Source organism: Lissotriton vulgaris, chromosome 7 (genome assembly GCF_964263255.1).
Source record: "Lissotriton vulgaris chromosome 7, aLisVul1.2, whole genome shotgun sequence".
Classification (NCBI taxonomy): domain Eukaryota; kingdom Metazoa; phylum Chordata; class Amphibia; order Caudata; family Salamandridae; genus Lissotriton; species Lissotriton vulgaris.
This window is the reverse complement of record NC_141695.1, coordinates 250,335,387-250,912,102: the sequence shown is the minus strand read 5'-3', so window position 1 is coordinate 250,912,102 and position 576,716 is coordinate 250,335,387. Positions and strand designations below refer to the sequence as shown.

At 43.7% G+C, this 576,716-nt stretch overlaps 1 protein-coding gene across 1 annotated transcript; it reads left to right on the top strand.

Moving 5' to 3' along the window:
• The first annotated feature begins 148,449 nt into the window (after nt 1-148,449).
• LOC147701313 (putative methyltransferase DDB_G0268948) lies at nt 148,450-432,640 on the top strand. Its single transcript, XM_086928624.1, has 6 exons — nt 148,450-148,560; nt 246,000-246,160; nt 257,825-258,038; nt 293,207-293,310; nt 382,950-383,087; nt 432,533-432,640. The coding sequence occupies exons 1-6, from the start codon at nt 148,450-148,452 to the stop codon at nt 432,621-432,623; spliced, it is 819 nt and encodes a 272-aa protein (XP_086784750.1). The 3' UTR covers nt 432,624-432,640.
• Nucleotides 432,641-576,716: the final 144,076 nt, after the last annotated feature.

The following is a 576,716-nucleotide window of genomic DNA, read 5'->3' as shown; positions in this document are numbered from 1 at the left end:
GCAAGTGTGTATAAATGCATCAAAAGTTACGCTGCAACAATTACAGCAGTTGGTGGGACAGTTGAATTTTGCCCTGAGAGTAATACCAATGGCCCGCCCCTTTTCCCGTTCAATTGCCCAAGCGATGGTCGGCCTTAAAGAGTGCCATCATCGCACGAGACTATCGGCCGAGATCCGCCAGGACATGCGTATTTGGTTAGCATTTCTGGCGGACTTCAATGGTAGAATCGTCTGGAATGAACCAGCCGTGTCTTCTGAAGAGCTGGGGCTGTGGACAGATTCAGCAGGAAGCATAGGTTTTGGCGCCATTTTCGGCACAAAATGGTCGGCACAAAGATGGCCGACATGGTGGCATGAGAATGGTCTGACGAGTAATATTGCTTTCCTGGAACTGTTTCCCATCTTGGTGGCCTTGAGAACATGGCCCGATGGGTTCAAAGATCACTCTGTCATATTTTGGTCTGACAATATGACCGTGGTCGATTGCATCAATAGTCAGGCAGCACGTTGTAAACTGATTTTGAGACTGCTTAAGGAAATTGTTTTACTATGTATGCAATTGAACGTGCTATTCAGAGCAAAACATGTTCCGGGGGTGATGAATCAGGCGGCTGACGCACTGTCTCGTTTTCAAATGCAGGCTTTTTCGGGTTTCCTCCCCTCAGCGGACCCAGAGCCGGCACCCTTTCCCGAAGCTCTCTGGTCTCTCGGTGCCCTGAACTTCGTCACCTCGTGGGAGAGAGTCTAGCACCAAGGACGAGGAAGGCATACGAAGGGGCGTTTCGGGCCTATTTAGCCTTTTTGGGGAGTGATAGAGAGCGATTTTGGGGTCACGAGGAATGGGTAGTGAATTTCCTGATGTCCTTACGTAGGGCTGGGAAATCGGTGGCTACGGCCCAGAGGCATCGTGCTGCCATTTCCTTTGTTGCTAAAGCACATGCTATCCAGGACCCAACAGCGTCTTTCGTTGTACAGAAAGCGCTGCGTGGGTGGCAACGCCTTGAGGGTCGCAGAGTAGATGAAAGGCGCCCGATAGGTTTGGATAGATTGTCCCAGTTGTTGGCCACACTCCCGGCCACATGTTCATCTCAGTTTGAGGCGGTGCTGTTCCGAGCCGCTTTCACGCTAGCATTTCACGGAGCAATGCGGGTAAGCGAACTAGTGGCAAGGAACAAACTGGATGTGGCAGGGGGTTTGTGCCAGGAACACGTTCAGATCAGGGGAGAAACAATGACTGTCTCCTTTGTAAAATCCAAGACTGATCAAGATGGGATGGGTGACTGCGTCATCATACGCAGGATTCCTGGGTCCTCCATATGTCCGGTAAAGTGTTTAGAGGATTACCTAGCACGAAGGGTGGCATCATGGGGGGGGACTTTGTTAAGACACGCTGACGCCACCCCACTGACGAAATTTCAGTTTCAGCGGGTGCTTGCGATGTCAATTGCCGCTGCGGGCTTGAACCCGGGCGAATTTGGGACCCATTCCTTTCGGATAGGGGCTGCTACGGAAGCTACAGCCAGGGGTCTTAATGTTGAGCAAGTGAAACGAGTGGGGCGTTGGTCCTCCAATTGTTACAAAAGATACGTGCGGTTGCACATGTTGTGAAGCTGTAATAATGTACTCACGCTTCTTGTTTTTGTTTGGTTTTCAGTTACGCAAGCCTACGAGGCGGGGCGGACTATGCAGTCGACCCTACACCGGGCCAGCGGTCTGACATCACCGGCTGTGAAAAAGGAGGTGTGGGTCGTGGGCCACTCATACGTGAGGCGTGCCGCAGACGTATTCAAAGCAGGTGACATGATTCACGTAGCTGGGGAATACGGGTACAGGATGTCCTTCTACGGAAGGGGCGGTCTCTGTATTGACCAGTTTCAAACATTTTTCGAGGGTTTGTTAGGGCGGACAAGGTCACCGCCGTCTATAGTTATAGTGCATGTTGGGGGTAATGATTTAGTCACCATCGGTAGATGACTACTCCTGGAGGCAATGCTTTCCACCGTAAGTTGGTTGGCGAGGAGAGTTCCGGGGTGCACGATTGCATGGTCCCATTTGATTCCACGAAAGGTGTGGCGGGGGGCTATCTCTATTCCTGCTTTGAACCATTCTGTTAGAAAGCTTAACAATAAAGTGAGTAGGTTGTTCCGTTCCCGGACATTGCATTCTATTTCTCATAGCTGTATTAATGATGACAGTATGTATTTGGGGGATGGTGTGCATTTGTCTTGGGTGGGGAATGAGTTACTCTTAGGAGACTTCTTAGCATGGTTGAAATCGTTGAAACATGACCTTTAGGTAGGAGTTGTGTGTGGGGTCCGGATAGCCGGTCAACTATCCGGCCTGTGGCGGTAAGGTCATGATCGGTGAGCACTAATTGGAAGATCCCTATGAGTGGGCGTCACCCAACACGGATGGGAGCGCTCGGGGGAGGTGGCCTTTGGCCCCTCAACGGGGAGGCGGTCCCTTCTAAGGATGGGTCGCCGAAAGAAGAGGAAAGGCGGTCAAGGCCCCTTCCTGTGTAGGAGGGGTTACAGCCCCCTCCTGGGGAATTTCCCGGGGCCAGTGACATCTGCGACGGCAGATGCGGTAAGTTGTGTGGGGTTGGGGGGAGGTCTACGATACCTTCTAGATACCTCACACGAGTCTTCGAACGACCTTTAACTGGCGTCGAGTTGATAAGTGCCCCCGTCAAGTCAAGGGAAATTGGTAGTAGTTGCACTTGAGTACGCCTCACTGCTGTCGCCCCTCCAAGTGGGGGGGGTATGTCTGGTTAGGGATCTTGACACCGGTTACGACCTTGCCGTTGGCCCTTAAACGTTAGGATGTACAATTTCAATATTTCAAGTAAATGTTTTGTAGGATGTTAGTTCGGCTAGGAGAACCTCTGTATTAGAGAATCTGTTAAGGTTAGCCAAACATCGCAATGTGGTATGAAATTGTACATTAATGTTTAAATGTTTTTAATTTTTTGTTTTAATAAATACGGCCGGGAGGGTCACTCCCTCCCACTTCCAAAAACTTCAAGAACTGTTTCCGGTTTCCCTTCTTTGGGGATTGTGTTGAGAGGGGGTGGCGGGTATCTCAGCCATATGGAAAGGGGCGACCACTCGGTCCCCCCGAACGTATGGCAGAGTGCCTCGATCCCCCCGGGAAGCCATTTTGGGCGGGAGGCGCGTCTCGGCTGGTATGCCCGAAGCGGCGTAGCCGGGGCGCGCTTTTTTCCCGCCCTAGAGTGGGCTGGCCTAGACACTGACGCGGCTGGCCACGCCCTCGGGGCAGGCAGGGGCGGGTTTACGCCCGCCCTGAAGATGGATAAAAAGGGACGCAAGACCAGAAGACATCCTCTTGTTCCTGTGCTCTGAAGCTGCACCCCCTCGCTGCACGTGAGCTCGAGTCGGAACGAAGAGCCAATTTTGACCCACCCACCAGCCCCTGAGGACAGCTAGTTGTTTTAATAAATTTGATCGATGATTCTATTTCGTTTTCAGGTTATTGTAGTGTTGTGTTGATATTGAATGTGTAATAAAGATTGGTCTAATTTTACAAGTTTGTGATTAAAGAACTTCGGTTGTAAGGTCCATTTGTAAACAGGTTTTTCGGTCATAGTGGCCAATGTAGTTTCGTTTAGTTATCATTTGTCGTATTTATTGTTGGTCGGGCGGTAAGGTCATGATCGGTGAGCACTAATTGGAAGATCCCTATGAGTGGGCGTCACCCAACACGGATGGGAGCGCTCGGGGGAGGTGGCCTTTGGCCCCTCAACGGGGAGGCGGTCCCTTCTAAGGATGGGTCGCCGAAAGAAGAGGAAAGGCGGTCAAGGCCCCTTCCTGTGTAGGAGGGGTTACAGCCCCCTCCTGGGGAATTTCCCGGGGCCAGTGACATCTGCGACGGCAGATGCGGTAAGTTGTGTGGGGTTGGGGGGAGGTCTACGATACCTTCTAGATACCTCACACGAGTCTTCGAACGACCTTTAACTGGCGTCGAGTTGATAAGTGCCCCCGTCAAGTCAAGGGAAATTGGTATTAGTTGCACTTGAGTACGCCTCAGTGCTGTCGCCCCTCCAAGTGGGGGGGGTATGTCTGGTTAGGGATCTTGACACCGGTTACGACCTTGCCGTTGGCCCTTAAACGTTAGGATGTACAATTTCAATATTTCAAGTAAATGTTTTGTAGGATGTTAGTTCGGCTAGGAGAACCTCTGTATTAGAGAATCTGTTAAGGTTAGCCAAACATCGCAATGTGGTATGAAATTGTACATTAATGTTTAAATGTTTTTAATTTTTTGTTTTAATAAATACGGCCGGGAGGGTCACTCCCTCCCACTTCCAAAAACTTCAAGAACTGTTTCCGGTTTCCCTTCTTTGGGGATTGTGTTGAGAGGGGGTGGCGGGTATCTCAGCCATATGTTCGGTGTACTTTTTCTGCTACTATGACTCATTCTTGTTTTGAGTTTGGGACAAATGATAGATGGAAAATACAGTACAATGGACACAGCAAGTAAGAACATCAACTTGCTACTGCAACCTTACAAGTCATCTCATCGTTAGCGAAGAGACCTGTCATCAGTGAACATCACAGCCGTTCCTATACCTGACGGTATAGCATGGGACACAACTGATTATGACATTTATGGCCCGGTGGAACTGCTGAAAATTCCACACCAATTCAAGGTCTCTGTAAGTGATTTTGTTTCATCAAACAACTTTTCAGATGATTGGGACTTTGAAACTGTTAATAGCATGATGTCAGACTTAGAAATGTCAGCAAAATTTCAAAAACATGAACACCTAGAAGGTTCAACAAGTTATGAAGAGCTGTATTGTTATAATCATTTTGGTCATCATCATTTGCACACATCTGTAAATCCTAGACATTTTTTCTTATAATCAATGGGAACATTGTCCAACTCCACCAAAAGGCAGCTCAAAGACATTTTATAACAAATTCCAATACTTTACAGGTTTTAATGTCACAAACCCAGAAACGTTTTATTTGAAAAGTGTGTGAATAAGACAGGGATGAAAACCATGTTGACCAACACTAAACAAATTTATTCTGCAAACTTTTATGCTCAACTGTCTACATTAGGGTACAACTTTTGGAAAGACAACATTGAGACAAAAACTGTCTGGGGCACAACAAAATGGCAGGTGCAGGGTTTACAAGCCTTGTTCAGAGCCTGCATTATACCTTAACAATTTATATTTTTGAATGAAACAGGTCAGCAAATATCCTGTCTTAGCTTAGCTAAGATAAAAGATTTAAACAAACCGTCCTTACCTATACCTGACAGTAATAACACTTCGGATGATGAGGTAGACGTAAAACAGATTTTAAAACACAACAGAAAAAATCCTGATTGGACACAATGGTTAATCTGGCACATAGACACGAATAACTGTCAAGATAGATTCATGAACAAAACAGAAGGGTTCAAATTGGATAGGCCAGATCCAAGATTCTCCCAGAGATAGTCACCACATACATTGTAGGAAAACTATGCCTTGATTGGCTACAGAAATCCACACTTCCAGAAATTAAACAACACTTGACTTTACTTAAAGAAGGCTTTGACTTACGAAACTTTTTACTTGGGCCTCTTAAACAAAGTCAAAAACGTTTCATATACGTCGGCATATACGCTGCGTACAACGAAGCTTGGAAAATAACTCAAATGGAAACTGCAGAAAAAATATGAGAAACTGATCGTATTAATTTAGAGAGAGCACTCTCTGTAGTGGACAATGGGTAAACAACTCTGTCCTCCAGAATTTATTCTTTGGACAGCATTGTATCATCTGCCATTGACATAATAGAACAGGATTTGCTAATGTTACAACATGGTCAGTCACAATTACGTTATATAATGCTGTTAGGCTCGATGTTACAAAACCTCCGTTCAGGCTATGTGCCATGGCGTCTAATAAATACCACGTCATTGTTTACTGTCTTCCATCTTACAGATAAAGAAATCTGTTTGGCACAAAGAGGAGCAGACTATATGGTGCTGAGCATTGAAAAAACTGGAAAGATTACCATTAACTGTTTCAGAGAAACCTGTTGTTGAATGGATAATACATGGCACCATAACAATACCAGTGACGATTTTACAATTTCAGTATTGTCTACAGCATATACCAGCAGGCCTGTATGAAAGGTTGGGTAAAGGATACATTAAGTCAACCTGGACTTTACCATACACACACAAATGCTGGAGTGGGGGAAAGGAGGTATTTCTTAGTACAATGAATTGTAAAAACTCACTAAGCGGTAGACTTTTATGTGAAGGTATTAATTTACATGGAGCCTGCAAAGGTTCTTTAAATAACCTTTCTTGCCACATGCACGGTACTCCAGCAGCCATGATAAACCCGATCTTTAGGCAACTATCCAATGGGAGCTACGTTATGCTCAATGATCACAGCTGTTGTGGCATGTTGCCAGGAAAATCCTATCTGGTTAGTGTGTCGGCCAGGGTCACTTGTTGTATGCAAGTATTGTATCAAAAAAGTAATACACACAGGGAGTCGGATTTATGGCCTTCACTGAATATCTCTTCTATACAAATTGATACTTTAAGCAGAATGAAAGCTATTCTTTTGCAAAAAACTGTGCCACTGACCTCGTCTAGAGAAACGTATGATATGCAAGTTGCAAGGACTTCTGCAGAGATACATGCATTATTATCAACAAACTGCCCAGTACATTTCGCGGAAATGTTAGGTCAAATTTTAAACATGTCTGATACCAGTGGCATTGCACATGTATTTAAGACGATTCTTTAAGGACTGTTAACACTATTTGAAGCAGTCCTTGGCATTTTTCCAAATTTCGTGCGCTCTGTGTTCGGTGGTCTGCCTCTAGTTTTGGGACTCGTAGCAGGAATTCTATTTTTATTTCTCCTTCTCCGATATGGCAAGTCCAGTTACCAACGATACCGAGACTACCATGGAACAAGCCCTCATAGCCATGCGGTATCGTGAAAGCATTACACAGATTCTTGGCTTGGCTCGTTTGAGAGATCTGAATACCACTTGGTTCCTTTCATTCAGACCAATCTGGCAAGATTGAATCTTACCTGTTGTATGATGCCTGCTTTGCGGAGAAGAATGCATGTTGAACATCTGTCTTACACTTCCATCAGTACTGCAATCGGATGTTGACACCTTGCTAGGTCCGGTAACGACTCATGCATCGTGTTGCCCCCAACGGCTGCCAATCCTGATGACGGCATTCATTGAGATCTCACCAGCTATTGGTGAGGTATGTGGAACATCAGGCACACAGGTATCATCTACATCGAACATTGCTAATGCGAATGACGCACATTTGATCTACTTGAAGAAGTAGTTCAACTTTCACCAACTGTGGTAGACGGCTTCTTTGCCAGCTTAGAAGATTTGATGTTGCACACAGCGTTTTAGGACCCGAGTGTAATTTTCCCGATTTATGCCCTTATATAGATATAAAATATCATATCCTAATATAGGCATAGAAATGACAACCATATTAAGATATAGCTCAAGTAATCCTAATACGGCTTGGCTACTTCCACTAGTTTCGAAAATCTACAATGATTTCTTGGAAAAACCCGCCTTCAGCAGTCAGGTACTTTCCCCTGCATGTATACTCATTTATCCAAGAAATCATGGAGTTTTCAGAGAATCAAGTCTCTAATGACGTTATTATGTCCAATCTTACGTCAAACTCGGCACCTTCAAGGTACTTTTATGCACATACATTGTGCAAACAAACACACAGTGGTTTGGAGCAGTTCGACTATCTACTTGCTCGATGCCCTGCTGCAGCAAGTGCCGAAGGAAGCCGACCCTCCAGCTGATGCACTGAGAGCGACGCTGTCTTTTCTCTTGCAGAGAAATCCAGCTCCAGTGTTTCCAGGCTACCCTTGCGGGTTGCTGGGAAATCGAGTCCTGAGAGAGAGATACAAGACCTCCTGCATTCTAAACCAAGGTACGGAGCTGACTAGACCCTTAAAAAACTTTTGGAATAGATTCTTGGCAAAGAATACTTAAACTAAGCTACACCTCACCTACTTCTTCCCTTGTACTAGACCTAGGTTAGGTACACTGGGGTAGGCGTATTTTAGAAACACCAGTTGAGTACTTGTAGTCATTATTTGTCACTGTATGTATTTTATGCATCTTAGGTATTTTATGGCTTAGAAACCATATCATGCTTTTACAATAATATTTTATAATACTCTTTGTAATGTACGCTTGGTACTCTACCACAAGTATTACGATTGCAGCAGTTCATTTCTTATGTTTGAGAAAGAAGACTGTTCAATAAATACCCTTTTATTGAAAACGCCCGTCTCTCTATTTCTCTGCACCTCTGGTGAAATGAAGCATGCACAATTGACTGAGTGAAATAACTATCTATTGTTTCCGCGACTCTAGATATACATTTCTTACTCTTGGGAAACAAAGTTGTCATGTTTTAAGTGGTTGTCAGAAACTAAACCCTTCTTGTTCATTTGAGAAAGTTTCTAGTCACCTCTGAGTTGGCTGGCACACACACAATTAAGTCTAGTATATTCGGTAGAGACCTAGTCTAAACTACAGGATACAGTATTCCAATGCGCAGACCCTATTGGGAATATGAGAACTACACTACAATAAGTGTAGCTTTACATCCTTAAGTGTAGACCTTTGTAGCCAATCAAGGCAGAGCTTTCCTACACTGTATATTGTTACTATTACAGGATAATGTCTTTAAACACATCTTGGGTCTGGGCTATTGATTTTAAACCCTTGTATTTTGTTCACGAATCTATCTTGACAGTTGTTTGTGTCTGTGGGTCAGATCAACCATTTATTCAAATCTGGATCTGTTCAGTTGTGATGCAAAATAGTATGGACGTCAACCTCCCCCTCTGATGTGTTATCACTCTCAGGTGTAGGTGTAGTATGGACGGATGTTCATGTCTTTGATCTTGGCTAACCCAATGCAAGACGTCTGTTAACACCTTCAATGTTACAACAATTCCCCCTCTATGCTGAGGAATCTTAAACACCATGGATCATGACGAGCTCAGCTCGTCATGAGCACACAAGCAGTGTACTGCATGACGAGCTGAGCTCGTCATGAGCATGGAAGGGATTAAACAGTGTCATTCAAAAACATAATTTGCTCAAGGATTATACGGGCTGTCAACATAGCTTCTATCCCTTGCACTTGCCAATCGTTCGTACCCCAGACAGTTTTTGGCTCAATGTTGCCTTTCCAAAAGTCGAAAACCTGTCTAGACAGTTGGGCAAAAAAGGCTGCAGAATAAATCTGTTTGGTATTCATTAACATACTTTTCAGTCTGGTTTTGTTTGCATTCCTAGTGTAAAATGATTCTGGATTGGATACATTGAACCCTGAAAAGTATGAAAATGTCATAGCACAAGTTTTTGAGCTACCCTTTGGTGGTGTAGGACAATGTTCCCATTGGTTATACAATAATACATTTCTAGGATTTGCTGATTTGTTCAAGAAATAATGACCATAATGGTTATAACAATAAATGTGTTCATACCCTGAAGAAACATCTAAATATTCATGATTTGTGAATACTGCAGACATTTCTAGATCTGACATCATATTAATAACAATCTCAAAGTTCCAATCCTCAGAAAAGGTCCTAGATTAAACAAAGTCACTCAATGAAATCTTGAATAAGTGTGAAAACTTCAACAGCTCCGATTGACCAAAAATATCATATTCTGTTCTGTCCGAAGCTATTCCACCAGGTATAGGAACAGCTGTGATGTTTACTGCTGACAAGTCTTTTTGTTCATGATGAGATGATTTATGTGGTTTGAGGAGTAAATTGACATTCTTACTTGCTGTGTCCATTTTGACATATCTTCCATTTATCAGCATATCCAGAGTTATTACCAGAGCTAACCAAAGTAGAAGAAAAAATATTCCCAACACAATTCAAAGTTCAATCCATGGTGAAATTAGATAAGTCTTTTCCAGGTGATGGAAAAAGTCAGTTGCTTGTTCTTTGAAAGTTGTTTTTGCTGGCGTCATTTCAGGTTAACTGGGATCCTCAGAAAACATATCAAAGTTAATGAAATAGCCAGAGGCAGTTCTGTCAATGGTTGGGATTGCATCCGGATTTGTTGAAATCACTGGAATCACTTGTTACTTCATTGTAGACAGGTGTTTCAAGAAGTACAAGTTCCATAGCTTTGTTGCATAGTCCTTCTTTTCTCACTGCAGATTCCTCAATTTTGATGAGTCTCTCAGTTTGAACCTCTTGGATTGTAGCTAGAGGAGTGCATCTGCAACTTGGTCGGAGTCCACTTGGACTACTGCTTAGTATCAGCCACATAATGTAGTTTGGTCAGGTCGATAGGCACAAACCTGTTCTCCTTTTTACCAGCAAGGGGCGGCAGCAAAACTGTTCTTTATCTGTTGATTGCTAGGACAGGTGGTACTGGTTGTCTGTAAGAAGGCCCAAATTCCTTCTTGTCCACGATCTTTTCTCTGACTAGATCATAAAGCTTTGGGATCCAGACAGGCCTTGCTGGGAAGGTTTGTTTTTCCCCAGTGGACGTTGGCTTCAGGAACACGTTGCTTTGTTTCGTTCTTTAAGTCCTGTAAAACAGCCAAACGATCTTTGATATCAAATTTCTTTTTTTCTACCACTGATGTGTGACAATTAAGGTCCAAGACCAACATTCTGTCCCTAAGACGACCTCATATGGAGTGATACTCCCTAGAGAACTTCTTGGCAAGTTGTTAAGACTACGTTGGACACTTATTAGATGTTTTACCCACCCATCACCCAAACTTAATACCCTAGCTGTTATGGATTGCTTTATGTCCTGTTTTTTTCTCTCCACAACCAAATTTTCCTCAGGATGGAATGAAGAATAATACCACAATGCAACGCCCAAACTGGCCATGGTCTCTTTGTAAGCTCGAAGCTAAATGCAGGACCCTGGTCAGAATGTAGCGTGCCAATTGCGTTGGAGCCGATAAAGACTCGCAAATCTTTTATAACAATTCAAGCCTCAGCCGAGCTCTGAGGCCACATCCAAAGAAACCTTGAACACGAGTTCACTGCGACCATTATATATTTATCGTAACCATCACTTTGTAAGAGACCGCAGTGGTCCAGGTAAACACAAGCTAATGGTTTATCTGAAATTAACAGGGGCGTCTGCGCAGGACTTTTCACAGTAGATACTTTCATCTTCTGACATATTTCACAGTCCAAAACATAGTTTCTTGTTTGTTTGCTAATGCCTGGCCACCAGTAGCTCTGTTTTAATAACGATACTTTGGGGGAAACACCTGCATGAGCGGAGGCGAGCCCGTCATGTGCTGCTAGGATTAGTCCTAATCTATGTTCCATGTTTGGAATTACCCTATCCCCCACTCCAGAGACTCAAGCAAATGGAACAATGTTTGTATCAGTTATATATGAGTATTTGAGTGGAAACCCTTTAGGTAACATTGCACCGCTGCCTTTGCTTGTAGCATTGACAGCCAGCATTATTTCACTGTCTATTTTGATTTTTGAACGAGTGATTGCAGCTACGGAAGCGGTTTTCACAGCTGTCTTTGTGGCTTCATCAGCCAATGAATTCCCTTCAACGTGAACGCCATCACGTTGATGACTCAGCATGTGTATCATGTAAGTGTTTTGTAGTCCTTCTCGTAACTGAACTACTTGTTCCCAAAGCGTTTTATGCTTGATTGTGCCACCTTTTACGTCTTTGAATCCGTTCTGAAGCCAATTCTGTAAATATTCATTGTAAGATTGGACACAATAGAAGGAATCGCACACTATGAATGTGGGGAATTCTCGATCCGTATTTTCAAGTGCCATTTTGAATGCTTGTAGTTCTGCTCGCTGAGCGGTACAATCTCCTAGAGATTGCGTTTTTGTAACCATAGGTCTGAATTTGCCCTCGCGCATATGAACTTTAACGATTGGGCATGCAGCACCATAAGCTTATTTACCCCCGAAGCGGGTTGTGCTGATCCTTCAGTATAAATTATACATTCATACTGGTCTAGAGCCAGAATCTCAGTAGGCAGAGGACATTCTTGTTCATATTGTAGAAATGCTTGTGTTTTCAAATAAGGATCAACAACGTATTCAACATCAGTTGCAGTAAGATAATTAACCAGTTGTATCCAACTCAGGTGTAAAGCTTTTGTATTTGGAAAGCTTGCTTTTGTCACTGGCAGGTATTGGAGTTATGACCATAATCCGTTTCCCCTGTGCTAGGGCTCTTTCTCTTTCTACAGCGGTTTGAACAGCTGTCAGAATTTTTTTCTGTAGAAGTGAATTTCATTTCTGCTTGTGTGTACAAATGTGATTTGTATGCAATTGGTACTTTTTCACCTTTGTTAAAAGTTAAGTAGGTGAATCTGCATTGACCTGGAATGATTCGGATCACTAAGTTGAGTACATTTACACGTGTTTATAAATGTTTGGTTGCTAACATGTCTTGTTGGGGTGAACACAAAATTTCTGTGTGTTCTCTTTTCCAATGAATGATTTTAAAATCATGTTTGATTAATTTGTGGAGAGGTTTACCCCTTTCTGCATAGTTTTGAATGTACGTTTTTCCAAAATGCAGGAAACCTAGAATCAACTGTAACTTTTTCAGCATTTCTGGAGGTTGGAGCAGTGCACACTTTTCTAGAAAGTTGGTTGCCAGGCTTTTGCCTTCACTTGATAGCTCATATCCTAGAAAAAGGACATTGAGATGGGCAATTCTTGAATTTTATTTAATTGAATGCGTACGCTTCAGAGGCAAAGCCCAGTATAATGGTGTTCACCCTGTTCCATTGCCAATCCAAGTCATCGTCTGTCAGATAGATATCACCAACATATGACAATGCCTGGTCATCATAAGTTTGTAGTAACTCTGTTACCCTTGCTAAGAATAACCCAAGACTATTCTTGAATCCATGATGGAGACGACAGAAGTGACGCTGTGTCCCCATTATTCAGAAAGCGGCCAAATACCTATTTTCCGGTGCAATTTTTTGACAGAAGAAACCATTAGAAATATCTAATGTGGCTTTATTTTTTTTACGCACAATGGTATTCATTAATGCTGTACTGTGTGCATTTTGCACTGCAAATGTTATGCAATAAGAATTTAAGTGTGTTTAATCCAAAACTAGACGATATGTATGTGTTTGGAGACAGGAAACAAAGGATTGTGCATTGATGAGGTGCATGTTTCAGTCACCCTTTGGTATTCAAGTTGATCTATGATCTCCTTGACCTGTTTTTTAGCTTCTTGCTTAACTGGATTCTGCATTTGTGCAACTAGATTTTATGATGAGAATAGTCCTCATCCCATCCTACATGATTTTTGGATAATGCTGGGGCTTGGACGACTGCCCATTTCCTAGCATAAGTATATTTTAAATGTATTGGAATATGATTCGAGAAGGCTGGTGTAATGATGTCTTCGCCATGTGGGTACTCCCTGATAAATTCTGATGGCCAGTCTTGTTCAGCCAGAAGTATATTATAACCCTTAAAAAGTCGCTCCCAAAAGAGTGCTTTCACTTTTCCTGGTATGTCTCGCTCCATGCTGAGTGTAATTTCGTGTAACCTATGTGGAAAACTAACCCTGATATAACATGTGACAGCAGCGTAGCAGTGCCTTTTTCCAGCAGAGGAGGCAACAACTGTGTACCACGCCACAAGGGTGGGAGCGGTAACGCCCACAGGTCAAAGGGTGCTGTGGTGACCCAGAAGACTCTACCCTGTTGACCATAAGCAGCCACACAGACTCACGAGAAGGTGGCATAGCGCCTAATAGAGAAGGAGATGCCGCGCAGCTGTGAGGACCACAATACTGGCCAGAAGGGAGCAGGGACTGACATAACCATCAGGGGAGCAGCGATGACCCAGCAACACACCACCCCAGTTGCAGCCAGACCAGTCCCCTTTCTACCAAAACCGGAAGAATTGGCTATGAAATGGGAAGATTGGAAGGCGTACTTCCTGAACTACCTGTCAGCATTAGAGGATGAAGGGGGCGAAGCCTACTCGAGCAAGAGGAAAAAGAAGATCCTACTACTCATTTTGGGTCCTGAAGGCATGAACTTGGTAAAAAAGACCAGACCTCAAGACGATGAAGACGTGGACCTGGATGGCCATTATCAGACAGTGGTGTTTATCGTGATAGACCGCTTCAACTTCTTCCAACGGAAACAGATCGAAGGGGAATCAGTGGATGACTGCATAGCGGCGTTAAAGAGTTTGGCGGTCACCTGCAAATTCGGAGGACTCCATGATGGCTTCATAAGGGACCAGATCATCATGCATACAGTGCACACATCCATTCTAGAGAAGTTATAGGTCAGCGGAGAAGCGCACCTCAAAGAGATAGTGGCCATGGTCAAAAAGGCGGAACTCTCAAAACAGTGCTCGGAAGCCGCCAAAAAAGACAATGCACATAAAGCCACATTGAGCAAGGTCACAGAAGCCACCCCCCCAGGAGCGGAAGCAGCCGTACACAGAAAACTCTCAGCAGCCCAAGAAATTCACACCCAACCCAGCCTCACACTACAGATGCGGCAATAGGACACACACAGCCACCGACAAACGATGCCCAGCCTTCAGAACCAAAGGCTCCTACTGTGGGATCATGGGACACTTTAAGAAAGTCTGTAGGCGCAAACCAAAGAAAAGTGCAGTCAGATATGTGGGGCAAGAGTCAGAGACAGAAGAGGGAGGAAGCAAAGACGACGATGAAAGTGTGTTGTGCATAGATGACCAAGTCTTGGTCACCCCGAGAGGGAAGGGTATGCTCAGAAGTGAGTCCCATGCTCTCCACACCACTTGAGTCAATTTATCCTGGCAGAAGACGGCTGATAGCCAGAAACCGGTCCTAGGATGCTTGGTTCGGGTCCAGAGAAGACATGGCTTGGCAGTTCGGGCTGGACTGTTCGCATGAGGCACAGGATCAAGGCTGATTTGCATAAGGCCCTGTCTGAACTTGGGTGGTGTAAAGTGCAAAAAAATGATGGATTTAGGCCCAGATCTCTGTACTGGGGTGAATTTATGACATTGTTCTGCATTCTGTCCATAAACTGTTGGTTTTGCATTTGTCACCCCCAATTGGGAAGGGCATGCTCAGACGTGAGTACCGTGCTCTCCACACCACTGGAGTCAAGCTATCCTGGCTGAAGACGGCTAATAGCCAGAAACCGGTCCTAGGATGCTTGATTCCGGTCCAGGGAAGACATGGCTTGGCAGTTCGGGCTGGACAGTTCCCATGAGGCACAGGGTCAAGGCTGATTTGCATATGGCCATGTCTGAACTGGGGTGGTGCGGAGTGCAAAAAACCGATGGATTTAGGCCCAAATCTCTGTACTGGGGTAAATGAATGACATTCTTCTGCATTCTGTCCATCAACTGTTCGTTTTGCACAAGTCTTAGGCATAGACTTCTCCAGGACACGGAAACAGCTGTGCAAACTCACAATAGGGGGGGTCCAAGTTGCAATGGTCACCGACTCAGGTTCACCATACACTATCATACAACATAGCATTTGGGACAGAGACTTTGCGTGGACCATGGGCCGACATCTTCATGCCTCGGACATCCATCCAGTTACCTTCACAGGAGAACCCATTCCCATGGTGGGGTACCACCCCCTACAATTTGAATTCAAAGGCCGCAGGGCGGAAGGGAAGCTCTATGTGGCGGAGAAAGGACCCTCAGTCCTAGGATGGGTAGATCAAGGAGAACTAGGAATTCAACTAAACCCAGGAGGAACAATGCAAGTCCTAATGATGAGCCCTGCACAAACATATGAAGCTGATCGGTGGAAGACTGAATTCCCGATGGTATTCGGGGGCACCATCGGCAAGTTGATGAAATTCACCCACAAAATATGCCTCAAGTAGGGGGCCAAACCAGTGAGCCACAAAGTACAGAACATCCCCTTTCAGAGCAGAGAAGAGAAGCAGAGCAGCAAGAGCTGCAACGCTTACAAGACAACGGAGTGATAGAGCCGAACGAGAACGCAGAGTGGCTGATGCCCCTGGTGGTAGCAGGAAACCCAACAGAAAGGTATGCCTCTGCATTGACTTTCAAGAACTCAACAAAAACAGATAGATAAGGTAGATACGTTTTCGCTGCCCAGGATCAATGAAATGTTGGCCATGACTAAAGGCATCAAGTGGTTCTCCACCATAGACATAACCTCTGCTTATCACCAGATCGCACTACACCCAACATGCAAGAAACTGACCTTGTTCATTACACCGTTTGTGTGCTATCAATTCAGGCGGATGCCATTCAGTCTCGCATCCGCCGCAGCTGTCTTCCAAAAATTAATGCATAAGCTCTTCAGAGACACAGAAGGGGTGCAGTGTTTCCAAGAGGACATCCTAGTCATGGGAAGAACCAAAGCAGATCATGACGCCAAACTCTTCACAGTGCTGTGCATACTAAGACCAAATTGCTTCACCGCAGAGTGGGACAAGTGCAAGTTCGGAGTATCATCTGTCACATACATGGGCCATGAAATAAGTGACAAAGGAATCGCACCCAAACAGGCGAATGCAATGGCCATAAAGGAAGCACCCACTCCCAGGAACAAGGACGACGTCCGTTCCTTCCTAGGTATGGCGGAATTCTATAGTAAGTTTGTACCTCATTTCGCCACCAAAACTTTTTGGGGTGTTTGGGTATTTTTAGGTTTCAGGGCTGGGTTTGGGTTTTGGGGTACAGGGGTATTTTTAGGTTTTAGGGTTGGGTTTGGGTTTTGGGGTACAGGGGTATTTTTAGGTTTTAGGGATGGGTTTGTGTTTTGGGGTACAGGGGTATTTTTAGGTTTCAGGGCTGGGTTTGGGTTTTGGGGTACAGGGGTATTTTTAGGTTTTAGGGCTGGGTTTGGGTTTTGGGTACAGGGGTATTTTTAGGGTTCAGTTTTAAAAAAAAATGATTTTAAATAAGTTAAATTAATTAAATTAATTAAATTACATTAAATTAATTAAAATTTATTATTTACAATTTATAAATTAATTAAATTACATTAATTAAATTAACTTAATTACATTTTTAAATAAAGATATACTTACCTATACTTACGTTGTAATGGCATGCGTTGTAATAGTATCTGCTATGTAATGACATGCGTTGTAAAGGCATGCATTGTAATGGATCCTGCGTTGTAAAAATTGCGATGTAACGGTCTGCGTTGTAAAATAACGCGTTGTAACATCATACATCCGCTAGGGACTAATGACATACATGCTTTGAATAGCTTCGAGGTTAGGTGTTCTGCCCCAAAACTTGTGATTAAGAGAGTAAGTGGAGGGGTGTACTTGTGCTCCAATGGGTACTCTGGAATATTTGCTCTGAGCGCCCTCCATATCCCGCTAAATACAAATGGATCCATTAATCCTGCCTCACTGAACCTCCCACCCTCTGTGCTAGAAAAAACATAGCCCCCTGGGAACAGATCCCCAATCTTATTTATTGAATATGTAATGAGTGTACGCTGTGCCAGTTTTTGTTCCATAATGGGGATCCAGGGGTTAGTATTGACAGGGATCTCTGATGAGTATATAGAGCCAAAACCAGTCACTTTTGTCAACTTATGCCAGGCCCAGCTAGTGGTGCAAACTGTTTGGATATTCCGGGGATCCCTGGTAAAGCCCCGCGGCAGCACCATACAGAGGGGCGCCGGGAGCACCAGGTCAGGCTGTGGTCTAGTGTAGTGGATCTGCGTGTCTGGGTGATATTTAGGGGTGGGCAGAATTTGCATAATCGCATTACACAAATCTCAGCGAAATGGTAAAAAATCTCCGCAAACATGCAGAAATACCGCGAACACGCGGAATCGCTTGTTCACTGTGCTTTTTTTACTGTTCGCAATCCTGTTTGCGTGCTCGGGGAGAAATATCCTGCAATCACACATGTTGAAAACGCGAACAAGCAAAAAATTTCGCAGTCGCGGAACGCAGAATTTTGGGCACTTTCGGGTTCTCCGCAGAACGCATAATTACCCAAATTCCGCAAATTCCGCAAGCGGAACGGAATTTACCGCCCAGCCCTAGTGATATTAGGAGTGTGCAAAACTGCACTTCACAACCAAATAGTAGATCTGAAGATTGGGGATCCCAAAACCACCTCTCCCATATGGTAAGGACATGGAGTCCCAGCTAACTCTAGGTCTTCCTCCCCCGACCAATCTGATGAGATAAGAATGCAAAGTGCTAAAGATGTCTCTCTTCCCACACATTCGGACACAGACCGAACGTTTATGGACGGTGCCCTAACCACTGACGAAATTGCAACGGCTACAAGAACACTACACTCGGGAAAGGCCCTAGGTCCAAACGGCTTTCCAATCAAACTTTACAAACTTCGACCAGATAAATTGGCCCCCTATCTGAATTCCATGTTCGAGGACAGCCTTAAGCAGGGTTCACTGCCATATGACCAGAGGATTGCCACTATTGTTACAATCCATATATAGGATATAGGCTTCCTATCGGGCTATATCGCTACTAAATGCGGAACCAAATATTTTAGCTAAAGTGCTCGCCATGAGGCTGAACAAGGTGCTAGGGGACCTCGTACATCCAGATCAATCAGGGTTCATGCCTAAAAGAAACACTGCTCTTATCTTATGCAGATTGCACAAGGTCCTGGGCAGAGTATCGACAATATGTGAGGATGCAATTATAGTCTCATTTGATGCCACTATGGCATTTTATACACTAGAATGGCCTTATCTTTTTGCAGTACTTGCCAAACTGGGTTTTGGGCGAATTTCTGGCATTGGGTACGACTGTTATATAGCGCGCCGATGTCGCAGATAGTCGTGAACAACAGGAAGTCAGAGCCCTTCACACTCAGCCGAGGGACCCGTCAGGGGTGCCCCCTTTCTCCCTTACTGTTTGCTTTGGCTCTCCAACCCCTTGCAGCATGGATCCTTAAGGATGTAATTATCCGCAGCATGCACTGGTCGGCATACTGGGAGGATCGGATCTCCTTATATGTGGACGATATTCTTCTTTATCTCATGTCCCCAAAGAGATCCCTGATAGCAGTCTTTGACATATTGGACATTTTTGGCAGGTATTCTGGGTTTTGTATCAATTGGCAAAAATCGCTTCTGTTTGTCCTCTGGGGGAACCCCTCCTTTACCCTGAAACTGCCTGATTCCAATAGTCACAGAAGGCTACAAATACTCTCAACTCCTCCGTCCGATATGCCCTTAATTTAGTCCCCCACTGCAGAGACTCAGAAGTGACATAGCAAACTGGAGGTCACTCCCGCTCTGCCATTGGGCAAAGCAGCTTTATTTAAAATGATGTCTCTACCCCGTTTCCTGTACGCCCTGCAGAATTCAGCTGACCCTGTCCCAAACTCGTACTTTAAAGAGCTTGTAGGACTCCTGCGAGACCTTCTCGGGGGCAGGGGGCGTATTGCTCTGAAAAAGCTGACACTCAGCTGGTATGACGGCGGAATTGGTCTACCCGACTTCAAAAAATATTATTGGGCTGCGCACCTTACAGCTATTAATCATTGCACATACGGTCGCCCTGACAACCCGGGGTTCCCAATGGATCGCTGGCTTCTTCCCAAAGGGACCTTCTCCTGTGTGCTATACTCAACACCAGGCAAATACCCGTTCACAGGCCCCACCAATCACACAGTCAAAATCTGGCACTCTGCAGCTAAATCGCTCGGCTGGCATAATAATCTGACTCTCACCACACATCTGCGGGAATTACAGAAACTTGGATAATTGGGAAATTCTAAGGGTTTTTATAAATGGGATCTAATAGGCATCTCCCATGTTAAGGACCTCTAGTGCACAGAGGGCGTGAAGCCCTTTAATGCTCTCCAAACCCAGTATGCCCTGGCGAATTCCGAGTTTTATCGGTACCTGCAAATCAGACACTCACTACAAACAGTATTTCCTAGCAACTCTACTCCATTGGATACCTCCCCACTAGAGGATGGCCACTTGCCTGACAAAGACATTTCCCTAACATAACGGAAACTCATTAACAATGTTGAAAATCCCCTACTGGCACTACGAGACAAATGGACTTACCACGGAATCGAATTGGACAATGAAACTTGGCAGGAAGCGGTCTCCTCTCCCAAACAGTTGCGATCCCGGAGTGACTAAGACTGGTGCAACTTAAGATCCTGCACAGAATCTATATAACTGGTCCTCAGTTGGTACACGTGGGTGGGCTGATGGATGGCTCTTGTGGAAGGGGATTCACACAAACGGGCATATTCATACACATATTATAGCACTACGAGCCGATCCAGGAATATTGATGCAACACACATAAAATCATGAGTGAAGCATTGGGGGTAGAAGTCAAACCAGAAGAGCCCAGATGCCTCCTTAACATCTAAGAACCTACCAACCTCAACACTTATACCATGCAATGGATCACACTTGGCTGCATTATCGCCAAGAAATATTGCACAGCTTTGGGGGAGCCCCACATCCACCCACGGTCACAGATTTGGAGAGAGACCTCGATTAGTGCATGGTCTAGTATTGGGCCCCCTGGAATGCATATCATGGCAACATATGTACCCCTCACCATGATGCTGGTGTTGATGATCTCCCCTCATTGTGATTCCCACTGAATTATGCTGCTGTATTTGTATGTAGATTTGATTTTGCTCTAAATCCCTTTACTGATTTTGTGAATCTGTACCCTTACGTCAAGAATGTTTAACACAAAAGATTTATTTAAAAAAAAGAACGCAGAGTATGTAAAAAAAGTGTTCAGGAGTGGGAGAGCAAAGTTGTGAAACAGATATAAAAACCTTGGCAGGACAATCATCTTCATAAGTGCAACTCGGCCAGCAAGTGGAAGTGGAAGTCTCAACCAATGATCGACCAGCTGCTCCAAGTTATGTGCCACAGGGCTGTAGTTTTGTCTAATAATTTGCTTGGTTTCTCTGTGGCCCTCAATACCCAAATATTTGGCCGGCTCCTCACACCAGGTCAGCGGGAACTCACATTCCCAATAAATAGTGCTCAGCGTCAGGGGGATATTGATACCCAGCCCTGAAAAAACATCAAACCGGATAATCCCTCTGCTGAGCAGTTCCAAATTCTCCTGGGGGTTTGGACATATAGGATGGTATAATCCGCATATAGAGAAATTAAAAGAGGACCCATTTTGAACTGTTGACCTCTGTGCAGGTGTCTTTTCTGGAAATGGTGAACCAGAGGGTCCAGCGTCAATATGAAGATCAGCAGGGAGAGCAGACAACCCTGTCCGGTGCCGCGAGTAATATCGAATGAAGGGGACAGTGTTCCATTCAATCGAAACCTAGCAGTGGGCGCGGTGTAAAGCAGCAAAGTAAGGTCAATGAGTCCCTTACTGCTGGGAGATACAACCTGCTGCCTGACTTTTCTAAAATGAACAAATCCTGTGCACTTGTTATTTTTAATTCTGGCATCTTTTTAAATTGTACATTTTGCTTGAGGAGTGTGTTAGGGGCAGTTTTACCTTCTTTGTGGCCAACAGAGACCGTGGCTCAATCCTGACTCCTACCCGCCCCGGTCCGACGTAGTAACCAGTACTGTTGCGCGGAGGGTGGGGTAGGGAGAGCCAGGCACTTCCGGCCGACCGGTTAGCGGTCTAGTTGCGGGGAGCAGGTAGCTATTTAACCAGATGCCCCAGCGACCGCGCAGCGGATGTGCCACTGGTGCGCCAAAGGCGTGCCAAAAGCAAGCTTTTCTGCGTCTGTCTGTGGCCGGATGGGGCCCTGGGCCAGAACCCCTGGTTGTGCCAGAGTAAAGCAACAGTATGGATCCCTGGAATTGTTTGCTTTGCGCCCTGATATAGCTGAACTGTGTAGACACAGCTTGACTGAAGGCAGTAAGAGCTGGGATTGTGACACTGCTCTTTCAAACCTAGTGTGGGGAGGGAGGTGAAGGAGGAAAACACTCATTTGAACTGCTGTTTGCTGAACTGTGGTCACTTAGGAAGCATAGACTGGAGGTCTAAGACCGGCTTTTAGATAGCCATGTAGAGGTAATGTTTCTCTCTGAAACTTGGCTGGACGAGGAGTCGGCGCCAGAGATCTTAGAGGCACTACCTAGGAGCTATGCGATCACTAGGATAGATAGAGTTTCCAGCAGAGGGGGCGGAGTGGCAATCATTTTCAAACATTACATCCACCGTCACCGACGAACTCAAGTGCTCCAAGAAGAACTGCCGAGCCCTCGAGAAAGTCTGGAGAAGGGAACCCACACCGGACAACAGGACCTCCCTCAAGCTTGCCACCCGGAAGCACCACCAGCTGATCCGCGCCGCCAAGAAAACAGCATTCAAGGACCGACTGGACAACAACGCACACAACTGCAAAGAGCTCTTCAACATTGTGAAAGAGCTCTCCAACCCCAGCGCAGGAAACAACGACATCACCCCATCACAAGACCTCTGCAACTCCCTCGCTTCATACTTCCACAACAAGATCGCGGACATACACAACAGCTTCAACAACCAACCAACGCACACCAAGACCGAACAACCACCCCCCACCACCACCCTCCACGCCTGGACCCCGATCAGCACCGAAGACACCATCCGCACCATGAACTCCATCCACTCCGGATCACCGACCGACCCCTGCCCTCACCACGTCTTCAACAAGGCCGACACTGTCATCGCACCCCACCTGCGGGACATCATCAACACCTCCTTCGACACCGCCACCTTCCCTGAGAGCTGGAAACACGCCGAACTCAGCGCTCTCCTCAAGAAACCAACAGCGGACCCCACCGAACTCAAGAACTACCGCCCCATCTCGCTCCTCCCGTTTCCAGCCAAAGTCATCGAGAAGACCGTCAACAAGCAGATGGCCGCCTTCCTCGAGACGAACGGATCTCTCGACCCCTCACAGTCCGGCTTCCGAGCCAAGCACAGCACCGAGACCGCCCTCATCGCCGCCACCGATGACATCCGAGCCCTGATGGACAATGGAGAAACAGCGGCCCTCATCCTCCTAGACCTCTCCGCGGCATTCGACACTGTCTGCCACCGCACCCTAGTGCAGCGCCTCAGCAACGTTGGAGTCCAGGACAAGGCGCTGGAATGGATCATCTCCTTCCTCGACGGAAGAACACAGAGAGTCCGCCTACCACCGTACAAGTCAGAGGCCTCCGAAGTCATCTGCGGCGTCCCTCAAGGGTCATCTCTGAGCCCCACCCTCTTCAACGTCTACATGAGCCCCCTCGCGGCCATCGTACGCAAACACAACCTCAGCATAATCTCCTACGCCGACGACACCCAGCTGATCCTCTCCCTGACCAACGACCCCGCCTCCGCCAGAGCCAACCTGCACGAAGGGATGAAAGAGGTAGCCGAGTGGATGACGACCAGCCGCCTGAAACTGAACTCTGACAAGACGGAGGTCCTCATCCTGGGCTCTTCACCCTCCGCCTGGGACGACTCCTGGTGGCCCCCCGCCCTGGGCACCGCACCCAAACCGACAGACCATGCACGCAACCTGGGCTTCATCCTGGACTCCTCCCTCTCCATGACCAGGCAAGTCAACAACGTCTCCTCGGCGTGCTTCAACATCCTACGCATGCTACGGAAGATCTTCTGGTGGATCCCCACCGAGACCAGGAAGACCGTCACCCAGGCCCTCGTCACCAGCCGTCTGGACTACGGCAACGCCCTCTACGCCGGTACCACCGCCAAGCTCCAGAAGAGACTCCAGCGGATCCAGAACGCCTCAGCCAGACTCATCCTCGACATCCCACGAACAAGCCACATCACCGGACATCTGAGAGACCTTCACTGGCTCCCCGTCAACAAAAGAATCACCTTCCGCCTCCTCACCCACGCACACAAAGCCCTACACGACCAGGGCCCGAGCTACCTCAACAGCCGAATCAACTTCTACGCTCCCAAACGCCACCTCCGATCAGCCAACCACGCCCTCGCCGCCGTCCCCCGCATCCGAAGAGCGACTACGGGAGGAAGGTCCTTCTCCTACCTGGCCGCCAAGACCTGGAACTCCCTCCCAACCGACCTGCGCCTGACCCAAGACCACCTCTCCTTCAGGAAGAAGCTGAAGACCTGGCTGTTCGAGCAGTAACGGCACCCCCCCCCCCCCCCCCCCCCCCAGCGCCTTGAGACCCTACGGGTAGGTAGCGCGCTATACAAGTGTCACTGATTGAATGCGCCCTCAACTCTATCACTATTGCTGATAGCGAGGCAGGGATCTTTACGATTAAGGTGGACCTGAACTATATTGTGAAAGGGCTTCTGATCTATAGACCTCATGGACCCCTACACGCTTTTCCCCTATTTTCATAGATTACCTTACTTAACCGCTCTGCCCACCACTCGACCAGCTTCTGCCTCCTCACCTCGCTCTGTTGCCTGCCATAGCCTGCCTCGAAACCGCAAGTTGCCAGTAGCGCTAGATTGCCTGAGAGGCTGCCGAGCATTGTATAATCGTAGCCCTAGTGTTTGCCAGTAGCGCTAGATTGCTTGTATTTGCCAGTAGCGCTAGATTGCCTGAGAGGCTGCCGAGCATTGTATAATCATAGCGCTTGTATTTGCCAGTAGCGCTAGATTGCTTGTATTTGCCTGTAGCGCTAGATTGCTTGTATTTGCCAGTAGCGCTAGATTTCCCGAGAGGCTGCCGAGCATTGTATAATCGTAGCGCTTGTATTTGCCTATCTACGCTGTAACTTACATTGTTAAAATTGCTGTGCTGCCTGTCTATCTAATTGCTGCCTGATTTTACCGGTGCCACTTTAATCAGAGTTGCGTTATTGACCTCTGTGCCCCAATCTGGTTTCGATTCTGGCCGAGGCCATTTTGTGCTTGTTGTTGTTGCTTTCTGTGCCTTCCCTACCCAGATCTCCGCCCAGCTCCCGCCTCCCAGCTGACCATCCCTCACCCCTCCCCCTCCACTATCCACTTATGACAGATGCCTTTGCGCGCAGCGGTCGTGCCCCATGCGCGCCGAAGGTGCGCCAAAGGTAAGCCCGTCTACGCCCGTCCGCGTCTGGGCCGCGCCCAGCGCCAGACCCCCTGGTCCCCGCCATACCCACCCCACTCGCTTTACGTATGACGCCGCAACTCTCCTCGGCCTTAACCCCGTACACACACCACATTGCTACGAAGCTGCCCCGGGACGTACCCACGGTCCCTTTGCTTGCCGCTCCTGCAAATTTTCCAGTGTTAAGACCCATACCACATCCACCAACCCCAAAAACAGCTCCAACTCTAACCACCTGAAGTGCATCCTGCTGAACACCCGCTCTGTCCACAGACACGCCACTGAACTCTGGGATCTACTCGACACTGCATCACCGGACGTCGCCTTCCTCACTGAAACATGGATGAACGCATCATCAACACCCGACATTGCCATTGCCATCCCAAACAATTACAAGATCATCCGAAAAGACCGCACCGTCCAAACAGGAGGAGGCATCGCCATCGTCCATAAGAACACCATCAAAATCACGACCAGCTCCGACGATAACCTCACAACCGCCAAACACCTCCACTTCCAGATCCACACCGACCCTAGGACCACACTCAGAGGCACCCTCATCTACAGACCTCCAAGAACCCGTAAACAATTCAGTGAAGACATCACTGACTTCATCAGTCCACATGCCCTCGCCTCCGAGAACTACATTCTACTAGATGACCTCAACTTCCACCTGGAAAAGAAAAACGACAACAACTCCACCACCCTTCTTGACAACCTGGCCAATCTCAGCCACAAACAACTTGTTGACACCCCCACCCATGTAGCCGGACACACACTTGACCCAATCTTCAACTCCAGCAAACACATCTCCTTCAACCACACCACAGCTCTCCATTGGACAGACCACTGTTGTGTTAACTTCAGCTACAAAACCACCTCGACCCACAACCCCCCACAACCTATCCCCCAGAGAAAATGGAACAAAATCACCACTGACCAACTCCTCACATCGCTCAACCAGAACCCACCCGCCCTCTCATCGGACCAAAACAAGCTGCCATCAAATTCAAACAATGGATCACTCACAGCGCTGACGAATTAGCACCCTTGAAAAACCATCACACCAAACAAGACAACAAAAAGGCCCCCTGGTTCAACGATGACCTTAAGAAATCCAAGAAGCTATGCCGTACTCTCGAGAAAACATGGAGAAAAAACCCAACCACCGACAACATGACCACCTTCAAGTCAGCCACCTGCAAACACCACCAGCTGATTCGATCCACCAAGAAATCAGCATTCAAGAATCGACTCGACAACAACGCCCATAACAGCAAGGAACTATTCAACATTGTCAAAGAATTCACCAACCCCACCGCAGCCGCAAACGACATCACTCCCTCCCAAGACCTCTGCGACTCGTTATCCTCTCCACCCCCTTCAGAACCTAAACCGCCCTCTAACAACCTCATCGCCTGGAACCCAATCACCTCTGAAGACACCCTCCGCCTAATGAATTCCATCCACTCTGGCTCGCCAACCGACCCATGTCCCCACCACATCTACAACAAAGCAGACTCCATCATCGCACCCCATCTCCGTGATGTCATCAACTGCTCCTTCAACTCTGCTACCTTCCCAGAAAGTTGGAAACATGCCGAAGTCAGCGCCCTACTGAAGATACCCACAGCAGACCCCTCTGAACTTAAAAACTACCGCCCCATATCCCTCCTCCCATTCCCGGCCAAAGTCATCGAGAAAGCCGTCAATAGCCAACTCGCCGCCTTCCTCGAATCCAACAACTCCCTCGATCCCTCACAGTCCGGCTTTCGAGCCAAACACAGCACCGAAACCGCCCTCATCACAGCAAGAGACGACATCTGAACACTACTGGACAATGGAGAAACAGTTGCCCTCATTCTACTCGACCTCTCCACCGCTTTCGACACTGTCTGTCACAGCACCCTCATACAACGCCTCAGCAACATCGGCATAAAGGAAAAGCCTTGGACTGGATCATCTCGTTCCTAACTGGGAGAACCCAGAAAGTCCAACTTCCCTCATTCAAATCAGAGGCCACCGAAGTCATCTGTGGTGTACCACAAGGATCATCACTCAGTCCCACCCTCTTCAATGTTTACATGAGTCCACTCGCTTCCATCGCACACCAACACAACCTCAACATTATCTCCTACGCTGAAGACACCCAGCTGATCCTTTCCCTCACCAAAGACCCCAACACCGCCAAAACCAATCTTCACAAAGGCATGAAAGAAGTAGCCATATGGATGAAAAACAGCCGCCTAAAACTTAACTCAGACAAAACGGAAGTGCTCATCCTGGGATCATCCCTCTCTGCCTGGGACTACTCATGGTGGCCTTCCGATCTGGGCTCTACACCCATACCCACAGACCACGCACGTAACCTAGGCTTCATCCTAGACTCCTCCCTCTCGATGACCAGACAAGTCAACGCCGTCTCATCCTCCTGCTTCAACGTACTTCGTATGCTCAAAAAAATTTCCATTGGATCCCCACCGAGACAAGAAAGACTGTCACCCACGCACTGGTTACGAGTCGACTAGACTACGGAAACACCCTCTACGCCGGAATTACAGCCAAATTACAGAAAAAACTCCAACGCATCCAAAAAGTATTGACGAGACTCATTATGGACTTCCCTTGCCAAGATCACATTACTGGCCACCTGAAAGACCTCCACTGGCTTCCCGTCAACAAGAGAATAAGATTCCGTCTCCTCACCCACGCACACAAAGCCCTCTACAAACTAGGACCCGAATGCCTCAACACTAGACTATCCTTCTACACACCCACCCGCCAACTAAGATCCTCCAATCAAGGCCTCGCCGCAGTTCCGCGTATCCAAAGATCCACCATGGGAGGTAGATCCTTCTCCTATTTGGCGGCCAAGACCTGGAACTCCCTCCCCACTCACCTCCGCCTTACACAGAACCACATCTCCTTCAGAAAAGAACTTAAAACCTGGCTATTCGATAAATAATGAACCCCCTCCCCAAACGCCTTGAGACCCTCTGGGTGAGTAGTGCGCTATACAAATTCTTGAACTTAAACTTGATAAACTCTTAGTGCTGGGTGATCTCAATTTGCATTTTGATGATGCTTGTTGTACGGCAGCGGGTGAACTATGCCAGGAAAGTTGCCACTCTAAAACTTAGGTTAATATCTGACTCCCCTACCCATCTCAGTGGCCATCTGCTGGATCCTCTTTTTGCGAATTGGGAGGATATAGCTGTCTATCCACCTTTCCCTGTTGTATGGACAGACCATTTCCTGGGCCCGTTTTCTATGAGTTTGCCTGGGCCAAAGACACAGAAGAAAGTGAAGAGGGGCATAGTGTGCCGGAAGTGGGTGGGCTTCTCGCAGGGAAAGTTTAGTAACGGCCTTTCGCAGGGGGTCTACCTAGAGGCACAGATGCTGAAAGTGTGGGCATAAACATGGACAGGCAGATTACGGAGGCCCTAGACAGCAGCGCCCCCTGGTCACAAAAAATAGCAGGTAGAGCACAAAAATCTGCTCCTTGGTATAAAGCAGTCCTGAGAACGGCAAAATCAGACTGCAAACGCCTGTAAAGGCGGTCGAGGAAAGACTTCTCTGATCAGGGGAGGAGGGAGTATAAAGAGGCACTGAAGAGCTCCCATGGGCTCATTAGAAGAGCAAAGGCAGTATACTACCTGGAGAGAATTGGGTCGGCGGACAACTCTACACAGGAACTGTTTTGGGTTTACAAGGAGATATCTTCCTTAGCTACGTCAGCTGCTCCGGCTGTGGGCTAAGAAGAACTATGCAACCGCGTGGCAGAATTTTTCTCAGACAAGGTGGCGAAAATATATTCCACCTTTCCTTCCTCCGCCCGAGTAGGAGAAGAGGTGGTGGAGGAGATAGAGTATGCCCGGGAGGGTGAAGGGTTGAAGAATGTTACTGTGCCCCCCCCAGAACAGTTAATTAAAATCTGTTTTAGTAGAGACCTGGTTCCCCCTAAAGTGCTGAGAGGATACTTAGATATCCTGAAGCCATATATCAGACACCTGGTGGAATCCTCATTCAGGACTTGCACAGTGCCAGGATGCTGGAAGGAAGGTGTTCCTCCGCTGCCCAAGAAACCTTATTTTGGCCCAGATTAACTGGATAATCTTCGCCCCATCTCTCTTTTACTGTACTTCACCAAGGTTGCGGATCAAAAGTGGTAAATATGCAGCTGACAGCGCATATTGGAAAATTCAATCTCCTGCATCAATCTCAGTCCGGATTCCGGGCCTGTACTCGACGGAATCTGCCTTGCTCTTTGCCACTTAAACCATCAGGTAATATGTGGATGAGGGTCAGAAGGCGGCCTTAATCCTGTTGGATTTAAGTGCCGCCTTTGACACTGATGCCATCACACTCTGGTGCAGTGTCTGAGAAAAGAGGTGTGTCTGGCAGTGCCATGAGTTGGATGACATTTTTTTGTCTGAGCGTAGTTTTCAGGTGAGGCAGGGCTCCCATTATTCGAAAGTCATCCGCAGGGATGGACCCTGAGCCCGACCCTGTGTTGTAAGCAAACCTCAGCTAGGCCTACTTAGTGCAAGGGGTTCGCCCTTCTCTACACAGAGTCCTCAGACCTTAGGAAGAAGTTGGCAATGAAACTGGAAAATACAAAGGCAAAGTTTATTGTATCGAATAGCACACCGAACTAAAGCACATGGCCCCTTTTATACACAATGAGGGGGCTCAAAAGAAGACGGTACAGAAGACAAGAGCAGTTTCATGACCATACAAGGACATATTGGAAGGCACAATCGATAGGTGGGCGGAGTTAACAGTCTTCGACAACTGGTAAACACATTCCTGTTTGGAACCAATTAGTAACGGTCATTGACCCTACTGCACATGTCTGGACATGCTGGAAGCGGGGAATGCTAAATATAACCTGTTGTCGGGCACACTTCAGGTGCAGTTAACAAGAAAGTAGGACAAAGCACATGACGAGCACATGCCAATGTATGGCATACGAAATGGCCGTTGCAAATACAAAATGGAGTCGGCACATTTGATACGATAATGGTTAAACAAAGCATATCTTCTGCTAATGCTTAACCTTATTGCCGTTGATTTACAACAGATGAACCTTTCAGCATTAGCTGAAGACATTCGACTTCCTGGAAAAAGCTAGATATTCATCGCTTATATCAATGACCATCATGCTAGCTATCTCCTTTTTCAAATCATTCTGCATTTTGACTTCTGCAATATTGGTTTTGGTTGGTAAGCAAGCAGTAACACACACAGAACATATCATCGGACTGCACTGAATACATACACAACAAGTGAAGATTATTGCAATTATTATACATAGGGCTCGTAATACCTTCCAGCCCCAGGCAGAAATCAGAGTCCAAAGCCATCCTGTGAAAGTCCATGTACCATTTTCCGTGTGAAGGTCTGCGGCGATTTTATGAAGTTTATTAATCGCTTTGTACATGGATGGGGTGTGGTCAGGTATGAACATGCAGCAGCTACTACCTATAACACGACCTGCACCACCTCTATCTGCTAGCATAACATCTAACACCATTCTATTCTGCAAAGCCACAATTCTAGCAATTTGCAATTCTTCAGTGATGTTTCCTAAAGCTACAGCTGTTTGATCTGTTACAGCTTCCACTACTCTAGTCAATCGTCGCACTTTTCTGCTGTTCAATGCAGCACCCACAAAAAAGAACAATCCTAAATTAAAATCTATATATTCTTGTAGGCTAGTGTCGGTTTGGTCAATGCTATCAGTAGTCAAAGTTCTTTTGTATCTGTTGACAGTAATATTGTTAAACAGTTTAAGATTTTGATGATACAATGGAGGTGCCAGACACACAGAGGGCAATAAAAATGATACATAACACATGCCTGTCGATAATATCCACGATTTCCGCACACGAAATAAGTATTATGTGAGGCTGAAAAAAGGTACTATTATTTAAGCCATCTATATTCAACACAGTAATACAGTCGCTGACCCCAACAGGGATATGTCCAATGCTCTGTACACATAGTTTTGCTTGAGTTTGAGTAACAGAAATGACAAAATATTCAGCATTGGATGAGTCTCTTGTGTTGGTGAAGATATATGGCGTTGAAATATTGTCCGGTCCATATTCCTCCCACTCCCATTTAGTTCCATTCGCCTGGGGATACCCATCTTTGTCTTGATGGCACTCTTTATTTAACCGGAAAAGCAGTCTGCCCACTGTAGGCTTCGTGGTCGCAAAGAGCAAAGTATACCAGGCTCGACAAGAGCCATTATGCAAAAAAGGAAGAGGTATGATCGGTGTACCTCCTCTCTTTTGATGTGAAGGCATCATCTCACAAATCCAACTGTTTGTTGCATTCGTAGTGATGTGGGTGTGATGCAACATTATTGAGATAAGATTGTCGATGTTTCAATTCTTGATATGGGAGCGTAAAGAAATAATGCTCCTCTGGTGTAGGTGTAGTAACAACAAACAACTCACGAGAAGGAGTTGTCTCCTCAACAGAACATGTTATTGTTGCCGCAATCACCAAAGCAACAACAAACCATACAGCACAAAAAATCTTATTCTTCTTTTCCATTTTAGTCATGACACAAAACAAATCTTCCTGAAACTAAAGTAGTGGTCAGAGCTCTTACCCCTGGGTAGCCGTTGATTTCTTCACCACGGGCCAAGACGGGTGTCAGTACTCTAATGCAGGGCTGATCCCCCCTTGCCACATCGGCTCTCCGTTTCACTAACCCAGGGAATGCTCAGACAACTTTCACAAATGCTGCAGATTTCTCTCTCGGTCTCAAATTATATCTTGTTGCTTCAGGGACTATCTGGTCCGGAAAGAACTCCTCAGATCCGTCAGGTGTCTCAGCACTGCCTCTCTCCGCAGTCAGAACCTCTCGATAGTCGGTCAACACAGCAGGCTCCACCAAAGTCAGGAGTACTCGGCGACAAAGGGTACCATGGAACCAATTTTTCTGGTTCGTGACATGAACTGCTGTTCTCGTAGTGAGTAGCACTTGCTCTGGGCCACGCCACCTTGGCTCCAAACTGCTCGATCTCTCAAATGACTTCAGAGGGACAAAGTCACCAGGCCGGAGATTGTGGCTCTCACCTGTGAATCTGTCAGGAAGTGCTTTTTGAACCTGTTGATGAATAGAAACCAAGTTATCAGTTAATTGTGCCAAATAGTCATTCATTAAGACACAAGGTACATCATACACAGAACTCGGTTTAGGAATTCCCCAGATATTCATGGGCCTACCAAACAGGACCACATAGGGTGTGAGACCTGTTCGAGAATGAGGCACTGATCTAATTGACAACAATGCCAGTGGCAACGCATCTGGCCAATTCAGAGAAGTAGAAGCCTGTATCTTAGCTAATTTCAGTTTCAGAGTAGCATTGTATCTTTCCACCAATCCTGCTGATTGTGGGTGGAACACTGCATGAAACTTCTGTTTGATCCCTAATCCTTTCCAGACATACTTTATAATGTCCCCTACAAAATGAGGTCCGTTATCGCTTCACAAAAATCTACAAACTCCATAGCGAGGAAAGAATTCCTTCAAAAGCACCTTTATTATTACAGCGTTGGTAAACAGACAAAATATTGACTACAAAATATCGAATGGACATAATATCGAGTACAAAATATAGGCTGGACAGAATATCGAATGGACAGAATATAGACATCAAAAATATCGTTTTGAAGGTAAATAATGTAATATCGAATTTTAAAATATAGATAGTCAAAATATCGAAGTACATAATATAGGTTAATACAAATATCAAAAATTTAATAATATCAATTTTTTTATAGTGTATTTTATGTGTTAAAAGTGTTTATTTATGTTATAATGTAATTTAATTAATTCATTTAATGTTATTTAAATTTTGCGTAATTTAATTCTGTAGCGGGTTGTGGGTTTATAGGGGAATAGGGTGGGAAGTAATTTAATTATAATGAATTAAATATGTAAATGTATTTATTGGTATTTATTTATAATTAATTGTTAATTAATTTTTATTTTGTAATTAATTACATTTTAATTGCCAATTAATTTCATTTAAATGATTAATTGATAATTATGTTAATTTAACTAATTTAATTTCTGTAGCTGGTTGTGGGTTTATAGGGGAGTAGGGTGGGAAGTAATTTAATTATAATTAATTAAATATGTACATTTATTTACTGGTATTTGTTTATAATTAAGTGTTAAATAATTTTTATTTTGTAATTAATTACATTTTAATTGCCATTAATTTTATTTAATTGATTAATTGAAAATTATGTTAATTTAACTAGTTTAATTTCTGTAGCGGGTTGTGGGTTTATAGGGGAATAGGGTGGGAAGTAATTTAATTAAAACTAATTACATATGCTAATTTATTTTGGGTATTTATTAGATTTTAATTGTGAAGCAAGTTTTTAATTACTAATTATTTAATTGTTAATATGTAATTAATTAGTATTACTAGATAACTAATTGTAATGATTAAATTGAATCAGTATTTGTAATTAATTAATTGTTATATTATATTAAATTGGCAATTACTTCTAATTATTTTTTTATAGATATTAATATATATATATATTTTTTTAAATAATATATGAAGTATCTACTTTCCCTACTGTTGCACTCTTTTGACTGGGAATAGTAATTTTTACCCCTACGCTATCCAACTCTTTCCTTACTGTTGCACTCTTTGGAGTGGGAATAGTAATTTTTACCCCAACGCTATCCAACATTTTCCCTACTGTTGCACTTTCTGGAGTGGGAATAGTAATTTTAATCCCTACGCTATCCAACGCTTTCCCTACTATTGCACTCTTTGGAGTGGGAATAGTAATTTTTACCCCTACGCTATCCAACGCTTTCCCTACTGTTGCACTCTCTGGAGTGGGAATAGTAATTTTTACCCCTACGCTATCCAACACTTTCCCTACTGTTGCACTCTCTGGAGTGGGAATAGTAATTTTTACCCCTACGCTATCCAACGCTTTCCTTACTGTTGCACTCTATGGAGTGGGAATAGTAATTTTTACCTCTACGCTATCCAACGCTTTCACTACTGTTGCACTCTCTGGAGTGGGAATAGTAAGTTTTACCCCTAAGCTATCCAACGCCGTATCTCCTGTTGCACTCTCTGGAGTGGCAATAGTAATTTTACACTTCAGCTATCCTACGGTAATAATATTGGATATTTTTTAATAATTTTTTTTACTATATATATGTTTTAACAAATATGATTGTAAATTCTTTTTTTTATAACTTTAATTAATTATTTAATTATTCTAAGGTAATTTAAGTATTTTTAAGTATATTTTACTAAATAATTTTTAATATTAATTTAATTTAACATTGTTTTTAATAAAGTCGATATTTTTACAAACTCTATTTTTGTAAACGATATTTTTTACTCAATATTTTTGTACTTACCTGTTTGTAGATACAAAGTCGATATTCTGTCTTTCGATATTTTGTCGCCAATATTTTTGGTAGTCGATATTATGTCCCTCGATATTATGTCAGTGATCCTACAGCGTTCAAGCTGAATATAATCCATCTGCAAAACTTCAAAAGGTGCAGTCGGTGTAGCAAATCCTTCTGCTGGAGTTCGTGTCCCCTTCCCAGGATTAAATCGCAGGCAAATCATACAGGTCTGTAGTACTCTCTTAGCTGTGCTAGCAATTTCTGGATGCTCCCAGACTTGTGTAAGCAATTTCACTATTGCTGAAGGTCCGACATGTGCTAGCCCATGTGCCATCTGAACCATAGGTTGTACAAAAGCTATAGGCAACTTCCATCTATCCATCTGCTTTTTTCGCCAACAACCTTCATCATCCAACTCTCCATCCCTGGACCATTGCTCTCGTTCTTTGTCAGAAGCGGTCCTCTGTATCTCTAGTACTTTCTTCCTAGCATTGTGCCACCGCTCAGCTTGTGACTTCACTACATACATAGAAGTAGTGTCAGGCTGCATCGCACTCTCACTTGCCACTCGATCTACAAAAGCATTTCCTTGTCCCACCTTATCTGTCACCTTTTTATGCACACTGCATTTCCCTATAGCTACTTTCTTTGGATATGTTAATGCAGTCAAAAGATTATGCACTAGTTCTCCGTGCATTATCTGCACCCCGTGTGATGTCAGAAAGCCTCTTTCCTTCCAGAGAAGGCCAAAATCATGCGCCACTTCAAAAGCATAGCGGCTGTATAAATATTCACACACAATCTTGTACTAAGCTCACACGCTCTTGTCAAGGCTATTAATTCCGCTGCTTGAGCTGAATTCTGTGGTATGCGAGCTGTCTCTACTATCGTGTGAAGCGTAGTAATTGCATATGCGGCTGAAGTTGTACCATCCGGTAACTTCAGACAAGACCCATTAACCCACAGTTCTCCATCTACATCTGGAAGGGGTGTATCTTGCAAATCAATACGACCCTTTGTCTGTTCCTCAGTCAAGAAAATACTATCATTTGTTTCCTGTGTCGCTGGAAATGGCAACAACGTGGCTGGGTTTAATGTTGCACATCTCTTCAATGTAATGTGAGGAGCTAACAACGTCAGCTCATATCCTGTCAGACGAGCGCTAGTTAAGTGCTGCGTCTTTGTTTGATTCAAAAGGGCATCAACAGCATGAGGTACCAACACCAACAGTTTATGTGATAAGACTACCCCTTCACTCTGGCATATCGACACAACTGTTGCTGCAACTGAACGAAAACAACCAGGCAACGCTCGAGCAACAGGATCAAGTACTGCTGAAAAATATGCACAAGGGCGTTGCTTATCACCATGTGTCTGTACTAAAACTGACAATGCACATCCATCCCTCTCGTGTATGTACAATGTAAAGAGATTTGTATAATCTGGAGTACCTAACACTGGTGCTGAACAAAGAGCTTGTCGTAACTGTCGAAAAGCACTATCACATTCATCTGTGCAAGGGAGGGGTATTGGAGTATCTTTTGTCAAAAGTGCTAACAAGGGTTTCACGATATATGAAAATCCTGAAATCTATTGCCTACAAAAGAAGTAAGACCTAAAAATGTTCGAACCTCTTTCTGTGTGGAAGTCTAAAATTGCTTGAATGCAATCTGATGTAAGTGCACGCCCCTCCTTAGACAAAAGGTGACCTAAGTAGGTTACCTTTGGTCTACAATACTGCAGTTTCTTTCTCGATACCTTATGGTGATGTAAGGCAAGGAAAGAAAGCAAAGACAGAGTACATTTCTCACATTGTTCAGGGGTATCGGCTGCCAACAAAATATCATCAACAAACTGTATGAGCGCCACACCCTCGGGTGGAACAAAGGAATCAAGTTGTCTTTTCAATGCTTAGCTGTAAATACTAGGACTCTCAGTATAGCCTTGAGGAACTCTACAAAATCTATATGATCGATTATTCAAAGTGAAACTGTTGTATTCTCTTTACTTGTATTTTGCTGTATCGCTTTAAGACTCACATTCTATGTTCCTGATGTCATATTCTGCTTTGCTTTGTCTGGATTCTTCCTTGTGAGTTAGCTCCCTGGCTTTCTGATGGGAACACCAGTTATTCTCTGTAGTGCTCAATAAATATCCTTTATCCATTATTACTTTGATATCTGCCTCTCTACTTCCATTACAACACATGGCGACAACAGAAACCAAACAGATATCGGCAATCAGGATGAATAGGGATCGAAAAGAAAGCGTTCTACAAGTCTATAACAGAGAACGTAGTTACAGTAGGTGGAACTAAAGTAAGAAGTGTTGTGATGTCAGAAACCACTGGGTATAGTGGTACCACTATCTTATTCACCTCCCGTAAATCAATAATAAATCTGTAGATCCTTGTATCAGTGTCTTTCTTCAAAATTGAGAGGATCGGACTATTACAAATGTTAAATGGAACTTCCTCAACAACTCCAACTTCAATGAGATCTTGTACAATTCGTATGAGTGCTTCCTCTCCCTCCTGTGAAATTCGATATTGGGGCAAACGTGGTAACACAGCTCCCTCCTTTACACTAATGTGCACTGGTGGAATAACCATCTGACCCACATCGGTATCTGAAGTAGCCCACAGAGTTTCAGGTAGGGAGGCTAATGCAGTATCCTGTTGAACAATACAAACTCTGTCTGTTACTGGATAATTGTCATTCAAAATCACACGCACTCCTTCAGGGGAACATCTTATTGTGGCCCTGAAATACTTGAGCATATCAAGACCCAAAATATTGTCTGGTGTATTTGGGGAAAGCAAAAATGGGCATGGTGCAGCAAACTTATCAACATGAAATGCAAGTGTTTGTGACAATGGGCTAAGGGAAGGTGTTCCATCGAACCCTATTAATGTAATCGTTAAGCCAGACAGGGGAGCCCTTGGAACCAATTGTTTAGACAAAGCGCTACGAGTAGCTCCTGTATCAACTAGAAACTGATCAGTAGAACCCAAAACATGTGCTGTAACATAAGGACCCCTCTGATCTACTGGAACTTCAACTGATTCCTTACCCCATCCTACGCAATCCTATGCAAAAGCAGAATCATGCGACTCATGCTGCACATAATCAGACATCTGGTATTGGTTGCGCCTATCAAAAGTATTGGACCCATTTTGTACCCGCACATTAGAATCAAACCTAGCACGATCGTTCATAGCACCTCTGGGTCCTGAGTTCCCCGAACGGTTCCTCATGGATCCTCGGCCACGGACATAGCGCTGTGAGCGCAACAATGGACACTCATCTGCCCAATGGCCACATTTTCTACAATACGCGCATTGATCAAGGGCTAAAGAGGGACGAGTATAAGAGGAATTCGAAAATCCTCATCCGCCTCTATCGTTACCTCGAAGAGGTGGACCATAAACCTGAGATAACATAACCTTTGTTTTTAATTCTTTAGACTTTTTGTCCTCGTTGCCCTTTGCTTCTAGTTCCTGACGCTTGTAATATTGAGCCATCGTCAGGACGGATGCCGGAGAAGAGGTGCTCCAAGAGCTTTCGCTAGCTTTCAAGAGGCTAGCCACTCCTGGTAATAAATTTGTAACATACTTATCTACAAACAAGTGTAGGCCTGTATCGTCCGTTAGCGACTGGCCACTGAAATCATGAAAACCTTCCTCAAACCGTGTGAAGAAATTGGAAACTGATTCATCTGTCTTTTGCTTACAAGATGCTAGAATAGTCCAATCAATCTTTTTAGGGGGAATAATCGTTTTTAACTTAGCTAATATTGCACCGGAGAGATCTAAAATCAACTGACCTGGCTTTTTCGCTGGTTCTCTGTCCTCATCTTCCCTCTCTATATATTTCCATAATGCCCCATATGCTGGGCAATCATCGACTTTACGCACAGATCTCCACATATCTGGTGGCAATATTAGCCCGAAAAATAAATCAATATCAGCCAGTGTCATGGTACAAGAATTTAAGGCTCCCTCAACTTCCTCATAGAAAGAGGCAGGATTTTTACGCGGATCAGGCAATGCAGCTTTAAGTGCCATAACATCTGCTCTGTTCCAGGGAGTATATACCCAATTATGAATAAAATACCCTTTAGCATCTACAGAATATTTATCGTCACTTGTACCCGTTCATTTAGGAGGAACATATAAAGGCGCGGCCTCTCGCATAGGCTTTGCATGCACTATCGCGGTCTTATCTGTTTCAAAAATAGATGATTGTTTCCCGTCGACCAATCCCGTTCGTTCATCTCTTCTAGCTTTCCGTTTCTCCTCCCGTAGCCAAAGCGCCTCATTTTGAAGTTTAACTAGCCGCCTGATCGTATCAGTCACCTGGGAAAGAGTAAAAAGACCTTTATGTAATTGCTTACAATCGATTGCCACATCATCAGGTTCAAGAATATCAGAAACTTTTCGAAACATGTCAACAACTTCTTCTGCAAAATGTTCAGTAAAATATATCTGCTCTCTATCTTGCCATCCCTTTAAGTCTCTAAAATATCAGAAACAACCACAGTATCCTTAAGTGACTGTCGATCAAACTTTCTAAATTCAGCCGCACGATCGACCGGTATTATGAAGCGGGTATCACGTTTCGTTGTATCTGCCCCGGAATCGTCATCTTCGCCAGATGGAGCGGACGGAACGACATACGGAGGCGAAGGACGATCTAACAAAGAAAAATCATCTTGCGGTTTATTAAGGACAGGATAAAGAGGTTGTCGAACAGCATATTGGCCACATATCTGTAATCTGCGCTCCTTCTCCTGTCCCTCTTCCAACTCTTTCACCGCCTTCTTTCTTAGTTTTTGCGCTTTTTCATACACATTCTTCCGTTGTTCTTTCTCAATCAGTGCTTGCTCATGCTTCTCATGCTCACGTACTTCTTACACCCACTTTCACACACTCTCAAACATATCTTGTCTAGATTTTCGCTTGAACATACACTGTTCCACATACTCAATCTTTCGCATATCAAATGACCCATACTTCGGCCAACATAACTCAGAATCCTTTCACGTGTATTTCCTCCACAATGTGCTGTACATTATAGAAGAAAGACCATATTTAACGTACATCTCTCTATGAGGCGTCCCCTCTGGGGGAGCCGGCTGCGATTCCTCAAGACTTAACTGGTTATTTCTACAAAAGCAGCACAACCTACGAAGTGCGCTAAAAGCAGGCATGCCAAAAATAGTGCAAAATATGCAGTATTATAATCAAAGTAGCACTTAAGGTATCTGTAATACGTTGTGCCGTTCAAATCAAAGTCACATTGTAGAGAAAAATCTCCTCATTACCTGCCTATATGTGTTGCAACAGATATATTTCACATACACATACACATACACATCATTGACTAGTCATTCCAAACCAAAATTGCCACAGCAAACATATCCTAAAACTGCCTTGCCACTTCCAGGCTTCCAAAACCCGCAGCAAGTACCGTACAATGGTTCTTACCAATCACAGGGCGTCCAGATTCCAACTGCCAAGTTCTAAATTCGACCAAACGGCCACTGCACGGCAAGCCAACAGAGGAGATCTCAGTCGAGGACCGGCACCACCTGGATGGTTAGATTGGAAAGTAAGGAAAAAACGCCTTGGATGCCAAGACTCAAGTCTCTTCTGGCATGCGATCGCGTCCGCAGTGAGATTCCAATCCTTCGTCACGACCACTCCTTCGGGCATCCGAGTCGCCCATGAGCCCCACGTGTCGGGCGCCAATTTGTTGTAGGCAAACCTCAGCTAGGCCTACTTAGTGCAAGGGGTTCGCCCTTCTCTGCACAGAGTCCTCAGACCTTAGGAAGAAGTTGGCAATGAAACTGGAAAATACAAAGGCAAAGTTTATTAAACCTTTCAAGGTGGTACTACAGTCCACACAACACCCTTCAGTATTGTATTGAGTAGCACACCGAACTAAAGCACATGGCCCCTTTTATACACAATGAGGGGGCTCAAAAGAAGGCGGTACAGAAGACAAGAGCAGTTTCATGACCATACAAGGACATATTTGAAGGCACAATCGATAGATGGGCGGAGTTAACAGTCTTCGACAACTGGTAAACACATTCCTGTCTGGAACCAATTAGTAACGGTCATTGACCCTACTGCGCATGTCTTTACATGCTGGAAGCGGGGAATGCTAAATATAGCCTGTTGTCGGGCAGACTTCAGGTGCAGTTACATTTTGCTGGATCCCCACTGAAACCAGAAAAACAGTCACCCATGCACTGGTTACAAGCCGCCTGGACTACGGAAACACCCTATACGCTGGTATCACCGCAAAACTCCAGAAAAAACGCATCCAGAACGCATCAGCCAGACTCATACTAGACATCCCGCGTAAAGACCACATCTCTAGTCACCTGAAAAACCTCCACTGGCTCCCCGTCAATAAGAGGATTACTTTCCGCCTCCTAACCCACGCACACAAAGCACTTTACGAACTTGGACCCGAATGCCTCAACACACGACTTTCCTTCTACACCCCCTCTCGCCAGCTACGATCTTCCAACCAAGCCCTTGCTACCGTACCTCGCATCAATAAAACCACCATGGGAGGTAGATCCTTCTCCTACCTCGCTGCTAAAACCTGGAACTCACTCCCCACTCACCTTCGTCTCACTCAGAACCACCTAGCATTCAGAAAGCAACTTAAAACTTGGATATTTGACAAGTAATTCCCCACCCTTCTTCAAGCGCCTTGAGACCCTCCGGGTATGTAGCGCGCTATACAAATCTTTTGACTTGACTTGACTTGACAAATACAAAATGGAGTCGGCACATTTGATACGATAATGGTTAAACAAAGCATGTCTTCTGCTAATGCTTAACCTAATCACCGTTGATTTACAACATCTGTTCAATCTCTAAGTGGCTCCACTACCGGAGATTGCTGATGGGTTTGAGAACAGGTTTGTGTCCTATGCCAATGACACACAGCTGGTAGTCTCCCTCACATGGACACAGGACATGGCAGCCTCCAATTTCATGGCATGCCTTCAAGATTTGGCCTCATGGATGGCTAACAACTGCCTGAATTTGAATGGCAATAAGACCAAGGTGCTTGTGGTGCGGAGAGCCCCGTCGGTGTGGGCTTCAGCTTGGTGGCCCCAGAGTTTGGCGACCACCCTGTCCCCTGTGCTCAGGCAAAGAACTTGGGGGTGTGGTTGGACAGAAGGCTCTCCTTTGAGTACCAAACCAGGCAGGTGGAAGGCACCTGTTTTGGAGTCCTGAGGGTCCTTCGCAAAACCCTGGATATGCTGCCTACTGCAGCCAGGAAGACCATGGTCCATGGCCTGGTGACATCGGGCCTGGATTATAGCAATATTCTATACCTGGGTGCTACGACGAAGTGTATGCTCAGACTCCAGGGGGTGCAGAACGGGGCACCACGTTTGGTTCTTATGCGCCCGAGGATGGCCTCCTCGAAGGCAACGCGGGCTGCACTCCACTGGTTGCCGGTAAGGGAGAGAGTCCCGTTTAAGGCACTGTGTGCATGCCATCGTATTATTCAGGGGACGGCTACTTCCTATTTGTCTGAGTTACGCACCCCCTATGCCCCAACATGCCTACTGAGATCAGGTGGGGCGGGTTTGGTGTGTGTTCCCTCTATTAAGAGAGCAAAGATGGGTGGATGCTCCTTCCGCCTGCTGGCTGCCCAGCACTGGAACAGACTCCCCTTGTGTCTCCAGATGGAGGCCCGGAAGGGCATATTCAGGAAAAAATTAAAAACGCATCTCTTCCCCCAGGATAGCTAGGAGGGGTGAGGTTCAAGGTGAGGAAATCTGTGCAGCTGCTCCACAGCGCAGGGACACACTGGCCAAGTGTAACCAAGTGTTTTATAAATGTGCCTTTTTTTATTATTATACTCTTTAAATGCCTTCCAGCGTATGGCTCACAAGATTACTGATCCTTTATTCAGTTCGAAGTATTCAACTATGGCCTCCTGAAGTTTTAACTAAACAATTCATCCCTCAGTGCCTGCCCTGGGAATTTCCATACCCTCTCACAGCCTCTCTGGGCTAGGGATGCGTACTTACAATACCACTGGGGAGTGGTCAGAATATTTGCTAGGGAGATGCTGGGACGCCCCATACCACGTTGCCAAGTTGGGGGTGTCAAGCCAATAATATAATCTAGTTCAAGTACCATATTGGGCAGTGTAATGGGTGTACTCTGCATCTCCCGGTTTGCGCTGATGCCACACATCTACCAGGCCAACAGAATTGCACATATCCAGCAAAACGTGGCATGCATGTGATTTGGTGTCCGATGCGCAGGGTCCAACAGTAGATTAAATTCTCCGTCAATGCATATACATTCTGCATCTAATTGTAGGAGCTGTGTGTGAAGGCTTTGGAAGATCCCTGGGCTATCCACATTACCCGCGTACATGCAGTTGAACACTCTATGGTGTACCATCAAGTGACCCGCCACCATCGTGTAGGGACCCTCATTCTCAATGTGTGCTTTTAAAAGTTGGAAGGGCAGACGTTTATGAATCAAGACAGCCATGCTCCGTGCATTTGTGCTATACCCTGCAAAGTAGCAATGCGTTACCCAGCTCGACGCAAAGTGATGGTGGCAGGTTTTTGGCAGGTGTTTTTTCTGTAAGAATGGAATGTCCACCCTGTCAAGCTGTAAAAAATGCAAAACCTGCTTCCCCTTCCTAGCATTGTTAAGCCCCTGGACATTCCAGGCGATCAGTGTCATATCTGAAACTGTTGACAACATAACCTGCTCCGACATCGCAACATAGTAACAGTGATTTGAAGTGTGCGTTGCACTTTTAGCATACCATGCTGCAGTGAATACAGAAGGTTAGAAATAATGGTAATCCAAAAATGCTGACAATGTGTCCTAACACCCCCCACCCATCCCAGTGCACCCTTTTGCAGGGAATATCCCCAGTTAACACGTGAAGACATTGGTCATGTAAACACCCTGGCAAATAAAGAAGGAGCAAAACGAGATACATTTCCACAATTGAAACAAACGCAAAGTGATCAACACTTGGGTTGTGGCAACACCATGCTAGTTACCCAGCTTTGTAACGATCATTAGAGTCACATCATTTGGACAAAAATAAAAGGTCACTCAAAAATTTAGATGCAGCTCTTCAGTGCAGGGTGCACTGATTACTCATTGGAGAATGAGCCCACGCTGGCCACCGAACCACTGTGAGGGGGTGAGGACGTGGAGGTGTCCTTGTTCTTGTGGCTGTTGCTTCCTTTATTGTCTCTGCAAAATTCTTGCACCACAGTGGGGGTATCAAATATGTGAGAACGACCCTCAAAATCCACTAGGAGGCAAGCTGGATATACCATGCCATATTGAAGATCCAGATTGTGCAGTGTTGCTTTCAGCTGGTGTACTTTCGCCTGGCCTCCTGCACCATGATAGTAAAGTGAGGAAACAGCCCCAACATTGAACCTTGCCAGGATATGGTACCAGGCTCCCTCACCAGCCTTAGCACTGTATCTCTGCTTTGGAATTTAAAAGGCGGGCGATGATCGGCCTGGGTGGACAATCCAGTTTGGAGCGGGGGCCAAGGGAGCAATGAGCTCTTTCAACAAGAAAAGTGGAGGTGAAGGCCTCTTTACAAAAGATGTCTGTTAGCAGGGTTTCCACAAATAGGTCCGCTCACCCTGTGATGAATGACTTCGGGATGCCCATAATAAGGACATTAGTACGCCTACTGCGCGCCTTCAAATCCTCGTTCTTTATGGCGCGTCTTTGAGAATCTTTTCCATGGATGCGCTTGGTGGATTGTGCCATGCCATCTTTTAGTTCCGACACCCTGCTCTCTACAGTATCTAGGCGCCTCTCATGTCTGTCCAATTTTGCACCCATAGTGTCCAAGAGTTTTTCGAGGGTGTCGAAGCAGCAATCGAGGGCATTGCTCTAATTTCAAGGATCAGTGCTACCGACCCTGCAGGGGCATCGCTAAGGGTGGCTTCCTCGGAACCCCCCTCATCCATCTTAGAACCAGACTCCACAGACTGCTCAGCAGGCCTACCAAATTGGAGTTGCCGTTGTTTGGGGTCTTTATGCCCCATTACGTCCCCGCAAGGCTTTGCTGGTTGCCAGCCGGGCCTCAAAGTCCGGAGCCTTCAGTCGCCAAAATGGTGTATTCCTGGCCCACTGTTACCCAATTTCCCTCTCGGGCCCCACAACAGGCAGCCCGGCGTGGCAGGTTGTCAGGCGACCACTTATGGGTCACGAGGTCCCAAAGCTCTGAAACAACCCACACAGCACCTTATAAGTACAGTCTCACCATAATTTGAGACCAGAAATATGTGCAGCAGCTTAACGGTGGATCAAGGAGCATCGGTGGGCAGGAACTTTCACCCCAAGATGCTAGGCCGGAGTTATGCACTTCATTGTTTATCGCCATAATAGAAAACGTCACTTGGCATGCACATGCACAGCCCAGCAGGCACGACCCCCATAGTCCACCTGGGTGGCCTGAACAGCTAGATGGCTGGCCCCTAGCATGCTCACCCAGTGGCCAGCGGGCCCCATCTGATTGATTCTCTGTTGGGTAAGGCTGCCGGAGTGCCGCGTTCCATCGGTGTATTTTCCGCGGCCTAAATTGCGGCCGCGCCCTGCTCCAGCGCCATCCTCACGTTTCAAGAGGTCTCCACATTCGATATTTTAGACCCTCAGTCGCCCTGCACTTCTCCAACTCATGTGTGCACTTTTGTGCATTTAGGCCAGTTGTCCGGCACAGAAAGCGGCCCGGATGGATGGAAGGTTGGGCTCAGATGTTGGGATCGCTGCCGGAGCCTCAGTGCTGCGTGGCCATCTTGGTTGGCACCCTGGCCACACCTCACAAAGTGACAGTTTTCATTTTTGCAAAATAGAACACAAATAGAAAAGGATATTAAAATCAATTGGCATCAGCCGGGGTTTGAACCCATTGACAAAGAACACTCATGACCCTTGTGAGTTACCACTGTACCATCGGTTTTGCTAGACTTTTTTTACCCAAAGTCTTTTTATCATAAAAACAGTGTGCTTGTCTGTTGTCTATTTTCATGCTGTTTTGGTTTTACATGCCATAAATCCACACTTGCTTTTCATAAACAAATAGCCCTTCCTTTCTTTCACTCTGGCACTTGCCCCATGCATTTCCTTTTCTTACACAACCAGCCCCAAAGTCTCATTTCACAAATTAAGGGATTTCTTTCATAACTAACCTTGCCCCCCTTCCAAATGCCACAGCATGTCAAAAATGTCTGGCGTGCACTGGCTAGACTTAAAAGGCCACAATTCTCCCTAGACACTGCTGGGGGACATCTTTGATTTAGGAAAAATAGAAAAATTAAGGGAAATATTATAAAAACGAATTTCTCCTGGTGAGGTTTGATCCCTTGTCAAAACATATTTTTTTCTGTCAGTTATGACCACTACACCATCTATACCCATAGTGAAGTATACTGCATGTGATTCTTTTTACACCATACTTTTTCTTCTTCATGGGTGCCACAACATGTCACCCCTTTTTTGCATGGATTGGCATGACTTGGGGGGAGCTTGAGAGCCAATGAACTAGATGGCCGCACTGCCGTGAGGATCTGTTAGCCCAGGACCATATTCAGCCAGAATCTTCCTGCCTAAAGTTGCAAAAACTGCCTTCAAACACGTTATGCACAACGCGACTCACCGGAGAGCTGATGGGTCGAGTGCGGACTCGCTGACATTGTCTAAGTGAACCCACGCAGCGCATCCCTGTTTTGCAGCCTACCAGTTCAATATGACAGCAATGGGATTGAGCTTGCCCGGTCTGCATCGGCTGGCCCTGCTGTTTGGAATAGCAGTGGGGAAACCCCGGCCACCGTCACTGCCAGGAACCAGGACCTGCCCATCCCAGAGCTACACTACGAGGAGAGGGTCACCCACTGAGTGAGATTTGGACTGGCTGAGGTAGGCTTGCGCCAATGCTAAGGCTGAGCTGGGCTGAGGCTGTACTACTTCCCCGATTAACCTTGGGCCTCGGCTCAGGTGATGGGCCGCCCTGATGCAAGTTGTGAAATTGCTGATGCAGCTGGCTCCCCAATCCCCATTGCACACTCACCTGGGGCTTGAAGGGGTAGAGAGGAGAATCCTTTTGAGATGTGCTGATAGAAGGGTGCTGATAGACCTGTGGGAACTGTGTAGCACCGGGAGGTGGTGCGTGGAATGGTGAGGCCTTGATCCTGGGGCACAGAGTGGCCTTGCTGCCTTGTAATACTTGATAAGACAGGTCGAAGTGGACATTACCTGCAAAATCCCAAGCAAGACACACTGTTTTTGTGGGCCCGTGCTCTCTTCAGTGACATAACAATAAGGGTAGAGGGTGAAGAGTTGGGCCGTGCCATAGTCATGACTCACCTAAATTTCCGCACGAAGGCACAAACTGACCTATATAACCGCCAAAAGGCACAAACTGTCGCCTGTTGACCTGAGTGGGATCTGCACACCCTGAGTGACAAGCGTAGGTAGCCGCTGCATCCTCATCTTCCTGAGAGGCATACCGTGCCCGCCCATGCCACTCAGAGGGGAAAATCATGGGTCCAATGGATGGCAAACATGCCAAACTCTAATTGCCCAGCCTGGAGAAACACTACCAATACCGCTGAAGACACAAACTCATGCCAGAAACAGGAAAACATAGCTTCAACTACCCCACAAGACACAGATATAAAATAACTTCTCCTCATGATGTGCCAAAACCTCAATTCCATCAAGTCCAAAATGAACTCCATGAATATGCAAATGGACTACATCACACTAAGGTTGGAGAAGCATGATGGCCACATTAACGTAACAGAACAGCGCATATCCACCCTCGAAGACTCTTCCTCTGAGTGCCTTGAATGACTCAAAGAGATGGATAAACTGTTAAACATTTTTGCTGCAAAGAATTAAGATTCGGAGGTGTGTTCACGCAAAAACAACATGCGTACAGTTGGGATCCCAGAGTATACCACAACTGGTCGCATGGAGGACTATTTAGAAGGACTGCTGCTTGAGATCTGTGGAGCGGAGGCACTCTCCAGAGTTCTAGGGGTAGAGCGAGCCCATCGCTCACGTTCAGTCAGACTGCCACGGGGCACTTCTTCCCGACCCATACTGGTGTGGTTACTCAGTTACAATGACCACAACACGGTGGCGAGACTAGCAAGGGAAAAGCAAGAACTTGTTTACGAAGGGAATAAACTCTCGATCTACCCGGACCTCAGCATGGCAGTACAAGAAGCGTGCAGGACGTTCCTACTGGTCAAGAGGAAACTCCAGCAAACCAACATACAGTACTCAATGCTCTACCCGCCAAACTGCGAATCCCCTACCGTGGGATGATGCACATCTTTAAAACCCCACAACGAGCTTAAGATTCCCTAAAAACTGTTGAGAGACGGTCACCCATAACTAGGGTTGGTGATCCTGGCTCCTGACGGACGCCACCTGCGCTGAAGACTAAGGCCAGGTGATTGTATGGAATTGGTCACCTGCATCACTGGTAAGACTATGCATTCCCTATTTCATTGCTAATCGGTTTGAAAATATGCGCCGGCCCTGAAGGGAATAACCACACACGGACCGTGATAGAGCCTGCATGGGAGGTACTGCCGGGACTAATGAAATCACCAAACAATAATGACTTCCCGCCACCCTTCGCTTCTGACAGCCTCTCTGGTGTATCCCCCCAGTGGGAATTCCCTGAAGGATTTACTATGTTGAAAATATGTTACTAATTGACTCATACGTTAGCATATTGCTTTTACCAGTCTTAGTTTTGTATAAGACACACCTCCTGCATGTTGCTAAATTTTTGTTAATGATTCTATACTCCTGGAGGTGCCAACATGCAACCTTGCACAACACGACAGGCAGAAGAAAATAATGGGGGGTTGGGAGGGATACTATTTACTTTCGGATTTAGGCCGCAGGTGGGGTGGGGGGCGGCCTTACTATTGATACACACAGCGGCGCTGCACGGATTTATACTGAGCACATACAATTAGGAAAGCATAGAGAACGTACAAATTCACAATGGCAGAACATACTGACCCCCTTGGGTCTCAGAGAGGACAAGACAGATACAGCGGAGCCAAGAGCAGACAAGACCCACGTCTACACCTTCCTTAGATGGAACATGTGAGGACTCAGAGACTCTCGCAAATGCAGGCAGATCCTAGGATACTTAGACAGACACTAAGTGCAGGTGGCTACGTTGCAAAAAACACACTTGGACCCTTAAGCAGCACCCACCTTTAGAAAGAAATGGGCAGCACACAGCTGCTTCTCCTCCTACTCGACATATGTTAGAGGCTCAGCAATCCTTATCAAAGCTAGCGTAAGATACTGCCCGCTAGGGACACTACAAGATACACAGGGCAGATTCATTGTGATATGGGGCAGATTAGAGGGACACACAGTAACCCTTGTTAGTTGCTATGCCCCCAACATTGATGATGCCAGCTACTTTAACACATATTAGCAATAGACTCCACTTTCATTATATGGGGAACTGATTTCAACTTAGCACTAGACTCTCTTTCCGATCGCTCACATGGGACTTTATCCTCACATCAATCCTCAACCAAACACCTCATGGGCATTATGACACATCACCAGCTCTTTGACCCCTGGAGGTCCCTCCATCCATGATGAGGGGAGGGCATCTTCTATTCTAGTGTGCACTCCAGCTGGTCCTGAATAGACCTATGGTTGCTGTCGAAGGGACTAAACACTTGGATCCAGGCTGTGATGCACTTGGCGCAGACCTCCTAGACCATTCCCCCATGCTCATGAGACTATACCTGCCGGACAATGAACCCGCCAATACCGGTCCTGGTGACTCCAGCTCACAACCTTCAGGAACATCAAGTTGATGCAGGGGGTGCCTCAGGGCTCAACCCTGAGTCCGACTTTGTTCAATCTATATGTCGCCCCCTGGCAAAAATAGCGGATACGTTTGGGATTAAAGCCCTGTCCTATGCTGCTGACACTCAGCTGGTGGTCTTCCTGACTCAGGCTCAGTCGGATGCTGCCGTTAACTTCATGTTGTGCCTGCAAGAACTGGCCCAGTGGATGGCAAGTAATTGTCCTAAGGTTAATGGTACCAAGACCGAGGTACTGGTAATAGGGAAGGCTCCGTCAGTCTGGTCATCGGCATGGTGGCCTCAGACGTTGGGCTCTACCACGACACTGTGTGAACAAGCAGAGAGCCTCGACGTATGGGTGGACAACAAGCTGTCTTTTGATTACCACACAAGGCGGGTGACAGGCACCTGTTTTGGCATCCTACGAGGTCTATGGAAAACCCAGGACACCCTTCCTATTGCATCTAGAAAGATCATGATGCTTGTACAGGTGACTTCACGCCTGGACTACTGCAGTCTCCTGTATTTGGGTGCAACTGACAAGTGCATAAGGAGATTGCAGGGTATCCAGAATGCAGCTGCAAGACTTGTTACTATGGAGAGTGTCTGCAAAGAAAGCACTTGCCTCCCAGCACTGGCTTTCCATTAGGGAGAGAATGAAGTTCAAGGCTATGTGTGTAAGAAAAAGGGCCCTGTGTATTTGCACAACCTTCTTACTCCCTATGCACCTACTAGACTGCTTAGATCAAGTGGGAGAGGAATGGTACACATCCCTAAGATTAGGAGAGCTAGGATGGGTGGCCGCTCGTTTCGATATGTGGAAGCCCAGCTGTGGAATATCGTCCCGCAGAATCTCCGGCTGGAGGAATATGAATCCATCTTTCGCACAGGTTTGAAGACCTATCTGTTTCCTGTAGGTTAATCTAATGTGTCATTTGGCTATTTTAGTTGTGGCTTTTTGGTTCTATGACTGTTGCTTTAGTGCGGGACACACTGACCGGAAGATCAGTGCAGCAAGTATCTGCTTAGATGCCATCAAAACCTTTGATTCCCTGGAATAGGATTACATGTTCATAATATTTGGTAGAATGGGCCTTCACCAGCCATTCCTGACATGGATAAAGCTGCTGTATGGCGGGTGTTGGAAGCCGGAGTGCCAGTCCTGCACCACTGTCACCAAATACAAGACCCAGGGCTCCTCACTCAATGTTAGGCCAAGTAAGGACACCAATTGAGATAGCCCTGCTAACCCCTTTAGTAGCGTGGCACGAGCAGCCAGGCCTATCTCTAAGGCACGAGTGTGCAGTATGTGCAATCACACTCACAGTAACCCACTGGTGACACCACAAAAGGATTCCACACAAGTTTGATAAAACGAGTATAAACTTTACATGAAAAGATATACGATCAGACTACACAATATGAAGGTCAACATATAATAAAGGGTAATATTCGTTCCTGCTGGCTGGTAGATTCTAACACTGCTTTCAAAATGCTGTGCTGGTCGCAATGCTAGAAGCACATACGTTGCAATGGACAAACAATAGTGCGCTGTGTAACAATACAATCCTTTGCTGGGAAAAGGAGAAATAATACAATGCGTAACAATACACCCCAGTACCTTGCAATGGGAGAAATAATGCAATGCGTACAACTATAATCATGTACTGCGCAATGAAGGAATAATGCAATGCGTCACAACCCAATCACCTACTTTGCAATGAAGAAATAATGCAATGCATAGCTACAATCATGTATTTTGCAATGAAGAAATAATGCAATGCGGGGCGCTACAATCCTGTACTTTGCAATGGAGAAATAATGCAATGTGTAGGGCTACAATTGTGTACTTTGTTATGCAGAAATAATGTCAGGCATCATAATACAGTCCGACAGTTCGTTAGCAGCAACATTGGCAATGTGTATTACGAAAGTCAGCCTCTTCGATAACAGTTGTCCCCCACATGTATCAACGATGACATAAAGTACAGCTTCTCACTCCGGCCCCAGTACTGCCACTCCTTTGGTCAGTATGGACCCCAATCTGAGCCAAAGCAAAGGCTCATGTCGCCAGAAGAACTGAATGGCCAAGAGAGTGTCCCTCTCAGCCCGCACCCCGACCAGGCAGTGATCCACGTTACCTGTGGGCGTGACCCCACTCTCCTCTCCTCCTTCATTGAACTGTGCTAACCTTGCAGAACTTTCTCAATAGGCCTCAGTGGCTCGGATTGGCAGCTCAGCTCCTCCGGGGCTGCCGGTCAGGGGTGCAAATGTTAGGACGGTCTCAGGCGGCCACAAGGCACATTTACCCCACTCCTCTGGGATTACGTTACTCCGGGTGCACTTCACCACAGCACCCTCCGGGCCTCCTCTGACACAAAGCCACACCACAAGCGCTTCTGCTTGGACTGATAAGGTTGTAAAGCCACCCTTTGAGTTTGCTTGTGGAGGAATGACCTCACCCGCTCAAGGGCGATTCCCATAATGCCGAAGTCATGGAGGCGTCAAACCAAAATATCATGGTCTACTTTGTCAAATGCCACGGATAGATCCAGGAGCACCAGCATGGCTGATGCCCCAGAGTCTACCGCCAACCTCACTGATTCGGCCACCTCTATGAGGGCCGTCTCTGTACTAAAACCGGCATGAAAGCTAGATTGAGTATCTTGTAAAATGTTATTGCTCTCATAAAATTTCGCCAATTGACACTGGACAACATTTTCCAGCATCTTGGCTGGCGCCGGCAATAAAGAAATAGGTCTGTTTTTCGACAATACCCCAGACAAGCCTCTGTCATTGAAAAGAGGCCTAACCCTCCGTAGGCCAGCATTTGGAATTCCCTTATATTCCTTTAAGTGATAACTCCTGCATAGGAAGGAGTAGATATATCATGTTTGGTATGGGTGGAATGGTAATGAGAAATCCCCCCAGTTGATGTATTGGGTTTTACCCTTACTGTTGCAGAAATGCCACCTTTGGAAAGTGGACATGTCTCTGTCTTTCCCTATGTCATGTCACTTAGGTTTGTTCCATCATGTATATGACGATTCCATACATTGTGTCCCATCCACTCGACATAACAGTCTTACATTGGTGACCTTTTAGCCAGTAGCTTCCATCAGTCTCTCCGACAACAGGCTCTTGGTACCATATCTTAATCCCTGTACCTGAGGTACACAAAACATGTCCCAAGGCATGGTAGATATATACTGTACAAGGATCACCACTTTTTGTTCATTCATGGCCAAAATCCAGCTGCATATGCCTATGTTTGTTTAGAAAAAAATTAGCAGGGGATTAGAAAACGTTTTCAAAACATATCTATTCTAGAACATCCCCGGAGTGACCACTTTAGTATACCCCCACTCCCCCTTACAAAGACAGAGGAGAAATTCCTTTCAGGCTGGACCTAGACTCTGCAGATTGAGCCTTCGAAAAGCAGAAATTCGACATCCCGAGCGCAGAGACGGGGTCCCTCATTCAGAACCATCAGCTCAGGGGTTAGAACTTCTCCGGGGAATTCTTGGCTCCATTATGCTACATCAGGTTCCATTAGAACATATCCTTGCACTTACACATACATGGTTCACCTACACCTCTAGACTAGGCGCGGTTAGGTAGGCTACGCATCGTAGGATTACGCCAAAGCTATTGTTTTATGGTAATATGCTTTTATTCCTCTTATTAGCACTATGTTAGAAATGTATCTACTTTTTACAATATTAATACTAGCCATTAAATGTGTCTGCTCCTGTCTATTGATTGTCGCAGCTAACATGTTCCACACTAGACTTTTTTGCGCTTGGCCAATAAATAATGATTGAAACCATACCAAACGGCATTCTATTTATTCTGAGAAAAGCAAGCACGAGTGACTGAGCGAAAGATACTGTATTGTTTCCAAGATATCTGAGGAATCAGGGTTGTCGTGTTTAGTGGTTGCCAGAAACTACCTACTACACTGTATACCACAGGGGGTGGTAGCGGCACTGCAGAGCTAGCAGGTCTATCGGCTGACTAATTCTGTTGGGGTGTCCAGAATCTGTCTTCACACCAAGCCCTCAGTTTAGGTCATCCAAAACGTGCAGGTCCTGGGGGTCCTACGAAACTACATAACACCTAAACTCTGTGAACCTGCTGCCCGCCCCAATCCACATATGGTTCAGGGTAGCAGCCTCACACTTGCATACTCTTTAGACTCCCCCAAACACAGGAAGGGCTGCCACATCTACATACTGATGGCCTTCTTGGGCTGAGAGGACGGAGTAGCAATTCACACTTACATCTGAACAGGCTGATCCGGCCACCCCACAACGGCTCTGCTTTGTCAGTGCAGACAGCAATGAACCAGGTCAGGTGAGACAGTAAACCCCCTAAATTTCAAAATCTCCTAGAAGTTTCTGCCCCCTTCTAGTAACCGAGCATCAGGGTATAAAATAGAGCCCTGACGCCACATCTGTGTGACACTAATGGACTTGCACTAAGCTGGAGTAAAGGATGCTGCATGGGAAGGACTGCCTCTATGCTGTGTCTGGCTGGTCCCAGGAACTGCTGTCCTGCTGTGTTAAGCCACCCTCCTGCCTGCTGACCTCTACCCTGCAACCAATGCACCAAGAACTGCAGCTTGGGGGCTTGTCAACTGCCCCGTTGACACTACTGGGCTTCTAAGCCCCACCAGCCTTGCAGGTCCTGACTGTGATGTCAGCTTCCATGCTGTCCTGGTGCCAGGGGCCTAGTGCGCTGTGAATCGCCTCCACAAGGTGCCCTTGCCCTCTGACTACATCAATTGCCAACCGGGAACGGAGTGTCTCCCTTCACGCGGTTGTCAGAATTACACTGCAATGGAGTACTTGGGCCATGGACGTTCCGTGCAACAGCGGCGGGCCCAGAGGACTTGGGCTTCAACCAGCACCAATTTGGCACTGCCTATGTGCGAGGACGGCCACGGTAACACTAGTCCCATGTCTGTCTATCTCAGAAGTTCTCCAGATTCCCTAATCCGCCAGACTGACTTCCATGGACCCTCAGCAACAGTTGTGTGATTTGTTGCCATCTTGGACACAACTAGTCTCCAGCGTTGTGGTGCTTTGACTCTCACTGCCTAAAGGCGCCCCCACATAATTACAGATTAAATATTGCCCCAGCAGACCCAGTCTCACTTGTGGAAAATGCAGAGGATTCTAAAATCACAGTAATGCTTGTGAAGCGAGCCCAATCCATTCAGCACTATCAGCCTATATCCTTGTAAATGAACTCATATCCTGATTCTTGTAAAGAAGAGATGTATTGTACTAACTTATTTTACGTGCATATAAATCACCCATATTTTTCTACCAATCTGTGGAGTCTATTTGTTGTGGTGTCCTCTGTGACTTGCTCTGTGAGTGTATACACATACTTTACCAATAACCTCTTGAAGTTAAGCTTGTCTGTTCTGTGCCAAGCTACCAGAGGGTGGGTACATGATTCCCTAGTGAGATTGGGAACTTAACCTGAATAGAGTGGTGGTTCCTGATTGGACAAGGGTGCATACCTCTGCCAATCAGAGACCTCATTTCCAGCAGAATTATATAATTAAAAATTCCTCTTTAATGGTAAATTAATTTACAGTTTTGAAAATGCCACTTTTAGAAACCTGGCATGTTTTTCGCAGTATTTAATACCTGCAGCCTGCTCCAAGGCCGCATGACTGTAGTTGGAAGCTGGACTTTGTTTATTCCTTCCAGCTAGCAACCCAATAGCTTAGGTGTGCCTGGATGGGCCATAAATTGGCGGGATTGGGACAGACCTGGGCACAGACTCACTTGCAACTGAACCTGGTCTTCACACAAATTACTTGTTATCACTGCATTGTTTATGCAGTCAGTACAGAGCCAGGACAGGAGAGGCAGAGAATTCAGTGACTTCAAAAGGGAGTTCTCTATAACCTTTTCCTACTTTGAAGTGGGTACCAGATATCAATATTAAATGCTCAGACTCAACTCTTCAGTACACCTCAGGACCTGTGGAAAGCTCGAAAAGACTGTGTTGCTGCTCTGCAAGAGGGACTGCTACTCTGTTGCCTGGCTGCCTTAGTGCCTGTTGCCTGGCTTCCTGAGAGAGTGTCTGGCTCAGCATCTTGAATGCCGGACCACTATTGTGACTCTAAGAGGTAGTTGGCTGACCTCCTAATCATAGCCCCAGTGATAGAAATCACCTTGAAACCGGACCTAGACTACACTTGCTGTGAGTTCTGCCCACCAAGTGGTGGCACCCCTGTTCTGGTCCCATGGGAGTGGACCTGAAGGTAATCTTACCACCCAGCTGTTGTCCAATTCAGAACAAAGCGTGATGAAGCACCACAAATCCTCATCATACACCTGTCAACTGCATTGGAATCAGTCACAAAGCCCTGCAAAGCATCGCTGCCTGGTGTCATCGGAAGCAACTTCTGATAATGTAAAAGCTCACAAAACAAAGCCATGCAGAATGCACACCAGGATTTAAAGTATGATGTTCAGTGGGGCTAATAGGGTCCCTTTAACCGGCCCACGCTCCGTCGTGGTCAACCAGTTACCACATTTTTAACACTGTCTATTCTTGAATCCACATATATCAAGAAATGATTCATACCTTTTGAGGATTTGTTCATGTTTTGTTATCATGAATAAATGCATGTTTGTAAATTAATTCAATATCCGTAGTCACTGTGTGTGGGACGTGCCTCATTTGCAGGGTTATCCCCCAACTTTTTGCCTTCCTCCAGTATTTTTATGACTTTGTTTTTGCTGGGTTTAAGACTGCTGACCGGTGCTAAAGTGTAAGTGCTCACTATGTAAAACTGTATCTGTAATTGGTTATTCGTGATTGGCATGTTTGATTACTGGTAAGTCACTATTACAATGCACTGTCTTCAATGCTACAGCACTGATTGTACCACCAACGAGTAGGCTTGCAACCTTGTCTCAGACCTGCCACTGCAGTGTCTGTGTGTAAAATTTTAAACTACAATGTCAACCTGGCAAGTGTATCCACTTACCAGAACTCAAACCTTCCCTTTTACTGCATGCAAGACACCCCTAAGGTAGGCCCGAGGTAGCCCAATGAGCAGGGTGCAGTGTAGATGGAAGGTAGGACATGGACTGGAGTATTTTCCATGTCCTGATACTGAAATACCATTAATTTATTTTTTCCCTATTGCTAGGACTATGTCCCACATAGGTTACCATTGGAGCTGCCTTCTAAACTCTTACAAGTGTAACTTCCCATTGGGAACAGATCAAGATTTGGAGTTTGGGGTCACTAAACTAACAAGTTAAAATACATCTTTTAGTGAAATGGTTTTTAAATGGTGTGTTTGAAAATGCCACTTTTAAAAAGGGGGCATTTTTTTGCATACCATTCTGTGACTCTTTCTGTGGAATCCACGTCTGAGGAAGGGTGAACGTTGGGCTGTTTGTGCATTCACAAGAGACAGTCACACAAACGGAGTTGAGATGTTCCCTGCATATGCTGATGGCCCATCACCAGGCTGATAGGTCTTCCTGAGCTGGAGTGGTGGAAGGAGTTGTCACTGGCAAGTGAATAGGGCTGTGCCTGTCCTCACACAAAGAAATCGCTTCCCCCCGTAGTGTGTCTGGAGCCAGGTCAGAGTAAGGCAGGTCCTGTGAACTACAAAGACTTTCCTTTAAAGTTTGCTACGTCAAAGGTAGAAACTGGTGTAAGTACTGGAGCTGTTACACCATAACTTCAGAACATTTATGGACTAAGAGGACATTCTTCCAGGTAGAGGAGCTGGATGCCATAGGAAGAACTAACATTCTGTTCGCTGCTTCTGTCCTGGAAGTGAAAGGACTGGACTTATATTTGGAGTTGGCTTGGCTGCTAAGAACCCAGAAAATCCATGCATTGACTTTCAACAGCTGCTTTTCCAGCACAGCACCGCCGCGTGGTTTGAAATCCAGTGCATCATCGATGTGCGGCCAATGAATTGATGCAGTGTCTACTTGCAGCTGAAGGAGCACGCTTTGACTCCGACTAGGGCCCTGCTGTGTGGCTGAAGAAATCAGTGCATCACCTGCTTCTGGCTTTTATATCAATGCACTGCCTGCTCCTCCACATCAACACAACATGACTGGATTTCAAAGCATCGTACCTATGAGACAAGTTCTTCATCGATGTGGCCCAGCAGTAAGGAACCAAGGCTGAGTTGCCAGAGTTTGACACATCACCTCCCCTGACAGTAACGAACCAACGGATCACCTCCTCTGACAGTTGAGAACCAATGCATCACCTCCCCTGTGCTGCATTTAGAAACTGCTTCACCTACCCTGGCAGTAAGGAACTGACATATCACCTCCCCTGGTAGTAATGAAGCAATGCAATACTTTATTTTTATGGCACTTCATCTCCCCTGCAACTGATTTCGACTTCGACTTTGATTTTAGCCCATCCCAGGTACTATGTGCTAAAAGTGACTCAGCCATAGTTTCCTACGGACTGAACTATTTTGTATCTCTTAAAAGTGATATCTTTACTTGCATATGCCGGATTTTGGGTGTTGTATTCTGATAAATATTGGCTATTTTTCTAAAACGGTGTGGTGTCCTTTTGTAGTCTTTTCACTGTTACTGTGTTTGTATATACAAATGCTTTACAAATGCTTTGACTGATTGAGCCAAACTACCAAGGGTGTGAGCAGGGTTTATCTGAGGTGTATAATCACCCTACCCTGACTAGACCAGGGGTCTCTACTTGGACAGGGTGCAAACCACTCTCTAACACTCTGTTTCTTAACACCCCAGTCCCCTGTGGATTTTGGCTCAAGCTCAAGGCCTCTTTTGCACTGTTAGTATTTTAACTTTAACCAAAGAAAACAACAAGCTGTGAAAGTGATTTATGTTCAATGTGTTGCAAAAGAGTTGATGTTTAGAAATTGTAGTTCTAAACAAGGAAAGATTTGTGTGAATCTTCATGTGCTGCTTTACTATTGCAAGCTCCAACATGAATGTACCATGTAAACAATCATATAACTATGTTGACAAGAATTGTAACTCATGGTATAAATAATTGGCCAAGTTAGATGTAATAAGTCAAATAGGAGGTAGAATCCAAGTGCTACAAAATACCAATTTGTGCAATCACCCCTATATTGTGTGTTATTCGCGTAATTCATCATGAATGTGAATGATTAACAAATCCATGCCCATGAACTACAAAGTTCATAAGCCTAACTGCTGTTGTGTGTCATAACACTATAAGATACCATAAAGTTATTTGTATGAGCAGTATACTACAGAACACTTGTTTTTTGAGAGCTGCTTTTGCTCAATCGTTCATTGCCCCCATGAAATTTGTTTAATACCCTTCCACCAGTCAGTGTTTACATTGAGCCAGTGGTTTCCAGTGTGGGGCAGTAGCACTTAGTTTTGGGAACCAGCACTTATTTTTCCGCATCTGTTGTTTCAAGATTGCAAAAGAGGGGTAAAAGGGCTAAAGATAGAGAAAGAGAAAAATGAGAACAACATCACATAAGGAGAAAGCAGGATAGGCAAGAGTGAATTAAAAGGGCAGGTATATGTGTGTCAGTGGAGTTAAGGTGCATCATGATTTTGGAGACAACCAGCTTTGGTATTTCGCTCACCAACTTTTAATTGGACAGCACACAAGCTTCTCATAAAAGTTGCGGATAGCAGCACTCAGTATTTTACGGATTATGCGCTGCTACTGGTGCTCTCCTTAGGCCTTTTATGTGGATCACCGTGTATCATCATCATCATTGCAGAGTGGGCTAAAGAACGGTGATGGATTAAACCCAGATCTTTTGACTGGGTGTGAGTGTTTGATTGGTTCAGATGCTCCGTCCATTACCACCCCCTTTTGTACCGCTTTTGGCCACCATGAGTGTGGCAGGGTATGCTCAGACGTGAGTCCCTTGCTCACTTTGCCACTGGATTCAAGCAAGCCGGGCTGAAGACGGCTGGAATGCCAGAAACCGGTCCTCGGAAGCTTGTTTCCGGTCCAGGGAAGGCATGGCTTGGCAGTTCGGGCTGGACTGTTCCCATGAGGCACAGGGTCAGACAGATTTGCATATAGCCATGTCTGAACTGGGGTGGCAGAGTGGGCTAAAGAACGGTGATGGATTAAACCCATATCTTTTGACTGGGTGTGAGTATTTGATTGGTTCAGATGCTCCGTCCATTACCACCCCCTTTTGTACCGAATTGTGTTCTGTAGTCATACTTAATTACGCTGACTGAGTACCCATTCCTTATCATCTGTGTATGTTTTTGTAAGTATACTTGCTAAGCAATTAGAAAACCAAAGCTTTTCTTCATCCTTTTGTGATTTTGCAGACTGTAAGTCATATCTGTCATCTACCAACATAAACTTCATTGTACTTTATCTCGCTCGTGCAGGTTACATTTCCTTTCTGCATTATCCCTTTCTCACTATTTCCTGTTTTTTTCTTCCTTCCTTGGGTTTTCACCTTTCTCTCTGGGTTAAAGCCCTATTAAAAATATTTTCTTTTTCACCAAAAAGAGATTTGCTTTATGCAACACCTTATGCCACAGACTTAATGTAGGCACCGATGAGCACATTTCAGTGTTCGTTTGACAAAGTGTCTTTGATAGGCTCACATTTAGGACATTGACATATTACACAGAAACTACATGGTGATTTGGAAGGTTTTGGACAATGATCTTTACGACACCACAGAGCTTGATCCAGGACCATGCTTCTGCTTACCTTGTCTTAAAAGCAAAATGTGGAGTCGCTATGTCAGAATCCTGTTTCTCTCAGCAATTCTCCAGGATGAGTGACACAACCTGCATATGAAAGGTGCAATTTTCACTGCTTAAGCAGGTATAAGTGGTATTTGATGAGATAGATTATTCCACTGTTTGGTAATATATTTGAAAGCAACCTCAAAAAATAACTAGAGCTAAACAGGGGTGTCATATGGCATATAGGAAAGCCTATCAATGAATTACCCTAATACTTGAAATAGAAAAGGGACTGCAGTTTTTTTTAAATTAAAGATTTATAAAGAGCGCTGCTATCTAACAGGGTTTCACGGCACTGACAGCAGAACAAGCAGCATAGAACCTTAGTTGGCATGAGGCCTGGCTAAAAAGAAAAGTCTTAAGCTTTTTACGGAAGGCAAAGAGGGATTGACGATTCCCGAGTTCCAGCGGAAAAAAGTTCCACAATTTTGGTCACAGGAAGGAAAACGAATGCCCACCCATACAGGCCAGCCGTACTCTAGGGACCGAGAAAAAGCAAAAGATCAGCAGATCTTAGATTGCAAGAAGGTCGATAGGGCTTGACATGATATGGTATGTAAGGGGGGCCCAGGCCGTGCTGAGCTCTAAACATGTAGCAGAGAGATTTAAATTCGATACGCTCGCCAACCCTGAGCGAGTAGAGTTAATAGAGCAAAGGGGAGACAGAGGCGTGGCGAGACAACCTGTAAAGTAGACGGGCAGCTGCATTCTGAATGACCTGGAGATGGCGTACAGAGGTCTTGTCCGCACCCAGATACAATACATTACCGTAATCAAGCCTTGAGATCACCAAATACTGCAGGACAGTCCTATGAGCAGCAGGTGTAATTAGCCAGAGAATTTTCTGTCACCTCTTGAGGACCACAATGTAGACCGAGTTGACTCATGAGACCAGAGAAATGAGAGAAAGCTTGTTATTGATGGAAAATCCCAGGTTCTTAACCTTAGGAACCGGGGTAGGTAAAGGTCCCAGAGATACAGGCCAGTGGTTGGCCCTCCAAAGCTCAGGATTGATCCCCAGAATGATCACCTCTGTTGCAGAATCATTCGGCCTTAAAGCATTGCTGGTCATCCTCAAGATGTTATGCAGACCATGTGTAAGTGAAGAAGGATCTTGATGTTGAGCAATTGATAATCAAAAAATCTGCATATCATCAACTTATGAAAAGAAGTTCAATCCAGATTTTTCTGCAATGTCTGCCAAAGGACGAAAAGCTTAAAAAGAAGAGGACTCAGGATCGAACCATGCAGAACTCCAGATGTCAAGGCAAAAATGGGGTTAGATTTCACGGTGTGAGAAAAGACTTGAATGGCGCGATCCTCCAAAAAAGAAGTCAGCCACTGCAAAGCTACACCTACAATACCAGAGCTTACGAGGCTCTCCACCAGAATGGAATGGGATATCGTATCAAAAGGAGCGCTCAAAATCAAAAGGCTGAGCAGTGCTTAGCCCCCAAATTCAAGCTGCTGCCTAAGGTCCTCCATGACCCCCAACAGAGCTGATTCGGTACTGTGACCAGGACGAAAGCCAGACTGAGATGGATGAAATAGCTTATGTTTCATCACATGTGCAGAAAGTTGAGAATTAATGTGTTTTTCCAATATTTTTAGAGAAGAGATATAGGCTTTTAGTTAGACAAGCAGAGGGGATCTAAACAAGTCTTTTTCAACAGTGGATGCACAGGACAGTGCTTCCTACTGCAAGGCAACTGGCAAAGATTTAGGGAGGAATTAAGAAGCTGAGAAATCACCTCAAGGGAAGGGTCATCCAGGCATCTGAGCTTGGAAGGAAGGAGATGATCAAGTGAGGATCCAGACTTGATGTTTCCAAGTATATTTCTCAAAGGAATTAAATCAATTGGGAGCCAAGCTTAACTTGACAAGATTCATCAGAAGCAAAATCAGGGTGAACAGTCACAACCTGGTCAGAAAGTTGAGTAGTGGAAAAGATGAAGTTGTCATGAGAATTGGAATCCAACTTATGCACACGATGAATAGACACAACTTTATTGTGAAAAAACTGTGCTAGTTCATTGCAATAATGTAATGGAAGGTAGGGGGATGCAAGAACATATTGGATGTAGAAAGTTCGGACACCACTTTAAATAGGGTTTTCTGACAATTTTGGGCGGACATTATTTTATCCGTACAGAAGGAGGCACGAGCAGATCTGCAAAGAGCTCTGCAAAGAGCATGATATTTTGATTGTGCCTCCAGTTAAGTGGATTTGGCCTCTGGCGCATAATGCTGTCTCCACAGTCTTTCCATTGTTTTATTACATCTCTTAGGGAGTCAGTAAACCACAGAGAGTGGGAAGCACTCTAGATTGGGATTTAGTCAAAAGGGGAAAAATGGAATCGACAGCCTCAGACAACCAGTGATCAACAAGTAGCTGATCTGAGTCTAGTTGTGATTAAATGGAAGGAACAGTCTGCTGAAGCAGCTCATTAAGTGCCTTCATATCAAGTATAGGCCAGTTCTGAGTTTTCATTTGCATGGTGGGAGGGAGCATTGAATGAACCAAGGAGGAATCAATAAAGAAAGGAATGGCAAGGTGTTCAGACCAGCCTAGCTGAATGGGAGGAGCAGTGGACACAGTAGGAAGATTCGAAAAAAATAGGTTCCAAAAGATGACCTGCTAAATGGGAAGGTGAGGACTTGATGAGTGAAAGAATCAGGGTCAACTGATTCTCCAAAAGAGTTCAAGCAGATTTATTACTAGGACCATCAAAATTCAAATTCAAATCCCCATGACAGAAAATTTGCAGTACGAAGAATAAGAGGGGCAAGTGATTCAGTCAACAGAGAACCCCAGTTTTTAGATTGGACAGGGGGAGGGTAAATGCAGGCATTAGAAAAGGTAGGCTTAGGTGAGAATGGGATAGAGAAAAGTAGAGCTTCACAGTTGGGAATCGTGAATGCCTCAATTTTGCAGTTATAGATTTTTTTTAAAAATGGCAATTCCTAAACCAGTTTTAAGAGTTATATTTATACCTAATAGAGCAATATACTGTGATAATGTTGCAATCACATCTGGTATTGAACCGTCGTGGATCCAGGTCCCTGTTAAAAAAAAGACATCCGGATCCAGGTCAGCTAGGAAGTGAAATGGGTGCAACTGCTGTTTGCGACGATTGAGACTAAAACATTGGGAAACCTTAGTTGAATGTGAGCCAGAATTTTCAACTCTGGAAAGGTGTGTCTACCTCGAAAGAAGGGTGGGGGCCAGGCCAGGAATAGGTGGGGAAGATATTATAAAATAAACAATGAGAGCAGCAGCTGACACTGGCATCAGGGGCAAGAACCTGACAAACATCATTAGGGGAGGGTTTAAAACTCCCAAAATCTTGAGAGGAGTAAGTGAGTTGAGGCTGCAAGCAAAAACGAGCAGGGGTTTAGCCGCTGGCCCTGGCCGGACCAGACGGGTTTGCCTTAGGTGCGCCATTGGGTTTAGATAAGAAGAACCCGGAAATGCTGTGAGACGCAAGTCTGGCTGGTTCGGGAATACCCTCCGCCGAATCAGCACACCGGTGTGGCGGAACGGGGCAGATCAAGGAAGGAAGAGGAATTTCCTAGCATGTGGAGGTGAGAGCCCGTCAAGTAAAAATACAAAAGTAAGCAGTAATTAGCCACCAGTTAAAAAGTTAAAAAGCGATCATAAAATCAAACAATGGGATAGCGTACAGCAACTGTGCAACTGACCTCACTCATGTTATGGAATGCAAAATCCTTTAGGCAAAATACAGGAACTAAGAATCTGCTCGGTTGTTATCCAGGGTTTTAGACCGACCAGTAGAATGTTTAAATGCACTTTTTTTTGCATAATTGAAAACATTTAGCAATCCTATTATATAGAACACAAAGTGAAAAATGAATAGCTTTTTTGTGCCTAACAGTCTTGAATAATTAAAGTGTTTTTGAAGCATGCAAAATACATATGAAATTGTGGCAGAAGCGATACAGAAGGAGTTTGTGAGAAACATATATTTATGGGACTGGTCTCAGAATGAAAGAGAGGGAGGGCTATTTATTTATAAAGCATGAAAAGCAAGTGTGGATGAAAATTTTTATAGCAGATGCATAAATAATTCTATTAAGGACACGGATGAGAGGAAAATGCTTCTCATTTTTTTACTACTAATTTGAGCAGCCAATCTCAAAAAACACAAACTACATTATCCATCAAAAGAAGAGGCAACTCCATTGCTGAATCCCTTGGAGGAGCAGGTGTCCGCAGTCATCTCTGAGGAGTCAGTGGTTGGAGTTGTGGGACAGGACAGTGCTGGCTATGATGAACTACATCAGCAACAATCTAATTTCCAACAAGCGCCAATGTGGGTAACTACATAATGTTGTGCAGTCCAGCCAGCTTTGTCCCTGCGCTCTGCGGCACTATCTGTAGGCCAAAGGGTAGGTGCCTGGCTCATCTATGGTTAGACAAGACATCCATAGGCTCATGGGCATGTTGGCATATAGTAGCATCATAAGCCTTCAAGCTATGCTATCCTACATCAGGACAGCAGATAGGGAGCATTCTTGTCCTTTATGCCAATGCCGGTGCAAAAACAGCACACATATGACAAAGCAGGCACCCTTGCACCATAGGGAAAGGGTTTCTCCTCTGGTGAAAGCAAGCTGAATGGGCGCCAGCATAACGGAAAGCATTGGGATGCATTGTATTGTCGTAAACACAAGCGCAACCCTGCACTTTCCTATTCACACAGCTTAAAGCAGCAAGATGATTTCTTGTGCTGCCCTGCATGCACCACATGTCTATGAAATATGCCCCTTTGTCTCATCTGTGTCAATGCACAGTAACTTAGGGGCATATTATCAAGGGGGTTTATCTCCGCTTTTTGGCTTTAAAAGACAAGAAAGCGGAGATAATTTTATCTCCCTATTACCTAGCTGTCGCTAACACCAGTTAGCGACAGCTAGTAGGAGATAGCGATTATCTTGGGTCCCACTCCTATTATCTCCTATTACCAACTTTTGGAGATATTTGCGCTAAGGGCGAATATCTCCAAAAGCTAACACCTGCCCTGAGCAGTTCTTAGCCATGTTATCCAATGGGAGGTGGATAACATGGCTAAGAGCATTAGCTCGGTAATGCATGAATATCGCAGATTTTTCAGCGATATTCATGCATTGCGGCCGATTTTTATCGCATTTGCGATAAACCTTGGTAATACCAAGGTTTATCTGCGATAAAAATCGCCGCAGCTCAGCGGTAAATTTTTGTCTCTAACCAAGCAATAGCGATAATTATCGCTATTGCTTGGTAATATGCCCCACATTCTCCAAACAGCTAACATGCAATTTTTATCTCTGAAGAGAAACAACACACATGAAGGGTGGGGGATATGTGAGCCATGGGTAGTACCTACACATAGGGACATTTCAAAAGTTACGTCCATACTCGGTAAGCAGCTGCCCTGTCATGCAGGCTTAGACCACACAGGTGTCGGCTGCCATGGTAGGGACCACCTGAACTCTTCTTCTACTAAATATGACCTTGTGTGGGGGTGAATGCAAGTGATCTATACCAGAGGACAAGGGGGCCTATTTACATTTAAATGGCACAGCGTATTAATGCAAATAAATCCACAGTGCCGAGCTTCATTATTGTAGAAAGGCATGGATGGGCTGTATTTGCAGGAATATGTGACACTCTTGTGCTCACCCCTGCGCTGCTGCAAAAAGAACAGCCATGCACCAATGCAGGCACCTTTGCACCATGTGTGTATTGGCACTTGGATTCTTTAATCCATGCCGGCACAAGGGAAAACACATGGGGTGCGCTGTATCCTTGTGAATACGGTGCTTTCCTTTGTTTGTGGAATGACACAGGGTGGTGCAGCTAGTTTTCATGAGGCTTAGGCATCAACAACTGCCCTGCTTAGTGGCACCAGCGAGGTGGCAAACCAGCTGAGGGCAATGAGAACCATCTCATCAAATGGAAGCAGGACTGCCACTGTGCTGCCAATCCTGCCTACCACCACAACGTTGCTGTTGTGTTGCATAACCAGAAGATACTCTTCTCTGCTGTGCTGCCCCATCTATTGGCACAGATGAATGCTGCTGCAGGCACAGGATCCACATCTTTGCCCCGATGTGTTTGTGTGTGCTGCCACGCCTACGGCACCACCCTCACAAGAGACACCACAAAATCAGACGAGGAAGATGTGGATCGCACCTCTTTCCAAAGTAGAAGTATCCAGTAGCTTTCATCTATGCCACATACCCAGTTTCACCTTTGCCCTGTGCTTACAAACATGCCAGTGAACATATGCTGCTGTCCTCATTTTGACTTCACACTGTTAACCTTGAGCATTTGTAGACTCTTAATGTGGCCTATCCTCTCGCCATTCTCCTGATTCAAGCACTCCTCTCCCCATATATCCCAAGACATGCTCCTCACATGGACTATGGACATCCACTGACTCTAAACATCTATTGGGCTTTGTGTCCAATGAACTTTACTGTGAGCACATGTAACTAAATGCACTTATAACTACCTGTGTGTTATCTGTCTGTAAGAGTTAGGACTAGGTTGAATATTGGTCATTCTGGGAGGCAAATACACCAATACTTGCCAAAGGGACATGTGTTTTGTGGAGTCAGTGACAATGCTAAGTAGTGAAAGTGTAACATATCTGGTGAACACTATTTGTGTGTTAACTAGCAAGTTCTTACTCAAGGTTACATGCATACAGTCAATGTTAAAGATGAATTAGGTCACCCCACAAGTCTCGGTCTACCCATGGTTACTAGCAAGCGTACATTATTGGGCTTACAACTAAACTCTGCAAGTGTTAGTGGGATTGGAGCCAGCAATCAGTGTCTCAGTCCAGAAACCTACTAATTGGGCAAATGCTTTTGAGCACAAGGTGGCTTCAAGGCATGTTGCTTGACGTACCCACACAGAGATATTGTATGTGAACAAATGATTTGAAATGTGTACAGTTTCCATCATGATTGCCATGTCCACTGCCAAACAATGGCTGATAGTTAGGGATGTAAAGTCATGCTGAACCAGATAGATCCCTGTCCATAGGTAAGACACACATGTTGCGTTACCAACTCTGCCAGCAAAAACATATGCATGTACATAACATTACCCAAGCACACATACTAACACCCACACTGTAAACTATGACATAGACATGTATGTATCAAACAACAACATTTAATCCCAATAGAAAACTAAAAATTAATGACTAAACTACCTACCCTGTACAAACTAACTATTCTAACCTAACCTACACTATCTTACCCTACATACTATTGAAAACTACCTTAACTTAACCTGCCTTACTGTACACATTTAGCACTACATGATAAACATCAGAACCTGACCCCTTTAAGACACATCTTCACACAAGGACAACAGAAACTACACCTAAACATCAACTGCCTACATATAGGATCCTAAACAATTGTATTTTGTTTGTATTTATTGAAATATTTGAATTGTTTTAGTTGGTTTTATACATGAGAAAAATATCAATCCCCCACCCCAAAAAACACAAAAGTACCCCTAACCACTAAAAATATAACCCCCCTACAAAACCCCTAAAAGCACTAGCCATACACTATCACTATGACTACTCTAACCTAAACTATAAAAACATTCTGTACAACTTTAAACAATCTATACAGGGATACGGGCAGAAAGAGTCCCTGTGGCAATGGTCTCTTTTGTCCGGCCACTGCCTGCTCGATCTCTTGGAGCATGGTTAATGCCTCGTCCATCTTGTTCTCCAATACTTTCACTCGTAATTTCAGTTTGGAGATGTCCTTTTTAATGTACATTTCAAAAGAGCTAGGCTCTCCTGTGGCTTGCGATGTGGGTCCAGGTGGGTGCAATGGCCCACTGGCTGAGTTACTGGATATGGGTGACTGGGAGGTACCTGTACCAGAATGTTGTTTCCTGCCATATCTCCCCTTGTTGAGGGTTGATGGTCAGAGTTCGATGCTTCACCACTTACCCTGTTCCTTCTACTCCTCTTCATGGCCTTGTTTGCCTTGGCAACATGTCAGAGGTGGTGATAGATCTCCTTGTGTCTGCTGTGTTGCCTATGCTCCTCTGAGGCCATGTTGTTTGTTGAAACAATGAGGCTAACTGACAGACAAACGGTGACTAGGAACCGGTATTAACATCATAAAACATATTTATATGCACAACATCTAAGGTAGCAGACTCTACAGACTACATTCTTCTTACAGCTTAGAGTGAGAATACACATGTCAATTATCTATCATATCAGATGTCATAATCCCTAGTTAGAGAGGCAGGCCAATTGTTGCACATTGCAATTGCAACACCATGGCATATCTAGATATGACCATGTCAGTACTGAGTACTCTTGGGAACAATGCTCCTTGTTACTATTGAAATGGTATACGTCACCTTCATGGTACATTAGTGTGCCTTCTGCATCCTACAATGGCCTTTATGCCATAACCATTTGCCACCTTAACACATGTATGCGAATTGGTTGCTGACTAAAAACAAATCTGGTGCATTCATGCCTGATCGAATTCGAGTTTTAGACTGTTAAGAGTATATACAATAGGCAAACTGAATATTTACTAAATGTATTTATTCATTTATTTAAACAGCTACCCCCAACGGGGGTGTCCCGGCGCTGTGGCAGACAGCAACAAAAGAAGCAAGGGAAGGGCTAGGGTCTGTTGAAGAGCCAGGTCTTCAGAGCACGTCAGAAGACGGCTTCAGACTAATTCATACCGAGGGAAAGAGGAAGGCCATTCCAAACTTTAGCGGTAAGAACTGCAAAGGCTCTGCCGCCCATCCTCGAGCATTAATAGCGGGGGATTGTCAAAGGACGGAGAGAATTAGATCTAAGATTCTGGCAGTGTTGGAAGTGTTTAAGGTGAGCTTGAAGGTAGGTGGGACCACATCCTTGGAAAGCTTGGAAAGTCAGAATGAGCGCCTTGAACTGAATGTGCTTGGTCATAGGAAGCCAGTGAAGTTTTCTAAGATGGGGAGTGATTGAATGTTGATGGGGGCTCTTACATATCAACCTGGCTGCAAGATTCTGGTTGATCTGCAGGCACGTAGTCAAAAAAGCAGGTACTCCAAGATAAAGACTATTGGCATAGTCATGATGGGAAGTGATCAGAGCATGTATGATAGTTTTGAGAGATTTCAGGGGAGGAAGTGCAAACATTTGCAGAGCATGTGAAGTTTACCAAAGCAGGAGGAGGATACCTGCTTGATTTGGGATTTGCAGGATAGAGTGTTGTCAAGTCGAAAACCCAGGTTCCTAGCTGTGTCCACAGGCAGAGGAGGGGGTCCAGTTCTGTAGGCCACCACAATATTGAGGGAGGGGGACAGGTTTGATTGAAGAACAGAACCTCTGTTTAATCCGAATTGAGCTTCAAAGTGTTGGATGGCATCCAAGAAGAAATACTACACAGACTTGCCTAAAATTGGTGAATGCGGCTTCTGAGTGATCTTCAGAGGAAAATACCAATTGGGTGTCATCAGAGTACAAGATCACTCTCACCCCATGTGATTCAACAAGCGCCGCAAGGGGGGAAAGGCATACATTAAAAAAGAGAGGGCTCAGTGCCGAACCCTGAGGGACTTCACAGCTCAGAGGTTTCTCATCAGAGATGAAAGGGTGGAGGGATACTTGCTGAGTCTGGCCGCTAAGAAAGGACCGAATCCAGGAAAGGGGAATGCTCTGGATTCCAAGATGGGCAAGTCTCTCGAGGAGGATGGAATGAGAGACTGTGTTAAATGCTGCGGACAAATCAAGCAAGACCAGCATGACTGCCTTGCCTGCATCCACAGATTCTCGGATGGTGTCTGAGACCTCAAGGAGGGCGGTCTCGGTACTATAGCCGGATCTCAAACTGGACTGAGAATTATGGAAGCGTTGATGGGGTTCTAAGTAATCAGAAAGTTGTTACTGCACAAATGTTTCCAGGATTTTTGCTGGTGCTGGGAGAAGGGAGGTGGCCGATAGTTTTTATAGACTGTAGGGTCGTCGTCATATTTTTTCAAGATAGGCACTAAGAGAGCCTGTTTCCAGGAAGTGGGAACGATACCAGTACTAAGGGAGGAATTCCAGATCTGGTTTAAAAAAGGGTTAATGAGTGGGGCCAAGGTGATAAGGAGCTGATCAGGACAGGGATCCTTAGAAGAGCCGGATTTACAGGTGAGTAGTTTCTGAAAGGATGAGTCAGACGAAATGGGAGAAAAAGAGGTCATAGCCTCGGAATTGGTTACTGAGCTATTTGGGAGGGGGTGCAGGGGAGCAGAGAAAATGTAAACTAGATATCCAGAATTTGTTCATGGAAGAAATTAGATAACCCATTACATAGGTCATGACTGGGAGGGACTGTACTCAAAATGGCCATTGGCTTGGTGAAGTCTTTAACAATTTTAAAAATAATTTTAGGGGATTTGCCGGCGGTCTGGATTTTGTTCATGAAGTACTCTCTCATCGTGGAGCGTTTGAGTTTGTGGAATGTTTTTAGAGCGACTTTGTACCCTGATTTTGCTGTGAGATCATAGGATGATCTCCAGCATCGTTCCAGTGTCTTGCAGCAGCTTTTCTCAGCCCGCAGTTTAGGGGTAAACCAGGGGGCTGAAGGTTTTAGTCTAGCTGATTTGATGGGTTTAAGGGGTACAACATTGTCCAATGCACACAAGGGCCAAGAATTAAAGTTCAGTCAGTTGAAGATAGGGTCTCCTACCAGCTGAGGGGGGTTATTGGAGAGCGCAGGATCCATGGAGTTATAGGTGATTTTATGCCATTGCCTTCTAATGTCTAACTTAGTTAGGGGACAGAGGGAAAGGGAGGGACGAGTAATACTAAAAGGGATTAGAAAGTGGTCAGACCACGTAAGGGGTAGAGGAGTGGTAGTGGTGAGGTTATGGTGTGACCAGCTCGCTGTGTGGGGCGTCTGACCAACTGCGTCAAATTAAGGCCCTCCATGGACTCTAAAAATTGATGTGCATTGGAGCAGTGTTGGTCATCTAAGTGCAGGTTGAAATTTCGGTGAAATGTCAAGTGGGTATGTTTAAATGACAGCTCTACATCTGTATTGTGGAATTCTAATACGTGATGAGGAGAGGAGTCCGGCGGCCAATAGATCAGGACACCGGCCACTACAACTTTAGGGACAGTTCTAATGCTGAAGTACAAAGCTTCTAATGGTCCGGTATTTGAAAATGTTCTGGATGAAATTTCTCAGCTGTCACGAAGGATCACTGCGATTCCACCTCCCACTCTATTTTCAGGAACATTACATCCCAGGAATGCGTGGTCAGGGAGAACCAGATGTCATATGAGTGGCGGGGGAGAGAACAACTGTTGAGAAGTCATGCTTTAATGGCGGGGGATGAGTAATGTTTCTGTTAGCATTGTTTGCAGAGGCAGAAGGGGCCAAGGGATACGGCAAGGAGTCAGTATAAAAAGTGAAATTACATGACTTACACTTGAAAGGGACGAGAGGCCCAGAGAGGTCAGGGGCGAGCGAGGGCTTACATATCAGAACATTGAGGTTAAGCAGTTGTTCCCTGGACCAATGTACTCGGCCCCCGGGGGCTCGGCAGGCAGCATGGCTAGTGCTGGTCGTGGAATAGGCACGGACAGGCGCAGACAGGCTTGCCTTTAACTAAAAACGAATTCAATACATTTGCCATTGTACAATATTAGATCTGTAACCTTTCAAGATCAAATGAAAATCTTTTCGTATTGATGAACATATGAATCATTCTAAGCAAGTCTGAACTTTAATAGATCTACAGAAATGTGGAGAATTTTTGCTTATGTAATGTTGTTTTTAATCAAGAGTTTTGAATGAGAAAAAATGCTATATGCATGAGGTATGAGTAGGGAGTGACGTTGGGTAGGCGAGGATTAAATAATCAATTGTTCCAGTGAAAATTCGGTTATTTACTTAGTAAGGATTTTATATTGCATTTAAAAAAAGGAGAAAAAAGAAAAAGAAGGTTTTTTGTTTTACTATTAATTAAAACAATGTTGCATGTGTTGATATATGGCTCGATGACACATATCTAAGAATAGGTGGAGTTATGCCCAGCATTAACACCTTTGCTGCGGCGCGAATTCCGCTGTAGTGCTGGGACTTTCCAATCTCGGGCATGGCTCGGACGGCACCCGGCCGTTGTGCGCACACTCCCACCGCGACTCATGATGGCTGGGGGCCGTCATGAGCACGGAAGAGGTTAATAAGTAAGGAAGTATTTAGAGGTGTTCTGTTTGTTTTTGTGTAAGTCCATGGTGGGTCATGCCACCCCTCATTACATACTCCCAATATCATAGGACGCGCAACTGCCATTAATTTCGTAATCTTCACAGCCACATCCAGGTTCAGATGTGTATCCACTACTACATATGTTGGCATAGCATGACCCTGTGATCATGGCTCACCTGTCAAGCCTCTATCATGTGGTCCATCCTCGATTGGCAAAGTGTTCTCCTTGACAGTAGTAACAGGCCGATAGTCATGCAACACTTAAAGTCTACTTTTACTGACCTATTTATCTCCTTCCAAAAGTTAATTTTGAATAGGGATGCACATTGAATCGGGAAAGCCACACAGCATTTGACATGACAGACAATCCTTTGACTACATGGATGTTGAAGACATTCACCAGAAAGGTTGGTGTCCCTAAAGTATTCCACCTCACCATCCATATATGATGGGGATCCAGCTGCAATACATATCATGTATAACACATCAGTAAACTTAAACCACATATCTGATAAACAACAGAAGCACATGAAATATGTGTAGCTTTTGGCTATGTAACCCTTCCGGTCATAAGTAATATATTGACATAGTTTTCATGCCAAACAGTTACACATTTGTAAGGGTGGCTGAAGTGCACATACATGTGAAGAGCTATAACATGCACCTGTTGGGCAATTTTCCCTTTGGTGGCTGGCCGTGATTAGTCTCCGCGCATATATAAAAAACATACCATACTCAGCAAGGTATTGCAATACCTAGGATCTCCTGAATGCCGACACCAGGAAATGAGTACACTACATGAATCTCACACCATGCGTACTTGTTTCCGAAGTTAATTGAGTTCTGTACCTGTCAGTGCTGCTGAGTGCATGATATTATTCACACATGTTCCATTTATCCCTAAGATTGAACTAGCATAAATTAACAATAACCTGTATGAGATTCGTCATACTCAGGCCAGCATACACTTGAGTACAGTAGCATGTGAGTTGACTCTCATCTGACATACATTGGGCCTCACATACTAGAGGCATGTAGTATGTGAGTCTCTTTTATAAGGACAGATCCAGTGGCTCTGGCCTCAAACACATCCTCCATGAGGTCATGCAAAGGCAACATGTGGGATTTTCGATGCATTCAGAGGTATGTAGGCAGGCAGATCAGTGCAAATCACCGTGTAGCTATAGAGACATAAAGGAGCTATGACACTTCTATTATAGGGAGGAGTGGAGGAGTGTGGCTCACTGATTAGAGTGGCAGACCCTGATGCAGAGGTCTGGCCCGGGACCAGGGTTCAATTCCCGACGCGGCAGGGTCCTGAGCCCAAAAATGTCCACGGACTCGATAATTCTCGCCTCGGTGCCTACTCTAATCATGGGGTCCCACGCTGCAACTCTGGGCAATAGCTTGCTTAATCTCCACTACGGCGGCCCACCCGCTGCGGGATGCCTGGCTTTCACCTTGGGGATGCCCAGTAGGGGTTATCTCACAGGGAAAAGCCAGGATGGGTTCCCAAGGCAAGCGCCTTGATGCCTATGGGTGATATGTGCGCTATATAAGTCGCAATACATTTACATTTATAAATGCAGTTCAAAACCAGTAATATGTGTTTAGCCACATTGAAAGGTCACCTAGGCAGTGTAAGCCATGGCTGTTCTCAATAATGCTTGAGTACCCAGGGGAGGTATGGCAAGGAGGGTGATCAGGATATCACTATGTTTCCTATTTACAAGGCTCTTGTGTGACGGTTGCATCACTTTTGACAATGCAGGAAGTAACATGCCAGCAGTGCAAGGGGCTTGTAAATAAGCCCCTTTATGTGTAACATATGTTCGTTAAGGGCCAATCACAACTGTACCTGACAAATGCCTGTTGTGCAGTAAGCAGCTCTGGAGCACATATGCACTACCTGGTCTGTCATCATATGAGATGTTGGGAAGGGCCAAGAGCATCTAATCATCTCAATGCTTCCCTGGGACTCATTTGTATCAGCAACAGGGATATGAATACTTGTGTGGTCCGCACAGTGTCACAGATAGTACTGGTGCACAGATCTTGCCTGCAGTAAAGCCAAGGCATTTTCAGGTTTTGCATGGGGCCATGGTAAATTTGAGCTAAAAGTCATGTAAGCCATACTTGATGTTACCACAAATCATCAATGGGAACTTGAGTCAATAGGATAGAAGACATATCACGGGTACTCCCAAACTCCTGCCTATTCATGGGGCAACAGAAACTCTTCGCCGGCATGATCCGGAAGCGACCCTTGACCCTGTTGCAGGCAGGTCGCTCCCCACGCCACACAGCTCCACCTGCTGTGCCCGTGTACTTTGGTCCGGACTCTCGCTGCTGCTGCGAGTTCGAGGCCCTCTTCCACCTGCAGGCTTCCACTTGCACCTCATCCCTGGTGGCCCAGTGGGGAGCCTTGATTATCTGTCTGATTGCTCTGTTGCATTTTTCTCTGTCTTCTGTAATATTCTGTTATGCTGTTACTCAAAATGGTGTAGTCTATATTTCTGCTTTGATTAAACTGTTGTAGTCAGTTTTCTGCTTGTACTCCCTATTGTACTCTTCTCTGCCTGTTTTCCCCTTTCCCATCTAGCCCACTCAGCGTTTCAGACCTCTTCTTCCCTCTGCTGCCCCTCTCTCACCCATTTGTGCTCGCTCCTGCCTCCCAGCTGCTCCTCCCTCCCATCTCCCCTTCTTATGGCGGCTGCTGCGCTGCCACGCCACTGGCACGCCAAAGGCAAGCCCGTCTGCACCCATCTGAGCCTGGACCACACCCAGCGCCAGTCCCCTTTGCCCCCGCGAGCTCCACGACCCCAGACGCCGCTACGACGCCATCACCCTCCAGGCACTCAATGCCGGCAGATCCACTGCCAGCTTCCAGGCAACCCTGAAGCGCACCCAGGCACCCTTTACCTGCTGAAACTGCAGCTTCACCAGCCAGCATTCACCAGCACGTCCTGCCCCCTCCACCAAGGCAGGCCTCAACCATTTTAGATGCATACTGCTCAACATCCACTCCTTCCACAGGCACGCCGTCAAACTCTGGGACCTGCTCGACTCATCCTCCCCGGACATTGCTTTTCTGACAGAGACCTGGATGAACACCTCATCGGCACCCGACATTGCCATAGCCATCCCAGGTGGCTACAAGATCACCCGCAGGAATCGCAACAACAGGCCGAGAGGAGGAATTGCCATTGTCCACAGAAATACCCCCAGAATCTCAGCCAGCACCGAAGACACACTCAGCACCTCCAAACACCTGCACTTCCAGATCCAAATCGATCTCCACACCACCCTCAGAGGAACCCTCATATACGGACCCCGGCCACAGTTCAGTGACTCCATCACAGAGGCCGTCCGCTCGCACGCCCTGGCCTCCACAGACTACATCCCCCTCGGAGTCCTGCACTTCCACCTCGAGAACACTGACGACAGCAACTCCACCACACTGCTGGACAGCCTCACCAACCTTGGCCTCCAAACAGCTAATCACGACACCCACCCACTCTGCCGGGCACACACTGTACCCCATTTTCACCACCAGCAGCCACGTCACCTTCAGCCACACCACCTAACTCCATTGGACTGCCCACCGCTGCATCCACTTCTCCTTCGAGACACAACCACCAGCAAAGAATTCCCCACAGCAGCTGGAACATGGTCACTAAAGACCAGCTAATTACCTCCCTCGCCAGCGACCGACCACGCCGACACCAACACAGCCGCCCACAACCTCAGGCAATGGATGGAAGACTGCACCAACATTCTGACCCCGATCAAGAAACCCTCAAACAGACGCACCGACAGAAGGGCCATCTGGTTCACTGCCGACCTCCAGGCATCCAAGACAACAACACACACAACAGTAATGAGCTCTTCAACATCGTGAAGGAACTCACCCACCCCAGCTCCAATGACATTCCACCGTCACAAGAACTCTTTGATTAGATAGCCACCTTCTTCAACCTCAAGAATGCAGAAATCCACAACAGCTTCAACGCCTGGCCACCCCACCAGCTGTAGACACCATGGACTCACCACCCCCCAGTCACACCGGTCACCTGATCTCCTGGAGCCACGTCAATGACGAAGACACCATGAAGACCATGAACACCATCCACTCCGGCTCACCATCAGACCCCTGCCCCCACCACATCTTCAACAAAGCGAGCTCCATCATCGCACCCCAACTACGGAAGATTTGAGAACGCCATCTCCCAGGAAATTTGGAAACACACAGAGATCAATGCCCTACTTGAGAAACCCAAGGCAGACCCAAAGGACCTCAAGAACTTACGACCCATCTCCCTGCTCCCGTTCCTGGTGAAAGTCATCAAGAAGATTGTCAACAGACAACTGACCCAATTCCTAGAAGAGAACAACACATTGGACTCGTCCAAATCCGGATTCCACAGCACCGAAACCACCCTCATCGCCACCACCGGCATCAGGGCCCTGCTAGACAGCGGCAAAACCGTGGCCCTTATCCTTGTGGGCCTCTCGGCCGCCTTCGACACCATCTGCCACCACACCCTACGCACACCCCTCCACATCGCAGGGAGCCGCGACAAAGCCCTGGTCTGGATCACCTTCTTCCTCACCAACAGAACCCGTAGAGTCCACCTCCCCCATTTCAATCCAAAGCCACCAAGGTCACCTGCGGCGTACCCCAATGCTCATCCCCCAGCCTTACCATCTTCAACGTCTACATGACACCGCTCACCAGCATCGTCCGATCACACAACCTCAACATCGTCTCAAATGCCGACAACAACAAACTGATCCTCTCCCTCACCAAAGACCCCTCCACCGCCAAAACCAACTTCCTCCAAGGAATGAAGGTCATCGCCGAATGGATGAAGAGCAGTCGCCTGAAACTGAACTTGGACAAGACAGAGGTCCTTATTCTCAGCTCCACCCCCTGCGCCTGGGACGACTCCTGGTGCCCAGCCGCGCTGGGAACTTTGCCGAAACCCACCGACCAGGCATGCAACCTGGGGTTTATCCTGGACTCATCTCTATCAATGGCCCAGCAAGTCAACGCCGTCTCCTCCTCCTACTTCAACACACTCCATATGCTTCACAAGATCTACAGATGGATCAACACCGGAACCAGGAGGACGGCCACCCAGGCCCTTGTCACCAGCAGGCTGGACTTTGGCAACGCCCTGTACGCGGGAAACATGGCCAAACTCCAGAAGAGACTCTAACGAATACAGAACACCTCCACACGCCTCATCCTCGACATCCTCATGACAGCCACATCACTGCCCACCTGAGGGACCTGCACTGGCTCCCCATCAACTAGAGGATCACCTTCAAGCTCCTCACTCACGCTCACAAGGCACTCCACAATGCCAGACCAGCATACCTCAACAAGCGACTCACCTTCTACACCCCCAATCACCAGCTCCGCTCCCACCTCGCCACCAGGACATGGAACACCCTCCCCAACCACCTGCGACAGACCCAGGACCTGCTGACCTTCAGGAGACTTCTCATGCCCAGGTTGTTCAACAGTAGCAGCCCCCCCGCGCCTTGAGACACTCCCGGGTCAATAGTGCACTCTACGAATATTTGATTGATTGATCCCACCCATCATAATTATGCTAAAACACAACAAAAACTCCCAACCATCCACTACTACCCCTATCACAAATATGCTCCAAAAGTGGAACACCCAACACCACACAGACCATTTTTTGGAATGGCCCTTTTTGCAGGATTAACCCCAAACCTTTTGCTTCTTCCTCCTATTTTTTCCTGACCTGGGTTGTTGGCTATAGGACTCTGGGCACTTTACCACTGCTGATCAGTGCTAAAGTGCATATGTTCTCTGTGTAATTTGTTACTGTGATTGGTTATCCATGATTGGCATATTTGTTTTACCAGTTGGTCCCTAGTAAAATGCACTGAGTGTGCCAGGGCTGGTAAATCAAATGCTACTAGTGGGCCTGCAGCATGGATTGTGCCATCCACCTGAGTAGCCCTGAAAAGATATCTCAGGCCTGCCACCTCAGTGCCTGTGCACCGTTTGTTAACTGCCATGTCGACTTGGCAAGTGCCCCCACTTGCCAGGCCCTAACCTTCCCTTTTATTATATATAGGGCACCTCTATGGTAGGCCCAAGGTACCCCCATGGGTAGGGTGCAGTGTATGTGAAAGGTAGGACATGTACTGGTGTGTGTAACCTGTCCTGATAGTGAAATACTGCCAAATTCTTTTTTGACTCTTGAAAGACTATCTTGCCCCATAGGACAGCATGTGAAATGCTTTGTAACATTTCACAAGCATATCTTCCCATAGGGATAAGATGGAAAAATTGAGTTTAGCATCCCTGAACTCGAGATTTAATAACACATCTTTTAGTAAAGATGGTTTTTAAATTGCGTGTTTGAAAATACCACTTTTTAGAAAGTGGCTACTTTCTTGTTTAACCATCATGTGTCCCTCTGCCTGGTTGTGGATTGACTGTCTAGCTTTGGAGTGACAGGGGCTGGGGAAGTGCACTGGCTCCAGGAGTCTGGATGAGTCAGCACTAGGCTGAATAGGCCTGATCGGCATTTGGAGTGGTGGGAGGAGTAGCACCTGTACCTGAACAGGGCTGTGCCTGCCTTCCAAGATGCTTGCTCCATCCCCGAAGGTGTGTCTGGAGCCAAGGCTCACACTGACAATGGATGTTGTTGTGCACTTGCAGAGTCCCCCCTGGTCCCCCGGAACTGCTTTGAACTGGGCTCAGAGCCCCTTGCACAAAGAGAACAAAGACATTGTGGGGTATTAGTATCAGACCCGAAATCCCAGATGCCCTTGCTGTGTATCTAGGGTTGGCCTGCAGTTGCTGTTTCTGCCAAGGAAAGGATAAGGACTGTGCTGTGTGCTGTATCTCCTGCTTGATCTCCAAGGGCCTGAAGTGTGCTGGCCTCCTGTTCTGAAGTCTCAGGAAAACAAAGACTCCACCCCACAGCTCCCCCGAACTCTGTTGCTGTGAGTTCTTCCCTGCCAAGAGGAGCCTGTGGCAGTGTTGGGCCTCTGGAGGTTGTTGCTGCTGTTTGGCAGCTGTAAGCAAGAAGAAACTCAATGAACTAGAGAAATTGACGCATCAAGGTATTGCTACTGAAGAGGACTGATGCAGCACCGCTCAACGCATCGATCGCCGACTCATCCCGGATTTCCACGTATCGTAGCTGCGCAGCAAGTTCTTCCGATGCATCACTCATGGACCGGAACCGACACGAAGACTAGACGCATCACTCCCTGTACAGACCGGATTCGATGCAACCCTTCCTCTGCATGCAGCAGGACTGTCGCATCGCCTCCCCAAGGTCTCAGGAGTGTTGCAGCTCTTTGTTTTCCCCTGCTGCAGATGTTTGGCTTGTGAGGAAATATAAATTTTATGGTCAAGTTGTGTTCCCTAGCGCGTACCCCACCGACTCCATGTACCAGCTTAAAGTGCATGTAACTTCCCTCCTGTGTCAGTTATGAAGACGCAAATACATTTGCGTCCAACGTTAACTTGTCCTCTTTCAGATCCACCCTGAATGAATTAAATAGCCCGTTCCTAAGTATGCTATGCCAACGTCTTTTTGTAGTGTACTTTACATGTTTTCCTGCCCTGGCAAAGTAGGCCCTGAATTTCTGCCATCGAGCCTCTTTTTTGGCTGCTGACTCTGACAGCCTCAGCCCAGGCTGCTTCTGTACCCATGAACTCTGACTTACTTCCAGCGCGGCCCATCGCGCTCAGCTCAGCCTGCTTTCTGCCAAGACTGACTATAACCTTCGAGTTATCTGTTCCGCTCCTCGAAAATACATTCCTGCCTACTAGCTTCAGTAAACATCCTCCCCAGCTGCAGAGCCAAAGGGCCGACCTGTCTCAGTGCAAGTAATTCATAGCCTCTGTTGCCATGCTTCCATGGAAGGCCCCTTGCCCCCACGCTTCTCATGCAGACACTTAGGCGCTTATACACGCATCCACAGTTAGCATAGAATAGCTTCTGCCCTAGAGACCTTTCTGTCCAGATAATATGGTTCCTAAACATTAGATATCAGATATGATAGAAGTACAAGTTGATCTGACATGCCAGACTTCTGTCTCTTTCCGTCAGTGTAAATGTCAAGTCCCCTGCACCCTCCAGCTTCACGTCAATCACACGTCATGCAGCTGCGCGCGCATCCAAGCCTCCGATTTCTGCTGACATTGCAACATTTCTGTTAGTGCCACCCCTCTGTGACACCCATTCGTGACGTTTCTAGCACACACCTCTAGTTCACGCCTTCTGATTACGTACTAGCATCACGTGTATACTGTTATCTTGTCTTCTCTCAGCTGTTACGCCTACTATAATGTCTCTTATGATATGAATTAAGTATATAAGCCATGTACTGTCAATAAAATGTAGCGCGCTCTATCCCTTCTTCTACCCCTGCGGTAGGAAGAACATGATATTATGGTCTTGACCATTCCTTTATGAGGAATAAAACCCCTAAGAACTCTAACACCACGGACTCTGGCTCTTTCTTCCGATTTGAGTTATTATTGATTAAGTACTTACCTGCATAGAAATTAAGAGAGTAAATTATATATTTACGACATTTTGGCGCCCGAATAGGGACCCCTCCCCCACCTCACGCGCCGGTTGGTGCGTTGCAAGCTATGTCCCCTGCCATCAGTTAGATGGAACCTACGCGTACCGGCAGGATTTCCTGCATCTCCCTCTGACCCACGGAGGTGACGAAGACTGCGATCAGTACCCAGACGAGGCGGTGAGGAGTGCGGAGGATCCCGACCAGAGCCTAGCCGAAAGAAGCAAGGTCCGAGGTGTCAAGAGGCCCACCAGTTTTCCGAAGTTTTCCGAAGTTTTCCGAAGTTTTCCGAAATCTCCCGAAGTGTCGAGTCCAGTCCAGTCGAGTTTTCCGAGGCCTTCCGATTTCCGTGCTTCCCGGTGAGTACCATTGCTGGGACGTATCTAGACGGGTTTGGGTACACAAGTCCGGTCTGCACTGTTTTTAGGCAGTGTATCTGTACTGTTTAGCAGTATATCTAGTATTCTGAATTTCTGCACTGCTACACCAGTGTATCTGTACTGTCTAGCAGTACATCCAGTATAGGGGGTAGTCATCTATGTCTCAAATGTCTTTTTCATGTGATTAATGTCGTGGTATGAGTGTGACTGTTTTCAATGTGCATTATTGTGTTCCTGTATAACTAGCTGTATTCAGTATTAAGTAGTTAGGGTTGAGCATTCAGTATTAAGTAAACAAGATGCCGTTTTTCAACAAGCTAAAGCAGATAGGAACTAGGAAAGGGATACTAGAGGAAGAAATTCCTATTCCCCCTAGGGACACTCCAGGCAACTTTATGTACCACAAACATGGCATAGATGCCATATTGTATCTAGATTTATGGGCCGACTATACCAAGCATCTAGACGAAAGACACAGATGGCCTGTTACCGGAACATGGGATGCCGAGTGCATCATGAAGGTAGAAGAAGTATTATGGAAAAAGAAAGCTAGACAATCCCAGAAAGACGCCATAGAATTTTGGCGTAAGGAATCACATAAGCGTGCTGAGAAAGCACTCCGTAGAGAAGACAGGCTTAAAGAATCAGACAAGGCCCAAGAAAACGAATTAGTTACTGAAGGGATCCGAGTAAAAACAGAACAAATAGACCGTGCCCGAAACAATATCGTAAACGGTATGTATCTCGCGGCCGAGGGTACACCTGAGGCCCTATCAGAAATACCGAAAAACCTACCCCCACCATTAGTTCCAACTAAAGTAATGCATAAGACTACTAAAGACATATTCCTAAATTCTTACCTAGAGGATGTAGCACCAGCTTACGCTTACGCCAATCTGCCTGTTCGTGCCCTGCCTACTGACAGGGACGGGGGTGGCACTCCGCCCCCAGATCATGCCCCGCCGGTACCTCGACAAACCTCCCCCGCTCCGCCAGCCCCGCCACTTCCCGCACCCAAAACTGACCTACCGAAACAAAGTCTACCTGATCCTACTAAACGACAAATTCAAGTTCAGATACAGACTCCGCAGGGAGATAATGCCCAAGCATCCGCTTCAGGAGGTGCGACCGCGGGTCTCCGGACCCCGCCATTAACACGCAGATTCAATGTCAGGGATACGCAGAGTCCTCTCACGTTCAAGTCTCCCCGCCTTGACGCACTCAGAGAGAACATTTCCGTTTGCAGATATGATCCAGTACCCGGTAAAGACGATCTAATGATGTTGGCATCGCTACGGTTGAGATCTGCTACTGATATCTTGCTATGCTATGTAGGAATGAAGGACCGTCTAGATAGAATATACGAGTTTGTCCAGACAGAGAAAGACCCTGACAGTATCAAGGATGCAATGGAGAAACAGAAAGTTGACATTCAAGCACAGATACTACGATTTTTCATAAATTGTTTAATAAGAGAACGAGACAGGCCCGGAACAGATCAAAGTGAATTAGATGCACTGAACAAGTGGGGTCAAAATATTGCTGAAGGAAAACATGACAAGGGGGCTTGCATAGCCAGTATGTACAAGAAAATTAGAAAAGCAGTGATAACAGCACACCAGAAAGAAAAAGCTTCCTCCGAGGAGGAAGAAGAACTTGAAGAACCAGAAAGGACTCCAGATACTATAGCGTATGTAGGTAAGGGAACTTACCTTAGGAAAGGCATCCGTCCAGAAAGCAAGAGAGTTTTCCTCTCTGCTTTAACCAACCCGAATTCCTCTGAACACCAGTTCCAGGAGACTGATAAAAGATTACGAGAAAGAATGGGGTACCATGTACTCAATTCGATGGATGAACAAGAACTAGCCCGGTCAGCCATATTATGGGCCGAAAATCCAGACATATATAATGATGACACTCTAGCACAGACATTTCTGAACCTTTCCCCAGACGAACAGAAATTAGCAGGTGTATACATGATACAGCACCTCCTCACGAAATACAGGAACGAACATTCCGATCCAGGTCCGTTACACGAAACATTAGAAGCACTACTCATGGATAGATGGAGAGGTTTCAGTACCAAGTTAATACAAATAATTATAGAACAACGACATAGATATAACACTTTCATAAGCCCTGAATATGTTCCGCCAGCCCCGCCTCCAGAAAGAAAAACGTACCACATGCAATGCGGAAGTGGCATTGAAAGTCAGAACCCTTTACGAGAAGTACACCCAGTTATGGGTGCGGATCATGCCTTGAAACGTGTATATGTACACACGCCACTGACTAAGTTAGAACTGTTAGAAATGAAGAAACTAGCCCCGAGCCATGATAAGGACCCTGCAGGTTTTCACAGAGAGCTTAAAGACATGTTACTGATGGGGGATTACACGTATGATGATATTATGAAAATGTTAAAGGTACTGCTGCCCACGGGCATCCACGAGAAACTAAAAGAAAAGGAATGGGAGGTGGGAGAGAAAAAGATTGTATGGGCAGAAATAGAAGACGAAGAAAGCAAACGTGTCCCAGGGGTAGGCCTTGGGGACAGAACTAAAGCATTACCAGGTTTAATAGTACAGGTTCTGCCAAGATTATTGACAACTAGAAAGGAAGATTGGGACGCCATCTCGTCCTGTAAACAGAAACATGATGAAGATACTAGTGACTTCTATTCAAGATTCGAGAAATGTTTCATTATTAATAGTGGCCTAAAACCAAGTAGCGAATCATATCCGCACCTTTTTGTATCAAAATTAGTCGAGAACTCACTACCATTAGTTAAAAACAGAGTGTACAAAGTTGAAAGTACTTGGCAGGCAAATACGCCATCCCAGATGTTACAAATGTTACAATACCATCAGAATAGAATTAGAGAAGAACAGGATCAAGAACAGAAACGTATGAAAGACACAAAAATGAAAATGTTAGTAGCTCAGACGGTCCCAGCAGATGGTCAAAGAAAGGGTGGGGCCCAGACAAGTCACACTACAGCTCCCGTTAAGGGAACGTGCAATTATTGCAAGCAGCCAGGTCACTACGTTCATGAATGTCCCGTTCTGAAACTTAACATAGCAACAGGGAAAACTAAAGAAAGACCACATCCACCTAGACAAGATCAGGTCCAGCAACAGACCTCACAGAATGCGCAACACATGCAGAATACACAGCCTATGCACGCCCCATCTCATACAGCACAGACAGTAGCAGTACCACAGCCCATTGCCGCGACTCAGCAAGTTTCACAACAGATGTACCAGTATGCCCAATCTGCATATCCAGATTACCCCCGATATACATGAAACAGCCTAGAGAGGGAATTTGGCTTGCCTCTTATTGAAATTCCTGTAGATCAAGAAGGTCCTTATGTACACAGTCAAGTATTGGGAAAAGACAGAAAGTTTTTAATTGACACAGGGGCAAGCCGCACCACAATCAGCCATAATGAAGTCCCAGGGGCACCCCTCTCAGGCTCACAGAATGTTTCCCTTGGTTTTTCAGGACAGCCTATTGTAAATGAAGTATCGGAACCAGTACCCTTGGCTGTGGGTCCATTATCACGAGTTACAGATCTGTTACTTACGAACTCATGCCCAGAAAATCTGTTAGGAATTAAAACGCTGAAGGCTCTAGGAGCTATAATCTGCTGTTCCCCGGAGGGAGTTAGACTCTTTCTACGGGATTTCAAGGGTCACTATGTGTTGCGAGAATTCGATGTCAGATTGAAAAGTGTACCAGATTACTTATGGGCAAAAGGCCCAACTGATGTAGGTTGTATGCATATCACTCCATACCGTGTTACACTCAAGACAGGAGTTGTTCTACCCCGAATCAGACAATACAAGTTACCGCCTGATGCTGTAGTGGCTTTACTGAAAATCATTGAAGAGCTCATTGCCCAAGGAGTGGTCATAGAGACCGACTCCAATATTTGTAATTCACCCATCATTCCAATTCTTAAACGTACTGACCCCAATGCACCGCCAGTATATCGGCTGGTGATTGATCTTCGAGAGCTGAACAAATGTATTGTACCACAGTACCCTGTGGTCCCTGATATCGCTTCCCTATTGACTGCTATTGATTCAGAAGCAACGTTCTTTACTGTAATTGATCTCAAGAACGCTTTCTTCAGTGTACCTATTGATCCGGAGAGCCAATATCTCTTCGGATTCAGTTTAAATGGACGAAGTTTCAAATTTTCCCGCGCACCTCAAGGATTCACAGAAAGCCCCAGCATCTATAGTCAAGCACTGAAAAGACAACTAGATTGCATTCAAATGCCAGTTAACACCGCTTTACTGCAATACGTCGATGATCTACTGATCACCGCACGAAGTGAGCCCGAATGTGAACGAGCATCGCTGACAGTTTTACATTTCCTGGCAGACAAGGGACACAAGGTGTCTCCTTCAAAGCTGCAATTCTGTGTTCAGCAAGTTGTGTACTTGGGTCACTTGCTGTCCAAAGTGGGGAGACAGCTCACTCCCGATCGCATTCAGTTAATTGTACATATGCCACGACCCCAGACACAAAAGGAAGTGCGGGCCTTCATAGGCCTCACCTCGTACTGCAGACAATGGATTCCTCAATATGCATTTCTAGCTAAACCACTCATCCAGTTAACGACGCAGGAGGCAGCGACTTCGACTGTCCTCCCTTGGACTCAGGAACATACACAAGCCTTTGAGGAATTAAAGAAAGCATTATGCCAAGCACCAGTTTTAGCGACACCATGTTACAGCAAACCGTTTACACTTTTTGTTACAGAACGTGATGGTACAGCATTGTCTGTCCTCACTCAAGATCAAGCAGGTTCACATAAGCCTTGCGCTTATTTTTCAAGTACATTGGATTCAGTAGCCCAGGCACTCCCTGTGTGCTTAAAGTCAGTAGCAGCAAAAGCACTAGCAATTAGACAGAGCGATTCAATTGTTCTAGGCCATCAGTTAACAGTACAAGTTCCACACTCTGTAGAGGTTTTGTTAAACAGAACCCAGACTCAACACTTGACCATAGCACGACTGACAGGTTATGAATTAACGCTATTCCAGCCACACATAGAAATCAGACGCTGCAGCATTCTGAACCCCGCAACACTGTTACCTACAAGTATGACAGATCCAGCCCCGCATGATTGCATAGAGATCATTAATGCAGTAACAAAGCCCCGACGAGACTTAACAGATGTTCCATTGACAAATCCAGACCTGACACTTTATGTGGATGGTTCATGTATGCGAACAAGTACAGGGGAATTAGTGGCCGCGTATGCCGTGACCACGGAAACCGAAGTTAAAGAAACACATCGTATTGACACACTGTCTGCTCAAGCGGCAGAGCTTATTGCTCTGACCCGAGCCTGTATACTAGCAAAGAACAGAAATGTTAACATATACACTGATTCCCGTTATGCTTTCGGAGTCGTACACGACTTCGGCATGTTATGGCAAGAACGAGGTTTTCTGACCTCTCACGGTGCCAAGATCCAACACGGTCCCCTCATTCAAGCACTGTTAGAAGCAATACATCTGCCTTCAGGCATATCCGTCATGAAGTGTAAAGCACATACTAAAGTCACAGATTCTGTGTCCCAGGGTAACGACCTGGCAGACCAAACAGCAAAACATACAGCATTGACTCACACTCAGACAACTGACATGACAAAGACAACAGGACCGACACATTGTATGACAGTCAGAGATCCCACACTAGATGTTATCAATATTCAGACACATGCTACCCCAGAAGAAATAAAGAAATGGATTGAACTAGGAGGGATCCAAACAGATCAAGGTTGGGTGACAAAGGGAAAATCTACATGGTTTCTCCCTGATTCTATGGTTCAAGTCATGATAAATACAGCACATAGCCCAGCACATCTAGGAGAGAAAGCGATGTTAGACAGTCTACAAAATCTTTGGAACAATAAACACTTACGAGCAGCAGCGAAACAGAAAGTGCGTACTTGCATGATCTGTTGCCAGTTCAATCCAGGTAAAAGCGTCCCTGTAGAGCAAGGTGGATTTCATCCTCCCGATCACCCTTTTGAAGTCCTCCAGATGGATTATATCCAGATGGACCGTTGTCGAGGATTTAAATATGTCCTCGTAGTTGTCTGTGCTCTGTCCCGCTGGACCGAAGCATACCCAGTCCCAGATTACACTGCTCCGACCACTGCCAAGCAGCTGGTTCGTGAATTCTTCCCACGATACGGCTTGCCTCGTGTCGTGTACTCAGATAACGGTCAGCCATTCTCATCTGCATTAATGAAAGAAGTTTCTTTATTACTAGGATACCAGTGGAAATTCCATTGTGTCCGACACCCCGAAGCCGCAGGCCTTGTAGAAAGGCATAACCAGACACTAAAGATACGCCTTGCAAAAATATGTCAGGAGAAAGGGGTCGACTGGATAGTCGCCCTGCCAGTGGCACTATTCTATATGAGAATGGTTGCCCATTCGAGATCAGGGCTATCCCCGTACGAGGTGGTTTTTGGCAGACCACCGAATATGTGGGGGACGCCCATTCCGAAAAAAATAACTGATGTTGATTGTAATATGTTGACAGATTACCTTGCCTCCTTGATGTCTGCACTCCAATCATGTCGTTCACAGGTTGCCGCAGCCTTCCCTGACAACACTGATGTAAAGCCACATGATGTCCGTCCTGGGGACCTTGTATTAGTAAGAAACTTTGATAGGAAGAGTCCGCTGGAGCCCCGCTGGAAATCGCCGAAGACCGTCCTTCTCACCACGAGGACCGCCGTGAAGATCGAAGGGAGAAAGGGGTGGGTCCACACGAGTCATGTGAAAAAATGTTATGAACTGAAACCAGACCGAGACTCGTCCACCCCCACCAAAGACTGTGTTGAGCAAAAAGACTTTACAGTATCTAAACGAGAGAAAACTCCCCAAGAGGAGTACAGGACGAAACTCCGATCTAGCAAGTCAGACAGTTTAATTGTTTAAGTCCTCCCCTAGGTGAATCGGTTAAATAGTCTCTGACATGTATCCCCTAGATCGAGATAGAGAGAGAGAGAGACAAATTAAGAAAGGTGCATATTGCAAATCACTTCGTAGTCACTGTATAGTGACACTGTTAATCATGTTTATTCTGAGTATTTTAATTATTATTGCTAGCATCCTACTACCTATCTATTGTCCTATTTTCAAGCATGAACAATCTGCCTACAATGTATCTGCTGAACACACCTTTAGTGAGTTACCTCCACACGAACTCTCCTACAGACTTGCGCTGCGCAACAACACATTCATTAGTATGCTACACCATTCTCATCAAACTAACAATGCTACAGATTGCTGGATATGTGGCCGACTCCCTCCCTACCAGAATTACAAGGGAGCTCTGCCCCTCTTTCCGTACCCGTTCACTCACAATGGCTCTTGCGGTGCATGGTTTAAAATAATTAACTCCTTAGATCCTGATATTGCTGTTTTCAATGGGGGCTGGGTTTGGGGAAACCTGAACTTAGTCCTGCTCGACGTCTGTTACCCTGATAAGGAGGGACTCCCCACTAGAATAGGAACTGATCTAGAAAATGAAGTGTATGGATTAGGTAACTATACAATTAGCCTTATGATTCTTACTGTTGAATCCGAAACCGCACCTGTTATACCCACTATGTCAGTATTGCCAGTCACTGGTGAATTATGTATCAGGAAGAAAGGTTCAGTACACTTAGGTCATAGTAAATGTACTACTGTGATCGAATTCAGGGATCATGGAAAATCGTCCTTTAAAGCTATCAGTCATTCCTATTTTGTTTGTGGTCATGCCGCATACATACGCCTGCCTCCAGATTGGGATGGTACCTGTTATATAGCATTCCTTCTGCCACCTGTTTTTCTAGCTCCTCCTGATTATCACAGAAATACAAATCTAGTAAAGAATAGACCCAGAAGAGATATCCCACTTGTCGACTACACAGAAACGGCATGGGAACAGTACACCGATTTCAATAAAGGATTCTTTTTCTTTTTAGGACCTTTCCAAAATAGTAAACTAATACGCAGATTAACTAGAACACTTGAAGCAGTAGTAAATGAAACTGCCTCCGCCTTAGGTAACTTGACAGAAGAGCAGTCCGCCATGCGGGTTGTTGTCCTTCAGAATCGTCTTGTTATTGACGTCATCTTGGCAGATAGAGGTGGAGCTTGTAAGGTCATCGGGTCAAGTTGCTGTGTTTTCATACCACAAAACGCACCATCTGTATATCAAGCTATTACACGTCTCCATAAAATTGCAAATCAGATACATCAGAATCCAGGCACCTGGACTTGGTCCGGTTGGTTCTGGACAACGTTAACCGCTTGGGGATGGAAGATCCTATCCTTCCTAGGCATTGGCCTAGTCCTAGTATTCAGTTGCTGCCTGTGCCTGCAGTGCGGGCCAGCGATTTGTGGACTGTGTGCCACCTCTTGTATTGAACATTCCAGTTTTCTCTCAAAACGTAAACGAAAGAAAGAAGAACAAATGATGTTACAAGAACAAACTGATCGAATCATGCGGATCGATATATCATGAAGGGTCCGTAGGGAACAAGGAGGGAATGAGGAAATATAAATTTTATGGTCAAGTTGTGTTCCCTAGCGCGTACCCCACCGACTCCATGTACCAGCTTAAAGTGCATGTAACTTCCCTCCTGTGTCAGTTATGAAGACGCAAATACATTTGCGTCCAACGTTAACTTGTCCTCTTTAAGATCCACCCTGAATGAATTAAATAGCCCGTTCCTAAGTATGCTATGCCAACGTCTTTTTGTAGTGTACTTTACATGTTTTCCTGCCCTGGCAAAGTAGGCCCTGAATTTCTGCCATCGAGCCTCTTTTTTGGCTTCTGACTCTGACAGCCTCAGCCCAGGCTGCTTCTGTACCCATGAACTCTGACTTACTTCCAGTGCGGCCCATCGCACTCAGCTCAGCCTGCTTTCTGCCAAGACTGACTATAACCTTCGAGTTATCTGTTCCGCTCCTCGAAAATACATTCCTGCCTACTAGCTTCAGTAAACATCCTCCCCAGCTGCAGAGCCAAAGGGCCGACCTGTCTCAGTGCAAGTAATTCATAGCCTCTGTTGCCATGCTTCCATGGAAGGCCCCTTGCCCCCACGCTTCTCATGCAGACACTTAGGCGCTTATACACGCATCCACAGTTAGCATAGAATAGCTTCTGCCCTAGAGACCTTTCTGTCCAGATAATATGGTTCCTAAACATTAGATATCAGATATGATAGAAGTACAAGTTGATCTGACATGCCAGACTTCTGTCTCTTTCCGTCAGTGTAAATGTCAAGTCCCCTGCACCCTCCAGCTTCACGTCAATCACACGTCATGCAGCTGCGCGCGCATCCAAGCCTCCGATTTCTGCTGACATTGCAACATTTCTGTTAGTGCCACCCCTCTGTGACACCCATTCGTGATGTTTCTAGCACACACCTCTAGTTCACGCCTTCTGATTACGTACTAGCATCACGTGTATACTGTTATCTTGTCTTCTCTCAGCTGTTACGCCTACTATAATGTCTCTTATGATATGAATTAAGTATATAAGCCATGTACTGTCAATAAAATGTAGCGCGCTCTATCCCTTCTTCTACCCCTGCGGTAGGAAGAACATGATATTATGGTCTTGACCATTCCTTTATGAGGAATAAAACCCCTAAGAACTCTAACACCACGGACTCTGGCTCTTTCTTCCGATTTGAGTTATTATTGATTAAGTACTTACCTGCATAGAAATTAAGAGAGTAAATTATATATTTACGACACTTGTGTACATTGACGCATCGACAGGAACTTTAGTGAAAGGTCACGCATCCATAGTTTTCTATGGTACAAGTTCTTGAAACCTTTTTAAAGTAATATTTTTAACTGTGTATGTTGGATTTTTGTCATTTTGGTCTTGTTTAGTTTAGAAAATATATTTTATTTTTCTAAGCTGGTGTGATGTCCATTTGTCGTGAATTGGCATACTTCATTCACATATATATTGGATTGAGAGTTGTAGGTAATGTTTTTCAATGTGTTCCTCCATGGGAAGGATATTGAGTGGATATCAATGTGGGACATGATAGTGTACACATGGCAGTGCACAGTGTCCACCATGGAGAAAGTACGCAAGGGGTTATGAATATGTGTATATCTTGCGCAATACAGTGCAACTGGTAGACTAACTACACTACAGTGCCACACTGCTTGTGGACAGTATAGGCTATATCTTCCACATGATTCAGTGGGCAGGGTTCTGTGGCTGAACTGGCAAAACCTGTGCAGCATTGCGCCAAGACAAGCAGATTATTTCCATAAGAACTTTATTGTTGGCTGTCATGGGAGATGTAGTTTGTGCATGAAGCTGCACCTTGCTGCACAGTCTGGGGCCTTAGATGAACGGTGTAGTGGTTTGTGCCCAACAAAATGGTGTGCACATAGGATGTGTTGTGTGTATATGATGAGCAATATAATGTAGCATGGTAGAGATGATCTTACCAGGTTCATATATGACAATATTTCTCAGTTTCATAGGTCTGGGATACATCTCAGGTCTCATGACAAATGAATTTGCGTGTGGAAACACAGACTAGAGACAGGGACTGTCTTGCTTAAACAGGTCGTTTGGACCTACCTTTTTACAAGGTGCTGCATTTGTGAGGGTCTTTGACACTGTTGAATGCACACAGAGGGCCTCATTTAGCAGTTGTTGCTACTGGGCAGCGGTGGATGTAAAATGGATGAACTCACCTGCATCCAAAGTGAAGTGGTGGAATGTGCCTATCGGCTAACATACTGATCATTTGTCCACATACGCACCATCAAATGCTAGTGAATAGTGCCAAACCCCACCCTTGCACCACGTTTCACATGTGTCAGCTTAGTGTCCTCACATGATCTCATGCTTTGAGGAACACAGTCCAGCATCAACAATACACAATATATGCAATTCTCTACTATATGCTATGCAGAATGCAGGACACATAGTAATTGGACAGGACAAAGAGACATGTACTTATGTATCCTCATTTCACCTCCCCTTGGGAGGCATAGTATTTACACACTGCCCCAGGGTTCAGGATGTGGAAATATGTGAGACCTTCATTTACATTGGATGTGAAAGGCCACTACAAGGCCCCTGGTAGACATCCTTAATGTAGGCTGAATGAATACTGCAATCTGGTGTGGGTTCCTTTACTGCATACTAATGAGGCCATGCAATGTCATGCAGGGAGACTTTGCACTGCCACATTGATATGATTTGGGGAGCTGCTCCACCAGGGCATCGTGAATAGTGAAACTCCATTTGTAAAGTTTACTTGTACATGTGGCCCATAGTGGTGTAGGCGGTCTAGACATGTGTGACTTGCAGCATTGTATTGCGCATAGACCATGTAGTATGGCGCAAGCATGTAGGCCCGCACCAATTACGGATGCCCTGTCTCATTCAACACAAGACTGATATGTCAACCTATTCCTAAATAACTGACTGCCATGTGTTCGGTCATGTGCTTGAGGTGTACTTTACCAACCAGTAGGCCATTTCCTTAGGTTCCATTCTGGAAGCGCTCATTGTTGGTGGACTGTCTGAAGATGAATGACAGGGTACTTCAAAGGGGCATTTATGAAGAGGCCCATATGCTATATGATTGCCTGCATATTCATTGAATACATGTGCTTCCTGTTGCAGTAGAGGTATGATGTTGCTGCTAGAAGCACAAGTTGTACATGGGTACATTCCATTGCTCCTAACATATTTGGAAATCCTGCCTTGGCACAAAAGCCTTGCTTATTGTCCTTCTGTTGCTGCGCTGTGTTGGGGAAGTAGATGCACTGGAGTGTGAAGCTTATGATGGCATCCAGGATAGTGGGGCAGAGCCTTGAGAAGGATGACTGGGAAACCCTGGCTGTGGTGGGTTAGAAAGACATGTACACCAGCATGTACAGGACAGCCAGCAGCTTCTCATGCAGAGTTATGTTTGTGCAGTGCTGGGATGTTGGCTGAAGCTTTTTTGCAATATTGAACATCAAGCAGAGGGGGGCGTGGCTTGGGGCCTAATGGCGATGGCGGCGCCCATGTGAGGCTCAGCTGACGCCTCGAGAGACATATCCTCCGCAGCCCGACTTCTCCTGCCACACGGCTCATTGTCGACGGCAGAACATCTCCAGATAACGCCGCGACTGTTTTCATTGCTCGGAATGCCCTGATACCGGAGAACTCATCACAGCAGTTAGCGGCTTCATGCAAGGTAGTGCCGCGGCCACCATTTTATGACGCCGCCGCTCATTATCTCTTGGCGCCGCTTCTGTGAAGAGCCTTATCTACATTGAAATCACTTGTTTCCTGAGCTTTGAACTTTCGCCAGCATGTACTTACCTGCCTTCCTCACCACTTATTAGCACCTCATAATTTTTGCACTAACCCTACAATGAGAGGCTGCAGCATCGTTTTCCTCACATGGTGTTTCATGTTCACTGCCTCATCTCCTGTTAAATGAAAACCGCATACAGTCTACATGGCAATCCCTTATATTTGAGTGTCTAATGTATGCTGCCTTTCGCCGGGTGATTACTACTCAGGTTGAAACTGCATCATTCTTTGCTGTTTTTGTTTCATCACATTTACTGACCAAGGGAGCCTCCAAGCTACGCATTTTGGCTTATTATAATGCAAATGAAGTGACTGTTGCGGCTCTGTTGATATTTACTTGCTTTGTTCTGTTGGCGGTTGTTAGACCACATTTCAACAGTTTTTTCAGTCAGAACCCTCTTGTATCCAGCAGTCTCTCCTTGAATTGTTCATTCTTTCTCCAGCTTCAACACCCACGCATCTGCTTGTACTGTGCGCTTTGTACTCTGACATCGGTCTCTATTTTTCATATGGGACGACTCAAACTTATGTCGCATATGCACTCCAAATCTACGACGAGAGTAGCTTTTGTAAAAAATTCAAAGGTATTTTCTGCTCTCTCTAAATCAGAGGACTCTCTCACTTCATCTGGCTCTGATACTGCCATGGAACCTTCCCAGACATCATCGGGGAAAACCAACACCAAGAGGCTAAAGAAAGATCCCCCCTCGCCTCTCAAATCATCTCCACCTGTTTCAATGGAACTCCTTTTGGAAGAGATACGGTCCTTTCGACCTTTTTGGGAAGAAATCGGGACCCTACGTCCTTTTATGGAAGAAACCAATGCCAAACTTCAAACTCTTAGAGATAATTGGTCGCAAGTCGAAACCAGAGTCTCTTCAGTTGAATAATCTGTGGCTTCCTTTCAGGAAACTCATACTGCGGTTTCCCATATAACCTCACAGGTTGGTGCCCTTCAGAAACAGGTGGAGTAGTTGGAAAATAGGAATAGGCGGAATAACCTATTGTTAGGGCTAGGGTGGCTTGTGGTCTAGGGCCCGCCCCACTCAGCATTCGGGGGTACCCGTGTGGCAAAATGCATCAGTCATCCTTGGGAGGGCGTTGGTGGTTGATGTGCTTTAAACCTGCTTGTACATTTAACTTGCATCCATGTTAATAGGTCTGCGCAGGTCGCCTGTCCTTTAACTGCTGTCTGCTACTGTTCCGCCTAATGCGTGAGGTTTGGCATGTAGAAAGCGCCCGCCTAATGCGTGAGCTTTGGTTGCCTGGTCGCATGCGTAAGCGCCGAAGGCACGCTAACTTACGCGACCGCGCCCTGTCTCCTGCGCTCACTATTCTGGTTGTTTCCTAGGGAGTGGCTGTGGTTTCTTCCTGCTCCCTTTCCTGTTTCCTACAGATCCAGCGTTTCGGATTGGGAATTCACCGGAGGCTTTCGGTGTTCGTCTCAGGGGGCGTGGCAGTTTCCAGCTTGCTCCGTTTTCAGCATTCCAGTACTGAAGAATCGTGTTGGAGCATTCTAAGGGGATGTCTTGTCCATCAGAGTAGTAGAGTAGGTCGTACTCTACAGGTAGGGAATAGGAAATCCGAGTTCATGGCGCAAATGTTAAAAATTGCTTTCTTGTTTTAAAGGTGATAATTAAAGCTGCCAATTTACTATAGATGATTTTAAACACAGAAAGTTCGAATCTTTTCACGTTTTATCCTTCAAATAGAGAATTGCAATCCATTGCTGGCAAGGGTTGTTGGATGTTTTTCTGAGGAGCGCAAACTTATCTGAAAGCGCGTAAATTCTATTTCTATCGCAAATTATCTAGGCGCAATCCTTTCTTGAGAATTCTGGCGAAAAGGCCAAAGGGTTATTTTTTGCTGATGATGTTTATGAGGTATTTATTTAGGTTGCCCTTCAAACTTTGGTAAAGGAGTTTATTTACTAAAGTGTGGTGTTATTTCTTTGAAGAAGAATCTGTCGCAATTCACAAGAGATTGAAAATTAACAGCATAGTGAATAAAGAATGTGATTCTTGAATACAACTGTGCAGGAAGCTTATCGGATTCTTAGAGAGCTTGTTTAAAGGCTTGTGTTTTAGAATATTCTCAGTCTTGGTTCAAAGGTCATAGTCAACTTAGAATTTGCGGAATATTTTGTTACTAACTTTTCCTTTTCAGATCTCCTTCCCCGCAGTCCCCTTCCCAATTCCCTTTTCCCCTCGCTTGATCACTCCAAGATTCTGTGTAGTAATTACATTCGGAATTGGAGGTATCGAGAGGTGGGCCCTTATTACTTCACGACAGACCCTGAGGAAGACGTCGCCTGACAGAATAGTGAGCCCACGAATTATTTTCCTCCTGGTCTGTACGTGAAGTCATAATGACCACCATCAATGACATAATGTCAGCAATCATGCGTATGCAAGCTGACTTAAAGGAAACCATGAATGCAACTGCTTTGTTAGCAGCTAAGGTAGACAATATTCAATTGCAGAGTACTCCTCTTCCTGAAGAGGTTCAAGAAACTGGGGCTAGTAGGGGAACTACGAACATAGCCGTTACAGTGCCCCCCCAGATTCCTTTGGCAGCTCCTGAACGTTTTTCTGGGGACTCCTCCAAGGTGCAAATCTTTTTGACCCAGATTGAATTGCATTTTGCTTGTAGACCAGCGGCCTTTCCAACCCCACAGTCTAAAGTTGCATTTTTAATTTCTTATTTGACCGGAGATGCCGCAAACTGGGCCGTTCCTTTGGTCAGACAAGATGACACTCTGTTATATAACTGGAAAAGGTTTGTGGAAGAATTTGAAAAGGTTTTCGATCGACGTACTGTGACTTTATCTGCAGATCGAGAATTACTTCAGCTAAAACAAGGTAGTAGGGACCTGGTTTCGTATTTGTCTCACTTTAACAGATTGATCGCCGAAACTTCTTGGCCAGAGGAAAAAAGAGCAGCTCTCTTTTATCAAGGATTAAAAGATGATCTAAAGGATGTTTTGGCGCAAATTGATCCTCAACCAACTATTTGTTCTGAACTGATTAACCTAACTCTGCGTTTAGATCACAGGCTCTCTGAACGAAGATCAGATAAAAAGAGGACAGACAAACCTAATTGGAGATCTGAAGTCAAATCTAGACCTCAATTCGGAAACTCTGAAACTAGTTCTGAGCCAATGGAAATTGGAACTTTAAGACAACCTTTGTCAAAATAAGAAAAAGACAATCGTAGAAAGAATGGACAATGCCTTTATTGTGGTCGAAAAGGTCATTTTGTGAAGGACTGTTTGACTAAGCCTAAAGGAAGGTTTCCTAATCCTAGTAAGTCAGCGGCTCTGGAAAAAACAGATCAAAAATCGGAAAACTAACTGGCCCAAGATGTTTGAAGGGAGATCTCTTGGGAACCATTGCCTTCCCTTCTGTGAACTCATGTGTCTCTAACTACAAAGCACATTTTAGATTAGCCGTGCAAATCAGGTTAATTCGTGAAACATGCCAGATGGAGGTTTTAGTTGATTCTGGAGCTACAGGTAATTTTGTAGATTTAGAAACTGCCCAACGCCTAGGAATCATCTGTGAACAAAAAGAGACTCCAGAAATTGTCCAAGCAGTGGATGGAAAAGTACTAGCTGGGGGACCAGTAACCATGCAAACTTCTAAGGTTGTTATGTTCTGTGAAGATGCTAAGCAACAAATACATAAGGAAGAGCTTCAATTTGACGTTATCCAAGCACCTCAATATGGTTTTATTCTTGAAATGCCTTGGCTTTGTTTACATAACCCAACCATAGATTGGCGGAAGAGAGAACTGGTTTTCCTGTCTGACTTTTGCCATACTTCCTGTTTAAACACTTCAAAACCAACTCTAAGTCAATTGGCCACAGCAGAAGAAAAGGAAACACTTTTGCCTGAAATGTACAAGGATTACACAGAGGTCTTTAGTGAGGTTAAGGCAGCCCTCCTTCCCCCTCATCGTAGCTATGACTGTCAAATTGATCTCGTACCAGGTTCTAGTGTCCCAAATTGCCGCATCTACGCTCTGTCTGAAAAAGAAAACCAACATTTAAGACAGTATCTTGATCAATATTTAGAGAATGGATTCATCCGCCCCTCCAAGTCACCAGCAGCATCTCCGTTGTTCTTCATTCCAAAAGCAAATGGGGAATTAAGGACTTGCATCGACTATAGGGCGTTGAATAAAATCACTGTCAAAAATAAATATCCTTTACCACTCATCCCTGTTCTGTTGGACCAAGTTAAAAAGGCTGAAATTTACACTAAATTGGACCTTAGAGGGGCCTACCATTTGGTTCGTATTAGGCAAGGTGATGAATGGAAGACTGCTTTCAAAACTCGATATGGACTATTTGAGTATTTGGTCATGCCATTGGGGCTGTGCAATGCACCAGCAGCTTTCCAGTTTTTTCTGAATGATGCCTTGAAGGAATTTTTGGATCTTTTTGTCATTGTCTACATAGACGATATTTTGATCTATTCCAATTCTGAAGTTGAACATGAAGGTCACGTCAAAAAGGTTTTGAGTACTCTTCAGTCTCATAACTTGTATTGTAAACTATCTAAATGCGATTTTCATGTCCGAGAAGTTGAATTTTTGGGAGTTCTCCTCACTCCAACTGGAATGAAAATGACTGACAGGAAGATTAAAGCCGTTGCTGATTGGCCCACTCCAACATCAGTTCGAGACATTCAATGCTTCTTGGGCTTTGCAAATTTTTACCGTCGCTTCATTGATCACTTTTCTGCTGTGGTAGCTCCCATCACACGTTTGTTGAGGAAGAAGGTAAAATTTGAATGGTCCTCAGAAGCTGAAAATGCATTCCAGAAACTAAAAAAGGCCTTTACTGAAGCACCCGTTCTCATGCATCCCAACGTAGAAAAACCTTTTATCATAGAAGCTGACGCCTCAGATGTAGCCATTGCAGCCATTCTTTCTCAAAGGCATCACACTTCTGGTCAAATGCATCCGGTTGCTTACATGTCTCGAAAATTAAATCCCGCAGAGCAAAACTATGTTATAGCTGAAAAAGAACTACTTGCTATACTAGAAGCCTTCAAAGAATGGAGACATTACATTATGGGAGCAAAATTTACAGTGACCGTCTACACTGATCATAGAAATCTACAGTTCATGAGTTCAGCCAGAATGTTAACCCCGCGACAACTCAGGTGGATGATGTTCTTTGCTGAGTATGATTTCATAATAACTTTTCGTCCAGGTCAAGACAATAAGAAAGCTGATGCCTTGTCCAGAAAAGACTCTTCATTGATTCGCTTTGAAGGAACCCCTCAACCTATTATCGATCCTGGCAAAGTAATCAGTGTACTCTCGGCAGATCAATTCCTGGAGAATATTCATGAAAGTTTTCCTCTTTCTCAGTGGAAATCATGGCTGAAACCCAACGTTGATCAATCAATCAGTGACACTTATAAAGCGCGCTACATACCCGTGGGGTCTCAAGGCGCTGGGGGGGGGGGGAGCCGCTACTGCTCGAACAGCCAGGTCTTCAGCTTCTTCCTGAAGGAGAGGTGGTCTTGGGTCAGGCGCAGGTCGGTCGGGAGGGAGTTCCAGGTCTTGGCGGCCAGGTGGGAGAAGGACCTTCCTCCTGTAGTCGCTCTTCGGATGCGGGGGACGGCGGCGAGGGCGTGGTTGGCTGATCGGAGGTGGCGTTTGGGAGCGTAGAAGTTGACTCGGCTGTTGAGGTAGCTCGGGCCTTGGTCGTGTAGGGCTTTGTGTGCGTGGGTGAGGAGGCGGAAGGTGATTCTTTTGTTGACGGGGAGCCAGTGAAGGTCTCGCAGATGTCCGGAGATGTGGCTGGTTCGTGGGATGTCGAGGATGAGTCTGGCTGAGGCGTTCTGGATCCGCTGGAGTCTCTTCTGGAGCTTGGCGGTGGTCCCGGCGTAGAGGGCGTTGCCGTAGTCCAGTCGGCTGGTGACGAGGGCCTGGGTGACGGTCTTCCTGGTCTCGGTGGGGATCCACCAGAAGATCTTCCGTAGCATGCGTAGGATGTTGAAGCATGCCGAGGAGACGTTGTTGACTTGCCTGGTCATGGAGAGGGAGGAGTCCAGGATGAAGCCCAGGTTGCGTGCATGGTCTGTCGGTTTGGGTGCGGTGCCCAGGGCGGGAGGCCACCAGGAGTCGTCCCAGGCGGAGGGAGAGGAGCCCAGGATGAGGACCTCCGTCTTGTCCGAGTTCAGTTTCAGGCGGCTGGTCGTCATCCACTCGGCTACCTCTTTCATCCCTTCGTGCAGGTTGGCTCTGGCGGCGGCGGGGTCGTTGGTCAGGGAGAGGATCAGCTGGGTGTCGTCGGCGTAGGAGATTATGCTGAGGTTGTGTTTGCGTACGATGGCCGCGAGGGGGCTCATGTAGACGTTGAAGAGGGTGGGGCTCAGAGATGATCCTTGGGGGACGCCGCAGATGACTTCGGTGGCCTCTGACTATCAAAGAAGGGATACCTTTCCATGGAAAGCAAGTATATCTGCCCTCTTTGCAATTACAGGAAACTGTGTTCAACTGGTTACATTCACATCCTATGGCTGGACATCCAGGCCCTAGAAAAACTGTGGAGAAAATACAAAGGATGTTTTGGTGGCCAACGCTACAAAAAGATGTAATGAAGATGGCTAATGATTGTGAAGTCTGCGCGAGATGTAAATCCGATCACACTAAACCAAAAGGTTTTCTACAGGTTCTACCAACTCCAACTGAACCATGGAAGCATATCTCATTGGATTTCATTACTGACTTGCCATCAATCAATCAGCATACTGTGATTCTAGTAGTTGTGGACAGTTTAACCAAATATGCACATTTCATTGCTTGTAAGCAAATACCTTCTGCTGGTCAATTAGCACAATTATTCTTGCAACAGGTGGTTCGCTTACATGGTCTGCCTTCAGTTTTACTTTCAGATCGTGGTTCTCAGTTCTCCTCCAAGTTCTGGCAACAATGGTGTAAAAATCTACAGATCACTTCCAATATGTCCACCAGTTATCACCCTCAAACTGATGGGCAAACTGAAAGACTGAATCAAACTTTGAAACAATACTTGAGATGTTATGTTACAGACTCTAAGAAATCTTGGTTAGATTTACTTTGGATTGCTGAATTTGCATACAATACTTCGCCTCATTCATCAACCGGATCTTCTCCGTTTGAGGCGCTTTATGGCTATGTACCTAACACCATTTGTTGACTCTGCCCAATGATGAGAATGGTGTGCCGGCAGTTAGAGACTCTGTACAACTTATGCAAACTATCCATCGTCAGATTCAAGATCGCTTGTTACAAAGCAAAAAGAAATATAAAGAGCAGTATGATAAAAGGCATCGTTCAGGTCCAGGGTATGCCCCTGGAGACAAAGTTTGGCTGTCGACAAAAAACTTGAACTTTAAACACAAGAGTATGTTTCATCCTAAGTTCATTGGTCCTTACCCAGTTCTGCGTCAGGTGAACCCTGTGACATTCAAACTTTTGTTGCCCAGGTCTCTACGCATCCATCCGGTGTTTCATACTTCCCTTCTTAAACCTGCTAATCAGAACCTGGCCCCCCGTCCAGCACCGATTTTGGTTCATGGTAGTTGGGAATATGAGGTGCAGAACATTTTGGATTCTAAGCGTCGGGGCTCCAAGTTGTGGTATCTTGTCTCCTGGAAGGGTTACGGTGCTGAAAATGACTCCTGGGAGCCGGCTGACAATGTCCATGCCCCTCGCTTGTTGCGCCGCTTCCACCTCCTTCACCCTCTAAAGCCGGGCCCTAGACCACTCTTGGGAGGGGGGAGTACTGTCAGGGCTAGGGTGGCTTGTGGTCTAGGGCCCGCCCCACTCAGCATTCGGGGGTACCCGTGTGGCAAAATGCATCAGTCATCCTTGGGAGGGCGTTGGTGGTTGATGTGCTTTAAACCTGCTTGTACATTTAACTTGCATCCTTGTTAATAGGTCTGCGCAGGTCGCCTGTCCTTTAACTGCTGTCTGCTACTGTTCCGCCTAATGCGTGAGGTTTGGCATGTAGAAAGCGCCCGCCTAATGCGTGAGCTTTGGTTGCCTGGTCGCATGCGTAAGCGCCGAAGGCACGCTAACTTACGTGACCGCGCCCTGTCTCCTGCGCTCACTATTCTGGTCGTTTCCTAGGGAGTGGCTGTGGTTTCTTCCTGCTCCCTTTCCTGTTTCCTACAGATCCAGCGTTTCGGATTGGGAATTCACCGGAGGCTTTCGGTGTTCGTCTCAGGGGGCGTGGCAGTTTCCAGCTTGCTCCGTTTTCAGCATTCCAGTACTGAAGAATCGTGTTGGAGCATTCTAAGGGGATGTCTTGTCCATCAGAGTAGTAGAGTAGGTCGTACTCTACAGGTAGGGAATAGGAAATCCGAGTTCATGGCGCAAATGTTAAAAATTGCTTTCTTGTTTTAAAGGTGATAATTAAAGCTGCCAATTTACTATAGATGATTTTAAACACAGAAAGTTCGAATCTTTTCACGTTTTATCCTTCAAATAGAGAATTGCAATCCATTGCTGGCAAGGGTTGTTGAATGTTTTTCTGAGGAGCGCAAACTTATCTGAAAGCGCGTAAATTCTATTTCTATTGCAAATTATCTAGGCGCAATCCTTTCTTGAGAATTCTGGCAAAAAGGCCAAAGGGTTATTTTTTGCTGATGATGTTTATGAGGTATTTATTTAGGTTGCCCTTCAAACTTTGGTAAAGGAGTTTATTTACTAAAGTGTGGTGTTATTTCTTTGAAGAAGAATCTGTCGCAATTCACAAGAGATTGAAAATTAACAGCATAGTGAATAAAGAATGTGATTCTTGAATACAACTGTGCAGGAAGCTTATCGGATTCTTAGAGAGCTTGTTTAAAGGCTTGTGTTTTAGAATATTCTCAGTCTTGGTTCAAAGGTCATAGTCAACTTAGAATTTGCGGAATATTTTGTTACTAACTTTTCCTTTTCAGATCTCCTTCCCCGCAGTCCCCTTCCCAATTCCCTTTTCCCCTCGCTTGATCACTCCAAGATTCTGTGTAGTAATTACATTCGGAATTGGAGGTATCGAGAGGTGGGCCCTTATTACTTCACGACAGACCCTGAGGAAGACGTCGCCTGACACCTATGTAATTACGGCTTTGTCGAAGGTCTTGAAGGTTCTGACCCAATCACTTTCTTTTGATCCTTCCTTCCTAAGCTGCTTCATCTACCAGACGGTACAACTTTTAACATACAGCGTGCACATCGGCTGGGGCGTCTACCTTCATCTGCTTCAATGTCGCAGCGACCAAGAGGTGTCATTCTCTATTTCCTGGAATACACAGATCTTCTGAAGGTCCTTATGGCCGCCAAAGCCTCGCCGAAATTATCATGGCCTGGCTCTCCTCTGTTCTTCGCCCAGGATTATGCAAAGGCAACTGCTAATCGTCGAAAGGCCTTCTTAGGCATGAGAGATGTCCTTCGTTCCATGGGTGCTAGGTATGGACTGTATCATCCTTGCTTGTTTAAAGTAACCTACAACAACAGAACCACCACCTTTGAAGATCCGGTGCGCCTACAGAGTTTCATTAATGCACACAAAACTACTGCCATGGACTCTTCTGGGCCTTCCTCGTCACATCCAGGCCGAACAGTTGCTGCACTGGCTCTTGCTTTTCTGATTCTTTCGTTTTAGATGTATCTATGCCCTTCTATTTGTATCCGATCCCTTGCTCGTTACTCCCCTCTGCTTACATAATTGTCGATTATCACTTGTTCTTCGTGTTCTCCTATGATTCATGTTTGTAATTGGTTTTGTATTTCCCTTTTTGACTTTGCAGGACTCTTCCCCGTTTGATGATGTCTCCCTGGCTTAATGCCTCGTCGCCCACGTTTGTGCTGCCTCGCCTATGGGCCCCTCCTCCCCCAGCTCCAGTTTGTCCTCTCCTTTTGTAGGTATGTTCTTCCCCCACTTCCCCTTGTTATTTTGTTCCCCTTTTTCCCTACCTTTCCTTTTATATTTCATTTTCCTTGTAATTGTAGCGGTTTTAACTTCTTTTCATTCAGGTTGTAGTTTTTTCCTTCCTTTTTCTTTTATATCAACGTCTTTCTTCAATTCCTCTATTATTTTCCTTCATTCCTTTTGTCTTCGCCTTCTGTAGGTATGTTCTCTCCCTATTTCCTTTTGTTACTATATTCCCTTCTTTTCATGCTTCCTTTCATGTATCTCAGTTTTCTTGTTAATTTTGCGGTTATAACCTCTCTCTTTCCACATTGTAGTTCTCTCTTTTTTTCCTCTTTCCTTTCATCAATTCTTTTGGATTCCATGCTCTTTTTCCCTCTGTTTTTTCTCCTCACAACTGCTTTCATCTTCGCTAATTTCTTTTTCCTCTCTCCTTTCTTCTTCTATATTGCTTCTCCTTCTCCTACTTCTTCCTTCCTAATCTTGGGTTCTTCTTCTATAACTACATATATCTTCAATGCAAACTGTTTTCTTCGTGTTCAAATCCCTCTCTTCTTCCTTCTCGCACTTCTATTCACTTCTTTTTTCTCTCTTGACTTCCTCACTTTTATTGTTTCTTTATGGGTTTCTTATGTATCAAACCTGATGCTTCATTGTACAAATTATGTCATTTAACATAACTTCCTGGAAGGTTAAGGGTATTAACTCCCCAATTAAGCGACAGCGCATTTTATCTCACCTACCTAAATTAAATGTTGACATTGCATTCCTTCAGGAAACCCACCTTTCAGATATTGAATCTGCTAAGCTTAAAAGAGGTTGGGTGGGTGAAGTCTTCTATTCGCAAGGTGATGGTAAGCACAATGGTGTTGCAATTCTAGTTCGCAGGTCGCTCCCCTTTACAGTTATTCACCAAGAATCAGATACTAACGACAGATGGACACATGTCAAACTATCACTTAGAGGTGTTCCAATCTCTCTTCTTAATGTTTATGGTCCCACCAACGGTGAACCCCTTTTTTGGGCTGAGTTTTCTCCACTTATTACCCAATTCATGGATGATAATTTCATCCTTGCGGGAGACTGTAACCACCCTCTTGATCCTCTTTTGGATAGGAAGTCTGATGCCACTTATATTCCAACAACATCACATCAACTTTTTATCCAAGCTGTTTCCCAGCATAAGCTTGTAGATTCCTGGCGTTTATGTAACCCGACTCTACAAGAGTTTACTTTTTACTCACCCTATCACCGTTCCCAATGAAGAATTGACTATATTTTAGTTTCACACGATCTTGCTCAAACGCTCAATGCGGCGGAAATTGGTCCTATATTGCTCTCTGATCATGCCCCTGTAGTAATTAGCCTTGAGGTTATCCCTAAAGTTGATGGGCCCAAAAGATGGCATTTTAACAATGCCCTCCTTTTAGATCCCAAGTTTTCCACTGCCTTCACTACTTTTTTTGATGAATTTTTTCTTTTCAATGATATCCCACCCGTTTCGAAACACAATCTCTGGGATGCATTTAAGGCAGCTGCACCCGACTTCATTATTAACTATGTTGCCAAAAAACGCAAGACTGCCCGCCAATTCACTAACTCCCTCCTTCATGACATTAAGCGATTGGAACATGCCTATTTCACTTCACACTCCTCAGATAGTCTGACAGCTCTGGTCGCAGCTAAGCTCAAATTTAACGAAAAGTCTACTGAAGATGCTTCTTTGTATTTGCTTAAGTCAAGTGGTAAGTTTTATGGTGGTAGGACCAAAACTGAGAAAATTCTTGCTAATTACTTAAAGGTCAAGCACAATAAGGTGAACATTGAAGCGGTTTATGATACCACTGCACACTTACAACATAAGGATGCCGATATTCTCGCCACATTTTCCCAATTCTATGAGACCTTATATACTTCTGACACACAATCTTCTCCTAAATCTCTCACTCACTTATTTTCCACCATTCAAACACCCACACCTTTCCCTCCTGATCTTTCCTCCTTAGAATCTGACATCTCACAGAAAGAATTGCTTACTGCCCTCCAATGCCTTAAACTTAACAAAGCTCCTGGCCCTGACGGTTTTACTGTTGAATTTTTTCTACACTTCTCCAAATGATTGATTCCAAAGCGCCATTCCCTTCTCCACTCTTTTGCTGAATTAGGTACTGCCTCAGGTACCTTTTCAGACTCGCACATTTGTTTAATACCCAAACCCGGAAAAGACGTCCAATATTGCAAAAACTATAGACCTATCTCCCTGGCCAATATCGACTATAACATTTTTGCCAAATCACTAGCGATAAGATTGGATCATTTGCTCCCTGACCTCTTAGGTGACGAACAATCGGGCTTTGTTAAAGGTCGTTACATTACTGACAATACCTGACTCTTATTTAACATTTTAACAAAATCCTCCCACCTTCAACATCCTCTCGCGGTGATAGTCCTGGACGCTGAGAAAGCGTTTGACAGGGTCGAATGGCATTATCTCTTTCATACTCTTAGATGGTTCGGGTTTGGCCCTAAATTTACCTCCCTAATCTCACTATTGTATTCTCGTCCACGAGCTGCAGTTTATGCTAATGGCCAAATTCTCCTTATTTTGACCTTGGTAGAGGTGTTCGCCAAGGATGCCCTCTCTCACCTTTTCTTTTCAACCTTGCTTTAGAACCCTTTTTGTCTAGACTACGTCAAAACCCCAATATCCACGGCTTTCAGACCAAAGATCTTTCCATCAAGCTTGCTGCCTATGCAGATGACATTTTACTTTTCATCTCGAACCCTACGGTTTCCATCCCCGCTTTCTTGGAGGAGGTACGGACATATTCTTCAATTTCTGGTTATAAACTCAATCATGACAAATGCAAGATCCTTCCCTTGACGAAATTCACCTTTAAGCCTGATTTCAGCGCCTCCAATTTCACCTGGAGTTCCTCTCATATCAAGTATTTAGGACTACATATTACCCCTTCCATCCCTGAAACTGTTTCCCTTTGCCTTACTAAATGTATCCAAAAATTATCCGACCTTACAGCTAAGTGGCATCCCCTCTACCTGTCTTGGTGGGGTCGCTTAGATACTATTAAAATGTTGCTTTACCCTATTGTGCTTTATACCCTCTCCAATATTCCCATTTTTATTCCAGCTAAGTTTTTTAAGAAAATTAACTCAGTCTTGTCTTCCTTTTTATGGCATAATAATAAACCCAGAATGTCCCTTGCTAAACTCATTCGCCCCGCTTCTGAAGGTGGAGTTAATTTTCCAGACTTCCCGGCTTATCACAAGGCTTTTTTGTTATGTCAATCTTCCTTTTGGCTACAAGATTCAGATTCCCCTTGCCCTCTGTGGACTAAGGTTGAGCGCCTGTTCCTTTCCCCCTTCTCTTTTGCTGAGTACATTTCCTTTTCACGCAAGCCTTCCTCAATTCCTACTCCTATCCATAAATTCACTCTCAAACTCCTCCTATCCTCTAATCCTCCCCCTCCTGTAAGTGTTGCTGATTTCCTTTCATCCACTATTTGGCACAATAAATACCTTTTACTCTGAGGTAAGCCTTTTTACTGGAAATCTTGGAGAACCAAAGGTTTGCTTTGAGTATCACAGTTATTCTCACAAACTACCTTTTTGCCTTTCCACACTCTTTGTTACACTTTTGATCTGCCCCTCTCGTTTGCTCCCAAATACCTCCTCCTTAAAAGAACGGTCATGGAAGTTTACAATAGACTTTCCAAGTCGGTTCCTTCTCCCATCTCCCCTGATCCCACCTCTCGCCTTCATTCTATCTTACAAACCCTTCCTAAAGCTTCTGTCATTTATAAACACCTCCATGCACATACATTTCCAAGACCCAAATCCAAAGTGGAGGAGCTTTGGAAGAACGATTTTTCCTTATCATGGCCAATATCTCTTTGGGACAAGATTTGGACAAAGATTCGGAAAACTTCCAGGGCTGCATCTTTAACGCAATCTATATTTTTTATATATAACCGCTTGCTTCACACTCCTTCTACCCTTCACAAGCGTTTCCCTACCACTCCAGATACATGCAGTTCTTGCTCTTTGACTAATGCTACTTTATTTCATATGCTATTCCTTTGCAAAAATGTACGTGCCTTCTGGTTACAAGTTTGGGCACAAATTAATGTTATTTTCTGTACTAGTATTCCATTCTCCCCTACTCATATCTTTTTAGGTAGTCTCTCTCCTTGTTGGGATAAGATTGATCTTCATGTTCGTATTGTTGACTTATTATTGGCTGTTGCATTTCAACAAATTACTATTAATTGAAAGTCTTCTTCTACTATTACTTACAAAGCATGGTGGTATAATGTTTGTCACAATCTTAGACTTGATACTGCTTTTGTTTTTCCTGCCCAGTTGGCAACCAAGCGTGCTGATTTATGGCTTCCTGTTACGATGTATTTAGATAAATGCACAACTCGTTCCTTCCGTCCACGGCCTGCTCAGCAGGAGGTTTCCAAACCCCCTTGATACCCCTTCTCATTCCTTATTTTCTGCTAAGATGTTTAACTGCACAATTATAATTGCATTTGCTTTGATTTTACTGTATGATTACTGTAATTTTTCTTTTTACTTTACAATACCCATGATTAACTTACTTTGTTTCTTATTGCTCACTTCACACTGCAATGTATTTTGATTTTCATTCTTATGATTTCCCTTCCTTTCCTTTTCCCTTATTGTTTGTCCTCATAATTCTTTAATTATATTATGTATTCCTACCTTGCAATACAATTAATGAACTTATTTTGAACTCAGAACATCACCAGAAAATGAACTCCCTCCTGAGCCAATATATTGCAATGAACTCCTCCTCCCTGAGATCCATGAGGGTTATCCTCTGGCAGTATGTCTGCTCCATTCCATTGTGCTGCCTCTGTGGTGGCCTTCTCGGTGCTCCAAGTTGCAACGGTAGTAGATCCATAGCGAGGTTGAGCTTGCCAAAGGGATTTGGGTATGTTCTACTTCTATACCAGTGTGCATGCATCATTTAAAGACCTGATTTTCCTTAGGTGTAAAAAACTGCAGCTAATGAGACTGATTTTCAAAAGCAGGACTATTTTCAAAAATCCTTGTGCATATGGCAGCGTCAGTTTGTCAATTTCTTATTGAGGGAACGCTGTGTATACTTTCCATATCATTACCAAAAACTGCTAGCAGATCTGGCGGTAAAAAAATGGGTGCTAGCAGTGGAAAAGTGACAGGAGGCTCTAGGGTCACTTTAAATATGGTGCTAAAAAACTAGCACCACAGCATCAAGAAAGTGATACTGCGGCAGTATTATCTCCTTGCAAATATACCCCCAAGTGTCATCCTTTTAAAATGTTAACTTTCTTCACACTTCAGAACTACAGAAGAAAGTGCTTCATTTTGTTTTCTTAACTGCTGATATAGTTTGAAATATTTCAACAGTTCATTTACAGGTATTTTGTTTTGTATTAGGAAAATGTGACATTACTGTAACATTCCTTTAACACTCTGTCATGTAGATTTTCAAACATTTTGCTTGGGGTTAGCATCACAAAAGCAAAGCTAACCAGAACAAAATGTTTTTTTTACCAATTTACTTTCCAACACAAAACTTGTTTTGTATTGGAAAGTAAACTATAATCAATGCAAAGCCGCGCAAAGTATTGACTTGCGTTATTTAGCGCATAGGGGGCATTACTTGGGTGGTAACCGGCTGTTCCCATGCAACCACCCATGCCTTTTGACCCAAAACCTCTTTCTACAACCAATTGTAATAGTTGTTAAGAGGAGAAACGTTTCCATTTCTCCTTTATTTTCCACCTTTGCATGCGTGCTGCACTGTGCAGCACACACACAAAGTTGGAAAACTGTTTGAACTTGTCTAGACATAGTATTTTGTACAAGAGGGTACCCTCCCTGCACAAAATCTATGCTATACTCAGTTATGCACTTTAGCGCAATGGTGTTAAGGTGTATACCTGGCGCACAGCAGCTGAAATCTGCGCTAGGGAGTGGGGAGGAGAGAGCCACATCGCTGTAGATAGGGCAGTCTTCTGCTTCCTCCCTGTCACTTAACACAGCGCAAAAAAACGATGGATTTGGGCCCAGATCTTTTGACTGGGTTGAGTGTGTGACATTGATCCACATTCGGTCCATCACCTGTTTTGTTTGCAACTTAACACAGCGCAGCATTTTCAACTGCTGTGCTGCAGTCTAGGAAAGAAATGTAAACACCAAACTCCATGTCAAAAGCATAAGCAGCAATTTGTAAGAAGACATATCCTGACATTTGACCTTCACAAGATAAGCACAAAATTTAAATGAATCTTTAGTACTATTTCATTACCTTAATTCCAGCATAGTTATTTTGAGGGAGCTGAAGCACCCTGTACCGCTACTTCCAATGCCTGGGACTGTATCTATTTTTCTTTCATGTTATTGGCGTTGTTTCCTCGATCGCTAGATTTAGGTTAATATGTAGTGTGTAATTGGTAAAAGCCAGGACCCTTCTCAGGAGGCCACTTCAACTTTCACCACCCATGACCCCTCCCTCGCCCGTTGCCTCAGTAAAATCATTTGTTGGAAAAACGATCGCAAACTAAAGCAACGCAAGACAAAACATTTGTAAAGACCGTTACCAATTTGCCATTGCAAGTCCTAAGATGTTACTGCCGATGAGGTAGAAAGCAAAAAGAGCTGCGCTACAGGCTTGTGTGTGTTTTCTCGTATCAGTGATAAGCTCTAGTATGCGAGAGGTTAATAAGGAAATGACTCACCCAGCCCACGCAGGAAGAAGGCTTCGAGGCTGTGGTGCTCAGCCCTCTTTCGTAATAAAATCGTTCTGGTAACTTCTTTCTAAAAAAAATGTTTATGAATCAAGAAATTTGTTACAGTCGATATCTTTTTGCTTGTGTAAGGAATGTGTACGCGCCCATCCAGGTTTGTACACTGTTCCTCATAACATGCACATTAACAATCTGCATGTGTGTGCGTACTTACCAGTGACAGCAATTAATATTTCATAGGCCCTGGGTGTCAGCAATCGACAGTCAACAACCAGCATCTTCAGACATGCTATGGTGTTATTGCATCAGCTTGTGGACAAAGAAAAAAACTGCCTCCATTTGCATCCCAATGATAAATAACGGGAATGAGTCAAATGAGAGATAGCAGTTTATGTGCCTGATGTAGTGAAGTCCCCACCCACCCCCGTTTTTATGCATTTATTAATTTATATGTTCAATATTGTGCAAAACAATGTTGTAGCCACTCTCAGCCTTCTTTAGGGAATGACCACTGAGAGAAATACTGAACCAGTTTTGGAGTTTGAGAAACACGCCTTGGCGCTTTAAGCACACTCCCATCACGGCGCTCAGATATGCTCCCAGGTGTGAATAACTTACGAAAGCACCACAAGGCTCTAACTCTATTTTTTAGAAAGTACCTGTACCTCCAACAAGTCATACACCAATAACGCACAGGCATCTCAACACAACGAATCCCCCCATACCTCCTTCCTAGTATCTGACCTAGTACCCTCAACAGAAATTCAGTATCTTTCAGTCACACAAGGTCCAGCTGCACAACTCATGTTACACCTCTCCCTCCAGCCCAGTCCCCTCAGACTTCAGTCTGCACTTCAATAACTTCTCAGTGCCTGTTTCCTAATCACTTGTGCACTCTTCTCCCTTCTTCTTCACTCGCATCCTGCACTTTTCCAGTCTCTCTGCCACCTCTCTTCCTTCAGTTTTTGCCGTCTTCTGTCCCTTCCAAGATACTCACCTTTCCTGATTCGGCCCTTTGCCCCTCTAACCTCGCAGATTGACCTTAGTCCAGTTCAACAGTCACCCGAACACTTTCTCCTCTCACCAGACTGTCTGGCTCCCACTCCCACCTCTTCTAATATAGCCGCCCTTTCTTCTTTCTTCCTCCCACGTTTCGTTTCTTCTTTCCACACATACAACTCACCTTCTCCCGATCATATATCTATCTGATGCTGGTATTTTTCTGAGATGTTGCACATTATCCTACCACAACAGGTCCTAGATCGAAGGAAGGGGTGCTGGAGCGCAACTAGACCCGGGAGAACGGGGGGGGGGGGGGGGGGAAGGAGGGCTAACACTCAAAGCTAGGACCAACTCGATCCCACTGGCCGGTTGTTAAAAGAGTCAGTCTCTTTTGGCACTCTCTCCCTCATATCTTTCATCTCCATGAATTCCCTCGTGTTTTTTTTTTAGGGTTTCAAAAATCTTTATTACATTCCAAAGCATAGTACATCAATGCAATAAAGTCAGGTAGTTATACATAGCACGGTCAAGTGGGAATAGTAATCAAGTAATGACATAGTGAGGAGTCCACCAGGTGTTCATGACAGTGCAGGCAGGTTCATTCCAGGGCCACAGACATGTTCAGTGGTTAGACGATAAGCAATTGACAAAAACAGATACAATCAAGCATTTCATATCAGATGATTATAATACACATTCATTAGCTACATTCGCCCCTTCCCGTTCATCTTCTTCCTCAGCCCGCTGCCCGCTGCCTCAGTAGGTACGCCATAAATGGTGCCCACACATCTCTCGGCTGTGACCTCGGGGGTAGGAGTTCCGCGTAATCATGTAATCTCTCCTGCCATGTAGTCATGGATCGGATTTAACATTTAAACTTAGGGGCTCGTTCCCTCCCCCATCTACAAGCGACTAAACGTTTGGCCAGCAGGAGCCTGAGGGCTAGGAATTTTCTGTGAATAGTGGTAACAGACTGAGTCATGCCCAATAGTGCCAGAACGGCCATGGAGTCATAACTACACCAAGCATGTCAGCAAGACCAATGAAAACTTGTTCCCAATAATTGGCGACTTGGAGGCAGGACCAGGCAAGGTGGATAAAGTCAGCACCAGCAGCACCACAGCGGAGGCAGCAATCTGATTCGCACAAATGAAATTTATGGAACCTGGCGGGGGTGTGATATAGCCGATGTAGGAATTTATAATGCAGTAGCCTCAGCCTATTATTACCAGTAATCGCGCGTGTTTGAATGCAGCTTATTTCCCATTGTTCTTCCGTTAGCGGTTCGGCCAGGTCCCCATCCCATTATGCCCTGGCCCTCGAGGAAGTTGAGTAAGGTGCGGCTTGCGCATGTCTGTAGAGCATGAACACAACATGTTGTGTGGTTTCGGTCAGCGCTATGGCGTGGAGTGGCGCAAACGTGTCAGGCTCGGTGGGGAATGACAGGGTGAGGGCTCAGATACTTTGCCTTTAGTCTAGTAAATAAAAAGGTATCCATAACAGAGGGGTACTGCTCCCCCAAAAGTTGCTCCTTTGTCCGAAAAGTATTCTGCACATATAAATCACCCCAGCTGCAAATTCCCAGCTGTCTAAGCATTTTTTGACCTATGACTTGTGACACGTACTCATGGATTATTTATCAGGAGCAGATTGGGTGAGTAGACGAATGAGCAGTCCTTTGAACGTACTAACCGATTCCAGGCCTGCACCGTTCAGTCCACTGTGGAGGGATCTCAGCTACTTTGACCCACCGGGGTGTAAATGTAACCGTAAGGGACCGTTGGAGCCATATAGCCATCTTCCACGGCCAGATGCGCCATATATGGTGGTGGATGGAACCACTATACGGCAAAGTGCGCCTGAGCATAATCATAGCATTTCTCAAAATTGGGGACTTCAAACCCACCTTGGTGAAAAGGAAGCATAAGGGTATCTAGGATGAGCCACGCTTGTTTCCAACCCCAAATTAATCTTGTGATCTGCGATCTGAGGGAGCGAAAAAAAAAAACTACTGTGAATGTACGGGATGTTTACAAAGAGGTATAACAGTTTCGGCAGCAGGATCATCTTGACGAGGGCAATGCGGCCAGCCATGGAAAGAGGGAGGTGCAGCCATTTAGTAACATTATCTGTGATTTTATCCAGTACCGTGCCATAGTTGGCTCGCATCAGGGCCTCCCTGTCCCTGGTGACACGAATTCCCAAGTATGTCAAGTCGTCCTGTTCCCACACAAGAGGGTAATCGAGTTGGAATGGACGTGTATTGTCGGTGAGTGGGAAAATTGCGGATTTGGCCCAATTGATTTGCACCCCTGCAAAGAGTGCGGCTCTTATCGGCCAATCTCTTTGCTCAACTCGGATGTTAACATTTTTTCTAAGATCTTAGCTAATCGTCTCGCTCCCATCATGCCAGATATGATAAACCTACAACAACACGGCTTTGTGATGGGTAGAGACACTACAGCCCATGTAAATACGGCTATTACAGCTTTCGATGTGGCTGAGACGACTCACACCCCACTAGGAATGATCATGTTAGATGCGGAAAAGGCATTTGATTGAGTGGGGTGGGAATATCTGTGGGAAGTGTTAAGGAAAATGGGTATTTCCGGATCGTACCTGGATTGGGTCTGTTCACTATACGACAACCCGCTGGCTAAGATTAGCTATGGGGGAAAAGACTCAACTAATTTCAAGATAGGAAGAGGAACAAGGCAAGGCTGCCCTCTTTCCCCCTTACTCTTTGCTCTATCTTTAGAACCTTTTTTAAATGCGCTAATGGAACAGGTTAATATTACCCCAATCTACCATGGCGAAAAGAGTCTTAAACTAACAGCTTCTGCTGACGATATCGCAATATATACAACAGACATAAACAAAGCAATACCTGAGATAATTGAAGAAGCTACACAATTTGGCAATGTATCAGGCTACAAATTAAATGTGAGCAAAACACAAGTTATTGCTAACTACATTCCAGAAGAACCTATTCATGATATATGCCAAAACGCTACATACCTAGGAATCAAATTAGCAGCAAACGTCAAGAACATACTAAATATGAATCTTTATTAAAAGAAACTGCTCTCACTCTCAAAAAGTGGCACAAGATACCACTTAGCTTAATAGGGCGACTTAACTTGATAAAAATGAAGATATTACCTAAAATACTATATTTATTTAGGGCTATACCTCTACAACCTAAGAAACTTTTTTTCAAAAAGCTAGATGGCATATGTAGTAGCTTCTTATGGGGGTTTAAGAAAGCTCGTAGGGCTATAAAGCTTTTGGAATTACCAATTGCAAAAGGTGGTCTTACATTTCCTGATTTTAATTTATACTTTTTAGCAACTTTTTTCGGTCGAATAAGAAGCTTAATGAAAAATGAAAGTCCTCTATTTTTCCATCAATACATGCTAGGGCCAGACAGTAACCAATTCTTGTTTCGCGTACATGACCCCAACTATTTCAAACGTGTTAAATTCAAGACGGCCAAACATATTAAAAAAATTTGGGATCAAATCATGTTTATTGACAAAAGCTCATTTTTCAATGCTGAACTCAGACTTTGGAACAATCCAGGTCTTCCTGGTATCTTTTCAGATGGGACAGGAAACCGCTGGATTCAACATGGTATTAATACTTTAAGAGACCTTTACGGATCGAATGGAATTTTAGATTTTGAAAGACTGAAAATAACAAATGGTCTAAGAAATGATATGTACTTTAAATACATTCAAATAAGAGACTTTTTCTTTCGTAAAATGAAAATAACTGAAATAATCCAATCGGATTTACTAGCCTGCTTATATTCAGAAAAAACAAAATCATTAATAAGTTTGGGCTATCAACATCTAGCTAGTGGTAAATGTGATGACACTACTAAAATTGCAACCAAATGGTCTGGTAGACTTAACATGGATATCAATCCTGTACAGATTGCAGCTGCACTATCCCATATAAATACTATAGTACATTCTTCCAATCTTAGACTACAACTCTATAGAACAATTACACAACTTTACTACACCCCACAAAGAATATCTCGCTGGACACAGGGGAATTCAGTAACTGACAAAACAAAATGTCCGAAATGCGATCTGTATGCAGCTGGATTAGAACACATGTTGTTTTCTTGTCCTAAATTATCTATATATTGGAAAGGAATAATGGAGGTCTTAAAATGCAGACAAATTACAACTCCGGTGCTTTCTGCACACTTTGTTCTTTTAGACATCCAAGAAACTAAGGGCCCAATGTAGGTAAATCCCATTTACCGAATTTGAAATACCGAATTTTACCGATTCGGTATTTCAAATTCGGTAAATGGGATGTAGGTCCCAACATCTGGATTCGTTACCGAATCCTTAACAATTCTTTAATTACCGATTCGGTAAATACCGAATCGGTAATGCCCATTCATTCCTATGGGCTTTGAAGCCCATAGGAATGATTAGGCATTACCGATTCGATATTTACCGAATCGGTAATTAAAGAATTCACAAGGGTGCAGGGGGTGTCACTTTGACACCCTCTAGCACCCCCAAAACGGGTATGTGTGCAATGTGGCACACAGACATGCCCTAAGGGCACGTCTGTCTGTCACATGGCACATGTGTACATGCACACATGTGCATGTACACAGGAATCGGTATTTTACCATGGATTTGTATTCCATGGTAAAATACCGATTCTGTCAGCCATGTGCCAAAGGTAAATAGCCTACCTACATTGCATTTTCGGTATTTTTACCGAATCGGTAAATATTACCGAATCGGTAATTATTTTACCGATTCGGTACATATTACCGAATCGGTAAATTTACCGATTCGGTAATGATACCGATTCGGTAAAATTACCGAAAATGTGCCCCTACATCTCGATAGCCCTTTACCGATCGGAAACGGCCGAAAATCGGTATTTTCGGCCGATTCCGATCGGTAAAGGGCTACCTACATCTGGCCCTTATTGCCCGAGTAAGGACCTCTTAACTATACTTTTTGCATGTGCTAGGCTAGTGATAGCCAGAACATGGATATCTAAAGATCCTCCTAATGTTTCAGAATGGTGCGCTTTGGTCAGCGAAATAGGAATCATGGAACTTACATTAGCAAAACATAGAGGCCCAAAAGCTTGTAAAAAAAAGAAAAGATTTGGAAACACTTTTTCGAACCTTGAAAAAAAATTGAATTCTTAAAAAGGACAAACTTACTTGTGACTATCTACTATCTGTTTGGTATAATACATAATTATATATAATGTACTGTATAGTTTTCCCTCTTTTTTCTTTCCTTTTTCTGTCGTTCTTTTGATAGCTAAAGATTTACTATATGATTATATTCTGTTATTTCATTTTTATGTGAATCGATGTGTTTTTTCTTGCAATAATAAACATACTTAAAATTAATAAGATTTGCACCCCTGCAATACCCCCAAATTTTGTAATTTCACGCAACACAGGATTTAGGTTATCGCTGGGTTTTTCTATATAGAGCGTCATATCATCTGCATAAAGCGAGATGAGGAGTGGCCGGGCACGATAGATGAGAGAACGATGGTTATGTTTTTGACGGAGTGTTGCAGCTAGGGGCTCAATCGAAATCGCAAAAAGGATGGGGGACAAAGGGCAGCCTTGGCGGGTGCCTCTCTGTACAGTAAACGGGGTGGACCTGGAGCCGTTTAATAACACAGTAGCTGTGGGCTGGGTGTATAGCAGTTTCACCCAGTCTAAGAAGCTAAAGGGCATCCCCATGTGTTGCAGTGTACCAAGCAGGTAGTCCCATTCCAGGGAATCAAATACCTTGGTGGCATCTAAAAATACCACCACGGCCTCACATTTAGGGTTGATGTCTTGCAGCACTGCATGGAGGGTGTGAAGGTTATGTGATGTGGCTCGGTTGGGGACAAATCCGGCCTGGTCCGAAAGTACCAGGCGCTCCATGAGGAGGTTAAGGCATGTGGCCAACACCTTGGTGAGAATTTTGGTATCGCAATTTAAGAGGGATAGTGGGCAGTAGGAGTCGCAGTGGGTAGGGGGCTTACCAGGTATGAGTAGGGAGGTGATTAGGGCTTCTTGCATAGAATAGGGTAGACCACCTTCCTCAAGTGCGGTATAATATACCTGTTTTAAAATAGCGGCCAAGATAGGGGTAAAAAGTTTATAAAAATCAATAGGGAGGCCGTCTGACCCTGGGGCCTTGCCTGATCGCATACCCATTATAGATTCGGTTATTTCATCTAATTCCAACTCTGCATGGAGGAACTTCTGTTGAGCATCCCCCAGCCATGCTAGCGCAACATCCGCAAAGTAAGTAGGGAGATCAAGAGGGTCCGCATGGTGTGAGGAGTATTGTGCCTGGTAGTGGTCCCGGAATATGCGAATCTGGTCAGGGAGGTTTCTATGTAGATTGCCATCACCGTCCTGTATTTATATGAAAAAAATAGCAAATCTAGGGGCCTTAACCGAGTTGCCAACGCTCTCCCAGGTCTCCCTCTCCATATATTTGTGCCATATGAGGGCATCCCAGGAAGGTACTCTCCCTGTCAGCCACTTGTGTGTATTCAGAGAGTTTGTCACGCATACGGGCATGGATCGTGAGGTCTGCGGGGCAGTTGTCCATAGTGCCTTCTAAATCCTGCAACTCAGTCTCCAAATTGCGCAGATCAGTGCGCAGAGTTTTCAATATACCTCCCCCTTTAGCAATGCACCAACCTCTAACGGTCACCTTAAAGGCTTCCCAGACGGTGGTGATGCTATCCACAGAAGAGATGTTGTGTTCAAAAAAATCCTTTATGTCTTGTTCCAATTCGGCCTTAAAGATTGCATCTCGGAGATGTGCAGGATTGAGTCACCAAGACAGGTATGGGGAGCAGTCAAGGGGAATCTGTAATTCCAGGAGTACCGGGGAGTGATCAGAGAATGTATGGGCTAAGTGGGAAGCGTGCAGTAGCCATGGGGTAATTCACATGGACATAAAAACATAATCCAGGCGCGCCCAGGTAGAGTGTAAAGAAGAATAATGGGTGCCTTCTTGGAGTGCTTGGTGTACGTATCTCCAAGAATCAATCAAGTTATTACTATCTATTATGTCACAAAGCGTTCGCTGCGTATTAGTGTAGTGTGAAGGGAGTGGTCGTGATCTGTCCACATTCGGCCTCAACGCGGCGTTAAAACCCCCCCATATTACATGTGTGATGCCCAACGTTTGGATCGTACCCCACAGCGTTAGAAGGGCAGTGGGATTGTCTACAATTTGACCATAAAAATTAGCAAACAAAACATCATGTGTATGCAAGCGTCCCCAGACCAGACAAAATCTGCCCTCGCTATCATTTTCCAGCCCGTTGGGCGTAAATGCCACCGCCCACTTAATCAGAATTGTAACCCCTCTATAGTAATTAGAATAGGACGAAAAGGTACGATTCGTGGCCTATCTGGTGGCAAAATGCGTGGCATTTCCAGGAGTGAGGTGCGTCTCCGGGAGAAGTGCAATATTTACACCATGTCTGTCTAGATACCCCAAAACCTGTCTATGCATTCTGGGGTCGTTAAGGCCTCTGACATTCCAGGAGGTGAGTTTGACAATACAGCTAGCCTTAGCGTCTCCCATGGAGCCTGTCAATGCAAATGGCATGAATCGGTGGGCAAACAAGTGTCAGAGACTCAACTAAGGAAAACACCAGGAAATCAGCCTTTGAGTACAATGCAGACATCAGCAATACTTTGGCACAGAACAAACCAACATCATAACCCCCCCCCCACCACTCACTCTTGCGTCCCCAACTTGCCATGTATGACTGTCCCTCCCAAAAACAGATCCTCCCCCCCTCCAAAAAGGACCTGAGTCTTACTGCCCAAGTGAGCAAATCCCAACCCTTAAAACTCATGAGAGAACCAGGGGGAATGCCCACAATGGGGGCCGCAGGGGGCTCTCGCTTGTCCGCCTCACCTCCCTATTTCACCCGTGTACAGCCACCTGGGAGTCAGGGGCCTAGCTGATGGGGCGGAGGTGAGCGGCCCGGAGCCTCTACTCGCCTACATGTCAATATCAGAGTCATACATCACCAATCCGTTGATCTCTTTCTCTGTATTATAAGGCAGTCCGACCTGTGTCCAAATTAGTGTAAGGACTGCACCTCAGGACGGGTCAGATAATGGAGAGTGAGAGAGTGTGCGGCGCCGTGCAGCTGCTTGTCTGGATGCCGATCGTCTGTCCTGCTTTAGATAGTCCTTGGCCTGCTGGGGTGTCATGAAGATATGTTGGCAGCCGCAATGATGGATCCACAGACTGGCTGGATATAGCATAGCATAGCATATTGGATATTCCGGGATTGCAGTTGTTTTTTCACCACCTGGAATTTCCGCCGGGCCTCCTGCACCACCTTGGTGAAATCAGGGTAGAAGGACAAGGTGGTGTTTTCGTATTTTACATCTCCTCTCTCCCTTGCGAGCCGCAATAGCGTATACCGGTCACGGTAATTAAGGAACTTCATGATGAACGGGGGTGGTGGTGCGCCGGGAGGGGTCTTCTGTGTCAAGGTGCGGTGAGCACGCTCGATCACCAACTGCGCAGAAAAGGAGTCCTTCCCAAAAAGTTCAATCAGCAGACACTCCATGTAGTCTTCAAGCTGGTCCATGTTGGTTGATTCGGCAAGGCCCAGCATGCGGACATTGTTTCTGCGGGAGCGTGATTCTAACTCCTAATTTTTGTCTGCAATGAGCTTAAGGAGTTTGTCCATTTGTGCCAGTTGTTGCTTATTGGTGGTTGCTCCGTCCTCCAGGTCCGACATTCTCTGCTCAGCCTCTTTGCACAATATTGTAAAAGAGGCTGGGTGTGAGTTTTTTGTTCGTCCAGACTTTTGCCCAACAACGGGTGAATGAGAGATGGCAAATGCGGAAATTAATTGCACCGTCCGTTCCAGGCAAAAGGTACTCATTGTTTCCTACTTAACCCGGCCAAATAGAAGACTATTTTCAAAAATCAAACGCGATATTTCATCTCTGGGTCTGAGGCTCAGGTATATCTGAATCAAATCAACAAACAGGCGAAGACTTAATCTCAATTACTGTACTCTCAGAAATAGACTATAATGGACACACTGTACTTGTGAGAGGGCATTGGATTTGAGCTATAATCTAAGAGGGTGATTATGGGAGATTAGGGGTGTAGGAGCTGCAACGTTGTTTTGTTCCTAAACTATAGGCGATAGTACATTAGGAGTTTGTTCTCCCTCATTTAATTTTTCTTTAGGTAAGTTCAATTCTGGAGTCAGCATTGGAAACAGGCTATTGGTGTCCTGGGGTTAAGGGCCTGAATTCCTACAAAGATAATTGAATGATCGACTTAGTTGCAGATAGAGGCCTCTGACTACCTGTGTATGAGAGATATATTATATGCATGATGTGTATGAGAGAAATACTATATGCATGATGTAATGCAGATTTTGCTGGCACTTGAAGTAGTATTTATGGAGGACATCCTAAGGAGGATAGAATTAGCCTGAAGTAAGGCTGTTGATTATGAGTGTGGAACGATAAAAAATCTGTGGGGGGAGAAGGGGAGTCATGACACGCAGTGAAGGCACTTCTGCATCGCAGAGGACATGGTCCTTAAGCCTCGTGAAGGGTGGTGGCGAGGGTGGGAAGGCGGGTTTCAGAGGGGAGGGGCTAAGTGGGGGAGTGGGGAATTGGGGGGGAAAGAAAATAACACATGAGTTAGGGTTGGGAAGAAACTTGTATTTTGGTGATGTTGGCGAGCAATTGGTGAAATTTATTTGGAGCAAAGATGCAAAATTTGAAGTGGCGAAATGGCAGGTAGGGGTTTAAGAGAGGGCACACTGAACATCAGGGGGCTGAATTCAGTGGAGAAAAGACGAAGAGTTACACAAGAGATACAGGCTTTGCAATGTGACATCATATGCCTACAAGAGACCCACGTGGTCTGGTCTAAGAGATATCGGTTAACCGAACTGGGGTTCAATTTAATAGTTTGCACTAAATATTCAGGGGTGGTCAGAGGTGTGGAAATTCTTGGCAAGACTCATATAGCTACTACAGGGAGGACACAATCTGATAGGTTGGGACGTTGGGTGATAGCAGAATGTGTGGTGGGCAACATTAAAGTTACTGTGAGTGTTGTATATGGAGCAAACCTAGACGAAGCAGAAACTCTCAACTTTTTAAATGTAGAATTGGCAGCTTGGCCTGCACCATTGATCATGTGCGGTGATTTCAATATAAACCTAGCACCCAACGTGCTAAATAACGAGAAGGTGAGATATACAGGCAGGAAGCCGAAAGTATTCAAAGCATTACAGGATTACAGGGAGCCCATGGATTGGTGGATGCTTGGTCGGTTTTAAGGGGTGGGTCACCTGGGTACACTTTTTTTTCTTTTCCAAATCGCACACTGGTTCGATTAGACTATTTTTTTGTTTCTATATTGATGTTAAATCAGGCTGCAATCCAAGTATATCCTAGAGTGACATCAGACCACGGGCCAGTTGTATTGACTCTATCTAGCATCATTTCTAGTGAACGTCCACGACAGTTCTCTTTTGATCGCAAATTATTGACTGAACAACTCTTTATTGAACATATGAAGGAGTGGATTGTATCTTTTTTTAACATTAATCGGAGGAGTAGTAATGTAGGTTGTGTGTGGGATTTTTTTAAGGCTGCCTTTCGTGGGGAGGTACTGAGTTGGGGTCTGTATAATCAAAAAAAACAAGCCGCAGAAATAAAGGCATTTAATCAAGAGTTGATCACGGCTGAAGAGGCGCTCATGGTAGGGATTCAGGCAGGGATTAATATAGATGCAGAGATTAATGAAGGCAAGGATAAATCTGAGGTGGTCACAGGAAGCAGCTAAAAAATGTTTTGCTAAAAGACAAAGCCATTATGAATATGGCGAGGCAAGTGGAAGATGTCTCTCCCAAAGATTAAGAGCAAAAGCGGCAGCCCAGCGGATCGACGAGGTATTAGATCAGAAAGGAGATTTCGTTAAGGACGAGCAGGGTATTATGGAGATATTCAGGCAGTTTTATGAGATGCTATATCAGGGGGATGTGCATAATGGTGATAATGCTGCATTATTGATTAGTCAACACTGTCTGAAGGACCTTTCGGAAGATGATAGGGTAATATTAGACGCGCCTATTACTCTGGAGGAATTAGAATTAGCAGTAAACGGACTGGCACTGGGAAAGGCTGCTGGCCCAGTTAAAGTACCTTTAGATATATATAAAACGTTTTTTATGCTCCTAAAAAAGGATCTCTTGGCAACAATGCTAGGAGCACAGAAAGGCTCTGCCCCCAAAACTTGGCAAGAAGCGACTATAGTGGTATTTCACAAAAAGGGCAAGCCACTTAATCTACCGGGATCATATCGCCCTATATCACTCCTAAATGTAGACGGTAAAATATACTTGAAGATTTTAGCGAATAGACTCTCTATGGTTATTTCGGGTCTTGTTTAAGCATGAGCGGAAAATCTGTTCCGCTCGCGGATTTCTGTAAATTCGCAATCCACGAGATTCGCAAATTTCCCGTAAAATCCGCAAATGAAATTCCACGAACGGAACGGATTGGGTCAAAAGTTCAAGCAGACTTTTGTAACTCTTTTAGAATGGCACCGGCAAGCTGCCAGAGCCATTCTAAAAGAGTTACAAAAGTCAGCTTCAACAGGAAGCTCTAATAGATAAAGTAAAGCAGGTGCTGCTCAAATTCAGTTACACAATCATTAATCACCCCAAACTTGGTTGTGATTAATGATTGTGTAACTTAATTTGACCTTCAACTGGAGCACCTGCTTTACTTTATCTATTAGTGCTTCCTGTTGAAGCTATTTCTAGCTATTTTAGAATGGCGCTGGCAGCTTGCCGGCGCCATTCTAAGTGGGGCTGAGGGCAGAAGGGCACAAAAGTGGGAAAAAGGGGCAGAAGGGGACAAAAAATGAGTGGGGCAGAGGGCAGAAGGGCACAGAAACAAGTGGTACAGAGGGCAGATGGGCATAAAAAAACGAGAGGGTGGCAGTGATTAAGCAGGCAAAAAAAAAACCCCGCGAAATTGCAAAGCGCCTCGCGAACACCCGCGAACACACAAAGCGCCTCGCGAACACCCGTGAACATGCAAAAATAAAAAAATTCGCGCAAATTCGTGAATTTTGCGGATTGCCAATTCGCAAATCCGCAAATTCGCGAATTGCCAATTCGCAAAATTCACCCATCAAAAACACAGCATGGGTTTATTCCTCAACGTAGTACTACTAATCATGTTAGACGAGTGATAACTTTACTCGACTATGCTAAGGCAACCAGGGAACCTTTCTGTTTAATTTTATTGGACGCCGAGAAGGCTTTCGACCACGTGGCATGGTCCTTTTTATGGGACAACTTGAAGAGTCGAGGTTTTGGCCCTGAATTTATTAAATCAGTATAGGTTCTGTATCAGCATCCGGTAGCCCGGATCAGTACCATGGGCTTGGAATCGGCGGTAGTACAAATTTGTAGGGGGACTAGACAGGGGTGTCCCTGCTCCCCCTTATTATTTTCTTTATACATTGAGCCTTTTTTAAGAATGCTGGACTCTAATGTCAATATAATCCCGCTAAAGGTTCATATATATCAGGTTAAGGTGTTGGCATATGCTGACGACGTGGCAGTGGTCACGTCTAAACCTACCATGGCAATGCAAGCTATAGAGCATTTGGCAGCAGAATTTGGTAAATCTTCAGGATACAAATTAAATTCGGCAAAAACCCAGCTACTTAGTATAAATATACCAAGCTACACTGATTCTAGATTATGTCAGGAGGTGGTATATCTGGGAGTCACGATACGAGCTTGTACAACTTCTTTAGTCAAAGTTAATTGGGACCAGCTCCTAGTCGGTGTTCAGAAAAAATTAGATCAGGCAGAATGCTTATACCTTTCATTAGTGGGACGATGTAACCTATTAAAAATGCTGATTCTTCCTCAAATTTCATATTTTTTCCGATGTATACCCCTAGAAGTTCCTAAGACTAGTTTAGAACAACTGCAGGCAATATGTATGCGCTTTATGTGGCTGGAGGGAAAGCTAGAAGGGCTAGGCGCTTCATGATTCTGCCAAGAAATGTGGGGGGATGGTGGGTACCAGATTTTACATTTTATTACTATGCTTGTATGTTGCAAGGAATGGGAATTTTATTAACCAGCGAAGATCCAGCAAGACCTGCAGATTGTCCATTGATCTATCAAATGCTGCTGGGGGTAAAAGTTAAAAACTGTTTATTTAAGTATCTAGAACAAAGTTATTACAAATGCACCCGTTTTAAGATAATGGTAGCTGCATATAAGGTCTGGCATACAGTTAGGAGATTATTGGGCCTTGGGAAAATAACGTAGTACACTCCATTCTCATCCTCGTTTTTCATACTTTTAGATTATGTGGGATAGAATAGTATTCAACTGGAGGGAGAAAGGCATTAGAGTGGTTGGTGACTTGTATGATGTTAGTTATTGTAAATCTTTTGAACAACTGCGAGAACAATATTCTCTCCCTAGAGAGCATTTCACAAAATATCTACAGATTCGCAACTGTTTAACATGTATGGGAGGTAACTTTAAACCGAATTCTTTGATCGAGGACATTATGAAAGGGGTAAGGATTGGAGCTTTATATAAGCATTTGTTAGACACTAAAGAAAATGATCTAGAGCAACAGAACAGTAAATGGTGTGTTAAACTAGGCAGACAGGACATTCAAATAGAAATCTCATTACATATGGCTAAAGATTTATTCTTGTCTGCAATGTTGGTGGCGCAACATTTCAAATCAATCTACAATTTATACTATACCCCAGACAAGGTATCCAAATGGTCAGGAGATGTAATAGGTAAATGTTTTCGTTGTGGGTTTGCCTTAGTGGATGATGTTCACATTTTCTGTACATGTACTGCATTAGCTCCCTTGCTGTCTCAGATAGAAAAATGTGTTTCGGCAATTGTGGGCAGTCAGATACAATTATCAGCAACGCAGATATTATTGGGTGTTGAAATGGGCACATTGAGTACTAGCATACCGAAGAAATATGTCAAACTATTTTTTTTAGTAACTGCAGTGTATGGACTGTGTATCGCATCTGCATGGTTGCAACAGGAGCCGCCCGCTTTTGAAGCTTGGCGGTCTCGGTTTTTTTCAATACATAATATGGAGCATAGTCTTTATGCTTTAAAGAGTTCCCACAGAAAGAAGATCGGGGAACAGATTTGGGGATTAGTCACAAAATATCGGGAGATGTAAGGGGAGACTTGTCTAGATTGTTTATAATTTCTTGTTGGATCTAATTGAGACTGCCTCTATGAAAAGTATATTTAACAACAGGTTTTCTTTTTCTTGTGTCTTTTTTTTAAACAATTTTTTCGTTTATATTCTTATATTGTATGCATCAAAATGACAAGATCTGGAGATGTATTTGTTCAACAAAATTGTCTTCCTTTTTGTTTTCTTCTCTTTGTGTTTCTGTACCAACCGACTCATGTGTTTTTGCATAAAAAAAATAAAAATAAAAATACAAAAAAACAATATTGTAAAAGAGAACAATCACACAAAACGTATAAGAAGCATGAATATGAATACCAAAAGGCATTAACTAATATTCTACTATGTTGCGACGACTCTCAGAAGCCAGACAGTTCTTAATGGTACTCTCAGTGAAAAAAACAACCGTTTCTATGTGACTCCAAGGATTTTAAGATAAATACTACTATTGGAGAGGCTATTCTGATTGAGTTGGAATATCAACTCCAATGATGTGATGGTGATCCATAGTGACGTAACAAAACTTGATGGGGACCATCTGAAAAGTACATGGAGGGGGTCTCCCATGCTCTGGATCTAGTCAGGAGCTCTGAGGCCAGAGAACCCCACCCGTGCACAGTGCCACAAGGGGCCCCTTGGAGCTTGCCCCTCCCCACCTCACCACCACGGGTTGAAGGAGTTATTGTTGCCCTACTAGTGATCTGTGTCTATTGTGTATGGGCCCAGTTAGCCAGGTAAGTGACAGTAGCACTGATACTGTCTGAAGAGAAGGTTGATCCTTGGTTGTGTTTCTCAATGTTTGATTTATCTTACTGCTTAGGATTTCCCTTAGGCCAATGGCAAAATTAACCACCCAAACAAACAAGGTGCACTCTCTCAGTGACAGTGCAGAGCATTTTGAGTGTGATGAAGTTCCATTCTTTCAAAGGAGAGTCCATCCATTTATGTGGGAAAAAGTGACGTACTGGTGGTGCAATGAGCTTGCAAATATGCTACTAAGGGGCATATTTACAAGCTCCTATCGCCACGACAATGTCACTTTTAGTGACGTTGTGGTGGTGTTAGGGGCTTTGCCTTATTTATAAGGCAGTGTTAAGCCACTTAACGTGGCTTAATGCTGCCTTGTAAATTAGGCACCCCTTCACATTGTACTTAGCGTGAAAGGGGAGGGTAATGAGTGTTGCAATGGGTGTTTCACCACAACACCCATTCATTTTGATGCTGCCCCCTACTTACACGGGTGGCGTAATTAGGAGGCAGCTCTAAAATTAAGACCAGGGAAAACCTGGGCTTAGACAGGCGAAACAAGGAGAAATACATTAATTCTCCTTCTTTTTGCTGTTTCCATGTGTGCTGTGTTGTGAAACATGGTACAGCATACAAATGATGGACGGAATGTTGACAATGCAAACATTGTCCCCCAGTCAAAAGATCAATTGTTCTTTTGCCCACTGCACCACCGCAGTTTGGACCCAGCCATATGCAATTCAGTCTTGACCCTGTGCCTCATGGGAACAGTCGAGACCGATCTGCCAGGCCAGGCCCGCCCTGGACCGAAAACAAGCATCCTTGGACCGGTTTCAGGGTATGTCACCTTTCTTTAGCTAGGCTAGCTTGAATCCAGTGGCAGGTACCCTCACACCATGGTGCAAGGGAACAAAAACAATCAGTAACAGAATCGTTCTCCTTCTATGTGTGCTACTGAATGCAACTCACATAGACAGAGCAAAAAACATGGAGAAATAAAATGATTTCTCCTTGCTGTGCCACTCTAACACCTTGCCTGGAAAGTCATTAGTATTTGGCGCTGTCTCAGGTTTACGAATCCTTGTAAATCTGGGGCAGTGTCAAAAAGCTATGGGTGTTACATGGAACACCCATAGCACCACCCATGACACGTCCCTTTGATGCAGAGTACTGCATGAAAGAGGGCCATTTTTACAAGGCTGTGTAAAGCCACGCAAAGTGGTTTTGTGTGGCCTTGTAAATATGGGACAGCACACAGTGCCACCAGAGCTTCAAAAACAGTGATGCTCCAATAGCGCTAGGGGCTTATAAACATGCCCCCATCTAACATGCACTAGACCTAGTAAGAGGAGTTGGCACTAGTTTTCTCAACCTTAGAGTACAGAGAATGTATCGGTTGACATTGGTATGCAGATCATGGAATCTGGTGGTGATACCGTGGCCCAGTGACTGGATGTTTCTGTCTCACCTTTATAGCAAAGATTCAGGTAGCAGTTGTGTATTCCCACTCACAGCTATGAGTCACACTTTGGCCAGTTCTGCCCTTTTTCTTATTGTGCTCAGACTAGTCCAGACACAATCCAAGTTCTCAGGACTCTTTACAGGGGCACTCTTTCTCCATTCCTTATCACTGGCTTGATTCACCCACTACATATGATCACTGGAATGTCCTGAAGGAACCCTGTAATTCACATTCCTGTCTGGGGTTATGCACAACCCTTTGTCTCAACTACCACTTGGTTGTAGGAAAAGCAAAACAGCATTGGCATAGCCAATAGGTCTCACCTTTGGGACCCTATGTGTTTAGCCAGAACTTTTGGCTATGTAGTAGAGCATTGTGGCTGCTGTGCATTATGTAGATGCGTATGTTGACTGTATTGTGATGCGTAGTGACAAACAGTGTGAAATGAGTTGTAATATGGGGTGGTTTGATAGAGTAAAGGCAGAGGGAAGTTAAGCAGGGAAGTGCCCGAGGAGCTGATTAAATTGGTTTAATAAAGCACTACAGGGTTGAGTGTGGCAGAACATGTTTATTTTTTTTAAGGTGTTATTTTGTTTTAAACAATATAACATACATGTTTGGCACTATAAACAAAATTAAAATGCACTTCGAAATGTGCAGCTGGTGTATGATGGTACAACGCTGCCTTGGACCAATTGTGTGCTGTCTTTCTTAGAAAGACGCATGCAAAGGCCAATTGCAGGTGATAAAAAAAAGCACAAGCATGTGTTTAGAGTTTAAAAGCCCTTACTAAAAGCCACGCAGCGCATGCGCGCTGGCTCAGGCAAGACCTAAAAAGGATATGTGTTTGAATATAGCCTCTGGTGTTCCACATGTTCCACACATATTCTCTATACATACAATGCAGTAATATATTCACTCGAAATCTGTGTCCCATATGGAAGGATACCTGGGTGTATGGGTGGGACGACCAAATGAAAACTTCAGGAGAGGCCGGTTAGCTTCCCTGCCTGGCAGAGGCATGTAAAAAGGCCCGTCTTGGCAATATATACATATCTCTTCTTCCACCACTGTCAGTCCTCTGTGTGTCTGGAAATCCGACAGCTGTCATGCCCGAATACGAGGGTGCACTTCACGATCGCTGAGCCCCACTTTGGATCGTAATCCTTCGAGCCCCCTTCTCCTACCACGGCCGCCATCCCTCACACAAACACGGCCCCAGCGCTCTTACCTGCGAAGGCTGCGGCTGTTCAGTTCACATGCATGCTTTTCTCGTGTTTTCGCGCTGGGGCAAGAGTGTATAGACTATAGAGCTTGCTAAAACGAAGTGGAGGAGGGGCGCAGACTCTTCAAAGCTGTGCCAGGGATCCTTCTGCAATCCCAGCACTTCTCTTTAACCTCCAGCTGTTCAGGAGCTTCCAAGAGGATGATAATGTAGCTGCTCATAACCGCTCTTCATCTAATGTAAAGTATGGCAGTGCACAATAGAACTGTTCTGCCAGTGTCCAGCTGTCTCCCTCTGTCCCTTGTTTAAGTGTGGCCTGGCAGCCAGCCTCTCTGCTCAGGCATGTGCGCAGGCGCACCTGTGCCAGTCATTTTCTATCTGTTGTAGGCCTAAGGGCTTACGTGAAGCCAGAGCGGCCCTTCTGTTCTTGGGGGGAGGGGGGTGTCAGGGTCCCCTCTTATGAAGCGCAGCAGTGTCACTTTTACAGAGGCCAGAGCACTTCAGGCTGCACCACCTGCGGCTGCATGCCAATCACCCCTGCCTTGCAAGCGACTCCCGCCCTTTCACAAGTCATCAGAGGCGTGGGTGATGTGGGGTGAAGCGTGCTAGCATCAATGACAACACCCCACTTTCACTAATTGAGAAAGGGGGAGGTTACAGGAGATTGTGAGTAGTTGACATGTTATTATTTGACTTGAGGCAATAGCTAATAACGCCTGACTGATCTTTAAATACTTACAGCTGCCACTGACAACCCAGACAGTTGCTTTACCTCGCAGTGCTGACGATCACACAAGGCGATCAGACCGCAGTACTTGAGGACGTGTGCTGCACTGAACTAGACCCGCATCCGCCTGCCTTTGCGTTTTGCACCCTCACCTGTAACCTCGAGACTAAGAAGAAGGTAAGCAAGCCCACCCCCTGCCTGTTTCCTCTACAACTTCGGTCAAAGTTCTCTAATTGAATTTCAGTTGATTTTCTATTGATGCCTCCTATTTAGAGTACACTTTCAAAAATGTTTTCTCGGATAGGGATCTCTTAAATTGGGGTCTTAAGACGAGTGGTGGTAGTAACATTAAGGTGTGGAGTCGTCGGAGAGTGGCGATGTCATGACGAGGGAAGTCAAAAGGACATTCTTTTAAAACCATCTGGACTTTTATTTTTAAAACTCTGCTCCAGACATTAGCAACAAGGAACATGTGTTAATACATCGGAAATGGTCAAAACCTACATCAATAGCATTAATTTAAAAACAATATATTTTAGTTTCTGACTGGGGACCCATGCAAAGATCCTAATGCACCCAGCAATTTCCAGGCTTTAATAAAAGTAGTGCAGAGTGATATAAGGGTGTAATACAAGTAAGTTGACTCTGATGGGCACTTGGAGAAAACTGCTTGCAGCAAAGTCGCATAAAATACCCTAAGAGGGTAATTTGCCTGATAGAATGCACGACCTTTAGCAGACCTATCATAAATTAGCATTTTATGTAGACAGTTCAGTGTGTTTGTACGAGGGCCACAAGCTATAATCCTAAGTGGACCTTCATATAGGAGAAACATGCAATTTGCAAGGCATAAATATGTAACCGTCAATGGTTTTTCTAAACCTTTTCTAGTTTCTTATTCTAAACGTGACATAAAGAGCATGTTTACCTCTTACTAGAGGTCAGCAATTTAAGTAATTAATGGGAACAGCTCAGCTGACAGGGACAGGCCTGGTACTCGCAACCCGGGAAAGGTCAGGATTTCCTTTGGAAATCCAATAGGAACTGTATTTTAGGTCAGCTTATTATAGAAATTGTGTAGGAAAATGCAGCGTTTTAAACCAATATTTCAAACTTCCTATTGGGTGACTCCCCCCCTCCCAAGCTCTCCTCCACCTAACACCCCTGCTACAAGTTCCATATTTGGTCCCACCCCCACCACTTTCACAAGTCGGCAAGATATTGGTGATGATGAGCCCCTTCTTCAACCTTTCTTTAATCCCCTCTGTACTGCTCACTTATCTCTGCTCTCGCCCTACCGCTAAATCTGGGTCCAGATTCCCTTGTATGGGTTCTGCGCTACTGGTGGATATCTGTTCCTGGCCACCTCCAATTAAAAATCTCAAAGTTTGTTGCCACCAGCATTGCTCAGTCTGCAGTCAAAGAGTAAAAGCTGGGAGTTCAGTGTCAGGGACTTAGCTGTTTCCATCCATGGAGATGACACTGGAGCGATTGCTACCCTCCTATCCCTCCATTGGACTGGGCATGCCTAAGGAACACACGCCTGAGTGACACTCTGTCTCCTGCAGCTGAGAGGAAAGCTGACCAGGGCTGGTCAATTCTTCAGGTGAGTGGGTAGGGAGGAAGCTTGCTCAACAGGGAGCGTAGGCCAAGCAAGGATCTCGGGTTCGGACATGGTTTACACATAGGCTTGCCTAAACATGCACAAGGCCATTTCCGATGTATTAACACATGTTCCTTGTTGCTAATGTCTGGACCCAATGCTGGGTTCTCCCTTGCCCTTACTGAACTGTTAGCCCCCTACATGAAAGCTAACGGAAATTGTATTTTACTTGGGGATTTTAATTTTCACACTGACATTGATGATCACCCTGATACGAATGTATTTCTAGCAGATCTTGCTCTTTTAGGTCTACATCTTCGAAATAGTGAACCTACTCATTCGGGTGGTCACACCCTGGATTTGATTTTCACTACCCATCCCAATGTCCATTGCCACCCCCATAAGCACATTTATTGGTCTGACCATAAAATGATAGATTTCTCTTTGCTACATTTATCCCATTCCATAAATCACCCTGCCACTCAGTCAACTAAACGTAGATCATGGCATAAAATTACTCCTGCCAGGTTCACACAAACCTGGAAACAGCCTATGTTCTCTAATTCCGATAACATCGATACTGCTCTCTCAAAGTTCAACTCCACACTGACGACAGCCATTGACACTCTGGCTCCTCAGAAAAATGTGAAAAAACCTACCACAGCTAAAAGGGAAGCATGGTATACTGAGGCCCTTAAAACAGAAAAGCAGGGATGTAGAAAGTTGGAGAAACTTTGGAGATGGACAGGCAATGGGGAAGAGAAGAATCGATACTTGGAGGCTATGACCACCTATTACAAAAATATAAAAAAAGCAAGAAAAATAAGCCTCACCACCCAAATTGCAGAGGCGAGCAACTCTACAAGAGAGCTATTTAAAATCATTCAGACCTTCACTAGTCCCGTAGTGTGTGAGAGCCCAGATACTTTCACTCAAGTTCTATGTGATGAAATATCTCAGTTCTTCAAGGACAAAATAGAAGGGATATATAAGAAAATTACTGCAGTCTCAGGTCCCTTGGATTCTGAGGCCCCTGAAATTTCCCCAATGGTGACCTCTGGGAAAACTCTTCATGTAATCCCAGAAATAACCATTAAAGACCTGACTGCACTTATCAACCAAATAAAGACCGGCTCTCCTACTGATCTGATACCCGCCAAACTAATCTCCCCTCTGAACGAGATATTAGGACACTCTATTCAGAAATTGCTCAATCTCTCCTTTGCCGAGGGACAACTCCCACAATCCTGGAAAGAAGCGGTAGTGAACCCCATACGCAAAAATTCCACCTTGCCCTGGTCAGAACTCTCCAACCTCCGCCCGATTTCTATCCTTCCTTTCATCAGCAAACTGGCAGAGAAACACGTTAATACCATCCTCTCCAGCTTTATCGAGGCGACAGGGGGCCTGGACCAATCTCAATCTGGGTTCAGGCCCAACCACAGCACTGAATCGGCCCTTCTCTCTGTGACAGATAAGATCAAAATGTCACAGGATAGAGGTGGTTCCATGATTCTAGTGCTGTTGGACCTGTCCGCAGCCTTTGATACCGTGTCCCATAACATCCTTCTCAGCTGTTTGCAGGGAGTAGGAATTGGAGGCTTAGCGTTATCATGGTTGGAGAGTTTCCTCTCCGGGAGATCACAATCTATCAGCTTGGGCCCCTTTCGTTCCATCTCAAGGGTGCTCACGAAGGGGGTGCCACAGGGCTCATGCCTTAGCCCCACATTGTTCAATGTATATGTGGCTCCACTTGCTGAGATTGTACGGAAATATGGGTTCATACCGGTTTCCTACGCTGACACCCAGCTCCTCTACCCTTTCAGCTCTATTGGCCCCAAAGTCAAGGAGAACTTTGCTGAGGGTATGAGGGCAGTGTCACATTGGATGGCTATGAACTGCCTCCAATGTAACGTGGAAAAAACAGAGGTCATGCTCTTTGGCAAGGCGAGTCTCCTCTGGTCCCCAGACTGGTGGCCAATAGATCTTGGCCCAGTACCCACATCCAAACCTCATGTAAAGAATCTAGGGGTGAAGCTGGACAAAAAGCTGACTCTGAAGGAACACACCAATTACATCGCAGGGTTGTGTTTCCACACCATTGGCCTTCTTAGACGTGTCTTCCCGTATCTCCCTGCCACCTATAGGAAGACACTTGTACAGGCCTTGGTTACCAGTCGTCTGGACTACTGCAACGGCCTGCTGACATTAGCAAATGCAGATGCAGTAGGTCGTTTGCAGGTAGTCCAGAACACAGCAGCAAGATTGGTCATGAGTGCACCAGCCAGGACTCCCTCTAAGCCCTTGTTGAAAGAACTACATTGGCTTCTTATACGACAGCGTATCAACTTTAAGATATGCTGCACGGTCCACAAATGCCTTTATGGAGCAAGTCCTAAATACCTGTCACAATCCCTTGAGCTGTATCAGCCTAGCAGGTCTCTCCGCTCAAGTAATCAAGCCCTTCTAAAACCCCCTGTCACTAAGAAATCCAGACAAGGAGACTGTGCTTTCTCCTCGGTTGGACCTGCCTTATGGAACAAGCTCCCCACTGATGTAGGACCACTTGTCCTTCAGAAAGACATTCAAGACCCTTCTTTACCAAGAAGCATTTCTGTCTCGTTAAACCTCTTATGTCACACTATCTGATGATTCTACAGCTAGCAAAGCGCGGAGATACCCTTACGGGATTGATTTCTGCGCTATACAAGAAACTAAAATAAAAAATAAAATAAGGTAAAAACACTAAGACCCCAGCAACAGTGTTGTTATATTTATATGTTATCTGGTTCATCTATTTGTCTGATTTGCATGTCTGATTTGAATATTGCATCCCTATGATGCTTGACATGGTTCCACGATGATGTCAGGTCTGAGCTTCAGTGAGCAGTTGGTCCAGCTGTGCCTGGCATGAAGAGTTCAGGTCTTTCTTTGAGGAATAAATCTACATGAATAATACCATTGGATTGCATCTTTTATTTATATCACAACAAATGTGGCGACGTTTCAGTTTGGCCAGGCAGTTGGATGGGAATATTTTATCAAAGAAGATAGTTATCCTGGACTGAGGGAAAAGAACCCAACTCGTTGAAAATGTAGGATTGTTTTAAAACATTGGAGAAGAATAAGCTGGAATTGAAGGATATATATATAAACAGAAAAAGGCGTGGAAGTTTATTTATGAAGGAAAATGTGCTGGTAAGAGGCATTAACTTTTGTTCAGTATCCTCTGTCTAACAGAAAAAAAAAAAAGAGAAGGAAAGTAAATAGACTAATTTCTTTCAGTCACGGAATTGATAGACTGCTGCAAGTTGTGTTTAAATAAGTTTTATAGAAAGAATAAGAATGAGAATGTGAAGTATCAATAACACCGTTTATATAATCTGCACAAGCAGAGTGAGGATTTTAGTTAGAGGAGATCTGCCTGACGTGACAAAATATTTTATTTCAACTTAAAGAGCAAGTCTGAGCAGAGGCAATTGTACGTTATTGGAGAGATGTATTTAAATGCACAGAAAGTGAGGAACGGCGAGAATAGAAGCTTTATTATCTTAAAAGCACAACTGCGGATGAAATTACGATATGAACTGACAGTTATTCATGCGCCATAGACTTGAAAGACAGAGTGTGATTAATTGCCGGTTGTTCAATATCAACAAAGCACGAGCGCGAGGTGGAGCAGCTCTATTGAGAATTAAAAGATCACAGAGGCTGATGTGTGTTGAAAACAAACAAGAGCAGAAGCAGCCAGGCGCGTGGGAGAGCGTGTGGTGATAAAGAGACTTTTGCCCAGATGCATCAAGCATTTTTGGAGTCTCAAACGGTGCGATTCCTTAAAATCGTCCGTTTGCGACTCCAAAAATGCTTTTTGATATGCATCATTACTTTTTGTTAAAATTCGCTAATCTTGCGAATTTCTTAAATGCGATTGCATTTAAGGAATCGCAATTGTGCGATTCCTTAAATGGAATGCATCATTGTAAAAAAATTAGCGAATTTTTGAATTGCAAGTGCAAATTACCACGAGTTTGAACGTCGTGGTAATTTGCACAATTGTTTAAAAAAGCACAAAAATGCATTTTTTAAACTGTTATGTTACAGACACACATGTCCTTAGGACATGTGTGTATGTAACTTACATGTAAAAGTGCATTTCATGGGTGCAGGGGGGGGGTCCTTTGGACCCCCCTCTCCACCCTTGAAATGCTTTGTTGAATTCCGATTTTCAAATTGCGAATTCACAATTCCCATTCATTCCTATGGGCATTTCAGCCCATAGGAATGAATGGGAATTGCGAATTCGCTATTTGAAACTCACAATTTTATTGCGATTCGGTAAAAATTGTGATTTTTACCGAATCTCAATAAAATTGCGAAAAAAATGATGCATTGCCATTTGCGATTCCTTATTTGCGATGCCGTATTTTTCGCCAATAAGGAATCGCAAATGACAACGTTGATGCATCTACCCATATGAGTATTCACAATTAAAACACGCAGCGCGAGGTCAATGCGCAAGGAATATTTACATTAAAAGAAGTGTATAATTGTTATAAAGCAGCTGTTTTCTCTCTAAAATTTAGAAACAACAAGAGCGCGAATGTGCTTATTATGAAAACAATAAAGGCTTCAAATAAATAACACGGCGAGGTGGAGTCACAAAAAGAGACATTAAAGTGCTATATTCGAAACGAAGGGAAGGAACGGTGGAAGGTGACACTTTGAGACAATATGTAAAGAAAAAAATACTTTTGTTGAGTGTGGAGTAAACAATAGCCTGGAAGAGAGCAGATTGAAGTGAACAAGCTCATTTGTGAGCATTTTGTCACATACGCTCCTATTGGATGGTTGTGAACATTCTATAAAAAAAAATCTAGGATTCTGCTGCCACCTTGTGCTGAGAATTTGAAGTGCAACTAAAAAATGGATGTTAGCACTGCAATAGTAATTCCCCCAGCTTTCTTGATGTCACCAGGTGAACCAAATGTGGAATGGGAGGATTGGATAGACTGTTTTGAGAATTATTTAGTGGCATTAGATGGCACTGAATTTCCTTCTGCAAGAAAGAAGGCATTACTGTTAGGTAATTTAGGGAAAGAAGGGCAACACATTTTCAAATACCTGCCTGATGGAGAGGATTTGGATGATGTCTATAAGGAAGCTGTTATGAAGCTAGAAAAAAGGTTTGCGAAGCATGTAAATGTGGTTATGCAACGACATAAGTTCTACACTCAGCCCCAGAGGCAGAATGAAAGCATTGACAAATTTGTGGCCAGGTTAAGGGAACTATCAGCTAAGTGTAAATTTGGCGCTATGCAGGAAAAAATGATTCATGATCAACTGATAGTGCAATGCCACTGTAAAAAAAACTCAGGAAAGGCTCTGGGCCTCGAGTGACCCGATGCTGAAAGAGGCCATAGCTATTGCGAAAGTAGTTGAAGAATCAGAAAAATGCATGAAGGAGATGAAGATAAGTTCAAGCGGCAGTAAAGAAGTCTCAATTGTGGAAGACAATAGTGAAAGTGTATGTGCTATAAAGAACAAGACAATGGCAACTACAATAATAAGAACAAGTTTCAAAGGAATTTTAATAGAACATCAGGAAAAAATGGAGACAAGCATTGTTTAAGATGTGGGAGTACCTACCACTTGGCGGACTCAAAGCAATGTTATGCAGTTGTTAAAGACTGTTTGAAGTGTGGCAAAAGAGGTCACTTGGCACACATATGCAAGCAACAGTGTGAGAAAGTGGGATGTGTGAGCGATTCAACACCCAAATATAGAGTTGTGGTTGTTGATGGTGATGTGGATGTTATGGAAATTGGTGGTATAGAGAGAAGAAGAACACGGCCTGAGGCAAACTTCGAGATAAATGGGAAAATAGTTTCATTGATGGTAGATACAGGTTCACTGTATACTATCATACCTCAGGTGATTTATGATAAGACATGGGGGAGCGGGTCTTTATCTAGGTCTGATGCGAGGCTTAAATCGTATCAAGGGAATGTCATTGATGTGGTAGGATGCATGGATGCAAAAATAAGGTTTGAAGGAAGAGAAACCCAAGGGAAAGTCTATGTGGCCAGGGAAGGACCACTAATTTTAGGATGGCCACATCAATTTGATTTAGGAATTAAAGTAGACCCCACAGCGGAATTTCCAGTCAATCGTGTGAATGCAGCTAGTGCTGAAAATCTGGAGGATGTGTTAGATAAGTTTGGTGCTGTATTTGAACCAAGACTAGGAAAGTACAAGAATTATCAACATGTGATTAAGTTAAAGGAAAATTCTATCCCGGTAAAGCACATTGCCAGAAGAGTTCCCATTGCAGCTAGAGCTAAGGTAAAAGATATAATACAACAAATGTTGGATGACAAGGTGATTGAGCCTGTGGAAGTGGTGGAATGGCTAAGTCCGGTTGTGATCACGAGCAAACAGGACGGCTCTCTCAGATTCTGTGTGGATTTGAGGAGTTTGAATGAGTGTGTGATATCGGATAGGTATCCGTTACCAAACATTAATGAGTTAATATTAATGCTGGATGGTGCTAAAGTTTTTAGTAAATTAGATATGCGGAGTGCTTATCATCAGGTGGAACTCAGTCCTAGCTCTAAAGCACTCACTACGTTCATCACAGGGGAGGGTACATTCCAGTTTTGTAGACTGCCCTTTGGGTTGTGTTCCGCTGCGAGTGTGTTTCAGCGCTTGATGAACTCAGTGTTATCCGGCATTAATAAGGCTGTTGTCTTTCAAGACGATATTTTAGTGTTTGGTAAGGATGAGAGGGAACATAATCTTGCACTCTCAGAAGTGCTGGAAAGGATTGCAAAGGCTGGTTTGACGTTGAAGCGTGAAAAATGTAGGTTCAAGACACAAGAGGTGAAGTATTTTGGTCATTTGGTCACTAAAGATGGTATAAGGCCGAAGGAAAACTTGGTTAGCGCCATTGCTAATGCAAGGGTGCCACATGATAGGGACTCATTGATGTCCTTCATGGGCTTAGTAGAATACTACTCAAAATTTGTGATGAATTTTTCGCAGAAACCTGAGTGTTTGAGGGAACTTTTAAGGAAAGGGAAGATGTTTTCGTGGGATAAAATGCAACAATCTGCTTTTGATTTGATCAGGAAGAAGATTGTTCATGCAGGTATTTTGACTCCCTTTCAGAGTGGTATGGAGAATATACTTACTGTGGATGCTAGTGGGGTAGGTATTGGAGCAGTCCTGGCACAAGTGCGTGGTGGAGTGGAAAGGACTTTTGCGTTTGCATCACGCTCGTTGTCAGAATCTGAGCGTAACTACTCAGTCATAGAGAGGGAGGCTTTGACTGCGGCGTGGGCAACGTGTCATTTTAGAGTGTTTTTGTGGGGAAGTCGATTTAGGTTACGAACTGATCACAACCATTGTTGAAGGTGTTAGGGCCAGGAGGGATTAGCAATTGTTCGGGTAGGTTGGCTAGGCTGGCTGTTAAATTGCAAGATTGTGATTGTAGAGTAGAGTATGTTCCAGGTTGGCGGAACAAGGTTGCTGATTGCTTGTCAAGACTGCCGGACAAAGAAGCCATTGTTTCTGATTTTTCAACAGAGGAGGTGGTGGCGAGTGTTGACGATGCCTTAGAGAACTTGGGTGGTGCTATTCAAAGGAAAGAATGGATTAGTGAAATGGAGGGGGATGCAACACTCATGGGTGTTTGTAGAATGGTGAAGGGTGACATTAGAAGGGAAAGCTCACTCCCACTTGGTGTGCGTCCATTTCTAAAGATCGTGGATCAGTTGTCTGTGGCCAAGGATGGTGTCGTCATGCGTGAAGATAAATTTGTGCCGCCACTAAGTTTGAGGGATAAGCTGGTGAGACTTGCGCATGAGGGTCATGTGGGACAAACGATGACTATAAGGAGGTTGAGAGAGTTTTATTGGTGGCCCTCCATGGTTCAGCAGGTGAAGGTTTGGGTGGAAAGGTGTACGACTTGTAAGGAATCAGAAAAAAGGTTAAGGGTAGGTATTGGGTCGTCTGGTGAGCAACAGCATGTTTCGTTGGCTGATAGGGTTTGGGAAAAGGTTTGCTTGGATTTTATTGGCCCATTTTCATTTTTGAAGGACAATGAGAGGTATGCAGTTGTCTTGGTTGATGCTAAATCTTAATGGGCAGAGGTTACTTTCATGAATAGCATCACAACAAAAGCCACCATTGCTGTTTTGAGTGAGATTTTCAAGAGGGAAGGTTTTCCAGATATCTTGCTAACTGATAATGGCACACAACTCACATCATTGGAGATGAAGGAATTTTTAGATTCAGTTGGTGTAAAACATACGTGTTGTGCGTTGTACAACCCGCAAGGAAATGGACTTGTGGAACGCATCAACCGAATGGTTAAGGGCACAATGCAGTTAGCTCATGGATCTGGTTTGTCTGTTATTGAGTCTGTGAGTGACATGCTTTGGGCGTATCGCACAACTGTCAACAATGATCTAGGGAAAAGTCCTTTTGTTATGATGCGTGGAAGAAAGGCTGGCACAAAATTGCTTCCTTCTTGGATGCGTGGGCAAACCGTAAGGGGTGAGTCACAGCGTGAGAATCAGTCTGTGAAGGAAAACTGCTTTTACCAAATTGGAGATTGGGTGAAAGTAAAACCGGGAGGATTTTCAAATTTGGTTAACAAGTTTAGAGGACCCTTTAAAATAAAGGCTGTTGGAGGAAATTGGGTTAGATTGACCAATGGGCAAGTGTGTAATTTAAGGAGGGTGGCATTGTACCAGAGGGGTGGAAACAAGCAGATTGAGGAATTGGAGGGTGGACATGATAATGAACAATGTTCGCCATGGATGCTGATGAGTGATGTGGAATTTAAGAATCATCATGCTGGTGAGTCTTTATCCTATGGTGAGGCATCTGCAACTGATGGAGTTCCCGTGCCTGTGAGGGAGGGAGATGGGTCTGGTGCTTCACGTACTTTGAGAGATGCCAGTGAGAGAAGGTTACCTGCTTATTTGAATGATTATGTTTCGTAGTTTTTTTGTTTTGTTTTAGCCTAATTTTATAGTTTTTTTTTGTTGTATTGATAAAGGGGGGGGATGTGTTATATTTATATGTTATCTGGTTCATCTATTTGTCTGATTTGCATGTCTCTCTGATTAAAATGTTGCATCCCTATGATGCTTGACATGGTTCCATGATGATGTCAGGTCTGAGCTTCAGTGAGCAGTTGGTCCAGCTGTGCCTGGCATGAAGAGTTCAGGTCTTTCTTTGAGGAATAAATCTACATGAATAATACCATTGGATTGCATCTTTTATTTATATCACAACAAGTGTGAGCAAGGAAAACCATTGTTTCATGTGTTCAGGGGATTGCTTACAAGCTTGAGCGTAATGGAACTAGGCCAAGACGATAAACTAAGGCATGGAATTATAGCGCGCCATGAGGCAATACAAGGACAATGCAACATGAGCCCAGCTCACCAAGCACACTACACAGGGGGTACATGAGAAGTCTGTGACAACTAGCAGGCTACAAAATCAGACTTGGACAGGTGAGCCGCACGATCTAGCACAGTGATTTTGCTCATGAATGTGATTTTACGATTAAAAGTGATATCTGTTTTTAAATATTTTTCACACACATGCTGATGTTGCACCCAAGATAATTTTGACCTCCGTCTGGCACTTCATTTTTGCTGATCTTCCACTACAAGATGTTTTGTTGTGTGTGTTTTGCACTTAAATGTGGCATTGCACATAAGCATGATATTTGACAGTGAAGGTTTACCACATTTATGCTTTTGATGCACTGGGGGTAGTTTTGCTACTCAAAGTTCAGTCAATCCAGCAATCAATCACAGGTTTATAAAACGCGCCACTCGCCCGTGAGGGTCTCTAGGCACGGAGGGGGCAACTCAATCGAAGAGCCCGGTCTGAGGCTCTTCCTGAAAGTGTGCTGAGTGGGGGAGCGTCTGATGTTGACTGGGAGCTCGTTCCAGGTCTTTGCTGTGTCATAGGAGAAGGCTCTTCCGCGTGCTCTGGTTCTGCAGATGCGTGGGGTCTCTGCCAGGGTGATGTCGGCAGAGCGGAGGTTTCTTTTCGGTACATGGAAGGAGACTCTTTTGTTGAGGCATTTCGGTCCGATGTTGTGGAGGGCTTTTTAGGCATGGGTGAGTAGCTTGAAGATCACTCTCTTCTCGATGGGGAGCCAGTGGAGGTCTTCCAGGTGCTTGGGTCATGTGCTTGTGTCTTGGGGTTCTGAGGACGAGATGGCTGAGGTGTTCTGTATGGTTTGGAGCTTGTATAGCAGGGTCTTGTTGACTCCGGCATAAAGGGCATTACCGTACTACAGTCTCCTGTTTATGAGTGCGTGGGTGATGGTCTTTCTGCATTCGGGGGGATCTACTTAAAGGTCTTGTGGGGGATGCAGAGGGAGTTGAAGCAGGTTGAGGCGACGGCGTTGATCTGGCGGCTCAAGGTGAGAGAGGAGTCTAGAATGATGCTGATGTTGCAGGCATGGTCAGTCGCGGTGGGTGGGTTTCCGAGGGCAGAGGGCCACCAGGAAATGTCCTACAGGGTGGGGGAGGGTCCTAGAACGAGGTCCTCTGTCTTCTCAGAGTTCAGTTTTAGGCAGCTGTCACTCATCCAGGCTGCAACGTCTTTCATTCGTCCTTGGAAGCTGAGTCTGGATTCTTCAGGGATATTCGTAAGAGAGAGGATGAGCTCAGTGTCATCTGCGTAAGATACTGTGCTGAGCCCATGCTGTCTGACGATGGCGGCGCGGGGGGCCATGCAGATGTTGAAGAGCGTGGGGTTGAGAGAGGATCCTTGGGGTACTCCACAGCTAATCTCTGTAGGTTTGGAGAGGGAGGAGTCTGATCCTTTGGGTTCTGCTGCATTGAATGGAGTGGATCCAGTCAAGGGAGGTTCCTCGTATATCTGCATCATGGAATATGGCAGCGAGAGTGCAGTGTGAGGCGGTGTCGAAGGCTACAGAGAGGTCTCTAGCAGGATGAGGGCCGCTGTGTGGCCCTAGGTGAGTAGCATGCGGATGTCATCGGTGGCAGCGAGGAGGGTGGTCTCGATTCTGTGGTTGCTGCAAAATCCAGAATGGGAGGATTCAAAGATGGCATTCTCTTTGATGAAGGTGGTCAGTTGGGTGTTTATGAATCTTTTGGTGACTTTTGCTGCAAAGGGAAGGAGAAAGGCCGGTAGTTTTTCAGGTCTGTCGGGTCGGGCAATGGTTTCTTGAGGAGGGGTTTGATCTCTGCCTGCTTCCAGTCATCAGGGAAGATGACTCCGAGGGAGGTGTTGATGGTCCGGCCTTGTTTGGGTGATATGGCGGTGGCAGCTCTATGGCAGATGTGTGGTGGGCAGGGGTCAGTGGGGGCTCCTGAGTGGGTGTTCTTCATGGTCGTGGTGGTTTCTTCAGTGGTGGGGGCATTCCAGGTGGTGATGGTCAGCTGGTTGTCGATGGTGGAGAGGAGGGTGGTGTCCGGGGTCCGTTTGCTGAAGTTATCGTAAAGGGCCTTGATTTTCAGTTGGAAGTAGGAGCTGAGATTGTTGCAGAGGTCCTTAGATGGTGAAACGTCAGTGGCTTCACTGGATGGATTGGTGAGCTGTTGTATGACGTTGAAGAGTTCTTTTGTGTTACTTGCATTGTTGTGGATTTTGTTCTTGAAAATGGTCTGCTTTGAGGCTCTTATGTGCTGGTGCTATTTATTAATTTCGTTCCTGTAGTTGTTCCGGACTTCGTTGGCTTTCCTGGTCTTACAGAGTTTCTCGAGGTGTCTGCAGGAGCGCCTAGGTTCTTGGAGGTCGGTGGTGAACCAGACAGCCTTCAGGGGGTGTTGTTTGACTGGGTGGCGGAGGGGTGCGAGCTTGTTAGCACAGCTGACAATCCAGCAGTTTAGTTCTATGGCTGCAGTGCTGGCATCGGTAATGGTGGAGGGGGGGTCAAGGAGGAGGGTGGTGTTGAGGTGTTCTTCTGTGATCTTGCTCCAGTTCCTTCGTGGAGGATTCAGGCGGGTTTGGGTGTGGTGGTGGTGCTGAAGGTGAAGTGTACGCAGTTGATGGTCTGTCCAGAGGGGCTGCATGGCGTGGCTGAAGTGGATGATTGTCCCTCCTGCAAAGATAGTTTGAGGGTGTGTCTGGCTCTGTGGGGGTGGTGACTAGCTGCTTCAGTCTGAGGTTGGTGAGGAGGGTGGTGGGGTCAGATTTGCTGCGGTTGTTGAGGCGGGAGTTCAGGTCTCTGATGAGAAGGTAGTTTGTGGTCGTGATGGCATGGGGTATCATGTTGACTGCATTAAGACCGGCAGCCACAGATAAAGTTCAAACACCAGCATCGTAAACCCTCTCTGCAGCTAACAGTCAGACCCCGATTGAAAGATGGAGTTCAGAAATATATGTCAGGCGCAAAGTACGATACATGCAAAGTAGAAAAGAAACATTTTAGAACAAGAAATAAATGAATGCACTCTATACCACATATCTCTACTCTATTCCCATTATTTTATTTTAACTATGGCATTAGTCATCATGCAGAATGAACAACTTAGTAAAAGCAATACTGCAAGCGTCAGCACGTTAACACACAGAGTAGCCATCTTAGTTCTAGTCCACAGAAGCAAAGATTTCTTACAAAGCAGAGAGAATATGTCATGTCACATGAGCATGACAGACGCATGCGCAAACAAATTCCCGTGTTGCAGCGACCATTTTCGGTGAATCGAGTTGCAGTTGGTAAAAAAAACACATAGGCGAGCTTCCCCTAGATACTAGAAATGTAGTGTGGTGCAATTATTAGTAAACAAAACATGTTAATTAGTATGTTACAAATTATTTCGAGAGGGCTGACTACAAGCAAGTCGCTTTACATGCGCAACCATGCTCCATCATAGCTACTACTCCTCCCATCTTATCAGCCCAATCGCTTCTTGTGATTGAATAGTGCTGCTGCTATATCCAGTCAGATACCATCCTTAAGCCAAGTTTCTGTCAAAGAGAGGGCTTCTGGATACATGTCATCTAAAGATATAAACAATTCTGAATAGTGTTTTTAGCGGGATCTACAATCATTCAAGAACATGTACCAAAGAGTTTCTAGCTGTCTGAGCCAACTTGCTACAAATGGTGGATAGATCATCTATCGCATTTACTATGACATAACTAATGGTATAATTGCAGACTAGCACCTACTAGATATATTAACAGGATCGAGGAAGTGGAAATGCTTCACTGGACAGATGGTTTAGGCATTTCATAGTGTCAGCATGGCCGGACACACGCAGCTAGACTTGCCTTTGACCCACCAGCAGCGTGTCCGCGCACTGAGCCTCATTAAATACTGAGGCTGGGGCTAAGAAAGAAACTAGATTGTCAACAAAGATTGTATCCGTTCCTGTACTAATCTGGAGTTTACTGGCACTTCACATGGCCAGAGAGACAAATGTCCTCAATGAATGCCCATGAGCAACTAATTCAACCACAACCCTGCCAAGTACCACACATGAGGCATTAGGATGACATATTTTAGTGTGGTGGTCCGCATCAGTGCACCGAATTTTCCGCCCTGGCCCAAACCATTATGATGAGCATGCAGTACTGTACTATCAAGTGGACAAAGTTTTCTTGAATGTCAGGTCAGGAGTGGGTTGCGCCAGCCTGGGGTTCAGCTTAGCTGGCTGTACCAATGAGCATTCATGATTATCCCAGATGCTGCGGTTTGGCTACATCAGCATTCACATTACACAGTGACATAATGTGATTGCAACAAACAGAGATAATTTGCTTCTAAATGGATACACTGAGTACAGGATGTGGCACCACAAGCATCAGTTTATTTTTTTTAGTTTGCTTAATTGAAATTGTGTGCTGGCATTTACTGGCCGGTTAGAGGGGTCGCACGGTCATAACAGAGACTGTATCATAATGATGTGATCATTACAAAGGGATCTGACTGCCTCTGTTGCATGCTGCAACACCTGTCGCAGCCGCGGATGACCGATTTGTGTGAATCGTGATAGTAATATTGAGAATTTTTAATTTTACAGCCTGATCCTGTAACTTTCTGCTGTGCTCACCTCATTTGGTGGCGCAGCCTTCTGGGCTCAGCTGGCTCAGACTCTTACTGTAATATTGGTGAAATAGAAGCAGTGGAGATCTACTATGGGACCTGTCAGCCTTCTCAGTCAGGTCCCACATGGTCAGAGGTTGCTTGGACAGACTCTATGTCATGCATTGATTGATTGATTAATTGAGACTCTTGCAAGGTGCTTCACTACAAGGAGCTTTGCATACAGGACCCGGCTGTGCCTGCACAGATGGATCTGGAGGCAGTGCCATATATATTTTAGAGAGTCACTCACTGTCTGACTGAATCGCCTGTTATAGCCCCACACTCCTCATTGCTCCCCATGGCTCCTCTGGGCAGCACAGCTCCACTCAGCCATGAGCTCCCTGTATGAGCCAGATCTCAATGATCATTAAGAGGTACTTACTATTATCTCATATGAGTGGAATATACCATATGGGTGAGTTGCATCCTGCAATTCATTTTATTGTGGTCAGAGATGTCCACCTTTTGAGCCAGCAGTTCAGTATAAATAATTTACAGCAAGTACTAAAATATTGATCAGGTGTGTTATAGAATACCTAAACTCATGATCAGGCACCTACTGGTAAAACTATCAAATTTCCAAGAGAAAGAACAGATTATGACAAATGCAAGCAAACACAAAACACACCCTTTGAAGGAAATATATTCTCCCTTCTTCAGGATTTGGTGGCATCAGGTTACAACGATGCAGAGACTGACAGGAAAAACACAGGAGCTAAGCAAAATACAACTATAGGACCCTCTCTACAAGCGGGCCACAAAACATTGTTATATTTATTCCACCTGATAATATCTGACTCTACATAGTCATAATGTATCGGAGAAACAAATATCACCTGTTTACAAATTTCTGGGGACTATCATGTGGATTTTGTTCTTATCACACCAAAACCCAAATGCACTGACTAATAACGGGCATGTTTTACTGATACATTTTGCCAGGTTTGATCTGTCTGAATATATAAGGGGAAAACTACAAGGGTGTGATAATAGTGACACATCTCATAATTCTTGTCCCTGTGCAAACACAGGTGTGTGTCCCTTCCAGCACAAAAACAATCCTGCCTATTACGCAGGCACCCTTACAGCATGACTCAGGGTGCCTGCATGCATTGGCACTAGGTAGACAAGTGTTCGCCAGAGATAGGAAAGGACAAAAATGCACAATGTAATGGTAAATACTGAACATTCCTGCCCTTTAACTTTCATGCAGTGCAGTGCAGTGCAGCAAGGTGGCTTGCTGAGTTACTCTACGTGAAAGAGTGATAAATCTGTCTCTAAATATTCAACAAAAAAAGGGGTAGTCTTAAGCAATATTAATTATTCCTTTATTGTGACTAGTGGGGAGAGGGAAAATGTGTGAAGCCAACCGTGATTCCCATCTGGAAAGTGCAGAAAAATGCCTCGGGTATGAGTTGATTGCCACCTACATCTCATACTATGGACATCAAAACAGTATTTCAGCAAATCTGAGAGAATCAGTAAATGGGTCATGAATACCTAAATGGGTATGTGAGAGGGTGCATGAGTGTCTGAGTCGGTATGTGACTGAATGTATAAGTGTGTGAGTTGTTATGTAAATGGGTGCATAAGTGCCTGAGTGATTTTGTGTGCATACATGAGTGTGTGACAGTGACTGGCGAGTGTTTACAAATGTGTATATTTAAAAAAAAAATTCACCAATATTCTAGATGATGTTACAATATTGTGATGTCACCACAACGGTACACGGAGGTCCATGCTGGTGATCACGATGTTGTGGTGAATATCTTGCTAGATTAATAAAATGAATATCCGAAACATAATTTGTGTTACTAATACTCACATTTCTCAAACATGGGTTCAGAGTATCTCCACCCTGACTCCTTATGTTTCTCAGAAATAATCAGCACTGGGAACCATTCCTGATCAATAAAATGGCGGGCGCAACTTTCTGTTCAGGTTGCATCCAGCCAATCAGAGCATTCCCGCGAACACTCACGACTAAACCCTAAACCATTGTGAAATATCCATGCCCAGATATATCACTATAATTTTCGCCCTTCATTTCCCAGAAAGTACTGAATGAATTTTCACCAAATAAAAAAAGCACAATCCGCCTAACAACATCTACCTTTTTGCCAAATTTGGTATAATACTGTCTAGTGGTTAGGGTTGTAGGTTTGACAATGCATTCCTATGGAATTAACATTTTAATGCATCCTCAATGCACACCACTGCACGGATCACCCTATAACTTTCCATGACACACAAAATCTACTTTGACACAATTTTTGAAAAATGTTTTGAGGTTGCTTAAACAAAGCCAAAGTTATAGGTAAGTCGAAAAAATGCTTTTCCTCTGTGACTAGGCCCTAACTTTAACTACCTACTTATGACTGCCAGTAGGTAAAACACACACACAAACACGCACACACACACATATTTCACTCAATATATCAACTTTGAAAATACCACAAATATTACCAGAGCTGAATAACAACTTTTAACAATTTGGTGTTAAGCATTAAGAGGACTGACATTAATTATGAATAATTGTGTAGGGCCTGTGTAATAATATTCTTATAAACAACAATTGCCTATTTGTAAGTGAAAATAAATTGCATTTTCCTAATACAAATAGAAGTGCGAATGCAATTTTGCAGTACCACATTCCTTACTGGTAGAGCCCAATCTTGTGCTAAAATATGTAAATGCATGATGGGAATTGTTGTGCGGGATTCTGATTATTTAAAGGACAGATTACCTATAGGTTTTGACCCACACACCTCTATGCACATTGTCTCCTTCAAAACTCCACACAGAGGCTGTTTGTATTTTTCCTTTATTGTAGTTATGTTTTCATCCTTTTGATCCCCAGATGGCTGTTCGGTTCTTTGAAAATAAACAACATGCGTCAATCTACCAGAAATACATGTTACAAACACCAAAGGAGGTGCACAGCATAATCATTTCCTACTTAGAAAATAAGGTAGGAGGACTATTACCTATGAGTAAATTTGTTTGAACTTTTATGCAGTGTTTTAAACAAATGTGTGAATGCTTTTTTCTCCCCGTGTGGGGGAAATCTCAAAGCCACCAAACTAGAAGGGCAAATATTCTTTAAATTAACTAGTGCATATTTTGCCTAACTTGGGTTGCTAAAATAGTTTTTGATACAATACTTTAGACTGTAAAATGCTAGAAGAGATGCAGGAATTTGAGAAACCATTGCACATTTCTTGAAAAGTGGGTAGAACATGGGACAAATATGATGACATATGCATAGTCTTAGCCACTATCTAACAGGAGTTTTTTATTTTCTGAAAAAAATAATGGAATTAAAATGTCCTTCAGGAATTTTAGTTGGAATATAATTCAAGTTCTCAAAAGCCAGTAAGGTACCCATTAGGTATTTCAATTCAATTCTTTACTGAGTTTTTCCACGACTGCAAAAGAGTACAATATCATTAATTCACAGTCTGGTCACTGTACAAGGTGAGAAAACTAACAGCTATAATGCAAACCAACAACCAAGGGTCATACCAGGCCTCCCTAGGGGCACACAAATATGAAAATGAAACGAATTACATTAAACAGCAACATATGGATCTCTGAGAACAGATACAGGAGATGGGTGTCAATTAAACAGAAGGAGTAGCAACCCTGGGGGTCGAGGGACAGGCCCTTTCAGTGGGGAACAGAGATGAGGGCCAGTCCACCTTCAAACTAATCCAGGTCTAGCTTGCCTATGGTAGAAAATGGCAATGACCATTGGCCCCCAGTGGCAACCAGGTCAAGTCACAGGGAGCTCTGCCTCAGTACAAAAGGCAAAAAAAACCTCATCTGGCGAAGGTAAAAAGCAAATCAGAAAGAGTACTGGGGAGCCCCAGCAGAGGCAGGGGTGGTAAGTAGGGGGCCTGTATAGAAGAGGAAACAAAACTATGGGGCAGATTTATGAAGGCCTTGCGCCGCCGGTGCGTCATTTTTAACATGGGAAAAAGTGACGCACCGGCAGCGCAAGTCTGCCCCTATGTACTTTAAAGACTCCCCTGAATATGTGGGTGTGTAAGTGTGTCTCCTTTGTCTGTAGAGAAATAGCCCCTTACCTACTCAATTATTAGCAATTTAGCAATTAACTTATAAGGTGTACAATATATGCCATGTTGTAAATATTGTCCAACCAGGTCTGGAACTTGAGAGTCAATGTAGTTTTCCAGTGTCATAGGATCACAAGTTTGGCCAACCGTAATGCTTTGGAGAGCCTTAGGGCCTTTCACCATGTTGGGCCATGGAGGAGAGATAGGAAGTGTCATGCAAGAGCACCAGCCATGCTGTCAAAGGTCTATTCATCCATAGTTCCTTTTTCAGATGGTTCCATATCTGTAACCAAAAGGCCCGGTCACATTCCCATAAGATGTGGACTATATTACACATCTAGAAGCGAGAATCCACACTAAGGCAGGCACTGTGTAACCTCACTGGCCACTAGTGCCAGCTGTGGAGAATCTTTAAAAAATCACTTAAAACGTGCCTCCCATGATTCCTTATTATAATCCACAAGGAGGGTATCCAAATCGTCATGCAAGAATTGGGTATTGAGTTTCCCACTAAGCACGCTTTGCTGTGGATGTGGAGGAGAAGTAAGGGACCAGCAATGCAGCATACAATAGCACAATAGACCCACCAAAGTTGGACCCAGTGTGGATGTATTGAGTATTGATAATGTTAGGGAGGTCGATATGAATTTACCCCAAAACATTTGCTAGGGTGTGAGAGACTTGGTGATATCACCAAAGCTGGGAGAGCGGGGTCAAAAATGCCCATCTCAAGTCAGGAAACAGCTTTTTGGATCCATTAGAAACAAGATCATCAATGTGGCGAACACTGTGAGTCATTCAAATAGACCAGAATTCTTTTGGGTGTATGGGATTTATAGGCGCTCATATAGTGGTAAACACTATTATCCCTTCATAGATAAATTATTCTGGTGCATCCAAGATTTGGGAAGCGAACACCCTACTTCCCTAAATTCATTCAAAGATTGAAAAGCTACAAAACAGTGGTTTTTGGAGCACACAAGCACACATATAGAAACTTAGTCGTGTAAAAATCACTAGATACACAAAATGAATTATCTCAAAAATAAACAGAGGGGCTCTTGTAGTTCTGTTCTTTATTTTCTTCACATTCCAACCCCTTGTGCCAACGCGTTTCGCCGTGGTTGGGTTAACCTCTGGCTCCGTCAGGGCTGGAAATAACACAGAGTTTGCTTTTGTAATTCACAAGTCTGTTCCTTAAGTCTATCCTTCTATTTCCTTCAAGTATTTATTTCAGTATTCTGTGAGGCATTGTTTTGATTATTGATCCTTATAATGGGAGCAAGTTAGTTGTCAAGGGCCTTGTGGGGCTATCCCCGGTGTGAGCAGTAATCTGTAAGGTCATGGTCCTCGCAGGGGACTATTTTCACATCTGCAAAATTTTGGTAAACTAAAGGGGTGCAGAGGAAGTGGTCAATGCATATTCGGATATTGTTGGGGCAGGAGGTAAAGGTATAATCTCTAGCTCAGGGCTGCAAGAGTCTCAAGGGTCACGGAAAGCATTGTCCTGAAAATGGTCTTGCAATGCATGCTTATCATAGTCATGATGTATGTCTGATCTGCCTGATCTGCCCAGAAGAGGGCCAAGTGTCACATTCCAGTCTCCTGCAATGATGACTCTAGAAGCACCAAAGGATGTTAGTAGCTTCCCTATTCACAGAAGAAACTCAGTCTTCAACATCACTATGGCATATGACAAGCCCACCATAACATACACCCCCTTTCTTGACAGTTTTGTAAAAGCCTAGCTGCCTTCGGTGTCTACCCATGTTTGGAGGAGTCTGTACAGGAGTTGTTTATCTAGCAGTATGGCAATGCCCTATTTTCTAGGTGGCCTACTCGTCTCAGCCTTCCCTTACAATTTGGGCAGGATGCTAGCGTGTATTCCCCAGCCCACCCAGTCTCTCTGAAGTTTGCTGCTATCTGCTCGGAAGAGGTTTCCTGAAGAGGTGTGATATCAGGTTTTGATGGTCCAAAATGGTGAGGATGTTGTTCTATTTGATAAAGTGCGTCAAGTCATGCACAGTGAGCGAAAATACTTTCAAGACTTTTTGTGGTGGGGTGTACCATGATGTTAAAAGTAGCTGTAGGGCCACAATAGCAAAGCTCGGTGGAGAGGTCAACTAGCAAGCCATGGGCTCCAGAAGTAAGGGTTACAAAGGTGGGTTGGATCAGTTAGGAATCACTAGGGGGAGTTATGGTGCAGGTGAGCGTGTGGTAGTACTGATGGATATCAGGGTCACCCAGTGATAGTTGAGAGGCTTGCATCTGGAGTAGGGATAGGTTACAGGGCCGTAATTGGACCTCCGATAGAACCAAAGCTTGAACCATTTAGAGAGGCACGAGAGAGGAAGTACCGGTAAAGAGAGAGCATGGAAGTCACCAAAAAGTGACTCAGTTTAGTCCACAGGTTGAAAAGCAACATGCTTGCAGGAGAAGCAGTAAGGTAGGAGATTCAGCCTAGGAGAGTTGGAGTGGAAATAGATTCTGTGAATAGGACATGATACATTAGGACCCACCGGGTCAACAATTAAATTTGAAACATTCAACACTGGTACATGCAGTCTAACACCCCCGAAATCAACAACATCAATGAACCAGGAACACTATATCAGATGGTCCTGAAAAACCCCACCACAGTGCAGGATAATAATGGATGGGGAGTGGGAGGGAGGATAAGGGAGTACACATTGATATAACGAACTCAAATATACATTACGAAGCTAGCACCACTGGACACTGCTGGAGATGATGGCCACACCAGATTTAAGAGGTGATCTTGATTTATCTCTTGTATGGTAAGTCTTTACAGATCATCGTTGCGCAATTTTAGTCCGGTTCTGGGTGCTTCAGTTCCAAAGTTTAAGTTGTATTCCACTGGGTTTTGGCTGTTGAGTTGGGGCAGGGAGTTCCAGTTGACCACAGAGGGTGCTGCTTCCATGTTGGCATTGTCCAAGGCATCCAGACATCATTTGAGGCCTTTCGGCTCATGATATTTGGGCGATCCATCTGAAAATATGATGATCATGGTCGTGGGTTCCAATCGGACATATTTAATGTCCTTCTTGAGAGGAGGGTGGAGACCCAAGAACAACTTCCTTCTGTTAGACGATAGTAGGTGCAGAAAAATCCACTATGACCAGGGTTTAAGAATTGTCGCATCAGTAGAGACCATGTTTTTTTGGCTTCCTAAAGAGTTTTTTTAGCATGCTGATGCCTCCCATATTATCAATCAAAAACAGGGGGAGAAGGAGGATTGGACTAAGTTCACCCTCCTATGTGTTCAAAGTGTAGCAAAAAAATCAGTGGATGACGGATCATAAAGAACCTAGCCAAGGTCAAACGGGTGGTTCACCAATTGGGTGGAAACCAACCTCTGTTAGCCGAAAGAAACATTACTTTTCTTGAGTCCCCTCACTCACCCAGTGTTGACCCTAGGTGACATGCTTCATTATTGGGGCCATCCCAAGCATCTACCGCTTGGGGCGTGTTGTGACTTGTGGAGTTATGTAGGAGCACTTATTTTGTGAGGATATGTGTGGTGCAGTGTGAGGGGAGTGGTGTAAGTAATATTTAAAAATGCACCTAACTAGTGAGCCAAAGTTTTATTCCTACTCCCAGTTGGCAGTGCAGGGGCTGGGGTGATTCCTTGGTCAGTGCAGTGGCCAGGGCTGTATTTGCCTTAGTATGAGAAAGTCATCCTTTTTTCCCTGATCAACCAAAGTTTTTGACTGCAATTGATGTTAACTGGTAAGTGCTCTGATTAAAAAGGGATATGGTAGTTGGCTATAATTATAATTGGCAATGACAGACACCTGTAAGTCTGTAGTCTATAATAGGGCCCATTGAAACTTTTGTTGCTTATGACCTGTCCAATGTAGTGACGAGACGGCCGTCACACGTGTCCTGCTTCCCTGGTGGGACTCGTGGTACCAAGGTACACCGTGCTATCCCTTTACCGTCCAAGTGCCCAAGTGCCCAAGTGCTTACAGCTGCTGCTGCAGGGGAAGGTGCTGTCATCGCGCTATAAAGTGCCACCTTCACCCACGCAGCGCGGGCCCATTTTAAACTTTTGTTGCTGGAGACCTGTCCTGTGTAGTGACAAAACGCCCGTCACACGCATCCTGCTTCGCTTCCCTGATGGGACTCGTGGTCTCATGGTACACCGCGCTACTCCTGCTACCATCCAAGTGCCCAAGTGCTTACAGCTTCTGCTGCAGGGGGAGGCGCTGTCATCACGCTATAAAGCGCCGCCTTCCCCCACGCAACGCGGAACGCGCGCGGGCGGCGCCAGGAGAAGCCCGGGACAAGGGCGGGACCGTCTAAGGCTGTCGTAAGCTGGAGGAGGTTGGGTTGGGTCATTCCCCTTTCATCCAAGACTGTTTGAAACATCAAGACAACTAAGGACTTGGTTACTGAAATTTAGTACAATTTATATCTTTTTGTCGCACTTATAACAGCTAAATGAAAAATTGGGCAGAGGGTGGGGGGTGGTGTGGTTAGAACCCTGGATGCTTTTTTAAACTGAGCCGAATCCATTTTACAGCATGAAATAATCTTAACGGAAAAAAGACTATCTTTGGGTATGCCTATGGGGCAAAAAAGGTCATCCCTTAGGGTTATTAGTAAGGCAAAATCCCCAGTAGTAGTCTCACACCCCTTAGTTTATACCGGTACAGAGCAACAGGATCCAGGGCTGGGTAGCATTGATATTATCGATTTAAACCCTGATACTGTCAGGAAAACTTGAGCATGGATTATAATTCCAGGAAAAAACATGTTAAATGCAGAAAGAATCATGCTTGTGCAGAAATGTGCTTGGAGGTAGCAATGCTTATTTGGTATTTGTACAAGTGCAACGTTTTTTCCAACAGGTTGAAGGGTGCTCATGCATATTCATGAGGGAAGCACGTTGAGCAGGTGTGCTCAACCGATATTTCCCACACGTGTAAAAAGCCTATAAAAGGCTTGCCGGTACCTAAACAAACGCTTCGCTTCTCAGCTTCAGCGCCTCTTAGGAGCCTCCAGGACCCGTCACCCAGCACCCGGCCCCGCCCGCTCTCCAGATGGCAGCGCGACTTGCCTGACTCGCCTGCTCCCCTTCTCGGACCAGAGCAACCCCGAAGGAGTTTCCCGATCATCGGAGAGACCTGGCTGCTTCCTCGAACTCCGTCAAGCAGCGTACCAGTGGTTCCAGTCATTTCCGGTTTTCGAGCGCGTTTCCGAGTCGGAACTCGTTCCTGGTGGGACCCGCTCCTCTCTTCCGGTCGCAGGGCATTGACTTCCTACCCTCACTCGGATTGAAGTAAGACTATTCCGTTTATTGAAAACTTACCAAACAAACCTTGGCAAATGTAAAAACGAAGCTTTGGCAATAGCAATGAAAAATTAAAAAAGCGAATCTTGACAAATGCTAAAAGAAAAAGGATTTTCTCTAGATGAACATTGTAGCTGATTGTGTGGACATTGTAACTGATTGTTAAACTTGCATAACTAAAGAAACAAACTGTATGTACACATAGTGGTAATGCAGTGACTTAAACTGCATAAGAACTAAACGTGAGATTGTAACCAAGGGATGGTTAATCACAATAGTTGTTAGGGGGCCAGTATTTGTTCTTTTGTTTCTCTTCACAGAACCCCCAATTATTGAAGCACACGAAACAGTGTAAGGTAAGACAAGGTTGCATGTTGAGTGCAGTTTATAGTTTTACTAACCAGTTCACTGAATTGTTGGCAAGCAGTTAAACCAAGCAATTGTTTACTCAGTGTGTTATGTTTTAAAGGTGCTATAAGACCTAAGCAGTTCGGAGAATTCTAGATGATGTACATTTACTAGCATGAGAAGCACAGGATTGGGGCTTTCTAAAAGTTGGTATGTACCTAAGCTTCTTAATGTAAATGTTGAAGGAAACTGTCGATTTATAAGAAACCCAAAGTGATTGGTGTAAACCTTTAATGCAGCACTGTAATCTGAGAATCAAGACTACAAGAGAAAGTCCAGAGTGCTTTAAACCAGAGAGAGACACCCATCTCCCAGAAGAGATCCAGTGTTGTTTGTCTCTCTCTTTCGCTTTCCTTACCCCCATCCACTACCCCTTCCCGTCCCCCACTTCCCTGTCCCTTTGGGGGTCAGCAGGTTGTGCCAAGAGTTTTTAAATCTTTGTCACATTTGCTGGTTCCTGAAGGTATTGGGACTAGTCAACTACAAGACGGAAGAAACCTGGACTCCTGAGGTGGCGTCTCTGACAGAAAGCGAAGCCACAACTGTTCATATTCCCTCTTGTAATTGACTATTCTCATGGAAGGCATGGATGTTACTCAGCTGGTAGATTTAGTAAGAAAGATGAATGACGAGATACAGGATTTAAGGCTAGAAAATCAATCCCTTAGACAAGAATTAGATCACACCAGAGAAGGCTTCACTTCTTGGAGAGACAAAGAGGAGCCAAAAAAGCCAATTCTAACACCTCCCAAATTCGGGGTCCCTTTCCAGAATCCAACACCTAGTATAGGAATAGGTCAAGGGCAACCAGCTCAAATCACAGTAGTCTCTCCACAGCCTGTTCCTTTAGCTAATCCCGAGCGCTTTTCTGGCGACAGCTCTCACTTCGCAACCTTTATGAGTCAGTGTCAGTTACACTTTTTATGTAAACCTCAAGTGTTCGCTTCAGACACCTCTAAGGTAGCTTTCATTATTTCTTATTTAGGAGGTGTAGCAGCCAACTGGGCCATGCCTTTGGTGGACAAGAATGATCCATTACTACACAACCTAACACAGTTCAGAACAGCCATGTCTAGGTTATTTGCCAAGCACGTCTTTTTGCAAGCATCTGACAATGAGTTATTGAATCTTCGCCAGGGCTCTCGAGACCTGATTTCTTACGTGACCACTTTTAATCGATTGTTAGCTGAAACCCAGTGGCCAGAAGATAAAAGGATATCCTTGTTTTATCGGGGTCTTAGGGAGGAATTGAAGGACTCTTTGGCTCATATTGTAGATCTCCCTGATGACTTCACAGAATTTCAAGATCTCGTAGTTAAGTTAGACCACAGACTGGGTGAGAGGAGAACAGAAAGACCTAAGTCAGATTTTAGGGCCCTGCACTTCAAGTCTGATAGGAAAAGTGCAGAGGTAGATAAGAATGTTCAAGTAGAACCAATGCAGATAGGGGGAATTAAAGGACCTTTGTCGCAAGAGGAAAAAGATAGGAGAAGGAAGGCAAACCTATGTCTTTATTGTGGGAAATCTGGTCATTTCGCCAAAGAGTGTCCGATTCGACCAGTTAAAAAAAAGCTCCTGGCTACAATTTAGGATCCTCATTTGGAGTCGGAAACTAGGTTTCTCGAGGGAAAAAGAGACCGATCCCTCGGGAAGTAAGACTATGGAGGTCTCAAGATATGTTACTAGTATAGCCAATCACATACCCCGTCATTTCACAATAAGGTTGGTTTTGGTCTTGGCAAATCAACAGAGGCATAGTATTCCTGTTTTGATCGATTCTGGTGCCACAGGAAACTTTTTTGATTTAGAATTCGCTAAAAGGTTAAATCTAACTAAAATCCCAAAAAAGGAACCTGAACCCGTGCGCGCAGTAGATGGTTCAGCCCTTTCATCTGGTTTGATCAGATTTCACACTCCTCCTCTACTTCTTCTATCGGATAATGGCCATACTGAATTAACAGTTTTTGACCTAATTGACACTCCCGCTTTTGGAGTTATCTTAGGCATCCCATGGTTAGAACTTTACAACCCAAAAATTGATTGGGTGAAGCGTACTGTAACTTTGGATTCTTTACATTGCAAAAAACATTGTTATCAGGAGAATAGAGACCCCAACCTACCCCTTGTCTGTGCTGTTACGCAATCAGACTCGGTGGAATTACCAACCGAATTTCAAGACTTTTCGGATGTCTTTGATCCTGTAAAAGCAACTAAGTTGCCCCCCACAGGGTTTACGACTGCAGAATCGATTTGATCCCAGGGGCAGTGTTACCCTGTAGTCGAGTCTATGCCCTCACAGAGCCGGAAAATCAATATCTACGTTCCTACCTAGATGAGTTGTTGGAATTAGGCTTTATTAGACACTCAACCTCGCCAGTCTCATCCCCTCTATTTTTTGTTGCAAAAAAGACTGGTGATTTGAGGGCCTGCATCGACTATCGTGCAATCAATAAATCCACTGTAAAAAATCGATATCCACTCCCGTTGATTCCTGTGCTGTTAAATCAAGTCAAAGGGTCAACAATTTACACCAAATTAGATCTTCGTGGGGCATACCATTTGATCAGAGTCAAAGAAGGCGACGAATGGAAGACTGCCTTTCGTACTAAATTCGGCCTGTTCGAATATACAGTGATGCCTTTTGGTCTCTGCAACGCCCCGGCAGCCTTCCAGTACTTCATAAATGAGGTGTTGCATGAACTACTAGACGTTTGCGTCATTGTATATATCGACGATATTCTAATTTTTTCCAAAACTCCAGAGGAGCATGTTTCACATGTTAAATCAGTTTTACAGAAGCTTCGAGATAACTCACTGTTTGTGAAACTTGAGAAATGTGTTTTTAACACAACAAAAGTGGAATTCCTAGGTTACTGGTTGTCCCCCGAAGGTATAGTCATGGACCCTAAAAAAGTAAAAGCAATTTTGGATTGGCCAACTCCTACTTCTATCAAAGAGGTACAAAGAATTCTGGGGTTTGCAAATTTCTATAGGAGATTCATCTCGAAGTTTTCTGAAATCGTGGTACCCATAACCAGTCTTCTACAAAAAGGAAAGAAATTCCTTTGGAATGAAAAAGCCGAACAAGCCTTTGACCTTCTGAAAAAAGCTTTCACGTCTGCTCCAATCTTAACACACCCAGACCCGGACAGGCCCTTCTTTGTGGAAGCAGACGCTTCTCAAACCGCAATTGGGGGAGTCTTGCTTCAGAAGGTTGCTGATTCAGGAAGTTTCCATCCTATAGCTTTCTTTTCCAGGAAACTGTTGCCGGCGGAACAGAATTACACGATTGCTGAACGGGAACTTTTGGCAATCAAGGCTGTCTTTCAGGAATGGAGACACCACCTTCTAGGGGCCAAACACACTATAACTATATTCTCAGATCACAAGAATTTACAGTTTTACTCAACAGTGAAGGCATTCACACCACGACAGATGAGGTGGTTGCAATTCTTTAGCGAATTCGACTTCATAATCACTTACAGGCCTGGGACAAAACAATTGTTGTCTGATACTCTTTCACGTTTAGTTTGCGAAAAAGACAAGAAAACTAGAGAAGGGGATCAGAGCATAATACCAGTAGAAAAAATTTGTGCAGAAACCACTCAGTTAGACTTTCTATCTTTACTCAAGGATCAACACAAAGATTTGGATCCAAAAGATTGGCTTGCACTAAAACAGACTTCAGTAATAGATGGTATATTCTATTTTAAGAACAAGGTATTCCTTCCAAAAGAAGATTTAAGAAAACAAGTGATTAAGTGGAACCATGATTTGGCTATGGCCGCTCATCCTGGAATTAACAAGACCACGGAATTGTGCCAAAGGCACTTTTGGTGGAAAGGTATGAAATCTGATATCCAGCAGTATGTCCAGACTTGTCCGGTGTGTGCCCGACAAAAGCCGTCACACTCACTTCCGGTTGGCTTGTTGCAACCAATGGAAATACCACCTACACCCTGGCATACTATTAGTTTAGACTTTGTAACAGAATTACCAACATCGTCAGGGATGACTACCATTTTAGTAGTAGTGGATTTGTTGTCTAAAATGGGTCACTTTATTCCACTACCTAAACTACCATCTTCAGTAGAGTTCAGTAAGGTGTTTATAGCTAATATTGTGAAATTACATGGTCTTCCGCAAAAAATAATTTCTGACAGAGGGCCAAAATTCCTGTCTAATTTTTGGAAACAATTGAGTAGTCACCTAGGGATTGACTTTGTCATCAGCTTTCCACCCTCAAACTGATGGGCAGACCGAGAAAGTTAATCAATACCTGGAACAAAGTTTGCGTTGCCTAACCACCACTTTAACTACAGAATGGGTAGATGCTCTGCCTTTAGCGGAATTCACTTATAATAACACAATACACTCAGCCCTAGGTTGTTCCCCGTTTTATTTTCTTACTGGCCAACATCCTAGAACTCTGCCTGTAATTTTCCCTGAGAAACAGAACAGTATGCCAGCAGTTGCAGAAAGGCTAATTAGTTTACGCAAATTTCAGGAGAACGTAAAACTAACCTTAACTAAACAAAAAGAAAAGATGAAGCATTATGCTGATCGACACAGAACGCCTGCCCCAACTTATAAACCTGGGGATCAGGTCTGGCTATCGACCAAGAACATACAGATTGAGGGACCTAAAAAGTTAAAACCAAGATTCATTGGCCCGTTTTCCATAGACAGTATAATAAACCCAGTTTCAGTAAAACTGATCCTTCCCCAAGACTATAAGATTCATCCAGTATTCCATGTGTCCCTGATTAAACCCGTGCAGCCTAACACCCGCCCAGATGCTCCTCCCCCTCCTCTTATAATAGGAGATCATGTTGAGTACGAGGTCAGAAAAATACTAGACTCAAAAAGATTTAGGGGACGTTTGTACTATTTAATTGACTGGAAGGGCTATGATAGTGCAGAAAGATCCTGGGAACCTGAGAGCAATGTTCACGCCCCCCGCTTGGTCCGCTCTTTTCACGCATTGAATCCCAGCAAACCACGACCTCTGAGAAGGCCTTTGGGGGGGGGGAACTGTCAGGAAAACTTGAGCATGGATTATAATTCCAGGAAAAAACATGTTAAATGCAGAAAGAATCATGCTTGTGCAGAAATGTGCTTGGAGGTAGCAATGCTTATTTGGTATTTGTACAAGTGCAACGTTTTTTCCAACAGGTTGAAGGGTGCTCATGCATATTCATGAGGGAAGCACGTTGAGCAGGTGTGCTCAACCGATATTTCCCACACGTGTAAAAAGCCTATAAAAGGCTTGCCGGTTCCTAAACAAACGCTTCGCTTCTCAGCTTCAGCGCCTCTTAGGAGCCTCCAGGACCCGTCACCCAGCACCCGGCCCCGCCCGCTCTCCAGATGGCAGCGCGACTTGCCTGACTCGCCTGCTCCCCTTCTCGGACCAGAGCAACCCCGAAAGAGTTTCCCGATCATCGGAGAGACCTGGCTGCTTCCTCGAACTCCGTCAAGCAGCGTACCAGTGGTTCCAGTCATTTCCGGTTTTCGAGCGCGTTTCCGAGTCGGAACTCGTTCCTGGTGGGACCCGATCCTCTCTTCCGGTCGCAGGGCATTGACTTCCTACCCTCACTCGGATTGAAGTAAGACTATTCCGTTTATTGAAAACTTACCAAACAAACCTTGGCAAATGTAAAAACAAAGCTTTGGCAATAGCAATGAAAAATTAAAAAAGCGAATCTTGACAAATGCTGAAAGAAAAAGGATTTTCTCTAGATGAACATTGTAGCTGATTATGTGGACATTGTAACTGATTGTTAAACTTGCATAACTAAAGAAACGAACTGTATGTACACATAGAGGTAATGCAGTAACTTAAACTGCATAAGAACTACGTGAGATTGTAACCAAGGGATGGTTAATCACAATAGTTGTTAGGGGGCCAGTATTTGTTCTTTTGTTTCTCTTCACAGAACCCCCAATTATTGAAGCACACGAAACAGTGTAAGGTAAGACAAGGTTGCATGTTGAGTGCAGTTTATAGTTTTACTAACCAGTTCACTGAATTGTTGGCAAGCAGTTAAACCAAGCAATTGTTTACTCAGTGTGTTATGTTTTAAAGGTGCTATAAGACCTAAGCAGTTCGGAGAATTCTAGATGATGTACATTTACTAGCATGAGAAGCACAGGATTGGGGCTTTCTAAAAGTTGGTATGTACCTAAGCTTCTTAATGTAAATGTTGAAGGAAACTGTCGATTTATAAGAAACCCAAAGTGATTGGTGTAAACCTTTAATGCAGCACTGTAATCTGAGAATCAAGACTACAAGAGAAAGTCCAGAGTGCTTCAAACCAGAGAGAGACACCCATCTCCCAGAAGAGATCCAGGGTTGTTTGTCTCTCTCTTTCGCTTTCCTTACCCCCATCCACTACCCCTTCCCGTCCCCCACTTCCCTGTCCCTTTGGGGGTCAGCAGGTTGTGCCAAGAGTTTTTAAATCCTTGTCACATTTGCTGGTTCCTGAAGGTATTGGGACTAGTCAACTACAAGACGGAAGAAACCTGGACTCCTGAGGTGGCGTCTCTGACAGATACAGTTGACGATACAAATCTAGGTATCCATAGTGACCAGGCTCCTGATCAGCCACCAAAACTAACGGATACCTCGTTTATAGCCCCATTGAGTCCAACAACAATAACTCTAAATGTCTCATAGCTATCTAATATTCCCACTATCTCTTCGATTGATGTGAATGAAGACGTTAATTGTATAACTAGCCCTGCTTTGTCCTCAAGGTTGCATAAACATAGGCCAGTATCGGGGAACAAGGGTCAAGATTACCGGTCTAAAATGAAAGCTAACCTCCCTCCACGGAATACTAACTCTAGGAAAACTGGGGGAGCAATACAAATGAATAAATCAAATTGTAAGATGGTGACCAAAATAGTACTAAGAAAATCAGTAAGTACACAAACCGTATCTGATTAAGTATCACACACCCCCTGGTTGGAAGAAACAATTGGGAAGCTAGAGAATAATAGAAATCTATCCTTGGAAGTTGTGATCAAGGAGAGAATGGACAAAGTAGAATATTGCATGAGAGCAAGCCTTTGTTAGCTGGACAATAAGATAGAGCAGTTTGTGTAAATTAATGGGGAATGCTGGAAGGGGTAATGTCTCTACTCACTTAACCGCCCATGTGGGCGGGGGTTTTGCTCCACCCCAAATAAAATTGTATGGGTATGCTGGTACTCTCCCTGATAAAGACATAAGGGAAAGGATAGATACTGGGCAGAGAGATGAAAGTTTGATAAGATCAAATAACACCATACAGCAGATAGAAGGATACATTGAGGGTGGGCAACAGGGTACTCATGTTACTGAGGGGAGCCTTGCTAGAAGACCGCAAACACAAATAGCCCCCGAAGGTTCCAACATCCACCCTGATAAGACAGCACTACACAGCTCAAAAGGAACTGATTTAATACCTAATACTGACGTCCTACAGCTACCACCAGCATTTTCCCCATATGTGGTAGTATTAACTGGAGTCCTGACCATAAAAAGAGAACAACTTACAAAATAAAACAGTGGATTGGCTTACAAAATTCAAACGATTTCATCCAGCAAATATTGGCGATATATTGATGGTTCATAGAGTTGGGTGATTCTTCGAAGAATATTAGAGGAGACTGTGCAGTGATAAATTTTAGACGCCCGCAGCTAGCTAGGAGAATATTAGAACTTCGGGAAGAGACCCTCCCCCAGAGTATGTGCATCAGTACCCTTCCACTGGGCTATTTCTATAAGCCAGTTCCTGGAGATAACTGCAGGAGGCTGGTATCTCATGTCCCACTAGCAAATAGATTTGATGGTCAATTGTTATTGGAAGATCTAGACTGACTAAGTAGTGTAAGTGTTCCTGCAACCTCCATTGTTAATTATTGTAAGGTATTACACCACTCTCAAAATGGGCAGATAACACCTATTCTGCAGGGGACAAATGAACCAGCCAGAGGGCGGGGATTAGAAGCCGTGATGCTGCCACAAATACGTAGCTCAGAATCACAAATAGGTCATACGGAAGTTACTAATGTATCAATAAGTTCGCATGTGCATGTGGATTCTGAATTAATCAGAATAAGTAGGAATCTGGATATGAAGCTTACCTGATGGAATATAGCAGGTCTCAAGAAGAATTTACTGGATATGATATGGAATGATTACATAGAGCAGAGTGATATAATCCTCATACAAGAGAACTGGTCATTGGAAATCCCTCACAGACTGGGTTTTAAAACCTTCAGTGTGAATGCTAACCCCTCTGTTAGAAGGAGACCATCAGGGGGCTTGGTAATGTGGATAAGGATTACCCTTAAAATTGATATTATTCCACTGTATATCCAGTCCCAGGATCTGCTGGGTGTAAAGATTGTTACACAAGATAATAAGGATTTATATTTAATTAATGTCTATAAATGGCCAAGTGCATCCAACAAAGAATCGCTTACAATAGAAAAACGTGACTCTTTCTTAGACACAATAGAGCCAATGTAACGGATAATTGTTGGTGGTGATTTTAATTGCAAGTTCGAACCGATGTTGGGTTTCGATAATCTATTTGCAGAGCAAGATATGGCGAATAACATTCCGGCTATAGACAGCAGTGGGGAGGTAAAGTGTACTGTTGTAGTGGTGCAAATCCTACAACTTACTGTAGGATATGATCTGAGGGCATGCAACGGGCGTCTGCCGTCAGTTAGACCTACGGCATTCACATTTTGTAGAGGTAGCTCTCAGAGCCAGTTAGATTTTATATTTCTTTCAATAAGTTTGTGGCATATTGCCATTGATTTAAAAATTTACCCCAGAATGGAGAGCATTCACTTCCCATTACAACTGACATTAGAATCCCAGCTTCTTAAGGCTACCACAGCTGGGAATGATGGGAATGATTTAGCTGCCTGTGATCTCCTAACAAATAATAATAGACAAGCCCTAAAATGGCCTTATATTCTAGCTAAAGATGCAGTGATGATACATATTTATAATACCTTTGCTGACATTGTTACACCATTCCAAGACCTCATAATAGGGGAACGCCGTGTACTGGATATGCATTATAATTTGGTGGATGCAGTGACCCCGCTTTTAAGTAAAACCTATAAAGAGAAAAATGGAGGAAGGAACAACCAAGGTGAGGTAGGAAACCCCTGGTATAACAAAGATTGCAGACTAGCTAAGACCACCCTAATTCAGGCAATTAAACGCAAGAATATACTAGAAATAGGGGAGAGAAGGCATAATTATAATAGAATGCTTGTGGAAACAAAAAAAGCCTGGGATGATGTGATATGAACTGACTTAATCATTGCAGCAAAGTCCAAAGACCAGCCGCCTTCTGGAGTCTAATATCGAGGGGAAATAAGACAGGAAGGAATGCTAAAGAACTTTTTCTAGACAAAAATACTTGGTTGGAACATTTTTCTCGGCTGTATTCTGATAATATTTGGGAATCGCCTACAGCAGAAAAAGAATTGGAAATTGCAGCAAAGGTTGTTGATATGCACTTCAGTTTTGAAGAGACAATAAAAGTGATTCAGGGCATCAAACCAGGGAAAGCCCCTGGGCCTGACAAAATTGCAGGAGATTTACTGAAGCATGATATTGAAGTCTAGGGACCGTATATACATTTTTTATGTAATTCAATGGTAGCAGGTACACCAATTCCTGATACATGGAAAGGGGCAGAGATTGTGACAATTTTTAAAAAAGGTAATCGCTATGTTCCGGCAAATTATTGCCCATTTAGTTTAATTGACCTTTTACAGAAAGTTTTTGCTAGACACATTTTAAATAGACTTTTATAATGGATGGAATAGGCAGATATATTATCAAAGTATCAAGCGGGGTTTAGAATTCAAACAAGTACCATTGATCAAGTGTTCAGATTCACATGCATTTGTTGGAAATATATTTCTCTAAGGAAGGGCAGTTTATATATTGCCTTCGTAGATTTAAGGGCAACCTTAGATCTAGTTCCCCGTGTCCTACTGTGGGACTCGTTAAAACATACCAGGGTGCCAGAAGAATTACTTGTGCAATTGATCAGGCTCCACATAGGAAATTACGCAAGAGTAAGAAATTATCAAAGGCAATACCAATGAGAAGGGGTGTACGACAGGGATGTGAGTTGGCACCCACACTCTTCTCACTGTATGTGCACGATATCCCTAAATATCTAGAAAATTGCAAACATGATTCCCCACAACTCGGGGGCAAAGTTATCTCAGCATTATTATTTGCTGATGATACGATTTTATTTTCGCAAACCCCTAAGGGATTGCAATGCCTAGTGTATTCTTTTAATAATTATTGCACTATGAAGGGACTTGAAATCAATTCAAGTAAGACTAAATACATGTGAATAAACGTACACATATCATTTAATAAGAATTTAGTTTTAAACAACCAAAAACTGGATTTTAGGGAAAGCTTTTACTATTTAGGAATTACCTTGGATAGTAAATTGTCTTGGAAGGGGCAACAAGAAAAGAACAGGATAATGTTGCTCCAAACTTCACTGCCAATATTGAAAAATCATAGGGTCAATTCTTATAAGGCTGTTTCTCCTGCATTGGAGGTTTTTAAGTTCAAAGCTTAATCAGCCATGCTCTATGGGGCTGAGATTTGGGGGCCATACTGTAAAAAGAACTTTGAACGGGAAGAAAATAATTTCATTCGGAAATTATTAAAACTCCCAACCAGAACGCCCTTAATCCCAGTACTTATGGACCTGAACCTTTCAACGTACTGATCATCATGCAGTGTAAGACCATTACTATTTTGGGTTAGGATTTGGTCGACTCCTGAGCTGTACCATTATAGAAAAGGCCTTGAGGAGATCTTGAAGATAGACCGAAGTAAGGATATTCCCTGGCTAAAAGACATTATATCATAGGCAAAGAAGTTAGGCCTATCCCATTAATGGGAGAATACATTACAGCAGATGTCGTCATGTAAGCAACTTTTAAAGTCTACCTTTTGGACCTACATGAATAACCATATGCTACATAGTTCATCTGTTGGGTCCTTAACTTTGAAATGTATAGCTTTTAAAGATGTCGTTCAATTTTAACCTTTTTTTGTATGAGGTAGGCCCCCTGCTAGTGAAATCCCTATTTCTGCAGTTTAGATATAGAGTTTTACAAATAAATGCAAATATGTCTAGATGAGGTGGAACTAAGGCGGACAGTAGAGATGATTTGTGTCCCCTATGTACAAAAGAGGTTAAAGAAAATGAAGCGCATACACTTTTTTTCTGCCCTGCATATAAATTAGCAAGGGAACAATGGAGTAGGTCTCTCTGCAAGAATTTGGGTGTTAGAAGTTGTAGTGAGGCCGAACGCATATTGAAGTCTGATACTTCACATTTAGTCATCTTCTGCGTAAGTAGGTATCTATTTAATGTATACCTGATAAGGAAGAAATCTGGGTTAAAATTCTAGAGTCAAAAGTTTATATTCCCATACCAAATGCTAAGTAAAAGAGCTATTGTACCTGCACTTTACAAAATTGGTTATGTTTATTGTGATTAATGTCTCATCCTTCCCTGAGACCATTTAAAAAAAATATATTTTTATTTTATTTTTTTCTTTTATTCTTTTTTTGACGGTATAGATTTTTATATGATATAGAAAGCTTAGCTTTTAATCGTGTCTCTTTAAATGTATTTATGATAATAAATAGGCTTTATTGCGTATTTGAAACAGATCATAACAATTGTATATTAATTATTGCCCTTTTACTTTTTGTACCTCAACTATTGGATTAATTGGTATTGTAAAATTGTATGTTTAATTTTTCTTTTATGGTTATATAACAGACCGAAATAAAGATTAATGAAATGAATAAGGCATGGGGGATTTAAGCTACCTATAAGTCCTTAGTATGTAATAGGGTAAGGAGGTTTAGAGGCCCAGTAAATTTCCTGGACTGGAGTGTAGACTGCTGTTTTGACTGCTGTCATTTTTAAATATAGCGCAGCTTTGCAAACTGTCTTTAAATTATATACAAATTTGACTTGGGAACTAAAGTTACTTCCAAAGTGGTAATACGCATTATGTTTAAATATAATTCACCCCTAATGTTTCCCCTTGGTGACCCAGGGATGGAGTGTGTTGTGACTATAAGCAGGGACATTATACAATATGTTTTATATGCCCTGGTGAGGGAAAAACTGCCAATTTCCTTTTTTCCCCGTTTATAGCTCAATAGGCTAACATGGGAATACTGGAATACCTTGTAACTATTGATAGGAGTAAGCTATTATAACTAATACAGAAAATAAGTTATAGGGCATTGTTTTCTGTGAGCCAACATAGAGCCTTCTAGCAGCCTCTCTTGAGTGGTCAGCCTTAACAGGCTAAGTCAAACTGCTTGATAAGATGATAAATGGCCTGCATAGAGACAGACATTATCTGATGGGGGGAGCTCAGATAATGTCTGAGCTCAGACCATAGAACAGGCCAGGAAGTGGGCAGGGTAAATCAAACTGAACTGCAAAGAGTACAGGACACTACGCAATGCCAGCCAGGCCGAGTCTCCCTTCCTGTTCCCCCAGCCAGATGGCAGCCCCAGCAATGGAATTTAAAGGAGGTATGGAGGAGGAGTGTGAAAGGGAACTATCCTTATTTGTAGGTTGGTTTAGCCAGGTTTTACTCCCAAGGAGAGGAATCTTCCATCTTATGTTGGGATAAGATTATGCCACACTTCGGAGGAAGCTGTCATGCTTTTGGGTGATTCCCTGCACCTCATTGGACAAGGTTTTCTCCATTTCTGTCACTCGAATCATTGAATAAATATGAGAAAGCTGCATAGCAACTTAGATCTTCTGCCTGAAACAATAAGGAGAAGAAGGTCTGACCTGCTGGAACCCTGGGCTGCCCTCCAAAGGCTTGTACTCTGAAGGAATGTGCCTGCTGCAAGCAGGGAAATACAGCCCTGAGGACTATGGCTTGCTTCAAAAAGGATTACGTGAAAGCAACAGGTTAACAGAGTCTCCCTGCACCCTTTCCGTCAAGAAGTCCCCAGCCTGGAGTGTGTCCGGTGGACTTTTAAGGATTTGGTCAGTTGCATTGTGGGTATGGTAGTCCCTTTCTTCCAAAGGACCATCTCTGAGCTTCTAGACCCTTGGGTTTGTGCTTTGGACACTTTGAACCCTCAATAAGAACACCAGGAAAAAGTTCCAGAAGTTTGGATCTACTTTTGGAAAAAGCTCCATAAGTGGACAAACCCAGTGTCGAGAGTCAAGCCGACTAAGCGCAACCTCAACCCGGGCTGGATTTCAGGTTTGTCCCACTGAAAGCTCTGGAGCTCAAAACTTCCAGGAGTTGACCGGGAGTTCCCACTGAACCAAGCCCGCAGTCCACTGCGAATCTGGCCTGACAATGTGCCTTGTTCGCTGTAGAGAGAAAATCAACAATAAAAATTCTAAGTGTGAAGGTAAAATTCTGCCTTGGTCCGCCCACTTAGTATATCTGCCCAGGGCTCTATCGTGGTCAGCCTCAAACTTTGATTTTGTCCCGGTCAAGTGCAACCAGATGCCCCAAGTTGGTGCTATATGTTTGTTAGCACAAGAAAGTGTTTTATCGTTGAAAAGTAATATCTCTGGTTCCCTATATTGGATATTTGTCATGTTGGTGTCAGTTTAAAGATGACAAAAATTCCTATTTTTATAAATTGGTGTGGGATTCTTCTTTTGTGTTGTGTCTTACTTAATGAATTGATGTTTTTAAATGTTAGATACCAGCCTCCGGAGATATGACTGCTTGCTCGCAGCCAGCTACCAAGAGTTGAGCCAGGGGCTAATGTATTGAGACCTAGACTGGACCGTATATTGCATTTTGGGGCTTATTCCTAGTGGTATGTGCATACTTACCCCTACTAATAATCCACCTTCCAACATTTGGTGTTCAGTGGGGTGGAGTCATACTTGTGTTTAAATTCATCCAGCAAAGTACGTTAAGATCTTTAGAAATCCAGTAAATTAGAGTCTTTCAGGCAAGTGGCAAAATGGAGGAGTTTTTCAAGTGGTGCATTTGCATGCACCAGGGATGCAGAACTCACTGGTGGGAGCAGTGCTGTGCAAAAGGTGTAGCAGAGCCCTTAGGCAGCAGTGGCTATATGGAGCAGGGTTCAGCACCCCCAGGGTCTTTCCAAGTGATGGCGAGTACAGAAGAGATGAAGCATCAAACAAGAAAACCGCCTTAGGTGGGGTGAGTGCTTTTCACTGTGCCCACTGCACCTCCTGTCTCAATGGTGGGTCCTCCAGCCACTGGTGTCTGATGCAGATGGTGCAGCATTGCTCAGAGGGCTGCACTCCTTGTGAAGTGATGGATTCTGAAAGCATCCCACTTCACGGAGCTATGTGCACAGCTGCTGGTAGAAATAGGGGTCTTTAATTGGCAATGGTTTGTCCAAGTAGGGACCCTTACTTCTGGTCAGGAAAAGGGAATTAAGGTGTTAGACGACCCCCTCTTTCCCCCTTGGTAGTTTGGCACGAGCAGACAGGGTATTCTCGGCGGCAGTGTATAAAGCATTTGTGCACACATACAGCAACACAGTGAAAGCACTACAAATGGACACCACACAAGTGTTGCAAAAATACAAAATCATTATCCAAACACAACTAGACCAAAATGAAAAAATTCCCACATACAATAATCAAAATATGCACTTTACAAAAATAACCTCAAAAATGGCTTGGGGACAGTCATCCTGCAGTGTCAGTGAGACTGGGGCGGTAGCGTGAAGTGGGGAGATTCTTGTTGCCGTGCTGACAAGTTACAGAGCAGGTGGCAGTGCCAGTCGATGGAAGCTTTAGTCGGTGAACCCAGACTGTGGTGTGGGAAGGGGTGGTGTGTCATTTGACTTACGAGCTGTGCCCCAGCACCATGTGGCAAACAGTGGCAGTGATGTCACAAGGGCAGCAAAGTGAACCGAGGTGGTGCTGAGTACTCAAGGACGTGGACTCGCAGGTTATACACACAAACACCTGCTATGCCTTCCCAAGTGAAGAGTAGGTCAGACAGTAGAGAATATGAACAGGCTTTATTAGTAGTTCTCTGCAATGAGATCCACGGTCAGACCTGCCCCCTAAGATGGACACTGAGGGGACAGGCTTCCCAACAGGTTACAGTAGGCTAAAAGGCCTTCCCAGCCATCTCCAACCCTGCCCACCGTGGAAAAGTACTGGCTTGAGCGGACCTGAACAATGGAGCACAGAGATGAGTTAACACATGCCAGATGGGAACATGTTTTCATGAATACAAGGCCACAGTCCTCGGTTTCAGTATCTCCTAAGGTGGGGGAAGTAGCTACACATTCATCTAGTCTTGTGATGGCAGAATATCTTATTCATTAGCAAGTCACGGAAACAGCCTTGGACAGCAGGAGAAATAATACAAAACACAGTGTTCTACTGAGGCAAGCAATATGAGCACTGCGGCCTAACCCAGGCACAGTCTAATGTGGATTGCGAAATTTAAAATGGATGTACATTGGCTAACTAAAACTTACTTGTTGCGAAGCTAACTCAGTGGGTTGCATAACGTAAATACAAATGCATCTACTTTAGCCATACACTGCTAACCAAAATCCGCATGGTAGAGGCATCATAGGAAAGGGAATTTTTAATCTAACAGATCCTCCTTTTAGCAGTGTTGGTTAAATAGGCTTTATTCACCAGCAGGTAGGGTCTTTACAATTCTAAATTAGGAGAAAGAAAATGCACGGTCACTGTTGGAACTGGCCCTTTTTGCAGGATCATCCCCAAACTTTTTGCTTCTTCCTCCCTTATTTTTCCTGACCCGTGGTTGTTGGCAATAGGACTCTACGCACTTTACCACTGCTGATCAGTGCTAAAGTGCATATGCTCTCTATGTAAATTGTTATTCTGATTGGATATACATGTTTGGCATATTTGTATCACCATGAAGTCCCTAGTAAAGTGCACAGGGTGTGCCAGGGCCGGTGATGACAAATGCTACTAGTGGGCCTGCAGCACTGATTGTGCCACCCACAGGAGTAGCTCTAAAATGGTGTCTCGGGCCTGCCACTGCAGCGCCTACAGGCAGTTTAGAACTGCCATGTCCTCCTGGTCCGCGTCCCCGCTGACCAGGCCTAACCCTTCCCTTTTCGTGCACATCAGTCACCCCTATGGAAGGCCCAAGGTACCCCCCTGGGCAGGGTGCCGTGTATGTGAAAGGTAGAGCATGTACTAGTGCAGGTAACATGCTCTGGTAGTGAATTACAGCCATTTTCGTTTTTCACTATTGTAAGGCTATCTTGCTCCATAGGTTAACATGGGGGATGCTGGCTACAGTGGTTAACAGCATTTCTTCCCATAGGAACAAGATAGGACATAAGTATCTAGTATCCCTGAACTCAGAATTTAATAATACATCTTTTAGGAAAGGTGGTTTTTAAATCCTGTGTTTGAGAACAGCACTTTTAGAAAGTTGCTGTTCTCTTGTCTGACCCTTCTGTGTGCCTGGGAATGTTTGTGTATTGACTGTCTGGTTTGTGAGTGACAGGGGCTGGGGAATTCCCCCAGAGGCTGGATGAGTCAGCACTAGGCTGAATGAAGCAATTGCAACCTGAGTGGTGGGAGGAGTTAGCACCTGGGCTGAATAGGGCTGTGCCTGCCTGCCACAATGCTGGCTCCACCTCCTGCTGGGCGGCTGAGGACCCTGCCCCTCACTCTGAAAGGAAAGATGCAGCCAGCAAAACAAAGTGCTCAGGATCCACCCAGAACTGGTTCAGACCGGGCTCAGGGCCCACATGCACAGAGAGAACAAAGACGTTAGGGGTATAAGTACAGGACCCCTGACAACAGAAAATTAGATCATCCTGGAAATCAAGAAGGAACCTCTGCCAAGGAGAAAGCTGACTCTGAAGAAGGAAGACTGTCCTGCTGTTGCTCTGCTGGACTGACCTGCTGTTGCTTTACTGCCAAGGAGAGGGGAAGGACTTTGCTGTGAGCTGTGTCCCCTGTCTTGAAGGAATCTCCAAGGGCCTGAGAAGAGCTGGCTCCCTGTTTCCGAAGTCCCAGGAACAAAAGGACTTCACCCCCAGTCTCCCTGAACTCTGCTGAGAGAGTTCTGTCCTTCGTAGAGTGCTTGATCCAGTTGTGGGGCCTCTAGAAGTTGAACCTGAGCTGGGAAGCTTGAGACTAAGCTGAGAAACTTGTGAAGCTGAAAAGTGTTGCATCGCTCGCTTGCGGAGCTACGAAGGTCGAGATCGGCGCAGCGCCTGACATCGCTGCCGGAGCCGTCGCACCCTTCGTTTGCGGGACGCACCAGACCGGTGCGGGAGAATCGAACATCGCTGCGAGTGTCGTCGCAGAGCCTGTCGTCTGGGTGAGATCGCCGCGCCGCTTGCTTGCGGACCGCATCACGTCGCTGCGAACATCGTCGCAGAATCATCACGTCGAGGAGCTGCGAGAGAGAGGGTCACCGCTGGACCGCACATCGTCGCCCCGGAGATCGTCGCAGCCCCTACGAGATCATCGCATCGTGCCTTTGCGAGAACAGACTTCCCACGGAACCTACGCACCGGAATCTACGCAAGCTGCCTTCCTCCCCTTACAGACCGGATTCATCGCCGCACGCCCGCTGCTGCAGCGGGGCTGTCGCATCGCCTCCCCAGGGTCTCAGGAGTAACGCATCGCTTGTTTCCACCGCACCAGCTTCCTGCTTGTGGAACTTTGTTGCATCTAAAAGGTACTGTGAGTCAACGTGATGCAACTGTGAACTTTTCACGCATCTGTGGATTATTTGATCACAACTTAAAGAACTTTGATTACAACCCGAAGAACTCTTTTTGAAACCATATCCTTGAACTGTGTGTTGGATTTTTGCCGTTTTGGTCTTGTGTAGTTTAGAATAAATATCTTTATTTTCCTAAACTGTTGTGGAATCAGTTTGCGGTGTTTTCACTGTGTTACTGTGAGTGTTGGTACAAATACTTTACGCATTGCCTCTGGTTAGCCTAGACTGCTCAGGCCAAGCTACCTTGAGGGCGAGCAGAGGTTATCTAAGAGGGTTATCTCCTTGTCCTGACTAGAAGCAAGGGTCCCTATTTGGACAGTGGTACCTACCTCTGCCAACTAGAGACCCCCAGTTCTAACAGTCACTCAAATCGAAAAGGGAAAAAAGATAGCACAAGTATACCAACATGCATGTAATCTTCTGGATACAAGGTGACCTCCTTTTCAGATGATCTAGGTGTATATCCTTGGTGTACTACTATGTCCGTCAACTCTATGTCATGGTCAAACTGTATCAAAATCTCTTCAAATGTTCATTGTTATGAACCAAGGAAACTATAAAAGACATATTGACTTAAGAGAGGTGTACATCAATGCCCAACAATCATCAATCTTCTTCTGAACCATGATCTCAGCACCTGTACTGCATGTATGTCCTTTCCTGAGCAGTTAATGACCTATGCAGTAAATGCACCAAACTGGGATACAGCGCATACAAGAGTCTTTTTGTCGTGTCACATATTATAACTGAGGATGTGCACAATTCGTAGATGAGGCAGAAAATACAGTGGACTACAAAATTAAGTTCTAATACTAACTATCATGGATGGTCTCGGCCTAATATATACGTATTCTTTTGTAGGATAAGAATCACCAGATGGACTGGAGAACTGAATTTAGCAAATATATTATCTCGTTGTGTCCTTCAATGCTCTCCTGGGTGGAGAGCCAATGTAACAAACATAGTCACAAGAGAAACCTGTGCTGTCTGAACTTTGGAATGCATGGGATACTTCTCATTGAGGGAGTAGGATTTTTCTGAATACCTGTATTGACACAATATACAACTACGGATGCAACGTGCACTTCAATTGGGTGTTCAAATGGTCACAGAGAATATAGCTGCGGACCCAACGGTGCCGCACCTAATATCCAGTTCCAGAATCAGTATTTAGATCTTTGTGCTGCCAACCCCAAAACAGCTGCTGTTTGACGTTGCTGTGCTTTCCAGATCAAAAGGATACTTTACTCAATTTTTTCGGGGACGCACCAAAAAGAAGTCCAGAGAAAATATTGTTCATGTATGTAGAAAAGTTCTTTATTTATTTTTATCCGTTCTTTTAAAATACAGATCACCAGGCACTTTACAAAAAAGGATCAGCCAACACGTTTCACTCCCATCCAGGGAGTTTCTTCAGGGCTGAAAACAAAATAATAAAAAAATATTAAAAGAGAGCTACCATAAGTATCATATGTCATAGTTCTTGTACATTTTTGCTTTCATACCTATTTCACATTTTATCTGAGATAGAAAAGAAGACATATGACAAATGGTAGCTAACATCTCAAGAAAAGGCGCAGTGTCCAGTTTTTTAAAAATGGATACATGGTGATTGGGAGCGAAAACTGGTGACCAGGGAACAGGAAGGACAAAACTCTTCTTTTCAGTGTCTTTCAGAGAGCCAACACTGGTAAGCTCCTATTGTTCATCTAGCTTAGGCGCTATTGAGCACCGGTGGTGGAGCTGTGCATCTAGCTCGGATCCATATCCCATGTCGCAAAGCAAGGTATTTCTCTCTCTGGAATCAGAGTCCCTTTGCCCCGTTAGTTGACTGTCCAAGCAATGCACGAAACTCTCTTCCTCTACTCTATAACTGGTACCTTAGGCAGGGTCCCCGCACCCTATTCTTCATCCATAAAGTCAGTCCCTACTAACCCTATTCTACCTTAGTTCACTGTTCCTCCCACAGGCAGATGTCATACCCTACACAAAAGGAGTCAAAGGAAGAAGGGGGTATGACTCGAGATGAACCAAGGGGTAGAGGCTCCAACCAGGTGAGCCCACCGGCTAGGCTCAATGGGCGGAGACTGAGGCACAAGTAGGGCAACAGGTTGGGGCTTGTAGATAGCCCGTTTTACTCTTTCTCCTTCTCGGTGGTACTGCCTCATCCAGCATGTCTTTGCTCTGTTGCTCTGCTTTGGTTGTATTCATAGGTGTTCCATACGAGCAGCCAGGCTGTGCATCACATCCGACCGCTTCTCTCCAAATGACTGAAGGTCATCCAGGACCTATTAGCGAGTTTAAAACAAACTTTTAGTGAACTGGCAATTGAAAAATGTTACACAATTAATCTTTCTTTCCCCCTCCCAAGCAGCGAGGTAGGCCTTTATTTATTTAATAAGCTCTGAGGGAAAAAGAAAAAAAATACAAACATTCTCTGAAGCATTGTGTCTGTATATCCCTACATTATTCATCTGAAGAACCTCAAAAAGGAAATTGCAAAGCAACTGCTCTTTTATGTTTCTTGTCTTAGCAAGCTTGTGTTCAATAAGTCATAGAGATCACAACACTTCTTCAACTTTTGGGAACCATCCCTTCTGTGCAGGACTGCAGACACCTCTAAAATTATTTTTCTTGAGGAAGCCAACAAACATATTTCCTTTGTGACCATGTTATCATGTTATAGGTGTGACAGGAAAAATCTACAACTGCTAATTTAACAGAGATCCTTATTGTGTAAATAACTGACAAGTTAAGCATAACGTAGTAAGTACATACATTTTCCTGCAAAACTTGTTGTTGCAAACAAGCTCCTGTAGAGCTATGTGCTCTTCAAACTGGTAATCATTAAAATGTGTGGTTCAGAATTACCGGGGGCATACAGTCACCACTCCTAGTATTGTGCATCATATGCACCATACAGTACAAGATCTGGGCAATGTGGCATCATCTTCATGGGAAAAACCTATTCACCATCTCTAGTAAGGGCTGTCAGCTAAATTACACAAGCTATCTGATAAAGGACTCGTGATGCTTTTACAACGGTATGTAGTGTTGTGATAATATGAACAAAAATGATGGTGCACCCTGGGCATTCAAACGAAATCTACCGACATATAGTCCCCCTTAAGGGTCTGATAAGGGACCATCAGTTTAGTCTACCCATCCTTTTGTCTTCTTTCCAATTCAATTCCATCAATTTACAGAAAGGAGGTGCAATAACATGTTATACAACAAGGTAACACATTTTTTTAAATCATGACAATTTGGACAAACAATGTTGTGTTATAGCCAACGTGACGTGCACTAGTGAGGTGCTGTGTCTTTGTTTCTTCAAAAGCATATTCACAGCATCCTGTGAAATGAATGGCTAAAGCGAGTCCAACATATTTTCTTATGGAATTGGCCACCAGCATGACCATTCCTAGGCAGCTCGGGTAAGCTCAAAAGAGAGAGAGAGCATACAACAACAAGCAGTCTTGCATGCTTACCACGCAAAACAGCATACAACAATACATATAATAAGCACATAACTCAAGAAAAACATACAGCTATAAAACACACAGCCATCCTGTCTGCTCACAACAGAAAACAGGACACAACAATACATGTACCAGGCACAGAAACACAGTGTGTTAGTTGCTAAAAAAAAAAACATTTTCCTGCAAGTCATGCATCTCATGCGTTGTTAATGCACTTAATTTGCTCAGGAGCTAGTCTCCTTTCCCCCCTTTGTCAGTAGGTGACCTAGGCAGGTGACCTCCTGTCGACAATACTTACCCCTTTTGGCAGCTGGGCATGAGCAGACCTGTACCAATAATCACAATAACACAGTGAAGACACCACCACAGGACACTACATCAAATGGGCATCCTCTCCCTCTATCACATTGAAACAAAACTATTCAATCCACAAAAAGAACAGAAATGCACAGAAATTGTAGATGATAAAATAGCCAATTACTAAAAGTGCCTTCTTCAAATACATACTTTAAAACACATCCTTAATAAAAGATATATTAGCAACTTTGAGCGCATGTGTATCTTCTATCTTATCCATATGGAGGATGTACTTACCCCATTCAATATTCTCAACAGCACAGCCCAGCGATAGTGAAAAAAAGGAAAAATAGCAGCTTTTCTCCACCAAGACACGCTAAACACACCATTACACACCAGTACACATCAGTTCACATCAGCACACACACACCACACCCTGGACCACAACAGGTTTGGCCTATGGACAAACTGCACACAGGCACTGTGGTGGCAAGCCTCCTCTATATATATAGAAGAGTGCGGTGTATTTTCTGAATTGCTAGATAATATATATATATATGTATATATTATCTAGCAATTCAGAAAATACACCGCACTCTTCTCGGATGATTAAAGCAGTGTAATCCAGCTCAGAAAAACTTCCTTCACCTACGCGTTTCGAACAATAAATGTTCCTGATCATGGTAGTTACAAGTCTGTTTTCACTTTCTGTTATTTATACCCTCCTTCCCACTCTGACAGTTAGGAGGCATTGTGGGAGGGGTATTTTGTACTCGGCTTTGTTAAAACCAATTATCGATTTCCCTACATACGTTCAAGCCACGAGTTTGTATATTTATGACAATTACCGGCTTTTAGATGGTTGTGGGCTGAGTGCCCAATTGTTAAAGGAACATGAATTAGTAGTTCCTTGAAAATTATATACTGTGATAGCTTAGTGCTTGTCCTTGATATTGTTTTTGTGGCTTATATATTTGTACGGGAAATCGATATAAACATGCACAATTCAAAATTAAGGCAGCTTTTACGATAGACATTTGTATTACATGCTATTTTTCAATACTGACACTTCACTTTACTTAAATTCAGTTCAAAATGTATTCCGAGAGGCAGGCAAATCTGCACTGTCCAGCTAAAAAAGTATTATTATCATATTTCAAACATTCTATATACAATTCATTCTCATCATTTCTATTGCTCATTGATTGAGACTTCATGCGTATGTACCTTTTCTAATATTTAAACCTGATTTATTTTAACAGACTATGGAATATAACACTAGAACATCTTGAAAATGGGAAAAAAGATATTGGAAGGCATAGTCAAGATTTACAATTTGAAAGTCTTGCTTATAGATATATCATGGTCTTTTTCTAAGTGGACATACAGTTCTTCGTCCCCGTTAAGACCGATCGGGACTTTAGTTTTGAATCTTATTATCAATTTGGACTCCAATCATCTCAGTTTTTGTAACCGATTTCCTCCTCTTTCATTTTCTGGCACCATTGCAATTCCTGAGTATCTAATATCTTGCCAATTTTTATTCTTGTGGGTCATCAGATGTTTGGCTATAGCATATATTTGGTCTTTATTTTGTATCGCTCTGATGTGCTCCAACATCCGTTTTTTTAGAGCACAAATGGTGGATCCAACATACCGTTTGCCACAGACACATTCCAATAGATAGACAACATAATGAGATGCACATGTTATTTTGTTTTTGATTTTAAATGGTTGTCCTTTGGGGTCATTTAAAGATTTTAGGTTCCTCCCAATCTTACACGCTTTGCATGATATGCATTTTGTGAAGCCTTTTTGTCTCTTTTGTGACCATGATTCTTCTTTTTTGTCAATAAAGTGACTGTTGACCAACGTGTCTCCAAGAGATGGTGCCTTTTTAAATGAGATTAGAGGTGCATCACCAATCATATTTCCAATGTCTAGATCCTTTTTAAGTACACTCCAGTATTTTGTGACAATTTTTCTGATTTGTACACTCTCCTTGGAGTATGTGAGGATGAGACGTGGTTTTCCTCTGACTGTTTAGTTTTTTCTTTCTTTTTTTCAATTAAAGTTTCAGTTCTTGTCTTTTTTCTTGCTCTTTGTTCTCCAAGTTTGATAGTCTTAATACTGTATCCTCTCTGTGTGAACCGTTGTGTAGTTTCCTCAAACTTCTCTTCCATTTCCATCGGTTCTGAACAATTACGTATCATACGTAAAAATTCCCCATAGGGTACATTCTGCTTTAATGACTCTGGGTGGAAACTAGTTCGGTGGAGGATGCAATTAGTGGAGGTCTTTTTTTGAAAAAGAGTAGTGTGTATTTTGTCTTCTTTTATGTATACCTTGGTATCCAGGAAATCTATTTCTTTTTCTTGGATGTTAAATGTAAATTGTAGTCCCACATTGTTAGTATTCAAGATCGCTATGTACTGGAGCAGTTCTTCATTTGTGCCCTTCCACAGTAGGAAGAGATCGTCGATAAATCTCAGCCATAAGACCACTTTTGTGGTATATGGATCGTTTTCCTCTCTCCAAGCTATGTGTTTCTCCCACCATCCATGGTGAGATTAGCATAGCATGGGATGGTGGGAGAAACACATAGCTTGGAGAGATATTTCCACTTAGAGTGCTCTAAGTGGAAATATCCAAAATAACATTTGGTAGATTTCCAAACACATACAATTTTAACCATGTCAGGCTGACCACTGAATAAAAATGTTTCTTCTGGTACAGCTCCTTGACATTTGTAAACCACTATTTTTTCACACTATTGTCACAAAAAAACAGCTCCACAGTATTTTGGCATTGTAGCACACCAGGGAGGCACTCGGCTTCTCCTGGTGGGCCCGATGATGAAGCATGCCACCACCCAGGGTGGTGAGTGAGGGCTTCTAAATAATCCCTAATGATTTCCAGTGTGAATTATTCAGGTTGATTCCTTCTCTGTCCCTGTGCTTATACATATATTTCGCTTGACACTCTTTTGTTGTTTTACATAGACTGACCTGGGGGACTGAGAGTGTCCCTGTTTTTCCCTCTCTCTCTAACTGTTACTATTGTGTAAACTGCTGCACCAGTTGCTTACTAGCTACGTGAAAATCTATATTAGTTATTGATTCTTTAACTGACTATTTGTATGGGAGAGCAAATGTGTTTGTGCTTCGGTGGGGGATCTCTGACTGCCTAAAAATATGTGAATAGTTAATTCAGCAGGTATATGAAGTTAAGAATACATGTTATAATAGTTGTTTGGGTGAGTGAATATCTTTTTAGGTGTGGTGATGAGCAAATATATTTCTCAATGGTACATGTCCAACAACGTAGAAAAAATAAAAATCAGTGTATGTGACAGTTGTTGTATATAAGTAAGTATACATAAAACTCTTTGATTGCATGAGTGACTATATAGATAACTGTATACTTGTAATAGTGATTTTATAACACACTAAGTATGAGTTAGTATCTATATGAATAAAGTGCAATTTGGGTAAGTGTGTAGCTGAGTAAATGTAAATATGATACATTGTTTGCAAAAGTGAGTAGAATGACTGCATAAATGAATAGGTGTGTAATGACAATATAGGTGTATAAGTATATTGATAGTGTTTTATTGATCATTGACAACATGCATGAGTACATCAATAGTTAATTGATTAGATGTGAGTGTAGATCTAGGAATCACTCGGTGGGTTTTTAGATACTTGTATTGCTGTCAATGGATTCAAATATGGTACTCTGTATTTTACAGTGAGTGATAAAAGGTTATAGTACTGTATGATGAGGTGTATCTAATTGTCACGTGGATGATGTCATCCGTGATGTCATCAGTGATGTAATTTGAGATGTCATCAATGATGTCATCTGTGATGTCACTGACCATGTCATGAAAGACGTAATATGTGACATCATCAACAGTGGATTGTGGGCGCAAGAGTTACGTTAGTACAACTAACTGTAACAGATGAACTTCAATGGTTTCGTATGACTGAAATGTCCAGCTAACTATAACACCCCTTAAACCTATGGTTTTTTCAATGAAGTTCTAAAGTTTTTTAAAAGGATATTTCATAACTATAACCTGCTTGAAACCTATGTTTTTTTCAGTGAATTTCAAAGGTTTTTTAAATGATAATTCTTAACTCTAACCTACCTGAAACCTATGGTTTTTTCAGTGAATTTCAAAGGTTTTTTAAATAACATAATTATAATGTTCACCACTTCCCCATATTTTCAACACAATGCCAAATCTGCAATGCTACCTAAAAAAGGCAATAGTTCCACTTACCACTAACAAATTAACATCAACATTTAACTAGTGTAAGGATGTTGACTATGTACTGTGTGAATAACATCCAACTCAATTATATACTTCTGAAACCAAACAAAATCACAATACCCTGTGCCACCACCAGTACAACCACCCCTCCTGAACCCTCCCTCTCTACTACTTCAGAGGCAGCACAAAACAGGACAACGAAGCTTCCCAAAATAATATATCCCATCAACAGCATATTAGCTCAATGTTCAGAGATGTGGCAACCAACTATGTATAAGAGAAGGAACTCGCTCATCAACAATAATGTACACAATGATAACACTACCGGTGATATGCTATAAACAACTCCATACACAAACCAAATAGTTTTCTGTGTGTAGATATACTATAGATATGTGTAGTGTACTACATCGTGGACACAATCATATTATCTCAGACACTGGGGAATATTTCGGTCATGTAGCTGTGTTGTCTTCCCCCCCATTGAAGCAGAAGCGGAGTAGACTGGTCCAACGTATGCAGCGTAAGACTATAAATAATTAGCCTTCGCCTTGGGCAAGGTTCACTACTGCAAAGAAAAGAGGCTCCGCCACAGTGAAGGTCCTCACCCTGCCACATGGCTGCCGCCATGACCATGTGCCTCTTCGATACATGCCCATTGTGAACTCAACGCCACAGCACCGCAGACTTATGTCTGTATCGACTACTCCCTTCGATCTACACTGCGGAAAGCAGGGTTCACAACTTGAATTCAGATTTGGATCTACACTACACACAACATTGAAGTTAGCTTTGATTTATGTAAGGCAGAGCCAAATCTACTCTATGTCCTCAGACTTTGTTAAAATAAGTGATAAAAATTCTTCTTCAATATCTGTACTGAATACTGCCTTTGATCTACAGTGCAGTCAATAGAGTTTACAACTTTATACCAGTGGCACATCAGCACTACAGACAACATTGAATTCAGTCTTGTTTTATTTAAGGCAGAAACAATTGAACTTTGTCATCAGATTTCTTAAAGTATGTCATACAAAAGCATTCCTCGATGTCTGTGTCATCTACTGCTTTCCATCTACACTGCGGGCAGCAGGGTTCACAACTTGAATTCAGCTTTCGATCTACACAACGGACAACATTGAATCAAGCCTTGATTTATTTAATGCAGAGACAATTGTACTATATGTCTTCCGATTTGGTAAAAGGAAGTCACAAAAAGCATTCGTCTATAACTGTGCTGACTACTGTCTTCGATCTACACTGCGGACAACAGAGTTCACAACTCGAATTCAGCTTTGGATGTACACTACTGACAGCATTGAATCAAGCCTTGCTTTATTTAAGGTAGAGACAACTGTACTCTATGTCTTCCAATTTTGTAAAAGGATGTGACAAAAAGCATTCATCTATAACTATGCTGACTAATACCTAAGAGCTACACTGTGGACAACAGGGTTCACAACTTGAATTCAGCTTTCCATCTACACTACGGACAGCATTGAAGTTAGCCTTGATTTATATAAGGCAGACACAATTTTGGTAAATGATGCGACAAAAAATATTCTTCAATGTCTGTACTGAGTACTGCCTTCAAATTTACACTGCGATCAACAGAGTTCACCTCTTGATACCAGAAGCGCATCAGCGCTACATAGAACATTGAATTGATTCTCAATTTATTTAAGGCAGAGACAATTGTACTGTGTCCTCGGATTTTCTTAAGATATGTGACAAAAAAGCATTCCTCGATGTCTCTGTCAACTACTGCCTTTGATCCACACTGCGGACAGCAGGGTTCGCATCTTGAATTCAGCTTTCCATCTACACTATGGAAAGCATTCAAGTTAGTCTTGATTTATGTAAGGCATAGACAATTATACTGTATGTGTTCAGATTTTGTGAAAATAAGTGACAGAAATCATTCGTCGATATCTCTGCTGACTACTGCCTCCGATCTACAGTGCGGACAGCAGGGTTCACAACTTGAATTCTGGTTTGAATCTATACTACAAACAGCATGAAAGATAGCCTTGACTTTTTTAAGCTAGAGATAATTGTACTTTATGTCCTCAGATTTTGTTAAAAGATACGACAAAAATAATTTCTTGATGTCAGTGATGACTACTGCCTTCGATCTACATTGTGAGGGCTCACGATTCAGGTAGAATGACGATTGTACATGACGCATTCCAGTAGACAAGAGCCATTATACCACTGTGACCCCCTCAAACCACGAATCATTCAGGGTGCAAACATGCTGAGTTCTTTCGGTACCACTAACTCACTGCACCACAAGTCATCTCCCCGTAGCCTTATTAAGGCAGAATTCACTAGGCAAAAAACATTGCTCCAAGGGCAGTCCCCCTGCACTACACATTATCGCAGGAAACGTACAAGCTCAGCGCCAAAGATACCACGAACTCAGTGCACCATAAATCATCACAAAGAAGAGTGAACAGTTTTATGTCACAGTGAGACATACTGTCCCTTTAAATGGAATTCATGCAGAATCCAATCAACAAAATACCTTACTCCAATTACTGTGCCCCCCGAACACGCATCATCGCAGGATACATACACGCTAAGCACCAAAGGTACTAGTAACTCAGTGCATGAAAAATCATTGTCACGTGGCATTACTAAGACTGAATTCATAAAATAAAAAACATTACTATCAGTACAGCCTACCCAGAACACGCATCATTGCAGGCTCCACAGAACCTTGTTGTTTCAGGTACCACTAACTCAGTGCAAACCAAATTAGGTATAAGACCTATCAAACCTATACAATATCCCTTTAGTATCCTTCCTTCTAACATTTTTTTTATCACTTATAGATTTAGTTGAATAATAAAATTCACGCTGCAAGTGCAAAGACACACTTAAAGTCAATCTACACTGTGGACAGCACAGGTCATAATTTGAACTATAATGTCCCTGAAACATACATATTTCAACAATGTATTCTATACATGTTATATCTTTCATTTTATTCATGATTACAGATGATGCAGTTCACCCTAAGATCTATACTGCAGACAACAGGGTTTACAACTTGAATTCAGATTTGCATCTACACTATAGACAGGCAATGCATCCTTGATTGACTTAATGCAGAGACAATTATACTGTATGTATTCAGATTTTGTTAAAATAGGTGAAAAAAAGCTGTGCTGACTAGTGGCTTCCGTGTACACTGCGGACAGTAGGGTTCACTACTTGAATTCAGCTTTGCATCTATACTACAGACAGTACAGAATCTAGCCTTGAATTATTTAAGGCACAGACAAAAAATAATCTTGTGGCACTGCTAGTATCCGCAAGCACCATTAATCACTGCATCCTGTGAACTACGTTCACAAAGAATATAGAACACAAACCCCAAAATGTACCTCCAACACCGGCAATACCAAGTACCTCTGGGGCATCACCTTCAACATTGCCACCAGACATACTTCCCCGTTTCGAGAAAGTTAGAATGCACTGCGTGAAATGCATTGGTTTTATTTGTTATGGAGAGCAATCAGTAGACCTAGTTTGCAGAGCATTTGTTAACTATCGATGGTAGTTCCCCCCCTCGAAGTTCATGCTGCCCAGTATGCAACAGTCAATGTATGGAATACAGACCGCTCAAACCTCCCATCATCGCAGAGTGAGCACACGCTGAGCACCAGATGTATCACTAACTCAGTGCACCATAAATAATCACCATCTGACCTTATTAAGGCAAAATTCAGTTTCCAAAAGACATTCTTACCAGTGTGTTCTGCCTGGTACAAACCGCACAAACCAATCCTACCGTAGTCCACCACAACTCATGAACCCTTTATGATAGAATCTTCTCAGTATTATTTCACATATAGTGCTCCTACCTTTGTACAGCAAAAGTCATAAACCATTTATGATTGAATATTTGTGTATAATTTCATGATTATTATTCTACTTGTTACCAACAGCAACGTAATACGATAAAGTCGAGCAGACGTGCCCGTACCCACTTTAACTATCTATCTGTGTCTGTGTATGTATTATGTTTGTAAAATGCTTCTCCTGCACCCTACCCCATTATATTGTTCTGTAAACAGTGTATGCAACCATCTTACCTATAGTCAATTTATGAATGTATATTTTAGCATATTTTTATAGCGCAAAGTTGACATAAAACTATATCAACAATTTACATGACCACTGTATTTATAGTACATATTCAGGCATGCCTTGATTACGTCATTACTCTACAAACACAGGATATGGACTCGACTCCAAGTCTCAAACAATGATTCCCACCACCAAGTTCGACAGTATACCTGAATGACCTCATACGTATATATTATCTGTCCTTCATGTGCCAAAAACTGCAACCTAAACCGTTCACAGCCCTGTATTACTACAGCTACAACACTCCACTGAATGTACAACAAACATTCATAGTCGCAGACATGCATCAGATCCGCCATCTTTTACAGCAGCACTACCACCTGGACCCCCAAAGCAGTAGATTTTTCATATAGCTCATGACAGAACCACGCCCATAGCTCCGGAGTTATCATTCACAGCCTCACACAGCACCGGCATATGTCATTTCAGCCAACTTCACTTACTCTTCCAGGAAAACACAACAACAGTACTTACATGGCTCAGATTTCCATTGTAGTGATTTCTTACTTCCAGGTCTAGTTGTCAGAATGGCACACACCCACACCACACCCATCCAGCACATACGTCACTACACACATGACCCTACAAATAAAAAAGAAGGGGCTCACGTGCTCTACGCCATTTTTGAGTTGCTCCCATTGCAAGCACTGCGATGGCACGTCATAGCGGTTTGGACACCTCATGTAGGCCCAAACCACTAAACAAGGTGGCCCACCACTACGTGCGTGTCCTCTTTGGTCACTGAGTTAGTGGTACCGCAAGGACTTTCCAGATGAGCAACCTGTGATGATGATGGGAGCATGAGTATGTCCTTTGCCACAGTTATATCAAGACTCAGCACCATATGTGAGACTTCTTGGTGGCAGAGCTGGACTGCATGATTTAGAAGGTATCCTGTCCACGAAAAGGTGTGCAGTCAGGCCTGGGTCAGCAGGAGAAGGAGTAGAAGGTGTACAGCAGACTGGGTACAAAAGGGCACTGGAGCGATTTAGGCGTACGCAGTCGTATTTACCGTATTTTATTGCATTTGTATTTTTTTTCCAATAGCAGGAACGTTTTTGAAGTCGGTCAAATGCCCGTCGCTCGTGATGATTGAAACCACATGTATCACTGTGCACCACTTGCTTTCACAACCGGATAAAAAACATTACTACTGTAGTAATTGTACAAAAATCTAAACCTATTAAACAATTTGGAACTAGACAGATAGTTGTTTTTTAATTGAAGGTGGTTGAAAGGGCGATGTACTTCTACTCCATATTAAGGTAGAAACAATTACCAATCATAACATCTTTCTTTTACTATCTTTTAGATGATAGGTGAAAGACACACCGGTGGAAGAAAGGTGAGCTGCGAATATTCTTTTCAGTCACTCTTTCTATTCCTCTCTCCTTTGATAAAGAAATGACGCACAATGTTAACTTCCTTTTTATCTTACAGGTTGTGTTTCACAAATTGGCGTCCCCCCAACACCTCCAAAGCCCAACGTTTGAGGATTCTGCGATGATGTGTGGCCATCATAACAACGTCTGAGAAGGCTGATTGGACACGTGGTGCACCCTCTTTGAATCACGCCAACGGCACAAGGTGAGAAAAGAATCTTGTTTCCGAAGTAATGAGAAGTCACCTGGGGGCGGAGAGAGTGGATAGTGTGCAGCAGCTTGACTGTGTGGAAATGTACAATTACCTCTGGGCAGTGAGAATAGATAGGTTACAACAGTCTGAGTTGCGTCACTTTTAACATGGGAAAAGTGACGCAAAAGTGTAGCAAGGTGCTTGTAAATCGGCCTCTGAGTGCGCAAGAAAAGACTCACCACTGGGCTCTGGAAGTCAATGGGGTGCAACAGTCTGGGTATGGAGTAATGAGAACTCACTGCTATGCAGTGGGAGTGCATGGGGTATAGTATATTGGGAGAAAAAGAGCACACAGACACCTCCTTGCAGTGGAAGTTGATGTAATTCAGTATCCTGAGTGTGCAAAGACATAAAGCAGAAATATACTTGTGCAGTTGTATGTACTCTGCTATTACTAACTCTGTACTATCCTTCAGATCACTAAACTTGAGGGTGCACTATGAACTGGCACGTGCTTGGACACACAACGGAGGCAAAAAGGTGAGCTACGAAGATTTTCTCCAGTATTAACTCCTGCATCTATTACTTTCTCTCTCTCACACTATTAATGTTGTTTTTTCTTTTTCTCTTTCTCACTCTCTCTCACATTGTTTCTCTTTCTCTTTTAAAGTTATGGACACTGCTGCCAACTCTGCCAATACAAAAATCAAGGCTGAATTTAATACAGTCTGCAGTGTAAAACCAAAGCAGAGTTCATGTTGTGAACTCTGTTCGCCACAGTGTTAACACAAGGTAAGCAGAGCGGCCTAGATACACAATGCCTCTGATTAAATGCGTTTGAAATAAAGAATATTGTCCTGCATAATGACGTGATCTCTCACCTAATTCTGTCTCATCTCTGAATAATTTTAAAGACCTGTTGGTCCATACTGTAGATCTGATGCAGTAGTTACATCCGAACAGACAGCTCTTCAACGCGGGCCTATAAGAGAGGTGGAAAGTATCTGGCACACTGCAGACGTGCAAATTAACAAATATTGCCAAGTGTTACCTTAATTTGTCATCTTTGACCTCCTTCAGTCACATCGATCTAATTTTAAACACTTGTTTTTAATTTTTGTTTTGCAGATTACCTACCCTCCTTCTATTGGAGTCCATTTCATATTTTATTTATTATATTGTTATGTTAACCTATGTTTCTAGTTATTTATTATATTGTTATCTTAAAGTTACGTTTCTAGTTATTGATTGTTGTTTTAATAAAAGTTAATTAAAAAAGTATATACATCTTCTTTTTCTGACAACATTTCACTATTATTTAGTGTGATAATGATATGCTTAGAAAACAATAAACAGTTAAAAATAGAAATGATGTTTATAACTAAAAGTATAATACTGAGGCTAACTCTTTACCAGCTCTTTACCAGAGTCTGAAGCTGCGATTAACGGTTCCTATGAACATTTTTAAAAACTCCAGCACAGTAACTGTTTGGATTAGCAACATTGTGTGGTGAACTTGTAACCTGTGTGCTCACTTAGGTGTTCCATGAACTGTTACTCTGGTAACAGGCAGTAAACAGTTTGGGGGTGGGGTTGAAAGGTACTGGCTGTACAGAAACCGTTATATGTACCCAGGATCTTCTACATGACAGAGAGAAAAGCAACCTAAGACAGAACACTGTGTAGAAGATTTACAAGCCCCTTGCACCACTTTCGCATCACTTTTCCCATGTTAAAAGTGATGCAATAGTGACGCAAAGAACTTGTAAATCTGCTCCATGTACATTACGAGCAAAAGAAGTCCACAACTCTTGGAATTCTTTATCGATCACAATTAGACAGTATTGCTTCCCAATTCACAATGCACTTCACTAAATACTTTGTGCCTATTTAACCTCATCCATGCTGGTGACAAGCTCAACTCGTCATGGCGTACAGTTGAGCTGTATTCATGACGAGCTGAGCTTGTCACGGCCGTTGGAACGTTTGCAGGCGGTGGTAGTTACCCGGGTACGGCTGTGATGCGCTCAGCTCGTCGAGCTCAGCTCGTCACCACCATGAGGGAGCTGCGCACGCCCCCCGCACAGCAGGGGGAAAACACCCCGCAGCGAAGGGGTTAAATGGGAGACGGGATTGTCGACATTACAAAACCTCGGGGCATATTTACAAGGACGGCGTTAAAATTGTTGCTGCTTCAATGGCAGCAAACTACAACTAAAAGGGCGATAATGGACTTCAAATTCCTTTGTTATCTTACAGGAAGATTTTTTCAACATTGCTATTTGCTATGCAAGAGTGAGAGCTGAGGCTCTCGCCCTGTCATAGCAAATTTGGGGGCAAATTATCAAGGACAGCATTAACATGTTCTGGTGTAAAACTGGGCTTCTATTGGAATTCTCACAAATTCTCAAAAGACTATTATTGAGTCTTTATGGCCGCTTTAACAACACTTTCCTAACCCTAAAGCAACGATAGTTTTAACGCTGTCCTTGTAAATATGCCCCCAATATTGCGAAAAATACAGCGATAACTTATGTTCGCAACTGAAAAGCTTATTAATATAAGACTGTGGACTCAACATATCAATCCACCTCGCATATTAAACATGCTTAAGTCTACTTCAGAACAGATGTTAGGATCCAACATAAACCGCAATTAGCAAGAGTTTTCCTATTGGTCCTCAAACCTAGGGCGGCCTTGTAAATACAACGCTATTGTCATACCTTCCTCTACTCTTTTATATACTCCTAGAAACACCTACCTTGCCACTGAGAACACCTACATTGCACCTCATTGGAGATACGAGGTGAGCCCTTAGTAAACCGGCTGCTAACATGCATTAATGCATCCTAGAGTCACCTAGTAAAGAGGACAATATATTTTTCACCCAATTTAAGCGAAATGGCACTTGTTAATATGCCCTCAAGCTTGCTATGACACAGCAGGAACCTCGACTCCTGCCTTGTCATAGCAAACAGCAGTGTCCTGGGGTTAGATACCCAAGACACAGCAGAAGCCGCTCCTGGGGGGTGGTGTTCCCGAAGGCTTTCAACTGCTCAAGAATAGAAACCATGCTGCCCACCTCATAAAGTATAAAAAGCCCCGGAGTGTGGTAATCCCCGGGCCTTAGGCGGACTTTTGAGCTCCTCCACCCATTTATTTTGTAGCACAGATGAATGGCAGTCCCCAGGCTACATGGCCCATCTGGACCCCCATCAAATGTAAATTTAAACCCCGGGATTTTCCCTCCCAGGTAGCCAATTTTTAAACAAGCACAGGAGCCCCTGTTTTTTTATTTTTTTATTACAGCGGATCCATGCACCCAACGCACATTTCTCAGTTTTTGGATGAGTTTGTGTATGGGTGTGTTAGTGAGTGAATGACTGTCTCAATAGTATCTTTATTATTTATCTACATATGTTTTAAAATAGTAAATGTGAGTATTGATGTATATAACTGAGTATATGTGAGAGTAAGAGATTGGAAGAGTTCCTGTATAAATAAGTATGAGTTTCTATAAGTGATTGTTTAACGAGTAAGTATGTGTATGTTTCTGTAGAAGTAAGTGCAGTGGTGTGTGTATTGCTGTATATGGAAATAAATGGATGTTTGATAGTTTACTTGCATGTGTGAGTATGTGTGTGAGTAACTCTATGGATGAGTGTCGATGTGTAACAGGATGTTTAGGTGTATGACTATATATGATTGAGTACATGTATGAGTGACTATAGAACTGTTGGTGAATAAGTGGATGTGTAAGGAGGTGGTGGATTTACTGAATAAGTTGTTGTAACTGGTATTGGTATCTCCATTTTTTTAAATGTTTTAGTTTCTATTTTTGAATGTGTGTATCAAGGGTTATATTAGGGTGAGAGGAGGTCTGCCACTCTTTCATAAGGATGATTTCATCAGTGATGTCATCAGTGATGTCATTTGAGATGTCATCTGTGATGTCACAGACCATGTCATGAGTAATGTAAAAATAACGGGGGAATTTCAAAGATTTTGAATGAGTGAAATGTTCAGCTTACTATAACATGTGTGAAACCTATGGTTTTTTCAGTGAATTTCTAAGGTTTTTTACATGCTAATTCCTAACTATAACGTGGCTGAAACCTATGGTTTTTTCAGTCAATTTCAAAGGTTTTGTAAATGATAATTTTAAAATGTATTAATTATTATTTTTTTATACTAATTTACTACATTGTTTAAAAGTATTTATTTTTAGATATATATTTTTTTAAATTACATTACATATTTTTAATATAAATTGAACAAAAAATGATTTTAAAAATATTGAAATTGTAATATTTTTTCTTTTTAATATTTTTGTATTTCATATATATTTTATATAGCAGGCAATGATATCTTATGGAAGGAAATTCAAGTTACTGGTAAGTACAGTTACATTTACATTTCAGGAATAGTAGAGAGCTGAAAGATGCAGCACTGAGGTCTCACCTGATAGCAGGTGAGTAAATTGGAATTCATAGTTCGGCTGATTATAGAGGATTTTTTTTAAGTTCCAAAACTCCACACTTAGAAAAATTTCCAAGTGAAACCAGTCAATGTTAACCTATGGAAGGAAATTCAAGTTACTGTAACTATGATTAAAGTTACTTTTCAGGATCAGTAGTGGGCTGAATGATGCAGCACTGCGGTCTATCCTGATAACAGGTGAGTAAATCGGAATTCGTAGTTCGGCTGATTTTAGAGGAATTTTTTACAGTTCCAAAACTCCACACTTAGAAAAATTTCCAAGTGAAACCAGTCAATGTTAGCCTTTGGAAGGAAATTCAACTTACTGTAAATATGGTTAGAATTACTTTTCAGGATCAGTAGTGAGCTGAAAGATGCAGCACTGACGTCTCTTGTGATAACAGGTGAGTAAATCAGAATTGGTAGTTCGGCTGATTTTACAGGAATATTTTGCACAATAGTGAAGGAAGGGGGAGGGCCCTGAGGTAACATGTGTGCAAACACGCCCTGTGGCACATTTTAGGTTGAGGAATTAATTCCCCAACTTAAAATGCGCCACAGGGCAGGTTTGAACTTACATCACCTCAAATCCTGCTCCCTACCTTCACCACTGTGCAAACGCGCCCTGTAGTGTGTTCTAAGTTGGGGGATTAAGTCCCCTTGCAAATTGGGGGTCCCTCGGCGCCAACTAGCCAACCAGGAACCTCCAGTATGCGCCAGGGGGCTGCTCTGCAGGAAGGGGTAAAAAGGGGTGTGGCCTCATATGGCTGAGATACCCGCCACCCCCTCTCAACACAATCCCCAAGGATGGGAAACCGGAAACGGTTCTGAACTTTTGGAAGGCGGGAGGGAGTGACCCTCCCGGCCGTATTTATTAAAATATGAAACAAAATCAAAACATTAAAATAACAGTTTCATATTATGTACAATTTCATTTCCACATTACGATGTTTGGCTAACCTTAACAGATCTCTAATACAAAGATTCTCCTAGCCGAACTAACATCCTACAAAACATTTGACTTGAAATTGTACATCCTAACGTTAAGGGCCAACGGCAAGGTCGTAACCGGTGTCAGATCCCTAAACCAGAAATACCCCCCCTCACTTGTGAGGGGATCGACCGCACAGAGGCGTACCTCAAGTGCATCTACCAATTTCCCTTGAACTTGACGGGGGCCCCAATGAACTCGACGCCATTTAACGGTCGTCCGAGGACTCGTGTGAGGTGTCTAGAAGGTAGCGTAAACCCCCTCCCGAACCCCACACAACTTACCCCATCTGCCGTCGCAGATGTCCTGGCCCCGGGAAATTCCCCAGGAGGGCCCGTAGCCCCTCCTATCCAGGAAGGGGCCTTGACCACCTTTCCTTTCCTTCCGGCGGCCTATCCTTAGAAGGGACCGCCTCCCCGTTGAGGGGCCAATGGCTACCTCCCCCGAGCGCTCCCATCCGTAATGGGTGACGCCCCCCCATAGGGATCTTCCAATTACTGCTCACCGATCATGACCTTACCGCCTGACCAAAATAAATACGACAATTTACCTAAATTACTAAATTACAAAACAATCATAACTATTACAAGCATGATTACTGATCAACACTAAGCAGAATTACTTTATTTGAAAAACATACTGAAAAAATGACCATTCTTTATTGCATACTCAAAATATCACGACAATCACCACAACCTGTAAGAAATAGAGTTACCACATCAAAACTTTATTCAAAACAACTCGCTGTTCCTCAGGGGCTGGTGGGTGGGTCAAAATTGGCTCTTCGTTCCGTCTCGAGCTCACGTGCAGCGGGGAGGTGCAGCTTCAGAGCACAGGAACAAGAGGATGCTTTCTTGGCTTGTTGCTCCTTTTATCCGTCTTCAGGGCGGGCGTAAACCCGCCCCCGCCTGCCTCCGAGGGCGTGGCCAGCTGCATCAGTGTCTAGGACAACCCACTCCAGGGCGGGAAAAGGCGCGCCCCGGCTACGCCGCTTCGGGCATACCAGCCGAGACTCGCCTCCCGCCCAAGATGGCTTCCCGGGGGGATCGTGGTACTCCACCATACGTTCGGGGGGACCGAATGGTCGCCCCTTTCCATTACACCACTCTGCAACGCAGCCCACTGGCGCATTTGCAGAGGGGGAACTAATTCCCCTTGCATACTGGGGGTCCCTGGGGGCCAACTAACCCACCAGGAACCTCCAGGATGCACCAGTGGGCTGCGTTGCAGAGAGGTGTAATGAGGCCACGCCCATTTTTGCACCTCTCTCCAACGGAGCCCCCTCGCGCTTTTTCAGAGGGGGAACTAATTCCCCTTGCATACTGGGGGTGCCTGCGAGCCAACTAGCCCACCAGCAACCTCCAGTATGCGGCAGGGGGCTGCGTTGCAGAGAGGTGTAAAAGGGGCGTTGCCTCCTTACACCTCTCTGCAAGGGAGCCCCCTGGCCAATACTGGAGGCTCCTGGAGAGCTAGTTGGCCCCTAGGGACCGCAGTATGCATGTGGATGTAGTTACACCTCTGCAAACGCGCCATGGGGACCCAATTCCCCAGGGCCTCCCCCAAATCTTTTAAAAAAAATAAATTTTACAGGAAGGGGGCCGCATGGCCCCCCTCCCATGGCCAATTCCAGCCCCCGGGACCCCAACCCACAGGGACTGACTTGTAATTTTTTATATATTTTTTGGGGGGAAGGGAGGCCACGTGGCCCACCTCCCGCGCCACGTCTGGCCCCCTGGGCCCCCATCCGCCAGGGCCTGGCCCTCCTCGTTGGGTTGGGGTGGTGTGGAGTGCAAAAGAACGATAGATTTTGGCCCAGATCTCTGTACTGAGGTGAATGTATGACATTGTTCTGCATTCTGTCCATCAACTGTTATTTTTGCATTTGTCACCCCGAGTGGGATGGGTATGCTCAGACGTGAGTCCCATGCTCTCCACACCACTGGAGTCAAGATATCCTGGCTGAAGACGGCTGATAGCCAGAAACCGGTCCTAGGATGCTTGATTACAGTCCAGGAAAGACATGGCTTGGCAGTACGGGCTGGACTCTTCCCACGAGGCACCGGGTGAAGGCTGATTTGCATATGGCCATGTCCGAACTGGGGTTGTGTGGAGTGCAAAAAAAACGATGGAATTAGGCCCAGATCTCTTTACTGGGGTGAATGTATGACATTGTTCTGCATTTTGTCCATCACCTGTCATTTTTGCATTTGTCACCCCGAGTGGGATGGGTATGCTCAAACGTGAGTCCCATGCTCTCCACACCACTGGAGAAAAGCTATCCTGGATGAAGACAGCTGATAGCCAGAAACCGGTCCTAGGATGCTTGATTCCGGTCCACGAAAGACATGGCTTGGCAGTTCGGGCTGGACTGTTTCCATGAGGCACAGGGTCAAGGCTGATTTGCATATGGCGGTGTCTGAAATGGGGTGGTGTTTAGTGCAAAAATGCAATAGATTTAGGCCCAGATCTCTGTACTGGGGTGAATGTATGACATTGTTCTGCATTCTGTCCATCAACTGTTATTTTTGCATTTGTCACCCCGAGTGGGATGGGTATGCTCAGACGTGAGTCCCATGCTCTCCACAGCACTGGAGTCAAGCTATCCTGGCTGAAGATGGCTGATAGCCAGAAACCGGTCCTAGGATGCTTGATTCCAGTCTAGGGAAGGCAAAGCTTGGCAGTTCGGGCTGGCCTGTTCCCATGAGGCACAGGGTCAGATTGATTTGCATATGGCCATGTCTGAACTGGGGTGGTGTGGAGTGCAAAAAAACGATGGCTTTAGGCCCAGATCTCTGTACTGGGGTAAATGTTTGACATTGTTCAGCATTCTGTCCATCAACTGTGATTTTTGCATTTGCCCCCCCTAGTGGAATGGGTATGCTCAGACGTGAGTCCCATGCTCTCCACACCACTGGAGTCAAGCTATCCTGGCTGAAGACGGCTGATAGCCAGAAACCAGTCCTAGGATGCTTGATTCCGGTCGAGGAAAGACATGGCTTGGCAGTTCGGGCTGGACTGTTCCCATGAGGCACAGGGTCAAGGCTGATTTGCATTCGGCAATGTCTCAACTGGGGTGGTGTCGAGTGCAAAAAAACGATGGATTTAGGCCCAGATCTATGTACTTGGGTGAATGTATGACATTGTTCTGCATTCTGTCCATCAACTGTTATTTTTGCATTTGTCACCCCGAGTGGGACAGGTATGCTCAGACGTGAGTCCCATGCTCTCCACACCACTGGAGTCAAGCTATCCTGGCTGAAGATGGCTGATAGCCAGAAACCGGTCCTAGGATGCTTGATTCTGGTCCAGTAAAGTCATGGCTTGGCAGTTCGGGCTGGACTGTTCCCATGAGCCACAGGGTCAAGGCTGATTTGCACATATCCATGTCTGAACTGGGGTGGTGTTTAGTGCAAAAAAACAATAGATTTAGGCCCAGATCTCTGTACTGGGGTGAATGTATGACATTGTTCTGCATTCTGTCCATCAACTGTTATTTTTGCATTTGTCACCCCGAGTGGGATGGGTATGCTCAGACGTCAGTCCCATGCTCTCCACACGACTGGAGTCAAGCTATCCTGGCTGAAGATGGCAAATACCCAGAAGCCGGTCCTAGGATGCTTGATTCCGGTCCCGGGAAGGCATGGCTTGCCAGTTCGGGCTGGACTGTTCCCATGAGGCACAGGGTCAGATTGATTTGCATTTGGCTTTCCCTGAACTGGGGTGGTGTGGAGTGCACAAGAACGATGGATTTAGGCCCCGATCTCTGTACTGGGGTGAATGTTTGACATTGTTCAGCATTCTGTCCATCAACTGTTATTTTTGCATTTGCCCCCCCTAGTGGGATGGGTATGCTCAGACGTGAGTCCCATGCTCTCCACACCACTGAAATCAAGCTATCCTGGCTGAAGACGGCTGATAGCCAGAAACCCATCCTAGGATGCTTGATTCCGGTCTAGGAAAGACATGGCTTGGCAATTCGGGCTGGACTGTTCCCATGAGGCAAAGGGTCAAGGGTGATTTGCATATGGCCATGTCTGAACTGCGGTGGTGTGGAGTGCAAAAAAACTATGGATTTAGGCCCATATCTCTGTACTGGGGTGAATGTATGTCATTGTTGTGCATTCTGTCAATCAATTGTTATTTTTGCATTTGTCAGGTATGCTCAGACGTGAGTCCCATGCTCTGCATACCACTGGTGTCAAGCTATCCTGGCTGAAGATGGCTGATAGCCTTAAACCGGTCCTAGGATGCTTGATTCCGGTCCAGGAAAGACATGGCTTGGCAGTTCGGGCTGGACTGTTCCCTTGAGGCACAGGGTCAAGGCTGATTTGCATTTGGCAATGTCTGAACTGGGGTGGTGTGGAGTGCAAAAAAACAATGGATTTAGGCCCAGATCTCTGTACTGGGGTGAATGTATGATATTGTTCTGCATTCTGTCCATCAACTGTTATTTTTGCATTTGTCACCCCGAGTGGGACAGGTATGCTCAGACGTGAGTCCCATGCTTTCCACACCACTGGAGTCAAGCTATCCTGGCTGAAGACGGCTGATAGCCAGAAACCGGTCCTAGGATGCTTGATTCCGGTCCAGTAAAGTCATGGCTTGGCAGTTCGGGCTGGACTGTTCCCATGAGGCACAGGGTCAAAGCTGATTTGCATATGGCCATGTCTGAACTGGGATGGTGTGCAGTGCAAACAAACAATGGATTTAGGCCCAGATCTCTATACTGGGGTGAATGTTTGACATTGTTCTGCATTCTGTCCATCAACTGTTATTTTTGCATTTGTCACCCCGAGTGGGACAGGTATGCTCAGACGTGAGTCCCATGCTCTCCACACCACTGGAGTCAAGCTATCCTGGCTGAAGACGGCTGATAGCCAGAAACCGGTCCTAGGATGCTTGATTCCGGTCCAGTAAAGTCATGGCTTGGCAGTTCGAGCTGGACTGTTCCCATGAGGCACAGGGTCAAAGCTGATTTGCATATGGCCATGTCTGAACTGGGGTGGTGTGGAGTGCAAAGAAACAATGGATTTTGGCCCAGATCTCTATACTGGGGTGAATGTTTGACATTGTTCTGCATTCTGTCCATCAACTGTTATTAGGGCATTTGTCACCCGAGTGGGATGGGTATGCTCAGACGTGAATCCCATGCTCTCCACACCACTGGAGTCAAGCTTTCCTGGCTGAAGACGGCTGATAGCCAGTAACTAGTCCTAGGATGCTTGATTCCGGTCCAGGAAAGAAATGGCTTGGCAGTTCGGGCTGGGCTGTTCCCATGAGGCGCAGGGTCAAGGCAGATTTGCATATGGCCATGTCTGAACTGGGGTGGTGTGGATTGCAAACAAACAATGGATTTAGGCCCAGATCTCTGTACTGGGGTGAATGTATGACATTGTTCTGCATTCTGTCCATCAACTGTTATTAGGGCATTTGTCACCCGAGTGGGATGGGTATGCTCAGACGTGAATCCCATGCTCTCCACACCACTGGAGTCAAGCTTTCCTGTTTGAAGATGGCTGATAGCCATAAAACGGTCCTAGGATGCTTGATTCCGGTCCAGGAAAGACATGGCTTGGCAGTTCGACCTGGACTATTCCCATGAGGCACAGGGTCAAGGCTGATTTGCATATGGCCATGTCTGAACTGGGGTGGTGTGGAGTGCAAAACAACAATGGATTTAGGCCTAGATCTCTGTACTGGGGTGAATGTATGACATTGTTCTGCATTCTGTCAATCAACTGTTATTTTTGCATCTACCACCATAGCAAACAGCAGTGTCCCCGGGGTAGGCACCCTGGGATACTGCAGGAGCTGGGGGGTGGCGGTCCCCAGGGCCATCCAGTGCTTCAGGAGGGGGGCTGCCCCGGGGGTGGTGGTCCCCAGGGCTTAGGGGTCCTTCCTGGACCCCCCTTTTTCACTAATTGGAGCCCAGGGGTGTTGGATGTCCCCGGGGTGGGTGGCTGTCCCTCCTTTGAGCTCCCCCACACAGGTTTATTTTTTAGATGAAGCCCCGGACGATGTTGGTCCCCGGGGCTGCGTGGGTGCCATGAGCCCCCACATACTTAGTAAAAAAGCCATGGGGGTGGTGGTCCCCAGGGCTGGGGGGGCCTTAGAGGCCCCCACCATTATTATCAAATCCCCGGCGGGTTGTGGTCCCAGGGGCTGTGGGGGTTTGGAGTGTTGACAGCCAATTAATATTCAGCTCGTGCTCATGAAGGTACGCATATGGTAAGCGCCTATAGATATATCTATGATTTTACTTTTGATTTTCTCAAGAACTACCAAATGGATTTACACCATTTAACAAAAAAATGTAATCTACGTACCGAACTCTACCGTTTTGCCAAATTTGGTTTAATTCAGTTCAGCCGTTCGGGCTGTAGCCCTGGCTAAAGGTCCTATGGAAAATTGCATGGAGAAAACACATTTTGGGACCCCCTTTTTTCTCAACCCCCACTTGACCATTCTCTCCCAAGATTTCAGGGAAGGGGCGGAGTGGAGTAGGTCGTTTTTTCGGAGAAATTCACGAAGATTCGTCCACCAGCGCCAAAGTTATTCCAAATAGAATGTTGGAGATTTCCTATGGAAACTAGGTCCTAACTATAACTACCTACTGGTGACCGCCAGTAGGTAATATATATTTGTATAGTTATAGTTAGGACCTATTTTCCATTGGAAATCTGCAACATTCTATTCCCAGTTCCGGTCCGCTCCTATCCTGAATGTCTCGGGGGGAATTGTCAAGCCGGGCCGAGAAAAAAGTGGGGTTCCCTAAACGCGTTTCCCCCATGCAATTTTCCATAGAAAATTCTAATCGCAGCTACAGCCCGAACAGCTGAACAGAATTACCCCAAATTTGGCAAAGAGGTAGTCCTTGGTTCAGACTCATGCCGTTTTGTTAAATGTTGTTAATCTGTTCAGTAGTTTTTTAGATATTAAAGGAAAATATATATATATATATATATATATATATATATATATATATATATATATATATATATATATATATATATATATATATATATATATATATATATATATATATATATATATATATATATATATATATATATATCTGGGTGTAGCCTAACCACACATCTCATCATGAAATCTGATTGACTGTCAGTGTTGACAGCCATCTTGGGACCAAAATACATGATAGCACCTCATTAAAAAGCATTGCAGTTAATTGAAGGTTTTAAGACTTTAGTTATATTATAAATCCTTTGTTGATGGTACCATACTCATTTTAAGAGTTGTGGTGTGTTCTAATGTTATTTTACCACGTGAAAACGCCTTCTGCTGGGATATCATGAATCTTGTTTGAGAGAAAACTATTTTCTCATGCTTTTCCCACACAGGTTTGGAAGGTGATCTATAAGCTAAACTGAGAGCATATTTTTTGTAAATTCACATTATTGTCATGTGTGAATGAAGTCTGACATTCTCAGTAAAACATGTACATCCAACAAGGGCAGAGACTGTCAGTTGATTCCTTTGTGTTCTACTGCAGCTTCAAAGAGTGTTTTGAAGAACAACTGAGTGCTAACAGCCTTACTAATGACAAAAGAATAGCACACATGAAGCCATCTTGATTGGAATAAAGTGGTGACTCCTAAATAATTTAATGTTAAAAGGAACAAAATGAGGGGGCTCATTTTGCCATAGAAAGTATGATTAGTGCTGCAGAAAGTAAAATGAGGGCACATTTTGAGTTACTTCTCAAATCTTCTTCTATTTCATAAAAGAAATTCTGACATGCAGACTGGAACATGCACTTTGAATACCAGCAGCAGATTTCCCTGGTGAGCAGTAGCTTTACTACAGTGATCTAATGGGCAACTAGAGTGCTAACATTCAGAATTCATGGCAAATGTGTAACACATCTGAAGGCCCTCTTGATGGAACCAAAGTAAACAAGCATTGAACATGCAATAGGCCTCACCCTTGTTTAAATTAAAGCAATTCTGTTTGTAATTGTGTGGCTTTTTAGCTTTCCTTTTATTAGTGTTTTTCAAACTTTTAAGTACAAAACATGCATATGTATGCATTTATGTATATGTATATGTATGCATGCATTTATAGTTGTAGTTATATAGATATGCAGATTATATAAATGTTTATATATATATATATGTATATGCCAAATGAACTCCCAATCAGGACATGGACCACACGGCAGGTTCCAATTTAAAGTGCTTTATTTCTCCCTTCTCAGACAAAAATGACGCGTTTCGTCCGGTAACACCGGACTTGATCACATATGTATGTATATGTATATATAGATTCCTTCCCTGTGGCCATTCTCAATGGGGCAACCCGTTTTTGTTGGATGTTAAAGCGGCCGGCCCGGTCACGAGATTGGCCCGCCATTTGTGTATCTGGGGCGCCCAGACTGCCGGTCGCCGATTCAGAAGTGCAAGGCTCAGACTGGTGGAGTTCGTAAGGCAGCACAGGTGACAACCAGTGTTTCTCCAGCCCACTGGGGTGTTTTAAAGTCATAATTCTAGCAAGCAACATCATCTACTCGGACAATACTTACTGTGAGCACTGCATATACCCGAAGGCACAGTGCCAGAGTGACACGCCCACATGGGCGGGATAGTCATTTAATAAAGCGGTACTTCCTGCACAGCTTTTTTTGCTTCTTTCATTCCTGGCTCGTGAACAAGGACTTCGGTTTGAAACGAGTAGAGCTGCATGATGAGAGAGATGCTGTACTGAACTTATGCTCTCATCCTCAGCCTAGAGAGATTCCTTCCCAGTGGCCATTCTCAATGGGGCAACCTGTTTTTGTTGCATATGTATATATATATATATATATATATATATATATGTACATACACATACAAATCTATAAATGCATATATATACACATATATATGTGCATATGTGTGCATGTTAAGAGAGGTAGAGAGGCTAGAGGTGTAGATGTAGAGGTGTAGAGGTAGAGAGGTAGAGGTAGAGAGAGAGGTAGAGAGAGGTAGAGAGTAGAGAGTGAGTAGTAGAGAGTTGAGAGTGAGTGGCAGAGACTAGTAAAGAGTAGTAGAGAGAGCAGCGAAGTGTGAGTAGTAGAGAGTAGTAGATTGAGTTGTACGAGAGAGTAGTTGAGAGTGAATAGTAGAGAGTAGTAGAGAGTGAGTAGTAGAGTGAGTATTAGAGAATGAGTAGTAGAGTAGTTGGTAGTAAGTAGTAGGGAGTAGTAGAGAGTGAGTCGTAGAGAGTGAGTAGTTTATAGTTAGTAGTAGAGTGAATAGTAGATAGTGAGTTGTAGAGAGTGAGTAGCAGAGAGAGAGTGAGTAGTAGAGAGTAGTAGGGAGTAATTAGTAGAGAGTAGTAGAGAGTGAGTAGTATAGAGTGGGTAGTAGAGATAATGTAGTAGAGAGCAGTAGAGAGTGAGTACTAGACAGAGAGTAGTTGAGAGTGAGTAGTAGAGAGTAGTAGAGTAGTAGAGAGTGAATAGTAGAGAGAAGTAGAATGTGAGTAGTGGAGAGTGAGTAGGAGAGAGAGGAGTAGAGAGCGTGTAATAGAGAGAGAGTAGTAGAATAGTAGAGAGTGAGTAGTAGAGAGTGAGTAGTAGAGAAAGAGTACTAGAGAGTGAGTAGTAGAGAGTAAGTAGTAGAGAGTAGTAGAGAGTGAGTAGTAGAGAGTGAGTAGTAGAGAAAGAGAAGTAGAGAGTGTTTAGTAGAGAGTAATAGGGAATAAGTAGTAGAGAGTAGTAGAGAATGAGTAGTAGAGAGTGAGTAGTAGATAAACAGTACTAGAGAGTAGTAGAGTAGTAGAGAGTGAGTAGTAGAGAGTGAGTAGTAGAGAGAGAGTAGTAGAGAGTGAGTAGTAGAGAGTAGTAGAGAGCAAGTAATAGATAGTAGTAGAGAGTGAGTAGTAGAGAGAGTAATAGAGAGTAGTAAAGTAGTAGAGATTGAGTCAGAGAGTGAGTAGTAGAGAATGAGGAGTAGAGTGAGGAGTAGAAAGTAGGAAAAAGTGAGTAGTAGCATGAGTAGTAGAGAGTAGTAGAGAGGGAATATTAGAGAGCAAGTAGTAGAGAGTGGGTAGTAGAGAGTGAGTAGTAGAGAGAGTAGCAGAGTGTGAGTAGTAGAGAGTAGTACATTGAGTAGTACAGAGTGAGTAGGAGAGAGTAGTATAGAGTAAGTAGTAGAGAGTAGTAGAGAATGCGTAGTAGAGAGTGAGTAGTAGAAAGTGAGTAATAGAGAGTAGTGGAGAGTGAGTAGTAGAGTGAGTAGTAGAGAGTAGTAGAGAGTGAGTAGTAAAGAGTAGTAGGTAGGGAGTAGTAGAGAGTGAGTAGTAGAGCGTGAGTAGTAGAGAGTAGTGGAGAGTGAGTAGTAGAATAAGTAGTAGAGAGTAGTAGAGAGTAAGTAGTAGAGAGAGTAGTAGAGAGAGAGTGAGTAGTAGAGAGTAGTAGGGAGTAAGTAGTAGAGAGTAGTAGAGAGTGAGTAGTAGAGAGTGAGTAGTAGAGAGAGGGTAGTAGAGAGTAGTAGATTAGTAGAGAGTGAGTAGTGAAGAGTAGCAGAAAGTGAGTATTAGAGAGTGAGTAGTAGAGAGTAGTAGAAAGTAGGTAGTAGAGAGATAGTAGTAGAGTAGTAGAGAGTGAGTAGTAGAGAGTTAGTAGTAGAGAGTGAGTAGTGGAGAGTGAGTAGTAGAGAGTGAGTAGTAAAGTGAGGAGTAGAGAGTAGTAGAGAATGAGTAGTAGAGTGAGTATTAGAGAGTAGTAGAGAGCGAGCAGTAGAGAGCAAGTAGTAGGAAGTGTGTGTAAGAGAGAATGAGTAGTAGACAGTAGTAGAGACTGAGTAGTAGAGAGAGTCATAGAATAGTAGAGAGAGTAGTAGAGAGTAGTAGACTGGTAGAGGTTGAGTAATAGAGTAAGCAGTATAGAGAAGTAGAGAGTGTGTCGTAGAGAGTGAGACGTGGAGAGTGAGTAGTAGAGAGTAGTAGAGAGTGAGTAGTAGAGAGTGAATAGTAGAGAGAAGTAGTTTATTACAAGTAGAAATATATTTTTTTTATGAATACCTTTGATAATCTTTTGGCCTAATATGCATATTAAAGACACTTACATATCAGTTTAGAATATTAAAACTTTTGGGGGAGTCGCGCACCCAGTGCGCCTCAGCACGTATATGACATCACGTGGGACCCACCACCGCACCAGCATTGCGTACCGTAATTACCATGTGTCGCAAATGCTCGTTAGCAGGAGTCAAAGACTGGCCGGATACCGGTCGCGCAAACCACGTAACATTGTACGTATATGACGCAACTGAAAAAAACCCACACACTCGTTGCTCAATTTGGAGTTACGCAGCCAGCGCGGCGCTCAGCACGGCCTCCTGGTCTACACGGAGTGCGCAACTCCGAGCACGGCCCCCTGTTGTATATATTTTAAATATACATCAAGCTTATATGTTTACATCTTGGGTGGATCTAAAAAGAGCCCTTATGTTTATTGGGAGATTAAGGTACCTTCAAGTTCCTATGCAGAGTCTAAATTGTTTGAGAAAGACTTTGTTACCCTCATTTGTAAAATGTACACCATCTCTCCTATAGATGACGTCCTTATTAAAACGCAGATTGTTGTTGTAAATGGACCTCATTCTATAATCTCTGAGATAAGCAGAAACAGCTTTCTCAATCTGTCGACAAAATTGATTGGACCAGTTTCATTTCTGTCTTTGGCTTATGAAAAAATAGACAGAGGCAGTTTGGGGGAAAAGTAACATCCATTCTCCAAAGGTGCCCTTCATACGCATTTCCAGACCTACCCCAGTCAAAGTGCCTAGGTCATTGCCACCACGGTGCACAATTATGACGTTAGGGTGTTGGAGATGCAAAAAGGATTTAACCAATGGCATCAATTGTTCCTTTTTTAATCCTCTCTGTCCAATCCATTTAATGTCTACAATTTGGCAAAGCTAAACCTTTGTCAATACTTCTGTTTTCAGCATACCTTTTGCTACAGAAAATATATCTGTGTCCCACAAACCACACTCTAAACATCTTGAAGGGAGGTCTGGATTTATTCAGAAGGTGTCTGTATGTGAAATAGGAAGTTTGAAAATAAGATTTTTCTAAAATGGTGGATAAGATGCAGTTTCTAAAAAAGAAGAGAAATGATTGGCTGTTTGAGAACATTATAGACTGAAAAATAGGGTGCATGTTTCTGTGTTTTAAAAGCATGTTTCATATTGGTTAATAAAAACTGTTTGAAAGGAACATTACATAGGATAAGCTGATATTTGGAAAAGTCAAGCACACTTGCTGTTTGAATTTGCAACATTGTGTGCTGAACTTGTGACCTGTGTGTTCAGTTGAGTGTTCCATGAACTGTTACTACGGTAACAGGCATGAAGCAGAATGGGGCTAGGATTCAAAGTTATGTGAATTGGAAAGGGTTGAATGTGTAACCAATAGAAATGTATGTTAGATTTTGCATCAATGTGGAAAGCAATGTGATGTGAATATTTACACGTATATGTGTGCAGAATGAGAGGTAATTTTTTTTTGTTTTGCTAAGAGCAGTGCGCTACAGACATTCTGTATAAGAAAATGTGGTGTGTGTTTCAGATACTTCTTTATCCACAAATCAATTTGAAAGGTGAGTTATTAATTTGTGAGGTTTTGTATGTGGTGCCTTTGTTTTTAATTAGACTACTGTGTTTCTCCTGCTAAAGTCCAGGGAATAGTCTTACTTGTCTAGAATCACACTGTGAGTCTGTGTGCACTTGTGCAACCACTGTGAAAAAATCATGGGGTTACTTCATGTCTTTGCTGACACATAAGTGTTTTTAAAAGCTATCCTGTTGTCCAATTTCACTAGTATTAGAACCCACTGATTGCCTATGCATTCGCAGAATGAGTCAGGCATCCACACTAGAGTGCAATAGTGAAATGTGTAGAATGTATGCAATTACTTTAACCCTTTCAGACTAGTGAGTTTCTCCTGCTAAACTCCAGGGAATAGTCTTGCTTATCTAGAATCACACTGTGAGTCTGTGTGCACTTGTGCAGCCATTGTGGCAGAAGCATAGGTTCCCTCATGTCTTTGCTGACATATAAATGCTTAAAAACCTATCCTGTTGTCAAGTTTCAGTAGTATTAGAACCCATTAATTGCTTATGCATTTGCAGAATGAGTCAGGCATTCACACTAGCGCTGCTGTACTGAAATGTGTAGAATGTATACTGTCCCCTTACCACTTTCAGACTACTGTGTTTCTCCTGCTCAAGTCCAGGGAATAGTCTTGCTTGTCTAGAATCACACGGTGAATCTGTGTGTGCTTGTGCAGCCATTGTGGCAGAAGTATGTGGTTACTTCATGTATTTGCTGACACATAAGTGCTTATAAAGCTATCCTGTTGCCAAATGTCAGTATTATTAGAACCCAGTCATTGCTTATGCATTCGCAATAGGAGTCAGGCATTCACACTTCAGTGCAGTAGTGAAATATGTAGAATGTATGCAGTTACCTTACCCCTTCCAGACTAGTGAGTTTTTCCTGCTAAGGTCCAGGGCATAGTCTTGCTTGTCTAGAATCACACAGTGAGTCTGTGTGCAATTGTGCAACCATTGTGGCAGAACAATGTGGTTTCTTCATGTCTTTGCTGTCATATAACTGCTTAAAAAACTATCCTGTTGTCAAGTTTCAGTAGTATTAGAACCCAGTCATTTTTAATGCATTCGCAGAATGAGTCAGGCATTCACACTAGCAGTTCAGTACTGACATGTGTAGAATGTATGCTGTCCCCTTACACCTTTCAGACTACTGTGTTTCTCCTGCTAGAGTCCAGGGAATAGTCTTGCTTGTCTAGAATCACACTGTGAGTGTGTGTACTTGCGCAGCCATTGTGGCAGAAGCATGTGGTTACTTCATGTATTTGCTGACACATAAGTCCTTAAAAAGCTATCCTGTTGTCAAATGTCAGTAGTATTAGAATCCAGTCATTTCTTATGCAGTCGCAAAATGAGTCAAGCATTCACATTAGAGTGCACTAGTGAAATGTGTAGAATGTATGCAGTCACCTTACCCCTTCCAGACTAGTGAGTTTCTCCTACTAAAGTCCAGGCAATAGTCTTGCCTGTCTAGAATCACACAGTGAGTCTGTGTACACATGTACAACCATTGTGGCAGAAGCATGTGGGTACTTCATGTCTTTCCTGATATATAACTGCTTAAAAATCTATCCTGTTGTCAAGTTTCAGTAGTATCAGAACGCACTCATTGCTTGTACATTCACAGAATGATTCAGGCATGCACACTAGAGAGCAGTAGTGAAATGTATAGAATTTATGCTGTCACCTTACCCCTTTCAGAATAGTAAGTATCACCTGCTAAAGTCCAGAGAATAGTCTTGCTTGGCTAGAATCACACTGTGAGCTTGTGTCCACTTCTGCAACCATTGTGACAGAAGCCTGTGGTTACTTCATGTCTTTCCTAACATATAACTGCTCAAAACCTATCCTATTGTCAAGTTTCAGTAGTATTAGTACCCAGTCATTGCTTATGCATTCGCAGAATAAGTCAGGCATTCACGATAGAGTGCAGTAGTGAAATGTGTAGAATGTATGCAGTCACCTAACCCCTTTCAGACTAGTGAGTCTCTTCTGGTAAAGTCCAGGGAATGGTCTTGCTTGTCTGGAATCCAATTCCAATTCCAAAAATTCTTTATTTCGGCCACATAGGCCATAAAAGATGCAATAAAATACAGTACATATATTACACAATAAAATGCAGTATAAATAATACACAGTATTTATATATAAAAAGTCTGGAGGGACTGCAAGGGGTAAGGAGTGCACAGTTGTACCAGTTCAGGGGGACATTTTCTTCCTTATTATCCAAGCTGCCATTAGGAATTTTGAAACAGCAAAGACAATATGTCCCAGGGTATTAGTTTTCATGACCCTGTAGGCTTGTTGATACTCCCGAAAACCCAGGTTTCGGCACATCGGTGCTATCCAGCGCTTCCTGGGACTCTGGTACGCGTGGCAGACAAACATTATGTGCAAATCATCTTCATCCTTGATTTTACAGCAAGGACAGAGTTTGTCACCCCCTATGGTCCATTTATGAGTAAATACTTTAGTGGGGAGTGTGCCAAACCTCCATTGCAGAAACAGTTTCCTCGCCAAAAGAGGAAAGATAAAATCCATAAAAGGTTCAAAAAGGTAAGAATTTTTGGATTCGATAAAACGTCCCGTCAAGGTGCCGCTGCTATGGGCATTATCCATGTCAGCCAGGTTTTTGTTTCTGTAGAGCTGGGCAAGAGTTTTACGCGTGATCCTTTGGCAACCCTGAGCTGGATCATCCCAAAGGTCTGGCAAGTTCAAACTGAGCAATTCTGATTTAATATAGGCCAGCCAGGGGATATTGTTGCTACCATTCAGCCTCAGTACATGGGTAAGGTCCTGCCTGTAATTATACAGTTCCTCGGTAGACCATATCCGGTGCCAAAACTTCACGGGTTTCGATAGGAGATCTTCAGCAATGGAGTGTATCCCCAAATCCAATCTTAGGGGGAGGAGTGGCGTACCTTGCGGGAGAGCAAGTAGGCGTCTCAAAAAACTATTTTCCACCGCTGCCAATGCCTTCCCCGCTTTGTGACCCCACAACTCGCTGCCATACATGGCTGCTGCCTTCGCTTGGGATCTGTATGTTTCAAGGGCCGGGCTTACAGGCTTAAAGGTGGACTTATTTACCACCTTCAGGAGTGCGCCTGCTAGCTGGGATAGTTTCAGCCTTGATCTCGCTATCTGGCAGTCCCAAGCTAAGTTTTCTTGTAGCGTTACCCCCAGATATATGAAGGTCGAGACCCTCTCAAGACTTACTTCCCCCAGTTTTGGGTTGGGTCTGGTTCTGGCAGGGGGATTGAAGATCATAAACTTAGTTTTATCTGTGTTGACCTCCAACCCATGTTGGCGACAGAAAAGGCCAAAACCATTCACAACCCTCTGGATCCCCATGGGGGATTTGGAAAGCAGGAGGGTATCGTCAGCAAACATGATTGCCGGAACCCTCCTGCCTGCCAAAACCGGGGCATCATTGTCCTCAACAGTGTCAAGATGTTGAATGACACTGTTGATGAAAAGGCAGAACAGGGTCGGCGCCAAGACACAGCCCTGTCTGACTCCTCGGCGGACCGGAAATTTGCCCGAGAGCCTACCATCCCTCCCACACCTCACTTGTGCATAGTTGTTCTCGTGCAGCCTGATGATAATGCTGAGGAGGTGGGGGGGCACTCCTAGCTTCTGCAGAACCTCCCAAAGTTTCCCTCTGGGAACTAGGTCAAAGGCTGACCTCAGATCCACGAAGACCATGTACAGTCTTCCTCCCTCTATAGTTACAGTCTTCCAATATAGGAGAAGAAGGCGGAAGATCTGGTCCATGGTCGACGTGTTCTTTCTGAAGCCAGCCTGGAGGGGGCTCATGATGTCATTGTCCTCCACCCAGTCCAGGAGGTGATTAAGGATGAGGCGCGCAAAGAGCTTTTGGGGTACATCTATTAGGCTAATAGGCCTGTAGTTGGCGGGGAGCAGAGTGGATCCCTTCTTGTGGATCGGGACAATCTCTGCCCCCAGCCACGACCCAGGGATTGACATACCTCCTAGGATGGCATTGAAAAGAATAAGGAGGTATGGGCCCCAGATGTCCATGTGATGCCTAAACAGATCCCCAGGTAGCCTATCCAACCCTGGCGCCTTCCCCGATGATAAATGCTTCAGGGCTGCCTCCACTTCCCCCAGGGATAGTTCCATTTCACAATCCTGTGTGCCACAGGGCGCAGGCAGGGCTGTGTCAGGGCAGGGGTTGGTGTCTTGATAGAGCTCCCCAAAATGGGCCTCCCACACCTCGGGGGCAATATTGGGTTCCACTGCTTTTTTGAGTTCCCCTATGCCATTATTAACAAGGGCCCAGAATTTGCGGGAATCCCTGACTTTTAGGGCATCATGAAGATCATGCCAGTGGTTCCAGTCCCACTCGGTCCTGGCAGTCGCTAACACAGCTTTATAGTATTTCCTAAGGTCACGTACCTTGGCCTTATTTGTCCCCTCTTTTATTGCAGCAATGAGCTCAGTCTTTGCTGCCCTACAAGAGGAGGTATACCAGGTGGGAACATGGGTCTTTTTCTTTCTCTTGGGCACCACCGGGTAGAATACCTCAGCCAAGTCTCTTACAAGATCCTGATGGATATCACCCAGTTTCTCATTGTATTCCGGAGATCTTGGTGCGTTTAGAAGTGCATCAAGCTCCATAAACCTTGGGAGTGCCAACTAGTATAGCTTGCTAATGGTCTCTTCTGAGCTCACAAGCTTTCCCCACTTAACCCTGAGCCTATTGGTTGTAAGGACCAATTCCCCCGTGTCTCCCCCCGGGTTTTCTACCACTTTGCCCGCTAAATGGATGGGCCACTGAATATTTAGACAGAGGGCATTATGGTCGCTATCTGACCTATGTATTACCCTAAAGTCAAGGACTTTGGGCCAGAGTGTAATGTCTAACATGATGTAATCTAGCCTCGACTCGTGACCCCTCCTATTAAAGGTACACACTGAGGGAGTGTCGGAAGGAGTGCGACCATTACAAGCCCTCAGTGCGTAGTTCAGGGTTAGGGACATAAGTTGTATTGCAAGGGGGGACCATGCTTTGGGATGGGGGGAAGACGAGGGTGGGACCCCCCAGTAATCATCCTCGGCCGTGAGGGCACCCTCCGACATGCCCTCCAAAGGTTCAAAGTGGCAGTTGAAGTCTCCTCCAAGCACCACCCTGAGATCTCCCGGGAGTTGCCCCAGGAAGGAAGACAGGTCGTTTAGGGTTGGAGATTCGTTTGGTGCGGCAACCGGTCGCGAGTAGACGTTCACAATAGCCCATGGTGGTTTACCAGGCCATGTGAGCCGAACACACTGGATGTCCTGCGAGAACGTGTGCACCTGTTCCGCCTGGCACCCAGCGTGGCTCGCGATCCGGATTGCTAGACCACCCGACGGCCTCCCCCTCCCACCCCATTTGGCAGGGATTTCAAATACTTCAAACCCGCTCCTAGTTGCAGTGTCCCTCGCCCACGTTTCCTGGAGAAGGAGGATGTCGCTACTGCCCACTAAATGGTCCCACTCCGGTGTGCCTTCCTTATTTGCAATGCCCGCTACATTCCATGAAACAATTCTCAAGCCCTGATCTGTTGGTAGAGGGCCTTGACCTACAGTAGGGGGTTGACCAGGGGCTGTGGGTGGCTGAATTCCTGGCAAAGCAGTAGTGCACTCCGTGATGGTGGATGGACCAGCCAACTCCGCCCCCCCGAGTTGCAGAATACAGTCAGTCCCAATGTTGTGATAAGACCCCTGTAAGCCCAGACTATCACCACTGCTAAGTGGTCGAACTTTGGCGTTATCCTGCGGACCGTGTTCAGTCGCAGGAGCTGCAGCCATTCCCTCCCCATTTTGCACCTCAACTTTAGCAGTATCCTGCAGGCCCGGTTCAGTTACAGGGGCTATACTCTCTCCCACCCGACTTTGAGCGTCATCCACCCTCTTCCCAGGGCTGGGAGAGGTCTCCCTGGTTTGTGGTCAGTCGACCTGGTCTAGGCAGGAAAATCTATTATGATGTATGAAGTTTGCCTGGGCATGTGGTGGGTGATGCCTTGGTCTATAACGTGAGCCATCCACAGCAAACCTACTCTAGTCCACCCCTTCTCCCCCCCTGCCTCACTGCTGCTTACATTTGGGTAAAAGTATGAGAGGGGGACAAGTTCAATATTGGACTTGTCAGGCCTTACAAGCCAGTTGGAGATGTAGTTAGCTACATGGGGGCTTTTAAAGCTTATGATAATGCAGTCCCCTGCCCTATTCTTTGGGGTGTGGCCGATCCAGGGGATCCTCCTGACCATCAGGACCTCGCCTTTCAGGTTAGGAGGCAGCGGCCTGTTGATACTAAGCCAGCTTATCACCTTATTTCGTAACGAGTCTTGGGGCTCCCTCATGTCACCAGTTAGCTCAGGTACTCCCACCATGATTACCGTGTATGGGACTGCTTCTGGGGGCAAATTCACCATCCTGCGCCTGTCAAAATGGGGAGCGGGACCATCAGTGGGGCCATTAGTAGGGTTCACTACTACCCCTATCTGTGGCGCAGGAATTTGCTTTGATCTCCTTGGGGCCGGGACAGGGGCCTAGGTGCCGATGGTAACAGAGGGTGCGTCTGGGGAACAAGCGCACCGTCTGTACCTGGCAGCACCCTGTTGGTGCCCTGAGACGGTGCAACGGGCAGCAGACTATTCCCCGAGGAAGCCCGGGAGACTGGAGGGGCATTTGTCACATTTGTGGCTGACCCAGGGCTTTTCCTTAGGTGACTACTTTCCAGTGCCTTCAGTCTGGACTCTATGGCGTCCAGTTTAGCTGCAATGGGGTTTAGCAAATTCTTCATGATGTCTGTGAGTGATTTGACTAGTGAGTCAGTGCTAGTGGAAGTTGCCCCACCGAAAACAAAAGGGCCCGGGTGCAGGGATAGGGAGGCGGGAGCTGGAGAGCCCATGTGATTCGACCTGGACCTTGATAAATTGAGATCAGGAGAGGCAGAAATGTCTATACTGTCAGTCTGGTTTGGCTCTATTGTATCGACTTTGGCCCTCTTTGCCTTCTTTGCTTTCCTGGACCTTTTCCTTTTGGGAGGCTGTTCCACTCTACTGCCAACAGAATCTGTGAGCAGGTCGACCTGGCCTGCATCTTGCAAGACTGATCCCCTGCTTTCCGGAATGGCAGGATGGTCAGAGATCCCAGAAAGCCGAGAGGAGTTCCTGTCCCTCTGCGTCAAGGGAGTCCTTAACTGCTGGAGGACCGACTCGATCGTCTGGTCAATACTGTCCATTAGTGACATATGGGTAACATCCAGTGGGACCGGTGTACTTGCATCTGTGGAAAGAGTATCCCCCTGGTCCAAAAACACACTTTCTGGACCCATCTCAAGGAGCGCCTCAGGAATTGACGAGCATTTACTAGCTAAGTTACTCGCCTTAGGGAAAAAGTTTTCCAGAGTGCTTGTACCTTGTTGGGCGGACTTGCTTCGTGAAGTTCTGGTCGCCATTATGGAGTATGTGGGGGAAGCTACAGGGCCGGGAGCGTCAGAGGAGTGGCCCGGTCCGGTCTCAACCGGCCTCTAACGGCCTAGAACGGCCCGCTCTTTGCCCGGTCTTCGCCCCGGTGGCCGCCCCGCGCGCGTCCCGCGATGCGCGTGAGCGGGTTCTCCTAAGTATGGCAAGGGGGCGTGGCACTGGGAGGGGGCGCGGCGCGGCGGGAAGAGGAACCAGCTGGTGATGGCAGATGGGCTGCTGGTCCTCGCAGTCCCGCTCGCCTGCGCCTCTCACCTCCGCTGCGGCCGGCGTTTGGGGACAGCTTCTCACTTCAACAACGAGCGTCAGCTCCCAACCACTCCTGTGGCGAGCAAATGGACAGCAAACCCCTCGGATCCTCTGCACGAGCGGCACCCGCGAAGCGGGGGCCGCGAGGAATAAAGTACTCCCCAGGCGGGGGGCGTGGCACTGGGAGGGGGCGCGGCGCGGCGGGAAGAGGAACCAGCTGGTGATGGCAGATGGGCTGCTGGTCCTCGCAGTCCCGCTCGCCTGCGCCTCTCACCTCCGCTGCGGCTGGCGTTTGGGGACAGCTTTTCACTTCAACAACGAGCGTCAGCTCCCAACCACTCCTGTGGCGAGCAAATGGACAGCAAACCGCTCGGATCCTCTGCACGAGCGGCACTGTGAGTCTGTGTCCACTTCTAACACCATTGTGACAGAAGCATGTGGTTATTTTCATGTTGTTCATGACACATAACTGCTTAAAGATCTATTGCCTTTGCACTCCTCTAGTGACCCATTCAGCACCATGTACTAATATATTCACTGCACCAAAACTCAACTACTTATACTTTGACTCAGGCATTCTCGTTGCAGTACTTTATTCAGTGAGTCAGTATCCAAGTACTCTTGCAGTGATCCAAGCCTTAGCATATGGACTGCTACAATCCTCTGCCCACATGCATGCTGTCCTCTAACCACCTACACACTTGTCTTTCACACCTGTGATTCCCCAGTAAGCATTCATGCACTCCATCAAACACCCTGTCACTCCCCTTGCACTCCTCTAGTGACCCATTCAGCACCATATACCAATCAATTCACTGCGCCAAAACCCAACCTCATATAAATTCACCAAGACATTCTCTTTGCAGTTCTTTAATCATTCAGTCAGTACACAGGTACTCATGCAGTTATCCAGGCCTTAGCACATGGAATGCTATAAACCGCTGTCAAATATGCATGTAGTCCTCTAACCACATCTTCAATTCCCCAGTCAGTATCCATACACTCAAGCAAACACCATATTACTCCCCTTGCACTCCTATAGTGAACTATTTAGCATCACACACTAATCCGTTAACTGCAGCAAAACTCAGGCACTCTCTTTGCAGTGCTCTAAATATTCAGTCAGTATCCAAGTATTCATGCAGTGACTCAGGCCTTACCACTTAGACTGCTTCAAACCTTTATTCACTATGCATGCAGTACTCTAACCACCTAATCATTTGTCTTTCACATCTTCAATTCCCCAGTCAGTGTCCACACACTCCCGCAAACACACTATCAGTCCCCTTGCACTCCTCTAGTGACCCATTCAGCACCATGTACTAATCCATTCACTGAGCCAAAACCCAACCACTTATAAATTCACCCAGGCATTCTCCTTGCAGTACTCTAATCATTCAGTCAGTGCCCAAGTATTCATGCAGTGACTTAGGCCTTAGCACATAGACTATTTCAAACCCCTATCCACTATGCATGCAGTCCTCTAACCACCTACACACGTATCTTGCATACCTTCAAATCTCCTGTCAGTGTGCACACACTCCAGCAAATACCCTACCACTCCACTTGCTCTCCTCTAGTGACCCATTCCACACCATGTACTAATCCATTCACTGCACCAAAACCCAACCACTTATAAATTCACCCAGACAGTCTCCTTGCAGCACTCAAATCATTCAGTCAGTAGCCAAGTACTCATGCAGTGACTCAGGCCTTAGCACATAGACGGATTCAAACCCCTATCCACTATGTATGCAGTCCACTAACCATGTACACACTTATCTTTCACACCTGCAATTCCCAAGTCAGTGTCCATACATTCCAGCAAACACCTTGTCACTCCCCTTGCACTCCTCTAGTGACCCATTCAGCACAATGTACTAATCCATTCAATGTGCCAAAACTCAACCACTTATAATTTCACTCAGGCATTCTCGTTGCAGTACTCTAATCATTGAATCAGTACCCAAGCACTTATGCAGTGATCCAGACTTTAGCACATGGACTGCTTCAAACACCTATCCACTATGCATGCATGCTCTACCCACCTTCACATTTGTCTATCACACCTTCAATTCCCAGTCAGTGTCCAACTAATTATAATTTCACTCAGGCATTCTCGTTGCAGTACTCTAATCATTGAGTCAGTACCCAAGTACTCATGCCGTGATCCAGGCCTTAGCATATAGACTGCTACACACCTGTCCAATATGCAAGCAGTCCTCTAACCACCTACACACTTGTCTTTCACACCTGCAATTCCACAGTCAGTATCCATACACTCCAGCAAAAACCATGTTACTCCCCTTGCACCCCTATACTGACCCATTCATCACCATGTACTAATCCATTCACTGCGCAAAAAGTCAACCACTTATAAATTCCCTCAGGCACTCTCTTTTCAGTACTCTAATCATTCAACCAGTACCCAAGTATTCATGCAGTGACTCAGGCCTTAGCACATACACTGCTTCCAACCTTTATCCACTCTGCATGCAGTCCTCTAACCACCTACACATTTATCTTTCACACCTTCAATTCCCCAATCAGCGTCCAAGGACTCCAGCAAACACCCTGTCAGTCTCCTTGCATTCCTCAAGTGACCCATTCAGCACCATGTACTAATCAATTCACTGTGCCGAAACCCAACCACTTATAAATTCACCCAGGCACTATCCTTGCAGTACTCTAATCATTCATTCAGTATCCAAGTATTCATTCAGTGACTCAGGCCTTAGCACATAGACTGATTCAAGCACCTATCCACTATGCATGCAGTCCTCTAACCACCTACACACTTATCTTTCGCACCTTCAATTCCCCAGTCAGTGTCCATGTACTCCAGCAAACACATTGGCACTCCCCTTGCACAACTCTAGTGACAAATTCAACACCATTTACTAATCCATTCACTGCGCCAAAACCTAAATTCATGCAGGCACTCTCCTTACAGTACTCTAATCATTTAGTCAGTACCCAGGTACTCATGCAGTGATCCAGGCCTTAGCACATAGACTGCTTCAAACAGCTATCCACTATGCATGCAGTTCTCTAACCACCTATACATTTGTCTTTCACACCTTCAATTCCCCTGCCAGTGTCCAAACACTCCTGCAAACACCTAGTCACTCCACTTGCACTCCTCTAGTAACCCATTCGGCAACATTTACTAATTCATTCACTGCCCCAAAACCCAACCACATATCAATTCACACAGTCATTCTCTTTGCAGCACTCTAATCATTCAGTCAGTACCCAGGTACTCATGCAGTACTTTATTCATTGAGTCAGCACCCAAATACTCTTGCAGTGATCCAGGTCCTAGTATATGGAGTGCTACAAACCCCTTTCCAATCTGCATGCAGTCCTCTAACTACCTATACACTTGTCTTTCACACCTATAATTCCCCAGTCAGTATCCATACACTCCAGCAAACATCCTGTCACTCCCCTTGCACTCCTGTAGTAACCCATTCAGCACCATGTACTAATCCATTCACTGTGCCAAAAACCAACCACTTATAAATTCCCTCAGGCATTCTCGTTGCAGTACTCTAATCATTGAGTCAGTACCCAGGTACTCATGCAGTGATCCAGGCCTTAGCATATGAACTGCTACAGACTTCTGTCCAATATGCATGCAGTCCTCTAACCACCTACACACTTATCTTTCACACCTTGAATTCCCCAGTCAGTGTCTATGCACTCCAGCAAAAACTCTGTCACTCCACTTGCACTCCTCTAGTCACCCATTCAGCACCATGTACTGCTCCTCTCACTGCTCTAAAATGCAACCACTTATAAATTCACCCAGGCATTCTCTTTGCTGTACTCTAATCATTGAATAAGTACCCACATACTTATGCAGTGATCCAGGCTTTCGCAAATGGACTGCTACAAGCCCCTATCCACTATGCAGGCATTTCTCTAACCACCTATGCACTTATCTTTCACATCTTCAATTCCCCAGTCAGTATTCTGACACTCCAGCAAACACCCTGTCACTCCCTATGCACTCCTCCATTTAGCCATCCAGCACCATGTACTGATCCAAACACTGCGCCAAAACCCAAACACTTATAAATTCAGCCAGGCACTCTCCCACTAATGGGGAAAATTTAGAAGTATCCTATACCGACAATATGTCACTTTTTGTAACATAGTGATGGCGCCAGACACTCCTTCATGTTTGCAAGGAGAGGAAAAGGCACCCTGTGTAGCTTTAGTTCTCCATGTAAATACAAGCTCATCATACACACCACTTTGGATTAAAGGAGCGTTCCATAGGTGTTGCTGTGGGTGTTTGAACACAATACCCATACACCAATACACATCTTCAAATTCATCAGAAATCATGAATCTGGAGATGTGTATGAATGCTGCACCATACTCCAGTTGATGTAGCAAGGCACAACAAGAAGAAATGTTTCTCCTCATTTTTTCTCTTTCAATATATGCTGCATTGCACAGCATACATTGAAAGAGTAAAATGCCTTCACTGATTGTTTTTGTGCTGGAAGGTGTCCCACACAACACAGATATTCTTGCACCATGGTGCAAGGGTGCCTGTGTCACTGCATGGCTGCAGTTTGTGCAGCAGTGCAGATGGAAGCATAGAGTTGCAATATATGTATGTATATATGTTGCATCCCTGTGCTTCAGATGTACCAAAGCATAGTGCAACATTTTTATATGGGAGTCGCGCACCCACTGTGCCCAAAACGTTTATGATGCCACCCAGAAGCACGAAAGCGCCGCTTACAGTAATGCCCATATGTCGCGAATGCGCGGGATCTGGAGTTGCGTACCAGTCGCATAGCAATCGAGCACATCCCAGAAAATACGCCCCCATCGCACACCCTACGCGGATCCTTCTCAATATTCCTAAAATGGTGGCTAGGTTCCACGCAGCGATCAAGAAAGGTACGCTTTGGGTGCGCGACTCCCCAAAAAATTTGAAAAAAAAACAATGAAGAAAATAATATAAATATATTGAAATAAAAATGTAAAACATCAAAAACAATATTTCAGTTTAAATATTTAAAAACAACTTTTTTTCATTTATATTAAAAATGTAATTTAAAAAATTTCATTTGTAAAAATAAACAGTTAAAAACTGTAGACTATCAGTATAAAAAAATACATATAACTATTATTACATTTACACATTATCATTTAAAAAACCTTTGAAATTCACTGAAAAAAACATAGGTTTCAGACATGTTATAGTTAGGAATTCCCATTTCAAAAACCTTATAAATTCACTGAAAAAACTATAGGTTTCAGGGCTGTTATAGTTGGCTGGACATTTCACTCGTACAAAACCATTGAAATTCCTCCGTTTTAGTTAGTTCTACTAATTATAACGTGCGCACTCACAATCCACTTATGATGATCTCACATACATCATTCATGACATGGTCAGTGACATCACTGATGAAATCAATGATGACATCTCAAATTACATCACTGATGACATCACCGAAGACATCATCCACATGACAATCTGATACACCTTCTCATACATTAGTATAACCTTTCATCACTCACTGTAAAATACAGAGTACCATATTTGAAACCACTGACACATCAATACAAGTTTATAAAAACCCATTCAGTATTTCCTAGATCTACACACACATCTAATCACTTACCTATAGAGTCAGTCATACATGCTGACAAAGATCAATAGAACACTATCAAATATACTTATACACCTATATTGACTTTACACACCAGCACACATCCTTTTCACTTATGCAGTCATCCTACTTACTTATGAAAACAATCGATCAAACTTACATTTACTCAGCCACACACTTTTACAAACACCACTTCATTTATTCATATAGATAATACCTCATACTTGGAGGCACATTAGGATGGCAGGCGCTATCGCGAAATGAGACCACCCGCCATAAGGGCGGGGGTCCCTTTGGGGCCATTAGGATGTGCCTACCACAGTGGCAGGCGCATCCTGCATTCCTGACATTGTGGCGGGTGGTGCACTCAGCACCGCCAGCCACAATGCCAGGAAGGCATGTAGTTCACTTCCATGCACAACATGGCACCGCTCGGTGCTTGCCTTGTTGTACATGGAACTGCAGGGGGTTCCATACCCCCCATGTGCACCCCCACTAAGTATGGGCGAATTTTGCGAATCTCGCGTTCGCGAATTTTGCGGATTTGCGAACTCGCAATCCGCAAAATCCGCGAATTCTTGCGAATTTGCGGATTTTTTTTTTTTTGTGTTCGCAAGGATTTCTGCCAGTTCGCGAGGGTTTTGTACCAGTTCGCAATTGCGAACTTACATTTCGTCGCGCAACGGTCGCGAATTATGTTGTTTCTACGTCTGGTTCATCATCACATGTTCCCAGCACCCTCTGTTTCACCACTGCAACCCTCTGTTACATCAATGCCACCCTCTGGTTCATCATTACTGTAGATTATGGGGGGGAAAAGCAAGCACACCAGCCCTGCTTCAACTGAGATGAATTAATTTGGGGTTAGTTTATTAATGTGTCACTGTTTTAAAATTCCAGTCTGGCACCTGCTTCCTTATCTGTAATTTTGCTTTCTGTTGCAGTGCATTTTTTTTCCCCAGGAGTCAGGACCTTCTTTGTGGCCTACTTGTAGCTATTGTATGAGCCTGCTGTGAGGGTCAGAGCAGGGTCATACAATTGTTGCAACTAGCAACTGAATTCTGGAGGGGCCCCAGTCAGGAAGCACTACCGGGAATTGTTACTAATGATGAGTTTGAACTCTTGCCCCTGCCGAGTGCTTTCAGTTTTGAAAAACTCGTTTTTCTGCAATTTCGCGGGGTTCGCGGGGTGCGAACACGCGCGAGATCGGATTCGGAAGCCGCAAATTCGTGCGAATATGCAATTTGTTTTTTTTGCGGCGTGTTAGTTGGCAAGGTTTTGTGCGTTTTTGCGAGCCGCTCGTAGCGCAAGACGCGAAGTTACCCTCGCGGTCGTTCAAGGGCGCAGCCATCTTGTTTGCCTGACGTATTTCCGTTTCCGGGCGCGACGTGTAATCTCGCATAGTCCGCGGCTTGCCAGTACAGTCTCACGCGTGTTCGCAAGGAAAATCTCGCGCGAACTTACCCGCGCGGTCGTGAACGGGCGCGGCCATCTTGTTTCTCATTCATTGCTATGGTTCTGGGCATGGTCTTTGTATCCTCTGTCAATCTCTGCCATCCTTTGCTTGTTTGAAGTTTTTTTTGATCTATTTTACTTATTATCTATCCCTCTATTTTTCTAGCCCTATATTTTTGTGTTTACTGCTACTTTTGGTTCATTTTAAACTACTTTTGTAAACTCTTTTCTTTTCTTCTCTTCCCTATTCTATTTTCTTTATTCCTTTCCGCCCAGACCATGGTGAAGGGAGCCGGGAAGCATCCCGAGAAGGGGAAGCGTCCCGCACCCCGTGTCCGGCTCCCGTGCGGGCGTTTGAGGGGGAGCTAGTGATGCCACTGGAGATCTTTACCCCGGAGGAGGTGGCCCAACTCATTTTTTATGTTCAGCGCCGCCTCCCCAGGACCATCATGGGAGGCGGCAGGATCAGTGCCGGGTACGGGGCCCGGGAGCGCCGGAAGCGGTGGGAGAAGGTGTGCCAGGCCATTTACCACCACTCTCGGGTCTGGCGCACCTACAACCAGGCCACCCACCGCTGGACGGATGTCCTGACCCGTGAGCGAGATCTGCTCGACCTCCTTGGCCTTGAGATCCCCGGGCTTGGTGAGTAGTAGTAGCTATGTCTTTACTACTATGTTTTCTCCTGCTGTGTTATTATATTGCAAATTTGTGTTTTTTACCAAGAGCAATAATGCTACTCATTACATTGTAGGGAAATTTTATTTCAAAATCTTCTGTGCATTTCAGGTACACTGCTCTCCTTCTTCTCAGTAGTGTTGCTACTATGCTTATTTGTTTTAGATTTTGTGTTCATTTCATTGGCCTGTGAAATTATGTATGAGTGTAGTTGAAAGAACTGCGTAATGCTACACACTAAGGTTCAGATTTTTAATTACCGGCGCATCCCTGCAAAGTTGCAGGGATGCGCCAGTAATTGTGCGTCACGCCACCATCACCCATGGTGCGCCGTATTTACAATGCGGCGCGCCATGGGCCCAAAACGTCACCAAAGCGTTACGCATCTGTGCCGTAAAGGCGGCGCATTGCTGGAGTTGCGTCGCAACGATGGTGCAGCTCCATCAATGCTCTGGGGTGCCCTATCTCCCCAATGCTGCGTCAAGCCGTACGTCTGCTTCAAGCAGGCGCAGGGTTTGAGTCACGCATCATTGTCCTCAAAGTGACTGATTGAAATCTTGTAGATTTCCCTCAGCCACTTTTAGGATGCGTTCCTGCGCAGGAACGCCCTCCCTTGCGCCGGAAACCCCTATTGGCGCAGGGCTTTACAACGTGATGCATCTCCCAGATGCGTCACGTTGTTAATATACGCCGCACCATTGCGCCTCCTTTGTGCTGTCGCTGCGTCACAAAAGTCACGCAACAATGGAGCAAAAGAGCCGCAAGGGCCTTCTAAATCAGCCCCTACAGACTCAAGTCCAGTCCTTCCTTTGTACACATGGCGATAAGAAGAAATAGTGGTGGTGGATTAATAGTTTGAGTATTTTAATGACTGGTGAATGTAGTAGGAAACTTTAGTGTTGTCGCTGATCTTCAATCACGATGGACTTTGGCTGTCACTTTGCGTGCTGCGGACTGCTGCCTGCCAATCCTAGGCAAACCTTTTTAGTACTTTGTTTAGTGAGTTACATAGGGTAGTTTCCAATTCGACGGTCCGCAAATCAAGCAATACTAAAGTAATGACGTAGTCGACCACATGAGATTGGTCAATAATATATCCCGTGGAGTTGTTCCCTATTTGCTATTTCACAAAAACATTTTGTTACTTTGTTAGTTCTTTTTTAAATGTTTGATTTGGTTGAGAAATATCATCCATGTTTTCTGTTTTTCTTTCTTTCATGTTGTACATCAGCTTCCCCCAGGGGCAAGAGGAGGACACAGGAGGAGGAGGAGGAGGGTGCTGTTGTCGATGCAGGCCAGGACCGGGAAGTCGAGGGCTCCTTTGCTGGCCCCAGTAAGTTTTAATTTTAATATAGAGTACTTATTTTTTCCTAGCGTTCCTCATTCGATTTTTTCTAAATCGTCTTTGATCTTCTTGTAGACAGGATCTAAATTCTTATCCTGCCTCGACTATGACTCCGTGTGGTATTACTAGATTATTCTTATTAGTCTGTCTGTGTAGCTAACTAAGATTGCACATTTGGCATTTCCATTGGACTCCCATTCTAGTCAGCAATAGCTGTATGCACTGAGTGTAGTCCTCTGGGATTGTCCATAATGTCTTTTCAAGTATTCTAAATGTTTATGCTTTGACCATTGCCAACAATAAAAAGGTGAATGACCACCACCAAGAAATAATAAGATACTACTTTACTTTTGGTTTGGATAGGAGGACAATCCATTCTACTACTGTTGCAGGGACAAATCTGCACAAACAGAACTATGGACACTAAATAATGCATCGCTTAGCTTATCAATTATAATAGGTGCTGTAACTGTTAGACTTTCCACATACCTCAGTGATAACAGACTTTGTAGTTGAACCCCCAATCTCCTTACTGACTAGATAGTGTGGCAGAGTCATTTAGCTCCCAAAGTCACCGATGGCAGAGGCACGGACTCATGCTTGCAAAAATTCGAAAACCTTTAGCTCATCCACTCTAGTCTGGAGGACCAAAAACCACAGAGTCTACTTAAGTTTAAAAGCTTTATTAAAAGTAAACACATTTATTAAATTCAAGTTTGTCATAAAAGTGAACGTGTAACTGAAAATGGAAAAGTGCTTAGTGCTGACGATTAATTGGACACATTTCTTGTGGTCGAGCCGAGCTCTCACCTGGTTTGAACTTGATCCTGCTCGTGTTCTTAGAAGTCAAGGTTTGTCTGTTAGGAGAAAAAGTGGTGCGTGTTAAAAAGTAAAAAGCAAACATTCATCAGTTGTGCCAAAAAGTGCAGCAAGACAACAGCCTTCCCTGGAAAAAGGGACATTTTTACTCTAGAGTACACAGTCAAAAATTATTAAATTGTACACTTTTTTTCACATTTCTTTCTTCCTCCTAGACCAAATATTATATAGTAGTGAGTGGTGTATTCTAACATTATTAAATGTACTTTGTAGGTGGAACATCTGGAGACGGGGCCAGCGCGGAGGTGGTGGTGGCATTGGACGAGGAGGACAACTCTGGGGAGGAGGCGATGCAAGTGCCGGACAAGGACATGCCTGTGAGGGTTCACACGGTGGTGGCGGGCAGAGGTAAGCTATACATTCCTTAGTCATTGAGATTGAAGACTGCAGAGTGTGCTTTCTGCACGGGTGTATTATAAAAAAAGCAGGTAGTAGCCTCCTCTAAATGTACTTCGACTTAGCTGTGAAGTTTTTGGCGAGAAGAATCCCAATCAGATCTGAGGTGAACTTGATGGATGGGATGAATGAAAAGCGAAAGAAGGGTGTAAGTAAGTGTGGAAGCACGAGAAATGTAATGATGACTGGCAAAGAAGAATGATATGTGTTTGCTTGGTCCCCGAGGTGGCTGGGAAGGTAAGAAAATGGTATGGTGCATGGCTGGGTGAATGATGAAGCAAGGATGGGTGGAAGGAGAACAGCCTGGGTGGGTGAGACAGAAACTGTATGTGTGCAATATACTTTGAATGGATGGATGCCTGGATCATTCATGGTACTATCTGACTCTTAGATAGCATATGTGAATCTAGAGAGAGTAGACGGTCACTGGATGAACTAAGTGTTACTTTGAAGAGCATGTAACACAGCACCCGCACGTCCGTTCCAGTGTAGGAAAGGCAAGGAAAAGAAGTTGTAACGTTGTCCAAAGACTACCATGAATAGTAGCAGTAGTTTGTATTGCAACTGCAAGCACAGCATATATCCAGTTATTACGGTGGACACTCCCTACCTCCCTTAATAACTTTAGTTTAGTAGTAGTACGTCATTCATGTGTGGGGGTATCACTGTTCACTCAATAATAAGCAAAGCACCTAAAGTCATCCCATATGTCATCAAATACATCCCATGTGAAGTGATAGATAATCAGATAATTTAGCTTCTTCATTTTCCTTTTCTAATACTCATTTGCACTGTAGGGTGAAAGCTAAATTAATTAAGCAGTAGCCCTTTTAACAGAGTATTCTCAGTGCCACCCGTAATAGAAAAGTAAGAGCTTCACCACCTGCATGTACTGGACCGGTACAGTAACGCAAGTCTGTCTCACTCACCATGGTGTGCGTCTGTTTTTCTCGGGTGCAAGTTCACTGCGCTGGCATTATGGCGGCTTGCATAAGATAACGTACCAATTTTCCTAAACAAGAGAGAAGAAGAAGAATAAGAGTGGTGTACTGTCATAGTCGACTGTAATAGAAGTCCATAGTGCTCGTAGAATTTGTTACTTAAACTCCCACTAATGTTAGAGCAAGGATGAAGAAGTCGGAGGTTACATAGATACTGTCCTCAATAGTTATGCACTGTGCTTTCAATTTGCTACTTGTACTGTGACAACTTTCTACTCAATCATTTTGTGTTAATCTTAAGGAGCATTGGTTACAGACTATGTCTTTCTTTTTTCATGTAGTTGCTCCTTCCAAATCCAAGACACCATCAAGGAGGAAGGAGCTGGCTCGAATGGCCCGGCAACGGAGGCTGGATGCCACTGTTGCTGAATATCGGTGGCTGGTGGCCCTGGAGGAGGAGGAGACGCAGTCTGGTACAACAACAACGTCCACTGGGACAGCTGCATCCTCCTCCGTGCGTGCTGCCAGCCAGCGCAGTGCTCCAGCGGTACGGAGCCGGGCTACCAAAGCCAAACGCCACCGCCCAGCAGCAAAGAAAGCAGCTGCCCCTCACAGGATTTGCAAGGCACACCGGCGCCGCTTATCCCTCAGACTGTCCTACCTGGAGCAGGAGGTCCATAATTATAAGAACGTGGTGGAGGGCCTCCGCTTCGAACTTGCCACCCTCCGCAAGGAGCATGATGCCCTGGCTGCTAATTCCAACAGCACCCTGCCATAGTGTCCCTTGCCCCTTTTTTAGAGACTTTTGGGGGGTGGGAATTGGGAGTTGTGATTTTTGGGGACTTTTGAAGGACAATCGTTGGGGTTAGGGAGGGTCTTGCGGGAGATTCTTTTGTTAGGGCTATAAAAATATACTTTTTGAAACTTTATCTGACCATACCTGTTTTTTACTGCTTTTGAGTCTGGTGGGTGGGGGTTTAACATAACAGTAAGTTTGTTTTCCTGAATAGTCCTAGGACTTTAGTAGTACTACCGTCAATCAAATCTCTCGTCTCTCCTAATACTCCATTATACTACCTCCAACCAAACGCCTATCTTACCTGTAATTTCTGTTTGCAAGTAGGGCTAGGCCCAGGGCTGGCTCCACGGGAAACAGCAAATAAGGTTGGCAATCCTGGGCGGATAAAATTTCCTCATAGCGGTGGTACTAGTGGTGTGACACAGTGGCAGTTGCTTGCCTATGAAAAAAAAGAAAATGAAATCTGGTTTGTCCTCCTGAGCAATACAAAGGTGCAATACAGAATATAGCAGGTGACAGAAGTACACTAGAACAGTGCCACATTGTAGCCTAACAAGTGTTAAAGTATAACTAATTTGGTTGAAGTTCTTTGACATTAGCCATGGGTCTTTGTCAAGCAGAGTAAGAATATATCCTCGGATTTCTTCACCAGCCTGTTGCTATCACCTTATCCTCCCCAGCAAGTGTGTGGATTTATTGCTGTAATTTAGTCACACATCAATCAAAACCACACAGCCCGGGGGAAGAGGGTTAGGGTTTGAAAAATGGATGGGTACGGGGGTTTTTGGGAAAGGTTTTGGGAGACAAGAAAAAGTAGCACAGCATGGACACACAATTGTGAACATAAACAAATCTTTGGGTACAAACCTATCCATCAATCTTTGAAAGTGCATACACTACTGCATGCATGTCAGTTAAAAGTAAGTAGTACTTTCGACAACTGTGGAAGAAAGAATGCGACAGTACAGGGCGTGGGTGGAAATATTGATAACTATATTCAACATAAGGTCTCTGTAGCCAGATACCTGAGCGCCTTGCTGGTCACTATAAATCCATTCACAACAACACTCAATGGGGTTGGTCTGGAAGGTATAGTAGATAGAAAAGGAGAAATTGCTTTTTTTCTAGGTGTCCCCTCACTCACCAGGGTTGCCCCTTGGTGACATGCTTCATCATTGGGGCCATCCCAGTCCTCTACGGGCTGGGGCGTGCTGCGACTTGCGAATTACGTAGGAGCACTTACAAATGACTATGTGTGGTGCAGATGTGATAGTGGAGTGGACTAAGTGATGTGTTAAGGGATCAATTTAGAAGCCGAGAGAGATCCAAGAAATGCAGTCACACTCAGAGAAAAAGGCAAGGGATACTGTATCTATGTGGTTGTAGTGGTCCTGTTGGAAGTGGTAAGTAAGTTGCCTGCAGAAAAAAAATCCTCCTTTTAGCGGCACTCCTCCATTGCAGCCGACGCTTCGTCCATCGATGTTGGTCACCAGAAGACACCCTGTAAAAAAAAGCACAGCATAGACAAACAATGGAACATAAACAATTCTTTGGGTACAAACCTATCCATCAATCTTTGAAAGTGCAGGAACAACTGCATGCATGTCAGTGAAAAGTAAGTAGTACATTCGACAACTGTGGAAGAAAGAATGCGACAGTACAGGGCCTGTGTGGAATTATTGATAACGATATTCAACATAAGGTCTCTGTACTTAGCCAGATACCCGAGAGCCTTGCTGGTCACTATAAATCCATTCACAACAACACTCAGTGGGGTTGGTCTGGAAGGTATAGTAGATAGAAAAGGAGAAATTGCTTGTTTTCTAGGTGTCCCCTCACTCACCAGGGTTGCCCCTTGGTGACATGCTTCATCATTGGGGCCATCCCAGTCCTCTACGGGCTGGGGCGTGCTGCGACTTGCGAATTACGTAGGAGCACTTACAAATGACTATGTGTGGTGCAGATGTGATAGTGGAGTGGACTAAGTGATGTGTTAAGGGATCAATTTAGAAGCCGAGAGAGATCCAAGAAATGCAGTCACACTCAGAGAAAAAGGCAAGGGATACTGTATCTATGTGGTTGTAGTGGTCCTGTTGGAAGTGGTAAGTAAGTTGCCTGCAGAAAAAAAATCCTCCTTTTAGCGGCACTCCTCCATTGCAGCCGACGCTTCGTCCATCGATGTTGGTCACCAGAAGACACCCTGTAAAAAAAAGCACAGCATAGACAAACAATGGAACATAAACAATTCTTTGGGTACAAACCTATCCATCAATCTTTGAAAGTGCAGGAACTACTGCATGCATGTCAGTGAAAAGTAAGTAGTACATTCGACAACTGTGGAAGAAAGAATGCGACAGTACAGGGCCTGTGTGGAATTATTGATAACAATATTCAACATAAGGTCTCTGTACTTAGCCAGATACCCGAGAGCCTTGCTGGTCACTATAAATCCATTCACAACAACACTCAGTGGGGTTGGTCTGGAAGGTATAGTAGATAGAAAAGGAGAAATTACTTGTTTTCTAGGTGTCCCCTCACTCACCAGGGTTGCCCCTTGGTGACATGCTTCATCATTGGGGCCATCCCAGTCCTCTACGGGCTGGGGCGTGCTGCGACTTGCGAATTACGTAGGAGCACTTACAAATGACTATGTGTGGTGCAGATGTGATAGTGGAGTGGACTAAGTGATGTGTTAAGGGATCAATTTAGAAGCCGAGAGAGAGCCAAGAAATGCAGTCACAGTCAGAGAAAAAGGCAAGGGATACTGTATCTATGTGGTTGTAGTGGTCCTGTTGGAAGTGGTAAGTAAGTTGCCTGCAGAAAAAAAATCCTCCTATTAGCGGCACTCCTCCATTGCAGCCGACGCTTCGTCCATCGATGTTGGTCACCAGAAGACACCCTGTCCACTGCCTGCCTGATGCTGAATTGTGGCTCGCTACTGTGAAGCCTGACTCCATCCTTTTTCCCCATTGCAGAGACTGAAACCCGGCCTGTAATTATTCAACGAAAAACAGGAAGTGATATAATATTACAACACCACTGATAAATAAATATAAGGTATGTAGGCTGTGGAGTGCAAAAAGTCACAATTTGATTTTCCTAGTAGACAGTACAATATTTTTGAAAGTGCGTACTCTGAGTCACCTTTTGAAGGATAAATAAGTATGGGCAAATTAATGTAGCGGATCTTGCCCCTCAAGCTAGGTGTACTGTAAACTGTGTTTTAGAACAAAATTAGATCTTCCTAGCAGTGCTCCCACCCAGACCCTTACTAAAGCCAGTCGCAAAAATGTAGAAGACCCCCAATCAAATCTCAAAAAACGAGGCCTAGCAGAAAACTGGTGACAAAACTTACTTTGAAAGTAAAAGTAGGCCGAAGTACCCCCTTCCTAATTACCCATTACCCACCGTGGATTGCATTGAAACCACTTGCAAGCAACCAAGCAAAAGTAGCCATAGCCAGCATCGCTCCAAGACTCGAAATCCCCCCCACTCAAACACATGCAATAGAAATACTGCTAACCCTAACGAACCCTAAGTTAAGAATAGTGGCAAAGGCTTTCTTTAACTATGCCAAATCCCCCCTTTCCCACCTTGGATTTTCTTCAAATGACTTGCAACCAAAATTACACATTCTCACGAGTGCTCTAAGACCCCAGAACTCAGTTGGAATAATCTAGAACACCCCGAAACACATGCAATCCTGCTGCTAGGGCTAACCCTAACGAACCCTAAGTTACAAAAAGTGCCAAAACAAAAGGCTTTTCCGCGAGGATTTTGTCCCAACCACTTCTACCCGGTATTAGACCTTCCCAGGAATGCCCCAAGACCCGCCAACCCACCCGCCAAGAAGCATAACACCCCCAAACAGGCCAAAAGCAAAATCTCATACTTGCAATATTTCTGGGCCTTCGGTCCAAACGCGCTGCGTAGCTAGGCCATAAGTCGGGGTTGGCACAACGGATTTCCTGAAAAGCAAATGCAATCAAGATTAGAGTGTCCCAGCAATGCTCCCAGACCACGAAACTCACCCACAAACAGACGGAACCCCCCCTAAGAGCACCTCAAAGGCAAGCAAGTCATCAAAAACACAAAAACATTTCCGCCTGGGATTTGGTCCAAAACACTTTTATCCGGTATTAGAGCTTCCCAGCAATGGCCCCAGAGCCGTCAACCCAGGAGAAAACGAGTAGAAGACCCCCAAACAGCCAAAGAGCAAAAGTACAAAAATGGGGACTTAGTCAATTTTTCACAAATTTCCCAAATCACTCCGCGCGCGCTCTGCAGCTAGGCCCTAACTCCCCTCTGCCACCATGGATTTGCTTCAAACCTCTTGCAAAGTAAAGTATATATAGCCAGCAGTGCTCCCAGACCACGAAACTCACCCACAAACACCAGGAAGCCCCCCAAACAGGCCCCCGAAAACGCTACATAGAGCAAAATGTCAGAAATAGCCAAAAAAAAAATCGGCCTGGATTTTGTCCCAACCACTTCTACCCGGTATTAGACCTTCCCAGGAATGCCCCAAGACCCGCCAACCCACCCGCCAAGAAGCATAACACCCCCAAACAGGCCAAAAGCAAAATCTCATACTTGCAATATTTCTGGGCCTTCGGTCCAAACGCGCTGCGTAGCTAGGCCATAAGTCGGGGTTGGCACAACGGATTTCCTGAAAAGCAAATGCAATCAAGATTAGAGTGTCCCAGCAATGCTCCCAGACCACAAAACTCACCCACAAACAGACGGAACCCCCCCTAAGAGCACCTCAAAGGCAAGCAAGTCATCAAAAACACAAAAAATGTTCCGCCTGGGATTTGGTCCAAAACACTTTTATCTGGTATTAGAGCTTCCCAGCAATGGCCCCAGAGCCGTCAACCCAGGAGAAAACGAGTAGAAGACCCCCAAACAGCCAAAGAGCAAAAGTACAAAAATGGGGACTTAGTCAATTTTTCACAAATTTCCCAAATCACTCCGCGCGCACTCTGCAGCTAGGCCCTTACTCCCCTCTGCCACCATGGATTTGCTTCAAACCTCTTGCAAAGTAAAGTATATATAGCCAGCAGTGCTCCCAGACCATGAAACTCACCCACAAACACCAGGAAGCCCCCCAAACAGGCCCCCGAAAACGCTACATAGAGCAAAATGTCAGAAATAGCCAAAAAAAAAATCGGCCTGGATTTTGTCCCAACCACTTCTACCCGGTATTAGACCTTCCCAGGAATGCCCCAAGACCCGCCAACCCACCCGCCAAGAAGCATAACACCCCCAAACCGGCCAAAAGCAAAATCTCATACTTGCAATATTTCTGGGCCTTCGGTCCAAACGCGCTGCGTAGCTAGGCCATAAGTCGGGGTTGGCACAACGGATTTCCTGAAAAGCAAATGCAATCAAGATTAGAGTGTCCCAGCAGTGCTCCCAGACCACGAAACTCACCCACAAACACCAGGAAGCCCCCCAAACAGGCCCCCGAAAACGCTACATAGAGCAAAATGTCAGAAATAGCCAAAAAAAATCGGCCTGGATTTTGTCCCAACCACTTCTACCCGGTATTAGACCTTCCCAGGAATGCCCCAAGACCCGCCAACCCACCCGCCAAGAAGCATAACACCCCCAAACAGGCCAAAAGCAAAATCTCATACTTGCAATATTTCTGGGCCTTCGGTCCAAACGCGCTGCGTAGCTAGGCCATAAGTCGGGGTTGGCACAACGGATTTCCTGAAAAGCAAATGCAATCAAGATTAGAGTGTCCCAGCAGTGCTCCCAGACCACGAAACTCACCCACAAACACCAGGAAGCCCCCCAAACAGGCCCCCGAAAACGCTACATAGAGCAAAATGTCAGAAATAGCCAAAAAAAAATCGGCCTGGATTTTGTCCCAACCACTTCTACCCGGTATTAGACCTTCCCAGGAATGCCCCAAGACCCGCCAACCCACCCGCCAAGAAGCATAACACCCCCAAACAGGCCAAAAGCAAAATCTCATACTTGCAATATTTCTGGGCCTTCGGTCCAAACGCGCTGCGTAGCTAGGCCATAAGTCGGGGTTGGCACGACGGATTTCCTGAAAAGCAAATGCAATCAAGATTAGAGTGTCCCAGCAATGCTCCCAGACCACGAAACTCACCCACAAACAGATGGAACCCCCCCTAAGAGCACCTCAAAGGCAAGCAAGTCATCAAAAACACAAACATTTTTCCACCTCGGATTTGGTCCAAACCACTTTTAGTGCTTCCCAGCAATGGCCCCAGACCCGTCAACTCACCTGCAAAGAGGTAGAACAACACCCCCACAAGTGCTGAGTCTTTCTTCATTGGGCGTTAACCAGCCCTCTGCTTTGATGGAAATAGGAGTCTGGAGGAGGAGGATAGAGGAGCATGTTCTTCTGAACTTGTGAACCTGAGGAATGCAGACTGCGGCACCTTCAAATCAATTAGCAAACAAGTGAAGACAGTTCTGCTGATGGGCTTGTTTTTGTGATTATCTGATTAAAGTTTGAATTATATTAACTGTGCACAACAAAGAAAGACAGACACACAGGAATAAAAGTGAATAAGGATGAAAAAGAAAGTTATTGATTCGTTGTCTCATTTTCAGGGCTCGGTATCACGGTCCAGAATAAGAATAAGGCTTCGTCATCATACTCTGCAAATTCAGGCAGGGTGAGCTCAGTGTCACCTGACAGAGTAGAAATTCCCTCATCTATGTTGCTGGCCACCTCCTCTTCATCCGGCACGCTCTCTCGTACTCGGAAATCTGGTGGTATGAGGTGCTGATTCATCTTGATCATTGTTAACCTCTCCACATTTTTGGGCGAGAGGCGGCTCCGTTTGGGAGTTACAATCCCACCAGGCGCACTGAAAACCCGTTCAGAAGACACGCTTGCGAGTGGGCAAGACAAGTAGTTTAAAGCCAGGTTGGTGAGCTGTGGCCACAATTCTTTTTTCCCATGCCAATACGCCAATGGGTCAGAATTAACATAGACCTCTGTTGAGTCATTCAGATAGTCCTTCACCATCGACTCAAGGTCCTCATCCAAGGTTCCTCCACTTTGCTTAGCTCTTGCTGTGCCTCTGACCTTTTGAGAACCAAACCCACGCAGAGCTAGCCAATCCTCTTCAGCCTCCAATGTTTCTGTTGTCTTTCGTGCAGATGATCCGGTTGCCGGTGTCTTTAACGGCTGAGAGGTCACTTGTGCCACAGCCACAGGTGCAGAAGTGGATTGTTTTGACTGGGGATGGCCTGCTGATGTACTGCCATTTCCTTCAATTTCCAGCCGTTCTGTTTCAAACTTCTTGGCTGACAAGGCTAGCCAACGTTTGTACTTTGGAACATGTTCATCATCAAAAGGAAAGAATGCTTGGCCTGCCAGCGCCTTTTTGTAGCGTGGATCCAGAATAGTAGCACAAATGTAATGCTGTTCTGAGTGGATCTTTTTAAGACGTTCATCACCTTGTAGGAGCTCTAATAATTGCTCAGCCAGAAGCAAAGAGTCTTGGTTTTTGTCATCTTTTCCAAACACAGAACACACCTCCTTCAGTTGGTCCTCCAGCATGTAAAACAATGGGATAGCTTTTCCCAAATTAGAGTCCTCCTTGCTGACTGCACGCGTGAAGAACTCAAAAGGACGAAGCATGCGTGTCAGGCTTTCAACTATGTTCCATTGCGGCCCACCCATCCTCAGCTCCTCTGTACACTCTTTAAGGAAATATTGATCGAGTTCCGTATACTGCTCATACAGACGCTCAAGCATGTAGAAGGTTGAGTTCCAACGTGTTACCACCTCCTGGATGAGTGCTTTCACTGGCATTTGACGTTGATATAGCAGGCTCCTCAGCTGCTTCCGGGCCTTAAAAGAATGCCTGAAATGCTTGCACATTTTTCGGCAGGTCTCCAATACACTGTACGCTGCACTGCCTTTATTACCCAAGAATTTTTGGACAACCAGGTTTATACAGTGCGCCAAACACGGACAGCCAGTTAAGGACCTTTGTGTTAAAGACATCCAAAATGTTTTCTGCTGTGTGACGTTTCTCCAAACCAAACATGGCTAGTGTTGCATGTTTCCGAGCACCTTTAAAAACAATGTTCGTGTCAACACCTGCGTTTAGCTTTGCTTTAGCCCCTGAAAAAGAGACCCAGTGTGCAGTGATGCACATGTAATCAGCGCCTGCGCCACTGGTCCACATGTCTGTTGTCAGATGTATAGTGTGAACAGCACTCTTCTGCAAAGCTGCCCCAATCACCTTCAGAACATCTTCATGTAGTGCTGGAACCGCAACTCGGGCAAAATAGAACCGGCTAGGAACCTTCCATTTAGGGCAGAGCGCTGTCACTAATTCTAGAAAACCAACCCCTTCTACAAAAGAAAAAGGGAGAAGGTCCAGAGCTAGCATTTTAGCCAGCTTAGTGTTATACAGACGGGTCATTGGGTGGTTGCGTTCATATTGCGCTTCTGTAAACAACATCTTTTTAATGTTGCCCTGGACCAAGGATTTACGGGATGATGATGATCTCTTCGACCCAGTTACGCTCGCTGATGAACTTTTCCGCATTGATGTCTCACTCTCTCCCACACTCTTAGTGTGGCTCCCATGGGGTGTTCTGCTGACAGGGGAACTGGGTGTAAGTGAAGTGTTTGAATCGTCTTCTTCCTCCTCGTCATCATCAGATGAAAAATCAACGTTTTCATTGCGTGCAATTCCGGCTTCCTTGATCGCGTGTAGGTGCGCAAACCATTGGACATCGTGCGTTCTCCTAAGATGACCTCTCTGGCCTCCGGTACCATAGTTGGAACCCAACTTACCACGACTAACTCGAAGCTTACAAATGCTACTAATGGCTACGTTTTCATTTTTTGGGCAAACACTAAAGAAGTCCCAAACTGGAGACTTGAAATGTCTTCGGGGGCCGGAGGAGGCGGCGATACTGGTGGTGGTGGTCCTGCTGCTAATGCCAGATTAAGTGGAGGATGTGGATTGACGAACTTCAGTACGTTTTGCACTTTCACCACCACGAATTGAGGTCGAGGACGAGGTGGGTACCTTCTTGCGAGGAAGAAATATGGAAGCGGTAGGTTTTGGTGTACTACTTAACTCCAAATCTAATGATTCCATTCCCATTGCCTCCTCGCCGACATCATCATCACGCTCAGCAGCTTCTCGGGATAGGGTCAAAATGTCTCTTTGCTGCATGCCCGGTGGGGCTGCAGTGACCTTTTGTGATGACTGGCTCGTCGTCATCGTGAGAGGCTTCATCACCAGCAGTATCTGTCACTTCTTGTTGAGCCTCATCACACTCCATAGGTTTGAGTTTTTGGACGACCTTCCTTTTACGCTTAGGTACCGGTGTCAGATCATGGTGTGCCTCACTGTCAGACCGCAGTTGTGGTTCCCAAGACAGATCACTTGCATCAGAACAAGGTGGGCTTGAAGAAGATGTAGACACCCCCCTTGATCTTTTCCTTGCTAGGGATGTGGAAGACAATGAATGATCATCAGGAGGAGTGGCTTCCAATGATACCTCGGCTTCATTGTCGATTTCCAAATGTGCCCCTACTTCGGGAGGAACAACTATTGTGGGCACTTGTGAACCTCCATGCACCTTTGCTTGCGCATCTCCTTTTGCTGCCTCTCCTTCCACATGTACTTGGGCGTGTACTTGCACATGGTGTTGTTGTTGCGGCTGTGGTTGTTCAACACTTGTCAGATGAGTTACAACAACCTGTGTTGATTCAGGGACATTGCTGCTACTTTCTTGCGATGAGCCAACATCACTGGTCGATGGTGATTGGAGAAGTACACTGACTGCCTCTGAAGCACTCAAGGGCTTTGACTTAAGTTGGCGTGGTGGTGGAGGCACTGAAATCAATGGAGCAGGGGTGCTGCTCCCAGCTTGGTCCCCAGCAGATCCTGCTGCTGCAGGCGTACTTTTTTTTTTGCTCCCAAAAAACGTGGCGGGTGGCACACCAGCCTCCTTGGTAACTTGCTTCTTCTGCTCCTTACTAGCAACTTTCTTGCTAGAGGAGCTACGGAGAACTTTCTTTGGGGCCATCTTCTTCAGAGCAGGTCAGACAGCAGGCCGCAGTTGCACGAATTGTAGAGTTGTCTGAGGCGCAGACGTGACGTCGCGTGACGTTATGCTGCACACACACACCGCTGCAGGACTTCTTCCTGGCACTGGTGGTTCTCTTGAGTCTTGTGCACCTAAAAACAAATGGAAGACAGAGGAACATCAGCTCAGTTATAGAGCACAAAAAATTGAAAAACACTGCAAAATCAGCACAATCCCATTCCATCCATGGCCTCCATGATGTTTAAATTCAAGACAACCCACAGAAAGACTAGGCCCATGCAAGACTCACTACCCCTGGGCATAAATAAAGGTTGAAAAGTAGGCAAAATGGTTGGAGGCCTAACAACAAAGCCTGCATTCAAAATGGCCACTTGCCTGCCAGCACATGGCCAGTGCCTGTAGCTGCACTCAAAATGGCCACCAGCCACATGGCATGTCCCTCCCCATGAACACCCCCAAAAATCGAAAAACACTGCAAAATCAGCACAATCCCATTCCATCCATGGCCTCCATGATGTTTAAATTCAAGACAACCCACAGAAAGACTAGGCCCATGCAAGACTCACTACCCCTGGGCATAAATAAAGGTTGAAAAGTAGGCAAAATGGTTGGAGGCCTAACAACAAAGCCTGCATTCAGAATGGCCGCTTGCCTCCTAGCACATTGCCAGGGCCTGCCTGTACCAGCACTCAAAATGGCCCCCACCCACATGGCCTGTCCCCATGAACACCCCCAAAAATCGAAAAACACTGCAAAATCAGCACAATCCCATTCCATCCATGCCCTCCATGATGTTTAAATGCAAGACACCCCACAGAAAGACTAGGCCCATGCACCACTCACTACCCCTGGTCAAGGCCCCAACAACAGGTCAAAAATCGAAAAACACAGAAAAATCAGCACAATCCCATTCCATCCATGCCCTCCATGATGTTTAAGTTCAAGACAGCCCACAGAAAGACTAGGCCCATGCTAGACTCAAATACCCCTGGTGAAAAGGCCACAAGTACAGGCCCAAAAAACGAAAATCACTGAAAAATCTGCACAATCCCATTCCATCCATGGCCTCCATGATGTTTAAATTCAAGACAACCCACAGAAAGACTAGGCCCATGCAAGACTCACTACCCCTGGGCATAAATAAAGGTTGAAAAGTAGGCAAAATGGTTGGAGGCCTAACAACAAAGCCTGCATTCAAAATGGCCACTTGCCTGCCAGCACATGGCCAGTGCCTGTAGCTGCACTCAAAATGGCCACCAGCCACATGGCATGTCCCTCCCCATGAACACCCCCAAAAATCGAAAAACACTGCAAAATCAGCACAATCCCATTCCATCCATGGCCTCCATGATGTTTAAATTCAAGACAACCCACAGAAAGACTAGGCCCATGCAAGACTCACTACCCCTGGGCATAAATAAAGGTTGAAAAGTAGGCAAAATGGTTGGAGGCCTAACAACAAAGCCTGCATTCAAAATGGCCACTTGCCTCCTAGCACATGGCCAGGGCCTGCCTGTACCAGCACTCAAAATGGCCCCCACCCACATGGCCTGTCCCCATGAACACCCCCAAAAATCGAAAAACACTGCAAAATCAGCACAATCCCATTCCATCCATGCCCTCCATGATGTTTAATTTCAAGACAACCCACAGAAAGACTCAGTCCACCCACCACTGAGTACCCCTGGGCAAAAGGCCCCAAAACAGCCCAAAAATCGAAAATTCCAAAATTTTAATTGCAGCAACTGTAATGCCCCAAACAAACTTACTTGTAAAATTTCTAATCCAACAGTGATCCAAAGAAAGTCAAAAAGGCCTCAAATCCAAATATCCAGCAGCATCCACAAAAAGTAATCCTTCCAGCTCCAGACCCAAATGAAAAGTGACCAGGAGATGGACAAAGCACTGGGAGGAGCCTGCTGAACAGGAACAGGAAGTTGAAGACTGTGGGGCACTTCCTTCCTCCCACCCCCCTGCCCCCCTCCCCAAAATGGACTCCTCGCTAAAAAAGTGCAGGCAAATGTCAAACTAAGGAGTTATTCAGATAAAAATCATCATTTCTAGAAGGTTTATGCTGCTTGCTGGTGGATTTCTTGTGCAGAATTGCAAATTTATATTTTCGCTCGCCGCATCTCAAATCTCGCAATTGCGAAGTACCGCGAGACGTGATCTCGCCGTACTCGCGTTGACAAACTATCGCTGGCAAGCCGCGATGACGTAATCGCGCTCGCCAATTCCCGCGGGATCACACAGCAAGATCCAAAATGGCGCAGCACTCGCAAACTATCGAAAAAAACAACTCGGCAAACGATGATAAACGCCGCACGCCGCAAAAATTGTATCACCAACGCCGCGCGCCGCCAAAAAAATCCGCTGCGTGCGAATTTTTCCGGATTTTGCGGGAAATTCGCAAATCTCGCGGATTGCGAATTTCCCAAAAATCCGCAAAATCCGCGAGCGTAACGGATTTTCCGCCCACACCTAACCCCCACCCCCCGGAATCCCTGGGGGACCACTACGGCCCCCATATCAAAAACCACCTGCATGTCCCCGTCTGCATATAAATATGGATGGCGGTGTCTACCAGACACTGCCACCATATTAACTGCTTTTGCACCCGGTAGGCAATCGAGCAGATTGCCTAACAGCGGAAAACCGGTGGGCAGTCTTTTTGTCCGCCGGGGTCCCCCGCCATGGTAATGTGGTGGGGGGAATTAGAGGCGGGTGGAGGTTTTTGGCGGGCGGATCGCCAACGCCATACGGGCGGTGGCGATCCGCCCATCATCATAATTGGCCCCTTAGTGTCTTATAAATTCACTATTACAAATATACAGTTATCCATACTGTCACTCCTGCAATTACTGAGTCTTATGTATATTCATTTTCATACAACAACTGTCACATACACTGCCTTTTATTGTTCTACTTTCTTAGACATATACCATTGAAAGATATATTTGCTCATCACCACACCCAAACAACTGTTTCCACATGCAGTCTTAACCTTATATACCTACTGAATCAAGTATTCACACATCTTTGGTCAGTGACACATCCCCCACCCAACCACACACACATTCACTCCCCCATACAAATACTCAGGTAACTAATCAATAACTAAAATAAGTTTTCACGTAGGTAGTAACCAACTTATACAGTAGTTTACACAACAAGAGACAGAGTGATATATTTAGTGAGACACGTTAAATGACTCACATTAAACATTCCAACACAGCTACTACATCCTCCATTCAGACACTTATACATCCACTCATTCTTCAATGCAGATTGCTATATATATATAATATAAATGTAAACATCAAACCAAATCACATTCACTGGATGATGTAATCAGTGATGTCATCAGTGATGTCACTTACCATGTCATGAATGATGTAATAAATATATTTTTTTTATGCCACTCATGTGGTTGGCACAATCAAAGCTGCTGGCCTACTAGTTACTATTTATTTACCAGCTCTGGCACAATCAGTGCACTTTACTAGGGATCCATTAGCAAAATCACTAATCACAATGCTAGTCAGGGAGAACCTAGCACAATATTAATTTACCCAGAATGTACTTGCATTGTGACACTGACCAGCAGTGGCAAAATGGCAAAAACATCTAACCTTAGCAAAAACGAAAACCAGCACTGCACCAACATGCAGGCGGTGGAGACAAAAATCAGGGGAAACCTCACCAAGGATGCCATGTCTAACACTTTTTGACTGTACCACCCTGCAACTCTTGCTGTATCTAAATTGATGAGCAAGTTACTACCTTGTATTCTGTAAGCTTTGTATAGATGCCATACCATTCTGCATGGTCCTAAAAAGCTCAGCAGAGCCTATACCTCTTACAAGCCAATGCTAGTCCAGACAATAGATCTTTCATTTATCCTATGTGCAATACTACCAAAGAATGCTCTTTTAGATCTGCAACAGAAAAATATTGAGCAGCGAAAGAAACAGAAAATAGGCATAGCAGCAGACATCTGGATGGCCACATTTTCGTTGTTCCTTTCAACTGCACACAGGTCTATCACAACTTTTGAACACAATCAAAATAGTAGGACTATTATAAAGTTCCAGCCTTCTCTTCACTAACACCTTTTCTCTACCAAATCTGAAATCATACACAACAAAGCTCATAGAATCTGCAGGAATCCCTGCTCTACATCACCTGTTGCCCAGAAAATGGGTGGCACATCTGCAAAAAAAACAAACAGGGGGGGGTGAATACACTACTAAACTTCTCACATGCTATAAGGACATCTCTATTAAAGAAAATCCAATCATTAGAGCGAGAGAGTACAGAACATGTGCTAAACCAATGCGTCAGAAACACCAACCAATACACGCATAGCACTGTACTACGTGTAAGAAATAACAGAAGGAAACAATGCAGACCAATCACTTCCCAATACTTATAATCAAGTCGCTATTCCAAACACACAATAACAATTAATCTGTAAAAAGCAATGAAATTCCTCTTTTGAGACACAAATCCTGCCCACTAAAATCTAAATTACACCTTCATTCCCTCTGACAGCACAACCAGAACAATCGCAGAAAGAAATGAACAGAATTTGCAAATTCGCTCCCAGGCAGGGCCATTTTAAAATGCACATCTTAATCTGGAATCTGATAACATCATCTGGTGTACGGTAATCTGTGCTGTTTAATTTGCAAAACAATTGTTTTCCTGCTAGGCCTGTATCACTAAAAACGAATTGGCAACCCTTTTTTTAAAGGGCCCATTTCTGCTGCCACCTCTTCTAAAACTGGGTTTGTAATTTCTCGGTTTAAAACTCCTACAACAAAGTCTGGTCTCTTCACCTTTTCTACAATGGACTTGGTAAGTAGAGAACTCTCATTTTCAAATACAATAACCTGTTGAAATGAATTCTTATTTTTTTCTGGAAATAATTCACATTTGCTCTGGAAAACTTATTTAGATTAATATTAGCATTCCCATGTTTTGTGGGACTGGAAAAACTCCTGTCATAGGTACCTGTTTCTGAATTCATACTTGCAGTTGCGGAACTGCCACATTTTGCACCTGCATTTTCTCTTGTCAATCTGTTATGAAGATGGCAAACATATACTTTTTCCAGCAGTGCAACATCCATACCTGAATTTGCACACACCAAAACACTTTTTACTTCTATCCTGTGAAACAACACCTTGCAACTCACTTTCTTTCTCTGCAAACTGAAAACTTATCCATGCAAACCATCTCATACCGTCATATTTTTTTCTTAAACTGTTCGCTTCATTCCATCAGAATACCCTCTATCAGCTTTCCTTGAAAACAAACCAATATTTACTGTATGTGCAAACTAGTCTGATCAGAAAACACTAATCAAATGCACAAAGAATCTCATGTGGTGGGAACACTACATACACACTTTCACAAGACTCATGAACCAAATCTTTTAGCTCCTGTGTTGTTCCTTTTGTCTCTTCCCATTAACATTTTTTTCCTGGCCTTCTACCTTTCAGACATAAAAAAAACCCTGTCTCAGCCTCTCTGTGTCCGGCACTGGGTCTGCTCCTTGAATGAACCCTCCCTTCACAAGACCACTCTCATTAGCATCTCTCTTGTGCTGTCCGCTGCTTCCAGTCCTCCTGCTTGATGAGCCCCCTCCTTCGGAATGCCTTCAACATCACAAGTTCATGGCAAGTCAGCCACAAACTGAATTCACAGGCTATGCCTTTCAACTTTGGAAAACCTTACAATTTGTCAAAACACTCACAGCTCTGAGCTTTGAAACACTTTTTCCAAATTAAATATACATTCAACTGAAACCCACCCACACACTGTACGTCTTCCAGAACTCCGGGTTGCCTTTTCCCCTCCTTTCATGGAGACACAGAACACACTCCTATCTCAAAGCTAAACAGAGGGTATATTTCAACTTTCTTGCTGTAAACTGAATGTGAGCACGAAGATATATTACTGAGAATCCTCACAGCACTGTCTCAATTTAAATGTGGATTCCTACTTTATTTTTTCTCATTTTGCACTCTTTCTATGTCAAAACAAATGTACATTCCTGCTAGTATTTCTGATCCAACCACATTTCTATACATGTATATCATTTTGTATTCTTCCAAATTTAAAGTGTACAATGGGTATCTGCACAACACAATGACAAAATAAGACCAAATTGAGCTCATTCAAGACATTTGTAAGAAAGGGTCACACTCATAAACACACAAAACAGTTTGTTTAGGCAAGGCACCCTTACCTCCACATGAAGAGCACAGTTACCAATCACACAAACAAGCATTTCACAAACACCTTTACCAACGTTGGTCCACACACCTGATAGCGCCCAAACACCACAATCAACCCACAAAGACTGCACCAAGACAAGTAGACAGCCCAGAGACTGTACTAAGTTCAAGAAGACAGGCTCTAGCCCCAGACCTTTTCAAGTGTATGCCATTTACCAGGTGGCCTGGCAGATTGACCACAAACAGCCCAAGTCCTTTTAGAGTATGATCCAAAATTCCAGTCGGCCTGGCAGACTGTTCATGAACACCCTGTGTCTTTTCCAAGAGTCTGCAAACTCACCAAGTACAAACCAAGATGGCCGAAAAGACCGTACCAAGACACAGCTTGTCAGCTGATGTCATCCAAGACAGTCCGTAGACTGTATCAAGGCACAGCCTGCAGGCCGGTGTCAGCCAACCAATGCAGTCTGCAAACTGCACCCAAGACAGTCCAAGACTGTACTAAAACAAGAGGACAGGCCTCTAGCCCCAGACCTTTTCAAGAGCAAATCCAATGACCAGTTGGTTTGGCAGATTACCTGTGAACAGTCCCAGACCGTTTCACAAAGAGGCCAATTACCAGTTGGCCCAGTGGACTGCTCACAAGTGCCTTGTGTCCCACAAGGGTCTGCAGACCCACCATGTCCAAGACAAGACAGTCCGCAGACTGTACCGGGCTTGGCACGCAGGCTCGTGTTGTGCAGGCAAGGTGCCCTTTTTCAAGAATCAAATCACTCACCTGGTGCACACAGGTCAAGCAAGTTATTCTCCCCTGCCGACTCTCTGGACCAAACGGTCAGCTCCAGGGGTCCACCTTCAGGACCTTGGCCAAGGGCCACTAGCAGACAATTCGTCGGGAGGACGGAGCTGTGTGGACCAAGCTCGGTCTTGTATGTGAGAGGCCCAATCCACCCGACCGCCCAGATACCAATACGGCCATGTGTCCTGGTTATGGGTGAGGGGGCCTTTTCGCGGCCCGCTGTTTGGATGCCAACTGAAGGACGGACCCTCTAAGGGCCCTGTGGGGTATATATACAACCACCTGCAATGCCTTCCCAAGTGAAGAATTTGTCAAACAGTAGAGAATATAAGCAGACCTTATTAGTAGTTCTCTGCAGAGAGAGCTCGGTCAGACCTGCACCCAAAGATGGGCACTGAGGGGACTGACTTCCCAACAGGTTACAGCTGGCTAAAAGGGCTTCCCAGCCATCTCCAACCCTTCCCACCGTGGAAAATTGCTGGCTTGAGCAGACCTGAATAATGGAGAACAGAGATGAGCTATACATGCCAGATGGGAATATGTGATCAGGAATACAAGGCCACAGTGCTGGGTTTCAGTATCTCCTAAGGGGGAGGGGGAGAAGTTACACATTCAGCTAGGCATGTATTGGAAGAATATCATATTCATTAGCAAGTCAAGGAAACAACCTTGGACAGCAGGAGAAATAATATCAAATCCCTGTGTTCTGCTTAGGCATAAAATATGAGCACTGAGGTGTAACCCAGGCACAGTCTATTATGCATCGTAATATTTAAAATGGATGCACACTGGCTAACTAAAGCTTACATGCTGCGATGATAACTTAGTGGGTTGCATAACTTGAATACAAATGCATATATTTTAGCCACACATTGCTAACCTAAATAAGCACGGCACAGGCATCATAGGAAAGCTAAGTTTAAATCTAATAGTGCGGTGCCCACAGGTCATGGAAAAGTTGCGGCTCTTTGGCTATGGTGGTCGTCATGAGTGCAGCAGTGCCCTCTGGGGTGTCTTCAGCTCACAGAGCCAGCAGTGATGTCAGTGATGGCATCAGGCTGCTGTTTCCCTCTGTGGCAAATGGAATGCACGGTTCCAGGGGCAGTACCCAGAGGAAGGTGAAGTCTTTGCTGTTCCTGAGACTTCTCTACTTCAAAGCCTTTGGAGACACTCAGCAAAAAATGTTACAGAACGTTGAGTCCAGTCCATTCTCTGCCCAAGACAGAAGAAGCTACTGTAGCCTACACAGCAAAGCGCACAGCAAAGTGGTAGTCTCCCACAGCTTTCTCAGCTCTTCTTCTTGAGAGGTTCCTTGATCCAAGCAAGTTCTGGGGTCTAAGCTTCATACTTTTCATTCCCTTGTGGCAGAAAGGCCCTGTGCTGATTCCAAACCAGCTCTATCTTCTCTGGTCCAGCTTCCTGGCAGGAGGTGGAGACAGCATTGTATAAAGCAGGCCAGGCCTATTCAGGTGCAATGAAATTTCATGCCACTACTCTACATGCAGCCCAGGTCTATTCATCCCAGCCCTGACTCATCCAGGAATTGCAGGACAAACCTCTACCCCTCCAGTGCCTATCTACAGTGAAAGCGCACCTCAAGATCCTGTCACTCCAAAGCCAGACAGTCAATCCACAAACTAGCAGAGGCACACTGGATGGCTTAGCAATAAAATACCATCTTCCAAAAGTGGTATTTTCAAATACACAATCTTAAAATCATCTTTCCTAAAATATGCATTTTGTATTCTGAGTTCAGGCATACTAAACTCCATCTGTCTACCTTGTCCCAGTGGGAAGGTATACTTCTAATATGTTATGTATAATAATATATAAAACCTATTTGTAAAGCACCTGGTTACCCCAACTGGTGTGTTTCCACAATCAGGAACTACTACGTAATAGGCAAGTGTGGCAAGAAGCAGTGAAACAGGGGCAAAAAGAGCACAGAACCTCAGAGCTGGAAGAGCCTGGTTTTCATGCTTTTTCAGAAATTGTTTTCTGATGGCTCTGCTCGAAGAGATGGAGGTAAAGCATTCCAGTTTATGGCTGCCAAATAACAAAGTGAACGTGCACCCATTCTTGCTCTTTGGAAATTAGGGACTTAAACCAAATAAACCCCAGTTGACCTGAGGTGACACATCAGATTACGGGGGACACGGAGATCATGGAGATAACTGGGTCTTTTGCCCTGCAGACTCAAATGGCAAAAGCACAGAGCTTTCAAAATAATTATTTTTTCAATAGACAGCCAGTGCAGGGAGTCATGGGATTTCACAGAGGAATCTCTCCTAGGTAAGTTGAGAACTAGGTGTACTGCTGCATTCTGGATGTGTTGTAGCCTATGGAGACATTTTTTTGTTGCTCCAAGATAGAGGAAATTTCCATAGTCCAATTGGGATGTTACAAGAGCTTGGACCAGGGTTTCCTGGCCGAGATGGGGAGGAGATTCAGAGTTTTTCTCAACATAAACTTCCATTCTATCCTATGGGACAGATAGCCTTTCCATAGTGAAAAGAAAAATACACTGTATTTTACTATTAGTACATGTCACACACACCAGTATGTGACATGCACACTACCTTCCACATACACTGCACCCTGCCCAGAGGGGTACCTTAGGCCAACCTTAGGGGTGACTCATGTAATTAAAGGAAGTTTAGGGCTTTGCAAGTGGGTGCACTTTCTAGGTCGACATGGCAGTACCAAACTGCTCACAGACAATTCAGTGGCACGTCTGAAATACATTCACAGATGCTCATGTGGGTGACACAATCAGTGCTGCAGGCCCAGTAGCAGCATTTGATTTACAGGCCCTGGGCACACATTGTGCACAGTACTAGGGACTCAGTAGTACATTAAATATGCCAACCATGCAAACACTAATCCTCAATAGAAATTCAAATAGGGAGCAAGAGATCTTTGGCATTGATCAGCAGTGACAAAGTTCCTCAAGCATCTAGACCAGCAAAGATAGAGGAGGCATAGGCCCAAAAGACAGGGGAAACAACACCAACTATGCCCGGTCTGACAGCTGCTATCCGCTGTGTGGAGATGAACGGCAGACCCACTTCCTCCGGCCAACGCAAAACTAAAGGGGATGATGGACAGAGTGTTAAATATTGCAAGCGTATTAATGGGCGCATTTTTCGATTGTGGTTCCTAAAATTCTAAAAATGAAAATCTAACTTTGTATCTGTGATTCCACCTTGTCACATGATCCGAACCACTCACTGTAGATAATTTGCACCTCCTCACAGTGCGCCATTTTTGCTGTTTCACCTTTTCACTTGCGTTGCCACCTGCACCACAGTCACTTTTTGTAGAGCACCAAGTTTTTATGGTTGTCATCTAAATTGATATATGCAGTGCTGCTTACAACTGTATAATTCCGACCATGAATTTAAACTATAAAACAAGATGATTCACTACCTTGTCTGAAAGTTTATAGAGAGTCTCCTTTTTCCCTTGGCAGCAATGCAATGTGCATGCATATATAACTGACTGTTCATTACTTCCTATTGGGACATTGTTTTTTATTTATACCTTCATTACCCAGTCCTAATTAGGTATATGGGTCGCACTCCTGTTATTTGTACTGTGTTGGCGCTAGGCAGCTAAGTATAACACCAGTGCAGAGGGAAACGCAAAGCTGCACATATTCTTGTAAATATGGTGCAGCGTTGTGTTTTTGAAGTGGCGGAGTGAGGCGTTAAGCCATGACCGCAAACACCTCACTCAGCCACTTCTTTGTAAATATATCTCTCTTAGTCTCTAGTAAGGATTGGCACTTTGATCCACAGCATGGAATTAGAAATATATTTGAAGACTGTCTGAACTACCCTCCCAAAGGCTGGAAGAGAGGGGCAGTGGCCCTATCCGCGAACATAAATGTCATATAAATATTTACATTTAGTGTTGACATTCTTGCTTCCAATCTGCTTTTTTCCAGAAAGGCAGACCCTTCAGGCTGGCAGTGGACGTTGGCTGTGGCACTGGAGAGAGCACACGTGTCTTGGCTGTTCATTTCCAGAAGGTGATTGGTGTCGACATCAGTGAGGCTCAGATCCAGGAGGCAAAGGGTGTCAGTTCACCCCCCAATGTGTCCTATTTGTAAGTTGGCATAAACCCTTTAAGGGGTTTCCTTAATAAATGCAAAATCTATTTTCATCAATGCTGTACCTCAACTATCTTAGTGTTGTTAATAATTCAATCACTTCACCAGCAACTATGTCCTCCTAAGAATTGAAATTAAGCCAAAAATAGTATCTTGCAAAATTATCAAATCTACATATTTTACAAAAGGGCAATTACATCATTTGTGTAACATAGATGAAGACCTTTGTTTCCTGCAATTGGGGCAAAATGTGTCTCACGGATTGGCATCTTCAGCAGCTGCTGGTATTATTCCTTCAGGCTGGTGGGACTTCATGGTGTGTTATGCAGACATACTAAATTACCATCTGGAAGAGAAAAATATTCTGAAATTACCTTTAGAGACAAGAGGCTTTCCCCTAGGCCTCCCTCTCTCTTTTCTCTGAGTGATTACATAAAATAGTCAGCTGAGGTAATTTCGTTAACGCTTTTATAAGAACTCATTCTAATGCATAACGGTAGTAATATTATGGTTGCAATTATCACAATTGGTGTGGGGAAAAGGAATGAATATAACGAAAATGTTATGAAGAGAGGTAACATTATTTCCTTATAATTAGCCTTCCTGTTGAGTCTCTTTAAATTAGAATTAGTAACTTAGGCTCTGGTATCGCGAGAGGTGAAGTATCTTACTTCATGCTTTGTTTGTATGAGCAGACTTTCTGTGCTCACAAGACCAGTATCAATCTAAGAGAAGCTAATTTGTAATCCGCCAATGGGCTTTGTGATGAACATTCAAGTGCTCTTGATTCCAAACTGAGATTAATTAGATGATTCTAATGGGCTACAGCACTTGTTGCCTAATGCGGCGGTAAAAATGTACTACTGCTTGCACGATGCTTATTAAACAAATGAATATTAGGCAAACATATTACACATGACGCAAATCGGAAAATCTGCATGGAATTTTTCTGAATAGTTTTGGACTACTGGGGAGCATATTCATGAGAAAAAGTTGGCCCACAAAGCTTACCCAAGTTTGGCAACACAGGGATGCGCCATATTCACAAGAATACGCCCCCCCCCTGTTTTTTTCTGTAGAGCTTGGCATACATTAGCTATCTAGTACCAATGCAGGTACCCTTGTATCATAGGCAAGGGTTCCTGTGTTGTGGGGAAAGACTGCTTATGTGTCGGAAGGTGTCCCTTCCTGTACATAAACAATTACTAATGGCGATACGTTACTTCCATCTGTGCTGCTGAATGCAGCACATATACCACCTTCCTGCATATAAAAAATCATCATTGGCATTTTGCAGAATACAGTACATGTTGAAAAAGCAAAAACGAGGATAAAGATAATTATTTCTCCTTGTTTCATCCTACCAACGCCTGCTGTTGCACAACTCCTTGTAAATCTGGGACAGCGTCAAAAGCAATAAGTGTTCGCAGTGGAACGGCCACAGCAACACTGATTGCTCGCCCCTTTCATGCTGATCTGCAGAAAGGGGTCTTATTACAAGGCAGTGTTAAGCTCACAAAGTTGCTTAACAGCGCATTGTAAATATGAAGAGGACATATCACCACCAGAATGCCACTAAAAGTTATTTTCTGGTAGAAATAGCCCCTTTTAAATTTGTCCCTGACTTATAGTTTGACATATGGTTTACTCTGTCAGAATCGTGACAGATATCCTGCCTGACTTATTACGACTGCGTTATATCCTGTGGAAACAAAACTGACTGAATATACTCTAAATCAGGCTCAAAGTCTTATCATGTGTATAAAGTTGAGTTGAAAAAACTATGGTTCAGATTTGCTTTGCACAGAAAGTCATATTTGATTTGTCAATACCTTTGTCATCTGCGCACATTTTGATACCCACCTACTATTTTCAACTAAGTTTCAGAAGATCCAGACTGTTGAAAACAGTAAGGGGACTGTCAAAAATAAACTTTTCCCATTTTACCTCTGATAGTAAATTTTGTTCTCCACAATAGCAAAAATGCTGGGCATTGGCCTGCTCGTGCCATCATCTGTTCACAACAAGCTGGGTGCAGTTTCTGACATGTGGGTACATTGTATTTTCTGCATAAGCACAGTTGTACACAAAATGATTAGGCAAAAGGCATTTTGTCGGAAAGTCTGACCAGATGCATGGCCTTCCATCAAGACACTATACACATACACAGTTGGGTGCATCATCTTGCCACATGTCAAGACCTGCACCCATCCTCCGCAGCACACAGGTGAACAATTTGTGTGGCAGGGGCTAGATGCACAGCAATTGGGTACATGGTGTTGATGAACAGCAAGTGGTAAGGCGGATACGTAATGTGCAATGAGTGCAGGACATATGGACAGTGTCAAAGCATTGAGGCAATAACAGCTCTAAAAAAATCAGAATTGACTAAACTGATAAGTTAAAAAGAATGATGGTAATAAAAATATTTTTACTTTCTCACGACAAAAGTCAAAGTGACGTTTTGTTTCCTTTTTTGAGTTCAGAAAAATTTTATTTAAAGAATATAACATAAACTTACAGAATAATACAAAAAGATAACAAGCAAAAGTAAACATCAAGATAATTAAAGGTACTAATATAAGCTACAAAAAGAAACAAGAATTGAGAATAAATATAAGCAAAAATTGGCAACTGGTATGATAGAAGTTAACAAAAGAGATATTAAATACACGTTATAAATACAAGAAAAGCCAAATTAATAATAATATGATCAACAAATTACAGGAAATCATGGAGGTTTAGGAACTTCTTGTTGTAACGGGGACAAAGGCAGAGAATGTTGAGCACTGAAATCAAAAAATAATGTAACTGGACACCACAATTTCTTTCGCTTGGCAGCTAAAACCAAGGGGTAAACAAAAGTCATATCTAACCTGTGATTATAGCAAACAGCATACCACCAAGCTTGATAAGATATTTTGGTGAAATATTTCCAATTTTTAGTTATTTGTTGGAAAGCTATTGTCAACAGTAAGTCAATTATTCTAACCCTGAAAGTGCAATGATCCCAGATGGGGGAAACACTCCCTAAGAAAATGTGAGAGAAAGAGAATGTGTGATTAGAGGAAGAAATCTTGTTAATTTGAGACCAAACTTGTCGCCAAAAATTATGAACATAGGCACAACTGAAAAGCATGTGGGTAAGACCTGCACCTGGGAAGGAGCAGGACCAACACTGATCAGAAGCATCTGGAAATTGTTGTGAAACTAGTGGTGAAAATAGTAAACGATTATAAACAAAAATCAATGTTTGGGTAGTATTAGCAGCTCTTGAAGATCTACGAATCTTGGGGCATATTATCAAGGACAGGCAATACATTATCGCCGCTTTTATCGGCAGGAAACTGCCGATAAAGCGGTGATAATGGCCTTGATAATATGCTCTATGAATTCCAATCGAAGCCCATGTTAGATGTCTTCATATCTAACATGGGCTTCGATTGGAATTCATAGAGCATATTATCAAGGCCATTATCGCCGCTTTATCCGCTGTTTCCTGCCGATAAAAGTGGCGATAATGTATCGCCTGTCCTTGATAATATGCCCCCTTAAGCCATATTTTGTCCCATAACTCAATAGGCCAAGAGACTGCTAGATCATTTTCCCAGGCTTCCTCAGTTGTGGTTTTCGTGTGGGATGAAGACTGAGTTTGAAGAAAAGCGTAGAGTTTGGAAGCTTTAGGTTGCTTAAGAAGTAAAGAACTCAGGGAAGACATATCTACGGGATTTGATGGAGGAGGTGCAACAAGGGAAGCATCATAGGCAAGATGTAATGCGTGTGACAGTAACGAATATTTAGTTCGAAAAGCGGGAGGTAGATTGAAAGAAGCAGCAGCTAATGCAAATGATTTTGGTGAAACAATTGATGCACCCAGATAAGGCCACGTGATCTCCAGGATTTCCAAAAGATCAGTTTATTGTTAATTAATATAGATGTATTTTGCCAAATAGGTTGATCAAAAAAGGATGAAACGGGAAAGGGAGGAAGGATTTTGGAGGTATATTTAAGAATAGGAGTAGATAAAGATTGAGTTTTACGAGAAAACATAAGATATTCTTTGAAAGAAAAAGGATATATTAAAGATGTTTCTAAGGCCAACCAGAGAGGAGAGGATGATGCGGAATCCGTAATCCAGTTCGACACTTGATTCAATAAAAAGGATTTATGATATAAGACAAAATTCGGAAAATAAACTCCACCCTCTCTTTTAGAACGCATTAGTTTGGACAAGGATATACAAGACTTTTTATGTCCCTATAAAAAGGAGGACAAAATAGAATTATTTTTCTTGAAATATTTCAAAGGGATAGAAAACGGTATGTTAGATATTGTAAAAAGGACAATGGGAGATAGCATCATCTTTATTGTATCTAATCTCCCCCACCATGATAAATATAGAGGATGCCATTTGCTAGTGAGAGTAGTTAATTTTTGTAAACAGTCATCCATACACTTAGTAACTCTGCCTGAAAGAGAAGAAGTAAAATGGAGACCCAAATATTTAATAGAGTTAGGGCTCCAAGTAAAGCCCAAAGCAGAGAAATCATCCTTGAAAGTGAATTTGGTAAGTGGCAAAATCTCACATTTATCCTTATTTAATTTGTAGCCAGATACTTTTGCAAAAGAGTTAACTTCATCTAAAAAAGCAGGAAGGGATCTGTCTGGCTGGGAGAGAAATAATAATACATCGTCAGCGAATGCTGCCATCTTAATCTCTAAATTGGCAAACCACACCTGGTCTAGGATGTGTCCCTTAATATGGGTGGGACCCTTGATGTGCTGGACATATGCTAACATATTCTTACTGTCGAGGTCAAGGTCCCAGTTACCCTGAAGGGAATTTAATTCAGCAGACGAATAGTATAAAAAATGGACAAAGTCCGTGGCCCCTGGCCGCGACCGGCCGCAGACGGGCGCTGACGGGCTTGCCTTTGGCGCGCCTTTGGCGTGTCGGCAGCGCATCCGCTATGCGCTCGCCTTTCCATGAGTGCTTTATGCTCCCCCCACCCGGAAGTGCGTCAATTTCCCCAGCAGGGCAGCCCACCACCACCAACTAAGACGACGGCCGTCCCAGCGAGAAACCCTGAGTGATTGAATGCCCAATACACCCTCTTTGCTCAAACGGCAAGCCGCGGCGGACCGGAGGGTGTAGCAAAGTAATTGCACCTCAATATTATTAAAAAAAGCCCGCACAAACCCCAACAGAGTACTGTGCAAAAATTTAATTAAAACAGGCAGTAATTTAAAAGTTAAGAAGATCGGCAGCTTTACCGATATGAGCCTCCGCTGCGCGCATGCCTTTCCATGAGTGCTTTATGCTCCCCCCACCTGGAAGTGCGTCAATTTCCCCAGCTGGGCAGCCCACCACCACCAACTATGATGGCGGCCATCCCAGCGAGAAATCCCAAGTGATTGAATGCCCAATACACCCTCTCCGCTCAAACGGCAAGCCGCGGCGGGCCGGAGGGTGTAGCACAGTAATTGCACCTCAATATTATTAAAAAAAGCCCGCACAAGCCCCAACAGAGTACTGTGCAAAAAATTTAATTAAAACTGGCAGTATTTTAAAAGTTAAGAAGATCAGCATTGTTACCGATATGAGCCTCCGGGAAAAGAATTCCAGAGCTTGGATGCCAGGAATGATGTGGAGTGTCCACCCCTGTGTGATCTCCAAATCCTGGGGACCTTGAGTAAGTGGGCAGAGACTTATATAGGAGGCCTACTGGGTACGTAGGGAGAGGTCAGTGAGAGTAGCATTGGGGGGCCCAGCTGTTTATTTCGCTGTGAATGATGCATAGGGACTTAAACTGCACCCTGCGCTCCACCGGAAGCCAGTGGAGATCCTTGAGGACTCATTTCTGGATATGTCTGGGAGCAGTTGAGCCGCTGCATTCTGCACAATTTGCAACCTTTGGACCACATAAGATGGTTAACCAAGGTATAAGGCTTTAACGTAGACCAGACATGCTAGTACCAAAGCCTAGACAACGGTTCTCCTGGCTGAGAATGGGAAGAGATTAAGAACGTTCTTCAGTAATCTCAGAGTGCCATAGCAGCTTGCAGAGATTTTTTTTAACCTGATGTTCAATCGTAAGTTCAGAGTACAGCCATACTCCCAGGATCTATATTGGGCCTATGGGGTTGGCAGCTTACTTAGACATACTGGGATGGGCCTCCGGAGACTACCCAGAGAGTTATTGTCCAACTCATAACTTCTGTCTTTTCCTCATTGAATTTTAATTTACAGCTAGCCATCCAACTGGATACTGCCTGCAGGCATGAATTAAAGGATGGATGATTGGATGTTGGATCCGGTGAAATAGACATGATCAGCTGGGTGTCACTGGCATAGAACATTGATGACAGTCCAAAGGTTGACTTACTTGTGTGGCTCTCTCCATGTTTTTTTTTTACCCATAATCTCTTGCAAACTTCAACCTGTGTCTAAAAACACATTTTCCTCAGATTTCTGTGATTGAAAGTTCTAGAATCTGTGGGGAGTCCCAAACTTCCACCCACCCAGTATTCTCCCAAGTCTCCTGATAAAAATGGTTCCTCATGTTCTGGATAGAACTAGTCTCCCCGACAGGAAATGGCCCAAAATGCAACATGGATATATTACATTTTATCACTGAAAACTGACCCTTTTTTTGCCATGTGTCGCTGTGGATTTTTTGTACTAACTCATACGATAACCTAGCAAACTGGTAAATTTCCGAAAACTAAACACCTACAGGAATCCAGGATGGACTGACTTTCCATGCTTGTTTTACCCAGAATCTCTTGCAAACTTCAACATTTGCCTGAAAAACTGATTTTTCAAACATTACTGTGGTTTAACGTTTTGAAATCTGTGGGAAGTCCCAAATTCCCAACCCCCCAGCATTCTCCTGATAAAAATGGTACCACATGTGTGTGTGTTGGATTAGCACCAACAACAGGATTATCAGAAAACATAACATGGACATATAAAATGTTGTTTCCACTAGCTGTGGATTTTGGGCCCTAGATCAACCGGCATTAAGGGAAAAGTAGCAAACCTGCACATTTTTATAAACTATGCAAAAGAAACAATTGATGGACGGAATGCTGGACAATGCAAACATTCAACCCCAGTCACAAGGATCTGGGTTTAATCCAACATTCTTTTGCTTACCACACTATCGCAGTTTGGACTCACCCATATTCAAATCAGTCTTGACCCTGTTCCTCATGGGAACAGTACAGCTCGAACTGCCAAGCCAGGTCCTCGCCGGACCAGAAACAAGCATTCTAAGACCGGTTTTAGCGTATCAGCCAGGCTACCTGGAATCCAGGGGTGTAGTGGGCACCGAACCCACGTCTGGGCTTACCCTTCCTACTGCGGCATATGCAAAAGAAACAATTGATGAATGGAATGCTGGACAATGCAAACATTCATCCCCAGTCACAAGGATCTAAATATAATCCAGCATTCTTTTGCTCACCACCCCAGTTTGGACCTAGCCATAAGCAAACTAATCTTGACCCAGTTCCTTATGGGAACAGTCCAGCCCGAACTGCCAAAACAGGTCCTCCCTGGACCGGAAACAAGCATCCTCAGACCACTTTTGTTTTAACCCCAAAACTGGTTATAGGATTTTTTGTTTTATTCCATGGAGGACCTTGCCTTGCAGTTTGGGCTGGACTGTTCTCATTGAGCACAGGGTCAAGACTAATTTGCATATGGCTAGGTCCAAGCTTGAATGGCATTGGGGGCACAAAAACAATGGATTTAGGCCCAGATGTCTTTACTGGGGTGAATATATGACAATGTTCTGCATTCTGTACATCAATTGTTTTACATTTGTCACCCCGAGTGGGATGGGTATGCCCAGAAGTGGGTCTCGTACTCTTCATGCCACTTGTGTCAAGCTATCCGGGCTGATGATAAAAATGGTACCTCACTTGTTCGGGTAGGTCTAATGCCTGCAAACCAAATGTCCCAAAACACAACATGGACACTGTTAGAAATGGCCCTTTCTGCAGGGCTATCCCCAAACTTTTTGCTTCTTCCTCCCTTATTTTTCCTCACCTGTGGTTCTTGGCAATAGGACTCTTGTCACTTTACCACTGCTGATCAGTGTTAAAGTGCATATGCTCTCTGTATAAATTGTTACTGTGATTGGTTATCCATGATTGGCATATTTGTGTTACCAGGAATTCCCTAGTAAAGTGCACTGGGTGTGCCGGGGCTGGTGACTCAAATGTAAATGTAAATGTAAATGTAAATGTATAGGCATTTATATAGCGCACTACTTACCCGGAGGGTCCCAAGGCGCTTCTACCGCTGCGAAACCCTTCCTGGCTTCCCTGAGAGATGGTACCTTAATGGGTATCTCCAGGGTGAGACCAGGCATCCCCGGCGGTCTGGTGGGGCCGTTAGTGAAGATGAGGCAAGCTAATGCCCAGAGTTGCCGAGTGTAATCGCTGATCAGAGTGGGCACCGAGGCGAGAGAATTATCGAGTCCGCTGACCCTGGTCCAGAAACCTGCTGCGCCGGGAATCGAACCCTGGTCCCGGGCCGTCCTCTGCTCTCGGGTCTGCCGCCTCTAACCAGTGAGCCACACTACTTCACTCAAATGCTACTGGTGGGCCTGCAACACCGATTGTGCCACCCACAGGAGTATCCCTAAAATGGTGTCTCAGGCCTGCCACCACAGTGCCTGTGTGCAGTTGTTAACTGTCATGCTGACCTGACCAGTGTCCACACTGGCCAGGTCTAACCCTTCCCTTTCTGTACACATTGGACACCCCTATTGAAGGACCTAGGTACCCCCCTGGGCAGGGTGTAGTGTATTTTAAAGAAGCCTAGCAAGAATGTACTTATTGTTTTACTAGAACCCTAGGGGAATCTAGGATGGGCTGACTTTTGCAGCTGGCTTCATGTTTTTCTACCCAGAATCCCTTGCAAACCTCAAAATGTGTCTAAAGATGCACATTTTCCTCGCAATTTTCAGATGGAAAGTTCTGGTATCTGAGAGGAGCCAAAATCCAAGTCTCTCAATGAGAATGGTACCTCACTTGTGTGGGTAGTCTTAGTGTCCTCAACAGGAAACAGACCAAAAAATAACGTGTATACAATATTTTGTTTCACAAAAAAATTACCCTATTTTTGCAATGCTCCTAGCTGTGGAGTTTGTGCTCTAACTGAGCCGGCATCTTGGGAAATCTAGCAAGCTGGTACATTTTCTAAAAGTAGACTACTAGGGAAATCCAGGATGGGCTGACTTCAGCAGCTGGCTCCACATTTTTCTACCCAGAATACCTTGCAAACTTCAACATTTGTCTAAAAATACATATTTTTCTCACATTTCTGTAATGGGAAATTTTGCAGTCGACAGGGAGCCACAACAACTTTTCCCCAAGCATTTCGCCAAGTCTCTCAATAAAAATGTTTCCTCAGATGTGTGGATAGGCTTAGGGTGATAGGAACCAGCCCAAAACGAAACATGGACACATCACATTTTTCTACTGAAAACTGACCTTTTTTAGGAATGTGCCTAGCTGTGGATTTTCAGTCTTAGCTTAGCCTGTATTTAAAAGGCTAAGCCTGCATCTGATATTAAATAGGTCAACTGTGACTTTTGTCTTGTAACCTGGAAGGCCCAGTTGCACAATATCCAGAAATGAAATACAAATATTAGTAAAAAAAAAAAAGCTATTGATGCTACTGCTTAGGGTTATCTCAGATTATCATTTACACATTTGCACTATGTTTTTAATGCATGTTTTTAGTTCTTTTGTTAGCAAAGTTGTTGAGATGCTGTTTTTAAAAAATGTTGCTAATCAGTAAGAAATCAAGTTTAATGGAGATTAAATGTCAAACACATTTTCTGAAGTTGTTGTTAAATCCTATCTCCGCTAGACTTGAGTTAAGATCGGCCCTTCCAGGCCATTTTGTTCCTGAAGGGATTGTTTTCACATTTAACAATGTGACGTACTGTAATTGGCATTCTTCCTCAAAGACAATATCTTGCTATGGGTTTACTAGCAGCAACACAAGGATATAAAACTATTGTAGCTGACACTCAGAGGAAACATCATACCAGGCAGTTATAAAAGGGAAGAGAAGTTTAAATCTGTTCTCTCATGAGGAGGCATTTGTGATCTCCTCTTATTCTCTCTCTCATGCCATAGACTGGACATGGCATAGACAAAGGCCTTCTTTTGGATGCACTGGTACTGCATTTCCTGGAACAACAGAAATAAAAGGTTCTCATGGGTTTTTCCTTAACTGTGGAGAAGGTGGTACCTGGCTGGAATAGATGCTCATAGAATAGGAATGATGAGCACAGACACCTGAAAAGGCTATTACCATGACGGACAACGTAGAAAGAATGCTTCCTCAGACAACATCTGTGTGAAAACAGAGGTAGTATTTATATTATTTAGAAGCTGTAGGATGATATTCCCAAAATTCACTTACACTTAATTTAAACATGCAACTTCACTCTTTTAAGCAGCTTTAATACTTTAGGCTTTTCAAAAGTTCGTATTATAAATTGACTCAAACGTTTTGACTTACATGTCTGTACCCACTGAAAAGTATGAAAGTGTATTAAATTATCCTAATGCTTAATATTTATATTACATATTTTTCATATGTATTTTAAATGTAGAACCAAAGGAAAACATTATACAGTGCGATTAACCAACTATTTTCAAGTTATGCATAAAAAAATTAATAAAAGTGATGTTTTGATGTAATTGAATGCACGTCTAATTGTATTAAGCAAAATATGTGTTATTAATATTGAAATGCAAGAAAACATGTATTAAACTAATTGTAATTAAACAAAATCTGTACACAATTTTTATGTGTATTTGTAAATTTTGAAATATAATTATTTATATTTCTGACTATTTTATATAATTTAATGTAATTTAACATTAATTATTAGAATGTTTTATTTCAAGTTCCTAACTTCATTGATTTCTATGGAAAGGTCTAGCAGTTCCAATGTTTGGCCATGTATGGAACTGGACTTGCTTCAGCTCTGGGCTAGAGTAGGTCTGCCCCCATTTGTGATCTCTGTTTAGCTGTACTAACTTTAGAAGTGCTGTTTGTAAATGACAATTGGTGTGAACATCCTGTTGCTGAAAATCATGGACTAGTTTGGTTAAAGATACATTTCCAACTTCAAATGCTTTGTTCCCACCTGAATTTCATATTCCAGTAGTAGGTACAATAGGGCTACCCAATAATTCACCAGAAGGCTTTGTAGAGACTATAATAACCAAACAAGGAGCTCCTAAAGGAATATCTTGCATATAGTTTTAAATTCATATATATGGTTGGTATCAAGTGAATCCAGCCACGAACAAGGAAAAACGTAAATGAATAAAACTGAGTAATATGGCTTACTCTAAGTATCAAACATATATTTATTGTATAGGAAATTCAATTCAATGCAATAGACAAAATAGATACATGTACATACCATAAAAAAGAAAGTACAAAACGTTTTCTATATTAACTGCACAACTGAAACACAATAAGATATTCACTACAACACCACAAGTTATCAGCAGCAGCTATAGAAATATCAACTTTCAGTCGTTTTTAACGACCTTTGCATTGCATGACTTTTCTGATTGGTTGAAAACATAAACTTACATTTTTTACACGTTCCTAGAAATGCCCCTGCAGAGAAGTTGCCTTTTGAAGATGAATCTGTTGACCTAATCACTGCTTCAGTTGCTGCTCACTTTTTCAACAAAGACGAGTTCTTAAAAGAAGTGGATCGTGTGCTAAAATCCAATGGCTGCTTAGCAATGTACTGTGTGAAACCGCACCTTGATCTTTACTATAAGGATTGCTCTCAACATATAACAGATGCTTTCATGGAGGTGAGTGCCTAAACAATTATTAATACGCAAATAATTTGCAAAAGAGAAAGTGGAGGCCTCCAAAATTAGGTAAGAAATCCTTGCCATCCTGGTGGGAAGTAGTGTATTATGTAGCGAGGCTGTTTTGTCTTCACTATGCAATACCTTCACATAAACCCAAATTGGTCAGTTGGATTTATAGGAATAAATCCTTGCTCAGTCCTGGTAGTGTCGCACATAGCAGACATGCTTTACTGGAGAAACATGTGTTAATGCATGCAAAAGCCAAGCCTATCTTCACTCATCCAACTCGATCACGCCCAGCGCCAGGAACCCTGGTTTATCCATCCAACATAGCTACAATGCACCTAGACCTCTGAGCCATTGATCCCGGGAGCACAGACAACAACAACTGCTGGCATACATCTCCAAACACCACCATAGGAGCCTTCTCCTGTCAGCACTGATACTTTACCTACAACACCAAAGAGGTGACAGAGACACTGCACACATGACTGTATCCACCACACCAATTAAAGCAGCCACACCACAACTCCATTGCATTTTACTCAAGGTACATTTACTTGGCAAACATGCCAGAGAGATCTGGGACACAATCTCATCCATCACCTCAAATTCTATCTTCGTAACAGAGACCTGGCAAAACCCTCACACTGCGTTGGACATCGTGACCGAACCAATAAACACAGAGGTGGAATTGCCATAATCTACAAGAATACCATCCACTGCACTACCTCCTATGACGACTCAACCTTGATAATAGATAGGCCTTGTCAGTGAACTCCAATCCATTTGCTAAGTATGCTAAGTATGCAGAGTTTTCTGCATTCTGCGGAGCATATGGAATTGCAAACATTTTTTTGCTCACCAATGTTAAATTGGTGTACGTGCGTTAGTAAAATTCAACACTAGACCACCTTCCTGCCACATTTCTAACACGGTGGTCACATGTTGTCATATCTTCTGCAATAATTGTGAAACTATCCTCTCACATTGAGGAAGCTGGTGGTGAGTCCAAAATCCACTCAAGCCTCAGAAAGAAGCAGCCTCCTCTTGCTCTAGTGCCGTTAATGCTGATTTCCCAGCTTGGGACAATCATTTGGGGCTAAAAATCAGCACAAACTGCTTTACCTAATGAACTCCACCGTTGTGGAACTCCATGTACCGCGGCAGAGGTTTTTGGTCACTTTTTCAGGGTTCCGCCCAGGCCTAATAATAGCACATCTCAACTTCCACATTCACACTGACAGAAAAGCACCATCAGAGGCACCCTTGCCTATAGACCACGCTCCAGATCCAAACTGATTTTTTTTTAATTTGGTCAATAGAACCAGAGTCTCAAGTCCCACCTCCCTGATACAAAATCAAACCCAGAATAGGCATCATGGTAGAGAATGTAGCAACACAATCGCCCCCACCAAGCCAGCTAAATCAAAAGGACCAATGCTGAAATCCACCAAATTCCACTACCAGCAACTAAAAATGGAAGTGGTGCACTAGCAAAGAGATAGCAGACCATATCACCTTGTAGACAGTACTCAAACAATACTACCACCTCCTGAAAGAAACAAAGAACACCCTAGCAGACCAAATAGAAGCAAGCTCAAACTGCAGCAAGAAGCTCTTTGTCATCTTAAAGGAGTTCTTCCAACCCGCAGCTGCCAAGAACAACATCACCCCTCCCAAGAACTGTGTGACATCCTGGTGGACTTCCTCCACAATAGGGTCTCAGCCATCTACAAAAACACCAACCCCCAAACCCCTGTCTACAACTGCATCAACCTTTTCACACCCACAAACACAAACCCCGAAGACCTGTGCACTCATTGGGACCCACTCACAACTGAAGCCTCAATCTCCATCATGAACTCAGGAGCACCCACGTACTCCTGCCCCCTACCACATCTTCATCCTCTGTGACAAGGTCAAGAAAGCCCTAAACACCTCCATCACCTCTTCCTCCTTCCCTGAGGTCTAGAAAATTGCCAAAGTGAAGGCCCTCCCGAAGAAACCCTCAGCTGACCACACCAAGATGGGGGTCACCATACCCTGGACCTGTCAGATGTTTTCAGCACTATCTCACATCAAATCAGGATGAACAGACATCACCACTTTGGAACCAGGGAGACGCCCTCAAATGGATCACCTCATCCCTTACCTAAAGAACTCTGAGAATTTGTCAGATATTTAGGGGACAGATAGGGCCCTCTTCACCCCCTCCAAATGGCTGCCATTTGGAGGCGCACTAACAGCACGCCCCCTTTCAGGTGGCGCACTGTCATTGCTCCTCCTGACAGCATCTTTGCAAATGAGATAACACTGTCTGATGATGGAGCACATGTAGTGACAGTGCTGTATGTATTACAGAAGAGACACCACAACCATCTGCAGCCCCTTCTGCAATACCAATGTGCCCCAATGGCACACAAAAGTGGGCACAAACATCTGTTGCACCCATAGGGCACTTTGTATAATATAGCTTCAGATTTCATGGCTAGCCGATAAACAAAAAATGGCGTTATGCTCGCATGCCTATTTCATTCTAAGAATTAATACCAAAGTGGGATCACAACTGGTCACAGGCATTTGCTTGTCAATACAAGATACACAACAATGTGTTCAATATAGGCTCAGAGGGCTACGGACTCAGGACTGTACACCAGCACATAGAAGAGAAAGCCCAAATTCCCTGTGCAGGCTTTGCCTTTCTTGCAAGGAAACACTTGTGCTTATCATCTGTATCTACCATGATGTGCTGAAAATAAAACAAGGTCTCATAAAACCTCAGTTACTGTCACTGGGCATCCGCTCCTGCATACTTGTTGTAATCCCCTGTCTCTCTGCTGAACATCCCATCTTGGCAGGGAGATTTGTACAATGTATGCAGGTGTTCGAGAGAACATTGAAAAATGATTAATGCATTTTTCAGGCATACTGACTCAACATCTATTCTATGCAGTCTGAGCCTGGTTATACATGCACCAGATGGACTGTGATCTGGTTATCTTTATAAGTGGTCAGATGTATAGTAATAGTCATCATTGCGTTGACTGTATGCATCAAGAAATGCCTTTTGTGTTCTGCAGTGCAGTATTCTAGAAAGCAACTGATCCTTTGCATGCACATTTGGGGGTTCATCCCTTTTCTTTGTGAGTCACGTGTTTGTGTCTTGCAATGAAGCAGTCTAGATAGTGATCTATTTACTTCACGCTTGCAGGGGGGGGTCAACCTCTCTTTTAGCATGGCCTTAAAAAGTGTCCCTGATTTGCAATGTAGCCATTCAAATAGCACTTTATTTACCTTTTGCGCCCCTGGTGACATTAATTGTACATGTTACAAAATGCCATTGAGACCCACAATTTAGCAGCCTAGGCAGCATTTCATGCACTGCATCTACATTAGGGGCATTTAACTTCCCTTCAGGGCGATGTTTGGCCATGCCTTTCAACGCCGCAGTCCAGACAGCCCTCTATTGATTGTTGGCAGTGGCACACTGGGGTGTCAACTTCCTATCAGTGAGGCTCGTGAAATGTGCCTATGATCCACAAGGTTACAACCAAGACAGCACTTTATACACTCCATGCACTTTTAGGGGCATCAACATCGCTTCAGTGAGGCATTGAGGCCCCTCATATTACTAGCTCGACTGTTTCAAAGAGAATTGAGATCGGACTTGCATTTAAAAGGTAAGAGTGACATGAAAATACAGTAATTTGAATTACCACTCTGTCCTAACCTGTAGCAACATCTGACAACACTGCATTGACTGTAAGCACTTTGAGGGCCCACATACTCTTTTAGTGAGGTGTATGCACAGATATGGATGTTTTGATTTGTAGGTTTTGATACCAATAATATAATACATACGTTTTAAACATGTATGTTTTTTAACAGATCGTGATTTCTATTTCCACTAGACAGTAACACAATATGTATAGAGAGGATCCCAAGGTAGTTGCAGAATGTTGTCATATCTGTCACTATTAGCCCTTTCATGTAGTCCCTATGGTACATGTAATTAGTATTCTTACATTTCTGTTTTTCCTTAGAGAAATATGTGTGAATACAATGCTAAGGATTTTTTTAAATGTTTTTAGTAAGTGGAATTAGAACAGTTTGTAATGGGTTTTATTAGTTGTACAAATAAAATATTTGATGTATGACATAAGGGTATCTGTTGTGCTTTCTACACCAAATGCTGCATAATGAAATAAATATACTCGTATCATATTGCGTTTTTGGAAAGTGGATTATAAGTAGGGGAAAAGGTATATCTGCCACTGGCAATAAGGCCACTAACACAGTATAGGGCTCAGAATAGGTCTTAGAAAATTATTCCTATGCTCAACCCTTGGTAGCTTGGCTGCGAGCAGGCAGTTTTTTCTTCAAAGACAAGTACGTAAAGTATTTAAAAACACCAATTCAGTAAATAATAAAGACACAATGCAGAGTAAAAATCCAACAACAATTTATAAAAATAGAAAATATTTTTATCTTTTAAATGACACCAAAAATAAACAAAATCCTTTGTAGCGAACCAGAAATATGAATTTGTAAATATTAGTCGCTTTCTAGTGCTTAGAAATCAACAGTGCCACTATTGGTCATTTTGTTGCCTCTGACAGGCACACATTCACATTCAGCAATTGTTCTGGTGGATCTCTCACCTGTCTTGTGCAGCCCCCTACAGCAGACTGGATTCTTTTAGAACTCCTTTTGAAGTTCCTCTTGTGGATCCCAAAGTGTCCCCCTTGCAAATCCACTGGTAGTACTCCAGGATATGGACTCTTGGTGGTGATGTTCCAGGTGAGCTCTGTTAACTTGTAGCATGTAGGGAGTCCACTCTTAAGTCCTTTCACAACAAGGTAATCCACAGGGCTGTAGTTCTGGATGGTGCAGAAGGTGCAGGCCTTAGGAAATGCACATAAAACTTCTAAGCATGGCCCGTCTTGCTGTCCTAAGTTTCAAGCAGCAGATCTGAGGGTCTCTGCCCTTCTCAGATACTTATTTCGATTTCTCTGGGTCAAGCAGGAGGTCACTCCTGCCAAATGGGCTGCAGAGTACCACACAAAGGTCTGGCACTATATTGTCCCAGAGTGCACCAATTATTCCAAATTCATAATGGCTGATTTTCCAGCAGGGATAGAAGATATGGCTAAACACACCCCTATGATGTCTAATCTCCATAGTCTCTCCCCCTTGCATCAGCTCATTCCTTCCTCAATCTTAGCATCTGGTGGGGATCAAAAGAGTAGAGTAGTACATGACACTGATGTCTTCCACTTCCCTTGAAGTCCATTGTTTATGATTCTCCCCATGCTCTGGCATTCCTGTGCAATAGGACACTGCCCTCCCAGGATGGCTGTTCAACCCCAGGGGCTATTTATCCCCTCTTCGAAGAAGCCTGGCTAATCCATTTAACTCTGACCAATCAGGAAAGACCACTGGAAGGCTAAATATGGGCTCACAAATTAGAAAGTCTTATAACTTCTTGTATGTACATTTTAGGAGAAATTCAAGCAATATAATATTGTTGGATTTATTAATACCATTCTAGGAAGTCTTTGAATGGTATGTGTTGCCTTTCTCTATCAAGAGTTATTAGTTAATAACGTATTGGCATGTTAACCTATGTGGCATGGGATTTGCAATAGGAAAAATAACTTGGCCCATTTTTCCTGCACCAGGGCTTATCAAAATATATTTTTATAAGTACTCTATACTCATTATCTGTCTACAGGGCCCCCGCCCCAAGAACACCCAGTGGAGACTTTAGGGGTTCTGAATATGTAACAATATTGTAGATCCTCCCTCCATAGTGTTCCTACTACCAAAGTCGATTTTGGGCAGCACTGTACTACAATGTTGAGAGTGAAATGTCCCCTTTCACTTACCCAGGGCTTATAAAATTCCTCCTTACCCTATTATGTACTAGGGCTTTATGGGGTAGGAAATGCCAATCACAGGGGTCCCCCAACCCATAGTGTACCCCAGTGTATGCAGGTGTTTTCATTGTACTCTAAATGTGTCTCTTGCAGCATAGGACTGGCCCTGTGCCTGGTTAGACAAAGCCACGGGTCAGTCAGAGTCTGTTACTACCACTGCCAGTCAGCAAAAAGTTGGGGCTGCCCAGGGCACAGGATGACTTTCCCATGGGCATTCATTATATACAAATGTAGTAGAGAATAAATGAAAACAAATAGTAAGAAAATTAATTATTACATTGGCCAGTAGTGGGCATAAAGAAAGTACACAGAATGAAGGAAACTAAATAGCATATTACTATATTCCCTTTCTGATTGAGCCATCAATTGCTGGTAGTAGAAAGTCAACATAAAAGATGAGCAAGGTACTGAACCAATACACCCAACCCAAGACTGATAACAGCCCCTGCATACATATCCTATAGATGTACCACACTAAGGGGCTTATTACGATGTTGGTTGGAGTTGCCTCTGACCGACACTGTCTCAGACTCAGACCGACTGACCTGAGGTCAGCGGTTTCGACCGCTTGATTACGATGCATTCCCACTGTTCTCTATGGGAGCTTGTGTTACTGCCGTAAATCAGAAGTAATACAGGCTTCCATAGAGAAAATGGTGTGTATGTAAAACCCTATACTCTGTGGCAGGCACCACATGGTGGCTGTCACATAGTACCATAGGCCATGTAGGCAAGGGGGCCCTGCCAGGGGCCCCCAAAGTCACTCTCTGACAGTCTTCTCATGTTGAAAAGGCTGGCACTGAGAGGCTGTCAGAAACGGACATCATAAATCCGACAGGGGAAACACCATCCATGGAGTATCACAGTGCAGTTCCGACCAACAGGAATACTCCGAGAGCGGGTTGGAACCAAGTCGGAATGGCCAGCTGGTTTACCTTCAGACCGCTGACATCGTAATAGGTCAGTCGGACCACAAACAGAGCAAATTGGTTGGAAAGTCTCTGACTGCTTGTCGGAAAGCTTCTGACTAGCCGCCAGAGGCTTTCCGACTGACATCGTAAAGGCACGCTATGTGTTGAGTGTGTGGATGAAGATGCCAAATGTCTTTGAAGATATCTGTACTGAGCTAGATGAGTCCTTCTTCCCAGTGTTCAAGGCAGGATACCCTTTTTCCAGTGAGTTTCACATGGTGAAAAAGGGCATGTAATTGTGTCCTTATCCCGATGATGTGTGCAGTGAACAGTTGCATGAGATCTCTTCAATTACTCACTGAACTTTTGCATATTCTTTACTGTAAGATGGCATACTGAGTCATACTAATTTGTAACAGTATCAGTCTACATATAGCATTGCTAGATTGTCATACAAAATGTTAATGATCTAGATCTTAAGGTTTTTGTCAGAGACAACAAGATACAGACTGAAACATTGTGAAAGGAGACTGCGGGAAACTCAATTCTCCATGCAGGAAGTTTTCACCCACCCAAACTAAAAATCAGCAGTTCCTATGCAGAAAATCTCTACATGAAACATTATGGCAGTGAGCAGCAGTCTTTGGCACAGGTTTTAAGAGCTATAAGATGTAATATTCCGGGTTATAGGGTATGAACAAATTATACTTGACTGTTCCAAAGAAAAAGTAAAAACCAAACCCAGGGAAACACTGTTTTTCAGAGAACTGAATAAAAGAAGAACATGTTGGGGTGAACTGATGATGATAACAAGTTATATACATACCACCAAAGAGTAAGAAGCATTTGATCCTCACATTGGCATTTAATCAGAAGTGACCCAACCAGTGGGAAAACAGTGACGAAGAACCCACTCCTCAGATTCAAGCAGGCAAAATCGATGCAAGGTGAACTATGTGTCAATAGCCCTGAGATGGTTAAGCCTGAGACATGGCTCACAGCAAATACAGAATTGAACAAATGCCACAGGTGCAAGGCATGCACAATAGGTCAGAACATGAGGGAGTTCTCTAGTCCACTATTAAATACCCCATTTAAAATCAATCACTCCTATAACTGTTGGAGTGAATTTGCGGTGTATATTTCACGGTGATCATGCCCAAAGGTTTATGTAGGTAGTACAATAGAAATGGTGCATGAAAGGATCTTACAGCATCTACGTGCCATAGCGAGGGTGGAACAAATCTATCCTGTAGCCCAACACATACGCAAAGAAAATGGAGGCAGAGTAGCAAATCTGATCTACTATGTCATTGATTCGGTCCCCAAAAACTTGAGGGGTGGTAACATGGAACAGAAACTGAGAATACTGGAGTCTCGCTACATAATAATGCTAAACAGAAAATTGCAGAATGCTCTGAATTCCTAAGAAGAATTGTATGTGCACCTGTTTTCATTTGCAAGACATGTCATCAGTGATGTGATTTGAGATGTCATGAGTGATGTCACTGACCATGTCATGAGCGATGTAATATGTGACGTCATCAGCAGTGGATTGCGGGCGCTTGAGGTATAGTTAGTTGAACTAACTATGATGGAAGAATTTCAATGGTTTTGTATGAGTGAAATGTCCAGCTAACTATAACATGTGTGAAACCTATGGTTTTTTCAGTGAATTTCATAGGCTTTGTAAATGACATTTTTTAAATGTATTGTTGTATTTTTTTTTTTTATATTGATTTACATTTTTTATAATAATTATTTTTAGCTATTTTATTTTTTAAATTACATTACATATTTTTAAGGTAACATAATAATAAAAAAAATCAAAAAGTTTTTTTTTCAATATATTAAAAATAATTGTTATATATTTTTTTGCATTTTTTGTGGTAAACGTCCCGTACGCGTACCGTCCCCGCACTATCCTTTGTAATCTATAATCGTACTGTACGCGTACACGCTCATACATTAAGAATACGATTTGACGTTTTGCGTCGCATTGACACTTTCGCGTCACGTCATGTACGTTTGTAAGGCGCACTGTACGCTTACTGCGCGAAAGTTTCTCAATGTTTAAAAATATATGTCTATGTATTTAATGTAAATATTAAGGCAAGACATTATCTGAGCTAATCATGAAAATAGTATTTATTTACTTTTAATAAGCGTATATTACTTTTAAAAGTAATTACGCAACTCGCAGGGTACGTCATACTTAATCGCATCGTAAGCACACCCTACATAATTTCAAAACAAGAGATTTGATTGGTTCATAATACTTCCTATTCTAACTGTTGAAGGACCCAAACCATTTTAATCATCCTTCTTTGACTTTCACTGAAGAACCATCTCTTTTCTGAAGCTTCTGTGTTTTTGAAGCTCTGATCTGGAAATTATTTACAATTCCAAACGGAGAAAAGAAAGTGAATGCAGCCAAGGTCACCTGCAAGGGGTGTGGGACCATGCTTTCTAGAGGTGATCCGAATAAACAATATTTATTTGTAACTGCCAGCATGGTACGACATGTGAAGCATCTTCATCCCCGCAATTATGTGAGAGCTGCATCCGACAGGCTGTGGGAAGACACTCCACCAGCTGTAGCCAGCCCTTCCACAGCACCATCAAGTCCACATCCGGACATCCGTCCCGATTTTGCATACCTCATTATTTCATGCAAATTTTGCAAAGCCATATTATGTTATGGAGAACAGTTGTTTGATTTGCAGGCACATACAGCAGCACCGCTGTTCCCCCCGTTAATTTGTTTTTGTTTATTTGTTTCCGTTGCAGACTGTTTTGTTTGCGCAATTTTTTTTTCCTTTGAAAAAATCCAAAAAAAGAATACAAAACTACAAAAAAGACAAAAAAAAGTTCTTTTAGCCCCTTCGACGCTCATGACGAGCTTAGCTCATCATGAGGTACACCTTTCGTATGCTCATGACAAGCTGAGCTCGTCATGAACACATAGGTTTCCGTTTAGCGTTAGCGCACAGCGGAAATATGCGCTGCATCGATGCGGTTAAGAACTAAATTCAGTGCTCCAAAAAATAGCTACATTAATATGATAGTGTGTAAAAGATTTGTTGAATGAATGTGTAGTTTATAAATGAATGAAAGAATATATTATTAGTGTGTGATGAATGTGAAGGTGCAGAACTATAAGGAAGTGCTACAGCATAACTAGTAGTAATTTACTTACAGTACACTGTAGTATTTCCAAAGCACATGAATGTAACATATGCACATAACTATGTTACAAGTCCATGCTTCCCTCTGCACTGCTGGTGAAACTGACTGAGTCAATTTATAAGTGTTAGTGTTTTAATGCAGTGAATGTATTAGTACATACCGCTGAATGGGTCATTACAACAGTGCAATAGCAGTGATAGAGTGCTTACTGAAAGTGTAAGGATACGGAATTGAAGATGTGAAAGACAAGTGAGTAGGCATGGGCGGAAAATCCGTTCCGCTCGCGGATTTTGCGGATTTTCGGGAAATCCGCAATCCGCGAGATTTGCGAATCTCCCGCAAAATCCGCAAATCCGCGAGCAGCGGATTTTGCTCGCACTGCTCGCACTGTTCGCGTGAGTTCGCGTGAGTTCGCGCCCCGCGAATAAGTGCAAAATTGCAGAAATACGATCTTAGCAAAACTGAAAGTAACTACTTACCAGGTTCAAAAGTTCAGGCTCATCATTAGTAGCCATTTCCTGTAGTGCTTCCTGAGGGGCCCCTCCAGAGTTCAGTTGCCAGTTGAAACTATTATGTGACCCTGCTCTGAACCTCAGAATAGTTACACATATGCCACAAAGGTCCTGAATTACAGCTAAGGGAGACAAGCAGGAGCCAGGCTGGAAGTTAAAATCCATTAATCAGCCCCTAATTCATTATTGTCAGTTGGGGCAGGGCAGGTGTTGTAACTAATTTTGCAACAATGAAAGCACTTAGCAAGTGCAAAAGATCACCAATCAGGGCGCACTAAGGAAGCAGGTGCCAGCTAAAAAAATATTCTGTGACACATTAATCAGCCCCAAATTAATTCAGGTCACTTGAGGCAGGGAAGGTGTGATTTGCTTTGCCGAAAATAATGTACACTGGACAACCAGAGGGTGTGGTGATGAAACAGAGGGTGGCATGGGTGGGCCAGAGGGTGGCATGAGTAGTCAGAGAGTGGCAGTGGTGACAGAGAGTGGCAGTGATGAAGAAGAGTGTCCCAAACAGGCTGGACACGTAGAAACAACAAGTTCGCGAAACTTGCGACCCGACAGGTAAGTTCGCAATTTGCGAAAGTGTACAAAACCCTCGCGAACTGGCAGAAACACGGGCGAACACACAAAAAAAAAAATCCGCAAATTCGCGGGAATTCGCGGATTTTGCGGATTGCGAATCCGCAAATCCGCAAAATTCGCGAACGCGAGATCCGCAAAATTCGCTCATGCTTACAAGTGAGCAGGTAGATAGAAGACTGCAAGCATACTGCATAAGGGTTAAAAGCAGTTCAAGTCCTAAGGCCTACTTTGCTGCATGAGTACTTGGATACTGACTAAATGATTACATCAGTTCTGTAAGGAGAGTGCATGATTGAATTTATAACTGCTTTAGTTTTGCCGAAGTGAATGGATTAGTACATACTGCTGAATGGATGATTATAATAGTGGAACAGCTCTGACAGAGTGTTTGATGGAAGTGCAAGGATACAGACTGGCGAATTGAAGGTGTGAAAGACTAATGAGCGGATAGATACAAGACTGCATGCATACTGCATGGAAGTTTGAAGCAGTCCATGCCCTAAGTCCTATTCCACTGCATGATGATCGTCCATCCACCCACCCTTTCACACATCCATCCATCCTTCATCCAATCCATCCATCATTCATCCATCCACCCTTTCATCCGTCCATCCATACATCAATACTTCATCCATACACCCTTGCATCCTTCTATCCATACATGCATCCTTCATCCATCCACCCTTTCATCCATCATTCATCCACCCACCCTTTCACACATCCATCATCCTTCATCCATATACCCTTGCATCCTTACATCCATCCATCCTTCATTCATCCACCCTTTCATCCTTTCATCCGTACATACATCCTTCACCCATCCACCCTTCCATCCATCCATCTGTCCATCCATCATTAATCCACCTTTTCACACATCCATCCATCCATCATTCATCCACGTTGCATCTGTCATCTGTAAACTTCCATATCCAGCATCATCTATCACTCTTAAGCACTTCCTGTCACGCCCTGCAATGGGCCTCCAAAGAAAGATATTTAGACACTGCTGAGAAGAGTAAAAGAAGCAGCTAGGCTGTGCTTCAACTGCCGCCAACTAGGCCACTACACCACGGATCCGACACCACATCAATTAAACACTATACCCAGCAAAGCACATGGGTGCATAGCCCAAAATACTTAGGAAATGTAACCCTATACCCCTAAAAAAAACCTTACGCCAAAGAAAACAAACCAGACCATTTGAACCAGATTCAGCCAGAAGATGCAGGGTGCTGAATGACACATGTAAGTTTGAAAAACTATGCCCAACAAAGCACATGGGTGCATAGCCCAGCCAGAAGATGTAGGGTGCTAAACGACCCCTCAACTAGAAAAGTAACTGCACACATTCTACATTTTTTACTACTGCACTTTACTGTACAAAGGTGACTTACCAACACATCAACTTACCAAATGATTTTATCACAATGGTATTCCAAATGCAGACAAACTCAGAATGTCATTTAACAGATCTAAACTACTCCTTGCAATTTAGAACGATAAGCACATTACTCTTATTAAAAACAAAATGCACCACATACATCCCCTAGTTAACAACTCACCTTTCAAATTTATTTGTAAATTAAGAAGAATGTCAGTCACACAGCAGATATTCATATACAGAATCTCTATACTTCACTGTTCTTAGGAAAACCAAAAAATGGCAAGGTTTCCCTCACGTACTACTCACATATACATGTAAGCAACAAATGACATTTTATCCCACATTAATTCAAAAGCAAACACACATTTCTGAAGGTTGAACTTTAGAACCCTATCCAACTGACACCACTTTGAACCCTACACCCATTCTGCCTTCTACCTGTTACCATAGAAACACTTAACAGAGCACACAGGTCAAAATTTCATCACACAATGTTACTAATCAAAACAGCAAGTATGTTTGACTTTTCAACATACCAGCTTATGTAATGTACCTTTCAACCAATAAGGTACATGCTTTTAAAAACAGAAACATGCGTCCTAATTTTCAGTGTAGAATGTTCTCAAACAACCAATCATTTCTAATCTTTTTTCAAAACTGCATCTTATCCACCATTTTAGAAAAATGTTAGTTTTCAAAACTGCCATTTCATTTTCAGAGACCGTCTGAGTTCATCCAGACCTCTCTTCATCATGCTTAGAGCGTGGATTGTGGGGCACAGCTATATTTTCTGGAGCCAAAGGTTCGCTGAACAGAAAGGAATTCACAAAGACCTAGGTTTACCAAATGTAGACATTAAATGGATTGGACAGAGAGGATTAAAATGGCAGCAATTAATGCCATTGATTAAATCCTTTTTACATCTCCAACACCCTGACCTCATAATTGTGCACTGTGGTGGCAATGACCTAGGCACTTTGACTGGAAATGCTTATGAAGGGCACCTTTGGAGAATTGATGACACTTTTCCCCCAAACTGCCTTTGTCTTTTCTAATATATGCCAAAGGCAGAAATAGAACAGGTCTAACCAATATTGCCCACAGATTGAGAAAGCTAGAAAACATGTCAATAAATCTGTTTCTGCTTTTCTCCGAGGCTATAGAATGGGGTCCATTTACCACAACAATCTGCCTTTCAATATGCTTGGCATCCATAGGAGAGATGGTGTAAATTTTACAGATGGAAGGAACTTTAGAGTCTGCAACGGTACTTACTTGTAGGTATAGGGGCCATATGATGAAGAAAGGGCAATACATTATCGCCGCTTTTATCAGCAGGAAACTGCCGATAAAGCCGCGCTAATGGTCTTGATAATATACCCTTGTAAATTCCCATGGAAGCCCAGGTTCTGGTGTTAACCTGGGCTTCCATGGGAATTTACAAGGGCATATTATCAAGCCCATTATCGCTGCTTTAGCGGCAGTTTCCTGCCGATAAAAGCAGCGGTACTGTATCGCCCTTTCTTGATAATATGGCCCCAAAATCTCTCAATAAACACAAGGGCTCTTTTTAGAGCCACCCAACTAAACACATAAACTTGATAAATATCTAAAAAAAAAAAAATGTATTTCTTGCTTGCATACCCGTATGGGACGCCTTGTAAACCAGGTATCATACGTGGTAGGCTACACGTATGCAACGAGTGCACACCAGAGGCCCCCAGGGCCACTACAAGCCTCCTGTTATGTTATGTTATGTTAAATTAATTTATTGAGCGCGCTAACACCATTAGGTTTCTTGGCGCTGTACAGAGGGAGCAGGGAGGAGAGACAGCATATAACCCAGCTGAGGATGATAACTAATGGTAGGCTGCAGTAAACAGGTACGTTTTAAGAGAAGATCTGAACATAGAATAAAGGGAGGTCAACCTAAGAGAAAGAGGTAAGGAGTTCCAGAAAGACGGGGCTAAGAAGGAAAACCTAAGGCCACCGTGTTTCTTCCGCTTGAATCTGGGGGTAGAAAGTAAAGCCAATTGGGATGACCGAAGGGTGCGAGAGGGAACATAAGGATGGAGCAAGGAAGAAATGAAAGAGGGGCCATGACCAGTGAGGGATTTGAAAATTATGCAACCAAGCTTAAAGTTACATCGGGCAGAGACCGGAAGCCAATGAAGACTTTTTAGGAGAGGTTGGACGTGCTGATCTCTAGGTTGGTGGTAGATCAAGCGGGCAGCTTGATTTTGGATCAGCTGGAGTCTCCTAAGTTGGTATGCAGGAATGCCTACGTATAGTGCATTTGCGTAGTCAAGCGGAGACATGACTAACGCAAGCAGGGCCACGGTGAGGGCATCGGAGGTGAGTAGGCGGGAGATCTTGCGTATTTTCCTGAGCTGGAAATGGCTAGAGGAAACTACCGCGCTGATCTGGGGTGTCATAGATAGGTTGTTACTTATGACCACTCCCAGACTTTTTGCTGAGTTGACGGGGCAAGGTCGCTCGGCCCCCCTCTCAACATTTAAAATCCCCGAGGGGTTGTGGTCCCTGGGTCTGGGGGCTCTGTCACGGACTCTCCAATTTAAAAATGTAGTGCCCCGGGGGGTGCACCCCCGCATACATAATGTCAAAGCCTCTGGGTGGTGGTCCCTGCGGCTGGGGGGCCCTCTAGACCCCCCAATATTATGTAAAAAAGACCTGGGGGGCGGTCCTGGGGGAAGTGGGGCCCTTATGGGCCCCCCAATATAAATAAGTACATTGCCCTCGGGATTTGCTCCCCGGGGGCTAATTAACAATAAAGCGGTCTTCAGTTTTTTTTTTCTTTTTCACAGGGTACTCATACATTATGTGATTACTCTACAATAACAGGATGCAACTCCGACACTCAATTACTGATTTCCACAATCAAGTTGTACAGTGTACCTGAATGAGAACATACGTACATAAATTAGCTGCCCTTCATGTGCCAAAAACTACAACTTAAACCTTTCACAGCCCTATATTACTACAACAACAACACTCCACTGAATGTACAAAAAACATTCATAATTGCAGAAATACATCATGTCTACCATATTTTATGTGTGCTACTATAAAAGAATATACAGTCAGTGATACCCCGTACCTTCCATGTTGGCCAAGTTGTAGAACTTTGCAGATATAATGACACATTTACTTTTAAGACCCGGATGACCTCAGCACTGCAAAACGGACACCCGAATCACATGATTTTACATATAGCTCACAACGGGACCACGCCCATAGCTCCGGAAGCATGCATCAGAACCTCGCGCAGCACTGGTGTACGTCAGGCCAGCCCTCTTCACTTACCCCACCAGGAAAACACAACAACACTATGTGGCCCAGATTTGCATTGTAGTGATTTCTTAGTTCCAGGTGTAGTTCTCAGAATGGCACACACACTCCCTCTTGGCTGGTATATACCCACACCACACCCATCCAACACATGCGTTACAACACACGTGACCATACCTATAAAAAAAACGGGGCACACATGCTCTACGCCATTTAAGAGTCGCTACCATCCGCACCGCTGTGATGCTCTGTCTTAGTACTTCGGAGGCCTCATGTAGGCCCAAACTACCGAACAAGGGGGCCCACTTCCACGTGCCTGGCCTCTTTGGTCACTGAGTTAGTAGTACCCGAAGCACTGAACGAGTGAAGTACCTGCGATGATGATGATGGGAGCACAAGTATGTCGTTAGCGATACCAATATCAAGACTCGCACCATATGTCAGATTTCCTGGTGGTAGATCAGGACTGCAGCATGTAGAAAGTGTCCTGCCAACAAAAAGGTGAGCAGTGAGGCCTGGGTGCGCATCGGAGGGAGTTGGAGGGCTGTACCAGAATGAATGCAAAAAGCGACGCAGCACTTTAGACAAACGCAGTCCTATATAGTGTATCAAATTAACTGTATATATTTTGTTTTCAACGTTTTTATAATTTCTAAAACGTCCGGAATATAAACTATACAAATAGTTATTTTAAGTGTTGGAAGGAACATGTGCGAAAGGGCGATGTTATTCAACTCCACATTAAGATAGTAACAATTACCAATCATAACATCTTTCTTTTACCATCTTTTAGATGTAGAGCTTCAGGGTGCATGATGTCCCAATACATAGTGAAAAACACACTGGTGACAAGAAGTTGAGCTGCAAATATTCTTTACAGTCACGCTCTCACTTCCTCTCTCCATTGATTAAAAAATGACACACAATGTTAACCTCCTTTTTATCTTACAGGTTATGTTTCACAAATTGGTGTCAATCCCCCCCGAAAAAAAACTACAATGCTCTATGTTTGTGTGTTTTGATATGATGATGCATGGTCATTGTAACATAGTCTGGAAAGACTGCTTCGACACGTAGTGCACCCTCTTTGAGTAAAAGCCAGTGGCACAAGGTGAGCAAACACCCATTCGACACACAGGACTTTGGCCCCCACCGTTGTGGGTGTCCTTACGGTTGGAGACAGCTTCGCAGACTGGCGAGCATCTAATTGCAGCCGCAGCAGAGTACTTAAAAGGACTTTAAAAGACTACTTACTCGTAAATGAGTTTTTTTTTGTAAGTTCACCCCTTCTTACAGCCACTCTGTTTATGGTTGGAAAAATTAGCACCCCCAAAATATTTTTAACCCCCCCCCCCCCCGAAATTTGCCTCTAGTTGCTCGCCTGGTGTGCAGCAGCTTCACTGAATAGAAATATACAATTACCTCCGGGCAGTGACAATAGATAGGTGACAACAGTCAGAGGAACAGATCTACAAGCTTCATGAGCCACTTTTCTGTCACTTTTAACATGGGAAAAGTGGCGCAAGGAGCTTCTAATCTGCCTCTGACTTCTCAAGAAAAACACTCACCTCCAGACTCTACGAGTCAATAGGGCGCAACAGTCTAGGTACGCAATATTGAGAACTTGCCACTATGCAGTGGGAGTGCATGGGATATACTACTTTGGAAGAAAAACAGCACACAGACACCTCCTTACAGTGGAACTTGATAAAATATATTTACATGAGTGTAAATAAAATGGAGCATACATATACGTGTGCAGTTGTATGTACTATCTACTAACTCTATATACTATCTTTCAGATCACTAAACTGAAGGGTGGGCAATAAACCAGCGCATGTTTGGACACACAACGGAGGCAAAAGGTGAGCTATGAAGATTTTCTCCACTATTAACGACTCCACTTATAACTTTCTCTCTCCCACATTTTAATGTTGTTTTTTATCTCTTTTTCTCACACTTTCTCACATCGTTTCTCTTTCTCTTTTAAAGTTATGGACGCTGCTGTCCACTCTGCTGCGTACAACCTTAGCTGAGTTTAAGTAGTGAACTCTGTTGGCCACAGTGCCGCCTGCTTCGAAACTCAGTGCACCCTCCTTGAATCACACCAATGGCACTAGGTGAGCAAAGAAACTTGTTTCTGAAACAACAACAAGTTATCTGTGAAAGGAGAGAGTGGGTAGTGTGCAGCAGCTTGACTGCATAGAAATATACAATTACCTCCGAGCAGTGAGAATATATAGGTTACAACAGTCTGAGGAACAGATCTAGAAGCTTCTTACGCCACTTTTGTGTCACTTTTAACATGGGAAAAGTGGCGCAAGGAGCTTGTAAATCTGCCTCTGACTTTTCAAGAAAAACATTCACCTCCAGACTCTGCGACTCAATGGGGTGCAACAGTCTAGGCACGCAATATTGAGAACTCACCGTTATGCAGTGGGAGTGCATGAGATATACTACATTGGAAGAAAATAGGGGGACAGACACCTCCTTACAGTGGAACTTGTAATATTGTATCCTGAGTGTACAAAAAAAAAAGAAAAAAAAACATGCAGTTGTATGGACTATACTATTACTAACTTTTTATACTGTCTGTCAGATCACTAAACTGGAGGTTGCACTCTGAAGCAGCACATGCTTGGACACACAACGGAGGCAAAAGGTGAGCTATGAGAATTTACTCCACTATCAATAAAGCAGTATCATAAAGCTATTTGCTCTGTACGTGCTGCATTTTATGCGGAAGAGATTAACAACAGTTTGAATCCTACCAAACGTATTTTTAAAATTGTAAATGACCTTAAGAGTGATAGAGCCACCTCTTCTATTATTACATCTGCTCAGCAATGCTAGGAACTTGCCACCTTTTTCATTGAAAAAGTTCAAAAAATCTATCAATCTTTCCCGCAGTATCATCATTCCTCATCTGCCCCTGCTGGGGAAAAGGCTGAGGGCCCTACTCTGGCTCTAATACCAGAGATGTCTAGTGAAGACCTCACTAGGCTATGTGGCAAAATCAAATCTGGGTCCCCGCTAGATCCTATGAAACCAGCACAATTTATCGAATCACTAATGCTTTTCCAACACCCGCTAGTCGAGATAATTAACCTGTCCTTCTCCATGGCCGTTGTTCCAGAGACCTGAAAGAAGGCCTGGGTCCCTCCTATCAACAAGAAACCCACGCTGGACCCTTCAAAACCAGAGAATTTTAGACCTATTTCTCTCCTCCCGTGGGTGGCGAAGATTGCTGAGGCTCATGTAAATAATGTGTTATCTCAATACATGAGCCTCCCTAATATTCTGGATCCATTTCGGAATGGCTTTGGACCTGGCCACAGTACCGAATAAGCCATATTAGCCACATCTGAACATCTGCGATTGATTCTGGATGCCGGTCAGAGTGCAGCACTGATCTTTTTGGATCTCAGTGCTGCCTTTGACATGGTATCACATGCCATTCTCTTACATCGCCTAGAGGCAATAGGGATTACCGGATCTGCATTGGAATGGTTTAGGTCATTTCTGAGGGACAGATCCTTTCGGGTATCGGCTCTGCCATTCCTTTCTCAAATACATCCCATAGGCGAGGGGGTTCCGCAAGGCTCAGCGCTAAGCCCGTCTCTGTTTAATTTGTATGTCCAGCCACTGTCGGCGGTGGCAAAGAACTGGGACCTAACGATGGTATCATATGCCGACAATACCCAACTTGTGATCACTCTAGATGAGGGGCCATCTACATCGGCCACTAGGTTCAGAGACGGGCTGACAGCTGTGGCCTAATGGATGGCAGATAACTGCCTTCAGCTTAATGCGACCAAGACTGAGGTCCTGCTGTTGGGGAAAAACACCGCCCTCTGGAATGCGCATTGGTGGCCGGACTCCTTATGGACTATGTCTATACCTAAGTCCTTAGTTAAGAACTTAAGAGTCTGGATGGACTCCTTGCTTAACTTTCAGATCCACACTAAGCGAGTAGCTGCCACTTGTATGGGCTTGCTAAGAGGCCTTAATCCTCTTCTGAAGTTCTTTGAACCAGCAGTGCAACAGCTTATTGTTCAATCTACTATCTTGTCTCGATCGGACTACGCTAGTGTGCTGCTCCTAGGAGCTCCTAGGAGCCAATAAAGCTCCAACGAGTCCAAAATCTGGCAGCTAGGATTTTGGTGGGACTTCCCCGCCGATGTTCGGTAAGATCTACCATCAGGGGACTTCATTGGCTTCCAATTTCTGCCCGGATTCAGTTTAAAGCTCTGTGTCTGGTGTTTAATCTCATCAAACTTGGAAGCCCAGAACTGCTATGTACCCTTCTGACCGAATATGTCCCTCACCGTAACTTGCGCTCACTAGGACAACACCTGGTGACGGTCTGACGGATTAGACTCTGCCGCATCGGTGGTCGTTCATTTAGATACATGGCGGCCAAGTTATGGAACTCCTTGACGGCCCATATTCGGAGAATGGAGGATGTGTCAGTCTTCAGGAAAGCAATTAAAACCCTCCTTTTAAGTTCCACATAGCCTTGGATGTTGTTTGGTGAGCTCTCAGAGGATCCTGTTCCAGTTAGATTTGTCTGCGCCGGGACGCCTCTTTCCTGGGGCAGCTGTGCGCTTTAAAAAACATGTAACATAACATAACTCCATCTATAACTTTTTCTCTCTCACATTTTAATGTTGTTTTTTCTCTCTTTCTCTTTATCACTCTCTCTCACATCATTTCTCTTCCTCTTTTAAAGTTATGGATGCTGCTGTCTACTCTGACGTGTAGAACCAAAGTTAGGTTGAAGTTGTGAAGTCTGCTACTCACAGTATTTACACAAGGTAAGCAGAGCGGCCTAGATATACAATGCCTCCGATTAAATGCATTGGAAATAAAAAAAATACAGTTGGCCCACTTTTGCATCACTAACGCAGTAGGCACTTTCATACAGACACCGGTACAACGTGGGTCTATAACACAAGTGAAATGTACCAGGCACACTGTACTAGTAAAATCCTAATGTTACCTTGACTTGTAATGGAGACTCTATTGGAGTCCACAGCACATTTTGTTAATTATATTGTTTTTATTGAAGTTATGTTTCTTGTTCTTTATTGTATCATTGTCTTTAAGTTACTTTTCCAGTTATTTATTGTTTTAATAAAAGTTAATTTAAAAAAAGTAAATGCGTCTTTTTTTTGGGGGGGTAGTGGTCCCCAATAAAAAAATATTTATCATTTGAAGTACTATGGTAACAGGCAGAAAACTATTTGGAGGAAGGGTTGAAAGGTACTGTCTATACAAAAACCATTATATTTACCTTGGATCCTCTACAAGACAGAAAGGAAAGCAAACTAAAACAAAATACTGTGAACCAGATTTACAACCCCCTTGCGCTACTTTCGCGTCCAAGACCCCCCTACAAAATTAAAAGTATGAGGGCCTCAATGATGCCCCTCAAAACCCCGGGAACAACCACCCCCCAGAGATTTGTGTATTGTGGAGGCAGGCTGCTTGGCCCTCAGTCTGTTGCCTTCGAGAACCCTGGAGACTGCCACGCAAAGAGCCCGTTCCTGCAGTGTCCTGGGGTACCTACCCCCGGGACACTGCTATTTGCTATGAGAATGCGGAAGTCTTGCAGCTCGCGCCCTTGCATAGCAAACTTAGTTTGAATTTTTGAAAGACAGAGGAGTGAAATGTGTTCTCACTTTCAAAATCCAAATAAGATTGCATTTCCACATACAAGTTAGCATCTCTCCATGTGTAAAAGCAATGCCGGCTCCCGAAGAACGCCGGAAGCTGACTGGACCCTAGGGGCATAGTGGCTCCCCTCACGGTCCCCAACATTTTTTATAAGACCCGGAGGATATGATCCCAAGGAATATTAGAAACTTCTGATAGGGGCTAATTTTGTAACAGAAAAAGTAAAAGTTGTGCCCCAGCTCAGTGCGAACCCCTGTTGTACATGTCTATAGATATATCTATGATTTTCTCAGGAACTACAGCATTGATTTACACCATTTAACAAAAAGCGTCATCTGCGAACCAAACTCTGCCTCTCTCCGTTCAGCAGTTCGGGCAGTAGCCCGTCTTAAAGGTCCCAATGGAAAATTGCATGGGGAAAATACATTTTGGGATCCCCTTTTTTCCTCAGCCCCCGCTTCATGAATCACCCCTAAACTTTCAGGGAAAAAGCGGAGCGGAGCAGGCCATCTTCTTGTAGCATTTCGCGAAGATTCTTTTACCGGTGCCAAAGTTATTCCAAATAAAATGTTGCGGATTTCCTATGGAACCTAGGTCCTAACTATAACTACCTACTGGCGACCGCCAGTAGGTAATATATATATATGGGCTGGGAGAACAATAAACTTCTAATTAGCACTGCAGTGCACTAATTAGCACTGCTCTTCTCTTAGGTTCGCTTCATCTCTTTGGAAAGAAATTTCTGGCAAATGGGACGAGTACAAGGAATATATATATATATATATATTCACTGAAAAAACCATAGGTTTCACACATGCTATAGTTAGCTGGACATTTCAATCATACAAAACCATTGCAATTCCCCCGTTTTAGTTAATTCAGCTAACTATAACTTGCACGCCCGTAATGCACTGCTGATGACGTCACATGTTACATCACTCATGACATGGTCAGTGACATCACTCATGACATCACTCATGCCATCTCAAATGAATTCACTGATGACATCACTGATTACATCATCCAGTGAATGTGTGTCTTACTGAAAAATAAATGACAGCATATGTGCGGGACTGTATGGGTAGATGAGTGTGTGTATGGGTGTGTTAGTGAGTGAATCACTGTCTCAATAGTATCTTTATGAGTAACTACATATGTGTTAAACTAGTATATGTGAGTATTGATGTATATAAGTGAGTATATGTGGGAGCAAGAGATTGTAAGAGTTCCTGTATAAATAAGTATGTGTTTCTATAAGTGATTGTTTAAGAGAGTAAGTATGTGTATGATTCTGTAGAAGTAAGTGTAGTGGTGGGTGTATAGCTGTATATGCAAGTAAATGGAGGTTTGATAGTTTATTTGCATGTGTGAGTTTGTGTGTGAGTAACTCTATAGATGAGTGTCCGTGTGTAATAAGATGTAGGTGTATGAGTACATAGGATGAGTGAGTACATGTATGAGTGCCTATATAGAACTGTTACTGAATGACTGGATGTGTATGTAGATTTTGGAATTACTGAATAGGTTGTTCTAACTGGAATTGGTATCTCAATTTTGTTGAAAATTTTACTTTCTATTTTTGAATGTGTGTATCAAGGGTTATATTTAAGGGTGAGCGTAAAATCCGTTTTGCGGGCAAATTTGCAGATTTTCCGCGATTTTGCGATCCGCGAATCTCGCGAAATCGCGGTAAAATCCGCGAATCAGCGGGGACGAATTTTCAGCCAAGCAAGGGTTACAGCAGCAGGTGCAAAAGTTGAACCTAATTTCTTTGTAACCTTTTACAAAAGGGTTAGAAACAAATTAGCTTCAACTTGGACACCTGCTGCTAATTGCTTCCTGGCGCCTCGTTGCCTACTTGCAACTAATCTCTGACCCTGCTCTGACCCTTGAAGCAGGGTCAGAGAATAGTTACAAGTAGGCATCGAGGCACCTGTCCAAGGAATTAAACCTCATCAGGAAGCACTTACAGATATAAAAAACAGGAAGAAGGGAGAGGATGGCAAATACACCCATTTTGAGTTGTCAGGAGGGGTTAAACTAAAAGAGACCTTTACAGCACAATTTTCATATGCATTGTGCTAAAAATAAAAAGCTGTATGTTCTGTAGGGGCAACTCAGGAATCTGGCCCTTCAGAGATCCAGCCTCTCTTTCTTTCTCTTGTTCTCTCTCTCCCTCTCTCTTTCCCGCTCTTTCTCTCTATCTATATATCTATCTATCTATCTATCTATCTATCTATCTATCTATCTATCTATCTATCTATCTATCTATCTATCTATCTATCTATCTCTCTCTCCCTCTCCCATAAACGACTGCATGGGTAACTTCGCTATGCAAGCGGCTCGCGAAGACGCAAAAATCCCTGCGAACACGCAAAAAACCCCGCGAACACGCAAAAAACAAAAATCCACAAATTCGCGAATTTTGCGATCGCAAATTCGCAAATTCGCGCATCGCGAATTAGCAAAATTCGCCCATGCTTAGTTATATTACGCTGAGAGGAGGTCTGCCACTCTTTCACAAGGATGATGGCATCAGTCATGTTATGAGTGATGTCACTGACCATGTCATGAGTGATGTAATTTGTTACGCCATCAGCAGTGCATCTCGGGTGCGCGAGGTATAGTTAGCGGTATTAACTATAACGGGGGAATTTCAATGGTTTTGTATGAGTGAAATGTCCAGCTAACTATAACATGTGTGAAACCTATGGTTTTTTCAGTAAATTTATAAGGTTTTTTAAATACTAATTCCTATCCATAATGTGTGTGAAACCTATGGTTTTTTCAGTGAATTTCTAAAGTTTTTTTAAATGCTAATTTTTAACTATAACATGGCTGAAACCTATCGTTTTTTCAGTGAATTTCTAAGGTCTTATAAATGCAAATTTTTAACTATAACGTGGCTGACACCTATGGTTTTTTCAGTGAATTTCAAAGGTTTTGTAAATGATAATTTTTAAATGTATTAATTATTATATTTTTTATACTTATTTACTGCATTATTATAAACTATTTGATTTTAGATATTTTATTTTTAAATTGCATTACACACTTTTTTAATATAAATTGAAAAAAATGGTTTTAAATTATTGAAATTGTTGTTATTTTTTTATTTAATATTATTTTTATTTATAGATATTTTATATAGCAGGCAATGATATCCTATTGAAGGAAATTCAACTTACTGGTAAGTACAGTTAAATTTACTTTTCAGGAATAGTAATGAACTAGATTGGGCAATTAATTCCTCTTCAATCCTGAGGTTCCCTTTGAGCCAGTTTGCCCACCAGGTACCTCCAGTATGCGCCAGGCAGCTGTGTTGCAGAGAGTCGTTCAAAGGGCACGCCCCCTTTTTACAACACTCTGCAACACAGCTCTGTGGCGCTTCCTGGAGATACCTGTTGGACTAGTTGCCCCCTAGGGGACCTCTTGATTGAACAGGAATTAATTCCCCAACTTAAAACGCACCTCAGGGCATGTTTGCACTCACATCACCTCAAGCCCCGCCCCCTACCTTCACCACTGTGCTAACGCACCCTGTAGAGTGTTCTAAATTGGGGGAGTAAGTCCCCTTGCCTACTGGGGGTCCCTGGGGGCCAACTAGCTCACCTGGAACCTCCAGTATGTGCCAGGAGGCTTTGTTGCAGAGATGTATAATGAGGCAATTCCCCTTTTTACACCTCTCTGCAATGCAGACTCCGGGCATGTTTGCAGAGCGGGAACTAATTCCCCTTGCGTACTGGGGTCAACTAGCCCACCAGGAATCTCCAGTATGTGCCAGGGGGCTGCATTGCAGAGAGGTGTAATGAGGCCATGCCCCTTTTTACACCTCTCTGCAACGCAGCCCCCGGCCGTGTTTGCAGAGGGGGAACTAATTCCCCCTGCATACTGGGGGTACATGGGGGCCAACTAGCCCACCAGGAACCTATGGTTTGCACTAGGGGGCTGCATTGCAGAGAGGTGTAATGAGGCCACCCTCCTTTTTACACCTGTCTGCAACGCAGCCCCTTGGCATGTTTGCAGAGGGGGAACCAATTCCCCTTGAATACTGGGGGTCCATGGGGACCAACTATCCCACCAGGAACCTACAGTATGCGCCATGGTGCTGCGTTGCTTTGCCCCAGGGGGCAGTGTGGGGGGGATTGGGGCCCCCCCCAACCTTCTTTTACTCTATGCCCTGGGGATTTGGTCCCCCTGAGGGGTAATTTGAAAAAAGCAGACCAGGTTTTTAACATTTTTGGGGGGGACTGGGTCCTTGTGGGACCACCTGAGCAGGCCTACGGGGTCATGCTGTTTCTACCCTGCCCCCTTTTTGTGTTCTATATGTTTGTTTTTCTACCTTCTTGTGCCTCGGTCTACTGAGCACAAAATGGCTGCCAACACTTCCTGGTTTGAAGTGTTCACAGCCAATGAGCATGCATCTCGTACTCGGAAAGGAACTTGTACGGTGCTCATACCCATGATTTTTGTCCCCCCAAAAATTTGGGGGGTCCTGGGGGGTCCTTGTGGGACCCCCTGAGCAGGCCTAGGTGGTCAGGGTGTTTCTACTTTGCCTTTTGCGTTCTACATGTTTGTTTTTCTGCTTTCTTGTGCCTCGGTCTACCGAGCACAAAATGGCTGCCAACAGTTCCTGGTTTAGAGTGTTCACAGCCAATGAGCATGCAGCTCGTACTCGGAAAGGTACTCGTATGGTACTGGTACGTTACTCGTACCCCACGATTTTTGTCCCCAAAAAAAAATGGGGGGGCGTGGCCAAGGTGGCGGCGTAGTCGGACGTGGGCCCTGTGAGCTTCCCGGCCTGTCACTCCCTGTAGCTGATTTCCTGCACAGTGTCTCCCCAGAAAAAGCCATTCTCGGCACCCGGACTGCCCCCGGAGGCTTGGGGACATAGCGGCAGTGCCTCACAAGCCCCCTGCAGCAGTGCAAGGACGCGGCTCGCTGGCCGCGATATCGAGGTGACCGTTGGAGGCCCAAGCCGTGAGACGCCCACAGCAGATCCGAGTCCCCCCCAGCTAACCCAGGCATAAGAGGTCTACAGAGCAGCACCACCTTACAACACAGGGTCGTGCTGGGCCTGGACTCCACGGGGGAAGGGTCTACATCATCAGAAATTGTAGAGAGCAGAGAGGCAGTGCTGCAGGACCCACCATCACTGCTTTCCACCTCTGGGCCTCTAGGCTCACTGGAATTGGCACACCTTGTGTTTCCCTCGCCAGCAGAAGCCCCCAGCAGAGCGACAGACCACAGGCGCACGCCCGAAAAGGCTCCCTTGGCCGTACAGGACAGGCCCAGACGCCAGGAAGCCCCGAGGGGCAGATAGAGGAGGGCCCGTAGCAGGACTAGAGGAAACATGGCAGGCCAACACAAAAAAGAGGACCGCACGCTCCCAGAGATGCTGGTGAAGGGCCAAATACAGACCGACGAAGGGCCACCCTCGCCAGAAACCGCGAAACAACAGCCTAGTCCCTCCGGAGCGGACGCTCCGATCACTAAGTCCTTTCTAGAAACTTTATTCAATTCGCTCAGGGATGACTTCAGGACGCTACAACAAGAAGTGGCGGGAGAAGTCAGGGAGATCAGACGGGAGGTGGACGGCCTTGGAGAACGAGTGGCGGCCATTGAAGAGACAGACCAGGTCAGGAGCGAGGAGATAGAACAACTACAACAAGAGGTCATCCGTTTGAAGGACCAACAGCTGGATCTACAGGCACACGTGGAGGACTTGGAAAACCGGTGCCGCTGGAACAACATATGGGTCCGAGGGGCTGAGGTCGCCGGCTATTTGCAAGCTCTCTTCCGCAACATTCTGGGGGAACCACCACACTTTGAAATAATGATTGAAAGAGCACATCGCGTGGGTCTCCCTAGGCGCTCACCAGCTCCCCCCCCCGGACATCCTAGCTTTTTTGCCGGACTTCCCTCTTAAGGAAAGGATCCTTAAGGAAGCGTGACAGAAACAACCCCTACGGTTCCGCAACTGCCCTGTGGCTATTTATCAAGACCTCTCGGCCATTACCCTCAAGAAGCGGAAATCCTTTTAAATGGAACGGAATCTGCAACAATTGCAACCGGAATACCAATCGACCAATCACCAGCCACAGGGGCAGGCCTCGGAAGTATGGCAGACAGTCGGACGCAGATGTACACTCAAATTGCAATTGAAGCCCGAAGCCCACGTCATCTCACAGGAGAGGGCCACTGCAATTCGGGAGGTGGCCAAAGAAAGGACGCCTTCTGAATAAGTTCCAGCCAGGGGGGTCAACTCAACTCATCTACACTGCATGCACGGGGGCGGGTAGGGGGCCACAAAGGCCGTCACTTGGAACCGCTCCACCAGGTAACGTTACCATAGCCCTGCGATGGACTGGCAGGTCTGGGACATTGACCTTTTACTGTTTGGGTGTTGGGAAGGGGGGGTTGTCATTTGGGGTTTCTAAGGGGGGTGGGGGGAAGAGTTGAGACAGGAGGGATGATTTCGGGTTGAAAGGGAGGGGGGCTCTGGTGTGGTGCAACATAGACAGTGCAGGACTGGTTGTCTGGCCAGAGATGCCCAATGGTGAAGAGAACTCTACCTACAGTGTCCGCGAGACTGAACCCACTCTGCAGATCATTTCCCTTAATGTCAAGGGGCTTAACAACCACATCAAACGCAGGGCTGTCCTATCCTTCCTAGAAAACTCCAGGGCAGAGATATGCCTTCTGCAAGAAACGCATATACTACCCAAAGACTGGCATCGTATGCGTTCCAGGGCATTCCCAACACAATACTATTCCTCCACCACAGAGAAAATAGCAGGGGTGTCCCTTCTGTTTGCGTGCCATTTCGAGGGACAGGTGGGGGACAAAGTTGCGGACATAAAAGGGAGGCTCCTAGCTTATAAAATACAAATAGATGGGTGGTCGCGGTCATCGGGTCAATTTATTAACCCAATACCAAACAAGAATCCTTTCTCACAGGGGCTCTGGTGGACACATTGTCCCACAACATCAATTCACCGTTAGTGGGGGGCGACGTTAACCACGTGATGGACTCCAAGAAAGACAGGTCAGGCCAAAGTTTTGGTGCTACGTGGGCGATATCTAATGAAGGGGAGCAATGGTTAGGGAGCAGAGGCTTTGTGGATTCTGGAGGAAGACACACCCGGACACCCCAGGATACACCTTCTACTCACACGTACACCACATGTACGCATGCATAGACTATTTCCTAGGGTCCTCGGAAGTGGCATCCCTGATCACGGACAGTGAAGTCATCCCTGCAGCACTCTCCGACCACGACGCACTCGCACTACACATACGAGTTTCTAGAACCAAGACACAGAAGGGTAGATGGCGCCTTAAGGAAACTCTCTTGCATCACAAAGGGGTGACACAACAGCTAAACACGCGGAAGACTGATTATTTAACCACAAACGACACAGCAGACATTCCAATGACAGCATTGTGGGCGGCTTTGAAGGCGGTAGTGCACGGAGAACTGATCGCGGTAGCGGCAGCTGAAGCTCGGGAACGCCGAGACAAACAACAGACGCCGTCCGACCAAGTGCTTGAACTGGAGCAGCTCCACAGCAGGACAGGGTCTCCCAGATTATGGCGCAAGCTTAAAGCGGCAAGGGCCCAGCTGGTGAGCCATGATCTGAACAGAGCGGAATACGCGGTGCTGCGATTGCGTCATAAATATTACAGGGGCGGAAGCAGAACGGGCCGCTTGCTCACCAGTAGACTCAAGCCGAAGGTTCTACGCTCAAAGATCACGTCCATCTGGGATAGCAATGTGCGAGAGCTACAGGAAGACAAGCAGAACACTGAAACGTTTTGCTCATTTTACGCGTCGTTATACGCGGCGGAGCCCCGCCTGGACAAAGGGGAGGCAGACTTGTATCTCCGGACATCGAAGGTCATAGCCCTCAACGAGATGAACGCGCGTTCTCTTGATGCACCGATTAGAACGGACGAGGTAATCACGGCAATAGCACGCCTCAGGCCACTCAAGGCGCCAGCCCCGGACGTCTTCTCGGTGGGCTTCTATAAAACATTTTGCCATCTGTTAGCCCCGTTGCTGACTAGATCATTTAACTCTTTAACATTAGCAGGCTCCATTCCGCATGACATGCTAGAGGCTGACGTCATCGTCCTGCCGAAACAAGGGAAAGACAAGACAAATTGTGCAGCATATAGACCCATATCGCTGCTCAACCTGGACCTGAAGCTGTTCACTGGCAAACTGGCAGCAAGGCTGGGCCCCTGCCTGCCAGGCGTCATTGAACCTGATCAAGCAGGATTTATCCCAAATAGGCAATGTGCAGACATCATAAAACGTCTGCTGCACGTGATTGACAAGGCCCACTTCAATGACTCGGACGCAGCCCTCGTCTCGGTCGACGCGGAAAAGGCGTTTGGCAGGGTTGACTGGGGGTCCCTGGACTCCACCCTGGCACGCTTTGGGGTGGGAGACCGCTTCCATACCAGGGTTGCTAGTTGCTATGCTGCCCCACAAATGGTCATTCGGGTTAATGGGTTGTGTTGCAAACCATTTGACATCCAACATGGTACCAGACAGGGGTGCCCACTCTCCCCATTACTTTTCGCTCTTCACATCGAGCCGTTCGCACAAAGGGTCAGAGACAACCCAGCGATTGCTGGAGTCACATGTGGGGGGGAAGCGCAGACCATAAGCCTCTATGCGGGCAACATCCTAGCAGCAGTGGAGGACGCTATCAAATCGATCCCAGCGTTCTTAATGGAAATGGAGGCGTTCGGGAAAGTCTCCGGGTTTAAAATGAACATCAGGAAGTCTCTGGTACTTCCACTGGGGTGCAATGCCCGTGCGTTTAGCAAGCTACCTCAAAACCTAGGGGGGCTCGCCCTCCGCATGTCGGTGCCCCACCTGGGCATATCCCTGACACCTAGAACTGTGCAAACAGTGGAACAGAACTATTCGGATCTCCTTGGTCAGCTTCTAGGTGACCTAGCAAAATGGCGCCAGCACTCACTATCTTGTTTGGGGTGAGTAGCGGCGATAAAAATGTCTCTGCTGCTGAGGGTCCTCTATTTATTCCAGACATTGCCAGTCACACCCCCATTAGGCCTGCTTAATAAACTCCAAGATGCCATCCGTCAGTTTGTCTGGGCCGGGAAAAGACCGTGGCTACGTAGAGACCTCACTGGACCCGCCACGTCGGTTGGCGGACTGGGTGTCCCAGACCTCCAGGGATATTTTCAGGCTGCGCAACTCGGATATCTCCTGGAATGGCACCGCCCGGAATCTGAAAAGAGGTGGCTGTTCCAAGACCGCTCAATGGCCCAAATGTCTCTGTGGAGAGTCCTGTTCTTTTGGCGTCAGGACTACCCCGCATACATGAAGAAAGCTCTTATCACTCTCACTATTTTGCAGGTGTGGGACAAGGTGGCGGTGCCTAGGGGCCTCACTACATATCCATCGCCGATGACACCTTTGTTCGACAACCCAGCTTTCGAGCCGGGCACAGTCCATGGCTCTTTCCCTCACTGGAGGTCTTCGGACTGCAGGTCAGCTGGTCACCTATTTGACCTGGAAGGATTTATGCCGATGCAAACCACTGACCATGTCATGAGTGATGTAATATGTGACGTCATCAGCAGTGCATTGTGTGTGCGTGAGTTATAGTTAGCTTAACTAAGCAAATTCTTCCAATCACAACCAAAATAGAAAAATCTACTTGAAGTTACAAATAGCCCCATGATGGCTAATAGTGAAGACTAAAACACCTTTGAGGAAATTTGGGCACTACAAAGCGAACAAATATCCGGTCAAACTGGGAGTAGTATGATCCATGTTTAAAGTAGTCAACAGAATATACCCTTTAAGCTTAAATCAACATTCCAGCCAATTATGGTCCATGATAATCTGGACACCTACCAGGAGATAGTAGTACAGGAATTAAAGAAACTATATACCGGCACTAATAAAAAGAAATTTTGCATCAGTAAACAAAACAGATGCTATAAACAACTTATCAGCAAACTAGAAATGAACCATAACATAATAGTGAAGCAGGCTGATAAAGGCGGAAACATAGTCCTGTGGCCTCGCCAAATGTATCTGAAAGAGGCAGAAGTCCACCTGGGGGATTCTACATGCTATAGTAGAAGTAACATTCAAAATGTAAAATTGGCATGGGTGGATCAATATCAGAAACTACAGGTATGGAGAAGTGCGAGTCTGCTTTCGGAGGATGAGTTTCGCTATTTGAAAAAGGAGCATCCTGTGATCACATCCTTCTATTTAATTCCTAAGATTCACAAGGGGGCCGACATACCACCTGGTCGGCCCATCATCTCAGCTATTGACAGTTCGACGGAAAATGTATCCAAAAACATTGACTTTTTCCTTTAAGACCTAGCTAAGTCTTTGGATTCTTATGTCAAGGATTCCTTTGATTTCCTGTGCAAAGTGGAGCAGTTTTCCTGGGGGCCAGACATGCTGTTAATGACTCTCGATGTCTCGGCTCTCTATACCTCCATAAGACACTGCGATGGGCTGAGAGCCATGGAATTTTATCTAAACAAACGCCCCTCCAATTTAGTGGCTCACAACAAGATGCTACTGAATATGACACAGATGTGTCTGAAACAAAACGTTTTCATCTTCAATGGTGCCAGCTACCAGCAGGTCAGAGGTGTGATGATGGGGGCCTGCTTCTCCCCCAGATACGCGTGCTTGCAAGTTGGATCGTGAAAGGAGCAGGTCCTCTTTGGCCAACACCAGGAAATTGCTACCAATAATATTTTACTGTACCTCAAGTAAATTGATGATTTATTCCTTGTTTGGAGGGGCACTCCAGAAAGTGCCATGGCTTTTGTAGAGGTAATTAATAAGAACAGCAGTAATCTGAATTTTACTTCTAATGTCAGTTCCAAATCGCTGTGTTTCTTATATGTAGAGGTCTATGTCAAGAATGATAACCTTGAAACCAGGCTGTATAGAAAACCCAGTGCTGGCAACACGGTATTTCATGTAGGCGTGGGCGGAAAATCCGTTCCGCTCGCGGATTTTGCGGATTTTCGGGAAATCCGCAATCCGCGAGATTTGCGAATTTCCCGCAAAATCCGCAAATCCGCGAGCAGCGGATTTTGCTCGCACTGCTCGCACTGTTCGCGTGAGTTCGCGCCCCGCGAATAAGTGCAAAATTGCAGAAATACGATCTTAGCAAAACTGAAAGTAACTACTTACCAGGTTCAAAAGTTCAGGCTCATCATTAGTAGCCATTTCCTGGAGTGCTTCCTGAGGGGCCCCTCCAGAGTTCAGTTGCCAGTTGAACCTCAGAATAGTTACACATATGCCACAAAGGTCCTGAATTACAGCTAAGGGAGACAAGCAGGAGCCAGGCTGGAAGTTAAAATCCATTAATCAGCCCCTAATTCATTATTGTCAGTTGGGGCAGGGCAGGTGTTGTAACTAATTTTGCAACAATGAAAGCACTTAGCAAGTGCAAAAGATCACTAATCAGGGCGCACTAAGGAAGCAGGTGCCAGCTAAAAAAATATTCTGTGACACATGAATCAGCCCCAAATTAATTCAGGTCACTTGAGGCAGGGAAGGTGTGCTTTGCTTTGCCGAAAATAATGTACACTGGACAACCAGAGGGTGTGGTGATGAAACAGAGGGTGGCATGGGTGGGCCAGAGGGTGGCATGAGTAGTCAGAGAGTGGCAGTGGTGACAGAGAGTGGCAGTGATGAAGAAGAGTGTCCCAAACAGGCTGGACACGTAGAAACAACAAGTTCGCGAAACTTGCGACCCGACAGGTAAGTTCGCAATTTGCGAAAGTGTACAAAACCCTCGCGAACTGGCAGAAACACGGGCGAACACAAAAAAAAAAAAATCCGCAAATTCGCGGGAATTCGCGGATTTTGCGGATTGCGAATCCGCAAATCCGCAAAATTCGCGAACGCGAGATCCGCAAAATTCGCTCATGCTTAATTTCATGCCACTAGTCACCATCCAACACATCTGATCCGGAGCATCCCCTTCGCAGAGATGCTTCGGATCAGAAGAATTTGTAGTACTGAGGTAGAATGGGCAGCTGCGCAAGAGGCAAGTAGACTGCGCTTTTTAGCCAGAAGCTATTCAAACACTAGCCTACTCAAAGCGATTCAACGTACCCAGTCCATCACAAGACAGGTGGCTATGATTCTGAAGGAAAGGACTGAGGTAAGGGTAGGTCTAGTCGAAGACAAGGTTCCTGAGATACCCTCACACATTATATTGACATACAATCGCCAGCACGGGAGTTAAGAAAGATCTTGTACACAGGCTCTTTTTTATGGCAGTATCCGGGGCTGCAGGCACCCCCTGGGCCCCTGCAATTACAATTTGGCATGCCCCCTAGACTTTGCCCACCCGGAGGTTAAATATTAACGAAGCGTGGGAGCCCGCGCTTCAGTTTTTATTGTGTTCCTGGCAGGATCCATGGATCCTCCGTGACCTTTGCCGTTTAAAAAAAAAATGCTTTTTTGAGCCCTCGGAGTCTTTGTGGGACCCGCTAAGCAGGCCTAGAGGGTCAGGGTGTTTCTATCCTGCCCTTTTTTCTTGTTTTTTTGCATTTGTTTTCTGAAGAACCGAGTTACAAGATGGCTGCCAACACTTCCTGGTTTGGAGTGCTGGTCAGGAGGGTCCAGGGATCAACGCACCTCTTGATTTCAAAACTTTTATTTGTTAATTTTCTCAGCGACTACTCAACGGATTTACACTATTTAAGAAAAGGGATGCTTTCTGAACCAAGCACTACCTTTATGCCAAATTTGGTGTAATTCTGTTCAGCAGTTCGAACTGTAGCAGTGTCTAAAGTTGCCTATGGGAAATTCATTTTCCTACCTCTTTTGTTTGAATTTCTCAGGTACTACTGAACGGATTTACACTAACAAAAAGAGTTCTTTCTGAAACAAGGGATACCTTTTTGCCAAATGTTGTGTACTTCCGTTCAGCAGTTCGGGCTGTACCCGTGTCTAAAGTTTCCTATGGAAAATAACATGGAGAAAACACGTTTTGGGACCCCCCTTTTTTCTCGGCCCCGCTTACCGAATCACCCCAAAACAATCAGGATATGAACTCACTAGTTTAGAAAATCTTGTGAACATTCGTCAACTGGCGCCAAAGTTCTTGGGAAAAGAAAAAACAGCAATTGTGGGTCATGATGTGTTGAGGAGCAGTGGGATGTAGGTATTTATGATTCGTTCATGTGTTGGATTGAATTTTATTTCATGTCATTTATGATTGTTTCATGTTTTTTTCTATATCCTTTTTATTTACATGTAGTATTTGCCAAGCCACAGGCTGCCTTTAAAACCTAAAATTATATCAGACCTACGTAATTATTTTACATTATTGTGTATGCTCATTCACTATAATTGAATTAAGTATTAGTTGTTAGGGTGTTGATTATGCACATTTTCTTTCCAACAATTGTTAATACCAATTGTGTGCACAGTATGGTTTTGTTGTGTGGTAACGTTTATATAAGTTATGGTTTGTGTTCTATTTTTTTGTTTCTCACAATAGCTATCTTCATTTGTTTCAGTCCAATTTGATACATGTTGCCCTGGCAAATAACTTGAAATGGAGTGAAGCACCTGTATGTCAATATTGTGACTTTGTTGTATGTATCATTGCAGGCTTTTGACAATCTTGTATGTGGACCTGGTGCTACAATAATTGAAATAATGAAATCTGAATATGAAGAAATATTTAAGGACCTACATTTTGCGGATAAAACAAGGTAAGATAATTAAAAGAATTTTTTTAGAACCAGAAGAATTACTTGGTGTTTGAACTTCCCATGGCTATTTTGACTCAATCTGCCTTCCCATTCAGAATCTGTAGTAATTTATCTGCCAATGTTGTAAGTTGATATTGCTCATCTGAAAAATGTAGTCTGAAACAATAAAAATAAGGAGGAACTTTTTGATCTTATGATAATATCTGCTTCTCCATGTCTCGGGACACTATTCATGTAAGGAAATGTACTTGGTTAGCTCTCTGAACACTAGACTTGTATACATGCATAAGAGAAAATATTTGCCTAGATGTTATTCACAATTCTAGGCAGAGCCCCACCAGAGCTAAGGGACACACTGACTTATGACTGAAAGTATGACCATAATGAGACTACCAGTAACGTTATAATAGGTTCAAGGTTTTCGCCTCTAAGTGGAAATCCCTGCAACAGATGTGGAGATCCCCCCTATGCTGCATAAAAAAAGAATGAAAAAGAATAGGTAACAGAATTGACATGAACAAAATCATTCACACCTGACAAGAATTAACACTGCAACAACATACATTCAGAACATACCCTAGGCTATGTCTTCTGAATATTGTACTGGAACCTTATGGCCATCAGACATCAGCTACATCCACCAGGATGCAGCCCGCCTTATGCAAGAGGAAGATATTAGAGAGCTTATAGTTCACTGTGTAGTAGAATATTACAAGGAACTACATTGTCTGTATTCACACACCTTCAATTGAGCAGAGAAGGTAACTAAAGGTCATGAAGATTGCAAATGTATTGGAGTTAGAGGTAATCAAAATAGAAATATTTAAACTGAAAGGAGGTGGATAAAGGAGCAGAGTTCCATGGTAAAGAAATGCTCTTCTTGGAGGCAGACCAGATCTTACTTCCACTCCACCCCCTCAAGGAACCCATCTTCTCCAGGATGTACCCAGAGGCACATGTCCTTGGGTTAATACTTGATACACACAGTCTTCAATGCTATGTAGAACGTGTCATGCTGTGATTATTTTGTCTAATAACTCATGGCTTCTTAGGATGCAGTATGTAAGCTTGTGTGGAACATGCTGAACAGAAGTCGTCAACTGTCACCTACACAGAGTTATTATTTAATGCAAATATTTATATTTTTAATACCTCTAAACACCCATGATGCATTTGGAGCACATCATTTTGTAAACACTTACACCAATTAGCTGGACACAAGCTGTACAAAATTAGGTTGAAAACGCTTATTAGCTACGAACCACTGTGTAAACCATAAAACAAAGCTAGGCACTGATTGGATGATGTCATTGGTGATGTCATCAATCATATAATTTGAGATATTATACGTCATGTCATAAATTATGATGATGTAATATTTGAGGTTATAATCATTGTATGATGGGCGCAACTTATAGTTAACTCTGCTAACTATAACTGGTAAACGTCTGTGTATTTTTTGGTTAAAAACATTATTGTTGTCACTGACATATTCACCTAACTATAACGTTACTTTAAACTTTTCTTTTTGGTGACTTCTAGTTTTTTTTAATGTAAAGAAATACTTTATTACCGTATGCATTTCCAACCCTCTGTCTGTGGCCAGGTTGTGCAGCAGACCCCTCACAGGCAGCCAACCTGACACTGCACCTGGTCTTTTCCCATTTACAGCAGGAGTTTGGCCACTGTGACCAACCCACCTGGAGCTAACCAATTGCTTTCTACTAATGTGAAAGGGGCGGCGCCAAATGGGCAGAGCGTATAGGTGATTTGGCACCTTTGTAAACACAGCATCAATTAAAAGAGAGACTTTTCTCTCAGACCAGGAGATGACAGGGAAGATCTCACTCGTATTGGCAGTCACTATAAAATAGTAAGCGTTCCAGTAAATCGATGAAGCATTCACCTTTTTAAGGATATCAGATCCTTTTTAAATGCACAATTGGAAAAAAACACCCGTTCATCAGCCTAGATAATTGCAGGAACATCATTGCAAATGACTAACTAGAAGGGGAGGGCAAAGCCGGCAGAGAGAACAATTCGAACAAAGAACAGTGGATTCTACTATCAGACCACAAGATGACAAGAAAGATCATACTTGCCCTGGACAGTAACTACAGAAGAGTTTGTTCTCCAATAAATCAACAATGCCTTCACCTCCATCACGGTTAAAATATTGCTTTTTAATGTACAATTGTAAAGAAAACACACTGTGTATCAGCTGGGAAAATGGGGGGAACACCTTTGCATACTACTAGCTGGTAAGAGTAGGATCAAACAGGAAACGTTTGTAGGTGATTTGGTGTCTTTGCCTGCTCAGCAGTAATGAAAAGGATGAACTGTGGACTCTGCTCTTAGACCAGAAGACAACATGAAAGAACCCACTCATCTTTGACGCTCACTACAGAAGTGATTGTGCTCCAATATATCAGTGATGTGTTCACCTCCTTCAAATTTTTCAGATTTTTTTGAATGTGCAATTGTAAACACTCCGTCCATCAGCCTGTAAAATTGTAGGAACACCATTGCATACTACTAATGTGGAAGGGATGGGGCCAAATGGATGGAGCTTGCAGGTGATTGGTGTTTTACATTCTCAAACACAACATTCTCAACAGCAATTAAAAACTGTGAATTGTAATTTTAATAAGGGGTGGGGGGTATTGTGGCCCTACTCTCTGAGTCTTATTGAGCCCTAGTGACCCCAGGCTGTTTGCCCTACCTCCCAGAGCCTATTTTTAGCCCTTGGGACCCCATCCCACAGGGCTTGCATTAGTTTACGGTGGGTGCCTGGTGCCCAGACAAGCAAACCATCATGCACAATGCTGGTGGCTGCAAAGGGAGCCCCAGGCCCCTGCAGCTCCAGCCAGGTCCCCCCATGCTGTTGGAGCTGGCATTGTCCCACCCAAAAGGATCAGCTAATCATGCAACTCCCTCTGGGTTGGAGCAACCTGTTGATCTCTTTGCGGCAGGAAAATAGATCACACAATTGCTCGAAGGCGGATGAATAATTTTTAAAGCTCCCACCAGCTGGGAGCAGACTTTGTGTTTGTTCCTATGTGGCAGATGTTTTAGAAATTCTCGGTGGGAGCAAACAGAAGTGTCTCTGCCCATGCTAGTGCAGAATTGGGAGCTACTGTCTCATTAGGTTAAAATATACTCTATGCTTTTCAAATAAGAGGAAGTAAAAAAGAAAGTTAGAAAGATTTGCCCATCTGGGCTTAGTTGCAGTACAAAAACTGGCCCTGCACCGATACTTTCCTCGCGACAGTGTCGATCCTCGGCATTCCTTTTTGACCCTGAGAAGCTGTTATATTTGTTAAAATAAAATACAATTTAAAAAATGCTGGACTGGCAAATCTCAGGGGTCCCACCCCCTTTTACCACCACTCTGCAAATGAGGATCATGGTGCACAATTGGTTGGAGGATGAAGCTGCAGAGGGCCTCATGTTACCTCCAGTAAGACCCACAGAGGGAGACTGCTAAGAGGACTTCAGAGGCCAAACCCCCTTTCTCCACCACTATGCAAATGCGTCTCCTGGTGCACTGCTGGTTGGGGATGAAGTCCCCTTGAATGCTGAGGGTCAATTGGGAGCCAAGAACCCTGCCTGTTACCTCAAGTAAGTCACACACAGCAAAATTGCTGAGCGCTGGTTGGAGGCCTCACCCCCTTTCGCCACCAATTTGCAAATGCCTCTCCTATTTAAAAAACTATAGAAATTCACTTAAAAAACAAAGGTTACAAGGATGTCATAATTCTGAAAGAAAAATGAAAAAAACCTTAGAACTTTACTGAAAAAACCAGAGGTTACAGGGACACTATAGTTAGGCTCACATTTCACTCGCACACAACCAGTGAATTCAGCAGTTATAGTTACCTGAGCTAAGTATAACTTGCTCCCCGCAATGCACTGCTTATGACCTCACATATTACATCATATTGGGGACCAAGAAATAATATGTGCCAACCACTTATCAAAATTTAAGTTGGGTCTCATTCCCAATAATTCAAAAAGTGAAGCATTCATGTGCAAAATAATAGAATTATTTAGCAGCATTCAAATTGGTGTTAGAAAATCTTTCAGACTATAAACATTTTCATATTACAATGACACATGTATGTGCAAAATGACGCAAATCATAGCAGAATTTTAAACATAGAAAGAGGATTAGTCCTTGTTGTGGGGGTTGCTCATGTATCAAGATAATTTATTTTACACACAATCGCAATTTTGGGTACAGACAAAGATGACCATATTTCAGTAAATAATCCCCAAAATCAGATAAAACTGTCTGGTTCATATGCATCAAAGATTCCACAACAATTAAAGTGTCACTTGCTTTGTGCAACATGCCAACAGTACCAAAGATGTGAACATGATCCTACTACATAAAAATAGTCCAATAACTATAGGACAGTATGCATAATACCACACATTGTAGTCAATCCTCATAGTCAATAAAACAGTGTTTTAAGGGTCAATCCAATTCAAACTCATTGAGTGTCATGTTATTTCAATTCATGAGTACAATATGACAACATAAAAGAAGAACAATTAATATTAATTATTCCCATTATATGGTAACTCATTTTAGCTGTCTTTATGGTAATGGATACAAATTTATGTCAAAGAGAATTTCTATTGCCTAAGCTAAAAAGCTAAAACAATTGTAAATGTCAACACCACAGGAATCCACTGCCAGTACTCACAAAAATATATCCAAAAGATGCACACTGAGTACTGTCGGGTATCTCCAAACTATAATACAGGTGCTGAATTGCAGAGATAAAGAGAAGCTAAATCATGTGGCTTCACATGTTTTGGCGTGATGCCTTTAACTGGGGCTATCACCTTTGATGATATAGTCCTTCAATATATTACAACACAAAAACTAGAAATTCACTAAAAAAACATAGGTTTTACCCATGTTATAGTTAGCTGGACATTTCTCTCATACAAAACCATTGAAATTCCTCCGTTATAGTTAATTCAGCAAACTATAACTCGCGCGCCCGCAACGCACTGCTAATGACGTCACATATTACATCACTCATGGCATGGTCAGTGACATCACTCATGACATCACTGATGACATCACTGATGAAATCATCCAGTGAATGTGTCTTTCTGAAAAATAAATATTTTTTATATATGTATATCTAAAGGTCAATGGAAGAATAAATGGGTCAATAAGTGTCTAAATGGCTGTTTTTCTGTTAAAATTATTGTATAATTGACTTATTAGGACCCAGGACCACCTCGCCTTCAGGAAGCAACTCAAGACCTGGCTGTTCGAGCAGTAGCAGATACCCCTCCCCCCCCCCAGCGCCTTGAGACCCTCTGGGTAAGTAGTGCGCTATATAAATGCAATGATTGATTGATTGATTGATTGATTAGGTGTATCAGTGTCTCACTTTGTGTAAAAGTGGCTGCATGGAAAGGGGAGACCACTCGGTCACCCTGAACGTATCGCCGGGTGCCCCAATCCCCTGGTAAACCGTTACGGGCGGGGGGCGTGTCCTGGCCGGTATGCCCATAGCGGCGTGGTCAGAGCACGCCCCCGCCGCCTAAAAGGGTTGTCCTAAACACCCGCCCGGAAGTCCGTGGACCAATGGACGGGATGGGGTCGCGGGCCGCCTTCCCACTGCTGGATAAAAGGCGCGGGAATCCGGGAAAGTGTCCTCTTGTTCCTGCGCTCTGAAGGCTGCACCACTCGTCGCTCGTGAGCCCTCAAGGGAACAAGCTGCAGAATTTTTGAACGTGTAATCGTTGTTTTTTCTGTTTCAGTCGTCAAGGCGTAGCTGGAGTCCAAGTCACTTCTGGAGAACAGGCTGAGCTAACGTTGAACACGGATATGCCTGGTAAGAAGACTGAAAAGAGCTCAGAGATGGAAAGAATGCTACGCACATTGGTGAATCAAGTGTCGGTGATGGACAGGAAGTTCGGTAAAGTAGACCAGCTGGGTCGCGGCTTAGCGGCCCTCAGGAAACAAGTTGAGGCCCAGGCGGGGCCCTCGGGGTGACCTAAGAGGATCGTAGGCCCTGCTTTGCCAAACATTACCCCAGGGGGGAATAAGGGGAAAAAGAAGAAGGGGAAAGCGGGTCCTAGCGAGGTTCCAGTCCCGATCGAGGTCCCACCGGTTCCAGTAGCACCAGCGTGCAGCCCGGTACCCACACCGGATGGGGGGTTGCCAATCCCTGTGGTTATCACACCGCTGGACGACAACCAAATGCCTCCCGAAATAGCGCTTCAGTTGGCGGCTGTTTTACCCTGGTTGAAGAAAGGAGCGGGGGGATCCGCGGCTGTGGAAGACCCAGCCGAAGAAGCTAGACTGATTATTGAGCAGTTAAGGCAGACAAGGGGTGCAGGGGCGGCGAGCGTGCCTTCTATTTCTCCCCAGGTGGCGAAGGTGGTCGCGGGTCAAAACCAGAATAAGTTGACGGACACGGCTGGAGGTGCGGCGGATGCCGGTAAGAGATCACTCCCAATGATGGGGGAGGGCGCGGTACCCTCAAGGCGGGAAAGCTTAGCGCAACATATTCCCATGGTTACTAAGGAGATGGTGTGGGCCAATAAGTATATGAATATGTTTTCATTGTTGACTGATCATCGAGAGATAGAATATGCCAAGACTCAGAAGAATTTATGGCACCCCAGTGTATAGCGGGCAAAAATGGCGGAATTCAGGGTCGAGGAGTCGATGATGAACTGGATCAGGGCGTTTTCTATTTTTGTAGCGATTATCGCTGAACGTACACCGGAACTGTTGAGTGACCTGGCTTGTTAGCAGAGCAGGATCACGAGCTTCCATGAGAAGTATGGGAGAGAAGAATGGAAAGGATATGACATGGCGTTTAGAAAAGCGAAAGAGTTTAATGAAACCTCGACTTGGGATTGTTTGGATACTGTATCTTGGCATGCGCAGCTCTTGCCGGGATCAGCGGGTGGTTCAGGGTCAAGCACAAACGGCTCCAGGGCCTTTCCACAGAAACAGTTGCAACCCTTTCGGCCAAACTACAGGGGGAGTCTCAGCCTAGATCGGGCGGGAACGGAAATAAGCGAGGAGTGTGTTGGGGTTTCAATAAGGGGACGTGTAGCAGGCCGCAAGGAATGTGTAGGTTCAGGCATGCGTGCTCCAGTTGTGGTAACACCTCACACCCTGAAACTAGCTGCCGATCCAGAGCCAATGGTACCGGTGGCAAAGGGGGTACCAAGCAGGATTGATACGGTGCGCCTGAAATCCACACCTTCGCCCGTAGATATCCTGGATTTGACCCCATGGCTGAACAGATACCCTGAACATGCGTCCGCTGGGATCCTGCGAGATGGCTTCTCACATGGCTTCAGGATCCCGGCGGGTGATTTTCGGGGGGCCCCCTCATGTAAGAACCAACTGTCCGTTCAGCACAACCCGGCAGTTGCCGCCAAAAAGATCGCCAAGGAGGTTAGCCTGGGGCGGGTTGCAGGACCTTTTGGTGACCCACCAACGGCTGATTTTGTATGTTCCCCATTAGGGGTGGTACCTAAAAAGGACCCGGGGGAGTACAGGCTCATCCATAATTTATTGGCACCGAAGGCGGCTTCCGTCAATGAGGCGATCGATCCTGACATTTGCAGTGTGAAGTATGCATCTTTCGATGACGCAGTGGTAATGTTGAATCGCTTAGGCCCTGGTCCATTGTTAGCAAAGTCAGATATTGAATCTGCATTTAGGTAGCTTCCGGTGCATCCCCAAGATCAGCGCTTGCTGGGTTTTACGTTCCAGGGGAAATACTACATGGATATGTGCATGCCAATGGGTTGTTCAATTTCGTGTGCCTATTTTGAAATGTTTAGCTCATCTCTGGAGTGGGTGTTCTCAAAGGCCACAGGGCACCAACATGTGATGCATCATCTTGATGATTTCCTCTTTCTTGACCCAGCGGGCACTCGGGACTGTGCACGGGCATTGCAGGACTTCTGCGTGCTCATGTGGGTTTTCGGGGTACCATTGGTGCCAGGTAAGACAGTGGGGCCGATTACCTCCCTGGAGTTTTTGGGCATAGAACTAGACTCCGTGGAGGGTTGCTTCCGCTTGCCGGCGGAGAAGATCGCCAAATTCAAGGCCTCATTATTGCAGTCTCTCCGGAACGAGAAAGTGACACTGCATCACTTACAGCAAACAGTGGGTCAGCTTAACTTCGCATTAAGGGTGATACTGATGGCTCGCCCTTTCTCACAATCCATTGCCCAGTCCATGGTAGGCCTCAAGGAAGGGCACCATCGCACGAGACTGTCGGCTGAGGTTCGCCAGGACATGCTCATTTGGCTGGCATTCCTGGCGGACTTCAACGGCCGAGTGGTCTGGAGCAAACCCCCGGCCTCGTCGGCAGAACTAGGCCTATGGACCGATTCGGCGGGCAGGGTGGGGTTTGGTGCGATCCTCGGAAACCATTGGTCGGCCCAAAGATGGCCAGCATGGTGGGAAACAAGCGACGAGTAACATTGGCTTTCTAGAACTCTTCCCCATCTGGGTGGCTCTGTCGGCATGGCCGGAGGAGTTCAGAGACCGCTCGGTGGTATTTTGGTCCGATAACATGACTGTGGTTGAGTGCATTAATCAGCAGGCAGCGCGCTGCAAATGGATATTGCGATTGTTGAAAGAAATTGTGTTGAAATGCTTGAGATTAAACGTACAATTCAGGGCAAAACATGTGCCGGGTGTACTGAATAATGCAGCTGATGTGCTCTCTTGTTTTAAAATGCAGGCTTTCAGGGATTGTTTACCCTCAGCGGAGCTAGTGGCAGCGCCATTTCCCAAAGCACTATGGCAAATCGGCGACCCGGACTACAAAACCTCGTGGCAGCCAGTTTAGCGCCCATGACAAGGAAAGCTTATGAAGGGGCGTTTCGCTCGTACTGCGCCTTTTTGGGCCCCGCAGGGGAGCATAGATGGGGTCAGGAGGAGTCCTTTATTCAATTTTTAGTGGAACTTCATGAGGAAGGTCGGTCGGCGGCAAACGCAAGTCGGTATAAGGCCGCCATATCATTTATGGCTCAGCTCCATAGGATCAGGGACCCGACGTCAGGAAGGCTCTGCGCGGCTGGCGGCGCTTAGAAGGGTGCAGAAAGGATAACAGGCACCCAATAGGATTTGACAAGTTGACCTCCTTGTTGGCTAAACTAGAGGAGACAAGCTCCTCACCTAGCGAGGTTATACTATTCCGGGCAGCATTCGCATTGGCATTCTATGGGGCCCTGCGGGTGAGCGAATTAGTGGCTACCAACAAAAGAGAAACGGAAGGGGGTTTGCGCAGGGATCACATCCAAGTAAGGGGGGAGTCTCTGCTGATCACGATAGCCAGGTCAAAGACGGACCAGGAGGCCCAGGGGAATAGTGTTGTGTTGCAGCGCGCTCCAGGTAGTCCCGGTTGTCCAGTGAGGCATGTTGAGGCCTACCTAAAACAAAGGTTGACGACGTGGGGGGAGCCTTGCTGCAACATACGGACGGCACCCCGTTGACAAAGTTTCAGTTTCAGAGGGTGCTGGCAATCACGATTGCAGCGGCGGGCTTCAACCCGAGTGATTTTAGAACGCATTCATTCAGGATAGGGGCTGCTACAGAAGCTACGGCTCAAGGTCTGCAGGCAGACAATGTTAAGTAGTTAGGCCGCTGGTCTTCGAATTGTTTCAAGAGGTACGTGCGACTGCACATATTGTAAGTTACTGATGAAGTGCACTCACGTTTGTTGTCTTTTTGTTTGGATTACAGTTTCACGAGCCTGTGACGCAGGGCGGAAATTGGGACCGGCCCAGTATCAGCTAACCACCACTTCAGGAACAAGGAATGAAAGACGTGTGGTCTGGGTCGTGGGCCACTTATACATGAGGCGTGCCGGGGACATATTCAAGACAGGTGATGCGATCCACACATCTGAGGAATATGGGTTCAGGGTGTCCTTCCATGGGAAGGGTGGCCTGTGTATTGACCGACTGAAAAGTTTTGAGGAAGAATTACTAGTGCGGCACAGGTCACCGCCATCTGTAGTCATAGTGCACATTGGGGGCAATGACTTGGTAAGACTGGGCAGATGAGCTTTAGTTGAGCACATACTTTCTGCAGTTAGCTGGTTAGCAAGAAGGCTCCCGGGATGTACAATAGCTTGGCCTCACATGATTCCAAGGAGGGTATGGCGGGGTGGTTTGTCCACGACAGCGTTGAACCACTCGGTAAAGAGGGTCAACAATAAAATAGAGAAATTGTTTTGCTCTGCTCATCTTCAAAGCATATCTCATGGGTGCATCTGGGGTGATCACTGTTATTCTGATGATGGGGTACACCTATCCAGGGTGGGGAATGACTTATTGATAGGAGATATAATAGCTTTGCTAGTGGGATTGAGGAGACATGACCTATAGGAGGTGTGGGGGGCCCAGATATCGGTCAACTATCTGGCCTGTGGCGGTAGGGTCATGATCAGTGAGCAGTGATTTCAAGGTCCCTAGGGGCGGGCGCCACCCATTATGGATGGGAGCGCCCGGGGGGAGGCAGCCATTTGCCCCTCCCACGGGGGGGCGGCACCCATTACGGATGTGTTGCCCAGGGGGAGACAGCCATAGGCCCCTCCCAGGGGGAGACGGCTATATGCCCCTCCCCAGAATATCCCGGGGGCCGGATATCCGCTCTGGCTGAAGAGAGTGCGGGGAAAGGGGGGGAGTCCACGCTGTCCTTCTTACGGATACCCCGCACGGGAACTCAGGCGACCTTAAGATTGCGTTGAGTGAAAGGGGGCCCCCACGACAAGGGAAGTTATGGTTGGCCACGAGGGTAAAGTCCTCTGTGCATGCGCCACTCACACGTGAGGGCGGGAATTTGGTGATAGGGACCTGACACCGGTTAAGACCTTGCCGTTGGCCCTTAACGTTAGGATGTACAAATTTGTATACAATGCATTATGTCATGATGTTAGACTCGGTTAGGAAATCTTTGTATTAGAGATTTGTTAAGGTTAGCCTGAATACCTGTCTTTATCAAATGTAATGGAAGTTGAATTTGTACATGATACATGAAACGTTTTTAATTTAAAGTTTTAAATTTTGTTCATATTTTAATAAATACGCCCAGGGGGGTCGTGAGGCCCCCCTGCCTTCCAAAAGTTCAAACTGTGTCTGTCTCCTCCCATTGGGATTGGTGGTGGAAGGGGTGACGGGCATCCCGGACCATATGGGTTGGTGAGTAGCGACATGAGTGTCTATATAAGTTATTAGTTGGTTTTTTGAGTATCAGTATGAGTGTATGGTTTGGTTTTATCACTACTACTTTCTTATAAACAGAATACAACAATGAGCAGAATCTTTCGTCCCAATTTTCAAAAATTTGCTGTTGCAAACTTTCAAGAAATAAATCAACATTAACTACTACATTAGTATAACAGTTCACACCACAACTATGTTCAAACCCATAACCAACATTCTCTTCAACACTGTCCTTTTCCTTTCCGCTTGCACTCGCATCTTGGTTTTTTTCTTTCTCTACATTTTCACTACTGCTATTCTCGAATCATCTTTTTCTACCAACCACACACTTTTCAAATACTGGATATTGACCTAAATTGGGAGCATATTCTCTTCTTAACCTATTATACTCTTTCACACAATTTGCATCTGCACTAACCTTTGTCTCATCAAAATCAATCAAGTACAAACCAGATAAAGTTCTGACTCGGGATAAAGCAACATATGCCATTCCCTCTTTGAACACGGTACTTCCAATATTCACTAAAGCACTATCTACACTTAAACCTTGAGATTTATGGATGGTCACCACAAATGCCAAACAAATAGGAAACTGTTTTCTGTGTACATACAAATCTTTTACAAGCAAGAACCGAGATGAACAACGACTAAATTGTTGTATTTCAGCAATTTCATCAAATTTGATCTTTAAAAATTGAATTCCATCTCTATTTACATAATTACCAAAATCAACAATTTTAACGATTGCACCATTTACTAAACCTTTTTCCACAATCAAATTACGTCGTAAAATTACCCTACAGTTTACACATGCATATAAATTATTTTCTAAACCAGCAGTTTTACTTATCGACTTCTGCAAAGAATCCAATTTCCTCTTCAACTTTTCAATCAAAATAATAGTGATTCCTTCATGCTCTATTTTATCAATAGCTTCCAATTTTATAATTTCTTCATTTTCCAACTTTAACATTTCTTCATTGAATACAGAACATTCACGCAGTGTTGGCATTAAGGAGATTACAGACTTGCTTTTTGCAATTTTCATATATAATTTTTCTGGAACAATATTTGCATTGGGAAACAAATTGGGAAGTACTCGTCTCAGTAAAGCTTGTTTGCCATGTTCTGTCACTTTTACAATTCTTACATCTTGAATTTTTCCATAATCTGCATCTTTTGCCTGACTCATATTTGTAATAAGTTCATTATACTCAAAATATGACCAAATATTAGCATTTCCAATGCTCCCCAAAGACTTTATGGTATCTTCATGTGCCAGTGTTTTAAGCAGTGGTTGTCCTTTTACAGGAGTAAGTTGTAGTAGATCTCCAAAAACTATGACGTATTTTCCTCCAAATAATACATCATAGCCCGTTTTAAGAATTTGCTGCATTCTTAAATGTACAAAGGCAAGTATTACATTTGATACCATGCTTGCCTCATCAATAATGAGAACTTTCATTTTCTTCAGCACTCTTGCAACTTCAAAACAAGCTTCTCCAGATAGCTTGTAGTATTCTAATTAGTTTTCATGCTCTAATGGTAGCATTAATAAACGATGTAAAGTAACTCCTTTAATATTGTGTGCCGCCAAACCAGTTGGTGAGACCAAAAAAGGCTTGGGTCCGTGTGCTAACTGGCCTAGACCACTCTAATTTAGAACAACGAAACAATTGGCCAGTTAGATTATTTAGAATACAATTATACCACACTTAACTAAAAAATCCCAAGCGGGCACACTTTTCATTTAGTGATTTTTACTTATTTCATGATTTTTTGAAAAAAACATTTACATCTGTCCAAACATCAAGAATACTCAAATAACTAAATTCACATGAGGTACGATACTGCAAACGCACAATTTACAAACAGTATAAGTAAGACATATTTACACAAACACCATATACATGAAAAAGAAACGATGCATCTATTCATTCAATGCATGGGGCACCAGTCCTGATAACATAGAAACAAACAAGGGGCCGTTCACTTCTTTTTTGATGGCCTGCTTGTTTGACTGTGCTGGAAACTTTTTAGTTAGAAGGTCGAGTCTCAGGTAGATAATATCTCGAATTGAAGCCCTGAGACGCCCTTCCTGAATCCTGTTCCAACACAGGGTCAACGCGTTTCAAACTCAGGTATTATTTGGGGGATCTCCTCAGGACATGGACTGGAAAGTGGACTGTACTGTGGAACATACAAATAAATACATGATTGGTGTCAGAACACTGATATATTTGTTGTCTCAATCTGTCTCACACACCCTTAAACTTGAGCTGAATGTACCTGATATAAAGTCTTTCTGGGGCGACTGTGTAGCTTCTTGTGGAGGCAAATGAGAATCTGCAAGTGTACAAGGAAACAAATGCCAAAAGTCGCTACCGTGTTGTATTAAGTGACTCAGCTAACAAGGATATATACATGATTAATAGTCCTACCTCGCGGTAGTTATCATGGTCTAGTCTCGTTCTGTCATTATTTTTTATGGTACCCGGTGCTGTGGACAACAGTAAGACATGGATTTTAGTCAACCTTTCTGAAGCTGTGCTTCCAACGCTCAACTCTACTAGAGAGCGGAGAGGTTTTTTCATATACGTTGAACTTCTAGAGGGAGTTTATCCGTGTTTTGTCAGCATTGTCTAGAGAAGTGTCCATTAACGATCATATCCACCGGATCTGTAAACATGACAAAATGCTGGTGTATAGAAAGCTTGTCTTCCCAACTTCCTCATCTTGCAACCTGGGTCTTAAAAGCTAGTTGTTTGCTTACTTGCGCTCCATCTGTTTTTACTCGCTTCGCCGAACCACTGGCAGCTTCTGCGTGGGACGTCAGCACACGTCTCAATGCGTGTACGTTTTTTAAAATCTTTAAAGGAGCACCTCCATCGTTAGTAAGTCGCTGGGCCACTTGCTACTTGTAGTGCATTTCCTGTATCTGCCCAAATCTTCCTCATCTCATTGTTCTCAACCAGTTTGTTTTGAGCAATTTGGAATTGGCACCGTGACCTGTACGCGTATTTGTTCCAAAACGATGATCCTAATACACATGACGCAGTTATCTTAGGTTACTCAATTTGGAAAGTTCGTTCGATCCATTGAGTGTTGTGTTGAATTTCATAATCAAGAATTCCTCCCTCTGTGACAATTGCTGATTAGGGTCACCTCCAGCACCAACGGCAATTTTAATGGATGACAGAATTGTCCATTTGAACTCATTAAGGCTGTGATTCTTTTCCAAAAAGTGAGTCACTAGCGGGGCAGTCAGGACTTTGTTCTTCAGCTTAGAACGATGTTCGATGATTCATTGACGCACTTCCTGTGTTGTTTAGCCAATATAAATTAGCTGGCTAGGGCATACAATGGCATATACCACGTATTTTGATTTATAATTTGTAAATTGGTCATGCCTCCAGAATCTTTTGCCATCAGTAAATAGTGTGCCTTCTACAGCAGTATCGCATACCGAACAGGTTCCACATTTGTGGTGTCCTTTGACTGGGCTGACGCCAAAAAGGGTGCTCTGGGTATCTTTCTTAATTGGAGGGCGTGTCGAAATGATTTGTTGCCCTATGCTGCGGTTCTTCTTTAGTGCAAACAGGGGTTTGCCAACCTGGGGGATGGCATCTTCCACCAAGTGCCAATGGTTTCAAATGATTTTTTTCACTGGATGTGTGTGAGGGCCAAATGTGGAGACGCACACCATTCGTTCTGTGGACAATTTATGTTTCTTCAAGGAGATGTTCTCTCGGGGTCCAACGTGCTCTTTTTATCGAGTGCTTCACAAATTTACATGGGTATCCACTTTCTTGCAGCTTTTGGCATAGAGCTTTGCCATGTGTCTCGAAATCCTCTACCCTTGAGCAATTGCGCCTCACCCTAAGGAATTGTCCGTAGTGGAGATTGTTTTTCAAATTTCTCGAGTGGTAACTCCGGTAATGCAAAGCGTTGTTTTTGTCTGTTTTCTTAAGGTGCAAAGAGGACATCAGGCCCTCCAGTGTATGTTTAATTTCCACATACAGGAATGACAGAGATTTGCAATCATATGTCAAGCTGAATTTAATATCAAGGCTACAATTATTTAACCATTGATGGAATTCCTCCAATGCCATTGATGATCCTTCCCAGATGCACCACACGTCATCAATGTACCTTAGCCATTGTTTTATGTGTACATTGTATGGATTGTTCTTATATATATATACTTGTCTTCATAGTGGGCCAGTTGGAGCAGTGACAAGACAAGACAAATACGAGTCAGTTGTTTTGTGTAAATAAGTTGAAATTACTTTAATTAAAAAACACTTTTTCCTGTTCCAGCTTGTCCACTCATATACAATCGGATAGGTTGAAATAATGAGCAAGATCACTTTTTCTTTTCATGAAGAAATCCATAGTTAATCTGTTCTGCTCAACATTAAGTTGCTCTTTTGCTTTTAATATGTAACGCGCATTTGCACCTACTACAGGATTGAACTGTCACTCATCTCACGGGACTCAAATATCCATAATGCACTAATCATTATGTATGCACGAAGCAAAAGCCAATCAGGGCTATTCTCTAATAATTAAAAGATACCGGAAATGAAATGTTGCAATACCTGTTTCCTGCCCATGAAGAAGAGGTGCCCTGCCTCGAAACACGTCGGCCATGAGGGAATACATGGCATCTTGGGGCAAGCTGCAGTGAGGTAACAAAGGACAGATGGTGGGAGCGCGGTCGTGCGCCCTTTTAATGCAGAGAGCATTCTTTGGAGAACAATATATATATATATTCACTGAAAAAACCATAGGTTTCACACCAGTTATAGTTAGCTGGAAATTTTACTGACATAAAACCATTGAAATTCCACATTATAGTTAGTTGGACTCACTATAACTTGCGCGTGTAATGCACTGCTGATGACGTCATATATTACATCACTCATGACATGGTCAGTGACATCACTCATGACATCACTGATGATACCATCCAGTGAATGTGTACCTTTCTGAAAAATAAATATGTTTTATATATGTATATGTAAAGGTCAATGGAAGAAGAGATGTTTAAATAAGTGTCTTAATGGATGTTTTTTTAAAAAAATTGATTGGTTAACTGGCTTATTAAGTGTATTTTAGTGAATACATATATTAGCAAATATTGTTTAAATATTTAAATGTTTGTATCAGTGTTTCACTTTGGGTATAAGTGGCTCCATGGGTTGGTGAGTAGCTACATGTGTGTGTATATGGGTTATTAGATGTTTTTTTAAGTATCAGTATGAGTGTCTGTATGGTTTGGTGGGGGTATTACTTAGCACCTAGATGCATCAATGACTGACTCACTGTTTGTATGTGTTTGGAAGACGGCATATGTGCAGGACTGTATGGATGGATGAGTGTGTATATGTGTGTGTTAGTGAGTGAATGACTGTCTCACTAGTGTCTTTATCAGTAACTACATATGTTTTAATCTAGTATATGTGAGTATTGATGTATATAATTGAGTATATGTGAGAGTGAGAGATTGTAAGAGTTCCTGTTTAAATAAGTATGTGTTTCTATAAGTGATTGTTTAAGAGAGTAAGTATGTGTAAGTTTCCTTAAAAGTAAGGTGGTAGTGTGTGTATAGCTGTATATGCAAATAAATGGATGATCAATAGTTTATTTGCATGTGTGAGTATGTGTGTGAGCAACTTTTGGAAGACTGTCGATGTGTTACAGGATGTATAGGTGTATCACTACATATGATGAGTGAGTATATCTATGAGTGACTATATAGAACTGTTGGTGAATTAGTGGATGTGTATATAAATAGTGGAATTACTGAATTGGTTGTTGTAACTGGTATGGGTATCTCCTTTTTTTTGAAAATTTTAGTTTCTATTTTTGAATATATGTTTCAAGCGTTACAGTGAAAGGAGGTCTGTCACTCTGTCACAAGGATGGTGACCAATTTATTCTTCCATTGACCTTTAGACATACATATATAAAAAATATTTATTTTTTAGAAAGACACATTCACTGGATGATTTCATCAGTGATGTCATCAGTGATGTCATTTGAGATGTCTTCAGTGATGTCATGAGTGATGTCACTGACCATGTCATGAGTGATGTAATATGTGACGTCATCAGCAGTGCATTACACGCGCAAGTTATAGTGAGTCCAACTAACTATAACGTGGAATTTCAATGGTTTTATGTCAGTAAAATTTCCAGCTAACTATAACTGGTGTGAAACCTATGGTTTTTTCAGTGAAATTAATAGGTCTTTTAAATGCTAATTCCTAACTATAACTGGTGTGAAACCTATGGTTTTTTCAGTGGATTTCATACGTTTTTTAAATGCTAATTCCTAACTATAACTGGTGTGAAACCTATGGTTTTTTCAGTGAATTTCAAAGGTTTTTTTTAATGCTAATTCCTAACTATATAAGACTGAAAGCCCACCAGGAATCTCCAGTATGTGCCAGGGGACTGCATTGCAGAGAGGTGTAATTAAGCAACAACCCTTTTTACACCTCTCTGCAACGCAGCCCCCGTGCATGTTTGAAGAGGGGGAACTAATTCCCCATGCATACTGGGGCCCCTTGGGGCCAACTAGCCCACCTGGAACCTTCAGTATGCACCAGGGGGCTGCATTGCAGAGGTGTAATGAGGCTATGCCCCTTGTTACACCTCTCTGCAATGCAGCCCCCTGCTGCATTTGCAGAGGGGGAACTAATTCCCCTTGCATACTGGGGGTCCCTGGGGGCGAACTAGCTCCAGTATGCGCCAGGGGGCTGCATTGCAGAGAGGTGTAATGAGGCCACACCCTTTTTACACCTTTCTGCAATGCAGGCCACTGGCGCCTTTGCAGAGTGGGGACTAATTCCCCTTGCATACTGGGGGTCCCTGGGTCATATCTGCCCAAACACGGATATTCCGAACGATTGAAAATGATTTTTCTTGAGAAACATTTGGATTTGGATTATCATGTCCTATACTTTGCAATTTTTGAAAGACTGACTTTGAGGATCCTATAAATTACTCAAGTCTGCCCGAATTGTGTGGGTAAAATTGATACCTAGTCACTTTGAATAAGAATGTACTTACGTCTCGTCTAACTTTTGGAAGAAATATCTAGTTATATGACAACAGGATACCGACATAACTTGAAGGAAATAAGAACACCCTGAAGAAGTTCTGTTGTACAGAACGACACGTTTCGGCTGGCTGTAGTACATAAACTTAAGGAAAATAAAAGCATTTGAATATACACCAAGATTCAGCGCTTCAATAAGGACTCTAAGTGATATGATTTGATTGGACTCATTGTGCAAGTGGTGCTGTGCCAAACTTTGGAATATTCTCCACTACTCTCTTCTACTCCACTACTCTCAAATACTCACTCTTACTACTCATTCTCTACTACTCTACTACTCTCTACTACTCTCTCTCTACAACTCACTCCCTACTACTCACTACTCACTACTCCCTACTACTCACTATCTACTACTCTCTACTACTCACTCTCTACTACTCTCTCTCTACTACTCACTCTCTACTACTCACTCTACTACTCACTCTCTACTACTCTCTACTACTCACTCTCTACTACTCTCTCTCTACTAGTCTCTACTACTCACTCTACTAATCTCTCTCTACTACTCTCTACTACTCACTCTTTACTACTCTCTACTACTGACTCTCTACTGCTCTCTACTACTCACTCTACCACATACTCTCTACTACTCTCTACTACTCACTCTCTACTACTCTCTACTACTCACTCTACTATTCACTCTACTACTCTCTACTACTCACTCTCTGCTACTCTCTCTACTGCTCTCTACTACTCTCTACTACTCACTCTCTACTCTCTATTACTCACTCTCTACTCTCTACCTCTCTACCTCTCTCTACTTCTCTCTCTACTAGTCTCTACCTCTCTTCCGCTACCTCTCTACCTCTACCTCTCTACCTCTACACCTCTACCTCTCTACCTCTCTCTACACTCACACATATACACATATATTCATATATATGCATATGCATTTATATATATGTATGTGTATGTATATATATATAAAAAAACAACAACAAAAATAATTTTTTTTTAAAACAGCTACTTTTTTTTTAAACTGTCATTCTCTTTCCCCATGGTACGCTCCCCGGTGCGCGTACCGGGCGCTCCCCCCGCGAAAATCCTTTTATGGCCCCCACATCAAACCTAGGGGGTCAAGGGGGGTCTACTCTGCCCCATTATGGTCAATTCCCCCTTTGTTTTAGCCACCTCTTGTGTCTCAATCCTACTGAGACACAAGATGGCGGCCGCTCCAGACTGTTTGGAATGTTTACAGACACCCGAGAGCCAATCAGCTTTCCACACGCAGGTCGCGTAGCGTGCCCGGTACGCGCCCCGGTGCGCGTACCGGGGCGCTGCTATAGATATATATATTTTTTTAACCTAAATTACTCAAAAACCACTGGAGCACATATCTTGAGACATAGCAAAGGCACATCGGGCTACCAGTGCCTCCAATTTTGCCAAGTTTGGTGGAAATCCATTCAGCCGTTCAGGCTAAAAGTGAGTTTGACCGCCCTATGGAAATTAGCATGGGGAAACACGTTTTAGAACCCCCCTTTTATCTCGGCCCCCGCTTCACGAATGCCCCCTAAACTTTCAAGGAAGGACCGGAGCTCCGCGAGGCCAATTTCAGGAAATTTTCAGGCAGATTTGTCAACCGGCGCCAAAGTTATTCAAAATAGAATTTTGAGATTTTGCATTGAAAAAAATCCTAACTATAACTACCTATCAAGGCACGCAAGCACCAACAAGTACCAGCGTACCGACATCTGAATCTGATGCAACTGCCAATGAGTCGAGTGATGACCAATCAGACCCCCTTAATGACCAAAGAAGTTTGGCTGTCCCTTTTCATGCAGAGTTCAAACTGATAAGACAATCATGGCTCAGGGGAGGGAAGAACAAGCCCCCAGAGGCAGGAAAAGGAGAACCAGGAGATCAGTGGGCTTCGGCAAAAGGAAGAGGAAGGGGCAAAGCAGGAGCCCCGAGCTGGAACAGCCGCAGCAAGAAGAAGTGGTGGATGCTGAGGATAGCAGGACTGCTGCCCTCACTGTGGTAAATCTCACCAATAAACAATGGACAGACACTGAACGGGAGCTCTTGGGATTGGGTTTAACATTTTGCCCAAGCAGCAACTTCTAGTACACCCAGACCAAGATCGATCTCTTCCGTTTACTAGAAAATTGAAACTTCATAAGTACTTTAAACTGAGATCACATATAAAGGATACATCCAAGCAGGGGACAAGGTTGACAGCCACGGATGTATTGAGTGGCAGGGATCTGCCAGGATTGGAGGCTATGGAACACTTGAGAATGGAGCAAGAAACTAGCCCACGCTATGTTATGGACATGGACATGGCACAATTGGCCTTATTACAGGGCATAGAACAAGAGAGACAAGAAAGCCATTTCAACAGCCCATAGAGGGCGTGCCATAATGTATAAATTGGAAGCTGAAAGCGGAGACCTGTTTGTGCAAATCTTTTACCAAAACAGCCTTTGAGAAAGAAGAAATTCGAAATGCATCAGGCAGCTGGTGTTTAGACTGTGAAAGAGAACAGCACGCAGTAATCCTTCATACCTTTCATTTGACCTATGCTTGAAGGTTGTGTTTTCTGATTTATATCAAAGTGGAGGGAAGAGGATTAGAGGTCCATTCAGTTCCCCTGGACAGATATGCGATAATCAAAAATAGAATGGACACTGGTATCTACAAAACCTTTGGTTTGGTTTGCAGAATCAGCACAGGGGACACAGCGCCGAACCTCGTGGCAAAGACCACAAGCGACTCTCCGACCCCTGTTGAAGCTATCATTGAGCTCAATACAGCACAGGGAATATAAGTATAAGTTGACCATACTTATCATCAAAACTACACAAGTGGTGTGAGTTAATAACTTCCTTTTTTCGTTTGTGTTTTGTCCTGACGAAAGCTCTGTAGACCCGGCTGAGCCGAGAGAGCTGAAACATGTTGACACATTTTTTAAGACATGAGGTAATCCAGTAACACGATTACCATCATTTCGCACTTTCTTTTATCAATAGTGCCTACCCCCTTTTTTCTAATAAATAAATTCTTAGGTGAGACACTATTTTTTCCATTATCTCTGAACACTTCTACCTGTACGGGAGGTAGCCTCGGGTGAGACAGGCATCCAGCACGTTAATCGACTACCCTATGAATACGCCATGACTCCTGAGGGGGCAGATAAAAGATACACCGCAACGATAAAACCAGGATGTCTATGAGGGTTTTCGAATACAAACCAAAGGTTTTGTAGATACCAGTGTCCATTCTATTTTTGATTATCGCGGTTGTGTTTTCTGTTCGAGTGACTCTCATGTGAAGGCACAAGCAGGAGCATTCATTTTACGGGCGGCTGCCTTGCCGCCGAGAGTGCACCACTCCACCTACATTGGGGCCACGATGACCAGTATCCACAGTCCACTACTTTGTGGGGCAGAACTCAGAGGATTGAGAAGGGTTCTGCTGGTTGGGGCCCATCCAGGGGCTTAAATCAGCAGGATTAATGAGCACTGAAAGGAACCGGGACTACGAATTCCAGAATACTAGGTGCAGTCTCATCTTGAATAGCCCATAGAGGGCATACCATAATGTATAAATTGGAAGCTGAAAGCGGAGACTGGTTTGTGCAAATCTTTCACTAAAACAGCCTTTGAGAAAGAGGAATTTCGAAATGCGTCAGGCAGCTGGTGTTTAGACTGTGAAAGAGAACAGCACGCAGTAATCCTTCATACCTTTCATTTGACCTATGTTTGAATGTCGTGTTTTTTGTTCGAGTGAATCTCATGTGAAGGCACAAGCGGGAGCATACATACATATATATATATATATCAGTGCAAAAAACAGCTTACTAGAAAAAACATCAGTCTATGTGGATTTCTTCCTCCAAGATTATGTCAAGTCATTAAAGTCGTATGTAAGGGACACCAGTGACTTTTTAAATAAGATAAAGGACTTTCAGTGGAACAGCGATTATATCATGATGGCCATAGATGTAACATCTTTATATACCAGCATAAAACATGAAGATGGCCTGCAAGCAATAGAATATTATTTATGTAACAGGGCCCCCATGTTTCAACAACATAATGAAATGCTGGTATCAATGATCACATTTTGTTTACACAATAATATTTTTATATTTAATCATCTATTGTACTGCCAAATACAAGGCGTAGCCATGGGGGCCAGTTTCTCCCCAAGCTACTCATGCCTGCATATGGGCAAATGGGAGGAACTGGTCCTGGAAGGAACGCATGCTAACACTGTAACAACAAAAGTCAAATTATGGCTAAGATTTATAGATGACTTATTTGTAATCTGGCATGGAACAAAAGGTGAGGCGGAAATCTTTATGGATGAATTAAATAACAACCACCTTAATTTAAAATTCACGGTAGAGATCAGTGACACGAGGGTGAGTTTCTTGGACACGGAAGTGTTTGTAATTGATAACACCTTACAAACTAAACTACACAGAAAGAAAACGGCAGGAAACTCCCTACTGCATGCCTCGAGTTCACATCCCCACCATTTAGTGAAAAGTATTCCTTATGGCGAAATGCTAAGAATAAAAAGGATATGCAGTACCCAGAAAGATTTGGAATTAGCCCAACAGGAGAGTAAGGAGAGATTCCTAGCCAGGGGTTACTCTAAGAAAACTATAAATCAGGCTATAGCTAAAACCAACCTGATTGAGAGAGATATACTATTAGCTGGCAAAACTGTTAAAAATTCTGACCAGACAATAGCAGGCTCACAGCCTAGCCAAGAGGATCTGGAAGTGGATAATTTTCGTTTAGTTGTGGGATATAGCAGACAACATAAAACCATACAGAAAATTATTCAAGATGCATGGCCCACAGTCCTAAGTGATCCAGTACTAGGACCCCTGCTACCGCAGAGGGTGTCCATTACATACAGCAGAGGACCCTCTATGAGGGATGCACTAGTGGTGTCAGATCCAGAAATTATTGGCAAACCCTCCTGGTATCAGAATCTGAAGGGGTTTAAACGATGTCCAACCTGCAAAGCCTGCACACATGGTGTAAATACAAAAACGTACCTAAGTCCCTTTAGAACCAAACCCTATGTGATTAACAAAATGCTAAACTGTAAAACTGAATACACAATATACGTACTCACTTGCCCTTGTGGGCTGAACTATGTGGGGTCCAGTAAACTACAGGCCCATGTACGTATACTGCAACATCTAAGAGCCATAACTAATATGGATAATACGTATCCAGTGGCTCGCCACTTCAGAAAGCATCATGCATCAAACAACAAAGGGTTAACGTTCTATTTGATAGATGCAATATCCCCTAATAGGAGGGGTGGGGACCGAGAAAATAAGCTGCGTAAATTAGAAACACGGTATATCCTCCTGTTGGATTCGAAACACCCCCATGGATTGAACCTTACAGAGGATATGTACACGTGTTTGTCCTAGTATAACCATGTATACGAATCAGAAAATGTATGTCACAGGGTAAGACAATGAAAAGAATTAGATCTAATGCTCCAAGAAGACGAACAATAATAAAAAATACATCAATTGTGGTACAACACCCATGATCTATACTATTAACTTTTGTATATTGTAAATAGGTTGTACATATATGAAATATACAGGATGATGTAAATATTTTAGGAATGTTTTATCGATATTTTATTCAAGGCATTATTAATGATCAGTATTGCAACTAAGGTGGTCCAAATACAAATATTTGATGTAGATGGAGAGTGACTAAAATCACAATGAATATACATGAGGGCAAAGCAGGATAACATGACATACGAGGAAGGTTATCATAAACATGAAATGTATATGTATTTAGTAAAAATGGAAAAAAAACTTAAAATAAGTAAAAAAGAAAAATGAGCAACAGGATGCAGGATCTGGTAAAGAATATGTAAATATATAGGAAATGGTACATCAAAATTTATAAAATGGTAAAGTGAACGAATACATGAAAAGTAACAAATGATGAGTAAGATATTGGATATCATTTTTAATCTAGTAGAAGCACCTATCACTGAGCACTTTATATAACTTTTCTTTGTCGATTAGCATGAATAAAAGAATGTACAATTAACAGTAACCTAGTCGGCGTGGCAAAGGATCAAAGGATTATTGTATTTTACAAAAATTTAACTTGATCTGATAAAAACAGTAAATTGACTGTTTAATGAAATCCTGGATTTAGATATTTTAGCAATGTACCAATGTATTTTACATGTACTAAGTACAAAGATTTCAACCAACGCCTAACACAAACAATGTATTTAACTAGGATTACACTGAATTGATATGTATTTCTTTCATGTCTATGACTTGAGTAATCACGTGGTCTTAGTACTACACAGCACTGTCACTTTAAATAAGCCTTCGCACTCAAATGTGATTGTCGAGTGAACAAGCGGCGTTCGCGCTGCGAAACGCGTCTCAGACATCTGGCCGAAATAAACATTTGAGGCACAAAAGAAATTGGGTCCGTGTCCTGCTTTGAATCCGCGTGGAGTGTACGAGGAGTTACATTACAGGATTTGAGATATATATATATATATATATATATATATATATATATATTCACTGAAAAAACCATAGCTTTCACACATCTTATAGTTAGCTGGACATTTCACTCATACAAAACCATTGAAATTCCTCTGTTATAGTTAGTTCAGCTAACTATAACTCGCGCACCTGCAATCCACTGCTGATGATCTTACATAATACATCACTCATGACATGGTCAGTGACATCACTTATGACATCACTGATGACATTTCAAATGATATCACTGATGACATCACTGATGACATCATCCTTGTATTTCTTTTTATAGTAATTCCCTACATTTTTATAATAATTATTTTTTGTTATTTTTTTTTTAATTACATAACATATTTTTTATGTAAAATAATAAAAAACAAATTCGAAAATATTTTTTTATCAATGTAATGTTTTTTTTATATATTAAAATTAAATTCTATATATTTCCTTTTTGCAATTTTTTTCATAATCGTACAGTACGCGTACGGTGATCGCACCATCCTTTGCACAGGCAATCGTTCTCTGCGTGATACGTCGTGACGCTACGCGTCGCATCAGCGCTTCCGCATCACGTCATGCATGTTTGTACAGTGCCCCGTATGCGCAATGCGCAAATGTTTCTAATTCTTTAAAAATCCATATTTATGTATTTAATGTTAATATTAAGGGAATACATTATCTGACATAATTATGAAAATAGAATTCATTGAGTTTTAATAAGCATACATTACTTTTAAAAGCATTTACGCAAATCGCGGCAAACATCGACCTTAAGCACAGCATAAGCGTACCGTACAGTCAATTGACTTAATTATCCGTCGCAAACTAGACGCTAATTTTTTTTTGTTTATTTATTCCTGTTGGAAACTTTTTTGTTAACAGTTTCTTTTTTGCCATTAAAAAGAAAAATTGTTTAAAAAAATGTAAACAATTTCAAAACAAAACAGACAAAAAAGCAGTTCTTTTCAGAACTACCATCACTGGTCAAAAAAAGAGCTATATTTCTATGATAGTGTGGAAAACTTTGTTGAAATTAGTGTAGAGTGCATAAATGAATGAATGAATACATTAGTAGTGTGTGGTGAATGAGAAAGTGCAGAACTATAATGAAGTGCTACAGCATAAATCTGTAAGGTGTTTACTTATATAATACTGTAGTACTTCCAAAGCACTTGAATGCAACATATGTGCATAAATATGTTACAAGTCTATGCTTCCTTTTCCACTGCTGGTGAAACTGCCTGGGTGAATTTTTGTAAGTGTTAGGGGCAGATTTACAACTCCCTTGTGCCTCTTTTACACCACCGTTGCGTCACTTTTGTGATGCTGTGGCGGTGCAAAAGATGCGCCATGGTGTTTGATATTTACAATATGATGCATCTGATAGGTGCATCCCATTGTAAATCTCTGTACCAGAAGGAGGCATTTCTGCACAGGGGTGGGGTTTTCTAGCATAGGAACACCTCCTCAAAGTGGCTGAGTGAAATTTACAAGATTACACTTTGTCACTTTTATGCTCATGCTGCGTCAAAACCCGTTCACCTGCTTGAGGCAGGCATAAAGATTGACACAGCATTCTAAGCATAGGGCCCCCAGAGGATTGCAGAAAATGCATTGCAGTTGCAATGCAATTCAAGCAAGACCCCACCTCTAAAGCACAGATGCATCACATATCTGTTCCGTTTTGTCCCCATGGTGCACCACATTGTAAATACGGCGTATCCATGGTGATGGTGTCATATCTGGCATATCCCTTGGCATGTGCCAGTTATTGTATATCTGCCCCTTAGTGTTTTAATGCAGTCAATGGATTACTACACACTGATGAATAACTTATTACATATTGAGGGAAGGCAAGATGGCGGTCTGTCCGTAGACTGCGAAAGCAGCACCACGCCTGAGCTCTGTGCTCTAGAGGGAAAGTAAGAGAAGGAGAGCTACAGTTTTCACTAATTCACGCTATTCCATGCTCCTGTTTCTACAAGCTGTTCGGAAGGGAAATAAAAAAAAATCTCTGCATGTTACTACTCGAGTTCTACGACCAACTCCCTTACTCATCTAGCACTACGGGAGAACTGCTTACCTCGTTTGGCTATGCCTCAGGACTTCGAGTGTCTGCTGTTCCGGCTCCGGCTCCGGCTCCGGCGTCAGTCTCAGCTGCTGCCAGTAACCAGATCCAGCACGGCGGGGTGGGACCCGCCCTCGATTCCGGCCTCTACAGCAAAATCACCTACAGCGCTCGGCATTCACAAATCTTACGATCCAAGGCTACGTTGTTTCCCTCGATTGTTTATCTGCGGGACACGGCAGGGTTACTCTTCAAATTCAGACGCCCACTTGCAAAGATAATACAGAGGCACCAGAATCCGAATCCGAATCAGACCCTCTCAAAAACATGCCGCCGAAGACCGCTGCCTCTGCTGCTGCTACTAGAGCGCGTGTTGCGAAAGCTGCCCGTATACTTCATAAAGAGGCTGAGCATCAGCAACATGATCAACTTGAGGAACTGTTTGACGATGCGGAAGGAGCTCACGCCTTATCTAACTCTGGCAAATCTAAGGCTAGAAAACAACAAGTTATCGCTTATCAAACTGCAAGACAGGACCAAGATGCTGCCAGAAGAAAATTAAACTCAACTGGTGGTACTGTTTTGGATTTATTTCTTAAAAAAGGTTTGCAGAGCGGATCTCAGAACAATCTGATAAAAGAGACCACTAAAGATATAATGAACAATTCACCTAATGAAGAAAACAATGTTACCACGAAGTCAAACATGGTAGCAGATCCTGAGCCTGAGCTTGAGCAACCTTCGAAGACTACACCGAGCCCGTTAGTTGGAGATACCCTTGCTTCCATCTCTGCTAGCTCTGCTTCAGGACAGCCTCTTTCAATGGACACCATAACTGTAAGTAACATTGAAGCAGCAGTTCATACTCCCCTCCCTATTACACCTGATGCTGCGAGTGATACCGCTCAGGTCCAAGAGCTGGAAGAACCATGCATGTCATTTTCAGGGGCTGGGGAAAATGTATTGGGGGTATAAACCGATCTAACCCCCTCTGGGGCAACCCAGTCAACTCAACTGTTGTCCACCGGTTTCCATACAACACCACTACCAGTTATTTCAATCGGGATTTCAAACACACCCCTTTCTCGTCAATCTACTGCCAATTCTGATCTGTTGGCTGGGAATCATATGTCAGATCAAATAATGTCACAGGAGAGCTCCTCAAAGACTCATTTGTTAGAAGAGAAAGACAAAGAGCCAAACGAGTTTTACTCTTTTTCCGATGAGAATGGTATTAATGTTCTGGATGAGTGGTCAGATGAAGCTGATTCTTTGGAGGGCTCAATAGACGCAGAATCTGAATCAGAACCTGTGCTCAGTTCTTATGATGATAGCGCCGATGAGCAAAGTTCACATGTTAATACGATCAGAGCCAAACCTAAACCTACAACTAGGATCATACAAAAGGGTCAAATTGAAAATCACGGCGTCTCTAATTCATTGTCACATTCAGCTGGGATTCCTACTAACTCAACATCTTCAGAGATATCTCAATCAGCAGTAGAGACTATTTTGCAGGCTATTGCAGCTCATAGGGAAGAGACAGCACTGGATAGTAAGAGATCCCGGGCTGTACTCCGTAAAATGCAAGGAGTTGTTAGGAATCTCTCTAAGTCCTGCAATATGATAGGGGAAAGGGTTACTGAAATGGAAGCAAGGGTAGTGACGAATGAGAGAGAGACCACATTGAATGCTGAGCGAGTTAAACTTCAGGAAGCAGAACTTGTAGATATTAAATGGAAGTTGGAGGAATTTGAAAACCGACAACGTCACAATAACCTCCGCATTCTGGGTGTCCTAGAGAAATTGGAGGGGGCTGACACTCGAGCCTTTGTAGTTAAATTACTCAGGGAGTCCATTCCCGACCTTAAAAACTGGAACTTGGAAGTCAAAATCCAACGTGCCCACCGGATGCCTTTAAATATGCCTTCGAAACCCGGGATATATCCCAGAGCTATCCTAGTATATTTTGGGAATTTCTTAGTAAGGCAGATAGTTGCGGATAAAGCTAGACCTGATCATATGGTGCTTTACAATGACTTTTCCTATTTTTCAAGACCAGACTTTTGCCACGTTACCGTGGAGAGACGCTGGCGGCTTCGCTCTTTGATTAAGCCATTCCAAGAAAAAGGCGCACAAGCCTACTTGAATAACCCTGTGAAGCTAAAAATTATACATGGCGGCCTTACAAAAATTTTCCAGTCTGAAATTAAAGCGAAGGCTTACCTAGATGAAATTTCCTAGAATTGAGAACAGTATTGGTATTTATGTATGTCTGACTATGTTGTAATCAGGCTAAATCATGGTACGAATGGAACTATTGTCACAACCCAACTTAATGATTTAACACACTTTATTCAATGTTTAAATATTTGTTTTAAGTTTTGGGTACTACTTGGTTACTACTTGGGAACTACTACGCGTTCCTTCTAATTCTAATTTTCAACTTCTGCCTTTCCTTCTTATTTGTCATTATTTAAGCATTCTAAAAAGGCGGTAGCTTAGATGTCATGCTGTGACTGCATCACACAGACGCTGTTTGAGTCTGATTGCTTACTAAGTGGGGGGGGGTTCTAATGGGGGGTCTGAGGGAAGGGTTGGGAGGGTGCTAGGGATGGGCACGGGAGGTTAGTAAGGGGGATGAAAACACAAAATGAAAAAAAAGAACCAGGATTATCAGCTAAAAGTTTATTCAAGGGGAAGCTAAATGGAACAGAATTAGAGCTAGATATTTGTCTTAAATTAAAGCTTTATCTGCTTAAAATGATCTTACTACTTTTTCCTATAAATCATGGTTAGTTTAAGCGTTCAAACTGGGAATGTTGGAGGGCTTTTAACTGGGGATAAACAAAGACGTTTGGCTGAGCTATTGAAACTAAATCCTGTAGATATACTCTGTCTTCAAGAAACCCACGTACCATGGATTAAGAAATCATGGTTAAATTTGAAAGGGTATAATCTACTGGTAGCCTCTACACAATCCTCGATTATAAGGGGTGTGGCAGTGTTAGCCAAAACAAATCTTGGGTTAGGGCAATGTTATCTTTAAGACTCTCTTGGTAGGTGGGCTATTGTTAAACTTGCTTGTGGAATAACTATCTGTACTATATATGGGTCAAACCAAGATGATCCTACCATTTTTGAGACACTAGAGGCTGAACTGGCCACCTGGCAGGTCCCATTAGTTTTGTGCGGCGATTTTAACATTTCACTTATACCATTACTGTCCAATACCACCTCCAAACTAAAATATAATGGTCGCAAACCCAGAGTGTATAAAGCTGTTAGGAGGCTTATAGCTAATTATGGATTAATTGATGTTTGGCTACAAAACAATACTTGCGATTTAGGATTTACTTATTTTTCGCATCCCCATCAAAAACAAGTCCGAATTGACTACATATTTGTTACTGGAGATCTTGCACCACAAGCAACTATTAACAAACTCCCAAGAATAATATCAGATCACAATGCATTGATTCTTGGGATTACTACCAACCCACAATTCACGCAACAGCGGTCCTGGTCGAATGATAGGAAACTCCTGTCCAATAATGAATTTATCACTCACATTAAAACCTGGACTGAAGAATTCTTTAATATAAATCGGTTTAGCGCTTCTAGAAATACAGTATGGGACACGTATAAATCCGCTTTAAGAGGAGAGATAACTAGCTTTCAATATGCTGCCAGAACTAAAATAAGAAATGATCATGAAGCAAAATTATCAGAATTGGTCAAAGCTGAGCTAGAGCACACTTCCTTACTTGTACAGGGCAGAGATGCTAGCAATCAATGGCTTCAGGTAGCGGTTTTAAAAGCTGAGCTCAATACTAATCTCAGCCAGAAAGCCGCTCAAACTTATAGAGCTTATAGTAGGAAAGCATATGAATGCAGTGAAAAGGTGGGTAAACAGCTTGCACTCTGAACCTGTCAAAAAAATACATCAAATAACATTTCAACAATTGTAGACGGCGGGCAGTCTTACGTGAAAGCTTCAGATATTATCCTTCAATTTCAAAGATATTATCAAAAGCTATATTCTGAAGAAGTTGTCACTTCTGAAAAAGATATTGATAATTCTCTGGCGAGCTTTCTCAACAATCCGACAGCCGCTAGTTTATTAGACGATACTGCAAGAGAAGATCTTGAAGCCGAGATCACGATGGCTGAAGTAGAGTCTGCTTTATCGCTGTTAACATCGGGCAAAGCAGCAGGCCCAGACAAATTGCCGATTGATATTTATAAAATTCTTAGCCAACAATTAAGTCCCCTGTTATTGGATTTATTTTTGGGGGGTTCAATACAATGGTATTCCCCCTTGTTCTTGGGATGAGGCTAGCATTATTGTATTTTCTAAGAAGGGAAAATCACCCGAGCAATTAACATCCTATCACCCAATATCTTTGATTAATTCGGACTCTAAATTATATGCAAAAGTGATGGCTCTCAGACTCAGCGGGGTCATAGGGCATCTGGTCTCTCCGTGGCAGCATGGCTTCGTTCCGGGTAAAGGGAATACAGATAGTACCCGTCGAGCTATTGCCCTTTTTGATGCCATGTCTGTCACGGGGGACCGGATGTCAATGATCCTGCTTGACGCTGAGAAAGCCTTTGATCGTGTCTCATGGAACTTTTTGTGGGTTGCCATGGCACGTCTTAATTTCGGCACTAAATTTCTGAAATCCATAAAATCTATGTATCAACACCCCAAAGCAAAACTCTTAATGTTAGGTTCAGAGTCCGGCTATATTAATATTGCAAGAGGTACAAGACAGGGGTGTCCTTGCTCACCCCTTCTCTTCGCTCTTTACATCAATCCCCTAATTCTTAAATTTTTGGAAAGTAACGTTATTAAGCCAGTTCTCTGTAATCAATTTGAAACAAAAGTTCTAGCCTACGCTGATAACATTGCGGTGTTAACATCCCACCCGACCGAGGCGATTCACGAAATTGAACGATTGGCCTTAGAATTTGGCATTTACTCGGGGTATTCTCTCAATAGAGGAAAGACTATTATCTTATGTAATGATAACACTGCCTGTCCAGATCAAAGAAGAGCCAAAACAGCTACTTATCTTGGAGTGATTATTTGCACTAATACTAAGACCCTAGTGAAAAATGATTTTGATCCACTCCTAGACAAGATTAAAACGGATTTGGATAGAGTAAACGGTCTGTACCTCTCCATTATAGGCAGGGTGAACTATTTGAAAATGAATGTACTGCCGAGATGTTTATATCATTTTCGAACTATTCCTTTATTTGTTGATACTAAAATCCTTACGCTGATCAACACACATGTCTAAATCGTGTGGCAACACGGGAAAATTAGACGTTCACTTTCCTATCTATCACTTCCATTAAATAGGGCGGGCTTACGGTACCCAATAATATGTTTTATCATTGGGCAGCTTTTCTTAAACAGCTAAATCCTATGGTGTTAAATCCATCTGTACCCACTGGAACAGCTACAACCCCAATCCCCTCAATATATGAGCTTGTAATTGGCCAAGATGCCATCGGCCTATTACTGAGAAAGACTGTAGCTAGTTATTATAAAAAAACAAAGGTGAAATTTTAAAAAGTGCCTGGATAATTTGGAATAAAGTAATAAAACATATGCAGATTGGTAAAATCAACTGCTATACACCTTTGCTTCAATCCACCATTAAACTTGGTCTTGACTTCGATACTACTGCAAAGAAATGGCAAAGGATGGGTATTAAAACAGTTAATTATGTCTGGTTAAAAGGTTCACACACTGTCTTTCTCGACGTAAAATCAAAATTTGGTCTTTCTGAAGGGGATTTTCTTAAGTTTGCTCAACTACATGCTAAATTAAAGGCAAAAAGTGACTCAATCAGCCTTTCAAAGATTGACTTAATTAAGGCATTTGCCAGTCAAAAAACTAAAATAGGAACATTCTATGACATACTTCTAACTAATACACATGACGATATTGAACAGATAGAAACTAAATGGGCGGTGAAACTCAACAACCCAGATGTTGATATAGACAGAGTCATAGAAATGAGCAATAACTTGTTCATGGCTAGTAATTTAAAGGCTCAGCTGTTTAAAACAATATTCGATCTCTACTTTACCCCGGCTAAACTCTTCGCGTGGGGCAAAAGAGAGACCGATCGATGCCCGCGATGCTCACATGGCCCCGCTACTTTAATTCATATGTTTAGCAACTGCTCTGAACTTAGTGTCATAAAAAATATGATTGCCTTTTTTTGGGAGAAAATATTTTGTCACAAACTCCCAGAGTCTGACACCCTATTTGTCTTAGCCTTTGATGATTCTTTAAAACTTTCTAAATCTGAAGAATGTTTATTATTCATAGGTACAGCGGTATTGAGATTAATATTGTCTGCCCGCTGGAAAGAAGTCACACCTCCCAGTTTTCAAATGTGGCTAGCTCGCTTTCTTGCGGTTTATAGTTATGAATCAGCTATATTTGCCACCAGAGGAGGTAAAGCAAAGCTTCAAGGGGAGGTGCTATGGCGACCTGTTTCTACTTGGAAAGCTGGGTTAACTCTAAGTGAAATCGGTTGAGACTAACGAAACTCTATGTTTGAACTTATTGTTGTCATTTTTGCTCCATAGCTATTCATTGTATTGATATGATATCTTATTTATTTTTGTACTAACTTGCTTTTAAGTTTCTTTCACCAATATCATGTGTTCCCCTTGTGTATCTATTTTACTTAATGTGTCAAACTTTATTTGGATTGTCTTATGCTGATACTGGTTCTTTAAAAAAGAATTTAAAAAAAAGAATAACTTACTACATATTGAAACAGCAGTGACAGAGTGTTTGGTGGAAGTGTAAAAATACAGACTGGGGAATTTAAGGTATAAAAGACAAGTTTGGAGGTAGATAGAAGACTGCATGCATAGTGTATAGGGGTTTGATGCAGTCCATGGCCTAAGGCCTACTTTGCTGCATGAGTACTTACGTACTGCATAGATGATTACAGTTCTGCAAGCAGAGTGTCTGACTGAATTTAAAACAGTTTCAGTTTTAGCAGAATGCATAGAGAAGCAGATACTGCTGAATGGCTCGCTACAATACTGAAACAGGTATGTTGGAGTGTTTGGTGAAAGTGTAAGGATACAGACTAGGTTTTTGAAGGTATGAAAGAGAATTTTGAAGGTTTATAGAAGACTCATGCATAGTCTGTAGGGGTTTGAATCAGACCAGGTCCTAAGGCCTACTTTGCTGCATGCCTAGTTAGATACTGAGTAGATGATTACAGTTCTCTAAGGAAAGTGCCTGATTGAATTTAAAAGAGGTTCAGTTTTAGCAAAATAGTTACAATACTGAAACTGGAAGTATAAGAATACAGACTGTTGAATTGAAGGTATAAAAGACAAATTTCAGGTGCATAGAACAATGCATGCATAGTGTATTGTGGTTTGAAGCACTCCATGCCCTAAGGCCTACTTTGCTCCATAGCTACTTGAGTACTGACTGGATTATTACAGCTTCCGTTTTAGCACAATGCATAGATAAGCACATACTATTCAAAGGCTCACTACAATACTGAAAGAGCAGTGTCAGAGTGTTTGGTAGAGGTATAAGGATACAGACTGAGTAATTGAAAGTATAAAAGACAAATTTACAGGTGCATAGAAGACCGCATACATAGTCTATAGGGGTTTGAAAGAGTCCATGCAGTAAAGGCATACTTTGCTGCATGAGTTCTTGGTTACTGACTGAATGATTACAGTTCTGCAAAGAGACTGCCAGACTGAATGTATAAGAACTTGAGTTTTAGCACAGTGCATACATAAGCACACACTGTTCAATTGTTCACTACAATATTGAAACACCAATGTTAGAGTGTTTGGTAGAAGTGTAAGGATACAGCTTGGGGAATTGAAGGCATAAAAGACAAATTTACAGATCCATAGAAGACTGCATGAATAGTCTATAAGAGTTTGAAGCAGTCCTTGATCTAAGGCCTACTTTACTCTATAGGTACTTATATACTGACTAGAGGATTACAGTTCTGCAAGGAGAGTACCTAGCTGAATTTAGAATTTAGAATTTTAGAGCTTCAGTTTTAGCACAGTGAATACATAAGGACATACTGCTGAATGGCTCAGTACAATACTGAAACAGCAGTGACAGACTGTTTCCTGGAAGTGTAAGGATACAGATTGTATAATCGAAGGTATAAAATACAAGTTTGCAGGTGCATAGAAGACAGCATACATACTCTATAGGGGATTGAAGCAGTCCATGGCCAAAGGCCTATTTTAATGTATGAGTACTTAGGTACTAAGTGGATGATTACAGTTCTGCAAGGAAAGTGCCTGACTAAATTTATAACAGCTTCAGTTTTAGCACAGTGCATAGATAAACACATACTGCAGAATAGCTCACTACAATACTGAAACAGAAGTTTAAGAGTGTTTGATGGAAGTGTAAGAATACAAACAGGGGAACTGAAGGTATAAAACACAAGTTTGCTGGTGCATACAGCACTGCATGCATTGTCTATAGGACTTTGAAGCAGTCCATGGAGTAAGGCCTACTTTTCTTGTAGAACTGTAATCATCCAGTGAGGACCCAAGTAGTCATGGAGCAGAGTGCCTAAGTATATTTAAAAGATTTTTAGTTTTATCAGAGTGTATAGATAAGCACATACTGCTCAAAAGTTCACCACAATACTGAAACAGCAGTGTCAGAGTGTTTATTGGGAGTGTAAGGATACATACTGGGTTATTGAAAGCCTAAAAGACAAATTTGCAGGTGCATAGAAGATTGCATGCGTAGTCTATAGGGGTTTGCTGTAAGGCCTACTTTGCAGCATGAGTATTTGGTTACTGACTGAATGATTACAGTTCTGCAAGAAGACTGCCTGGCTGAATTTATAAGACCTTCAGTTTTAGCACAGTGCATAGAAAAACACATTCTGCAGAATGGCTTAATACAATACTGAAACAGCAGTGACAGAGTCTTTAGTGGAAGTGGAAGGATACAGACTGGGGAATTGAATGTATAAAAGACACGTGTGCAGGTAGACTAGACTTCATGCATAGTGCATAGGGATTTCAAGCAGTGCATGCCCTGAGACCTACTATGCATAGTTTACATTAATAGAATATTGTAAACATTGTGTAAATAAATCAATAAGTGCTTGACTTTTAGTACAGTGAATGCATTCGTACGTAGTGCTCAATACTTTATTATTCTTAAACAATGAATTTACTCTTCTGACATCTCATATTGTAACAAAACTTCTGAAAGAAATTCATCAGCTATTTCTTCAACATCATATTGCTGGTTAGCAATCTCAAAATGTATGTCTTCTGAAAATTCGACATTGTCCAGTGCTTCTACAAAATCAGCATCAAAGCTTTCATCTTCGAAATCACAGCTGCTATCTGCAGTACTGATGTTAAGTACTTCAGTCTCGCTGCCTGTTAGAGGTATGTTCGTTTCTTCAATTAAACTGTTTGTGATTTCCAATGTATTTTTGTTATTATTCTGCTTTCTTTCCATAACTAATTTATTATGTTGCAGGTCCTCGCACAAAAACATAAACATTTCACTTTATCAGTTTTCTTATAGTACAAAACTAGCGTTATCAACTATTTTGGCCTCAAAAAAATATTATGTAAATAACATTGTCTAATAACATTCCAACAGATCAGTTTTATTACTTTATAAGGTTATAAAAATATAATTACTTATAAAGATATCCTATTCTTAAGTTTAGATGCACCAACAGTATGTACCAGGTCTCTACCGACCCTATTATACACTGATGACTGTGTTTTAATGTTGAGAACGTGGATGGGATTACAAAGACTTTTAACTGGTTTCAATGATTTCAGGAGTGACCTTGGCCTAAAAACCAATGTTGCAAAATCACATATAATGGTAATAGGTAAATCTTCGACAAAAACGAAAAAAGGTTTATATAAATATTGAAATATTGTCTCAGGTACCAACTTTTTCTTACTTTTTAATGAAACAAATTCATGGACACATCTAATGGATGCAAGCATTGGTAGCTTTAATAAAAACGCAGAGGCCATCACAAAGAAATTAGGCTCATGTCCAATTAAAGCCATAATAGGCATCTACAAAGCACAGACATGTGCCGTCGCTCTGTATGGAGTACGAGTCTGGGGTTTCACTAATACTCTGGGGCTTCAGAGAACGGAAAATATGATGTTAAAACGCACATTGACATTATCTCAAAGTACTCCTGTCATTATGTGTCACAACGAATTAGGTGTAACACTGTTGACTTTTCATACACAACTTGGTCCCCTGAAGCTCTGGCATAACATATGGACCAAGGAGGAGCCAGTCCTGAATCACAATATCATTTTGGATTGCCTAAAATTAGATTTTGTAAAAAAGATACCCTGGCTATCTTATATTCAAGAACAATTAGGGAAACTGGGTATGGAGAATTGTTTCAGCACCGCGGGTGACATTTCTGCAATCCCAAAATACAACCGGAAAAGAGATTTTCTTCTTTATTTGAAGCATGTAAGAGACAGTAAAAAGATGGCAAAAAAAGAGTTGTAGAGCACCTTATAATTAGTCAGCTACCCAAAAATTGAACCGTACCTCTCTTTCCATTTCAATCAGGCTAAAATGTTTTATTTGATCAGATTCAGGATGGGTATTGCTCATCTCCAGGTGTCGTACCCATGTGATGCATACTGCCACACTAAACTAGAATTTGCCCATGTGATTCTTTTTCTGCACAGAGCACTTTACATTTTATGTTCCATTTTATACATCTCTCTAATAAAGCTCTTTGGCTCTTTTTAAATATATTTTGAAAGATAGTGGGTCCCCAGGGACACTCAATATGTATATTAAGATTTTCATATATCTTTAACCGCATGCGCGCTAGCAGAATTCCGCTCCTGCGCTGAGATTTTTTAAAACGCATGTTACGTGACGAGCTCGGCTCGTCATCAGCGTGTGAGGAGGCTACGCCATGACGAGCCCAGCTCGTCATCAATGTGGAAGGGGTTAAAAGATACAAACCATCTTTGCACAGATATGAACTCCATCATCTCTTGTTTCTTCAGCTGTGTAGAAGCACGGCATGTTCACCATTTTTATATAGTTACTTATACTTACCTTAAAAATAATAAATATTAAAAAATGTATATATTATAAAATTAGCATCTGTGGAAGACAATAAAAAATACAGTTACAATATATATTTACAACACAAAATATTTTGTAATACATTTCATTTGCCTTTTTTGCTGTTCTCAGAATATATTGAATTTCACCAGAAACAGTGTTTTCAATTGTACTCATCACATAACAGCGGGCAAACAAAAAGAAAATCAAAAACATTATCTTAAAAAATCCAATCAACATTCACAATAACAATCTAAAAAATTGAAATAAAACATATGTTAAATGTTTTTTTCTAAGAGCAATTTCTTACGTAAATATGAGACATCTCAAACAATCATAAAATAACAAAACATTATTATTAATTTCAATACACTGTAAATATAGTTGTTTAGAAATATATGCTAACAAAATATACAACAAAAAGTCCTTAAATGTTTTAGATACTTTTCCTCATGACCAAATAGTATGTGTCAAATTCTTAGTTTGGAAGTTGTTCAATAGTAATCCTGAGCATCCGCCTTCCAGCCTTCTGATCCGAAACCACTGACATCATTTGCGGCATTCCCCAGGGCTCATCCCTCAGCCCAACGCTATTCAATATCTACATGGCCACTCTCATACAAGTGAACCGCCATCACAACTTCAACATCATCTCCAACGCCAACGAAACCCAAGTCACCCTCTCACTTACCAAGGAGCCACATACCACCAAAACCAACCACCACGAGGAAATGAAAGCCGTCGCCGATTGCATAAGGAGCAGATCTCTAAACCTAAACTTGGAGAAGACGGAGGTACTCATCTTTGGACCCACCCCCTCAGACTAGGACAACTTCTGTTGGCCAACTACCCTAGGAACAATACCAACACCCACCGACCATGCACACAACCTAGGATTCATCTTCAACTCCTCCCTCTCCATGTCTAAGAAAGCTGTCTCCTCCTCCTGATACAACACCCTCCGCATGCTTCGCAGGTTCTATAAGTGGATCCTGTCCGAAAAAAGAAGACAGTGGCACAGGCCCTTGTCAGCAGCAGACTGGACTATAGCAACATACTCTATGCAAAAATCCCAGCCAAACACTTACAACGACTACAACAAATCCAAAACGCCTCTTCCCAACTGATCGTCAGCTGCAGTGACATAACTCCCCACCTGAAAGACCTACATTAGCTCCACATCGACAAAAGGATCACCGTCAAGCACCTTAGCCATTCTCACAAAGCACTCCACAACACCGGACTAGCTTATCTTAACAGCAGTAATCCTGAAAGGCCAAATTTTGTTCCTAAAACTTTGGTTTCGAAGATATTAGGTAATAATTTGGTAATTCTTTAGGCAAACATTGTTTAAAAACCAATTGACTATCATTACAATGTATCCATCCGTTACGACATTTTAAATAAGCAGTGTACTGTCAAGATGTTGTGGAAGGACCATCATGAAAAATAATTGCTACAGCTACAAAAGTTCTTTCTGATATTGATACTTGAGTAACAACAAAATTCTTAATTAAAGTTTCCAATTTTCTTCCATCAGCTGTACAACGTTGCATCCTTAAAATTACATAGTCTCCATATCTTTCTATACATAATCTTGATGACATTTCTGATTTGCATTGCCTACACTCCATGTTTTGACTTGCTCCTCTAACTAGGTTGTTAAAAGACACAAGACACTAATTCACAGTCTGGTAAAGTCAAATATATAAATCTTTCAGTGTCTATATTAGTGCTACATGTAAACAAACACTTTTCACAGTCATGTTGCCATTTATAAGAAAGGTCAAAAAGATTTTCAATATCTATACCTTCATCTTCCAATACAATCAATCAATCAATCAAAGCATTTATATAGCGCACTACTCACCCGGAGGGTCTCAAGGCGCTAGGGGAGGGGGGTCCGCTACTGCTCGAACAGCCAGGTCTAGAGCTGCTTCCTGAAGGCAAGATGGTCCTGGGTCAGGCGGAGGTGGGTCAGGAGGGAGTTCCAAGTCTTGGCGGCCAGGTAGGAGAAGGACCTTCCTCCTGTGGTGGCTCTTCGGATGCGGGGGACGGTGGCGAGGGCGTGGCCGGCCGATCGAAGCTGGCGTGTGGGAGCGTAGAAGTTCAGGCGGCTGTTGAGGTATCCTGGGCCTTGGTTGTGTAGGGCTTTGTGTGCGTGAGGAGACGGAAGGTGATTCTCTTGTTGACCGGGAGTCAGTGCAGATCTCTCAGGTGTCCGGAGATGTGGCTGCGACGGGGGATGTCCAGGATGAGTCGTGCGGAGGCGTTCTGAATCCGCTAGAGACTCTTCTGGAGTTTTTGAGGGAAAAGTTGCAGGCAAGGGATTTGTTTGGTACTTTGAGTTTCACAGTGTCATGAAGTCTATATTAATTAGATCAATCAGCTGAATAAAACAGCAACTGTGCAACGTTTTGTCAATTTTTAGAGAGATCAATAGAAACTACCACACTAGCTCTATAAACAGTACAAGGACTTGAACTAATTCGTAGTCACTTTTGTAGTTATATACAATACAAGGTGTGTTGAACAAAAGAACAAAAGTAAAGCAACACGAGAAGGTTTGTTCTTCAAAAAGATTTTTGTTTATATTTGTATAGAAATAAATTGTCAGAAAATAAAGGGTATACAATTAGTAGCGTTTGCATATGTATCTTAAGTAAATGGAACTGAAAAAACAATCCATTAATACAAAAGAAAACAATCCAGTCTGTAGCAAAGTAGATAAAATTGACTTATTTTAAAAGATAATAAATAGAAAGTCAAAAACAAACAAAAGACTTGGATTGATGTGTCGACGTTTCGGTCTCAGTGGTGAAATCCAGAGACCATCATCAGGACAAGAAGATAATGCAATGAAGATGACCCCTACAAAAAATATATTTGATAAAATTAACAAATAATCCTAACACGTGTTGCTAACATATATCCACAATTTACGCATTTATTTACATTGTTTACATGTATCCAAGATTTACACTATTTACATTGTTCACATTAAAGAAGTCTAACAAGCTAGTCAGTGTGGTGACAAGGATGTTAACTTACAGAGTTAATGGAGTCTATTGAAAAATACACTTACTTATAATGTATTAAAGACCCAAATATTGGTGAACTCAGGTGGAAAATCAAGGTTCATGACCTACAGGGAATGAAAGGAAAGCCCAAGTGAGCTAGCAGATAACAGTGTGTTGTAAATATACCTATCACTGAGGAAACCTGTTTACCTTAAGGGAAATACGATGTTTGCCCTTTGGTTGTATCCATATGTCCAGGCCAAGTTAATATTAAATCCTTATGGTGGGGTAAGAACGTGACATCAATGTCAGGAACCACGAAAGCTGTGAAATGTATAAAATCAATGATTTAACTGCTATGAAAAGGAAATAAGGTGACATTTAATTTATACACATGACAGAAGTTAACTGTGGACTGAGTACAGTCACTCCGCATGATTAAACGGTTATGGGCCGAGGACAGAGCATTCTGTGTATTTACACATAGTTAGTAGCATTTAGTGCAGTTAAATGAACAAAACAGATGTTTTGTAACGATAAATCATGTTCCAGAATCGTTGTACACAGGTGCTCACTGCGATATATATATACTAGTGAGCAAAAAATACACAGAGTTATACTTAAAGAACGTAATGTTGCCACGACCGTGATCGATGATCGCAGCGTATCGGCATAACTAACTGCTGTATGCGGAAAACGCCGAAATGTGGATGGTAATAGATCTAGTGCAGCGTGGTAACGAATGACAGCTGCATGTACACCTATCTGTAACAATTGTCATCGGGAGAATGCGATGAGAGAGCTTGGCAACGCTGTGACTAGAGCGAACATTGAGTAAATGGAGAGACCGCAGAGGTACGAACATTAAGTGCGTGACAACGGCGTCTAAGAGCTGCTCGAGATAGCTTCGTACTTACTTCGGAAAAGGTAGCAAACGTCTCCTCTGTGTCGGGTCAAGGGTGAAACAAAGCACCAGGACCAACACGGCCAATAAATCGCCCCTGAAGCTAAAATGTCATAGTCACGTGATGTGGGACAGCCGGAAGCCTGAAAGGTTAGCACACACGGCCGCCATCTTATAATGGTAGTGTGCTCATGTATCGCTACAGAAGCGCATCTCATTTGCAAAAGATGGCGCATAATATTGTTATATGGAATTGCAAAAGGTCACTTATAGACATATTTTAGACTGTTGTTTAGAAGTAAAAAAAAAAAAAACACTATTAGTCAATATGTGTAGTGATTGTGTATGTCTCACAGTAGCTATAAGTGAGTGTGTAAGGGGAAGCAAAAGACACTGTCGCATACCAAATTACGCGCACATTCTTAATTGTTTCCTATATGTGAAATCTCATAGAAATTTATGCCATACATAATCGAGCTTCCAAATATAAAGATAGTGACAAATATCCCAGTTACTGTTATCACTGCAATTTATCTTCATGACAGTTAGTGAATCACAATTTAGAGAACATGGTGGTATATGATGAGAAATCAATTATAGGCACTGAAGCCTGTCGCATTGCAGAAGCGCTCTCAATCTCTAGAGATAATCTTGTCATAAGGTACTATTATCACTGAAATTTATAGTCATGACATTTGGTGACACACAGTTAAGAGAGCATGAAACTATATGATAAGAAATCAGTTCCAAGCACTGAAGTCTGTCGCATTGCAGAAACACTCACATTCTATGGAAAGAATCATATCATGGTGTGTCAAGTTATGCAGGCTAATGTATGCCACTCAGTGGATGAGTTTAAACCATTTTTGACACTGTTCGCAAATTTTATCCACTGATTTTCTTTTAAGGTTAGAAGTCTGTCTACATTTGTTTGCCTAATAGTAGGTTTGACTACTTCTATGACCCACCACTTGAAATCATTTTCACTGTGTTTCTGTTGAGTAAAATGCTCCACTAAGGGTGCATTCTCTGTTCTGCACCTGATTCTAGATTGGTGCTGCAGGATTCTTTGTTTAATCATATGTGTGGTTTTACCAATGTATGTCATACCACAGGGGCACTCTATACAGTAAACCACATTTTGTGTACGGCAGTTAGAGAAATTTTTCATTTGAAAAGTTTTACCATTCAAAATGAATGATTTCATGTTTGCCGTGGTTCCGCAGGCAGTGCATTTGTTGCATTTATAATGGCCTGTTAGAGGGGCCAATTGTCTCATGTTTTCAACTAGGTTTTGATTGTCATTCTCGTAGGCATGTACCAGTCTGTCACGTAGGTTACGGCCACGTTTGAATGAAAATAAAGGTTTATCTTTCATTTCTGGTAACTCTGATAGTAATGGCCAGTGTTTCAGTATGACCTTTTTCAGTTGGTTACTGAGAGTGCCGAATGTCGTGACACACACTAAAGGATTACTTTCACTTTGTGTGCGATTAGTGAGTAACAGGTTTCGGTTGTTATACCATGCTCTCTTGAGTGACTGTTTGAGGAGTTTGTTGGGGTAACCCCTAGCTAAAAGTTTGTTTTTAAGAATCTTTGCCTCCTGGAAGTAGTCTGTTTTTTTGGTGCAATTTCTTCTTAAGCGAAGGAATTGACCAACAAGTAGGCCATCCCGTAGGGCCTTAGGATGATGACTATTGTATTTAAGGAGGGTGTTTCTGGACGTAGGCTTAGTGTAAAGTGTGGTGAACAACATGTTCTTATCACTCACTTTTATGGTAATATCAAGAAAATTCATCTGAGAATTGTTACTTTCAAGGGTGAAAGAGAGATTGGGATTTCTCTCGTTCAGCCATGTATGGAAACTCGACAGAAGGTCTTTACTGCCTTTCCAGATTAAAAAAACATCGTCTATATACCTGAGCCAACAGGATATGTTGGCCAGGTAGGGATTCAGTGGATGATAGATGAATTGTTTTTCAAAGTGAGCGACGTAGATATTGGCAATGTCTGGGGCAAAAATTGCGTTCATCGCCACCCCTTTGAGTTGCTGATAATAGGTTTTCTCAAATAAGAAGAAATTCTCACATAGGGGAATTCTGATACATTCCAGTATGAAGTTGGTGGGTACCTCATGGGGTCTCATACGACTATCTAATAGGTCCTCAAGAATAGCCAGTGCCTCAGACTGAGGGATGTTGGTATAGAGGCTTTCTATGTCCATGGTTACCAGTAGTTCTTCATTGTGGTTGAAATGGTGGTTTTCTAATTTGTTAATGACAGATGTTGTATCCTTAATGTAAGTATCAGAACCTATTGCAAAAGGTCGTATGAAGTGATCTGAGTATTCGGCAAGGGGTTTTAGTATCGAATTACAGCCCGACACTATAGGTCTCCCTGGTGGTTCAGTGGTGTTTTTGTGCACCTTAGGAAGGATGTATAGTGCCGGTACTGTGGATGCTTTGTTAACCAAAAACATTGCTTCTTTTTCACAAAGCCAACCTCCATTTAGGCCGTGTTGACTTAAAGATAGGATTACTTTTTGAAGTCTGGTGGTTGGATTACCAGAGAGTCGTTTATAGTTTTCTGTGACAGAGAGCTGTTTCAAGACTTCTGTTCTGTAGGCGGTTTTATCCCAAAGGACAATACCTCCCCCTTTGTCTGCTGGCTTAATCAGAGTATCTGGTAATAATTCTAAAGTTCTAAGAGCTGTCAATTCATTCTTGCTAAGGTTGTTTCTAGCAAAGGGCGGCTGTTTGAAAAGATTTTCCGTTTCTATCAGAACCGCTTGCTCAAAAGTAAGGATTTCTTTAGCCACCATGTTGTTGAGGGGAAAGAAAGATGACGGTGGATGTAAGCCTGTAAAGTTTCTTTCTCCTGTAGGTGTTTTCTCGGAGAAGTAATTTTTAAGTCTGACAGTTCTGAAGAATTTATATAGTTCTAGTTTAGTTTGAAATAAATTGTTCCTATTGGTAGGAACAAAAGAGAGACCAGCAGAGAGAACTTCTATCTCTGGATCTGTCAAAGTGTGTTTGGAAATATTGAATATAGGAATGGAGTTATCTTCTACCATTCGTAATATTGGTTTCGTGTTCGGCGTTGGCCCGGGGTGTACTGATTCCAAAACCATCCCCTTCTCCCGCCCCTGTTGCTCCGGGGTCGTCCTGTTCTCCTCCTGTCCTGTCCTAAAAAAACAGATTGTCTGGAGGTGGAGGGTTGTTGGTCAAAGTTGGAGTTTGGCGGTGGTTCCGGCGTAGAGGGAGTTGCCGTAGTCCAGACGGCTGGTGACGAGGGCCTGGGTGACCGTCTTCCTGGTCTCGGTGGGGATCCACCGGAAGATCTTACGTAGCATGCGCAGGATGTTGAAGCACGACGAGGAGACGGCGTTGACTTGTCTGGTCATAGAGAGGGAGGAGTCCAGGATGAAGCCCAGGTTGCGTGCGTGGTCTGTTGGTGTGGGTGCGCTGCCCAGGGTGGGGGGCCAACAGGAGTCGTCCCAGGCGGAGGGTGAAGATCCCAGGATGAGGACTTCCGTCTTGTCCGAGTTCAGTTTCAGGCGGCTGTTCATCATCCACTTGGCTACGTCTGTCATCCCTTAGTGTAGGTTGGCTCTGGCGGTGGCTGGGTCGTTGGTGAGGGAGAGGATCAGCTGGGTGTCGTCGGCGTAGGAGATGATGTTGAGGTTGTGTTGGCGTGCGATGGCTGCGAGGGGGCTCACGTAGATATTGAAGAGGGTTGGGCTGAGCGAGGAGCCTTGAGGAACGCCGCAGATGACTTTGGTGGCTTCTGATCTGAACGGGGGGAGGCAAACTCTCTGTGTCCTTCCGGCGAGGAACGAGATGATCCATTCCAGTGCCTTCTCCTGGATTCCGACGTTGCTGAGGCGCCGCACTAGGGTACGGTGGCAGACAGTGTCGAAGGCCGCGGAGAGGTCCTGGAGGATGAGGGCCGCTGTTTCTCCGTTGTCGAGCAGGGCTCGGATGTCATCGGTGGCTGCAATCAGGGCGGTCTCGGTGCTGTGGTTGGCCCGGAAGCCAGACTGCGAGAGGTCGAGGGATCCATTTTACTCGAGGAAGGCAGCCAGCTGCTTGTTGACGGTCTTCTGGATGACTTTTGCAGGAAACAGGAGCAGCGAGATGGGGCGGTAGTTCTTGAGGTCGGTGGGGTCGGCTGATGGCTTCTTTAGTAGAGCACTAAGTTTGGCGTGCTTCCAGCTCACCGTGAAGGTAGCGGTGTCGAAGGAGGTGTTGATGATGGTCCGCAGGTGGGGTGCGATGACAGTGTCGGCATTGTTGAAGATGTGGTGAGGGCAGGGGTCGGTCGGAGATCCGGAGTGGATGGAGTTCATCGTGCGGATGGTGTCTTCGGTGCTGATCGGGGTCCAGCCGCGGATGGTGGTGGTGGGGGGGGCGGTGGTTCAGTCGTGGCGTGTGTCGGTTGAGTGCTGAAGCTGTTGTGTATGTCTGCGATCTTGTTGTGGAAGTAGGAGGCGAGGGAGTTGCAGAGGTCTTGCAAAGGGGTGATGTCGTTGTTTCCGGCGTTGGAGTTGGAGAGCTCTTTAACGATGTTGAAGAGTTCCTTGCTGTTGTGTGCGTTGTTGTCCATTTGTTCCTTGAATGCAGTTTTCTTGGTGGCCTGGATCAGTTGGTGGTGTTTTTAGGTGGCGAGCTTGAGGGCAGTCATGTTGTTCGGTGTTGGGTCTCTGCGCCAGGCTTTCTCGAGTGCTCAGCAGTTCTTCTTGGAGCTCTTGAGTTCGTCGGTGAACCATGGGGCTTTCTTGCAGCCGGGTCTGCTAGGCGGGGTCTTCAGAGGGGCGAGGTCGTCTGCGCAGTTGCTGATCCACTTCGCGAGGTTGGTTGCCGCCTGGCTTGGGTTTGTTGCGCTGGTGGGAGGGTTCATGCTCAGGGAAGTCGCGAGCTGGTCGGCTGTGATCTTGTTCCAGCTTCTGCGTGCAACCTGTTGCTGGTGGTGGTGGATCGTGGTCCTTCTGAAGCTGAAGTGGATGCAGCTGTGGTCCGTCCAGTGGAGTCCGGTGGCGTGGCTGAAGGTGATGTCCTTGCTGGATGAGAACACGGGGTTGAGTGTGTGTCCGGCGTAGTGGGTGGGGGTGGTCACCAGCTGCTTGAGACCGAGGTTGGCGAGGTTGTCCAGCAGGATGGTGGTGTTGCGGTCGGTGTTGTTCTCCAGGTGGAAGTTGAGGTCCCCGAGGAGGATGTAGTCAGCGGAGTGGAGGGCGTGCGGGCTGATGAAGTCGGCGATGTCTTCGCTGAATTGTGTGCGTGGTCCCGGGGGTCTGTAGATGAGGGTGCCTCTGAGGGTGGTCTTGGGGTTGATGTGGATCTGGAAGTGCAGGTGTTCGGCGGGTCGAGGCTGTCGTCGGTGTTGGTCGTGATGCGGATGGTGTTCCTGTGGATGATGGCGATGCCTCCTCCTGTCTGGTTGACGCGGTCCCTCCGGATGATCTTGTAGCGGCCCGGGATGGCGATGGCGATGTCGGGCGCTGAGGAGGCGTTCATCCAGGTTTCCGTGAGGAAGGGGACGTCTGGGGCTGTGGTGTCGAGCAGGTTCCAGAGCTCGACGGCGTGTCTGTGGATGGAGCGGGTGTTGAGCAGGATGCACTTGAGGTGGTTGCTGCTGGTGCTCGGCTTGGTCGGTCGGTGCTGGTGTAGTGCAGGTCTGGATGCAGGTGAACTTGCAGGAGTGGCAGCAGAAGGGTCCGTGGGTGCGTCTCGGGGTGGCTCGATAGCAGCCCGGGATTCGACCGGCGTTGAGTGCGTAAAGTTCGGTGGCGTCATAGGTCCGGCGGGTGGGCTGGTGTCTGCGGGAGCCAGGGCTCCTGGCACTGGGCGTGGTCCAGGTGCGGACGAGCGCAGACGGGCTTACCTTTGGCGCACCTTTGGCGTTCAATCGGAGCGGGCGGCCAATGGGCTGGTGGTGGGTGGGGCCGCAGGGGGTCAGCGGCGGGAAAAACTGGCGGCCGGGCGGCTCAGCTGTGGCTGGGTCGCTCGGGTGCAGGGAGGGCAGCGGCGGCAGGAGCACGCGGGCGGGAGTCCCAGCAGGATCGGCAGGTAGCGGCAGGAACAAGGGGGGTGACCCGGCCTACTGAAAGGCGCAGGTACAACAAGCATATACATTAGAAATTCCTGACAATCTTGCTAAATATTCTGTGTAACTTTATTACAACCAGAACATATATCCAATACATTTCCAATATCAGCAAAACTTTGTATTTTAGTTTTATCACTACTACATTTCTTATAAACAGAATACAACAACAATCAAAATCTTTTTTCCCGATTTTCAACAATTTGCTGTTGCAAACTTTAAAAAAAAAACAACAATAACAACTACATTAGCATAGCGATTTGCACCAGAACTATTTTCAAACTGATAACCAACAGCCTCTTCTATAGTGTCCTTTTTCGTTTTGCTTCCAATCACAACTTCATCTTGTTTTTTTCTTTTTCTACAACTTCACTACAGATATTCCCATATCTTCTTTTTCGACCTACCACACGCTTTTCAAATACAGGATTTTGACCTAAATTGGGAGCATATTCTCTTCTTAACCTATTATACTCTTTCACACAATTTGCATCTGCACTAACCTTTGTCTCATTAAAATCAATCAAGTACAATCCAGATAAAGTTCTGAATCGAGACAAAACAACATATGCCATACCCTCTTTATACACAGTACTTCCAATATTCACCAAAGCAGAATCTACACTTAAACCTTGCGATTTATGAATGGTCACCGCATATGCTAAAGAAACAGGAAACTGTTTTCTGCGGACATACAAATCTTTTACAAGCAAAAACTGAGCTGAACAACGGCTAAATTGTTGTACTTCTTCAATTTGATCAAATTTGATTTTCAAAAATTCAACACCAACTCTATTTAAGTAATTAACGAAATCAACAACTTTACCCTTTGCTCCATTTACTGAACCTTTTTCCACACGCAAATTACGTCGTAAAATTACCCGACAGTTTACACATGCATATAGATTCTTTTCTAAACCAGCAATTTTAGATATCCATTTCTCTAAAGAATTCAATTTACTCTTCAACTTTTCTTTCAAAATAATAATGATTCCTTCATGCTCTATTTTATCAATAGCTTCCAATTTTATAATTTCTTCATTTTCCAAGTTTAAAATGTCTTCATTGAATAAAGAACATTCACACAGTGTTGGCATTATGCAGATTACAGATTTGTTTTCCGCTTTGCTTTGTGGTCATATTCCTGCAACTTTTAAAATTTTAACTTGCTGATTGACCTGTTACATTTTCGAATCATTTTGCACTATTTTGCACATTTTAAGACTCGCCTCTCGAGTCCGTGTATTTTCTGCTGCTGTTATTTAAAAAACTTTTTTTTAAACATTTGGGGGGTGCTACGACCTACCTGATCTCTTCTGTAGGGTGAGGTGAGCCTTCCCTGCCCCGTTCCACCGCGGCTGCTGTGCCTTTTGTGTGGAGGGCGGGCGGCCATCTTCCTAGTAGTCCTGCACCCCGGCTGAACCTGTGGCAGCTTTTGTGTGGAGGGCGGGCGGCCATCTTCCTAGTAGTCCTGCACCCCGGCTGAACCTGTGGCAGCGGTCTAGCTGGGGGAGGGAGGTGCTTCTATAAAAATAACATGCCCTTTCAGACGCGCAGTGGTCGCGCATGGCGGGCGCGCCTTAGGTGCGCCGAAGGTAAGCCAAAGGTCAGCCCGTCTGTGCCCGTCCGCGCCTCGGCCGTGGCGGACGCAGGACTCGCTGACCTACAGTCGCAATTTCCCGACAGGATTGTCATTTCTTACACCCGTGAGCAGTTGGGTTCTCTGCATCCTTTGAGCTGCTCTGGCTCAGGTCGGGGTATGGGGAACTCTAACATGTTCAACCCTTGCACTGCTTGCGGCTTCAGCTGTGCTACCACACTGACTGGTCAATCTCCTCCGTCGAGTGTCTCTCATTCTATTTCGGCGGCTCTGGTTAATGCTCGCTCGCTGAGCAAGCATGCTGCGGACATATTTGAACTTCTAGTGGAGGGCTCTTTGAACATTCTGTTTGTGACTGAAACCTAGATTAACAACTCCAGTGCACCGGATGTCGAGTTGGCCATCCCTAGAGGTTATAAAATATGCAGGAGAGATAGAGTACTGGGAAGGGGAGGGGGTCTGGCAATTATTCTGAAAGAATCTTGAGTTCTTCAAGTTGATCCCCCGGAAGAGCTAGGAGTTGGGGAAGTCCTGAATTTTTCCCTGGTCCTCTCTCCCCATTTCACTTTAGGTGGTACCTTAATCTATCGGCCTTCAGGGCCTTCGGGTTCTTTTCTGACGGCATTGCTGGAGACCATGGTGCCTCGAGCTCTGAGGTTCACGCGCTTTTTACTGCTGGGTGATTTTAATATTCATGCTAAAGTAGCGGAACTCCCTGAGTGTAAAGCGTTATGGAATTTTTTCAATCTGGCACATCTTTCCCAATGGGTTTCTCTGCCTACGTACTTGGGGGGTCATACTCTTGAAGTGATCTGTTCAAATTTTCTCTTTCGGGTGGAACCCCCGCAAGCCCTCATGTGGTCAGATCATCGGCTGATCAGATTTGCGTGGTCAGCCCAGAAAATTACCACTACAGCGGTTAAAACCATGTGCACCAAGAAAATCAATATGTGTACTCTGGCTGCTGCCCTGAATGAGAGTAGGCCTGTGCTCGGCGATGAGCTTGCCAAGGCGGTGTTGACTTTCAAAGAATGGGTTGCTGCGGGAGTGGCTTCTTCCTCCAAAGGTGGTAGTACTGGGAGAGTTCGCTCTACCCCTTCTAAACCTTGGTTTTCTCCCGAGTTGCGCACACATAAGCTGGCCTGCAAAAAGTTAGAACGGGCCTAGCGCCAAGCCTACTGCCCTCAGGCTAAGGCAGCTTTGCGTGAGGCTCAGAGGAATTACTATGCCTGCATTAGAACAGCTAAAGCCGAATACTTTGCCAGCCGGATTGATAAGGCTAAAAATAGCAGCCGCGAGATCTTTGCGATTGTGAAAAGCTTTCTCTCCCCCTGTGCAGAGCAACGGACGGTCCCGGCCTCGGGGGCATGGTGTGAGAGTCTTTCCTTGTTCTTTGAGCAAAAAATTACTGCTATTCAGTCTAGTTTTAGCTCCAATGACATCTTGGATGCCATTCATGATCTCTCCCCTCTCTCAGGGTCATCCTTTCCCAGGATGGTGGAGTTTGTGCCCCCTTCAGCAGCTGACACTCTGGCCGTGATTAAATCCCTGAAATCAGGGTCCCCAACTTTCCCCAGTCCAGCGCGGGTGCTTGCCGGTATAGCTGAAGTAGGGGTGCAGGAAGTTGCACATATCGTTGGCCTCTCATTCAAGTCGGCTATAGTACCTGCTGATTAGAAGCCCATTTAGAAATTCTTTCAGGGGTGTGATAGAGCATGCAAGTTGTCTTAAATTGTTGCAATCTTAAACTTGAGGAGAGAACGACTTTATGGATATTACCCAAGGATCTGTTGATTGCTGCTGAACTAATATTACTCCCTAGCATCCTACTCCATTTCTCCACCAAGATACTACAATCACTAACTCTGTATGTAATAAAGTGTTTATAACAGGGACTAAGGGGCATATTATCAAGCCTGTGCGCTAAAATTATCGCCGCTTTATCGGCCGAAAACGGCCGATAAAGCGGCGATAATGGGCTTGATAATATGCTCTGTGGAATTCCAATCGAAGCCCATGTTAGATGTCTTCACATCTAACATGTGCTTCGATTGGAATTCCATTGAGCATATTATCAAGCCCATTATCGCCGCTTTATCGGCCGTTTTCGGCCGATAAAGCGGCGATAATTTTAGCGCACAGGCTTGATAATATGCCCCTTATTCTTTTGAGAATACAGACTCTCCCAGATAACAGTGGGCTCTGAGATACTCTGAAGCTGCATTTTTCGAATCAGGAAATCATATATTTGCATATACTTTTATCGCATAGTATCAGTAACATTATATAGTGTTTTAAGGCTCTCAAAGCTCAGCAGCCCTTGTGCGCCATATAAGTTTCCGAGTGTTTTTATTCCGTGCGCTCGCCATATATTGGCGGCTCCATCGTTAAATATCCCGGGTAAGCCCGGATTTCCCCATAAAATTAAATTAGGGTGAAAGAAAGTCAAATTACAAAAAGCCTGTATATTGCGCCAGACTTTTTACCAAATCTCTTGCGCTCTTGAACCGTACTCTTTTAAAATAATTAGGGTTGTTAATCCTCCAAAGGAAAAACTTAGCATCCTTATCGAACATAAACGGTAAAAAGTAAGATTGATTGTCTGATCCTTCTGAATTAATTAAGTTTCTCATGCGTTCAACATAAGCGGACCAAAAGTATAATTTAAAATAGGGAAAGTTCAGCCCTCCTGCTTCGATAGTCCTTTTTAAGAGAGTCATAGATCTGCGGGCTTTATGATATCCCCATATAAAACTACTGAAGATACCTTCCAAGTTTCTAAAGAATAAGTTACCTAGAGCCAAAGGAATTGAGAGGAATAAGTAAAGGAATTTTGGTAGTATTATCATACGTATCAAATTAATTCTGCCTATGATATTTAAGTGTAGTTTATGCCATTTTTTTAATAAAGCTTTAGTAGTTTTAACTAATTCATCATAATTTATTTTCGTTATATTCTTAACTTGAACAGTGATCCTAACCCCTAGATAGGTGGCCGTTTGACATAATCCAATAATTGCACTCCCCGGTTTGTAGTTGCCAATTATTTGGGTTTTATTTATGTTTAATTTATATCCGGATACATCCCCGAATCTGGTTGCTTCTACCTTAATGCCTTGCATAGCTTTTACGATATCAGTTGAGTAGATAGCAATGCCGTCAGCATAAGCTGTGATGTTTAGTGTATGCGGGCCAAATTAAAAAGGAATGATATCAGATTGAAGTTGTAGTGCTTGGAGAAATGGCTCTATTGATAATGCAAATAAAAGAGGTGATAAGGGACACCCTTGGCGAGTTCCACGAGTAATAAAAAAAGGAGCTGACGTCAAGCCAGCATAGTTGATTGTGGCTTCCGGTTTATCATACAAAGATTGTGCCCAATTTAGGAATTTACCCCCAAAGCCAAACCCACCCATGACTAGCCACAAGTACTCCCACCCCACTTGGTCAAATGCCTTTTCTGCGTCTAACATGATCATACCGAGTGGGGAGGTTTCCTTTTCCGCTATATCAAAGGCAGTTACCGCCATAGTGATGTGTGCTGTAGTGTCCCTACCCATGACAAACCCATGTTGGTGTGGGCTGACTAATTTGGGTATAAAAGGTGCTAGCCGAATGGCCAGCACCTTTGCAAAAATTTTAAGCGTTTGCATTCAATAAAGAAATAGGGCGATAAGAGCCACAATCATCCGGTGGTTTCCCTTTAAAAAAAAATAATAATAAATGTTACCCTTTTCCAGGAGTTCGGGGCTTTCCTACTATCCCCTATGAAATTAATAACTTGAAAAAAGAGTGGTATAAGTTCCTCAACACATAGCTTATATAGTTCCACAGGGATAGTGTCCTCGCCGGACGCCTTCCCAGATGGCAAAGAAAAAATTGCTTGTCTAATCTCAAGCTGACTGATTCGAGCAGAGAGTGAGTCCATCCCAAGGGAATTAGGTCTAACGAGAAAATGATCCAAATAGTTCTGGATAGATGTTGCTGTAGGGGAAATCTCAGGAGTACATAATTTTTTATAGAATGTTACAAATTCTTCTAGTATTTGCAGTGGTTGGTCGATTATAGTGTCATTAATGCCCTTCAAATTTTTAATCAAGGTATTAGCTTTCTCTTCAGCTATTTTAAAAGCTAGTAGTTTCCCGACTTTATCTCCACTTTCATATTGTGTGAGTTGATTTTTATGCAGTTTTATGCTGCTTTTTTCCTAGAAGGTGGTTTTAATGGCTGACTTAAGCTGTCCTAGACGCAGTTCTAATTCAGTTGTGCTAATGGTCCGTAGGCGAAGGGCATCTGCCAATAATAACTCTGCTGATAGAATGTCATTTACCAAGGTTATGTCTTTCTTGCGGTTTTCTGAGTTCTGATGAAGAAGAAATTGCTTAGTAAACCCACTTATGCTTGCCTTGCAAGAGTCCCATACCATAAGACATGTAGTAGAATCAAGATTAAACTTAATAAAATCAGAGATGTGCACCTTCAGTTGTGAAATAAATACACTATTAGTAAATAAATGCCTAGGGAAGGAGAAATGTCGAGGTGCTGTGTATTTCTGTTCAATATCAAATGATAGTAATATTGGGTTGTGATCAGAATTAATTCTAGGATAGAGTTCGATGGTACTAGTACTTGCTATTCTATTAGAAGCCCAGATCATGTCAATGCGGGAACAGAGCCGATGAGGAGCCGAATAATATGTGTAGCCGGGCACAGTTGGAAAGGCATGACGCCAAACGTCTTTTAAATTATGCAAACGCCAATGCTCCCCAAAGACTTTCTGGTATCTTCATGTGCCAATGTTTTAAACACTGGTTGTCCTTTTACAGGAGTAAGTTGTAGTAGATCTCCAAAAACTATGATGTGTTTTCCTCCAAATAATACATCTTACTCTGTTTTAAGAATTCAATAATCAGAAGTTTCATTTTCTTCAAGACTCTTGAAACTTCACATCAAGCTTCTTCAGATAGCTAGTGGTATTCCAATTTGTTTTCATGCTCTACTGGTAGCATTAGTAAATGATGTAAAGTAATTCCTTTAATATTGTGTGCTGCCAACCCAGTTGGAGCAGTGACAACACAAGACAAATGCGACTCAGTTGTTTTCTGTAGATAAGTCGTAATTACTTTAAATAAAAAACTTTTTCCTGTTCCATCTTGTCCACTCACGTACATTTGGATAGGTTGAAATGATGAGTATGAGCACTCTTTCTTTTCATGAAGTAATCCATGGTCAATCTGTTCTCTCACTTGGTAATATATTTGTTTTTGCTCAACATTTAGTTGTTCTTCCAAGTTTCCTAAGTTTGTTACATCTTCTTGAGCTTGATACATTACTGATTCCACCTCATTCCTGGCAGTTGCTGCTTCATTTTGAACATTTGGTTCTCCTAGTGGATCCTGACTCAACAGAGGAGAAGTTTGACTGTCTTAAGAACTGTCTCTAGCAACATCAGCTGCAATTGTAGCTTCTTGCTCAATTTCGTTGTTCAACATTTTCACATAATTAGCAAAAACAGGACATTCTATAGTATCTTTAATTGCTTCGAATGAATCTTTGTGGCTCTGAAAGTCTCCAAGTAATTCCAATTCTGAATGCTACGGCTTGAAGAGTTGCAAAAGAGCTAAATAGTAAAATTCCCTTTTGTCGGGAGTTTCACAACTCAGTTAACGGTGATTAATTAGATGTCCTTTTCTATGTTTCACCAAACATCCTTCAAACCCAATCTCAGCATATTTACCATTATTGATGTTTTCTGCAATATTCCGTTTAAAAATAAAGATTTGCAGCACTTCATAGAGACAAATGTTCTCAAGATGATGATGACTTCTATTTGGATAATATGTATCCAACATATTTGTTTTCACAATTTCTGGCTCTTTTTCAGCTAAATATTCAATTTCTTATATAGATTTAAGTGCTCGATTTCGTGTTGCAGCAAGACCTAGACTCACCCAAATGATTCTTCTTGATTTCAAGTATAGACTTGCAGATGATAAGTGATCCGAGCATTCATATGCTCTAATTTCTCGATGAGATAACATCTTCAAACTGTATCTGTATAATTTCATACTTAGACTCTTCTCGTGTGAAATCTCTTCCCACATTTCCGTCAATTCCGTCTTTTATGATTTTGTTATGTAGGATGTCACATATTGAGCAACAGCAATGGAAGTGTCCACAGCGTATTGAATATCCATGTTAGCATTCCACATGGACAAAATAACTGGGTTGTAGTCATTTATATATTTTGATTCTTCATTTCTTCTTAAGTTGTAGATTTTTTTGGAGACTTTCTTGTGATAGTATTTCGCAAAGATGACATAAAACTGTTGACTCTTCCTGTTGATATTACAGGACGTGGAAATCCAAAATGACATTTGGGATAGAATTTGTCCTTAGATTTGTACTTTCGACAACATTATTTCCCACAACGATGGTTTTGGAATCTTAGGACTTGTTGTCTTAAATTCTTTTCTTCTGTGCTTTTGGGTATATCACATTTAGCATATTTTTCAATAAAAGAAAACACATTATCATCTGAATTTTCGGAGCATCGTTGATCCATATTAGCATATGTATATGAGGAGCACCTCTTGCTTGATACTCCTTTCTCCAAAAGAAATCCACAACTTCTCCAAGAGGAGGATTTCTTTTATTGGTGATGAAAGACATCATAGCTTCAAATCTATGATTGAAATATCTGCATACATTAACTGGATCCAAAGAGCACAATTCTTCAGGTGTCTTGTATTCAATATTTACTATATTTGGATTTGCCTCTCGAAGAAATTGAAGTAAATCATATTCAGCACAGCTTTGAGTAAGGAACCATGTAGGAGTTCCTAAGTTGCTTAGCATACATTTAAGTTCCCCATGACGACGGTACAAGTACACATTAGTACCACGTTGACATGACATAAGATTAATAAGCTGAGATTCCAAAACATTATCTTTCTGCTGTACTTTATCCATAAATTCCTTTGCCGAAACATTTTGCAGATGTACACCTGTTTTCAATATATGGTTGACTGCATAAGAAAGTCCAGACAAGGCACTGTGGATGAACACTGTAATGTTTGTAGATTTCTTCAGTTCTGGACACATCCACCTTTTCAATTTGTCCAGTTGACTAGTAACTATCTTCTTCTACAGTTATTCTTCTTCTTCCACATAAATATTTTTATAGTACTGATTATTTTTTTATCAGATACAATGTTGTCTTTTTCACTTTCCTAACATCCACTAATTCTTGCCATATTTTCTTACTCTGAGTAGGAACGCCACTAACCAGAATAACTAGAGGTTCATCTTCTACATTTTCTACACCAATTGTTTTAATATTTTTCTTTAAATCTAGAGGCAAATATACAACTCTTCCCTTTAATCCTCTCTGTAAATCTTAAGGAGGCAATTTCCCTGTCTTAGGCTCCATACGAACAATAGCCTGAAATGGATGCACACATTGAATAAGAATAGACTCATAGGTATTTAAATCCATCAGTTTAGAAGGGATATTTACCTACTCAAGATTATTATGTACAGCTCTAGCAGGCATTTTGTTCTCGTCTAATTTGTTACAACAATATTTACAAATACGTTGATCAGAACCCAAATCAAAACAATTCTCTACTATCAGATCAGTTGCAACTTCTTTCTACTCAATATTATTATTTTCTTTTTCACTTTTTAAATACAGATCAACAGTCCCGGTCTGATTTTTATAATGAGTTCGTCGACAACAAAATCAAGAATACTTCGTAATTTCTTGCTCAAACTTTTCTCTACTACAATGTTGTACATTCTCTTCCACATTTCCTACTATTAAAGTATCAGTTCCTGCACTGTCTTCCTCAGGACTACAGTAACTAACCTCAATTTCTTCACAAACGTTCATTACATCTGATACAGATCCATGCAAAAGAGCACTGTAAACTGTAGACTTTTTGCATTATACAATGTCCTGACTGATTTCCTCATTTGAGTATGATGTACTGCTAACATCCTGAAATGGTGAAAAACACTTTGACATACTCTTTTAGAAAGACAAGCCTGACCTTGTAAACCAGTATTTTCTCTCACTCTGCAAGAGTTTAGTCCTTGCAACATCCTAATCTTTTGTTTAACAGTTTTCTTAGTATACTTACATAAGAAATTGTGTACAACATCAAAAGATTCCTGCTGTACACTACAAATACTACTGCAATTCCAAGTGAACACTGGAGCTTTAGGACGTCTCTCTAAAACTTCATCAGCTAACACCTCTTCTACATTTCTGGGAACAATTTTCTCTTTCTTAATAGGACAACCATTTCTAACCTCATAAGCTCGACCACTGGTGAAAACTGCATGCAACAAATCATTACTTTGAAAATAACGCTCTTCATTAAAAAAAGGCTCAGAACTTGAACTATGTTTCCATTCACACAAAAAAAATCACAAAAATTAGTTCTATCAATTAGTCTTCTCCACTTACTTTTCTCCTTCATCAAATTGATTGTTTTATCTAGTGATCGAATGATATTAATTATTATATTAAATAATTAGTTTTTTAATTTAAAAGCCTTCTCAACAATATGTTCAATATATTTTTTTTTCTTATAAAATTCTGATTTTCTTTTACATTTCTTCATTCCCTTTATCAAATTTAAAACAACTCTATTATAAAACATTATTTTTATAATTTCCTGAAATTGATTCTTCCTCCTTTTAGTATACAGTGTTTGTTTACAACATGATTTCCCATAATTTTAGTTTTTTGTCTTGTTTTTCTTTTTTGTTGCAGATACTGTGTTTTACTTTTCACATTGTCCACACTATTCCTACTGTTTGATAACTTCTTCAAAAAATCCTTAGTTGTCTTACCAGGAGTTTTTTAATCTTTTTTATATTGTTTGCTCTTTTGACTTTTTGATGTCATGATGAAATTCTTTTAGTGTTGATAAAAAGAATCTGTTTAAAAAATTTTATATATAATATTATCAAAATAAATCTATAAAAAATATAACATTCTATTAGTAAACGGATATATTCACTAAGTATAAAAAACAAGTATGTAATTAAGAACAACAATGTATACATTCTGCAAAAGAGTTTGAAAAACTACATCTGCAAGAATAGTATCTGAATGAATTGATCAGACGTTGAGTTTTGGAGCACTAAATGCATTACTACATGGTACTGAATACAACACAAGAACAATATAAGGGGAGACACAAACTATTTTCTGCAACATCATGGATCCTAACTGGGGAATTGAAGTTGTGAAAGACAAGTGTACATTTATAAATTCAGTTAGGCACTCTCCTTGTAACACTGTAATCATTCAATCAGTACCCATATACTCATGCAGCAAAGTAGGCTTTAGTGTATGGACTGCTTCAAACCCCTACTCAGCATGCATGCAGTCTTGTATCTGCCTCCACACTTGTTTTTCACACATTTAATTTCCAAGTTTCTATGCTTACACTTTCACCAACCACTCTATCACTGCTATTCCATTGTAGTAGTGATCCATTCAACATAATGTCATGTTATGTTATGTTATACAATTTTATAAAGCGCACAGCTGCCCCAGCGAAGGGGCGTCCCGGTGTACTAATCCATTCACTGTGCTAAAGCTAAAGGACTTACAAATGCCCTAAGACCTACTTTACTACATGAGTACTTGGGTACTGACTGAATAATTACAGTCCAGTAAGGAGAGTGCCAGACTGAATTTATAAGTGCTTGAGTGTTAGTGCAGTTAAAGGATTATCACAGACTGCTGAATGTGTCACTACAGTACTGCAAGAACAGCCACAGAGCCTTTTGTAGAAGTATAAGGATACAGAATGGAATATTGACGAGTGTGCAGGTGGATAGAAGGATGCATATATACTAGATAGGGTTTTCAAGCAGTTCATGTCCTAAGGTCTACTTCGCTTCATCAGTACTTGGGTACTGACTAAATAATTACAGTTCTGTAAGTAGAGTGTCTAACTAAATTCATAAGTTCTTCAGTGTTAGTGCAGTGAATGAATTACCACACACTGCTAAATGGGTCACTACAATACTGCAAGAACAGTCACAGAGTGTTTGGTAGGACACAGAGTGAATAATTGAAGATGTGAAACACAAGTGTGCAGGTGGATAGAAGAATGAATATATACTGGATAGGGGTTTGAAGCAGTACATGTGCTAAGGCCTACTTCACTGCATCAGTATTTGAGCACTGACTAAATGATTACAGTTCTGAAGCGAGAATGCCTGACTTCATTTATAAGTGCTTGAGTGTTAGTGCAGTGAAAAGATTATCACAGAATCCTAAATACGTCACTATAGTACTGCAAGAACAGTCACAGAGTGTTTGATGGAAGTATAAAGATACAGAGTGCAAAATTGAAGATGTGAAACACAAGTGTGCAGGTTGATAGAAGAATGCATATGTACTGGATAGGAGTCTGAAGCACTTTATGTGCTAAGGCCTACTTCCTAAATGATTACAGTTCTGTAAGGAGAGTGCCTGACTGCATTTATAAGTGATAGAGTGTATGAAGAGAGAGGAGGAGAATGAAGAGAGGGGGGAATATGAGAAGAGAGGGAGGAGTATGAGGAGAGAGGGAAAAATATAGCGGAAAGAGATGTGTATGAGGAGAGAGGTGAAGTATAAGGAGAGGGAGGTATGTATGAGGAGAGGGGGAGTATGATGAGAGAGAGAGGGAGTGTGAGAAGAGAAGGGGGAGTAAGATAAGAGAGAGAAGGAGTATAGAGAGAGAGGGGGGACTATATGAAAGAGGAGCGAGTGTGAGGACAGAGTGGGAGTATAAGGAGAGAGGGGTGTGTATGATGAGAGAGGAAGGAGTATGAAAAGAGAGGGGGAGAATGTGGACAAAAGGGGAGTATAAGGAGAGAGGGGGTAGTATCAGAAGACAGGAAGGAGTATGAGGAACGAGGGGAGTATAAGGGTAAGTGAGGGGGTATGAGGAGAGAGGGGAGTATGAGGAGAGGAGGGAATAATAGGAGAGGGGGAGTATGAGGAGAGGGGGGAGTATAAGGGGAGATGGGAAGTATGAAGAGAGGGTGCAGTATAAGGAAAGAGGGGAAATTATGAGGAGAGAGGTGGGACTATGAGGAGAGAAGGGAGAGTATGTGGAGAGAGGAGCAAATATGAGGAGAGAGAGGGTGTATAAAAAGAGAGGGAGTATATAAAAAGAGAGGTGGGAGTATGAGAAAACAGGGATGACTATGAGGAGCTCGGGGAGTATTAGGAGTGAGGAGGATATGAAGAGAGAGAGGGGAGTATGAGGAGAGGGGTGAGCATCAGGAAAAGAGGGAGTATAAGGAGAGGGGGAGTATAAAGGAAAGGAGGAGTATGAGGAGAGAGGGGACTATGAGTACAGAGGGGCAGTATGAGGAAAGAATAGGGAGTATGTGTAGAGAGGGGTGAGTATAAGGAGAGCATGGGAATATAAGGAGAGAGGGGGTGTATGAGGAGAGTGGGGGTAGTATGAGGAGCCAGGAAGGAGTATCCGGAGATAGGGGATTATGAGGAGGGATGGGGGTAGGAGGAGAGAGGGGGAAGTATGAGGAAAGGGGGAATATGTGGAGAGGGGGGAGTATGAGGAGAGTGGGGAGTATGAGGAGAGAGAGGGGACTATGAGGAGAAAAGGGGGAGTATGAGGAGAGAGAGGAGGAGTGTGAGCAGAGAGGGGGATTATAAGGAGAGAGGAGTCTGTATGAGGAGATGGGGGATTATGAGGAGAGAGAAGGGAGAATGTTAAAAAAGGGGCGATTAAAAATTCCTAAATTCACACAGACGCACGGTGTGATTCTAGGCAATAAATATAAATGTAAATGTATTTGTATAGCGCACCTAATCGACCCCTGAAGGGGTATCTCAGGCGCTTGTACACATACTCTGTGGAACCCTTCCTGAATTTTCCCTGTGAAGGGCCCACTCCTGGGCACCCCCAAGGTGAAGCCAGGCATCCTAGTGTTGTTGGGGCCATTGTGGAGAATAAGCAATCTATTGCCCCGAGTTGCAGAGTGGGACCCATGATTAGAATAGGCACCGAGGCAAAAATTATCAGGTCCACGGAAATTGAGCCCAACACCCGCCGAGGCAGTAATTGAACCCTGGTTCCGGGCTAGACCTCTGCATCAGGGTCTGCCGCTCTAACCACTGAGCCACACTTCTCCACGATTCTACACAAGCAACACTATTAACTACTGCATTTTAATGTAAAACCATGAGTCATTTTGCAAATACAAAAACAATAACCGGTTTACAATTCTATCAAAACTAGAATAAAGGGTAGCTTTATAACCACTTATGTATCTGTAAACACAAAACATACAAAAATGCTTCTCTCAGAACAATTTCTAAATGCACACAGACACAGTGTGATTCTAGACAAAAAAACACTATTTATTACTCTTCATGGGCTACTATGACTGCACACATTACAGAAATATAAATACTGCGTTTTTCTGTATAACCATGAGTCATTTTGCAAACACAAAAATAATAACTAGTTTATATTTCTCTCAGAACTTCGAAAAAGGATAGATATTAAGCACTTATATCTCCACAAACACAAAACATACAATAAATGTTTCACTCAGAATTAAACCTAAATGCACACAGACGCACAGTGTAATTCTAGACAAAAAATAATACACCTTGCATTTTACAAAAAAACACATTTACTAATCTACAAACGATAAAGTGACTACACACATTCCATGTATATAACTACTACATTTCAATGCACAACCCTGACTCATTTTGCAAATAAATAAACAATTTGCTGCATTATTTGTGCGAACATTGCATCAAAAAAGTAACACAATGGCAGCACAAAGACACACAAGAGGCTTGTAAATATGTCCCAGAGAGTTCACAGTAGTGTATGTATACTGACTGGAAAATTGTAGATTTAAAACACAAGCCTAATTCTAAACAAGCACCACTATTAACTGAAAAAGTCACTGCACACATTCTTCACATTCATGTTAGTACTGCACTTTATTAATCAAAGCTGACTCACTAAACACATTAACTTACCAAATGCTTTTATCACAATAGTTATCCAAATGCAGTCAAACTCAGAATTTGAATCTACACATTATAGAAGGATAAACACATTACTCTTACTGAAAACAAAATGCACCATGTACATTCACTTACAAGTTATCAACTCAGCTTTCAAATAGATTTGTAGATTAAGAAGAATGCCTGTCACACAGCAGATATTCTTATACATAATCTCTCTACTTTAGTGTTCTTAGCAAAACCAAACAATGGCACACTTTCCTTCTCAATTTACACATATATACATGTTAATACCAAATCAAATTGTGTCACACATTAATTCAAAACCAAACACACATTTCTATTGGTTCAACAATTGAACCCTTTCCAACTGACATAACTTTGAACCCTACCCCCAACAAATCATGCAAAAGTCAACTGTTCACATAGGTCAAAAGTTCAGCACACTGTAAAACACTCCTCCTCAACAAGTACCAATAAAGAGAAAAGCTCTTGTTAAAAAACAACCAACATCTAAACACATACGCTTGATAGATATCTGTAAAACATATTTTTTTATTTTTTATTTTTTGCTTAGTTACGGGTACAGGACGACTTAGGAACCTCGCACCATATGTCGTACGGCCGCGCTTGCTACGGGTATTAAAATTTTACCATAAAAAAAATAGCCCCTATCACAAATTTTTATTATCCCCTGGGACCCCGTCCACAGGGGCTTAAATAAAATGTTGGGGACCGTGGGGCGAGCCCATATGGACTCCCCGCCACCTTTGGGAACCTGCATTCCTTTTCGTCAGAGAGAGCAGCTTACATGCTGCTTCCTATAACGAAAAGCAATATGTTTTCCTATTTGGAAGAGAGAGCACGTTAACCTGCTCTCTTTTCCAATTAGGAAAGCAGTTTTCTATGGTAGGGCGGGAACCGCGAGGCTTCCACCCTACCATAACAAACTACAGTGTCCCAGGAGTAAGCATACCCATCCCACTCAGGGTGACAAATGCAAAAACCACAGTTGATGGACAGAATGCAGAACACCTAGTGGGATGGGTATGCTCAGGTGTGAGTCCCATGCTCTCCACACCACTGGATTCAAGCAAGCCGGGCTGAAGATGGCTGGAATGCCAGAAAACGGTCCTCGGATGCTTGTTTCCGGTCCAGGAAAGGCATGGCTTGGCAGTTCGGCCTGGACTGTTCCCATGAGGCACATGGTCAGACTGATTTGCATATGGCCATGTCTGAACTGGGGTGGTGTGGAGTGCAAAAAAACGATGGATTTAGGCCCAGATCTCTGTACTGGGGTGAATGTATGACAATATTCTGCATTCGGTCCATCATCTGTGTTTTTTTGCATTTGTCACCCCGAGTTGGATCGGTATGCTCAGACGTGAGTCCCATGCTCTCCACACCACTGGATTCAAGCAAGCCGGGCTGAAGACGGCTGGAATGCCAGAAACCGGTCCTCGGAAGCCTGTTTCCGGTCCAGGGAAGGCATGGCTTGCCAGTTTGGGCTGGACTGTTCCCATGAGGCACAGGGTCAGACTGATTTGCATATGGCCATGTCTGAACTGGGGTGGTGTGGAGTGCAAAAAATGATGGATTTAGGCCCAGATCTCTGTACTGGGGTGAATGTATGGCATTGTTCTGTATTCTGTCCATCAACTGTGGTTTTTGCATTTGTCACCCCGAGTGGGATGGGTATGCTTAGACGTGAGTCCCATGCTCTCCACACCACTGGATTCAAGCAAGCCGGGCTGAAGACAGCCGGAATGGCAGAAACCGGTCCTCCAAAGCTTGTTTCCGGTCCAGGGAAGGCATGGCTTGGCGGTTCGGGCTAGACTGTTCCCATGAGGCACAAGGTCAGACTGATTTGCATATGGACGTGTCTAAACTGGGGTGGTGGGGAGTGCAAAATAACGATGGATTTAGGCCAGGATCTCTGTACTGGGGTGAATGTATGACATTGTTCTGCACTCTGTCCATCAACTGTGTTTTTTGCATTTGTCACCCTGAGTGGGATGGGTATGCTCAGACGTGAGTCCCATGCTCTCCACACCACTGGATTCAAGCAAGCAGTGCTGAAGACGGCTTGAATGCCAGAAACCGGTCCACGGAAGCTTGTTTCCGGTCCAGGGAAGGCATGGCTTGGCAGTTCGGGCTGGACTGTTCCCATGAGGCACAGGGTCAGACTTATTTGCATATGGCCATGTCTGAACTGGGGTGGTGTGGAGTGCAAAAAACCATGGATTTAGGCCCAGATCTGTGTACTGGGGTGAATGTATGACATTGTTCTGCATTCTGTCCATCAACTGTGGTTTTTGCGGTAAAAAAAAATGAAGCGCGGGCTCCCGCATATCCAAATTTTTTTCGGGAGCTGACGAGGACCCCCGCAACCCCCGGAACCACCACCCCTGAGGCTTTTTAGAAATATTTGGGGGGCACCCTCACAGCCCGCCACCCTCAGGGCTTCTTTTTAAAATGTATTCGGGGCCTCAAAGGCCCCCCGAAGCCCCAGGGACTGACACCCGCGGGACATTCTGTAATTATTGTCCGGGGGCACACGGCTCCCCCACTGCCCCAGGGACCGCCACCCTGGGGCTTCTTTTTAAATAAATAAATACCTGTGTGGGAGGTTAGAGCCCCCAAACACTTCCTGGGGAACACCAACTCCCTGGGGCATTAAAATGGATATATGGGGGTGCGTTACGGTGCCCACAGGCTCCCGCCCTGCCACAGCAAACTACTTTGGTTTTTGGAAGCCTGTTCTCTCTTCCAAAAACCAAAGCCAATTGTTTTTTGACATATGGAGCTGCATCTTAGCAGCTCCCCGTGTGGAACAGCAATGTCGGCTCCCGCAGGATGCGGGGGCCGGTGGGACCGTGGGGGGATTGGGGACCTCCCCACAGTTCCCAACAGATGGGTAAATTAAATATTGGGGTCAGGCCCTGGGGTATGGGGTCCCCAGGGCCAATAAAATAGAAAAAGAAGGGGGCCACACAGCGCCCCTTCTTAAAAATAAAAATAAAAATAAGACCGGCATCGCGCCAGAGGCTCCACCCCCTCCCTGCAGCACTCTGCAAACACACCCCTGGTGCTTTTACAGATGGGTAACTAAGTCCCCTTGAATATTGGGGGACCCTGGGGGCCAACCAGCCCACCAGGAACCTCCAGTGTGTGCCAGGGGCCTGCATTGCAGAGGGGTGTTCGGAGACCACGCCCCTTTTTACACCTCTCTGCACCACAGCTGTGTGGGGCTTAATGGAGGTACCTGGTGGGCTAGTTGCACCCCAGGAACCCTCAGAATTCAAGGGGACTTAATGCCCACCTTAAAACGCGCCACCGGGCAGCATTTGCAGAGTGGTGAAGAGGGGGCGGGCCTGAGGTGACATGTGTGCAAACATGCCCTGTAGTCCGTTTTAAGTTGGGGAAATAATTCCTCTTCAATCCTGAGGTCCCCTAGGGGCCAACTAGCCCACCAGGTACCTCCAATAAACGCTACAGAGCTGCGTTGCAGAGTGTTGCAAAAAGGGGCATGGCCTATGTACACCTCTCTTCAACCCTGATCCCTGGCGCATACTTTATTTATTTTATTTAGAGAATTTGTAAAGCGCGAACTGACACCTTGCAGGCTTCCTGGCGCTGGAAAATACTCTGGTGACGGTAGACCGGGAGAATAGTTGGGCTGACAATTTATTTGGGGAAGAGCCAAGTTTTAATGCGTCTCCTAAAAGGGAGAAGCTGTGAAGTCTGACGTATGTCAGTGGGTAGGGTGTTCCAAAGCTTGGCCGCGGCTACGCTGAACGATCGGCCCCCTGTTCTAGTTCTGTTAAATCTGGGTACCTTTACCAGGCAAGCAGAAGAAGAACGTAGGTTTCTCGCAGGTGTGTACCATTGGAACAGGGCTTGCAGAGGTTTGGGTCCAAGTCCATGCAGAGCCTTGAAGACAATGCAGAGGGACTTGAATGCCACTCTTTGTTTCAGGGGCAGCCAGTGGAGCTCTGCCAGAGCAGCTGTGGCTGAGGCCCTCCTCGTCCAGCCAAGAGCCAGCTTGGCGGCGGCAGATTGGATTCGCTGAAGTCGATCCAGGATCGTAACTGGAGACTCCAGGAGCAGGGCGTTACAATAATCAAGGCGACTGAGTATCGTGCACCTGACTATCGACGCCCTGGCTTGTGCCGGGAGAAGAGGCAAGATTTTCCGCAGTGATCGGAGCAGGGCAGTGCAGATCCCCACAGTTTTTGTCACCTGGGTTTCCATGCTTAGGTTGTTGTTCAACATGGCTCCCAGGTTGCGCACGGAAGGCACTGGTAGAGGTTTGACACTGAACTCCGGGGGCCAGAATTCATGTGGGAACTGACGGGGTATCTTAGAGCCGGAGCAGAACAGGACCTCCGTTTTCGCGGCGTTGAACTGGAGGGAGTTACTATGTAGCCATCTGGCCGTCTCTCTTAAGCAGTCGTGGAATGTTGAGAACGGAATGGCATCTTCACCTTCCCACGAGAGAATGAGCTGTGTATCATCCGCGTAATTAATTGTTTTGACCCCAAATGATTGGATCAATTTAATTAGCGGTATAAGGTACACATTGAAGAGGATAGGGCTGATGGAGGAGCCCTGGGGGACTCCCTGGGGAACTGCTGCAAAGGCGGACCGGAAGGGGGGGAGAGAGACAGCCTGTCTTCTGTCCCGAAGATAGGAGTGAAGCCAAAGCAATGCAGTGCCTTCCACTCCTACTTCCATAAGTCTCTGCATCAGCCTGGCGTGGTTGACCGTGTCGAATGCGGCAGACAGGTCCAGCAGTATCAAAGCCACTGGCTGGTTCCTGTCCGCTCGCATTCGAAGGTCTTCCATGGCAGTCAAGACTGCTGATTCTGTGCCGTGAGCGGGACGAAAACCAAACTGGTAGTCGTCAAGGAGGTTGTTTTGTTCCAGGTGGGTAGACAGACATGAACTGACCCAACGCTCGGCGACCTTTGCTGGAAATGGCAGCAGGGAGATGGGTCGGTAATTGGAAAGGCAGTCTGGGCTCAGGGAGGGTTTCTTTAAAAGGGGAGTGACTAGTGCCTGTTTCCAAGGGGTGGGAACAAGGCCACTCTGCAGGGACTGATTGCAGATTAGGCGCATGGTGTCAAAAAGTTCCGTACCGAAATTTTTCCATATTTTTGGAGGTAGGGGGTCAAGTGGGGAGCCTGAGGTGATACCAAGCACAAGTCTTTCAAACTCGACAGCCGGGATCGGAGGGAATGCCTCCATTCTTGCCAGAGGGCCAGAGCCAGGGAGCAACAGGTTCCGAGGGCTGGTGTCTGGTCTCGGCAATTCATTGGTTTCAAGTGAGGGGGGTGATTCCAGGTTGTGGATAATAGTGTTTATTTTAGTAATAAAGAACTCTGCAAGGTCATCGCAGAGGGCTTGGGTGGGAGGTTGTGTGGTGGTGACACAGTCCGGGTTGGACAGATTTTTGAGTATTTGAAAAATACTCTTTGAGCTGTTTGTGGCATTGGAAATAATGGAGCAATAATGTTTAGTCTTGTTAAGGGCAATGGCAGTTTTATAGTTCCGGAGGTGTGTTTTCCAGATGGTTTTATGAGTGTCAGAGTAATCCTGCCTCCATTTTCTCTCAGCATGCCTACAAGCTAGTTTGAGAGCTCTTAAAGAGTCATCAAACCAGGGGGCCGGAGCTCGTCTCTGGGGTTTACCCTTTTTCAGTGGGACGAGGTGATCCGCAGTACTGGAAATCCTTGAACAAAGGGATAGATAGTTAGCCTCCACCGATTGTGTAGTAGAGAAAGTGTCCTCTACCTTAAACACTGGGCCATTCAGCCTGAGTTTGTCTAGGGCCTTCCAGTCTCTGTATGGAGGTATATGACCGTGGGAAGCCGGTTTGCCATACCTGCTGCCTACTATGTGAAATTTGATCAAGGCATGATCAGTCCAGCACATTGGTAGAATGTCACTCAGAATAGCCAGCTGTGGGGAGGAAAAAATTAAATCTAGTTGGTGCCCTGCTATGTGAGTGGGTTTGTCCACTAGCTGGGAGAGTTTCAATCCTTCGCAGGACACTAGGAGATTGTTGAGGGCGGAATCTAGGCAGCCGTTGGGCCAAAGGTTAAAGTCGCCCAGGACAATCAAGTTATTGTGGGAGGTAGCCATATTGGTGATGGTGGTGAGAAGCGACTGCTGCTGAGTAGCGTTAAACGTTCCCGGCGGACGGTAACAAATCACCGCTGTGAAGGTAGTACCAAGATGACAGTCCATTGAAAGGCCGAGTATTTCGGTCCCGACCACTGGGTCCATGGCAATAGTTTTGGCTGACCAAGATGCTCTATAGATTGCACCAACACCACCGCCCCGCCCCTTAGGACGCGGGAGATGCAGGATCTTGAAGTCTTGTGGACAGGCCCAGTCCAGATCTATGTTGCAGTCGGAGTGGGTCCATGTTTCCGTGAGGAATAGAACATCAAGATGATGATTGTCTATGAGCAGGGCGATATCGTGGGAGTGTTTGGGCAAGGACCTTACATTCAGCAAGCCGGCTGTGATTAAGCCTTTGCGCGCGAAGTCGTGCAGAGGATAGGCGGTGTCTTGGAAGGTCAAATGCCCCTCATGGGCAAAGTCTCTACGGAGGAGTAGAGCCTCGCGCGTCAAGTGAGGTGTGTTGCTGGAGGGCGGGGATATCAGGGCCGACAGTGGCTCACCAGGCGCTGCCGAGGCGCGGACGAGCGCAGACGAGCTTGCCTTAAGCGCGCCTTCGGCGCGCAAACGGCGCCCCCGCTGCGCTCGACCGCTGCGCTTGTGTGGCCGACACATTTATGGCGATGTTGTGGGCGTGGCCTTGCAGGGGGCGTGGTTCGCCTTCGAACCGCGATGGCGGGTGATTTGAGATTCCTGTCTCAGCGCTGATTGCCGCTGTCTCAGGAGTGCCTAGAGGGTCTGCTGGCGCGTGAGGCAGCGCTTTAGTGCAGGTGAGTTTAAAAGTTACTGGAGGTATCTGGTGGGCTAGTTGGCCCCCAAGGACCCTCAGGATTGAAGTGGAATTAATTCCCCAACTGAAAACGCACCCCCTGGCGAGTTGTAAGTTGGGGAATTTAATCAATCAATCAATCAATCATGGGCATTTATATAGCGCGCTATTCACCCGGAAGGGTCTCAAGGCGCTGGGGTGGAGGGGTTCGCTACTGCTCGAAGAGCCAGGTCTTGAGGAGCTTCCTGAAGGAGAGATGATCCTGGGTCAGCCGGAGGTGGATGGGGAGGGAGTTCCATGTCTTGGCTGCCAGGTAGGAGAAGGATCTTCCCCCGGCGTTGGCTTTGCGGATGCGTGGTACGGCGGCGTGAGTGAGGCTGGTCGATCGTACCTGGCAGGTATCTGGTGGGCTAGTTGGCCCCCAAGGACCCTCAGGATTGAAGTGGAATTAATTCCCCAACTGAAAACGCACCCCCTGGCGAGTTGTAAGTTGGGGAATTTAATCAATCAATCAATCAATCATGGGCATTTGTATAGCGCGCTACTCACCCGGAAGGGTCTCAAGGCGCTGGGGTGGAGGGGTTCGCTACTGCTAGAAGAGCCAGGTCTTGAGGAGCTTCCTGAAGGAGAGATGGTCCTGGGTCAGCCGGAGGTGGATGGAGAGGGAGTTCCATGTCTTGGCTGCCAGGTAGGAGAAGGATCTTCCCCCGGCGTTGGCTTTGCGGATGCGTGGTACGGCAGCGTGAGTGAGGCTGGTCGATCGTACCTGGTGGGTGGGCGCGTAGAAGGTCAGGCGGTTGTTGAGGTACTTGGGGCCCAGGTCGTAGAGGGCCTTGTGTGCATGGGTGAGGAGCCTGAACGTGATCCTCTTGCTGACGGGGAGCCAGTGCAGGTCTCTCAGATGGCCGGAGATGTGGCTGTGTCGGGGGATGTCCAGAACGAGTCGTGCAGAGGCGCTGGATGCACTGGAGTCTTTTCTGAAGTTTGGCTGTGGTTCCGGCGTAGAGGGTGTTTCCGTAGTCCAGTCGGCTGGTGACGAGTGCCTGGGTGACCGTCTTCCTGGTTTTGGTGGGGATCCATCGGAACATCTTATGGAGCATGCACAGGGTGTTGAAGCATGATGACAAGACAGCGTTGACTTGTCTGGTCATCGATAGGGAGGAGTCCAGGATGAAGCCCAGGTTGCGAGCATGGTCAGTTGGTTTGGGGGTGGTGCCCAGGGCAGGGGGCCACCAGGAGTGTCCGAGGCGGAGGGCGATGGTCCCAGGATGAGGACTTCCGTCTTGTCTGAGTTCAATTTCAGGCGGCTGTTCTTCATCCATTCGGCGACGTCTTTCATCCCTTTGTGTAGGCTGGTTCTGGCGGTGGCGGGGTCGTTGGTGAGGGAGAGGATTAGCTGGGTGTCGTCAGCATAGGAGATGATGTTGAGGTAGTGTTTGCGTGCGATGGTTGCGAGAGGGCTCATGTAGACATTGAAGATCATCTAAGTGATGATCCTTGTGGTACGCCGCAGATGATTTCGGTGGCTTCGGATCTGAACGGGGGGAGGCGGACTCTCTGGGATCTTCCTGCGAGGAACGAGATGATATACACCAGTGCCTTCTCTCGGATTCCAATGTTGCTGAGGCGCTGTACTAGGGTGCAGTGGCAGACAGTGTCGAACCTGCAGCTTGTCTCCTTTCTGGTGAAGAATTGGCTTGGTAGTTTAGTCTGCCCTGTTCCCATGATGCACTGGGCCAGGGACAGACTGATTTGCATATAGCCAGGTTCTGAACTGGGATGGTGCAGTGAGATAAATAACGGTGATGGATCAAGCCCTGATCTTTGGACTGGGTAAGAGTGGTCTGCTTAATTCAGACACTCTGTTCATCACCACCCCCTTTTCTGAATCATTTTTGGCCACTATAGGTGTGGCAGGGTATACTCAGACATGAGTCCCTTTCTCACTGCACCATCAGGATTCAAGCAAGCCGGGCCAACGACGGCTGAAATGCCAGAAACCGGTCCCCGGTAGCTTGTCTCCTTTCTGGTGAAGAATTGGCTTGGTATTTTTGTCTGCCCTGTTCCCATGATGCACTGGGCCAGGGACAGACTGATTTGCATATAGCCAGGTTCTGAACTGGGATGGTGCAGTGAGATAAATAACGGTGATGGATCAAGCCCTGATCTTTGGACTGGGTAAGAGTGGTCTGCTTAATTCAGACACTCTGTTCATCACCACCCCCTTTTCTGAATCATTTTTGGCCACTATAGGTGTGGCAGGGTATACTCAGACATGAGTCACTTTCTCACTGCACCATCAGGATTAAAGCAAGCCGGGCCGACGACGGCTGAAATGCCAGAAACCGGTCACCGGTAGCTTGTCTCCTTTCTGGTGAAGAATTGGCTTGGTAGTTTAGTCTGCCCTGTTCCCATGATGCACTGGGCCAGGGACAGACTGATTTGCATATAGCCAGGTTCTGAACTGGGAGGGTGCAGTGAGATAAATAACGGTGATGGATCAAGCCCTGATCTTTGAACTGGGTAAGAGTGGTCTGCTTAATTCAGACACTCTGTTCATCACCACCCCCTTTTCTAAATCATTTTTGGCCACTATAGGTGTTGGCAGGGTATACTCAGACATGAGTTACTTTCTCACTGCACCATCAGGATTCAAGCAAGCCGGGCCGACGACGGCTGAAATGCCAGAAACCGGTCACCGGTAGCTTGTCTCCTTTCTGGTGAAGAATTGGCTTGGTAGTTTAGTCTGCCCTGTTCCCATGATGCACTGGGCCAGGGACAGACTGATTTGCATATAGCCAGGTTCTGAACTGGGATGGTGCAGTGAGATAAATAACGGTGATGGATCAAGCCCTGATCTTTGGACTGGGTAAGAGTGGTCTGCTTAATTCAGACACTCTGTTCATCACCACCCCCTTTTCTGAATCATTTTTGGCCACTATCGGTGTGGCAGGGTATACTCAGACATGAGTCCCTTTCTCACTGCACCATCAGGATTCAAGCAAGCCGGGCCGACGATGGCTGAAATGCCAGAAATCGGCCCCCGGTAGCTTGTCTCTTTTCTGGTGAAGAATTGGCTTGGTAGTTTAGTCTGCCCTGTTCCCATGATGCACTGCGCCAGGGACAGACTGATTTGCATATAGCCAGGTTCTGAACTGGGATGGTGCAGTGAGATAAATAATGGTGATGGATCAAGCCCTGATCTTTGGACTGGGTAAGAGTCGTCTGCTTAATTCAGACACTCTGTTCATCACCACCCCCTTTTCTGAATCATTTTTGGCCACTATAGGTGTGGCAGGGTATACTCAGACATGAGTCCCTTTCTCACTGCACCATCAGGATTCAAGCAAGCCGGGCCGACGACGGCTGAAATGCCAGAAACCGGTCCCCAGTAGCTTGTCTCCTTTCTGGTGAAGAATTGGCTTGGTAGTTTAGTCTGCCCTGTTCCCATGATGCACTGGGCCAGGGACAGACTGATTTGCATATAGCCAGGGTCTGAACTGGGATGGTGCAGTGAGATAAATAACGGTGATGGATCAAGCCCTGATCTTTGGACTGGGTAAGATTGGTCTGCTTAATTCAGACACTCTGTTCATCACCACCCCCTTTTCTGAATCATTTTTTGGCCACTATAGGTATGGCAGGGTATACTCAGACATGAGTCCCTTTCTCACTGCACCATCAGGATTCAAGCAAGCCGGGCCGACGACGGCTGAAATGCCAGAAACCGGTCCCCGGTAGCTTGGCTCCTTTCTGGTGAAGAATGGGCATGGTAGTTTAGTCTGCCCTGTTCCCATGATGCAATGGGCCAGGGACAGACTGATTTGCATATAGATAGGTTCTGAACTGGGATGGTGCAGTGAGATAAATAACGGTGATAGATCAAGCCCTGATCTTTGGACTGGGTAAGAGTGGTCTGCTTAATTCAGACACTCTGTTCATCACCACCCCTTTTCTGAATCATTTTTGTCCACTATAGGTGTGGCAGGGTATACTCAGACATGAGTCCCTTTCTCACTGCACCATCAGGATTCAAACAAGCCGGGCCGACGAAGGCTGAAATGCCAGAAACCGGTCCCCGGTACCTTGTCTCCTTTCTGGTGAAGAATTGGCTTGGTAGTTTAGTCTGCCCTGTTCCCATGATGCACTGGGCCAGGGACAGACTGATTGGCATATAGCCAGGTTCTGAACTGGGATGGTGCAGTGAGATAAATAACGGTGATGGATCAAGCCCTGATCTTTGGACTGGGTAAGAGTGGTCTGCTTAATTCAGACACTCTGTTCATCACCACCCCCTTTTCTGAATCATTTTTGGCCACTATAGGTGTGGCAGGGTATACTCAGACATGAGTCCCTTTCTCACTGCACCATCAGGATTCAAGCAAGCCGGGCCGACGATGGCTGAAATGCCAGAAACCGGTCCCCAGTAGCTTGTCTCCTTTCTGGTGAAGAATTGGCTTGGTAGTTTAGTCTGCCCTGTTCCCATGATGCACTGGGCCAGGGACAGACTGATTTGCATATAGCCAGGTTCTGAACTGGGATGGTGCAGTGAGATAAATAACGGTGATGGATCAAGCCCTGATCTTTGGACTGGGTAAGAGTGGTCTGCTTAATTCAGACACTCTGTTCATCACCACCCCCTTTTCTGAATCATTTTTGGCCACTATAGGTGTGGCAGGGTATACTCAGACATGAGTCCCTTTCTCACTGCACCATCAGGATTTAAGCAAGCTTGGCCGACGACGGCTGAAATGCCAGAAACCGGTAGCCGGTAGCTTGTCTCCTTTCTGGTAAAGAATTGGCTTGGTAGTTTAGTCTGCCCTGTTCCCATGATGCACTGGGCCAGGGACAGACTGATTTGCATATAGCCAGGTTCTGAACTGGGATGGTGCAGTGAGACAAATAACGGTGATGGATCAAGCCCTGATCTTTGGACTGGATAAGAGTGGTCTGCTTAATTCAGACACTCTGTTCATCACCACCCCCTTTTCTGAATCATTTTTGGCCACTATAGGTGTGGCAGGGTATACTCAGACATGAGTCCCTTTCTCACTGCACCATCAGGATTCAAGCAAGCCGGGCCGACGACGGCTGAAATGCCAGAAACGGGTCCCCGGTAGCTTGTCTCCTTTCTGGTGAAGAATTGGCTTGGTAGGTTAGTCTACCCTGTTCCCATGATGCACTGGGCCAGGGACAGACTGATTTGCATATAGCCAGGTTCTGAACAGGGATGGTGCAGTGAGATAACTAACGGTGATGGATCAAGCCCTGATCTTTGGACTGGGTAAGAGTGGTCTGCTTAATTCAGACACTCTGTTCATCACCACCCCCTTTTCTGAATCATTTTTGGCCACTATAGGTGTGGCAGGGTATACTCAGACATGAGTCCCTTTCTCACTGCACCATCAGGATTCAAGCAAGCCGGGCCGACGACGGCTGAAATGCCAGAAACCGGTCCCCGGTAGCGTGTCTCCTTTCTGGTGAAGAATTGGCTTGGTAGTTTAGTCTGCCCTGTTCCCATGATGCACTGGGACAGGGACAGACTGATTTGCATATAGCCAGGTTCTGAACTGGGATGGTGCAGTGAGATAACTAACGGTGATGGATCAAGCCCTGATCTTTGGACTAGGTAAGAGTGGTCTGCCTAATTCAGACACTCTGTTCATCACCACCCCCTTTTCTGTATCATTTTTGGCCACTATAGGTGTGGCAGGGTATACTCAGACATGAGTCCCTTTCTCACTGCAGCATCAGGATTCAAGCAAGCCGGGCCGACGACGGCTGAAATGCCAGAAACCGGTCCCCGGTAGCTTGTCTCCTTTCTGGTGAAGAATTGGCTTGGTAGTTTAGTCTGCCCTGTTCCCATGATGCACTGGGCCAGGGACAGACTGATTTGCATATAGCCAGGTTCTGAACTGGGATGGTGCAGTGAGATAAATAACGGTGATGGATCAATCCCTGATCTTTGGACTGGGTAAGAGTGGTCTGCTTAATTCAGACACTCGGTTCATCACCACCCCCTTTTCTGAATCATTTTTGGCCACTATAGGTGTGGCAGGGTATACTCAGACATGAGTCCCCTTCTCACTGCACCATCAGGATTCAAGCAAGCCGGGCCGACGACGGCTGAAATGCCAGAAACCGGTCCCCGGTAGCTTGTCTCCTTTCTGGTGAAGAATTGGCTTGGTAGTTTAGTCTGCCCTGTTCCCATGATGCACTGGGCCAGGGACAGACTGATTTGCATATAGCCAGGTTCTGAACTGGGATGGTGCAGTGAGATAAATAACGGTGATGGATCAAGCCCTGATCTTTGGACTGGGTAAGAGTGGTCTGCTTAATTCAGACACTCTGTTCATCACCACCCCCTTTTCTGAATCATTTTTGGCCACTATAGGTGTGGCAGGGTATACTCAGACATGAGTCCCTTTCTCACTGCACCATCAGGATTCAAGCAAGCCGGGCCGACGACGGCTGAAATGCCAGAAACCGGTCCCCGGTAGCTTGTCTCCTTTCTGGTGAAGAATTGGCTTGGTAGTTTAATCTTCCCTGTTCCCATGATGCACTGGGCCAGGGACAGACTGATTTGCATATAGCCAGGTTCTGAACTGGGATGGTGCAGTGAGATAAATAACGGTGATGGATCAAGCCCTGATCTTTGGACTGGGTAAGAGTGGTCTGCTTAATTCAGACACTCTGTTCATCACCACCCCCTTTTCCGAATCATTTTTGGCCACTATAGGTGTGGCAGGGTATACTCAGACATGAGTCCCTTTCTCACTGCACCATCAGGATTCAAGCAAGCCGGGCCGACAACGGCTGAAATGCCAGAAACCGGTCTCCGGTAGCTTGTCTCCTTTCTGGTTTAGAATTGGCTTGGTAGTTTAGTCTGCCCTGTTCCCATGATGCACTGGGCCGGGGACAGACTGATTTGCATATAGCCAGGTTCTGAACTGGGATGGTGCAGTGAGAAAAATAACGGTGATGGATCAAGCCCTGATCTTTGGACCAGGTAAGAGTGGTCTGCTTAATTCAGACACTCTGTTCATCACCACCCCCTTTTCTGAATCATTTTGGCCACTATAGGTGTGGCAGGGTATACTCAGACATGAGTCCCTTTCTCACTGCACCATCAGGATTCAAGCAAGCCGGGCCGACGCGGCTGAAATGCCAGAAACCGGTCCCAGGTAGCTTGTCTCCTTTCTGGTTAAGAATTGGATTGGTAGTTTAGTCTGCCCTATTCCCATGATGCACTGGGCCAGGGACAGACTGATTTGCATATAGCCAGGTTCTGAACTGGGAGGGTGCAGTGAGATAAATAACGGTGATGGATCAAGCCCTGATCTTTGGACTGGGTAAGAGTGGTCTGCTTAATTCAGACACTCTGTTCATCACCACCCCCTTTTCTAAATCATTTTTGGCCACTATAGGTGTTGGCAGGGTATACTCAGACATGAGTTACTTTCTCACTGCACCATCAGGATTCAAGCAAGCCGGGCCGACGACGGCTGAAATGCCAGAAACCGGTCACCGGTAGCTTGTCTCCTTTCTGGTGAAGAATTGGCTTGGTAGTTTAGTCTGCCCTGTTCCCATGATGCACTGGGCCAGGGACAGACTGATTTGCATATAGCCAGGTTCTGAACTGGGATGGTGCAGTGAGATAAATAACGGTGATGGATCAAGCCCTGATCTTTGGACTGGGTAAGAGTGGTCTGCTTAATTCAGACACTCTGTTCATCACCACCCCCTTTTCTGAATCATTTTTGGCCACTATCGGTGTGGCAGGGTATACTCAGACATGAGTCCCTTTCTCACTGCACCATCAGGATTCAAGCAAGCCGGGCCGACGATGGCTGAAATGCCAGAAATCGGCCCCCGGTAGCTTGTCTCTTTTCTGGTGAAGAATTGGCTTGGTAGTTTAGTCTGCCCTGTTCCCATGATGCACTGCGCCAGGGACAGACTGATTTGCATATAGCCAGGTTCTGAACTGGGATGGTGCAGTGAGATAAATAATGGTGATGGATCAAGCCCTGATCTTTGGACTGGGTAAGAGTTGTCTGCTTAATTCAGACACTCTGTTCATCACCACCCCCTTTTCTGAATCATTTTTGGCCACTATAGGTGTGGCAGGGTATACTCAGACATGAGTCCCTTTCTCACTGCACCATCAGGATTCAAGCAAGCCGGGCCGACGACGGCTGAAATGCCAGAAACCGGTCCCCGGTAGCTTGTTTCCTTTCTGGTGAAGAATTGGCTTGGTACTTTAGTCTGCCCTGTTCCCATGATGCACTGGGCCAGGGACAGACTGATTTGCATATAGCCAGGTTCTGAACTGGGATGGTGCAGTGAGATAAATAACGGTGATGGATCAAGCCCTGATCTTTGGACTCGGTAAGAGTGGTCTGCTTAATTCAGACACTCTGTTCATCACCACCCCCTTTTCTGAATCATTTTTGGCCGTTATAGGTGTGGCAGGGTATACTCAGACATGAGTCCCTTTCTCACTGTACCATCAGGATTCAAGCAAGCCGGGCCGACGACGGCTGAAATGCCAGAAACCGGTCCCCAGTAGCTTGTCTCCTTTCTGGTGAAGAATTGGCTTGGTAGTTTAGTCTGCCCTGTTCCCATGATGCACTGGGCCAGGGACAGACTGATTTGCATATAGCCAGGGTCTGAACTGGGATGGTGCAGTGAGATAAATAACGGTGATGGATCAAGCCCTGATCTTTGGACTGGGTAAGATTGGTCTGCTTAATTCAGACACTCTGTTCATCACCACCCCCTTTTCTGAATCATTTTTTGGCCACTATAGGTATGGCAGGGTATACTCAGACATGAGTCCCTTTCTCACTGCACCATCAGGATTCAAGCAAGCCGGGCCGACGACGGCTGAAATGCCAGAAACCGGTCCCCGGTAGCTTGGCTCCTTTCTGGTGAAGAATGGGCATGGTAGTTTAGTCTGCCCTGTTCCCATGATGCAATGGGCCAGGGACAGACTGATTTGCATATAGATAGGTTCTGAACTGGGATGGTGCAGTGAGATAAATAACGGTGATAGATCAAGCCCTGATCTTTGGACTGGGTAAGAGTGGTCTGCTTAATTCAGACACTCTGTTCATCACCACCCCTTTTCTGAATCATTTTTGTCCACTATAGGTGTGGCAGGGTATACTCAGACATGAGTCCCTTTCTCACTGCACCATCAGGATTCAAGCAAGCCGGGCCGACGAAGGCTGAAATGCCAGAAACCGGTCCCCGGTACCTTGTCTCCTTTCTGGTGAAGAATTGGCTTGGTAGTTTAGTCTGCCCTGTTCCCATGATGCACTGGGCCAGGGACAGACTGATTGGCATATAGCCAGGTTCTGAACTGGGATGGTGCAGTGAGATAAATAACGGTGATGGATCAAGCCCTGATCTTTGGACTGGGTAAGAGTGGTCTGCTTAATTCAGACACTCTGTTCATCACCACCCCCTTTTCTGAATCATTTTTGGCCACTATAGGTGTGGCAGGGTATACTCAGACATGAGTCCCTTTCTCACTGCACCATCAGGATTCAAGCAAGCCGGGCCGACGACGGCTGAAATGCCAGAAACCGGTCCCCAGTAGCTTGTCTCCTTTCTGGTGAAGAATTGGCTTGGTAGTTTAGTCTGCCCTGTTCCCATGATGCACTGGGCCAGGGACAGACTGATTTGCATATAGCCAGGTTCTGAACTGGGATGGTGCAGTGAGATAAATAACGGTGATGGATCATGCCCTGATCTTTGGACTGGGTAAGAGTGGTCTGCTTAATTCAGACACTCTGTTCATCACCACCCCCTTTTCTGAATCATTTTTGGCCACTATAGGTGTGGCAGTGTATACTCAGACATGAGTCCCTTTCTCACTGCACCATCAGGATTTAAGCAAGCTGGGCCGACGACGGCTGAAATGCCAGAAACCGGTAGCCGGTAGCTTGTCTCCTTTCTGGTAAAGAATTGGCTTGGTAGTTTAGTCTGCCCTGTTCCCATGATGCACTGGGCCAGGGACAGACTGATTTGCATATAGCCAGGTTTTGAACTGGGATGGTGCAGTGAGACAAATAACGGTGATGGATCAAGCCCTGATCTTTGGACTGGATAAGAGGGGCCTGCTTAATTCAGACACTCTGTTCATCACCACCCCCTTTTCTGAATCATTTTTGGCCACTATAGGTGTGGCAGGGTATACTCAGACATGAGTCCCTTTCTCACTGCACCATCAGGATTCAAGCAAGCCGGGCCGCGACGGCTGAAATGCCAGAAACCGGTCCCCGGTAGCTTGTCTCCTTTCTGGTGAAGAATTGGCTTGGTAGGTTAGTCTGCCCTGTTCCCATGATGCACTGGGCCAGGGACAGACTGATTTGCATATAGCCAGGTTCTGAACAGGGATGGTGCAGTGAGATAACTAACGGTGATGGATCAAGCCCTGATCTTTGGACTGGGTAAGAGTGGTCTGCCTAATTCAGACACTCTGTTCATCACCACCCCCTTTTCTGAATCATTTTTGGCCACTATAGGTGTGGCAGGGTATACTCAGACATGAGTCCCTTTCTCACTGCACCATCAGGATTCAAGCAAGCCGGGCCGACGACGGCTGAAATGCCAGAAACCGGTCCCCGGTAGCGTGTCTCCTTTCTGGTGAAGAATTGGCTTGGTAGTTTAGTCTGCCCTGTTCCCATGATGCACTGGGCCAGGGACAGACTGATTTGCATATAGCCAGGTTCTGAACTGGGATGGTGCAGTGAGATAACTAACGGTGATGGATCAAGCCCTGATCTTTCGACTAGGTAAGAGTGGTCTGCCTAATTCAGACACTCTGTTCATCACCACCCCCTTTTCTGTATCATTTTTGGCCACTATAGGTGTGGCAGGGTATACTCAGACATGAGTCCCTTTCTCACTGCACCATCAGGATTCAAGCAAGCCGGGCCGACGACGGCTGAAATGCCAGAAACCGGTCCCCGGTAGCTTGTCTCCTTTCTGGTGAAGAATTGGCTTGGTAGTTTAGTCTGCCCTGTTCCCATGATGCACTGGGCCAGGGACAGACTGATTTGCATATAGCCAGGTTCTGAACTGGGATGGTGCAGTGAGATAAATAACGGTGATGGATCAAGCCCTGATCTTTTGACTGGGTAAGAGTGGTCTGCTTAATTCAGACACTCGGTTCATCACCACCCCCTTTTCTGAATCATTTTTGGCCACTATAGGTGTGGCAGGGTATACTCAGACATGAGTCCCTTTCTCACTGCACCATCAGGATTCAAGCAAGCCGGGCCGACGACGGCTGAAATGCCAGAAACCGGTCCCCGGTAGCTTGTCTCCTTTCTGGTGAAGAATTGGCTTGGTAGTTTAGTCTGCCCTGTTCCCATGATGCACTGGGCCAGGGACAGACTGATTTGCATATAGCCAGGTTCTGAACTGGGATGGTGCAGTGAGATAAATAACGGTGATGGATCAAGCCCTGATCTTTGGACTGGGTAAGAGTGGTCTGCTTAATTCAGACACTCTGTTCATCACCACCCCCTTTTCTGAATCATTTTTGGCCACTATAGGTGTGGCAGGGTATACTCAGACATGAGTCCCTTTCTCACTGCACCATCAGGATTCAAGCAAGCCGGGCCGACGACACTGAAATGCCAGAAACCGGTCCCCGGTAGCTTGTCTCATTTCTGGTTTAGAATAGGCTTGGTAGTTTAGTCTGCCCTGTTCCCATGATGCACTGGGCCAGGGACAGACTGATTTGCATATAGCCAGGTTCTGAACTGGGATGGTGCAGTGAGACAAATAACGGTGATGGATCAAGCCCTGATCTTTGGACTGGATAAGAGTGGTCTGCTTAATTCAGGCACTCTGTTCATCACCACCCCCTTTTCTGAATCATTTTTGGCCACTATAGGTGTGGCAGGGTATACTCAGACATGAGTCCCTTTCTCACTGCACCATCAGGATTCAAGCAAGCCGGGCCGACGACGGCTGAAATGCCAGAAACCGGTCCCCGGTAGCTTGTCTCCTTTCTGGTGAAGAATTGGCTTGGTAGTTTAGTCTTTCCTGTTCCCATGATGCACTGGGCCAGGGACAGACTGATTTGCATATAGCCAGGTTCTGAACTGGGATGGTGCAGTGAGATAAATAACGGTGATGGATCAAGCCCTGATCTTTGGACTGGGTAAGAGTGGTCTGCTTAATTCAGACACTCTGTTCATCACCACCCCCTTTTCCGAATCATTTTTGGCCACTATAGGTGTGGCAGGGTATACTCAGACATGAGTCCCTTTCTCACTGCACCATCAGGATTCAAGCAAGCCGGGCCGACAACGGCTGAAATGCCAGAAACCGGTCTCCGGTAGCTTGTCTCCTTTCTGGTTTAGAATTGGCTTGGTAGTTTAGTCTGCCCTGTTCCCATGATGCACTGGGCCAGGGACAGACTGATTTGCATATAGCCAGGTTCTGAACTGGGATGGTGCAGTGAGATAAATAACGGTGATGGATCAAGCCCTGATCTTTGGACTGGGTAAGAGTGGTCTGCTTAATTCAGATACTCTGTTCATCACCACCCCCTTTTCTGAATCATTTTTGGCCACTATGGGTGTGGCAGGGTATACTCAGACATGAGTCCCTTTCTCACTGCACCATCAGGATTCAAGCAAGCCGGGCCGACGACGGCTGAAATGCCAGAAACTGGTCCCCGGTAGCTTGTCTCCGTTCTGGTGAAGAATTGGCTTGGTAGTTTAGTCTGCCCTGTTCCCATGATGCACTGGGCCAGGGACAGACTGATTTGCATATAGCCAGGTTCTGAACTGGGATGGTGCAGTGAGATAAATAACGGTGATGGATCAAGCCCTGATCTTTGGACTGGGTAAGAGTGGTCTGCTTAATTCAGACACTCTGTTCATCACCACCCCCTTTTCTGAATCATTTTTGGCCACTATAGGTGTGGCAGGGTATACTCAGACATGAGTCCCTTTCTCACTGCACCATCAGGATTCAAGCAAGCCGGGCCGACGACGGCTGAAATGCCAGAAACCGGTCCCCGGTAGCTTGTCTCCTTTCTGGTTTAGAATTGGCTTGGTAGTTTAGTCTGCCCTGTTCCCATGATGCACTGGGCCAGGGACAGACTGATTTGCATATAGCCAGGTTCTGAACTGGGATGGTGCAGTGAGATAAATAACGGTGATGGATCAAGCCCTGATCTTTGGACTGGGTAAGAGTGGTCTGCTTAATTCAGACACTCTGTTCATCACCACCCCCTTTTCTGAATCATTTTTGGCCACTATAGGTGTGGCAGGGTATACTCAGACATGAGTCACTTTCTCACTGCACCATCAGGATTCAAGCAAGCCGGGCCGACGACGGCTAAAATGCCAGAAACTGGTCCCCGCTAGCTTGTCTCCGTTCTGGTGAAGAATTGGCTTGGTAGTTTAGTCTGCCCTGTTCCCATGATGCACTGGGCCAGGGACAGACTGATTTGCATATAGCCAGGTTCTGAACTGGGATGGTGCAGTGAGATAAATAACGGTGATGGATCAAGCCCTGATCTTTGGACTGGGTAAGAGTGGTCTGCTTAATTCAGACACTCTGTTCATCACCACCCCCTTTTCTGAATCATTTTTGGCCACTATAGGTGTGGCAGGGTATACTCAGACATGAGTCCCTTTCTCACTGCACCATCAGGATTCAAGCAAGCCGGGCGGACGACGGCTGAAATGCCAGAAACTGGTCCCCGTAGCTTGTCTCCTTTCTGGTGAAGAATTGGCTTGGTAGTTTAGTCTGCCCTGTTCCCATGATGCATTGGGCCAGGGACAGACTGATTTGCATATAGCCAGGTTCTGAGATGGGATGGTGCAGTGAGATAAATAATGGTGATGGATCAAGCCCTGATCTTTGGACTGGGTAAGAGTGGTCTGCTTAATTCAGACACTCTGTTCATTACCACCCCCTTTTCTGAATCATTTTTGGCCACTATAGGTGTGGCAGGGTATACTCAGACATGAGTCCCTTTCTCACTGCACCATCAGGATTCAAGCAAGCCGGGCCGACGACGGCTGAAATGCCAGAAACCGGGCCCCAGTAGCTTGTCTCCTTTCTGGTGAAGAATCGGCTTGGTAGTTTAGTCTGCCCTGTTCCCATGATGCACTGGGCCAGGGACAGACTGATTTGCATATAGCCAGGTTCTGAACTGGGATGGTGCAGTGAGATAAATAACGGTGATGGATCAAGCCCTGATCTTTGGACAGGGTAAGAGTGGTCTGCTTAATTCAGACACTCTGTTCATCACCACCCCCTTTTCTGAATCGAACCTGCAGAGAGGTCCAGGAGGATGAGGGCCGCTGTTTCCCTGTTGTCGAGTAGGGATCTGATGTCGTCCGTGGCTGCGATGAGGGAGGTCTCAGTGCTGTGGTTGGCTCGGAAACGGGACTGCGAAGGGTCGAGGGATCCGTTTGTTTTGAGGAAGGCCGCAAGCTGTTTGTTGACGGTCTTCTCAATGACTTTGGCAGGAAAAGGGAGGAGCAAGATGGGGCGGTAGTTCTTGAGGTCGGTAGGTTCCGCTGTTGGTTTTTTCAGGAGGGCTCTGAGCTCGGCGTGCTTCCAGGTCACCAGAAGGTGGTGGTGTTGAAGGAGGTATTGATGATGTCCCGGAGTTGGGGTGCGATGATGGAGTCAGCCTTGTTGAAGACGTGGTGGGGGCAGGGGTCGGTTGGTGATACGGAGTGGAGCGTGTTCATCGTGCGGGTGGTGTCTTCGGTGCTGATAGGGGTCCAGGCGCAGAGGGTGGTGGGGGGGGCATTTGTTCTGTGGTTGGGTGCGTGGTTGGTGCGCCGAAGTTGTTGTGTATATCGATGATCTTGCGGTGGAAGAACGAGGCGAGTGAGTCGCAGAGGTCTTGCGAGGGAGTGATGTTGTTGTTTCCGGCGCTGGGGTTGGAGAACTCTTTGACGATGCTGAAGAGTTCCTTGCTGTTGTGGGCATTGTTGTCCATTCGTTCTTGGTGATGCGGATCAGCTGGTGGTGTTTGCGGGTGGCGTGCTTCAGGGCTGTCATGTTGTCTGGTCGAGGCGCCAGGCTTTCTCGAGGGTGCAGCAGTTCTTCTTGGAGGTCTTGAGTTTGTTGGTGAACCAGGGGGCTTTCTTGCTGCCGGGTCTGCTGGGAGGGTCCTTCATTGGTGCGAGGTCATCTGCGCAGTTGGTGAGCCACTGTGTGAGGTTGCTGGCTGCTTCGTTGGGGTCCGTTGTGCTGGCGGGAGGGTTTTGGCAGAGGGAGGTGGTGAGCTGCTCGACGGTGATCTTGTTCCAGTTCCTGCGAGGACCCTGTTGCGGGTGGTGGTGTGTTGTGGTTTTTCTGAAGCTGAAGTGGATGCAGCTGTGGTCGGTCCAATGGAGTCCGGTGGAGTGGCTGAAGGAGTTGTGTTTGCCCCACCCACTACGCTGGCGTGTGGCCAGCGTAGTGGGTGGGGGTGTTCACCAGTTGCTTGAGTCCGAGGTTAGCGAGGTTGTCCAGCAGGGTGGCGGTGTTGCGGTTCTTGTTGTTCTCCAGGTGGAAGTTGAGATCCCCTAGGAGGATGTAGTCGGTGGAGGGGAGGGCATACGGGCTGATGAAGTCGGCGATGTCTTCGCTGAATTGCGTGCGTGGTCCTGGGGGTCTGTAGCTGAGGGTGCCTCTGAGGGTGGTCTTGGGGTCAGTGTGTATCTGGAAGTTGAACTGTTCGGCTGTGGTGAAGGTGTCGTCGGGGTTGGTCGTGATGCGGATGGTGTTCTTGTGTACGATGGCAATGCCTCCTCCAGTCTGGTTGACGCGGTCCTTCCGGGTGATCTTGTATCCGTCCGGGATGGCTATGGCGATGTCAGGCACTGAGGAGGCGTTCATCCAGGATTCTGTGAGGAAGGCGACGTCAGGTAATGTTGTGTCGAGCAGGTTCCAGAGTTCGACGGCGTGCCTGTGGACGGAGCGGGTGTTGAGCAGGATGCACTTGATTTGGTTGTTGTTGGTGCTCGGCTTGTTGGGTGCGGTGCAGGTCCAGAGGCAGGTGAATTTGCAGGCTTGGCAGGTGAAGGGTCCATGGGTGCGTTTCGGGGTGGCTCGGTAGCAGGCTGGGTTTTGGCCGGCGTTGAGTACGTAGAGGGTGGCGTGGTCGTAGGTCTGGCGTCGTCAGGGCCAGAGGTCCTGGTGCTGGGCGCGGTCCAGGGGCGAACGGGCGTAGCGCGGGCTTGCCTTTGGCGCGCCTTCATCGCGCCCGCTGCTCGTGAACGTTGGCGAAGTGGGAGGGAGGAACAGATGGGAGGCAGGGGCGGGGCGGCGAATGGGAAGGGAGGGGAGGAAACACAAAGAAAAAGGGGGCGGGGCTTCAGGGGAGCGGCAGGGAGCGGGGGGCAAAAAAAACGGTCTTGAGGGGCGGCGAGGGAGAGGAAGGCACAATCAGGGAAACAGAGGCAATACTGAGGGTCCCGGGGGGCCAACTAGCCCACCAGGTAGCTCCAGTATGCACCAGGGAGCTGCGTTGCAGAGAGGTGTTCGGAGGCAACACTCTTTTTTACACCTCACTGCAACGCACCTCTGTGGTACTTACTGGAGGTACCTAGTGGGCTAGTTGGACCCTAGGGACCCTCAGGATTCAAGTGGTCTTAATCTCCCAACTTAAAACGGCCACGGGGCGTGTTTACACCGTGGTGAATGGAGGGGACGGGGGCTGAGGTGACGTGTGCAAACACGCCCTTTGACACATTTTAAGTTGGGGAATTAAGTCCCCTTCAATCCAGAGAGTCCCTGGGTCCAGCTAGCCCACCATGTACCTCCAGTAAACACCACAGAGCTGCGTTGCAGAGAGATGGTCGGAGGCCATGTCCCATTTTACACCTCTCTGCAATGCAACTCTGTTGCACTTACTGGACATACCTGGTGGGTTAGTTGGCCCCCAGGGACCCTCAGGATCCAAGGGGACTTAATTCCCTAACTTAAAAAGCCCACAGAGAGTGTTTGCACACTTGTCACCTCAGGCTCCTTCACCAGTGTGCAAACGCACCCCAGGGCGCGTTTTAAGAGGTAGATTTAATCCCCTGCCCCATTATGTACTAGGAGCTTACAGAGGAGGGCATGCTAATCACAGAGGTACCCCAATGCATTGTGTTCCAAGTGTATGTAGGCTTTTCACTGTGGTGGAAACAACCTAGGCACACTGGCTGGCGTAGGTTTGGAAATGCTTTTAAGGTACACCTTTAGACAACTGATGTTGCTTTTCCCCTCAAACTGTCTTTGTGAATTCCAAAATATGTCAAAGACAGAAGTGGAAATGGTCAAACCAATTTTGTCCTCGGATTGAAAATCTGGAAAGGATTTGCGATAATAGACAATTATTGACAATCGTGCTGTCAGGATGGCGTTTTGCACACGTCATGTGTAAAGACATTGCAAATTGAGCGTAAAAACTACTCACCTGGCTATTTGGTATTGTTTCCATTTTATCACAAGTGTAACTGCCAAGTTTCTATGAGCAATTATATCTATGATGGTATTATTGATGATATTTCAAAAGGCATAATTAATTACATCACTCATGACATCACTGGTGCCTCATATAACCTAATGTTTAAGTGTACATGTACAAAATAGAAACAGTTTAGTTTATGGTGGAAAACATTACACATAAATAGGTCTATCTGGCTAAAATGATAACACTATTTTTATATAACCGGTGAAACATATGAATCAGGAGTCAGAAGCAGTCATACTGTAGTAATTGAAATGTTAAAAAAATGTATGGGTGGGATGTGTGGCCTACAGACCAAAGTAGATACCTATGGAAAACAAGTTTTGAGTGAGTAGCTCGGATTGCTATTACATGTCAAGGGGGTATAGAGGATTGAAGTGATAAACCTCAGAATGAAGCGAAAGCTCTCTGTTTTAGATGGCCAATGCAGATTTGTCATCAGTGATGTCACTCTGAGAATACCTAGGGCCACATTTAAATGCTGGTGGACAGGCTACTCCATCATAACGATGACAAGTATCCTGTCTGCCGAAATATAAATCTCATAGGCCATATTGAGATTCATACTTCGGTGTACAGGATATCTGTCACCATTAAGATGGAGTAACCCATCCACCAACATCTAAATCAGGCCCCTAGTTTGGTGCTTTCATATTAGGGCTTATTTGTTTCTGTTACCAGCATTTCAGAGTCATAAGATGTCCTAAAGGTTGCCTGGTAATGCTTTTCCTTGTATTAGGAATACCCCACAGTCCTGTGTATTAAACAATTAGAAATCTCAAACCTTGGCAGGGCCTACAATAAGGGTCTACAATACCTCTGCTCTGAACTGTTGCACTGGTGAAACTGGAGAATGAGTAGTTACTGCAGCTCTCAAGCAGATCAGGCTGTCAACATCATTGCGATGGTCGAGCAGTGCTCATGCATTCAGTCTAATGTGTTCAGTGCTTAATTTGAGCCAGTGGCTGCTGGTGGTGTTCACTAATTCATTTTTGTGGACCTGCACTAATTTTTTGTTACCAGAATAAGAGGGATACACAGAATGGGGACCAAAGGATGAGAAACATTGAAAAATCGTCACACAGTGAGGAAGCAGAAACTTGCAAGAGTTAGATAAAAGGGCACAGACCATCTGGCAGAGGGTTAGAGAGGCATTCAGAACTATGCAGCATTTGAATTTGGCGCACTAAAATTTGATAGTGCTAGCCATGAGCATCTGAGCATCAGCATTCATTATTTTACAAATTGAACACTGAATATGAAGCTGAGGACACTCTCCGTGAAGTTGGGCATCCACTATTATGAAAATGTATCGATTCAGGAAGCTTATTTGTCCTAGGAGAACTCACACATGTGCAGAATTGTTGATTCCCTGTAAGCTATTTCATACTCTAGGGGCCTTATTAATGAGAGGCTTGCACTGCTGGAGGGCCCGTTTTTTTGACGCTCCAGTGATGCAAGTCTCTAAATTCATATCTATGAGACATCACAATGCCGCTCTGCATGGCTTTGCATGGTCCTATAGATATGGAGTAAGACAAACCAGTGTAAGTTGCTGATTGTGTTACTCTGCATCAAGGCTCTGTTCCATGGGTATGGCGGTGGGTATTCCCACAGAGCACCCATGGATCTTTACGCTGCCCCAGATTTACTTAATCATGTAAAACTAGGCAGCTTCCAAACCATACTGCACCCCAGTGAAGGCGTAACGAGGAGAAATATTGTTATTTCTTGTTATTTCCTCTTTCCATGTATGCTGCAGAGGACACCGCCACTCTGGATTGTTTTTGTGGAGGAAGGTGGCCCTTCCTGAAAAAAAACAATCCTTATTGCAACAGAGGCACCTTTGCACTCTTGTGCAAGAGTGTCTGGGTTGGCAATAAGCACTAAATTGTGTGCCAGTTCAGGATAAAAATACGGTACGTTCTGCCTATTCACATTGACGTAGGGCAATGCACCAAGAAGACTTGCGGCGCTGCCTTATTCCAATTCCCCATAAATGAGGCCCTTGGTACGTATAAATTAGAGACCACTGACAAATGTGTGGAAATTTTTGAAAATGTACTTCGAAAATGTTTTTAAAAATGCACAATTATTTAAGTCAGTTAATTTGTACATTGTTAAATAAAAAAAAAAAACTGTATAAGTTGCCTGCGCTGTGGGGATTCCTGAAAAGAGGAAGTTGCTCCTCCACCAAGAAGGGAATTATCTTTGATAACCATCCAAATCTAAATCAAGCTCGTTGTTTTAAAAGGCACTCTCTCATGGAAATATAAAAATTAAACAGTTTCTTCTGCTCTCTTACAGAATGTGGCACATCATATTTTTACTCAGGGTTGCATAATTATGACAACTACAAGCAAGACTTCTAAAAGATAATGAGTAAAGTAGCCAATGAAGAAAAATGGTGTTTCAAAGTCTTCAATTTATTAATCTTTTACAGAATTAGCAATATTGTCACGAAGAGGGCCATGCCTGTTTCTGCTCTGGTCGGTTTCATGGAGTCGATCTTCTTGTTCCAATACCGCTTCTCTAGTAACCCAGAGGCTGGACACGAATTCCTACAAACACTGCAAGAAAGGTAAAGAAATCTGTTGTATAATCACAAAATAAAAGCATATTTAAATACCTGGTAGGCTTTGTGAGCATGCACCAGGTGGTCTTTCGAAAGCTTGTTCATGTGGGGCTCTTTGGACTCCAACATTCATAGTGCTTCACATAGCAACTAGGTTGGTTTCTGTATGAATATTTTTGATGTGTGTTTGTGCACAGTGTGCTGGTGCACATCATTTCTATTGAGTTGCATACACTCTACATTTTGGTATACTGTAATATAGATTAGAAGAATAAATCTGCTGTTGAATTTACAAATGAACTATCAGCACGATGATTTACGTGAGAAAGATTAGAGTTGTTATGCTCAATATCTCTCCTTATGTTCTTAGTATACCGGTCTATATCAACAGCACCGTGATGTGTACATTTAGCACACTAACTTATGCATAGTAAATCCTCGTATATGAAGAATTAAATGATGTGAATTCTCAAAGTATTGGGTGATAATCGTAATCGATTGATTTGCCCTCACAATTGCTTGGTTCATATGCATAAAACTGTGCCTTGCATTGATACTCCACAACGGTGCACACATAGCACATTTGTTCAGACATGTAAAACACTGTAGATTGGCCTGCCCTCATACATTTCTCAGTGTATGAAAAGCACCCTGATCCACGGGCATGCCTCACTGAAAGCAAAAGATTCACTGCATATTGGGTCACGGTTGTAACGCACTTTCAAAGCTGCAACTACCGGTTGAAATTCATAATTTACTAGTGACATGCATGCATATAGTTCGTATTTGTACTTTAACCACTCACAATCGTATCAGTTTTTGTATTTTATTGTAGTGGTTGACATATATGACAGATAAATTATGTTTTGTACGTATGATATATGTGTTGACTCCCTCCAGAATTCCCGGGATCAATAGTTATATTCACTCAAATGCATCAGTCACACAATTATAGCTCCTATCTGCCAATATGCAGCTTGAGGCACTAATCACGAGTCAGTCTGCTGTCAGTCTGCTGCCTATGCCCAGTCCAGGTTAAAGAGTGGCCAGTGCCTTGTTAAACTTATGCGGAGTTTGCCCACTTTCCTCTTACTGTATTGGCTAATCGAACACCAGGCAGGCTGATTATCCTTGTAATCAAGAAACACAATTAATTGCTTGAGTGTATTAGTGTGCAGGGGGCATCCAGTTTTTTATACAAAAATATTAATAATTAGCTGTTGCAAAGTTATCCTGTGAGCCCTGTGCACTGCAAAGTTGTACTGACTTTTACTGATGGTAACTGACTGTATCCTGGACTCTGCTATGCAAGTCCTGGATCAGTGCGATGGTGAAAACACAGTGAAAACTCAGTGAAACACGCACACATACATGAGAGTTTACGATATCTTAGAGTACACTTATAATTGTCATGCCCTACCCTATACATCCCTAGTACATAATAGAACAGGGCGATTGAAACTACCTTCAAGTCCCTAGTATTTAATATGGCATGAAATTTAGATGTCGGGAGCCATGTTTTTATGTGCATGTGTGCATTGCTGCGACCCTGAGGTCGCTGTAAAGCTGCCTTGTGTTGCAGCACTGCTTTTAAAGATAAATAAATTGGCAGGCTGTATTGATGAAATAAGTTGCACCCAGGCAAAGAGGCTATCTGGTAGGAGAGGGTTCTACTAAACAGGAATGCCAGAGCAGGGGGGAGGTGTTGTAAAGCATGAGCTTCAAAGAAAGAATAGGACAAGCAGAGAAGGCCAGGTTCGTCTACCCCCATACTCTCTGACCCAGGCAGATGGCAGCCTCAAGGTAGGAGAGATTTGGAAATTAGCTACCCTGGAAGTTCGCTTAACTAATTATTGCTCCTCTGCTGAGCCTTTAGCCATATTGAGTTTTGGAGGAATAGTGCATTCTGGGAGAACAATATGCCACACTTTGGAGAAAGTGGTCATGCTCTGGGGTGTCGAGGGAAGTGCTCACTTGCTTGACCCCAGGGAACACTGATTACATTTCTGAGAGCAGCAGAGCCTTTCAGATTAACTACCCTGTATTCTGATTGACTGTACAGGCTGCATTATCTGGAACTTCAACCCTTTGGATATACCTTGCTTCAAGAGCACTAATTAGTGGACTCCCTGCAAGCTACAGGTTAAGAGAGCTCACCTGGATCATCACCACGAAGAATTCAAGGACCATTGTGGAGATTCCAGACCTTTGGATTTTGTTTGGGACACTTTGGACCCCTGAGAGGAACTTCAGGAAGAAGTTCCAGAAGTTTGGGACAACTATGGAAAAAAGTTCCATAAGTAAACTAACTAAACTGCGAGATCCAGGCTGGCTACTTTCATCAGCAAGCTGGCTTGGGATGCTGGTTCATCCTGCATAAAAGTTCTGGAGGTCCAACTTTCAGAGTGTGACTGGGAGCTCCCTGGAAAGCAAGCATGTCAACCCTCATTGAATACGGACTGGAAAAGACCATCGAGGGACCCAGGCATAAAAAGCTCCAGAAACGTTTATAGGTCCGCAGGTATATTTTTGAATGAGGTCTACCATGAGGGATATCCGAGCTGGGCTCCCTCACGGTTAGCCTGAAACTTTGACTTTTTCCCGGTCAAGCATGACCAGATGTCCCAAAGGGGCGCAATAGGTTTCTAAATGCTATATAGCGCTAAATCTTAAAACAAGAATATCTCGGATTTTGGTGTCATTTAGATAAAAGTATTTTCTATTTTTGTAAATCGGTGTTGAATTTTTGTTGTGTGTGGTGTCCTAATTATTTACTAAATTGGTGTCTTTGAACTCTCTACATACCTGTCTCATGGGTTGAGTCTGCTGCTGGCAGCCAAGCTACTAAAGGTGGTGCATGAGAATAATTTATTGAGACCTGTACTGCGCCCCAGACCCAATTAGTGGCCTTATTGCCAGTGGTAGATTTACATTTATGATGACAAATGACCCACTTTCCAACATTAGCCTGGCAGCAGATGGCAGATACTAGCAGCAACAGTGAGCCGCTCCAGTGATTGTGCCTCTATACGCAGACAAAATATCAAGAGAGGTTCATTCCAAATTAGGATACTGTTATCCAGATAATCAACATTCTTGATCAGCACTATGCATTTTTTTCAGTGGGGGGCAAGAAGAGAAACAAAGGGAGGAATGTTAAGGAAGGAGATGAAGGTTAGGGTGAGATGGGCATGAATGAAAGTGAAAATACAAAAGCAGCAGAGTGCTGTGCAAAGAAATGACTGGCATGCTCAAAAGAAGAAGGGGAGGAGAAATGGAGTGACTGTAAGACTGAAAGAAAAGAAGAAAGAAGATCTAGAGAGCCATAGAGAATTAGTGCGGTAGAGCAGAATGATGGGGGGGGGAGAGAAGCGGAGAGAAAGGTCAAAGGAAGGGTGATTGAACAATTAGGAAAGGGAGAGAGAGTGGAAGGTGTGAGGTAGGGCGTGAAGAGAGGGAAAGTGACAACGGATGAAAGAAAGGAGGGGACAACAAATAAAATGCTGGAGAATGGTGAGAGGATGTTAAGTGTTTGTCAGTATGTAACAAGAAATGAAAGATGTTTAGAGCCTTACACATGCTTTGTATAGTACTGTAAATAACTTTAGAATGCAATGCAGGTTTCTTGCGAGATTAGTAACTACTATTACTGGCTATTACTGGCCCCAATCGAATTATGAATTCAACCACAGGTATGCTTAATTTCAGTTTTAATTTAGCAAAAACATTATGAAATTCCTGGAGGACACACACAGAATCACTGCTTCACAGTAATTCCATGATTTTTAGTGGAGCCTATGATCATATTGTAATAAATCAGATTAACGCCAACCCCCCCCCCCTCCTTCCCTCCCCTTGGTTGAGTTATTGTTACCCCCAGTATCGACATATTTAAAGCTGGGGAAATCGTCTCAGTTTTGTAGGACACTGGTAATGAGGTGGCTATTGTCATCTTAGAAAAGAGATAGGTTGGTCTTGCAGCAGTTTTAACGCAGTTTGTAAGCCATTATTCTCAACAAAAGTGATATATTATGGTATGTATCTATTGACATAGTCATCATTGCTTTGCTCTAGACACTATAAAATATGACTAGAAGTGTTACACACAAATAATCAAAATCTTCTATATAAGCAGCTTGAAATAATGGAAATGTCATACATAAGCCATCTGAAAACATGAAAGCTATGTGCTCCTAATGAATCATCTGTTAATTTGCATGAAAACCTTTCTGGTTTGCATGCAAAATATACGGGTTCGCACATAATTTTATGGCTGATATACATAAAGTAATTTTTGTTCTTGTATCGCACTAATTTGAAAGCATTACATCCGGACGTGCGTGCATGATATACTGGTTCCCAAGTGCAACTTGACACCATGCATGTTTACTGTACATGCATAAAGGACATGCAGGAGCGCATAATTGTACCGTTCCTTTGAATAACAAAATCATTTATAAGTAACCTATATCTGTATCAATAATACATTTTTTTCTAAACATCACCTACTTATTTATGCACACCACTTTTTGTATGTCCAAAGAATGCAAGTAGTTTTTTCTTCTACAATCATTGCTTAATGAACATTAAACAATGTTGATTACTTGGGGTTTAGAATGAAGGCTGTGCTTCATATTGTGGCTAGCTTGCATTTGATTCAACATAATTAGAGGGGCTGGTATCTTTTTAAATGTAATGTTAATTTTTTGTGCTTTTTTGTGTTCAAAATAGTTTATTAAATTTTATAATAAACAGTGATAATACGAAAAGATTAATCTATAAAGTACCCATGTAGGCTGCATAACTGTGAAGAACAATAATTACATGTAAAACAGGTACAATGTAATATAGAAATAATAATAATGAAAATAAAGAGGAAGGGACAGGAACAAGCATAAATAAGTTACAAAACCATTTGAGTAGAGCTACTATCAGTTAAAAACATGAGCAACTTATAATATTAGTAAATAAATAGAGAAATATATATCTAAGAAGATAAATAATAATCAATCAGTTTCCAAAATAAATTATAAGAATTACAGTTGTGAGTAATACCAGTCAAAGATAAATGGGCACCTCTTCTAGAAAAAATAATCCATGACCACAAAGCATGAACACATAATAATGAGACATCTTTCCAACACGCTGCAATAGACTTTAAAGACGATGATAACAAAAAATTAACAATTTTACATTTTAAGTCTGACAAATCTTTGGAAAGAACAACAGATTTGCAAATCAACATTTCAAATGAGGTTCATCGGAGATATTGAGTATTTTTTGTATAACATCCCAAACTTCATTCTAAAATGTAAAAACAGATGTAGAATCAGAAACCATATGTTTTAACGAACCAGTATGTAAGTTTTAATGCCAACACTTTGAACGCGGAAAAGGTTTAGCCTGAAATAACCTTAAGGGGGACCATAAGCTATTGGACAGAATATAAGAATTTGTTTATTAGAGTGATACAGGTAACCACCTTGAGATATTGTTTAACCATATTTCTTTCCATGTATCATATGAAAAAGAGGTTGAAAGCTCATTATTCCAAAATGTTGAAATCATATCAATATTATTACCTTGAAATGCATTCATCTTGTTATACATTAATGAAACAGCATGAGAAAAAGAGGATAAAGTTTGATTATAAATTGATAAATCTAACTTAGTATTTGAAGTAATATTATGAGGAAAAGAATCTAATATAGAGTTACATAAAAGTTTGTATTTAAAGATATCATAAGATGGTAAGTGAAAATGTGCCTGCAATACATGAAACAATATGAAAATGTATTATTGTTGTAGATATCTTTGAGGTAAAAAAATACCAGCCTTAATCCATGAAAGTATTCAGGCTTGTTTTATACCATAATGGCATATCAACAGTGTTAGAAATGGTTGATTGAAAAAGTGAGTCAAAATCATTGAATATAAGTTTTGTGGATTTCAAAATAATCGACTCAAATAATATTGACTTGTTTGACATGGTTAACAAGGTAGACTCCTTTCCCCAAGAAGCCATGTAGGAGGATGAATCGGGTGGGAATGAATAAACCAAAGACAGCTTTGTTTCAAGATAAACGCTTTATGATAATTAAAAAATTCTGGTAAAGCAAATCCTCCATTACATTTAGACATTTTTCTTTTTTTATAACCAATACGAGGTGCTCTATTGTTCCAAAGAAACTTAGAAAGGTGTTAATTAACAACTTCATAAAACTTAATAGGAAATTGACTAGGAATCCTAGCTTAGAAATAAAAAAAAAACATGTGTGCTATAGTAATTTCTATTGTGTCCTTTTTCCCCCACCATGAAATGTGAAGCGAAGTCCATTTAGATGTTTTACCCTTAATATAATTTAAAATAGATTCACAATTCAATGATATTGATTTTTTTATAGATGAAGAGAACAAAATGCCAAGGTATTTGATTTTATTGCTTTGCCAAATTATTTCTTTTATGGGCAACATATCTGGAGTACAGTTACATTTTTAAATAGAAAAACTGTTTTATTGGTGTTTAACGTGTAACTAGAAATGAAGGAATATGATGAAATAATATCTAATAAAGGAGGAAGTGAGGATTCAGGATTGCTAATAAAAAAAGTGCATTATCTGCATATGCTAATGTTATAATAATAACCTCATTAATGTTAACACAAGTTATATCATTACATTTCCTAATACAGTCAAACAGAAGCTCAATAACAAGAAGAAATAGTAACAGGAAGAGTGGACAACCTTATCTGGTACCTCTAAAAAGAAAACAATTTGACCATTAATAAATAGACGAGAAGGAGGAGTAAAGAGCAGATATCATACGGATAAACAAATCACCAAAATTAAATGCTGCTAAAGTACGGAATAAAAATTGCCAATTAACTTTGTCAAAAGCTTTTTAATCATCCGATTCAAGTACCCCATATGGTAGGGATAAAATAAACCCCTGTTCGATAGTATGCAATAAAGGTCTTGTGTTACTGAAGGAATATCTATTTTTCATGAACCCAGACTGATCAGGATGGATAGGATAATCTAAATCAGAGATTAGTCTGGCTGCAAGCATTTTGGCATAAAGTTTACAATCCTAATTTATTGAGGAAATAGGGTGATCATTTGATACAAGTGTAGAGTCATTGTTGGATTTAGGTAACACAACAATCAAAGCCTCAGTCAAAGAACCTGAAGTTAATCCCGTAGAACTAAAATAAGGTAAAAAGTTTACACAAATGAAGAATACGTTGCACATCAAGTTCCTTATAAAATTCAGCAGGAATGCCATCAGGGCCTGGGGATTTATTTTGTTTAAGAGACTTAATGGGTAGTATAATTTATTTTACAATATTAGATACATCTAATTTATTTTTGGTTAATTGAGGAACTTTGGTAAACTGTATTTATATAAAAAAGAATCAATGAAAGAAGGATCATCGAAATTAGTTTTATTATATAGGGTATAATTCATTAACAATATCTTTTTGTGATAATGCAATTTTCCCATTGGGGCCATGAATTGAATTTATTTGTGTTTCATCCTTTTAAATGCTTAAATAGTTGGCCAAAAGCCAGCAAGATCTGATAGCATTAAAACAGAATTTGGCTTTAGAGTTAGGGAGCTGTATGCCCGATCTTGTGCTTGATATTGAATTAAACTCATATCAAAGTTTTTGTAATTCCATTCTATGTTGGGGTCATTGGAAAAGATTAAACGTTTTTCTGAAATTTTGCAGTTTGTTTGTCTAATTCCTTAATTTTTTCATTGAAAGCTATGTTTTCATGTGTCATAAGAGAAATGAAGACCACCCTTAAATAGGCTTTGAAAGTCTCCCATCGATTCACAATATATGTAGAGCCATATATGTAGAGCCTTCTGGGTTGGATTAAAAGTACTCTTGAAGTTCAGTTACATTTTGTTCATTGAAGACAGTGCTAGTAGACATGCGTCATCTTGATTGAGTTTTAACATTTGAGCTAAGTTGTAGTACCATGGGAATCAAGACATTACCTGAAATATAAATTTTGCAGGTATTAGGAGTAACAAATTAATTAATTAATTGTCGAGAAACTAATAAATAATCTACACTTGAGTACAAGTTATGAGGATTAGAGAAAAGAGTAAACATGTTTTCAATAGTAAAATATAGTCGTCATATATTGTAATTGTAATTGTATTGTAATTGCATTTCTATAGCGCTTACTACCCCTGACGAGGCGTCGAAGCGCTTTTTCGGCGGGTAGCACGCTACTCTGGGACCCACAGAGAAATTAGTGTTGAATTAGTATAGTGAAACATGCAAGTACATTTTAAGTGGTGGATAGGTTAATCAGTTATTTGGATTTGGAATGATAGCAGAAGGATAGAGTAGGACAAAGGTTTGTATTTATTTATCGCTCGCTTGTTGACGCACACTATTCAGGGAGCCTATAGAGGATTAGTGGTGAATTAATATGGTGAAATATGAGGTGATTTCAGTGGTGGATATTAGTCTGTTACTTGGAGTGAGAAGGATAGCGGATGGATAAAAGGGGAAGAAAGATTTGCATTCATATAGCACTTGTTACCCCTGATGGGCGTTGAAGCGCTTTTCTGGCGAGTAGCACGCCACTCCGGAACCCATAAAGGGTTAGTGTTCAAAATTAGTATAGCATAAATATGAAGTAATTTGAGTAGTAGATATGTTATTCAGTTATTTGGGCAGTATATTAGTATAGTTGAATATGGAATATGGAATTTGAGAAGTGAAACATGTTAGTCTGTTAATTTTTATTGAATAAGAACAGTGGAGGGATAAAAGAGTGAAGGATTTTCTTTTTTTTTTTTTAAAGTCTTAGCAGATGGAAGAAGCTTTTAGATGAGTAAAAAGGAGTTTTGGAGGGAAGGGGTCAGAGGGGAGAGTTTGTAAAAAGAGGTGTCAGATGATGCAAGGAGGTGTAGAGCAGGAGAGAGTCTAGAAAAGGTTATTTTGGCGATCATAGTAGTGGTGTGGGGTTTGGGATAAATGAGAGTGGATGTAGATGATATGTTGATAGATCTATAGGATGAGAGATAGGGTGTTGCATTAGAAGGAGTAGTAGAAAAAAGTTTGAGAGGAGTCAGAAGGTTGGGGTAGAAGATATGAGTGAGGTATAGGCTGAGAAATAGGCTAGTGCATTGGAAATGCTAAATTAGAAGAAAGAGATAAGTATATAGATCCATAAGTACATTAAAAGTATATAGATACATAAAAAAGTAAGTATATTTACATTAAATATATTGATAGAGGCACAGGATGAAAGATAGGGTAGTGCATTGGATATGCTTTTTCAGGAGAAAAGTAACAGACACACAGATCCAAGTACATGGAAGGTACATAGATGTACCGTGGAAGTATGTACATGTAGACCAAAAATGATTTTTATTTATTGATGATGATGATTATTATTATTATTATTTTTTCTTCTCTTATCAACAATTGTTTTACATGTTTTATAAATACACAAAGATAGGTACATATCTATAGTGAAAACAAATGCTTATATACAGAGGGATATGCTGTAAATTTCTATTTCCGTATGGTGCTTATGTGGGGAAGAGTCAGATCTTGAGTAGTTTTCTGAAGACAAGGTGGTTGTCGGTGGATCTTATGTTGGGGGGTAAAGAGTTCAATAATTTGGCTGCTTGAACAGAGAAGGATGTGCCACCCATTGTTTTTTCTTGTATGGTGGGATTTTGAGGCGAGATGCTCCTTTAGAGCGCAGGTTCCTTTGTTGAATGTGTTTGGTGATTTTATTCCTGATGAAGAGTGGTCCTATTCCATGTATTGCTTTGTGGGTAATACAAAGCAGCTTGGACGTGGATCTTCTGGCAACCGGTAACCAATGCAGGGCTTTCAAGGCAGGGGAGATGTGGTCTTGTGGTTTGATATGCAAGAGTAGTCTGGCAGCCGAGTTCTGAATCCGTTGTAGTCTTTTCATGGTCGCTAAAGGTGATCCGTGGTAGAGGCTATTGGCGTAATCGAGTTTGGATAGAACAAGGGAGATGGCAGCTTGGACCTTGTGTGGAAATCCCAAATGAGGGAAAATTTGTCTCAGCGTTTTTATAGTAGCAAAGCTTGATCTTGCTAGTTTATTTACTTGGACATTCATCGACAGCTTGGAGTCCATGGTCATTCCGAGGTTTCTTACTTCCTTTGATACTTTAGGCAGTGATCCCAGTTCATCAGGCCATGTGGCAAGCGGGTTGTAATTTTTCCAATCGCCACACGTGAGTATTTCAGTTTTTGAAGCATTCAATTTGAGATGGCTCCAAGTCATCCACTGATCCACGGCTCTGAGACAGCTGAAAATTGGTGATTTTCCAATGTCTTTGGGGCATTCCAGTTGAAGGAGTATTTGCATGTCATCTGCATAGTTGTAGCACGTGAGGTGAAATTTATTGATCAGTATTGGTAAAGACTTCATGTAGATGTTGAAAAGCATGGGCGAGATGATAGAACCTTGAGGGACCCCTGCTTTTGTGGCGTACGGTTTGGACGAGAAAGGTGGGGTGTGGATGACATTAGTTCTGTTTCGAAGGTAGGACGTGATCCAGTCTAGAGCAGTTCCCTCTATGCCGGCTTCATAAAGTCTTTGTTTCAGAGTGTCATGGTCAACCGTGTCAAAGGCAGCAGAGAGGTCCAAGAGGAGTAGCGCAGCAACCCCGTTGCGGTCAACTGTATTCTTTAGGTCATCCCAAATGGCAAGGAGGGAAGATTCAGTGCCTCTTCCCGGACGGAATCCTGTTTGGAAATCTGAAAGTATGTCATTTTCTTCAATGAATTGTGACATCTGGGCGAACGCTGCTCTTTCTATTAGTTTGCCCAGGAAAGGTCCATTTGTAATGGGTCTGTAGTTGTCGGGGTTCAGCGGGTCCAAGTTTGTTTTCTTCAGTAAAGGGCGTATGTATGACTTTTTGAGTTCTTCCGGAAATATTCCAGTAGTTAAGGAATCGTTGATGATTCTTCTTACTGGAATGGCAGCAGAGGTTGCTAAAAGAATTGTCTTGAAAGTTTGTGGCGGACATGGGTCAGAAGGGCTGCCGGCAGGCCTGCTTGCTTTGACCAGGTCCATAAATTTATCATGTGAGATGTGTTGGAAGGAACGGAGAGGCTTGATTAGAGCATTCTTGGATAGTTGTTTTGTACAAGGGTTGGTGCTGGTGCTTTGTTTCTGTTGTAAGTACGAGTCCAGCGTGTCTGCTTTGTCCTTGTAATGATTTGCCAGTTTGTCTGTGAAATCTTGAGTAACAGGATGAGTTCCTTCTAGGCAATTTGGTTTTCGAAATTCATTGAGTATTTTATAGAATTCTTTATTTGCACATTTAGCGTTTTGAATTCTGTCTGAATAGTACTTTTTCTTAGCTTTTTTGATAGCCGACTTATATAATCTGTTAATTTTTTGTAGGTTAAGTTTGTCTTGTTTGGCATTTGTTTTGAGCCAGGTGCGTTGCAGCTTTCTAGTTTGTTGTTTTATGATTTTTATTTCTATGTTTCTCCAAGGCGCTTTTTTCCTTTTGTTCTGTTGTGTGGTTTTGAGTGGTATCAGGATGTCAAACGCTTCATGTAGCCACTCATATAGATTCTGAACAGAATTTATGGTTTCCAGATTTATACTGGATGTTAGTTGTGTTTCCAAGTGTTCAAAATTGAGTTTGTTCCATGGCCGATAGGTGGATAGATGTAAGGTAGTTTTAGTTGAGTCGCTTAGTGTTGTTTTATGTTGGAAAGCAAGCAAGTGGTGGTCTGACCATGTGACTGGAGTTATCGTTTGAAAGGTAACTAGTTCAGTATTAGCAAAAATGACATCTAGGATATGTCCAGCGATGTGTGTCGGATTGGGGACAATCTGATGTAGGTTCAATGCGTCTAGGCCAGTGATTATTGTTTTTGGATGGGTCATATTGGTTTTATCAAACCAAATGTTAAGGTCACCCAGAATGCACAGGTTGGAGTGTATTGTTATCAGATTTGAAATTGTGTCTAGAAGTGCGTCTGGGAATGTTGCCTTGCTAGGTGGAGGTCTGTAAAGGAGCAGGAAATTACAGGTGGAAGACGGTGACCAGAAATTAGGATCTTCAACAGTTGGACCATACACAATAGGTAAAAACATAACTGTATCATGTATCTTAAATTTCACTATGACTTATCTACCTTCTGAATCTGAAGATTTACTCAAAATTTGACAATGTAACCTTTTTGCAAATAGAATAGCCACACCATGTTTTCCCACATAACAGGAGAAGATATAATTGAATCAACCCACTTTTTTTTCATAAAATTCACAACCTTGTCTTCGGTATGTGTTTCTTGTATGAAGCAGATATCCGCTATACAGATATCTAAATAATCTAATATTTTGTTGGTTTTACAGGATGTCGTAAACCTTCTGACATTCAAGGAAACTATTTTAATGTTATGGACATTAACCATCGTAAAGTAGAAAAAATAAAACTGAGAAGAAAAAAAAAAGTTTAAGTAAAGTAGCTCTAGAAAAGGGTAATAGGGAAACAAGGGCAAATGAAAAGGCAAACAAACATAGAAAAAACAACAATTAAACATTAATATCAAATTTGAATGACCGAACCATTGGACCCCTATGAGGAAATAAACAGTTAAATTAGCCATAAAAAAATAATCTAGCAATATTCAAGAAGCAGGATCATATGTATCCATAGAGTGCTTTGATTGTTGATCCAGAAATATTTGTAAATCTTCAGGTCGTTGGAAGGATTTCAAAAAATTATCTTTCCAAATTTGCATTGTTGAAGTATCAAAAAGACCATACTTAAGTCCAAGACTTCTTAACCGTGGATGAATGTCAGTGAATTCCTTGCGAATCTTAACAGTATTTTTAGCAAAGTCATGGTGAATAAACATGTTATTATCATTAAAGAAGGAATTTCAAGTGCCACTTTTCTTATCATGACTAAATGATGGAGACGTAAAACCTTGAAAATCATTTGTCTCACCTTTGTATTATGTGGAATACAATGACAAGGAATCATGTGAGCTTTATCTATTTCAAATTTCTCAGGAAATGTTATGTGCAAAAGACCAGGTTTTAAATGTTCAAAATATATTCTACAATCAGAACCTTCAACGTCTTCTAGTAAATTAAAAATGTGCAGGTTATACTGTCTGTTACGATTTCCAAATCCTGAAGAAGAGCAGACATAGGAGATATTTTTGCCATAAGCAGTGACAAATTATCAATTTCAACTTTTATTGTCTTTAATTTTAATTTCATTGTCAAAAATCATCAATGACACACTGGCCATATTTTTGCACAAGGAAGGTTCACTAGATTCCACCACTTTAGATTTAACAGGGGGAGGAGAAATATGTTGTTTCCTCTTATTGTGTGAGATCCAAGAGAAGGCTCTGGACTGGACCACCTCCTTCCTCTCCGGCAGAACATAGAGCGTCCTCCTCCCCCTTCCACTCCGATGCCACTGAGATCATTTGCGGCATACCCCAGGGCTCATCCCTCAGCCCAACGCTGTTCAACATCTACATGGCAGCCCTCGCCCACGTTGTATGACAGCACAACCTCAACATCATCTCCTATGCTGATGCCACCCGGCTTATCCTCTTCCTCACCAAAGACCCTCACACCACCATGACCAACCTCCTGAAGAAATGAAATGCGTCGCCGAATGGATGAGAAACAGCCAGCTGAAGCTGAACTCGGACAATGTGGAGGTCCTCATCCTAGGCTCTACCCCTTCAGCTTGGGATGACTCCTGGTGGCCGACAACACTAGGAACAACCCCGACACCCACTGACCACGCTTGCAACCTAGGGGTCATCCTCGTCTCCACCCTCTCTATGACTAAGCAGGTCAATGCAGTTTCCTCATCCTGCTTCAATGCCCTCCGAATGCTCCGCAGGATCTTCAAGTGAATCCCTACTGAAACTAGAAGAACAGTCACGCAGGCCCTCATCAGCAGCAGGCTGGACTATGAAAAGGCCCTCTATGCTGGAACGTCAGCCAAGCTCCTGAGACGACTGCATGCACCCAGGATGCCTCGGCATGTCTTATCCTTGACATCCTCCGCTGCAGCCACATTGCACCCCACCACCCCACCTAAGGGACCTGCACTGGCTCCCCATCATCAAGAGGATAACCTTCAAGCTCCTCATCCACTCCCACAAAGCCTTCCACAACATCGGCCCAGCATACCTCAACAGACGACTCAGTTTCTACACCCCCACCGCCAGCTCCGCTCTGCCGGCCTCGCCCTTGCCACAGTCCCTCGCATCTGAAGAATGAACGACTGTGGCAGATCCTTCTCTCCCCTTGCCACCATGACCTCCAACACCCTCCCCACCAACCTACGACAGACCCAAGATCTACTGGCCTTCCGAAGACTCCTCAAGACCTGGCTATTTGAATAGGAGCAGAACCCCCCTACAGCACATAGAGACCCTCACGGGTATGTAATGCACTTTACAAGTGTATTGATTGATTGATTGATTGATTGATTGTACATTTTTGTCCTCCATATCTCGCAACATAAAAATTGAGCAGACAAATATAATCAATATGTGGGGAAAAGTTAATACTGAAGAGAAAATCTTTCAATAGAGGCTGGTGCAGCAGCTAAAAACTGACTATGGGAGTGGCTAGGCCAAAGCCTTACCCTTTCCTGAATAATACTCCGCCCCTCTGACTGGAATGCTGGGCAGTACCTTGGTGAAGAGGTTGATGCAGCACAAGGATGTAGGAGGAACAGCCTCTGATGCTCTGTAAGGCTGGACAATCACCACAGCAGTCACTATACCCTTCAGAACATTGCTGCCAGTATTTAAAAGAATATTCAGGAAGTTAATCATTCCAAAATCGGCAATTAAGGGCTAATACAATGAGGAGCTCACCGGGGGGTGGCCATCTTGGTTTGCGCGCTCACTCGTCTCCAATAATGTTATTTTTTTAAATGTACTTTTACATTCTCAAATATTTTACCTTGCTCATTAATCATTGAAAGGGTGATTTAGCAGGCTGTAAATCCATTAGTATTCAAACAATATTTTACATTGTTTACTTTATGTTGCCAAAGTATGCCACAGATATGAATCCTGGTGGATTGGTCCTTCTTAGTTTTGCATAGGATCTTTTGATGTTTGGAAGCCAGATTTCCTTAGGATATTCTTGAAATTAAGAAGGGGATATTGTTACTCATATTTTGTTAAATAAACAAAACGTTTTCTTTTTTTTGCAAATCAAGTGAACTGTCCGAAAAGGGACAGTGCAAATCAAATAACAAATCAGCATTAACCTGGGTTCCTTTACACCTTTGCTCACTGTATTAAAACAGTCCCAATTTGAAAACCTAGAAGTAGGAAATGCTATTTTGTCGACTTTCCTGACCAATTATTCTGTATTCAATTCAATTGTGTAATTTAATTATTTATCACTTGCTCACTCTTAGTGCTCCATTATCAGCACTGTAATGTTCAATATTGGTGTTATTAAAATGCAAAAGTCCTTTTGTATGTATATTGAAAACACAAATAACAAAACAAATCAAATCAATATTTTCTTACCCTTCATAGTCTTATAGGACCGGATCAGCTGTTCTTTGAGCTCAATCAGTCAATCAATTAATCAGGGGTTTGTAAAGTGCACTACTCACCCCTGAGGGTCCCAAGGCACTGGGGGATGAGGAGGGGGATCTCCCGATCAGTCGAAGAGACAGGTATTGAGGTCCTTCCTGAATGTGTGCAGGGTTGGGGAGCATCTGATGTTCACGGGGAGCTCGTGCCAGGTCTTGGCTGTGATGTGGTAGAAAGCTCTGCAGAGGCTCCTCTTGGGTACACGGAAGGATAATCTCTCATTGAGGTATTTGGGTGCGATATTGTTGTGGGATTTGTAGGCATGGATGAGACTTTTGAAGTTGACCCTCTTCACGACAGGGAGCCAGTGGAGGTGTTGGGTCATGTGCTTGTGGCATGGAGTCCCGAGGACAAGTCTGGTGGTGGCATTCTGGACGGTCAGGTGCCTGTGTAGGAGATATCTGTTGATTCTGGCATATATGGCATTGCCGTAGTCCAGTCTGCTTCTTATGAGCACGTTGGTGATGATTTTTCTGCAATCACGGGGGTCCATTTGAAGGTCGTGCGGGGGATGCACAGGCAGTTGAAACTGGTGGAGGCGATGGCGTTGATCTGGCGGTTCATGGAGAGGGAAGAATCGAGGATGATGCCGACATTTTGTGCGTGGTCTGTATAGGTTGGTGGGTTCCCAAGGGCAGAGGGTCAATAGGAGTTGTCCCAGGTGGAGTTGCAGGGTCCGAGGATAGGGTCCTCTTTAGGAAGCTGTCTTTCATCCAGGCAGCCATGTTCTTCATTCCCTCCTGGAAGCAGAGTCTGGTGTCCTCAGGATTCTTTGTGATTGAGAGGATAAGCTGGGTGTCATCCACGTAGGAAACAATGCTGAGCCCATGCTGTCTAACGATGGTGGCAAGGGGGGCCATTTAGATGTTGAAGCGTGTGGGGCCTTGGGGTGCTCCGCAGTTGATGCTGGTGGGTTCAGAGAGGAAGGAAGGGAGTCTTATCCTCTGGATTTTGCATGAGAGAAAGTATCAGATCCAGTCAAGGGCAACTCCTTCTATCCCAGCGTCGTGAAGTCTGGCTGCGAGGTTGCGATGAGACATGGTGTCAAAGGCTGCAAAGAGGTCTAGAAGGATGAGGGCTGCAGTGTGTCTCTGAATTAGTAGCATGCGGATGTCATCTGTGGCAGCAAGGGGGGCGGTCTCGTGCTGAGGTTATTGCAGAATACAGAGTGGGAGGTGTCTAGGATGGAGTTCTCATCAATGAAGTAGGTCAGCTGAGCGTTCACAAGTCTTTCAGTGACTTTGGCCGCGAAAGGGAGGTGAGTGATCGGCCAGTAGTTTTTCAGGTCTGTTGGTTCGGCCATGGGCTTCTTGAGGAGAAGTTTAACCTTAGCCTGCTTCCAGTCATCTGGGAAGATGCCAGATGTGAAGGATGTGTTGATGGTAAGTCCAAGTCCGGGTGCGATGGCGGCTCTGTTGAATATGTGCAGTGGGCAGAGGTCAGTAGGGGCTCCTGAGAGGGTTTTATGCATGGTAGTGGTGATGTGTTCGACGGTGCCGGGATTCCAGGTCATGATGGTAGGCTTATCAGCCACCAAGGGGCAGAGGTGATGTCCAGCGATGGTTCATTTAAATTATCGTAGAGGTACTTGATTTTCTGGTGAAAGTATGAGCTGAGCTTGTCGCAGAGTTGCTGGGAAGGTGTGACGTCTGGGGCTTTGCTGGGTGGTTTGGTGAGTTGCTGTATGACACTGAACAAGTCCATGGTGTTGCTCGCATCGGTATGGACTTTGTCTCTTTTGAAGGTCCATTTATGGGGCTCCTGTGGTTGTTCTGTGCTTCCTGAGGTTTTCTGGTTTTGCCAGGTTTTCTCTAGGCATCTGCAAGCACATCTGGCTTCCTGTAGATCACTGGTGAACCAGGCGGCTTTCAGTGGGTATTGCTTTGCGGGGTGCCAGAGGGGTACGAGTATGTCAGTGAGATCCAGTGGTAAAGTCCTGTGGCTGCGGAGTTGCTGTTGGCTGTGGCACAGGGGGGTCTTGGCAGAGGGTGGTGATGAGGAATTCCTCTCTGACCTTCCTCCAGTTTCTTTGTGGCAGTCTTGGGGCAGGCTTGGCAGCGGTGGTGATGTTGATGGTGAAATGGATGCAGTGGTGGTCCGTCCAGGGTGGCTGGGTAGTGTGGATGAAACAGATGTTTGTTCCTCCCGCGAAGATGGGGTCTAGAGTGTATTTAGCCCAGTGTGTGGGTGTATTGTCCAGCTGCTTCAATCTGAGGTTGGGCGAGGCTGTCAAGGAGAGTGATGGGGAGGGGGTGGCTGTGGTTGCCGAGTTGAAAATGTAGGTCCCCTAGAAGAGTGCTGTCCGTGGAGGTGATTGCGTGGGGTGTGGCGAGCTCGGCAATGGTGGTTGCAGACTGGGTGTTAGGGCCCAATGGTCTGTAGATGAGAGTGCCACATAGCGTGATTCTGGGGCTGGTCTGGTTCTGGAAGTGGTAAGTGGTGTTTTCTACTCGCACGAATATGGTCGAGTCTGGTATCTATGAACCGCAAATGACGAGTTTAGTAAGTGTGCGCAGTTTCGCTGTGCTAACTTAAACCGTTCGTTTGTTATGTGGGTTTTTCATCTGTACCCACGGGTTCCATCTTAGATACGGCATCCATTTTGTCTCTTGCCCTCAAGTAGCCAGCGAACGGACGTTGTCCGCTTCGCGACCCTGGGACTCCCAAGATATTTGCGGAAGACACATGTTCTTTGTGAATGTCTTTATGACGAGGGGGTTGCTACTGTAAGGCAGATGGCGCCGCTCGAGGCTCATCTTGCCGCACGGACTTATTGTCTCAGCCGTGCATCTCATTAGGCACGTCCCTTTGATGCCTGTATCTCGTGTTTCCCGATACCTCCCCTTTTACACCCTTTCCGATCTCCCCACTGTCTCCGTCTTCATCTACACCTGTCCTCGTTCCTATTTCGATCTGTTTTACTGCTGATTGGAATTCGCTAATGATGGGAAGATGGTTTTTACAGTTGGGAACCGCCAAATGTTTCCGCACTTATGTTCCGGACCTCATGTGTTTCAAAGTGACCAAAGCGACCCCTCTGGGGGATAATGATGAGAACCGGGTTGTAAACTTTTGTGTGCCATGTTGTCCTATGGGTAAAAACTGTATAAAAGGAGCGATCCACAGAACCAATTTGAAGCAGTCTCCCCAAGTTGCACGTGGTGTACTTGTCGTGATCTCTGTGTTCCCTGCAGCAAATAAACCTTGAATCTTTGACGTCGAAGGAAGTGTCCCGTGTCTCTGTGATTCGTACGCCGGAGCAGGTTACCCACAAAGGTTTCAGGTGTTGTGCCCTGGCACCGCTGGGTCTTAAAGAACCCAGTCCTTCAGTTGGCGCCCAACGTGGGGCTGCATCAGTGGTACCGGTCCAAGCCCGACGATCGTGAGGAACTTCGTGTGAAATCTCCGAGGGAAGGTGCACTCCGCTTCATCGATCCTGTTGTCGAAATAAGTGGCCCGAAGACTTTTCCCGCGAAGATTCCCGCCTCCGGACGGCTGCGACGGACTGCTGCCCTGACTGTAGACCTGTTTTGGCGCCTGGCGTAGACCTTGGTATAGCGAGACGATTGACGGGCCTTCCTGGTGACGCCATCGATTTTTGAGTTAAGTATTTGTGGGTCGCTCCCATAGTGCTTGGTTGTTGACACTTTAGCGAGTGTTTTTGTTGTTAGCGCTGTGTGAGTGTTTTTGTCGGTGACACTTTGCTAGCGTACTTTGTTGTGTTGTTTGACGACTGCAGCCGCCAAAAACCGAGGGTTTTGTTCTTTGCTGGGACTTGGTAAATCCCGTAACCCTTGAAGTTTGTGAAACTCGGCTAGTGGGCAAGATGCCTGGTCGCAGTACTTTGTTTAGTTGTTTCAGACCTTGTGGTATGGATTCCCGACTGGAGGACTCGTGTCCGATACCTCCGGTTGGAACTCCCACGTATGAGCTCTATAGTAAGCATGGGCTAGGCCCAGTTACCTTTAACGATTACTGGATTAAATATACGAAAAAGGACGGCGACCTTCGTTGGCCACCTCATGGTAGCTTCGAGGCTCCGATCTTAGATAATCTAGAGATTAAATTGTTCGAAAGAAAGTCAAGGCCGGCCATGTTTGATGCCTTTCGGTTGTGGCGCAAAGAAGCCCGACAGAAAGAAATCAGACAGACTAAACGTAATCAGCGAGATAATGTTGCTACCATAGTGAAGAAAGCAGAGCAATTTCAGCGAGATAAGGAGGTTAAGGATAAGGAAGTGTTTGACCGATTACAGCGTATGACTGTAGATAAATGTTACCCCGCTTTGCCTACGGAGTCGGAAAAGAAGGAAGAGCCAGTTGAGGATCCCTTAATGTCTTATCTTATGAAGTCGCCACCTCCGTACGTACAGGGTACCGCAGCTCCTGTGGTCCCTGCCGTACCTATTCTACCGCCTATTCCTCCTCCGCCTGTTCCTCAACCTGCACCCGTTCTTCCGACTGTTCCTGCTCCTTTGTCTGTTTCTATTCCTACTGCTCCTCCGCTTCCACATACTCCTGTTCCCGCTACTGCTCCTGCTACTGCTCCTGTTTTGTTAACCCCTGCTGTTGCTACTGTCTCTACCCTTTCTCTTGTTAGTCCTGTATCGTATGCTTCTCCCTCTACTCGTAGTCGCAATTCTCCTCTTGCGGCTAGCTTCTTTCATTCGCTCGGACCTGTTCATGGGTCCGCTGGTTCTGATGGTCCTCAGAGACGTAGTCAGCTTCCTGGAAACAGAGAACGCGTTGCGTTATATAATATGGCGATGGGTTGGATGGTAAATCCTCTTAGGTGTCCACCCCGTGTTGTCCTCAAAACATTTTGTCAATTCAATATACCAACCCAGAGATATGTGTTTAATGAAATGTGCAAGTTCCTTTATGATCAAATAGCGGCTGATGCGCCTGACGAGGTGCTCACCGCTTTGTCTGACCTTCAGCTTCAGTTCGCAAATGGACTGATAGTGGATACTAACGTTCGACGTGCTGTTGAGCGGTTGCTATCTCTTCGTCCCGCTCCGATACCTCATGCATTGTTTGTTGAAGATATCGAAAAACAGCCAGATGAGTCTGGTCAATTCCCTATGCGTGAAGTTCCACCGGTTTGGATGCCAGGTAACCCCGCAGCTGCCCCTCCGGTCCCGCCGTATTTCCAGAGAGTATGGATACATCTCCCATGGAAAAGATCGGAAGTGTTACAGGTGAAGCAATCTTTGCCTGACCCTCGCAAAAATCCTGCAGGGTATTACAAAGAATTATCGCAGCTCGTAGATGCTACGGTAATGAATCTTGCCGATATCGACATGTTGTTTGGCAATGTCGTACCGCAACCGGTATGGGCTAAGATTCGTCAAGAAAATCACGCAAACGAACTAGGTGGTGATTGGGCGGCCATTGTAGCGGCAGATGGGTTGCAAGTTGGTGGCGCTAAGCCTGAACAGTTGATTGCTGCTCTCCCTCAAAGAATAATAACATTAATGAAAACTCTTATGCCAGCTATGAGAGTGAATTGGGACAAATTGTCAGCTTGTAAGCAAAAGAAGGATGAGAGTGTTTCCGACTTCTTTACGAGGTTCGAGGAAGCATTCATTGACCATAGTGGACAGGATATGGGTACCGAGGGTGGTCAGAGATTGTTTGTGGATAAATTTGTTTCGAATTTATTGCCCGATTTGAGCAATAAATTAAGGAATTCGGAAAGTGCATGGGCCGTTTCTACTTCGGCTCAGATATTGGCTACGGCACAATACTATGAGAATAGAGAAAAAGAAGAGAACGACCGTGCTGATAAAAAGACGAAAGAGCTCAAAACTAAAGTGTTGTTGCAACAAGCGTATCCTCCGCGGTCAAATCAGAATAATTCGCAACAGAATCGGTCACAGCCACAATCGAACAGATCCCAAACCCGTAATGACTCCTCCTCCCAAAGATCCTCGTTAGGGTACAATCAATGTGCTTATTGTAGACAGGAGGGACACATTAAATTCAATTGCCCCGTTTTGAATGAACGTAATAGTGGTAACTCATCTAGAGGAGGTCGTGGTGGTTCGCAGCAAACATCACGTGGTAGAGGTCGTGGTGCTCAGAATGATCGCTCAGACAACTCGTCTAATTCTACTAATTGTTTCGATCAACGTGGATCATCGCAAGGACGATCTGCGCAGTACAATGTAGACGATTATTACGTCGATCAGGGAACTGACGACAGTAATTACTAGGACAGCCATAGACAAGGAGAGGTAGTGGTATCAGTTCCGGTTGATCAGAGAGGGCCTTACGTCGCAGTTGCTACATCGGGCGTCGTTGAGCCTTTTCTGTTGGACACTGGTGCAGCGAAAAGTTCTATCATGCATTTGAAACTCCCTGGCGCACCTTTGTCTGGCTTAACAAATGTTTCAGTTGGATTCTCTGGCGCCCCCGTTAGCAATCCAGTTTCGCGCCCTTTGCCCCTTAAAATTGGGCCACGTGAGCTAGACGCTCCGTTGATTTTGACTACGGGTTGTGGTGAAAATCTTTTGGGCCTGGATTTGCTTAAACGTTTGTACGCAACTTTGTATTGTTCTCCTGCGGGTGTAAAGCTTACGTTAGGAGAGAGGGTTGTCTCTCCTATGTATTTGTCCCTCGATAAGCTCCCACCGGAATTGAGTTCTCTTCCTGCGTCTTTGTGGGCAACAGGTCCAAATGACGTGGGCCTACTTGATATCTCCCCTTATGTTGTTCAGTTGAAATCTAATGTGCGACTGCCACGTATTCCCCAATATCGTATCTCCCTTGATGGTGAACGAGCACTGTTGGCGATCATCTATGATTTGATCGAGAAAGATGTTATTGAAGAGACTCGGGGAAACGTGTGCAACAGCCCTGTGCTGCCCATTCTTAAACGTACTGATCCTTCAAAACCGCCTGTTTATCGTTTTGTTATCGATTTACGGGAGGTAAATTAAATTGTGGTTCCTCAATTTCCCGTTGTGCCTGACATCACGGCGCTACTGACTCTGATTCCAGCTTCTGCATCATGGTTTTCGGTGATTGACTTGAAAAATGCGTTTTTCAGCATCCCGATTGCCGAGGAGAGCAGGGACCTTTTCGGTTTCTCTCTCGGTGGACGTAGCTTCCGGTTCAAACGCGCTCCTCAGGGCTACTGTGAAAGTCCATCTATTTACAGCCAAGCCTTGAAGGGTCAACTGGACGCATTCAGGTTGCCGGTTGGTGCGGCCTTGATCCAATACGTCGACGATTTATTGGTGGCTGCTGATACTCAGGACATTTGCAAAATTGCTACGGTGTCGTTGCTGCAACATCTCTGTGAGTTAAATCACAAGGTGTCACCTTCTAAACTCCAATATTGTTGTCAAGAAGTAACCTATCTAGGTCACTTATTGTCAAAGGAGGGAAGGAGATTGACCCCAGAGAGAATTGCAGCGATTGCGCGAATGGCTGTGCCAAAAACCCAAAGAGATGTGCGTGCCTTTCTAGGTATCACGTCGTACTGTAGGCAATGGATTCCTAATTTTTCATTGCTAGCGAAACCATTGGTGGCTCTTACGTGCAAGGATGTTTCAACTCCTTTACCATGGACGGAAGAATGTCAGAAAAGTTTTTCTGAACTGCGTGATTCATTGTGTTCGGCTCCTGTGTTAGGTACTCCTGACTACAGTAAGCCGTTTACGTTATATGTTCACGAGAGAGAGGGTTGTGCTTTGAGTGTTCTAACGCAACCTTTTGGTGGTAAGCAACGTCCATGTGCATATTTTTCCTCGACCTTGGACCCAGTAGCTAGAGCATTGCCGAGTTGTTTACGAGCAACAGCGGCAGCTGCGGTCTCCATCCGACAATCAGCAGGATTGGTCATGGATAATATGCTTACGGTGATGGTTCCGCATGCAGTCGATACTCTTTTGAATCGAACGAAAAATCAGCACTTGACGAGTGCGAGGTTGTCTGGGTACGAATTGACGCTCTTGGCAAGCCACATTCAGATAAAACGTTGTAACGTTCTGAACCCGGCAACTCTGTTACCAATTAGCACAGAGTCAGATGAAGTAGCAGAACATGACTGCTACTTGAGGACTGAAGAGGAAACAAAAGGTCGAGTGGACCTTAAAAACACCCCATTGGAAGATCCGGATGGTACTTTGTATGTGGATGGGTCATGTTTTAAGTTGCCGAATGGCGATGTGACTACTGCTTATGCTGTTGTAACATTGAATACTGTTGTTGAGATTGCAAGGTTGAATCAGAATTCTGCCCAAGCTGCGGAGCTGATTGCTCTTACTAGAGCGCGTGTGTTAGCGAAAGGGAAACGTGTGAATGTGTTTACCGACAGCCAATACGCGTTTGGTGTCGCTCACAGTTTTGGACGATTGTGGAGAGAGAGAGGTTTCTTGACGTCGCACGGTACGAAGATACAGCATGGCCAGCTTGTGAATGATCTTTTGGATGCATTGACTTTGCCTACGCAAGTTGCGATTGTTAAGTGTAGTGCGCATCGTAAGGTGACGGATGATGTTGGTCGTGGTAATGCGTTTGCGGATGAGATTGCTAAGGAGACTGCCCGGAACCTTAGCACTCGAATGTATGTGACGAGTTCGGTTAGGTGGCCTACAGAATCGAGTATGTGTGAAGACACTATCGAGAGTGTGAAAGCAATTCAGAATGAGGCCACCGAGACTGAAAAGACGAAGTGGAAAGAAAGTACGGGAAAGTTGGATGCGAATGGTTGTTGGATTGATTTGTCGGATCAGAAAAGATGGATGTTGCCGGATGCGTATGTGCTGGCCGTTGTGACAATGGCGCATGGGTTAGCACATATTAGCGCGAAAGGTATTTGCAAGTTGCTATCTCCTGTGTGGAAGAATGATGGCATTACGAAATGTGCTGAACGTCTGGTGAAGAATTGTATGGTGTGTATAATGTACAATCCTGGCAAAGGAACCCCAACTCCTCCTGGCAGTTTTGCTCCCCCTTCGTATCCCTTTGAGGTGATTCAACTAGACTTCATCCATATGGAGCGATGCAATAACCTGAAATACGTTTTAGTTGTGGTTTGCGCATTCTCCCGATGGATCGAGGCCTATCCCCTCAAAGACAATACTGCTTTGTCTACTGCGAAAATCCTACTGAAGGAATATTTTCCTCGGTATGGAATGCCTAGAGTCGTGTGGTCGGATAACGGAAGTGAGTTTGTTGGAAGTGTGATGAAGAGTGTGTGTAAGGGCCTTGGAATTAATCAGAAATTCCACAGCGCCAATCATCCCCAGTCAGCTGGATTGGTTGAAGGGTACAATGGCACCCTCAAACTAAAGTTAGCGAAGATTCAGGCTACGACTGGTCTTTCGTGGCCTGACGCTTTACCTTTAGCATTACTGTCAACTAGGGCGACTGTACACTCCCGAGTAGGGCTTAGTCCCTATGAAATATTGTTCGGCCGCCCTGCGAATGTGTGGGGGGTTCCTAGGCCAGGAATGTTTTCTGATCTTGAGTACCCAATGTTGATCGATTATCTACATGACTTGACTGCTAAACTGAGGTTAATTCACCAACAGGTTTACGACGCATTGCCGACGCAGACGGAGGGTCCAGGCCACCAGCTCCAGCCCGGAGACTGGGTGGTGACAAGGAACTTTTCACGCAAAACTAACCTGGACCCGAGGTTCACCGGACCCTACCAAGTGCTCCTGGCCACGAGGACTGCCGTTCGTCTTGAGGGACGTAAGAATTGGGTGCATGCCACGCACACCAAAAGAGTCCCCATCCCTTTGCCAGCAGACCCGTGGGTAAGGAGAGGCATTGCGTCATCTGAAACAGAAACATTGTCGGCGTTTGTGCCTTTTAGCGACGCACAGCTTGTTGAAGAACCCTCAGCGCAGCAGAAAGACACTGTTGAACAATTAGCATCAAAAGACTCGAGACCAGAACACTCAACTGATCAGCAGGACGCTGTCTCTTCAACGGATCCTTTGTTTGACGAGCAGACACGTCCTGGGAAAACCCGATACTTTTTGCGATCTCGCACTAAGGACAAATAAAAAGATCTTGCTTTTCTGTATTGACAAGTGCATTATCCCGTTTCCGTGATCAGTTTTGAACATTTATATTACTGTAATTATTTTGTGCATATATTGAGCTTCATTCCTTGTATTTTTGCTTTTACAGCTGAGAGACTTTGTTTTTGCATACATGCATATTGTGCATTGAAGGCCGTAGGGCCGCGCGCGTACTTCCTTCTGGACAGTAGGTCTTGACGCTAGGTTAAAGGCTGTCGGTTCCTGGGAACTCCTAGGGATTGACTATTGCTGCACAGAACGAAGTGCGTCAAGAAACGTTGCGGACGGTCGTAGGGAATGGCATTCTCGAAGCTGAATGATTTGGAGGGAGCTCAAGTCCACAGATTCAAGCTGCAGCAACTCAGTCGTACCAAATGTTTTATATTCCAACTGTTTGTATTATTCTTGACTGCTTCTGCATTATTGGCGGGTGGGGTGTATTACACGATGTCTTACTTCTTACCTGCTACACCTACTCCTACTCCTGACTCTAATCTTACCTCTACTGTTTCTCCTCATTCCTTTCATATGTTACCGGAACACGAGCAGGCTAGACGTGTAGAATTCCGCAACAATTCCTTTATTCAGCTCCTCCATCAGCATCAGTTAGTGGTTAACACTACCAATTGTTGGGTGTGTGGGTTGATGCCACATACTACGGATAAGGGAATTCCATATCTGGTGTTACCGTATAGTTCCCAAGGGTCAGCTCGAGCATTTCAAACAATGTTTCGAAGCGCACTGGGTTTCCACCCCATTCGAGAACCACGTTCCCCCTACTCTGGTCCTACCTCGTATCAAAAACCTTTGTCGATAGCAATAGAGGATTTAGATAGTGATATCTATGATCCCTCGCTTATTCCCGAAGAAGAGGTACAAGCCTATAGAGTCCTAAGTAGAGGTGAATATAGTGCGTTCACTAGCGAAAAGCAGCTTAAAAGCTCGCCTCCGATATGGGTCGTACCCCACACTGGTAATTTTTGTCTTATGGGTCGTGGCCGAAGATCGCAAGCCCGACTTGGAGCAAGTGCTTGCACTGAAAATTACATTCTGCCGATGTTCTCGTCCCCTGTGTTTCTGGCTGCCAAGGGTACATACTTTATCTGCTATGATCGTGCATACACATGGTTGCCCGCTGACTTCATGGGCTCATGTTTCATTGCAAATCTGTTGCCTCCGACGTTTACTGTAGATGCCGATTATCATAAGACTAGAGTTATACGAGGCGTAATTAGCGAAGAGGATACTGCCGGTCAAGAGGCAGGAGACTTTTTCAAGGGTTTCCTCCCGTTTTGGGGACCTATGGTCAATAGTAGGAACCTGAGACAGTTGACTCGGGTGGTAGAATCGACAGCTAATATTACTGCCAGTGCCCTTGGTAATATCACCACAGAACTTCAGGCGGAGAGACTTATGACGTTACAAAACCGTATGGTTTTAGATGTCATCTTAGCAGATCGAGGTGGGGTATGTAAGGTGATCCATTCGAGCTGCTGCATTTTCATTCCAGATAATGCTCCTACTGTCTATCAAGCCATCTCGAGGTTGCATAAGATCTCCGAATCCATACACGTGGATGTAGGGGATTGGACGCTACTTGGATGGTTTTGGGGCCTGATGTCGACTTGGGCTTGGAAGATTCTGATGATCATCGGAGTCGTTGTAGTGTTCCTGTTCACGTGTTGCCTTTGTGTGCAGTGTGGTCCTGCCTTATGTGGCCTCTGTGCTACAACGTGTATGAGACAACCACCTGTTACCAAGGGGACTCGGTTGGACAGAGCTATGCTACAGCAACATCTCGATGGTCTGATGAATATCGAATATGATTCTGACTAGTGCTTGCCTACATGAGGGCAAAAGGAGCGTCTGAGGTTCCGTAACAATTGTAAGTGGTGTTTTCTACTCGCACGAATATGGTCGAGTCTGGTATCTATGAACCGCAAATGACGAGTTTAGTAAGTGTGCGCAGTTTCGCTGTGCTAACTTAAACCGTTCGTTTGTTATGTGGGTTTTTCATCTGTACCCACGGGTTCCATCTTAGATACGGCATCCATTTTGTCTCTTGCCCTCAAGTAGCCAGCGAACGGACGTTGTCCGCTTCGCGACCCTGGGACTCCCAAGATATTTGCGGAAGACACATGTTCTTTGTGAATGTCTTTATGACGAGGGGGTTGCTACTGTAAGGCAGATGGCGCCGCTCGAGGCTCATCTTGCCGCACGGACTTATTGTCTCAGCCGTGCATCTCATTAGGCACGTCCCTTTGATGCCTGTATCTCGTGTTTCCCGATACCTCCCCTTTTACACCCTTTCCGATCTCCCCATTGTCTCCGTCTTCCTCTACACCTGTCCTCGTTCCTATTTCGATCTGTTTTACTGCTGATTGGAATTCGCTAATGATGGGAAGATGGTTTTTACAGTTGGGAACCGCCAAATGTTTCCGCACTTATGTTCCGGACCTCATGTGTTTCAAAGTGACCAAAGCGACCCCTCTGGGGGATAATGATGAGAACCGGGTTGTAAACTTTTGTGTGCCATGTTGTCCTATGGGTAAAAACTGTATAAAAGGAGCGATCCACAGAACCAATTTGAAGCAGTCTCCCCAAGTTGCACGTGGTGTACTTGTCGTGATCTCTGTGTTCCCTGCAGCAAATAAACCTTGAATCTTTGACGTCGAAGGAAGTGTCCCGTGTCTCTGTGATTCGTACGCCGATGCAGGTTACCCACAAAGGTTTCAGGTGTTGTGCCCTGGCACCGCTGGGTCTTAAAGAACCCAGTCCTTCAGGAGGTGTTCTGTGTCGGAGTGGGGGTCACTCGTGCTGGATGTGGAGAGTCAGAAGGGGGTCTTGTATGTCATGACACAAACTCTCCATGGGTGTTTAGAGGCTCTTCCGCAGTCGGTGTGTCTTCCGGGGTTGAGTGCAATTAGGTAGATGTTAAAATCGTAGCGGTGGGAACTGGGTAAGCCAGGGTTCCTCTCACTAGCTGTGTTCAGGTCATGGACAGGCGCAGAGGGGCTTGCATCAGGCGCTTCTTCGGCACGCCAGCGGCGTTCCCGTGCAACCATCTGCATTATGTAGGGGAGCAGAGGGACGCTCAGCTAAGAGGCGGGAAAATGGTCATGGGTAGAGGGGAGGGGCCGTGTGTGCAGTGGCGGGAAGCATGGGATGGGGATGGAGCGAGGGGGCAAGAGCAGGTATGGTGGTACAAAATTAAAAAAGACAGTGGCAAAATTAACCGACGGTGACAAAAAATACAGGAGAAATGAAAGCAAGCGTCAATACAAATAAAAAAGAACAGTACTCTGAACAGCAGCAGCCTCAAACACATAAGGCTTCAGCAACGGATCACATGAGCTGTCGGGGAGAGTGCAGGACTGTGCTCAAACTGTATTTATTGCTAAGTGTTGATGGTTGAGGATTTCAAATATTTTATAGTGCCATGTACGGCCACATTCTACTATTAATGCATGCACCGATGTTTCTATAGGACAGAATTTCACAAATACCCCTAGAATTTGTCTAAAAACACATTATATACTATAGCTTATTTTGGCTTTGCACTAAATCCATATACCAAATGAAACCAAGAACAGCCACACAAGCTACCTGCATATCTTGGGATATCTACATGTAAAATGATGTATGTGTTATCATACATCTTACTTGTCTGGTTATAGGTACACAAAACACTGCATCTAAATATCCATCTAATAAGTGGCAATATCCTGGGGGCTCATTTTTGTAGGATTTTTTTTGCATGAGCTCTGGCGATTATACCAATTGTTAATAGCCTTTGGTGAAAATAGCGCTTCAGAACGTTTTTGCTGCAGTGCAATACATTGCTTATACTTTTGATGCACTGCAAGGCTGCTTGAATGTATTTAAGACTTGTTGGTTCTTGAATAGATATCAGTGCAGTGAAAGCCTGTTTCACAAAGGTAGCTTACACTTTAGAATGAATACATTTTTGAGTAAGTTTACTATAAAAGTGTAGCACACACGTCTTCACCCCCTAAAATTGTGGGATTGAAATATGAATAGTTACAATTTGCAACCATAAAGTTATTACATCTAACTTATGACTGTAAGTTATTTTTGGTAGAGACTTCCTATTTGAGGTGGAGAATCTGCATTTGAACAGAGACTCTATATGGTAGTGAATAGGAGTCCTATATGCCTGAAAGCAATCAGACACACCTGGCACAACTTCACTTACAACCACCTGTGAAGTGAGCTGGCCATAGGTAAATGATAGTGAGGTCTTTCCTCATCAGAATTTGCCTACTGATCCTTTGCATGCAGCTCTCTTTGGGACCCTTGAGCCTGCAAGTATGCAGCCTGTGCTGAGGAGAAAGAGAACGTTCACTGAGAAAGGGAACAATCCTTGTAGTTTCAATTTTTGTGATAAATTATACACAACTACATAGGCTGCCTCCATTCTACCACAGTAGAGCCCAGAAGACATCCTTATGACAGTAGGTGACTGGTGCAGTACACACATTCAAAGAGGATGCCCGGGCCATGGAGGACATAATGGAAAACATGGCATGATGTGAGGAGGCTGGTGGAGGAGAAGTTACATTGAGTTTGCTAGTGTTCTTCCTGGAGAGCACACTAGACTTTTACAGATGATACTATGATTTGTCAGGTCAGAAACATCAAAAAGCACCCCTAACTCTCCCTAAATGTAATCTTTCTTTGTTTCGTGTAAGTAATCCAGTTCATGTTTTCTGTTTTGCATTTTGCTGAATTTAAATATGCTTATGTCATATTACAATTCTCAAAATTCTAAGTAAGAAACTGGTAATGGTCTAGCTAGTCATTCTCAAACTCAGGTATTATTTTTTTTAAATATTGTGATAATGTTCTTTTTACTGCTCCTCATACAGCCAGACCAAATTTGTCAGCTGGGGAAGATGTCTGCTGCAGGCCAAACACAGGGCAGGTCTTGCAACGCAAGCCACCTACAAAGACCAGTAGAAACCTAGCCTAAGAAGATGTGTCAGACGTCAATATATATTTACCTTTGTCTTTAAAGGGAAGTAAAATGTAATCTCGGAATGAATACATGAACACTAGTATGTATAATGTAAAAAAATAAAGGTATTAGGCCTTGTGTCCTATACGTCATTTTCAAGAAGAGTGCTCTCTCTTCAGGACTACACCCATATATGCATGGGGTTCTCCCAATAACCCCTGAGAGTATGAGAGGTATATACAATATCAAACAACACGTTTTTAGGCAAGAAAAATCCTAAAGGGAAACTGGAGTGCTTGGAATATCAAACAGCAATGTACTCAATTAACCAAGACCCCAGATGACTAAAACACCCTTGTTTTTCAAATACTCAGATGCTCATGTCCCAATCAACAGCATGTTGTACCGAAAGTCTTTGCATTTCAACACTGTAATTCATTTTAAGTTCAAAAGAATTTTATTAAACAAGAAAAGGTGTCAATCAATAAATAAAAATTATACAAAATAGGAGTAATGGTATGCAAGTAAAGCATTACATCAATTATAATAATTAGAACGGGCTGTGGAGAGACAAATGAGGCTGAACAATAAAAAGATAATAAAAGAGACAGTAGTAAAACACGGTAAAGATAAAATGCATAAGAACGATGAGGTCAATCAAGGGGGCTTAGAGACTTCTTGCTGAGTGGGAGACAATTGAGATGATCGTTCAGCACATACAAGGTATATCGTTATAGGAAGCCACAAATTACTACGTTTCATTTCCATATGAGGAGGAAAAACAAAGGCAGTATCCAGTCTATGATTATGGCAAACATTGTACCACCAAGCTCTGAATGAGAGATTCATCCATTTTTTCGAATTAACAGTAATTTGTTGGAAAGCGACAGCTAACAATAAATCAATGATCTGAGCATTGAATGTAATGTCATCCCAAAAAGGAGAGAGACTCCCTAAAAAATATATGAGTAAAAGAAAAGGGGATTTGAGTGTGAAAGATATCATTAATTTGGGACCAAATTTGCTTCCAAAAAGTATGAATGACAGTACAAGAGAAAAGCATGTGGAATAGAGTAGCAGTTGGTGAAGAACAGGACCAATAGAGATCAGAGACGGAGGAGAACTTTTTACTCAACATGTGTGGTGTAAAAAGAAGTCTGTTGTAAAGAAGGAAAAGTGTTTGTGTGAGAGTGGCAGCTCTAGAAGATTTACGAAGTTTGGTCCATAATTTATCCCAGAGAGAAGTTGGCCAGGAAGTGGCAAAATCACATTCCCATTGCTCCTCTACCTTAGATTTTGGTCGGGCTGAAGTTGTTGTGCGGAGAAATTTGTAAATGAGAGCGGCTTTAGATGAAGTACGCAACAAGGATTGAAGTTGTGAGGTTGGGTTAGGAGGTGCAAGGCAAATATGAGAGTGCAAGAGACGAGTGTAAGTGGATAAAACGGCTTCTTTAAGTATAAGGAATTTACGGGCAAAAGAAGCAGGAAGATTAAAAGATTGGCTGAGTGTTGAAAAAAGTAAGAAGGTAGAATTAGAGAAAAGTTGAGAGACCCAAATTAATCCTTTTTGCCTCCAAGATTTACAAAAGAGGGTTTTATCGTTGATAAGGAGATTCCTGTTATGCCAAATGGTAGTGTTTAGAAAATCAGCAACCGTAGATGGAAGGTCAGGAGAGGAAGATAAGAGTAATTTGGTAGTAAATCTATGAATAGGAGTGGATAACAGCTGTGGTTTACGAGAAAAAGAAAAATATTCAGCAAAAGTAAAAGTGGAGAGTGAGAGAGGTTCCACTGTAACCCATAAAGGGCAAGCATCATCAGGGTCTTGCAACCAAAAAGAGGCTTGCCGCAAAAGGAAAGCCTTGTGGTATGCTGGAAAATTGACCCCGCCTTCTGATTTGGGACGGGTTAGTCTAAAAAGAGACATGCAAGGTTTTTTGCCCAACCAAAGGAAGGAAGAAAGAATAGTGTTAATTCTCCTAAAATGATTTTGTGGGAATAGGGATTGGAATATTGGAAATAGTATAAAGAACAATAGGGAATAACATCATTTTAATTGTGTCAAGGCGACCCCACCATGAAAGATAAAGGGGGTGCATATAGTTGTGTCTAACATGTAATCCCAGGTATTTGATATGGGAGGAACTCCAAGTGAAGTTGGAAGCAGTAAAGTCAGGTTTGAAAGCGAATTTTGTCAAGGGTAAAATTTCGCATTTGTCATTATTCAGTTTGTATCCAGAGATCTGTGAATATTTGTGAACTTCAGCAAGGAAGGCGGGAATGGAGTCAGTAGGGTTGGACATAAAGAGCAAAATATCATCTGCATAAGCAGAAAGTTTGATGTGGGATTGCGGTGTCTGGAAACCATGTATATTAGGATTTTGACAAAGCTTGGAGAGAAAGGGTTCTAAAGCTAAGCTAAAGAGAAATGGGGAGAGGAGACAACCTTGTTGAACCCCTCTTCTTAAATCAAAAAAGGAGGAAACTAAACCTTTGGCACAGACCGCTGCCCTTGGTTTGGAATAAAGAAAGGAAATTAAGGAAAAAAAATCAGGACCAAAACCAAATCATTTTAGGGTGGAGAAAAGATAAGTCCATTCCACTCTGTCAAACGCTTTCTCTGCGTCTAAATGCAATTGCTGCCAGAGACTTTTGAAAGCGTGGGGACTTAGATAAAAGATTAAACAAAAGTCTAGTATTGTCAGAAATATAGCGTCCCTTAACAAACCCAGATTATTCAGGTCCCAGTAAATCAGGCAGAAAGGGGTCCAACCGTGCAGCAAGTGAATTAGCATATATCTTATAGTCAATGTTAACCAGGGAAATTGGTCTATAATTTTTACAGTATCTAGTGTCTTTCCCTTCTTTAGGAATAATACATATGTGAGGCGTCAGAGAAGGTGCCAGGGGAGCTACCACGGGTAACGAATGAATCAATGAGGGAATGTAATTTAGGTAGTAGTAATTTAGAAAAGTGAAAGTAGAATTCAACTGTGAACCCATCAGGTCCAGGGGCTTGGTCTTTCTTGAGGAGTTGAAGTGCAGTAAGTAATTCTTGTTGAGATATGGCTGATTCCAGAGAAGTTAAGTCAATAGGAAAGTGGTGAGGTTGTTGTATGTTAGAGAAAAACTTAGAGAGAGATTGGGCAGTAGGTTGAGTCTCAGAGGAATAAAGGGTAGTGTAAAAATGGGAAAATTCATCTAAAATATCAACATCCTTATGTTTAAGAACAGAATGATCATCAAAAGCAGATTCAATATTCAACTTATTGTGTTTGATTTTCAAAAAATTAGCCATTTTCCCCACTTTATTTTTCCCACCATAAAATTTTGAACTAGATTTCAACAGATATAAAGAGGCATCTTCTGTGGATTTTTTGTTGAATTTCATCTTGGCATCAATAAGAGCTGTCAAACTTTCCTGTGAATGAGAGGTGTAATAGAAGTGGTCCAAACTCTTGATTTTTTGCAGAAGGTCGCTAGTGTACTTACGAGCAATCTTTCATTTCTTAGTAACGTAGCCAATGATGAAGTCTCTAGCTTTGACCCTGAATGCATCCCAAATAGTGTGTTTGGGGATAGAAGCGGTATCGTTAATGTAAAAAAATTCATTAAACAAAGCATTAAAAGAGGCAGTAAATTTAGGATCTAAAAGCAGAGTGTTATTAAAACGCCACCTCTTAGGCCCAGTAAGTTTAAGCAATATATCAATGTTAATCGAGATGGCAGCGTAGTCTGATAACAGAATAGGGCCAATTTCTGCGTGGGTAAGAGTCTGGGAAATGTGATGGGAGACAAAAATAAAATCACACAATACTTGTGATTGTGAATGATGAGAAGGGGAATAAAAAGTAAACTCTTTAGTTGTCGGAGTACATAAACGCCAAGCATCAACAAGTTTATGCTGTAAAACTGCTTGAACAAAGAGTTTATGAGGTTTGTTGGGGACGAACAAAGCTTTGGAATGTCTGTCAAAAAAAGGATCAAGAGGTTGATTACAGTCCCCTGCCATAATAAAGTTATCAACAATGAATTTGGTGACACGGGTGGCCATCGCATGACAAAAGGTAGGGTCACCCCTGTGGGAGGATAAACATTTAGAAGATACAGAGGAACACCCCTTAAGGAAAGTTTGACATATAACCACCTACCATGAGAATATGACTCAGTAACCAACAAAGAGTAAGAAAGAGATTTACGAACTGAAATAACCACACCATTTTGTTTGCCATCATCGGGAGCATAAAAGACTTCACTCCCCAACCTCTTTTAAGCTTGACATATTCCGCTTCAGTCAAATGGGTTTCTGCAGAAAAGCAATGTCTACATTCAGCTTGCTAGATGAGTTAGTATCCTTTGTCTATTAATGGGAGAATTGAGACCTTTAACGTTCCATGAAACAATACGCACAGACATTAAAGGCAATAAAAAATATGATAATAGAAGATAACAAAACAATAAGAAAAAGCCTCTTAATGGGAGAATTGAGACCTTTAACGTTCCATGAAACAATACACACAGACATTAAAGGCAATAAAAAATATGATAATGGAAGATAACAAAATAATAAGAAAAAGCCTCAAGATGGATAAAATCAAAGAATAATGAAAAAAGGAAAAATAGGAATAGTAAAATAGAAATTGAATATGTATTAGAGAAGGTAAGAGAGAATGAGTGTACGCTAGGAAGTGAGAAACGCAATAAGGGCATAAAGAGTAGAGCATGGTCACAGTGTGAGCAAAGAGTAGCAATACCTATAAACAAATAGAAAAGGAGATTGTCAAGATATGAAGCAATGAAAGAAAAAAAAAGTAAGGTAAGAGAAAAAGAGGTGAGAAAAAAGTGAGAACATGAATGAATAATGAAGGTGAAGAGCAGCAAAAAAAAATACAAAGATATAGGAACAAGGTAGATAAACCCAGTGAGTGAACAAGGAGACATGAGAGAAGAAGAAACAGAGAAATTGACACAAGTAAAGAAGTGATACCTTTGAACAAGAGATGAATAGGGAGAGGGACAGGAAAGAGAAACAGAAAGCAAGGACAGACATGTCAAACAGGGAAATAAACATACTTACAAGGGAGGGACACGAAGGAGCACAATCAGGAAGGAAGCCAGACGTGAAGGGAGGGGGGTAGGGCCAACTGGAGAAGGCAAGACGTCCAGGGTCAGCGAGCCGGCCCACCAGGGTAACACACGGAACGCGATATATGATCTGTAAAAACATGAGGAGAACATCAGGAAAACGAAGTGATAAAAACAGCATGGAGGTTATAAAATCAGATACAATAGGCAAGGAGAGGGTAGAGAAGAAAGATTGTCACGGAACAAGGTCAACATAAGAGGATGCACAAGAACATGATATGAAACTATTGAACTTGAGTAACTGGTAGGAGAATCCAAACTGGAGGAACCATCAGCAGTTCAAGAAAGTCATGGAGGAAAGGAAGAAGGACCAGAGGAATCCATGTCAGCAGGTTGGCAGGAGTTCAAGAAGCTTTAAAGACGTGCAGGATCTTCATAGGATGTAGTTTTGTTATTGTAGGTAACTTTGAAGAGACAAGGGTGAAAGAGCTCATATCTGGCACCAATGGAACGAAGATCAGGCCTCATATCCAGGAAGGCTTTACAACGACTAGCTGTGGCTTTAGAATAGTCTTGCACAAAAACAGGGAAGACCCCAACCATGTGAGACGAGGAGAAGCTCTAGCTGCTGAGGCGACTTTTAGCAGGTCAGTGTATTCTAGAAAATACATGATTACACCTCTTGGCCTCTGTGAAATGGAAGCAGATGAGGAAGCCCGGCCTAGTCTGTGACCCCGCTGTATGTTGAGCGCAGTGTCCTCTGGCAAATGCAAAAGTTTAGGGAGAAAAGATTTGAAAAAAGCAATGGGTCACTCGCCTCACAACCCTCCACCAGGCCTATTTTGATTTTCAAGATCCTCCACCTGCTTTTGAAGAGAGGAAATCTGAGAATGCATGTAGGAAACCTTGCTAGCCGATTCCTGAAGAGAAAAGACACTTTGCTCCACAGATGTGACTCTTGCATCCATTGAGGACCAGTTGTCGGTTAAAACTTGCAGCTTAGCATTAGTTTCCCCCATAAAGGGGAGAAGGCCTCTTATCTCCTCCAACAATAGCTCCATAGATATAGTCAAGGTGGACTTAGATGGCGATGGAGGATCCTTTTTCAATCTTTTGGTGGTGGTTTTCCCTGAGGGCTGCGTAGGAGTCTCCATCATAAACTGTGTCACGCGGGTAGGAGGTAGTTGGGAGGCTTCCAACTGAGCCAATTCTGAGAACAGCTTAGAGTTCTTAATAAAGTTGCGTTTCGAGACCTTGCCGTCACGGACCGCCGTGATCCTGCCCATGAAGTACTAGCTACCGCTGAGTAGAATACAGAAACAGCACACCAGAAGGAGCTCTACGTGCAATAAAATATGCAAATAACAACAGGACAAATGAAATGAGCAGAGTCCACCATGCAAGGAGAAGGGATGACAGGAGCTGTGAAGTCACGTAGATGAAAGAGCAATTATAGGCAATTATAGGCGATATTTCCAGGAGACAGGAATCAAAGAGCACAAAATGGCAGCCAAAACTGAGGAAGGAGAGGAGCTACAATGTGTGGAAGAGGAGTCATATAAAGTAATGGAAGTCAACTGAGGGGAAATAGTAGCCCACCTTGTGTGAGGAGAAGAGTGTCAGGCATCTTAGAGGACTGCTGGGGCCAGAAAAATATTGCATTCGAAAACACTCTGCAGGAGCACAGAACACAAAATTGCGGCCGCGGCCGTCATAAAGCCATGACCGGGAGAATCCTTGTCATAAAAAAGGTGAAGGTAGCCATAAGAAACTCCAATAATTGTTTCAAGGCATGCCTTCCGATAGTCAAATCCTCCTTTTGCAAATCCGGGCAGAGACGCGAACCGCTAATTCACTCCGGCGTCACAGAGCACTCACTCCAGTGCCCCCATCCTCACAGGGCACCTAGCCACGCCCCCTTCAACATTATAATTCATGACAAGTATTTCAATTCCATTGTGGTTAATTGGACTGAATCCTATTTGTTTTGTATATAGGACTAATTCCTTGCATCCTTTGGTTACATTAGGCATGGCACTGTGCACCAAATGGATGGCAGTTTTATTGTAGATTTTTTTCATAGGGCTATAATATCTTCCATTATTCACGCGTTCAAAAAAGTGACGTTGTGGTGGCGATAGGGCTTGTAAACATGCCTCCATGTCTTGGCGATGGAGATGATAGGAACAATCACTTCCATTATCAATCTTCACAACCATTGCATGCAGGGAACAATACACAGACACCAACACAACCTGCATCACCTGCACTACCACCTTCAGTACCAAACTGTAGTGCTACCTGCAGCATCTGCAACACTTCTACAACCACCCTGATCACATGATCTGATTTAAAGTGTTGCACCATCGTTATTGTGCAGGAAGAGTGCCAGGTGAAAACTCCTTTAGGAAGTGTGTTCACTTAATCTTCTCTCATTTTCCTTTAAATAAACATACAACAAATGTTAAGACACAAACCTGTTTAATCGTTCACCTCACTCTAGAGTTGCTTTGGTAATTATCAACATAGGACAAACATGCAAAAGTCTACCCCAGTTGATTTTCATATTCTACTAACAAAAACCTTTTAAATTTACAGACGTATACAACAGAAAACCCAGTCGAAAACTTATACCTACACAGCCAAGGAGCCCCCTATTTCACGCACTCATAGTGAAGGCGCCTCCTAACATTTCCAGGCAACGTATGTGAATTTCAGCTCTTCCTCAGCCCACATGCCTCCTGGTGCTCCACTCTGTAAGGTGCCCTACACCTTGACCCATTCTAGGAGGGTTTCAAATATAGTGGTTCTGTTCCATGTGTACCTGCATTCAAAATACCATAGGAACTCTGTTATCACCCATTTGTTCAATGAGATTTAAATCAAATATGAAAGTCCTTGTAATACTGCAATACATGGCAGTGTCACATCTTGAGGAATATCACTTGTGTGAATGTCGTCTGCAGGCCTACTCCTTTGGCTTGCCCTGAGGGAAACAAAGGTCCTGCCATCATCTGTTTTTCCCTGTGCTCCGGGTCTTCCACATGGGGTGGTGGAAAGTTGCTTACTCTTCATGTATGTAAAAAACTCACAAATGTAATTTATCCTAGCTGTAGTAGGTATGACTTTGAGGTCTTTTTGAACAAACCCATCTTCTCTGAAAAGTTCATCATCATTGCCACATTGGCCTTTGCTCACCCACCCTTAAAAACATTTCATCTTAGTACAATGTTACCATTACATTCTAGGCCCTGAAATATGATAACATGATTTCTCTCAGTTTTTTTAATAAGAACCATATAGTTGATAAGTATATGCCCAAGTCTGGCCCATTCACAGGACTTGCGGTTGGATTTCAGCAGTATATTCAGGAGTATATTATAGGCATCCATATATGCCACTTAACGCTTTTTTCACAAAGATTGCGCCAGCCTGAAATGCCTGTATACCCCACAGGCACTGAGGTGTCTAATTTTGACACTTGACCTGGTTTCCTATTTGTTTTGGAACAAACATGTGTTGTTACAAAACCTTGTGGGATGCATGAACAATAAAATTTCTTTATCCACAAAATGTGAATTGTGTCTGGAATACCTTATGGGTAAGGTGTTGTAAGTAAAGGTACATGTTCTTCCGTCAGATTACTGGAAAATCCTGCATAACTTGAAGAATCTGAAGAACATGAAAATAGTTCAGAGAAACTGGTCACTCTATTGTATATTAGCAGAGTAGTAAGCATCTTACTATAATGCAAGGATGAGTGAGCAGTGTCTTGCATTAGATTTGTTCTCACGGACCACCTTCCAATGCACATTTTTCAAAGAGAAAGCCCGACAAATGTAAGCCACCTAAAAATGTATTATCACACAGAAATGTCATATTTAAAAAATGTATATATTGATATATCAAACCCTATTTTGCTTACTCCGTGTTTCCTCTTCGTCCCTTTCAATAACTAGGTGTTATGTCTATATTTACTAATATTAAGCCTTCTGCCCTGTTGTGTGGGAAGCATAGACTTACTTTCAGTGCCTGACTGGGGAACCAGGAGTAGCCTTTGTAAAAATGCTCAAACCAACCCCTCTTTCCTCATGCTATCTCTCCCTTTCATACAATTCCCTCTCATTTCCCTTTCCCACTAACCTGCTCCTTTCTCCATCTTTCTGTCTCATTCTTTATGTCACCCGATGCCGCTACAAATAATCTCTGGACCAAACAACAACAACAACAGAAGTACCAGGGGTGGCCCCGGGCTTTCAAAACTGGCCTCACAGGGCCGCAGCCCACAAGAAAAATATATGATGTACTTATTACTTATAAAACATATTTTCCGTCTCCCTACTTCTGTTTTTAAATTCATGCTGCAGAAAGGCGTGTTTATGCTTCCTGGATCACCACACAACCTGCCACACTGGCATGGTCTTTCTTCTTTCAGGACCCTGGGGCTGGTTGTCTAAGCAACACTACTTACATGTTCCCATGGTGTCATTAATAAATTGCAAAATAAAACACAGCAGCAGTACGAAATGTCCACGAGGAGGCAGGATATGCCAGCTGTCCATACATGACACTATGTACTAATGCCACTGAAAATTATTTCCAATAACAAATTGCTTTTGTTTTGAAGGAGGAATTCATGCATCACAATAGGGTTCTGTAAAGTCCCTTATTGATGTAGGAACCCATGCATCACAAACATATCTGACAGGACTATTCATCGAGCTAGTGAGTGGACTTGGTGAATGAAAAGATGTGTGGCCTTGGTGATGCAATAAGGCTTTGAAACAATTGGGAGAGGCTGAACACCCAAAGACAGGGAAAAGAGAACTCTGCTAGTATGAAGATATGAGCAATTGAGTTGTTGTTTGACTGGGGGTGAACCCTGATCAAGCAATAGCCACAATCCTTTGTAAAATGAACCACAACAAGTCAGTAAATTAACCTGCATTTAACCATGGGAAGCTAGGCACAAAAAGCAGTCAGGCAATGTGTAAAGATGTTATGCAGGACGCACACAATAATAATAATAAAACACAGCACAAGAAAAACTCCAAACTAATTTACAAAAGTAAAGTACACTTTAATAAAATATTTGACATCAAGATGACAAAAGTAGCTCCTAAAAGTTTAAAGTGCCAGTTGTGGACTGTCAAAAACGGACATCAAGTCTCATGGGAGACTGGCTCCAGATTAATATCGCAAAACTATGGCTGACGTGGTTAGGATAAAGAAGTGGATTGGGCCTATTAAATGCTTGGAATACAACAAGGAGCTATAGAGGGAATGTACATGTCAGGCCACCCCCAATCAACACGTAATCAAACAAAAATGGCCTGGCACTCTCTTGGGCACTTTCAACAATTTATTTTATAAATATGTAGGATCACTGTAGGGCAATATTTTAATCTTCTCCCTAACTAGGTAGTTCTTTTCATAAATTTTAACCTAATCCCCTTTGCCTAAATACTCAATAATTTAAAACTCTCACAACGGGGAAACCAGTCTATAATCAGATCACTCAACCCACATCACTCAATACTCGGGTGTGTGTGCATGCCACAGAGAAAAATATTTCAAAAAATAAAAGAATGAGAAAGTATCTCACAAGCGCACCACCAGAGGAGCTACTGCCAGGTTCTCACCAGCTTGCCCACGTACTTATCATCATTGATAACTTTCTCATTAAAATGAAATAATGTCCAGTGCAGAAAAAAAGTGTAAGAATTAAGCAAAGGAGAGAAATACAAGATCCCATGAAAAGTGAGACACAAGAAATCTCAATTAAAATTGAGCTAACCTCACATACAAACTCTTAACTTTTTAATCCAAAACGTGAGTTGACCCAATATTAAAAACACAGTATGTTGCTAACCACTTTAGGGATGGCCAATTGCTTACCTTGGAACTTAGAAGAAATTCTGAGAAAAAGTGTCATGGAAGATAAAGTTGAGAGAGGCAAGTCTGCAGGAGGTGTCTCAGGAGAGAGAGTCGGTATTAGAATTGCCCTAGGACAAAGCTGTGGTGAAGATTTCTATCTTCAGACTTCTTCACCGAAATGGAAGTAAAAAATCTGTAGTGGGACAAAGCAGAGGGCTGTATCTGAAGACAGTTCCACAAGGTTAGATACCACTTTGATGAAGAACAGTTGAAAAGGATTTGCTGATGTGGAGAAAAACTTAACATAATCTGTGAAATTTATCAGACTGGCGATGCACCTAAGACAGATATGTGAGCTGGCTGGACCCAGTCTCTTGCAGGTTCTCAGATCGGCTTTGGGTCAAAATGTTTCCCAACACTTAGTTTTAGGAATTGGAAATCTGGCCACCATTAGAACAACTTCTAAGGGTTCAGGACTGGTGGGTGAAATTGGGGTTTCAGAACTCAGTCAGGGTGGGTTAAAGATGGTGGGAGGTTTTTATGTCCCTGAGGTTATGAACAGGAAGCCAGCAAACTAGCATTTGAAGTCACTTCTGGTAGCCCTGAGTGCAGGTAAAGATGTAGGGCTCATTAGCAGGACTGCCCTCTGAGGATTCATCGTTATTATATACGGGGTGACCCAAAGAAAGTCCTAGGACCTGGGTATTGAGCGTTACAGATATGGTGGTCCTAGACGTTAACTCTACACACAATTCTTGATATTATTTAGTAAAACTTAATTCAATTCTTATTCCACATGCAAAGTTAATCCTGCAATGAAGAATTTGGAGACAAAAAGGAAAAAAACAATAGCCCAAAATAAACAAATGTCCAACTCACACAGAAACGGTGTTTCAAACGTTTTAAAAGTAGAGGAAAAAGACTCTACTGTTTATTCTAAATAAAATTCCTCATCATGGTACAATATACAAATATACAATTTAGGAAAACAGGGGGTTACCAAAGGGTAAAGTGCATAGAGTGAGAAATTGGTGCTCGTGTAGGATAGAAAAGGACCAAGATGGTCAAGGGATGGTAAATTCCAAATGTTTTTTGAGTCCAAGGTTAAATAATCCTTGGCAAGATTCTGGAGGAGCCTGCCCTCAATGGTTATAACACAAAAAATGTCAATCTTTCTTGCTATATTACGGCAAACAGTTCATCCGTTGCTTCTTATTTTCCAAGGGGGTGGGGGACAGGGGCCTATAAACATGCGGTCGCAGAGGCAAATCGTCTCATGGCGAGGGAAGGGAAATCATGGACTGAGGGATGGATGCCATGGGACTAAAGTGCACTCTGGCAGGCGGGGTTAAGGGCTGTACATGTCAGCACGAGGATATAGACCTTGAGGGGGGTAAGAATAACAATTTTACAGGGGCTAAAGTCTGCTTGCATATTAGAGAGCACACTGTTGTGTAGGAGCGAAGGGGGATTAAAAAATAGGCCCATAGCGGTACAAACGTGTACAGAAGAACATCATTTAGTAAGGGCAAAAAGCCTTTATATCGGTTGGGTAGGTAAGCGTATGGTGAGAAGAACGAATGGCTAGATGGGGCAAAGTTTAAGGGTGCGGGCTGCCTCCATGAGAAGAACTAGGCCTATAGCAGGAGGTCAGTAGGCCAGCTGGTGCCGGTCAGGACAGCGCCCCCATCCCATCCCTCCCATACTCACCCTCTTCCTTTGGGGTCGTGACAGGGGTTGTGGTGCGGGTCTGACATCAGGCTTAGTGGGGGAGGGGATTCCGGGGGAGGTGTGCATGCAGAGCCGGAAATAATGAGACCTGGATCTCTGACCCCCCACCTCTCCTGTCACTGTTCAGTCCCTTTCTGCCTCTCCTGTCAGTCACATTCCTGACCCCCTCATGTCAGTCAGCCTCCTTCTGTCAGTCCCTCCTCCTTTTTAAACCCCTCCCCCTGTGCTGTTATTTCTTCCTGCTACATCACTGATTCCTTGACATCTGTCAGTGCTCCTGCCTAGCAGCCTCCTCCTGTCGTTCCCCCCAGTCTGCTGAATCTCTAACCCCCTGGCAGTCTGTCAGTACTCCTGCCTGACAGACTGCCCCCCTCCTTGCCTGACAGGATCTGCTTCCCTTTCATCAAGGTCATGTTGGGCATACTTCCTTCCGTCTGTGCTCTCTTTCCAAAATCAAACAATAATGGTTATAGTTGACTATACAGAAGTTAAATGGTATCTGCCCTACCTGCACCTGTGAAAGCAATGCTTGGTTATATATTTGCTGTACTGATTAGGGCTGAACAAAAATGAAACACACACATACAATCAAATGAATTGTCTCTACTACTTCGTGGACATAATGACCTTTGTTTGAGTCTCCAAGATAGTTTCCAGCAACTGCTTCAGAATTTCCAAAAAGAAAGAACAGTGCTTACACGAGATTTTAAAGATAAAGTTATAGCATTATACAGGTCAGGAGCAGTCAGCCTGCTTGGCTGTTAAGAAAATATTGCACAGATCTACGTATCTTGAGCTACTCATATTCAGCAAGGCAGCAGGTGGAATTTGTGCAGGGTTGAAAGGGTTGGCAGTGCGAGCACCCGCACTTTTTGTGCCATAAATCACTAGGGCATGTGTCATTGTGTGCATGATTATATTCTTGTTTCAGGCACAAACCTAACCTTACACCCAATAAATTGGTTTCTTTTTGCACACTTAGGATGTCAGCAGAACAAGCGATGGACAGTTTTACCAATCACTGTCTTTGTTAGAACAGATGAACAGATTCACAATTACTTTATTAACCTTCCTGCTTTGTCAAATTTGCTTAAAAATGCACAATTTGCCCACTCTTTTTTCAAAATTTTCACTGGGGAGAACACTAACTCCCCCACCTGAACACCCCGTAGGTGGTTCGTGCTTGCGTGCTCGCTACACTGCATTACTGTGTCACGAAGTGATGCATGTCTAAAAAGTGTGTCATCAACATGAAAAGTTTGGAAAGCTGTGCCCTACAGGGAGAGAATACTCACTTGGCGACACTTTATAGATAATATTTATACCTACTAAGACGGTGCCTGGCGTGGGGAGGAGAACCATCCATAGCAGGTGAAAACGAACATCACCAGTGCGAGGCTGTTGTTTGAACTTTTCAGGACAAGTCAGCACCATGTTTCATATGCAGATTGAGCCTGCTCGCACCTAATAGTGACTCACTTAGAGAAATAAGGCTTGAACTGATTGAAAAACCACGCCAGAACTTACTATAAGGAAACTTACCTGCATCACAAACTCCATCCCCCAGAATGCACCAGAGGACAGTGCAATGTAAACACACCCATGGGAGGCGGGGATGGTATTAATAAAGTTGGAGAACAATTGATGCAGGTCTCAGGCGTGTGTTTTGTTTGCACACGAAGAAGGGGTGTGAGCCCTGAAACGCGCCGGCATGATAAAGAATAACACGAAGGTAACGGCAGGCTGCATGTAATGGCCGGAGGGCGGACCATGGTCGTGCTTCCCTCCCAAGCTCCAGAGCGTTTGCTTTATACATATATATATATATATATATTTGTGTGTGTGTGTGTGTGTGTGTGCATACAGCACCTTCCCATGGTCCGTGTATCATAGGAAAAACATTGTTGATTTACAAAGAAAATACGTTTTCGATGTCATGGCAATTGACGGTGCCATGTACACAAATAAAGTGGTGAATTGATCCCTCCCTGCTTTTTCCTTATATTACATTTTACATAATCCTAACACATCATCTTCCAATCTTGATCTATAATAAGGCTCCCTCACTTGTACAAGACCAGATAACTGGGTGAGCTTTTAGTAGCATTTATTCCTGTCTGCATCGCAGCAGTTACATTAGCACAAAGCATGCCTTTTAACCAAACTACGGCATACTAGAACATATGTGAATACACACATTTACATTCCAAGATGGCCGGTATTTTCGGCATGATTGACTTGCCAGGACCAGTCTCCGCAGACCTTCCGTCCACAAACCACGCTCCAAGGAGGAGCTGCGTCACTTCCACCCAAGCAAAATCATAACTGGCCACATGCTTCTCAGTATTCCACCAACATCTGACCAGCGGCAGGGCAGGTATTGGACCACGACGTAGGGGCTAACTTGTGAATATCCCTCTGCTGCCTCTCACTACAACACAGGTATATCCAACCATACCTTTGCCTCACAACTGAATTATCATTCCACAAATATCTCCTTTGAAGGGGTAATTGGTAAGAATGCTGTGATGTATAGTATGCGTCTTCCTGCATATGTAGTGTGCCACGTAACTTATAGTTTCTAGAGCATATGTTGCACTATCGTGTGACAGAACTGTACTGCCACTTTACACCATGTCAGCTATGCCTTTTTTGCTACACCTACGCATTCAGCACTATAAAGTATGGTAACAGTGGTCACCATGATTCAAAGAAGTGCATTGGAATAATTCACATTGGCGGAGCACGGCCAAGCGTAGTTAACACAAGGCCTGCACATGAGACCTCTCTACAAATCACAAATGAGTCAGAAGATTCTGTCTAACATGTACGTGTGGCATAATGATGATGTCAGAGGCACGCAGTCCCACCCGCCGACCTCACCGACCCAGACACCGCCGCAACCAACCTCAAACAGTGGATCAACAACTGTGCCAACACCCTCGCCTCTCTCAAGACCTCCACAACCAACCACACCAACAAGAAAGCCGCCTGGTTCACCGAAGACCTCCAGATCTCCAAGCGCACTTGCCGGAAGCTGGAGAAGAAATGGCTCCACGACCGAACACTAGACAGCCACAAAGCCCCCAAGAACGCCAACCACAGACACCACCAACTCATCAGGACCGCCAATGGACCACCTTCAAGGACCGCTTAGACAACAACGCACACAACACCAAAGACCTCTTCATCATGGTGAAAGAACTCTCCAACCCCAACTCCAACGCCAACGACATCCCACCATCACAAGACCTGTGAGACTCCCTGGCCCCCTTCTTTCACCGCAAGATCACCGACATCCATGAAAACTTCAACTCCGACACCACCGCACCCAATACCGAGTCCATCACACCTGCGACCACCACCCGCACCAGTCGCCTGACTGCCTGGTCCAACGTCAGCGATGAAGACACCATCAAAACCCTGAACTCCATCCACTCCGGATCCCCATCTGACCCCTGCCCTCACCACGTCTTCAACAAAGGCAGCACAACCCCACAGCCCCACCTCCGGAAAACAATCAACAGTTCCTTCAAGACAGCAACCTTCCCGGAAAGCTGGAAGCACGCCGAGAACAACGCCCTTCTGAAGAAGCCCAAGGCAGACCCCAAGGACCTCAAGAACCTCTGGCCAATCTCCCTGCTCCCGTTCCCGGCAAAAGTGGCAGAGAAGATTGTCAACAAACCCGCTACCTCGAAGACAACAACATCATGGACCCCTCCCAATCCGGTTTCTGCAGCAACCACAGCACCGCGACTGCCCTCATCGCCGCCACTGACGCCATCAGGATCCTAATGGACAAAGGAGAAACATCCGCACTCATCCTCCTGTACCTATCAGTAGCCTTTGACACAGTCTGCCACCGCACCTTATCAGCTCGCCTCCATGACGCCGGAATCCAAGAGAAGGCCCTGGCCTGGACCACTTCCTTCCTCTCCGGGAGAACCCGGAGAGTCCGCCTCCCTCTCTTCCGCTCGAAAACCACTGAGATCATCTGCAGTGTCCCGCAGGGATCCTCCATCAGCCCAATGCTGTTCAATATCTACATGGCACCGCTCGCCCACGTCGCACGACAACATAACCTCAACATCATCTCCTACGCCGACGACACCCAGCTGATCATCAGCCTGGGACGACCCTTGGTGGCCCACATCGCTAGGCACAGCCCCGGAACCCACAGACCACGCACACAACCTAGGGGTCATCCTCGACTCTCCTCTCCATGACCAGGCAAGTCTACGCCGTCTACGCGCCCAGCAACAACACCCTCCGAATGCTCTGCAGGATCTTCAAATGGATCCCTCCCGACATGAGAAAAACCGTCACCCAGGCCCTCATCACCAGCAGACTCGACTACGGGTACGCCCTCTACTCAGGAACAACAACCAAGCTCTTGAGACGACTACAACAAATCCAGAATGCCTCAGCACCACTGATCCTCGACATCCCCCCACGCAGCCACATCACATCCCACCTGAGAAGCCTGCACTGGCTCCCCTTCAACAAGAGGATCACCTTTAAACATCTCATCCATGCACTCAAAGCACCACACAACACCGGACCTACATACCTCAAAAACCGTCTCAGCTTCCACACCCCCACTCAAAGCCTCAGCTCAGCCAACCTCGCCACGTTTCCTCGTATCTGGAAAACCACCGCTGGTTGTAGATCCTTCTTGTACCTCGCCGCCAAGACCTGGAACGCTGGCCTTCAGAAGACTTCTGAAGACCTGGCTCTTCGATCAGTAGCGTCCAGCGCCTTTAGACCCTCACGGATATGTAGCGTGCTCTAGAAATGCAGTGATTGATTGATTGATTGATTGACATGCTGCAACAAGATACATGTTGTAACTGATACACAGCTGCTGTAATTAAGTTAAAAGTGGACATATTTATTCACTTTGACTTGTGTTTGTCTCTATGTGTCTGTCTCCCAATCTTGTTTTTTTCCATGAGCGCTTTTGACGCATCCACACATTAATATAGGTACCAAAGGAATACAAGGTGTCTTTGTCCCTGCTCCTATTTTATTGCATGACATTCAGGAGGAATTCACAAAGTCCGTCAGCTACACTCAGTCATGGTCTTAGAACAGACTGCATGCATAAGGGTATAATAACAGGAAAATGCCAACTTTCTAAAAGTGGCATTTTCAAAATTGTAAAGAAAAATCTAACTTTACCATTGGAGAGGGTTTATCGTTACAAATTCGCAGGTACAAAACATGACATACCCTCCTGTTCCCAATTAGGAATTATAGCTTCTTAAATGTAATCAGGAATCCCCAATGTTATCCTATAAGAGAGGAAGGCCTCACATTATAGAAAAAGTTATTTGAACGTTTTTTACTACCAGGACATGTAAAACTTAAAGGGGGTGGTCAACTGCTTTATTTACACATCACCCTGTCCTACAGACTACCCTAATGGCTACTGTAGGGATGACTTATAAGTAAGAACAGGCTTGTCAAGGGGTTTAAATGCCAAGTCGACATGACAGTCAGCACTCAGTCTGCAATGTTAGGCCTATGACATGGCTTAAGGTTGCTACTCAAGTGGGTGGCACAATAAGTGCTTCCTGTAGCATTTGATTTACAGGCCATGGGGATATGGTATAACACTCTACAAGGAACTGACAAGTAAATTAATTATGCCCCTTGGGTATATGCCAATCAAACCTTGTTTAGAGGTCAGAACACAAGCACTTTATCACTGGTTGGTAGTGGAAAAGTGCACAAAGTCTTAAGGCCTCAAAAACAAATTTCAGCTAAAAGTGTAGGTAAGTAAGCAAATGTTTGAGGGAAGATGATCCTAAGGCGGATAGGTTTAAGAGAAGAAATGAATGAAGTGTGTAAGTGAGTAAATCAATAGAATCAGGATTTGGACAGTATACAAGTCCTTGCACTTTGTCTAAAAAAGAGAAAAGAGGACTTCCTTGTACTGTCCGGGACCTTGAACGAAGATGATGTTATCAAAACATACCAACTTAACTGCATTAAAATGATCTATTTCATCCTCTATAAATCTGAGTAGTGGCCTTGCAAAACCACACAGTTTAGACTTAGTTAATCACTTACTTACTGTTTCCATTTGTTATTGCAGGATTCTGAAGGCAATGAGGGAGTCTTCTGTGGACACTGAATTAGAGGTCTGCTCCACATACTTCTGTCTGCTGGCCTGCAAATCAGACTAATAAATGAAAGAGACCATCAAACAGCTGCTTTGTTTTAATTTGTATTCAAAATGTGATATGAACATGTTTTGTCCCAATACATTTGCCATGATTAGTAAATGCCACATATTTAAAAAATAAATATTCAATGTTCTTCTGCATTAAGGTCCTTTCTGATGTACTTTGAGCTGGTGGAAAAAATTGACTCCAACATAAGTAGAGAAATTGTTAAATGTTGATCACAAATATATTTACTTTCTGGTCCATGTGGTAATGTGTTATGGACATATTTCTACCCAAACCTGAAAGGCTATATTGATGTAAGATGTTGAAGGGGAGGATATTGAACAACCAATGGCTTTCCAATTTTATATAAGAAGATCTTTACATGGATGACATGGACCAAATGTTTGAATAATGGATTCTTAGGGCCTGATGTATCAAAGAGTTTTTCCCATTTATGTCTATGAGTAATGTGCTCAAGAGACCCTTTCCCCTTTGTGAATGGGAAAACTAATTGTTTTCAGAGCAGGCAGTGGTTCTACTGCCTGCTCTGAAAAGATGAAAAGAAAACTTGTCATTTCTATTTTTGAAAAGCATCCTATTTTCCGTAAGCTAAACAGGCTGCCTTTTTAAAAAAAGGCTGCTTTATTTAAAATGCAGTCACAGACATAGTGGTTAGCTGAACCTCCAGGCCACCATCACTGTGAGTACCGCCCATGCCCAATGGGTTGCATGTTGTGACCTGCATCATGAATATTAATGAGGTAGTTCCCTTGCAACCCAATTGAGAATCGCAAACAGTGTCCGAGACACTGTTGTACATCAGGTTTTGCAACTCAAAAATTGTGAGTCGATAAAAATCGTAAATTGCGAATCACAGACACTGATGGTCAAATATCTGGCCCATAGTTTCCACAAACAAAAGCTTGCACTGTGATGCTTGTGCATGTGTGTCTGTGTGATTACACGTGCCTGCCTGTTGTCCTGTCATTGCACCTGTGTTATTCTGTAGAGCAGTTTTTGAACCATATTCGAATTTCTGGAAATTTGTCGATGCATATTTGGGAATCTCTGCCTGCATTGTGAGTGCAATAATAATACAAGAAATATACAGCTTGCGCAGAAGGCTCCCTCATACATATGTACTCTTAGGGCTTTATTATGAATATGACGGTCCACAGGACCACTCTACTTGGAGTCCAGACCAATGCCACCACTCCAGGCCACCCTCAGTATTGTGGGGGTTGCACTGTCACAAGACTGCTGCCTCCACCAGCATCCAGGATCCTGTGATGATGGTGCATTACCCAGGGAGCTGTAATATGCTCCCCTGGAATTGCACCTCTATTCCTGCACAAAATGATGCATGCCACACCATGCAGGAGCAGGCAGGAACAGGCAGTTGGTGCTCTCACTGCAGCAGTCTGACCCCTGCCATGAGACTGCCGCAGCACCGCCTGCCCGCCATGGATTATACTTGTGTTCCAGCGAGTGGTTGCACTACAGCTTTGGCAGTCCTTCTTTTGGTACAGCCGTGGCCGGCAAACAGGAGGACCAACAAACTCATAATAAGGTTGGTACCCTCTATAACACTCTTCCTAAAGCATACCCTCCCTAAAACAGATGCCGTAACTTTAGAATATTTTGAGGTGCTTCAACGTGGCACAGTGTGGTTCAGCTGAAAACTCCCCCAGCCCTGAATGCGAGAGAATATACCTGCGTAAAAGCACTACCCCCTCACATTGACTTTCAAAGTTATCCCCTTCTTTGTGCCAGTCGGCGAACGGCTGTTGCAAGCACTACCTCCTTAGTGCTGTGCATGTCCATTGGGCAACAGGCCCGCCCATTTACTCAAACCGCTGCACTGTGGCGGAATTCGCACCGTGGTTAAGGATCATTCTCAACAAGTTTTTATTGACAGTGTGCTGATATTTATCTTGAGACCACTTACAGAGAAGGTAGGAGCGCAGTGAGAACTTTTCAGTTAGTTTGAATAACCACTAAAAAGAGTACTAACAAAGATAACTAATGTTTTCTAAAGATAGACACTTCCTGAAGGACACTGCAAGTAAAATACCTCTCTTTAAAGATATGGCTATTATGAAAGTAGTGCTTGATGAATGTATACAACAATGTCTATAGCACAGCTACCCCCCCCCCCTATGCCAGCACCATCACAGCAGTCTAGGTCATAGTGTAACAGGTATTCTGGGAGTTCCTCATGGCCAGTGCATAGACTACTTTAAAGATAATCTACCTTGACAAAGCCCACTTTTGTAATTTTTAGCCTTTTTGACACCCAATAATGAACATGAAAAGCTAGCCATCGACCAAGTCACACATCTTTACACCGTTCACTCTTGATATATAGAATGTGTTGGGCACAAATATTAATACATTCCTTGCATATTGGGTCTTTCAGTACAATGGGATCTCTTGGTTCGTTGTCCTATATCTCCTTTTTCTCAGTCCTCTTATTTTATTTTAATTCTTGCTTCTAGGTATGCATGAATAATTGTGGAACTATTCATATTTTAGATCAAATAAATAAGTGGCTGTGAGTCACCTGAATTGTTGAATTGCTCTGCTTTGATGGCATTAGCCACATTACATGTATCTTGCATAGTGCCCTGATAAAAGTTGCATAATTCATCTATGGGCCTAAGTACAATCTCGTTAGGAAAGCCCTCTAAACCTCCCAGATCGAGAGGGCTTTCCTAGCGAATTGTGCTCTGCAAATCAGAGAGACCGAGTATGATGCACCCATATGGTGACAGACTAGGTTTGCTCAGACTCAGTGCGCGCATGGGAAGGGGGGATGCATGGGTACCCCCACCGGGCAGATTCGGCAGGCCCCATGTGAAAGGGGGCTCGCTACAGCCTCCCGAAGTTAGATTCCCACAGCTGTTTCGTCTCACTGAGAATGAGTCAATATGGCTGTCCGAATCATGCATCTTATCTGCTCATTTGGGGGCTTGGTTTATTGCGTGGCAGTATTCGCTGTGAAAGAGTCGGACTGAAAAGATCAGGTTTGGAAACAATTTGTTCAACATGGATGAGATCTTTGCATCGTAATTGGTTGTTCGGAATGGGGAACGATTTGGGCGGAAACATAGCCTCCGAATCAGATTTGCTTGTTCTGGAACTATTATGGAGGGCTTACTAATGAGATCGTGTTCAGGCCCTAAATGTGTCTTGTGCACTGAAGCGTGCATCGCACAATTTTTCTCTGTCATTTTTCTTCTTGTTTATTTTTGCTCAGTCTACTTTTTGGATTGTTAATATATTTGTTATGGTTAATAGACCTAGGAATTGTCTTTTAAACAGAGAAAGAAAAATATATTTACATGTATTTATGTTCATTGATGCCAATAGAATATTGGCTAATTGATGTTACATTGGAACATGCGTCTGATTTTTGAATAATGTTTTTAATGTTTTATGTGTATGGTTTTCTCAGTTTCTGGTTTTGATGTTGTGAATATAGGGAGCTCATAAAATATCTGTCTATTTATGTGAAAATTGATCATTAGTGAAATGTATATGAATACATATTTTGAAGATATAATATAAATATAACTTGTCAAACTAATCGTTTTGAATATTTAAAGAATTATTCTTGTTTTTAAATCATTTGGGGATTTCTGTTTGCTTCATTGTGATATTTTTTTCCCATGGGCTGCTTGTCCTTATTCATTTTTCAGGGGCTGTCTTCCGTCCCAGCATCGACCAAGTGTTCACTTGTTTGGTCAATGTGAAGGCTTAAGGCTCTTTATGTATAAAGTTGGTGACCCTTCTCCTCCTCTTTTAAGGAATGCGACGGAGTAAAAAATGATGGTTGGTTCAACATGAGAGCTTGATACTACGTTTGGAATTAAGGGTGCCTGAGTTCTGAAGTAGGTGGTATTGGAATTGTAGCCTGCAATTCACATGGTGTATAAAAGTGACTGCAATGATAAAGACCATTTTGACTGTTATAAGCCATAAGAAACAAATATGAAAGGGCTATAATGGTGTGCACATGAACAATATCAGACCCAAATTGAGGTCTCAGTTTTGCATGATGGAATGCTGCGGAGGAAGCATGTGAGTTGGGCATTTCAGGATGTTCATCACAACAAGTGATTTATAAACAGAAATGTAATCTGGTAAAGATAAAAAGGACACACAGGCCAACATGTAATCCTGCTGAATGGACAAAATATCAAGTGCCAATAATCGTAATACCTTAATAATATAACAACAATATTGTTCAAATGAAAATATTGTGTTGAGAATTTCAAAGTAAAGAATATTTTTCAACTGTATTATTAGTTTACACTACAGTAATATATATTAAAAAAAATGGTTTATTTTTTAAGGTAAATTAGCAATTAATAATATACTGTGTGGTTGCATTTGTAGCGTGATAGGGTGGGGAGAAAATTGAGTTATATTTATTAAATGTAGTTTAATTTATTTTTTAAGGGTAAACTAATTTTTAAATTTCCTAATAATATTCTAGATTCTGTTATCACTTAATAGTTATGCTAATTGTAAGCTTTTGTTATTTTTTAGATAAATATTACATTGTTTTAATTTTTGGCAATACTATTTATTTTGTAGTGGGTTGTTGGGTTCTAGGGGCATAGGGTGGAAAATGTATTTAAATAGATTATTATTAATGTTACTTATTTTTAGCTGTTGATTACTTATTGTAGTGGTAAATAATTATGCAATTTTTATTTTTTATAATTGCCTTTTTAATAATTTAGGGGCTGATTAGGATGTCGGTGGGACCACCACAGAGAAGCAATCAGTGGCAGTCCCACCGACATCCAGCTGAGCGGTCGGACCTCTGCATTATAATACAGTCTGTCGGACTGCATTGTTCGGAGGTATCGTCAGTCGGATTGTTGTCCCTCCAATAGGGACGGTGCCTACTCAGGCATAGACGTAAATATTACGGTGTCCCTTTAATACAGCCGTTCCATGGTGGTGGAACCGCCACCGAAATGCCATCTGAAAGTGACCTAACGGGCCCCTAGCACCACCGCTATGAGACCTGGAAGGCACCTATGGTGCTCACCCAAACGTCCATGTCTAATTGGCCAGGCACCATGTGGTGCTTGGCACACCGTACAGGGATGTTTGTAAACATGCTATTTGCCATTGCCGCTTGTGTTGAGTCTCTTTTCCCAAATTCACAATCTGCAAAATCCGCGAACTCTTGCGTATTTGCGGTTTTTTTCTTTTTTATGTGTTCGCAAGGGTTTCTCCAGTTCGCAAGGGTTTTGTACCAGTTTGCAATTGCGAACTTACTTGTCGGCTCGCAACGGTACGTCTGGTTCATCATCACAGGTTCACAGCACCCTCTGTTTCACCACTGCCACCCTCTGGTTCACCCATGCCACCCTCTGGTACATCACTGCCACCCTCTGGTTCATCACTGTAGATTATGGGGGGGAAAAGCAAGCACATCTGCCCTGCTTCAACTGACATGAATTAATTTGGGGTTGATTAATGTGTCACTGAATTTAAACTTCCAGTCTTGACCCTGCTTCCTTATCTGTAATTTGCTTTCTGTTGCAGTACCATTTTTTTTCACAGGACCTTTGTGGCCTACTTGTAGCTATTCTATGAGCCTGCTGCGAGGGTCAGAGCAGGGTCATTTAATAGTTGCAAGTAGGCAACTGAACTCTGGAGGGGACCCTCAGGAAGCACTACAGGGAATGGTTACTAATGATGAGTTTGAACTTTTGCACCTGTTGAGTGCTTTCAGTTTTGCAAAACTCATTTTTCTGCAATTCCGCGGGATCCGGAAGCCGCGAATTTGTGCGAATATGCAATTTGTTTTTTTGCGGCCTGTAAGTTCGCAAGGTTTTGTGCGTTTTAGCGAGCCGCCTGTAGCGCAACGGCGCGAAGTTACCCTCACGGTCGTTCACGGGTGCGGCCATCTTGTTTGCATGACGTATTTCCGTTTCCGGGCACGATGTGTAATCTCGCAAAGTGTGCGGCTCACTAGTACAAGTTTGTGTGTGATCGCGAAGGAAATCTCACGTGAACTTACCCACGCGGTCGTGAACGGGCGCGGCCATCTTGTTTCTCATTCATTGCTATGGTTCTGGGCATGCTTTCTGTATCCTCTCTGAATCTCTGCCATCCTTTGCTTGTTTGAAGTTTTTTTTCATAATTTTTACTTATTATCTATCCCTCTATTTTTCTAGCTCTATATTTTTGTGTTTTCTGCTACTTTTGGTTAATGTTAAACTACTTTTTTAAAACTTTTCTTTTCTTCTTTCCTATTCTATTTCTTCATTATTATTTACCTTCCTTTCTGCCCAGATCATGGTAAAGGGAGCCGGGAAGCATCCTGAGAAGGGTAGGGTCCCGCACCCCGTGCCCAGCTGCCGTGCGGGTGTTTGAGGGGGGAGCAGGTCACAGCCCTGGAGATCTTCAGTGCGGAAGAGGTGGCCTCACTAGTTTTTCATGTTCAGCGCCGCCTCCCCAGGACCATCATGGCAGGCGGCAAGATCGCTAGCGGGTACGGGATCCGGGAGCGCCGGAAGCGGTGGGAGAAGGTGTGATGAGCCATGTACAAACACTCTTGGGTCAGGCACACCTACAACCAGGCCACCCACCGTTGGACGGATCTCCTGGACCGGGAACGCAACTTGATCGACCTGCTTAGCCTTGAGATCCCCGGGCTTGGTGAGTAGTAGTAGCTATTTCTTCACTACTCTGCTTTCTCCTGCTCTGTGTGTTATTATACTGCAAATTTTTGTTTATTACCAAGAGCAATAATGCTGCTGATTACATTGTAGGTAAATTATATTTCAAAATCTTCTGTGCATTTCAGGTGTACTGCTCTCTTTCTCAGTAGCGTTATGTTATGTTATGTTATGTTACGGTGATTTATTGTGCGCACAGATACTCCAGCCAAGGAGCGTCCCGGCGCAGAGACAAGGTAGAACATAACACAACAGGAGAATAAAAACAAAACAGCTAAAACAAGAAGGTTTTTATGGCCCTCCGGAAGGTCAAGAGGTCCTCCATCAGACGGATTTCAACAGGCAGGGAGTTCCATGCTGACGCGGCCATTACCCTAAACGAGCGGCCTCCCATGCGACTGAGCCTGAATCTGGGGACAACCGCAAGGGCCAAACCCTGGGAACGGAGGCTACGGGTGGGAACATAGAAGGAAAGACAGCTCAACAGGATTTCCGGGCCAATACCTCTCAAGATCTTAAAGGCAAGACACAAAACCTTAAAGAGAATGCGCTTCCTAACCGGAAGCCAATGTAGAAAGCGAAGGACACCTGCCACCGAACTGAATCTGGGCAGGCCAACAATCGCCCTCGCCGCAGCATTCTGAACCAGTTGCAAGCGGGTTAGCTCGGCCTGGTTAGCCCCAGCCAGGAGAGAGCTGGCTTAGACCAGGCGAGAGATGATAGTAGCCTGGATCACCAGCTGCCTGGTTGGGGCGTCAAAGAACTTGAGAACAGGTCTCAAGCCCCTTAGGAGTCCAAAACAGCAGGCCACAGTTTTTTTAGTGTGCCCTACAAAGGAGAGGCCCACATCCAGCCATACCCCCAGGTTTTTCACCTCCGATACCGGGATCGGAGTAGGTCCCAACTCTGAGGGCCACCAGTGGTCGCCCCACAGCTCCACTCCCTTACCGACGACCATCACCTCCGTCTTTGTGGCATTAAGCTGAAGGCAATTGCCTGTCAGCCAGCTAGCCACCGCCTTCAGTCCAGACTGAAACCTGGGGGCCTCAGTTTCCGCATCCCCGCTGAGAGTAACCGCCAGCTGTGTGTCGTCGGCATATGAGACCAAAGTTAGGCCCCACTGCCTAGCGACATCAGCCAGCGGTCTCACGTAAAGGTTGAACAACATGGGGCTCAGCGAGGACCCTTGCGGAACCCCCATGGCCAGCGGTTGGTAATTGGACTTGAAGGGAGGGATGGCAACACAGAAGGAGCGGTCATCTAAAAAGGAGCGGAACCATTGCAGCGCCTGACCGCCAATGCCAGTCTCCTCGAGCCGATGCAGGAGGATGCTGTGGTCCACCGTGTCAAAGGCGGCGCTAAGGTCTAACAAAATAAGCGCCGCCGTTTGACCAGCATCCAGCCTTGCCCGGAGATGTTCCACCATCACAAGTAACGCAGTTTCCGTACTGTGCCCAGCACGGAATCCGTTTTGTGTGGGATCGAGGGCATTGGTCCGTACCAGATGTGCGTTGCTACTATGCTTATTTGTTTTCGATTTTGTGTTCATTTCACTGGCCTGAGAAATTATGTATGAGTGTAGTTTAAAGAACTGCGTAATGCTAGACACTAAGGGTCAGATTTTTAATTACCGGCGCATCCCTGCAAAGTAGCAGGGATGCGCCAGTAATTGTGCGCCACACCACCACCACCCATTGTGCGCCTAAACGTCACCGAAGGGTTTGTCATCTGTGCCGTAAAGGCGGCGCATTGTTGGAGTTGCGTCGCATCGATGGCACAGCTCCAGCAATACTCTGGGGTGCCCTATCTCCCCAATGCTGCGTCATGCCGTACGTCTGCTTCAAGCAGGCGCAGGGTTTGAGTCACGCATCATTGTCCTAAAAGTGACCGATTGAAATCTTGTAGATTTCCCTCAGCCACTTTTAGGATGTGTTCCTGCGCGGGAACGACCTCCCTTGCGCCGGAAGCCCCCTGATGGCGTAGAGCTTTACAATATGATGCATCTCCCATATGCGTCACGTTGTTAATATACGCCGCACCATGGCGCCTCTTTTGTTCTGCCGCTGCGTCACAAAAACAATTCAGAAAAGGGGGTGGTGATGAACAGAGTGTCTGAATTAAGCAGAGCACTCTTACCCAGTCCAAAGATCAGGGCTTGATCCATCACCGTTATTTATCTCACTGCACCATCCCAGCTCAGAACCTGGCAATATGCAAATCTGTCTGTCTCTGGCCCAGTGCATCATGGGAACAGGGCAGACTAAACTACCAAGCCAATTCTTCACCAGAAAGGAGACAAGCTACCGGGGATCGGTTTCTGGCAATTCAGCCTTCTTCAGCCCGGCTTGCTTGAATCCTGATGGTGCAGTGAGAAAGGGACTCATGTCTGAGTATACCCTGCCACACCTATAGTGGCCAAAAACAATTCAGAAAAGGGGGTGGTGATGAACAGAGTGTCTGAATTAAGCAGAGCACTCTTACCCAGTCCAAAGATCAGGGCTTGATCCATCACTGTTATTTATCTCACTGCACCATCCCAGCTCAGAACCAGGCTATATGCAAATCAGTCTGTCCCTGGCCCAGTGCATCATGGGAACAGGGCAGACTAAACTTCCAAGCCAATTCTTCACCAGAAAGGAGACAAGCTACCGGGGTCCGGTTTCTGGCATTTCAGCCTTCTTCGGCCCGGCTTGCTTGAATCCTGATGGTGCAGTGAGAAAGGGACTCATGTCTGAGTATACCCTGCCACACCTATAGTGGCCAAAAACTATTCAGAAAAGGGGGTGGTGATGAACAGAGTGTCTGAATTAAGCAGAGCACTCTTACCCAGTCCAAAGATCAGGGCTTGATCTATCACCGTTATTTATCTCACTGCACCATCCCAGCTCAGAACCTGGCTATATGCAAATCAGTCTGTCCCTGGCCCAGTGCATCATGGGAACAGGGCAGACTAAACTACCAAACCAATTCTTCACCAGAAAGGAGACAAGCTACCGGGGACCGGTTTCTGGCATTTCAGCCTTCCTCGGCCCGGCTTGCTTGAATCCTGATGGTGCAGTGAGAAAGGGACTCATGTCTGAGTATACCCTGCCACACCTATAGTGGCCAAAAACAATTCAGAAAAGGGGGTGGTGATGAACAGAGTGTCTGAATTAAGCAGAGCACTCTTACCCAGTCCAAAGATCAGGGCTTGATCCATCAACGTTATTTATCTCACTGCACCATTCCAGTGCAGAACCTGGCTATATGCAAATCAGTCTGTCCCTGGCCCAGTGCATCATGGGAACAGGGCAGACTAAACTACCAAGCCAATTCTTCACCAGAAAGGAGACAAGCTACCGGGGACCGGTTTCTGGCATTTCAGCCTTCTTCGGCCCGGCTTGCTTGAATCCTGATGGTGCAGTGAGAAAGGGACTCATGTCTGAGTATACCCTGCCACACCTATAGTGGCCAAAAACAATTCAGAAAAGGGGGTGGTGATGAACAGAGTGTCTGAATTAAGCAGAGCACTTTTACCCAGTCCAAAGATCAGGGCTTGATCCATCACCGTTATTTATCTCACTGCACCATTCCAGCTCAGAACCTGGCTATATGCAAATCAGTCTGTCCCTGGCCCAGTGCATCATGGGAACAGGGCAGACTAAACTACCAAGCCAATTCTTCACCAGAAAGGAGACAAGCTACCGGGGACCAGTTTCTGGCATTTCAGCCTTCTTCGGCCCGGCTTGCTTGAATCCTGATGGTGCAGTGAGAAAGGGACTCATGTCTGAGTATACCCTGCCACACCTATAGTGGCCAAAAACAATTCATAAAAGGGGGTGGTGATGAACAGAGTGTCTGAATTAAGCAGAGCACTCTTACCCAGTCCAAAGATCAGGGCTTGATCCATCACCGTTATTTATCTCACTGCACCATCCCAGCTCAGAACCTGGCTATATGCAAATCAGTCTGTCCCTGGCCCAGTGCATCATGGGAACAGGGCAGACTAAACTACCAAGCCAATTCTTCACCAGAAAGGAGACAAGCTACCGGGGACCGGTTTCTGGCATTTCAGCCTTCTTCGGCCCGGCTTGCTTGAATCCTGATGGTACAGTGAGAAAGGGACTCATGTCTGAGTATACCCTGCCACACCTATAGTGGCCAAAAACAATTCAGAAAAGGGGGTGGTGATGAACAGAGTGTCTGAATTAAGCAGAGCACTCTGACCCAGTCCAAAGATCAGGGCTTGATCCATCACCGTTATTTATCTCACTGCACCATCCCAGCTCAGAACCTGGCTATATGCAAATCAGTCTGTCCCTGGCCCAGTGCATCATGGGAACAGGGCAGACTAAACTTCCAAGCCAATTCTTCACCAGAAAGGAGACAAGCTACCGGGGACCGGTTTCTGGCATTTCAGCCTTCTTCGGCCCGGCTTGCTTGAATCCTGATGGTGCAGTGAGAAAGGGACTCATGTCTGAGTATACCCTGCCACACCTATAGTGGCCAAAAACAATTCAGAAAAGGGTGTGGTGATGAACAGAGTGTCTGAATTAAGCAGAGCACTCTTACCCAGTCCAAAGATCAGGGCTTGATCCATCACTGTTATTTATCTCACTGCACCATCCCAGCTCAGAACCTGGCTATATGCAAATCAGTCTGTCCCTGGCCCAGTGCATCATGGGAACAGGGCAGACTAAACTACCAAGCCAATTCTTCACCAGAAAGGAGACAAGCTACCGGGGACCAGTTTCTGGCATTTCAGCCTTCTTCGGCCCGGCTTGCTTGAATCCTGATGGTGCAGTGAGAAAGGGACTCATGTCCGAGTATACCCTGCCACACCTATAGTGGCCAAAAACAATTCAGAAAAGGGGGTTGTGATGAACAGAGTGTCTGAATTAAGCAGAGCACTCTTACCCAGTCCAAAGATCAGGGCTTGATCCATCTCCGTTATTTATCTCACTGCACGATCCCAGCTCAGAACCTGGCTATATGCAAATCAGTCTGTCCCTGGCCCAGTGCATCATGGGAACAGGGCAGACTAAACTACCAAGCCAATTCTTCACCAGAAAGGAGACAAGCTACCGGGGACCGGTTTCTGGCATTTCAGCCTTCTTTGGCCCGGCTTGCTTGAATCCTGATGGTGCAGTGAGAAAGGGACTCATGTCTGAGTATACCCTGCCACACCTATAGTGGCCAAAAACAATTCAGAAAAGGGGGTGGTGATGAACAGAGTGTCTGAATTAAGCAGAGCACTCTTACCCAGTCCAAAGATCAGGGCTTGATCCATCACCGTTATTTATCTCACTGCACCATCCCAGCTCAGAACCTGGCTATATGCAAATCAGTCTGTCCCTGGCCCAGTGCATCATGGGAACAGGGCAGACTAAACTACCAAGCCAATTCTTCACCAGAAAGGAGACAAGCTACCGGGGACCGGTTTCTGCATTTCAGCCTTCTTCGGTCCGGCTTGCTTGAATCCTGATGGTGCAGTGAGAAAGGGACTCATGTCTGAGTATACCCTGCCACACCTATAGTGGCCAAAAGACAATTCAGAAACGGGAGTGGTGCGTCACAAAAGTCATGCAACAATGGAGCAAAAGAGCTGCAAGGGGCTTCTAAATCTGCCCCTACAGACTTAAATCCAGTCCTTCCTTTGTACACCTGGCAATAAGAAGAAATAGTGGTGGTGGATTGATAGTTTGAGTATTTTAATGGCTGGTTAATGTAGTAGGAAACTTTTTTAGTGTTGTCGTTGATCTGCAATCACAATGGACTGCTGCCTGCCAGTCCTAGGCGAACCTTTTTAGTAGTTTGTCTAGTAAGTTACATAACTTTCCAAGTCGACGGTCCGCAAATCAAGCAATACTAATATCGTAGTAGACCACATGAGATAGGTCAATATATCCCGTGGAATAGTTGTCTATTTGCTATTTCGCCAAAATATTTTGTTATTGTTCTTTTGAAATGTTTGATTTGGCTGACAAATATCATCCATGTTTTCTTGTCTTTCTTTCTTTCATGTTGTACATCAGCTCCCCCCATGGGCAAGAGGGCATTGGAGGAGGCTCCTGCTGCTGCTGAACAAGGCCATGATCGGTCAGGCGAGGGCTCCTTTGCTGGCCCCGGTAAGTTTTAAATTTAATATAGAGTACCTATTTTTTCCTTGCGTTCCTCATTCGATTTTTTCTAAATCGTCTTTGATCTTCTTGTAGACTGCATCTAAATTCTTATCCTGCCTCGACTATGACTCCCTGTGGTATTATTAGATTATTCTTATTAGTCTGTCTGTGTAGCTAACTAAGATTGCACATTTGGCAAAAGGTGTAAAACGAAACTCCCATTCTAGTCAGCAATAGCTCTATGCACTGAGTGCAGTCCTCTGGGATTGTCCTTAATGTCTTTTCAGGTCTTCTAAATGTGTATGCTTTGACAATTACCAACAATAAAAAGGTGAATGACCACCAAGAAAGAATAAGATACTACTTTACTTTTGGTTTGGATAGGAGGACAATCTGCACAAACAGAACTATGGACACTAAATAGTGCATTGTTTATCAATGATAATAGGCACAGGTAGACTTTCCACATACCTCAGTGATATCAGACTTTGAAGAACCCCAATCTAATTACTGACTAGATAGTGTGGCAGAGTCATTTAGCTCCCGAATTCATTGATGATTGATCCCCAATGATGATTATCCAACGCAGGACAAGAGTACGGAGTCAGAGTCCAGAAGTGTTAGAGGCACGGACTCATGCTTGCAAATTGCAAAACCTTTTGCTCATTCACTCATGACCAAAAACCACAGAGTCTATTTTAGTTTTAAAGCTTTATTAAAAGTAAAAATATTCATTAAAATCAAGCTTGTCGTAAAACATTAACGGTTGATTAAAAATGGAAAAGTGCTTATAGTGATTTATTTCACACATTTATTGTGGGCAAGCCGAGCCCTCACCTGGTTTGAACTTTCATTTTTCTTTTTGGTGCTGAATCATTGGTCCCTTCGTCCTAGTTATGGTTATTTGTTCTTAGAAGTGAAGCTTCTGTCAGTTATGAGAAAAATGGTGCATGTTAAAAAGCAAGCATTCATCAGTTGTGCCAAAAAGTGCAGCAAGACAACACCCTTCCCTAGAAAAAGGGACATTTTTACTTTAGAGTAGACAGTCACAAATTATTAGATTGGTTTCTGTATTCACATTTCTTCATTCCTAGACAAAATACTAGTGAGTGGTGTATGTCTATGACATCTAACATTCTTAAATGTACTTTGTAGGTGGAACATCTGGTGCTGGGCTCAGCGCGGAGGTGGAGGAGGAAACCTCTGGGGAGGTGGCGGTGCAAGTGCCGGACCAAACTGCTGTGCGGGCAGTGGTAAGCTCTTATATTCCTTACTTATTGAGATTGCAGACTGCATAGTGTGCTCCCCGTGAGAAAATGTAAGGTTTGTCCAGATGAGAGACATGAAGAAGAATGATTGACATATATTTTGAATGGATGGATGACTGGATCATGGCACTATCTGACTCTTAGATAGCATATGTGTATCTAGAGATTGTAGACTGTCACTGGATGAACTAAGTGTTACTTTGAAGAGCATGTAACACCGCACACACACGTCCGTCCCAGTGTAGAAAAGGCAAGGAAAAGAAGTTGTAATTTTGTCCGAATACTACCATGAATAGTAGCAGTAGTTTGTATTGCAAGCACAGCATATATCCGGCAATTACGATGGCCACTCACTACCTCTGTTAATAAGTTTAGTAGAACTCGGTCATTCATGGATGTATCACTGTTCACTCAATAAAAAGCAAAACACCTAAAGTCATCCCATATGTAAGCAAATACATACCATGTGCAGTGATAGATAATCGGATTATTTATCTTCTTTATTTTCCTTTTCTAGTATTCATTGGCACTGTAGGGTGAACGTTAAATTAATTAAGCAGTAGCCCTTGTAACAGAGTATTCTCAGTGCCACCCATAATAGAAAAGTAAGAGCATCACCACCTGCATGGACTGGACTGGTACAGTAACGCAAGTCTGTCTCACTCATCATGGCGGGCGTCTGTTTTTCTCGGGTGCAAGTTGACTGAGCTGACATTATGCCGCCTTGCAGAAGTTAAAGTACCAATTTTGCTAAACAAGAGAGAAGAAGAAGAATAAGACTGGTGTACTGTCATAGTCGACTCTAATGGAGTGAGTCCATAGTGCTCGTAGAATTGATTCCTTAAACTCCCACTAATGTTAGAGCAAGGATGAAGAAGTGGGAGGTTAGATAGATACTGGCCACAATATTTATGTACTGCGCTTGCAAGTTGCTAGTTCTACTGTGACACAACTTTCTGCTGAATCATTTTGTGTTAATCTTAAAGAGCATTGGTTACAGACTATGTCTTTTTCTTTCTTCATATAGATACTCCTTCCAAACCAACGCGGAAGGAGCTGGCTAGACAGGCCCGGCAACGGAGGCTGGAGGCCACTGTCGCCGAATATCGGTGGCTCGTGGCCCAGGAGGAGGAGGACACGCAGAGTACGTCTACAACATCTACGGTGACACCTGCATCCTCTTCCGCGCTCCCTGGGTCAGCCAGTCAGCGCAGCAGGTCTCCAGCGGTACGGAGCCGGGGTACCGCAGCCACCCGCCACCGCCGAGTAGCAAAGAAATCAGCTGCCCCCCACAGCAGTTACAAAAAAAGGATGCACCGCCTTTCCCTGAGGGTCTCCTACCTCGAGCAGGAGCTCCTCAACACCAAAACCTCGCTCGAGACCCTCCGCAAGGAGCATGCCGACTTGGCCGGGAAAGTCAACAGCAGCAGCCAGCAGTAAGAGGAGACTGTCCGTTGCCCCTTTTTTAAAGACTTCTGGGGGGTGGGAATTGGGAGTTGAGTTTTTTGGACTTTTCACGGACATTCGTTGGGGTTAGGGAGTGGGGGTGGGTTGGGTCTTGCGGGAGATTATTTTTGTTAGGGATATAAATATACTTTAAACTTTATCTTAGCATACGTGTTTTTTTTTACTGCTTTTGAGGCTGGTGGGTGGGGGTTTAACAGTAAGTTTGTTTTCCTGAAACTTAAGTGGCATCTTGATTCAAGTTGTGTAATTAATTGCCCAAATGTTTTCAAAACTAAGTGCCTCTCACAGAGTAAGTGAATTCAATCAATAGTCCTAGGACTTTACTAGTACTAGCGTCATTCTCTCGACTCTCCTAATACTCCATTATACTTCCTCCCCCCAAACGCTTATCTTACCTGTAATTTGTGTTTGGAAATAGGGCTAGGCACAGGGCTGGCTGCATGGCAAATGGCGATGAAGGTTGGCAATCCTGGGCGAATGAAATGTCATCATTGCGGTGGTACTAGTGGTGTTACACAGTGACAGTTGCAGCATCTGAAAAAAATGAAAATGAAACCTTGTTTGTCCTTACCGTAGCATTAGAACGGTACAATAGAGAATATAGCATGTGACAGTACACTAGAACAGTGCCACAATGTAGCCTAACAAATGGTAAAGTATAAGTAGTACTTGTGTTGAATTTCTTTGACATTGGCTACTACTACAAGAAATAGTACCAAAGGTGAAGGACACAGCAGCGTAATAATTTGTCACGTCTAGGAGGAGGATGTTCTTGATGACCAATCAAGTTGATGGCGCACATGAAAATCTGCTTTCATGTGCCAATAGTGACTCACTGTCAAGCTGAGTAAGAATAGAATATATCCTCGGATTTCTTCACCAGCCTGTTGCTATGACCTTATCCTCCCCAGCAAGTGTGTGGAATTATTGCTGTCATTTAGTCACACATCAATCAAAACCACACAACCCGGGGGGAGAGGGTTAGGGTTTGGAAAATGGTTGGGAATGGGGGATTTTGGGAAAGTTTTGTTGAGAGAAGGAAAAAAAGCACAGCATGGACAAACAATAATTGAAGATAAAGAAATCTTTGGGTACAGAGCTAACCATAAATCTTTTAAGTGACATAAAGGAAGTGCATGCACTACTGCATGCATGGTTACTGAAAAGTAAGTAGTACTTTCGACTACCGTGAATGAAAGAATGAGACAGTCAAGGGCTGCAGTACTAATTATGCATTTTCACTTGTATATCTCTCCACTCAGAAAACACTTCTTACATTAAATTAGGTTTAAAAAATAGCACAAGTAAAACCTATAGAATGGCTGTAGGGATGAATTTAGAAGCAGAGATCAAAGAAATGCAGAGTCACACTCATAGAAGTTCACAGAAATAACATTACTTAAAAGATAATTAGAAAGAACGGATACAGTATCTGTATGTTTTTGTAGTTGTCCTGTTGAATTTAGTAAGTTGCATGCATCAAACCATTCCTCTTATTAGCGGGACTCCTCCATTCCAGCTGACACTCCGTCCATCAATGTTGGTGACCAGAAGACACCCTGTCCACTGCCTGCCTGGCGGATGCTGAATTGCGCTCGCTAATTCAATTCAATTCAATTCAATTCAGTGATTTATATAGCGCGCTACATACCCAGAGGGTCTCAAGGCGCTTGGAGAAGGGTGGGGAGTTACTTGTCGAATATCCAGGTTTTAAGTTGTTTTCTGAATGCTAGGTGGTTCTGGGTGAGGCGAAGGTGAGTGGGAAGTGAGTTCCAGGTTTTAGCCGCCAGGTAGGAGAAGGATCTTCCTCCCATGGTGGTTTTGTTGATGCGAGGTATAGCAGCAAGGGCTTGGTGGGAGGAGTGTAGCTGGCGGGGGGGGGTGTAGAAGGAAATTCGTGTGTTGAGGCATTCGGGTCCAAGTTCGTACAGTGCTTTGTGTGCGTGGGTTAGAAGGCGGAATGTTATCCTCTTATTGATGGGAAGCCAGTGGAGGTTTTTCAGGTGACCAGAAATGTGATCTTTACGCGGAATGTCTAGAATGAGTCTGGCTGATGCGTTCTGGATGCGTTGGAGTTTTTTCTGAAGTTTTGCGGTGGTACCGGCGTATAGGGTGTTTCCGTAGTCCAGGCGGCTTGTAACCAGTGCGTGGGTGACCATTTTTCTAGTCTCAGTGGGGATCCAGCGAAATGTTTTTTTGAGCATGCGAAGAATATTGAAGTAAGATGATGAAACTGCATTGACTTGCCTGGTCATCGTGAGTGAGGAATCCAGAATGACGCCCAGGTTTCGTGCGGGGTCTGTTGGGATGGGTGCTTTTCTAAGGGATTCTGGCCACCACGAGTCGTCCCAGGCGGAGGGGGAGGTACCTAAGATAAGGACTTCTGTTTTGTCGAAATTCAGTTTCAGGGGGCTGTGCTTCATCCATTCGGCTACTTCTCTCATTCCTTTATGTAGGTTTGTGTTGGCGGTGTTAGGGTCTTTGGTGAGTGAGAGGATCAGTTGAGTGTCATCAGCGTAGGAGATGATGTTGAGGTTGTGTTGACGTGCGATGGCCGCGAGGGGGCTCATGTATACGTTGAAGAGGGTGGGGCTGAGTGAAGATCCTTGTGGCACGCCGCAAATGACTTCAGTGGCTTCTGATTTGAATGGTGGGAGGCGGACTCTCTGAGTTCTTCCGGCAAGGAACGAGGTGATCCACTCCAGTGCTTTTCCTTGAATTCCAATGTTTCTGAGGCGTTGTAACAGGGTGCTATGACAGACTGTGTCGAAGGCTGCGGAGAGGTCCAAGAGGATGAGGGCGACGGTGTCACCATTGTCCAGTAGAGTTTGAATGTCGTCTGTTGCTGCGATGAGTGCGGTCTCAGTGCTGTGTTTGGCTCGGAAGCCGGACTGTGAGGAGTCGAGGGATTTGTTGGTTTCAAGGAAGGCGGCAAGCTGGTCGTTGACAGCTTTCTCGATGACTTTGGCCGGGAATGGAAGAAGTGATATGGGGCGGTAGTTTTTGAGTTTGGTGGGGTCAGCTGTGGGTTTTTTCAGAAGGGCGCTGAGTTCGGCGTGTTTCCAGCTATCTGGGAAGGTGGCGGAGGTGAGGGAGCAGTTGATGACATCTCGGAGGTGGGGTGCGATGATGGAATCTGCTTTGTTGAAGATGTGGTGAGGGCATGGGTCTGTGGGGGATCCTGAGTGGATGGAGTTCATCAGGCGGATGGTATCATCCGTGGAGATTGGGTTCCAGTCATTAAGGATGTTCAAGGGAGGTGAAGGTGTGGCAGAAGGTTGGGTGGGTTGGTCTCCGGGTTGGTAGTCGAAGCTGTTGTGGATGTCTGCGATTTTGTCGTGGAAGAACGAAGCTAGGGAGTCGCAGAGGTCTTGGGAGGGAGTGATGTCGTTGGAGTTGCAGTGGGGTTGGTGAATTCTTTGACGATGTCGAAAATTCCTTGCTGTTATGGGCGTTGTTGTCAAGTCGGTCTTTGAAAGCGGCTTTCTTGGCAGTTCGGATCAGTTGGTGGTGTATGCGGGTGGCGTTTTTGAAGGCGTCTCTGGTGCTGGTGTTTGGGTCTTTTTTCCAGGCCTTCTCAAGGGAGCGACAGAGTTTCTTGGATTTCTTAAGATCATCGTTGAACCAGGGGGCGTTTTTGCTGCCTAGTTTGGTTTGACGTATTTTCAGGGGTGATAGGTTGTCGGCGCTGTTGGTTAGCCATTGAGTGAGGTTAATGGCTGCTTGGTTGGCGTTCGATGAGTGGGCAGGGGGGTTTTGAAGAAGCGATGAGGAGATCTGGTCGATGGTGATTTTGTTCCAGTTTCTTCGCAGAGTAAGTTGAGGATGGTTGTGGATTGTGGTCTTTTTGTAGATAAAGTGAACGCAGCTGTGGTCCGTCCAATGGAGAGCTGTGTGTGACTGAAGGAGATATGTTTGCTGGAGGTGAAGATAGGGTCGAGTGTGTGACCTGCGAGGTGAGTGGGGGTATTAACAAGTTGTTTGAGTCCGAGGTTGGCGAGATTGTCCAGAAGGGTGGTGGCGTTGCTGTCGTTGCTCTTTTCCAGGTGAAAATTGAGGTCTCCCAATAGAATGTAGTCCTCAGAGGGGAGGGCGTGTGGGGTGATAAAGTCTGTGATGTCTTCACTGAATTGTGCTCGGGGTCCTGGTGGCCTGTAGAGGAGGGTGCCTCTGAGTGTGGTCTTGGGGTCGGTGTGGATCTGGAAGTGAAGGTGCTCGGCGCTAGCGAGGTTGACGTCTGAGCTGGTTGAGATGCGGATGGAATTCTTGTGGACAATAGCAATGCCTCCTCCTGTTTGCTTGTTGCGGTCTTTTCGGATGATCTTGTAGCCTTCCGGGATGACAATGGTGATGTCTGGGGCTGAGGAGGCGTTCATCCATGTTTCTGTTAGGAAGGCGACGTCCGGAGAGATGGTGTCTAGTAAATTCCAGAGGTCGATGGCGTTTTTGTGGACCGAGCGGGTGTTGAGCAGGATGCATTTTAGGTGGTTGGTGTTAGGTCTCTGTTTGGTGTTAGTGGATGTGGAGTTGGTCTTGGTGCTGTCAAACTTGCAGGAGTTGCACGTGAAGGGTCCATGGGTGTGTCCGGGGGCGGCTTGAGCGCAGACGGAGAGTCGGCCGGGGTTAAGGGCTAGGAGGGTGAAGGCGGCGTATGTAATGTGAAGCCTGACTTCATCCTTTTTTTCCCATTGCACAGACTGAAACCCGGCCTGTAATTATTGATGGAAAAACAGGAAGTGATATTAGAACACCACTGACAAATAAATATATGGTATGTACGCTGTGTAGTGCAAAAAGTCACACTTTGAGTTTCCTAATAGATAGTACAATATTTTTGAAAGTGCGTACTCTGTCTGAGTCTCCTTTTGAAGGATAAATAAGTATGGGCAAATTAATTTAGCGGATCTTTCCCCTCAAGCTAGGTGTACTGTAAACTGTGTTTTAGAACAAAATTAGACCTTCCCAGCAGTGCTCCCAGACCCTTTCTAAACCCAGTCGCAAAAATGTAGAAGACCCCCAATCAGATCTCAAAAAACGAGGCCTAGTAGAAAATGGTGACAACACGTACTTTGATAGTAAAGTAGGCCCAAATCCCCCCTTACCCACCGTGGATTGTATTCAAACCACTTGCAAGCAAGCAAAAGTATCCATACCCAGCATCGCTTCAAGACTCGCAAAACCCCCACAAACAGCCCCCCACCCAAACACATGCAATACAATACTGCTAACCCTAACGAGCCCTAAGTTAAGAATAGTGGCAAACGCTCTCTTTAACTAGGCCAAATCCCCCCTTTACCACCATGGATTTTCTTCAAATCACTTGCAACCAAAATTACACATTCCCATGAGTGCTCTAAGACCCCAGAAGAACCCAGTTGCAAATATCTAGAACACCCCCAAACACATGGAATACTGCTGCTAGTGCTAACCCTAACGAACCCTAAATTACAAAAAGTGCCAAAAGGCTTTTCAGCATGGATTTTCTCCAAACCACTTTTATCTGGTATTAGACCTTTCCAGCAATGCCCCAAGACCCGCCAAACCACCCGCAAAAAAGCACAAAACCCCCAAACAGGCAAAAAGCAAAAATGAAAAATCTCATACTTACAATATTTTTTGGCCTTCTTTCAATTCTGTCCAAACGCGCTGTGCAGCTAGGCCCTAACTCCCCTTTTCCACCATGCCTGCAGTGCTCCCAGACCCCAAAACCCACCCACAAACACCCGGAACCCCCCCAAAAAGCACCTCAAAGACAAGCAAGTCAGAAAAAACGCAAAATCACCTCCGATTTTGTCCAAACCACTTTTATCCGGTATTAGACCTTCCCAGCAATGGCCCCAGAGCCGTCAACCCAGGTGTAAACTAGTAGAAGACCCCCAAACAGCCAAAAAGCAAAACTTCAAAAATGGGGACTTAGAAATTTTCAGGCAAATTTCCAGAATCACTCCGCGCGCGCTCTGCAGCTAGGCCCTAACTCCCCTTTGTCACCATGGATTTTCTTCAAACCACTTGAAATCAAAAGTATCCATACCCAGCAGTGCTCCCAGACCCCAAAACCCACCAACAAACACCAGGAAGCCCCCAAACAGGCCCCTGAAAACATGATAGTGACTAAAAAGGCAAAAACTTTTTCAAGTCAGATTTTCGCCAAACCACTTTTATCCGGTATTAGACCTTCCCAGCAGTGGCCTCAGAGCCGTCAACCCAGGTGGAAACTAGTAGAAGACCCCCAAACAGCCAAAAAGCAAAAGTACAAAAATGGGGACTTAGTAATTTTCAGGCCAATTTCCAAAATCACTCAGCGTGCGCTAAACATTAAAAAAGATTGCATAATGGTATGTCCAGACTAACGGAAGAATGTTTTTTAAATGAATTTTTGGGAAGCTGGAGAAGAGGCCATCTAAAGTATAACCTGCTATATGTGTTGCGTTGGGAATTCGCTGAGATAGGCCCATCCCCTCCAGGTCTAGGTGTAAAGTATTTGTGTCTAGCTTATTTTCTAAGTGGAAGTTAAAATCACCTAGTATTGTAAATGTGTGTTCCATTGCTAGAGGTCCAACCAAACTGCTAAGATTGGCCAGGAACTCCGTTTTGGGTCCTGGTGGGTGATAGCGTAGAATGTCTTTGAAAATTTGGGCAGGCGTGAGCTGAACCAAGAAGAAGATTGCTTCACAGGTGAGTGATGGAATGGGGTCTATTTTGGTTGTAAATTCATTGGGATAGATTATTGCCAGCCCACTGCATATATTGTTTAATCTATCATGTCTTAAGGCCGAGTAGCCCTCAGGAGAGGCCGCCATAATATCCGTCCATGAGGCAGGGTTTGTCAAAGTTTCGGTTATAAAAAGAACTTCAAGATTGTGGTCAGTTAGCAGGTCGGCTATTTCATATTTATGTTTCCCTAGGGAGCGGGCGTTTATGGGAGCTGCTGTAACACTTCCCTTGAGATGAATACATTTTGTGTCAGAAGGTTATATGTTTAAAAAATCCTAAGGATTGAATTTACAGTGAGAACAAAATGTGAGGTGTGCACTAGGTGGATCATCTAATACCAGGGGGGAGCAGTCCTTTAAAGGAGGAGGACGTAATTTTAAGAGTTCCCATCCAGAATAACGTAGTTTCTTTCGATCTGGAGACTTTGGGCCAGGGGGGCCTGGCCCCAGTCCAGGAACGGACAGGCGCTGACTGGCTTGCCTTTGGCGCGCCATTGGCTGGTGCGCTAACCTCACTGGGACTAGAATCCTTCCCGGAAGCCCTCCAGCTTGTAGCCTCCTCGCCGCGTCCACTGCGCGTGCGCATTAGGGTCCTGCTATATACTGTTAAGGAGCGCGAAAGCTGGTGCGCTAACCTCACTGGGACTAGAATCCTTCCCGTAAGCCCTCCGAGCAAATGGCACTTGCCGCATCAGACCGGGGCCTGGGAACCAAGTAACAGGTACAGAACAGTGCAAAGTTTTAAAATCACAATAGAAAAAAATGCAATTGCCGCAAAGAACAGGTAAAGGACTGAATGCAGCACTGCTTGCAGCCTCCTTGCCACTCCTTGTTGTGTTCAAGGGGTGTTCTACAGCATCAAAGATTACTTTTTTGTTCAATTTTGAGAGTCTGTCATAGGCAGCCTTGTTGTAGTGGAACAGGCAAGTGTTCCTCGAGTTAGAGTGGTGAGGATGTGGCTAGATTGAAAGATCACCAGTTTCCCGATTTATTTCCTCACACGCCCCCCAAAAAAAATTGCTGTAAGAGATGTAAAGTCTGTTTGCGAAGAGGTATGCTGAAGGAGATTTGTATACACTGTGCTGATTGTCCTTCTAATCCTGGGCTGTGTGTGCCCACACGTTTCAGATTGTAGCACACTGAAAATAAATTTTTTGAGTAATCCTGAGTCTAAGAGTGTACTGCCTGGTCTGTATGGTTTTTTATTAGTTGTTCAGTTTCAAGTTTGGCATTAGAAATATGTCTTTAGTTACAGTTGTTGTGTTTGTAGTTGTAGTTTAGTATCTAGTTCCAATTGGTTTGCATTTCTTTCTTATTAAAATAAAAAAGGCAATGTGTGTGGGCTGGCACTTGTCTGGTAGTGTGCATGGACTGGTGCTTGGCTGGTGGTGTGCATGGACTGGTGCTTGGCTGGGGTTGCAGATCCATGCAGATCCCAGAACTTCCCAAATCAGACATTTGAGAAAAAAATAGATATTTTTCAGCTAAATTTGAGGTTTGCAGGGGATTCTGTGTGGGAAAATGTAGGGGGACCCATGTAAGCCATTCCTCTCTGCACTCCCCCAGTTGTCTAGTTTTCAGAAATGTGTGGGTTTGTTAGATTTCCTATGATGGCAGCCGAGCCCAGGGCCAAAAACCCATGGGACCCCCTTTTAAAACCAGCTTGTTTTTGAGGTACCATTTTTATCAGAAGACCTGGGTGAATGTTGGGTGGGAGGTCATTTGTGGATCCAGGCAAATTCCAAAACGTTTCCAAACAGAAATTCACCTAATTTGAGGTTTGCAGGGGATTCTGGGTAGGAAAATGTTGGGGACCCATGCAAGCCATACCTTGCTCGACTTCCCTGGGTGTCTAGTTTTCAGAAATGTGTAGGCTTGGTAGATTTCCATAGGTGGCCGCTGAGTCTGGGGCCAAAAACTCATCGGAAATCCCTTGCTTGAAAAACCAGGTTGATTTGTGATAGGTAATTTTGATGTCACCTCAATAGGTTTGGGCCCTTGTCTGTCACGGGTACTTGCCCCACCCACGCGAGTGAGGTACTATCTTTATTGGGAGACCTGGGGGAATGCTGGGTGGGAGGAAATTTGTGGACCCAGGCAGATTTCAGAACTTTTCCACAAAGAAATTTGAGAAGAAAGTTAATTTTTTTGCAGGAGATTCTGGGTATACAAATATTTGGGGATCCATGCAAGCCATACCTTGCTAAACTCTCCCGGTGTCTAGTTTTCAGAAATGTGTTGATTTAGTATGTTTCCCTAGATGGCCGCCGAGCCCGGGGCTAAAAACTCATGGGACCCCCTTGCAAAACTGGATTGTTTTGTGATAGGTAATTTTGATGTCGCCTCAATAGATTTTGGGCCATTGCCTGTCGCAGGTACTTGACCCACCCACGCAAGTGAGGGACCATTTTTATCAGGAAACATGGGGGAATGCTGGGTGGTAGGAAATGTGTACATCCACGCAGATTCCAGAACTTTACCACATAGAAATTTGAGAAAAAAGTGATTCTTTCAGCTAAATTTGAGGTTTGCAGGGGATTCTGGATAGGAAAATGTTGGAGGGCCCAGGTAAGCTATGCCTCTCTGGACTCCCCCGGCAAGTCTAGGTTTCAGAAATATATTGGTTTGGTCAGTTTCCCTAGATGGTCGCCGAGCTTGGGGCCAAAAACTCATGGGACCGCCCTGCAAAACCAGGTTGGTTTGTGATAAGTCATTTTGAAGTCGCTCAATACGTTTTGGGCCCTTGCCTGTCGCGGGTACTTGACCCACCCATACAAGTGAGGTACCATTTTTCTTGGAAGACATTGCGAAAGGCAGGGTGGGTGGAATTTTGTGGATCCACGCAGATTCCATAACTTTACACCAGAAACATGAGGAAAATGTGGTTTGTTTGGACAAATCTTGAGGTTTGCAAGGGATTCTGGGTACCAGAACCTGGTGAGAGCCAGTCAAGTTACCCCATCCTGGATTCCCCTCGGCATCTATTTTTCAAAAATGTATAGGTTTGCTCGGTTTCCCTAGGTGTGACGTCATGCACGTTGCACCGTACGCGTACTCCGCAAAACTTTTTAATGTTTAAAAAGAAATATCTATGTATTTCATGTAAATATTAAGGGAAGACATTATCTGAGATAATCATGAAAAACTTTTAATAAGCTAATATTACTTTTAAAAGCAATTACGCAAATCGCGGTGGTACTTCGTCCTTACGCGCACCGTAAGCATACCGTACGAGTACGCAAAGCCATGTGACTTCAAAACAAGAGATTTGATTGGTTCATAATACTTCCTATTCCAACTGTTGAAGGACCCCACCCATTTTAATCATTCTTATTTGACTTTCATTGAAGGAACACCTTTTTCTGAAGGAGCTGTGTCTTCATTGTTTTATCATGGCTGCCCAGCAAGAACACTCTTCTGAGGAAGAATTTATGGCAGAATATCCCCCCACAAAAAGAAAAGAGGCACTGATATGGAATTTCTTTTCAATTCCAGCAAGTAAAAAAAGCCAAATGCTGCCAAAGTAACCTGCAAAATCTGCTCTGTTGTGCTATCTAGAGGGAATCCGAACAAACATTATTCCTTCGGGACTTCAAGCATGGTGAGGCATTTCAAGAACCAGCACCCTGTAAATTATGCCCGTGCTGCATGCACCAGAGCCAGGGAGGACATTCCACCAGCAGAACCAATTACTTCAACAGGATCTGCAAGTCCACGTCCGGACATTCATCCGGATGTCGCCGATTTATTAATTCAATTCAAATTTTGTAAAGAAATATTATACTACGGCGAGCAGTCAATTGATTTAATTTGCAGGAGGAAACAGCAGCACTAGTGCTCTCTGCTTTTTTTGTTGGTTTATTTGTTTCTGCTGGAGAATTTTTGCTTTGCAGTTCATTTTTTTCTTAACACAAAAAAGTAGAAAAAAATACAACAAAAAAAAAAAAGTTATTTTCAGAACGAAAGTTTTGATGTATGTATGTGTAGTGCATAATTGACTGAAAGAATACATTAATAATGTATGGTGAATGTGAAAGTGCAGAACTATAAGGAAGTGCTACAGCATAAATCTATGAGGTGTTTACTTATAGTATACTGTAGTAATTCTGAAGCACTTGAATGTAACATATGTACAAAAAGATGTTACAAGTGTATGCTTCCCTTTGCACTGCTGGTAAAACTGCCTGGGTGAATTTGTAAGTGTTATGGGCAGATTTACAATCCCCTTGTGCCTCTTTTATACCACTGTTGCGTCACTTTTGTCATGCAGCGATGGTGCAAAAGATGCGCCATGGGGTGTGGTATTTACAATGTGACACATCTGGGAGATGCGTCACATTGTAAAGTCCTGCACCAGAAGGAGGCCTTCCTGTGCAGGAGGTGGGGGGGGGGGGGCGTTCAGGCGCAGGAACCCCTCCTAAAAGTGTCTAAGTGAAATCTACAAGATTTCACTTAGTCACTTTTGTGCTCATGATGCGTCAAAACCCTGCACATGCTTGAAGCAGGTGTAAGGATTGACACAGCATTGTGAGCATAGGTCCCCCAGAGCATTGCTGGAGATGCATTGCACTTGCAACGCAACTCAAGCAATGCACCGCCTTTACAGCACAGATGCATCACTTATCTGTGCCGTTTTTGCCCCATGGTGCACCACATTGTAAATACGGCGCATCCATGGTGGCGGTGGCAGGTGCACAATAACTGGCATATCCCTGGGGATGCCCCAGTTATTGTATACCTGCCCCTTAGTGTTTTAATGCAGTGAATGGATTACTGCACACTGATGAATGAGTCACTATGCAACTAAAACAGCAGTGACAAAGTCATACTTTGCTGCAGGAGTACTTAGGTACTGAATGCATGATTACAGTTCTGCAAGGACAGTGTCTGACTGAATTTATAACATCTTCAGTTTTAGCACAGTGCATAGATAAGCACATACTGCTGAATGGCTCAGTACAATACTGAAACAGCAGTGGCAGAGTGTTTGATGGAAGTGAAAAGATACAGACTGGGCAATTGAAGGTCTAAAAGACAAGTTTGCGGGTGCATAGAAGACTGCATGCACAGTCTGTTGGGGTTTCAAACTGTCAATGCCATAAGGCCTACTTTGCTGCATTTGAGTAGTTGGGTACTGACAGAATGATTGCACTGCTGCAAGGAGAGTGCCAGTCTAATTTTAAAAGCAGTTCAGTGTTAGCACAGTGCATAGATAAGCACATACTGAATAGGTGACTACAATACTGAAACAACAGTGACAGAGTTTTTGGTGGAAGTGTAAGGATACTGACTTGAGCATTGAAGGTATAAAATACAAGTTTGCAGGTGCATAGAAGAATGCCTGCATAGTCTACAGAGGTTTGAAGCAGTCCATGCTCTAAGGCCTAATTTGCTACATGAGTACTTGGGTACTGACTGAATGATTAGAGTTCTGCAAAGAGAGTGTCTGGCTAAATTTATAAGTGCTTCCGTTTTAGCGCAGTGCATAGATAAGCACATACTGCTGAATGGCTCACTACAATACAATGGTGTAATGCACCCAATGAAAGGCTATAAGATCAAGCTTACAGTGACAGCAACATGTGACACTTCAAATGTGGTCTACCTTCTAAAATGTTCCTGCTGGAAAATCTATGTAGGGAAAACGGAACGTAAGAGGAAAGTGCGCCTTAATGAACACAAATCCAACATTAGGACACAAAATCTTAAATCTTCAGTGGCCACGCATTTTCTAGAACACAATCACAATATCTCACAACTGAAATTTATGATTCTATAGGTCATACAGAAGATGGAAGCACGTGACAACAACAAATATTTACTCCTTGTGAGAACTTTTGGATTTTTAAACTGAAAGCAACTAAACCCAATGGGTTAAATGATCAAACAGAGCTAGCTTGTTACCTATGACAACTGTAGACCTGTTCTATACTGTATGTTTTGTGCACTATGTTCTTATGGTGATATGATTTTCTACATAGCACCACACATCTCCATGTCTAATTGTTACACCCATGTCACATCTTGAATGTATATACAAATGTTCCCCTTTATCGCACCCGTTCTCCCCACCTCCTCCACCACTTTTGGCACCAACACACTGCGCATACCAGTTTAATACATACACCCGTTACCGTTAAGATTCAGGTTTATTATTATTTATTCTTTATTATTTTTCATGTCCGATTTTCAAATTTCTTTACTTTCAAAGCAAACTTTTCCCACATACTCCGTAGTCTTTCCACATTTTAACCCGCAGTCTTTTTTCTATAGTCATTGCCACAGTCCGATCACGTGGTACAAGCGATATCCAATGGGCACCCCTTTATTCTGACTACCAGGAAGTACCGGCTTATGTCGGATGCATAGACACATCGTTTCCAAACCTCGTCTTCAAACGCTGTTTCCGCTGTATTACACGACTGAGTGAGTATGATAGCGTCTGTTCCACCACAGTGATTTTAGCAACTTAGACTACTTTTTCTAGACCAGAGCTAACAGTCTTGATTCTTTTGTAGACTCACCACGAAACATCGGGAAGAGTTTCAAGTAAGCCTGATTTTTTGATATTACTCCTTTTTTTCACGAGCCTGTAACGTAATCGCCCTGTTTTCACTGTAACGTACAGCCTTAAGCATTCTTCACCACTCAAAACTTGGTTTACATTCCAGCCAGTAGTGCATGTTGACACTGATGATGATAGACACCAATGTATATACACACGATGATGAAATGCAATCTTTGTGGTGTTTATGTAGACTCAAACTGAGCTATGTGGAAAGGGGCGACCACTCGGTCCCCCCAAACGTATGGCAGAGTACCACGATCCCCCCGGGAAGCCATCTTGGGCGGGAGGCGAGTCTCGGCTGGTATGCCCGAAGCGGCGTAGCCGGGGCGCGCCTTTTCCCGCCCTAGAGTGGGTTGGCCTAGACACTGACACGGCTGGCCACGCCCTAGGGGCAGGCAGGGGCGGGTTTACGCCCGCCCTGAAGACGGATAAAAGGAGAAGCAAGATCCGAAGGCATCCTCTTGTTCCTGTGCTCTGAAGCTGCACCTCCTCGCTGCACGTGAGCTCAAGACGGAACGAAGAGCCAATTTTGAGCGTTGTAATCGTTCTTGTTTGTTTTGCAGATACTTTGTTGGAGAATGCCGAAGAAGGCGGGAAAGCGCATGACTACTGAACAGATGCTGCGCGTTCTCATGAAGGAGATGACCGAACTAAAGAGGCGAGTGGATAAGAACGAGGAAGGGGGACCAAAACGTCCTTTGGCGGGAGCAGCCACAGGAGGGAAAAACAAGAGGCCCAGGAGGGGAGCAGCGGGAGAAGACATCCCGGGTCCCAGTGCCCCGCTCGAGGCACCAACTCCCGTGCCGAAGGAAGGGAATCCGATTCCCGTTGTGGTCACCCCCGTGTCCGAGGAAGATATGCCGCCCGAGCTGGCAGCACAATTGGCAGCGTGGTTGGGAAAAGGTAACGAGGGCGCCACGGCTGTCGACGCGCAGGAGCTAATGAAGCAACTGCGTGAGTCACGGGAAGCAGCGAAGGTGTCCACGCCGGCTGCAGCAGTAGAGAAGCCGCAGGGGACGGGTTCAGTAGCAGAGACAACGTCCGGTGCAGGTAAGCGGCCATTGCCGATTGCGAGGGATGAGTCGGCACCCTCTCGTAGGGAAAAATTGGGTCAGCATGTTCCTTTGGCTATTAAGGAAAAGATATGGGCAGGGGAGTATGTAAACATATTCTCGTTGCTTACTGATCACTATGAGATGGAGCATGTCAAGGGCCAGAAGGAGCTCATGCATCCGAGTGTTTGGCGCGCAAAAATGGCCGCCTTTAAGGTAAATGAAAACATTGGCAATTGGGGCCAAGCGTGGGGGGTTTTTACATCGATCTTGGGGGAGCGAAGGCCCGATCTGTTACCCGAATTGCCGATTTATCAATCACGAATCATGGGGTACTCGGTATCACACGAGGGTAATCATTGGTTCTGCTATGATAACCTGTTTAGAAAAGCTAAAGAACACGATAAAAACTTAACATGGGATTGTTACGATTCTGTGTCATGGTCCAAAATGAAGGAGACTGGTATGTTAAAATTGCCATTAGTGGGGAGTATCGTTGGCGAATCTTCCCGCCAGTATGCGGGGACGCCCTTTCGGTCAGGTGCGGGTACAGACAATTACTCGAAGCCTGCCGGTAACACAGGAAAAAGGGGGGTTTGTTGGAACTTCAACAGGGGTAAATGTACTAGGCCCCAGGGATCATGCAAATTTAGACATGAATGTAGTGGGTGTGGGCAATCATCCCATCCTGAGTCCACGTGCAGAGCCAAAACGGGTGATAACGGGGGTAGAGGAGGCGCCAAACAGGTCTAACATAGTCCGAGGGGCGCCTTTACCTACCCCGATTGATACCTTGGCAATGATTCCTTGGCTCAGTGAATACCCGGATCGTGCTTCTGCTGGGGTGTTGCGGAACGGGTTTTCTTATGGTTTCCGCATCCCAGTGGGGGACTTTCAGGGTGCATCGAAATGTAAAAATCAGCTATCGGTCTTTCAGCATACGACTGTGGTACAGAATAAGATCAGGAAGGAGGTTGCTCGAGGTCGAGTCGCCGGTCCGTTTAGTGTACCACCGGTTCCTAATTTTGTTTGTTCCCCGTTAGGTGTGGTCCCAAAGAAGGACCCGGGTGAGTTTCGGCTGATACATAATTTATCAGCCCCACGTGGTCTCTCCGTCAACGAAGCGATAGACCCGGAAGTGTGTTCGGTGCGGTACGCATCATTCGATGAGGCCGTAGCCATTTTGAATCGCCTGGGGCCCGGGGCGCTGATGGCTAAATCTGATATCGAGTCAGCGTTCCGGTTGCTCCCGGTACATCCAGACGATCAGCGTCTCTTAGGTTTCATGTTTCAGGGTCATTATTACATGGATAGGTGTATGCCGATGGGGTGCTCTATATCTTGTGCCTATTTCGAAAAATTCAGTAGTTTTCTACAATGGGTCTTCACAAGGAAGACAGCTTCCAAAATGTGATGCATTACCTGGATGATTTTTTGTTCCTGGGGCAGCCGGGGACCCGGAATGTGGGCAGGCTTTGGCACAGTTTTGTGACTTGATGAATCAGTTTGGCGTGCCATTGGCACCAGGTAAGACTTTGGGGCCTTCCACGTGCCTCGAGTTTCTGGGGATCGAGTTAGACTCCGCAGAAGGTTGTTTTCGTTTACCAGCTGACAAAGTGTCAAAGTTCAGGACATCCCTGCAGATGTGTATAAGGGGACCTAAGGTTAGGCTGCATCAATTACAGCAGTTAGTTGGCCAGTTGAATTTTGCCCTGAGGGTTATACCAATGGCCCGCCCCTTTTCCCGTTCGATCGCTCAAGCCATGGTCGGCCTGAAGGAGTGCCATCATCGCACAAGGCTCTCGGCAGAGGTCCGCCAGGACATGCGCATTTGGTTGGCATTTCTGGCGGATTTCAATGGTCAAGTCGTCTGGAACAAACCAGCCGTGTCCTCTGAGGAGCTGGGGCTGTGGACAGATTCGGCAGGGAGCATAGGTTTCGGTGCCATATTCGGCACGAGATGGTCTGCACAAAAGTGGCCGACATGGTGGCATGACAGTGGACTGACAAGTAACATTGCTTTCCTGGAACTTTTCCCCATTTTAGTGGCCCTGAGAATTTGGCCCGAAGGGTTCAGAGATCACTCGGTGGTATTTTGGTCTGACAATATGAACCGTGGTCGAGTGTATCAATAGTCAGGCAGCACGATGCAAATGGATTTTGAGACTGCTCAAAGAAATTGCTTTACTTTGTATGCAATTGAATGTGCTATTCAGAGCAAGACATGTCCCAGGGGTAATGAACCAGGCGGCTGATGCACTGTCTCGTTTTCGTATACAGGCTTTCTGGGGTTTCCTTCCCACAGCGGACCCGGAGCCGGCACCCTTTCCCGAAGCTCTCTGGTCTCTCGGTGCCCCGAACTTCGTAACCTCGTGGGAGAGAGTTTAGCACCCAGGACGAGGAAGGCATATGAAGGGGCGTTCCGGTCCTATTTGGCCTTTTTGGGGACTGATAGGGAGGAGCTTTGGGGCCAGGAAGAGTGGGTGGTGGATTTTCTGATGTCCTTACATCGGGTCGGGAAATCGGTGGCCACGGCTCAGAGGCATCGGGCTGCCATTTCCTTTGTTGCTAGGGCTCACGGGATCCAGGATCCGACAGCGTCTTTCGTTGTACAGAAAGCGCTACGGGGGTGGCAACGCCTTGAGGGTCGCAGAGTAGATGAGAGGCGCCCGATAGGTTTGGATAGGCTGGCCCAGTTATTATCCAGTCTCCCTGCTAAGTGTTCATCTCAGTTTGAGACAGTGTTATTCCGAGCCGCTTTTACGCTGGCATTCCATGGGGCTATGCGGGTAAGCGAATTAGTGGCGAGGAACAAGCAGGATGTGACAGGAGGATTGTGCCAGGAGCACGTCCAGATCAGAGGGGAGACGATGACGGTCTCATTTGTCAGGTCTAAGACCGATCAAAGTGGGATGGGTTACTGCGTAATCATACGCAGGATTCCCGGGTCCTCCATGTGCCCGGTAAGGTGTCTAGAAGATTATTTAGCACGAAGGGTGGCATCATGGGGGGGGACCTTGTTGAGACACGCTGACGCCACCCCACTGACAAAGTTTCAGTTTCAGCGGGTGCTTGCGATGTCGATTGCCGCTGCGGGCTTGAACCCGGGCGAGTTTGGGACCCATTCCTTTCGGATAGGGGCTGCTACAGAAGCAACAGCCAGGGGTCTGGATGTTGAACAAGTTAAACGGGTGGGGCGTTGGTCCTCCAATTGTTATAAGAGGTATGTGCGGTTGCACATGTTGTGAAGCTGTAGCAATGTACTCACGCTTCTTGTTTTTGTTTGGTTTTCAGTTGCGCAAGCCTACGAGGCGGGCGGACTTTGCAGTCGACCCTACACCGGGCCAGCGGTCAGACATCACCGGCTGTGAAAAAGGAGGTGTGGGTTGTGGGCCACTCATACGTGAGGCGTGCCGCAGACGTATTCAAGGCAGGTGATATGATTCACGTAGCTGGGGAATACGGGTACAGTGTGTCCTTCTACGGAAGAGGCGGGCTCTGTATTGACCAGTTTCAATCATTTTTTGAGGGTTTGCTAGGGCGGACGAGGTCACCGCCGTCTGTAGTGATAGTACATCTTGGGGGTAATGATTTGGTCACCACTGGTAGATGACTTCTTCTTGAGGCGATGCTTTCCACTGTAAGTTGGTTAGCGAGGAGAGTTCCAGGGTGCACAATTGCATGGTCCCATATGATCCCACGAAAAGTGTGGCGGGGGGCTATTTCGGTTCCTGCTCTAAATCATTCTGTTAGGAAGCTTAATAACAAAGTGAGTAGGTTGTTCCGTTCCAAGACACTGCATGCTATTTCCCATGGGTGTATTAATGATGACAGTATGTATTTGGGGGATGGAGTGCATTTGTCTCGGGTGGGGAATGAGTTACTCATAGGAGACTTCTTAGCATGGCTAAAAACGTTACACCATGACCTTTAGGTAGGAGTGTTGTGGGGGGTCCGGATAGCCGGTCAACTATCCGGCCTGTGGCGGTAAGGTCATGATCGGTGAGCACTAATTGGAAGATCCCTATGAGTGGGCGTCACCCAGCACGGATGGGAGCGCTCGGGGGAGGTGGCCATTGGCCCCTCAACGGGGAGGCGGTCCCTTCTAAGGATGGGTCGCCGAAAGAAGAGGAAAGGCGGTCAAGGCCCCTTCCTGGGTAGGAGGGGTTACAGCCCCCTCCTGGGGAATTTCCCGGGGCCAGGACGTCTGCGACGGCAGATATGGTAAGTTGTGTGGGGTTTGGGGGGAGGTCTACGCTACCTTCTAGATACCTCACACGAGTCCTCGTACGACCTCTAAGTGGCGACGAGTTTTATTGGGGCCCCCGTCAAGTCAAGGGAAATTGGTAATTGCACTTGAGGTACGCCTCTGGGCCACCCCTCACAAGTGAGGGCGATATTTCTGGGTTAGGGATCTTGACACCGGTTACGACCTTGCCGTTGGCCCTTAAACGTTAGGATGTACATTTTCAAAATTTCAAGTAAATGTTTTGCAGGATGTTAGTTCGGCTAGGAGAACCTTTGTATTAGAGAATCTGTTAAGGTTAGCCAAACATCGCAATGTGGTAATGAAATTGTACATAATATGAAACTGTTTATTTAATGTTTTAATTTTGTTTCATATTTTAATAAATACGGCCGGGGGGGTTACTCCCTCCCGTCTTCCAAAGACTTCAGAACTGTTTCCGGTTTCCCATCCTTGGGGATTGTGTTGAGAGGGGGTGGCGGGTATCTCAGCCATATGGAAAGGGGCGACCACTCGGTCCCCCCGAACGTATGGCAGAGTACCACGATCCCCCCGGGAAGCCATCTTGGGCGGGAGGCGAGTCTCGGCTGGTATGCCCGAAGCGGCGTAGCCGGGGCGCGCCTTTTCCCGCCCTAGAGTGGGTTGGCCTAGACACTGAAGCGGCTGGCCACGCCCTAGGGGCAGGCAGGGGCGGGTTTACGCCCGCCCTGAAGACGGATAAAAGGAGAAGCAAGATCCGAAGGCATCCTCTTGTTCCTGTGCTCTGAAGCTGCACCTCCTCGCTGCACGTGAGCTCGAGACGGAACGAAGAGCCAATTTTGACCCACCCACCAGCCCCTGATGACAGCAAGTGGTTTTTGATTAAAGTTGATGGACAACTCTGATTTTCGTTTACAGGTCGTGGTATTATCGTGATGATTTTGAGTATGTAATAAAGAATGTCGATTTGTGTTTTGCAAATAAAGAAATTCTGCTTTAGTGTTCATTGGTAAGCATGCTTTTAATAAAAGTATAGTTGCTACTGTATTTTAGTTTAGTCATTTAGTTAGCATTGTCGTATTTATTTTGGTCGGGCGGTAAGGTCATGATCGGTGAGCACTAATTGGAAGATCCCTATGAGTGGGCGTCACCCAGCACGGATGGGAGCGCTCGGGGGAGGTGGCCATTGGCCCCTCAACGGGGAGGCGGTCCCTTCTAAGGATGGGTCGCCGAAAGAAGAGGAAAGGCGGTCAAGGCCCCTTCCTGGGTAGGAGGGGTTACAGCCCCCTCCTGGGGAATTTCCCGGGGCCAGGACGTCTGCGACGGCAGATATGGTAAGTTGTGTGGGGTTTGGGGGGAGGTCTACGCTACCTTCTAGATACCTCACACGAGTCCTCGTACGACCTCTAAGTGGCGACGAGTTTTATTGGGGCCCCCGTCAAGTCAAGGGAAATTGGTAATTGCACTTGAGGTACGCCTCTGGGCCGCCCCTCACAAGTGAGGGCGATATTTCTGGGTTAGGGATCTTGACACCGGTTACGACCTTGCCGTTGGCCCTTAAACGTTAGGATGTACAATTTCAAAATTTCAAGTAAATGTTTTGCAGGATGTTAGTTCGGCTAGGAGAACCTTTGTATTAGAGAATCTGTTAAGGTTAGCCAAACATCGCAATGTGGTAATGAAATTGTACATAATATGAAACTGTTTATTTAATGTTTTAATTTTGTTTCATATTTTAATAAATACGGCCGGGGGGGTTACTCCCTCCCGTCTTCCAAAGACTTCAGAACTGTTTCCGGTTTCCCATCCTTGGGGATTGTGTTGAGAGGGGGTGGCGGGTATCTCAGCCATATTATTTTGCACTTTAGAAACGCTCCCAGACGAAGGGCATTCTGCCCGAAATGCATCGGAGCAAAAATTGAACTCTATATGGATTATTACAGTTTTTCTGTTTATGAAACATTAAAGAAATGAAAAGAATTTCTGGCATATACTTATGAACCACGAAAATAAATATAATTCTTGTGAACTATTTTGGATACCTTTTCTTTTTGAACATTAGTGGAATCCTATACAGGAACCATGGAAGTGTGCCCGACGGGATGCAACCAATCACCGATTGGAAGCCCAGTTAAAGCTTTTAGACATTTGACGCCACAAGGACAGGAGACGTCTCCAAAGGAGCACCTAAACCATTAAAACTCTCTACACAACTAATCTAAATGAGGCTGTGCACTCACGAATCATATGATAGTAAAGTCACTACAATAGTGAAACAGCAGTGGCAGAGTGTTTGGAGGTAGTGTAAGGATACAGACTGGGCAATTAAAGGTTTAAAAGACAAGTTTTCAGGTGTATGCAGGTGTGTGCATGCATAGTAAATAGGGGTTTGAAGCAGTCCATGCCCTAAGGCCTACTTTGCAGAATGAGTGTTTCCGTACTGACTAAATGATTACAGTTCTACAAGCAGAGTACCTGACTGAATTAATAAGTGCTTCAGTTTTAGTAGAGTGTATAGATAAGCACATACTACTGAATGTCTCATTACAATATTGAAACAGCAGTGACAGAAGGTTTGGTGGAAGTTTAAGGATACAGACTAGGCAATTGAAGGTTTAAAAACAGGTTTACAGGTGCATAGAAGAGTGCATGCATACTGTATAGGGATTTGAAGAAGTCCATGCCCTAAGGCCCACTTTACTGCATGAGTCCTTGGGTACTGACTGAATGATTACACTTCTGCAAGGAGAGTGTCTAGCTGAATGTATAACTGCTTTACTTTTCGCACAGTGCTTAGATAAGCACATACTGCTAAATGCCTCACTACAATACTGAAACAGCAGTGTCAGAGTGTTTAGTGTAAGTGTAAGGGGAAAGTCTGAGCAATTGAAGATTTAAAGGACAAGTTTGCAGGTGCATAGAAGAGTGCATGCATTGTCTGTAGGGGTTTGAAGCAGTCCATGCCATAAGGCCTACTTTGCTACATGAGTACTTAGGTACTGACTGAATGATTACAGTTCTGAAAAGAGAGTGTCACATTGAATGTATAACTGCTTCACTTTTAGCACAGTGTACAAACTGCTGTATGGCTCACTACAATACTGAAACAGCAGTGGCAGAGTGTTTGGAGGAAGTGTACGGATACAGACTGGGCAATTAACGGTTTAAAAGACTAGTCTTCAGGTATATAGAATGGTGCATGCATAGTAAATAGGGGTTTGAAGCAGTCCATGCCCTAAGGCCTACTTTGCAGAATGAGTATTTCGGTACTGACTAAATGATTACAGTTCTACAAGCAGAGTACCTGACTGAATTAATAAGTGCTTCAGTTTTAGTAGAGTGTATAGATAACACATACTACTGAATGTCTCACTACAATACTGAAACAGCCGTGGCAGGGTGTTGGAGGAAGTATAAGAATACAGACTGGGCAATTGAAGGTTTAAAAGACAATTTTACAGGTGCATAGAAGAGTGCATGCATACTGTATAGGGATTTGAAGAAGTCCATTTATTTATTTTATTTTAATTTCTTCTATAGCGCAGGAATCAATCCCGTAAGAGTATCTCCGCGCTTTGCCAGCTGAGGGATTATCAGATAGAGCAGCCTGGGAGGTTATATGGATGGAAATGCTTCTTGGTAGAGAAAGGTTTTTAATGCCTTTCTGAAGGATAGGTGATTTATGGTAGTTCTTAGGTCAATGGGAAGACTGTTCCAGAGGGCAGGACCTAAGGTCTACTTTACTACATGAGTCCTTGGGTACTGACTGAATGATTACACTTCTGCAAGGAGAGTGCCTAGCTGCTTCACTTTTAGCACAGTGCAAAAATAAGCACATACTGATGAATGCCTCACTACAATACTGAAACAGCAGTGACAGAGTGTTTAGTGGAAGTGTAGGGATACAGACTTCAGGATTGAACGTATAAAAGATAAGTATGCAAGTAGATACAAGACGTCATGCATAGTCCATCGGGATTTCAAGCAATCCATTCCCTCAGACCCACTTTGCATATTTTGAATCAATAGAATATTGTAAAGAATGTATAAGTGAATCTATAAGTGCTTCACTTTTATTACAGTGAATACATTAGTAGATTGTGCTCAAACCTTTATTAATATTAAACAATAAATGTATTCTTCTAACATTTCATGATTTAACAGAGCTTCTAAAAGAAGTTCATCAGGCATTTCATTGAGATCAATTTCCTGGTTTTCAGTTTCGGAATGTATATGTTCGATAATGTTGATATAATCTAATGCTTCCACAAAATCAGCATTAAAGCTTTCGTCTAGGAAATCACAGCTCATATCTGCAGCACTAATTTCTTGTTCTTCACTCTCACTGCCTGTGTGAGATACTTTTTACTGTAATTTCCAAAGAGTCCTTGGTATTGTTTGTTCTTTTTCCATAATTAATCTCTTATGTTGTAAGTCCATGTACAAAAACATAAACACTTCATTTTATCAGTTTTCTTAATACATAATACAAAACTAGCTTTATCAATCATTTTTGCCTCAAAAAATATTATATAAATACTGTTGTCTAATAACATTCCAACAGTAGAGTCGTATTACTTTATAAGTTTATATAAATATAATTACTTATAAGGATATCCTATTCTTAAGTTTTCTTAAATTTCACTCCTTATGACTATAACGAAAGACTCTAGCTGTTATAGTAAAATGCAGTACTAAAAAATGTAGAATATGTCTATTCACCTTACCCGTTCCAAACTAGTAAATGTGTTTTAGTAAAATGCAAGGGATACTGTTGGTTGTCCAGAATAACACTGTGTATATGTGTGTATTTAGGTACCAATTTCACAGTAGTTTTTGAATACTTCATGTGTTTTCACATACATCAATTCTTAAAGACCTAACAAGTACTCACCTTTTAACATAATTAGAAAGTACTGATTCCTTATATAAGTCAAAAATACTCACAGCAACAGGTATAGAACGCCACTTCAACACAAAGTATTGTGTATGATGATGACATATTTACATAAAGAAGAAAAACTACACCCAGTAACTTATCCTGTCCTTCTAAACATAAAAGAGTATTTGAAAACACTCTCTGTGACATATTTTATGTAGAACAATTTGGTCTATTTTAATCCTGAAACTCTTTTGTCTCTACTAGCCAAGCATGTCTTTCCATTCAATACCATACTGCTACGTTGCAGAAAGCTCTTCTGAAGCCATGTTCCATTTTATACATCTCTATAATAAAAGTCTCTGGCATTTTTTAAATATATGTTCAAAGATAGTAGGTCCTCAGGTACACTCAGTATATATGTTAACTTTCTCAAATGCCTTTAAAAGATACAAACTATCTTTGCACAGATATGTACTCCGTCCATCTCTTGTTCCTTCAGCTCTGTAAAAGCATAGTTACTTATACTTACCTTAAAAATAGATAATAAAACAAGTATATATTATAAATTTAGCATCTGTGGAAGGCAAGAAAAAATACAGTTACAATATATATTTTCAGCGGGTAAAAACATAGACAATCAATAAGAATATCTTTAAAAAAACATTCAGCATTCTCAATAACAATCTAAATAATAGAAATAAAACATGTGTTAAATGTTTTTTTCTAAAAGCAATTTCTTACGTAAATATGAGACATCTCAAACAATCATAACAAAACATTATGATTAATTTTCATACACTGTAAATAACGTAACTTACAAATATATGCTGACAAAATATACAACAAAAACTCCTTAATTGTTTTAGATACTTTTCCTCACGGCCAAATAGTATGTGTCAAATCCTTATTTTGGAAGTTGTTCAATAGTAATCTTCTGAGCCAAAACCACCAACATCATTTGTGGCATCCCCCAGGGCTCATCCCTCAGCCCTACGCTATTCAACATCTACATGGCCACCCTCACACAAGTGGCCCGCCATCACAACCTCAACTCCATCTCAAGGAGCCACATACCACCAAAAGCAAGCTCCACGAGGGAATGAAGGACGTCACCAACTGCATAAGGAGCAGCTCTCTAAACCTGAAGTCAGACAAGATGGAGGTACTCATCCTCGGATCCACCCCCTCAGCCTGGGACGACTCCTGGTGGCAAACTCCACTGTGAACAGTACAAACACCTGTGAACCATGTACACAACCTAGGACTCATCCTCAACTCCTCCCTCTCCATGTGTAAGCAAGTCTACACCGTCTCTTTGCACTGCTTCAACACCCTCTGCATGTTCCGCAACATTTACAAGTGGATCCTAACCGAAAGAAGGAGAACAGTGACACAGGCTCTCATCAGCAGCAGACTGGACTATGGCAACACACTCTACGCAGGAATCCCAGCCAAACACCTACAACGACTACAACAAATCCAAAACACCTCCGCCCGACTGATCATCAATGTCCCCTGCTGCAGCCACATCAGCCACCACCTGATACAACTACACTGCCTCAAAAGCAACAAGAGAATCATCTTCAAGCTCCTCACCCTCACTCACAAAGCATTCTACACCACCAGACCAGTCTACCTTAGCAACAGCAATCCTGAAAGGTCAAATTTTGTTCCTAAAATTTTGGCTTTAAAAATATTAGGTCAGAATTTGGTAATTCTTTAGGCAACATTTGTTTAAAAATCAATTGACTATCATTACAATGTATCCAACCTTTCAGACATTTTAAATAAACAGTGTAATGTCCAGATGTTGTAGAAGGACCATAATGAAAAAGAATTGCTACAGCTACAAAAGTTATTTCTGATATTGATACTTGAGTAGCTACAACATTTTTAATTAAAGATTTACTTTTCTTCCATCAGCTCTACAATGTTGCAGCATTAAAATTACATACTGTCCATATCTTTGTTTAAATAATCTTGATGACATTTGTAATTTACATTGGCTACACTCCATGGTTTGAATTGCTCCTCTAACTAGATTATTAAAAGGCACTGATTCACGGCCTGGTAAAGTCAAATATAAAAATCTTTCAGTGTCTATGTTAGTGCTACATGTAAATAAACAAATTTCACAGTCATGTTTTCCATTTATAAGAAAGGCCAAAAAGATTTTCAATATCTATACCTTCATCTTCTAATACAACAAGCATATACATTAGAAATTCCTGACAATCTTGCTGAATATTCTGCGGAAATTGAGTAGAAGCAGAACATATGTCCAAAACATTTCGAATATCAGAAACACTTTGTATTTTACTTTTATCACTACTACATTTCTCATAAACAGAATACAACAACGAACAAAACATTTTTTCACGATTTTCAAAAATTTGCTGTTGCAAACTTTCAAGAAAAAACCCAACATTAATAACTACATGAGCATAGCAGTTGACACCAGAACTATTTTCAAACTGATAACCAAAAATCTCTTCAACAGTGTCCTTTTTCTTTTTGCTTGCAATCACGTCATCTTGTTTTTTTCTCTTTCTCTACAGCTTCACTACAGATATTCTCATATCTTCTTTTTCGACCTACCACAAGCTTTTCAAATACAGGATACTGACCTAAATTGGGAGCATATTCTCTTCTTACCCTATTATTCTCTTTCACAAAATTTGCATCTGAACTAATCTTTCTCTCATCAAAATCAATCAAGTACAATCCAGATAAAGTTCTGACTCGAGACAAAGTAACATATGCCATACCCTCTATAAACACAGTACTTCTAATATTCAACAAAGAACTATCTACACTTAAACATTCAGATTTATGAATGGTCACCGCATATGCCAAAGAAACAGGAAACTGTTTTCTAAGGACTTACAAATCTTTACAAGCAAAAACCGAGCTTCAATTTGATAACATTTTATTTTCAAAAATTCAATACCATCTCTATTTGGATAATTAACAAAATCAACAACTTTACCCATTTCCCCATTTACTAAACCTTTTTCCACATTCAAATTACGTCGTAAAATTACCCGAAAGTTTCTACATGTAGATAGATTCTTTTCTAAACCAGCAGTTTTAGTTATTGATTTCTCTAAATAATCCAATTTCCTCTTCAACTTTTCTGTCAAAATATTAGTGATTCCTCCATGCTCTATTTTATCAATAGCTTACAATTTTATAATTTCTTCATTTTCCAACTTTAAAATTTCTTCATTGATTATAGAACATTCTTGCAGTGTTGGCATTAAGCAGATTACAGATTTGTTTTCTGCAATTCTCAAATATATTTTCTCAGGAACAATATTTTTATTTGGAAACAAATTGGAAAGTAATTGTCACTGTAAAGCTTGTTTGCCATGTTCAGTCACTTTTCCAATTCTTATATCTTGAAGAACAGTTCCATAATCAGCATCATTTGCATGTCGCATATTTGTAATTAGTTCCTTATACTCAAAATATGACCAAATGTTAACATTTCCAATGCTCCCCAAAGACTTTCTGGTATTTTCATGCTCCAGTGTTTTAAACACTGGTTGTCCTTTTACAGGAGAAAGTTGTAGTAGATCTCCAATAACTATGACGTGTTTTCCTCCAAATAATACGTCATACTCAGTTTTAAGAATTTGCTGCATTCTTAAATGCACAAAGGCAAGCATTAAGTTTGATACCATGCTTACCTCATCAATAATGGGAAGTTTCATTTTCTTCAAGACTCTTGAAACTTCACAACAAGCTTCTCCAAATAGCTTGTGGTATTCCAATTTGTTTTAATGCTCTACTGGTAGAATTAATAAATGATTTAAAGTAATTCCTTTAATATTGTGCGCTGCCAACCCAGTTGTAGCAGTGACAACACAAGGCAAATGTGACTCTGTTGTTTTCTGTAGATAAATTGTAATTACTTTAATTAAAAAACATTTTCCTGTTCCAGCTTGTCCACTCACGTACATTCGGATAGGTTGAAATGATGAGCAAGAGCACTCTTCCTTTTCATGAACGAATCCATGGTCAATCAGATCTCTCACTTGGTCATATATTTGTTTTTGCTCTACATTTAGTTATTCTTCCAAGTTTCCTAAGTTTGTTACATCTTCTTGAGCATGATACATTGCTGTTTCCACCTCATCCATGGCAGTTGCTGCTTCATTTTGAAGAATTGGTTCTGCTAGTGGATCCAGACTCAACGGAGCAGAAGTTTGACTTCTTGAGAACTGTCTCTAGCAATCTCAGCTGCAATTGTAGCTTCTTGCTCAATTTTGTCTTTCAACATTTTCACATAATTAGCAAAAACAGGACATTGTATACTATCTTTAGTTGCGTTGAACGAATCTTCATAGCTCTCAAAATATGCAAGTAATTCCAAATCTGAATGCCATAGCATGAAGCCTTGCAAAAGAGCTAAACAGTAAAATTCCCTTTCATCAGGAGTTTTGCGACTCAGTTTATGGTGATTAATCATATGTCCTCTTCTTCGTTTCACCAAATATCCTTCAGAACCAATCACGGCATATATACCATTATTGATGTTTTCTGTAATATTGTGTTTAAAAATATAGTTTTGCAGCACTTCATAGAGACAAATGTTCTCAAGATGATGACTTCTATTTGGAAAATATATATCCAACAGATTTGTTTTCACAATATCTGCACTTTCTGGCTCTTTTTCAGCTAAATATGACATTTCTTGTACAGATTTAAGTAGTCGATTTCATGTTGCAGCAAGACCTACACTCTCCCAAATGATTCTTCTAGGTTTGGAGTATAGACTTGCAGATGATAAGTGATCCGAGTATTCATATGCTCCAATTTCCCAATGAGATAACATCTTCAAACTGTCACTATATAACTTCTTACTTAGACTATTCTCATGGGAAATCTCTTCCCACATTTCCTTCGATTCCGTCTTTTCTGATTTTATTATGTAGGATGTTACATATTGAGCAACAGCAATGGAATTATCCGCAACGTATTGAATATCCATGTTAGCATTCCACATGGACAAAATAACTAGGTTGTAGTCATTTATGCATTTTGACTCTTCGTTTCTTCTTAAGTTGTACATATTTTTTTGAGACTTTCTTGTGATAGTGTATCGCAAAGATGACTTAAAAGTGTTCACTCTTCCTTTCGATATTACAGGATGTGGAAATCCAAAATGACATTTGGTGTAGAATTTGTCCTTAGATTTGTACTTTTGACGACAGTATTTCTCACAACGATGGCTATGGAATCGTAAGACTTGTTGTCTTAAGTCTTTTTCTTCTGTGCTTTTGGGCATAGCACATGTAGCATATTCTTCAATAAAAGACAACAGAGGATCATCCGAATCTGTTCCAAATTTTGGGGCATCTTTGATCCATATTTGCATATGTATGTGTAATGTGTGTGTTGTATTTGTATAGCTCGAACAGTAACCCGTAAGCATCCCGGCGCTTGTACTCCTACCACAAGGGAACCCCTCCTGGCTTTTCCTTGTGAGGTGTCCACTCCTGGGCATCCCATGGTGAAACCAGGCATCCCTTGTGTATCGGGGGCCGTTGTGGAGACTAAGCAAGCTATTGCCCAGAGTTGCAGCTTGGGGCCCATGCTTAGATTCGGCACTGAGGCGAGAATATCCGGACAGAGTAATTTAAGCCCGATCCCGCCGAGGCGGGAATCGAACCCTGGTCCCTGGCCAGCGCTCTGCATCAAGGTCTGCCGCTCTAACCATTGAGCCACACTTCTCACTTAAATAATACTCCTTTCTCCCTAAGAAATCCAGAACCTCTCCAAGAGGAGGATTTTTTTTAAAATCTATGATTGAAATATCTGCATACATTAACTTGATACAAAGAGCACAATTCTCCAGATGTCTTGTATTCAATATTTAATATATTTGGATTTGCCTCTCGAAGAAATTGAAGTAAATCATCCAAGCATATTCAGCACAGCTTAAAGTAAGGAACCATGTAGGAGTTCCTAAGTCCCTTAGCATACATTTAAGTTCTCCATGAGGACGGTACCAGTACTCATTAGTACCATGCTGACATGCCATTAGATTAATCAGCTGAGATTCCAAAACATTATCTTTCTGCTGTACTGTATCCATGAATTTCTTTTCCGAAACATTTTGCAGATGTACACCTGTTTTCATTATATGGTTGACTGCATAAGAAAGTCCAGACAAGTCCCTCTCAAACAAAAGATGAAACAAGTACGGAATAGATTGTCTAAATTTTGAATCTTCTACATACAATCTTGATGTCCGGTATTCAGAAGCAGGAATCTGCTCAGGTCGTTAATCATATTGTGCTCCTTTTCCTGTTGGAAACAAGTGAGGGAAACAACGAGCTTCCAAGCTTTCTTCCAATACACTAATGGGACTTCCCTTTGCTTCTTTCATTTGATGTGGATGAACATTGTAAGGTTTGTAGATGTCTTCAGTTCTGTACACATCCACTTTTTCAATTTGTCCAGTTGACAAGTCACTATCTTCTTCTACAGTTACTTCTTCTTCTCCCACATACACTTTTTATTGTACTGATTAGTTTTTACCAAATACAACGTTTCTTTTTCACTTTCCTAACATCCACTAATTCTTGCCAGATTTTCTTACTCTTAGTAGTAACACCATTAACAAGAATAACTAGAGGATCTACACCAATTGTTTCGATATTTTTCTTTAAATCTAGAGGCAAATATACAACTCTTCCCTTTAATCCTCTCTGTAAATCTGAAGGAGGCAATTTCCTTGTCTTAGGCTACATACGAACAATAAGTTAGAAATCTGCGAAATGTTTTTTTTAAGTGTTCAGAAGAATGGCGCACAACTAGTTACGGTAGGGTAATGGTCAATAGGTTCTTGAAAAAAGTATTTAGTAGGTGCTTCTTGGCCAGAGGAAAAACCTTAACCTCTGTGAACAAAGAAGGACAAAGGACCTCCTTATCTATAAGTTTAGGCAAAACGTCCAGAGCACACAATATATATAGGTAGACTGGTTTGTCTTATAATAGCGATAGTAGGGATAAACCGGACAAAGCATATAGTCTTTCAAAGGTTTTTATTCATCCACAGTATTCCCCACTTGGGAATCACTGTAAGTACAAATCAAGCCGACATGTGTTTCATCACAACATATGGCTGTGACTCTTCAGGGCTGATATAATTAGTCAATGGCGGGGTCGGGGGACCGGTGATAATTCCAACCCGGTCTTGATCAGGTGGTTTGAGAAGTGGAATGGGAGGCAACCAATGATTTGCCGGTGCCCTTATTTTTTGTCGGTTCAGAACTTTTGAGTTGTACAAGTTCAATGAGGCTGAGGCAGTGTTGCGCCTTCCTCGCAGAGTCGACGAGTCTCGGTTTCCGGATACGAACAATAGCCTGAAATGAATGCACACATTGAATAAGAATAGGCTCATTGGTATTTAAATCCATCAATTCAGTAGGAATATTTACCAACTCAAGATAATTATGCATAGCTCTAGCAGGCATTTTGTTCTCATCTAATTTGTTATAACAATATTTACAAATACGCTGATCAGAGCCCAAATCAAAACAATTCTCTACCAACATATAAGTTGCAAATTCCTTCCACTCATTATTATTTTCCTTTTCAGTTTTTAAATACAGATCAACAGTCCTGGTCTGATTTTTATAATGAGTTAGTTGACAACAAATACAAAAATCTTTTGGCCTTTCTCCTGAAATCACCTTAAACTTCGTAATTTCTTGCTCAAAATGTTCTGTACGTCAATGTTGTACATTCTCTTCAACATTAACTTCAGTTAATGTATCAGTTTCTGCACTGTCTTCCTCAGGACCAAAGTAACTAACCTCACTTTCTTCACAAACATTCATTACAGCTGATACAGATCCACGCAAAAAGCACTGTTCAGCTAGTGCTGGACTTTTTGCATAATACAATGTTCTGACTAATTTCCTCATTTGAGTATGATGTACTGCTAAAATCCTGAAATGGTGAAAAACAATTCAACATACTTTTTTAGAAAGACAAGCCAGAGAATGACCTTGCAACCCAGTATTTTCTCTCACTCTGCAAGGGTCTAGTCCTTGCAACAACTTAATCTTTTGTTTAACACGTTTCTTACTATAGTTACGTAAGAAATTGCGTAAAAAATCAATATATTCCTGCCGAACACTACAAATACTACTGCAATTCCAAATGTACACTGGAACTTTAGGACATCTCCCTAAAACTTCATCAGCTAACACCTCTTATGCATTTCTGAGAACAGCTTTCTCTTTCTCAATAGCACAACCATTTCTAAACTCATAAGCTCGACCACTAGTGTCGACTGCATGCAACAAATCATTACTCTGAAAATAACTGTTTTCATTAAAAAAAGCTCAGAACTTGAACTATGTTTTCCATTCACCCCCCAAAAAAATCTGAAAAATTACTTCTGTTAATTACTCTTTTCCACTTACTTTTGGCCTTCATTAAATGGATTGGCTTATCTACTCTATTGATTACTAAAATAAACTACTTGTTTTTCAATTAAAAATCCTTCTCAACTATATTTTCTATGCGTTTCTTCTTCTTCTTATAAAATGCTGTTTTCTTTTACATTTCTTTATTTCCTTCATCACAATTGAAACAACTCTTTTATAAAACATTCTTTTTCTAATTTCCTGAAATTGATTCTTCCTCCTTTTACTGTACAGTATTTGTTTAGAACATGATTTCCCATCATTTTTCTTTTTTGTCTTGTTTTTCTTTTTTGTTGCAGATACACTGTTTGTATTTTTCACATTGTCCACACTACTCCTAGTGTTTGATAACTTCTTAAAAAAATCCTTCTTTGTCTTACGAGTTTTTTTCTTTTTGTTCACATTTTGTTGTTCAAGTAAATCTTGTGGATGACTTCTCTTTAAATGATAAGCTTTATTATGTTGTTTCCTCTTTTCACATTTTAAAGGCATGATGAATTTCTTTTAGTGTTGATAAATAGAAGCTGTTATAAAAAATATATATAACATTATTACTAAATAAATACATTGTACAATGACTAAGTATAAAAAACAACTGATAAAAAGTAACTGATAACAGAAGTGCACACATACTGCATAAAACGTTCAAGAACTACATCTGGAAGAAGAGTACCTTAATGAATTGATCAGTAGTTGAACTTTTGAGCAGTGAATGGATTAGAACATGCTACCAAATGCATCACTAGAACAGTACACGAACAGTACAAGGGGAAACACATACTATAACAGTGAAACTGAAGGTATAAATGACAAATTTGCAGGTGCATAGAAGACTGCATGCATAGTGTATAGGGGTTTGAATCAGTCCATGGCCTAAGGCCTACTTCACTGCATCAGTACGTGGATACTGACTAAATATTTACACTTATGTAAGTAGATTGCCTGACTGAATTTATAAGTGCTTCAATGTTAGTGCAGTGAATGGATTACCACAGACTGCTAAATTGGTCACTACAGTACTGCAAGAACAGTCACAGAGTGTTTAGTGGAAGAATAAGGATACAGAGTGGAGAATTGAAGATGTAAAACACAAGTGTACAGGTTGGTAGAAGAATACTTATATACTAGATAGGGGTTTGAAACAGTCCATGGCCTATGGCCTACTGCTCTGCATCAGTACTTGGGTACTGACTAAATGATTACAATTCTGTAAGAAGAGTGCCTGACTGAATTTATAAGTGCTTGAGTATTAGTGCAGTGAAAGGATTATCACAGACTGCTAAATAGGTCACTACAGTAGTGCAAGAACAGTCACAGAGTGTTTGGTGGAACGATAACAATACAGAATGGAGAATTGAATATGTGAAACACAAGTGTGCAGGTGGATAGAAGAATGCATATATACTGGATAGGGGTTTAAAGCAGTTCATCTCCTAAGGCCTGAGCATTACTGCAGTGAATGGATTACCACAGACTGCTAAATGGGTTACTACAATACTGCAAGAACAGTCACAGAGTGTTTGGAGGAAGGATACAAATACAGAATGAAGAATTGAAGAAGTGTGCAGATGGATACAAGAATGCATATATACTGGAAAGGGGTTTGAAGCAGTTCATGTCCTAAGGCCTACTTCACTGCATCAGTACTTGGGTACTGACTAAATGATTACAGTTCCATAAGGAGAGTTTCTGACTGAATGTATAAGTGCTTGAGTGTTAGTACACTGAAAGAATTATCAGAGACTGCTAAATGGGACAATACAATAGTAAAAGAACAGTCACAGAGTGTTTGATGGAAGTATAAGGATACAGAATGGAGAATTGAAGATGTGAAAAACAAGAGTGCACATGGATAGAAGAATGCATATATACTGGATAAGGGATTGAAACAGTTCCTCTCCTAAGGCCTACTTCACTGCATCAGTACTTGGGTACTGACTAAATGATCATACTTCTGTAAGGAGAGTGCCTGACTGAAGTTATAAGTTCTTCAATGTATAATGACAGAGGAGGAGTATGAGGAAAGAGGAGAGAATATGAAGAGAGGGGGCAGAATCAGAAGAGAGAGGGGAGTATAAGGAGACATGGGAGTGTATAAGGAGAGAGGGGAGTGTATGAGGAAAGAGGGTGGAGTATGAGGAGAGAGGGGGAGAATATGGAGAGAGAGGGGAGTATAAGGAGAGTGGTGGTGTATGAGGATAGAGAGGATAGTATGGGGAGAGAGGGAAGAGTATGAGGAGATAGAAGGAGTATGAGGAGAGGAGGGTGAACGAGGAGAGGGGGTTTATGAGGAGAGAGGAAGGAGTATGAAAAGATGGGGAAAGTCTAAGGAGTGAGGGGAGTATGGGGAGAGAGGGGGTATCAGGAGAGGGGGGAATATGAGGAAAAGGGAGAGTATTAGGAGAGGGGGGAGTATGAGGGGAGAGAGGAAGTATAAGGAGAGGGGGGAGTATAAGGAGAGAAGGGGAACATGCAGAGATAGGGGCAAGTATGAGAAGAGAGGAGGAGTATAAGGAGAGAGGGGGAAGTAAGAGGAGAGAGGGGGAGAATGAGGAGAGAGGAGGAATATGAGGAGAGAGGGGGGAGTATGAAGACAGAGAGGGGGAGTATGAAGACAGGGGGAATATGAAGAGAAGGGTGAGTATGCGGAGAGAGGGAGGAGTAAAGGGAGAGAGGGGAGAGTATGCCGAAAGGGAGAAGAGTATAAGGAGAGAGAGGGGAGAATGAGGAGAGAGGAGGAATAAGAGGACAGAGGGGGAGTACGAGAACATAGAGGGGGAGTATGAGGACGGTGGGAATATGAGAAGAAGGAGGAGTATGAGGAGGGAGGGAGGAGTAAGAGGAGAGAAGGGGGAGTATGAGGACAGGAGGGAGTATGAGGAAAGAGAGGTGAAAATGAGAAAAAAGGGGGAATATCAGTAGAGAGGGGGGAGTATAGGAAGAGAGAGGAAGAGTGTGGGGAGAGAGGGGGTATGAGGAGTGAGGAGTGTCTATGAGGAGAGAGGAGGGAATATGAAGAGAGAGGGGGATGAATGTGGAGAAAACAGGCATATAAGGAGAGAGGGGGTGTATAAGGAGTGAGGGGATAGTATGAGTAGACAGTAAGAAGTATGAGGCGAGGGGGTTATTATGAGGTCAGGGGGGAATATTAGGAGAAGAGAGAGTATGAGCAGAGAGGGAGGAGTAAGAGGAGAGAGGAGGGAAAATGAAGACAGGGGGGAGTATGAGAACAGGGTGGAGTATGAGGAGAGAGAGTTGGACATTAGAAAGAGGGGGAATATCAGGAGAGGGGAGAGTATTAGGTGAGAGAGGGAGAGTGTAAGGAGAGAGGGGGCACTATGAGGAGAGAGAGAGGAGTATGAGGAGAGAGGGCGAGTATGTGGAAAGAGGGGCGAGTATGAGGATAAAGGGGGAGTATAAGGAGAGAGGAGTGTGTATGAGGAGAGAGGAGGGAGTATGAGGAGAGAGGGGGAATAATGTGGAGAAAAGAGGAATATAAGGAGAGAGTGGGTGTATACGGAGAGATGGGGTAGTATGAGGAGACACTAAGAAGTATGAGGAGAGGGGGGAATATGAGGAGAGGGGGGAGTATGAGGAAAAGAGGGAATATTAAGAGAGGGGGAGTATGAGGAGAGACAGGGAGTATGAGGAGAGGAGGAATTATGAGGAGAGGGGGTAGTATGAGGAGAGGGGGTAGTATGGGGGAGAGGAGGAATATGAGGAGAGGAGCAAATATGAGGAGAGAGAGGGGGAAGTATGAGGAGTGAAGGGGGTATGAGGAGAGAGGGAGGAGTAAGAGGAGAGAGGAGGGAGTATGAGGACAGGGGGGAGTATGAGGAGAGAGGGGGGAGAATGCGGAGAGAAGGAGAACAAGAAGAGAGAGGGGGAGTATGAGGACAGAGAGGGGTAGTATGATGAGAGGGGTGAATATGAGGAGAAAGGGAGTATGAAGGGAGAGGGAAGAGTAAGAGGAGAGAGAGGGTAATATGAGGAGATAGGGAATATCACGAGAGAGGAGAGAGTATAAGGAGAGAGTGGGGAATGTGAGGAGAGAGGAGGGAGTATGAGGAGAGAGAGGAGGAGTATGAGGAGTGAGGGGGGAGTATGGAAAAAGAGGAGCAAGTATGAGGAGTAAAAAGGAGTATAAGGAGAGGGCAGTGTGCATGAGGAGAGAAGGGACAGTATGAAAAGAGAGGGGGTAGAATGTGGAGAAAAGGGTAGTTTAAGAAGAGAGGGGGTGTATGAAGAGAGAGGTGTGGGTATGAGGAGAGAAGGGGGAGTATGAGGAGAGATTAGAACAGTGTGAGGAGAGAGGGGTGTGTTTGAGGAGAGAGGGAGGAGTATGAGGAGAGAGGAGGTAGAAAGTGGAAAAGTGGCCAGTATAATTCCTAAATGTACACAGAAGCACAGTGTGATTCTAGACAAAAAATATAGGCCCTTGCATTTTACCAAAATACATTTAATAGTCTAACACGGTTAAGCGACTGCACACATTCCATGTATATAATGACTACATTTCAGTGAACAACCCTGACTCATTTTGCAAATACATATGCAATTTGCTGCATTGTTTGCCAACATTACATCCAAAAAGTGACACAATAGAACAACAAAGAGGCGCAAAAATCTGAAGGATATATTGTTACACACATCCCCAAAGCCACAAAACAAAAGTAACTAGTAGGTAATCAGTACTTTACCAACAGGCCACCACTCATGTGGTAACTGTAGTTTATGCCATCTCACTACAACTACAGGGAAATCATGGGAGTTGCAAACAATTTACCACTTGCAACACTATAGGAGTTGTATATCTGATTACATGGTTCTGTGACCTACCCTATGTGGGAATGACCATCAGGAAAGTGAGCATAAGAATTTGCGAACATCAGAGTAACATCCGATGCCCTAGAGTACCAGAATGATGTCACAATTCAATGAGAAGCAGCACACCTCAAATGACATGCAGTGGGTAGTGTTTGAACACTTTAAACCCTGTGATAACTTGGAACAGATGCTCCTAGAAATGAGCAAAGATGGGTTTTCATGTTAAGCACCAACATTACTGGCTTGAACGAGAGTATACCATGGGGCCATTTCACGAAATAAATGAACCCCGATACCTCAGACAGATGACAATCTCAAATGTAAGATGAAACCTCATCAATAACAAAATTTTCACCCAGCAATCGTACAACCATAGGACAATTCCACAATATAAAACCTATCATAAGAATAACTGACTTAAGTAACAGCCGTATTTTTGAAAGAAGGTTGTTATGTAATAACCAAAATCATATGTGAGAAATGATCCCCAGGCTGTCTATGGATGTGCAACCACCCTAAAATAGATGTTTCTGGGACCCAAATTTGTTTTCCTCTCGTGAAACAAAACCCTACCTGGCATGTTCCTATACCTCAGACATGTGACTGTAAAACTGGGATATTTACGCTTCTTTCTTTTAAACTGGAAGCTGTATGAGGAACAGCCTCTTGCTATTTATGACCACTCCAATATGGCCGCCATTGTAGAGCCTCACAGTGTCCCTAAGACCAGGGTTCAATCCCAACCCCCCTATTTTTTTATAATGTTACCTAGCATCTCTCTATAATTCGAAAGCTGGACTACTGTACATAAATAAATAATTTAGACATTCAGAGGCAACTCAGTTTTTGCAGAAAGACAAGAAGAGACGCAAAAATACTAGCAACATGGCAGACCATTTCCAAATGAAACGAGACACGCACAAGTCTTTAACATCATGAGGTCATAACTCAGATGTTTTGAAAGACTATTTTTACAGGTACCGAGGCACAGACATGCTAAGATTCGGTCCACCCTGGGACCGAGTAGATCATATTGACAGAGGGTTGCTGAGCACAGTAAGACTTTTTCTCCCTACAGAAAACCCAGAAACTCTTTTTATAAGTATGTTGCAAAAAGGAATTGTTATTATGTTTCATTTTGTGTGCGTTCTGTTTTGTCCATGATCACAAGTGTTTTTAACATATTTTTTAAGCCTTGCTTTCTCACAATAGTGATGTCAAGTGTTGGATATTAATACACACTGGATCTAAGCACCAATTAATGTTACTTTCAAGGGTACTTACACCATGTTATGAAGTACCTTCATTTATGCGCAGCAGAATGCCATACCCTGCCTACAGGAGTCGTGGGCTGGCAGTACATATTACCTTGCATTTTGCTTTTTCTTCTCCATGACAGATACTACAGGGCCCATTAGGATGATGGGCGGACTTTGTCCGCCCGTCATCCCATCGTGTGGAGGGACCGCCCGCCATAAGGGTGGGGGTCCCTTGGGGGGTATTAGGATGCACATGGCTTTGTGGTGGGCGCATCCTGCATTTTTTACATTGTGGCGGGAGGTGCACTCAGCCCGCCACAATGCTAAAAATGCTTGTATGCATTTGCATACACAAAGCGGCAGGCACCGCACAGTGCCTGACGCTTTGTTTATGCTAAGCAGGGGCGTACCATTGGTACCCCCCGTGTGTACCCCCATCTCTCCTTCACTCTGGGGGCCCACAGGGGGCCCACAAAGTGAAGATTGCATGCCTGTCCGTGGCAGCATCGCAAGCCCATGCTGATCCGGCTGGCGGTATCTCACACAATAGTTGTGCATTCATTATCTTTATTTTTACTTAACTATAGGTCCTGCACAGAGTGCTCCACAAGGGGCTGGTCCCTTTGTTGTCCTGAAGAAGAAGTTTAGGGGATACCTCAAAACATGTCGACACAATACTAGGGATTATAATTACATAACAGTTACTGTTCCCTCTCATTAACCCTTCTTTATCCTTTCCGAGTGGGAGCTGGAATGAAACTTTGCCTCACTAGTTAGGTACATTTCTAAATATCACTTACCCACTCCCCCTACACTTCACTACACATATCCTCAGAAAATAAGTGCTCCTTCATAACTCCGCAAGTCTCAGTATGTAGGGGCAACCCTGGGTGAGTGAGGGGACTCAAGAAGAGGTTGGTTTCCACCCAATTGTTCTACCACCCATATGTCCTTAGCTAGGTTCTTTGGATCCGTCATCCACAGATTCTTTTTGCTATACTTTGAGCACATAGGAGGGTGAATCTAGCCCAATCCTCCTTCTCCCCCCGTTTTTGACTAAATATATTTTATAATCTGTTTTAAAAAATATCTATAACATAGCTGATGGTAGATTTATAGTGTTAAAAATGTGAATTAACATTGTTTTATTGTTTTCAATTTTGTACAAAGTGATATTATATAATATCATTTTCAATTAAAAAATAAAAATATGTATGTAGCATATTTTTAAGTGTTTTTTGCTAAATTAAATTGTGTTTGATTGTTTTTAATAGTATGAAAGTTGTTTTGTGGTTATATATATATATACACTGAAAAAACCATAGGTTATAGACCATGTATAGTTAGGAATTAGCATTTACAAAACCTTAAAAATTCACTGAAAAGACCATAGGTTATAGACCATATATAGTTAGGGATTAGCATGACTGACTAGGTGTGTGAGTAACTCCATGGATGAGTGACAGTCTGTGAGTGTCTGTTTACACTGAGTGTATCTAAGGTTATATTAGAGTCTGAAGAGGTTCATCGTATTATCACATGAATGATGTCATCAGTGATGTTGTCAGTGATGTCATTTGAGTTGTCAACAGTGATGTCAACAGTGATGTCACTGACCATGTCATGAATGATGTAATATGTGACATCATCAGCAGTGGATTGCGGGTGCGCGATATATAGTTAGTGCAACTAACTATATATGCGAATTTCACTGGTTTTGTGCGAGTAAAATAAGGTTTTGTAAATGCTAATCCCTAACTATATATGGTGTATAACCTATGGTTTTTTCAGTGAATTTTTAAGGTTTTGTAAATGCTAATTCCTAACTATATATGGTCTATAACCTATGGTTTTTTCAATGAATTTCATTGGTTTTTTAATAGCAAATATCAAAAAATGTAAAATGTATTCTTATTTTAATGCAAAAATATATTTTATATGTTTGTAATATAATATTTTTATTTATATATAATTTTTTTTTTCGCTACCGGTCCGCGCGCCGGGTAGCTTCCCGTTAGCTCAATTTGGGTCCGCGACCCGGTCCGCGAACCGGTAAACGTTCCGTTAGCGCAACTATCTCGTTAGAAAACAACATCGTGACGCATCGCGTAAGCGCGACGTATCGCGTTGCCGCGTAATGCGTCTTATGATGCGCTGCGTTAGCGCACCCGGAAGCGCTCCGGAACGCGAACCGAGGCGCGAAGCGCAGCGCCCCGGAAGCGCTCCAGGTGCGTAGCGGGACGCGTAACGTAAGGATAACAGGTCATGTGACTTGTTCATAAAACTTTTCATTGGTTCATTTTACTTTTGGTTTCCTAATGATGTAAGGCTAGGTCATATGACCTAAAAATAACACTTTTCATTGGTTTAGTACATTTTTTTTCCCAAATGATGAAAGGCCCCACCTTTTTTCTCACTTTGACTTTCAACTTTCTGAGAGACCTATTTTGATTCTAAAGAAATGCCTTCATTAGTAGCTGCAGCTGGTGGACCCCCACCACCACCACCACCTCCTAGGAAGAGAGGACCACCTCCTCAGGTTATCCTTCAGCAAGAGGAGGAAGAAGAGGAAGAGCAGCAAGGGACTAGGGAGTTTTTACCTGAACAGCCGAGGAGGTCTCATGTAAAAGAAAACTACATCTGGCAATTTTTCACGTTTCCCCGGGGCCAAAAAAAGGTAAACGCCCGCTACGTTACCTGTCTGATCTGCAAAAAAGATCTGTCAAGAGGGACTGAAAAGAAATATAGCTATGGCAATTATACCATAAATCGGCACATGGACAGGTGGCACCCTATAAATTATAGTGCTGCGCAAGTACGTGACCTGCAGGATAACTCCCACCTGTGGCCAGTACATCCAATGAAGAGGCACTGACGGGACCAGAGGCGAGGGAGACAGTCCCAAATATCCAACTGAAGTTTGGGAATGTGAAACATGTGTGCATTTTTTGTGGCCAATTGATTTGCTACAGGGAGAGTAGCATACATTTAATCAACACAGCTATTGACAATCACAAATGTCCAAAACTCCCGAGAAAATAAATGATCTTTTTTTTTGTTGCTCCTGTTGAGCCCTTTATAATGAATCATTTTCGTTTCTCCCCCCCAAAAAAACAAAAAAAATATAAAACCATTCAAAAAATACAAAAAAAGTAAAAAAATGTTCAGAAAAATAATTAAAAAAAATAAAACAACAAACATAATAAAAAAAAAGTTCTTTCAGAACTACCTCCCCTTTATAAGAAATTGCTAGAATGTTTAGCACTCTGGCAACCTCTATTTCCTTTGGTTTGCTTCCCCGTTCGTGCGCCGGTACGCGAACCGGAAGCGAACCAAAAAAACATTTTTTTAAAAAAAGAAGAGTAAGTATAAGGGAAGTAAACAGAGAGTAATGTTAAAAGAAAGACAGCTAGAGGGAGTAACACAGAGATACTGTTTAGAGAGGGACTGAGAAAAGGAGTGGAAGCAGTAGAGTAAGTAAGTAATAGAAAAAGGAATGAGGGAAGTAGCAAAGGCAGGAAACTGAGGGTTAAAGAAATGAAGCAGTGGAACTTAATTATATGGGATAGAGATGTAACGGAAAGAGTACAAAACACTTACCTTATAATTGTCGTTAACTTAGTCACTTTATGCTTTCAATCTGTGAAAGAAAGAACAAACATTTAAAAATTGATAGAAAGTAGTAAAAGATGAGTGAGCATGAGACAAGATGAGTACATATTAAAAATCACAAGTCAAAGTACAGAATTAATTATACATATTAAATGGTTTATTTTTGCTGTTCTCAGAATATATCAAATTTCACTAAAAACAGTGAGTTGAAGGTATTCATCATATAACAGCGGGGAAAAAAACACAATCAAAATGATTGTGTTTAAAAAACCCATATAATATAACCAATCAGAAATCAGAACTCCTCAAAAGTAACTTACTTTCCATGACGTCAAAGGATGTCCTATGAACAGCTTATACTCTGTTGTGCTGTTATTATTTTCTGCCCGTCACTTTCTGAAAGATTAGCTCCATTGTTTTAAGAAAAATGAGACATACAAAGCAATATAAAACAGAACACTACATTACAGCAACACCTAGAATCATTATAATCCAGTTACCTACCCTAAATTCTCACTTCTGAAAACAAGTCAAAAGGCAACATTGCTTCATACTCAAATAGTAATCATTGCCGAAAGACCAGCCTTTTTTACATTTCGAATAAGCTGCGTAATATCCTGATGTTGTCAAAGGACCACCATGTCATATAATGGCTGCAGTTACAAATGTTCTTCCTGAAATCGACGACTGTGTAGCCAAAACATTTTTAATTAGACTTGAAAACTTATTTACATCCGGTTTATATAGTTGGAATTGTAAAATGACATTTCACCCATATGTTTCCATAAATAATGTGGACAGCATTGCAGACTTACATTACCTCTACTCCTTCTTTTGATCTGCTGCTTGAATTAGCTTATTAAAACAAACAATTTTTGCCCTGTGCTACACTTATCCACAAGGCTATATAGTATAAGAGGCATTAGAACCTCTTGAAATTCCTCTGAACAAACCCCGAGATTCCTTCCCTAAAATTTTGGTTGTAAGAACACCAGGTAAGAATTTTTGAGGTGAAAAGGCAATCTTTCTTTGAAAGTTAAAACAGAATCATTGCAGAATGACCAGCCGTTTCCAGACTTCAAATAAGTTGTATAATGTCCTGATGTTGTTGAAGGACCCTCATGATATATAATTGCTGCAGTTAGAAAAGTCCTTCCTGATATTGACAACTGAGAAGCCACACATTTTTTTATTAAAGTTGTCAATTTTGTTCCATCAGGCCTACATCGTTGGAACATTAAAATGTCATACTGGCCATATCTTCGTATGAATAATATGGACAGCATTGCAGACTTACATTGGCTACAATCCTTGTTTTGATCGGCTGCTTTAACTAGCTTATTAAAGGATACTGATTTAGTGTCTGGCAAAGTTAAATATATAAATCTTTCTGAGTCTACACTAGTAGTACTTGATAACGTACAATTCTCGCAGTCATGCTGCCATTGATAAGAAAGGCCAAACAGATGATCTACATCTACACCTTCATCTTGCAATACATTAAGCATATACATTAAAAACTCCTGACAATCTTGCTGAATATTTTGAGAGACCTGTGTTTGACCTGAACATTTGTCTAACAGATTTCGAATTTCAGACACACTTTCTACTCTTGTTCTATCAGCGCTACATTTCTCTAACACAGAATTCAACAAACAGCAAAAACTTTGATTCGAATTGATCACAATCTGTTCTTTTAAAGTTTCTAGAGAAAAGACAACATTAACCACTACATTAGCATAGCAGTTCACACCAGAACTATTTTCAAATTGAAAACCAACAACATCTTCAACAGAATTCATTTTCTTTCTGCTTACAATTTTGAGTTCATCGACTTTTGGTCTTTTTGCTACAACCTCCCTACTATTAGTGACATTTCTACGTTTCCGGCCTACCACACGTTTCTCAAACAAAGGATATTGAGGCAAATGTGGCGCATACTATCTTCTTAACCTATTGTATTCCATAACACAATCTAGATCCGCACAATGTTTGTGACATCACACTCAATCAAGTACAAACCCGATAAAGTTCTGACTCGTGACAATGCTGCATAAGCCATACCCTCCTTGAACACAGAACTGCCAATATTCACCAAAGCACTGTCTACACTTAAACCTTGTGATTTATGGATTGTCACCGCATATGCCAAGCAAACAGGAAATTGCTTACGGCAAACATATAAGTCTTTTACAAGCAAAAACCTAGCTGTGCAACAACCAATTAGCTGTACTTCCTCAATGCCATCAAATTTAATTTTTAAAAATTCAATTCCATCTCTATTTCTGTATTTCTCAAAATCAACAACATTACCCATTGATCCATTTACCAGACCTCTTTCAACATGTAAATTCCTTCTCAAAATGATACGGCAATTTAAGCACACATTCAGAGTCTTTTCAAAACCAGCAGTTTTAGATATAGTCTTCTCTAATGAATCCAATTTAGATTTCAAATTCTCAGACAAAACAATTGTTGCACCCATATGCTCTATTCTGTCAATAGCTTCCAGTTTCACAATCTCTTGGTTTTCAAAATTCAACATTTTGTTGTTGAAGATGGAACATTCTGCAAGAGTTGGCATCAAACATATTCCCGATTTCTTCTCAGTAATTTTATGAAAAATATTCTCTGGCAGAACGTCTTCTTCTGGATACAAATTTGACAGTAATCGTGCATGTAAAGCTTCTTTCCCACGCTCAGTCACTTTCCCGATTCTAACATCTTGTAGAATATTCTTGTAATCTTCATCCTTCGCCTGACGCATATTTTCACGCAGCTCAGCATAATTGAAGTTTAACCATATGTTAACGTTGCCAATGCTCCCTAGGCACTTCCTGGTATCTTCATGCGTAAGCAGTTTAAACACTGGTTGTCCTTTCACTGGTGTCAGCTGCAGAAGATCACCGAAAACAATGATGTGTTTGCCACCAAATAACACATCATACTCTGTTCTAAGAACTTCCTGCATTCTCAAATGCACAAAGGTAAGCATGACATTGGAAACCATGCTTACTTCGTCAATGATAAGAAGTTTCATCTTCTTCCGGACTCTAGATACTTCACAACAAGCATCTCCCGATAACTTGTGGTATTGTAATTTGTTAATATGCTCCACTTGCAGCATCAGTAGCCGATGCAAAGTAATACCTTTAATATTATGTGCTGCCAGTCCAGTTGGAGCGGTGACAACACAAGACAGAGATGACTCAGTTCTTTTCTGCAGATAACATGAAATTGCTTTATTGAGGAAACTTTTTCCAGTTCCTGCTTCTCCACTCACGTACAGTCGGACAGGCTTCAACGACGTACATGAGCACTCTTTCTTCTCATGACTTAATCCATGATCAATTTGGCTGGTAACTTTGTCATATATTTTCCTCTGCTCAATGTTGAGTTGTCTTTCCAAATCTTCTAAGTTAACCACATCCTCCTGAGCATGTGCCATGGCTCTTTCTACTTCAATCATGGCAGTGGCTGCTTCATTTTCGATAACTGGTCCTCCTAGTGGATCCTGACTCAATGAAACAGAACTCTGACTGTCCTGAGAACTGTGTCGGCTGCTATTGTTGCTTCCTGCTCGATTTCTGCATTCAACATTTCTAGATATTTTGGGAAAACAGGACATTCTATGGACTCCTTGGCTGCATTGAAAGAGTCTTCGTAACAGAGGAAATCTCCAAGTAGTTCCTCTTCTGCACGCCAAGGCTTGAAAAGTTGCAAAAGAGCTAAATAGAAAAACTCTTTTCTTTCTGGAGATTCGCAATCCAATTTTCGATGATTTACCAATAGACATTTTTTTTGCTTGACCAGACATCCCTCACTTCCAATTACAGCATACACTCCTTTATCAATATCTTCTGTGATGTTCCTCTTGAAAATGTAATTTTGTAGAACAACATACAGACAAACATTCTCCAGGTGACTGCTTCTATTTGGATAATATGTATCCAACATGTTGGTCTTCAAAATATCTGTACTGCTTGGCTCCTTCTCCGCCAAATACTCAATTTCCCCTATAGGTTTGAGAACTCGATTACGCATTGCAGCAAGACCAAGACTTGCCCAAATGATACTCCTAGATTTGGCATAGAGACTTGCTGAAGATAACCGGTCAGAACATTCGTAAGCTCCGATTTCTCGATGCGACAACATCTTCAGACTGAAACTGTGAAACTTCTTACTGAGGCTCTTTTCCTGGGAAATGTCCTCCCACATATCCTTGAGTTCTGTCTTTTCTTTTTTTGTGATGTAAGACGTCACATACCGAGCCACAGCCATACAGTTGTCAGCCACAAACTGTATATCCATGTTAGCATTCCACATGGACAAAATCACTGGGTTGTAGTCATTGATGTTCTTGGATTCTTTGTTTCTCTTCAAATTGTATGTATTTTTTGGTGATTTCCTCGTCACATGATGTCGCAGCGAAGACATCAAATTGTTCACTCTTCCTTTAGATATCACCGATCGTGGAAATCCAAAACGACATTTTGTATAGTACTTGTTCTTTTTTCTGAATTTACGACAACAGTACTTTCCACAACAATGGCTTTGAAACCGTAAAACTTGTTCTCTTAGACTTTTGTCTTCCTTTGTCTTTGGAACAGCACATGTAGAATACTGTTCTATGAAATTCATCACTAAGTCATCCGGATCTGTTCCATATTTGGGTGCATCTTTGATCCATAGCAGCATATGTATATGAGGAGCACCTCGTGCTTGATACTCCTTTCTCCAGAAGAAATCCAACACCTCTCCAAGAGGTGGATTTTTCTTGTTTGTGATGAAAGACATCATAGCTTCAAATCTATGATTGAAGTACCTGCATACATTCACTGGATCCAAAGAGCACAGTTCTCCGGGTGTCTTGAATTCAATATTTTCAATGTTTCCATTTGCCTCTCGTAGAAATTCAAGTAAGTCTTCCCAGCCATACTCAGCACAGCTGAGAGTGAGGAACCATGTGGGAGTTCCTAAGTTCCTCAGCATACATTTTAAGTCACCATGACGACGGTGCCAATACTCATTAGTACCACGCTGACATGCCATCAGATTAATCAGGTGAGAATCCAAAATACTGTCTTGCACATTGACTTTATCCATAAATTCCCTTGCTGAGATATTTCGCAGTTGTAGACCACTTTTCAGGATATGGTTCACTGCATAAGACAGTCCAGACAGATCACTTTCAAACAATAGATGAAACAAATAGGGAATGCATTGACGAAACCTAGGATCTTCTGCATACAATCGTAAAGTCCGGTATTCAGAAGCAGGAATTTCATCAGGTCGCTCATCATATCGTCCTCCTCGACCTGTGGGAAATAACTGTGGAAAACACCGAGCTTCCAAACTTTCCTCCCAAACACTAATGGGACTCCCTTTGGCTTGTTTCATTTGAAACAACTCAATAGCATTCCCCATGACTTCCTTGGAATGCAAAGGATGAACACTATAATGTTCATATATTTCTTCATTTTTAGAGGCTACTACTTTCTCAATTTGTCCAGCACACAATTCGCTGTCTTCTTCTTCACTTACTTCCTCTTCTGCAACACATACATTCTTGTAGTACTCATTGTTTTTTATCAAATACAATGTTGCCTTTTTGACTTTCCTTACATCCACTAAATCTTGCCAGATTTTCTTACTCTTTGTCGGAACCCCATTAACTAGGATAACCAGAGGTTCCTCTTCCACTTTCTCTACTCCAATTGTATTAATGTTTTTCTTCAAATCTAAAGGCAAATAAACAACTCCTTTCTTTAATCCTCTCTGTAAATCTGATGGAGGCAATTTCCCTGTCTTTGGCTCCATTCGTACAAAAATCCTTCAATTCAGAAGGAATGTCAACCAATTCCAGATTATTATGAACTGCTCTAGCAGGCATCCGGTTTTGGTTTAATTTGTTAAAACAATAAGTACACATACGTTGGTGTGGTATCTCCCTCTCTCTGCCACCCCCGGCGCCTCCGCATGTGATGGTGCTGCTCGCGGTGACATCACTTAGAATGCCACCGCGACCAGCGTTCCAAGGCGAGCGCCGGGGACACTCTGAGGCGACAGGAGTTCGAGAGGCTGTGGCTGAGGTCACGGCAGTGTATACCTTAAAATAAATGGCATTTGGAGTTCACCACCCTGTGTTCGGGTCTTCCTTTTGGTGAACACTACAGTTGGTCCGATCCCAAATCAAAACAATTTTCTACCATGAAGTATGTGACAAAATCCTTCCATTCACTATTGTTTTCCATTTCACTTTTTGCATATAAATCCACTAACTTAGTCTGATTCTTATAATAAGTCCGTCGACAACACAAACAAGTGAAATTAGGCCTCTCACTTGATTTCACCTGAAAGATGGAAATTTCCTTCTATATTAGAAATCTGTACACTCTCTTCCACATAACCTTCTTCTACTGGGTCAATTTCAACATTGTTCTCTTTACTAGCAAAGTAACAGAACTCAATTTCTTCACAAATATTTTTCACATGTTGTTCTGAACCATGCAAAAGAGCACTGCTCAATTGTTTAAGCATAATTGCTGGACTCTTAGCATAATACAACATTCTCACTAATTTCCTCACTTTATTATGATGCACTGCTAGCATCCTGAAATGATGAAAAACACTCTGGCATACTCTTCTGGAAAGACAAGCCAGTGAATGCCCATGCAAACCTGTTACTTCTCTCACTCTGCAAGGATTTAATTCTTGCAACAACTTCATTTTCTGTTTTAAACTTTTCTTATTAAATGTACGTACAAAATCACAAAAAAATTGATGGAATCCTGTCACACACTACAAATGCTACTACATTTCCAGGTGTAGACTGGTCCCTTAGGACGTCTTCCTAAAACCTCATCACCTAACACCTCTTCTGCATCTGCAGACACAAGTTTTTCTTTTTCAACCGGACAACCATCTTTAACCTCATATGCTCGACCACTCGTGTCAACTGCATGCACCAAATCATTGTCCTGAAAGTAACTCTCCTCATTGAAAAATGCCTCACAACTTGAACTATGCATCCATTCTCCTGAGAAAACTTCACAAAAATTACTTCGATTAACTACTCTCTTCTATCTACTATTTGATTTGAAATCAGAAATTACCTTGTTTAGTTTCCTAATTCTATTGATTACCAAAATCAATAACTTTCGCTTAATTTCGAAAGCCTGATCAATAATTTTCTCTACATTTTTCTTTTTCTTATAAAATGTCACTTTCTGTTGGCCTTTCTTACAATTTTTTAACAAATTGACAATTATCCTGTTGCGGAACATTCACCTATGAATGTCCCTGAATTGATTTTCCCTTCTACTGCCAAACACAGACTTATCTTCTGCTCTAGCAGAAACTTTTTTGAGGGACCTTTCCTTTTCCTTTAAATTGTCTCCCTTCTTATGCACTCAAAATTGTTCAATACTAGTATTTTTTTTGTCTGCAAATTGTTTTAAAAAATGATTTTATTTTCTTACCCAGAGCTTTTTTGGTGACTTGATACGATTTAATAGTAGAGGACTGCTGCAAATCTTTACCAAGATGGAGTGTAAGTCGCTTTGCTTCTTTTTGTTTTCTCTGCCTTGAGGGCATTTTTAAAGTTTTCTAAAGATCTTCAGTTAAATCTGAGGAAATTCTTTAAAAAAATTGATATTAACCACTATTACCAAACAATAAACCAATAACAGTAGGCAAACAATTAACACACTAGTTTTTCAATTCTATCTACAGTAATTTAACAACATAGACAAAGGGGGCATATTTACAAGACACTTGCACCATGGGGGAAGTGAGTTAAAATTCCAAGAACACATAGGGTTGTATTTACAATGACCTTGCACCAGGGGAAAGTGACTTAAAATTGCCAAGCAGACATGAAGGCGTATTTACCACACCCATGCACCAGAGGGAAGTTAATTAAAATTGCCAAGCACACATAAGAGCGTATTTACAAGGCCATTGCACCAGGAAGAAGTGACTTGAAATGGCCAAGCACACATGAGGGTGTATTTACAACACCCTTGCACCGGGGGAAGTGACTTAAAATTACCAAAGCAGACATGAGGGCATATTTACCACACCCATGCACCAGGGGGAAGTGAGTTAACATTGCCAAGAACACATGAGGGCGTATTTACAAGGCACTTGCACCAGCAGGAAGTGACTTAAAATTGCCAATAAGACATGACGGCGTATTTACCACACCCATGCACCAGGGGGAAGTGAGTTAAAATTGCCAAGCACACATGAGAGCGTATTTACAAGGCCCTTGCACCAGGAGGAAGTGACTTGAAATGGCCAAGCACACATGAGGGTGTATTTACAAGACCCTTGCACCAGGGGGAAGTGACTTAAAATTACCAAGCACACATGAGGGCGTATTTACAAGGTCCTTGCACCACCATAAGGTGTGGCCTATCCAGAGGTATGCTGGATTGTCTGTCTGCCATGGTAAAACCAAGAAATATCTAGGAGCAAAAAGGCAGGTCTTGCAGTCACAAAAGTTTGTTTGAGGTGAGGCCTACTCAGGGTTGCAGATGAAATTTTGGCTTGTTGAAGAGTACAGAGGACATAATACATGTGCAGGCCAACAGATGAAGTGAGTCATGTCCACTGCACACTTCAACAAAGGCCTTACCTCCTTTGTCTCCCTGGACAGGCCTAAACCTCATCTGCACAATGTGATTAGTAATGTTAGGAAACACAGGTGATGTAATTGAAAAACGTGCAAATATTTTTGCTCATTTCACAATCACATCACCTGTGTTTTCTCAGCTTAGGTATCTCATTGAGCAGATATAGTCTAGCATATCCAAGAGTACGCAGAAGGTGAGGACTGTATGCAGCAGTGCAATGTACATAATTCTCCTCCAATGACAATTACAGAAGCCTTAGCATATCCATGCCTCCTAAACAGTCCTAAATGTATATCATAATTATCATAGTGACTATGAAACTCTAGCAGTACATATTGTGAAACCTAAATGACTTCAAGAAACGAGTTGTTAAACCATCAAACAAGCAAATTATTCTCCCATATTCATGTTGAGAAATGAAATATTTATTTAAAAAAGCAGACCCCTTGTTGTCCTTCTCATAAATGTTAAAGTATTTCTTTTTTTTAAAAAACGATTTTCTGGTCATAATTTCAAAACACAGCACAGCTCCTATGTACAAGCACACCCTAGCTGGCTTCCTTATTTTCTCCAAAAAGCATACTAATCTCTTTCTAAATTAAAGGAATCTTTTCTCACCTTAGCATGATTTTTAAACACATAATGTAAGCAAATTAGTCTCCCAGATTCATGGGAGAAGTACCTTAAAATTGTCTAGCACACATAGGGGCGTATTTACATGGCACATGCACCAGGGGAAAATGACTTAAATTTCCCAAGCACTCATGAGGGTGTATTTACAAGGACCTTGCACCACATTTAAAGTCACTTTTAAAACGGGGAAAATGACATGAATGTGTCTCATAAGCCCTGTAAATATGCCCCCATGTTGACTATGTAACTCTTGCAGAACATATTGTGAAACCTAAATGTTTTCAAGAAACGAGTTTTTAAACCTACAAACAAGCAAATTATTCTCCCATATTCATGTTGGGAAGTGAAATATTTATTTATAAAAGCGCACCCCATGTTATCCTTCTTATAAATGTAAAAAGCATGTCTTTTTGTTAAAAAAACAATTTTCTGGTCATAATTTGAAAACACAGCACACCTCCTATGTACAAGCACACACTATCAGTACTAATACTTCACATTATCTATAATTATAATTTGTCAAAGAAGCAAAATCTTTTTGGAAAAAATATTGAAAACACTTGACACAAAACAACATTTTAAATGCACAGCTGGCTTCCTTATTTTCTCCATAAACTATACTAGTCTCTATCTAAATTAAATGAATTTTTTCTCACCTTAGCAAATTTCAAAACAGTCTCAGAAACACACTAATTTTTCTTTAGCAGAGCAAAAGGTATGCACTCCAGAGGCTGCAACCAACAAAGGCACTGAAATGCTGAAATTCATCACACATATCTCTCATGTGACCCAATCAAAACTCTTCCCTCACTTTTTTCAAATCAACACCCTTCCCCCTCTGCCCTTTCTGGCCTTTTTCCATAGCAACTACCTCCTGCCAGACCTCTCATGTTTACAAGTTCACACAACAATGTTTCAAATGAACTCTGAACTCTCAGTACACCTGCTAATCCACTGCAATGTTTCATAGAACACATCCATGCACCCTAACTTTCTGTTTTCAGCAATGGAAATCCACCAATCACTGCTACTGAATCATTAGCACTGAAACTCCACAGTTTTTTTTCTTTACAAACTCCCACAGTTTCAACTGCCATTTCATTCCCACACTTCATCTGACTGCAGCAGAACCTCCTCTCACCATATTTTCTGTCTGGATTGTTGGACATAGTTACATCCACTGGGCTCACAGGTATACTGATAACAGAAATTTACACAACCTCAATTTACAAAATGTGGAAATCAAATGGATTGGCCAAAGAGGATTGAGATGTCACCAATTGATACCATTGGTGAAAACCTTTTTACATTTGCCAAACCCTGACCTCATAATAGTGCACTGTGGAGGAAATTATTTGGGCACTTTGACTGGGTTAAGTCTAGAAATGCTCTTAAAGGACACCTTTGAGCAATTAATGGCACTTTTCCCTCAAACTGCCTTGGTATATTCCAATATATGCCAAACACAGAAATGGAGGTGGTCCAATCAAATTTGTCCACAAATTGAGAAAGCGAGGAAGCATGTAAATAAGTCTGTTTCAGCTTATATGTGAGACCATGGAATGCGCGCCATCTACAACAATAACTTGCGTTACTACATGCAAGATATCTACAGAGGAGATGGTGTGCACTTCTCAGAAGAGGGAAACAGAGTTTTCATACAAAATTTAAGAATGTGTATTGGTACCTACTTATAAGTACCTAGAACTTACACAGAACCCAAAAGCTCTTTTCAGACCTACCTTAACTATAATTACTCTTTTAAAATTTCGAATGTACCTTTGTTCACTAATTTTCACTTATGTTCGCTTCCCGATTCGCTTCCCTGTTCGCGTACCGGCAGCTAACCGCGCGAAAAATTCAAAAATTGTATTTTTTTTCGACATATATGAGCCTCCTCAGCTACCCTCAGAAAACCTAGGGGGTCAGGATACGTCTCCCGTCCCCCTTTATACCTATTTCCCACATTGTTATTCCTCCATCTTGTGATTATATTTGTCCAAAACACAAAATGGCGAACTCCCGTTACGCTACCGGTAAGCTACCCGGTTCGCGTACCGGGTAGCGCATCTACCACGAAAAATCGAAAATTTTTTTTTTTTTATTTTTTACCCCACGGGACCCTTTAATAGCCCCCACATCAGTCCTAGGGGGTCAGGAGGGGTCTACCTTGCCCCCTTTCATTAATTTCCCCCTTCGTTTTTCTCCATCTCTTGTCTCTCGATCCTACCGAGAGACAAGATGGCAGCCGTTCCGGACTGTTTAGAATGTTGACAGACACCAGAGAGCTAATCAGCTTCGCTTCGCGAAGTTCCGTTACGCGTCAGGTACGCGAACCGGGGCGCTAACCGGATTGCTGTTACAGATATATCTGTTTTTTAAAACGTTAATTTCTCAAAATCCACTGGACCACATATATTGAGACATAGCAAAGGCACATTGGGCAAACTATATCTACAATTTTGCCAAGTTTCGTGTAAATCCATTCAGCCGTTCGAGCTAAAAGTGATTCCAACCGCCCTAAAAATAAATGGGAAAAACGTGTTTGGGACCCCCCTTTTTTCTCGGCCCCCCCTTAACGAAACCCAACCAAATTTTAAGCGGCTGCTAAGAAACACATTGTGCCATTTTCCTGAAAATTTCAGCCAATTCCGTCCACAAACGCCAAAGTTATTCGACATAGAATTTTCAGAAATCCCATAGGAAAAAAATCCTAACTATACATACCTACTGGCGACCGCCAGTAGGTAATATATATATATATATGTATGTTAAAGCAAATGCCCTAAATCATAGTAACACACTCAAAGTCACTCTGCCCTCCGGCTTTTAAAGATGCAGCCTGCCTTAATGTTCCATTAATCATGAAAGTGCCAACGCGTTTCAGGGTTCCTTGACGCCTTCCTCATGGGCTGAACACACAAAGCATCGGAAACTTTCATGCTTGCACTTCCGGTTTTTATTCATTTGCATTTCATCCTGTTATGGGCGTGTGCTTGAAGCAATGTTAATTACAGTACATGTTCGGACACATTGTTCCTTTTGTAAGTTTAAAGCATATTCTGTGTAATACATATATATGACTCAGTTAAAAAACTGCAAGTACCAGATTGCATTGAGACACGCCGAGGGGCGAAACATTCAAACACTACTTAATCTACTCCTGAGGCTGCCACTCCCACAAGCCATTTCCTGATTAGAAGAGCGCAAGTTCAAGTTCAAGTTCTGACATTTGTATAGCGCACTACTCACCCAGATGGTCTCAAGAAGCTTGGGGGGAAGGTGTGTGTATTACTTATCGAATAGCCAGGTTTTTAGTTGCTTTCTGAAGGAAAGATGGTTCTGTGTAAGGCGGAGGTGGGTGGGGAGAGAATTCCAGGTTTTGGCCGCTAAGTAGGAGAAGGATCTTCCTCCCATGGTGGATCTATGGATGCGCGGAACTGTTGCGAGTGCTTGATTGGATGATCGCAGTTGGCGGGTGGGTGTGTGGAATGATAGTCGTGTGTTGAGGCATTCGGGTCCTAAGTCATAGAGGGCCTTGTATGCGTGGGTGAGGAGACGGAGCGTTATTCTCTTGTTGACTGGGAGCCAGTGGAGGTCTTTCAGGTGACCGGTTATGTGAGCTTGGCCAATATGAGTCTGGCTGAGGCGTTTTGGATGCGTTGGAGTTTTTTCTGTAGTTTGCCTGTGGTTCCGGCGTAGAGGGTGTTTCCGTAGTCCAGTCGGCTAGTGACCAGTGCGTGAGTGACCGTCTTTCTTGTTTCGGTGGGGATCCAACTGAAGATTTTTTTGAGCATGCGAAGGATGTTGAAGCACGAAGATGAGACGGCGCTGACTTGTTTGGTCATCGAGAGGGAGGAGTCTAGGATGAAGCCCAGGTTACGTGCGTGGTCTGTAGGTGTGGGTGCTGTACCCAGGGCCGGTGGCCACCACGAGTCGTCCCAGGCAGAGGGAGATGATCCTAGGATGAGGACTTCCATTTTGTCCGAGTTTAGTTTTAACCGTCTGTTCTTCATCCATTCGGCTACTTCTTTCATTCCCTCGTGTAGATTGGTTTTGGCGGTGTTGGGGTCTTTGGTGAGGGAGAGGATCAGCTGGGTGTCGTCTGCGTAGGAGATGATGTTGAGGTTGTGTTGTCGCGTGATGGATGCGAGGGGACTCATGTAGACGTTGAAGAGGGTGGCACTGAGTGATGATCCTTGTGGTACTCCGCAGATGACTTTGGTGGCCTTTGAAATGAATGGGGGGAGGCGGACTCTCTGGGTTCTCCCGGCGAGGAACGAGATGATCCAGTCCAAAGCTTTTCCTTGTATTCCGACATTGCTGAGGTGTTGTATGAGTGTGCTATGACAGACTGTGTCGAAGGCGGCGGAGAGGTCAAGTAGGATGAGGGCAAATGTTTCTCCATTGTCCAGTAGTGTTCGGATGTCGTCTGTAGCTGCGATGAGGGCAGTTTCTCTGCTGTGTTGGGCTCGGAAGCTGGACTGTGAGGGGTCGAGGGATTTGTTGTATTCAAGGAAGGCGGCGAGCTGATTGTTGACGGCTTTCTCGATGACTTTGGCAGGGAATGGGAGGAGTGAGATGGGGCGGTATTTTTTAAGTTCAGAGGGGTCTGCTGTGGGTTTCTTCAGAAGGGCGCTGAGTTCGGCATGTTTCCAGCTTTCTGGGAAGGTAGCGGAGTTGAAGGAACAGTTGATGACATCGCAGAGATGTGGTGCGATGATGGAGTCTGCTTTGTTGAAGATGTGGTGGGGACATGGGTAGGTTGGCGATCCTGAGTGGATGGAGATCACCAGGCGGATGGTGTCTTCAGTAGTGATTGGGTTCCAGATGTGCAGGTTGTGAGAGTTCTGTATTGGTTCAGAGGTGGGTGGAGTTGACTGCTCTTTGAACTGGTTTTCAAAGCTGTTATGTATGTCGGCGATTTTGTTGTGGAAGAAGGAGGATAAAGAGTCCCAGAGGTCTTGGGAGAGAGTGATGTCGTTTGTGCCGGCGGTGGGGTTGGTAACTTCTTTGATGATGTTGAATAGTTCCTTGCTGTTGTGGGCGTTGTTGTCGAGTCGATCCTTGAATGCTGATTTCTCGGTGGATCAGATCAATTGGTGGTGTCTGCGGGTGGCGTCCTTGAAGGTGGTCAGGTGGCCAGTGGTTGGGTTTTTTCTCCAGGTTTTCTCAAGAGTACGACGTAACTTCTTGGATTTCTTAAGGTCATCGTTGAACCAGGGGGCCATTTTGCAACCTTGTTTAATCTGGTGGTTTTTCAGTGGTGCTAATTCATCGGCGCTGTGGGTGATCCATTGTGTGAGGTTGGTGGCAGCTTGGTTTGGGTCCAATGATATGGCAGGTGGGTTTTGGTTAAGCGATCTGAAGAGTTGGTCGGCTGTGATTTTGTTCCAGTTTCTTCGAGGAACAGGTTGTGGGGGGTAGTGGGTAGAGGTCTTTTTATAGTTGAAGTGCACGCAACTGTGGTCCGTCCAATGGAGAGATGTGGTGTGATCGAAGGAGATGTGTTTGCTGGAGGTGAAGATAGGGTCAAGCGTGTGTACGGCAAGGTGGGTGGGGGTGTCAACAAGTTGTTTGAGTCCGAGATTGGCCAAGTCGTCCAGAGGGGTGGTGTTTTTGTTGTCGTTTTTCTTTTCCAGGTGGAAGTTGAGGTCTCCCAGTAGGATGTAGTTCTCGGAGGTGAGGGCATGTTGGCTGATGAAGTCAGTGATGTCTTTGATGAATTGTGTGCGGGTTCCTGGTGGTCTGTAGATGAGGGTGCCTCTAAGTGTGGTCCTGGAAGTGGAGGTGTTCGGCGGTGGTGAGGTTATTGTCGGAGCTTGTCATGATTCGGATGGTGTTCTTATGGACGATGGGAATGCCTCCTCCTGTTTGGTTGGTGCGGTCTTTTTGGATGATCTTGTAAGCGTCCGAGATGGCAATGGCGATGTCGGGCGCTGATGAGGTGTTCATCCAGGTTTCTGTGAGGAAGGCGACGTCCGGCGATGTAGTGTCGAGTAGGTCCCAGAGTTCAGTGGCGTGTCTGTGGACCGAGCCGGTGTTCAGCAGGATGCACTTCAGGTGGTTAAGGTCGGAGCTGTGTTTAGAGTTAGTGGATTTGCTGAGGGTCCTGATGCAGGTGAACTTGCAGGAGTGGCAGGCGAAGGGTCCATGGGTGCGTCCTGGGGCGGCATCGCAGCATTGTGGTGTACGTCTGGGGTTAAGGGCAGTGAGGGTAGTGGCGTTATATGTTATACGGGTAGAGTGGGTTGTGCAAGGACCAGGGGGTCTGGCACTGGGCGCGGTCCAGGCGCAGACGGGCTTACCTTTGGCGCACCTTTGGCGCGCATAGGGTGCGTCCGCTGCGCGTGAACGCTGCGCGCAAAGGCATCTGTCATAAGTGGATGGAGGAGTGGGGAGGGGTGAGGGAGGGGCAGCTGGGAGGCGGGAGCATGGTGGGGAACTGGGCTGGGGGCCCAACAACAAACAACAAAATGGCTGCAAGCCAAAAGCCTAACAAGAAGAGATTAGGGCACAACCTGAGTTATGGCTAGGGAATGGGCAGTGGCGCCAGCACAATCAGGCAGAAATCCATTGCACAGTCTAAAGGCAGCAAAGCGCAATTGATTGGTAATTAATGCGCACTGTGGCAGTATAGCGCTATGAATTAATTCAATCAGCTATATAGCACTACGAAAATTTAAACATCAATCAGGCACAAATGAAAGCAGCAGTAATGCGAGCTATGCACTATTTAATTCAAGCAATCAGGCACAAATGAAAGCAGCAGTAATGCGAGCTATGCGCTATTTAATTCAAGCAATCAGGCACAAATGAAAGCAGCAGTAATGCGAGCTATGCACTATTTAATTCAAGCAATCAGGCACAAATGAAAGCAGCAGTAATGCGAGCTATGCACTATTTAATTCAAGCAAGTAGCAGTCTGGCAATATATTGCTACAATACTAGCTTCTGGGTCAGGGCAGGGAGCAGCATGAGGAGCGACCGCTTCTGGCGAGTTCAGGGACGCTCGAAACGCGTTGGATTTATTTATGGTTAAATCTGCTCTGCTGCACACATGGTGATATTTGCACAGCCATAGGAAAATAAGTACTTACCAACACTTCTGCGTGTGGGCCTCCAACATAGGTGCACTCTCTTTTGGAGATATATATATATATATATATATATATATATATATATATATATATATATATATATATATATATATATATATATATATTACCTACTGGCGGCCCCCGGTTGACGAATCTGCCTCAAAATTTCCTCAAAATGGCCTCGCGGCGTTCCGGTCCTTCCCTGAAAGTTTGGGGGGGATTCGTCAAGCGGGGGCCGAGATAAAAGGGGGGTCCCAAAACGCGTTTTCCCCATGTTAATTTCCATAGGGCGGTCGATGTCACTTTTAGCCCGAACGGCTGAATGTATTTCCACCAAATTTGGCAAAATTGTAGGGACTGGTAGCCCGATGTGCCTTTGCTATGTCTCAAGATATGTGCTCCAGTGGATTTTGAGTAATTTAGGTCCCAAAAAATATATATATCTATAGCAGCGCACAGGTGCGCGCACCGGAGTGCGCTCCAGGCGCGACACGCGAGGTGCGCATGGAAAGCTGATTGGCTCTCGGGTGTCTGTAAACATTCGAAACAGTCCGCAGCGGCCGCCATCTTGTACCTCGGTAGGATTGAGGTGGTAAAAATCAAAGGGGGAAATGAGCAAAAGGGGGCAGGGTACACCCCCCCTGACCCCCTAGGTTTGATGTGGGGGTCATAAAAAAGCCGAGGGAGCGCCTGGTACGCGCACCGGTGAGCGTACGATTGAGAAAAAGAATGGCACTTTTTAAAAAAAAAAATATAGCATTTTTTTATAAATTGGAGGTAGTTCTGAAAAGAACTTTTTTTTTGTTTTTGTTGTTTTATATTTTTTTTATACTTTTTGAAACGATTTTATATTTTTTTTGGTTTTTTTTCAGGGGAAAAACAAAAACAGGGATTCAGAAAATGCTCAACAGGAGCAAAAAAATGAGAAAATTTAGGGACGGGGAGAGCATTGGTGTTCCTGTTTCTTTATTGCAATGAGTTCAACGCTCTGCTCCCCGTAACAGAGTAGTTCGTCACAGTTCGTGCATAAACATTTTATTCCTGCAAATACCGGCTGGATGTTAGGGACCATTCTTGCACGTGTTGAACCTGAAGGTGTTGCTCCACCAGTGGAGGTGCTGCTGCCATCTCTTCGTGCCTTCTCTGCCAGCTCCCTGACACTCTCCCTGGAGTAATTGTTGGGGTGTCTTCTTTTGACATGCCTAATTAAATTGGCATTTCCAAAGCTGTATTTTTTTAGAGGATTGCCTCTGGATAAAATACTTCCACATATTTTACAAGTTACTTTACTTGCATTAACTTTTTTTTGTCCTTCAGGGATGTCATAAAATTTCCAGATGAAGTGGTTCTTTGTTTTCTGGTGAGGAGGGTCCTCTTGCACAAATCCATCTGAATCACTGCTGGAGGACTCCCTTGCAGCCATTGCTGTAGATCAGGAAAATTAATGAGTAGAGAATTCACAAAACACCTCTTGCTCTCTCCAAGTGAAAATCAATAGTGAGAGAAATGGGTGGGTTTCTCTAAATTTAGAAAAAAATAATTATTGAACCAATGAAAAGTGTTATTTACAGGTCACATGACCATGGGCTTCATCATTATGAAACCAAAACTGTTATGAACCAATGAAAAGTGTTATTTTCTGGTCACATGACCCGACGCGCTTACGCGACGCGCCGCGGGGCGCGGCCAGAGGCGCGCCGCGTAAGCGTGTCAGACGCCTACGTTGCACGATCGTATTCGCGCGAGTACTTCCGGGTGCGCTTACGCCGTGCGTATCACGCGGTCGCGGCTACGCGAACGTCACAATCATGTTTTCGTTTGCTATATTGGCGCTCACGGGACGCTCCCCGGAGCGCGCCAGGGGGCGCTTTTCAGAAATACGCTTTTCGGGGCGCACTCCGGGGCGCGCTCTGGGAGCGCTCCCCCCAAAAATTAAAAAAAAAAATGGGAAAATTGTAGGGACAGGTAGCCCTATTCTGAAGTGGTTTGTAAAAAAATTAACTTTATAAAAATATGTATTGTGCTACATTGGGCTTAATATATGTTAGAGCCAAAATGTAGCCCAAATGTAGCCCAAAGTAGCCCAATGTAGCCCAAAGATGGCCACCAGAGACCAAAAATTGTAAATGTAGCCCAAATTTCAACTAGATGTAGCCCAACTGTAGCCCAATGACAGAATGTACCAGAGTGTTAAAAAGAACAACTAGAGTGCTAACAGTCTTATTTATAAAGTGAAACTTATAGTTAGGAATTAGCATTAACAAAACCTATGAAATTCACTGAAAAAACCATAGGTTTCACACCAGTTATAGTTAGGAATTAGCATTTAAAAAACCTATGAAATTCACTGAAAAAACCATAGGTTTCACACCGGTTATAGTTAGGAATTAGCATTTAAAAAACCTATTAAATTCACTGAAAAAACCATAGGTTTCACACCAGTTATAGTTAGCTGGAAATTTTACTGATATAAAACCATTGAAATTCCCACGTTATAGTTAGTCGGACTCACTATAACTTGCGCTTGCAATGCACTGCGGATGACATCACATATTACATCACTCATGACATGGTCAGTGACATCACTCATGACATCACTGATGACACCATCCAGTGAATATGTGTCTTTCTGAAAAATAAATATTAGTGAGTTATGTTTAAAAATTTAAATACATATATTAGTGTTTCACTTTGTGTATAAGTGGCTACATGTGTTGATAAGTAGCAACATGCGTATGTATATGGGTTATTTGATATTATTATTAGTATCAGTATGAGTGTCTATATGGTTTGGTGGGGGTATTACTTAGCACATAGATGCATGAGTGACTGACTCTTTGTTTGTATGTGTTTTGAAGACAGCATATGTACAGGACTGTATGGGTGGATGAGTGTCTATATGTGTTTGTTAGTGAGTGAATGACTGTCTCACTAGTGTCTTTATCAGTAACTACATATGTTTTAATCTAGTATATATGAATATTGATGTATATAAGTGAGTATATGTGAGAGTAAGAGATTGTAAGATTTCCTTTTTAAATAAGTATGTGTTTCTATAAGTGATTGTTTAAGAGAATAAATATGTGTAATTTTCAATAGAAGTAAGGTGGAAGTGTTTGTATAACTCTATATTCAAATAAATGGTTGTTCAATAGTTTATTTGCACGTGTGAATATGTCTGTGAGTAACTTTTGGATGAATGTCGGTGTGTAACAGGATGTATAGGTGTATCTCTTCATATGATGAGTGAGTATATGTATGAGTGACTATATAGAACTGTTGGTGAATGAGTGGATGTGTATATAGATAGTGGAAGTACAGAATTGCTTGTTGTAACTGATATAGGTATGTCCATTTTTTTAAAATTTCAGTTTCTATTTTTGAATATGTGTCTCAAGGGTTACTTTACACTGAGAGGAGGTCTGTGACTGTGTCACAAGGATGGTGTCATCAGTGATGTCATGAGTGATGTCACTGACCATGTCATGAGTGATGTAATATGTGATGTCATCAGCAGTGCATTGCACGCGCAAGTTATAGTGAGTCCGACTAACTATAACGTGGGAATTTCAATGGTTTTATATCAGTAAAATTTCCAGCTAACTATAACTGGTGTGAAACCTATGGTTTTTTCAGTGAATTTAATAGGTTTTTTAAATGCTAATTCCTAACTATAACCGGTGTGAAACCTATGGTTTTTTCAGTGAATATATATATATATATGATAAAATTAACCACCTCCCACAGTGACACCATGGAAGGAAGCATGGACCCAAAGTGGCTTATGATACAGCATCTCTTTATTAGTTGATGTCGCCCTTGATCCCGAGCACAAGGAGAGACGCGTTTCCGCCTCAGGTGGCCTCTGTCAATCTGGTTTGGCACCTTTTGCAACAGTATTATATAGCCCCTCCCACTGCTCTTATGAGTGAACATAGAAAACATACTGTGGTGTATGTGATCATCTTCAAACAACATATCATCTAATGCATGCAGTCTGTAGATGGAAGTCAACAAAATGAAAGTAAGGCTTACCATCAACAATTATTGTGCATAATGCTTATTTTAAAATTGCCGAAAATACCTAAGATTCAGACTGCATAGTTTTTTTATGCATATAAATCACATCAGACGCTATACACAGTGAGAGTTAATAGGGGTATTTAACCTCTGTGGCCAAACCATAAATCATATAGTGCCTAATGGAAAACAAATATGCCAAATGCAATTTAAAAGACAATTTAAAAATCCGCTACTATTAAGCATTTCTATTCATGTCACAATAATGTCATTCAGTGTCCCGAAAAAGCTTCTCTCGACCTGATGCCAAGATCGTAACAGCCCGACCTCTGACCTCAACCATTAAATCGCTTTGAGTCTTGTATTTGAGTATTAGTGTCACGCTCTTATTTATACAAGATACAGGGAAAAGATACATATACTCTCCTCTCGGGGTCACAAAACTGGAAAGTGAGCAAACTGGAAACTTACAGTCTATCGAACTCATGATCCCAGCCCCACTCAGGACTCCAACTCCCATAATGCCACTAAATGAGCAGCTGCATACCCGGAAAAATATATATATATTCAAATTATAGTTAGGACCTATTATCCATCGGAAATCCGCAACATTCTATTTGGAAATACTTTGGCGCCAGTTGATGAATGTGTGTGAAATTTTCCAAACTTTTCGCCAGCTCAGTTCCAATCCTTCCCTGAAAGTTTGAGGGTGATTGGTCAAGCAGGGGCTGAGAAAAAAGGGGGTCCCAAAACGTGTTTCCCCCTATGCACTATCCCATAGGAATTTTAGCCAAGGCTACAGCCCGAAAAGTTGAACGGAATTACACCAAATTTGGCAAAGATGTAGTCCTTGGTTCAGACTTGTGCCTTTTGCTTAATTGGTGTAAATCTGTTTAGTAGTTTCTGAGAAAATTACATTGAAAAGTACATATATATCTATGGGCACGGTGGATCAGCGGATTGTGTGAGGATTGGCATCGTACCATAAGTGCACCATCCCGATCACACGCTCAATGCTAATTGGATGTCAAGCAGTTGTAAACATTCAAAACCAGAAACTGTTGGCAGCTATTTTATGCCTTGGTAGAAGCAAGGCTGAAGTAGTCTTTGAAAAGTGGGCAGGTTAGACACACCCTGATCCCCTATGTCTGCTCAGGGGGTTCCACAAGGAATTCCAGGGTAAAAAAAAAATATGCTTTTTTAAATCGCTGGATGCGCGTATGATCCGCGAATCTGATATAAAAAAAAAGAAACGCAGTCTCCTTCGCAAAATATTTTAATTTACCCCAAGGGGCCAAATCCCAGGGGCATTTTTAAAACAATAGTGTGGGGAGGGTCCCAAACCACCCCACTGCCCTGGGGACCACCACCCCTGGGGCTTGTTTAAAAAGGCTGGGGTGGTCTTAGGGCCCCCCAGCCCCAGGGACCGCCCCCTCCTGGAGCCTAACATGGCTCTGGGGACCGCCACCCCCATGGCCAGCTCCTGCAGTGTCCCAGGGTACCCACCCCCGGGACACTGTAGTTTGCAATGACAGTCTGGGGCCTTGCGGCTCCCACCCTGCAATTGCAAACTGCTTTTCTATTTGGAAGAGAGAGCAGGAAACATGCTCTCTCTTCCAAATAGGAAAGAAGATTGCATTTCCTCAGGACTAGCAGCATGTTAGCTGCTCCCCCTGAGAAATAGCAATGCCGGTTCCTCAAGGACGCGGCGGCTGCATGACTTTGAAGCGTTGGCTGCATGACTTCAAGCCAAAAAAAAAAATAATACTTTTCAGATATACATCCAAACTTATGTGTTTAGTTAGGTGGCTCTAAAAAGAGCCCTTGTGTTTATTGAGAGATTTTAGTGCCTACAAGTAGGTAACGATGCAGAGTCTAAAGTTCATCCTATAGATGCCATGCATATTGAAATGCAGATTGTTGTGGTATATATAGACCCAATTCTATAGTCTCGGAGAAGACCAGAAAAAGATTTATTCACATGTTTCCTAGCTTTCTCAATTTGTGGACAAAATTGATTGGGCCAGTTCCATTTCTGCCTTTGGCATATGTTAAAATAGACAAAGGCAGTTTTGAGGAAAAGGGATATCAATTCTCCAAAGGTGTTCTTCATAAGCATTTCCAGACCTACCCCATTTAAAGTGCCTAGTTCATTGCCTCCACAGTGCACAATTATGAGGTCCGGGTGTTGGAGATGCAAAAAAGATTTAACAAATGGCATCAATTGGTGCCACTTTAACCCTCTCTGTCCAATCCATTTAATGTCTACATTTGGTAAACCTAGGTCTTTGTGAAATCCTTTGTTTTCTGAATACCTTTGGCTCCAGCAAATATAGCTGTGTCCCACAATCCACACTCTAAGTATCTTGAAGGGAGGTCTGGATGCACTCACATGGTGTCTGTAAATGAAATGGCAGGTTGAAAAGTAAGATTTTTCTAAAATGGGGGATAAGATGCAGTTTTGAAAAAAGAATAGAACATTCTACACTGAAAACTGGGGTGCATTTTTCTGTTTTTTAAAAGCATGATTCTTATTAGTTAACAAAAACTGATTGAAAGGAACGTTACATAGGATAAGCTGATATGTTGAAAAGTCAAGCACACTTGCTGTTTTGATTAGCAACATTGTATGATGAACTTTTGACCTGTGTGCTCAGTTAAGTGTTCAATAAACTATTTCTATGGTAACAAGCAGAAGGCAGATTGGGGGTAGGGTTGAAATGTATGTCGTTTGGAAAGGGTTGAAATCTGTAACCAATAGAAATGTGTGTTTGCTTTTGAATTAATGAGGGAAGAAATGTGATTTGATGTGAAGGTGTATATCTTTTCAAAATGAGAGGGAAACTGTGCCATTATTTGGTTCTCTTCAGAGGTGTTTAAAACAGAGATTCTGTATACGAAAATCTGCTGTGTGACTGATATACTTGTTATTCTACAAAACAATTTGAAAGGTGAGATATTAATTTGTGAATGAATGTATGCGGTGCATTTTAATTTTAATCAGACTAATGTGTTTGTCCTGCTAAAGTGCAGTGAATACTTTTTTTTCTCTATCATTTTATTGTGAGTGTGTGTGTATTTAAAAAGTACTCTGAGATAAGCATTTGTGTATTTTATGTGCTTGTAGACAGATAACTATGCTGTTCTCATGTTTTGGTAGAATTAGAAACCAGTTATATTTTATTTATTTGAAAAAATGAATCAAGTTTCTACATTAAAATGCAGTATTTATAAGACTATGAAATGTGTTTTAGTAAAATGCAATGGATGGTGTTGTTTGTCTAGAATCACACAGTGAGTCTTGTGTGCATTTAGGAATCATTCTGATAGAAGCAGTATATACTAATGTGTAGTAGAACATTTTGTGCAATATGTAGAGTCACCTAAAGTCTTGTAGAATGATTAATGTGTTTTGGTAAAAGGTAAGGGATAGAGTTGCTTGAGTAGAATCAGACAGTGAGTCTGTGTATTTAGGAATCACTCTGAGAGAAGCATTTTGGAAATTCATGTGTTTCCCGACATGTAATTGGTTAAAAACGTATTGTGTTCTCACATTTTGGTAGAATTAGAAAATAGTCATTGGTTATGTGTTTCCAAAATGAATTTCAGATGTAAATGCAGTTTATATGAAATACATGCTTGATATTTTTGCAGACAAATAAGTACACATAGTCTTGTAGTGACACTACCCCCAGTATGATTTCCTACATTAGCCAACACCACTGCACTACTGTAAATCCTTAATCTACTTCCAGCGTGACCACCTACACTACCTATTAACTACTTTACTACCCTAAACTTTAAATCTACCCCAGCAGAACCTCCTACATTATCCAAACACCCCTCTACTTTCCTAGAACATTGCTCTAGCACAACCCTCTATACTAGACAAATACCACTGTTCTACCTTAAAAGACTAATTCAGCTCAATGTTTTACAGTACATAAATACAACTGCACAACCCTAAACCCTAAATCTACCCCTAGAAAGACCCCCTACACCACCCATTCACTACTGAACTAAACTAAATAGTAAAACACTACCCCAACACAACCCCCTACACTTCCCAAACACCATTGCAGTATCCTAAATGTTAAATCGACCACAGCATGACAGTCTACAGTACAGAAACACTACTGAACTACCTTAGAACACTATCCCAGTATGTCCTCCTATACTACCCAAACACCAGTGCACAACCTTAAACCTAAAACCTACCCGAGCACAATCTCTTACACTACCCAAACACCACTGTACTTTCCTAGAACACTACCCCAGCACGACCCCCTGCACTACACAAACACCACTGCTCTACCTTAAACCCTAAACATTATCCGTATCCTTACCCTGGTCATGACATAAACACTAGTACACTATCCTAGAACACTAAACCAGTACAATGTCCTATACTACCCAAACTAAGGGTGGGCGTAAAATCCGTTTTGCGGGCAAATTTGCGGATTTTCCGCAATTTCGCGATCCGCGAATCTCGCGAAATATCAGTAAAATCCGCAAATCAGCGGGGACGAATTTTCAGCCAAGCAAGGATTACAGCAGCAGGTGCAAAAGTTGCACCTAATTTCTTTGTAACCTTTTACAAAAGGGTTCCAAACAAATTAACTTCAACTTGGACACCTGCTGCTAATTGCTTCCTGGCGCCTCGTTGCCTACTTGCAACTATTCTCTGACCCTGCTCTGACCCTTGAAGCAGGGTCAGAGAATAGTTACAAGTAGGCAACGAGGCACCTGTTCAAGGAATTAAACCTCATCAGGAAGCACTTACAGATTTAAAAAACAGGAAGAAGGGAGAGGATGGCAAATACACCCATTTTGAGTTGTCAGGAGGGGTTAAACTAAAAGAGACCTTTACAGCACAATTTTCATATGCTTTTTGCTAAAAAAAAAAGCTCTATGTTCTGTAGGGGCAACTCAGGAATCTGGCCCTTCAGAGATCCGGCTTCTCTTTCTTTCTCTCGTTCTCTCTCTCCCTCTCTCTTTCCCTCTCTTTCTCTCTATCTATCTATCTATCTATCTATCTATCTATCTATCTATCTATCTATCTATCTATCTATCTATCTATCTATCTATCTATCTATCTCTCTCTCCCTCTCCCATAAACGACTGCATGGGTAACTTCGCTATGCAAGCGGCTCGCGAAGATGCAAAAAGCCCCACGAACACGCAAAAAAACAAAAATCCGCAAATTCGCACAAATTCACGAATTTTGCGGATCGCAAATTCGCGCATCGCGAATTCGCAAAATTCGCCCATGCTTAACCCAAACACCATACTACCCAACTACTCCATTGATAAGAAATATTGTTATTTGTCTAGATTCACACTGTGAGTCAGTGTCAATTTGGGAAAATTGAGAGAATGATTTTGTTACTTTATATGTTTGCAGATATACAAATACATTTACTCTTGCAGTGACACTATCCCTAGCATTATTCCCTATACTATAGAACGACCAGTGGTCTACCCTATACCCTTAATCTACCTCCAGCATTATTACCTACAGTACCCATTCACCACTGCACTACCCTAAACTCTAAAACACTATACTAGCACAACTCACTTCACTACCCAAACACGATTGCAGTGCATAAAAACCTTAAATCTACCTCAGCACGACCTCCTACAATACCCAAACACCCAAACACTATCCCTAATATGTTCCCATACACTACATAAACACCACTGCACTGCCCTAGAACACTACCCCAGCACACTACCCCTGCATGACCTACTACCCTACTCAAACACCATTGCACTACCCCACCATGACCCTCTATACTACACAGACACCACTGCACTACCTTAAACCCTAAAACACTATCCGTAGCATCACCCCATATACTACCTAAACCCCACTGCACTATCTGAGAAGAGTATCTCAGCATGACCCCCTATACTATCCAAACAACATTGCAGTACCCCAAACCTTAAATCTATCTCAGCATGACCTGTTACACTACCCAAACACCAGTGTTGTATCCCAAACTCTAAAACACTATCTTAGCATGATCCCACTACACTATTAAAACACTTTTACACTACCATTAACCTTAAATCTATGCCAGCACGACCTCCTACACTACTGAAATACCACTGCAGTACCCTAGAACAGTAGCTTAGCACGTCTCCCTACACTAGACAAACAACACTGCACTACTCTAAATTCTAAATCTGTACTGTTGCAAAACCATAGTGAATGTCTATGTAACATGTAGTAATGCATTTACTAAGGTAAAAGTGAAAGAAATATGAATTCACTCAGTGTCTTTCCTTATAGTATTGTGATATTTTAGTAAATATGCATGTACTCATACAGTGCTTCAGGTTTTAGTGTTATGGAGTGCTTTAAACGGCTATGCACTATGTATGTAGTGCTCTTACAACCTTCACAGTTGTGCTTCAGGGCGACAATTTTGTCAGAATGTATATGAAAAGTGATTGTATAGTAATAAAAATGTAAACATTTTTAAAGTTGTTAATAAATACTTTATGTTTATTTTTTACAAATACTGGTTATCATCCTTAAAATAAAGTTATCATGCAAGAGAACCAAAGAAGAAGAAAAACAATTAAATGTGGAAGGCAGTGGAAATGTTCCAAGCATAAAAAAAATGCCAACTATAGGAAAGAAAAACAAGGCAATGGAAAAACAACGGATACAGCTTATAGTAAAAGAAGAGAACATCAATATGAAGAATTAGAGACACAGTAGTCCATAATTTACTAAAACATACAAAGAAATATAGAAAGGGGAACTCAATTTTATAAAAAGAAGAAGCATATAGAAACCATTGTTGAAAAGGCTTTAGAAGTAAAGAGGAAGGGAGACGCGCGAGCGCGTCAATCAAGATAGCCCGGCCACCGGAGCTCCGTGATTTCTAGGAGCTTTTAGCTCAAATTAACGACGATTTCCTGCATTAGGCCCAGGGAAATTGCCAGCGCTTGCCTGCTGAAGCCTCTCCTCACCTGTGAGTTCTTTTTCCGGCGATTTTAGTTGATGTGACTTTTTTCCTCACATCCCATGCTTTTGCTTCTTACTGCTCATTCAGTTCCTGCCGAGATTGTGAACCTGGGGGGGGAGAGGTAATTAAGAAAGAGGCTGGCTTGGGCCTAGCTCCGCCTACAGCTCTGTTTAGCTGCTGCACCTGGGTTTTTTCACTGTTTTCTACTGCATTGGTCCATATTTACAACAATTTTCATTACATTTTGAGATAATTTTGTCTACAGTCTACATTTTATTCATATTAAGGAACATTTTTTCTCCTCAAAATGGATTCAAAAAATCCTCCCACAAATAAAAGGAAGCAGCAGGTTTCCCCTCCTCCAACAAAATCTAAAGTGGTGGAATCCTCGGAACCTTCTTTGGCTCTGATTTTGGAGGAAATTAAAGCCTTGCGTTTAAATACTGACTCCATTGCCTCGGAAGTTAAAAATGTTCGTAAAGATATGGCTTCTATGTCCATGAAGGTGTCAGATAATACCATTAAAATCCAAGATAATAAGAATAAGTTGGATGCTTTTACACCTTTAGTGGCATTAATTATTCCAATGCATTCTCAGCTGCTGGACTTGGAGAATCGCAATAGGCAACACAATCTGCGCATCTTTAATTTACCTGAAGAAATTGAAGGGACCAATTGTCGGCTTTATCTTGAATCTCTGTTGCCTGGTCTCTTGAATATTAAGTTCGAAGAAAAATTTGAAATTGATAAGGCTCATAGAGTTCCGTCACATCGTAATCCTCGTCATTCAAAACCAAGGCAGATGATATTTAAGGTCCTACGTCACCATCATCTGGTTCTTATTCGGAAAGCTGTTCGTGAAATACCATCATTGCTGGTGAATGGAACCAAAATCTTCATCCATCAGGATTTTGCTAAAGAAACTGTGGCTATTCGTAAAGAGTTCTCTTCTCTTCGTCCACAACTGAGGAGCCTTGGCTTCAAATATGGACTATTTGATCCCTCTACAATGCGAGTCTGGAAAGACAATGTTTCTAAATCTTTTCAGTGCCCAGAAGATCTTCGTCTTTTCCTCGAACAGCAGGTTCCTCCATCAATGGATACGCAAGACCCTAATTCTTGACTGCATCTCGCTGAGTTCTTATTGCAGGTTTATAACTAAATTTCTTTATGGGCTCCAACGGTAACTGGCCATGCTTGAGGAACTAGTGTGCGTTTCCATGTCTTTATTTATGTTGTATGTTTGTGCTTTAATCTCTCTTTTTTGTTTCTTCCTTTCCTATTTTTCGATCAGAGTTACTCTCTTAACCTGTCTTATCCCACCTTCTTCTTGTTCTCATTTCTTTCTTTTCCTTCTCTTCTATCCTAATGGCTAATGTCCACAATATTAAAATTGTTTCTCTTAATGTAAAAGGTTTAAGACATCCAGTAAAACGTTTAAAAATGTTGGATTATTTAGGTAATTCTAAGGCTGACATTTGTTTTGTCCAAGAGACACATGTTGATGACAAAGTCTTGAGTTAAATGAACAAAAAGTGGGTGGACTCTATTGTTTCTTCACCTGCTGCAGGTAAAAAGAATGGGGTCGCTATTTTCTTTGCCAAAAGGTTGCATTGTCAGGTCTTGCATAAGCTCTCAGATTCTGATGGCAGATATATTATAGCTAAAGTTAAAATTTACTACTCAGTTTTCTTTTTGATTAATGTTTATGGTCCTACGTCAGAGGATCCTGTTTTCTGGTCCACTGTTACGTCTGAAGTTTTAAAGTTGGGAAACGCTCCATTGATTTTTGGGGGTGATTTCAATATTTTTGTGGATCCCTTGTTGGATAGACTGTCTACATCTCGCTTTCGACCTTCCAAGACTTTTCATGCATTTAAGACTTTTCTTCAAACCACCAAGTTAGCTGACATTTGGCGATTACACCACCCAACTGGTAAAGAATTTTCTTTTTTCTCCAATCCTCATAATTCCCATTCCAGAATAGACTATTTTTTCCTTTCCCCTTCCCTTATTCAATTTGCAAATGACCCTACCATTGGTACCATAGACATTTCAGACCACGCTATGATTTCTTTTGTTTTGAATGTATCCTCTTTATTTACTAAACCGTCCAGATGGCGTATGAATTCCGACATTGTTCTTAATGATACTCATAAACCCAAAATACTTCAGGCTATTCAGGATTATTTCACTTTCAATCCAGAGGGGTCTACCTCTATCACCACTCGATGGGATGCATTTAAAGCCGATATTAGAGGTACCACTATTTCTATCATGGCTCATGAAAATAAGAAGTTTAATTCATAGGTTAAATCCTTAGAGAAGCAAATAGCTCATTTTGAACGCTTATTTATTACATCTCATGATCCCCAATATAAGGTAAAATTACAAAAGCTGAGGTATGAATTCAATGCTATTCTCAGCACTAGAGCAGGGATACAACTCTCTAAATCCAATGCTAAATTTCGTTTTAACGCTAATAAGTCTGGTAGACTTTTGGCTAATTATTTACGTATTAAACGTGACAAAACTCAGATCACTTCCATTAAATGCCCTCATGGTAAAATTGCTTTTTCCCATAATGAGATTGCTAATGAATTTTTGAATTTTTATTCCACTTTATATAATAAACCAGATTATTGTGATGATTCTTTAATTGAATCCTTTTTACAACATTCTGATTTACCTCACATTTCTCCCTCTGATAATATTAAGTTAGATTTACCCATTACTAATGAAGAAATTCTCTCGGCCATTAAATCACTTCCAAAGAAAAAATCCCCTGGTCCTGATGGTATCCCTGCCAAATTTTATAAAGAGTTTCAACATCATCTTTAACCTTTTTTGAACCAGATTTTTTCTCATTTTTCTTCATCGGGTACCATTTCGGGCTCTTTTTCTGAAGCCTTAATTGTTGTACTTCCCAAACCTGATAAAGACCCTACCCTTGTTGCTAATTATCGGCCCATTTCATTGATTAATCAAGACTGTAAACTATATGCTAAAATTATCGCTTCCAGGTTAGCCCCTATCCTTCACTCAATTATTCACCCTGACCAGTCTGGTTTTATGAAAAATCGATACTCTGCTAATAACACGAGAACGTTGTTACATGTTATTGAGCAAAGTCCCACTATCCTTAGCCCTGCTGGTGTTATGGCATTAGATGCTGAAAAAGCTTTTGATAAAATCCATTGGCATTTTCTATTTAAAACTTTGTCATCTTTTAATTTTGGACCCTCCTTTATTCGTATGATTTCTGCTTTATACTATGCTCCCACAGCTAGATTATTTATTAATGGCCAGATTACTAACCAATTTTCTCTTTTCAGAGGAACTCGTCAGGGTTGTCCCCTTTCCCCTCTTTTGTTTTTACTTGGTATAGAACCATTTCTTAATTATATTCGAAAATGTGATAACATTCAAGGAATTAATATCAATGATATTACTGTTAAAACTTTAGCTTATGCTGATGATGTGTTATTATTTATTAGTAATCCTGTTTCCTCTGTTCCTTTTTTGCTTGATATTATTTCTAAGTATTCTATTGTATCAGGTTATAAGTTAAATGTTACTAAAACTGAATTTTTTCCACTAAATATGTTATGTACTCCTGATATGCTACCCTCACCATATATAGTTTGGCAAAAGAACAAATTGAAATACCTTGGAATATTATTTTCATCATCCCTTCATGCTACTTTAAAATTAAATTATGATTTTCCTATAGAATATATTAAACAAAAAACATCCAAATGGTCCTCCCTTTATCTTTCTTGGTGGAGGAGAATGGAATCTATTAAAATGACTATTGCCCCTAAAATATTTTATTCTCTTGCAATGATCCCAACTCAATTTCCACTCAAATTTTATAAAGATGTTGACAAACTTTTATCGAAATTTTTATGGAATAATAAGCCTCCACGTATTGCTTATAAAAAATTAAAAATCCCCAAGTGTCATATTGGTTTCGCCCTACCTGATTTCCTTTTGTATCATAAAGCGTTTATCCTTAAACAGAGTTCGTTATGGTTTAATATATCTCCTATGCTTACTCCCCCTATCTGGTTTCATATTGAGACTTCCCTTGTTAAACCTTTTCCTTTATTATCCCTGTTAACCATGTCTCCTGTATCTAAAATTGTACATTCTTCTTCCATAATTAAATCATCAAGATTAATTTTTAATGATTTAGATTCCAATTTTGAATCCCCCTTACTTTCTACAGTGCATTTGTCCTTATGGCATAGTGCCTTGCTAAAATTAAATAGGAATATTTCCTTTTGGTCTTCCTGGATTGCTAAAGGTATTTTTTATCTTGGAGAGGTTTTCATGGATGATAAGTTTATTCCATTTATTCAACTCCAAACAAAATATAATCTGCCTTTATCAGATCTGTCAAAATATCATTATCTCTGTAATTCTATTTTAGATTCCTTCCCCAATGGCATCCCTTCAAAAATGACAAATGATTTTCAGCTTTATGTTAACACTGTTTCTTTATCCTCTAAAGCGGTGTCTGTATTCTATAAAAAACTCACCGTATCCTTAGGTTCCAATGTTGATACAATTTCTACTTTCTGGAATAATGAGTTATCTTTATCATTACCAAATGATTCCTGGTCGTTAATATGGTCCCTTTCTGTTTCTGGAAAGGGGCGACCACTCGGTCCCCCCGAACGTATGGTTGGGGGCCCGGATCCTCCCGGGAAACCGTTTTGGGTGGGGGGCGTGTCACGGCTGGTATGCCCGAAGCGGCGTAACCGGGGCGCGCCTTTTCCCGCCCAAGAGGGGTTGTCCTAGACACCTACACCGATGGCCACGCCCAGTAGGCGTACCCGCGGAGGGTTCACACCCTCCCGATGAGGAATAAAGAGAGCGGGAATACGAAGAAGCATCCTCTTGTTCCTGTGCTTGGAAGCTGCACCCACTCGTTACACGTGAACCCTCGACGGAACAAGGAGCAATTTTGAGAACTGGTAATTCTTGTGTTTCTCTTTCAGCGACTTCGAGGCTAAGGATCCAGGACCGGTTGATCAACTTGGAGCGAATATTCGAAAACAATGTCTGGCAAGAAGGCAGGAAAGAGGTCTGAGACTGACCAGGTGCTTCGCATGCTGGTAAGCAGAATGGCAAAGATCGAATGAAACGTTGTTCTGGTCCCAGCGCTTGGCCGAGATATGGCGAACATGAAGAAGCAGATGGCTGCGATGAACAATCCGGGTAAACAAAAGAAGGTAATAGGCCAGGCATTGCCGGGAGTCGCCCCCGAGGGAAGGGGGAAACAGGTCAGGAATAGGACGGCAGGGGGGGAGGTTCCGGTCCCCGAGGTACCCCCGGGGAGCGTGGGATTTGGCGCCATTTTTGGGAACCGATGGTCGGCGCAAACATGGCCGACATGGTGGCACACCAGCGGTCTCACAAGTAACATTGGGTTCCTCGAGCTATTCCCTATTTTTGTGGCTCTGATGGTATGGCCGGACGAGTTCAGAGATCGCTCTGTGGTATTATGGTCCGACAATATGACTGTTGTTGAATGTATAAATAATCAGGCAGCACGCTACAAGTGGATATTACGATTGTTGAAGGAAATTGTACTACTTTGCATGAGACTGAATGTACAGTTCAGGGCAAAACATGTGCTGGGTGTACTGAATCATGCTGCTGATGCACTCTCTCGTTCACATATGCAGGCGTTCAGGGGTTATCTACCTACTGCGGACCTAGCGGCGGCACCATTCCCCGAAGTACTCTGGCTACTCGGTGCCCCGGATTACAAGACCTCGTGGCAGTAAGCTTAGCCCCCTGGACGAGGAAGGCATACGAAGGAGCGTTTCGTTCCTATTGTGCATTTTTGGGTCCGGCAGGGGATCAGAAATGGGGTCAGGAGGATTGCTTCCTAAGGTTTCTGGCAGCATTACACAGGGAAGGCCGATCAGTGGCAACGGCCAATAGGCACCGGGCGGCCATTTCATTCATGGCGCAGGTGCATGGCATCAAGAACCCAACATCTTCCTTTTTGGCAAGGAAAGCCCTTCGTGGCTGGCAGCGCCTTGAGGGTCGTAGAGTAGACGAGAGGCGCCCGATTGGGTTAGAAAGGTTGTCCCTGCTTATGGCGATACTACCCACGACATGTTCCTCCCAATTCGAAGCAGTTCTGTTCCGGGCCGCTTTCGCATTAGCGTTCCATGGGGCTATGCGGGTGAGCGGACTGGTCGCAAAGAATAAGAAAGATGTGGAGGGAGGTCTGTGTCGGGATCACATCCTGATTAGGGGTGATTCAATGGTAGTCACAATAGCTAAGTCCAAGACTGACCAGAGAGCTATGGGAGACAGTGTTGTTGTCCAGCGCATGCGAGGGTCCCCCATGTGCCCGGTAAAGTGCATTGAGGAATATTTGGCGCTGAGGGCGGATACATGGGGTGGGAGTCTGCTGAGATACATCGATGCCACCCCACTGACGAGGTTTCAGTTTCAGAGGGTGCTAACATTGGCAATCGCAGTGGCGGGATTGGACCCGTGCGATTTTGGGACCCACTCCTTTAGGATAGGGGCTGCTACTGAGGCTACAGCCAGGGGTCAGAGTGCCGAAGAGGTGAAACTGTTAGGACGATGGTCCTCGAATTGTTTTAAAAGGTATGTGCGGTTGCACATGTTATGAAGTCAAGTTCCATGCACTCATGCTTCTTGTCTTCTGTTTGATTTACAGTTTCGCGAGCATGTTATGCGGGGCGGAATTTGCAGTCGACCCGGCACCAGGGGACCAGCGGTCAGAGATCACCGGCTGAGGAGAGAGTGGTGTGGGTCGTGGGCCACTCATACGTGAGGCGGGCCGGGGACGTATTCAAAGCAGGTGACGCAACTCACGCAGCTGGGGAATACGGGTACAGAGTGACCTTCCACGGAAGGGGCGGGCTCTGTATTGACCAGTTCGAATCTTTTGTCGAGGGACTCTTAGGGCGGCAGAGGTCACCGCCATCTGTAATCATAGTACACCTGGGGGGCAATGACATGGTGACACTCGGTAGACGAGTATTACTCGAGCGAGTTTTGTCTACCGTTAGCTGGCTGGCGAAAAGAATCCTGGGGTGCACGATTGCATGGTCCCACATGATTCCCAGGAAGGTATGGCGGGGGGGCCTCTCGGTGTCAGCACTGAACCATTCAGTGAAGAAGGTCAACAACAAAATTGGTAGGTTGTTTCGCTCGGCGCAGTTGCACAGTATTCCGCATGGGTGTATTCGGGGTGATCACATGTATCTCGATGATGGGGTTCACTTGTCCCGGGAGGGGAATGTCTTACTCATAGGAGACTTCATAGCATGGCTAAGGGGTTTAAGGAAGCATGACCTTTAGGAGGATTTTGTGGGGGGGCCGGATAGCCGGTCAACTATCCGGCCTGTGGCGGTAAGGTCATGATCGGTGAGCAGTAATTTCAAGGTCCCTAGAGGGGGGCGCCACCCACTATGGATGGGAGCGCCCGGGGGGAGGCGGCCATTGACCCCTCCCACGGGGAGGCGGCACCCACTAAGTATGGGTCGCCTAGGGGAAGACGGCCATAGGCCCCTTCCAGGGGAGGAGGCGGCTATATGCCCCTCCTACGAATTTCCCGGGGCCCGGATATCCGCGATGGCGGATGTGATAGACAGTGTGGGGTGGGAGGGGGAGTCCACGCTGCCTTCTTACAGACACCTCACACGGGTCCTCGGACGACCTTTAAGATGGCGTCGAGTTGAAATGGGGGGCCCCCAACAAGACAAGGGAAATTGGAGTTAACACAGAGGGTACAGTCCTCTGCGCGGCCGCCACTCACACCGTGAGGGCGAGAGTTTTGGTAGTAGGGATCTGACACCGGTTGCGACCTTGCTGTTGGCCCGTAATGCTAGGATGTACAATTTTAATTTAGAAAATATGCATTTGCAGGATGTTAGACTCGGCTAGGAAAACCTTTGTATTAGAGATTTGTTAAGGTTAGCCAATGAACATGTCTTCATCGAAATGTAATAAATGAAAATTGTACATGATATGAAACTTTTTATTTAATGTTTTATTTTTGTTTCATATTTTAATAAATACGGCCGGGAGGGTAACTCCCTCCCGCCTTCCAAAAGTTCAGAACTGCGTCCGTCTTCCCATCCTTGGGGATTGTGTTGGGAGGGGGTGACAGGCATCCATATGGATGTTTACCAGTATCTATTTATCAAACTAATGCTTATATTTTATTTAATTCCTTATGGACACCATTGCGTTTATTTAAAGCTCACTTATTACCATCTAATCTATGTTGGCATTGCAATTTACATCCTGGTTCCTTACGTCATATGTTATTTGATTGTCCGACTATTTTGCAATTCTGGTCTGAAGTATGGAACGTGATACAGAAAATTTTGCCTATTTCTGATTTACCCTCTTATAATTTAGTTATATGTAAATCTGTTGCTTTGAGTGTACCCCTTGATGATATCGAAGCAAAATTATTTAATTTTCTAGTATCAGCTGCGTTAAAATCCATCACTTTTTGTTGGAAGGATGCTTCTTCTCTTTCAGTCCATGCTTGGTGGTCCTGGATTATCTTTACAAGAAGAGGTGCACAATTGTCATTACAAGGTGTTCATCGTAATTCTTCGACTTTTCAATCTTCTGGTCTCCTATAGATTCATATGTACAGTTATAATTATTGTTGTTGCATTGCTCATGTAGTATTGGTAAGTCTATGTATTTAAGTATTTATGCTATGAAATGTATATTTCTCTTTCCCTTCTCCCTTCGCCTCCCTTCCCCTCCTTTCCCCTTCTTCTGTTTTCCTTTGAATGACAAATTTTATTATCTTACAATGAGTTTTATTGATGACTGTATTTTTATGATTACTCTTTTTCGCTTCTTTGTATTTTAATGAATTTCTTCACTTTTTTGTATGTCTTTATGTACTTCTCCTTTCTTAAACTTCAATAAAATCTTACTGAACTAAAAAAAAAGAAGTAAAGAGGAAACTCTTTATTTTAGTAATAAACTGAATTTGATCACTAGATAAACCAATTCACTTAATGAAGGCCAAAAGTGAGAGGAAAAGAGTAATTAACAGAAGTATTTTTTGCGATTTATTTTTTAGGGGAATGGAAACACTCTTCAAGTTCTGATCCCTTTTTTAAATGAAGAGAGTTATTTACAGAGCAATAATTTGTGCATGCAGTTGACAGCAGTGGTCGAGCTTGTGAGGTTAAAAATGGTTGTCCACTTGAGAAAGAGCAAATGGTTCCTAGTAATGCGAAAGAAATGACAGCTGATGAAGTTCTAGGCAGACGTCCTACTGCCCCAGTGTACACTTGGGATTGTAGTAGTATTTAAAGTGTTCGACAAAAATCTACTGATAAATTACACAATTTCTTACATGCATATTGTAAAAAAAGTGTTAAACAAAACATGAAGCTGTTGCAAGGACTAGACCCTTGCAGAGTGAGAAAATATACTGGTTTGCATGGTCATTCTCCGGCTTGTCTTTCTAGGAAAGTATGTCAAAGTGTTTTTCACCATTTCAGGATGTTGGCAATACATCATACTCAAATGGGGAAGTTAGTGAGAAGATTGTATTATGCAAAAAGTCAAGCACTAAAGTTAAACGAGTTGAACAGTGCTCTTTTGCATGGGTCAGAATCAGATGTGAAGAAGGTTTGTGAGGATATTGAGTTTTGTTACTTTGGTCCTGAACAAGACAGAAACTGAGATATTAATAGAAGAAAATGTTGTAGAGAATGTTGAACATATTTGTACAAAAATGTTGAAAATGAAATTACTAATTTTAAGGTGATTTCAGGTGAAGGGCCAAATTATTCTTGTATTTGTTGTCGCCAAACTCACTACAATAATCAGTCTAGGAGAGTTAATCTGTATGAAAAGTGAAAAAGAAAATAATGATACATGGAAATAGGTTGCAAACAAATTAGATGAGAATAAAATGCCCACAAGAGCTGTTCATATTAATCTAGAGTTGGTTGCTATTCCTCCAGAATGTATAGATTTAAACACCTATGAGTCAATTCTCATTCAATGTGTGCACCCATTCCAGGCAATTGTTCGTATAGAGCCTAAAACGGTAAATTGCCTCTTTCAGATTTACAAAGAGGATTAAAAGGAAGAGTTGTGTATTGATCGTTAGATTTAAAGAAAAATATTGAAACTATTGGTGTAGAGATTGTAGAAAATGAAGCACTAGTTATTCTTGTTAATGGTGTGCCAACTAAGAATAAGAAAATCTGGCAGGAGTTAGTGGAGGTTAGGAGTGCAAAAGGCAACATTGTATTTCATAAAGAACAATACATACTATAAGGATGTTTATATGGGAGATGAACAAATAGTTTTAGCAGAAGATACTGAAACATCAAGTGGACAAATTGAAAAAGTGAATATGTTAAGATGTGAAGAAATCTGTGAACATTACTGTGTGCATCCACTACATTCAAAAGAAGTGATGGGGAACACTATCAATTTGTTCCAAATGAAAAAAACAAAAGGAACTCCAATGAGTGTATGGGAAGAGAGCTTGGAAACTGGTTGTTTTCCATAGTTGTTCCCAACAGGAAAAGGAGGACGATATGATCAACATCCTGTGCAAATTCCTGCATCTGAATATCGGAAAACAATATTATATACAGTAGATCCAAGATTTCGACAATGTATCCCTTATATATTTCATCTTTTGTTTGAAAGTGACTTTTCTGGACTTTCATATGCAGTCAACCATATTCTAAAATATGCAATACATCTGCAAAATGTATCTGCAAAAGATTTAATGGATAAAGTGAACTAGAGAGATGATCATTTAGAATCTCAGTTTATTAATTTGATGGCATGTCAGCGTGCCACTAATGAATATTGGTACCGTCGTCATGGAGAACTGAAATGTATGCTACGGAACTTAGGAATTCCAGCATGGTTCCTTACTCTAAGCTGTGCTGAGTACGCCTGGGATGATTTACTAGAATTTCTTCGAGAGGCAAATTCTAATATGAAAAATATTGAATACAAGACACCTGGAGAATTGTGCTCTTTGGATCCTGTTAATGTTTGCAGGTGTTTAAATCATAGATTTGAGGCTATGATATATTTTATCTGCAATAAAAAAAATCCTCCTCTCGGAGAAGTTGTGGATTTCTTTTGGAGAAAGCAGTATCAAGCAAGAGGTGCTCCTCATATACATATGCAGCAATGGATTAAGGACGCTCCCAAATTTGGAACAGATGCAGATGATACTGTATTGAGTATTATTGAACATAATGCAACATGTGCTGTACCCAAAAGCAGAGAAGAAAACAACATAAGAGCACAAGTGTTATGATTCCAAAGCCATCCATGTGGAAAATACTGTTGATGGTAGTACAAATCTAAGGACACCAAATGTCGTTTTGGATTTCTACATCCTGCAATATCGAAAGGAAAAGTGAACAGTTTTATGTCATCTTTGCGTCATACTATCACAAGAACGTCTCCAAAAAATACCTACAACTTAAGAAGAAATGAAGAGTCAAAATACATAAATGACTACAACCCAGTTATTTTGTCCATGTGAAATGCTAACATGGATATTCAATACTTTGCGGACAATTCCATTGCTGTTGCTCGATATGTTACATCTTATATTACAAAATCAGAAAAGAGAGAATTGAAAGGAATGTGGGAAGAGTTTCTCACAAGAGGACTCTAAGTAAGAAATGATACTGTTTCAGTTTGAAGATGTTATTGCATCGAGAAATCGGAGCATATAAATGCTCAGATCGGTTATCATCTGCAAGTCTAAACTCCAAATCTAGAAGAATCCTTTATGTGAGTCTAGGTCATGCAGCAATGAGAAATCTGTACAAGAAATGTAATATTTCACAGAAAAAGATCCAGAAAGTACAGATATTTTGAAAACGAATATGTTGGATACATATTACCCAAACAGAAGTCATCATCTTGAGAACATGTGTCTCTATGAAAACTACACTTTTAAATGAGAACATCAATGATGGAAAATATGGAGTCATTGGTTCCGAAGGATGTTTCGTGAAACAAACGAAAGGAAATTTGATTAATCATAGGAAGCTGAGTCGCGACTCTGCTGATACAAGGGAATTTGTAGTAAGTCTTAAAGTGCATAATGGACTGTGTTTCCACACAGTTGAAGAAAAGAAACATGGATGGACTAGATTTGTGCCATAAAATTGCAATGCAGACAGGTATAAAATAGGGGACAGCTTCAGAACACCTGTCTGCAAGATACATGGTATAGTACACAATAGACTGATATGGTTGTTTTGCAAGTCTTGGTAATTTCAGAATTTAAAGAAATGAAACTCTTTAACCTAAACCACATCAGTCAGTGTTTTTCCAAATGTCACATTAGGTTGCATCCCTTCCCTTTAGTAATATATAAACATGTCCTCTCAGTTCCCTAAAACGTAAGTAGTTGTAAATGTATCTTGTTCTCTTTTATCAGTAGAAAAATGTACTCCTATAATAATAATTGGCCTAGCCATTAACTCTCTTTCTTATTTATATGGTGAGGAAAAGGCCTTCTGTATACCTTTTCTTTTCCATGTAAATATAATCGCATCATATACAGTACTTTGCGTTGAAAAGGTGTCCTATAGGTTTTGCTGTGCGCGTTTCCACAGATCACTCAGAACAAGACACAACTCCAGATTTATCAGAAATCATAAATCTGTAAATGTTTGTGAATACTACACCATCGTGCTATTGGTGTAGCAAAGCAGAACAAGGAAAATTGTTTTCACTTTTTCTCATGTTTTCATTTTCAATATGTGCTGTAATGCACAGCATTTATTGATGGAGAAAAATGCCTTTAATTATTGTTTTTGTGCAGGAAGGTGTCCCTTCCTGCACAAAAACAATCCCTGCATGACACAGACATCCTTGCACCATGGTGCAAGGGTGCCTGTGTCACCACATGCCTGCAGTTTGTGCAGATGTGCAGAGGAAAGCACCGAGTTGCAATATATTTATGTACATATGTTACAAGCTAGTGCTTCGGAAGTACAACAGCATGCTGTAGTTAAACAGTTTAAAGTCATGCTGCAGCACTTTCCTATAATTCTGCACTTACGCATTAAACACACATCACAAATGTATTTTTATAGCCAATTATGTACTACACACACATTCATCTAAACTTTCACACACTAGCATACTAGTTTAGCTCTTTCTTTAACCAGAGAATTTAGATCTGAAAATTACTTCTTTTTTTCTTTTTGTTGTTCTGTATTTTTTGTAGTTTTTTTGAACGATTTTGTATTTTTTTTTAAACTGGAAAAAATGTGAACTGGGAAAAGATAACTAAAAACTGGGAGGAGAGGGTAGGAAAGAAAACGAACAATGGTGGTGGTCAACAGCTCGACACAACAGATCCACTGACTGCTCCCCATATGCAATCAAGCGTCTGCATTTTCTCCATCCCGAATTGGGGACGAATATCAGGCTGTAAGGTAGAGCTTGTTTGTGTTGCTCCACTGGTACTCAGGCCTTCTGATGAAGCAGGAGGAGCCTCTCTCAATCTCCTTAACTCCTCCCTTGCAAAGTTGAACAGATGCTTATCTTGCAAATGCTTCCGCATACTTGCAGTTCCGCAGGAGTACTTTTTGTTGTGGTCTCCCGTTGAAAGCACTTCCTTGCATATGCGCAAATTACTTTTGTTGCATTCACCTTTTTTAAGCCTGGTGGAATTGTGAAAAATTTCCAGACAATGCTGGTATATTTTTCCTTTGGTGGAGGTTCAGGAACAAATTCTTTCTCTGATGAGTTCTTTGAATCAGAGGATGATGGTGGGTTAGAAGCCATGGTATCTTTAAATGAATCTCTTCTACAAAAAAGAAAGAGCAGCAGATCTTCTCAGGAGGTCTTTCCCTAAGAAAAGTTCTAAAAAGAGTGTTTGAAATGGGTGGGGTCCTTCAATAGTTTCAATAGGAAGTGTAATTAACCTATCAATTCTCTTTTTTGAGGTCACATAGGGTGCGTGTAGGATGCGTGTAGGATGCACGCACTCAGCACGCACCCTGCTCGCACCCTGCTCGTACCCAGTGCGACTTTGCGAAATTGCATTAAAAAGTGATGTACTTTTTAAGAAAGATAAAGAATATTATTTTTATAAAAACCTCAGATAATTTCTTGTTGTAATATTTATATTAAATATATATAAATATGTTTTTCAACATTAAAAAAATTGCGGGAGTCGGGCATCCACCGTGACCAATATGCATATGATGTCACACGCTACCGCGCTTCAGGCACACCGGGTAGTACGTGTGCTCTAGAAGTCATGCACAATTCGCATAGCAATCGCATTGGAGAAGTTGTACCCATTGCACACCCTACGCAGATCCTAGACAGCGATCCCAAAATGGCGGACACTTTTTGCGCAGTAAACGAGTAGGGTGCGCTTTCGGTGAGCAACTCCAAGAAAAAGGAAAAATAAATATATACATTATTTAATTATATCATAAACAATATAAAATATTACAAACCATATCTTTTTATGTAAAAAAATGTAATACAAAATATGTGAAATGTAATTTAAAATATAACATATCTAAAAACAAAAATATTTTAAAAATGTAGTTAAAAAATATTTTAAAAAACAACAATAAACATATTTAAAAATTATCATTTAAAAACCTTTGAAATTCACTGAAAAAAACATAGGTTTCAGACATGTTATAGTTAGGAATTAGCATTTAAAAAACCATAGAAATTCACTGAAAAAAACCATAGGTTTCAGGCAGGTTAAATTTAGGAATTATCATTTAAAATACCTAGGAAATTCATTGAAAAAAACATATATTTCAGGGGTGTTATAGTTAGCTAGTCATTTGGGATGTCATCAGTGATGTCATCAGTGATGTCATTGACTATGTCATGAATGATGTAATATATGACATCATCAGCAGTGGATTGCGGGTGCACAAGTTATAGTTAGTACAACTAACAATAATGGGGGCATTTCAATGGTTTTATACAAGTGAAATGTCTAGCTAACTATAACACCCCTGAAACCTATGGTTTTTTCAATAAATATATGTATATATATATTCACTGAGAAAACCATAGGTTTCAGGGGCGTTTTAATTATTTGGACATTTCACTCGTACAAAACCATGGAAATTCCCCAGTTATATTTAGTTCAGCTAACTATAACTTGTGCGCCCGCAATGCACTGCTGATGATGTAGCATATTACTCATGATATGGTCAGTAAGGGTGGGCGTAAAATCCGTTTCGCGGGCGAATTTGCGGATTTTCCACGATTTCGCGATCCGCGAATCTTGCGAAATCGCGGTTAAATCCGCGAATCAGCGGGGACGAATTTTCAGCCAAGCAAGGGTTACAGCAGCAGGTGCAAAAGTTGAACCTAATTTCTTTGTAACCTTTTACAAAAGGGTTACAAACAAATTAACTTCAACTTGGACACCTGCTGCTAATTGCTTCCTGGTGCCTCGTTGCCTACTTGCAACTATTCTCTGACCCTGATCTGACCCTTGAAGCAGGGTCAGAGAATAGTTACAAGTAGGCAACGAGGCACCTGTCCAAGGAATTAAACCTCATCAGGAAGCACTTACAGATATAGAAAACAGGAAGAAGGGAGAGGATGGCAAATACACCCATTTTGAGTTGTCAGGAGGGGTTAAACAAAAAGAGACCTTTACAGCACAATTTTCATATGCATTTTGCTAAAAATAAAAAGCTGTATGTTCTGTAGGGGCAACTCAGGAATCTGGCCCTTCAGAGATGCGGCCTCTCTTTCTTTCTTTTGTTCTCTCTCTCCCTTTCTCTTTCCCTCTTTTTCTCTCTATCTATCTATCTATATCTATCTATCTATCTATCTATCTATCTATCTATCTATCTATCTATCTATCTATCTATCTATCTATCTCGCTCTCCCTCTCCCATAAACGACTGCATGGGTAACTTCGCTATGCAAGCGGCTCGCGAAGATGCAAAAATCCCCGCGAACACGCAAAAAACCCTGCGAACACGCAAAAAACCCCGCGAACGCGCAAAAAACAAAAATCCGCAAATTCGCACAAATTCGCGAATTTTGCGGATCGCGAATTCGCAAATTCGCAGATCGCGAATTTGCAAAATTCGCCCATGCTTAATGGTCAGTGGCATCACCATGACATCTCAGGCGCGACAGGAAATCTCTTTGCCCAGTAATACATTAGGCAACATAAGATCCCTGCTGGTATGAGTCAGTCATACCAGCCATACTTAAACAGGGAAAAAACCCAGATGATGATGCTCCGCCATTGGGTGGGCTAATGGGTTTTCTTTCCATCTGTGTATCAACACATTAATTTCTAAACACACGTTTCACCAATGCTTCCTCAGTCATAGTCATACGCCACTAGACCAGTAGCATCCATGTATGTTTTGATATAGATGGATGGGAGGATAGGATGCAACTGGGTCTTTAAATATTGATGTCCTCTTTTGACCCTCTGTAAAGTTTAGTATTATATAAGTATGCTGGGGACCATTTTTTGAAAATTAATATTGCTAAAAGCAAAATTTTTGTCTTTCGCAAGAAAGGTTTCAGAATAAAGAAAGAGTATATGTGGTTGTTGGGGCAGGAAGAACTCAAATTGGTCAATACGTATCTGTATTTGGGGAAGGTTTTTTCAAAAATCGGGCGTGACTCAGAGGACATAAAACGGTGTGTTAGTAAGGCCACCTCCCAGGCTGGAGCTCTAAATAGATTTTATAAGACCTGTGGGGGACGTTATTTTAATCAAATTCTGTCAGTATTTAAGGTCAAAATCCCCCCTACTTTAACATATGCTACATAAGTATTGGATAGGAATTACTGGCTCACTTTTGATAAGGCTGGAGGCCATTTTTCTGCCAAATTTGTAATTTAAATTCTTTGGCTGCCCCACATGTTCTTCGCTTGGAATTCCATTTAGTTTCTTCTTATACTTCATCTTTGGCAGCGGTCCTGATGTAGGGGATGAGGGCACCCTAAGGGCCGCCTTGAAGTTTGAAATCTTTGCTAAATTAAAAGATAAATCAGCTTTTATCAAATCATTTGCCCATGCAAATCACTCATTTGGCTTAATGTAAATTGTGATTCACCTATGTCTAAGTCTTTACTGAAGATATTCCTAAAGAAGTCAGTGGGCACGATTAGGACATTAAGAGATACAGCTTTAAGTCAACCTAAAGCCTGCAATGAGGTGATGTGTGTGAGTGCGATAGGGAGTAGACCTAAGCATTATCTTTCATGGAATGTCACATGGAATTAGAAGGTTATTACTACTTTTAAGAACCAACCTGTTGCCCTTGAGAGAAGTAACGGGCATTTGGGAAAAACTCCCAGAGAGGAGAGAATTTGTGAATTGTGCTGTTTCCAAATACAGGATCTTGATCATGTGCTATTTGTGTGTCCAGAACTTCTAAGGGCAAGGCGAATGTTTTTGAGACCCTCATTTCTCAAATTTAATATTCGTTCTGCTCAGGAGGCCCAATCTTTTGTGTTGTCCCCTCCAAATGAAATCGTTTGCCATAGAATATTTCAATTTTTTAAAAACATTCCTGGCCATTTAACCCTTACGATGCTGATGACGAGCTCAGCTCGTCATCACCCACGGGTGTCGTGTGCTGATGACGAGCTGAGCTCGTCATGGTGCCACTAAAATGGCAATTTCCAGCACAGGAAAACTCCCAGCAGCCATGTGGTTAATAGAATTTAGTTGGTTTGTGTAATGTTTGCTGGGTGGCCAATGTAGAATTTTGTATTCGTTATAAAGTATGCTTCTTTTATTGTATCGGTGTATTTTTGTGGACCTCCTTAGGAATTCCGTAACAAATAAACTAATTGAATTGAATTGAGCTAAAAGTGCAGCAATATAGGGACATGTACAGAGTAGGTGCCCTAAGTCCACACCACCCACCTCCAACTGTCTTCAAGGTGATGTGATGAAGCACAGTGCCATAAGAGACACGAGGAGCTGCGCTTCCAGGAACCTGATGACATAAGCCACAAGGCGGAAGGGAGCAGATAGTTGGTGGGGTGAGAATGCATGCGGCCATGTGTAAGGAGTTCCTGTCACAATGCAGGTGCTCCATCCATGTTTGTATTTATACAGTATCATTTTTCTTTTCTTAAAAAATAAGAATTTGTAGAACTGTGTGGGTCCTCCCAATTTATTTATTTTTCTAGCCTAGGTCATAGAACAGTTAGATAACTTGGGACTCTAGGGTTGAAAGACTATTTGCAATGCATTTAGGAACTGCACTTTGTCATTACTTTTTTACCGCCCACAACAGATTTGATCATTATGTGCTGCTCATTGACCTGTGGAATGTTGTGTTTTCTCTTTGACTCACCTTTCCTAAAGTCCCTGTTCCCATCCACTCATTAAACCCCTAATGCTCTTTACCCAGGTTGTATGATCTATTGCGGTGTGACTTGAAAATGTACACCATGAATGGATCACACACATGGCAGGTTAGATGTGGTGAACGTGAGACCAACTCACTGTTGCAGGATCTTATAGCCCACAGCAGCCCAACTTTCCCATCCTAGCTTGAAAGGGACATCATCATCCTAGTGCTGACTCTTAGTTTAAAAGAAGTGTATTTCATATGAAAATAACACATAATTCAATAAACAAGGATTATACATATACATAGAATCATATCATAAAAATAAGAGGTAAAGAAAGAGGGATGTAAAGAAGGGGATTGAGAAGTTAAGAAAATAAGAGGGATAGGGTAGAACATCCATATCAAGTATTATATGCGCAGAAGCAACAAATAAAATTGAGAAGTTCCTAATTACAATGAAATATACTATTACTGTAAGGTAAAATGTAGTTAACACAGTAATAATTATAAATTCAAATAACAAAGTAATATTTGTAAATTCAAGGGGGTTTGGGTACTTCTTCAATGCAGGGGTTATGTGCAGATAGCTTTTTAGCTGAAACATTTAAGAATTTGGTAACAGGCGTTCAAAGTTCCTCTCTTTTAATAGCAAGCAAGATTGGATGTAGGTAGACTGTATCTAGTCTATGATTATAGCAAACAACATACCACCATGCATGAGAAGATACTACAGAAGCATATTTCCATGACTTAGTAATCTGTTGAAATGCAACAGCTATGAGTAAATCAAAAAACCTGAAAATTGGGAGAAGAGGAGGACAAAACTTCTGAATTGATACCTACAAAAATATGTAAAAAAGAAAAAGGAATATGGGAATAACAAAGTGTATTAATCTGCTGCCAGACTTTGGTCCAGAAAATATGTATTGCTGGGCAGTCAAGAAGCATATGTTTGAGATCTGCTAATGGAGAACTACATGACCAACAAGTAGAGGAAATGTTAGGGTCAATCTTATGCAGTTTAGCTGGAGTGATTAGGAGTCTATTGTAAATACGTTTGAGTAGTATTAGCTGCTCTAGAAGACTTCCTTACTTTAGCCCAAATTTTATTCCACATTGGAATAGGAAAAGATTCACCCAAATTGGATTCCCAACTAGATTCCACGTCAGTTTTGTCGCAAGAAATAGAAATATCCATTAACTTTTTGTATATTAGAGAAGCCGAATGAGAGTTATATAAAGAAGATGTTATAATGGAAGTTGAGGGGAAGGAGTGTGAGAGGAGCTTAATGAATTGTAGGAAGTCTTGTAGAATTTTAACTAAGACAGTGTATTCTAAAAAATACAAGATGATGCATCTTGGTTTAGCTGAGGAAGATGATGTTCTTGAACTTGGCCCCAAGCGATGAGCTCTTTGAATATTCGATTCTGGAGTCCCAGGAAGACCCAGGAGATTCAGAAGAAAGGATTGGAAAAAAGAGAGGGGAATCTGTACCTTCAAGTCCATAAGCAAGGCCATAAATGCGCAGGCTATTGCGCCTATTACGGTTTTCCAAATTCTCCAGTTGCTGTTTAAGATGTGAAATCTCCAACTATAAAGAGGAGACTTGAGTAGTAACACTTTGAATAGAGTCCACTCACTGTTCCACATGAGTAACTTTTCGATCTGTTGCATACCATTTGTGTCCTCCATATAAGGCTTGAGAGTATGTATTTCCTTCAAAAGCAATTCCATAGAGACTGCTGTTGAAGAGTTGGAAGAAGAAGGTGGGTCTTTTTTGACACGTTATGGACGTTGAGGCAGCGGGTATTTTAGAGTTTTGTTTGGGTGTAGTGGAAGGCACAGTGGGCGTCATACTTCCGATAGCTGTAGAGCTAGTAACTAGCTCTTCCATATTTTCTTGTAAAATACTGAAGGGGTTATAATCCTCCAATGAAGAAGAACTAGCAGAAATAACACTACCACGAGAGGAGCGTGGTTTTGCCAAATGATATGCAAAGCAGGAGCAGTACACGACAAAAGAGGCTGTTTTAGGTAAGTATTACTGAACAAAGTTGTCAGGAGCTGAAAAGAAACAATTCTCTGTGGGAGGGTATTTCCTAAGTAAAGCTAAGTGCTGTATATCATACATGGGAAAAACACCTTGTGAAGGAATGCTCAATGGTCTTAGCCAAGCTGAGTCTTAGTTAGGACAATGGCTGTTCCAAGATAAGGAGTACTTGTGTGCACTATGTGGCCTGATTCACAAAGGTAAAGTTACACTTTTGATGTGAGTTTACACCTGAAATTTAACGGTACTACCACCAGAAACTTCATGAGTAGTATCCTTTTGAGTAGTAGCTAACTAATAGTAATTGAAACTCCTTTTAAAGTGTGAGGTCCTTTTCTACTCTCAAAGTTACTACTCATAATGTTACTGCTAGAAAAGTTATTAGTCGTAAACCTACACTGGACTAGTAAAGTAACACCAAAATTGTAACATACTTTACCTTTGTGAATCAGACCTAGTGTTGTGTGGCTTATGCAACATTTAGGGCCCAATTCACAAAGGCAATCTGAGACAAATTCCAACTTTATAACTTTTGGTATTCAAAGAGGTTATTTACGAGTCGTATCTTTACGTCTGCAGTGGGGCCGGAATTTTCGCACCTGGAATGTACTTTCCGCAATCGAGCGGTACTCTCTGGCTCCTGAAATACTCTCCAGCTCCAGACATACTCTCCGGTTTGGGCCAGATGAAGAGTAATCAATGGGCGGGAATACCATTTTTTTACGAAAACGAAAATTAGGAGTGTCTGATAAATTCTAGAGGAAGTCATAAAAATCAGTTTGGGCAGGGAAAACTGTATGCCCAGGCACTAAATCACATCAAATTTGCTCCTTTGCATCATGGTACATTGAGTCCATGATTTGCACTCCTCTCAGTGTTCAACAGTCCATGATTTGCGCTCCCCTCAGTGTTGACTGCAGTGTGACAGTACAGTCAACACTGAGAGCAAATGCAGCACACATTTAAATAATAAATATGAGCAGAAATGAAGATATTTCTCATTACTGCACCTCCCCGGGGAGGAATAGGAATCTGATACATACCCAGCTTTACCAAACCATGTAAATCTTGGAATGCATCAGATTTCATGGATGTTGCGTAGGAACACCCACAGTAACATCCATGGAATGCCCCTTTCACTCACGGTAATGCATGTAATGGTTCCATATTTACAAGGCCATTAAAAGACGCACATGGAGGTTGTACATGGCCTTTTTTGATATGGGCAGGTGCACTGCACTGCCAGTGCATCAAAATGGGATGCACCTGTGGTGCAATGGGCTTGTAAATAAACCCCTTAGATTTGGAAGGCTTCTTCATTACCTTTGTTTAGCTGCATGAAGAATCTGCCCTGGACCCATACCAATATTAGAGATATAACCAAATCAAACATTGCCTTCTTATCAGTTTGGAAATATAACTAATAGATGGAATGCTTGAACTAATCTCAGCCACTAATAGCTACTTGGGCCAACTCCAAGTGCATCAGTATTACCTTATGGCTAGATGTCCACACCCTGGGGCATATTTATGAGAGAATTGTGTCATTTTGCATCACGCAAATTGGTACATGAATAACGCAAGCATGGCTTTGAATGGCTTCATAAATATGGAATAATGCAACACAGCGCAAATCACTGCTTCACCTACGCAAGGGAGGCGTTTCAGGGGCTTTGCGGTGCTTGTTTACACGCAACTCCCATGAATTGTGATGCATTCCCAGATTTACAAGCACTTGTAAACCTGGGAATGAGTCAAAATTGAGGAAGCAGAAATATCTTTATTTTTTCTCATTCTATGTTTGCAGCATTCAACAGCACACATAGAGGGAGGAAAACGCCTCTATGGATTGTTTTTGTGCTGGAAGGTGCCCCTACCTATACAAACACAGTCCTGCCTACTACACAGGCGCACTTGCACCATGGTGCAAAGGTGCCTGTATTGGCGCTAGACTGCCAAATTGGTGCCAGCAAGGGCGAAAGAACAGGAATGTGCAGTTGCGTAGCTAGCCCGTCGACCACCCAGGGTGGTCTCTGCAGCCACATTGAGACATTGAGTGGGGGGTGGTGGCAGTTTTGTCAGCTTCTTGATGCCCCCTCGACAGCTGCACTAAAGAGTGGGGGGAGAGATTGCTGCGCTTAAATGGCAGGTAGGAGCCCCATATATTGAGCCACCCAGGGCTGACAATTCCCCAGCCCCCTATTGAGATGCCACTAGGAATGTGGCATATTCGATACCTACGCTGCTTTCCAGCCCTTTCCTGTGGCACAGGACAGCTCAGCATGGTAACTTGCTACACTGCCCAACACCACCTTTCCCATATATGTATGCTGGTGCCTGGCTATTGAAGTTAACTACAAGTGGAATCCATATGACAGAACCTCTTTGTGAGATAATAGCAGGATTTTCACAAGGAGAAGATAGCCAGTGCTCTTTTCCCGGGCCTTACACGTTTTTGAGATCTCAATCTCCAGCTATATTACAATGGAAGGGCCGATCTGTTCCTTCTTACTGTATATTTCTCTTTCCCTGAGGTACATCTATTCCTAATTCTGAGTTGCACTTTGGGGCAGACACCAAAGAGAGGCACAACAAAACTTGCGGCTCACCACCATGTTAAAGTTTCTGATGTCAGCGGGTAACAAAACCAATAAGCTGCTTCTTTGTTTTAAAACAAGTTTTTTTGTGTAATTATCCTTTCAGCAAAGTCGATTATAGTTTAATAAAGGAGAAGCCAGTTGTGGTGCTCTCTTTCTAAGTGGTATGATGTCTATGAAAGGGACTAACGCTAATTGCAGCAAATTTGTAATCGTTAAATAGGGGTGACCCTAACTTGCGTCATTTTCTGGATTGTAATTACATGAAAATACAGCAGAATTACGAGATACTCAGTGGAATTACTTGAGGAACATTACCCATGTTTTCACACAATTTTCTTGGTAGCAAAAATGCACACTTGCGTACAAAATAAAATCAAAGAAGCATTCTGTGCTGAGATAATAGGTACAAAATGCAACAGACCATGAACAACAGCACCCAGTAGCCACACAAGCTTGCTAAATTCAATGATGCTATGCTCCTGTGGTAGGATGTTTGTGCCAATGTACTCATGATAACACCAACATATCTAATTGCATAATTAACAAGAAATTACAAAATTACTCCGATTACTTCTGAATAACCAACATATCACCCAGATCTAATATCCACCTCTGCATGTTACCTATTGGTGTGTAGTGTGTTATTTCTGTCATCTAGCATAAAGTTTAAAGTCTAAGGGGTACATTTATAAGAAACAAATGCATTGCAGCAACCAAAGTTGTTGTGCTGCATTATGTGACAGGGAGAGAACAGAACAACACCTTATCTGTGAAGGATTGGTGCTGTTTCTCTCTCCCGATTCCCTGGTGCATCTTGGGTGGTCTTGCACCATGCACATACATTTGCACTGCAGTGCATTGGTGAGTGCTTGATTTCTAGCATGAGTTTTGTACCAGAGAGATATCCTGTTAGTACAAAATACTATGCTTAGAGATATTTTTTAAATGTTCACGTTTGTTTGTGAGTTATAAGTTACAGTATACTTGCAAAGATGCATTAGTTTGGAGGAAAGAAAGATTTTCCTTGCCTCAAGCGTGTGAGATTTTTTTGTCACAAAGCCCTGTCTACCATTTTAGTAGAGCTTTTGCGATGCCATTTTGACGAAACATAGTTCACAACTGCACATCAACCCACTTTTTTTTGCTTGAGGATTATTTATTAGTGCAGATTTACACTGGGAATTAAATCCCTGTGTGCTTCACTCTTTTTTAGTCTGTACCATTGCAAAGATTTGATAAACCAGGGCATATAAGCTTATAATACTTTTTTGATTGCAAACTGCAATTTTATTAAGAGATGTTGGGGCGGATGTACTAATGTGTTACCCAACACAGAGCAGCATCCAAAAAAGATTGCACTGTGTTGCATGAAAGGGAGGGAGCAGGAGAACACCATATCTACAGATATTGCTCTCTCCTATCCTGTCTCTAGCACATGCACGGAATGTTGGTGCCAAGCGCTACAGACACACCTTTGCGCCATGAGTCTAGCATAGGTTTTGCACTCAAATTGTTCTCTATCAGTACAAAATACTATGCCAATACAACATTTAAAACTTTTCCTACGTTGTACATGTGCTGCACAGTAAAATACCCATGCAAAGTTGAAAAAGAAAGAAGTAAATGTAAATGTAAATTTGATACTTGTATAGCGCACTACTCACCCGCAAGGGTCTCAAGGAGCTTGTACGAATACCGCCGTGGAACTCATCCTGGCTTTCCCTGTGAGGCGTCCACTCATGGGCACCCCCAAGGTGGAGGCCAGGCATCCTTAGCGTTGTGGGGGCCGTTGTGGAGATTAAGCAAGCTATTGCCCAGAGTTGCAGAGTGGGACTCCATGATTGGAATAGGCACCGAGACAAGAATTATCAGGTCCGTGGAATTTTGAGCCAAAGACGCGCCGAGGCGGGGAATTGAACCCTGGTCCCGGGCTAGACCTCTGCATCTGGGTCTGCCGCTATAACCATTGAGCCACACTTCTCTGACAACATTGTTGTTGTTGAATTGATCCTGTATTGCAAAGTGCAGCCAGCTAGAATCCTATGTTACATCTGAAATAATTGATGAATTCTACTGCTGTTTTACCCTGCTTGCATGTCCTCAAAGAATTAACCACCACATTTATCAATGGATTGCATTGTCTTTGTGCTATGCAATGTGTTGCAGGGGCAAAACAATCCCTAAGTCTGATTTACCTAGAAAGCATGGTGATCTTGCTTAGTTTAATGTGGATTACAGCAAGGCAGCACAAGTTGCTGCCTTGCACTGCTCCGCCATGAGAATTTTGCTCCCACACATCCGCCCATGGATTTTGGTGCATTACCCGAGTTAGCAACACTGGTAAACCTGGGACTGGGTGAGGCTCAATGAGGAGAAATATCTTTATTTCCTTTTTGCTGCTGTTTTCTTTCATTCTGCAGCACACTTAGAAAGAGGACACAGACATAGATGTTTGTTTTTCTGCAGGAAGGTGTCCCTGCACAAAAACAACCTTGCCTGCAATGCAGGCACCCTTGCACCATGGAGCAAGGGTGCCTGCACCAGTTTATGTGCCAGCAGAGGCAGAGAGTAGGAATGCACCATATATTGGAAAATATGTCTCATTCTTGCCCTTTCCCTTTCAATTGCAGTGCAGCAAGTCTTTATTGAAGTGAGCTTAAATGTTTGGAGAACTGATTACTAGATAGCTGTTAGGTTCTAAAGAACACAGCCTAATGCTGTCTATTTGAGATATGAACGGCTTTTCTTCAATATTCTTTAGACACTAAAGTAATTACTTTTTTTCCAATTGAATTAGTAATATTTAGTTTATTAGCGGTGTGTTTGATTTGAAATGGTTTAGGTTGAGAAAATATGTATAATATAAATGATTGTTTATGTTTAATACATATTGTATATCAATTTAATTATATATTGATTAATCATTCATTGTGCAAAATATATACTTGTTATTTTCAATATTTGGATTTTAATTCTTAATTGCTTAATCAGTGTATTTTATTCTGCAATGTTTGAAAAAAGTTAGTGTTTACTATTTGTATTAATTTGAATAGTTTTATTTAATACATAATATTTGCAATGTTTTCTTATTTTTATTTATTGTGTAATATGAAAGGAAAATATATTTTGATTCAATTTACTACTTTTACCTATTATGAAAACATTTATTTCCGATGTATTTTTAATTTATTTTACATTCAAGTGTTGTTTTTTTTTAAATGGCTAGGAGTTAGGATTGGAGAAAGAACATAAATCTAATCCTAACACTAACTAACACTGTCTTTTTATTAAAACTGACCATTCCAAAGTACAACGCTTTCCAACTTTTGCTTACGTTGGTGTGAGGATAGTTAATCAAACCCCATTTTTTTACCTACTGTTTTTCACATTGGATTGGAAATAGTAAATCTAACATCTCCAAAGTGCACCAATGTTTAATCTACTGCTTGGATTAGACTGGAAATAGCGGACTTAGCCCATACAAAGTCCAAAACGTTACCAGTTGAAATAAATGATCCACCTAGTGGGGACCTAGATAAAGAAGACTGCTGAATTGATTTAAAGCAAATTGGATCACCCACATAATAGTGTTACTTCTAATATCGACCTACAAAATTATTGTCACACCAACATTGATAACACAAATATTGTCAATCTATATTTAATAAAAGAAATACCCAAATATTGATGAAAGATATTGTCACAAAAAACATCAATATTGCTAATATCGAACCTAAAAATATTGTCAACAAAAATATCATCAGCATTAAATAAACATAGTACATAATAATACCATTGAAGGGGGCGTGGCCAAGCGTGGCTCTAAGGTGACTGCGTAGTGAGTGAGCTCCTTTAAACGTCCCTGCCCACGTCTATCTTGAGGGACTATCCGCGTTACATAATGACAGAATCGGGTGTCAAAGCAGTTGCTTTCTCCAGCTCATCCATCGGACCAGACGGGGATGATATTCATGCCGGATGACGGCGGCCTACAATGACGTGACAGCCGGGACCCACACTGCCAACGGCCCCCGGAAAGGAGGTCCGGGTGACCCAATTTCACTGTGTGGGGTTGTTGAAACCTGAGAGTCCCACTGCAGCTGCCCAGTGCAGTAGGTTGAGGAGGTGTCTGCTCCCCGGGGCAACAGCAGTGACTTAATGCCTAATTAACAGACTTGGGGGCGAGGTCCGGCCGGTCCACCCCAGCACTCAGTGATGTAATCGTTCACTAATGCAGCCATGACCTCCTGGACAACAGTGGTAAGGAGCCACCCAATGTGTGTGGCAGCAGAGGGGATCAAGGTCGCGATAAGATAAATACTGCGAGGTGGCGGATACGATAATTGCTGTGAGGCGGGGGTGGAATCACCAGAAGCATGACACAGAGTTAGTTAATGACAGTGGCGTACTCCTGACGGCAGCAGCTTCCCTCTGCCTTCTTCTTTGGTGATGTCCTGGCCACATGCACCCAGGCCGGCAGCAACCCTGCGCTGCATATTCAAAGGGTCGTCTTGGAACTGAAGTGAAACCCCCTTCTAGGGGCTCTGTCAGAGTTGTGGGATATCTGTGACCCCCTGTGTGTCCTCTTGCGATTTAAACAGCTCTGGTCCAGGGAACCGGTTGTGGATGCATGACTGGGCGTCTGCACAGTTGCCAGCTTTAATACCCAGTTATCCCAGTTGGTTGGTCCCCCGACTTGTCAAAGCCACTAAAAATGTATTTGAGAGGCCCATCTCCCCAAGGGAAGCGGCCATTGTGAAGAGATCATCCGGGGCTTGCGCACTGATTTGGGGATCCTAATTTATTGACTCAGCTGTTGAGTGCTGGGGAGGATGGTGCCTCTGCCTGTCCTGAGCTCCAGGGTCCGGTTGAAGTCACATTTTCCGAGCAAATATGGAACGCGTCAAGGGTCCGGGGTCCTGTGGGACAAAACCAGTCCAAACCAAAAAGCTGGACAGGTAAACAGTTTCTAAGGATGCTCAGCCGGGCTGACTACCCAAAGTTGCTGCCTGAAGGAGCTTGGCGGAAGAGGAACAGGAGCCTTCGCTTAAGGATGTCATGGAGGCTATCACGGGAGTCAAAACATCCTTGGACACTGTGGCGATCGAATTCAATCTTATTAGAGCTGATCTGGGGAAGCTCAATGAAAAGGTCAAGCAGGTGGAAATAACAACATCCAGCCTCTTTGATGACTTCACGCAACTACAGAGAGGTCTGTGAGTTCCACAACTCTTGCACTCTTGCAGATCTCAAGCTGGATGATTACGAAGGCCGACTTCGGCGCAATAATCTTCACATCCTAGGAGTTCCGGAGAAATTGGAGGGGCAATCTCTGGACCTGTGTATTGGGGACCGCATTCTCAAACACTTGCAACCCAAACTCCTAAGTAAGGTTTTTGTTATCGAACATGCTCACAGGGTCCCAGGTGGCCGTCCCAAACTGGGTGCTCCCCCACTGAACACGCTGGATCAGTCCTAAACTTTTGAGATAGAGATGTGATCCTACAAAACTGCAGAGCAGGCACCCCCCTTTGCTATGAAAATGCTGACATTTCCTTCTTTACGGACTTCACGCAGAGAGTGCAGAAACAAAGGAGGTCATTCCTTTCTGTGAAACGCGAACTGTGAGAGAGTTGCCTGAAATACTCCATGCTGTTCCCTGGGAGCCTCCGGGTCGAGGCGGAGGGAAAAGTGTGGTTTGATAAACCAACTCGAAGTGGTGGCAGAGTGGAACGAATATCGAGGAGCAAAGAGTCTGACGGAATGCGAGGCAGGGGCCCATGAAGACACCCGACCTCCTTGAGATGGTGCCTTGGTGGACGACAGCCTGGAACTGAGTAACTGAGACAAGTGATGTGGGGTGGGCAGGGCACATGTGATTGTTTGCTGGGACTGATGCCCTAATATGTCCTTACACTATTCGCCTGCTATGGGCGCGATGATGATTATAGTTAGGGGCAGGGATGCGGAGCGCATTATTTTCCCTTTTTTTGTTTTTGTTCATTAGAACTTATCTAGTGCAACAGGCACATTTTTGATGTACAGTTCCAAGCCCAGAATGGAGGGCAGCGGGGTGAGGGGTTGTTGGGTTGGGATGTTTTATTCATTGGTTTGGTGCTACATTTATTTGATGGTTTGGTGTTACTTTTGCTACATCGGCACAGTATATGATGGCAAAATTAGGAAACTAGCAGGTGGGGTGGGTGCGAAGAGTATTTGGCTTTGTGACTTGCATGACAGATGTGATGGGGATACAAACTTTAAAATCTTGAGCTGGAATGTAAATGAGTTGGGGGACAAAATCAAAAGAAGTGTTCTCCGTTACATTAAGAGGCATGCTCCAGATGTGGTTCTGCTCCAGGAAACACACCTGGTCAGGAACCTATGTAAGGGGGGATATAAAAGGGTTGCACATTCAGGGTTCACCTTGGGTTCCAGGGGGGTAGGTATTAAGACAATGAATGCATTTCCACTAGCGGTGAATTCCATGTGGGTGGATGATCGAGGCAGATACGTTCTTACCCTCATGCCTGTATATGTCCCTCCGGGCCGACAAGACACAACGTTCCCTAACTTGGGTGCGGTCCTACTCACTATTCGGGAGGGACTCTTAGTAATATGGGGTGATTTTAATGCAGTGATCTCAGGAACATTGGACAGATATCCCCCCAGGAGGTGAGACCATTGGCTCGGTGGTTGCCTGATTTACTTGAGGCAATGGGGCTGGTTGATGGATGGAGAGTATACCATCCGGACCAGATACAGCACTCCTTTCACTCTGGGGCACACCACAGTCTTTCGCGTTTAGACTATTGTCTCATTCCCGCCGCACAAGTCAGCTATATAAACAAAATCAAACACTTAGCTAGGGGTATTTCTGATCACTTGTCCCTCTGGGTCCATCGACTCATAAGCCCGGGCACTATTACTGATATCTGGCTCCAAAAAGACAAGCAGAAGGAAGTGCTCGAACTTGAGGCTTATATTTACAGGCTAGAGGGCGATTTGGAATCTGGGGTGACACCGGAGAAGCTCCACCTGCTGCACCTGAAGCTGCATGATTACAGATCTTTAGTCTCTGATAAGGCCAAGGCCCTTCACGGGGAACAGCAGGGCAGACTTTATGATTTGGGAGATAAGACCAGAAAGCTCATATCATGGCTCGACAGAAAGGAATGGGCAGCCAACTGGTCCCGGAGCTTATAGTTGAGGTTGGTATCTCGATCATGAAGCCCCAGGAAATAGTTGGTAAGTTTTCTGGCCTTTTTCAAATGGTCTACACGTCAGTAAAATCCCACACAGAAGCAGACTCCCAGGACTGGTTACGGGATAATAGGCTCCCCTGTCTCTCCCCGGAAGATCGAGACTTTATGGACAGCCCGCTCACGTCCGACGAGATTGCGCAAGCAGTCCACTCTTTAAATTCCGGGAAGGCTCTGGGAATGAACGGACTCCCCCTTGAACTTTGCAAACTTAAGCCGTACAAACTTACACCCTATCTGAAAGCTATGTTTGAGGAAGCTAGGGAAGCGGGAATGCTACCCCGGGTGCAGAGAATAGCTACCATTGTCAGGATCCATAAGGAAGGGAAGGCTGAAACAGACTGTGCCTCGTATAGGCCAATCTCTCTTCTAAATGCAGAACCTAAGATGTTAGCTAAATTATTAGCTAACCACCTGGGGAGGTAATCAGTGGCCTAGTGCATCTGGATCAGTTTGGTTTTATGCCTCATAAAAAAACTGCTCTCACCTTGCGCAGACGCCGCAGAGTTCACAGGGTGGTGGTCAGAGCCCATACCCTTCGAGAACCAGCTGTGATTGTGTCACTGGACGCCACCATGGCCTTAAATACAATTGAGTGGCCCTATTTATGGGCAGTCTTAGCGAAGTTAGGGTTTGGCCCAAACTATATTCACTGGGTGCACCTTTTGTATTCTGACCCACTAGCTCAAATGGTGGTAAACAACAAAGCCTCTGCCACTTTTTCGCTTAGTCTGGGCACTCGTCAGGGTTGCCCATTATCCCTCCTCCTTTTCACCTTGGCCTTAGAACCGTTTGTTACTTGAATCCATTGGGTTCCGATGATAATGGGGCTTCGGTGGTCCCCCGGATCAGAGAACCGCATACCTTTATACACATACAACATACTACTTTATTTGGCCTCTCCTAAGAAATTGGTAGTACTAGACATCCTCGCAATATTTGGCCAATTCTCTGGCCTCTCCATCAATTGGGGAAAGTCCCTACTATTTGTACTGAGCAGCGACCCCCCTGTTCCGCCCGGGGCAGTCCAATACAAATCAACACTACCGGATTTAAATATCTGGGGATTTTTATCTCACTTGACCCCTCGGTCCATATGCCCAAAATCTTTTTCCCCTCTTGAGAGACTCAGAAGTGGCATTGCTAGTTGGAAGATGCTCCCTATTTCACTCCTGGATAGGGCTGCCCTATTCATAATGATGGCCTTACCACAATTCCTCTGTGCCCTTCAAAACACCTTAGTTCTAGTTCCAGCTCACTATTTTAAGAAAATCGAAGGCCTACAGAGGGATGTATTGTGGGAGGGTAGACCCTGAATTGCCCTAAACAAACTAACGCTAAATTGGTACGATGGAGGCATCAGCCTCCCAGATATCAAGAAATATTATTGGGTCTCACAACTGATGGCCATCAACCACTGTACGTATGGTCGTGTGGACGACCCGGGCTATGCTATGGATAGGTGGCTCCTCCTGGAGGGCACTGACGGCAGACATTTGTACTCCCGACCTAAAAGAGTTTTGTTGACGGCCCCCACAAAACATTCTGTTCAAAATTGGCACAACGCCACCAACTCCCTGGGGTGGAAACATAAATTGACTTTGGCCACCCCTCTTTGGGACTAGGGGCAGCTATATGATTTGTGGAAAACAAAGGGCTTCAACAGGTGGGATCTAATCAGTATCACGGCGATCAAGGATATCTGGGGAAGAGAGGGGTTCGAGTCCTTTAGTATGCTTCAGAGCGAATATGAGCTTGCAGTCACCAAGTACTTCTGTTATGCCCAGGTCTCACACTCAATCCAATCTCTGCTGCCTAGGGGTTCTGATCCCCTGGTTAGAACATATGGGGTTGTCCGACACAGGCGAATGCAAATGGGGTTGCTGCCTCACCGGAACATTCATGGACACCATCTGGGAATGCACACATAGTAGCCCCTACTGGCTCCAGATCCATAATACAATCAATGATGCGCTGCACTTCTCTCTCCGCACGGAGTCAAGGCGATGTATTTTAAACATTTGGGAGCCTACAGATTTAAACACTTCTCAGACGCAATGGGTCACAGTGGGGTTCATGTTGGCCAAATGAAACATCGCTCAATTGTGGGGGGCAGCCCAACCCCCCACTCTGGAGGCCTGGGAGCAGAACCTTGATTGGTGTATGTTCAGAGAAAAAACTAATTTTTTGGCAAGGGGGTGCCCCAGGAAATGTTCCCATATTTGAAATCCGTGGAATGTCTATCAAGGGGAGATCTATGTACCGCCTCGAAGTATTAAGTAGGATGACCCCATAACCCCATGATGTTTCTCTCTATGATGTAATCAATGTATCCAACCTCCCAAGCGTACTGTAATGTGTAAACTGCATGACCCTCCGCACTGCACTGCTTTACTGATGTATGTTTCAATAAAAACATTTAAAAAAAACAATACTATTGAAGCTAAAAATAGTGACTCCCTACATATCGTACAAACACATACAAACTTACCACTACACATCATCAAATTTTACATTTATAAAAACAAATACAGATCTTTACTGCGTAGATTTTACCATGCATACCAATAGCACACTTTAACATTTAGACACCTTAAAAATACAATTGCCACACAAAAGACTAGCACAAACACTGTTGCCACAAATTTTATTAGTACAGTTCCTTAATAATTTTACTTTTGTAAATGGATATGCTAACCAGTACAAATTTCACTGACAGAGTAACACTGCCACCTACTGGACTTCGAAGTTTCAAAACAGCAGAGTTAAAAAATAGTAGTAACACCAATATACTAGTAAAATGAATCATTAACAATAAATGTCTGGGAAATATATTTTTTAGAGAACATTCAGTTAGTCTGAAGAAGGGCACCTTGTTTGGTGTTAATCTCAACTGCAGGTTAATGACCTAATTTGCTCAACAAATCTGAAGTAGTACTACTCAATTGAGCACTCTCCTTTTGTATTTCTGTTATCTGTTTTATTTTCCAAACATGTCCCTAATGCTTAATAAGTGAAGGGGGAAATACGCTTTTCTTTCTTCAAGGGATTACATGGTGCATCCTCCTCCATGTACATCTTGGAGGAAAGGAAACAAAGGATAGGAAACAAAGAGGGCCCTACAGGGCCTCCCGTGCCTCCTCCGCTTGTGCATGCACACAGGGGGGCATAACATGTGCTCCAGTGTATGCCTGTGCAAAAGTTCCTGCATGGCATGTACTTTTAAGGCGATGCCATGCTGGAACCTTCAAAGGCATTCTCATTGAGATGCCTTTTTCAAAGCCACGACATCCTTTAGAAAAGGCACTTCCCTGGGAGCACCACGCCGCTAGCTTGTCAGACTACAAATAACTTGTACTCTGGCTGGCACCCAGCAAGTCTCAGCAATGCTGTGGTGCAGTGGTGGAGTACCACCCTCCCCAGCACAGCTCAAACTCATAATCTGCCCCTAGGTGTAGAAAATGGAACAAATATTCACATTGCATATGAAATAAAAGAATATGTTAGCCCAGCTGAGGCTGATGCTGGTAAGATCCCTAGTGGTCATCTCTCAAAATCCCCCTCACCTGGCCCCTCCACCCCACTGCTCTTACCTGCAGCAGCTGCAGATGCCCTAGCCTATTTCTCCAAAACAGAAGGAACAAATCACTACTACCTATTGATAGGAAGTCCCTTCTCACAAGCCTAATGATTTATTTTGCAGATACCTAGGTAGGAAGACTACAGAGATCTGGACATAGACATCAACCAAAAATCCACATTCCATTGCTTGAGCCTGTCAGATGTGTGGCGTTCGGAGAGACAGCAAACAATCTGCCAGCTCCTGTAATGTGGCTGGCGGACCTCCTCGGTTTGATAGTAATGGGACTGCCACCGACCAGCTGACTGTGGTGGACCCACAGCCATCACAAACTAACAAAACAAACAAAAAAAATGTATGAAAATGTACAATACAAAGTTAGACTATATGCAAACACCAAAGCAATAGAACACCCATAAACTATAGCAAAGTCTATACTCCAAACAAAACCTGTAACCAACAAAAAATGTACCAATCAAATAATGATTTGAAAAAATGTATATATTTTTTTCTATAATGTTTGACATAATAAAAATATTTTTAACATTAAAAAACAATAATACAAAAAACAGAAAACAATTGAAAGTCACCAAACAGAGGCAATATAAATCCTATGCAATTATCAAAAAAACAACAAACAAATACCATTTTTCACCAGACCCCCATTGAAAGGCTTACTGAACCATGCATCATCATCTCTATGGTGGTGTCTGAACAGGCAGTGCTCGATTGTAGGGGATTACTTTCTACCCTCTGCCCTGATGGGCTCCATGAACCTGTCGGATAGGCAGCGGTCAATCCCTCCGCACCCTGCCTCTAACCAGTTTGACTACATGTAAAGATGTCAGTTGGATTGTATCTGACAGGGCGTCGATTGCGATCAGACAGACATCAAAATCAGCCCCTTAATATTTTCTCATTTAATTCTTTTATTTGTCAAATAAAAAATATTACAACATTTATGTGTGTCTTTTCAATACCATATAACTAAATATATAAATATAATACAACTAAAACATAATCAAATAATTATTTATAACAATATAAAAATATACACAAATACTTATTCTAACACAAAATTGAATGCAAAAGAGAAAATACTCATCTTTAAAACACCCAAAATATACTATTATCACTACACATACAAATTAATTGAATTAAAGTGCTTACCACTAAACATAACAAATGTACTATTACCAATCCAAGATGACTTAAATCGGAGAAGGTTCTGTACACTACAGGCCTGGTTACGGGCTCTGGCATTAGGAGCTGTGGCCTAAGGTCGCAATATGCTTGGCACCACCCTGCATATTATAAGTTTCCTTCAGCCAGGCTTTAATGGTGGTTACCCTGCCATTATAAGAGTGTCAGAGAGGACACATGTAGGGCCCCCTGTGATTCAAACATATGTGGATGCACACAGGGGGCAGAATATGCGACGTCCATGCCGTGCTGCAAAGGGGGAATAGAGAAAGGGGGGCACAGGTTGTTGCCCCCTGATTGCATCCCCATGGCATGGGTTCATTGGGGCCCTATAAGGCCCCTTTTGTTCCAGCACTGCCTGCTGTTTCATGGTGTCGCTCCGCCACGAGGAAGTGCAAGAATTCAAAGGGCATATTTAAGTGGCAGAGAGTGGTGTTAGCCTCCTTGGCATTACACGACCCTCCGTCACTTCTGAAATGCAGATCTGTACCATATATACAACAATATGGTGCAGCCCTGCATCTCCCCCCGCTCTGGTGATAAATTTTGCAGTCTAGAGCCAACACTTGAACTATTGTGAAGATTGTTTAACTGCATTGCGGACTCATAAAAATAAAATAAAAATAACCCAGTCAAGCTATTACCAAGGAAAGATAGCTTCCGCCTCAAATTCCCCGCGGGAAATTTTCAAAGTTTTTAAATCACTGGTTACTCCCCCCAGCCCTCTTAGTGATCCTCTACTTGCACAGAAATGCTGCAATGAATTAGCAAACTTTTTTGCCGCTAAAGTGGCTAATATCTATTCTTTATTTCAGCAAGTGGACCTGGTACCACTCCGACCCCCTCCCCTAGGGCTGGTTGGGCTCAAGAAGTTCAATCCGCTTGATCTTTCTACCGTGCAGCAACTGCTGGGAAACCTTAAGTCCGGCTCCCCTACCGATGCTGCCCCTCCTACCATTCTTAAGATGGTATCAGAGACGGTGGCTCCAGTCATCCAGGAGGTAATTCATTCTTCCCTTGCAGCGGGTCTCATTCCACCCTCATGGAAGCAGGCTAGAATGAAGGCACTCTTAAAAAAAACTATCTTGGACCCGGAGGAGTGGGCTAATTATTGTCCCATTTCCTTACTGCCGGGCACTAGTAAGCTGGCCGAAAAGCAAGTGAAATCAATATTATCTACCTTTCTGGAAAACAACAAATCCATCCATCCCACCCAGACGGGCTTTAGGCATAAACAGGGCACAGAGACCGCCCTTATTGCAGTGGTCGAAGAATCTAGGAAAATCGCGGATGCTGGAAACTGCACAGTTATCATCTTATTTGATCTAAGCGCAGCCTTCGACACTGTCAATCATACCATCATGATTCAAAGGCTAAGTGATGTGGGGGTCTCAGGTGCTGCCCTGAAGTGGCTTCAATCCTTTTTCACGGACAGAACTTTTGCTGTCTTTGAGGAGGAGGCAATTTCAATTCAGATGCCCCTGCAGTGCGGCGTCCCCCAGGGATCCTCCCTCAATCCTACCCTGTTTAACATCTACATGAGGCCGTTGGCTGAGGTGGTTCTTCCCTGGGGGTGCAACTGGTCATGTACGCCGATGACACCCAGTTAATATTTTCACTCTCTGGATAGGAAACTGCTTGTAAAAATCTTTCCGCATGCCTAAGTGAAGTACTCGAATGGATGGACGAGTCCTTCCTGAAGCTGAACGGTACAAAAACTGAAGTCATGATGTTAGGACATGATGCACCCACTAACGTTGATGCCTGGTGGCCTAGTAATCTTGGCCAGCCCCCTTCCCCCAAGAAACAAATTAAGAGTTTAGGTGTTTGGCTTTTCCCTACTCTTAGCTTCTTGGTTCAATCTCGCAAGGTGGCGGCTACTTGCTATGCCCTCATAAGACTAATAAGGAAAATTCTTAAACTCCTCCATTTTGAAGCCTGGCACCTGCTGGTACAGGCATTGATCCTATCACGGCTGGATTACGCGAATGCACTTTACTTGGGTGCTCCTCAGGGAACAATCAAAATCCTACAGACAGTCCAAAACTGTGCGGCACGACTGCTGTTGGATATCACTAAGAGGAGCTCGGCTAAGCCTGCGCAACGTCAGCTGCACTTGCTCTCAGTACAGCACAGGAGTTGGTTCAAGGCTATGACCATTGTGCATCAGGCCATGGTAGACTCGGGACCAGCCTTGATCCAACCTATGTTCCAACTCCTCCACATTCCGCGTACTATAAGGGCAAGTTATAAGAAATTCTTGAGTGTTCCTAGGATAAAAAGGACCCGTATGGGTGGTAGACGCTTCTCCCTACAGGCTGAGAAATTCTGGAACCAGATTCCCGACGTCATCCGTTTGGAATCTAACCATCTGAGGTTCAGGAAAATTTTAAAAACCTTCCTTTTTCCCTGAATCACGGAGGAAAGACCAGGTTGTTTAATGCGCTGGGATGCCTCTGGGTAGCCATGCGCTATATAGGTGCGTAATCATTCATTCATTCATTCATTCATATGCAGGAAGGTGTCACTTCCTGCATATAAACAATCTTTAACTGGAATTTTGCAACTTCTTGGTGTACTGCCTAATGCATCATCACATGGAAACATAAGCAAGGAGAAATTAATCATTTCTCCTTTATGCATCTGTTTTAGACCAGGTTTTCCCTTTTCTTCATTCTAGCTCAGCCCTTGTAATTATGGGGCAGCGTCAAAATCAATTGGGGATTACGGTGAAATGCCCACTGTAACACCCATTGCCCACCCCTTTCACACTAAATATTGCATGAAATTGGGCATTATTTACAAGACAATGTTAAGCCACGGTCCTGTGGTGATAGGGGTTTGTAAATGTGCCCCATAATAGGCTGAGCAGGATTGGGCTGGTTACTGCACAGCATAATACTTTGTGGTGCTCCTGCACCACTGCCAGGGAATAACTGTTCCCTTGCGCACAAAGTGATCCACCTACAGTGTGATAATGGTAGACACCCCTGCCCCACAGAGACCACAAGACTCATAATCAGGCCCACGGTTATCTCAAGTAACTATAACTTGTGCCCTATAGTAACTATAACTTGTGCCCTCACACTGCATATTAACCCACATATTACATTACTCATGACATGTTCCATGACATTATTTATAACATCACTGCAACATTGGAAATGACGAAATTGATGACAAGATTGTGCATGGTGGGGGCACGATTTATTTACCTTAGGGCCCAGTGTTTGATGAACTTCTGATCTTCTGTATTTTTTTTTCAATATATTTGTAGTTTACTTTGAATTGTAATATTCAATTTTGTTGTCAATAATATTTTTTGCCTCCTGTGGTATTTGGAAAAAATGTTTAACTCCTTGCTTGCTGGGAGTCAGAGTTTGCAGAAATTGTTTACTAATGTAAGTTTTAACCCCTTGGCCATGGCGGTAATTCCGCTGTGGCGCTGGGGGGGAGGGGAGGCGCGTGGCGCCACCATGCTCGTGACGGAACCACATTTCCCTGAACTTTTCCCTTAACCTGACTCTGTTCACGTCTGTTATCTGTCATCTAGTAAGCTAGTACTGGTTTCCAGTTGGCAAGAGCATCATCTTCAAATCCATTTGCCTAGTTCGCTATGCTTTCTCAGATATATGTCTTTCTTTGCTGTAGTCCCATTCCCTACTCTCAATGCATCCCTGTCTTATAAGATCACCACCTTTAGTGCTGCTAAAAATCCCTGATGCCAGACTCTCATATAGGTGAATGGTTCTTTAGCCACAAACTTTCAACCTTCAAGAATTGTTTACCCATGAAATATTTTACCCATGAAACATACTCGTAATCTTCAACTTATTCCCCCTGGAGATCTGGAATCCTCAATCAAAACATGCTTACTGCTCCCCCCCCCCTCACAGCACCAATGACCTAACTGAACACTATAATATTTCTATCCTTCAAGCCATTGACCAACTTGCCCCACCTAAACTTAAACAACAAACAAATATCGACCAAATCCTGGTTTAATTCTGACCTTAATAATGAAAGACGGGCCCTCAGGCAATCTGAACGTTCTTGGAGAAATCATTCCTCTCCTGATAACCTGGTATTCCTTAGAAACTCCAGAGCCAAATACAAGAAGCACATCTCCTTCCTCCGTTCGCAACTTGACCAGGCTAGAAACCGTCCCAGAGAACTCTTTAACATTGTTAAAAAACAAACTTCTTCTGGTCCTCCTAAAATACCAGCCACTGTTGAAAGATGCGAAGAAATTGCCAGCTACTTTTCTAATAAAGTAAACTCTATGAACTATCCTTCTCTTCCCTCCTCTCCCAGTCCAATCTCCCCTCAGCCAACATCACCTCCCTAACACTCCCACCGCACCTCTTTCCTCTTCCCCTTCATGTCAGGACCACTCTCTACCCCTCCCTACTCTACCCCACCCGACACTATTTTTAAGAACACCCATTCTAAAAACAATGCCTCCTGGAGTGTATTCAGTCCAGTATCTGAATCTACTGTCCTCAACATCATCTCTAAACTCAGACCATCCTCACACACCAAAGATCCTCTTCCCGCCCAGTTGGTTCAGGAACTCAAACACATCATTGCCCCCATTTGGACCAATATCATCAATTCCTCCTTTGCCACTGGTTGTTTCCCAACATCCCTTCAACTAGGTCAAATCTCCCCCATCCTCAAAAACTCCATCGCTGACCCTAACAACTTTAGCAATCTGCGCCCTATCTCAAACCTCACATTCCTTTCCAAAGCCCTTGAAAAATGTGTCCTGTCCCAATTAGACAACCATATCATCTCCTTCAATCTACTTGACGTTTTCCAATCTGGTTTTAGAAAAGCATGCAGCACTGAAACTGCTATGCTCAGTATTACTGATGATATTCATCGCTCTCTTGACAAAGGCGAATCCTCCCTCCTTATCCTCCTCGACCTCTCTGTAGCCTTTGATACTGTCCACCATCCCACCCTTCTTAATACTCTCAAAGACCGCTTTGGGCTTGAGGGCATTGTCCACTAATGATTCACCTCATATCTTCATAATAGATCCCAACAAGTTAAACTCAGTCACTGCCTCTCCAAACCCCAACCTGTCTCTCTTTTGGTCCCACAAGGTTCTATCCTTTCCCCAACCCTCTTCAATCTATTCATGGAACCACTCACCCTCATTCTCAAACAAGCGAATATCAGTTACCAACTCTATGCTGATGACACGCACCTATATTACAAGATTAAGTCCCATCATGACATCCTACACCTCAATGATACCCTGAACAAAGTCCAAGTCTGGTTCCATCTTAATCATCTCAAACTGAATCCTAAAAAAACTGAAATCATCATTCATTCCTAAAAACAGTCCTTTGCCTATCCCGCTCTGGATCAATGATATCAGAGCACTCAACTACTCCCTCTCTACCTCCAACTCTATCAAATCCCTGGGCATCAGCATTGATCAGAATCTTTCTCTCATCCCCACATTAAAAATGCAGCTAAAGGTGCTATCTTCACCATTCTCCACCTTAAAAAAATCAAACCTTTTATTCCTGCTGATGATTTCAAAATCGTTGTCCAATCTCTTGTACTTTCCAGAATTGACTACGTTAACGCCACCCTTGTTGGCACCCCCTAAAGTCCACCTTGCCCCGATTAAATCAGTTCTCAACCTGGCGGCCAGGCGTATCTCTGACTGTAAGCGATTTGATCACATCTCTCCTGTCCTCAAAAACCTCAACTGGCTCCCAATTGAAGATAGATCCACCTTCAAGATGGCTTGTATCACTCACAAAGCCCTTCACCTAAACACCCTCTCCTACCTCACTGACAAACTAAAAAAAGCTGGTTGTTCCAGATCCTTGAGAAGCACTAACGCCCTCGTCCTCATCCCCCTGAGACTCAAATGTAAGAAGACCCAATCACGTGCATTCTCTGGTAATGCCCGGACGATTTGGAACTCTCTCCCCAAAGATCTTCGCTGCAACCCCTCTTACCCTCTCTTCAAAAAAAGACTCAAGGTGCTTCTTCTCAACAAATATTGGGGTACCTAACATCGCTGTAATGACACTGTCCTTATTTTTACTCTCCGCTAACCTTCACCTCTTTCTTCTTTTTCCTATCTTCGCTCCCCCTCTCCCTCTTCCCATTCTCACCTCTTTTCTTTTTTTTTCAACTTTCCTCGTCTCCCTTATCTACCTCCTAGTTACTTTATTTCCTCCTTTTCCTTGTCTAACTGAATTTGCCTTTTCCTATGTTATTTTTAACTCACAATGTAATTTTGTTTTCGATGTGTTTACCTATCTGTAAAGCGCTCTGATACTCTTGGGTCCAGCAGCGCTATAAATAAATAAAAAATAAATAAATAAAATAAATAAATCAGTGATGTTTGACTTTATCTATTATAATGAATTGTAGGTTACTTATGTTCCATATGCACTTGTCAATGATCTGTTTTTAATGAAGACATTGATAAATAACATCAAATGTATTTTAGTACGCAATATTAGCTCTCTCGCTATTGTATAGGGTCTACCAAGGTGCTCCCTGGAATATATAACTTTATAGCATTAATTGTAGACATATTCACTTTACTTTGATTTTCTGTACTGGAGCAACTGTGGTTAATCTCGAACTGGCAAAGGTTTCAGAAAAGCGCTTAATGCTCATGCGTTTATCACTAAAGTATTTTCCCACAGCACGTCCCATCCAACAAGTGAAGAAATATGAAGTCACTACTCCGCCCTGACGGAACTCAATAGGCTCGCCTTGAAAGTCCACAACAGTAGGATCATTACAAAGCCATTTTGCACAGTACATCCGTGGCCGACAAGATCTCCATCTCTGGTGGTTCTTGCACACTTGCAGCCAGAACACAATCAGACTTCAGAGATTGTAACCTATAAATTAGTGCTATGTTTGTTAAACCTCCATATCTTTAATATTGTTTAGGAGTCTAATTAAAACTAGCTAAAGGTAATCCAGGACTACAATTCCCAGAACAGATTCAGCCCAAAAACGGGTCTGTGATGACATGACATGAGATGGCTATCATTCTATTTGTAGTCTTCAACATTAAGAAGTCCGGAAAAGGAAGATGATATTTTCTGCTACGATGTCCAAGGACAGAATATTCCCTCCATTCTCAAAGTGATAGAAGACCATTGGTCCTTTCACTTTCAGAAATAAGTAAAAATCTCATGGTTCCAAGAATAAACCCCCTCTGTGCAAACACCATGACCTGATATGTGTGTAACCCATGTTTGGTTTCTGAATGGCAAGAGGTCAAAAGCAGTACTGTGTCAGCCAATAGCATAACTTTAGTTTTGGATATCCCTTTAAGTGCCTCACTAAACAAGCACTCGATGAAGCGGATATCTCTATGATACAAAATACATTTTTTTCAGGCCTATAGTTTTCATTTAGCTATTTAAGAATTGACACCAGCAAGAATTCACAAAATGGTTGTACGATTCCATTTTGTGTCAGTCAGCTGCAACGTGCAAAGCAACGCAAGGCTTTCCAAGAACAAGCGTGCCAGCTTCCAGCTAGCTATTGCAAGACTTCACATTTCCCATTTCCCATCAGTATCAACATGACCTGACCGGTCACGTCCGTGCCATGCCCACGTTTACAAGAAACACATATTTCACCTTTATGGAAAAAAAAACAAGTCTGCCTTTGCCGATGACAAGTAGGCAGTAACACCAGACCATAGGCGTGTTTTTGGGTCCTTGGAAGGTATCACACCAGGGTTGGCCCTCACTGATTGGTCCAACAGGACATAGTCTGATCTGTGTTACGTATTTTGTTATGACCCACCCTATGAGGCTTGTACCTATAAAAAGTCTCTGTACTGTCATACCAATTGGGCACTCAGTAAGCTTTGCTTAGGTCTCCGTGCCGCACATATATTTGAATTCTGATTGCATTCTGATTGGTTTCCCAATAAACCTTACAAACTTGTGGGCTGAGAGCGAATTGTTTATTTCAGTGTTGTCATTTATCCTTTATTTTCACAGTTTCACAGTGAGCTTCAACATTTGGTGGAAGAATGCGGACCCATTACAACTGACTGGCTCCATTGACGGAATGGACACTGGTGATCGAACCCTTTGGCACCCTTCTGAGGGCGGGGATTTGAGGTGATAACATTCTGTTTGTTTATCTCTCCCCGAGCTCTCTGGTTGCTGGAGTGGTCGGACCCAGTGGATGGTCTGTGTGTTGCCTCTCCTTTGTCTTTGGAGTGGTCCTGCTCTTTTCACTCTCAGCACGCTTGTGTTGTTTCCGACTCTTCTGACTCTTCTTGTTCTTGGCTCTATATGTCTGGACCAGTGTGCTTGTGTCCTGGGGATATTTACACTGCCTGTCCAGACTCCATGTCTTTTGTGATCCCTTTTCTGATCGCTTTCTTCATTCTACTGTTATTGGCTCTGATGATTTATTTTTGTTTCTGCCATCACGCTGCCCAGGAGGTAACTCCTGTCTAGCCCTCTCTTTATTGCTCTCTGCGCTATTGACCTTTCTTCGTTTCTGTGCCACGGGCGTGTGTTCACCTCTGTCATTGCTACCTGAAGTCCGCTGCCTTTTCTCACATACATTTTATTGTCCTGCAGGGTCTGGCCTTGGTCTCCTGCGTTCCCTGGCTGGTGACGGCAAGTTTCTGCAGGATTCCTGGCCGGCAGTAAGTTCTGCACCCCTTCCCCGCTGCAGAGAGTCACCGGCCGCTGGGACTGCGGGACGCCCTCGCTAGACCATTCCCATTGGTTGCAGCGGACGTCGGTAGACTCGGTATGCTCTAACAGACTGGACGGAGCCCGGTGAGTACACTTGGGGGGGATTTTCATCCTCCGGTATTGGGTTGTAGCAGTTGGCCCCTCGTTGTTGAGCTGTGGCAGTTTTTTCTCCCCTGTGGGTGGTAGCAGGTAGCACGCCGTTTTAGGGCGTGGCAGTTTTGCTCCCCAGATTGGCACCTAGTGTGTGTGCCTGTTAGGTATTGCGATACGGGTGGCTGGATTAGCAGCCAGGTTTTATTGTCTACTGTGTATTTGTCGATAATACTTTTGTTTGTTCTCATGAGCTCTGATCTGGATCCAGCACTATCGCCCACGTGCCGCTGGCCTAATATTTGGGCATTTATGAGGAACACTCCGGCCGCTCCTGGCTCTTTGGTGAAGCCCGTCTCCCTGCCTTGGTTCCGCCTCCACCCTCCCCGTGGAGACGTCCATCTAGGCACCAGAGTGGTTCTAGGTTCATGCCTCGGGATTCTCCTCGGCACGAAGAGGGGTGTGTGACACTTGGTAAACCAGTGTTTCTTTTCTCAATCATTATAGGTTTCATTGCATTCTTTTATTGTGTCCTTGTGATGTGCTTGGCTTATTTAGTGGCCAAATACTGCTAGGCATGTGGAGTGTTTTCGCTTGGTGCTAGGCTCTAGGTTTCCTTTGCCAGTTCATTCATTTAATCTGGGTATTAGAACGTTACTTGAAGGAGATCCGATAAAAGACCTTCACCTCACACACCCATTTACCAACGTTGCCAAAGAAGTACTCCCGTCCATAATACTCTCTGGCCTCGGAAAGGGACTGGCTGGAAAGACTGATTAATGTGCACCTCTCTAAATTTCCAAAACTTAAAAGAATTTCTGTTATTCCCCTCACTCCTTTGGGGTTAAGTACAGAAGACCCACACACATTCTCTGCACAGAGGGTTTTTTCTACAGCGCTGCCGCGTAGGATCCCCAGAATTTGTTCTAATGTTTTATGTGATTTTCTGAACTGCAAGAAGCAATTCACCATTCTTGCTCTACTATTTGGGGGTTGGGACCCTGTGGCACAACCACAGACAGGGTCTCTTTTCCTATCTTACTTATTTTCACAGGCCATCAAGGCTCAACAAAACAACTGGGATCTGCCTTCTTTCTTCCTTGTGAAACAGCTTTGGTGAATTGGCACCACATGACCTGTTGGAGTGGTTGATGTATGGCTTTCTTGTTGCCCTCTTGCAAATACTGTGTGGCTGAAATATATATGAAGTATTTCTGTCAACCTATTGTATCACATGTTACCGTGTTGAAGTTCACCCTGCAACCCATCTGTCTGGTATACTTGAACAGTTATTTGTAAGGCGTTTAGGACTAGCTGCTACACACAACTCAACCATGGGAAACAGCAATAGTAAAAAGAATTGAGATACGGCTCAGCCAGCCCCACCCAAGAACTCACCTGCATATATAGTGGGTATAAAAAGAGGCTTAAGCTCAATTATGTACACACACAAGTGGCACGATCTCACATCTAAAAACCCGGATCTACAGTTCCCATGTAATGGCACATATGACCTTGCAACATTTTCATATTTGCCCCAGAGGTTGAATTTAAAGGAAAAGAAGGTTAGAAGCCTGGAATGGGAGGCTTACTATAGTTGGGACTGTGTATTAAGTGAGATGTGTTCAACCAGTGCAGTCAAATCAAAGGACCACAGTGAAATCATGGAAATTAAAAAGAAAGTATTACAGGCAAAACTCAAGGGCAGATGGAGAAAACATCAGCTAGACCTAGTAGGCGCATTCCCATGCGACCAAGTTAAAGAAAAAAAGAAGGTAGAAGGTGGGGTAGGGGTGGAGGACCAACTCCTAGAAGATATTCTCTTGGGATGCCTGGGATGCGATTCCCCGCTGCCTGCATCTGAGCCAGAACACACTGAGCTAACTCTCGGGGAAAAGGAGGCAGCCATAACCTTTGTACGCAGAGCATTGAAAGATAAGGTTGCGAAACCGGAATTAGACGCTGTCCAAGACCTTGCGTCTCTGAAACTAATGAGAGACAAAGCGGTCCAAGCCGCTTAAGACTACAACGATAAGAAACGTAGCATTCTCAAAGAATGTGTTAAGAAACAGGTCAAAATACCTAAATTAATAGACAGACCGTGGCAGCAAATATTTGAGGATCAATCACAGGATGATTCATTTAGACAGTCACAATGGCATTCGCTAATATGGGATGCATTTATGTACGTCCACCACACAGAACACAAAATTTCTATCTTAGAGCAATGTTTGGCAGAAACAGAGTCGACTCCAGAGAGCAAAAGATGAGGCAGCTTGGGGGGAGTGGTGGGAGGAGCTTCTGCGTCCAATCCAAACTCACCAAAATTGATGCTAAAGAGTGATTCTTTAAATTGTCAAACACTATTACAGCGGCACGTATAGGGCTCACTAACAGTGGACTCCTTTATACAATCACAGAGTAGGAGGTACTTAGAGAAAACACTGTCCCTAGCACAAGCAGAGTTAATGAACAAAGGACCCCAGGCCCATTTGGCGTATGCTAAACAAGCCGACGCCCAGACAGCCACAGGTAGTCGTGCCCAACTACCAGCACAATATGATTGGGAAGAAGGGAAGTTCGGATTCACCGACTCAGATTTAATAACATGGGAGGAGTCTAAGTTGCAGGATACGCTTAGATATGCTATAGACAAATTACAACAATGGAAACAGCTAATACACACATGTGCAGTAATTGACATAGCCCACTCTCTTGCCCACTCCATCACCACAGCCAACACAACAGACTCCTCCACCACAATAGAAGTCCCATCACTTATCATGCCCCTACGGGAGATACCGCCCCCACCTGGCAGTGCGCCAAATGATTTAGCATATGTTTATGTCCCATGGTCCAGGCAGGACATTAATTGTTTTTCTAGAGACTTCCCCAGACTAAGAGACGAACCACGAAAATGGTATGAAGAGCTTAATAGAATGGCAGCGTTAGGAGGGTTACTATGGAGAGTCCATGACACGTTGTTCAATATCATTATCCCAAAGGACCTTTGGGAAAATTGTAAAGGGAAGGTCGGGTTGCCAGATGCCGAGCCAAAAAGGGGGAAGGGAGGGATGCCAGGTCAAGAATTAGATGAGTTATACAAGAAGGTGGTAGAACACTTAAAGGAGAAGGTACCTGAAGATAGGGTTGATTGGAGCAAAATTACGAGTACTAAACAGGAGAAGGATGAAAGTGTGAATACATACTTTGACCGCCTCCTGCAAGTGTATAGGCAGAACTAAGCGTGGGCGTAAAATCCGTTTCGCGGGCAAATTTGCAGATTTTTGATGATTTCGCGATTCGGGGATAGCGCGAATTTAACCAATAATCTGCAAATTCGCAAGCTACGAATTATTTTGCTTGGTCACGCTTGAAAAATACAATATCGCACGTGCGGCGTTGTCTTACCATGATTCTGAGTCTGCCGAGTTGTTTTTCTTCAGGTTTTGCTTGTGCGGCGCCATTTTCGATCTTGCTGCGTGATCGCGCAAGAGTTTTTCGAACGCAATTACGTTATCGCGGCTTGCCATCTTGCACAACGAGAGTTTGACAACGCGAGTACGCGGGAGATTCGAACAGCTTGCGTTCCCAAAATTGCAAAAATTGCAATTCTGCACAAGAAATCCACCGCAGGAAGCATGAACCCTGTGAAAATGATGATTTTGATCAGAATAACTCATCAAATTGACATTTGACTGCACTTATTGGTGCAGGAGTCCATTTTATGGGGTGGGGTGGGAGGAGGGAAGTGGCTCAGAGTCTCCAAATTCCTCTTCCTGTCCAGCAGGCTCCTCCCAGTGCTTTGTGCATGTACTGGTCACTTTTCATTTGGCTGTTGAGCTGGAAGGATTACTTTCTGTGACTGCTGCTGGATTTGTATTTGAGGGCCTTTTGGACTTTGGAGTTTGGATCACTTTTGGACTTGAGATTTTACAAGTAAGTTGGTGTTGTTTGTTTGGAGCATTGCAGTTGAGGCAACTACAGTTCTAAAACTTTTTTCACAACTTTAAGAAAATATATATTGTGGTGGGTAGCCACAGTATCCAGTAGGCCCAGGGTTAGTCATGGGTGCATGATACAACTGTTTCTGTGATTTGTTTTTTAACTTAATTCTCATTTATGTCATGGAATTTTAGCTCACTGTTATATGTTGATTTTTTTTAAATTGTGGGGTGCCTGTAAAGCCTCTCTAGCCAGTAGGCCCAGGTGTAGTGAGTGGTGCATGGGCCTAGTCTTTCTGCGGGGTGTCTTGAATTTAAACATCATTGAGGGCATGGATGGCATTGGATTGTGGTGTTTTTTGAGTGTTTTTCGACTTTTTGGGGTGTGGAGTTTGGGCCTGGCCATGTGGGTGGGGGCCATTTTGAGGCCTGGTACATGCATAGCCTGGCCATGTGGTGGGGATCAAGGGGCCGTTTTTAAGCCAGGCAGTGTGCTCAGGACGGCACCCAGTTTTCCTTGCTTTCAACCATTATGCCCAGGGGTTCTCAGTGGTGCATGGGCCTAGTCTTTCTCTGGGGTGTCTTGAATTTAATCATCATTAAGGGCATGGATGGCTGGGGATTGTGTTGATTTGTGAGTGTTTTTTTACTTTTTGGCGTGGTGTTGGGGCCTGGCCATGTGGGTGGGGGCCATTTTGAGGCCTGGGACAGGCAGGGCCTGGCAATGTGGTGGGGGTCAAAGGGCCATTTTTAAGCCAGGCAGTGTGCTGAGGCCTGCACCCAGTTTGCCTTGCTTTCAACCATTATGCCCAGGGGGACTCAGTGGTGCATGGGCCTAGTCTTTCTGTGGGGTGTCTTAAATTTAAACATCATTGAGGGCATGGATGGCATGGGATTGTGGTGAATTTTGAGTATTATTCGACTTTCTTGGGTGGTGTTGGGGCCTGGCCATGTGGGTGGGGGCAATTCTGAGGCCTGATACAGGCAGGGCCTGGCCATGTGGTGGGGGTCAAGGGGCCATTTTTAAGCCAGGCAGTGTGCTCAGGCCAGCACCCACTTTGCCTTGCTTTCAACCATTATACCCAGGGGTACTCAGTGGTGCATAGGCCTAGTCTTTCTCTGGGGGGTCTTGAATTTAAACATCATCGAGGGCATGGATGGCATAGGATTGTGGTGATTTTTTTAGTGTTTTTCGGCTTTTTGGGGTGGTGTTGGGGCCTGGCCATGTGGGTGGGGGCCATTTTGAGGCCTGGGACAGGCAGGGCCTGGCCATGTGGTGGGGGTCAAGGGGCCCTTTTGAAGCCAGGCAGTGTGCTCAGGCCTGCACCCACTTTTCCTTGCTTTCAACAATTATGCCTAGGGGTACTCAGTGGTGCATGGGCCTAGTCCTTCTTTGGTGTGTCTTGAATTTAAACATCATTGAGGGCATGGATGGCATGGGATTGTGGTGATTTTTGAGTGTTTTTCGACTTTTTGGGGGGGTGTTGGGGCATGGCCATGAGAGTGATGCCATTTTGAGGCTTGGGACAGGCAGGGCCTTGCCATATGGTGGGGGTCAAGGGTCCATTTTGAAGCCAGGCAGTGTGCTCAGGCCTGCACCCACTTTGCCTTGCTTTCAAACATTATGCCCAGGGATACTCAGTGGTGCTTGGGCCTAGTATTTCTCTGGGGTGTCTTGAATTTAAACATCATTGAGGGCATGGATGGCATGTGATTGTGGGGATTTTTGAGTGTTTTTCGACTTTTTGGGGTGTATAACTGATGTTCCTCAGGCTTCCATTGCTTTTAGGTGCACAAGAGAACCACCAGTGCCTGGAGGAAGTCCTGCAGCGGTGTGTGCAGCACAATGTCACGTGACGTCACGTGTGGCCACAGACAAGACAACTCTGCAACTCATGCAACTGCGGCCTGCTGTTCTGACATCTCAAGAATATGGCCCCAAAGAAAGTTGGCCGTAGCGCCTCAGCGAAAAAAGTAGCCAGTGCCACTGCCAGTAAGAAGGAGCAGAAGAAGCAAGTGGCACCACCTACCAAGCAGACTGGTGTGCCCACCGACACCTTTTTTGGAGAAAAAAAACTACGCCTTTAGCAGCAGCTGTGTCCGCCTCGGACCAAGCTGGAAGCAGCACCTCCGCTTCATTGGGCTCAGTGCCACCACGCCAAGTTAGGTCCAAGACCACCATGAGTGCTGCTGCGGCAGCCACTTTGGTTGTTGGATCACCATCGAGCAGTGATCTTGGCTCATCACGAGAAAGTACCATCCAATCAACGCCGGGTGTATCTCAGCTGATGAGTGTTCAACAACTACAGCCGCAGCGAAAACCACAGGTGCATCTAGTACAAGTGCAATTACATGGGCAAGGAGAGGCGCAAGGAGAGGCGTGAGGAGAGGCGCATGGAGAGGCCCATGGAGAGGCGCAAGGAGAGGCACAAGTAGAGCTGCAAGTAGAGCCGCAAGGAGAGTTGCATGGACAGGTGCATGGAGAGGTGCAACTAGAGGTTCATGGAGCGGCAACTGCCTACAACGCTTGTTCCTCCAGAAGTAGTGGCACATCAGGAAAAGGAGGTATCCGAGGAAGCCACTCCTCCTGATGATGATTATCCATTGTTTTCCAGATCCCCAGCAAGAAAAAGGTCAAGGAGGGATACTAGAAGTTCTTCTTCAAGCCCCCGTCCTTCTGATGATGCTGATGTTGATTGGAACCCACCAATGCAGTCTGAGAGTGAGTCACCCCATGATGAGCCGACAAAGGTAGCTAAGCCTAAAAGGAAGGCTCCCACAAAGCTTCCACTTATGGGTGATGACGACGAACAAGAAGTGGTATCTTCTGCTGCTGATGAAAAGTCTGTCAATGGCCCAGTCATCACAGTCGTCACTCCAGCCCCAGCAGGCATGCAGCAGACAGACATTTTAACCGTAGCCCGAATGGCTGCTGAGCAGGATATGGGCGGCCTGGCACTGGTACCACCAGCGGTAACTACAACACCAACACGACCTACAGCTTCCATCTTTTTGAGTGGACCTCCATCCAGCTCGACCTCAAGTAGTGGTGCTGTAAGTGAACAACAGAAACAAATTCAGCCACGCCCATCCTCCACTTCATCTGGCATTGAAAGTCAAAGTAGCACCTCCACCACCAACAGACATCACCTGTCCCCAGTTTGGGACTTCTTTACTGTTAGCACAAAGATGGAAAACATGGTCGTTTGTTCGATTTGTAAAGTATTAGTTGGTCGGGGTAAGCTTGGTACCAACTATGGTACCGGAGGCCAGATAGGTCATCTCAAACAACACCACCCTATCCAGTGGGAAGCACACATGAGGAAGATCGAGGAAGCCAAATGAAAAAAAAAATCCAAATGTATCCCTTGATATTGAATCTGATGATGACGAGAATCTGATTGTGCAGGGGCGAAGTGAAGAAGCGACATACATTTTATCTGGTACACCCAGTACCCCTGGCAGCAGCACTGCAGTGGTATCGCCCACACCCTCTACCCCTGCAACATCTATGAGGCACACTTTGAGTGTTGGGGAGACACCAATGCGAAAAACTACATCAATGGGCCTAACTGTTTTGAAGAGGTCATCATCATCATCATCACGTAAAATGATCCAGCCCACCATTAACGGAATGTTTGGTCGGAGGCGCCATTTGAACGCAACCACCCAACGGTACATCTGTATAACGCGAAGCTGGCTAAAATGCTAGCGCTGGACCTTCTCCCTTTTTCTTTCGTGGAAGGGGTGGGGTTTCTAGAATTAGTGGCAACAGTCTGCCCTAAATGGAAGGTTCCTAGCCGGTCCTATTTTGCCAGAGTTGCGGTTCCAGCACTACAACAAGATGTGCTGATGGTGATTGGGGCAGCTTTGCTGAAGAGTGCTGTTCACACTATCCACTTGACAACAGACATGTGGACCAGTTGCCAAGCCCTTGATTACATGTGCATCACTGCACACTGGGTCTCTTTTGCAGGGTCTTTTGCAGGGGTTAGGACAAGTCAAGTGCAGTTGCTGACCTGGACACAGTTTTTCAAGCTTCTCGGAAACATGCAACATTAGCCATGCTTGCCATTTAGAACAGTCATACTGCAAAAAACATTTGGATGAGTTTAAAAGTAAGGTCTCTGAATGGCTGCAACCAAGAAATCACATAGTTTGTTACGTTTCCACAGATAATGTCAGTAATATAGTTAGGGCCATGCAGGACGGTGACTATTTCAGAGTAATTTGATATGTATCAATCTAGGCAACAGAACGTAATAATTGGTCGAAATGAACTGAGCTAAAACATTGTTTTTTTGTAAAAAGGGAGGGTTCAATTTTATTCACAAATTTTTAAAACACATTGAAATGATAATACACATTCACAAATTATAATTAACGTATGTGACTTAATAGATTGAGAATACACAACAACACTGTTAAAAAAGGGGGGCAAATGATCCAACAAATAAAGGTTACATAAAATAAACACAATTATTAAGAGAGAAAAATGTGGCTAAATTAATCTCTACGCGCGTTTCGGCGAACCAGCGCCTTCTTCTGGAGCAGCCACGATAGTATCTAAAAGAGGAAAATTCCATAAACAAAAATATTATGTACAATATTGCATCACTCTTATTATGTAACACAGAGACACTTTAAAACAATCCAATGTTATTCTAATAGTCTCAGACTTTCCATTCTGTTGTGACCAAACTTAATAATATTACAATATTACTTTTGCGGATTTCATTTCCTTGCCTTAATGATCATCAAAAAAGGAGCGACTGGAGTGGATCATTTAAACTCATATATTATTATCTGTGATAGTGGTCAAAAAAAAAGGGGGGGGGGGAAATGCCTTATATTATTCAATAGACCATTCCCAAATGTTGATGGTAAAAAAGGGGTTTTTTTCATCGGATGGCAACTGCGAGGATTCTGATATTTATACCTCTCTAATTAATCATATAGATTATGTTAATGATGAAAAATAGGGAACACTCTAAATGGTAGCCGTTAGCAAGGGGTTGTCATGGCGGGACCTCGATACTAGTATACAATAAATTTGTATCATAGATAAGGTCACTTACTTTAACAACACGAAATGTATTAATGCTAATTGACGTCGCAATCTGGATTATCTGTACAATGAGTTTCTTTTCTTTGTTTATGTGATGAAGATATTCTAAACCATAAAGAAAACAATACATAAACATTGATTATTATTATAGCCTAGTCTATGATTTCTTCACAGCCAATATTCATAGAAATAGAAATCATAGACTAGGCTATAATAATAATCAATGTTTATGTATTGTTTTCTTTATGGTTTAAAATATCTTCATCACATAAACAAAGAAAAGAAACTCATTGTACAGATAATCCAGATTGCGACGTCAATTAGCATTAATACATTTCGTGTTTTTAAAGTAAGTGACCTTATCTATGATACAAATTTATTGTATACTAGTATCGAGGTCCCGCCATGACAACCCCTTGCTAACGGCTACCATTTAGAGTGTTCCCTATTTTTCATCATTAACATAATCTATATGATTAATTAGAGAGGTATAAATATCAGAATCCTCGCATTTGCCATCCGATGAAAAAAACCCCTTTTTTACCATCAACATTTGGGAATGGTCTATTGAATAATATAAGGCATTTTTCCCCCCCCTTTTTTTTTTTACCACTATCACAGATAATAATATATGAGTTTAAATGATCCACTCCAGTCGCTCCTTTTTTGATGATCATTAAGGCAAGGAAATGAAATCCGCAAAAGTAATATTGTAATATTAATAAGTTTGGTCACAACAGAATGGAAAGTCTGAGACTATTAGAATAACATTGGATTGTTTTAAAGTGTCTCTGTGTTACATAATAAGAGTGATGCAATATTGTACATAATATTTTTGTTTATGGAATTTTCCTCTTTTAGATACTATCGTGGCTGCTCCAGAAGAAGGCGCTGGTTCGCCGAAACGCGCGTAGAGATTAATTTAGCCACATTTTTCTCTCTTAATAATTGTGTTTATTTTATGTAACCTTTATTTGTTGGATCATTTGCCCCCCTTTTTTAACAGTGTTGTTGTGTATTCTCAATCTATTAAGTCACATACGTTTATTATAATTTGTGAATGTGTATTATCATTTCAATGTGTTTTAAAAATTTGTGAATAAAATTGAACCCTCCCTTTTTACAAAAAACCAATGTTTTAGCTCAGTTCATTTCGACCACTTATTACGTTCTGTTGCCTAGATTGATACATATCAAATTATTTGCTTTTCCCTGGTCTAGGAACTCTATTTCCATGCACTCAGGGGGTCCTTGATAAATATTTACACAGACTATTTCAGAGTGCCATGTTTGGCGCCCTGTATAAACCTGGTTGTTCAAGATTTCTTGAAAAAGGAAAACTAAGTCAAGAAGTTACTGACCACCTGCCGAAGAATCTGCACACATTTCTGCCATTCTTTTAAGGCCCGGAAGGAGCTGAAGAGCATTCAACATGTACATAAAGTGCAAGTCAAAGGACTCATCCAGTAGGTGGCAACACGTTGGAACTCAACCTTTTACATGCTTGAGCGTCTGTTTGAGCAGTGCATTGTAATAAATGACTATATCTTTACAGTAGGTTCTACTATTAATGACTTTAGGCTAGAGTCGGAGGAATGGCAGCTAGTTAAAAGATTGACAGACATGCTTCGTCCTTTTGCGGTCTTCACGGCTGAAGTCAGCAGGGAGGACTGTTCTTTGAGCAAAGCTATGCCATTGTTGCGCATGCTAGAGCACCAACTGAAGGCGGTATCTTCAACGTTGTGAGATTAGGGTGGAAAGCAAGCAGCATATCTGTTGGCGGAGAACTTATTAGGCCGCCTAGTTGCCAATGAAAGGCTTCAAAAGATACATACAGAACAACATTACATTTGTGCCACTATTCTGGATCCACAGTACAACAAGGCAGTGGCCAGCAAAGCATTCATTCCTTTTGATGTGGCAGATCTTTCAAAAGTACAAATATTGGATAGCTGTGTTAGCCAGACGGTTCGAAAAAAATCGGCAGAGAATTCAAGGAGCCATCAGAACTGAATCAGCAGGCAATCCAGCGTCAAGTTCCACTTCTGAATCTGTGGCCGAAGGGAGTCGCTTTACCTCACAGCCGTTAAGGACACCAGCAGCAACATTATCATCATCCTCACCTGCACCAGGCCCAGCCATACTATTGTCGCAAGCGGATTGGCTAACTCATCAAGGGTTTGTTTGTTCCAGTGCTGAGAAGGCCACAGATGGTACGCAAAGTGGAGCAACCGTGGAGAACCTTGAGTTGATGGTGCAGGCCTATTATCAGGGTCTCACTTATCTGGTTCTCCAAGGTCTTGCACGGGAACAGAGATGCTAGAACCCAAATCCCCCTGAGCAATGTCGGTGGGTCAGGTCCCTGAACCCTTCCTTCATTACCCCCAGGGAAGGGGGTGTGGATAAAATAACAAACAGAGAAGAGAATGATCCTGCAAGGGTTCCTTCTGGCTCTGCCTTCTGATAAATTGGTAGGTGTGTGGAACCTAAAAACAATAACACAACATTACCCTCCTGCTATCTATAATCTCTAGTCTATTCTTAAATGCATGCCTTTTCTCTGCTCACCCACCCTAGCGCCGCAGGACCTTGCTCCTCTTCTTATATATTGGGTTGGCGTCTGCTCAGCTACCTGTTGTCACTATATAACAAATAACAGCAATGAGTTAACTTGGGTTTCTTGTAACTATGGCAGAGCTCTACCTAATTATCGTGGATTAGGAAGTGCACTTACTTTTCTGGCAACTGAGTCTCCTGTTAAAATGGGGTTCTGTTTTATTGTCTTATTCCTATTTGTAGTTTGGCTAAGAATAACTCTGTCCCTTTTTTCTCCTTGTAGGTTTACAGGGTTCCTTGAGTAGTCTCTCAGCTCATCTGGTAAGTTTTACTCTTTCTTCACTTTTGTCTTTCTTAGCTTTTCTGGTTAGTATTACTCTTTCTTCATTTTTGTCTTTCTCAACTTTAAACACGCGTTACAGTTTTTTCAGTATTCTGACTTGTTGAATTCCAGGAGTCTTTTGGATTAGCTAAATATATATATATGTATATTCATTTATTTAACATGACATTTCGTGAAAGAATTGCTGGTTTGCACTTAGCTTGTTGCCTTCTTGACGTCTCGCGCTACAGGCGTCTCTCGCCCGGACTCGTTCTCAGGAAAACTCGAAACCTCTGACAGAACAGCCGGCAAACTCTCCTCAGCTATCTCCGACAACGGCTGGAGGCTTCTTTTGTGACGACAGTTCCTCTTCAGCGTAGCGGCAGTGGCAGCGCCTGTGACACGAAGAGCGCGTCTCAGGCAGATAGCGGCTGTCAAGGTCTCTGACTAGAAAGGCGAACGTTCGCGATGTTCAACAGACTCGCGCTTGGCTTGTTGCGCCGAGTCTACATCAGCGAGTCCGCCCTAACTCTTCTGTTCACTAAACTTATTGTACTTTTCAAAACTAAGACTATAATTCTTCTTCAGCTTGACACGACGAACCTCCTCAGCTAGGGTCTTCAGTGAAGTGCGTGTTTTTCATGACGCTCGCGCTTCACATAGCAATCTCAACACCTCGGATCTGAAAGACTAGAACGTCCATTGTCTTTTACACTGGCCACGACGGCGGCCATCTTGTATCTCCAGGATCGTACTTTATCTACCCAGGTGTTTGGAGAGCATCTTGATTTTCTCCTTAACGCAGTCGGATTGGTAATGACAGAGCCCACAGCTGGAGTCCTGACAGTACCCCCCAACAAGGTAGATCCTTCCCTTCTTGGCTTGGTTGGGAATCTCTGATGGAAGGATTTTATCAATCTTGGTGCATGAACATCCTCTTCCTGCTCCCAAGACCGCTCCTCTGGACCATAGCCTTTCCAGTCTATCAAATAATACAGTTTGCCTTTGGAGCGCTTGGAATCCAAAATTTCTTTGACTTCAAATTCTGTTCCAGTTTCCAACTGGATGGGTTTTGGCGGTAGGTGGCTCCTCAGACTTATGGAAACCTTTTTCAACAGTGAAACATGGAAGACTGGGTGTATTTTCAACTTAGGTGGCAGTTCCAATTTGTAAGTGACCGGATTGATTTGTTCTTTTATAGGATACGGACCAATAAATCGAGGTTGAAACTTTCGATTTCCTTTGAGTCTCAAATTTTTGGTACTTAACCAGACCCGGTCACCTGTAACCAAAAAAGGTCCTGCTTTTCTCTTCCGATCAGCATATTCCTTGTACTTCTCTTTTGCCGATCGTAGATTGTTCATTACGTCTTGCTGAATTCGAGACAAATGTGACATGACTTCTTCCACAGCTGGGACTGCCGTTTCCATTTGTCGAATGGTTGCATTTGGATGTCTGCCATAATTTGCAAAGAAAGGAGAGAACCCTGTCGAGGTGTTCTTGGCATTGTTATGAGCAAATTCTGCTGCCCACAAATATTCCGACCAATTCCCTTCTTCTTTTAAAAGGAAGAGTCGTAAATATTGTTCCAATTCCTGGTTTACTCTCTCTGTCTGCCCATCTGTCTCAGGGTGGTAACTAGTGGAAAACCTAACTTCTGTTCCCAAACCTTCCATAAAGGCCTTCCAAAAACGGGACACAAATTGAGGGCCTCTATCTGAAATGATTATTTTAGGAATTCCATGCATTTTAACAATCTGGGCACTAAAGTGCGCTGCTAACTGTCTGGCTGTAGGTACCCCTTTTAAGGCTGTGAAATGGGCCATCTTTGAGAAGGCGTCCACTACCACTAGTATGGTGTTGAATCCCTGGCTTACTGGCAAATCTGTTATAAGATCTAATGTAACTGTGTGCCATGGATGGGGGGGTGTGGGTAGTGGTTGTAAAAGCCCCTTTGGTGCCTGCCGTTCCGACTTCCCCTGCGCACAAATCTCGCAAGACTTCACATACGTCTCAATATCTGACGCCATTTTAGGCCACCAATAGTGTCTCTTTACTAAGTCCTCTGTTTTAGCTTCTCCTTTGTGGCCAGCCAGTTTATCGTCATGACACTCCTGCATTACTCGTTGACGTAACTCGACTGTTGGTAGGTATAAGGCGTCTTGATGATAGGGCAAATGTTGGATTATTTTTCTGTTGCTGTCTTCATCCACCCATTGCTGCATGGCCTCTTCATTCATGACATCTGCAATTGACTCTTGTAATTGAATGGTGGTTATGGCTCCAATAATCTTTTCAGTGGGAATGATCGGCTGAATGTCGTTGGAAGATCTCTGGAACTCAGTACCTATTCTGGATAACGCATCTGCCTTCCCATTTTGGGCTCCAGGACGAAAAGTGATGATAAAGTCGTAGTCAGCGAAATACAACGACCACCTCAGCTGTCGTGGCGTAAGTGTTCGGGCTGTCTTCTAGAATTTTAAATTACGATGATCCGTAAACACCGTTACTTGATGTTGAGCCCCCATCAAATAATGCCGCCACTCCTTAAAAGCATCTTTGATAGCCAACAGCTCTTTCTCTGTGATGGTATAATTCACTTCTGCAGGTGACAGTTTTCTGGATCTGTAGGCAACCGGATGCAACTGGCCCGTGGTTTTGTGTCTTTGTGACAGCACTCCTCCTACTGCTTGATCGGACGCATCAGTTTCTACATAAAAAGGCTCAGAGGGATCCGCATGCAATAGAATTGGCGCTGTGGTAAAATTCTCCTTCAATGATTGAAAGGCCCCTTCTGCTTCTTCTGACCATTCAAACTTGGCTCCTTTTTTAAGTAACTTGGTGAGAGGGAGGATCTTTCTGGAGAATTCGCTAATAAATCTCCGATAAAAGTTAGCGAATCCTATGAAGCCTTGAACTTCCTTAACATTTCTCGGAGATTTCCATTTTGTTACCGCTTCCACCTTGCGTTGGTCCATCACTATTCCGGAAGGTGACAGTACAAAGCCCAAGAACTCCACTTTGGTTACGTCAAAGGCGCATTTTTCTAACTTCACAAACAACTTGTTTTCCTGTAATTTTCTTAGCACTCCTCTCACTTGCTCGTGATGTCTTGCCACATCGGAAGAATAAATCAAGATGTCGTCAATGTACACAATTGCACATTGATCGATAAATTCTTTCAAAACATCGTTGATGAAGTGCTGGAAAGCAGCTGGGGCATTACACAATCCATATGGCATCACCTGGTATTCAAAAAGCCCAAATCTTGTCCGAAATGCCGTCTTCCACTCGTCTCCTTCCTGCATCCGGACTAGATGGTAGGCCCCTCTTAGGTCAAGCTTGGTATAGATTCGAGCCCCTTTTACTTGGTCCAGAAGCACTGAGATAAGGGGTAGAGGATATCTGTTCTTCTTGGTTATTTTATTTATGGCTCTATAGTCGATGCACTTCCGCAAATCTCCCTCCTTCTTCGGCACAAAAAAAAGAGGCGAGGAAACCGGCGATTGGGACGGCCGAATGAAGCCATTGGCAAGATACTTGTCCAAGTACTCCTTCAAATGCTGATGTTCCTTCTCGGTCAGGGCATAGACACGGCTGCATGGCAAGTTTGAACCTGGCTCCAATTCTATTTTGCAGTCATAAACTCGATGTGGTGGCAAACGTTCTGCTTCCACTTCATTAAACACTTCTGCGAATTCCTTATAATCTTCTGGTATTTCTTGAACGTCGATTACACACAAGGAATGTTCAATGGTACACAAGGCTTGTGCTAGGGTGTTCTTGTCAGGTTGATTCCTTGCGTCAAAACAATTTTCACAACAGTAGCTCG

Excerpts from the sequence above, each read along its gene's own strand:
- LOC147701313 (XM_086928624.1), top strand. The coding sequence starts at position 148,450 with ATGGCTGTTCGGTTCTTTGAAAATAAACAACATGCGTCAATCTACCAG. Across the intron at positions 246,161-257,824 it reads CCCCCCAATGTGTCCTATTT|AAATGCCCCTGCAGAGAAGT; the intron begins GTAAGTTGGCAT and ends ACACGTTCCTAG. Across the intron at positions 258,039-293,206 it reads TAACAGATGCTTTCATGGAG|GCTTTTGACAATCTTGTATG; the intron begins GTGAGTGCCTAA and ends GTATCATTGCAG.